Here is a 576,716-nt window from a genome sequence, read left to right as displayed (position 1 = left end):
AGGAGATATGAGCAAAAGAAGTTTTTCATATAAAAATTTCAAAATTTTCGGGATTTGGGTCGATTTTTGGATTTTCTATGGGTGATCACAAATTAAGGTCCTTTTCGCTCTAGGACGCATAGTTTAGGAGATATGAGCAAAATAAGTTTTTCATATAAAAATTTCAAAATTTTCGGGATTTGGCTGGAATTTTGGATTTTCTATGGGTGATCACGAATTAAGGTCCTTTTCGCTCTAGGACGCATAGTTTAGGAGATATGAGCAAAAGAAGTTTTTCATATAAAAATTTCAAAATTTTCGGGATTTGGCTGGAATTTTGGATTTTCTATGGGTGATCACGAATTAAGGTCCTTTTCGCTCTAGGACGCATAGTTTAGGAGATATGAGCAAAAGAAGTTTTTCATATAAAAATTTCAAAATTTTCGGGATTTGGGTCGATTTTTTGGATTTTCTATGGGTGATCACGAATTAAGGTCCTTTTCACTCTAGGACGCATAGTTTAGGAGATATGAGCAAAAGAATTTTTTCATATAAAAATTTCAAAATTTTCGGGATTTGGCTGGAATTTTGGATTTTCTATGGGTGATCACGAATTAAGGTCCTTTTCGCTCTAGGACGCATAGTTTAGGAGATATGAGCAAAAGAAGTTTTTCATATAAAAATTTCAAAATTTTCGGGATTTGGGTCGATTTTTGGATTTTCTATGGGTGATCACGAATTAAGGTCCTTTTCGCTCTAGGACGCATAGTTTAGGAGATATGAGCAAAATAAGTTTTTCATATAAAAATTTCAAAATTTTCGGGATTTGGCTGGAATTTTGGATTTTCTATGGGTGATCACGAATTAAGGTCCGTTTCGCTCTAGGACGCATAGTTTAGGAGATATGAGCAAAAGAATTTTTTCATATAAAAATTTCAAAATTTTCGGGATTTGGCTGGAATTTTGGATTTTCTATGGGTGATCACGAATTAAGGTCCTTTTCGCTCTAGGACGCATAGTTTAGGAGATATGAGCAAAAGAAGTTTTTCATATAAAAATTTCAAAATTTTCGGGATTTGGGTCGATTTTTGGATTTTCTATGGGTGATCACGAATTAAGGTCCTTTTCGCTCTAGGACGCATAGTTTAGGAGATATGAGCAAAAATTTCAAAATTTTCGGGATTTGTGTTGATTTGTGGATTTTCTGTGGGTAATCACGAATTAAGGTCCTTTTCGCTCTAGGACGCATAGTTTAGGAGATATGAGCAAAAGAATTTTTTCATATAAAAATTTCAAAATTTTCGGGATTTGGCTGGAATTTTGGATTTTCTATGGGTGATCACGAATTAAGGTCCTTTTCGCTCTAGGACGCATAGTTTAGGAGATATGAGCAAAAGAAGTTTTTCATATAAAAATTTCAAAATTTTCGGGATTTGGCTGGAATTTTGGATTTTCTATGGGTGATCACGAATTAAGGTCCTTTTCGCTCTAGGACGCATAGTTTAGGAGATATGAGCAAAAGAAGTTTTTCATATAAAAATTTCAAAATTTTCGGGATTTGGCTGGAATTTTGGATTTTCTATGGGTGATCACGAATTAAGGTCCTTTCGCTCTAGGACGCATAGTTTAGGAGATATGAGCAAAAGAAGTTTTTCATATAAAAATTTCAAAATTTTCGGGATTTGGCTGGAATTTTGGATTTTCTATGGGTGATCACGAATTAAGGTCCTTTTCGCTCTAGGACGCATAGTTTAGGAGATATGAGCAAAAGAAGTTTTTCATATAAAAATTTAATATTTTTCAGGATTTGGCTGGAATTTTGGATTTTCTATGGGTGATCACGAATTAAGGTCCTTTTCGCTCTAGGACGCATAGTTTAGGAGATATGAGCAAAAGAAGTTTTTCATACAAAAATTTCAAAATTTTCGGGATTTGGCTGGAATTTTGGATTTTCTATGGGTGATCACGAATTAAGGTCCTTTTCGCTCTAGGACGCATAGTTTAGGAGATATGAGCAAAAGAAGTTTTTCATATAAAAATTTCAAAATTTTCGGGATTTGGCTGGAATTTTGGATTTTCTATGGGTGATCACAAATTAAGGTCCTTTTCGCTCTAGGACGCATAGTTTAGGATATATGAGCAAAAGAAGTTTTTCATATAAAAATTTAATATTTTTCAGGATTTGGCTGGAATTTTGGATTTTCTATGGGTGATCACGAATTAAGGTCCTTTTCGCTCTAGGACGCATAGTTTAGGATATATGAGCAAAAGAAATTTTTCATATAAAAATTTCAAAATTTTCGGGATTTGGGTCGATTTGTGGATTTTCTATGGGTAATCACGAATTAAGGTCCTTTTCGCTCTAGGACGCATAGTTTAGGAGATATGAGCAAAAGAAGTTTTTCATATAAAAATTTCAAAATTTTCGGGATTTGGGTCGATTTGTGGATTTTCTATGGGTAATCACGAATTAAGGTCCTTTTCGCTCTAGGACGCATAGTTTAGGATATATGAGCAAAAGAAATTTTTCATATAAAAATTTCAAAATTTTCGGGATTTGGGTCGATTTTTGGATTTTCTATGGGTGATCACGAATTAAGGTCCTTTTCGCTCTAGGACGCATAGTTTAGGAGATATGAGCAAAAGAAGTTTTTCATATAAAAATTTCAAAATTTTCGGGATTTGGGTCGATTTGTGGATTTTCTATGGGTGATCACGAATTAAGGTCCTTTTCGCTCTAGGACGCATAGTTTAGGAGATATGAGCAAAAGAAGTTTTTCATATAAAAATTTCAAAATTTTCGGGATTTGGGTCGATTTGTGGATTTTCTATGGGTGATCACGAATTAAGGTCATTTTCGCTCTAGGACGCATAGTTTAGGAGATATGAGCAAAAGATCACAATTAAGGTCCTTTTCGCTCTAGGACGCATAGTTTAGGAGATATGAGCAAAATAAGTTTTTCATATAAAAATTTAAAAATTTTCGGGATTTGGCTGGAATTTTGGATTTTCTATGGGTGATCACGAATTAAGGTCCTTTTCGCTCTAGGACGCATAGTTTAGGAGATATGAGCAAAAGAAGTTTTTCATATAAAAATTTCAAAATTTTCGGGATTTGGCTGGAATTTTGGATTTTCTATGGGTGATCACGAATTAAGGTCCTTTTTGCTCTAGGACGCATAGTTTAGGAGATATGAGCAAAAGAAGTTTTTCATATAAAAATTTCAAAATTTTCGGGATTTGGGTCGATTTTTGGATTTTCTATGGGTGATCACAAATTAAGGTCCTTTTCGCTCTAGGACGCATAGTTTAGGAGATATGAGCAAAATAAGTTTTTCATATAAAAATTTAAAAATTTTCGGGATTTGGCTGGAATTTTGGATTTTCTATGGGTGATCACGAATTAAGGTCCTTTTCGCTCTAGGACGCATAGTTTAGGAGATATGAGCAAAAGAAGTTTTTCATATAAAAATTTCAAAATTTTCGGGATTTGGCTGGAATTTTGGATATTCTATGGGTGATCACGAATTAAGGTCCTTTTTGCTCTAGGACGCATAGTTTAGGAGATATGAGCAAAAGAAGTTTTTCATATAAAAATTTCAAAATTTTCGGGATTTGGGTCGATTTTTGGATTTTCTATGGGTGATCACAAATTAAGGTCCTTTTCGCTCTAGGACGCATAGTTTAGGAGATATGAGCAAAATAAGTTTTTCATATAAAAATTTCAAAATTTTCGGGATTTGGCTGGAATTTTGGATTTTCTATGGGTGATCACGAATTAAGGTCCTTTTCGCTCTAGGACGCATAGTTTAGGAGATATGAGCAAAAGAAGTTTTTCATATAAAAATTTCAAAATTTTCGGGATTTGGCTGGAATTTTGGATTTTCTATGGGTGATCACGAATTAAGGTCCTTTTCGCTCTAGGACGCATAGTTTAGGAGATATGAGCAAAAGAAGTTTTTCATATAAAAATTTCAAAATTTTCGGGATTTGGGTCGATTTTTTGGATTTTCTATGGGTGATCACGAATTAAGGTCCTTTTCACTCTAGGACGCATAGTTTAGGAGATATGAGCAAAAGAATTTTTTCATATAAAAATTTCAAAATTTTCGGGATTTGGCTGGAATTTTGGATTTTCTATGGGTGATCACGAATTAAGGTCCTTTTCGCTCTAGGACGCATAGTTTAGGAGATATGAGCAAAAGAAGTTTTTCATATAAAAATTTCAAAATTTTCGGGATTTGGGTCGATTTTTGGATTTTCTATGGGTGATCACGAATTAAGGTCCTTTTCGCTCTAGGACGCATAGTTTAGGAGATATGAGCAAAATAAGTTTTTCATATAAAAATTTCAAAATTTTCGGGATTTGGCTGGAATTTTGGATTTTCTATGGGTGATCACGAATTAAGGTCCTTTTCGCTCTAGGACGCATAGTTTAGGAGATATGAGCAAAAGAATTTTTTCATATAAAAATTTCAAAATTTTCGGGATTTGGCTGGAATTTTGGATTTTCTATGGGTGATCACGAATTAAGGTCCTTTTCGCTCTAGGACGCATAGTTTAGGAGATATGAGCAAAAGAAGTTTTTCATATAAAAATTTCAAAATTTTCGGGATTTGGGTCGATTTTTGGATTTTCTATGGGTGATCACGAATTAAGGTCCTTTTCGCTCTAGGACGCATAGTTTAGGAGATATGAGCAAAAATTTCAAAATTTTCGGGATTTGTGTTGATTTGTGGATTTTCTATGGGTAATCACGAATTAAGGTCCTTTTCGCTCTAGGACGCATAGTTTAGGAGATATGAGCAAAAGAATTTTTTCATATAAAAATTTCAAAATTTTCGGGATTTGGCTGGAATTTTGGATTTTCTATGGGTGATCACGAATTAAGGTCCTTTTCGCTCTAGGACGCATAGTTTAGGAGATATGAGCAAAAGAAGTTTTTCATATAAAAATTTCAAAATTTTCGGGATTTGGCTGGAATTTTGGATTTTCTATGGGTGATCACGAATTAAGGTCCTTTTCGCTCTAGGACGCATAGTTTAGGAGATATGAGCAAAAGAAGTTTTTCATATAAAAATTTCAAAATTTTCGGGATTTGGCTGGAATTTTGGATTTTCTATGGGTGATCACGAATTAAGGTCCTTTCGCTCTAGGACGCATAGTTTAGGAGATATGAGCAAAAGAAGTTTTTCATATAAAAATTTCAAAATTTTCGGGATTTGGCTGGAATTTTGGATTTTCTATGGGTGATCACGAATTAAGGTCCTTTTCGCTCTAGGACGCATAGTTTAGGAGATATGAGCAAAAGAAGTTTTTCATATAAAAATTTAATATTTTTCAGGATTTGGCTGGAATTTTGGATTTTCTATGGGTGATCACGAATTAAGGTCCTTTTCGCTCTAGGACGCATAGTTTAGGAGATATGAGCAAAAGAAGTTTTTCATACAAAAATTTCAAAATTTTCGGGATTTGGCTGGAATTTTGGATTTTCTATGGGTGATCACGAATTAAGGTCCTTTTCGCTCTAGGACGCATAGTTTAGGAGATATGAGCAAAAGAAGTTTTTCATATAAAAATTTCAAAATTTTCGGGATTTGGCTGGAATTTTGGATTTTCTATGGGTGATCACAAATTAAGGTCCTTTTCGCTCTAGGACGCATAGTTTAGGATATATGAGCAAAAGAAGTTTTTCATATAAAAATTTAATATTTTTCAGGATTTGGCTGGAATTTTGGATTTTCTATGGGTGATCACGAATTAAGGTCCTTTTCGCTCTAGGACGCATAGTTTAGGATATATGAGCAAAAGAAATTTTTCATATAAAAATTTCAAAATTTTCGGGATTTGGGTCGATTTGTGGATTTTCTATGGGTAATCACGAATTAAGGTCCTTTTCGCTCTAGGACGCATAGTTTAGGAGATATGAGCAAAAGAAGTTTTTCATATAAAAATTTCAAAATTTTCGGGATTTGGGTCGATTTGTGGATTTTCTATGGGTAATCACGAATTAAGGTCCTTTTCGCTCTAGGACGCATAGTTTAGGATATATGAGCAAAAGAAATTTTTCATATAAAAATTTCAAAATTTTCGGGATTTGGGTCGATTTTTGGATTTTCTATGGGTGATCACGAATTAAGGTCCTTTTCGCTCTAGGACGCATAGTTTAGGAGATATGAGCAAAAGAAGTTTTTCATATAAAAATTTCAAAATTTTCGGGATTTGGGTCGATTTGTGGATTTTCTATGGGTGATCACGAATTAAGGTCCTTTTCGCTCTAGGACGCATAGTTTAGGAGATATGAGCAAAAGAAGTTTTTCATATAAAAATTTCAAAATTTTCGGGATTTGGGTCGATTTGTGGATTTTCTATGGGTGATCACGAATTAAGGTCATTTTCGCTCTAGGACGCATAGTTTAGGAGATATGAGCAAAAGATCACAATTAAGGTCCTTTTCGCTCTAGGACGCATAGTTTAGGAGATATGAGCAAAATAAGTTTTTCATATAAAAATTTAAAAATTTTCGGGATTTGGCTGGAATTTTGGATTTTCTATGGGTGATCACGAATTAAGGTCCTTTTCGCTCTAGGACGCATAGTTTAGGAGATATGAGCAAAAGAAGTTTTTCATATAAAAATTTCAAAATTTTCGGGATTTGGCTGGAATTTTGGATTTTGTATGGGTGATCACGAATTAAGGTCCTTTTTGCTCTAGGACGCATAGTTTAGGAGATATGAGCAATAGAAGTTTTTCATATAAAAATTTCAAAATTTTCGGGATTTGGGTCGATTTTTGGATTTTCTATGGGTGATCACAAATTAAGGTCCTTTTCGCTCTAGGACGCATAGTTTAGGAGATATGAGCAAAATAAGTTTTTCATATAAAAATTTCAAAATTTTCGGGATTTGGCTGGAATTTTGGATTTTCTATGGGTGATCACGAATTAAGGTCCTTTTCGCTCTAGGACGCATAGTTTAGGAGATATGAGCAAAAGAAGTTTTTCATATAAAAATTTCAAAATTTTCGGGATTTGGCTGGAATTTTGGATTTTCTATGGGTGATCACGAATTAAGGTCCTTTTCGCTCTAGGACGCATAGTTTAGGAGATATGAGCAAAAGAAGTTTTTCATATAAAAATTTCAAAATTTTCGGGATTTGGGTCGATTTTTTGGATTTTCTATGGGTGATCACGAATTAAGGTCCTTTTCACTCTAGGACGCATAGTTTAGGAGATATGAGCAAAAGAATTTTTTCATATAAAAATTTCAAAATTTTCGGGATTTGGCTGGAATTTTGGATTTTCTATGGGTGATCACACATTAAGGTACTTTTCGCTCTAGGACGCATAGTTTAGGAGATATGAGCAAAATAAGTTTTTCATATAAAAATTTCAAAATTTTCGGGATTTGGCTGGAATTTTGGATTTGCTATGGGTGATCACGAATTAAGGTCATTTTCGCTCTAGGACGCATAGTTTAGGAGATATGAGCAAAAGAAGTTTTTCATATAAAAATTTAATATTTTTCAGGATTTGGCTGGAATTTTGGATTTTCTATGGGTGATCACGAATTAAGGTCCTTTTCGCTCTAGGACGCATAGTTTAGGAGATATGAGCAAAAGAAGTTTTTCATATAAAAATTTCAAAATTTTCGGGATTTGGCTGGAATTTTGGATTTTCTATGGGTGATCACGAATTAAGGTCCTTTTCGCTCTAGGACGCATAGTTTAGGAGATATGAGCAAAAGAAGTTTTTCATATAAAAATTTAATATTTTTCAGGATTTGGCTGGAATTTTGGATTTTCTATGGGTGATCACGAATTAAGGTCCTTTTCGCTCTAGGACGCATAGTTTAGGAGATATGAGCAAAAGAAGTTTTTCATATAAAAATTTCAAAATTTTCGGGATTTGGGTCGATTTTTGGATTTTCTATGGGTGATCACGAATTAAGGTCCTTTTCGCTCTAGGACGCATAGTTTAGGAGATATGAGCGAAAGAAGTTTTTCATATAAAAATTTCAAAATTTTTGGGATTTGGCTGGAATTTTGGATTTTCTATGGGTGATCACGAATTAAGGTCCTTTTCGCTCTAGGACGCATAGTTTAGGAGATATGAGCAAAAGAAGTTTTTCATATAAAAATTTAATATTTTTCAGGATTTGGCTGGAATTTTGGATTTTCTATGGGTGATCACGAATTAAGGTCCTTTTCGCTCTAGGACGCATAGTTTAGGAGATATGAGCAAAAGAAGTTTTTCATATAAAAATTTCAAAATTTTCGGGATTTGGCTGGAATTTTGGATTTTCTAGGGGTGATCACAAATTAAGGTCCTTTTCGCTCTAGGACGCATAGTTTAGGAGATATGAGCAAAATAAGTTTTTCATATAAAAATTTAAAAATTTTCGGGATTTGGCTGGAATTTTGGATTTTCTATGGGTGATCACGAATTAAGGTCCTTTTCGCTCTAGGACGCATAGTTTAGGAGATATGAGCAAAAGAAGTTTTTCATATAAAAATTTCAAAATTTTCAGGATTTGGGTCGATTTTTGGATTTTCTATGGGTGATCACGAATTAAGGTCCTTTTCGCTCTAGGACGCATAGTTTAGGAGATATGAGCGAAAGAAGTTTTTCATATAAAAATTTCAAAATTTTCGGGATTTGGCTGGAATTTTGGATTTTCTATGGGTGATCACGAATTAAGGTTCTTTTCGCTCTAGGACGCATAGTTTAGGAGATATGAGCAAAAGAAGTTTTTCATATAAAAATTTAATATTTTTCAGGATTTGGCTGGAATTTTGGATTTTCTATGGGTGATCACGAATTAAGGTCATTTTCGCTCTAGGACGCATAGTTTAGGAGATATGAGCAAAAGAAGTTTTTCATATAAAAATTTCAAAATTTTCGGGATTTGGCTGGAATTTTGGATTTTCTATGGGTGATCACGAATTAAGGTCCTTTTCGCTCTAGGACGCATAGTTTAGGAGATATGAGCAAAAGAAGTTTTTCATATAAAAATTTCAAAATTTTCGGGATTTGGGTCGATTTGTGGATTTTCTATGGGTGATCACGAATTAAGGTCCTTTTCGCTCTAGGACGCATAGTTTAGGAGATATGAGCAAAAGATCACAATTAAGGTCCTTTTCGCTCTAGGACGCATAGTTTAGGAGATATGAGCAAAATAAGTTTTTCATATAAAAATTTAAAAATTTTCGGGATTTGGCTGGAATTTTGGATTTTCTATGGGTGATCACGAATTAAGGTCCTTTTCGCTCTAGGACGCATAGTTTAGGAGATATGAGCAAAAGAAGTTTTTCATATAAAAATTTCAAAATTTTCGGGATTTGGCTGGAATTTTGGATTTTCTATGGGTGATCACGAATTAAGGTCCTTTTGCTCTAGGACGCATAGTTTAGGAGATATGAGCAAAAGAAGTTTTTCATATAAAAATTTCAAAATTTTCGGGATTTGGGTCGATTTTTGGATTTTCTATGGGTGATCACAAATTAAGGTCCTTTTCGCTCTAGGACGCATAGTTTAGGAGATATGAGCAAAATAAGTTTTTCATATAAAAATTTCAAAATTTTCGGGATTTGCCTGGAATTTTTGATTTTCTATGGGTGATCACGAATTAAGGTCCTTTTCGCTCTAGGACGCATAGTTTAGGAGATATGAGCAAAAGAAGTTTTTCATATAAAAATTTCAAAATTTTCGGGATTTGGCTGGAATTTTGGATTTTCTATGGGTGATCACGAATGAAGGTCCTTTTCGCTCTAGGACGCATAGTTTAGGAGATATGAGCAAAAGAAGTTTTTCATATAAAAATTTCAAAATTTTCGGGATTTGGGTCGATTTTTTGGATTTTCTATGGGTGATCACGAATTAAGGTCCTTTTCACTCTAGGACGCATAGTGTAGGAGATATGAGCAATAGAAATTTTTCATATAAAAATTTCAAAATTTTCGGGATTTGGCTGGAATTTTGGATTTTCTATGGGTGATCACACATTAAGGTCCTTTTCGCTCTAGGACGCATAGTTTAGGAGATATGAGCAAAATAAGTTTTTCATATAAAAATTTCAAAATTTTCGGGATTTGGCTGGAATTTTGGATTTGCTATGGTTGATCACGAATTAAGGTCATTTTCGCTCTAGGACGCATAGTTTAGGAGATATGAGCAAAAGAAGTTTTTCATATAAAAATTTAATATTTTTCAGGATTTGGCTGGAATTTTGGATTTTCTATGGGTGATCACGAATTAAGGTCCTTTTCGCTCTAGGACGCATAGTTTAGGAGATATGAGCAAAAGAAGTTTTTCATATAAAAATTTCAAAATTTTCGGGATTTGGCTGGAATTTTGGATTTTCTATGGGTGATCACAAATTAAGGTCCTTTTCGCTCTAGGACGCATAGTTTAGGAGATATGAGCAAAATAAGTTTTTCATATAAAAATTTCAAAATTTTCGGGATTTGGCTGGAATTTTGGATTTTCTATGGGTGATCACGAATTAAGGTCCTTTTCGCTCTAGGACGCATAGTTTAGGAGATATGAGCAAAAGAAGTTTTTCATATAAAAATTTCAAAATTTTCGGGATTTGGCTGGAAGTTTGGATTTTCTATGGGTGATCACGAACTAAGGTCCTTTTCGCTCTAGGACGCATAGTTTAGGAGATATGAGCAAAAGAAGTTTTTCATATAAAAACTTCAAAATTTTCGGGATTTGGGTCGATTTTTGGATTTTCTATGGGTGATCACGAATTAAGGTCCTTTTCGCTCTAGGACGCATAGTTTAGGAGATATGAGCAAAAGAAGTTTTTCATATAAAAATTTCAAAATTTTCGGGATTTGGCTGGAATTTTGGATTTTCTATGGGTGATCACAAATTAAGGTCCTTTTCGCTCTAGGACGCATAGTTTAGGAGATATGAGCAAAATAAGTTTTTCATATAAAAATTTCAAAATTTTCGGGATTTGGCTGGAATTTTGGATTTTCTATGGGTGATCACGAATTTAGGTCCTTTTCGCTCTAGGACGCATAGTTTAGGAGATATGAGCAAAAGAATTTTTTCATATAAAAATTTCAAAATTTTCGGGAATTGGGTCGATTTTTGGATTTTCTATGAGTGATCACGAATTAAGGTCCTTTTCGCTCTAGGACGCATAGTTTAGGAGATATGAGCAAAAGAAGTTTTTCATATAAAAATTTCAAAATTTTCGGGATTTGGCTGGAATTTTGGATTTTCTATGGGTGATCACGAATTAAGGTCCTTTTCGCTCTAGGACGCATAGTTTAGGAGATATGAGCAAAAGAAGTTTTTCATATAAAAATTTCAAAATTTTCGGGATTTGGCTGGAATTTTGGATTTTCTATGGGTGATCACGAATTAAGGTCCTTTTCGCTCTAGGACGCATAGTTTAGGAGATATGAGCAAAAGAAGTTTTTCATATAAAAATTGAATATTTTTCAGGATTTGGCTGGAATTTTGGATTTTCTATGGGTGATCACGAATTAAGGTCCTTTTCGCTCTAGGACGCATAGTTTAGGAGATATGAGCAAAAGAAGTTTTTCATATAAAAATTTCAAAATTTTCGGGATTTGGCTGGAATTGTGGATTTTCTATGGGTGATCACGAATTAAGGTCCTTTTCGCTCTAGGACGCATAGTTTAGGAGATATGAGCAAAAGAAGTTTTTCATATAAAAATTTCAAAATTTTCGGGATTTGGCTGGAATTTTGGATTTTCTATGGGTGATCACAAATTAAGGTCCTTTTCGCTCTAGGACGCATAGTTTAGGAGATATGAGCAAAATAAGCTATTCATATAAAAATTTCAAAATTTTCGGGATTTGGCTGGAATTTTGGATTTTCTATGGGTGATCACGAATTAAGGTCCTTTTCGCTCTAGGACGCATAGTTTAGGAGATATGAGCAAAAGAAGTTTTTCATATAAAAATTTCAAAATTTTCGGGTTTTGGCTAGAATTTTGGATTTTCTATGGGTGATCACGAATTAAGGTCCTTTTCGCTCTAGGACGCATAGTTTAGGAGATATGAGCAAAAGAAGTTTTTCATATAAAAATTTCAAAATTTTCGGGATTTGGGTCGATTTTTGGATTTTCTATGGGTGATCACGAATTAAGGTCCTTTTCGCTCTAGGACGCATAGTTTAGGAGATATGAGCAAAAGAAGTTTTTCATATAAAAATTTCAAAATTTTCGGGATTTGGCTGGAATTTTGGATTTTCTATGGGTGATCACATATTAAGGTCCTTTTCGCTCTAGGACGCATAGTTTAGGAGATATGAGCAAAATAAGTTTTTCATATAAAAATTTCAAAATTTTCGGGATTTGGCTGGAATTTTGGATTTTCTATGGGTGATCACGAATTAAGGTCCTTTTCGCTTTAGGACGCATAGTTTAGGAGATATGAGCAAAAGAAGTTTTTCATATAAAAATTTCAAAATTTTCGGGAATTGGGTCGATTTTGGGATTTTCTATGGGTGATCACGAATTAAGGTCCTTTTCGCTCTAGGACGCATAGTTTAGGAGATATGAGCAAAAGAAGTTTTTCATATAAAAATTTCAAAATTTTCGGGATTTGGCTGGAATTTTGGATTTTCTATGGGTGATCACAAATTAAGGTCCTTTTCGCTCTAGGACGCATAGTTTAGGAGATATGAGCAAAAGAATTTTTTCATATAAAAATTTCAAAATTTTCGGGATTTGGCTGGAATTTTGGATTTTCTATGGGTGATCACGAATTAAGGTCCTTTTCGCTCTAGGACGCATAGTTTAGGAGATATGAGCAAAAGAAGTTTTTCATATAAAAACTTCAAAATTTTCGGGAATTGGGTCGATTTTTGGATTTTCTATGAGTGATCACGAATTAAGGTCCTTTTCGCTCTAGGACGCATAGTTTAGGAGATATGAGCAAAAGAAGTTTTTCATATAAAAATTTCAAAATTTTCGGGATTTGGCTGGAATTTTGGATATGAGCAAAAGAATTTTTTCATATAAAAATTTCAAAATTTTCGGGATTTGGCTGGAATTTTGGATTTTCTATGGGTGATCACGAATTAAGGTCCTTTTCGCTCTAGGACGCATAGTTTAGGAGATATGAGCAAAAGAAGTTTTTCATATAAAAATTTCAAAATTTTCGGGATTTGGGTCGATTTTTGGATTTTCTATGGGTGATCACGAATTAAGGTCCTTTTCGCTCTAGGACGCATAGTTTAGGAGATATGAGCAAAAGAAGTTTTTCATATAATAATTTCAAAATTTTCGGGATTTGGCTGGAATTTTGGATTTTCTATGGGTGATCACGAATTAAGGTCCTTTTCGCTCTAGGACGCATAGTTTAGGAGATATGAGCAAAAGAAGTTTTTCATATAAAAATTTCAAAATTTTCGGGATTTGGCTGGAATTTTGGATTTTCTATGGGTGATCACGAATTAAGGTCCTTTTCGCTCTAGGACGCATAGTTTAGGAGATATGAGCAAAAGAAGTTTTTCATATAAAAATTTCAAAATTTTCGGGATTTGGCTGGAATTTTGGATTTTCTATGGGTGATCACGAACTAAAGTCCTTTTCGCTCTAGGACGCATAGTTTAGGAGATATGAGCAAAAGAAGTTTTTCATATAAAAATTTCAAAATTTTCGGGATTTGGGTCGATTTTTGGATTTTCTATGGGTGATCACGAATTAAGGTCCTTTTCGCTCTAGGACGCATAGTTTAGGAGATATGAGCAAAAGAAGTTTTTCATATAAAAATTTCAAAATTTCCGGGTTTTGGCTAGAATTTTGGATTTTTGGGTGATCACGAATTAAGGCCCTTTTCGCTCTAGGACGCATAGTTTAGGAGATATGAGCAAAAGAAGTTTTTCATATAAAAATTTCAAAATTTTCGGGATTTGGGTCGATTTTTGGATTTTCTATGGGTGATCACGAATTAAGGTCCTTTTCGCTCTAGGACGCATAGTTTAGGAGATATGAGCAAAAGAAGTTTTTCATATAAAAATTTCAAAATTTTCGGGATTTGGCTGGAATTTTGGATTTTCTATGGGTGATCACAAATTAAGGTCCTTTTCGCTCTAGGACGCATAGTTTAGGAGATATGAGCAAAAGAAGTTTTTCATATAAAAATTTCAAAATTTTCGGGATTTGGCTGGAATTTTGGATTTTCTATGGGTGATCACAAATTAAGGTCCTTTTCGCTCTAGGACGCATAGTTTAGGAGATATGAGCAAAAGAATTTTTTCATATAAAAATTTCAAAATTTTCGGGATTTGGCTGGAATTTTGGATTTTCTATGGGTGATCACGAATTAAGGTCCTTTTCGCTCTAGGACGCATAGTTTAGGAGATATGAGCAAAAGAAGTTTTTCATATAAAAATTTCAAAATTTTCGGGATTTGGGTCGATTTTTGGATTTTCTATGGGTGATCACGAATTAAGGTCCTTTTCGCTCTAGGACGCATAGTTTAGGAGATATGAGCAAAAGAAGTTTTTCATATAAAAATTTCAAAATTTTCGGGATTTGGCTGGAATTTTGGATTTTCTATGGGTGATCACACATTAAGGTCCTTTTCGCTCTAGGACGCATAGTTTAGGAGATATGAGCAAAATAAGTTTTTCATATAAAAATTTCAAAATTTTCGGGATTTGGCTGGAATTTTGGATTTGCTATGGGTGATCACGAATTAAGGTCATTTTCGCTCTAGGACGCATAGTTTAGGAGATATGAGCAAAAGAAGTTTTTCATATAAAAATTTAATATTTTTCAGGATTTGGCTGGAATTTTGGATTTTCTATGGGTGATCACGAATTAAGGTCCTTTTCGCTCTAGGACGCATAGTTTAGGAGATATGAGCAAAAGAAGTTTTTCATATAAAAATTTCAAAATTTTCGGGATTTGGCTGGAATTTTGGATTTTCTATGGGTGATCACAAATTAAGGTCCTTTTCGCTCTAGGACGCATAGTTTAGGAGATATGAGCAAAATAAGTTTTTCATATAAAAATTTCAAAATTTTCGGGATTTGGCTGGAATTTTGGATTTTCTGTGGGTGATCACGAATTAAGGTCCTTTTCGCTCTAGGACGCATAGTTTAGGAGATATGAGCAAAAGAAGTTTTTCATATAAAAATTTCAAAATTTTCGGGATTTGGCTGGAATTTTGGATTTTCTATGGGTGATCACGAACTAAGGTCCTTTTCGCTCTAGGACGCATAGTTTAGGAGATATGAGCAAAAGAAGTTTTTCATATAAAAATTTCAAAATTTTCGGGATTTGGGTCGATTTTTGGATTTTCTATGGGTGATCACGAATTAAGGTCCTTTTCGCTCTAGGACGCATAGTTTAGGAGATATGAGCAAAAGAAGTTTTTCATATAAAAATTTCAAAATTTTCGGGTTTTGGCTAGAATTTTGGATTTTCTATGGGTGATCACGAATTAAGGCCCTTTTCGCTCTAGGACGCATAGTTTAGGAGATATGAGCAAAAGAAGTTTTTCATATAAAAATTTCAAAATTTTCGGGATTTGGGTCGATTTTTGGATTTTCTATGGGTGATCACGAATTAAGGTCCTTTTCGCTCTAGGACGCATAGTTTAGGAGATATGAGCAAAAGAAGTTTTTCATATAAAAATTTCAAAATTTTCGGGATTTGGCTGGAATTTTGGATTTTCTATGGGTGATCACAAATTAAGGTCCTTTTCGCTCTAGGACGCATAGTTTAGGAGATATGAGCAAAATAAGTTTTTCATATAAAAATTTCAAAATTTTCGGGATTTGGCTGGAATTTTGGATTTTCTATGGGTGATCACGAATTAAGGTCCTTTTCGCTCTAGGACGCATAGTTTAGGAGATATGAGCAAAAGAAGTTTTTCATATAAAAATTTCAAAATTTTCGGGAATTGGGTCGATTTTTGGATTTTCTATGAGTGATCACGAATTAAGGTCCTTTTCGCTCTAGGACGCATAGTTTAGGAGATATGAGCAAAAGAAGTTTTTCATATAAAAATTTCAAAATTTTCGGGATTTGGCTGGAATTTTGGATTTTCTATGGGTGATCACAAATTAAGGTCCTTTTCGCTCTAGGACGCATAGTTTAGGAGATATGAGCAAAAGAAGTTTTTCATATAAAAATTTAATATTTTTCAGGATTTGGCTGGAATTTTGGATTTTCTATGGGTGATCACGAATTAAGGTCCTTTTCGCTCTAGGACGCATAGTTTAGGAGATATGAGCAAAAGAAGTTTTTCATATAAAAATTTCAAAATTTTCGGGATTTGGGTCGATTTTTGGATTGTCTATGGGTGATCACGAATTAAGGTCCTTTTCGCTCTAGGACGCATAGTTTAGGAGATATGAGCAAAAGAAGTTTTTCATATAAAAATTTCAAAATTTTCGGGATTTGGGTCGATTTTTGGATTTTCTATGGGTGATCACGAATTAAGGTCCTTTTCGCTCTAGGACGCATAGTTTAGGAGATATGAGCAAAAGAAGTTTTTCATATAAAAATTTCAAAATTTTCGGGATTTGGCTGGAATTTTGGATTTGCTATGGGTGATCACGAATTAAGGTCATTTTCGCTCTAGGACGCATAGTTTAGGAGATATGAGCAAAAGAAGTTTTTCATATAAAAATTTAATATTTTTCAGGATTTGGCTGGAATTTTGGATTTTCTATGGGTGATCACGAATTAAGGTCCTTTTCGCTCTAGGACGCATAGTTTAGGAGATATGAGCAAAAGAAGTTTTTCATATAAAAATTTCAAAATTTTCGGGATTTGGCTGGAATTTTGGATTTTCTATGGGTGATAACAAATTAAGGTCCTTTTCGCTCTAGGTTAGGTTAGGTTAGGTTAAAGTGGCAGCCCGATTAAATTTCAGGCTCACTTAGACTATTCAGTCCATTGTGATACCACATTTAACTAAAAGTACCTATTACATATGGGCACTTCTAGTCTTAACCACTGAACCTTCTCTATTATTAACTTTTGTGGAACCAACCAGATTGCTCCAAAAACATTAACAAACTGCTTAAGTTAACGTTTTCCAGGTCAGCCAGTAATCTAAAGCTATATGCTCCTAAAATTCGCTTACGCCTTACACAAAAAGCAGGACACTCACACAAGAGGTGTTTAATTGATTCCTTTTCCTCCACGTCATGACAGCTTATACAATCGTCATTATACTTCGCGCCTATAGTGTTTGCAAATTCGCCTATCAGGCAGCGACCCGTTATAGCAGATATTAGGAGTGCTATCTGACGCCTTGAGAACACTAGCATATCTAGTGTGCGGTTTAAGTTTAAATGGGGCCATATTTGCTTGGTGTCGTTACAACCCTTGCAATTTTCCCATCGAATATTGGCCATCATAACAGCCTTCTCACGCAGTAAGAGCTTGCAGGTGGCCAGAGGCATACCAACAGATTCTAGTTCCCCTGGAATATGTAAGGTAGTTCCTAGCCTTGCTAACACATCTGCTTCACAGTTCCCCGGTATGTTCCTATGACCAGGCACCCATATTAGGTGAATATTGTACTGCTCAGCCATCTCGTTGAGAGATTTGCGGCAGTCTATGGCCGTTTTTGAGTTAAGGAACACAGAGTCCAAGGATTTTATTGCAGGTTGACTGTCTGAGTATATATTAATGCCAATATTTGTTGGAACATTACTTCTCAGCCAATTCACCACCTCTCTTATTGCCAATATTTCAGCCTGAAAAACACTACAGTGATTAGGTAATCTTTTCGCTATTCGAATTTCCAGATCTTTAGAATATACTCCGAACCCCACTTGTCCATTCAATTTGGAGCCATCAGTATAGAAATCTATATATCTTTTATTCCCCGGGGTCTGTATACACCACGCCTCACTGTTGGGAATTAGAGTTTCAAACTTTTTTTCGAAAAGTTGACTCGCCAACGTGTAATCCACTACGTTAGGCACATCTGGCATTACTTTGAGGACCGAACTATGACCGTACATTTTTTCCGACCACAGCGATAGCTCGCGCAACCGCACAGCCGTTGTTGCAGCTGACTGTTTGGCCAAAATGTCTAAAGGCAATAGATGTAGCATGACATTAAGGGAGTCTGTTCCTGTCTTACTAAATGCGCCTGAGATACATAAGCTCGCCATACGCTGAACTTTATCTAAACAAGTCGGTTTCTGAAGTGCCGGCCACCAGACTACAACACCATATAGCATTATAGGTCTAACCACTGCCGTGTATAGCCAATGCACAATTTTTGGTCTTAGTCCCCACTTTTTCCCTATTGCCTTTTTGCACGAGTACAAAGCTACCGTGGCTTTTCTAGCCCTCTCTTCAATATTAAGCCTAAAATTCAGCTTCCTGTCCAAAATAACGCCAAGGTATTTTGCACACTCACCAAAGGGAATTTCAGTACCCCCTAAGGAAATGGGCCTAACCGTGGGAGTTTTGCGATCTTTGCAGTACATGACTATTTCTGTCTTTGCTGGATTTACACCAAGACCATTATCTTTCGCCCATTTCTCAGTCATCCGGAGAGCTCTCTGTATAATATCTCTGATTGTGGATGGGAATTTTCCCCTGACTGCTAGCGCCACATCATCTGCGTATGCCACCACTTTTATCCTTTCTTTTTCTAGAGAAACCAGAAGGTTGTTTATAGCAACATTCCAAAGAAGAGGTGATAGAACTCCTCCTTGGGGAGTGCCTCTGTTCACATACCTTTGTATATTTGCTTGCCCTAGTGTGGCTGAAATACGTCTCTTCATTAGAAGTTCGTCTAACAGCCTAAGAATACCTGGATCAGCATTCAGAGTTGTCAGTCCATTTAATATCGAGCTCGGATGGATATTATTGAACGCCCCTTCGATGTCTAGAAACGCCACGATCGTGTATTCTTTGACAGATAGTGAGCTTTCAATAAAGCTGACCAGTTCATGCAATGCGGTCTCAGTAGACCTGCCCTTCGAGTATGCATGCTGTCGTTTCGAGAGCAAACCTGAATCCACGGTAGTTCTAAGATACATGTCTATCATCCTCTCCAGGGTCTTAAGTAGGAATGAGGATAAGCTGATTGGTCGGAAATCCTTCGCACTCGAGTGAGAGGCTTTTCCTGCTTTAGGTATGAAGACGACTTTTGTTTCCCTCCACTTTTCTGGAATATATGCTAAGTTTACACATTGTTTATATATCACCGTCAACCAGGGGATAATTCTTCCAGCCACTGCCTGTAACTCCGCCGGAGTAATTCCATCAGGTCCGGGGGATTTGAATGGTCCAAAGCTATTTAAAGCCCATTTTATTCTAGATTCCGACACAATTTCCTCGATAGGAAATGATCGCTGAGCCTCTGTTACACCGCCGGAACATGGTTCAACCGTCTGATTTCCAGGGAAGTGTGTGTCCAAAAGTACCTCCAACGTCTCCTCACTGGACGTTGTCCAATTTCCCTCCGATGTTTTAATGAAACCTGGAGCGTTGTTAAAGGATGCTAGTACCTTCCGTAGTCTGGAAGCCTCTGACGTATTCTCAATACTGCTACAGTAATCATCCCAAGAGTTTTGTTGAGACCTTCTCAGTTCTCGTTTATATTCTCTCAGATTCATCTTGTAAGTGTCCCAATCCTCCGGAGCTCTTGTGGACTTTGCTTTGTTAAAGAGCTTCCTGCAGGATTTCCTCATATTACTTAACTCCGTAGTCCACCATGGCGGCCGATTTTTTCCCCTTGGCTTTCCTCTAGGGCATGCAGCTTTCAGTGAAATGTTGAAGGCCTTAGTAATTCGCTCCACTGCGTGTTCGATATCTTGCACAGTGCCCATATTTGTCTCCGGCACTTCCGGTATCATCAAATTGAACGATTCCCTATACCTATTCCAATCAGCTTTCCTAACATTTGGCGGAAATATGGTCTTTGAAGTACGAACAGCCAATCTGAAACTGATGTAGCGATGATCTGAGAAGCTATGTTCCCTCAAAACTTGCCACTCAGATATCTTATCATTCAGTTCCGGAGAGGTCAACGTTACGTCCAAAACCTCTTGTCTGTTCCTGGTGACGAAGGTTGGTGCATCTCCCTTATTGCAAACTACCAGGTTAGTACGCAAAATAAACTCTATTAGCGACTCTCCCCTTGCATTAGTATCCCTACTTCCCCAAATACTATGATGTGCATTTGCATCGCATCCCATAATGAGTTTTGTCTTTGTTTTTAGTGACTCCTCAACTAAGGTCTTAACGGCACAGGGTGGCATATCCCTATCATGTCCCATGTAGACCGAAGATACCCAATATTTGCATGTGGATATCTCTAGACTGGCTACGACAGTGTCTGCATTGCTCAATGAAGGAAGCAGAAACAAGTTTAGTTCGTTTTTAGCAATTATACATGCTCGATTTATATCGTTACCGGTATTATGCAAAAGTTTGAAACCCGGAGTGCTTAATTCACAGATCTTGTTCTTATATATGTATGGTTCTTGAATAAGAACTATATCTATGTCTCCTTTCATCAGGAGAACTTTTAAGGCAGCACATGCGGCCTTACAATGGTGAAGATTTATCTGGAGGAACCGTAGAACCATCCAAATTTTCAACCACCGTCACATCAGCCGCTTCAATTGAGTCATCAAGGGCTTCCTCTTCACAGATCTCGGTGACTCTCGCAACAATCCGCGGTTCAGCTTTGGTGAGGCTTGAGCCTGTAGAAACTTCCCGCATATGATTTTCGCCATAGTCTGTAGGTTTTATGTCTCCTTCGGCTTCGCTAGGAGATTTTTTCACTGCTGACTCTACCGGAGGCTTGTCCGTTTCGGTATCCTTTGGCTGATCGCTTTTGTATACCTTCATATGGATATCATGAAAGCCATAACTTACGCGTCCTTGGGTCTGGGCTAGATGTGGCAGCGACTCTATGTTTAATATAAACACCGCATGTCGTCTTGGTCCATTCACCTCATCCAAACGACCAACCTTCCAATCGGCGGTTGGAAGATCTGGGTTACATTCTTTTAGTCTCTCTAGTATTGACTCAGGATCAGGAGGGTTTGCCGGTATCCATGCATGTGCTCTAGGTTTAGCCGGTATGTGTTTTTTATCGACTAACTCCAAAGCGGCTCCTTCCCAAACTTCACCAATTAGCATCAATGCAGCTTTAAAGCAATCCATAGACCTCTGGTCTGCAAAAGCTATTAACTTATATCGTCCTTGATACCATCCAGCATCTTGCCGTCGAGGACTTGGTCCGGGAAACTTTTTTCGCACCTCTGAGTAGACACCAGACATCGCGTTCTCAATTTCCCCCCATTTTTGCCTTGGAATCATACCGTCCAATGCTCCTTTATTAATAATAGCCATCACAAGGCTGTCTTTTGCAACTGAGGCAAACGATCTTTGTTCCCGTTTGGAGGATGGTAGCTCATCCGGTGATCGTTCCCTTTTTCCAGCTTCAAGAATTCCTTGAGCCCATTTTAAGGAATCGCTTTGCTTAGCCGACAACGTGCTTGGGTCGACGGATCCTAATTTCTTTAGGATAAACAAAGCATTTCTTCGTTCCTTGAATCTCTTTCGAGAGGGATTGCCTCCTTTTGATGTCGTCACCTTAGAAAAGGTTCGACTTGCCAAAGTGTCACCGCCAGTCGACCCGTCTACAGGTCGATTAATTGGGCCTGACTCTTGGTCGCTGCCCAAATTTATAACTTCAGTCGTTACCCGTCCACTGGGCCCTGAAGTTAGCAACCCAGTGGATGACTTTGAATTTCGCTGCATGGTGGTTTATTATTTCCACCACACGTGAAATTCGTAATAAGTACTTATTACGATGAAATACTCCGCTATTAGAAAACACGTCCGTTCAGTTCGACGGTTGAATAATTTGCGCTCTAGGACGCATAGTTTAGGAGATATGAGCAAAATAAGTTTTTCATATAAAAATTTCAAAATTTTCGGGATTTGGCTATGGGTGATCACGAACTAAGGTCCTTTTCGCTCTAGGACGCATAGTTTAGGAGATATGAGCAAAAGAAGTTTTTCATATAAAAATTTCAAAATTTTCGGGATTTGGGTCGATTTTTGGATTTTCTATGGGTGATCACGAATTAAGGTCCTTTTCGCTCTAGGACGCATAGTTTAGGAGATATGAGCAAAAGAAGTTTTTCATATAAAAATTTCAAAATTTTCGGGATTTGGCTGGAATTTTGGATTTTCTATGGGTGATCACATATTAAGGTCCTTTTCGCTCTAGGACGCATAGTTTAGGAGATATGAGCAAAATAAGTTTTTCATATAAAAATTTCAAAATTTTCGGGATTTGGCTGGAATTTTGGATTTTCTATGGGTGATCACGAATTAAGGTCCTTTTCGCTCTAGGACGCATAGTTTAGGAGATATGAGCAAAAGAAGTTTTTCATATAAAAATTTCAAAATTTTCGGGATTTGGCTGGAATTTTGGATTTTCTATGGGTGATCACATATTAAGGTCCTTTTCGCTCTAGGACGCATAGTTTAGGAGATATGAGCAAAATAAGTTTTTCATATAAAAATTTCAAAATTTTCGGGATTTGGCTGGAATTTTGGATTTTCTATGGGTGATCACGAATTAAGGTCCGTTTCGCTTTAGGACGCATAGTTTAGGAGATATGAGCAAAAGAAGTTTTTCATATAAAAATTTCAAAATTTTCGGGAATTGGGTCGATTTTGGGATTTTCTATGGGTGATCACGAATTAAGGTCCTTTTCGTTCTAGGACGCATAGTTTAGGAGATATGAGCAAAAGAAGTTTTTCATATAAAAATTTCAAAATTTTCGGGATTTGGCTGGAATTTTGGATTTTCTATGGGTGATCACAAATTAAGGTCCTTTTCGCTCTAGGACGCATAGTTTAGGAGATATGAGCAAAAGAATTTTTTCATATAAAAATTTCAAAATTTTCGGGATTTGGCTGGAATTTTGGATTTTCTATGGGTGATCACGAATTAAGGTCCTTTTCGCTCTAGGACGCATAGTTTAGGAGATATGAGCAAAAGAAGTTTTTCATATAAAAATTTCAAAATTTTCGGGATTTGGGTCGATTTTTGGATTTTCTATGGGTGATCACGAATTAAGGTCCTTTTCGCTCTAGGACGCATAGTTTAGGAGATATGAGCAAAAGAAGTTTTTCATATAAAAATTTCAAAATTTTCGGGATTTGGCTGGAATTTTGGATTTTCTATGGGTGATCACATATTAAGGTCCTTTTCGCTCTAGGACGCATAGTTTAGGAGATATGAGCAAAATAAGTTTTTCATATAAAAATTTCAAAATTTTCGGGATTTGGCTGGAATTTTGGATTTTCTATGGGTGATCACGAATTAAGGTCCTTTTCGCTCTAGGACGCATAGTTTAGGAGATATGAGCAAAAGAAGTTTTTCATATAAAAATTTCAAAATTTTCGGGATTTGGCTGGAATTTTGGATTTTCTATGGGTGATCACATATTAAGGTCCTTTTCGCTCTAGGACGCATAGTTTAGGAGATATGAGCAAAATAAGTTTTTCATATAAAAATTTCAAAATTTTCGGGATTTGGCTGGAATTTTGGATTTTCTATGGGTGATCACGAATTAAGGTCCGTTTCGCTTTAGGACGCATAGTTTAGGAGATATGAGCAAAAGAAGTTTTTCATATAAAAATTTCAAAATTTTCGGGAATTGGGTCGATTTTGGGATTTTCTATGGGTGATCACGAATTAAGGTCCTTTTCGCTCTAGGACGCATAGTTTAGGAGATATGAGCAAAAGAAGTTTTTCATATAAAAATTTCAAAATTTTCGGGATTTGGCTGGAATTTTGGATGTTCTATGGGTGATCACAAATTAAGGTCCTTTTCGCTCTAGGACGCATAGTTTAGGAGATATGAGCAAAAGAATTTTTTCATATAAAAATTTCAAAATTTTCGGGATTTGGCTGGAATTTTGGATTTTCTATGGGTGATCACGAATTAAGGTCCTTTTCGCTCTAGGACGCATAGTTTAGGAGATATGAGCAAAAGAAGTTTTTCATATAAAAATTTCAAAATTTTCGGGATTTGGGTCGATTTTTGGATTTTCTATGGGTGATCACGAATTAAGGTCCTTTTCGCTCTAGGACGCATAGTTTAGGAGATATGAGCAAAAGAAGTTTTTCATATAAAAATTTCAAAATTTTCGGGATTTGGCTGGAATTTTGGATTTTCTATGGGTGATCACACATTAAGGTCCTTTTCGCTCTAGGACGCATAGTTTAGGAGATATGAGCAAAATAAGTTTTTCATATAAAAATTTCAAAATTTTCGGGATTTGGCTGGAATTTTGGATTTGCTATGGGTGATCACGAATTAAGGTCATTTTCGCTCTAGGACGCATAGTTTAGGAGATATGAGCAAAAGAAGTTTTTCATATAAAAATTTAATATTTTTCAGGATTTGGCTGGAATTTTGGATTTTCTATGGGTGATCACGAATTAAGGTCCTTTTCGCTCTAGGACGCATAGTTTAGGAGATATGAGCAAAAGAAGTTTTTCATATAAAAATTTCAAAATTTTCGGGATTTGGCTGGAATTTTGGATTTTCTATGGGTGATCACAAATTAAGGTCCTTTTCGCTCTAGGACGCATAGTTTAGGAGATATGAGCAAAATAAGTTTTTCATATAAAAATTTCAAAATTTTCGGGATTTGGCTGGAATTTTGGATTTTCTATGGGTGATCACGAATTAAGGTCCTTTTCGCTCTAGGACGCATAGTTAAGGAGATATGAGCAAAAGAAGTTTTTCATATAAAAATTTCAAAATTTTCGGGATTTGGCTGGAATTTTGGATTTTCTATGGGTGATCACGAACTAAGGTCCTTTTCGCTCTAGGACGCATAGTTTAGGAGATATGAGCAAAAGAAGTTTTTCATATAAAAATTTCAAAATTTTCGGGATTTGGGTCGATTTTTGGATTTTCTATGGGTGATCACGAATTAAGGTCCTTTTCGCTCTAGGACGCATAGTTTAGGAGATATGAGCAAAAGAAGTTTTTCATATAAAAATTTCAAAATTTTCGGGATTTGGCTGGAATTTTGGATTTTCTATGGGTGATCACAAATTAAGGTCCTTTTCGCTCTAGGACGCATAGTTTAGGAGATATGAGCAAAATAAGTTTTTCATATAAAAATTTCAAAATTTTCGGGATTTGGCTGGAATTTTGGATTTTCTATGGGTGATCACGAATTAAGGTCCTTTTCGCTCTAGGACGCATAGTTTAGGAGATATGAGCAAACGAAGTTTTTCATATAAAAATTTCAAAATTTTCGGGAATTGGGTCGATTTTTGGATTTTCTATGAGTGATCACGAATTAAGGTCCTTTTCGCTCTAGGACGCATAGTTTAGGAGATATGAGCAAAAGAAGTTTTTCATATAAAAATTTCAAAATTTTCGGGATTTGGCTGGAATTTTGGATTTTCTATGGGTGATCACGAATTAAGGTCCTTTTTGCTCTAGGACGCATAGTTTAGGAGATATGAGCAAAAGAAGTTTTTCATATAAAAATTTCAAAATTTTCGGGATTTGGGTCGATTTTTGGATTTTCTATGGGTGATCACGAATTAAGGTCCTTTTCGCTCTAGGACGCATAGTTTAGGAGATATGAGCAAAAGAAGTTTTTCATATAAAAATTTCAAAATTTTCGGGATTTGGCTGGAATTTTGGATTTTCTATGGGTGATCACGAATTAAGGTTCTTTTCGCTCTAGGACGCATAGTTTAGGAGATATGAGCAAAAGAAGTTTTTCATATAAAAATTTAATATTTTTCAGGATTTGGCTGGAATTTTGGATTTTCTATGGGTGATCACGAATTAAGGTCATTTTCGCTCTAGGACGCATAGTTTAGGAGATATGAGCAAAAGAAGTTTTTCATATAAAAATTTCAAAATTTTCGGGATTTGGCTGGAATTTTGGATTTTCTATGGGTGATCACGAATTAAGGTCCTTTTTGCTCTAGGACGCATAGTTTAGGAGATATGAGCAAAAGAAGTTTTTCATATAAAAATTTCAAAATTTTCGGGATTTGGTCGATTTTTGGATTTTCTATGGGTGATCACGAATTAAGGTCCTTTTCGCTCTAGGACGCATAGTTTAGGAGATATGAGCAAAAGAAGTTTTTCATATAAAAATTTCAAAATTTTCGGGATTTGGCTGGAATTTTGGATTTTCTATGGGTGATCACGAATTAAGGTCCTTTTCGCTCTAGGACGCATAGTTTAGGAGATATGAGCAAAAGAAGTTTTTCATATAAAAATTTCAAAATTTTCGGGATTTGGCTGGAATTTTGGATTTTCTATGGGTGATCACAAATTAAGGTCCTTTTCGCTCTAGGACGCATAGTTTAGGAGATATGAGCAAAATAAGTTTTTCATATAAAAATTTCAAAATTTTCGGGATTTGGCTGGAATTTTGGATTTTCTATGGGTGATCACGAATTAAGGTCCTTTTCGCTCTAGGACGCATAGTTTAGGAGATATGAGCAAAAGAAGTTTTTCATATAAAAATTTCAAAATTTTCGGGAATTGGGTCGATTTTTGGATTTTCTATGAGTGATCACGAATTAAGGTCCTTTTCGCTCTAGGACGCATAGTTTAGGAGATATGAGCAAAAGAGGTTTTTCATAAAAAAATTTCAAAATTTTCGGGATTTGGCTGGAATTTTGGATTTTCTATGGGTGATCACGAATTAAGGTCCTTTTTGCTCTAGGACGCATAGTTTAGGAGATATGAGCAAAAGAAGTTTTTCATATAAAAATTTCAAAATTTTCGGGATTTGGCTGAAATTTTGGATTTTCTATGGGTGATCACGAATTAAGGTCCTTTTCGCTCTAGGACGCATAGTTTAGGAGATATGAGCAAAAGAAGTTTTTCATATAAAAATTTCAAAATTTTCGGGATTTGGCTGGAATTTTGGATTTTCTATGGGTGATCACGAATTAAGGTTCTTTTCGCTCTAGGACGCATAGTTTAGGAGATATGAGCAAAAGAAGTTTTTCATATAAAAATTTAATATTTTTCAGGATTTGGCTGGAATTTTGGATTTTCTATGGGTGATCACGAATTAAGGTCATTTTCGCTCTAGGACGCATAGTTTAGGAGATATGAGCAAAAGAAGTTTTTCATATAAAAATTTCAAAATTTTCGTGATTTGGCTGGAATTTTGGATTTTCTATGGGTGATCACGAATTAAGGTCCTTTTTGCTCTAGGACGCATAGTTTAGGAGATATGAGCAAAAGAAATTTTTCATATAAAAATTTCAAAATTTTCGGGATTTGGGTCGATTTTTGGATTTTCTATGGGTGATCACGAATTAAGGTCCTTTTCGCTCTAGGACGCATAGTTTAGGAGATATGAGCAAAAAAAGTTTTTCATATAAAAATTTCAAAATTTTCGGGATTTGGCTGGAATTTTGGATTTTCTATGGGTGATCAAAAATTAAGGTCCTTTTCGCTCTAGGACGCATAGTTTAGGAGATATGAGCAAAATAAGTTTTTCATATAAAAATTTCAAAATTTTCGGGATTTGGCTGGAATTTTGGATTTTCTATGGGTGATCACGAATTAAGGTCCTTTTCGCTCTAGGACGCATAGTTTAGGAGATATGAGCAAAAGAAGTTTTTCATATAAAAATTTCAAAATTTTCGGGATTTGGCTGGAATTTTGGATTTTCTATGGGTGATCACGAATTAAGGTCCTTTTCGCTCTAGGACGCATAGTTTAGGAGATATGAGCAAAAGAAGTTTTTCATATAAAAATTTCAAAATTTTCGGGAATTGGGTCGATTTTTGGATTTTCTATGAGTGATCACGAATTAAGGTCCTTTTCGCTCTAGGACGCATAGTTTAGGAGATATGAGCAAAAGAAGTTTTTCATATAAAAATTTCAAAATTTTCGGGATTTGGCTGGAATTTTGGATTTTCTATGGGTGATCACGAATTAAGGTCCTTTTTGCTCTAGGACGCATAGTTTAGGAGATATGAGCAAAAGAAGTTTTTCATATAAAAATTGCAAAATTTTCGGGATTTGGGTCGATTTTTGGATTTTCTATGGGTGATCACGAATTAAGGTCCTTTTCGCTCTAGGACGCATAGTTTAGGAGATATGAGCAAAAGAAGTTTTTCATATAAAAATTTCAAAATTTTCGGGATTTGGCTGGAATTTTGGATTTTCTATGGGTGATCACAAATTAAGGTCCTTTTCGCTCTAGGACGCATAGTTTAGGAGATATGAGCAAAATAAGTTTTTCATATAAAAATTTCAAAATTTTCGGGATTTGGCTGGAATTTTGGATTTTCTATGGGTGATCACGAATTAAGGTCCTTTTCGCTCTAGGACGCATAGTTTAGGAGATATGAGCAAAAGAAGTTTTTCATATAAAAATTTCAAAATTTTCGGGAATTGGGTCGATTTTTGGATTTTCTATGAGTGATCACGAATTAAGGTCCTTTTCGCTCTAGGACGCATAGTTTAGGAGATATGAGCAAAAGAAGTTTTTCATATAAAAATTTCAAAATTTTCGGGATTTGGCTGGAATTTTGGATTTTCTATGGGTGATCACGAATTAAGGTCCTTTTTGCTCTAGGACGCATAGTTTAGGAGATATGAGCAAAAGAAGTTTTTCATATAAAAATTTCAAAATTTTCGGGATTTGGGTCGATTTTTGGATTTTCTATGGGTGATCACGAATTAAGGTCCTTTTCGCTCTAGGACGCATAGTTTAGGAGATATGAGCAAAAGAAGTTTTTCATATAAAAATTTCAAAATTTTCGGGATTTGGCTGGAATTTTGGATTTTCTATGGGTGATCACGAATTAAGGTTCTTTTCGCTCTAGGACGCATAGTTTAGGAGATATGAGCAAAAGAAGTTTTTCATATAAAAATTTAATATTTTTCAGGATTTGGCTGGAATTTTGGATTTTCTATGGGTGATCACGAATTAAGGTCATTTTCGCTCTAGGACGCATAGTTTAGGAGATATGAGCAAAAGAAGTTTTTCATATAAAAATTTCAAATTTCAGGATTTGGCTGGAATTTTGGATTTTCTATGGGTGATCACGAATTAAGGTCCTTTTCGCTCTAGGACGCATAGTTTAGGAGATATGAGCAAAAGAAGTTTTTCATATAAAAATTTAATATTTTTCAGGATTTGGCTGGAATTTTGGATTTTCTATGGGTGATCACGAATTAAGGTCCTTTTCGCTCTAGGACGCATAGTTTAGGAGATATGAGCAAAAGAAGTTTTTCATATAAAAATTTCAAAATTTTCGGGATTTGGCTGGAATTTTGGATTTTCTATGGGTGATCACAAATTAAGGTCCTTTTCGCTCTAGGACGCATAGTTTAGGAGATATGAGCAAAAGAAGTTTTTCATATAAAAATTTAATATTTTTCAGGATTTGGCTGGAATTTTGGATTTTCTATGGGTGATCACGAATTAAGGTCCTTTTCGCTCTAGGACGCATAGTTTAGGAGATATGAGCAAAAGAAGTTTTTCATATAAAAATTTCAAAATTTTCGGGATTTGGATCGATTTTTGGATTGTCTATGGGTGATCACGAATTAAGGTCCTTTTCGCTCTAGGACGCATAGTTTAGGAGATATGAGCAAAAGAAGTTTTTCATATAAAAATTTTATATTTTTCAGGATTTGGCTGGAATTTTGGATTTTCTATGGGTGATCACGAATTAAGGTCCTTTTCGCTCTAGGACGCATAGTTTAGGAGATATGAGCAAAAGAAGTTTTTCATATAAAAATTTCAAAATTTTCGGGATTTGGCTGGAATTTTGGATTTTCTATGGGTGATCACAAATTAAGGTCCTTTTCGCTCTAGGACGCATAGTTTAGGAGATATGAGCAAAAGAAGTTTTTCATATAAAAATTTAATATTTTTCAGGATTTGGCTGGAATTTTGGATTTTCTATGGGTGATCACGAATTAAGGTCCTTTTCGCTCTAGGACGCATAGTTTAGGAGATATGAGCAAAAGAAGTTTGTCATATAAAAATTTCAAAATTTTCGGGATTTGGCTGGAATTTTGGATTTTCTATGGGTGATCACGAATTAAGGTCCTTTTCGCTCTAGGACGCATAGTTTAGGAGATATGAGCAAAAGAAGTTTTTCATATAAAAATTTAATATTTTTCAGGATTTGGCTGGAATTTTGGATTTTCTATGGGTGATCACAAATTAAGGTCCTTTTCGCTCTAGGACGCATAGTTTAGGAGATATGAGCAAAAGAAGTTTTTCATATAAAAATTTAATATTTTTCAGGATTTGGCTGGAATTTTGGATTTTCTATGGGTGATCACGAATTAAGGTCCTTTTCGCTCTAGGACGCATAGTTTAGGAGATATGAGCAAAAATTTCAAAATTTTCGGGATTTGTGTCGATTTGTGGATTTTCTATGGGTAATCACGAATTAAGGTCCTTTTCGCTCTAGGACGCATAGTTTAGGAGATATGAGCAAAAGAATTTTTTCATATAAAAATTTCAAAATTTTCGGGATTTGGCTGGAATTTTGGATTTTCTATGGGTGATCACGAATTAAGGTCCTTTTCGCTCTAGGACGCATAGTTTAGGAGATATGAGCAAAAGAAGTTTTTCATATAAAAATTTAATATTTTTCAGGATTTGGCTGGAATTTTGGATTTTCTATGGGTGATCACGAATTAAGGTCCTTTTCGCTCTAGGACGCATAGTTTAGGAGATATGAGCAAAAGAAGTTTTTCATATAAAAATTTCAAAATTTTCGGGATTTGGCTGGAATTTTGGATTTTCTATGGGTGATCACGAATTAAGGTCCTTTTCGCTCTAGGACGCATAGTTTAGGAGATATGAGCAAAAGAAGTTTTTCATATAAAAATTTCAAAATTTTCGGGATTTGGCTGGAATTTTGGATTTTCTATGGGTGATCACGAATTAAGGTCCTTTTCGCTTTAGGACGCATAGTTTAGGAGATATGAGCAAAAGAAGTTTTTCATATAAAAATTTCAAAATTTTCGGGATTTGGCTGGAATTTTGGATTTTCTATGGGTGATCACAAATTAAGGTCCTTTTCGCTCTAGGACGCATAGTTTAGGATATATGAGCAAAAGAAGTTTTTCATATAAAAATTTAATATTTTTCAGGATTTGGCTGGTATTTTGGATTTTCTATGGGTGATCACGAATTAAGGTCCTTTTCGCTCTAGGACGCATAGTTTAGGAGATATGAGCAAAAGAAGTTTTTCATATAAAAATTTCAAAATTTTCGGGATTTGGGTCGATTTTTGGATTGTCTATGGGTGATCACGAATTAAGGTCCTTTTCGCTCTAGGACGCATAGTTTAGGAGATATGAGCAAAAGAAGTTTTTCATATAAAAATTTAATATTTTTCAGGATTTGGCTGGAATTTTGGATTTTCTATGGGTGATCACGAATTAAGGTCCTTTTCGCTCTAGGACGCATAGTTTAGGAGATATGAGCAAAAGAAGTTTTTCATATAAAAATTTCAAAATTTTCGGGATTTGGCTGGAATTTTGGATTTTCTATGGGTGATCACAAATTAAGGTCCTTTTCGCTCTAGGACGCATAGTTTAGGAGATATGAGCAAAAGAAGTTTTTCATATAAAAATTTAATATTTTTCAGGATTTGGCTGGAATTTTGGATTTTCTATGGGTGATCACGAATTAAGGTCCTTTTCGCTCTAGGACGCATAGTTTAGGAGATATGAGCAAAAGAAGTTTTTCATATAAAAATTTCAAAATTTTCGGGATTTGGATCGATTTTTGGATTGTCTATGGGTGATCACGAATTAAGGTCCTTTTCGCTCTAGGACGCATAGTTTAGGAGATATGAGCAAAAGAAGTTTTTCATATAAAAATTTTATATTTTTCAGGATTTGGCTGGAATTTTGGATTTTCTATGGGTGATCACGAATTAAGGTCCTTTTCGCTCTAGGACGCATAGTTTAGGAGATATGAGCAAAAGAAGTTTTTCATATAAAAATTTCAAAATTTTCGGGATTTGGCTGGAATTTTGGATTTTCTATGGGTGATCACAAATTAAGGTCCTTTTCGCTCTAGGACGCATAGTTTAGGAGATATGAGCAAAAGAAGTTTTTCATATAAAAATTTAATATTTTTCAGGATTTGGCTGGAATTTTGGATTTTCTATGGGTGATCACGAATTAAGGTCCTTTTCGCTCTAGGACGCATAGTTTAGGAGATATGAGCAAAAGAAGTTTGTCATATAAAAATTTCAAAATTTTCGGGATTTGGCTGGAATTTTGGATTTTCTATGGGTGATCACGAATTTAGGTCCTTTTCGCTCTAGGACGCATAGTTTAGGAGATATGAGCAAAAGAAGTTTTTCATATAAAAATTTAATATTTTTCAGGATTTGGCTGGAATTTTGGATTTTCTATGGGTGATCACAAATTAAGGTCCTTTTCGCTCTAGGACGCATAGTTTAGGAGATATGAGCAAAAGAAGTTTTTCATATAAAAATTTAATATTTTTCAGGATTTGGCTGGAATTTTGGATTTTCTATGGGTGATCACGAATTAAGGTCCTTTTCGCTCTAGGACGCATAGTTTAGGAGATATGAGCAAAAATTTCAAAATTTTCGGGATTTGTGTCGATTTGTGGATTTTCTATGGGTAATCACGAATTAAGGTCCTTTTCGCTCTAGGACGCATAGTTTAGGAGATATGAGCAAAAGAATTTTTTCATATAAAAATTTCAAAATTTTCGGGATTTGGCTGGAATTTTGGATTTTCTATGGGTGATCACGAATTAAGGTCCTTTTCGCTCTAGGACGCATAGTTTAGGAGATATGAGCAAAAGAAGTTTTTCATATAAAAATTTAATATTTTTCAGGATTTGGCTGGAATTTTGGATTTTCTATGGGTGATCACGAATTAAGGTCCTTTTCGCTCTAGGACGCATAGTTTAGGAGATATGAGCAAAAGAAGTTTTTCATATAAAAATTTCAAAATTTTCGGGATTTGGCTGGAATTTTGGATTTTCTATGGGTGATCACGAATTAAGGTCCTTTTCGCTCTAGGACGCATAGTTTAGGAGATATGAGCAAAAGAAGTTTTTCATATAAAAATTTCAAAATTTTCGGGATTTGGCTGGAATTTTGGATTTTCTATGGGTGATCACGAATTAAGGTCCTTTTCGCTCTAGGACGCATAGTTTAGGAGATATGAGCAAAAGAAGTTTTTCATATAAAAATTTCAAAATTTTCGGGATTTGGCTGGAATTTTGGATTTTCTATGGGTGATCACAAATTAAGGTCCTTTTCGCTCTAGGACGCATAGTTTAGGATATATGAGCAAAAGAAGTTTTTCATATAAAAATTTAATATTTTTCAGGATTTGGCTGGAATTTTGGATTTTCTATGGGTGATCACGAATTAAGGTCCTTTTCGCTCTAGGACGCATAGTTTAGGAGATATGAGCAAAAGAAGTTTTTCATATAAAAATTTCAAAATTTTCGGGATTTGGGTCGATTTTTGGATTGTCTATGGGTGATCACGAATTAAGGTCCTTTTCGCTCTAGGACGCATAGTTTAGGAGATATGAGCAAAAGAAGTTTTTCATATAAAAATTTTATATTTTTCAGGATTTGGCTGGAATTTTGGATTTTCTATGGGTGATCACGAATTAAGGTCCTTTTCGCTCTAGGACGCATAGTTTAGGAGATATGAGCAAAAGAAGTTTTTCATATAAAAATTTCAAAATTTTCGGGATTTGGCTGGAATTTTGGATTTTCTATGGGTGATCACAAATTAAGGTCCTTTTCGCTCTAGGACGCATAGTTTAGGAGATATGAGCAAAATAAGTTTTTCATATAAAAATTTAATATTTTTCAGGATTTGGCTGGAATTTTGGATTTTCTATGGGTGATCACGAATTAAGGTCCTTTTCGCTCTAGGACGCATAGTTTAGGAGATATGAGCAAAAGAAGTTTTTCATATAAAAATTTCAAAATTTTCGGGATTTGGCTGGAATTTTGGATTTTCTATGGGTGATCACGAATTAAGGTCCTTTTCGCTCTAGGACGCATAGTTTAGGAGATATGAGCAAAAGAAGTTTTTCATATAAAAATTTAATATTTTTCAGGATTTGGCTGGAATTTTGGATTTTCTATGGGTGATCACAAATTAAGGTCCTTTTCGCTCTAGGACGCATAGTTTAGGAGATATGAGCAAAAGAAGTTTTTCATATAAAAATTTAATATTTTTCAGGATTTGTCTGGAATTTTGGATTTTCTATGGGTGATCACGAATTAAGGTCCTTTTCGCTCTAGGACGCATAGTTTAGGAGATATGAGCAAAAATTTCAAAATTTTCGGGATTTGTGTCGATTTGTGGATTTTCTATGGGTAATCACGAATTAAGGTCCTTTTCGCTCTAGGACGCATAGTTTAGGAGATATGAGCAAAAGAAGTTTTTCATATAAAAATTTAATATTTTTCAGGATTTGGCTGGAATTTTGGATTTTCTATGGGTGATCACGAATTAAGGTCCTTTTCGCTCTAGGACGCATAGTTTAGGAGATATGAGCAAAAGAAGTTTTTCATATAAAAATTTCAAAATTTTCGGGATTTGGCTGGAATTTTGGATTTTCTATGGGTGATCACGAATTAAGGTCCTTTTCGCTCTAGGACGCATAGTTTAGGAGATATGAGCAAAAGAAGTTTTTCATATAAAAATTTCAAAATTTTCGGGATTTGGCTGGAATTTTGGATTTTCTATGGGTGATCACGAATTAAGGTCCTTTTCGCTCTAGGACGCATAGTTTAGGAGATATGAGCAAAAGAAGTTTTTCATATAAAAATTTCAAAATTTTCGGGATTTGGCTGGAATTTTGGATTTTCTATGGGTGATCACAAATTAAGGTCCTTTTCGCTCTAGGACGCATAGTTTAGGATATATGAGCAAAAGAAGTTTTTCATATAAAAATTTAATATTTTTCAGGATTTGGCTGGAATTTTGGATTTTCTATGGGTGATCACGAATTAAGGTCCTTTTCGCTCTAGGACGCATAGTTTAGGAGATATGAGCAAAAGAAGTTTTTCATATAAAAATTTCAAAATTTTCGGGATTTGGGTCGATTTTTGGATTTTCTATGGGTGATCACGAATTAAGGTCCTTTTTGCTCTAGGACGCATAGTTTAGGAGATATGAGCAAAAATTTCAAAATTTTCGGGATTTGGGTCGATTTGTGGATTTTCTATGGGTAATCACGAATTAAGGTCCTTTTCGCTCTAGGACGCATAGTTTAGGAGATATGAGCAAAAGAAGTTTTTCATATAAAAATTTCAAAATTTTCGGGATTTGGGTCGATTTTTGGATTTTCTATGGGTGATCACGAATTAAGGTCCTTTTCGCTCTAGGACGCATAGTTTAGGAGATATGAGCAAAAGATCACAATTAAGGTCCTTTTCGCTCTAGGACGCATAGTTTAGGAGATATGAGCAAAATAAGTTTTTCATATAAAAATTTAAAAATTTTCGGGATTTGGCTGGAATTTTGGATTTTCTATGGGTGATCACGAATTAAGGTCCTTTTCGCTCTAGGACGCATAGTTTAGGAGATATGAGCAAAAGAAGTTTTTCATATAAAAATTTCAAAATTTTCGGGATTTGGCTGGAATTTTGGATTTTCTATGGGTGATCACGAATTAAGGTCCTTTTTGCTCTAGGACGCATAGTTTAGGAGATATGAGCAAAAGAAGTTTTTCATATAAAAATTTCAAAATTTTCGGGATTTGGCTGGAATTTTTGATTTTCTATGGGTGATCACGAATTAAGGTCCGTTCCGCTCTAGGACGCATAGTTTAGGAGATATGAGCAAAAGAAGTTTTTCATATAAAAATTTCAAAATTTTCGGGATTTGGCTGGAATTTTGGATTTGCTATGGGTGATCACGAATTAAGGTCCTTTTCACTCTAGGACGCATAGTTTAGGAGATATGAGCAATAGAAATTTTTCATATAAAAATTTCAAAATTTTCGGGATTTGGCTGGAATTTTGGATTTTCTATGGGTGATCACGAATTAAGGTCCTTTTCGCTCTAGGACGCATAGTTTAGGAGATATGAGCAAAAGAAGTTTTTCATATAAAAATTTAATATTTTTCAGGATTTGGCTGGAATTTTGGATTTTCTATGGGTGATCACGAATTAAGGTCCTTTTCGCTCTAGGACGCATAGTTTAGGAGATATGAGCAAAAGAAGTTTTTCATATTAAAATTTAATATTTTTCAGGATTTGGCTGGAATTTTGGATTTTCTATGGGTGATCACGAATTAAGGTCCTTTTCGCTCTAGGACGCATAGTTTAGGAGATATGAGCAAAAGAAGTTTTTCATATAAAAATTTCAAAATTTTCGGGATTTGGCTGGAATTTTGGATTTTCTATGGGTGATCACAAATTAAGGTCCTTTTCGCTCTAGGACGCATAGTTTAGGAGATATGAGCAAAATAAGTTTTTCATATAAAAATTTCAAAATTTTCGGGATTTGGCTGGAATTTTGGATTTTCTATGGGTGATCACGAATTAAGGTCCTTTTCGCTCTAGGACGCATAGTTTAGGAGATATGAGCAAAAGAAGTTTTTCATATAAAAATTTCAAAATTTTCGGGATTTGGCTGGAATTTTGGATTTTCTATGGGTGATCACGAACTAAGGTCCTTTTCGCTCTAGGACGCATAGTTTAGGAGATATGAGCAAAAGAAGTTTTTCATATAAAAATTTCAAAATTTTCGGGATTTGGGTCGATTTTTGGATTTTCTATGGGTGATCACGAATTAAGGTCCTTTTCGCTCTAGGACGCATAGTTTAGGAGATATGAGCAAAAGAAGTTTTTCATATAAAAATTTCAAAATTTTCGGGATTTGGCTGGAATTTTGGATTTTCTATGGGTGATCACAAATTAAGGTCCTTTTCGCTCTAGGACGCATAGTTTAGGAGATATGAGCAAAATAAGTTTTTCATATAAAAATTTCAAAATTTTCGGGATTTGGCTGGAATTTTGGATTTTCTATGGGTGATCACGAATTAAGGTCCTTTTCGCTCTAGGACGCATAGTTTAGGAGATATGAGCAAAAGAAGTTTTTCATATAAAAATTTCAAAATTTTCGGGAATTGGGTCGATTTTTGGATTTTCTATGAGTGATCACGAATTAAGGTCCTTTTCGCTCTAGGACGCATAGTTTAGGAGATATGAGCAAAAGAAGTTTTTCATATAAAAATTTCAAAATTTTCGGGATTTGGCTGGAATTTTGGATTTTCTATGGGTGATCACGAATTAAGGTCCTTTTCGCTCTAGGACGCATAGTTTAGGAGATATGAGCAAAAGAAGTTTTTCATATAAAAATTTCAAAATTTTCGGGATTTGGGTCGATTTTTGGATTTTCTATGGGTGATCACGAATTAAGGTCCTTTTCGCTCTAGGACGCATAGTTTAGGAGATATGAGCAAAAGAAGTTTTTCATATAAAAATTTCAAAATTTTCGGGATTTGGCTGGAATTTTGGATTTTCTATGGGTGATCACGAATTAAGGTCCTTTTCGCTCTAGGACGCATAGTTTAGGAGATATGAGCAAAAGAAGTTTTTCATATAAAAATTTCAAAATTTTCGGGATTTGGCTGGAATTTTGGATTTTCTATGGGTGATCACGAATTAAGGTCCTTTTCGCTCTAGGACGCATAGTTTAGGAGATATGAGCAAAAGAAGTTTTTCATATAAAAATTTCAAAATTTTCGGGATTTGGCTGGAATTTTGGATTTTCTATGGGTGATCACGAATTAAGGTCCTTTTCGCTCTAGGACGCATAGTTTAGGAGATATGAGCAAAAGAAGTTTTTCATATAAAAATTTCAAAATTTTCGGGATTTGGCTGGAATTTTGGATTTTCTATGGGTGATCACGAATTAAGGTCCTTTTCGCTTTAGGACGCATAGTTTAGGAGATATGAGCAAAATAAGTTTTTCATATAAAAATTTCAAAATTTTCGGGAATTGGGTCGATTTTGGGATTTTCTATGGGTGATCACGAATTAAGGTCCTTTTCGCTCTAGGACGCATAGTTTAGGAGATATGAGCAAAAGAAGTTTTTCATATAAAAATTTCAAAATTTTCGGGATTTGGCTGGAATTTTGGATTTTCTATGGGTGATCACGAATTAAGGTCCTTTTCGCTCTAGGACGCATAGTTTAGGAGATATGAGCAAAAGAAGTTTTTCATATAAAAATTTAAAAATTTTCGGGATTTGGCTGGAATTTTGGATTTTCTATGGGTGATCACAAATTAAGGTCCTTTTCGCTCTAGGACGCATAGTTTAGGAGATATGAGCAAAATAAGTTATTCATATAAAAATTTCAAAATTTTCGGGATTTGGCTGGAATTTTGGATTTTCTATGGGTGATCACGAATTAAGGTCCTTTTCGCTCTAGGACGCATAGTTTAGGAGATATGAGCAAAAGAAGTTTTTCATATAAAAATTTCAAAATTTTCGGGTTTTGGCTAGAATTTTGGATTTTCTATGGGTGATCACGAATTAAGGTCCTTTTCGCTCTAGGACGCATAGTTTAGGAGATATGAGCAAAAGAAATTTTTCATATAAAAATTTCAAAATGTTCGGGATTTGGGTCGATTTTTGGATTTTCTATGGGTGATCACGAATTAAGGTCCTTTTCGCTCTAGGACGCATAGTTTAGGAGATATGAGCAAAAGAAGTTTTTCATATAAAAATTTCAAAATTTTCGGGATTTGGCTGGAATTTTGGATTTTCTATGGGTGATCACATATTAAGGTCCTTTTCGCTCTAGGACGCATAGTTTAGGAGATATGAGCAAAATAAGTTTTTCATATAAAAATTTCAAAATTTTCGGGATTTGGCTGGAATTTTGGATTTTCTATGGGTGATCACGAATTAAGGTCCTTTTCGCTTTAGGACGCATAGTTTAGGAGATATGAGCAAAAGAAGTTTTTCATATAAAAATTTCAAAATTTTCGGGAATTGGGTCGATTTTGGGATTTTCTATGGGTGATCACGAATTAAGGTCCTTTTCGCTCTAGGACGCATAGTTTAGGAGATATGAGCAAAAGAAGTTTTTCATATAAAAATTTCAAAATTTTCGGGATTTGGCTGGAATTTTGGATTTTCTATGGGTGATCACGAATTAAGGTCCTTTTCGCTCTAGGACGCATAGTTTAGGAGATATGAGCAAAAGAAGTTTTTCATATAAAAATTTAAAAATTTTCGGGATTTGGCTGGAATTTTGGATTTTCTATGGGTGATCACAAATTAAGGTCCTTTTCGCTCTAGGACGCATAGTTTAGGAGATATGAGCAAAATAAGTTATTCATATAAAAATTTCAAAATTTTCAGGATTTGGCTGGAATTTTGGATTTTCTATGGGTGATCACGAATTAAGGTCCTTTTCGCTCTAGGACGCATAGTTTAGGAGATATGAGCAAAAGAAGTTTTTCATATAAAAATTTCAAAATTTTCGGGTTTTGGCTAGAATTTTGGATTTTCTATGGGTGATCACGAATTAAGGCCCTTTTCGCTCTAGGACGCATAGTTTAGGAGATATGAGCAAAAGAAGTTTTTCATATAAAAATTTCAAAATTTTCGGGATTTGGGTTGATTTTTGGATTTTCTATGGGTGATCACGAATTAAGGTCCTTTTCGCTCTAGGACGCATAGTTTAGGAGATATGAGCAAAAGAAGTTTTTCATATAAAAATTTCAAAATTTTCGGGATTTGGCTGGAATTTTGGATTTTCTATGGGTGATCACAAATTAAGGTCCTTTTCGCTCTAGGACGCATAGTTTAGGAGATATGAGCAAAATAAGTTTTTCATATAAAAATTTCAAAATTTTCGGGATTTGGCTGGAATTTTGGATTTTCTATGGGTGATCACGAATTAAGGTCCTTTTCGCTCTAGGACGCATAGTTTAGGAGATATGAGCAAAAGAAGTTTTTCATATAAAAATTTCAAAATTTTCGGGAATTGGGTCGATTTTTGGATTTTCTATGAGTGATCACGAATTAAGGTCCTTTTCGCTCTAGGACGCATAGTTTAGGAGATATGAGCAAAAGAAGTTTTTCATATAAAAATTTCAAAATTTTCGGGATTTGGCTGGAATTTTGGATTTTCTATGGGTGATCACGAATTAAGGTCCTTTTCGCTCTAGGACGCATAGTTTAGGAGATATGAGCAAAAGAAGTTTTTCATATAAAAATTTCAAAATTTTCGGGATTTGGGTCGATTTTTGGATTTTCTATGGGTGATCACGAATTAAGGTCCTTTTCGCTCTAGGACGCATAGTTTAGGAGATATGAGCAAAAGAAGTTTTTCATATAAAAATTTCAAAATTTTCGGGATTTGGCTGGAATTTTGGATTTTCTATGGGTGATCACGAATTAAGGTCCTTTTCGCTCTAGGACGCATAGTTTAGGAGATATGAGCAAAAGAAGTTTTTCATATAAAAATTTCAAAATTTTCGGGATTTGGCTGGAATTTTGGATTTTCTATGGGTGATCACGAATTAAGGTCCTTTTCGCTCTAGGACGCATAGTTTAGGAGATATGAGCAAAAGAAGTTTTTCATATAAAAATTTCAAAATTTTCGGGATTTGGCTGGAATTTTGGATTTTCTATGGGTGATCACGAATTAAGGTCCTTTTCGCTCTAGGACGCATAGTTTAGGAGATATGAGCAAAAGAAGTTTTTCATATAAAAATTTCAAAATTTTCGGGATTTGGCTGGAATTTTGGATTTTCTATGGGTGATCACGAATTAAGGTCCTTTTCGCTTTAGGACGCATAGTTTAGGAGATATGAGCAAAAGAAGTTTTTCATATAAAAATTTCAAAATTTTCGGGAATTGGGTCGATTTTGGGATTTTCTATGGGTGATCACGAATTAAGGTCCTTTTCGCTCTAGGACGCATAGTTTAGGAGATATGAGCAAAAGAAGTTTTTCATATAAAAATTTCAAAATTTTCGGGATTTGGCTGGAATTTTGGATTTTCTATGGGTGATCACGAATTAAGGTCCTTTTCGCTCTAGGACGCATAGTTTAGGAGATATGAGCAAAAGAAGTTTTTCATATAAAAATTTAAAAATTTTCGGGATTTGGCTGGAATTTTGGATTTTCTATGGGTGATCACAAATTAAGGTCCTTTTCGCTCTAGGACGCATAGTTTAGGAGATATGAGCAAAATAAGTTATTCATATAAAAATTTCAAAATTTTCGGGATTTGGCTGGAATTTTGGATTTTCTATGGGTGATCACGAATTAAGGTCCTTTTCGCTCTAGGACGCATAGTTTAGGAGATATGAGCAAAAGAAGTTTTTCATATAAAAATTTCAAAATTTTCGGGTTTTGGCTAGAATTTTGGATTTTCTATGGGTGATCACGAATTAAGGTCCTTTTCGCTCTAGGACGCATAGTTTAGGAGATATGAGCAAAAGAAATTTTTCATATAAAAATTTCAAAATGTTCGGGATTTGGGTCGATTTTTGGATTTTCTATGGGTGATCACGAATTAAGGTCCTTTTCGCTCTAGGACGCATAGTTTAGGAGATATGAGCAAAAGAAGTTTTTCATATAAAAATTTCAAAATTTTCGGGATTTGGCTGGAATTTTGGATTTTCTATGGGTGATCACATATTAAGGTCCTTTTCGCTCTAGGACGCATAGTTTAGGAGATATGAGCAAAATAAGTTTTTCATATAAAAATTTCAAAATTTTCGGGATTTGGCTGGAATTTTGGATTTTCTATGGGTGATCACGAATTAAGGTCCTTTTCGCTTTAGGACGCATAGTTTAGGAGATATGAGCAAAAGAAGTTTTTCATATAAAAATTTCAAAATTTTCGGGAATTGGGTCGATTTTGGGATTTTCTATGGGTGATCACGAATTAAGGTCCTTTTCGCTCTAGGACGCATAGTTTAGGAGATATGAGCAAAAGAAGTTTTTCATATAAAAATTTCAAAATTTTCGGGATTTGGCTGGAATTTTGGATTTTCTATGGGTGATCACGAATTAAGGTCCTTTTCGCTCTAGGACGCATAGTTTAGGAGATATGAGCAAAAGAAGTTTTTCATATAAAAATTTAAAAATTTTCGGGATTTGGCTGGAATTTTGGATTTTCTATGGGTGATCACAAATTAAGGTCCTTTTCGCTCTAGGACGCATAGTTTAGGAGATATGAGCAAAATAAGTTATTCATATAAAAATTTCAAAATTTTCAGGATTTGGCTGGAATTTTGGATTTTCTATGGGTGATCACGAATTAAGGTCCTTTTCGCTCTAGGACGCATAGTTTAGGAGATATGAGCAAAAGAAGTTTTTCATATAAAAATTTCAAAATTTTCGGGTTTTGGCTAGAATTTTGGATTTTCTATGGGTGATCACGAATTAAGGCCCTTTTCGCTCTAGGACGCATAGTTTAGGAGATATGAGCAAAAGAAGTTTTTCATATAAAAATTTCAAAATTTTCGGGATTTGGGTTGATTTTTGGATTTTCTATGGGTGATCACGAATTAAGGTCCTTTTCGCTCTAGGACGCATAGTTTAGGAGATATGAGCAAAAGAAGTTTTTCATATAAAAATTTCAAAATTTTCGGGATTTGGCTGGAATTTTGGATTTTCTATGGGTGATCACATATTAAGGTCCTTTTCGCTCTAGGACGCATAGTTTAGGAGATATGAGCAAAATAAGTTTTTCATATAAAAATTTCAAAATTTTCGGGATTTGGCTGGAATTTTGGATTTTCTATGGGTGATCACGAATTAAGGTCCGTTTCGCTTTAGGACGCATAGTTTAGGAGATATGAGCAAAAGAAGTTTTTCATATAAAAATTAAAAAATTTTCGGGATTTGGCTGGAATTTTGGATTTTCTATGGGTGATCACGAATTAAGGTCCTTTTCGCTCTAGGACGCATAGTTTAGGAGATATGAGCAAAAGAAGTTTTTCATATAAAAATTTCAAAATTTTCGGGATTTGGGTCGATTTTTGGATTTTCTATGGGTGATCACGAATTAAGGTCCTTTTCGCTCTAGGACGCATAGTTTAGGAGATATGAGCAAAAGAAGTTTTTCATATAAAAATTTCAAAATTTTCGGGATTTGGCTGGAATTTTGGATTTTCTATGGGTGATCACACATTAAGGTCCTTTTCGCTCTAGGACGCATAGTTTAGGAGATATGAGCAAAATAAGTTTTTCATATAAAAATTTCAAAATTTTCGGGATTTGGCTGGAATTTTGGATTTGCTATGGGTGATCACGAATTAAGGTCATTTTCGCTCTAGGACGCATAGTTTAGGAGATATGAGCAAAAGAAGTTTTTCATATAAAAATTTAATATTTTTTAGGATTTGGCTGGAATTTTGGATTTTCTATGGGTGATCACGAATTAAGGTCCTTTTCGCTCTAGGACGCATAGTTTAGGAGATATGAGCAAAAGAAGATTTTCATATAAAAATTTCAAAATTTTCGGGATTTGGCTGGAATTTTGGATTTTCTATGGGTGATCACAAATTAAGGTCCTTTTCGCTCTAGGACGCATAGTTTAGGAGATATGAGCAAAATAAGTTTTTCATATAAAAATTTCAAAATTTTCGGGATTTGGCTGGAATTTTGGATTTTCTATGGGTGATCACGAATTAAGGTCCTTTTCGCTCTAGGACGCATAGTTTAGGAGATATGAGCAAAAGAAGTTTTTCATATAAAAATTTCAAAATTTTCGGGATTTGGCTGGAATTTTGGATTTTCTATGGGTGATCACGAACTAAGGTCCTTTTCGCTCTAGGACGCATAGTTTAGGAGATATGAGCAAAAGAAGTTTTTCATATAAAAATTTCAAAATTTTCGGGATTTGGGTCGATTTTTGGATTTTCTATGGGTGATCACGAATTAAGGTCCTTTTCGCTCTAGGACGCATAGTTTAGGAGATATGAGCAAAAGAAGTTTTTCATATAAAAATTTCAAAATTTTCGGGATTTGGCTGGAATTTTGGATTTTCTATGGGTGATCACAAATTAAGGTCCTTTTCGCTCTAGGACGCATAGTTTAGGAGATATGAGCAAAATAAGTTTTTCATATAAAAATTTCAAAATTTTCGGGATTTGGCTGGAATTTTGGATTTTCTATGGGTGATCACGAATTAAGGTCCTTTTCGCTCTAGGACGCATAGTTTAGGAGATATGAGCAAAAGAAGTTTTTCATATAAAAATTTCAAAATTTTCGGGAATTGGGTCGATTTTTGGATTTTCTATGAGTGATCACGAATTAAGGTCCTTTTCGCTCTAGGACGCATAGTTTAGGAGATATGAGCAAAAGAAGTTTTTCATATAAAAATTTCAAAATTTTCGGGATTTGGCTGGAATTTTGGATTTTCTATGGGTGATCACGAATTAAGGTCCTTTTCGCTCTAGGACGCATAGTTTAGGAGATATGAGCAAAAGAAGTTTTTCATATAAAAATTTCAAAATTTTCGGGATTTGGCTGGAATTTTGGATTTTCTATGGGTGATCACGAATTAAGGTCCTTTTCGCTCTAGGACGCATAGTTTAGGAGATATGAGCAAAAGAAGTTTTTCATATAAAAATTGAATATTTTTCAGGATTTGGCTGGAATTTTGGATTTTCTATGGGTGATCACGAATTAAGGTCCTTTTCGCTCTAGGACGCATAGTTTAGGAGATATGAGCAAAAGAAGTTTTTCATATAAAAATTTCAAAATTTTCGGGATTTGGCTGGAATTTTGGATTTTCTATGGGTGATCACAAATTAAGGTCCTTTTCGCTCTAGGACGCATAGTTTAGGAGATATGAGCAAAATAAGTTATTCATATAAAAATTTCAAAATTTTCGGGATTTGGCTGGAATTTTGGATTTTCTATGGGTGATCACGAATTAAGGTCCTTTTCGCTCTAGGACGCATAGTTTAGGAGATATGAGCAAAATAAGTTTTTCATATAAAAATTTCAAAATTTTCGGGTTTTGGCTAGAATTTTGGATTTTCTATGGGTGATCACGAATTAAGGTCCTTTTCGCTCTAGGACGCATAGTTTAGGAGATATGAGCAAAAGAAGTTTTTCATATAAAAATTTCAAAATTTTCGGGTTTTGGCTAGAATTTTGGATTTTCTATGGGTGATCACGAATTAAGGCCCTTTTCGCTCTAGGACGCATAGTTTAGGAGATATGAGCAAAAGAAGTTTTTCATATAAAAATTTCAAAATTTTCGGGATTTGGCTGGAATTTTGGATTTTCTATGGGTGATCACATATTAAGGTCCTTTTCGCTCTAGGACGCATAGTTTAGGAGATATGAGCAAAATAAGTTTTTCATATAAAAATTTCAAAATTTTCGGGATTTGGCTGGAATTTTGGATTTTCTATGGGTGATCACGAATTAAGGTCCTTTCCGCTTTAGGACGCATAGTTTAGGAGATATGAGCAAAAGAAGTTTTTCATATAAAAATTTCAAAATTTTCGGGAATTGGGTCGATTTTGGGATTTTCTATGGGTGATCACGAATTAAGGTCCTTTTCGCTCTAGGACGCATAGTTTAGGAGATATGAGCAAAAGAAGTTTTTCATATAAAAATTTCAAAATTTTCGGGATTTGGCTGGAATTTTGGATTTTCTATGGGTGATCACAAATTAAGGTCCTTTTCGCTCTAGGACGCATAGTTTAGGAGATATGAGCAAAAGAATTTTTTCATATAAAAATTTCAAAATTTTCGGGATTTGGCTGGAATTTTGGATTTTCTATGGGTGATCACGAATTAAGGTCCTTTTCGCTCTAGGACGCATAGTTTAGGAGATATGAGCAAAAGAAGTTTTTCATATAAAAATTTCAAAATTTTCGGGATTTGGCTGGAATTTTGGATTTTCTATGTGTGATCACAAATTAAGGTCCTTTTCGCTCTAGGACGCATAGTTTAGGAGATATGAGCAAAATAAGTTTTTCATATAAAAATTTCAAAATTTTCGGGAATTGGGTCGATTTTGGGATTTTCTATGGGTGATCACGAATTAAGGTCCTTTTCGCTCTAGGACGCATAGTTTAGGAGATATGAGCAAAAGAAGTTTTTCATATAAAAATTTCAAAATTTTCGGGATTTGGCTGGAATTTTGGATTTTCTATGGGTGATCACGAATTAAGGTCCTTTTCGCTCTAGGACGCATAGTTTAGGAGATATGAGCAAAAGAAGTTTTTCATATAAAAATTTAAAAATTTTCGGGATTTGGCTGGAATTTTGGATTTTCTATGGGTGATCACAAATTAAGGTCCTTTTCGCTCTAGGACGCATAGTTTAGGAGATATGAGCAAAATAAGTTATTCATATAAAAATTTCAAAATTTTCAGGATTTGGCTGGAATTTTGGATTTTCTATGGGTGATCACGAATTAAGGTCCTTTTCGCTCTAGGACGCATAGTTTAGGAGATATGAGCAAAAGAAGTTTTTCATATAAAAATTTCAAAATTTTCGGGTTTTGGCTAGAATTTTGGATTTTCTATGGGTGATCACGAATTAAGGCCCTTTTCGCTCTAGGACGCATAGTTTAGGAGATATGAGCAAAAGAAGTTTTTCATATAAAAATTTCAAAATTTTCGGGATTTGGCTGGAATTTTGGATTTTCTATGGGTGATCACGAATTAAGGTCCTTTTCGCTCTAGGACGCATAGTTTAGGAGATATGAGCAAAAGAAGTTTTTCATATAAAAATTTCAAAATTTTCGGGATTTGGCTGGAATTTTGGATTTTCTATGGGTGATCACATATTAAGGTCCTTTTCGCTCTAGGACGCATAGTTTAGGAGATATGAGCAAAATAAGTTTTTCATATAAAAATTTCAAAATTTTCGGGATTTGGCTGGAATTTTGGATTTTCTATGGGTGATCACGAATTAAGGTCCGTTTCGCTTTAGGACGCATAGTTTAGGAGATATGAGCAAAAGAAGTTTTTCATATAAAAATTAAAAAATTTTCGGGATTTGGCTGGAATTTTGGATTTTCTATGGGTGATCACGAATTAAGGTCCTTTTCGCTCTAGGACGCATAGTTTAGGAGATATGAGCAAAAGAAGTTTTTCATATAAAAATTTCAAAATTTTCGGGATTTGGGTCGATTTTTGGATTTTCTATGGGTGATCACGAATTAAGGTCCTTTTCGCTCTAGGACGCATAGTTTAGGAGATATGAGCAAAAGAAGTTTTTCATATAAAAATTTCAAAATTTTCGGGATTTGGCTGGAATTTTGGATTTTCTATGGGTGATCACACATTAAGGTCCTTTTCGCTCTAGGACGCATAGTTTAGGAGATATGAGCAAAATAAGTTTTTCATATAAAAATTTCAAAATTTTCGGGAATTGGGTCGATTTTGGGATTTTCTATGGGTGATCACGAATTAAGGTCCTTTTCGCTCTAGGACGCATAGTTTAGGAGATATGAGCAAAAGAAGTTTTTCATATAAAAATTTCAAAATTTTCGGGATTTGGCTGGAATTTTGGATTTTCTATGGGTGATCACGAATTAAGGTCCTTTTCGCTCTAGGACGCATAGTTTAGGAGATATGAGCAAAAGAAGTTTTTCATATAAAAATTTAAAAATTTTCGGGATTTGGCTGGAATTTTGGATTTTCTATGGGTGATCACAAATTAAGGTCCTTTTCGCTCTAGGACGCATAGTTTAGGAGATATGAGCAAAATAAGTTATTCATATAAAAATTTCAAAATTTTCAGGATTTGGCTGGAATTTTGGATTTTCTATGGGTGATCACGAATTAAGGTCCTTTTCGCTCTAGGACGCATAGTTTAGGAGATATGAGCAAAATAAGTTTTTCATATAAAAATTTCAAAATTTTCGGGTTTTGGCTAGAATTTTGGATTTTCTATGGGTGATCACGAATTAAGGCCCTTTTCGCTCTAGGACGCATAGTTTAGGAGATATGAGCAAAAGAAGTTTTTCATATAAAAATTTCAAAATTTTCGGGATTTGGCTGGAATTTTGGATTTTCTATGGGTGATCACGAATTAAGGTCCTTTTCGCTCTAGGACGCATAGTTTAGGAGATATGAGCAAAAGAAGTTTTTCATATAAAAATTTCAAAATTTTCGGGATTTGGCTGGAATTTTGGATTTTCTATGGGTGATCACATATTAAGGTCCTTTTCGCTCTAGGACGCATAGTTTAGGAGATATGAGCAAAATAAGTTTTTCATATAAAAATTTCAAAATTTTCGGGATTTGGCTGGAATTTTGGATTTTCTATGGGTGATCACGAATTAAGGTCCGTTTCGCTTTAGGACGCATAGTTTAGGAGATATGAGCAAAAGAAGTTTTTCATATAAAAATTAAAAAATTTTCGGGATTTGGCTGGAATTTTGGATTTTCTATGGGTGATCACGAATTAAGGTCCTTTTCGCTCTAGGACGCATAGTTTAGGAGATATGAGCAAAAGAAGTTTTTCATATAAAAATTTCAAAATTTTCGGGATTTGGGTCGATTTTTGGATTTTCTATGGGTGATCACGAATTAAGGTCCTTTTCGCTCTAGGACGCATAGTTTAGGAGATATGAGCAAAAGAAGTTTTTCATATAAAAATTTCAAAATTTTCGGGATTTGGCTGGAATTTTGGATTTTCTATGGGTGATCACACATTAAGGTCCTTTTCGCTCTAGGACGCATAGTTTAGGAGATATGAGCAAAATAAGTTTTTCATATAAAAATTTCAAAATTTTCGGGATTTGGCTGGAATTTTGGATTTGCTATGGGTGATCACGAATTAAGGTCATTTTCGCTCTAGGACGCATAGTTTAGGAGATATGAGCAAAAGAAGTTTTTCATATAAAAATTTAATATTTTTTAGGATAAGGCTGGAATTTTGGATTTTCTATGGGTGATCACGAATTAAGGTCCTTTTCGCTCTAGGACGCATAGTTTAGGAGATATGAGCAAAAGAAGATTTTCATATAAAAATTTCAAAATTTTCGGGATTTGGCTGGAATTTTGGATTTTCTATGGGTGATCACAAATTAAGGTCCTTTTCGCTCTAGGACGCATAGTTTAGGAGATATGAGCAAAATAAGTTTTTCATATAAAAATTTCAAAATTTTCGGGAATTGGGTCGATTTTTGGATTTTCTATGAGTGATCACGAATTAAGGTCCTTTTCGCTCTAGGACGCATAGTTTAGGAGATATGAGCAAAAGAAGTTTTTCATATAAAAATTTCAAAATTTTCGGGATTTGGGTCGATTTTTGGATTTTCTATGGGTGATCACGAATTAAGGTCCTTTTCGCTCTAGGACGCATAGTTTAGGAGATATGAGCAAAAGAAGTTTTTCATATAAAAATTTCAAAATTTTCGGGATTTGGCTGGAATTTTGGATTTTCTATGGGTGATCACAAATTAAGGTCCTTTTCGCTCTAGGACGCATAGTTTAGGAGATATGAGCAAAATAAGTTTTTCATATAAAAATTGAATATTTTTCAGGATTTGGCTGGAATTTTGGATTTTCTATGGGTGATCACGAATTAAGGTCCTTTTCGCTCTAGGACGCATAGTTTAGGAGATATGAGCAAAAGAAGTTTTTCATATAAAAATTTCAAAATTTTCGGGATTTGGCTGGAATTTTGGATTTTCTATGGGTGATCACAAATTAAGGTCCTTTTCGCTCTAGGACGCATAGTTTAGGAGATATGAGCAAAATAAGTTATTCATATAAAAATTTCAAAATTTTCGGGATTTGGCTGGAATTTTGGATTTTCTATGGGTGATCACGAATTAAGGTCCTTTTCGCTCTAGGACGCATAGTTTAGGAGATATGAGCAAAATAAGTTTTTCATATAAAAATTTCAAAATTTTCGGGTTTTGCCTAGAATTTTGGATTTTCTATGGGTGATCACGAATTAAGGTCCTTTTCGCTCTAGGACGCATAGTTTAGGAGATATGAGCAAAAGAAGTTTTTCATATAAAAATTTCAAAATTTTCGGGTTTTGGCTAGAATTTTGGATTTTCTATGGGTGATCACGAATTAAGGCCCTTTTCGCTCTAGGACGCATAGTTTAGGAGATATGAGCAAAAGAAGTTTTTCATATAAAAATTTCAAAATTTTCGGGATTTGGCTGGAATTTTGGATTTTCTATGGGTGATCACATATTAAGGTCCTTTTCGCTCTAGGACGCATAGTTTAGGAGATATGAGCAAAATAAGTTTTTCATATAAAAATTTCAAAATTTTCGGGATTTGGCTGGAATTTTGGATTTTCTATGGGTGATCACGAATTAAGGTCCTTTCCGCTTTAGGACGCATAGTTTAGGAGATATGAGCAAAAGAAGTTTTTCATATAAAAATTTCAAAATTTTCGGGAATTGGGTCGATTTTGGGATTTTCTATGGGTGATCACGAATTAAGGTCCTTTTCGCTCTAGGACGCATAGTTTAGGAGATATGAGCAAAAGAAGTTTTTCATATAAAAATTTCAAAATTTTCGGGATTTGGCTGGAATTTTGGATTTTCTATGGGTGATCACAAATTAAGGTCCTTTTCGCTCTAGGACGCATAGTTTAGGAGATATGAGCAAAAGAATTTTTTCATATAAAAATTTCAAAATTTTCGGGATTTGGCTGGAATTTTGGATTTTCTATGGGTGATCACGAATTAAGGTCCTTTTCGCTCTAGGACGCATAGTTTAGGAGATATGAGCAAAAGAAGTTTTTCATATAAAAATTTAAAAATTTTCGGGATTTGGCTGGAATTTTGGATTTTCTATGTGTGATCACAAATTAAGGTCCTTTTCGCTCTAGGACGCATAGTTTAGGAGATATGAGCAAAATAAGTTATTCATATAAAAATTTCAAAATTTTCGGGATTTGGCTGGAATTTTGGATTTTCTATGGGTGATCACGAATTAAGGTCCTTTTCGCTCTAGGACGCATAGTTTAGGAGATATGAGCAAAAGAAGTTTTTCATATAAAAATTTCAAAATTTTCGGGATTTGGCTGGAATTTTGGATTTTCTATGGGTGATCACGAATTAAGGTCCTTTTCGCTCTAGGACGCATAGTTTAGGAGATATGAGCAAAAGAAGTTTTTCATATAAAAATTTCAAAATTTTCGGGTTTTGGCTAGAATTTTGGATTTTCTATGGGTGATCACGAATTAAGGCCCTTTTCGCTCTAGGACGCATAGTTTAGGAGATATGAGCAAAAGAAGTTTTTCATATAAAAATTTCAAAATTTTCGGGATTTGGGTTGATTTTTGGATTTTCTATGGGTGATCACGAATTAAGGTCCTTTTCGCTCTAGGACGCATAGTTTAGGAGATATGAGCAAAATAAGTTTTTCATATAAAAATTTCAAAATTTTCGGGATTTGGCTGGAATTTTGGATTTTCTATGGGTGATCACATATTAAGGTCCTTTTCGCTCTAGGACGCATAGTTTAGGAGATATGAGCAAAAGAAGTTTTTCATATAAAAATTTCAAAATTTTCGGGATTTGGCTGGAATTTTGGATTTTCTATGGGTGATCACATATTAAGGTCCTTTTCGCTCTAGGACGCATAGTTTAGGAGATATGAGCAAAAGAAGTTTTTCATATAAAAATTTAATATTTTTCAGGATTTGGCTGGAATTTTGGATTTTCTATGTGTGATCACGAATTAAGGTCCTTTTCGCTCTAGGACGCATAGTTTAGGAGATATGAGCAAAAGAAGTTTTTCATATAAAAATTTCAAAATTTTCGGGATTTGGCTGGAATTGTGGATTTTCTATGGGTGATCACGAATTAAGGTCCTTTTCGCTCTAGGACGCATAGTTTAGGAGATATGAGCAAAAGAAGTTTTTCATATAAAAATTTAAAAATTTTCGGGATTTGGCTGGAATTTTGGATTTTCTATGGGTGATCACAAATTAAGGTCCTTTTCGCTCTAGGACGCATAGTTTAGGAGATATGAGCAAAATAAGTTATTCATATAAAAATTTCAAAATTTTCGGGATTTGGCTGGAATTTTGGATTTTCTATGGGTGATCACGAATTAAGGTCCTTTTCGCTCTAGGACGCATAGTTTAGGAGATATGAGCAAAAGAAGTTTTTCATATAAAAATTTCAAAATTTTCGGGATTTGGCTGGAATTTTGGATTTTCTATGGGTGATCACAAATTAAGGTCCTTTTCGCTCTAGGACGCATAGTTTAGGAGATATGAGCAAAATAAGTTATTCATATAAAAATTTCAAAATTTTCGGGATTTGGCTGGAATTTTGGATTTTCTATGGGTGATCACGAATTAAGGTCCTTTTCGCTCTAGGACGCATAGTTTAGGAGATATGAGCAAAAGAAGTTTTTCATATAAAAATTTCAAAATTTTCGGGTTTTGGCTAGAATTTTGGATTTTCTATGGGTGATCACGAATTAAGGCCCTTTTCGCTCTAGGACGCATAGTTTAGGAGATATGAGCAAAAGAAGTTTTTCATATAAAAATTTCAAAATTTTCGGGATTTGGGTTGATTTTTGGATTTTCTATGGGTGATCACGAATTAAGGTCCTTTTCGCTCTAGGACGCATAGTTTAGGAGATATGAGCAAAATAAGTTTTTCATATAAAAATTTCAAAATTTTCGGGATTTGGCTGGAATTTTGGATTTTCTATGGGTGATCACATATTAAGGTCCTTTTCGCTCTAGGACGCATAGTTTAGGAGATATGAGCAAAAGAAGTTTTTCATATAAAAATTTAATATTTTTCAGGATTTGGCTGGAATTTTGGATTTTCTATGGGTGATCACGAATTAAGGTCCTTTTCGCTCTAGGACGCATAGTTTAGGAGATATGAGCAAAAGAAGTTTTTCATATAAAAATTTCAAAATTTTCGGGATTTGGCTGGAATTTTGGATTTTCTATGGGTGATCACGAATTAAGGTCCTTTTCGCTCTAGGACGCATAGTTTAGGAGATATGAGCAAAAGAAGTTTTTCATATAAAAATTTAATATTTTTCAGGATTTGGCTGGAATTTTGGATTTTCTATGGGTGATCACGAATTAAGGTCATTTTCGCTCTAGGACGCATAGTTTAGGAGATATGAGCAAAAGAAGTTTTTCATATAAAAATTTCAAAATTTTCGGGATTTGGGTCGATTTTTGGATTTTCTATGGGTGATCACGAATTAAGGTCCTTTTTGCTCTAGGACGCATAGTTTAGGAGATATGAGCAAAAGAAGTTTTTCATATAAAAATTTCAAAATTTTCGGGATTTGGGTCGATTTTTGGATTTTCTATGGGTGATCACGAATTAAGGTCCTTTTCGCTCTAGGACGCATAGTTTAGGAGATATGAGCAAAAGAAGTTTTTCATATAAAAATTTCAAAATTTTCGGGATTTGGCTGGAATTTTGGATTTTCTATGGGTGATCACAAATTAAGGTCCTTTTCGCTCTAGGACGCATAGTTTAGGAGATATGAGCAAACTAAGTTTTTCATATAAAAATTTCAAAATTTTCGGGATTTGGCTGGAATTTTGGATTTTCTATGGGTGATCACGAATTAAGGTCCTTTTCGCTCTAGGACGCATAGTTTAGGAGATATGAGCAAAAGAAGTTTTTCATATAAAAATTTCAAAATTTTTGGGATTTGGCTGGAATTTTGGATTTTCTATGGGTGATCACGAATTAAGGTCCTTTTTGCTCTAGGACGCATAGTTTAGGAGATATGAGCAAAAGAAGTTTTTCATATAAAAATTTCAAAATTTTCGGGATTTGGGTCGATTTTTGGATTTTCTATGGGTGATCACGAATTAAGGTCCTTTTCGCTCTAGGACGCATAGTTTAGGAGATATGAGCAAAAGAAGTTTTTCATATAAAAATTTCCAAATAGTTTAGGAGATATGAGCAAAATAAGTTTTTCATATAAAAATTTCAAAATTTTCGGGATTTGGGTTGATTTTTGGATTTTCTATGGGTGATCACGAATTAAGGTCCTTTTCGCTCTAGGACGCATAGTTTAGGAGATATGAGCAAAAGAAGTTTTTCATATAAAAATTTAATATTTTTCAGGATTTGGCTGGAATTTTGGATTTTCTATGTGTGATCACGAATTAAGGTCCTTTTCGCTCTAGGACGCATAGTTTAGGAGATATGAGCAAAAGAAGTTTTTCATATAAAAATTTCAAAATTTTCGGGATTTGGCTGGAATTGTGGATTTTCTATGGGTGATCACGAATTAAGGTCCTTTTCGCTCTAGGACGCATAGTTTAGGAGATATGAGCAAAAGAAGTTTTTCATATAAAAATTTAAAAATTTTCGGGATTTGGCTGGAATTTTGGATTTTCTATGGGTGATCACAAATTAAGGTCCTTTTCGCTCTAGGACGCATAGTTTAGGAGATATGAGCAAAATAAGTTATTCATATAAAAATTTCAAAATTTTCGGGATTTGGCTGGAATTTTGGATTTTCTATGGGTGATCACGAATTAAGGTCCTTTTCGCTCTAGGACGCATAGTTTAGGAGATATGAGCAAAAGAAGTTTTTCATATAAAAATTTCAAAATTTTCGGGATTTGGCTGGAATTTTGGATTTTCTATGGGTGATCACAAATTAAGGTCCTTTTCGCTCTAGGACGCATAGTTTAGGAGATATGAGCAAAATAAGTTATTCATATAAAAATTTCAAAATTTTCGGGATTTGGCTGGAATTTTGGATTTTCTATGGGTGATCACGAATTAAGGTCCTTTTCGCTCTAGGACGCATAGTTTAGGAGATATGAGCAAAAGAAGTTTTTCATATAAAAATTTCAAAATTTTCGGGTTTTGGCTAGAATTTTGGATTTTCTATGGGTGATCACGAATTAAGGCCCTTTTCGCTCTAGGACGCATAGTTTAGGAGATATGAGCAAAAGAAGTTTTTCATATAAAAATTTCAAAATTTTCGGGATTTGGGTTGATTTTTGGATTTTCTATGGGTGATCACGAATTAAGGTCCTTTTCGCTCTAGGACGCATAGTTTAGGAGATATGAGCAAAATAAGTTTTTCATATAAAAATTTCAAAATTTTCGGGATTTGGCTGGAATTTTGGATTTTCTATGGGTGATCACATATTAAGGTCCTTTTCGCTCTAGGACGCATAGTTTAGGAGATATGAGCAAAAGAAGTTTTTCATATAAAAATTTAATATTTTTCAGGATTTGGCTGGAATTTTGGATTTTCTATGGGTGATCACGAATTAAGGTCCTTTTCGCTCTAGGACGCATAGTTTAGGAGATATGAGCAAAAGAAGTTTTTCATATAAAAATTTCAAAATTTTCGGGATTTGGCTGGAATTTTGGATTTTCTATGGGTGATCACGAATTAAGGTCCTTTTCGCTCTAGGACGCATAGTTTAGGAGATATGAGCAAAAGAAGTTTTTCATATAAAAATTTAATATTTTTCAGGATTTGGCTGGAATTTTGGATTTTCTATGGGTGATCACGAATTAAGGTCATTTTCGCTCTAGGACGCATAGTTTAGGAGATATGAGCAAAAGAAGTTTTTCATATAAAAATTTCAAAATTTTCGGGATTTGGGTCGATTTTTGGATTTTCTATGGGTGATCACGAATTAAGGTCCTTTTTGCTCTAGGACGCATAGTTTAGGAGATATGAGCAAAAGAAGTTTTTCATATAAAAATTTCAAAATTTTCGGGATTTGGGTCGATTTTTGGATTTTCTATGGGTGATCACGAATTAAGGTCCTTTTCGCTCTAGGACGCATAGTTTAGGAGATATGAGCAAAAGAAGTTTTTCATATAAAAATTTCAAAATTTTCGGGATTTGGCTGGAATTTTGGATTTTCTATGGGTGATCACAAATTAAGGTCCTTTTCGCTCTAGGACGCATAGTTTAGGAGATATGAGCAAACTAAGTTTTTCATATAAAAATTTCAAAATTTTCGGGATTTGGCTGGAATTTTGGATTTTCTATGGGTGATCACGAATTAAGGTCCTTTTCGCTCTAGGACGCATAGTTTAGGAGATATGAGCAAAAGAAGTTTTTCATATAAAAATTTCAAAATTTTTGGGATTTGGCTGGAATTTTGGATTTTCTATGGGTGATCACGAATTAAGGTCCTTTTTGCTCTAGGACGCATAGTTTAGGAGATATGAGCAAAAGAAGTTTTTCATATAAAAATTTCAAAATTTTCGGGATTTGGGTCGATTTTTGGATTTTCTATGGGTGATCACGAATTAAGGTCCTTTTCGCTCTAGGACGCATAGTTTAGGAGATATGAGCAAAAGAAGTTTTTCATATAAAAATTTCAAAATTTTCGGGATTTGGCTGGAATTTTGGATTTTCTATGGGTGATCACGAATTAAGGTCCTTTTTGCTCTAGGACGCATAGTTTAGGAGATATGAGCAAAAGAAGTTTTTCATATAAAAATTTCAAAATTTTCGGGATTTGGGTCGATTTTTGGATTTTCTATGGGTGATCACGAATTAAGGTCCTTTTCGCTCTAGGACGCATAGTTTAGGAGATATGAGCAAAAGAAGTTTTTCATATAAAAATTTCAAAATTTTCGGGATTTGGCTGGAATTTTGGATTTTCTATGGGTGATCACGAATTAAGGTTCTTTTCGCTCTAGGACGCATAGTTTAGGAGATATGAGCAAAAGAAGTTTTTCATATAAAAATTTAATATTTTTCAGGATTTGGCTGGAATTTTGGATTTTCTATGGGTGATCACAAATTAAGGTCCTTTTCGCTCTAGGACGCATAGTTTAGGAGATATGAGCAAAAGAAGTTTTTCATATAAAAATTTTATATTTTTCAGGATTTGGCTGGAATTTTGGATTTTCTATGGGTGATCACAAATTAAGGTCCTTTTCGCTCTAGGACGCATAGTTTAGGAGATATGAGCAAAAGAAGTTTTTCATATAAAAATTTTATATTTTTCAGGATTTGGCTGGAATTTTGGATTTTCTATGGGTGATCACGAATTAAGGTCCTTTTCGCTCTAGGACGCATAGTTTAGGAGATATGAGCAAAAGAAGTTTTTCATATAAAAATTTCAAAATTTTCGGGATTTGGCTGGAATTTTGGATTTTCTATGGGTGATCACAAATTAAGGTCCTTTTCGCTCTAGGACGCATAGTTTAGGAGATATGAGCAAAAGAAGTTTTTCATATAAAAATTTAATATTTTTCAGGATTTGGCTGGAATTTTGGATTTTCTATGGGTGATCACGAATTAAGGTCCTTTTCGCTCTAGGACGCATAGTTTAGGAGATATGAGCAAAAGAAGTTTGTCATATAAAAATTTCAAAATTTTCGGGATTTGGCTGGAATTTTGGATTTTCTATGGGTGATCACGAATTAAGGTCCTTTTCGCTCTAGGACGCATAGTTTAGGAGATATGAGCAAAAGAAGTTTTTCATATAAAAATTTAATATTTTTCAGGATTTGGCTGGAATTTTGGATTTTCTATGGGTGATCACAAATTAAGGTCCTTTTCGCTCTAGGACGCATAGTTTAGGAGATATGAGCAAAAGAAGTTTTTCATATAAAAATTTAATATTTTTCAGGATTTGGCTGGAATTTTGGATTTTCTATGGGTGATCACGAATTAAGGTCCTTTTCGCTCTAGGACGCATAGTTTAGGAGATATGAGCAAAAGAAGTTTTTCATATAAAAATTTCAAAATTTTCGGGATTTGGCTGGAATTTTGGATTTTCTATGGGTGATCACATATTAAGGTCCTTTTCGCTCTAGGACGCATAGTTTAGGAGATATGAGCAAAAGAAGTTTTTCATATAAAAATTTAATATTTTTCAGGATTTGGCTGGAATTTTGGATTTTCTATGGGTGATCACGAATTAAGGTCCTTTTCGCTCTAGGACGCATAGTTTAGGAGATATGAGCAAAAGAAGTTTTTCATATAAAAATTTCAAAATTTTCGGGATTTGGGTCGATTTTTGGATTTTCTATGGGTGATCACGAATTAAGGTCCTTTTTGCTCTAGGACGCATAGTTTAGGAGATATGAGCAAAAGAAGTTTTTCATATAAAAATTTCAAAATTTTCGGGATTTGGGTCGATTTTTGGATTTTCTATGGGTGATCACGAATTAAGGTCCTTTTCGCTCTAGGACGCATAGTTTAGGAGATATGAGCAAAAGAAGTTTTTCATATAAAAATTTCAAAATTTTCGGGATTTGGCTGGAATTTTGGATTTTCTATGGGTGATCACAAATTAAGGTCCTTTTCGCTCTAGGACGCATAGTTTAGGAGATATGAGCAAACTAAGTTTTTCATATAAAAATTTCAAAATTTTCGGGATTTGGCTGGAATTTTGGATTTTCTATGGGTGATCACGAATTAAGGTCCTTTTCGCTCTAGGACGCATAGTTTAGGAGATATGAGCAAAAGAAGTTTTTCATATAAAAATTTCAAAATTTTTGGGATTTGGCTGGAATTTTGGATTTTCTATGGGTGATCACGAATTAAGGTCCTTTTTGCTCTAGGACGCATAGTTTAGGAGATATGAGCAAAAGAAGTTTTTCATATAAAAATTTCAAAATTTTCGGGATTTGGGTCGATTTTTGGATTTTCTATGGGTGATCACGAATTAAGGTCCTTTTCGCTCTAGGACGCATAGTTTAGGAGATATGAGCAAAAGAAGTTTTTCATATAAAAATTTCAAAATTTTCGGGATTTGGCTGGAATTTTGGATTTTCTATGGGTGATCACGAATTAAGGTCCTTTTTGCTCTAGGACGCATAGTTTAGGAGATATGAGCAAAAGAAGTTTTTCATATAAAAATTTCAAAATTTTCGGGATTTGGGTCGATTTTTGGATTTTCTATGGGTGATCACGAATTAAGGTCCTTTTCGCTCTAGGACGCATAGTTTAGGAGATATGAGCAAAAGAAGTTTTTCATATAAAAATTTCAAAATTTTCGGGATTTGGCTGGAATTTTGGATTTTCTATGGGTGATCACGAATTAAGGTTCTTTTCGCTCTAGGACGCATAGTTTAGGAGATATGAGCAAAAGAAGTTTTTCATATAAAAATTTAATATTTTTCAGGATTTGGCTGGAATTTTGGATTTTCTATGGGTGATCACAAATTAAGGTCCTTTTCGCTCTAGGACGCATAGTTTAGGAGATATGAGCAAAAGAAGTTTTTCATATAAAAATTTTATATTTTTCAGGATTTGGCTGGAATTTTGGATTTTCTATGGGTGATCACAAATTAAGGTCCTTTTCGCTCTAGGACGCATAGTTTAGGAGATATGAGCAAAAGAAGTTTTTCATATAAAAATTTTATATTTTTCAGGATTTGGCTGGAATTTTGGATTTTCTATGGGTGATCACGAATTAAGGTCCTTTTCGCTCTAGGACGCATAGTTTAGGAGATATGAGCAAAAGAAGTTTTTCATATAAAAATTTCAAAATTTTCGGGATTTGGCTGGAATTTTGGATTTTCTATGGGTGATCACAAATTAAGGTCCTTTTCGCTCTAGGACGCATAGTTTAGGAGATATGAGCAAAAGAAGTTTTTCATATAAAAATTTAATATTTTTCAGGATTTGGCTGGAATTTTGGATTTTCTATGGGTGATCACGAATTAAGGTCCTTTTCGCTCTAGGACGCATAGTTTAGGAGATATGAGCAAAAGAAGTTTGTCATATAAAAATTTCAAAATTTTCGGGATTTGGCTGGAATTTTGGATTTTCTATGGGTGATCACGAATTAAGGTCCTTTTCGCTCTAGGACGCATAGTTTAGGAGATATGAGCAAAAGAAGTTTTTCATATAAAAATTTAATATTTTTCAGGATTTGGCTGGAATTTTGGATTTTCTATGGGTGATCACAAATTAAGGTCCTTTTCGCTCTAGGACGCATAGTTTAGGAGATATGAGCAAAAGAAGTTTTTCATATAAAAATTTAATATTTTTCAGGATTTGGCTGGAATTTTGGATTTTCTATGGGTGATCACGAATTAAGGTCCTTTTCGCTCTAGGACGCATAGTTTAGGAGATATGAGCAAAAGAAGTTTTTCATATAAAAATTTCAAAATTTTCGGGATTTGGCTGGAATTTTGGATTTTCTATGGGTGATCACATATTAAGGTCCTTTTCGCTCTAGGACGCATAGTTTAGGAGATATGAGCAAAAGAAGTTTTTCATATAAAAATTTAATATTTTTCAGGATTTGGCTGGAATTTTGGATTTTCTATGGGTGATCACGAATTAAGGTCCTTTTCGCTCTAGGACGCATAGTTTAGGAGATATGAGCAAAAGAAGTTTTTCATATAAAAATTTCAAAATTTTCGGGATTTGGCTGGAATTTTGGATTTTCTATGGGTGATCACGAATTAAGGTCCTTTTCGCTCTAGGACGCATAGTTTAGGAGATATGAGCAAAAGAAGTTTTTCATATAAAAATTTAATATTTTTCAGGATTTGGCTGGAATTTTGGATTTTCTATGGGTGATCACGAATTAAGGTCATTTTCGCTCTAGGACGCATAGTTTAGGAGATATGAGCAAAAGAAGTTTTTCATATAAAAATTTCAAAATTTTCGGGATTTGGGTCGATTTTTGGATTTTCTATGGGTGATCACGAATTAAGGTCCTTTTTGCTCTAGGACGCATAGTTTAGGAGATATGAGCAAAAGAAGTTTTTCATATAAAAATTTCAAAATTTTCGGGATTTGGGTCGATTTTTGGATTTTCTATGGGTGATCACGAATTAAGGTCCTTTTCGCTCTAGGACGCATAGTTTAGGAGATATGAGCAAAAGAAGTTTTTCATATAAAAATTTCAAAATTTTCGGGATTTGGCTGGAATTTTGGATTTTCTATGGGTGATCACAAATTAAGGTCCTTTTCGCTCTAGGACGCATAGTTTAGGAGATATGAGCAAACTAAGTTTTTCATATAAAAATTTCAAAATTTTCGGGATTTGGCTGGAATTTTGGATTTTCTATGGGTGATCACGAATTAAGGTCCTTTTCGCTCTAGGACGCATAGTTTAGGAGATATGAGCAAAAGAAGTTTTTCATATAAAAATTTCAAAATTTTTGGGATTTGGCTGGAATTTTGGATTTTCTATGGGTGATCACGAATTAAGGTCCTTTTTGCTCTAGGACGCATAGTTTAGGAGATATGAGCAAAAGAAGTTTTTCATATAAAAATTTCAAAATTTTCGGGATTTGGGTCGATTTTTGGATTTTCTATGGGTGATCACGAATTAAGGTCCTTTTCGCTCTAGGACGCATAGTTTAGGAGATATGAGCAAAAGAAGTTTTTCATATAAAAATTTCAAAATTTTCGGGATTTGGCTGGAATTTTGGATTTTCTATGGGTGATCACGAATTAAGGTCCTTTTTGCTCTAGGACGCATAGTTTAGGAGATATGAGCAAAAGAAGTTTTTCATATAAAAATTTCAAAATTTTCGGGATTTGGGTCGATTTTTGGATTTTCTATGGGTGATCACGAATTAAGGTCCTTTTCGCTCTAGGACGCATAGTTTAGGAGATATGAGCAAAAGAAGTTTTTCATATAAAAATTTCAAAATTTTCGGGATTTGGCTGGAATTTTGGATTTTCTATGGGTGATCACGAATTAAGGTTCTTTTCGCTCTAGGACGCATAGTTTAGGAGATATGAGCAAAAGAAGTTTTTCATATAAAAATTTAATATTTTTCAGGATTTGGCTGGAATTTTGGATTTTCTATGGGTGATCACGAATTAAGGTCATTTTCGCTCTAGGACGCATAGTTTAGGAGATATGAGCAAAAGAAGTTTTTCATATAAAAATTTCAAAATTTTCGGGATTTGGCTGGAAATTGGATTTTCTATGGGTGATCACGAATTAAGGTCCTTTTCGCTCTAGGACGCATAGTTTAGGAGATATGAGCAAAAGAAGTTTTTCATATAAAAATTTAATATTTTTCAGGATTTGGCTGGAATTTTGGGTGATCACGAATTAAGGTCCTTTTCGCTCTAGGACGCATAGTTTAGGAGATATGAGCAAAAGAAGTTTTTCATATAAAAATTTCAAAATTTTCGGGATTTGGCTGGAATTTTGGATTTTCTATGGGTGATCACAAATTAAGGTCCTTTTCGCTCTAGGACGCATAGTTTAGGAGATATGAGCAAAAGAAGTTTTTCATATAAAAATTTTATATTTTTCAGGATTTGGCTGGAATTTTGGATTTTCTATGGGTGATCACGAATTAAGGTCCTTTTCGCTCTAGGACGCATAGTTTAGGAGATATGAGCAAAAGAAGTTTTTCATATAAAAATTTCAAAATTTTCGGGATTTGGCTGGAATTTTGGATTTTCTATGGGTGATCACAAATTAAGGTCCTTTTCGCTCTAGGACGCATAGTTTAGGAGATATGAGCAAAAGAAGTTTTTCATATAAAAATTTAATATTTTTCAGGATTTGGCTGGAATTTTGGATTTTCTATGGGTGATCACGAATTAAGGTCCTTTTCGCTCTAGGACGCATAGTTTAGGAGATATGAGCAAAAGAAGTTTGTCATATAAAAATTTCAAAATTTTCGGGATTTGGCTGGAATTTTGGATTTTCTATGGGTGATCACGAATTAAGGTCCTTTTCGCTCTAGGACGCATAGTTTAGGAGATATGAGCAAAAGAAGTTTTTCATATAAAAATTTAATATTTTTCAGGATTTGGCTGGAATTTTGGATTTTCTATGGGTGATCACAAATTAAGGTCCTTTTCGCTCTAGGACGCATAGTTTAGGAGATATGAGCAAAAGAAGTTTTTCATATAAAAATTTAATATTTTTCAGGATTTGGCTGGAATTTTGGATTTTCTATGGGTGATCACGAATTAAGGTCCTTTTCGCTCTAGGACGCATAGTTTAGGAGATATGAGCAAAAATTTCAAAATTTTCGGGATTTGTGTCGATTTGTGGATTTTCTATGGGTAATCACGAATTAAGGTCCTTTTCGCTCTAGGACGCATAGTTTAGGAGATATGAGCAAAAGAATTTTTTCATATAAAAATTTCAAAATTTTCGGGATTTGGCTGGAATTTTGGATTTTCTATGGGTGATCACGAATTAAGGTCCTTTTCGCTCTAGGACGCATAGTTTAGGAGATATGAGCAAAAGAAGTTTTTCATATAAAAATTTAATATTTTTCAGGATTTGGCTGGAATTTTGGATTTTCTATGGGTGATCACGAATTAAGGTCCTTTTCGCTCTAGGACGCATAGTTTAGGAGATATGAGCAAAAGAAGTTTTTCATATAAAAATTTCAAAATTTTCGGGATTTGGGTCGATTTTTGGATTGTCTATGGGTGATCACGAATTAAGGTCCTTTTCGCTCTAGGACGCATAGTTTAGGAGATATGAGCAAAAGAAGTTTTTCATATAAAAATTTTATATTTTTCAGGATTTGGCTGGAATTTTGGATTTTCTATGGGTGATCACGAATTAAGGTCCTTTTCGCTCTAGGACGCATAGTTTAGGAGATATGAGCAAAAGAAGTTTTTCATATAAAAATTTCAAAATTTTCGGGATTTGGCTGGAATTTTGGATTTTCTATGGGTGATCACAAATTAAGGTCCTTTTCGCTCTAGGACGCATAGTTTAGGAGATATGAGCAAAAGAAGTTTTTCATATAAAAATTTAATATTTTTCAGGATTTGGCTGGAATTTTGGATTTTCTATGGGTGATCACGAATTAAGGTCCTTTTCGCTCTAGGACGCATAGTTTAGGAGATATGAGCAAAAGAAGTTTGTCATATAAAAATTTCAAAATTTTCGGGATTTGGCTGGAATTTTGGATTTTCTATGGGTGATCACGAATTAAGGTCCTTTTCGCTCTAGGACGCATAGTTTAGGAGATATGAGCAAAAGAAGTTTTTCATATAAAAATTTAATATTTTTCAGGATTTGGCTGGAATTTTGGATTTTCTATGGGTGATCACAAATTAAGGTCCTTTTCGCTCTAGGACGCATAGTTTAGGAGATATGAGCAAAAGAAGTTTTTCATATAAAAATTTAATATTTTTCAGGATTTGGCTGGAATTTTGGATTTTCTATGGGTGATCACGAATTAAGGTCCTTTTCGCTCTAGGACGCATAGTTTAGGAGATATGAGCAAAAATTTCAAAATTTTCGGGATTTGTGTCGATTTGTGGATTTTCTATGGGTAATCACGAATTAAGGTCCTTTTCGCTCTAGGACGCATAGTTTAGGAGATATGAGCAAAAGAATTTTTTCATATAAAAATTTCAAAATTTTCGGGATTTGGCTGGAATTTTGGATTTTCTATGGGTGATCACGAATTAAGGTCCTTTTCGCTCTAGGACGCATAGTTTAGGAGATATGAGCAAAAGAAGTTTTTCATATAATATTTAATATTTTTCAGGATTTGGCTGGAATTTTGGATTTTCTATGGGTGATCACGAATTAAGGTCCTTTTCGCTCTAGGACGCATAGTTTAGGATATATGAGCAAAAGAAGTTTTTCATATAAAAATTTAATATTTTTCAGGATTTGGCTGGAATTTTGGATTTTCTATGGGTGATCACGAATTAAGGTCCTTTTCGCTCTAGGACGCATAGTTTAGGAGATATGAGCAAAAGAAGTTTTTCATATAAAAATTTCAAAATTTTCGGGATTTGGCTGGAATTTTGGATTTTCTATGGGTGATCACATATTAAGGTCCTTTTCGCTCTAGGACGCATAGTTTAGGAGATATGAGCAAAATAAGTTTTTCATATAAAAATTTCAAAATTTTCGGGATTTGGGTCGATTTTTGGATTGTCTATGGGTGATCACGAATTAAGGTCCTTTTCGCTCTAGGACGCATAGTTTAGGAGAGAAAGAAGAAAGAAGAAAGAAGTTTTTCATATAAAAATTTTATATTTTTCAGGATTTGGCTGGAATTTTGGATTTTCTATGGGTGATCACGAATTAAGGTCCTTTTCGCTCTAGGACGCATAGTTTAGGAGATATGAGCAAAAGAAGTTTTTCATATAAAAATTTCAAAATTTTCGGGATTTGGCTGGAATTTTGGATTTTCTATGGGTGATCACAAATTAAGGTCCTTTTCGCTCTAGGACGCATAGTTTAGGAGATATGAGCAAAAGAAGTTTTTCATATAAAAATTTAATATTTTTCAGGATTTGGCTGGAATTTTGGATTTTCTATGGGTGATCACGAATTAAGGTCCTTTTCGCTCTAGGACGCATAGTTTAGGAGATATGAGCAAAAGAAGTTTGTCATATAAAAATTTCAAAATTTTCGGGATTTGGCTGGAATTTTGGATTTTCTATGGGTGATCACGAATTAAGGTCCTTTTCGCTCTAGGACGCATAGTTTAGGAGATACGAGCAAAAGAAGTTTTTCATATAAAAATTTAATATTTTTCAGGATTTGGCTGGAATTTTGGATTTTCTATGGGTGATCACAAATTAAGGTCCTTTTCGCTCTAGGACGCATAGTTTAGGAGATATGAGCAAAAGAAGTTTTTCATATAAAAATTTAATATTTTTCAGGATTTGGCTGGAATTTTGGATTTTCTATGGGTGATCACGAATTAAGGTCCTTTTCGCTCTAGGACGCATAGTTTAGGAGATATGAGCAAAAATTTCAAAATTTTTGGGATTTGTGTCGATTTGTGGATTTTCTATGGGTAATCACGAATTAAGGTCCTTTTCGCTCTAGGACGCATAGTTTAGGAGATATGAGCAAAAGAAGTTTTTCATATAAAAATTTCAAAATTTTCGGGATTTGGCTGGAATTTTGGATTTTCTATGGGTGATCACGAATTAAGGTCCTTTTCGCTCTAGGACGCATAGTTTAGGAGATATGAGCAAAAGAAGTTTTTCATATAAAAATTTCAAAATTTTCGGGATTTGGCTGGAATTTTGGATTTTCTATGGGTGATCACAAATTAAGGTCCTTTTCGCTCTAGGACGCATAGTTTAGGATATATGAGCAAAAGAAGTTTTTCATATAGAAATTTAATATTTTTCAGGATTTGGCTGGAATTTTGGATTTTCTATGGGTGATCACGAATTAAGGTCCTTTTCGCTCTAGGACGCATAGTTTAGGAGATATGAGCAAAAGAAGTTTTTCATATAAAAATTTCAAAATTTTCGGGATTTGGGTCGATTTTTGGATTTTCTATGGGTGATCACGAATTAAGGTCCTTTTTGCTCTAGGACGCATAGTTTAGGAGATATGAGCAAAAATTTCAAAATTTTCGGGAATTGGGTCGATTTGTGGATTTTCTATGGGTAATCACGAATTAAGGTCCTTTTCGCTCTAGGACGCATAGTTTAGGAGATATGAGCAAAAGAAGTTTTTCATATAAAAATTTCAAAATTTTCGGGATTTGGGTCGATTTTGGATTTTCTATGGGTGATCACGAATTAAGGTCCTTTTCGCTCTAGGACGCATAGTTTAGGAGATATGAGCAAAAGATCACAATTAAGGTCCTTTTCGCTCTAGGACGCATAGTTTAGGAGATATGAGCAAAATAAGTTTTTCATATAAAAATTTAAAAATTTTCGGGATTTGGCTGGAATTTTGGATTTTCTATGGGTGATCACGAATTAAGGTCCTTTTCGCTCTAGGACGCATAGTTTACGAGATATGAGCAAAAGAAGTTTTTCATATAAAAATTTCAAAATTTTCGGGATTTGGCTGGAATTTTGGATTTTCTATGGGTGATCACGAATTAAGGTCCTTTGTGCTCTAGGACGCATAGTTTAGGAGATATGAGCAAAAGAAGTTTTTCATATAAAAATTTCAAAATTTTCGGGATTTGGCTGGAATTTTTGATTTTCTATGGGTGATCACGAATTAAGGTCCGTTCCGCTCTAGGACGCATAGTTTAGGAGATATGAGCAAAAGAAGTTTTTCATAAAAAAATTCAAAATTTTCGGGATTTGGCTGGAATTTTGGATTTTCTATGGGTGATCACGAATGAAGGTCCTTTTCGCTCTAGGACGCATAGTTTAGGAGATATGAGCAAAAGAAGTTTTTCATATAAAAATTTCAAAATTTTCGGGATTTGGGTCGATTTTTTGGATTTTCTATGGGTGATCACGAATTAAGGTCCTTTTCACTCTAGGACGCATAGTTTAGGAGATATGAGCAATAGAAATTTTTCATATAAAAATTTCAAAATTTTCGGGATTTGGCTGGAATTTTGGATTTTCTATGGGTGATCACACATTAAGGTCCTTTTCGCTCTAGGACGCATAGTTTAGGAGATATGAGCAAAATAAGTTTTTCATATAAAAATTTCAAAATTTTCGGGATTTGGCTGGAATTTTGGATTTGCTATGGGTGATCACGAATTAAGGTCATTTTCGCTCTAGGACGCATAGTTTAGGAGATATGAGCAAAAGAAGTTTTTCATATAAAAGTTTAATATTTTTCAGGATTTGGCTGGAATTTTGGATTTTCTATGGGTGATCACGAATTAAGGTCCTTTTCGCTCTAGGACGCATAGTTTAGGAGATATGAGCAAAAGAAGTTTTTCATATAAAAATTTCAAAATTTTCGGGATTTGGCTGGAATTTTGGATTTTCTATGGGTGATCACAAATTAAGGTCCTTTTCGCTCTAGGACGCATAGTTTAGGAGATATGAGCAAAATAAGTTTTTCATATAAAAATTTCAAAATTTTCGGGATTTGGCTGGAATTTTGGATTTTCTATGGGTGATCACGAATTAAGGTCCTTTTCGCTCTAGGACGCATAGTTTAGGAGATATGAGCAAAAGAAGTTTTTCATATAAAAATTTCAAAATTTTCGGGATTTGGCTGGAATTTTGGATTTTCTATGGGTGATCACGAACTAAGGTCCTTTTCGCTCTAGGACGCATAGTTTAGGAGATATGAGCAAAAGAAGTTTTTCATATAAAAATTTCAAAATTTTCGGGATTTGGGTCGATTTTTGGATTTTCTATGGGTGATCACGAATTAAGGTCCTTTTCGCTCTAGGACGCATAGTTTAGGAGATATGAGCAAAAGAAGTTTTTCATATAAAAATTTCAAAATTTTCGGGATTTGGCTGGAATTTTGGATTTTCTATGGGTGATCACAAATTAAGGTCCTTTTCGCTCTAGGACGCATAGTTTAGGAAATATGAGCAAAATAAGTTTTTCATATAAAAATTTCAAAATTTTCGGGATTTGGCTGGAATTTTGGATTTTCTATGGGTGATCACGAATTAAGGTCCTTTTCGCTCTAGGACGCATAGTTTAGGAGATATGAGCAAAAGAAGTTTTTCATATAAAAATTTCAAAATTTTCGGGATTTGGCTGGAATTTTGGATTTTCTAGGGGTGATCACGAATTAAGGTCCTTTTCGCTCTAGGACGCATAGTTTAGGAGATATGAGCAAAAGAAGTTTTTCATATAAAAATTTCAAAATTTTCGGGATTTGGCTGGAATTTTGGATTTTCTATGGGTGATCACGAATTAAGGTCCTTTTCGCTCTAGGACGCATAGTTTAGGAGATATGAGCAAAAGAAGTTTTTCATATAAAAATTTCAAAATTTTCGGGATTTGTGTCGATTTTTGGATTTTCTATGGGTGATCACGTATTAAGGTTCTTTTCGCTCTAGGACGCATAGTTTAGGAGATATGAGCAAAAGAAGTTTTTCATATAAAAATTTCAAAATTTTCGGGATTTGGCTGGATTTTTGGATTTTGAATGGTTGATCACGAATTAAGGTTCTTTTCGCTCTAGGACGCATAGTTTAGGAGATATGAGCAAAATAAGTTTTTCATATAAAAATTTCAAAATTTTCGGGATTTGGCTGGAATTTTGGATTTGCTATGGGTGATCACGAATTAAGGTCATTTTCGCTCTAGGACGCATAGTTTAGGAGATATGAGCAAAAGAAGTTTTTCATATAAAAATTTAATATTTTTCAGGATTTGGCTGGAATTTTGGATTTTCTATGGGTGATCACGAATTAAGGTCCTTTTCGCTCTAGGACGCATAGTTTAGGAGATATGAGCAAAAGAAGTTTTTCATATAAAAATTTCAAAATTTTCGGGATTTGGCTGGAATTTTGGATTTTCTATGGGTGATCACAAATTAAGGTCCTTTTCGCTCTAGGACGCATAGTTTAGGAGATATGAGCAAAATAAGTTTTTCATATAAAAATTTCAAAATTTTCGGGATTTGGCTGGAATTTTGGATTTTCTATGGGTGATCACGAATTAAGGTCCTTTTCGCTCTAGGACGCATAGTTTAGGAGATATGAGCAAAAGAAGTTTTTCATATAAAAATTTCAAAATTTTCGGGATTTGGCTGGAATTTTGGATTTTCTATGGGTGATCACGAACTAAGGTCCTTTTCGCTCTAGGACGCATAGTTTAGGAGATATGAGCAAAAGAAGTTTTTCATATAAAAATTTCAAAATTTTCGGGATTTGGGTCGATTTTTGGATTTTCTATGGGTGATCACGAATTAAGGTCCTTTTCGCTCTAGGACGCATAGTTTAGGAGATATGAGCAAAAGAAGTTTTTCATATAAAAATTTCAAAATTTTCGGGATTTGGCTGGAATTTTGGATTTTCTATGGGTGATCACAAATTAAGGTCCTTTTCGCTCTAGGACGCATAGTTTAGGAAATATGAGCAAAAGAAGTTTTTCATATAAAAATTTCAAAATTTTCGGGATTTGGCTGGAATTTTGGATTTTCTATGGGTGATCACGAATTAAGGTCCTTTTCGCTCTAGGACGCATAGTTTAGGAGATATGAGCAAAAGAAGTTTTTCATATAAAAATTTCAAAATTTTCGGGATTTGGCTGGAATTTTGGATTTTCTAGGGGTGATCACGAATTAAGGTCCTCTTCGCTCTAGGACGCATAGTTTAGGAGATATGAGCAAAAGAAGTTTTTCATATAAAAATTTCAAAATTTTCGGGATTTGGCTGGAATTTTGGATTTTCTATGGGTGATCACGAATTAAGGTCCTTTTCGCTCTAGGACGCATAGTTTAGGAGATATGAGCAAAAGAAGTTTTTCATATAAAAATTTCAAAATTTTCGGGATTTGTGTCGATTTTTGGATTTTCTATGGGTGATCACGTATTAAGGTTCTTTTCGCTCTAGGACGCATAGTTTAGGAGATATGAGCAAAAGAAGTTTTTCATATAAAAATTTCAAAATTTTCGGGATTTGGCTGGATTTTTGGATTTTGAATGGTTGATCACGAATTAAGGTTCTTTTCGCTCTAGGACGCATAGTTTAGGAGATATGAACAAAAGAAGTTTTTCATATAAAAATTTCAAAATTTTCGGGATTTGGGTCGATTTTTGGATTTTCTATGGGTGATCACGAATTAAGGTCCTTTTCGCTCTAGGACGCATAGTTTAGGAGATATGAGCAAAAGAAGTTTTTCATATAAAAATTTCAAAATTTTCGGGATTTGGCTGGAATTTTGGATTTTCCATGGGTGATAACGAATTAAGGTCCTTTTCGCTCTAGGACGCATAGTTTAGGAGATATGAGCAAAAGAAGTTTTTCATATAAAAATTTCAAAATTTTCGGGATTTGGCTGGAATTTTGGATTTTCTATGGGTGATCACGAATTAAGGTCCTTTTCGCTCTAGGACGCATAGTTTAGGAGATATGAGCAAAAGAAGTTTTTCATATAAAAATTTCAAAATTTTCGGGATTTGGCTGGAATTTTGGATTTTCTATGGGTGATCACGAATTAAGGTCCTTTTCGCTCTAGGACGCATAGTTTAGGAGATATGAGCAAAAGAAGTTTTTCATATAAAAATTTCAAAATTTTCGGGATTTGGCTGGAATTTTGGATTTTCTATGGGTGATCACGAATTAAGGTCCTTTTCGCTTTAGGACGCATAGTTTAGGAGATATGAGCAAAAGAAGTTTTTCATATAAAAATTTCAAAATTTTCGGGAATTGGGTCGATTTTGGGATTTTCTATGGGTGATCACGAATTAAGGTCCTTTTCGCTCTAGGACGCATAGTTTAGGAGATATGAGCAAAAGAAGTTTTTCATATAAAAATTTCAAAATTTTCGGGATTTGGCTGGAATTTTGGATTTTCTATGGGTGATCACGAATTAAGGTCCTTTTCGCTCTAGGACGCATAGTTTAGGAGATATGAGCAAAATAAGTTTTTCATATAAAAATTTAAAAATTTTCGGGATTTGGCTGGAATTTTGGATTTTCTATGGGTGATCACAAATTAAGGTCCTTTTCGCTCTAGGACGCATAGTTTAGGAGATATGAGCAAAATAAGTTATTCATATAAAAATTTCAAAATTTTCGGGATTTGGCTGGAATTTTGGATTTTCTATGGGTGATCACGAATTAAGGTCCTTTTCGCTCTAGGACGCATAGTTTAGGAGATATGAGCAAAAGAAGTTTTTCATATAAAAATTTCAAAATTTTCGGGTTTTGGCTAGAATTTTGGATTTTCTATGGGTGATCACGAATTAAGGTCCTTTTCGCTCTAGGACGCATAGTTTAGGAGATATGAGCAAAAGAAGTTTTTCATATAAAAATTTCAAAATGTTCGGGATTTGGGTCGATTTTTGGATTTTCTATGGGTGATCACGAATTAAGGTCCTTTTCGCTCTAGGACGCATAGTTTAGGAGATATGAGCAAAAGAAGTTTTTCATATAAAAATTTCAAAATTTTCGGGATTTGGCTGGAATTTTGGATTTTCTATGGGTGATCACATATTAAGGTCCTTTTCGCTCTAGGACGCATAGTTTAGGAGATATGAGCAAAATAAGTTTTTCATATAAAAATTTCAAAATTTTCGGGATTTGGCTGGAATTTTGGATTTTCTATGGGTGATCACGAATTAAGGTCCTTTTCGCTTTAGGACGCATAGTTTAGGAGATATGAGCAAAAGAAGTTTTTCATATAAAAATTTCAAAATTTTCGGGAATTGGGTCGATTTTGGGATTTTCTATGGGTGATCACGAATTAAGGTCCTTTTCGCTCTAGGACGCATAGTTTAGGAGATATGAGCAAAAGAAGTTTTTCATATAAAAATTTCAAAATTTTCGGGATTTGGCTGGAATTTTGGATTTTCTATGGGTGATCACGAATTAAGGTCCTTTTCGCTCTAGGACGCATAGTTTAGGAGATATGAGCAAAAGAAGTTTTTCATATAAAAATTTAAAAATTTTCGGGATTTGGCTGGAATTTTGGATTTTCTATGGGTGATCACAAATTAAGGTCCTTTTCGCTCTAGGACGCATAGTTTAGGAGATATGAGCAAAATAAGTTATTCATATAAAAATTTCAAAATTTTCGGGATTTGGCTGGAATTTTGGATTTTCTATGGGTGATCACGAATTAAGGTCCTTTTCGCTCTAGGACGCATAGTTTAGGAGATATGAGCAAAAGAAGTTTTTCATATAAAAATTTCAAAATTTTCGGGTTTTGGCTAGAATTTTGGATTTTCTATGGGTGATCACGAATTAAGGCCCTTTTCGCTCTAGGACGCATAGTTTAGGAGATATGAGCAAAAGAAGTTTTTCATATAAAAATTTCAAAATTTTCGGGATTTGGGTTGATTTTTGGATTTTCTATGGGTGATCACGAATTAAGGTCCTTTTCGCTCTAGGACGCATAGTTTAGGAGATATGAGCAAAAGAAGTTTTTCATATAAAAATTTCAAAATTTTCGGGATTTGGCTGGAATTTTGGATTTTCTATGGGTGATCACATATTAAGGTCCTTTTCGCTCTAGGACGCATAGTTTAGGAGATATGAGCAAAATAAGTTTTTCATATAAAAATTTCAAAATTTTCGGGATTTGGCTGGAATTTTGGATTTTCTATGGGTGATCACGAATTAAGGTCCGTTTCGCTTTAGGACGCATAGTTTAGGAGATATGAGCAAAAGAAGTTTTTCATATAAAAATTTCAAAATTTTCGGGAATTGGGTCGATTTTGGGATTTTCTATGGGTGATCACGAATTAAGGTCCTTTTCGCTCTAGGACGCATAGTTTAGGAGATATGAGCAAAAGAAGTTTTTCATATAAAAATTTAAAAATTTTTGGGATTTGGCTGGAATTTTGGATTTTCTATGGGTGATCACAAATTAAGGTCCTTTTCGCTCTAGGACGCATAGTTTAGGAGATATGAGCAAAAGAATTTTTTCATATAAAAATTTCAAAATTTTCGGGATTTGGCTGGAATTTTGGATTTTCTATGGGTGATCACGAATTAAGGTCCTTTTCGCTCTAGGACGCATAGTTTAGGAGATATGAGCAAAAGAAGTTTTTCATATAAAAATTTCAAAATTTTCGGGATTTGGGTCGATTTTTGGATTTTCTATGGGTGATCACGAATTAAGGTCCTTTTCGCTCTAGGACGCATAGTTTAGGAGATATGAGCAAAAGAAGTTTTTCATATAAAAATTTCAAAATTTTCGGGATTTGGCTGGAATTTTGGATTTTCTATGGGTGATCACACATTAAGGTCCTTTTCGCTCTAGGACGCATAGTTTAGGAGATATGAGCAAAATAAGTTTTTCATATAAAAATTTCAAAATTTTCGGGATTTGGCTGGAATTTTGGATTTGCTATGGGTGATCACGAATTAAGGTCATTTTCGCTCTAGGACGCATAGTTTAGGAGATATGAGCAAAAGAAGTTTTTCATATAAAAATTTAATATTTTTTAGGATTTGGCTGGAATTTTGGATTTTCTATGGGTGATCACGAATTAAGGTCCTTTTCGCTCTAGGACGCATAGTTTAGGAGATATGAGCAAAAGAAGTTTTTCATATAAAAATTTCAAAATTTTCGGGATTTGGCTGGAATTTTGGATTTTCTATGGGTGATCACGAACTAAGGTCCTTTTCGCTCTAGGACGCATAGTTTAGGAGATATGAGCAAAAGAAGTTTTTCATATAAAAATTTCAAAATTTTCGGGATTTGGGTCGATTTTTGGATTTTCTATGGGTGATCACGAATTAAGGTCCTTTTCGCTCTAGGACGCATAGTTTAGGAGATATGAGCAAAAGAAGTTTTTCATATAAAAATTTCAAAATTTTCGGGATTTGGCTGGAATTTTGGATTTTCTATGGGTGATCACAAATTAAGGTCCTTTTCGCTCTAGGACGCATAGTTTAGGAGATATGAGCAAAATAAGTTTTTCATATAAAAATTTCAAAATTTTCGGGATTTGGCTGGAATTTTGGATTTTCTATGGGTGATCACGAATTAAGGTCCTTTTCGCTCTAGGACGCATAGTTTAGGAGATATGAGCAAAAGAAGTTTTTCATATAAAAATTTCAAAATTTTCGGGAATTGGGTCGATTTTTGGATTTTCTATGAGTGATCACGAATTAAGGTCCTTTTCGCTCTAGGACGCATAGTTTAGGAGATATGAGCAAAAGAAGTTTTTCATATAAAAATTTCAAAATTTTCGGGATTTGGCTGGAATTTTGGATTTTCTATGGGTGATCACGAATTAAGGTCCTTTTCGCTCTAGGACGCATAGTTTAGGAGATATGAGCAAAAGAAGTTTTTCATATAAAAATTTCAAAATTTTCGGGATTTGGCTGGAATTTTGGATTTTCTATGGGTGATCACACATTAAGGTCCTTTTCGCTCTAGGACGCATAGTTTAGGAGATATGAGCAAAAGAAGTTTTTTATATAAAAATTTAATATTTTTCAGGATTTGGCTGGAATTTTGGATTTTCTATGGGTGATCACGAATTAAGGTCCTTTTCGCTCTAGGACGCATAGTTTAGGAGATATGAGCAAAAGAATTTTTTCATATAAAAATTTCAAAATTTTCGGGATTTGGCTGGAATTTTGGATTTTCTATGGGTGATCACAAATTAAGGTCCTTTTCGCTCTAGGACGCATAGTTTAGGAGATATGAGCAAAATAAGTTATTCATATAAAAATTTCAAAATTTTCGGGATTTGGCTGGAATTTTGGATTTTCTATGGGTGATCACGAATTAAGGTCCTTTTCGCTCTAGGACGCATAGTTTAGGAGATATGAGCAAAAGAAGTTTTTCATATAAAAATTTCAAAATTTTCGGGTTTTGGCTAGAATTTTGGATTTTCTATGGGTGATCACGAATTAAGGCCCTTTTCGCTCTAGGACGCATAGTTTAGGAGATATGAGCAAAAGAAGTTTTTCATATAAAAATTTCAAAATTTTCGGGATTTGGGTTGATTTTTGGATTTTCTATGGGTGATCACGAATTAAGGTCCTTTTCGCTCTAGGACGCATAGTTTAGGAGATATGAGCAAAAGAAGTTTTTCATATAAAAATTTCAAAATTTTCGGGATTTGGCTGGAATTTTGGATTTTCTATGGGTGATCACATATTAAGGTCCTTTTCGCTCTAGGACGCATAGTTTAGGAGATATGAGCAAAAGAAGTTTTTCATATAAAAATTTCAAAATTTTCGGGATTTGGCTGGAATTTTGGATTTTCTATGGGTGATCACATATTAAGGTCCTTTTCGCTCTAGGACGCATAGTTTAGGAGATATGAGCAAAATAAGTTTTTCATATAAAAATTTCAAAATTTTCGGGATTTGGGTTGATTTTTGGATTTTCTACGGGTGATCACGAATTAAGGTCCTTTTCGCTCTAGGACGCATAGTTTAGGAGATATGAGCAAAAGAAGTTTTTCATATAAAAATTTAATATTTTTCAGGATTTGGCTGGAATTTTGGATTTTCTATGGGTGACCACGAATTAAGGTCCTTTTCGCTCTAGGACGCATAGTTTAGGAGATATGAGCAAAAGAAGTTTTTCATATAAAAATTTCAAAATTTTCGGGATTTGGCTGGAATTGTGGATTTTCTATGGGTGATCACGAATTAAGGTCCTTTTCGCTCTAGGACGCATAGTTTAGGAGATATGAGCAAAAGAAGTTTTTCATATAAAAATTTAAAAATTTTCGGGATTTGGCTGGAATTTTGGATTTTCTATGGGTGATCACAAATTAAGGTCCTTTTCGCTCTAGGACGCATAGTTTAGGAGATATGAGCAAAATAAGTTATTCATATAAAAATTTCAAAATTTTCGGGATTTGGCTGGAATTTTGGATTTTCTATGGGTGATCACGAATTAAGGTCCTTTTCGCTCTAGGACGCATAGTTTAGGAGATATGAGCAAAAGAAGTTTTTCATATAAAAATTTCAAAATTTTCGGGATTTGGCTGGAATTTTGGATTTTCTATGGGTGATCACAAATTAAGGTCCTTTTCGCTCTAGGACGCATAGTTTAGGAGATATGAGCAAAATAAGTTATTCATATAAAAATTTCAAAATTTTCGGGATTTGGCTGGAATTTTGGATTTTCTATGGGTGATCACGAATTAAGGTCCTTTTCGCTCTAGGACGCATAGTTTAGGAGATATGAGCAAAAGAAGTTTTTCATATAAAAATTTCAAAATTTTCGGGTTTTGGCTGGAATTTTGGATTTTCTATGGGTGATCACGAATTAAGGCCCTTTTCGCTCTAGGACGCATAGTTTAGGAGATATGAGCAAAAGAAGTTTTTCATATAAAAATTTCAAAATTTTCGGGATTTGGGTTGATTTTTGGATTTTCTATGGGTGATCACGAATTAAGGTCCTTTTCGCTCTAGGACGCATAGTTTAGGAGATATGAGCAAAAGAAGGTTTTCATATAAAAATTTCAAAATTTTCGGGATTTGGCTGGAATTTTGGATTTTCTATGGGTGATCACATATTAAGGTCCTTTTCGCTCTAGGACGCATAGTTTAGGAGATATGAGCAAAAGAAGTTTTTCATATAAAAATTTCAAAATTTTCGGGATTTGGCTGGAATTTTGGATTTTCTATGGGTGATCACATATTAAGGTCCTTTTCGCTCTAGGACGCATAGTTTAGGAGATATGAGCAAAATAAGTTTTTCATATAAAAATTTCAAAATTTTCGGGATTTGGGTTGATTTTTGGATTTTCTATGGGTGATCACGAATTAAGGTCCTTTTCGCTCTAGGACGCATAGTTTAGGAGATATGAGCAAAAGAAGTTTTTCATATAAAAATTTAATATTTTTCAGGATTTGGCTGGAATTTTGGATTTTCTATGGGTGATCACGAATTAAGGTCCTTTTCGCTCTAGGACGCATAGTTTAGGAGATATGAGCAAAAGAAGTTTTTCATATAAAAATTTCAAAATTTTCGGGATTTGGCTGGAATTGTGGATTTTCTATGGGTGATCACGAATTAAGGTCCTTTTCGCTCTAGGACGCATAGTTTAGGAGATATGAGCAAAAGAAGTTTTTCATATAAAAATTTAAAAATTTTCGGGATTTGGCTGGAATTTTGGATTTTCTATGGGTGATCACAAGTTAAGGTCCTTTTCGCTCTAGGACGCATAGTTTAGGAGATATGAGCAAAAGAAGTTTTTCATATAAAAATTTCAAAATTTTCGGGATTTGGCTGGAATTTTGGATTTTCTATGGGTGATCACGAATTAAGGTCCTTTTCGCTCTAGGACGCATAGTTTAGGAGATATGAGCAAAAGAAGTTTTTCATATAAAAATTTCAAAATTTTCGGGTTTTGGCTAGAATTTTGGATTTTCTATGGGTGATCACGAATTAAGGTCCTTTTCGCTCTAGGACGCATAGTTTAGGAGATATGAGCAAAAGAAGTTTTTCATATAAAAATTTCAAAATTTTCGGGATTTGGCTGGAATTTTGGATTTTCTATGGGTGATCACGAATTAAGGTCCTTTTCGCTTTAGGACGCATAGTTTAGGAGATATGAGCAAAAGAAGTTTTTCATATAAAAATTTCAAAATTTTCGGGAATTGGGTCGATTTTGGGATTTTCTATGGGTGATCACGAATTAAGGTCCTTTTCGCTCTAGGACGCATAGTTTAGGAGATATGAGCAAAAGAAGTTTTTCATATAAAAATTTCAAAATTTTCGGGTTTTGGCTAGAATTTTGGATTTTCTATGGGTGATCACGAATTAAGGTCCTTTTCGCTCTAGGACGCATAGTTTAGGAGATATGAGCAAAAGAAGTTTTTCATATAAAAATTTCAAAATTTTCGGGATTTGGCTGGAATTTTGGATTTTCTATGGGTGATCACAAATTAAGGTCCTTTTCGCTCTAGGACGCATAGTTTAGGAGATATGAGCAAAAGAATTTTTTCATATAAAAATTTCAAAATTTTCGGGATTTGGCTGGAATTTTGGATTTTCTATGGGTGATCACGAATTAAGGTCCTTTTCGCTCTAGGACGCATAGTTTAGGAGATATGAGCAAAAGAAGTTTTTCATATAAAAATTTCAAAATTTTCGGGATTTGGCTGGAATTTTGGATTTTCTATGGGTGATCACGAATTAAGGTCCTTTTTGCTCTAGGACGCATAGTTTAGGAGATATGAGCAAAAGAAGTTTTTCATATAAAAATTTCAAAATTTTCGGGTTTTGGCTAGAATTTTGGATTTTCTATGGGTGATCACGAATTAAGGTCCTTTTCGCTCTAGGACGCATAGTTTAGGAGATATGAGCAAAAGAAGTTTTTCATATAAAAATTTCAAAATTTTCGGGATTTGGCTGGAATTTTGGATTTTCTATGGGTGATCACGAATTAAGGTCCTTTTCGCTCTAGGACGCATAGTTTAGGAGATATGAGCAAAAGAAGTTTTTCATATAAAAATTTCAAAATTTTCGGGATTTGGCTGGAATTGTGGATTTTCTATGGGTGATCACGAATTAAGGTCCTTTTCGCTCTAGGACGCATAGTTTAGGAGATATGAGCAAAAGAAGTTTTTCATATAAAAATTTAAAAATTTTCGGGATTTGGCTGGAATTTTGGATTTTCTATGGGTGATCACAAGTTAAGGTCCTTTTCGCTCTAGGACGCATAGTTTAGGAGATATGAGCAAAAGAAGTTTTTCATATAAAAATTTCAAAATTTTCGGGATTTGGCTGGAATTTTGGATTTTCTATGGGTGATCACGAATTAAGGTCCTTTTCGCTCTAGGACGCATAGTTTAGGAGATATGAGCAAAAGAAGTTTTTCATATAAAAATTTCAAAATTTTCGGGATTTGGCTGGAATTGTGGATTTTCTATGGGTGATCACGAATTAAGGTCCTTTTCGCTCTAGGACGCATAGTTTAGGAGATATGAGCAAAAGAAGTTTTTCATATAAAAATTTAAAAATTTTCGGGATTTGGCTGGAATTTTGGATTTTCTATGGGTGATCACAAGTTAAGGTCCTTTTCGCTCTAGGACGCATAGTTTAGGAGATATGAGCAAAAGAAGTTTTTCATATAAAAATTTCAAAATTTTCGGGATTTGGCTGGAATTTTGGATTTTCTATGGGTGATCACGAATTAAGGTCCTTTTCGCTCTAGGACGCATAGTTTAGGAGATATGAGCAAAAGAAGTTTTTCATATAAAAATTTCAAAATTTTCGGGTTTTGGCTAGAATTTTGGATTTTCTATGGGTGATCACGAATTAAGGTCCTTTTCGCTCTAGGACGCATAGTTTAGGAGATATGAGCAAATGAAGTTTTTCATATAAAAATTTCAAAATTTTCGGGATTTGGCTGGAATTTTGGATTTTCTATGGGTGATCACAAATTAAGGTCCTTTTCGCTCTAGGACGCATAGTTTAGGAGATATGAGCAAAAGAAGTTTTTCATATAAAAATTTCAAAATTTTCGGGATTTGGCTGGAATTTTGGATTTTCTATGGGTGATCACGAATTAAGGTCCTTTTCGCTCTAGGACGCATAGTTTAGGAGATATGAGCAAAAGAAGTTTTTCATATAAAAATTTCAAAATTTTCGGGATTTGGCTGGAATTTTGGATTTTCTATGGGTGATCACACATTAAGGTCCTTTTCGCTCTAGGACGCATAGTTTAGGAGATATGAGCAAAATAAGTTTTTCATATAAAAATTTCAAAATTTTCGGGATTTGGCTGGAATTTTGGATTTTCTATGGGTGATCACGAATTAAGGTCCTTTCGCTCTAGGACGCATAGCTTAGGAGATATGAGCAAAAGAAGTTTTTCATATAAAAATTTCAAAATTTTCGGGAATTGGGTCGATTTTGGGATTTTCTATGGATGATCACGAATTAAGGTCCTTTTCGCTCTAGGACGCATAGTTTAGGAGATATGAGCAAATGAAGTTTTTCATATAAAAATTTCAAAATTTTCGGGATTTGGCTGGAATTTTGGATTTTCTATGGGTGATCACAAATTAAGGTCCTTTTCGCTCTAGGACGCATAGTTTAGGAGATATGAGCAAAAGAATTTTTTCATATAAAAATTTCAAAATTTTCGGGATTTGGCTGGAATTTTGGATTTTCTATGGGTGATCACGAATTAAGGTCCTTTTCGCTCTAGGACGCATAGTTTAGGAGATATGAGCAAAAGAAGTTTTTCATATAAAAATTTAATATTTTTCAGGATTTGGCTGGAATTTTGGATTTTCTATGGGTGATCACGAATTAAGGTCCTTTTCGCTCTAGGACGCATAGTTTAGGAGATATGAGCAAAAGAAGTTTTTCATATAAAAATTTCAAAATTTTCGGGTTTTGGCTAGAATTTTGGATTTTCTATGGGTGATCACGAATTAAGGTCCTTTTCGCTCTAGGACGCATAGTTTAGGAGATATGAGCAAAAGAAGTTTTTCATATAAAAATTTCAAAATTTTCGGGATTTGGCGGGAATTTTGGATTTTCTATGGGTGATCACATATTAAGGTCCTTTTCGCTCTAGGACGCATAGTTTAGGAGATATGAGCAAAATAAGTTTTTCATATAAAAATTTCAAAATTTTCGGGAATTGGGTCGATTTTGGGATTTTCTATGGGTGATCACGAATTAAGGTCCTTTTCGCTCTAGGACGCATAGTTTAGGAGATATGAGCAAATGAAGTTTTTCATATAAAAATTTCAAAATTTTCGGGATTTGGCTGGAATTTTGGATTTTCTATGGGTGATCACAAATTAAGGTCCTTTTCGCTCTAGGACGCATAGTTTAGGAGATATGAGCAAAAGAAGTTTTTCATATAAAAATTTCAAAATTTTCGGGATTTGGCTGGAATTTTGGATTTTCTATGGGTGATCACGAATTAAGGTCCTTTTCGCTCTAGGACGCATAGTTTAGGAGATATGAGCAAAAGAAGTTTTTCATATAAAAATTTCAAAATTTTCGGGATTTGGCTGGAATTTTGGATTTTCTATGGGTGATCACATATTAAGGTCCTTTTCGCTCTAGGACGCATAGTTTAGGAGATATGAGCAAAATAAGTTTTTCATATAAAAATTTCAAAATTTTCGGGATTTGGCTGGAATTTTGGATTTTCTATGGGTGATCACGAATTAAGGTCCTTTTCGCTTTAGGACGCATAGTTTAGGAGATATGAGCAAAAGAAGTTTTTCATATAAAAATTTCAAAATTTTCGGGAATTGGGTCGATTTTGGGATTTTCTATGGGTGATCACGAATTAAGGTCCTTTTCGCTCTAGGACGCATAGTTTAGGAGATATGAGCAAATGAAGTTTTTCATATAAAAATTTCAAAATTTTCGGGATTTGGCTGGAATTTTGGATTTTCTATGGGTGATCACAAATTAAGGTCCTTTTCGCTCTAGGACGCATAGTTTAGGAGATATGAGCAAAAGAATTTTTTCATATAAAAATTTCAAAATTTTCGGGATTTGGCTGGAATTTTGGATTTTCTATGGGTGATCACGAATTAAGGTCCTTTTCGCTCTAGGACGCATAGTTTAGGAGATATGAGCAAAAGAAGTTTTTCATATAAAAATTTAATATTTTTCAGGATTTGGCTGGAATTTTGGATTTTCTATGGGTGATCACGAATTAAGGTCCTTTTCGCTCTAGGACGCATAGTTTAGGAGATATGAGCAAAAGAAGTTTTTCATATAAAAATTTCAAAATTTTCGGGATTTGGCTGGAATTTTGGATTTTCTATGGGTGATCACGAATTAAGGTCCTTTTCGCTCTAGGACGCATAGTTTAGGAGATATGAGAAAAAGAAGTTTTTCATATAAAAATTTCAAAATTTTCGGGATTTGGCTGGAATTTTGGATTTTCTATGGGTGATCACGAATTAAGGTCCTTTTCGCTCTAGGACGCATAGTTTAGGAGATATGAGCAAAAGAAGTTTTTCATATAAAAATTTCAAAATTTTCGGGATTTGGGTCGATTTTTGGATTTTCTATGGGTGATCACGAATTAAGGTCCTTTTCGCTCTAGGACGCATAGTTTAGGAGATATGACCAAAAGAAGTTTTTCTTATAAAAATTTCAAATTTTTCAGGATTTGGCTGGAATTTTGGATTTTCTATGGGTGATCACGAATTAAGGTCCTTTTCGCTCTAGGACGCATAGTTTAGGAGATATGAGCAAAAGATCACAATTAAGGTCCTTTTCGCTCTAGGACGCATAGTTTAGGAGATATGAGCAAATGAAGTTTTTCATATAAAAATTTCAAAATTTTCGGGATTTGGCTGGAATTTTGGATTTTCTATGGGTGATCACAAATTAAGGTCCTTTTCGCTCTAGGACGCATAGTTTAGGAGATATGAGCAAAAGAATTTTTTCATATAAAACTTTCAAAATTTTCGGGATTTGGCTGGAATTTTGGATTTTCTATGGGTGATCACGAATTAAGGTCCTTTTCGCTCTAGGACGCATAGTTTAGGAGATATGAGCAAAAGAAGTTTTTCATATAAAAATTTCAAAATTTTCGGGATTTGGCTGGAATTTTGGATTTTCTATGGGTGATCACGAATTAAGGTCCGTTTCGCTTTAGGACGCATAGTTTAGGAGATATGAGCAAAAGAAGTTTTTCATATAAAAATTTCAAAATTTTCGGGAATTGGGTCGATTTTGGGATTTTCTATGGGTGATCACGAATTAAGGTCCTTTTCGCTCTAGGACGCATAGTTTAGGAGATATGAGCAAAAGAAGTTTTTCATATAAAAATTTCAAAATTTTCGGGATTTGGCTGGAATTTTGGATTTTCTATGGGTGATCACAAATTAAGGTCCTTTTCGCTCTAGGACGCATAGTTTAGGAGATATGAGCAAAAGAATTTTTTCATATAAAAATTTCAAAATTTTCGGGATTTGGCTGGAATTTTGGATTTTCTATGGGTGATCACGAATTAAGGTCCTTTTCGCTCTAGGACGCATAGTTTAGGAGATATGAGCAAAAGAAGTTTTTCATATAAAAATTTCAAAATTTTCGGGATTTGGCTGGAATTTTGGATTTTCTATGGGTGATCACGAATTAAGGTCCTTTTTGCTCTAGGACGCATAGTTTAGGAGATATGAGCAAAAGAAGTTTTTCATATAAAAATTTCAAAATTTTCGGGATTTGGGTCGATTTTTGGATTTTCTATGGGTGATCACGAATTAAGGTCCTTTTCGCTCTAGGACGCATAGTTTAGGAGATATGAGCAAAAGAAGTTTTTCATATAAAAATTTCAAAATTTTCGGGATTTGGCTGGAATTTTGGATTTTCTATGGGTGATCACAAATTAAGGTCCTTTTCGCTCTAGGACGCATAGTTTAGGAGATATGAGCAAAATAAGTTTTTCATATAAAAATTTCAAAATTTTCGGGATTTGGCTGGAATTTTGGATTTTCTATGGGTGATCACGAATTAAGGTCCTTTTCGCTCTAGGACGCATAGTTTAGGAGATATGAGCAAAAGAAGTTTTTCATATAAAAATTTCAAAATTTTCGGGTTTTGGCTAGAATTTTGGATTTTCTATGGGTGATCACGAATTAAGGTCCTTTTCGCTCTAGGACGCATAGTTTAGGAGATATGAGCAAAAGAAGTTTTTCATATAAAAATTTCAAAATTTTCGGGTTTTGGCTAGAATTTTGGATTTTCTATGGGTGATCACGAATTAAGGCCCTTTTCGCTCTAGGACGCATAGTTTAGGAGATATGAGCAAAAGAAGTTTTTCATATAAAAATTTCAAAATTTTCGGGATTTGGCTGGAATTTTGGATTTTCTATGGGTGATCACATATTAAGGTCCTTTTCGCTCTAGGACGCATAGTTTAGGAGATATGAGCAAAATAAGTTTTTCATATAAAAATTTCAAAATTTTCGGGATTTGGCTGGAATTTTGGATTTTCTATGGGTGATCACGAATTAAGGTCCTTTTCGCTTAGGACGCATAGTTTAGGAGATATGAGCAAAAGAAGTTTTTCATATAAAAATTTCAAAATTTTCGGGAATTGGGTCGATTTTGGGATTTTCTATGGGTGATCACGAATTAAGGTCCTTTTCGCTCTAGGACGCATAGTTTAGGAGATATGAGCAAAAGAAGTTTTTCATATAAAAATTTCAAAATTTTCGGGATTTGGCTGGAATTTTGGATTTTCTATGGGTGATCACAAATTAAGGTCCTTTTCGCTCTAGGACGCATAGTTTAGGAGATATGAGCAAAAGAATTTTTTCATATAAAAATTTCAAAATTTTCGGGATTTGGCTGGAATTTTGGATTTTCTATGGGTGATCACGAATTAAGGTCCTTTTCGCTCTAGGACGCATAGTTTAGGAGATATGAGCAAAAGAAGTTTTTCATATAAAAATTTAAAAATTTTCGGGATTTGGCTGGAATTTTGGATTTTCTATGGGTGATCACGAATTAAGGCCCTTTTCGCTCTAGGACGCATAGTTTAGGAGATATGAGCAAAAGAAGTTTTTCATATAAAAATTTCAAAATTTTCGGGATTTGGCTGGAATTTTGGATTTTCTATGGGTGATCACATATTAAGGTCCTTTTCGCTCTAGGACGCATAGTTTAGGAGATATGAGCAAAAGAAGTTTTTCATATAAAAATTTCAAAATTTTCGGGTTTTGGCTAGAATTTTGGATTTTCTATGGGTGATCACGAATTAAGGCCCTTTTCGCTCTAGGACGCATAGTTTAGGAGATATGAGCAAAAGAAGTTTTTCATATAAAAATTTCAAAATTTTCGGGATTTGGGTTGATTTTTGGATTTTCTATGGGTGATCACGAATTAAGGTCCTTTTCGCTCTAGGACGCATAGTTTAGGAGATATGAGCAAAAGAAGTTTTTCATATAAAAATTTCAAAATTTTCGGGATTTGGCTGGAATTTTGGATTTTCTATGGGTGATCACAAATTAAGGTCCTTTTCGCTCTAGGACGCATAGTTTAGGAGATATGAGCAAAAGAATTTTTTCATATAAAAATTTCAAAATTTTCGGGATTTGTCTGGAATTTTGGATTTTCTATGAGTGATCACGAATTAAGGTCCTTTTCGCTCTAGGACGCATAGTTTAGGAGATATGAGCAAAAGAAGTTTTTCATATAAAAATTTCAAAATTTTCGGGATTTGGGTCGATTTTTGGATTTTCTATGGGTGATCACGAATTAAGGTCCTTTTCGCTCTAGGACGCATAGTTTAGGAGATATGAGCAAAAGAAGTTTTTCATATAAAAATTTCAAAATTTTCGGGATTTGGCTGGAATTTTGGATTTTCTATGGGTGATCACGAATTAAGGTCCTTTTTGCTCTAGGACGCATAGTTTAGGAGATATGAGCAAAAGAAGTTTTTCATATAAAAATTTCAAAATTTTCGGGATTTGGGTCGATTTTTGGATTTTCTATGGGTGATCACGAATTAAGGTCCTTTTCGCTCTAGGACGCATAGTTTAGGAGATATGAGCAAAAGAAGTTTTTCATATAAAAATTTCAAAATTTTCGGGATTTGGCTGGAATTTTGGATTTTCTATGGGTGATCACAAATTAAGGTCCTTTTCGCTCTAGGACGCATAGTTTAGGAGATATGAGCAAAATAAGTTTTTCATATAAAAATTTCAAAATTTTCGGGATTTGGCTGGAATTTTGGATTTTCTATGGGTCATCACGAATTAAGGTCCTTTTCGCTCTAGGACGCATAGTTTAGGAGATATGAGCAAAAGAAGTTTTTCATATAAAAATTTAATATTTTTCAGGATTTGGCTGGAATTTTGGATTTTCTATGGGTGATCACGAATTAAGGTCCTTTTCGCTCTAGGACGCATAGTTTAGGAGATATGAGCAAAAGAAGTTTTTCATATAAAAATTTCAAAATTTTCGGGATTTGGCTGGAATTGTGGATTTTCTATGGGTGATCACGAATTAAGGTCCTTTTCGCTCTAGGACGCATAGTTTAGGAGATATGAGCAAAAGAAGTTTTTCATATAAAAATTTAAAAATTTTCGGGATTTGGCTGGAATTTTGGATTTTCTATGGGTGATCACAAATTAAGGTCCTTTTCGCTCTAGGACGCATAGTTTAGGAGATATGAGCAAAATAAGTTATTCATATAAAAATTTCAAAATTTTCGGGATTTGGCTGGAATTTTGGATTTTCTATGGGTGATCACGAATTAAGGTCCTTTTCGCTCTAGGACGCATAGTTTAGGAGATATGAGCAAAAGAAGTTTTTCATATAAAAATTTCAAAATTTTCGGGTTTTGGCTAGAATTTTGGATTTTCTATGGGTGATCACGAATTAAGGTCCTTTTCGCTCTAGGACGCATAGTTTAGGAGATATGAGCAAAAGAAGTTTTTCATATAAAGATTTCAAAATTTTCGGGATTTGGCTGGAATTTTGGATTTTCTATGGGTGATCACATATTAAGGTCCTGTTCGCTCTAGGACGCATAGTTTAGGAGATATGAGCAAAATAAGTTTTTCATATAAAAATTTCAAAATTTTCGGGATTTGGCTGGAATTTTGGATTTTCTATGGGTGATCACGAATTAAGGTCCTTTTCGCTTTAGGACGCATAGTTTAGGAGATATGAGCAAAAAAAGTTTTTCATATAAAAATTTCAAAATTTTCGGGAATTGGGTCGATTTTGGGATTTTCTATGGGTGATCACGAATTAAGGTCCTTTTCGCTCTAGGACGCATAGTTTAGGAGATATGAGCAAATGAAGTTTTTCATATAAAAATTTCAAAATTTTCGGGATTTGGCTGGAATTTTGGATTTTCTATGGGTGATCACAAATTAAGGTCCTTTTCGCTCTAGGACGCATAGTTTAGGAGATATGAGCAAAAGAAGTTTTTCATATAAAAATTTCAAAATTTTCGGGTTTTGGCTAGAATTTTGGATTTTCTATGGGTGATCACGAATTAAGGCCCTTTTCGCTCTAGGACGCATAGTTTAGGAGATATGAGCAAAAGAAGTTTTTCATATAAAAATTTCAAAATTTTCGGGATTTGGGTTGATTTTTGGATTTTCTATGGGTGATCACGAATTAAGGTCCTTTTCGCTCTAGGACGCATAGTTTAGGAGATATGAGCAAAAGAAGTTTTTCATATAAAAATTTCAAAATTTTCGGGATTTGGCTGGAATTTTGGATTTTCTATGGGTGATCACGAATTAAGGTCCTTTTCGCTTTAGGACGCATAGTTTAGGAGATATGAGCAAAAGAAGTTTTTCATATAAAAATTTCAAAATTTTCGGGAATTGGGTCGATTTTGGGATTTTCTATGGGTGATCACGAATTAAGGTCCTTTTCGCTCTAGGACGCATAGTTTAGGAGATATGAGCAAAAGAAGTTTTTCATATAAAAATTTCAAAATTTTCGGGATTTGGCTGGAATTTTGGATTTTCTATGGGTGATCACGAATTAAGGTCCTTTTCGCTCTAGGACGCATAGTTTAGGAGATATGAGCAAAATAAGTTTTTCATATAAAAATTTAAAAATTTTCGGGATTTGGCTGGAATTTTGGATTTTCTATGGGTGATCACAAATTAAGGTCCTTTTCGCTCTAGGACGCATAGTTTAGGAGATATGAGCAAAATAAGTTATTCATATAAAAATTTCAAAATTTTCGGGATTTGGCTGGAATTTTGGATTTTCTATGGGTGATCACGAATTAAGGTCCTTTTCGCTCTAGGACGCATAGTTTAGGAGATATGAGCAAAAGAAGTTTTTCATATAAAAATTTCAAAATTTTCGGGTTTTGGCTAGAATTTTGGATTTTCTATGGGTGATCACGAATTAAGGTCCTTTTCGCTCTAGGACGCATAGTTTAGGAGATATGAGCAAAAGAAGTTTTTCATATAAAAATTTCAAAATGTTCGGGATTTGGGTCGATTTTTGGATTTTCTATGGGTGATCACGAATTAAGGTCCTTTTCGCTCTAGGACGCATAGTTTAGGAGATATGAGCAAAAGAAGTTTTTCATATAAAAATTTCAAAATTTTCGGGATTTGGCTGGAATTTTGGATTTTCTATGGGTGATCACATATTAAGGTCCTTTTCGCTCTAGGACGCATAGTTTAGGAGATATGAGCAAAATAAGTTTTTCATATAAAAATTTCAAAATTTTCGGGATTTGGCTGGAATTTTGGATTTTCTATGGGTGATCACGAATTAAGGTCCTTTTCGCTTTAGGACGCATAGTTTAGGAGATATGAGCAAAAGAAGTTTTTCATATAAAAATTTCAAAATTTTCGGGAATTGGGTCGATTTTGGGATTTTCTATGGGTGATCACGAATTAAGGTCCTTTTCGCTCTAGGACGCATAGTTTAGGAGATATGAGCAAAAGAAGTTTTTCATATAAAAATTTCAAAATTTTCGGGATTTGGCTGGAATTTTGGATTTTCTATGGGTGATCACGAATTAAGGTCCTTTTCGCTCTAGGACGCATAGTTTAGGAGATATGAGCAAAAGAAGTTTTTCATATAAAAATTTAAAAATTTTCGGGATTTGGCTGGAATTTTGGATTTTCTATGGGTGATCACAAATTAAGGTCCTTTTCGCTCTAGGACGCATAGTTTAGGAGATATGAGCAAAATAAGTTATTCATATAAAAATTTCAAAATTTTCGGGATTTGGCTGGAATTTTGGATTTTCTATGGGTGATCACGAATTAAGGTCCTTTTCGCTCTAGGACGCATAGTTTAGGAGATATGAGCAAAAGAAGTTTTTCATATAAAAATTTCAAAATTTTCGGGTTTTGGCTAGAATTTTGGATTTTCTATGGGTGATCACGAATTAAGGCCCTTTTCGCTCTAGGACGCATAGTTTAGGAGATATGAGCAAAAGAAGTTTTTCATATAAAAATTTCAAAATTTTCGGGATTTGGGTTGATTTTTGGATTTTCTATGGGTGATCACGAATTAAGGTCCTTTTCGCTCTAGGACGCATAGTTTAGGAGATATGAGCAAAAGAAGTTTTTCATATAAAAATTTCAAAATTTTCGGGATTTGGCTGGAATTTTGGATTTTCTATGGGTGATCACATATTAAGGTCCTTTTCGCTCTAGGACGCATAGTTTAGGAGATATGAGCAAAATAAGTTTTTCATATAAAAATTTCAAAATTTTCGGGATTTGGCTGGAATTTTGGATTTTCTATGGGTGATCACGAATTAAGGTCCGTTTCGCTTTAGGACGCATAGTTTAGGAGATATGAGCAAAAGAAGTTTTTCATATAAAAATTTCAAAATTTTCGGGAATTGGGTCGATTTTGGGATTTTCTATGGGTGATCACGAATTAAGGTCCTTTTCGCTCTAGGACGCATAGTTTAGGAGATATGAGCAAAAGAAGTTTTTCATATAAAAATTTCAAAATTTTTGGGATTTGGCTGGAATTTTGGATTTTCTATGGGTGATCACAAATTAAGGTCCTTTTCGCTCTAGGACGCATAGTTTAGGAGATATGAGCAAAAGAATTTTTTCATATAAAAATTTCAAAATTTTCGGGATTTGGCTGGAATTTTGGATTTTCTATGGGTGATCACGAATTAAGGTCCTTTTCGCTCTAGGACGCATAGTTTAGGAGATATGAGCAAAAGAAGTTTTTCATATAAAAATTTCAAAATTTTCGGGATTTGGGTCGATTTTTGGATTTTCTATGGGTGATCACGAATTAAGGTCCTTTTCGCTCTAGGACGCATAGTTTAGGAGATATGAGCAAAAGAAGTTTTTCATATAAAAATTTCAAAATTTTCGGGATTTGGCTGGAATTTTGGATTTTCTATGGGTGATCACACATTAAGGTCCTTTTCGCTCTAGGACGCATAGTTTAGGAGATATGAGCAAAATAAGTTTTTCATATAAAAATTTCAAAATTTTCGGGATTTGGCTGGAATTTTGGATTTGCTATGGGTGATCACGAATTAAGGTCATTTTCGCTCTAGGACGCATAGTTTAGGAGATATGAGCAAAAGAAGTTTTTCATATAAAAATTTAATATTTTTTAGGATTTGGCTGGAATTTTGGATTTTCTATGGGTGATCACGAATTAAGGTCCTTTTCGCTCTAGGACGCATAGTTTAGGAGATATGAGCAAAAGAAGTTTTTCATATAAAAATTTCAAAATTTTCGGGATTTGGCTGGAATTTTGGATTTTCTATGGGTGATCACGAACTAAGGTCCTTTTCGCTCTAGGACGCATAGTTTAGGAGATATGAGCAAAAGAAGTTTTTCATATAAAAATTTCAAAATTTTCGGGATTTGGGTCGATTTTTGGATTTTCTATGGGTGATCACGAATTAAGGTCCTTTTCGCTCTAGGACGCATAGTTTAGGAGATATGAGCAAAAGAAGTTTTTCATATAAAAATTTCAAAATTTTCGGGATTTGGCTGGAATTTTGGATTTTCTATGGGTGATCACAAATTAAGGTCCTTTTCGCTCTAGGACGCATAGTTTAGGAGATATGAGCAAAATAAGTTTTTCATATAAAAATTTCAAAATTTTCGGGATTTGGCTGGAATTTTGGATTTTCTATGGGTGATCACGAATTAAGGTCCTTTTCGCTCTAGGACGCATAGTTTAGGAGATATGAGCAAAAGAAGTTTTTCATATAAAAATTTCAAAATTTTCGGGAATTGGGTCGATTTTTGGATTTTCTATGAGTGATCACGAATTAAGGTCCTTTTCGCTCTAGGACGCATAGTTTAGGAGATATGAGCAAAAGAAGTTTTTCATATAAAAATTTCAAAATTTTCGGGATTTGGCTGGAATTTTGGATTTTCTATGGGTGATCACGAATTAAGGTCCTTTTCGCTCTAGGACGCATAGTTTAGGAGATATGAGCAAAAGAAGTTTTTCATATAAAAATTTCAAAATTTTCGGGATTTGGCTGGAATTTTGGATTTTCTATGGGTGATCACACATTAAGGTCCTTTTCGCTCTAGGACGCATAGTTTAGGAGATATGAGCAAAAGAAGTTTTTTATATAAAAATTTAATATTTTTCAGGATTTGGCTGGAATTTTGGATTTTCTATGGGTGATCACGAATTAAGGTCCTTTTCGCTCTAGGACGCATAGTTTAGGAGATATGAGCAAAAGAATTTTTTCATATAAAAATTTCAAAATTTTCGGGATTTGGCTGGAATTTTGGATTTTCTATGGGTGATCACAAATTAAGGTCCTTTTCGCTCTAGGACGCATAGTTTAGGAGATATGAGCAAAATAAGTTATTCATATAAAAATTTCAAAATTTTCGGGATTTGGCTGGAATTTTGGATTTTCTATGGGTGATCACGAATTAAGGTCCTTTTCGCTCTAGGACGCATAGTTTAGGAGATATGAGCAAAAGAAGTTTTTCATATAAAAATTTCAAAATTTTCGGGTTTTGGCTAGAATTTTGGATTTTCTATGGGTGATCACGAATTAAGGCCCTTTTCGCTCTAGGACGCATAGTTTAGGAGATATGAGCAAAAGAAGTTTTTCATATAAAAATTTCAAAATTTTCGGGATTTGGGTTGATTTTTGGATTTTCTATGGGTGATCACGAATTAAGGTCCTTTTCGCTCTAGGACGCATAGTTTAGGAGATATGAGCAAAAGAAGTTTTTCATATAAAAATTTCAAAATTTTCGGGATTTGGCTGGAATTTTGGATTTTCTATGGGTGATCACATATTAAGGTCCTTTTCGCTCTAGGACGCATAGTTTAGGAGATATGAGCAAAAGAAGTTTTTCATATAAAAATTTCAAAATTTTCGGGATTTGGCTGGAATTTTGGATTTTCTATGGGTGATCACATATTAAGGTCCTTTTCGCTCTAGGACGCATAGTTTAGGAGATATGAGCAAAATAAGTTTTTCATATAAAAATTTCAAAATTTTCGGGATTTGGGTTGATTTTTGGATTTTCTATGGGTGATCACGAATTAAGGTCCTTTTCGCTCTAGGACGCATAGTTTAGGAGATATGAGCAAAAGAAGTTTTTCATATAAAAATTTAATATTTTTCAGGATTTGGCTGGAATTTTGGATTTTCTATGGGTGACCACGAATTAAGGTCCTTTTCGCTCTAGGACGCATAGTTTAGGAGATATGAGCAAAAGAAGTTTTTCATATAAAAATTTCAAAATTTTCGGGATTTGGCTGGAATTGTGGATTTTCTATGGGTGATCACGAATTAAGGTCCTTTTCGCTCTAGGACGCATAGTTTAGGAGATATGAGCAAAAGAAGTTTTTCATATAAAAATTTAAAAATTTTCGGGATTTGGCTGGAATTTTGGATTTTCTATGGGTGATCACAAATTAAGGTCCTTTTCGCTCTAGGACGCATAGTTTAGGAGATATGAGCAAAATAAGTTATTCATATAAAAATTTCAAAATTTTCGGGATTTGGCTGGAATTTTGGATTTTCTATGGGTGATCACGAATTAAGGTCCTTTTCGCTCTAGGACGCATAGTTTAGGAGATATGAGCAAAAGAAGTTTTTCATATAAAAATTTCAAAATTTTCGGGATTTGGCTGGAATTTTGGATTTTCTATGGGTGATCACAAATTAAGGTCCTTTTCGCTCTAGGACGCATAGTTTAGGAGATATGAGCAAAATAAGTTATTCATATAAAAATTTCAAAATTTTCGGGATTTGGCTGGAATTTTGGATTTTCTATGGGTGATCACGAATTAAGGTCCTTTTCGCTCTAGGACGCATAGTTTAGGAGATATGAGCAAAAGAAGTTTTTCATATAAAAATTTCAAAATTTTCGGGTTTTGGCTGGAATTTTGGATTTTCTATGGGTGATCACGAATTAAGGCCCTTTTCGCTCTAGGACGCATAGTTTAGGAGATATGAGCAAAAGAAGTTTTTCATATAAAAATTTCAAAATTTTCGGGATTTGGGTTGATTTTTGGATTTTCTATGGGTGATCACGAATTAAGGTCCTTTTCGCTCTAGGACGCATAGTTTAGGAGATATGAGCAAAAGAAGGTTTTCATATAAAAATTTCAAAATTTTCGGGATTTGGCTGGAATTTTGGATTTTCTATGGGTGATCACATATTAAGGTCCTTTTCGCTCTAGGACGCATAGTTTAGGAGATATGAGCAAAAGAAGTTTTTCATATAAAAATTTCAAAATTTTCGGGATTTGGCTGGAATTTTGGATTTTCTATGGGTGATCACATATTAAGGTCCTTTTCGCTCTAGGACGCATAGTTTAGGAGATATGAGCAAAATAAGTTTTTCATATAAAAATTTCAAAATTTTCGGGATTTGGGTTGATTTTTGGATTTTCTATGGGTGATCACGAATTAAGGTCCTTTTCGCTCTAGGACGCATAGTTTAGGAGATATGAGCAAAAGAAGTTTTTCATATAAAAATTTAATATTTTTCAGGATTTGGCTGGAATTTTGGATTTTCTATGGGTGATCACGAATTAAGGTCCTTTTCGCTCTAGGACGCATAGTTTAGGAGATATGAGCAAAAGAAGTTTTTCATATAAAAATTTCAAAATTTTCGGGATTTGGCTGGAATTGTGGATTTTCTATGGGTGATCACGAATTAAGGTCCTTTTCGCTCTAGGACGCATAGTTTAGGAGATATGAGCAAAAGAAGTTTTTCATATAAAAATTTAAAAATTTTCGGGATTTGGCTGGAATTTTGGATTTTCTATGGGTGATCACAAGTTAAGGTCCTTTTCGCTCTAGGACGCATAGTTTAGGAGATATGAGCAAAAGAAGTTTTTCATATAAAAATTTCAAAATTTTCGGGATTTGGCTGGAATTTTGGATTTTCTATGGGTGATCACGAATTAAGGTCCTTTTCGCTCTAGGACGCATAGTTTAGGAGATATGAGCAAAAGAAGTTTTTCATATAAAAATTTCAAAATTTTCGGGTTTTGGCTAGAATTTTGGATTTTCTATGGGTGATCACGAATTAAGGTCCTTTTCGCTCTAGGACGCATAGTTTAGGAGATATGAGCAAAAGAAGTTTTTCATATAAAAATTTCAAAATTTTCGGGATTTGGCTGGAATTTTGGATTTTCTATGGGTGATCACGAATTAAGGTCCTTTTCGCTTTAGGACGCATAGTTTAGGAGATATGAGCAAAAGAAGTTTTTCATATAAAAATTTCAAAATTTTCGGGAATTGGGTCGATTTTGGGATTTTCTATGGGTGATCACGAATTAAGGTCCTTTTCGCTCTAGGACGCATAGTTTAGGAGATATGAGCAAAAGAAGTTTTTCATATAAAAATTTCAAAATTTTCGGGTTTTGGCTAGAATTTTGGATTTTCTATGGGTGATCACGAATTAAGGTCCTTTTCGCTCTAGGACGCATAGTTTAGGAGATATGAGCAAAAGAAGTTTTTCATATAAAAATTTCAAAATTTTCGGGATTTGGCTGGAATTTTGGATTTTCTATGGGTGATCACAAATTAAGGTCCTTTTCGCTCTAGGACGCATAGTTTAGGAGATATGAGCAAAAGAATTTTTTCATATAAAAATTTCAAAATTTTCGGGATTTGGCTGGAATTTTGGATTTTCTATGGGTGATCACGAATTAAGGTCCTTTTCGCTCTAGGACGCATAGTTTAGGAGATATGAGCAAAAGAAGTTTTTCATATAAAAATTTCAAAATTTTCGGGATTTGGCTGGAATTTTGGATTTTCTATGGGTGATCACGAATTAAGGTCCTTTTTGCTCTAGGACGCATAGTTTAGGAGATATGAGCAAAAGAAGTTTTTCATATAAAAATTTCAAAATTTTCGGGTTTTGGCTAGAATTTTGGATTTTCTATGGGTGATCACGAATTAAGGTCCTTTTCGCTCTAGGACGCATAGTTTAGGAGATATGAGCAAAAGAAGTTTTTCATATAAAAATTTCAAAATTTTCGGGATTTGGCTGGAATTTTGGATTTTCTATGGGTGATCACGAATTAAGGTCCTTTTCGCTCTAGGACGCATAGTTTAGGAGATATGAGCAAAAGAAGTTTTTCATATAAAAATTTCAAAATTTTCGGGATTTGGCTGGAATTGTGGATTTTCTATGGGTGATCACGAATTAAGGTCCTTTTCGCTCTAGGACGCATAGTTTAGGAGATATGAGCAAAAGAAGTTTTTCATATAAAAATTTAAAAATTTTCGGGATTTGGCTGGAATTTTGGATTTTCTATGGGTGATCACAAGTTAAGGTCCTTTTCGCTCTAGGACGCATAGTTTAGGAGATATGAGCAAAAGAAGTTTTTCATATAAAAATTTCAAAATTTTCGGGATTTGGCTGGAATTTTGGATTTTCTATGGGTGATCACGAATTAAGGTCCTTTTCGCTCTAGGACGCATAGTTTAGGAGATATGAGCAAAAGAAGTTTTTCATATAAAAATTTCAAAATTTTCGGGATTTGGCTGGAATTGTGGATTTTCTATGGGTGATCACGAATTAAGGTCCTTTTCGCTCTAGGACGCATAGTTTAGGAGATATGAGCAAAAGAAGTTTTTCATATAAAAATTTAAAAATTTTCGGGATTTGGCTGGAATTTTGGATTTTCTATGGGTGATCACAAGTTAAGGTCCTTTTCGCTCTAGGACGCATAGTTTAGGAGATATGAGCAAAAGAAGTTTTTCATATAAAAATTTCAAAATTTTCGGGATTTGGCTGGAATTTTGGATTTTCTATGGGTGATCACGAATTAAGGTCCTTTTCGCTCTAGGACGCATAGTTTAGGAGATATGAGCAAAAGAAGTTTTTCATATAAAAATTTCAAAATTTTCGGGTTTTGGCTAGAATTTTGGATTTTCTATGGGTGATCACGAATTAAGGTCCTTTTCGCTCTAGGACGCATAGTTTAGGAGATATGAGCAAATGAAGTTTTTCATATAAAAATTTCAAAATTTTCGGGATTTGGCTGGAATTTTGGATTTTCTATGGGTGATCACAAATTAAGGTCCTTTTCGCTCTAGGACGCATAGTTTAGGAGATATGAGCAAAAGAAGTTTTTCATATAAAAATTTCAAAATTTTCGGGATTTGGCTGGAATTTTGGATTTTCTATGGGTGATCACGAATTAAGGTCCTTTTCGCTCTAGGACGCATAGTTTAGGAGATATGAGCAAAAGAAGTTTTTCATATAAAAATTTCAAAATTTTCGGGATTTGGCTGGAATTTTGGATTTTCTATGGGTGATCACACATTAAGGTCCTTTTCGCTCTAGGACGCATAGTTTAGGAGATATGAGCAAAATAAGTTTTTCATATAAAAATTTCAAAATTTTCGGGATTTGGCTGGAATTTTGGATTTTCTATGGGTGATCACGAATTAAGGTCCTTTCGCTCTAGGACGCATAGCTTAGGAGATATGAGCAAAAGAAGTTTTTCATATAAAAATTTCAAAATTTTCGGGAATTGGGTCGATTTTGGGATTTTCTATGGATGATCACGAATTAAGGTCCTTTTCGCTCTAGGACGCATAGTTTAGGAGATATGAGCAAATGAAGTTTTTCATATAAAAATTTCAAAATTTTCGGGATTTGGCTGGAATTTTGGATTTTCTATGGGTGATCACAAATTAAGGTCCTTTTCGCTCTAGGACGCATAGTTTAGGAGATATGAGCAAAAGAATTTTTTCATATAAAAATTTCAAAATTTTCGGGATTTGGCTGGAATTTTGGATTTTCTATGGGTGATCACGAATTAAGGTCCTTTTCGCTCTAGGACGCATAGTTTAGGAGATATGAGCAAAAGAAGTTTTTCATATAAAAATTTAATATTTTTCAGGATTTGGCTGGAATTTTGGATTTTCTATGGGTGATCACGAATTAAGGTCCTTTTCGCTCTAGGACGCATAGTTTAGGAGATATGAGCAAAAGAAGTTTTTCATATAAAAATTTCAAAATTTTCGGGTTTTGGCTAGAATTTTGGATTTTCTATGGGTGATCACGAATTAAGGTCCTTTTCGCTCTAGGACGCATAGTTTAGGAGATATGAGCAAAAGAAGTTTTTCATATAAAAATTTCAAAATTTTCGGGATTTGGCGGGAATTTTGGATTTTCTATGGGTGATCACATATTAAGGTCCTTTTCGCTCTAGGACGCATAGTTTAGGAGATATGAGCAAAATAAGTTTTTCATATAAAAATTTCAAAATTTTCGGGAATTGGGTCGATTTTGGGATTTTCTATGGGTGATCACGAATTAAGGTCCTTTTCGCTCTAGGACGCATAGTTTAGGAGATATGAGCAAATGAAGTTTTTCATATAAAAATTTCAAAATTTTCGGGATTTGGCTGGAATTTTGGATTTTCTATGGGTGATCACAAATTAAGGTCCTTTTCGCTCTAGGACGCATAGTTTAGGAGATATGAGCAAAAGAAGTTTTTCATATAAAAATTTCAAAATTTTCGGGATTTGGCTGGAATTTTGGATTTTCTATGGGTGATCACGAATTAAGGTCCTTTTCGCTCTAGGACGCATAGTTTAGGAGATATGAGCAAAAGAAGTTTTTCATATAAAAATTTCAAAATTTTCGGGATTTGGCTGGAATTTTGGATTTTCTATGGGTGATCACATATTAAGGTCCTTTTCGCTCTAGGACGCATAGTTTAGGAGATATGAGCAAAATAAGTTTTTCATATAAAAATTTCAAAATTTTCGGGATTTGGCTGGAATTTTGGATTTTCTATGGGTGATCACGAATTAAGGTCCTTTTCGCTTTAGGACGCATAGTTTAGGAGATATGAGCAAAAGAAGTTTTTCATATAAAAATTTCAAAATTTTCGGGAATTGGGTCGATTTTGGGATTTTCTATGGGTGATCACGAATTAAGGTCCTTTTCGCTCTAGGACGCATAGTTTAGGAGATATGAGCAAATGAAGTTTTTCATATAAAAATTTCAAAATTTTCGGGATTTGGCTGGAATTTTGGATTTTCTATGGGTGATCACAAATTAAGGTCCTTTTCGCTCTAGGACGCATAGTTTAGGAGATATGAGCAAAAGAATTTTTTCATATAAAAATTTCAAAATTTTCGGGATTTGGCTGGAATTTTGGATTTTCTATGGGTGATCACGAATTAAGGTCCTTTTCGCTCTAGGACGCATAGTTTAGGAGATATGAGCAAAAGAAGTTTTTCATATAAAAATTTAATATTTTTCAGGATTTGGCTGGAATTTTGGATTTTCTATGGGTGATCACGAATTAAGGTCCTTTTCGCTCTAGGACGCATAGTTTAGGAGATATGAGCAAAAGAAGTTTTTCATATAAAAATTTCAAAATTTTCGGGATTTGGCTGGAATTTTGGATTTTCTATGGGTGATCACGAATTAAGGTCCTTTTCGCTCTAGGACGCATAGTTTAGGAGATATGAGAAAAAGAAGTTTTTCATATAAAAATTTCAAAATTTTCGGGATTTGGCTGGAATTTTGGATTTTCTATGGGTGATCACGAATTAAGGTCCTTTTCGCTCTAGGACGCATAGTTTAGGAGATATGAGCAAAAGAAGTTTTTCATATAAAAATTTCAAAATTTTCGGGATTTGGGTCGATTTTTGGATTTTCTATGGGTGATCACGAATTAAGGTCCTTTTCGCTCTAGGACGCATAGTTTAGGAGATATGACCAAAAGAAGTTTTTCTTATAAAAATTTCAAATTTTTCAGGATTTGGCTGGAATTTTGGATTTTCTATGGGTGATCACGAATTAAGGTCCTTTTCGCTCTAGGACGCATAGTTTAGGAGATATGAGCAAAAGATCACAATTAAGGTCCTTTTCGCTCTAGGACGCATAGTTTAGGAGATATGAGCAAATGAAGTTTTTCATATAAAAATTTCAAAATTTTCGGGATTTGGCTGGAATTTTGGATTTTCTATGGGTGATCACAAATTAAGGTCCTTTTCGCTCTAGGACGCATAGTTTAGGAGATATGAGCAAAAGAATTTTTTCATATAAAACTTTCAAAATTTTCGGGATTTGGCTGGAATTTTGGATTTTCTATGGGTGATCACGAATTAAGGTCCTTTTCGCTCTAGGACGCATAGTTTAGGAGATATGAGCAAAAGAAGTTTTTCATATAAAAATTTCAAAATTTTCGGGATTTGGCTGGAATTTTGGATATTCTATGGGTGATCACGAATTAAGGTCCGTTTCGCTTTAGGACGCATAGTTTAGGAGATATGAGCAAAAGAAGTTTTTCATATAAAAATTTCAAAATTTTCGGGAATTGGGTCGATTTTGGGATTTTCTATGGGTGATCACGAATTAAGGTCCTTTTCGCTCTAGGACGCATAGTTTAGGAGATATGAGCAAAAGAAGTTTTTCATATAAAAATTTCAAAATTTTCGGGATTTGGCTGGAATTTTGGATTTTCTATGGGTGATCACAAATTAAGGTCCTTTTCGCTCTAGGACGCATAGTTTAGGAGATATGAGCAAAAGAATTTTTTCATATAAAAATTTCAAAATTTTCGGGATTTGGCTGGAATTTTGGATTTTCTATGGGTGATCACGAATTAAGGTCCTTTTCGCTCTAGGACGCATAGTTTAGGAGATATGAGCAAAAGAAGTTTTTCATATAAAAATTTCAAAATTTTCGGGATTTGGCTGGAATTTTGGATTTTCTATGGGTGATCACGAATTAAGGTCCTTTTTGCTCTAGGACGCATAGTTTAGGAGATATGAGCAAAAGAAGTTTTTCATATAAAAATTTCAAAATTTTCGGGATTTGGGTCGATTTTTGGATTTTCTATGGGTGATCACGAATTAAGGTCCTTTTCGCTCTAGGACGCATAGTTTAGGAGATATGAGCAAAAGAAGTTTTTCATATAAAAATTTCAAAATTTTCGGGATTTGGCTGGAATTTTGGATTTTCTATGGGTGATCACAAATTAAGGTCCTTTTCGCTCTAGGACGCATAGTTTAGGAGATATGAGCAAAATAAGTTTTTCATATAAAAATTTCAAAATTTTCGGGATTTGGCTGGAATTTTGGATTTTCTATGGGTGATCACGAATTAAGGTCCTTTTCGCTCTAGGACGCATAGTTTAGGAGATATGAGCAAAAGAAGTTTTTCATATAAAAATTTCAAAATTTTCGGGTTTTGGCTAGAATTTTGGATTTTCTATGGGTGATCACGAATTAAGGTCCTTTTCGCTCTAGGACGCATAGTTTAGGAGATATGAGCAAAAGAAGTTTTTCATATAAAAATTTCAAAATTTTCGGGTTTTGGCTAGAATTTTGGATTTTCTATGGGTGATCACGAATTAAGGCCCTTTTCGCTCTAGGACGCATAGTTTAGGAGATATGAGCAAAAGAAGTTTTTCATATAAAAATTTCAAAATTTTCGGGATTTGGCTGGAATTTTGGATTTTCTATGGGTGATCACATATTAAGGTCCTTTTCGCTCTAGGACGCATAGTTTAGGAGATATGAGCAAAATAAGTTTTTCATATAAAAATTTCAAAATTTTCGGGATTTGGCTGGAATTTTGGATTTTCTATGGGTGATCACGAATTAAGGTCCTTTTCGCTTAGGACGCATAGTTTAGGAGATATGAGCAAAAGAAGTTTTTCATATAAAAATTTCAAAATTTTCGGGAATTGGGTCGATTTTGGGATTTTCTATGGGTGATCACGAATTAAGGTCCTTTTCGCTCTAGGACGCATAGTTTAGGAGATATGAGCAAAAGAAGTTTTTCATATAAAAATTTCAAAATTTTCGGGATTTGGCTGGAATTTTGGATTTTCTATGGGTGATCACAAATTAAGGTCCTTTTCGCTCTAGGACGCATAGTTTAGGAGATATGAGCAAAAGAATTTTTTCATATAAAAATTTCAAAATTTTCGGGATTTGGCTGGAATTTTGGATTTTCTATGGGTGATCACGAATTAAGGTCCTTTTCGCTCTAGGACGCATAGTTTAGGAGATATGAGCAAAAGAAGTTTTTCATATAAAAATTTAAAAATTTTCGGGATTTGGCTGGAATTTTGGATTTTCTATGGGTGATCACGAATTAAGGCCCTTTTCGCTCTAGGACGCATAGTTTAGGAGATATGAGCAAAAGAAGTTTTTCATATAAAAATTTCAAAATTTTCGGGATTTGGCTGGAATTTTGGATTTTCTATGGGTGATCACATATTAAGGTCCTTTTCGCTCTAGGACGCATAGTTTAGGAGATATGAGCAAAAGAAGTTTTTCATATAAAAATTTCAAAATTTTCGGGTTTTGGCTAGAATTTTGGATTTTCTATGGGTGATCACGAATTAAGGCCCTTTTCGCTCTAGGACGCATAGTTTAGGAGATATGAGCAAAAGAAGTTTTTCATATAAAAATTTCAAAATTTTCGGGATTTGGGTTGATTTTTGGATTTTCTATGGGTGATCACGAATTAAGGTCCTTTTCGCTCTAGGACGCATAGTTTAGGAGATATGAGCAAAAGAAGTTTTTCATATAAAAATTTCAAAATTTTCGGGATTTGGCTGGAATTTTGGATTTTCTATGGGTGATCACAAATTAAGGTCCTTTTCGCTCTAGGACGCATAGTTTAGGAGATATGAGCAAAAGAATTTTTTCATATAAAAATTTCAAAATTTTCGGGATTTGTCTGGAATTTTGGATTTTCTATGAGTGATCACGAATTAAGGTCCTTTTCGCTCTAGGACGCATAGTTTAGGAGATATGAGCAAAAGAAGTTTTTCATATAAAAATTTCAAAATTTTCGGGATTTGGGTCGATTTTTGGATTTTCTATGGGTGATCACGAATTAAGGTCCTTTTCGCTCTAGGACGCATAGTTTAGGAGATATGAGCAAAAGAAGTTTTTCATATAAAAATTTCAAAATTTTCGGGATTTGGCTGGAATTTTGGATTTTCTATGGGTGATCACGAATTAAGGTCCTTTTTGCTCTAGGACGCATAGTTTAGGAGATATGAGCAAAAGAAGTTTTTCATATAAAAATTTCAAAATTTTCGGGATTTGGGTCGATTTTTGGATTTTCTATGGGTGATCACGAATTAAGGTCCTTTTCGCTCTAGGACGCATAGTTTAGGAGATATGAGCAAAAGAAGTTTTTCATATAAAAATTTCAAAATTTTCGGGATTTGGCTGGAATTTTGGATTTTCTATGGGTGATCACAAATTAAGGTCCTTTTCGCTCTAGGACGCATAGTTTAGGAGATATGAGCAAAATAAGTTTTTCATATAAAAATTTCAAAATTTTCGGGATTTGGCTGGAATTTTGGATTTTCTATGGGTCATCACGAATTAAGGTCCTTTTCGCTCTAGGACGCATAGTTTAGGAGATATGAGCAAAAGAAGTTTTTCATATAAAAATTTAATATTTTTCAGGATTTGGCTGGAATTTTGGATTTTCTATGGGTGATCACGAATTAAGGTCCTTTTCGCTCTAGGACGCATAGTTTAGGAGATATGAGCAAAAGAAGTTTTTCATATAAAAATTTCAAAATTTTCGGGATTTGGCTGGAATTGTGGATTTTCTATGGGTGATCACGAATTAAGGTCCTTTTCGCTCTAGGACGCATAGTTTAGGAGATATGAGCAAAAGAAGTTTTTCATATAAAAATTTAAAAATTTTCGGGATTTGGCTGGAATTTTGGATTTTCTATGGGTGATCACAAATTAAGGTCCTTTTCGCTCTAGGACGCATAGTTTAGGAGATATGAGCAAAATAAGTTATTCATATAAAAATTTCAAAATTTTCGGGATTTGGCTGGAATTTTGGATTTTCTATGGGTGATCACGAATTAAGGTCCTTTTCGCTCTAGGACGCATAGTTTAGGAGATATGAGCAAAAGAAGTTTTTCATATAAAAATTTCAAAATTTTCGGGTTTTGGCTAGAATTTTGGATTTTCTATGGGTGATCACGAATTAAGGTCCTTTTCGCTCTAGGACGCATAGTTTAGGAGATATGAGCAAAAGAAGTTTTTCATATAAAGATTTCAAAATTTTCGGGATTTGGCTGGAATTTTGGATTTTCTATGGGTGATCACATATTAAGGTCCTGTTCGCTCTAGGACGCATAGTTTAGGAGATATGAGCAAAATAAGTTTTTCATATAAAAATTTCAAAATTTTCGGGATTTGGCTGGAATTTTGGATTTTCTATGGGTGATCACGAATTAAGGTCCTTTTCGCTTTAGGACGCATAGTTTAGGAGATATGAGCAAAAAAAGTTTTTCATATAAAAATTTCAAAATTTTCGGGAATTGGGTCGATTTTGGGATTTTCTATGGGTGATCACGAATTAAGGTCCTTTTCGCTCTAGGACGCATAGTTTAGGAGATATGAGCAAATGAAGTTTTTCATATAAAAATTTCAAAATTTTCGGGATTTGGCTGGAATTTTGGATTTTCTATGGGTGATCACAAATTAAGGTCCTTTTCGCTCTAGGACGCATAGTTTAGGAGATATGAGCAAAAGAAGTTTTTCATATAAAAATTTCAAAATTTTCGGGATTTGGCTGGAATTTTGGATTTTCTATGGGTGATCACGAATTAAGGTCCTTTTCGCTCTAGGACGCATAGTTTAGGAGATATGAGCAAAAGAAGTTTTTCATATAAAAATTTCAAAATTTTCGGGATTTGGCTGGAATTTTGGATTTTCTATGGGTGATCACATATTAAGGTCCTTTTCGCTCTAGGACGCATAGTTTAGGAGATATGAGCAAAATAAGTTTTTCATATAAAAATTTCAAAATTTTCGGGATTTGGCTGGAATTTTGGATTTTCTATGGGTGATCACGAATTAAGGTCCTTTTCGCTCTAGGACGCATAGTTTAGGAGATATGAGCAAATGAAGTTTTTCATATAAAAATTTCAAAATTTTCGGGATTTGGCTGGAATTTTGGATTTTCTATGGGTGATCACAAATTAAGGTCCTTTTCGCTCTAGGACGCATAGTTTAGGAGATATGAGCAAAAGAATTTTTTCATATAAAAATTTCAAAATTTTCGGGATTTGGCTGGAATTTTGGATTTTCTATGGGTGATCACGAATTAAGGTCCTTTTCGCTCTAGGACGCATAGTTTAGGAGATATGAGCAAAAGAAGTTTTTCATATAAAAATTTAATATTTTTCAGGATTTGGCTGGAATTTTGGATTTTCTATGGGTGATCACGAATTAAGGTCCTTTTCGCTCTAGGACGCATAGTTTAGGAGATATGAGCAAAAGAAGTTTTTCATATAAAAATTTCAAAATTTTCGGGATTTGGCTGGAATTTTGGATTTTCTATGGGTGATCACGAATTAAGGTCCTTTTCGCTCTAGGACGCATAGTTTAGGAGATATGAGCAAAAGAAGTTTTTCATATAAAAATTTCAAAATGTTCGGGATTTGGGTCGATTTTTGGATTTTCTATGGGTGATCACGAATTAAGGTCCTTTTTGCTCTAGGACGCATAGTTTAGGAGATATGAGCAAAATAAGTTATTCATATAAAAATTTCAAAATTTTCGGGATTTGGCTGGAATTTTGGATTTTCTATGGGTGATCACAAATTAAGGTCCTTTTCGCTCTAGGACGCATAGTTTAGGAGATATGAGCAAAAGAAGTTTTTCATATAAAAATTTCAAAATTTTCGGGTTTTGGCTAGAATTTTGGATTTTCTATGGGTGATCACGAATTAAGGTCCTTTTCGCTCTAGGACGCATAGTTTAGGAGATATGAGCAAAAGAAGTTTTTCATATAAAAATTTCAAAATTTTCGGGATTTGGCTGGAATTTTGGATTTTCTATGGGTGATCACATATTAAGGTCCTTTTCGCTCTAGGACGCATAGTTTAGGAGATATGAGCAAAATAAGTTTTTCATATAAAAATTTCAAAATTTTCGGGATTTGGCTGGAATTTTGGATTTTCTATGGGTGATCACGAATTAAGGTCCTTTTCGCTTTAGGACGCATAGTTTAGGAGATATGAGCAAAAGAAGTTTTTCATATAAAAATTTCAAAATTTTCGGGAATTGGGTCGATTTTGGGATTTTCTATGGGTGATCACGAATTAAGGTCCTTTTCGCTCTAGGACGCATAGTTTAGGAGATATGAGCAAATGAAGTTTTTCATATAAAAATTTCAAAATTTTCGGGATTTGGCTGGAATTTTGGATTTTCTATGGGTGATCACAAATTAAGGTCCTTTTCGCTCTAGGACGCATAGTTTAGGAGATATGAGCAAAAGAAGTTTTTCATATAAAAATTTCAAAATTTTCGGGATTTGGCTGGAATTTTGGATTTTCTATGGGTGATCACGAATTAAGGTCCTTTTCGCTCTAGGACGCATAGTTTAGGAGATATGAGCAAAAGAAGTTTTTCATATAAAAATTTCAAAATTTTCGGGATTTGGCTGGAATTTTGGATTTTCTATGGGTGATCACATATTAAGGTCCTTTTCGCTCTAGGACGCATAGTTTAGGAGATATGAGCAAAATAAGTTTTTCATATAAAAATTTCAAAATTTTCGGGATTTGGCTGGAATTTTGGATTTTCTATGGGTGATCACGAATTAAGGTCCTTTTCGCTTTAGGACGCATAGTTTAGGAGATATGAGCAAAAGAAGTTTTTCATATAAAAATTTCAAAATTTTCGGGAATTGGGTCGATTTTGGGATTTTCTATGGGTGATCACGAATTAAGGTCCTTTTCGCTCTAGGACGCATAGTTTAGGAGATATGAGCAAATGAAGTTTTTCATATAAAAATTTCAAAATTTTCGGGATTTGGCTGGAATTTTGGATTTTCTATGGGTGATCACAAATTAAGGTCCTTTTCGCTCTAGGACGCATAGTTTAGGAGATATGAGCAAAAGAATTTTTTCATATAAAAATTTCAAAATTTTCGGGATTTGGCTGGAATTTTGGATTTTCTATGGGTGATCACGAATTAAGGTCCTTTTCGCTCTAGGACGCATAGTTTAGGAGATATGAGCAAAAGAAGTTTTTCATATAAAAATTTAATATTTTTCAGGATTTGGCTGGAATTTTGGATTTTCTATGGGTGATCACGAATTAAGGTCCTTCTCGCTCTAGGACGCATAGTTTAGGAGATATGAGCAAAAGAAGTTTTTCATATAAAAATTTCAAAATTTTCGGGATTTGGCTGGAATTTTGGATTTTCTATGGGTGATCACGAATTAAGGTCCTTTTCGCTCTAGGACGCATAGTTTAGGAGATATGAGCAAAAGAAGTTTTTCATATAAAAATTTCAAAATTTTCGGGATTTGGGTCGATTTTTGGATTTTCTATGGGTGATCACGAATTAAGGTCCTTTTTGCTCTAGGACGCATAGTTTAGGAGATATGAGCAAAAATTTCAAAATTTTCGGGATTTGGGTCGATTTGTGGATTTGCTATGGGTAATCACGAATTAAGGTCCTTTTCGCTCTAGGACGCATAGTTTAGGAGATATGAGCAAAAGAAGTTTTTCATATAAAAATTTCAAAATTTTCGGGATTTGGCTGGAATTTGGGATTTTCTATGGGTGATCACGAATTAAGGTCCTTTTCGCTCTAGGACGCAAAGTTTAGGAGATATGACCAAAAGAAGTTTTTCTTATAAAAATTTCAAATTTTTCAGGATTTGGCTGGAATTTTGGATTTTCTATGGGTGATCACGAATTAAGGTCCTTTTCGCTCTAGGACGCATAGTTTAGGAGATATGAGCAAAAGATCACAATTAAGGTCCTTTTCGCTCTAGGACGCATAGTTTAGGAGATATGAGCAAATGAAGTTTTTCATATAAAAATTTCAAAATTTTCGGGATTTGGCTGGAATTTTGGATTTTCTATGGGTGATCACAAATTAAGGTCCTTTTCGCTCTAGGACGCATAGTTTAGGAGATATGAGCAAAAGAATTTTTTCATATAAAAATTTCAAAATTTTCGGGATTTGGCTGGAATTTTGGATTTTCTATGGGTGATCACGAATTAAGGTCCTTTTCGCTCTAGGACGCATAGTTTAGGAGATATGAGCAAAAGAAGTTTTTCATATAAAAATTTCAAAATTTTCGGGATTTGGCTGGAATTTTGGATTTTCTATGGGTGATCACGAATTAAGGTCCGTTTCGCTTTAGGACGCATAGTTTAGGAGATATGAGCAAAAGAAGTTTTTCATATAAAAATTTCAAAATTTTCGGGAATTGGGTCGATTTTGGGATTTTCTATGGGTGATCACGAATTAAGGTCCTTTTCGCTCTAGGACGCATAGTTTAGGAGATATGAGCAAAAGAAGTTTTTCATATAAAAATTTCAAAATTTTCGGGATTTGGCTGGAATTTTGGATTTTCTATGGGTGATCACAAATTAAGGTCCTTTTCGCTCTAGGACGCATAGTTTAGGAGATATGAGCAAAAGAATTTTTTCATATAAAAATTTCAAAATTTTCGGGATTTGGCTGGAATTTTGGATTTTCTATGGGTGATCACGAATTAAGGTCCTTTTCGCTCTAGGACGCATAGTTTAGGAGATATGAGCAAAAGAAGTTTTTCATATAAAAATTTCAAAATTTTCGGGATTTGGGTCGATTTTTGGATTTTCTATGGGTGATCACGAATTAAGGTCCTTTTCGCTCTAGGACGCATAGTTTAGGAGATATGAGCAAAAGAAGTTTTTCATATAAAAATTTCAAAATTTTCGGGATTTGGCTGGAATTTTGGATTTTCTATGGGTGATCACGAATTAAGGTCCTTTTTGCTCTAGGACGCATAGTTTAGGAGATATGAGCAAAAGAAGTTTTTCATATAAAAATTTCAAAATTTTCGGGATTTGGGTCGATTTTTGGATTTTCTATGGGTGATCACGAATTAAGGTCCTTTTCGCTCTAGGACGCATAGTTTAGGAGATATGAGCAAAAGAAGTTTTTCATATAAAAATTTCAAAATTTTCGGGATTTGGCTGGAATTTTGGATTTTCTATGGGTGATCACAAATTAAGGTCCTTTTCGCTCTAGGACGCATAGTTTAGGAGATATGAGCAAAATAAGTTTTTCATATAAAAATTTCAAAATTTTCGGGATTTGGCTGGAATTTTGGATTTTCTATGGGTGATCACGAATTAAGGTCCTTTTCGCTCTAGGACGCATAGTTTAGGAGATATGAGCAAAAGAAGTTTTTCATATAAAAATTTCAAAATTTTCGGGAATTGGGTCGATTTTTGGATTTTCTATGAGTGATCACGAATTAAGGTCCTTTTCGCTCTAGGACGCATAGTTTAGGAGATATGAGCAAAAGAAGTTTTTCATATAAAAATTTCAAAATTTTCGGGATTTGGCTGGAATTTTGGATTTTCTATGGGTGATCACGAATTAAGGTCCTTTTCGCTCTAGGACGCATAGTTTAGGAGATATGAGCAAAAGAAGTTTTTCATATAAAAATTTCAAAATTTTCGGGATTTGGCTGGAATTTTGGATTTTCTATGGGTCATCACGAATTAAGGTCCTTTTCGCTCTAGGACGCATAGTTTAGGAGATATGAGCAAAAGAAGTTTTTCATATAAAAATTTAATATTTTTCAGGATTTGGCTGGAATTTTGGATTTTCTATGGGTGATCACGAATTAAGGTCCTTTTCGCTCTAGGACGCATAGTTTAGGAGATATGAGCAAAAGAAGTTTTTCATATAAAAATTTCAAAATTTTCGGGATTTGGCTGGAATTGTGGATTTTCTATGGGTGATCACGAATTAAGGTCCTTTTTGCTCTAGGACGCATAGTTTAGGAGATATGAGCAAAAGAAGTTTTTCATATAAAAATTTCAAAATTTTCGGGATTTGGGTCGATTTTTGGATTTTCTATGGGTGATCACGAATTAAGGTCCTTTTCGCTCTAGGACGCATAGTTTAGGAGATATGAGCAAAAGAAGTTTTTCATATAAAAATTTCAAAATTTTCGGGATTTGGCTGGAATTTTGGATTTTCTATGGGTGATCACAAATTAAGGTCCTTTTCGCTCTAGGACGCATAGTTTAGGAGATATGAGCAAAATAAGTTTTTCATATAAAAATTTCAAAATTTTCGGGATTTGGCTGGAATTTTGGATTTTCTATGGGTGATCACGAATTAAGGTCCTTTTCGCTCTAGGACGCATAGTTTAGGAGATATGAGCAAAAGAAGTTTTTCATATAAAAATTTCAAAATTTTCGGGAATTGGGTCGATTTTTGGATTTTCTATGAGTGATCACGAATTAAGGTCCTTTTCGCTCTAGGACGCATAGTTTAGGAGATATGAGCAAAAGAAGTTTTTCATATAAAAATTTCAAAATTTTCGGGATTTGGCTGGAATTTTGGATTTTCTATGGGTGATCACGAATTAAGGTCCTTTTCGCTCTAGGACGCATAGTTTAGGAGATATGAGCAAAAGAAGTTTTTCATATAAAAATTTCAAAATTTTCGGGATTTGGCTGGAATTTTGGATTTTCTATGGGTCATCACGAATTAAGGTCCTTTTCGCTCTAGGACGCATAGTTTAGGAGATATGAGCAAAAGAAGTTTTTCATATAAAAATTTAATATTTTTCAGGATTTGGCTGGAATTTTGGATTTTCTATGGGTGATCACGAATTAAGGTCCTTTTCGCTCTAGGACGCATAGTTTAGGAGATATGAGCAAAAGAAGTTTTTCATATAAAAATTTCAAAATTTTCGGGATTTGGCTGGAATTGTGGATTTTCTATGGGTGATCACGAATTAAGGTCCTTTTCGCTCTAGGACGCATAGTTTAGGAGATATGAGCAAAAGAAGTTTTTCATATAAAAATTTAAAAATTTTCGGGATTTGGCTGGAATTTTGGATTTTCTATGGGTGATCACGAATTAAGGTCGTTTTCGCTCTAGGACGCATAGTTTAGGAGATATGAGCAAAAGAAGTTTTTCATATAAAAATTTCAAAATTTTCGGGTTTTGGCTAGAATTTTGGATTTTCTATGGGTGATCACGAATTAAGGTCCTTTTCGCTCTAGGACGCTTAGTTTAGGAGATATGAGCAAAAGAAGTTTTTCATATAAAAATTTCAAAATTTTCGGGATTTGGGTCGATTTTTGGATTTTCTATGGGTGATCACGAATTAAGGTCCTTTTCGCTCTAGGACGCATAGTTTAGGAGATATGAGCAAAAGAAGTTTTTCATATAAAAATTTCAAAATTTTCGGGATTTGGCTGGAATTTTGGATTTTCTATGGGTGATCACGAATTAAGGTCCTTTTCGCTTTAGGACGCATAGTTTAGGAGATATGAGCAAAAGAAGTTTTTCATATAAAAATTTCAAAATTTTCGGGAATTGGGTCGATTTTGGGATTTTCTATGGGTGATCACGAATTAAGGTCCTTTTCGCTCTAGGACGCATAGTTTAGGAGATATGAGCAAATGAAGTTTTTCATATAAAAATTTCAAAATTTTCGGGATTTGGCTGGAATTTTGGATTTTCTATGGGTGATCACAAATTAAGGTCCTTTTCGCTCTAGGACGCATAGTTTAGGAGATATGAGCAAAAGAATTTTTTCATATAAAAATTTCAAAATTTTCGGGATTTGGCTGGAATTTTGGATTTTCTATGGGTGATCACGAATTAAGGTCCTTTTCGCTCTAGGACGCATAGTTTAGGAGATATGAGCAAAAGAAGTTTTTCATATAAAAATTTAATATTTTTCAGGATTTGGCTGGAATTTTGGATTTTCTATGGGTGATCACGAATTAAGGTCCTTTTCGCTCTAGGACGCATAGTTTAGGAGATATGAGCAAAAGAAGTTTTTCATATAAAAATTTCAAAATTTTCGGGATTTGGCTGGATTTTTGGATTTTCTATGGGTGATCACGAATTAAGGTCCTTTTCGCTCTAGGACGCATAGTTTAGGAGATATGAGCAAAAGAAGTTTTTCATATAAAAATTTCAAAATTTTCGGGATTTGGGTCGATTTTTGGATTTTCTATGGGTGATCACGAATTAAGGTCCTTTTTGCTCTAGGACGCATAGTTTAGGAGATATGAGCAAAAATTTCAAAATTTTCGGGATTTGGGTCGATTTGTGGATTTGCTATGGGTAATCACGAATTAAGGTCCTTTTCGCTCTAGGACGCATAGTTTAGGAGATATGAGCAAAAGAAGTTTTTCATATAAAAATTTCAAAATTTTCGGGATTTGGCTGGAATTTTGGATTTTCTATGGGTGATCACGAATTAAGGTCCTTTTCGCTCTAGGACGCATAGTTTAGGAGATATGACCAAAAGAAGTTTTTCTTATAAAAATTTCAAATTTTTCAGGATTTGGCTGGAATTTTGGATTTTCTATGGGTGATCACGAATTAAGGTCCTTTTCGCTCTAGGACGCATAGTTTAGGAGATATGAGCAAAAGATCACAATTAAGGTCCTTTTCGCTCTAGGACGCATAGTTTAGGAGATATGAGCAAATGAAGTTTTTCATATAAAAATTTCAAAATTTTCGGGATTTGGCTGGAATTTTGGATTTTCTATGGGTGATCACGAATTAAGGTCCTTTTCGCTCTAGGACGCATAGTTTAGGAGATATGAGCAAAAGAAGTTTTTCATATAAAAATTTAATATTTTTCAGGATTTGGCTGGAATTTTGGATTTTCTATGGGTGATCACGAATTAAGGTCCTTTTCGCTCTAGGACGCATAGTTTAGGAGATATGAGCAAAAGAAGTTTTTCATATAAAAATTTCAAAATTTTCGGGATTTGGCTGGAATTTTGGATTTTCTATGGGTGATCACGAATTAAGGTCCTTATCGCTCTAGGACGCATAGTTTAGGAGATATGAGCAAAAGAAGTTTTTCATATAAAAATTTCAAAATTTTCGGGATTTGGGTCGATTTTTGGATTTTCTATGGGTGATCACGAATTAAGGTCCTTTTTGCTCTAGGACGCATAGTTTAGGAGATATGAGCAAAAATTTCAAAATTTTCGGGATTTGGGTCGATTTTTGGATTTTCTATGGGTAATCACGAATTAAGGTCCTTTTCGCTCTAGGACGCATAGTTTAGGAGATATGAGCAAAAGAAGTTTTTCATATAAAAATTTCAAAATTTTCGGGATTTGGCTGGAATTTTGGATTTTCTATGGGTGATCACGAATTAAGGTCCTTTTCGCTCTAGGACGCATAGTTTAGGAGATATGACCAAAAGAAGTTTTTCTTATAAAAATTTCAAATTTTTCAGGATTTGGCTGGAATTTTGGATTTTCTATGGGTGATCACGAATTAAGGTCCTTTTCGCTCTAGGACGCATAGTTTAGGAGATATGAGCAAAAGATCACAATTAAGGTCCTTTTCGCTCTAGGACGCATAGTTTAGGAGATATGAGCAAAATAAGTTTTTCATATAAAAATTTAAAAATTTTCGGGATTTGGCTGGAATTTTGGATTTTCTATGGGTGATCACAAATTAAGGTCCTTTTCGCTCTAGGACGCATAGTTTAGGAGATATGAGCAAAAGAAGTTTTTCATATAAAAATTTCAAAATTTTCGGGATTTGGCTGGAATTTTGGATTTTCTATGGGTGATCACAAATTAAGGTCCTTTTCGCTCTAGGACGCATAGTTTAGGAGATATGAGCAAAATAAGTTTTTCATATAAAAATTAAAAAATTTTCGGGATTTGGCTGGAATTTTGGATTTTCTATGGGTGATCACGAATTAAGGTCCTTTTCGCTCTAGGACGCATAGTTTAGGAGATATGAGCAAAAGAAGTTTTTCATATAAAAATTTCAAAATTTTCGGGATTTGGGTCGATTTTTGGATTTTCTATGGGTGATCACGAATTAAGGTCCTTTTCGCTCTAGGACGCATAGTTTAGGAGATATGAGCGAAAGAAGTTTTTCATATAAAAATTTCAAAATTTTCGGGATTTGGCTGGAATTTTGGATTTTCTATGGGTGATCACGAATTAAGGTCCTTTTCGCTCTAGGACGCATAGTTTAGGAGATATGAGCAAAAGATCACAATTAAGGTCCTTTTCGCTCTAGGACGCATAGTTTAGGAGATATGAGCAAAATAAGTTTTTCATATAAAAATTTAAAAATTTTCGGGATTTGGCTGGAATTTTGGATTTTCTATGGGTGATCACATATTAAGGTCCTTTTCGCTCTAGGACGCATAGTTTAGGAGATATGAGCAAAAGAAGTTTTTCATATAAAAATTTCAAAATTTTCGGGATTTGGCTGGAATTTTGGATTTTCTATGGGTGATCACAAATTAAGGTCCTTTTCGCTCTAGGACGCATAGTTTAGGAGATATGAGCAAAATAAGTTTTTCATATAAAAATTAAAAAATTTTCGGGATTTGGCTGGAATTTTTGATTTTCTATGGGTGATCACGAATTAAGGTCCTTTTCGCTCTAGGACGCATAGTTTAGGAGATATGAGTAAAAGAAGTTTTTCATATAAAAATTTCAAAATTTTCGGGATTTGGGTCGATTTTTGGATTTTCTATGGGTGATCACGAATTAAGGTCCTTTTCGCTCTAGGACGCATAGTTTAGGAGATATGAGCGAAAGAAGTTTTTCATATAAAAATTTCAAAATTTTCGGGATTTGGCTGGAATTTTGGATTTTCTATGGGTGATCACGAATTAAGGTCCTTTTCGCTCTAGGACGCATAGTTTAGGAGATATGAGCAAAAGAAGTTTTTCATATAAAAATTTAATATTTTTCAGGATTTGGCTGGAATTTTGGATTTTCTATGGGTGATCACGAATTAAGGTCCTTTTCGCTCTAGGACGCATAGTTTAGGAGATATGAGCAAAAGAAGTTTTTCATATAAAAATTTCAAAATTTTCGGGATTTGGCTGGAATTTTGGATTTTCTATGGGTGATCACAAATTAAGGTCCTTTTCGCTCTAGGACGCATAGTTTAGGAGATATGAGCAAAAGAAGTTTTTCATATAAAAATTTAATATTTTTCAGGATTTGGCTGGAATTTTGGATTTTCTATGGGTGATCACGAATTAAGGTCCTTTTCGCTCTAGGACGCATAGTTTAGGAGATATGAGCAAAAGAAGTTTTTCATATAAAAATTTCAAAATTTTCGGGATTTGGGTCGATTTTTGGATTGTCTATGGGTGATCACGAATTAAGGTCCTTTTCGCTCTAGGACGCATAGTTTAGGAGATATGAGCAAAAGAAGTTTTTCATATAAAAATTTAATATTTTTCAGGATTTGGCTGGAATTTTGGATTTTCTATGGGTGATCACGAATTAAGGTCCTTTTCGCTCTAGGACGCATAGTTTAGGAGATATGAGCAAAAGAAGTTTTTCATATAAAAATTTCAAAATTTTCGGGATTTGGGTCGATTTTTGGATTTTCTATGGGTGATCACGAATTAAGGTCCTTTTCGCTCTAGGACGCATAGTTTAGGAGATATGAGCGAAAGAAGTTTTTCATATAAAAATTTCAAAATTTTCGGGATTTGGCTGGAATTTTGGATTTTCTATGGGTGATCACGAATTAAGGTCCTTTTCGCTCTAGGACGCATAGTTTAGGAGATATGAGCAAAAGATCACAATTAAGGTCCTTTTCGCTCTAGGACGCATAGTTTAGGAGATATGAGCAAAATAAGTTTTTCATATAAAAATTTAAAAATTTTCGGGATTTGGCTGGAATTTTGGATTTTCTATGGGTGATCACATATTAAGGTCCTTTTCGCTCTAGGACGCATAGTTTAGGAGATATGAGCAAAAGAAGTTTTTCATATAAAAATTTCAAAATTTTCGGGATTTGGCTGGAATTTTGGATTTTCTATGGGTGATCACAAATTAAGGTCCTTTTCGCTCTAGGACGCATAGTTTAGGAGATATGAGCAAAATAAGTTTTTCATATAAAAATTAAAAAATTTTCGGGATTTGGCTGGAATTTTGGATTTTCTATGGGTGATCACGAATTAAGGTCCTTTTCGCTCTAGGACGCATAGTTTAGGAGATATGAGTAAAAGAAGTTTTTCATATAAAAATTTCAAAATTTTCGGGATTTGGGTCGATTTTTGGATTTTCTATGGGTGATCACGAATTAAGGTCCTTTTCGCTCTAGGACGCATAGTTTAGGAGATATGAGCGAAAGAAGTTTTTCATATAAAAATTTCAAAATTTTCGGGATTTGGCTGGAATTTTGGATTTTCTATGGGTGATCACGAATTAAGGTCCTTTTCGCTCTAGGACGCATAGTTTAGGAGATATGAGCAAAAGAAGTTTTTCATATAAAAATTTAATATTTTTCAGGATTTGGCTGGAATTTTGGATTTTCTATGGGTGATCACGAATTAAGGTCCTTTTCGCTCTAGGACGCATAGTTTAGGAGATATGAGCAAAAGAAGTTTTTCATATAAAAATTTCAAAATTTTCGGGATTTGGCTGGAATTTTGGATTTTCTATGGGTGATCACAAATTAAGGTCCTTTTCGCTCTAGGACGCATAGTTTAGGAGATATGAGCAAAAGAAGTTTTTCATATAAAAATTTAATATTTTTCAGGATTTGGCTGGAATTTTGGATTTTCTATGGGTGATCACGAATTAAGGTCCTTTTCGCTCTAGGACGCATAGTTTAGGAGATATGAGCAAAAGAAGTTTTTCATATAAAAATTTCAAAATTTTCGGGATTTGGGTCGATTTTTGGATTGTCTATGGGTGATCACGAATTAAGGTCCTTTTCGCTCTAGGACGCATAGTTTAGGAGATATGAGCAAAAGAAGTTTTTCATATAAAAATTTAATATTTTTCAGGATTTGGCTGGAATTTTGGATTTTCTATGGGTGATCACGAATTAAGGTCCTTTTCGCTCTAGGACGCATAGTTTAGGAGATATGAGCAAAAGAAGTTTTTCATATAAAAATTTCAAAATTTTCGGGATTTGGCTGGAATTTTGGATTTGCTATGGGTGATCACGAATTAAGGTCATTTTCGCTCTAGGACGCATAGTTTAGGAGATATGAGCAAAAGAAGTTTTTCATATAAAAATTTAATATTTTTCAGGATTTGGCTGGAATTTTGGATTTTCTATGGGTGATCACGAATTAAGGTCCTTTTCGCTCTAGGACGCATAGTTTAGGAGATATGAGCAAAAGAAGTTTTTCATATAAAAATTTCAAAATTTTCGGGATTTGGCTGGAATTTTGGATTTTCTATTGGTGATCACAAATTAAGGTCCTTTTCGCTCTAGGACGCATAGTTTAGGAGATATGAGCAAAATAAGTTTTTCATATAAAAATTTCAAAATTTTCGGGATTTGGCTGGAATTTTGGATTTTCTATGGGTGATCACGAATTAAGGTCCTTTTCGCTCTAGGACGCATAGTTTAGGAGATATGAGCAAAAGAAGTTTTTCATATAAAAATTTCAAAATTTTCGGGATTTGGCTGGAATTTTGGATTTTCTATGGGTGATCACGAACTAAGGTCCTTTTCGCTCTAGGACGCATAGTTTAGGAGATATGAGCAAAAGAAGTTTTTCATATAAAAATTTCAAAATTTTCGGGATTTGGGTCGATTTTTGGATTTTCTATGGGTGATCACGAATTAAGGTCCTTTTCGCTCTAGGACGCATAGTTTAGGAGATATGAGCAAAAGAAGTTTTTCATATAAAAATTTCAAAATTTTCGGGATTTGGCTGGAATTTTGGATTTTCTATGGGTGATCACGAATTAAGGTCCTTTTTGCTCTAGGACGCATAGTTTAGGAGATATGAGCAAAATAAGTTTTTCATATAAAAATTTCAAAATTTTCGGGATTTGGGTCGATTTTTGGATTTTCTATGGGTGATCACGAATTGAGGTCCTTTTCGCTCTAGGACGCATAGTTTAGGAGATATGAGCAAAAGAAGTTTTTCATATAAAAATTTCAAAATTTTCGGGATTTGGCTGGAATTTTGGATTTTCTATGGGTGATCACAAATTAAGGTCCTTTTCGCTCTAGGACGCATAGTTTAGGAGATACACAGTCTCACACAAGTTTACATACGGTTAAATAATTTATATTTTCATTAAATAATCAAATTTTAACAAATATGCATATATATCCTGTCGTTTTTGTAAATTAATTTGAAAATCAAGTTAATTATTAATTTTCAAGAAGATTTTTTTGGTATGGGTTATAAACAACAACAAGAAACATGTTTAGTTAAGAGGTAAAAAACTCAAGGGTATGTAAACTTATGTGAGACTGTGTATGAGCAAAAGAAGTTTTTCATATAAAAATTTCAAAATTTTCGGGATTTGGCTGGAATTTTGGATTTTCTATGGGTGATCACGAATTAAGGTCCTTTTCGCTCTAGGACGCATAGTTTAGGAGATATGAGCAAAAGAAGTTTTTCATATAAAAATTTCAAAATTTTCGGGATATGGCTGGAATTTTGGATTTTCTATGGGTGATCACGAATTAAGGTCCTTTTCGCTCTAGGACGCATAGCTTAGGAGATATGAGCAAAAGAAGTTTTTCATATAAAAATTTCAAAATTTTCGGGATTTGGCTGGAATTTTGGATTTTCTATGGGTGATCACGAATTAAGGTCCTTTTCGCTCTAGGACGCATAGTTTAGGAGATATGAGCAAAAGAAGTTTTTCATATAAAAATTTAATATTTTTCAGGATTTGGCTGGAATTTTGGATTTTCTATGGGTGATCACGAATTAAGGTCCTTTTCGCTCTAGGACGCATAGTTTAGGAGATATGAGCAAAAGAAGTTTTTCATATAAAAATTTCAAAATTTTCGGGATTTGGCTGGAATTGTGGATTTTCTATGGGTGATCACGAATTAAGGTCCTTTTCGCTCTAGGACGCATAGTTTAGGAGATATGAGCAAAAGAAGTTTTTCATATAAAAATTTAAAAATTTTCGGGATTTGGCTGGAATTTTGGATTTTCTATGGGTGATCACAAATTAAGGTCCTTTTCGCTCTAGGACGCATAGTTTAGGAGATATGAGCAAAATAAGTTATTCATATAAAAATTTCAAAATTTTCGGGATTTGGCTGGAATTTTGGATTTTCTATGGGTGATCACGAATTAAGGTCCTTTTCGCTCTAGGACGCATAGTTTAGGAGATATGAGCAAAAGAAGTTTTTCATATAAAAATTTCAAAATTTTCGGGTTTTGGCTAGAATTTTGGATTTTCTATGGGTGATCACGAATTAAGGTCCTTTTCGCTCTAGGACGCATAGTTTAGGAGATATGAGCAAAAGAAGTTTTTCATATAAAAATTTCAAAATTTTCGGGATTTGGGTCGATTTTTGGATTTTCTATGGGTGATCACGAATTAAGGTCCTTTTCGCTCTAGGACGCATAGTTTAGGAGATATGAGCAAAAGAAGTTTTTCATATAAAAATTTCAAAATTTTCGGGATTTGGCTGGAATTTTGGATTTTCTATGGGTGATCACATATTAAGGTCCTTTTCGCTCTAGGACGCATAGTTTAGGAGATATGAGCAAAATAAGTTTTTCATATAAAAATTTCAAAATTTTCGGGATTTGGCTGGAATTTTGGATTTTCTATGGGTGATCACGAATTAAGGTCCTTTTCGCTTTAGGACGCATAGTTTAGGAGATATGAGCAAAAGAAGTTTTTCATATAAAAATTTCAAAATTTTCGGGAATTGGGTCGATTTTGGGATTTTATATGGGTGATCACGAATTAAGGTCCTTTTCGCTCTAGGACGCATAGTTTAGGAGATATGAGCAAAAGAAGTTTTTCATATAAAAATTTCAAAATTTTCGGGATTTGGCTGGAATTTTGGATTTTCTATGGGTGATCACAAATTAAGGTCCTTTTCGCTCTAGGACGCATAGTTTAGGAGATATGAGCAAAAGAATTTTTTCATATAAAAATTTCAAAATTTTCGGGATTTGGCTGGAATTTTGGATTTTCTATGGGTGATCACGAATTAAGGTCCTTTTCGCTCTAGGACGCATAGTTTAGGAGATATGAGCAAAAGAAGTTTTTCATATAAAAATTTCACAATTTTCGGGATTTGGCTGGAATTTTGGATTTTCTATGGGTGATCACGAATTAAGGTCCTTTTCGCTCTAGGACGCATAGTTTAGGAGATATGAGCAAAATAAGTTTTTCATATAAAAATTTCAAAATTTTCGGTATTTGGCTGGAATTTTGGATTTTCTATGGGTGATCACGAATTAAGGTCCTTTTCGTTCTAGGACGCATAGTTTAGGAGATATGAGCAAAAGAAGTTTTTCATATAAAAATTTCAAAATTTTCGGGATTTGGGTCGATTTTTGGATTTTCTATGGGTGATCACGAATTAAGGTCCTTTTCGCTCTAGGACGCATAGTTTAGGAGATATGGGCAAAAGAAGTTTTTCATATAAAAATTTAACATTTTTCAGGATTTGGCTGGAATTTTGGATTTTCTATGGGTGATCACGAATTAAGGTCCTTTTCGCTCTAGGACGCATAGTTTAGGAGATATGAGCAAAAGAAGTTTTTCATATAAAAATTTCAAAATTTTCGGGATTTGGCTGGAATTTTGGATTTTCTATGGGTGATCACGAATTAAGGTCCTTTTTGCTCTAGGACGCATAGTTTAGGAGATATGAGCAAAAGAAGTTTTTCATATAAAAATTACAACATTTTCGGGATTTGGGTCGATTTTTGGATTTTCTATGGGTGATCACGAATTAAGGTCCTTTTCGCTCTAGGACGCATAGTTTAGGAGATATGAGCAAAAGAAGTTTTTCATATAAAAATTTCAAAATTTTCGGGATTTGGGTCGATTTTTGGATTTTCTATGGGTGATCACGAATTAAGGTCCTTTTCGCTCTAGGACGCATAGTTTAGGAGATATGAGCAAAAGAAGTTTTTCATATAAAAATTTCAAATTTTTCAGGATTTGGCTGGAATTTTGGATTTTCTATGGGTGATCACGAATTAAGGTCCTTTTCGCTCTAGGACGCATAGTTTAGGAGATATGAGCAAAAGAAGTTTTTCATATAAAAATTTCAAAATTTTCGGGATTTGGCTGGAACTGGGGTGATCACGAATTAAGGTCCTTTTCGCTCTAGGACGCATAGTTTAGGAGATATGAGCAAAAGAAGTTTTTCATATAAAAATTTAATATTTTTCAGGATTTGGCTGGAATTTTGGATTTTCTATGGGTGATCACGAATTAAGGTCCTTTTCGCTCTAGGACGCATAGTTTAGGAGATATGAGCAAAAGAAGTTTTTCATATAAAAATTTCAAAATTTTCGGGATTTGGCTGGAATTTTGGATTTTCTATGGGTGATCACGAATTAAGGTCCTTTTCGCTCTAGGACGCATAGTTTAGGAGATATGAGCAAAAGAAGTTTTTCATATAAAAATTTTATATTTTTCAGGATTTGGCTGGAATTTTGGATTTTCTATGGGTGATCACGAATTAAGGTCCTTTTCGCTCTAGGACGCATAGTTTAGGAGATATGAGCAAAAGAAGTTTTTCATATAAAAATTTAATATTTTTCAGGATTTGGCTGGAATTTTGGATTTTCTATGGGTGATCACGAATTAAGGTCCTTTTCGCTCTAGGACGCATAGTTTAGGAGATATGAGCAAAAGAAGTTTTTCATATAAAAATTTCAAAATTTTCGGGATTTGGCTGGAATTTTGGATTTTCTATGGGTGATCACGAATTAAGGTCCTTTTCGCTCTAGGACGCATAGTTTAGGAGATATGAGCAAAAGAAGTTTTTCATATAAAAATTTTATATTTTTCAGGATTTGGCTGGAATTTTGGATTTTCTATGGGTGATCACGAATTAAGGTCCTTTTCGCTCTAGGACGCATAGTTTAGGAGATATGAGCAAAAGAAGTTTTTCATATAAAAATTTCAAAATTTTCGGGATTTGGCTGGAATTTTGGATTTTCTATGGGTGATCACGAATTAAGGTCCTTTTCGCTCTAGGACGCATAGTTTAGGAGATATGAGCAAAAGAAGTTTTTCATATAAAAATTTCAAAATTTTCGGGATTTGGCTGGAATTTTGGATTTTCTATGGGTGGTCACGAATTAAGGTCCTTTTCGCTCTAGGACGCATAGTTTAGGAGATATGAGCAAAAGAAGTTTTTCATATAAAAATGTCAAAATTTTCGGGATTTGGCTGGAATTTTGAATTTTCTATGGGTGATCACGAATTAAGGTCCTTTTCGCTCCAGGACGCATAGTTTAGGAGATATGAGCAAAAGAAGTTTTTCATATAAAAATTTAATATTTTTCGGGATTTGGCTGGAATTTTGGATTTTCTATGGGTGATTACGAATTAAGGTCCTTTTCGCTCTAGGACGCATAGTTTAGGAGATATGAGCAAAAGAAGTTTTTCATATAAAAATGTCAATTTTTAGGAGATATGAGCAAAAGAAGTTTTTCATATAAAAATGTCAAAATTTTCGGGATTTGGCTGGAATTTTGAATTTTCTATGGGTGATCACGAATTAAGGTCCTTTTCGCTCCAGGACGCATAGTTTAGGAGATATGAGCAAAAGAAGTTTTTCATATAAAAATTTAATATTTTTCGGGATTTGGCTGGAATTTTGGATTTTCTATGGGTGATTACGAATTAAGGTCCTTTTCGCTCCAGGACGCATAGTTTAGGAGATATGAGCAAAAGAAGTTTTTCATATAAAAATTTAATATTTTTCGGGATTTGGGTCGATTTTTGGATTTTCTATGGGTGATCACGAATTAAGGTCCTTTTCGCTCTAGGACGTATAGTTTAGGAGATATGAGCAAAAGAAGTTTTTCATATAAAAATTTCAAAATTTTCAGGATTTGGCTGGAATTTTGGATTTTCTATGGGTGATCACGAATTAAGGTCCTTTTCGCTCTAGGACGCATAGTTTAGGAGATATGAACAAAAGAAGTTTTTCATATAAAAATTTCAAAATTTTCGGGATTTGGCTGGAATTGGGGTGATCACGAATTAAGGTCCTTTTCGCTCTAGGACGCATAGTTTAGGAGATATGAGCAAAAGAAGTTTTTCATATAAAAATTTCAAAATTTTCGGGATTTGGCTGGAATTTTGGATTTTCTATGGGTGATCACGAATTAAGGTCCTTTTCGCTCTAGGACGCATAGTTTAGGAGATATGAGCAAAAGAAGTATTTCATATAAAAATTTAATATTTTTCAGGATTTGGCTGGAATTTTGGATTTTCTATGGGTGATCACGAATTAAGGTCCTTTTCGCTCTAGGACGCATAGTTTAGGAGATATGAGCAAAAGAAGTTTTTCATATAAAAATTTCAAAATTTTCGGGATTTGGCTGGAATTTTGGATTTTCTATGGGTGATCACGAATTAAGGTCCTTTTCGCTCTAGGACGCATAGTTTAGGAGATATGAGCAAAAGAAGTTTTTCATATAAAAATTTCAAAATTTTCGGGATTTGGCTGGAATTTTGGATTTTCTGTGGGTGATCACGAATTAAGGTCCTTTTCGCTCTTGGACGCATAGTTTAGGAGATATGAGCAAAAAAGTTTTTCATATAAAAATTTCAAAATTTTCGTGATTTGGCTGGAATTTTGGATTTTCTATGGGTGATCACGAATTAAGGTCCTTTTCGCTCAAGGACGCATAGTTTAGGAGATATGAGCAAAAGAAGTTTTTCATATAAAAATTTAAAAATTTTCGGGATTTGGCTGGAATTTTGGATTTTCTATGGGTGATCACGAATTAAGGTCCTTTTCGCTCTAGGACGCATAGTTTAGGAGATATGAGCAAAAGAAGTTTTTCATATAAAAATTTCAAAATTTTCGGGAATTGGGTCGATTTTTGGATTTTCTATGGGTGATCACGAATTAAGGTCCTTTTGGCTGGAATTTTGGATTTTCTATGGGTGATCACGAATTAAGGTCCTTTTCGCTCTAGGACGCATAGTTTAGGAGATATGAGCAAAAGAAGTTTTTCATATAAAAATTTCAAAATTTTCGGGAATTGGGTCGATTTTTGGATTTTCTATGGGTGATCACGAATTAAGGTCCTTTTCGCTCTAGGACGCATAGTTTAGGAGATATGAGCAAAAGAAGTTTTTCATATAAAAATTTCAAAATTTTCGGGATTTGGCTGGAATTTTGGATTTTCTATGGGTGATCACAAATTAAGGTCCTTTTCGCTCTAGGACGCATAGTTTAGGAGATATGAGCAAAATAAGTTATTCATATAAAAATTTCAAAATTTTCGGGATTTGGCTGGAATTTTGGATTTTCTATGGGTGATCACAAATTAAGGTCCTTTTCGCTCTAGGACGCATAGTTTAGGAGATATGAGCAAAATAAGTTATTCATATAAAAATTTCAAAATTTTCGGGATTTGGCTGGAATTTTGGATTTTCTATGGGTGATCACGAATTAAGGTCCTTTTCGCTCTAGGACGCATAGTTTAGGAGATATGAGCAAAAGAAGTTTTTCATATAAAAATTTCAAAATTTTCGGGTTTTGGCTAGAATTTTGGATTTTCTATGGGTGATCACGAATTAAGGTCCTTTTCGCTCTAGGACGCATAGTTTAGGAGATATGAGCAAAAGAAGTTTTTCATATAAAAATTTCAAAATTTTCGGGATTTGGGTCGATTTTTGGATTTTCTATGGGTGATCACGAATTAAGGTCCTTTTCGCTCTAGGACGCATAGTTTAGGAGATATGAGCAAAAGAAGTTTTTCATATAAAAATTTAAAATTTTTCAGGATTTGGCTGGAATTTTGGATTTTCTATGGGTGATCACGAATTAAGGTCCTTCTCGCTCTAGGACGCATAGTTTAGGAGATATGAGCAAAAGAAGTTTTTCATATAAAAATTTCAAAATTTTCGGGATTTGGCTGGAATTTTGGATTTTCTATGGGTGATCACGAATTAAGGTCCTTTTCGCTCTAGGACGCATAGTTTAGGAGATATGAGCAAAAGAAGTTTTTCATATAAAAATTTCAACATTTTCGGGATTTGGGTCGATTTGTGGATTTTCTATGGGTGATCACGAATTAAGGTCCTTTTCGCTCTAGGACGCATAGTTTAGGAGATATGAGCAAAAGAAGTTTTTCATATAAAAATTTCAAATTTTTCAGGATTTGGCTGGAATTTTCGATTTTCTATGGGTGATCACAAATTAAGGTCCTTTTCGCTCAAGGACGCATAGTTTAGGAGATATGAGCAAAAGAAGTTTTTCATATAAAAATTTCAAATTTTTCAGGATTTGGCTGGAATTTTGGATTTTCTATGGGTGATCACGAATTTTCGCTCAAGGACGCATAGTTTAGGAGATATGAGCAACAGAAGTTTTTCATATAAAAATTTCAAAATTTTCGGGATTTGGCTGGAATTGGGGTGATCACGAATTAAGGTCCTTTTCGCTCTAGGACGCATAGTTTAGGAGATATGAGCAAAAGAAGTTTTTCATATAAAAATTTCAAAATTTTCGGGATTTGGCTGGAATTTTGGATTTTCTATGGGTGATCACGAATTAAGGTCCTTTTCGCTCTAGGACGCATAGTTTAGGAGATATGAGCAAAAGAAGTTTTTCATATAAAAATATCAAAATTTTCGGGATTTGGGTCGATTTTTGGATTTTCTATGGGTGATCACGAATTAAGGTCCTTTTCGCTCTAGGACGCATAGTTTAGGAGATATGAGCAAAAGAAGTTTTTCATATAAAAATTTCAAAATTTTCGGGATTTGGCTGGAATTTTGGATTTTCTATGGGTGATCACGAATTAAGGTCCTTTTCGCTCTAGGATGCATAGTTTAGGAGATATGAGCAAAAGAAGTTTTTCATATAAAAATTTCAAAATTTTCGGGATTTGGGTCGATTTTTGGATTTTCTATGGGTGATCACGAATTAAGGTCCTTTTCGCTCTGGGACGCATAGTTTAGGAGATATGAGCAAAAGAAGTTTTTCATATAAAAATTTCAAAATTTTCGGGATTTGGGTCGATTTTTGGATTTTCTAGAGCGAAAAGGACCTTAATTCGTGATAGGAGATATGAGCAAAAGAAGTTTTTCATATAAAAATTTAAAATTTTTCAGGATTTGGCTGGAATTTTGGATTTTCTATGGGTGATCACGAATTAAGGTCCTTTTCGCTCTAGGACGCATAGTTTAGGAGATATGAGCAAAAGAAGTTTTTCATATAAAAATTTCAAAATTTTCGTGATTTGGCTGGAATTTTGGATTTTCTATGGGTGATCACGAATTAAGGTCCTTTTCGCTCAAGGACGGATAGTTTAGGAAATATGAGCAAAAGAAGTTTTTCATATAAAAATTTCAAAATTTTCGGGATTTGGCTGGAATTGGGGTGATCACGAATTAAGGTCCTTTTCGCTCTAGGACGCATAGTTTAGGAGATATGAGCAAACGAAGTTTTTCATATAAAAATTTCAAAATTTTCGGGATTTGGGTCGATTTTTGGATTTTCTATGGGTGATCACGAATTAAGGTCCTTTTCGCTCTAGGACGCATAGTTTAGGACATATGAGCAAAAGAAGTTTTTCATATAAAAATTTCAAAATTTTCGGGATTTGGCTGGAATTTTGGATTTTCTATGGTTGATCACGAATTAAGGTCCTTTTCGCTCTAGGACGCATAGTTTAGGAGATATGAGCAAAAGAAGTTTTTCATATAAAAATTTAATATTTTTCAGGATTTGGCTGGAATTTTGGATTTTCTATGGGTGATCACGAATTAAGGTCCTTTTCGCTCTAGGACGCATAGTTTAGGAGATATGAGCAAAAGAAGGTTTTCATATAAAAATTTCAAAATTTTCGGGATTTGGGTCGATTTTTGGATTTTCTATGGGTGATCACGAATTAAGGTCCTTTTCGCTCTAGGACGCATAGTTTAGGAGATATGAGCAAAAATTTCAAAATTTTCGGGATTTGGGTCGATTTGTGGATTTTCTATGGGTAATCACGAATTAAGGTCCTTTTCGCTCTAGGACGCATAGTTTAGGAGATATGAGCAAAAGAAGTTTTTCATATAAAAATTTCAAAATTTTCGTGATTTGGCTGGAATTTTGGATTTTCTATGGGTGATCACGAATTAAGGTCCTTTTCGCTCAAGGACGGATAGTTTAGGAAATATGAGCAAAAGAAGTTTTTCATATAAAAATTTCAAAATTTTCGGGATTTGGCTGGAATTGGGGTGATCACGAATTAAGGTCCTTTTCGCTCTAGGACGCATAGTTTAGGAGATATGAGCAAACGAAGTTTTTCATATAAAAATTTCAAAATTTTCGGGATTTGGGTCGATTTTTGGATTTTCTATGGGTGATCACGAATTAAGGTCCTTTTCGCTCTAGGACGCATAGTTTAGGACATATGAGCAAAAGAAGTTTTTCATATAAAAATTTCAAAATTTTCGGGATTTGGCTGGAATTTTGGATTTTCTATGGTTGATCACGAATTAAGGTCCTTTTCGCTCTAGGACGCATAGTTTAGGAGATATGAGCAAAAGAAGTTTTTCATATAAAAATTTAATATTTTTCAGGATTTGGCTGGAATTTTGGATTTTCTATGGGTGATCACGAATTAAGGTCCTTTTCGCTCTAGGACGCATAGTTTAGGAGATATGAGCAAAAGAAGGTTTTCATATAAAAATTTCAAAATTTTCGGGATTTGGGTCGATTTTTGGATTTTCTATGGGTGATCACGAATTAAGGTCCTTCTCGCTCTAGGACGCATAGTTTAGGAGATATGAGCAAAAATTTCAAAATTTTCGGGATTTGGGTCGATTTGTGGATTTTCTATGGGTAATCACGAATTAAGGTCCTTTTCGCTCTAGGACGCATAGTTTAGGAGATATGAGCAAAAGAAGTTTTTCCTTTTCGCTCTAGGACGCATAGTTTAGGACATATGTGCAAAAGAATTTTTTCATATAAAAATTTCAAAATTTTCGGGATTTGGCTGGAATTTTGGATTTTCTATGGGTGATCACGAATTAATGTCCTTTTCGCTCTAGGACGCATAGTTTAGGAGATATGAGCAAAAGAAGTTTTTCATATACAAATTTCAAAAATTTTCGGGATTTGGCTGGAATTTTGGATTTTCTATGGGTGATCACGAATTAATGTCCTTTTCGCTCTAGGACGCATAGTTTAGGAGATATGAGCAAAAGAAGTTTTTCATATAAAAATTTAAAAATTTTCAGGATTTGGCTGGAATTTTGGATTTTCTATGGGTGATCACGAATTAAGGTCCTTCTCGCTCTAGGACGCATAGTTTAGGAGATATGAGCAAAAGAAGTTTTTCATATAAAAATTTCAAAATTTTCGGGATTTGGCTGGAATTTTGGATTTTCTATGGGTGATCACGAATTAAGGTCCTTTTCGCTCTAGGACGCATAGTTTAGGAGATATGAGCAAAAGAAGTTTTTTATATAAAAATTTCAAAATTTTCGGGAATTGAGTCGATTTTCTATGGGTGATCACGAATTAAGGTCCTTTTCGCTCTAGGACGCATAGTTTAGGAGATATGAGCAAAAGAAGTTTTTCATATAAAAATTTCAAAATTTTCGGGATTTGGCTGGAATTTTGGATTTTCTATGGGTGATCACGAATTAAGGTCCTTTTCGCTCTAGGACGCATAGTTTAGGAGATATGAGCAAAAGAAGTTTTTCATATAAAAATTTCAAAATTTTCGGGAATTGGGTCGATTTTTGGATTTTCTATGGGTGATCACGAATTAAGGTCCTTTTCGCTCTAGGACGCATAGTTTAGGAGATATGAGCAAAATAAGTTTTTCATATAAAAATTTCAAAATTTTCGGGATTTGGCTGGAATTTTGGATTTTCTATGGGTGATCACGAATTAAGGTCCTTTTCGCTCTAGGACGCATAGTTTAGGAGATATGAGCAAAAGAAGTTTTTCATATAAAAATTTCAAAATTTTCGGGATTTGGCTGGAATTTTGGATTTTCTATGGGTGATCACGAATTAAGGTCCTTTTCGCTCTAGGACGCATAGTTTAGGAGATATGAGCAAACGAAGGTTTTCATATAAAAATTTCAAAATTTTCGGGAATTGGCTGGAATTTTGGATTTTCTATGGGTGATCACGAATTAAGGTCCTTTTCGCTCTAGGACGCATAGTTTAGGAGATATGAGCAAAAGAAGTTTTTCCTTTTCGCTCTAGGACGCATAGTTTAGGAGATATGAGCAAAAGAAGTTTTTCATATAAAAATTTCAAAATTTTCGGGATTTGGCTGGAATTTTGGATTTTCTATGGGTGATCACAAATTAAGGTCCTTTTCGCTCAAGGACGCATAGCTTAGGAGATATGGGCAAAAGAAGTTTTTCATATAAAAATTTCAAAATTTTCGGGATTTGGCTGGAATTTTGGATTTTCTATGGGTGATCACGAATTAAGGTCCTTTTCGCTCTAGGACGCATAGTTTAGGAGATATGAGCAAAAGAAGTTTTTCATATAAAAATTTCAAAATTTTCGGGATTTGGCTGGAATTTTGGATTTTCTATGGGTGATCACGAATTAAGGTCCTTTTCGCTCTAGGACGCATAGTTTAGGAGATATGAGCAAAAGAAGTTTTTCATATAAAAATTTCAAAATTTTCGGGATTTGGCTGGAATTTTGGATTTTCTATGGTTGATCACGAATTAAGGTCCTTTTCGCTCTAGGACGCATAGTTTAGGAGATATGAGCAAAAGAAGTTTTTCAATTAAAAATTTCAAAATTTTCGGGATATGGCTGGAATTTTGGATTTTCTATGGGTGATCACAAATTAAGGTCCTTTTCGCTCTAGGACGCATAGTTTAGGAGATATGATAAAAATTTCAAAATTTTCGGGATTTGGCTGGAATTTCGGATTTTCTATGGGTGATCACGAATTAAGGTCCTTTACGCTCTAGGACGCATAGTTTAGGAGATATGAGCAAAAGAAGTTTTTCATATAAAAATTTCAAAATTTTCGGGATTTGGGTCGATTTTTGGATTTTCTATGGGTGATCACGAATTAAGGTCCTTTTCGCTCCAGGACGCATAGTTTAGGAGATATGAGCAAAAGAGGTTTTTCATATAAAAATTTCAAAATTTTCGGGAATTGGGTCGATTTTTGGATTTTCTATGGGTGATCACGAATTAAGGTCCTTTTCGCTCTAGGACGCATAGTTTAGGAGATATGAGCAAAAGAAGTTTTTCATATAAAAATTTCAAATTTTTCAGGATTTGTCTGGAATTTTGGATTTTCTATGGGTGATCGCGAATTAAGGTCCTTTTCGCTCTAGGACGCATAGTTTAGGAGATATGAGCAAAAGAAGTTTTTCATATAAAAATTTAAAATTTTTCAGGATTTGGCTGGAATTTTGGATTTTCTATGGGTGATCACGAATTAAGGTCCTTCTCGCTCTAGGACGCATAGTTTAGGAGATATGAGCAAAAGAAGTTTTTCATATAAAAATTTCAAAATTTTCGGGATTTGGCTGGAATTTTGGATTTTCTATGGGTGATCACGAATTAAGGTCCTTTTCGCTCTAGGACGCATAGTTTAGGAGATATGAGCAAAAGAAGTTTTTTATATAAAAATTTCAAAATTTTCGGGATATGGCTGGAATTTTGGATTTTCTATGGGTGATCACGAATTAAGGTCCTTTTCGCTCTAGGACGCATAGTTTAGGAGATATGAGCAAAAGAAGTTTTTCATATAAAAATTTAAAAATTTTCGGGATTTGGCTGGAATTTTGGATTTTCTATGGGTGATCACGAATTAAGGTCCTTTTCGCTCTAGGACGCATAGTTTAGGAGATATGAGCAAAAGAAGTTTTTCGTATAAAAATTTCAAAATTTTCGGGAATTGGGTCGATTTTTGGATTTTCTATGGGTGATCACGAATTAAGGTCCTTTTCGCTCTAGGACGTATAGTTTAGGAGATATGAGCAAAATAAGTTTTTCATATAAAAATTTCAAAATTTTCGGGATTTGGCTGGAATTTGGCTGGAATTTTGGATTTTCTATGGGAGATCACGAATTAAGGTCCTTTTCGCTCTAGGACGCATAGTTTAGGAGATATGAGCAAAAGAAGTTTTTCATATAAAAATTTCAAAATTTTCGGGATTTGGGTCGATTTTTGGATTTTCTATGGGTGACCACGAATTAAGGTCCTTTTCGCTCTTGGACGCATAGTTTAGGAGATATGAGCAAACGAAGGTTTTCATATAAAAATTTCAAAATTTTCGGGAATTGGCTGGAATTTTGGATTTTCTATGGGTGATCACGAATTAAGGTCCTTTTCGCTCTAGGACGCATAGTTTAGGAGATATGAGCAAAAGAAGTTTTTCATATAAAAATTTCAAAATTTTCGGGATTTGGCTGGAATTTTGGATTTTCTATGGGTGATCACAAATTAAGGTCCTTTTCGCTCTAGGACGCATAGTTTAGGAGATATGGGCAAAAGAAGTTTTTCATATAAATTTCAAAATTTTCGGGATTTGGCTGGAATTTTGGATTTTCTATGGGTGATCACGAATTAAGGTCCTTTTCGCTCTAGGACGCATAGTTTAGGAGATATGAGCAAAAGAAGTTTTTCATATAAAAATTTCAAAATTTTCGGGATTTGGCTGGAATTTTGGATTTTCTATGGGTGATCACGAATTAAGGTCCTTTTCGCTCTAGGACGCATAGTTTAGGAGATATGAGCAAAAGAAGTTTTTCATATAAAAATTTCAAAATTTTCGGGATTTGGCTGGAATTTTGGATTTTCTATGGTTGATCACGAATTAAGGTCCTTTTCGCTCTAGGACGCATAGTTTAGGAGATATGAGCAAAAGAAGTTTTTCAATTAAAAATTTCAAAATTTTCGGGATATGGCTGGAATTTTGGATTTTCTATGGGTGATCACAAATTAAGGTCCTTTTCGCTCTAGGACGCATAGTTTAGGAGATATGATAAAAATTTCAAAATTTTCGGGATTTGGCTGGAATTTCGGATTTTCTATGGGTGATCACGAATTAAGGTCCTTTACGCTCTAGGACGCATAGTTTAGGAGATATGAGCAAAAGAAGTTTTTCATATAAAAATTTCAAAATTTTCGGGATTTGGGTCGATTTTTGGATTTTCTATGGGTGATCACGAATTAAGGTCCTTTTCGCTCCAGGACGCATAGTTTAGGAGATATGAGCAAAAGAGGTTTTTCATATAAAAATTTGAAAATTTTCGGGAATTGGGTCGATTTTTGGATTTTCTATGGGTGAGCACGAATTAAGGTCCTTTTCGCTCCAGGACGCATAGTTTAGGAGATATGAGCAAAAGAGGTTTTTCATATAAAAATTTCAAAATTTTCGGGATTTGGGTCGATTTTTTGATTTTCTATGGGTGATCACGAATTAAGGTCCTTTTCGCTCTAGGACGCATAGTTTAGGAGATATGAGCAAAAGAAGTTTTTCATATAAAAATTTCAAATTTTTCAGGATTTGTCTGGAATTTTGGATTTTCTATGGGTGATCACGAATTAAGGTCATTTTCGCTCTAGGACGCATAGTTTAGGAGATATGAGCAAAAGAAGTTTTTCATATAAAAATTTCAAATTTTTCAGGATTTGGCTGGAATTTTGGATTTTCTATGGGTGATCACGAATTAAGGTCCTTTTCGCTCTAGGACGCATAGTTTAGGAGATATGAGCAAAAGAAGTTTTTCATATAAAAATTTCAAAATTTTCGGGATTTGGCTGGAATTTTGTATTTTCTATGGGTGATCACGAATTAAGGTCCTTTTACTCTAGGACGCATATTTATGGAGATATGAGCAAAAGAAATTTTTCATATAAAAATTTCAAATTTTTCAGGATTTGGCTGGAATTTTGGATTTTCTATGGGTGATGACGAATTAAGGTCCTTTTCGCTCTAGGACGCATAATTTAGGAGATATGATCAAAAGAAATTTTTCTTATAAAAATTTCAAATTTTTCAGGATTTGGCTGGAATTTTGAATTTTCTATGGGTGATCACGAATTAAGGTCCTTTTCGCTCTAGGACGCATAGTTTAGGAGATATGAGCAAAAGAAGTTTTTCATATAAAAATTTCAAAATTTTCGGGATTTGGCTGTAATGTTGGATTTTCTATGGGTGATCACGAATTAAGGTCCTTTTCGCCCTAGGACGCATAGTTTAGGAGATATGAGCAAAAGAAGTTTTTCATATAAAAATTTAAAAATTTTCAGGATTTGGGTAGAATTTTGGATTTTTAAGGTCCTTTTTTGGGGGGGTGACCACGAATTAGCCTCCTTTTTGTTCTAGGACGCTTAATTTAGCAGATGTGACACATTTGATTTCGCTTCGGGTTACATTAAATTAAAGACGAAAAATCAATTATGAACTTGGTTATAAATGCCTTACTACAGCTGTTGCCACTTTGCTTTGCATTCTCCAACCCCTAAATACAATTGTTTTCTATCGGCAAATGAAACCAATACAGATTCGCTGATCTCAATGATATTCAATCACAAAAAATGGTTAATTAACTACAATTACACATCTAATTAAGTATCAGTTTAATTAACTTGCATAATTATAGCTCAAATGTACACAAAATTCCTGAGCAAATTTATACGAAAGTGTGGAGGTGTGCCACAGTGAGAGGAAGAGAGTGTACATTTTGTGGTTTCATAAACATTTCCATTGAATTTCAAATACGAGCATTCCTTAACACCAACACCATCTACTACGAGCAATACCAGCCTAGCACTCTTCATTGACACCGTTTCATCTCGCCCATTTCATCACGATGGGATGAATGAATATTTATGGTTGCTCTACAAGGAATACTCGCCCCAAGTCGAACGACATCATTCACCTATCGTTGTCCTCATTAGCACATCAAAGTCAAAAATTCCACTCACACACACACACAAACGCACCCACAGTCATATTCACAAATAACTTAACTGGATTTGTATGGGGGCACCAGGTATCCTGCGTTTGAATGCGTGTTAGACCATCTTACCATTGGAAAGGGGTAAATAATTCAGCCAAAACGCATTTAGGAATGTGGGCTAAACAACGCATAAATCTACTCGTTCTCCAAATAATCATTCCACAAAAGGATATGATAGCGTTCAAATATGTGCATGAACATGAATAAAGGAATTCAATTCACGAATTACGAGTACAAGCCCATATTTATGGGTAATGCTCATTATCTGCAAAGAAGATGAATTGCTTTACATAGATACATTAACGGTCCATTAAACTTAATGGAATTCAAGCTATGGCTGCATATGATAGCAGGATAAATGTGTTATTAAAATTCGGGGAAGTAGTTCTTCATTTACGTATATATGAAATTATGGCCATGAGAGGTGAAAGAAGTTTCTAGCTTTCCAGACTCCCTACACCCATAGAGAAAATTATGAACGGAGTGCACGTTTGAAAACAATTCGTTCATGAAAGTGAATCAACACACATGAGATGTCAAACGGTGAACACATGGTGTCAATTTGACAACGATAAAATGACACCATGCGTAGTCAAAACAACAACCAGCGTTCATGATCTGAAAACATAATGGTTTCGAATTTATAAAAACATGTATATACGGCCGTAAGTTTGGCCAGGCCGAATCTTATGTACACTCCACCATGGATTAGATAGAAACTTCTACTAAAGACTGTCATCCACAATCGAATTGCTTGCGTGGTGGTAATAGTTGCCGATGGCTAGGTATCTTAAAACTTCTTAGCATAGTCTTCTAAATTGTAAGTTAGTCGATACGGGACAAAAATAGGCAGTTTAAATACGTGCGTATATAATTCAGTTCTTGACCGGTATAAATAGGGGAGTAATTAGAAAGCCAGAAATGCAATAGACCCCCCTATTTATATGGGGGCTATATATAATTATGAACAGCTATGGACCAATTATTGTATGATTGGGGATCAGTGTATTTGGGGGCTATAAATAACTATAGATCGATATGGAGCAGTTTTTGCATGGTTGTTCGCAGCCATATACGAGCACAACGTACCCAATTTCAGCCGAAAGGAATGAAATTTGCTCCTCCACGAGGCTCCGGAGGGAAAATCTGGGGATCGGTTTATATGGAGGCTATATATAATTGTGAACCGATATGGACCAATTTTTGCATGGGTGTTAGATACCATATACTAACATAACAAACAAAATTTCAACCTGAGCGGATGAAATTTGCTCCTCCAAGAGGCTCCTGAGGTCAAAACTGGGAAACGATTTATATGGGGACTATATATAATTACGGACTGATATGAGCCAATTTTTAAATGACCATATACTAAAACCCCGTACCAAACTTCAACCGGATCGTATGAATTCTACTCCTCCAAACGATCCGCAAGCAAAATCTTGGGATCAGTTTATATGGGGTCTGTATATAATTATGAACCGTTATAGACCAATTTTTGCATGGGTGTTAGAGATCATTTATAAACACCTCGTACGAAATTTCAACCGGATCGGATTAAATTTGCTTCTCCAAGAGGCTCCGCAAGCCAAATAATGGGTTCGGCTTATATGGAGGCTATACGTAAAAGTGGTCCGATATGACCCATTTGCAATATCATCTGACCTACATCACTAACAACTACTTGTGCCAAGTTTCAAGACGATAGCTTGTTTCGTTCGGAAGTTAGCGTGATTTTAAACGGAATGACAAAATTAATATACCCCCCATCCTATGGTGGAGGGTATAAAAACCGCGACTCGAACCTGGATGGTCTGCTCCGTACGCGTTAACAGTCACCTTAGCTCATTGCACCACACAGAAAAAAATATCACCAAAATATTTCCAATTAAAAAGTTAATTGAAGTTGAAAATTTTTTCAATTAATAAATTAATTGATACAATTAACTTTTTAATCATGATGGAAACATTAAGTTAATTAAGTCAATGATTGAAAATTTTAACATTTTTAATTAAAAAAATAATTGATACAATTAACTTTTTAATCAAATTCGGAAGACTAATTCATTAAAAAAGTGCTATTTTTTTTAATTTTTAATTAAAAATGTATTTCAAACAATCATTTGTTAATCCAAATGAAAACTCTAAGCCAATTCAGAAAGGAATTAAAAATAGTTGCCTTTTTTAATTAATAAATTAATTGAGTTTTGCAATCAACATCAATTAAATTTTTAATTGAATCAATTAAAAAATTAATTGAAATTTGCTGAAAAAATCAATTAATTTTTTAATCAAGAATTTTTTCTATGTCCAATTAAAACTGTGATTGATACTATCATGTTCGTGATTGAAGACATTTCAATTAAAAAATTAATTGGATCAATTAATTTGATGATTGAATCAGAAAATTTTTTTTTGTGTGCACCGACGTAGTAGCCAAAGGAACATCTAACGAATATTTTAAAACTTTTCACGAAAGCCGTTTATGAAATCGTTAAACTTCCATTTTTGTATTTCGTGAACGTTTCCGTTTCATTTTGTTACCGTCCGTTCACGATTTTGGAACGTTTTCTATTAGTGTATATATATTACTATGGACCAATTTGGTCATGGTATAATAACTTTGGACCATAATGGTCATGGTATAATAACCTTGATCTGCCGAAAAAAGTCCTCCAAGAGGATCCTCAAGCAAAATCTTGGGATCAGTTTATATGGGGGCTGTATATAATTATGAACCGTTATGGACCAATTTTTGCATGGGTGTTAAAGATCATATATAAACACCACGTACGAAATTTCAACCGGATCGGATTAAATTTGCTTCTCTAAGAGGCTCCGCAAGCCAAATAATGGGTTCGGCTTATATGGGGGCTATACATAAAAGTGGTCCGATATGACCCATTTGCAATATCATCTGACCTACATCACTAACAACTACAACTGCCAAGTTTCAAGTCGATGGCTTGTTTCGTTCGGAAGTTAGCGTGATTTTAAACGGAATGACAAAATTAATATACCCCCCATCCTATGGTGGAGGGTATAAAAACCACGACTCGAACCTGGATGGTCTGCTCCGTACGCGTTAACAGTCGCCTTAGCACATTGCACCACCGACGTAGTAGCCAAAGGAACGTCTAATGAATATTTTAAGACTTTTCACGAAAGCCGTTTATGAAATTGTTAAACTTCCATTTTTATATTTCGTGAACGTTTCCGTTTCATTTTGTTACCGTCCGTTCACGATTTTGGAACGTTTTCTATTAGTGTATATATATATTACTATGTACCAATTTGGTCATAGTATAATAACTTTGGACCATAATGGTCATGGTATAATAACCTTGATCTGCCGAAAAAAGTGCCTACCAGAAATATTGGTTTTAGACTTATAAAAATATATACCGATTGACACAGAATCACCAATGGAGTCGATCTAGCCCTTGGTTTCCGTCCGCCCGATTTTTATGAAATTTTGCACAGAGCGTTTTTTGACACAAGGTCGAACACTATTTGGAATTTGGGAAAAACGAAATTTAGATATAGCTCCCATATATATGTACCGGCCGATTTCGCCAAAAGGGGTTACATTGCACTTCTTTACTAACCGATCTTCGCAAATTTGGCATAAAAACTTCAATGCACCCCCTTAAATATGCAAAATTTTATCGAGAGCAGTTCAGATTTAGATATAGCTCCCATATTTTAACTCAAGGACGAACGCTAATGAATTTGAAAAAAAAACAAATTTAGATATAGCTCCCATATATACACCCATACAACAAATCATGAACGGCGTGGTCATTTCAAAACGATCCGTTCATGAAAGTGAATAAACACACATGTGTTGTCAGATTGAGAACAAATGGGGTCAATCTGACCCCATGCGTTGTCAAAACGACAACCAGCGTTCATGATCTGAAAACGTAATGGTTACGAATTTACAAACAAAATTAAAAAAAAAAAAAAGATTTGTGCTACCGTGAGTCGAACCTATATTGTTCGCACAATACGCGTTAACAGTCGCCTTAGCACATTGCACCGCCGGCGGAGTTGCCATAACAACGTCTGACGATTATTTTAAGACTTTTCATGGCCAATGAAAAATGAATGCCGTTCATGAAATCCATCCGTTCTCGATTGTGGAACGCAATTTTTTCAATTAGTGTATGTATATTGGCCTAAATTTGGCTTAATATAATCTTCCGTAGTACTAACTATATAACATATGTGCAAATAATCACCCAAATCCGTCCACATTTAGCTCTCACATATGTATATATATCGACCGATTTTCCAAAATTTGACAATAATAGCCTTATTTGTCTTAATCAAATTTAGTACAAGGTAACCTTCTATGGCATCAACCAAACTTGCAAAATATCATCCAAATTAGTTCAGGTTTAGATATAGCTCCCATATATATGTATCGCCCGATTTTCCAAAATTTTGCCTTAATTATCCGATCGTACTCATATTTCTTCTGTGGTATCAACCAAACCTGTTAAATACCATACGATTTTCCAAAATTTGGCCATAATATAATTTTTTACCTTAATGCCCTCATTTTTTAACAAATGCTAAAGTATATTAGTTCAGTAGGGGTGATTTAGGGTATGATATAGTCGGCCCCGCCCGACTTTCTACTGCACTGAAAAAACAGTGAACCCTTTTCCATTGCAAAATGAACTAAACTGTAGTAATATTGACCATGATTTAGCCCTTAAGATTTTTTTCAACTTGTATAGTTTATAATTTTCTTAAATTTTAGTTCATCTATAACATTGTAGTTTAGTTCATTTTTACAACACCATAAGATTTATATACCCCTACCAAGTTAAAAAGTCAGTATTATTTTGGTTTACTTGGTTATTTTGTGGGAAACCCGATAATAAAAATTGGTGAACAGTCTCTTTAAAATGTCGACGACTAAACTATTTTTAAATCAATCATTCCACAGTTCAGAGAAATTAAATAATTAAAGGAACAACAAACCATTTTACTATTATGAACATTTTCATACATTAAAATTAAACTTTCTTTAAGCAAAAGTTCTTTATTATAAAAACTTATGATGAAAGTTTTTAATACAATGTTTTTGTGAATAAAAATTATGATCACGTGGAACAGAGAGTAGTTCATTTGAACCGGCTGTTTGGACATTTTGACTTATCCTTTTTTTATTCATCGTAGGTAAATTGTTTAACTTATCTTGCTGGAAAAAATGGAAACAGTAATGAAAATTGTTAAAAATTAACACCATGTAATGAAATATAATTTTTAATTCTTCTTCTTCTTGTAACATACCATATTTGGGTCATTTTATCAAATGGTGTAAAAAAATGACGACACGTAATTTCATTTAAAATGCATTTTAGTCTATTGGGAAATGGTAAATTTAAGTTATACTAATTCGGCCGTTTTATGAATTTTTGTTTTATACTAATTAAAACCAAATTGAATAAGAAAATAAATTCAAGTTTGGTTCACTTTTTCGCTCACGATGAAAATTATAGTGTCTTGAAATCAGCTGTAGTCCAAATGACGAAGGATGACGTTAATGTACAAAAAATAAGGATGACTGTCCAGGGTTAAAAGAAAGTTAAAGAATCCTTACCAATTCACTATTAAATTACAGGCAAAGGAGTACTAAAAATTTGTCCAAATTTTTAAGGGGTTATTCTGAAATTAAATATTTGTTTTTACATTAAAAATATTACATTGGTTTCCAAGAAATTTGATTAGAGAAATGCTAAAATAAGGTATTAAAAACCTGTAATTTTGATGATAAAAAGGTCATAAAAACGTAAATATTCTAGTTGAAAGAAAGCCAATTTTTAAAAGAAAACTTACAAATTCTCTATTTTTTAATAGAATCCATCTGGAGTTGCTCTGAAATAAAATATAGTTTTTACAACAAAGAAAAACATTAAACTTTTTTCCAAAAAAAAAATTAATTAACAAATAATAATATACATAAAAATATTCTTTTTAAAAGAAAGTCATATTAAAAAAATACTTACCAATTTATGAATAAACTATACGCTGAGATATAACAAAAATTTTCCAAATTCATCTGGAATTGAATATTAATGTTTTACATAGAATAATAAAAAATTCAATACACTTTCAATTTCAACATATTTTCCTAAATATTCTTAATAACTTTTTTCTAAACTATCGATAAAATATTAATAACTTTCATTTAAAAGGTTTAATAAACAAACACACATATATCTCAAAAATCCAAAATATTCCATGCCTTTATATTCCCTTATTGCATACATGCTTAAAAGATGCAACAGCCCACGCCAACGCCAACTATACAACTGAAGCATGCCAAACAAAACCAAGCAAAGTCAAAACATTCCTACAACAACAAAAACACATGTGCCTTTATTGAAAACAACACCTCATCCAGCCAAATAAACCAAACACACACACACAAACCACTAAATGAACAAAAATAAAAACAACCCCACGCTCATGTATACACAACAAAACTCAAGTAACATCATCTTTACATTAATCACATTTCACTATGCCGATAAAGATCTCTGTACTGTGCATTAGTTCATCGCATCTGCTGACAATTTACTCTAAGAATAATATTGGTAAAGGCACACCAGTTTATGAACGATGAAACGTTTAACTTAAAATTTGCTAAATTTTCATGAAATGTTATCTACCATTTTTGACGAAAATGTCTATAAATTTAATTACATGTGAACTAAAAATATTTCATTGGGTAATTTTTTACCAACAATTATTAACTATAGGAATTGTCAGTAAGAAATTCCTATCCACTTTCAAGTTCATTTTTCGTAAAAAAATATTTTCTCATACGAAAAAATCTTATAGTAAATTGCACTTATTATTTAGAAAATACTTTACATTTCACAAGTAGTTTTATAGCATGACAAACGAATTTTTAACTACCAGTTAAGAAATTTTTTAAGGAAATTTCCATCGTATTTTGTAAGCCATGAACTAAACGATTGCTACTTAGAATTTGTAAAATTTCCTTTCGAGTAGTTAATTTTCGTTGAAGATACGAAAAATGAACTAAAATTCTGGAAAATTCTTGTAATAAATTATTGTAAAAATCTTCTTAAATTTACGAGACACTTTTTTTTCTGTGTGTACTTACATGTTTTTATACCCTTCACCACTACTGTGGTACAGGGTATAATAAGTTTGTGCATTTGTATGTAACGCCAAGAAATAGGGTTCATAGACCCATCTTTTAGTATACCGATCGGCTTAGAATTAAATTCTGAGTCGATTTAGCGACGTCCGTCTGTCTGTATATGTAATTTTGTGCACAAAGTACAGCTCGCAATTTATATCCGATCGTCCTCAATTTTGGCACAGGGCCGTTTCTTGGGACAGAGACAATCACTATTGGTTTTGGAAAAAATTGGTTCAGATTAAGATATAGCTGCCATATATATTTATCCCCGATTTGGTCATAGTTAGCGTGTTTATCAACCGATTTTCTTGAAAAATATCAGCCAAATCGGTTCAGATTTAGATATAGCTCCCATATATATCTTTCGTCCGATTTAGACTCATATGACCACAGAGGACAAAGTTTACTACCGATCTTCGTGAAATTTTGCACAGAGGGTAGAATTGACATTCTACCAATGTTCGGTAAATTTGATTGAAATCGGTTCAAATTTAGATGTAGCTCCCATATATATCTTTCGTCCGATTTGAACTTATATGGCCACAAAAGCCAGAGTTTTGCCGTGATTTGCTTAAAATTTTGCACATGGGGTACGTTTAATAGTATCGTTAAGTGTGTCAAATTTTGTTAAAATCGGTTCAGATTTAGATATAGCTCACATATATATATATATATATATATATATATATATATATATATATATATATATATATATATATATATATATATATATATATATATATATATATATATATATATATATATATATATATATATATATATATATATATATATATATATATATATATATATATATATATATATATATATATATATATATATATATATATATATATATATATATATATATATATATATATATATATATATATATATATATTTATATATATATATATATATATATATATATTTCGCCCGATTTGGACTTATGTGGTCTCAAAAGCCAGAGTTTTACCCTGACTTACTTCAAATTTTGCACAAGCGGTACTTTTAACGATACTATTGTATGTGCCAAATATGGTCAAAATCGATTCAGATTTACATATAGCTCCCATATATATCTTTCGTCCGATTTGAACTTATATGGTCTCAAAATCCAGGGTTTTGCCGTGATTCATTCAAATTTCGCACAAGGAGTACGTTTGGTAGTATCGGTAATTGTGCCAAATTTGGTTGAAATCGGTTCAGATTTAGATATGGCTCCCATATATATCTTCCGTCCGATTTGCACTCGTATGACCAGAGGCCAAAGTTATACTGCCATTTACGTGAAATTTCGCATAGAATCATTATTCTAACTATACATGTCAAATTTAGTCAAAATCGGCTCAGATTATATATAGCTCCCATATATATGTACACCAGAGTTGGGGAAATATTGTAGACTGTTACAAATTTTAGACCCATTTTCAATGGAAGTGTCCTCCAACTAACTGGATAGCGTTAGCCGATTTAAATTTTAATTCTAGAGATTTTGTATAAGTAAAAAAATTGTCTCCTTTATATTATATAGCTTCCAGCAAATGTGAAGTAGTTGAGATGGTAACACAAATTTTGGCCTACATAGGGGTGAAGGGTATAATATAGTCGGCCCCGCCCGACTTTAGACTTTACTTACTTGTTTTTTTAGAATCGATGCCATTGTCTAACAATTATAGTGAAAAATTAATTGATATAACAAAATGTGTTGAATAACAGAAATCAAAAATAAATTTATTTTATATTTGTCACAAATTTGTATATAAAATTCGCAAATATAAATAATAAATAAAATCTAAAAATTTATTTTATTACCCAACACCAATACAAATCGAATGCATATTCTTATTTACTTCAATGACAACATACTCGAAATCTTTTGTCTCGTGTATTGACATTAAAATGCATGAAATTTTTTTGGCGGTTCGAAATTTCGATGGCATGCTGCAGTTGGATAAGTAATGTTTCTATACCACGCTTTATTTTTAGAAATTTATAATTGATTTTGCGATTGCTACCTGCTAACTCGTTACAACTACGAGTTTTAATGGTAGAAGTTTTTGGCATTTTCATTGGCGGCAAACCTTTTTCTCTTTGGGGTTTTTTAGGTGATATTGAACTCCTCGAAGAATCTCTTTTGGGTTCATCTTCTTGAAGTAGATTTCGATATTGCGTCCATATATTAGCCACATAATTGTTATAGTTATTAACAAACCAATCTATGTTATAGCGTATATTCAAACGACGAACTACTTGAATCGAATCATGTAGAGATTGTTGTAGGAGTTGGCAGGATTTTAAGGCTTCTTCTAAAACTCTGGATTCTTCCATTGAGCGTTTTCGTTTTATTTATAGTTGATTCTGTACAATATATAGAGGATTTGATGGAGTTGTAATTATATTGAAGGCATCGGTTATTGCAAAAGATTTCGATGATATTCTTTGATGCTATTTAATGATGGTCCGCCATATTTTTCTAAGTCTTATCTTTTTTTTATTGATTTTATTTGCAATATTCGATATATTTTTATTTATGTTGACATTTGTTGTAATTTTATGACAATTTATAACCTACACCATAGTATGGGGTATATAGTAACTTTGTTATTCCGTTTGTAACACATCGAAATATGGGTCTCTCTGGGTTGTGGTTAAATTCTGAGTCGATCTAGCGATCACCGTCTTTTGAATTCACGCTTACATCCGAACAAAACAAGCTATCGACTTGAAACATATTACAAGTAATTGTTATTTATGTAGGTTGGATGGTATTGGAAATGGGCTATATCGGACCGCACTCATATAAACCGACCCCAGCATTCGACTTCCGGACACGGTTGCCACAGTTGGTAGAATTCTACCAAAAATGGTAGATTTATTACTGTTTGGTAGATTGGTATAATCCCAGAGAAAACTCGGTAACCACATCTCATTACAATTTGCATTACCAGGAGTAAAGCTGTCATTACACATTGTATTACATTGCGGTAATTTGTAATGACAATAACAAATACTTAAAAAGTTAAGGAATATGGTCGCTGCAAAAATAGCTCCTATCATATTATTTTGCTCTTCGAATATGATTGTGACAATCATGTTTCTTCTCTGCGTGTGGCGAGCAAGTCACTTTGTCTTATTAAAAAATGTAAATGTCCTAGTAAAAAATGTTGTAACTTATTTTTTACATATTTGTCTTTTTGTTTGGTTAATTTGTGTTTGTTTTCTTTTGTTAAAGTTAATTTCCCTGAGGACGGACAACGATGGTGTTCGAAATATTGGAAAGAATTAAAAATAAAACACTATAAAAAACTAAGTTTTAATTTTGTTTTATTACAACATGATCTCAAGCCTTACAACTCTACAAATAATTAAAATAAAATTTTGTCAAAATTTTCTATATAAATAAAATTTTTGTCAAAATTTTCTATAGAAATAAAATTTTGTGAAAATTGTCTAAAGAAATAAAATTTTGAAAAAAATTTCTATAGAAATTATATTTTGACAAAATTTATTGAAATAAGATTTTGAAAAAAATTCTATAAAAATAAAATTTTCTCAACATTTTCTATAGAAATAAATTTTTGACAAAAATTGTATATAGAAATAAAATTTTGTCAAAATCTTCTATAGAAATACAATTTTGATAAAATTTTCTATAGAAATAAAATTTTGTTAAAATTACACACAGAGAAGGAATATAATCACCTCAAACATATTTCAAGAGCAAAATGTTACTTTTGGATGGTGACCATGTAACATGTTCGCTGCAACCATGTTATTTTCTCGGAAATTATGTATCTGTTTTCGGAAAGTATGTTATGTTTGGCGAGAAAACAAAATTTTTGCGACAAACATGTCAACATCCAAAAATAACATTTTGCTCTTGAAACATGTTTGAGGTGATCATATTCCTTCTCTGGGTGTATCTAAGAAAAAAAATTTGTCAAAATTTTCTATAGATATAAACTGTTGACAAAATTCTATATAGAAATAACATTTTGTCAAAATTTTCTAAGAAATAAAATTTTGTTAAACTTTTCTATAGAAATAAAATTTTGTCAAAACTTTCTACAGAAATAAAAGTTTGACAAAATTTTCTATAGAAATAAAATTTTGTCAAAATTTTCTATAGAAATAAAATGTTGGTAACATTTTCAATAGAAGATTATTTTTTTTTTTGGTAAAATTTTCTCAAAATTTTGCTAGGTTATTTTTGGCTCGAGTACACGGACGAAAAATACTGTTTTTCATATGTTTGGGTATAAACATTATATGTTTGGAACTCAAATTTTTAAACACAATATTTTTGAGTGCAAACATATAATGTTCATAAACTAGCATAATATGTTTGGAACATATATTTTAATATGTTAGAACATATTATGTTTGGGACATAAAATGTTTGTAAATATAATATGCTTGTATTGAAACATATATTAATTTAGAAATAGCCCATAAACATATATGTGTTTACAAAGAGAGACAAAGTGTATGCTGGAAGTAAAATAAAATATAATAATATTTATACACAAAGAAAATTTCATTAAATATAGGAAAAATACTGCGTGTGAATATAAACAAGTATAAATTTACATATTATGAGTAAACATATATATGTTGTGATATAAGACTTCGCCAAAAATTGTATATGCTTAAGTAAAATATTAAAATGAGTATTCGGAGAGAAAATTCATTCGGAACCAAGATAAAATATATTTGAAAAAAGGAGCATGAATTTTGTTTATCATTTTTGCATTACGGGCACAATTTTTTTGTTTCGTCAAAACAAATCGGAATGTAGGACGAGTAAGTCAAAATATTCATACAAAGGTAATTAAAGGGATCTTCATAAAAACTAACGAAAGGGCACTATACACTGAACAAAAAGCATGTCCGGTTCCAAAGATTGTGTCTCCACTTTAACAATTTTGGTATTGATTCCGAACCAAAGAAGCGGAGAATACAAGTAAGGATGCTTTTAAGACACAATTCTCTTTTAAATGGGGTTTTGTGTACTTGACTCTACGAAGCACATTTCAATTTTTCGCTTTTTCAGCTTTTTTTCATATGCTATAAAATGTCCGTTAAAAACAAGACTTCCAGTAGAAATTATGCTATGTTTCAAGTAAAAAATGTCTTTAAAATAAAGTATTGAAAAAATATCCTATTTTTTAATGATTTTTGCCTTGCATTCAAGATGCACAAATGCAACAAATTTAAAGACAGTTTCATTAATTTTAAAGAATTTTTCTGAATTATTAAATTCAAGTTGACCTTAGTCCAAAAATTTGTTCTTTCATGTTATGATACCCATTTTTAAGTCAAATCACTTAATTATAGCGACAACACGACTTCATTGAAAGTATCGACCTTTGAACATGGAAAAAACTTTATATTAGAGAAATGTGTCTTCTAAGCTAAGCAAAAGTTGTATTCTTATTTTAAGGACATGAACTCTTTGGCCTCACGACAATATTTTTTCAGTGCACTCTTGTTAGAGTTGTGAAAGTAAAATGAAAACAGGGCGAAACAGAGAAAAATTAAAAAGGTAAGATCTATAAAAACAAAGATTAGTTCCTCTTTATTAATGAGTAGTCCAAGAGGACTTGACGGATTTTTTCGAAAATAAAAGCGGGCATTGAGTTCGAGTTTTGCCGCTAAAATTATTTCTCATTTTAGCGGCAAAAACAGAATAACATTACAACTTTTTCCGGTAAATTGTATTATAACATGGTGGGGAAAGATCCAAAGCAACAATTGAATAAGTTTATTTTCTTTAAAAGAAATTATTAAAGAAAAGTAAAAGGGTAAACATGGCAATTTTAACGCGATAATACCATTTTATACTGGCCCTAAGAATTAAATTAAGTACAAAATTATTCGTTAATAAAAATTCATATTTATTTGTATTTCTAAATTAATGGTGTTACATGCTAGCAAACAATTGTTCACACCAAAATAAATTTATGTGCTGTTTTAAAATTATTGTTTAGAATTTAAATATAATGTGATTTTGAATGGTTATCGTTATCCTTAGGATTCGATGGAAAAATATTTATATATACTCGACTTCACGTTCTTCTTTTGTAAGAGTTTTTGAATTTCTTCGAAAATTTTAAACTTGTATACAAAAACCTTTATTTGTTACACAATTTTTATTTTTGCAATAAGAAAATAATATTTGATTTGAACTCAGTCCATTTCGTTTATATCAAGCATTTTTCTTTTCTGACTTTAAGTCTTTTATAAAACACACTTTAAAATTTCGTAGTAAAAATTTAATATAATAGTATGTAATGCTGAACACATTTTCGGGAACTTCCGAACGAATCTGGAATATATGTTAAAAAATATATTTAAAAAAAAATGGCGTTGGTCGAAGCAGGGATCGAACCCAGGAACCCTGTCACGCAAGGCGGACGACCAAGCACTGCTCCACGCTGCCAACAAATGTATGTTTAACAATGTTATGTTGTTAAACAATGTTATGTTTGCATCGGCTCGTGGGCGCCGCAAGCTATGCTATATAAATATAACTTATAACGATAATTATCTCTTGATGACCATAATAGCTACGTAGCCCAGTGATTAGTGTGCTGGCTTACAAGCTGTGTGGTCCGCTGTTCGAATCCCCGTCCGGCAAAAGGTAAAATTGAAAAAAAAAAAAATTATAAAATTTAATAATTTCTTCTACAATGTTTGTATTAAAGAAAAAGGTGCTAAGAACTAAAAAAACTCATGGAAGTGAAAAAAATGTGAGGCAATATACAATTAGGCAGAAAAAAAAATTTTGAGCACAATATTCTTTGGGAGAAAATTCTTCTCAGCATATAATATTTTTGGGTCCAAAATGCCTCCAAACATATTATATGTTCACATAAGAACATATAGTTTTTTGGAAGACAACATTATTGAATTTGGATGGAAAAATACAAAATGTTTGGAACTTAGACTACCCAAACATATTATATTGTTTAGACCAATATGCTTTCAAACATATTATATATTGGAAGAAATCAAACATATAAATGTTTGGGCAATACCCAAAAATGTATATGCTTGAAGCAAAATATGTTTGGAAGTATATGTTACAGAAGCGATTTTTTTTTTGAGGGTGTAGCAACCGTGCTTCCGGAGCCTTAAATTTCATTAAATTTTGGACATTAAATTTCATTTATTCCGGTTAAACTTTGTTACGTGATGTTAGCAAATTTCCTCTAAAAACCATGCAAAAATTTGTTCACATCAGATCATAATGATACATATCCACACGGATGAAAAAAGGCTGTTTTCCATATGTTTGGCTATAAACATTATATGTTTGGAACACAAATTTTTAAACACAATATTTTTGAGTGCAAGCATATAATGTTCATAAACTAGCATAACATGTTTGGGACATATATGTTAATATGTTAGAACATATTATGTTTGGGACATAAAATGTTTGTAAATATAATATGCTTGGATGCAAACATATATTAATTTAGAAATAGCCTATAAACATATATGTGTTTAGTAGTTTGGAGCGCTATTTAACAGGGAGCGATATTGAATTAAGTTGGTGGTTGTTGCTTGTTATTACAAAATTAACATTTTATTTTTCCTTGGGCAATTGATCAGCTACTTCTTTGATCCTTACAAACTGTGTGGTCCGCTGTTCGAATTCCCGCCCGGCAAAAGGTAAAATTAAAATAAAAAAAATTGAATAATTTCTTCTACAATGTTTGTATTACAGAAAAAGGTGCTAAGAACTAAAAAATCTCGTGGAAGTGAGAAAGATGTGGGGGAATATACAATTAGGCAGAAACAAAATTTTGAGCATTCAGGTCGAAAACCTATGTTGTTAGCACCTATATTACCTGTTTATTTTCATAATTAATTATGATTGTAAATATATAAATAAATAAATAAAATTTTGAGCACAATATTGTTTGGTAGAATTTTTTTAAGCATATAATATTTTTGGGTGCAAAATGCTTCCAAACATATTATATGTTCACAAAATAACATATTGTTTTTTGGAAGACAACATTATTGAATTTGGATGCAAAAATACAAAATGTTTGGAACTTAGACTACCCAAACAGATATTTTTTAGACCAATATGCTTTCAAACATATTATATATTGGAAGAGATCAAACATATAAATGTTTGGGCAATACCCAAAAATGTATATGCTTGAAGCAAAATATGTTTGGGAGTATATGTTACAGAAGCGATTTTTTATGAGGGTGCACCATTTAAAACCGATCCCCAGGTTTAACTTCCTTAGTTTCTTGTAGGAGCAAATTTCATCCGATCCGTTTGTCAGAATCCAAGTAAATCGATTGTGGATAACAGGTCTTAGCAGAGAATGAAACCGAACCGTTTATATCGGCGGCGACTGATACTAAATTTTTGCCTCCGAGAGCGACAGCTTGACCCTAAGCCGATAGAAATTCGTCTATTCGGCGCCGGACAATTCTCCATTATAATAAAAATTTGAAGTTATCTGAATGATAATGAGATTATTATTTGAATTTGATTAAAATTAAATTCAAATTTTCTGAACTAAATTTTTGCAAAATTATTATAGCAACTTGATACTGATTGATTGTGTGTGGAAGATTCAAAATTTTGCAAAAAAAATACAACAATTGTATTAATAATTTTTCTGATTTACATCAATATTTTTGATTATTGGCGGCTAAATTTGAGTCGAGATGAATCTACATATTCTTTGGCGTCGACTGGCAAAAACTGATCGGTGTAGGCTAAAATCGGCGGCGTCATTATTTACGTAATTCATGAAGGAGGGTACATATGTTTAGGCCTGGGTGAACTTTTGGGCCGTATATACTTGTCTTCATTTTGTTTTTAATTTTACTGTTCAAAGGCAAAAAATATCAGAAATAACATCACAGTTTAGAATCAGTATAGATTTGTTGGAATTGACTACCTTTTGGCACGAATTTTGGCCTTCAAACGGCCGACGAAGCCATCACACACTGCATGAAATCGGCTCTGTGGTATTTTGACCTATTCCCGGCAATGTACAGGGTAGAGATGTTCGACACTTTGATATTCTTTAGTGTTTAACTACTCTTCAAAACACTCCAGGTGAAAATATGTCCAACAGATTGCGATCCAAAGATTTTGGCGGCCATTGTGCGATGGAAATGAAGTGAGGAACCTCCTTTTGAAACCATTCTTGGTTGACACGTGCTGAGTGCGATGCTGAGTCCTTTTGGAATGTTCATGGTCTGCGGCCAAAATTTTTGCCTGAAGAGGGCTTCAATACTGTCTTTATTACATCTTCCCGATAATATTCGGCATTTGTTTTGAGAAGCGATCACCGGTCGTTACGGCCGCCCACACCATTACCATCGGCGGTGCTTTAATTCTGGCTGTCAATCGAGGGAAAATTTTTAACTGACCTCTTTGACAAGTGAACCCGATCATTTATTTTATTTATTTCCTCATGGGAGAAAACCAAATTCCGTCATTGAAGCGAAGCAACTCCTTGGTTCTTTCCAGTCTAAGGGTTTTTTGTGCATCGGTGAGATCTTGTACTTTTTGGAACATCAATGGTTTAGTATAAGCTCATTTTTCAATATTTGCTATAATTGATCCCGTGCTATGTTAAACTTTTGAACAAGTTTTTTACCACTGTGGCGTGGATTTCGATCAATTCTGGCCTTCACTTTTCGTATCATTTCTGGTGCTGTTTCCTTTTTTTTTTTGTCCAGACGAGGGGTTGAGGGGACCTAAGAGAATTTTTTATTCCAAATTTGAATGACTTCGATTTGTAAATTAGGATATTATGGATATTTACGTATTTAGGCAAATGGATCGAATTAATACACGTTAAAAAATGTGTTTGGAAAATGAATATATCAAAAGACGTTCTTTTGTTCTGTTCTGTTCGAAATTTTAAACCTTTAATCCCCATAACAAAAGGGTTATCACAAAAATTTTTAGTTTTACTTAAATAAAAACAAAAATATTCAAAAATCTCAATATTGGTTAAGGTTATGATCTAGTGCGCTCTAGGTGCCCTAATTTACCTCTTCCTTATTCATTCCGTCCCATTGAGAACTCAAATACCATTCGTACATACTTAAATTCACCACTAATTTGCGTCTTGCATTGTATTCATATTCATTTGCCAGATGAAAAACAATTCTTGTTTAACGAGCAGTAAATACCATAACAGCCAATATTGCTAACCACAATTTTCCACGAAATACATGATGCCATCCGGAATCCATCATAGTGGCGGCTGACGTAAAATATTTGGAAGTGCAGATGCAAATGATAATTGAACCAACAACTCGGAAAGGATGATGAATTGCGCTCCAAACGAACATAGAAGAGACCACACAGAAATAAAATGAAGAGCTTTCACAAAATACCTATAGTACGTATTTAAAAAATTTAATTTAATTTATTTAAAAATTCACCAAAACAGGTTGATATACTTTTATGGAACGGAGGACGATAAATTATGCTCCTCGCTACTCTTTAGAATTCGGTGGTATTTTGTTTGCTTTCCCTCTTGGGGAAATTTTGTCGAATTGAAATTCTTGTCACAATTTTTTGGAAAGGTTTTCTCTATCGTCCGCACCTCTCCCATGAAATCTCATTAAGTTGTGATAAAAATTCCTTTACATTATTTCGCCATTTCAGAAGAAGATGGATTTTTATACATCACTTACATTGCACGCACAATGGGTATTGGATAGAAGGTAGTTTTTTTTTTTGAACATTCGACCAATGGCATTTGATATTTCGGCCGCAGACCATGGCCATCAAAACCTTCGAATCTCAATCCGTTGGACTTACGCGCCTAGGGCCTGGAGGTAAAGTTGGTACTAAAAAATACTGAAGTAACGATTATCTCAAGAAGGCCCTTAACCTGGATAGGATCAAAATACCGCAGAGACACTTTCGTGGCAGCGTGTAATGGCTTTGTCGGCCGTTTGAAGGTCATAATTCGTACCAAAAGGGGCCAATTCAAGTAAATCTAAACCGATTCTGAAATTTTATGTTATTTCCGACATTTTTGCTTTTGAACAATAAAATTAAAAAAAAACATACATACATTGAATCTGGATCGAATTTCGAAATGATAGTTCCAGTATTGAAATCTGTAGCAACATACAGAATGACACCCTTTACTTTGTTATATTCGCTCTGATTTTTTATAGTTTCGTCTTATAGTGCACTGGAAGAAAATATTTACATGGTATTAAAGTCTAAGCCTTATTTTTAGGATACGCAATTTATACAATATTAAGGACACATTTCTCTAAAATAAAGAAATTTTAATTAAAAGAAAGTTTATAAAATTTGCTTGAAAAAAAATGATTAAATTTAGTACACAAATTTTGGAAATTGGTGTCCCTCCGTTAAAGTCGTATGTCTTTGAAATAAGGTGAAATAAAGTAAAGTAACTAAACCATTTATTGATTTAAAGAAATCGTCCATAAATTAACTGAAATATTGAATCTTTAGACTTAAGATGAAAACCCTTCAAATATAGGCTCAGATTTATTTTGATAATTTTGTATCTTTGGTTTAAGTCTTTTTATACCCTCCACCATAGGATGGGGGTATATTAACTTTGTCATTCCGTTTGTAACATATCGAAATATTGCTCTAAGACCCCATAAAGTATATATATTCTGGGTCGTGGTGAAATTCTGAGTCGATCTGAGCATGTCCGTCCGTCCGTCTGTTGAAATCACGCTAACTTCCGAACGAAACAAGCTATCGACTTGAAACTTGGCACAAGTAGTTGTTATTGATGTAGGTCGGATGGTATTGAAAATGGGCCATATCGGTCCACTTTTACGTATAGCCCCCATATAAACGGACCGCCAAATTTGGCTTGCGATTGCTCTAAGAGAAGCAAATTTCATCCGATCCGGCTGAAATTTGGTACATGGTGTAAGTATATGGTCTCTAATAACCACGCAAAAATTGGTCCATCTCGGTCCACTTTTACGTATAGCCCCCATATAAACGGACCCCCAAAATTGGCTTGCGATTGCTCTAAGAGAAGCAAATTTCATCCGATCCGGTTGAAATTTGGTACATGGTGTTAGTATATGGTCTCTAATAACCATGCAAAAATTGGTCCATATCGGTCCACTTTTACATATAGCCCCCATATAAACGGACCCCCAAATTTGGCTTGCGATTGTTCTAAGAGAAGCAAATTTCATCCGATCCGGCTGAAATTTGGTACATGGTGTTAGTATATGGTCTCTAATAACCATGCAAAAACTGGTCCACATCGGTCCATAATTATATATAGCCCCCATATAAACCGATCCCCCGATTTGGCTTGCGGAACCTCTAAGATAAGCAAATTTCATCCGATCCGGCTAAAATTTGGTACATGGCGTTCGTATATGTTCTCTAATGACCATGCAAAAATTGGTCCACATCGGCCCATAATTATATATAGCCCCCATATAAACCGATCCCCAGATTTGACCTCCGGAGCCTCTTAGAGGAGCAAAAGTCATCCCATCCGATTGAAATTTGGTCCGTGGTGTTAGTATAGTGTCTCTAACAACCATGCCAAAATTGGTCCACATCGGTCCATAATTATATATAGCCCCCATATAAACCGATCCCCAGATTTGACCTCCGGAGCCTCTTAAAGAAGCAAAAGTCATGCGATCCGGTTGAAATTTGGTACGTAGTGGTAGTTTATGGTATCTAATAACCACGCAAAAATTGGTCTATATCGGCCCATAATTATCTATAGCCCCCATATAAACCGTTCCCCAGATTTGACTTCCAAAGCCTCTTGAAGAAGCAAAATTCTTCCGATCCGGTTGAAATTTGGTACGTGGTGGTAGTTTAAGGTATCTAATAACCACGCAAAAATTGGTCCATATCGATCCATAATTATCTATAGCCCCCATATAAACCGTTCCCCAGATTTGATCTCTGGAGCCTCTTGGAGGAGCAAAATTCATCCGATCCGGTTGAAATTTGCAACGTGGTGTTAGTATAAGGCCCCTAATAACCATGCCAAAATTGGTCTGTATCGGTCTATAGTTATATATAGCCGATCCCCAATCACACAAAAATTGGTCCATATCGGTTCATAATCATGGTTGCCACTCGAGCCAAAAATAATCTACCAAAATTTTATTTTTATAGAAAACATTGTCAAAATGTTACTTCTATATAAAATATTGTCAAAATTTTATTTCAATAGAAAATTTTGTCAAAATTTTATTTCCATAGAAAATTTTGTCAAAATTTTATTTCTATAGAAAATTTTTTCCAAATTTTATTTCTATAGAACATTTTTTCCAAATTTTATTTCTACAGAAAATTTTTTCCAAACTTTACTTCTATAGAAAATGTTGTCAAAATTTTATTTTGTCAAAATTGTATTTCTATAGAAACTTTAAACTTAATTATATACGTATTTAATCGGCCTTTTTTAGTTTAATATATACCACGTATGGACTATGTTGTATATATTGCGGTGTTAGGAAGTTTTAAGACACCTTGCCATCGGCAAGTGTTACCGCAACCCAAGTAATTCGATTGTGGATGACAGTCTTCAATAGAAGTTTCTACGCAATCCATGGTGGAGGGTACATAAGCTTCGGCCTGGCCGAACTTACGGCCGTATATACTTGTTGGAATTAATAAAATATTTTTGACTTTAACGTATTCGCTATAAAACTGTCATTTATTTATATATCGTAAAAAGAGAACGAAAATTCCATTAATGAGCTCTGTGTCCTAATTTTAATTTTATTAATCCTAGATTTAAAGATAGGTAGGTCCCTGAAAAATGAAGCCGCATCTTTAGCTCGGAATTAATACCAACATTTTTTAGACAAAGTCAAAATCATTGGATCCAAGTAAACATTTTGTGAGTGTGTATATTGGATAGTAAAACTTTATCCTTTCCGTTTAACAAAAAACGCCAGCGAACTTATTAAAACAAATGTGATAAAGTTTTATTTAATTCATAGAAAATGTGCATACAGAATATTCAAGTTGACGAGAAGAAAAAAATTAGTATATATATTCAAAAAATTTTTCAGACAAAATACTATTTTAAAGCTACTATTACAAAAATATTTCTATGTTATAAAGTGATTTTTAACCAGGTAGTACAAATGTCCTATACCCCTTCTCAATTTATCATATAGAAATCAAATAAGTCCAATCATAGTTTTGAATTTATTTAGTTTTACGCGTTGCAGAGGCTTCGTTAACATATCCGCTAGCATTTCATCCGTGGGGCAATATTCGAATTGTATTTCTTTGGTTTGCTTAAGTTCTCGCACAAAATAATATTTAACGTCAATGTGTTTCGTACGTGGATTAATTTTCTCAGCGTCTAATAGTTTAAGGCAACTTTGATTATCTTCTTTGATAGAAATGTCTTTAACGTCAATTTTAATATCTTTAAAAAGCATTCTTAACCAAATAAGTTCTTGGACTGCGTCCGCTAATGAAACGAATTCAGCTTCGGTAGAAGATAATGTTACAATTTTCTGTTTACGAGAAGAATAGGATATAGTTGCTCCGCCCAGTTGAAAAACATAGCCACTTGTCGATTTTTTACTACTAATTTCTCCAGCAAAATCCGCATCAGCAAACCCAATCAAATTAAAGTTGCTACAATTTAGACAGAGCTTCAAATTCTTTGAACCATTTAGGTATCTTAACAAGCGTTTTACTTCATTCCAATCTGATTTGGTTGGACATGAAACTTTTCTACTTAGGATTGATGTCGCAACGGTTATATCTGGTCTTGTATTGTTCGATAAGAAGAGTAGCGATCCAATAGCACGTCTATATAAGTCATTCGAATCCATGATTTCCGAATTCTCTACACTATTCTTTATATACCCAACATCTAATGGAATTTTTGAAGTTTTAGATGTGTTCATTCCAAATTCATTCAAAATTTTTTCTATATAACGTTGTTGATGAATTACATACTTGTTGTCTATTTTCTCCACTTGAATTCCAAGATATTGCTGTAATGGTTCGAATACTGAAGTTACTTTATTAACATACCTTTCCGGTAATTTCCCTTTGGTAGTCCACGAAGATTGTCTTAACCTTGGCTCCACATCGCAAGAATTCTGGACCGATGTATTTTCTTTTAACGAACCATTTTCAGCTGTTTGTATTTCCTCGTTTTCTTCAGCAGTATCGTAACTCTCATTTTCTTGATTGATTGATGTGTCCATAGCAATGATTGGTTGGTCAGAATTTGATAGCATAAACGGAATAACATCATCTTCCGAATCCTGGTGGTAAATTTCTTCTAAAAACTTTGCGTCTCTCGAAATAACAATCCTATTCGTTTCCGGATTTAAGATTCGATAAGCCTTCGATTCTTCACAAAATCCTACTAAAATTCCCTTTTTCGATTCTTCGTCGAATTTTTGTCGAAATTTTATTTATGTGGTAGAATGCTTTACAACCAAACATACGAACATGTTCCATTGACGGCTGCTTAGAAAACCACATTTCATAAGGGGTTTTATTCACAGCTTTGGAGGGTAACCGGTTTTGTAAGTAGTTTGCAGTGTTAATAGCTTCAGCCCAGTACTTAAGGTGTAGTCGTGAATATATTAACATACTTCGCGCCATTTCAACTAAGCTTCTGTTCTTTCGCTCAGCGACACCATTTTGCTCGGGTGTGTGAGGTGCTGTAAATTGATGGAATATGCCTTTATTTTTTATATACTGATCAAATGATCTACTTTGAAATTCTCCTCCTCTGTCGGTTCTTAGTATTTTAATCCTTTTTCCAAAGAAATTTTCAGTATAGTTCATGAACTCTTTTATTTTTTCAAATGTCTCGTCTTTGCTCGCTAAAAAGTTCACCATACAATATCTTGAATAATCGTCAATCATTGTTAGGAAATACTTGTTCCCACTCGGTGTAACTTCTTGCATGGGACCGCATAAATCGGCATGAATCGTATGCAAAATCTCATTGGATCTATTTTGAGTAGTCTTGGGAAATTCTTGTCTAGACATCTTCCCCTTCAAGCAAGTTTCACAATTGCAATTGCATGATTTCAAGTTGACGTTAGTAATTAAATTTTCCTTAATAGCATACTTTATGGCATTTATATCGCGATGACCAAATCTACGATGAACTGTATGTATACATTCCACGACCTTAGAGTGTGCTATATTTGCAATATTGTCTTGTTGTAACGCATACAAGTTATTAACAAGTTTTGCTTTTGCCAAAATTCTATTGCCTTTAAAAATTTCACATTTTCTTTGAATGTGATATCCAGACCTTTTTGGACTAATTTTGACACCGATATTAAATTACCTTCTAGTTCTGGAACATACAGTACGTCTTTTATGATCAATTTGTTACCAGAGCAGTACAAATATCCTTCACCAGAACCTTTTGCGTTTATATTCTTTCCATTAGCTAAAAATATTTCTCCGCCGACACCGACATCAAATTTTTGAAAGAATTCGAAATTGCTACTCATATGACAACTTGCTCCAGAGTCTATATACCATGAATCTTGACACAACTTTTCACTCGAGTTTAACAAAATTGGTTCGAGCTAAAATCTTCTGATGTTTTCTTAGCATTGAACTTGATTTCCTTTTTAATTCTACAGTCTTTTTTTAAATGGCTTACCGCAATTAAAGCATTTTACCGCTGTTTTCGTTTTTGATTTCAGAGCCAAATTTGATGAATTTATGTTTTGATTAGCCGCATTTCTACGTTTGAATTCTTGTACTAACCTTTCTTTGACAAGCTCCAAAGTCAAATCTGCATCTGGTCGAACTTCCAGGGCAGTGATAATAGAATTATACTCATCTGGTAGGCTTCCCAATAAGAATGCAACCTGAAGATGGTTTGCCAACGATTCTCCTAGACCATTTAGACTGTCTACCGTATCTAGCATTTCTGATATATGCGATTCAATATCTTGTCCAGGTCTCAACTGCATTCTGCATAACTTCTTTAATAACATAACCTTGTTCGACAATGTTGGCTTTTCGTGGACTTTCCTCAACGATTCTCAGTACTCTCGTGCGGTTTTTAAATTACGTAGATGTACTAACTGAGAGTCCTCAACCAACAAACCTATAGTAGCACGAGCTTTACCATCCTTAGTCACCCATGCAGCAGTTGCATCAGCAGGTTTTTCAGAGCAGATTATATCCCATAAATCATCTTTTATCAATAAAAGTTCTAGCTTGTATTTCCAGATTTGGTAATTATCTCCATTTAGTTTCTTGATACAGGATTTCACATCTTCCATTTTCGCAAAATTTTCTTTTAAACTCACAATTTTTAATAATTCATTCACTTAGTAAAACTTTATCCTTTCCGGTTAACAAAAAACGCCAGCGAACTTATTAAAACAAATGTGATAAAGTTTTATTTAATTCATAGAAACTGTAAATACAGAATATTCAAGTTGACAAGAAGAAAAAAATTAGTATATATTCAAAAAAATTTTCAGACCAAATACTATTTTAAAGCTACTATTACAAAAATATTTCTATGTTATAAAGGTAGTACAAATGTCCTACAGTGTAGGTTATAACATATTTTACCAACAATTAAGCATTGTCATCATTCCACTACGAGTATTTTATATTCCAGCCAGATAAACTATATCTTTGCCGATTTGACCCATTGTGCGATTCAAATATAGTTTCACTGGAAAGAAGTTTGAATAATGAACGCTATTCTCGTATACAGCAAAGCAGTAGGTTGGTCAAGTGAAGAATGTTTGTTCTGTCTTGAGGAGAATGGTAGCTGTTGAGATTTTGACCATTTTTTTGAGATTTTTTCAGACCAAATACTATTTTAAAGCTACTATTACAAAAATATTTCTATGTTATAAAGGTAGTACAATTGTCCTACAGTGTAGGTTATAACATATTTTACCAACAATTAAACATTGTCATCATTCCACTACGAGTATTTTATATTCCAGCCAGATAAACTATATCTTTACCGAATTGACCCATTGTGCGATTCAAATATAGTTTCACTGGAAAGAAGTTTGAATAATGAACGCTATTCTCGTATACAGCAAAGCAGTAGGTTGGCCAAGTGAAGAATGTTTGTTCTGTCTTGAGGAGAATGGTAGCTGTTGAGATTTTGACTATTAACAATCAATATTTTTCCTGTAAAAGAAAAAAATAAAAGATATTTCTACCAATATTTCCGAGGAGACAATTTTGATTAATAAGATTATTAATGAAATTTATATTATAAATTCTTGTATACTTTACAATCGTGATATTGATTGTAAAGGTAAAACATTTCGCTAAACAGTGAGAGATGTTTGCCGTAAAATATTTCAAATTATTTATTAAGACATCTTAATCTCTTTGTTACATTATAATTCTGAACTACATCATTTTAACCTATTTCGTTGTTACAATTAAAATCACTTTTTTTAAATATTTATCTATGAAAAAGGTAAAAATATAAAAAAAAAACCCCTTAAGAGGATTTTGAAGGGATGTTTCTGAAACCCATATTTTTGAATGCTTTTAGTTATCAAAAATACAATTACACACGGAATTATTATTAATATATATGGAGCAGTTTCGGAAAATATATAAAAAATAATTTACATCCTCAAGCGTGATTTTAAGGGTAAATTTGACTCTTCGAAATTCCCAATACTGTTTTCAAAAATTCAAAAATGTTATTTGAGTAGATTTTTGAATTGGTACCAGGGATGAGCGGAGCGGAGCGAACCCTTTTTTGCCAGAGCGAAGATGAGCGGGAAGGATATTATTAAAACCTGGAGGGTTTTTTTAAACCCCTGAGAAAAAAGATCTAAATTTGAATCAAAAGCTTTATTGCTACCAATTATTAAAACAACAAGTCATTCTTGAAATTCCAAAACCGAGGCATGGTATAAAAAATAGTACCAATTTGATTTACACTAAAAATATTTTTTTTTTTTGATTTTAGCAAAAATAAAAATGTATCCTCGAAGCGAAATGGGAACAAAAAAAATTTCATAGTGTAACTATGCCACTTTGAAAAGTAAAACTTCAATAATTCGCCTAAAAATATGCAGTAGAATCTTATTACAATGTAACTAATAGAAATTGAAATAAAATCATTGAAAAATCGTACGATAGTGCGAGAATGAATTTTCCTAGCATACTTGTAGGTGCCAAATTAAAGTTTATTATTGCATTGCACTTTTATCTCTGTTAGTAATTTCTTCAATATCAAAAACTAAAGAAGACTGTAGAAATCAAGAAATATGAGAATAATATTGATGGGAATCCAATCAATTACTCTATATTTATTTATCATTCGAGTGAGGGATATGGTTAATGGGAGTACTATGGTACGTTTATGAGTTCAATAATAACAACAAAATATTCGTGTAATGATTTTTACCCAATTTGTATTGTTTATTTTATTTACTGATTCTGAATGCCATGTATCTAACCTAACCATCTTCCCTTAAATCAATCCATTATACAAAAATGTCCTTATACCCTGCGGCAAATGCCGCAGTTCTATTCATATTTTAATAGTTGGGAGATTTCGTTGGGGGAATGTACAATAAATTTATTTATAATACAGTACACTAAAATCGGTACCAAATATAAGCACATATCATATAAAATACTATGTTAGGTTAGGTTAGGTTAAAGTGGCAGCCCGATTAAGATTCAGGCTCTCTTATACTATTCAGTCCATTGTGATACCACATTTAACTAAAAGTACCTATTACATATGGGCACTTCTAGTTTTAACCGCTGAACCTTCTCGATTATTTATTTTCGTTGAACCAGCCAGATTGTTCCAAAAACATTAGCAGACTGCTTAAGTTAACGTTTTCCAGATCCGCCAGTAATCTGAAGCTATATGCTCCTAAAAGTTGCTTGCGCACAAAATGCAGGACACTCACACAAGAGGTGTTTAATTGATTCCTTTTCCTCCGCATCATGACAGCTCATACAATAGTCATTATACTTCGCGCCAATAGTTTTTGCAAAATCGCCTATCAGGCAGCGACCCGTTATAGCAGATATCAGGAGTGATCGAGAACACTAGCATATCTAGTGTGCGGTTTATGTTTAAATGGGGTCAGATTTGCTTGGTGTCGTTACAACCCTTGCAATTCTCCCATCGAACATTTGCCATCATAACAGCCTTCTCACGCAGCATGAGCTTGCAGGTAGCCAGGGGCATACCAACAGATTCTAGTTCCCCTGGAATATGTAAGGTTGTCCCTAGCCTTGCCAACTCATCCGCTTCGCAGTTCCCCGTTATGTTCCTATGGCCAGGCACCCATATTAGGTGAATATTTAGTTTACTAGAAACGCCTTAACTTTTTTCTTAAGAAGAAAAAAAATATTGATAAGGAAAACACGCATATAAGAAAGAAAATTGTGTTTATTCCTTATCTACTGTCCTATGTTTTCCGTTCGATGCTATGGGAGCTATATGTTATAATAAGCCCATATGAACCAATCTTTGCATAGTTGTAAGATTGCATATTTTAACATCACATGCTACTCCAGATCTCAAATCTGGAGAACGGTATATATGGTGTATACATATAATTATGAATAGATATGGACCACTTTTTAGAGAGCTATATATAATATATAGGAGAGCTATATATAATATATAGGAGAGCTATATATAATATATAGGAGAGCTATATATAACATAATTGCTTGCAATTCTTCCATAGATTTTCGGTTTGTATTCTGTTGAAATCACGCTAACTTCCGAACGAAACAAGCTATCGACTTGAAACTTGGCACAAGTAGTTGTTATTGATGTAGGTCGGATGGTATTGCAAATGGGCCATATCGGTCCACTTTTACGTATATGCAAAAATTGTCCATATCGGTCTATAGTTATATATAGCCCCCATATAAACCGATCCCTAGATTTGAACTCCGGAGCCTCTTAGAGGAGCAAAATTCTTCCGATCCGGTTGAAATTTGGTACGTGGTGTTAGTATATGGTCTCTAATAACCATGTAAAAATTGGTCCATATTGGTCCATAACTATATATAGCCCCCATATAAACCGATTCCCAGATTTGGTTTGCGGATCCTCTAAGAGAAGCAAATTTCATCCATCCGGCTGGTACATGGTATTTTTATATAGTCTCTAACAACCATTCAAAAATTTGTCCATATCAGTCCATAATTATATATAGCCCCCATATAAACCGATCCCCAGATTTGAACTAGGGAGCGTCTTGGTGGAGCAAAATTCATCCGATCCGGTTCAAATTTGCAACGTGGTGTTAGTATATGACCGCTAATAACCATGCCAAAATTGGTCCATATCGGTCTATAGTTATATATAGCCGATCCCCAATCACACAAAAATTGGTCCATATCGGTTGCCATTCGAGTCAAAAATAATCTAGTAAAATTTTATTTCTATAGAAAATTTTGTCAAAATTTTATTCCCATAGAAAATTTTGTCAAATTTTATTTCTATAGAAAATGTTGGCAAAATTTTATTTCTATAGAAAATGTTGTCAAAATTTTAATTCTATAGATAATGTTGTCAAAATGTTATTTCTATAAAAAATGTTGTCCAAATTTTACTTCTATAGAAAATGTTGTCAAATTTTTTTTTCTATAGAAAATTTTGTCAAACTTAATTATATACGTATTTACCCAAGTAATTCAATTGTGGATGACAGTCTTTCGTAGAAGTTTCTACGCAATCCATGGTGGAGGGTACATAAGATTCGGCCTGGCCGAACTTACGGCCGTATTACTTGTTTCTTTGTGGTTTACTGTAGAATCTTTTAATAAGAGTTTGGATTTTTATTTATAGTGATTGTTCGTATATAAATGTGCAGGGATGTTTCAATAAAATACAATTTTTTTTATTGTATTTTAATATTTTCGTACTTACATTTCAGCTTCAATTATTATTTTTCATTGTAAATGGAATGTTAATTAAATATTCGGTTTTGCTTAATATTTTGAAAATATTTGAAATGTAAGAGAGTTCGTCGTTGAGAGCAAGCTAAGTCTTGTGAAAAATTTCGTTACGATACAACGATCAATTTTATCAATTCACAATAGTAATATATTGTGATTAAGATGAAAATAAAAGTAGGAAGGGGTATTAAATAATGGCACGAGCAAATCTTTGATATTATTTCAACAATTTATAAATTATATTTTTCATTTACAATTACATAAAAATTGTGCCCCTACATTAGAGATACCGACAATTTAAGTAATGCGAACTACTCGTAATTGAATATATTTTCAGTATTTGTGTTCTGAATATTTTTCATTTACAATTTCATAAAATTTGTGCCCATATATTAAAGATACCGACAATTTCAGCGATATGAACTAATTCAATATTTTTTTTTCAGAAAATGCAACAACTTTAGGTTTAGGTAAGTCCTTAAATTATTTTTCTGTTTATTTAGATAATACAGAATTGAAAGTCTTTTTATACCCTCCACCATAGGATGGGGGTATATTATTTATACCCTCCACCATAGGATGGGGGGTATATTAACTTTGTCATTCCGTTTGTAACACATCGAAATATTGCTCTAAGACCCCATAAAGTATATATATTCTGGGTCGTGGTTAAATTCTGAGTCGATGTCCGTCCGTCCGTCCGTCCGTCTGTTGAAATCACGCTAACTTCCGAAAGAAACAAGCTATCGACTTGAAACTTGGCACAAGTAGTTGTTATTGATGTCCGACCTACATTGCAAATGGGCCATATCGGTCCACTTTTACGTATAGCCCCCATATAAACGGACCCCCAAATTTGGCTTGCAGAGCCTATAAGAGAAGCATATTTCATCCGATCCGGCTGAAATTTGGTACATGGTGTTGGTATATGGTCTCTAACACTCATGCAAAAATTGGTCCATATCGGTCAATAATTATATAGCCACCATATAAACCGATCCCCCGATTTGGCTTGTTGAGCCTCAAAGAGAAGCAAATTTCATAAGATCCGGCTGAAATTTGGCACATGGTGTTGGTATATGATCCTTAACATCCTTGCAAAAATTGGACCACATCGGTCCATAATTATATATAGCCCCCTATAAATCGATCCCCAGATTTGGCTTGCGAAGCCTCAAAAAGAAGCAAATTTCATCCGATACGGCTGAAATTTGGTACATGGTATTAGTGAAAAGTCTCTAACAACCATTCAAAAATTTGTCCATATCAGTATGGTCTCTAACAACCATGCAAAAATTGGTTCATATCGGTCTATAGATATATAAACCGATCCCCAGATTTGAACTAGGGAGCGTCTTGGAGGAGCAAAATTCATCCGATCCGGTTCAAATTTGCAACGTGGTGTTAGTATATGGCCGCTAATAACCATGCCAAAATTGGTCCATATCGGTCTATAGTTATATATAGCCGATCCCCAATCACACAAAAATTGGTCCATATCGGTTCATAATCATGGTTGCCATTCGAGTCAAAAATAATCTAGCAAAATTTTATTTCTATAGAAAATTTTGTCAAAATTTTATTCCCATAGAAAATTTTATTTCTATAGAAAATGTTGGCAAAATTTTATTTCTATAGAAAATGTTGTCAAAACTTCAATTCTATAGAGAATGTTGTCAAAATTTTATTTCTATAGAAAAATTTGTCAAAATGTTATTTCTATAGAAAATTTTGTTAAAATCGTATTTCTATAAAAAATGTTGTCCAAATTTTACTTCTATAGAAATTTTTTTTTCTATAAAAAATTTTGTCAAACTTACTTATATACGTATTTACCCAAGTAATTCGATTGTGGATGACAGTCTTTCGTAGAAGTTTCTACGCAATCCATGGTGGATGGTACATAAGATTCGGCCTGGCCGAATTTACGGCCGTATATACTTGTTGTTACTAGATTGTGATGAAAATAAGCGTTCAGGACAGGGTTGATACTTTTGTTCTTTTTAATTAAGCAAAGATCCCCGCGATAAATTTTGTATACATTTGAAACTAAAGTAAAATATCAAATTCTAGTGTAGAAAATTCTTAAAATTCAACTCAAAATCATCAAGTAATTTTATTTATTTATTGTTTTCTCGATACAGTTTCAAGTTCATAAAATTAGGCATTGCTAAGTTTTTTACTAGTAAAGGGTGATTTGTTCGATATTGTTTTTTGTGGCAAAGCTTGTTAAACAGTTGACACAGGGTTCCCGTTCTATTTCAGCAGTTGCCGTCAACATTTCCATGAACTAATTTTCAGATATTAAATTACATGGACCGTACTTTGCATTTTTCTGAATTTTATATGTTTTTCATTGAAAAGTTTTCCTAAAGTACTTAAAAAATTAACTTTTAGAACGAATGGAATGAATGGATAAAGAATTGCAATGGTCTTCTAAGCTTCGGTAAATGTGATAATATAAGCTCATTTAGTGTCATTTCAAGTATGGTAATTAAAAACCCTAGTTCGTGTTCTTTTCTATTCTGAGAGGAATATGACGCAAAAAAGATTTGGCTTGAGGTGTTGGTATCACGATTGCCACTCGAGCCAAAAAAAATCTACCAAAATTGGGAGAAAATTTTAACAAAAGTTTGCTTCTATAGAAAATTTTATCAAAAAATTATTTCTATAGAAAATTTTGTAAAAAATTTTTTTCTATAGAAAATTTTGTAAAAAAATTATTTCATTATTGTTGGTTTGATTTTAGCTTAAACCCTGCATTGAATAAACTACATGTGTAGCTTAACCAACAGAGGAAAAGGTTCAAGTGTAGTTCACTTTGGGTTTAGTGAAGTGCCCGAATTTATTAGTTGATAGTTTTGCTGCAAGTAGAGGATGCTGATGAGGAATGTGGTATTTACGGAACAGCTGTCCATCCAACCGTCTTGCAGTCTATACGGCTTTGCCCAAATAGATTTGACAGGCATACCTTTCCTCTGTTGGTTAAGCTACTCAAAGTTTTGCCAAAATTTTATTTCTATAGAAAATTTTGCCAAAATGTTATTTCTATAGAAAATTTTGCCAACATTTTCTTTTTATAGAATATTTTGTCAAATGTCTATTTATATTGAAACATTTGTCAAAATTTTATTTCTATAGAAAATTTTGTCAAAATTTTATTTCTATAGAAAATTTTGTCAAAATTTTATTTCTATAGCAAAATTTTGTCAAAATTTTATTTCCATAGATTTTTTTTCTAATATATTTTCTATAGAAAATTTTATTTCTATAGACATTTTGTTAAAAATGTTGTTTCTATAAAAATGTCAAAATTTTATTTATATACAAAATTTTATTTCTATAGAAAATTTTTTAAAATGTTTATTTCTATAGAAATGTTTGTCAAAATTTTAGTTCTATAGAACATTTTTTCAAAATTTTATTCTTCCAATCGTTTTGTTGTTGTTTTTTTTTTATTTCAGCTTAAAACCATACATTGACTAAACTACAAGTGTAGCTTAACCAACAGAGGAAAAGAATGTTTGTCAAATTTATTTGGGCAAAGCCCCAAGATGGTTGGATGAACGCACGTTTCGGAATTACCACATTCCTCATCAGCATCCTCTAATTGCAGCAAAACTATCAACCAATTATCAGAATAAATTCAGACAGTTCTTTAAACCCAACAATAAACCACACTTGAATCTTCCTATTTCTATAGAAAATTTTGTCAAAATTATAAAATTTTGTCAAAAATAATTATGGGCCGATATGGACCAATTTTTTCACTATTATATACTAACATAAGCACATTTCATCCGATCCGGTTGAAATTTGGTACGTGGTGTTAGTCTATGGTCTCTAACATTCATGCTAAAATTGGTCTGTATAAGTCCATAATTATATATAGCCCCCATATAAACCGATCACCAGATTTGACCTTCGGAGCCTCATGAAGAAGCAAATATCATTCGATCCGGTTGAAATTGGGTACGTGGTGTTAGTATATGATCTCTAACAACCATGCAAAAATGTAACCATATCGGGCCATAATTATATATAGCCCCCATATAAACCGATCCCCAGATTTGACTTTCGAAACCTCTTTGGTGGAGCAAAATTCATCCGATCCGGTTGAAATTTGTTACGGGGTGTAAGAGTATGGTCTCTAACGAACATGCAGAAATTTTTCGATATCGGTCTATAATTATATATAGGCCCCATATAAACCGATCTCCAGAATTGTCCTCGGGAGGCTCTTGGAGATTCTGAGAGGCGCAAAATTTCATACAATTCGGCTAAAATTTGGTTAGTATATGGTCATGCCAACAACCATGCCAAAAGTAGTCGATATTGGTCCATAGTTATATAAAGCCCACAGATAAATCGATCCCCAGATTTTACTTCTTCCTGGATAAGCAAATTTCACAAGTTCTCGTTAACATTTGGTACTAATCACACAAAAATTGGACCATATAGTTCATAATTGTATATAGCCCCGTATAAACCGATCCACATATTGCACTTCTGCCTCTTTTTTACCGCCCAAAATTGCATACCCCGTCAAGAACTGAATTATATAGCTTTTTAGTCTGGATTTTTTGCCTAATATATACCCCGTATGGACTAATTTCCAATTTAGAAGACGATGTTAAGGAGTTTTAAGATTCCTTGCCATCGGCAAGTATTACAATCTTTCGTAGAAGTTTCTACGCAATCCATGGTGGAGGGTGCATAAGATTCGGCCTGACCGAACTTACGGCCATATATACTTGTTACAAATTATAATTATCAGTTCACGGTTAGTGTCCAACTCTATTCAAGTCTGAATTCCCTGTCAACATTTCCAAATCGATTTTATCCCTATCACTACCATAGATTCTTAGTGACACTATAACAATCGCCAACAATCGCCAACTGCGAAATATACCCAAATTCCTAGTATCCAATGGCACTACAAAAGAAGCAGCGATTACCACCATAAATCTAAATTTTGTTTGTCATAACCGAAAGCAATTGCCAGTAAATATGAGTTTAGGCTTCCGACTTTCAAGAGACAACTTGATATAAAATCATCGCAGCCATTTTGGTAGAAAGTTTAAGAGGCTCCAACATATTAAGCAATTTCTGCAGGCAATGACGACTACGACATGGTGTTTATGCAAATTTACCAAAAGAAATACCAAGTGATACAAAAAGTAGGCTACTATTTTTGAAAAATGTGACTGTTTTGCCTACCCCGACAAATCCCGGGACAACCATCTGGCAACCCTACGCTGAGTGAGTCCTGTTGGTCTGCGACCGAAATGTTTGTGTGCTCAGGGCTTCAATACTGTTATTAGGATATTTTCCCGATAATATTCGGTATGATGAGGTATTGGCAGCGGACATGCTAACCATTGCACCTATGTGGCTTCCTGTCAGTTTCAGCTGACCTCCTTGGCATGTAATCCCCATCATTTTGTTTGTTCACAAACCGCACAATTTGCAACCGATGCAATCCTCCTTCCAGTCTAACTTTTTTCGTGCATCTGTGAACTCGTCTACTTTTCAGAACGTCCAAGCTCATTTTTCAATATGTGTTGCATCCATTCTCAGTTTCCATCCACGGTGGCGTAGATTCCGATCAAATCTGGCCTTCTCTTTTCGGACAATTTCCGATGTTGTTACCGTTTTTTTCGTCCACTTTTTTACGTCATGAAACACTGCCAGTATCGAGCAATGGTGCGAGAAACAATGGAATAAATCCGTCAGCTATCAGACGAGCGGTTTAGAAATCATGGTGAAATTCTGAGTCTATAAGCAATGTCCGTCCGTCTGTTGAAATCACTCTAACTTCCGAACTAAAAACGGTATCATCTTGAAATTTGGCACTAGTAGTTTCTAATATTGTACTCGAGCCTAAAATGATCTACCAAAATTTTAAGAAAATTTTACCAAAAAAATATTATTTTGCTTAAATATTATTTATTTTTATTTCTAAATGTTGTCAAAATTTTATTTCTATAGAAAATTTTATCAACATTTTATTTCTATAAAAAAATTTTATTTCTATAGAAAATTTTTCAAAATTTTATTTCTATAGAAAATGTTGTCAAACTTTTATTTCTAGAGAAAATTTTGTCAAAATTTAATTTTATAGAAAATTTTTCAACATTTTATTTCTATAGAAAATTTTGTCGAAATTTTATTTCTTTAGAAAATTTTGCCAAAATGTTATTTCTGTAGAAAATTTTGTCAAAATTTTATTTTTATGAAAAATTTGGTCAAAATTTTATTTTTATAGAAAATTTTTCGAAATTTTATTTCTATAGAAAATGTTGTCAAAATTTTATTTCTATAGAAAATTTTGTCAACATTTTATATCTATAAAAAAAATTTTGTCCAAATTTTATTTCCATAGAAAATTTTGTCAAAATTTTATTTCTATAGAAAATTTTGTCAAAATTTTATATCTATAGAAAATGTTGTCAAACTTTTATTTCTAGAGAAAATTTTGTCAAAATTTAATTTTATAGAAAATTTTTTCAATATTTTATTACTATAGATAATTTTGTCAAAATTTTATTTCTGTAGAAAATTCTGTCAACCTTTTATTTCTATAGAAAATTTTGTCAACATTTTATCTCTAAAGAAAAATTTGTCAAAATTTTATTTCTATAGAAAATTTTGTCAAAATTTTATTTCTATAGAAAATGTTGTCAAACTTTTATTTCTAGAGAAAATTTTGTCAAAATTTAATTTTATAGAAAATTTTTTCAACATTTTATTACTATAGAAAATTTTGTCAAAATTTTATTTCTGTAGAAAATTTTGTCAACCTTTTATTTCTATAGAAAATTTTGTGAACATTTTATCTCTATAGAAAATTTTTCAAAATTTTATTTCTATAGAAAATTTTTCAAAATTTTATTTCTATAGAAAATTTTTCAAAATTTTATTTCTATAGAAAATGTTGTCAAACTTTTATTTCTAGAGAAAATTTTGTCAAAATTTAATTTTATAGAAAATTTTTTCAACATTTTATTTCTATAGAAAATTTTGTCAACATTTTATTTCTATAAAAAAAGTTTGTCAAAATTTTATTTCTATAGAAAATTTTGTCAAAAATTTATTTCTATATTTTGTCAAAATTTTATTTCTATAGAAAAGTTTGTCAAAATTTTATTTCTATAGAAAATTTTTCAAAATTTTATTTCTATAGAAAATTTTTCAAAATTTTATTTCTATAGAAAATGTTGTCAAACTTTTATTTCTAGAAAAAATTTTGTCAAAATGTAATTTTATAGAAATTTTTTTCAACATTTTATTTCTATAGAAAATGTTGTCAAAATTTTATTTCTATAGAAAATTTTGTCAAAATTTTATTTCTATAGAAAATTGTGTCAAAATTTTATTTCTAGAGAAAATTGTGTCAAAATTTTTTTCTATAGAAAATTTTGTCAATTTTTTTTTATATATATATATGGTTATAAGTCGAATGATATTGCAAATGGGCAATGGGCTATACCTAAAAGTGAACGATATAGCCCAAATCATAACAACTACTTGTAGGAAATTGCAAATCGATAGCTAGTTTCTTTCGTAAGTTAGTGAGATTTCAGGACGCGGACAGACGGGGGGACTTCTCTAGATCGACCCAGAATATATATACTTTATGTGGTCTTAGACCAATATTCGACGTATTACAAACGGAATGACAAAGTTAATATACCCCATCTTATGGTGGAGGGTATAAAAATATTTATTCTTGTTGGGTTCATGAAACGACCATCATGACCTATCCTATAACCATGCCAAAATAAAAACAAAGAGAGCCAAGGGTCTATATTTCATTTACTTAAGTTGTTGACATATTCTTAAGATTTCATCTTGATGTTTTTTCTTAAGCCCTTGCTCATTTCTGAGTTCTTGTTCAATTGTTGCTGTAGATCTCTGTTCAGTCATTTTATTGATTACTCCAAGTAGTTGCTTATATTTATTAAGGCTCAAATAACATTGAAAAGATTGAATGATATTTATCCTTAATAAATACCATGTATACATATACACTGATACACATATAAAAATGAAAGTTTGCTTCTATTGACACATTCTTACAAATATCCTAAATGGTTGTGTGTGTACAAATGTTTTAACAATTGTATTAGTGTATTGATATAAATCTCCGGTTACATGTGTTAGTTTGTAATAAATCCTATATTTTTTTTCTTCCCTTCAAACAAAAAGCATGTATATTGGACATCAGCACATGTATAATCAAGTAAATCCCGATTTAGTTGTCCTTTTTTTTTTTGTTTTGCCTCTTTGATTTGTAAGCTGTCGTCTCTAATGTTGACATTTTTATTTTTATATTGAATCCTTGAAGACGTATGTATTTCCAATTTCTATGTCCAATATCATAAGTATGGGTTTGCATGTGTCTGTGAATGGGTGGTAAGATATCTTTAACTCAAAGTCATTCATCAATCATGGATTTTTAGTTTTTCCTTGGCTTTTGTTTCAAATATTGATGACAGGCCCAAGGATTTGCCTTATATCGAATGATGTTTGAGAATATGGAGACGAAACAAAAAATTCAATTGCTATGACAAGCTAGCCTTCGATTTGGCCCACAAGTGTAGCATGTTGAATATAGATTACACAAAAGATTGATTATCTTGTGAAAAAGAAAACAAAGGGGAAATTACTATACCATTTATCATGTGATGTGACTATTAAATCTAGGTGATTACTCACAAATATTTATTTCGAAAAGATTTACCAAACCAATTTCTATGTCTTCACAAATGCGGAATTTTCAATTTGCATATTTTCAATGAATGCTCGTCTATAAAATGTCCTTCATTTGAAGTAAAATAATATAACTGAATGTGGCAAAATAATCAATTAAAAAATTAATGGATACAAGAAACTTTTTAATCATATTAGAAAACGACTTCATACCTTATTGAAAAGTTTTTAATTAAAATATTATTATTAATTATTTTAATTAATTAAATTAGTTAAATTATTTCAGATATCAACGACACTGAAAAAAAATATTGTCGTGCGGCCAAAGATTTCATGTCCTTAAAAAACGAATGCGAATTTTGCTTAACATAATTCTCTGATATAAAGTTTTTTCCTTGTCCAAAAGTCGAAAAACTTTTCAATGAAGTCATTTTATCCTTTTTGCTATGTGATTCGGCTTAGAAATGGGTATATTTACATGAAAGAAAATTTTGTTTGGCTAAGGTCAACTTGGATTTAATAATTCTGAACAATTCTTCGAAATCAATGAAATTTGTTGACGCTTTGTATGTTGAGTACAAAGCAAAAATTCGTTCAAAAAAGAAGACAAGTTTTTCAACGCTTTATTTTAAAGATGTTTTTTACTTGAAACATAGAATAATTTCTACTTGAAGGTGAGTCTGAATTTGTAAGTAGAAGTTGTCACTAACACGTTCTTAGAGTGGACAAAATGAATAAATTAAAATTTGTTTCCTAGAATCAAGTACGCAAAATTTAAAAGAGAAATGTGTTTTAAAGGTATCCTTAATTCAATTCTCCGCTTCTTTGGGGAATCAATACCAACATCATTAATCGTGTCTGTTCTGGTACACACATGTACAAGTTACGTATGGTGTCACACTTAAAAGGTGTTCTGGCCAACACTATACACCGTCATAGACCTGAAAAATGTACACGAACATTTCTTTTGTGTAGGCTTAGTGTACAGCCATCGTATGCAAAGTTAGAAGTTTTTATAACAAATAAATAACAGATTCTGAAACTTTAATATGTTTTTTATAAATATTTGCAAATTTTATTGGGAAAGTCACTTATATATGTCAGAAACCACGATTTTAAAAATCCATCTAAAATTTGAACCGAAATTTCCTCTGATTGGTGTATAAATTTTGGGGTTGTTTTAATCAGCTGGTTTTCAGTGTGTTCGAAAGTATAATGTTGCCACAATTTTTAAAAGTTAACACAAAAAAGTTTTAAGCAAAATTATCTTTGATTTTTGTGAATACTATCCGCTTTCCTAAACAAATCAAAGGTCTTTTTGAAAATATAAGGTAATTAAATTATAACTTTTACAAAATCGATGGGCTAAGAAAAGTGAATTTTACCAAATTTATTGCATGAAAAATATGGCATCTTCAATTCTGCAAAGTGTTCTTGGTGCACAAATCACTGAGCAAATTAAAAAAAAACACGCCGCCAATATCTTTCTGCACATGGAGGCCGCCACGATAGAAAATTTGTTTGCAATATTATTGTAAATATTTAAGCAATACAAATGAGAAAAACCTTAACAGAATAGTTAATTATGCCCACTATAATTAAATTTCCTTTAATGTATGGATGTTAAAAACTGTTTGACCAAAACCAAAATAAAAACTTCTCCGCCGTCAAAAACAAAAACGAAAACGACACGGCGATCGTTTGTTCATGAGTAACATTGAGGAGGGATAGAAAAAAACAAATCAAAACAGATTTGAAGCATCACGCAATTGTCTCCTTTTTCTTGATAAATTGCTCTTGTCCTTACATTATTCACTGCTAACAAAAATCCGGCAGGCATTTTATGGCTTTGAGTTACGCACTTACTTTTAATTTTTTATGTTTATACCGGCAAAATATGTTTTGTTTATAATTTCTGTCTGCAAATAATATGGCTTGCAGAAAAAATCAGCTGTCACATTTTTCGATTAAAAGTCCGAAAAAAGTGTTCACACGTATGACTCAGAACAACTAACTTTGTGTGTGGTGTGTAGAAAGTGTATAGTGTAGTGCACAATGCGGTGTGACCCAGAACAGACATGAATGTAAAGACAAAATCTTAGGATACGGGCATGTTTTTTTTTCAGTGTACAATTCCATTTCCACTATTCGCGACATATCCCAAGTAGTTCCTCTAAGTTCCTGTCGCCGAGGCGCTGTTCTACTGGTATACATCGAAGACCAATGAACAATGACTTCTGCTTTGGGAGTCACCGTGGTGCAATGGTTAGCACGGTTGTGAGTTAAACTCCATTTTCGACTGAACACCAAAAATTTTTTATCCCCTCTCAATAATGCTACTGATATTTCTGTATGTTTCAAACGCCGTTCGGATTCGGTTATAAGAAGGATGTCCCTTGTCACAGAGCTTAACTTCCACTGGACGGGTTTCGACTGAAGTTATCGATTTGGACAATGACCAAAAGTTAGTCGACCTGTAGACGGGTCGACAGGTAGCTACACTTCTATGGCATGCCGAACCTTTCCTATGGTAACAACATCAAAAGGTGGTGATGCCTCAACGAGTGTATAGCTCCAAAGCATAAATGAGGGAAAATTCAAAATGTGTCGTCTGGTGTGTACTGGAAAAATTTCCCGGTCCAATTCTTCGGTACCGAGAGGCTGGTTGGTATCAACCGATGACTGTAAGGTTGGGCGTTTGGGAGGCTTCTCAGCAGTGTTGCCAGTATTGGGGATTTTTCTCCAAATCGGGGATATTTTTCCGTGGACGGGGACAATATTTTTGAGTTGGGGACTTGGAGATTTGGTGGAGAATATCCACAAATTTTTGGATTTTTGTAGGGAATTTTCGAAATCTGTTCAGTATAATAAATCAGATTAAGAATTATGGTAAATATGAAATTGTTTACCCCTACAAGCTTAACAAGTATATACGGCCGTAAGTTCGGCCAAGCCGAAGCTTATGTATCCTCCACCATGGATTGCGTAGAAACTTCTACCAAAGACTGTCATCCACAATCGAATTACTTGACAAAATTTTCTATAGAAATAAAATATTGACAAAATTTTCTATAGAAATAAAATGTTAACAAAAATTTTCTATAGAACTAAAAATTTTGACAAAATTTTCTATAGAAATAAAATGCTAACAAAAATTTTCTATAGAAATAAAATTTTGACAACATTATCTATAGAAACAAAATTTTCATAGAAATAAAATAAAATTTTGGACCAATTTTTGTGTGATTGGGGATCGGCTATATATAACTATAGACCGATATGGACCACTTTTGGAATGGTTGTAAGCGCCCATATACTAACACCACTTTCCAAATTTCAACCGGATCGGATGACTTTTGCTCCTCCAAGAGGCTCCGGAGGTCAAATCTGGGATCGGTTTTTATGGGGGCTATATGTAGTTATGGACCATATGGACCAATTTTTGCATACTTATACAACGTACCAAATTTCAACCTGGATCGGATGAATTTTTCTCCACCAAGAGGTTCCGGAGGTCAAATCGAGGTGTAAGTAACAATCATATAAAATTGGTCTATATCGATCCACTTTTACGTATAGGCCTCATATAAACTGACCCCCAAATTTGGCTTGCCGATCCTCTAAGAGAAGCAAATTTCATCCGATCTGGCTGAAATTTGGTACATGGTGTTGGTATATGGTCTCTAACAACCATGCAAAAATTGGTCCACATCGGTCAATAATTATATATAACCCCCATATAAACCGATCCCCCGATTTGGCTTGCCGAGCCTCTAAGAGAAGCAAATTTCATCCGATCCGGCTGAAATTTGGTACATGGTGTTGGTATATGGTCTCTAATAACCATGCAAAAATTGGTCCACATCGGTCCATAATTATATATAGCCCCCATATAAACCGATCCCCAGATTTGACCTCCGGAGCCTCGTGGAAGAGCAAAATTCAACCGATTCGGTTGAAATTTAGTATGTGGTGTTAATATATGGCCTCAAATACCCATGCAAAAATTGGTCGAAATCGGTCCATAATTATATATAGCCCCCATATAAACCGATCCCCAGATTTGACCACCAGAGCCCCTTGGAAGAGCAAAATTCATCCGATTTGGTTGAAATTTGGTACGTGATGTTCCTACATGATATTTAACAACCATGCCAAAAGTGGTCCATATCAGTCCATAATCATATATAGCCCCCATATAAACCGCTCCCGAGATTTGTTTTTGGAGCCACTTGGAGGAGCAAATTTCATCCGAGTTGAAATTTGGTACATTGTGCTAGTATATGGCCGTTAACAGCCATGCATAACTAGGTCCATATCGGTCTATAGTTATATATAGCCCTCAGATAAATCGATCCGCAATCACACAAAAATTGGTCCATACCAAGTTCATAATTGTATATAGACCCACATATTTCAATTCTGGCTCTCTACATATCGTGCAAAAAGTCGATATCGATTCGTAATTATTTGTAGACTTACCTATACATAACTTTTTTGTCTAATAGGCTATACACATTATGCTCGAAATCTACATTTTCGAGATTTGAAATCTACTTTTTATAAGGCAAATGACAGTTGAAATCTAGTAAAAGTGGATTTTGGAAGTGTAATGTGAATGAGGTATAATATATACCCCTTATGGACTAACTCACAATTTAGAAAACGATGTTAAGAAGTTTTAAGATACCACAACCCAAGTAATTCGATTGTGGATGACATTCTTTCGTAGAAGTTTCTACGCAATCCATGGTGGAGGGTACATAAGATTCGGCCTGGCCGAACTTACGGCCGTATATACTTGTTGTTTCTCGAGCATTTAGAAAATGATTTGCTTAAGAAAATATGATGGCTTGTATCGGATGATATTTTGAGCACCCGCCTCTTGATTTTGTGTTTTGAAATCTTCATCTTTTTCTAACTCGCAAACTGGTATAACAAAAATTACTCGTACATATTTTTCCAATTTTTATTTTTTACGGATTTTCTACAGCAGAGTCTATTCCTTTACTTTTTTCCAAATAGCTTACTAAAAATTTATTGGAGATTATTGTGTGGATATATAAATTAAATAGGGAATTTTTGGGGATAAAAGCCTTCCATTTTGGGGACAAGAGCCCGGAAAATACTGATAACTTTGCTTCTCAGTTCAATACTCACGTACTATGGGTGCTTGGCCTCCATCATTTGAGTTACCAAAGCTAGGAACCAGCCTACATATTCCAGGGAACTTAACATCTGTTGATATTCCTCCGGCTACTGGCAAGCTCATACTGCATGAGACGAATGTTTGATGGCGAATGACAAATTGGGGGAATTTCAAATGTTACGACACGAAACAAATATGGCCTCATCTAAAATTGGACTGCATCCAAGATATGGTAGTGTTTTCATTCAATCCGATGTAAATTTCGTATGTTAGTACATATATGCTTTCATCCCTCTAAATACCGTGGGAAAATTAGATCATATAGGTTCAAAATTATTCTCCTCGTCTATTTAAACCGATTAAGAATTGAATCGGTATTTAATCTGCATCGGACTAATATTTAGAATGTTAAGTGGTATTCCAGTCTACTTGGCACAAGGGTAACACTGCTATCGCTTCTAAAGCAAATTAGGTTGAAAAGTCTAACAACGATTAACAGCTCTAGGGTCAATGTTGTCCTTGGACGAAGACCACTGGCCATAGCACATGAGTACAGACGTTCCGCCTATTCCCCTTCCTGCCAAAGGTATACGATTCACCAGCAGACTACACTAGACCTTAGTCGTTGAGTTCGACGATCTGGACAAACTCGTTCTTAAAACCTATTATACACCATGACTTAATATTCCATACAAAAAATAAAACAACAAACATTTTTCGTTTTTTATTTGATTTTTTAGCAACAAATTTGGGTTTTGTTATAGTTTCTTTAATAAAACGAAAAAAAACTCTAAAGAAAAAATTGTTCATATTAATTATTGTTGTCGGTTCATAAATAATGTCAAGTAAATAAATTTAGAAAAAAAATTCAGAAAATATATATATTTAATTTAAAATAAATAGAAGCGCTATTATAAGGACGAAAAACTGGTTTTGTTTATTAAATTTAAAAGCGTTTTTGTTGTACATAAACTTCTAAATTTAACAATAAAATTAGTACACTTTTGTTTAACTAAGATTTGTAGAATATCATTGTCAAAGAAAAAAGAATAGGGATAAAACCAAAAAAAAAAAGTTAATAATTTTTTTTTTTGAAAATCGTTTCAAGAAGACATGGATATGGGCTAAAAAGGAACTCACAGAAATAATTTACAGAGAGACAAGTGGTGAGCATATGCTAAAAATTTCACAAGAAAAGAAACAAAAAAGAGATAAACTAAATAAAAATTATGATTTCTATTCCATAATCATTTTAAGTTAGTGAGCATTTCATCATAAACTTATTTTCGTTTAAGGCATCCAAAACGGAAAAGGGGCAAAAACAGAGCACATATTTAATGCTGGAGTTTAAGAGATGGCACCGGTCCAGCGCTAATGTCACAGACCCTCTCAAAAATAGTTTTGCAATTCACTTTAGGGTTGTCTTCAGCTCCATCGAGTTTGTTTTGTTTTTTTTTTTTAGTATAAAATTATTGTAATTAATTAATTAATAATAATGATGATTTATAAATTAAAACAGTTTTTTTAGTATTTTGCTTGACACGTGGGGGGGTAGTGGCGACGACAGCGACTGACTGATGGATCAATCACTGGTGATTGATCAACAACCGACGAGGGAATTCTAATCAGTCTAACTGATTATCCTTCCATCGTTCGTCCTTGCTCTAATTACGACTGGCATAATCGACACATCATAACATATCTCTAAGTAATTCCTTTTGGGCTGCCGTCAATTTCTCGGGGAATTGTATATCGAAGGCCACCAGTAGATCACCTTTGCGTGATGTATCCTTGGGGAAGGGCAGACCATAGCCCTGTATACGTTTGACCGTATTCGGTTTGATGATTTCCTGCATGGTACTGATGCGCAGTTTGTCACCGGACATGGTAGGAACTTGGAACACCACACCGCATAAGGCCTGAAAATGGGTAAATCGAAAAAAAAATGGAGATGTTAAAATCAAATCAATTCGAATTCCTAAATATTTAAAAAAAAATATTCAAATTATTGGTCTTTTTTACAGTATCCAACAACTCTCATATTAGTAATGCTGGTCACATTTCTGAGGGTTTCAAAACTTCTCTAAGTGGTTTCACTGCAATGTGGAACGCCGTTCGGACTCGGCTATAAAAAGGAGGTCCCTTGTCATTGAGCTTAACATGGAATCGGGCAGCACTCAGTGATAAGATAGAAGTTCACCAATGTGGTATCACAATGGACTGAATAGTCTAAGTGAGCCTGATACATCGGGCTGCCAAGTATCCTAACCTAACCTAACTCTCATATTAAAACTAGTTTTGCCAATATTGCCGGGGTAGTTTATGGTACAAAAATTTGCTTAATTATATATAATCCCACAGCGGCCGGTTTTCAGCACCGAATTTACCCTATGGGTCCAAATCATCGGCCACCTGCTGCCACATAAGTGTACGTGTTGTTTCGTCTGTCTTTTTGTGTTGAAGGAGATGCATCGCAGGGAACCTCCCCCGTTTGCTACCGATCCATGGTAAGCCCATGTAAAATTCATTAGGAATGATCCAAAGTTACAGTACTACCTGAGCACAAGTTGCGGATCCAATACTCGAGATTTGATTTTTTTTATATTAGATATTAAATTTTTCGAAATTCTTACCATTTGGTATATGTACCAAAATGTATAAAAACCAATTTAACAGAAGTAACCTCAAAAAAACGCACTTGTAGAATTTAATCTTTTATTTATTTTTAGTGTTAAAAAAATACATTTTCTACAATGAATCATAAGCGAAATATATTCAATGCCCCAAAACAAAAACACAAAATCGTCATCGTATATTAACAAGCAACACTTTAAGTTAATTAATATTTACAAATTACAAGAAAATTGTTATGTTTTTTTCTCATTCTGGCGACTGCTTGTCACGCCGATAATTTATGACATGACCAAAAATGTCATGTCATTTGAACTGAATCTCTTTATGGACGTTCACTTTGAAATATATGAGTTTTTCAATTTTCCAATACCTCAGTTCGGGAGACCAAAAACTATGACAAAAGTGTTAATAAAAATCGCAATGGCTTAACAATTGCATTTTTTGTGGTTTGCAAAACTTTTTTTGTTTATAGCTCTTGCAACTTTGTAGTTGCACGTACAAAATATTTGGATGCTTACATATTCGAATAATTCGAAAGATGGTAGATGAGATGTGGTGGCGGGTCATCCATGTTATGATAACTTAATAAATGTAGAGATATATGCTGTAAAAGGCTGTGATTCAGAGCCAAAAAAAACACACAATCTGACTACCTGACAATAGATACTCGTACTATTCGAGGAAGAACAAATAAAAAATGTATAAAAACATGAGTGACAAAAAAATTCAAACATCAATTGGAAAAGGAAAATAAATACGCCTAGGAATGATGACTGAATTGACGATACTGTCAATGTAGTCAAATGGACAGACGAATTTCAGCAGTCATAAAGATCAGATCATGCGCATAAAACTTCAGATCAAATATCTATAAAAATAAAATCAATTCACTTGAAATTCCATGGAGCAATGTTTCTATAAAAGAGCAACGATAACGACAGCTACGCAATACCCCTGCCAAAAAAATACGTGAAGAATTACCTACAACAACCAAATCATAGTTGTGTTCACAAAGTTACAATGCAATTTGTGAATGCAATATTTCACGAATTGAAGTGAACAGTGGGGTATTGAACTACAAAGCGAACAATTTTTTTTTGTATCCAAAAAGCAATAAAAATGTTAAATGTTTAAATTTTGCAAAATCGGATTAGAAGCTATGAATTCACGGTTACCACAGTTGGTAGAATTGTACCAAATACCACCGTGGTGCAATGATTAGCATGCCCGCCTTGTATACACAAGGTCGTGGGTTCGATTCCTGCTTCAACCGAACACCAAAAAGTTTTTTACCGTGGTGCAATGATTAGCATGCCTGCCTTGCATACACAAAGTCGTGGGTTCGATTCCTGCTTCAACCGAACACCAAAAAGTTGTTCAGCGGTGGATTATCCCACCTCAGTAATGCTGGTGACATTTCTGAGGGTTTCAAAGCTTCTGTAAGTGCAATGTGGAACGCCGTTCGGACTCGGCTATAAAAAGGAGGTCCCTTGTCATTGAGCTTAACATGGAATCGGGCAGCACTCAGTGATAAGAGAGAAGTTCACCAATGTGGTATCACAAAGGACTGAGCAGTCTAAGTAAGCCTGATACATCGGGCTTCCACCTAACCTAACCTAACCTAACCTACCAAAAATGGAAACATTTTTACTGTTTGGTAGATTGGTAGAAATCTTGATGTTTTGGTAGATTTTGTAAAACAAAGTTCTCAAAATGTTCTACAGAAATAAAATGTTGACCAAAACTTTCTATAGAACTAAAATTTTGATCAAAATAATCTATAGATATATATTTTTGACAAAGTTTTCTATAGATATACAATTTTGAAAAAATTTTCTATAGATAAAATTTTGTCAAAATTTTATTTCTATAGAAAATTTTAAATTAAAAATTTAAACATTAAGAATTCTACCAAACAGCAATAAATCTGCCACTTTTGGTAGAATTCTACCAACTGTGGTAACCGAGCTTGGTACAAGCAGCAGTTATTTATGTAGGTCGGATGGTATTTCAAATGGGTCATATCGGACCACTTTCAGGTATACCCTCATACAAACCGATGTGAATATTTCTGTTCCCTTACTGCATATTACCGAGATACTATCAGAATTTCATCTCGTCTAAAAGTAAACGAAAAAACCGTAACAACACCAGAAATGTTCTGAAAAAGGTAGGACAGATTTGATCGAATTCCACTGTAGCATCACAAATTGGAAAATTAACTAAACCCATTGAAGTTCCATGAGAAGCCATACAAAATTAGGCAATTTGTGAACAATTTCAGTTCGTATTCATCGACCGTGGAGGCAAACTAAATGCCGGATGTTAAAGACAGTACACTAATAGAAAAAATTACGTTCCATAGTCGTGAAAAGACGGTGACAAAATGAAACGAAAACGTTCACAAAAAAACAAAACGGAAGGTTCATAATTTCGTCCACGGGCGTTCACGATTCCATGAACGACATTCGTTTTTCTTTGGCCATGAAAAGTCTTAAAATAATCGTTAGGCGCTATTATGGCAACTCCCTCGGTGGTGCAATGTGCTAAGGCGACTGTTAACGCGTATGGCGCAGAAAACACAGATTCGAGTCACGGTAGCGGAAATCTTTTTTAATTCTGTTTATAAATTCGTAACCATAACGTTATCAGATCGTGAACGTTGGTTGTTATTTCGAGAACGCATGGTGTCATTTTATCGTTGTCAGATTGACACCGCCTGTTCTCCGTTCGACACCACATGTATGTTGATTTACTTTCATGAACGAATCGTTTTGAAATGAGCACGCCGTACATGATTTTTTCTATGAGTGTATTGAAGGCCTGTTCAGACAAAAATTTCGGACGCAGACCATGGACATTCCATAAGGACTCAGCACTATCGCGCTCAGCACGCGACATTCCAGAATGGCTTGAAAATGGCTTTATTTCAACCGCACAGTGGACACCAAAGTCTCCGGGTCTGAATCTTTTGGACTTTTGCGCCTGAGGCATTTTAAGTGTAAGGCTGGTACTAAAAAATGTCGATGATCGCAAGACTCTGTTTCACCGGGGAAAAAACGCAGACCTACTTTCGTACAATGTGTGAAGCCTATTTCGACCGTTTAAAGGCCATAATTCGAGCCAACGGAAGCCAATTTAAATAAATCTAAACTAATATGTTATTAAAATTGTATGTCATTTCCAACATTTTTATCTTTTAAACAACAATGTTTAAAAAACTATAGGGCTTTACTTTGTTGAATTACCTAACAACTCTCAATTATATTTAGATCCTACACTCAAAAAAAGTTTACTTGGATCCAAAGATTTTGACCTTCCCTTAGGATTTTTGGTATTGATCCCGAACCAAAGATGCGGTTTCTTTAAAATAAAGCCATTTTTTGCGACATATCTGGCCTTAATCTAGGATTAATAACATTAATATTTTCTTTTCGTGGTATATTAATAAAGTTATTCACGCACAAACAAATGCCACCTTAAAAATCTAAATTATAACGGATACCTCAAATTAAAAAATGTTTTCTTAATTCCAAAAAACCCTTTAAACAAAAGATGTTAAAATCTTCAAAATAAGTCTTAGCCTATATTTGAAGCATTTTTATCTTAAATCTAAAGATTCAATGTTTCAGTTAATTTAAGGACGATTTCTTTAATTCAAAAATATGTTTCTTTACTTTAAGGAAACATTGCCTTAGTTCAAGACATGCGACTTTATCGGAGGGACGCAAATTTACAAAATGTGTGTCCTACAATTAACGAAAAAAATTTTTGAAACAAAGATTATAAACTTTATTTTAATTAAAATGTCATTATTATAAAGACATTTGTCCTTAATAGTTTGTAAATTGCGCATCCTAACATTTAGTTTGCGTAATCTTTAATATCACGTAAATATTTGTTCAGTCTATATAAGCGCCCCAGATTTGACTCCCTTAGATCATGGAGGACCAAATTTCATACGATCTGTTCGAAATTTAATATCCGAAATCAAATAATATAGAGAGTAGAGTAATAAAAGATTTCTTGTGTTAATTAGTAAAATCTTCTTTAAAATCGTCTTGTAATGAATCAGCCGTTGCGCTTCTTCAGTACGCCTCCATCCAAGAAAAAGCTTCATAATATTAAGCGATTCTCTCTGAGTCAGAGTCTGTGCCAAATTTGAGACTGATTGAACGTAAATAACGAACTGCATTTTAAACATAAATACGTACACAGACAGATCTTTGTGTACGAAAAAAAATGGGTCTCGGACTACTCCTTCCGGGCGTTACATGCAAATGTACAAATTTATTGTATGTTACCCTGTACCACATTGTCTTAACGAAAACTTTTCAGTGCATCAATGAAAAGCATGCCTGCATTTCGAATTTTATTATAGCCCATTCCATGGTGCCCCGATTGAAAACAACTCTGATAATAATGATGATTGGATTGTGATATCAACGATTTGTGAAATGTATTTGTTACATTACTCTCAGACACTCACGATTCCATGACTGTCTCTCTGTCTGTCTGAATGCCTTTTTGACTGAATGGTTGGCTGTTATGGCTGAATGACAGACTATTGCATCAGAGTAGTAGCATAGCAATTGCTATTCTTCTCAAAAACAGAGTTTGATGTCTACTATTTGCCATTGTTACTTCTGTTTGCTGTTACTTCTACTGATGATGTTCTTCTTTCAACTCCACCAGTCAAATTGCCATCCAGCCAGCAATCACATCAAATCTGCCTTTTTGCTGTTAACAAAAAAAATGTTTGTGAGCCCAAGAAGATTTAAGGGAACAAACAAAACTACACATTCATCTACCTACCCACACCCTTTCTTTTTGGTGGTGGTAATGTTTCCGCCATTTCCTTTTTTCTCCATTACATCGAACATTCAAATGTAAAAATAAAGAATGACTACGACGACGACTATTTCCACTTTCTAGCCATTTGTTGCAAATGGTCGCGTTTTGTAATCTGTTATTGATGCTCCTATCGATGAATGGCCAACTTGATGGAATGGATGGATGACTGCCATTGTTCAGTATCATCCATAGAGACTAACTAAATCCAACAATACCTATCTAGTAGAGGCGTAAATGGCCGAAGTAAATGAATCTAGTGGAGGGAGTTGCAAAAAAGCTTTTGGTAATATTTAAAATTGAAGCATATAGCTAGCAAAGAGCTTTACTTGGGGGGTTTATTAGGATTAAATTGAATCGAAGGGGAAGCAATACTCAAATGGTCAACAGATCATGCATGAAATGGCCATTTTATATCCTTTGGGGAATAGGCCCTGTAAAAACAAATAATCTTAAAGGTAGGTTAGATCAAAAATGGCAAGCAAATACACACAGACAAGAAATATGATCACCTCAAACATTTTCAAGAGCATAACGTTATTTTTATTGCAAAAATTTTGTTTTATCGTCAAACATAAACTTGTTTGCCGAAATCGATTCCAAAATACAACACCAATCTGAAGACTTAATACGAAAACAATGCGGAGGGTGCTTAAAAAGATGACTTTCGCCCTATGACAAGCCCATGTAAAATGCCTTGCTTCTGATCCGATTCCGCACCACTTCCGTATTCAAAAAAAAACATTACTTTTTTGGCTAGAGAGCCACCGTGGTGCAATGGTTAGCATGCCCGCCATGCATACACAAGGTAGTGGGTTCGATTACTCCTTCGACCTAACACCATAAAGATTTTCAGCGGTGGATTATCCCACCTCAGTTATGCTGGTGACATTTCTGAGTGTTTCAAAGTTCTTTAAGTGGTTTCACTGCAATGCGGAACGCCGTTCGGACTCGGCTATAAAAAGGAGGTTAACATGGAATCGGGCAGCACTCATTGATAAGAGAGAAGTTCACCAAAGTGGTATCACAATGAACTGAATAGTCTAAGTGAGCCTCTGATACATCAGGCTGCTATCTAACCTAATCTACTTTTTTTTGGCTACACTTTTTAACTGTGACTGATATATATATTTTGTTGCAGGTCCTAATCATTTCTAAACCGGCCGTCTGACGGCTGACATATTTATTCCAGTGACAGTTCATTCAATTGTTTACAACTTTTAAAAGCATTTTGATCTATTGCATTCAGAAACAAAGTTATACGTGATGAAATTCAAATGTTTTAAAAGTATTTTGATCTACTGCATCCAGAATTCAATTGTGATAGTGTGTGTGGTTAGGTTGAAAAGTGGATCCTGGTTTCTCCATCTCATGTCGGCTTACATATGCCAAAGCTAGTATTCGGCTTGTTGTGTGCTCTAACTTATTCTTTCCATCGTACCCGTCTTTTATTCCAGGAACTCTGTATCTCTAACAAATTGCCTAATTTGTTTCCAGCCCTGTTTTGAAGCTAGGCCAGATCCCGAATCAACTTTTCCCCGATTCGTGATCTGACCCCCTTTGTTAACCATATCGGCAGAGCAGTGACGAAGGTGGTATTCCATCCTCTGTTGGCCCTATTCTGCACAGATGTGCTCTCAGTTCTAGGTGTCCGGTCAAAATTTTCACACGTCTCTCTTGACGGTCGTTCTACTCTCCCTGAGTTGTTCTCCATGCTTTTTCTTGTCTGGTTCATCCCACAGTATTTTCGTCGTCCTTCCGACCGCTACATTGGTCGACATCGCTTTATTTGTTTTTTAGAACGAAATGATGTTGAATGATCTACTCTCCTTACTTTTTCTCTAACTTATTCTTTCCATCGTACCCGTCTTTTATTCCAGGAACTCTGTATCTCTAACAAATTGCCTAATTTGTTTCCAGCCCTGTTTTGAAGCTAGGCCAGATCCCGAATCAACTTTTCCCCGATTCGTGATCTGACCCCCTTTGTTAACCATATCGGCAGAGCAGTGACGAAGGTGGTATTCCATCCTCTGTTGGCCCTATTCTACACAGATGTGCTCTCAGTTCTAGGTGCCCGGTCAAAATTTTCACACGTCTCTCTTGACGGTCGTTCTACTCTCCCTGAGTTGTTCTCCATGCTTTTTCTTGTCTGGTTCATCCCACAGTATTTTCATCGTCCTTCCGACCGCTACATTGGTCGACATCGCTTTATTTGTTTTTTAGAACGAAATGATGTTGAATGATCTACTCTCCTTACTTTTTTGGATATGAAAATTTACAAATGTATGTATAAATTTATATGTTTTTTTTTTTTGAGCGTTTACGTTTCCTGCATCTCACTTATGCGTTAGGTTAGGTCGGGTCGCTCTTTGTTTAGTAAAGGCAGGTCGGTGACAGAGGTAGCGTTCCAATGTGGCATCATCCTCCAAAACACGCCCTACATGCACCATCTTCTGCTGCTCACATTCGGCACAGATATGCTCTCAATTCTATGTGTCCGGTCATTATTGCCTCGGTCCTCCTAACTGTCGTCCTACTTTCCTTTGGTAGTTCTTTAGACTATTTCTTGTCTGAGTTACCAATTAGTATTTTCTTCTTCCTTCCTTGGTCCACATCATTTGTGTGTCTCCAGTGCCCATTTATTCAACTTCGCTAGGTGTTCGCGATCGAACCTTAATGTCTGCTATTGCCTTTATTGCAAAACTAAACGGTAACAACACACGAAACGATCTGAATACTGAAGGCCAGATTTGATAAGACCACGCCGCAGTGGTAGAAAACTTGTTCGTTAACTGAAGATATCACGAGAACGGATGCAACTCATAGTGTAAAATGAGCTTGGACTAAAGACATTGAAGTTCCAAAGAGTGCAAGAGGTCACCGATAATGGGCATTCCAACAGGACTCAGCACCATCGCACTCAGCTCTCGTCAACCAAGAATGGCTTATGGTAAAAAGGAGGTTTCTCGCTTAATTTCTAACACACAATGGCCACCCATAACTCCGGATCTCAATGCGTTGGACTATTGCGCCTGGAGAGAAAGGTTGACACTTAAAAATACCAATGTGTCGATCATCTCAAAAAGAAAAGCCACAATCACGCGAGTGTGATGGCTTTGTAGATGTTTGAAGACCATAATTTGTGCCAAGGGTAGCCAATTCGAACAAATTTACTTTGTTTCATTACATATCAACCACCCTGCTTGATCATCTATTGCAACTGAAAAAATAACCCCTCCATACACTGCCTAACATCATGACCATTTTTATTTAAATCACATAAATTCTCAACTTCTATTCTTGGTTTGATATTTTCGCCTTTCACTTATACAAATCAGTAGCATTAACTTAAACACTAAATCAAGATTCAATCAATATTAAAGTCACGTTTTTGATATTGTTATCATGTAAAAAAAAATTAGTTAATTGGATTAAGTAAATGTTTTATTGAGAGTACATTTAAAAATGTTGCTACTGGTGATAGAATGGAATACCAAAAAAAATACAACAAAAACTTAAATTAGCTGCCACAGCAATCGGACGTCATGTTGACTCCGTTGGTTGATCTCTTTTTTATTTTTTTAATGTCATCTTTATGTAATTCTTTGTTAACAACAAAAAACAAACACATTGATGCAATTTGCTTTTCTATATCACAATGTGGCTAATGTGCAACATTTTGTTGCGGTTTTCAGGCTGTTTGATTGGTGTTGGCAACATTAACTGCGACAACGTCAATTAAGCTTCCAAAGCCATAACCGACATATGCACTCGAACAAAATGTTTTAGTTTAAATTCATAAGAGAAAATTAGCCCAATATATCGAACCAAGCTGTTTGGGGAAGACGATATCAGACAGGAAACTGAATTGAAAGAGTCACATCAAAGAGATGACTTATTTAGATGGTAATGCACTGAATATATGAGAGCGTAATAAGGCCAATCCTGATATAGGCGTCGATAATCTAATGGACATCAATGTAAAGAATGTGCAACATAGACATTTTACAACGGATATATCGGATATGATGTCTTGGCAGAAGTGGGATAATGAAGACCACGTCAACTAGAGTCTCGGAGAAGATACTGGGCTTAAGACCTATAGAGATCCAGGTCAAAATCGAAGCCGCTATGGCTGCGATGAGATCGAAGATGCTGGGAGTAGAGAATGAAGCCGTCCAGCCGCGCCGCTAATTTTAGCGTCCGCTGACCCTTTCTTGACAGTCAATTTTTTTCACCAAATTTCCTATAGAAATCTTCTATAGAAATACAATTTTGTCGAAATTTTCTATAGAAATAAAATTTTGTAAAAATTTACCATAGAAATAAAATTTTGTCAACAGATTCTATAGAAATAAAATTTTATTAAAATACAACTTTGACAAAATTTTCTATAAAAATAAAATTTTGTCAAAATTTTCTATAGGATAAACATTTTGTCAAAATTTTCTATAGATACAAAATTTTGTCAAAAATTTCAACAGAACACCCACAAAAGCGAACCCACCGTGGAAGAAAATGTAGGTTTATTTTAGAAAAATTTAACTAAAATAGTTTTCTAATTGCAACATGTTATAAATAAGTTAATACTTTTTGTCAAACTGAAGAAATTTTTTTAAAAATAAATAACTTTTTTCTGTTGTTTAAGAAAATTTCATATGTTGAAAGAAAAAATTGGATTTAAAAATTGTTAAAATAGCTTTAGCGCTGTACGAAGTTCAAGACAGGTACAATTTTAGTAAAATTTTCTCATTTTAGAGACGTGTGAACTCAATTTAAACAAACTTCTGCCATTTTAAGAAAATATGAACTATTTTATTTTGTAGTAAATTTGTGCACTATTTTTGTATACAATTTTTTTCTTATTTTTAGTCCACGACATTAAAGTTAGCAAAAAATTATTCCAATAAGGAACATTTACTCATATTGTGCAAAATTTAACTAAAATCAACTAATCTTCTAATAGAGCCCCTTTTTTCTGGGTGAAATAAATTTAAATACAACTTTGACAAAATTTTCTGTAAAAGTATTTTTTTTTTTCAAATGTTTCTATAGGATAAAAATTTTGTCAAAATTGTCTATAGAACAAAATTTTCTATCGAAATAAAATGTTGACATAACTTCTGTAGAAATAAAATTCTGACAAAATGTTCTATTAAAATAAAATGTTGATAAAATTTTCTATAAAAATAAAAGTTTTTCAAAAATTTCTGTAGATATAAAATTTGGCAAAATTTTCTATAAAAATAAAAATTTGATCAAATTTTCTATTTTCTATTTTGACAAAATTTTCTAAAAAAATAAAATTTGGACAAAATTTTCTATTGAAATAAAATTTTAACAAAATTCTATAGAAAATAAAATTTTGACAAAATTTTCTATAGAAATAAATTTTTAACAAAATTTTATAGAAAATAAAATTTTGACAAAATTTTCTATAGAAATAAAATTTTAACAAAACTTTTTATAGAAATAAAATGTTGACAAAAATTATATTAAAAACCTCAAAGCAATCTTTTTTTAAATTTAGGATATTTTTAGTAAAATTTTCCTCAAATTTTGGTAGATTATTTTTAGCACGAGTGGCAACCGTGTCCCAGGCACCGAAATACTATTCCGATTACCGGACAGGAACAATTCTGCAGGCAGTAGCTCGTGCCATAACGGAATGTTTTAATTTCTTAACAAAATGTTTTAAAATGTTAACAAAAATTTTTATAGAAATAAAATGTTGACAAAAATTATATTAAAAACCTCAAAGCAATCTTTTTTTTAAATTTAGGATATTTTTAGTAAAATTTTCCTCAAATTTTGGTAGATTATTTTTAGCACGAGTGGCAACCGTGTCCCAGGCACCGAAATACTATTCTGATTACCGGACAGGAACAATTCTGCAGGCAGTAGCTCGTGCCAAAACGGAATGTTTTAATTTCTTAACAAAATGTTTTAAAATGTTAACAAAAATTTTTATAGAAAAAAAATGTTGACAAAAATTTTATTAAAAACCTCAAGCAATATTTTTTAAATTTAGGATAATTTTGGTAAAATTTTCCTCAAATTTTGTAGATTATTTTTAGCACGAGTGGCAACCGTGACCCAGGCACCGAAATACTACTCCGATTGCCGGACCGGAACAATTCTGCAGGCAGTAGCTCGTGCCATAACGGAATGTTTTAATTGGATCCAAGACCGCAAAATGTGAACTTTTTTACAGATTGCCAGAGGGCAATGAAGGCACTAGCAGATATTACGGTTTGATCGCGAATCGTATTAGAATGTCAAACAATGATCAATGAATACTCGAAATACGGCATGATCCGGGACATGCCGGAATAAGAGGAAACGTAATGTCAACTGAACTGACAATAATAGTTAGTAGGAAAGTGAACTTAGAGAACGCAAAGCCCATAGAGGCAACGCTGGCCGAGTTGGAGAAATGGGGGACATATAGAGTGATGTGAACCATGCAACGTCTGTAGGACGACGACAATACTATGGGGTAACCCAGACAAGAAAAAGTCTGGAGGACTACTCAAAGAGAGTAGAACGACAGTCGGGAGGGCCCTGAGAGTAAGAACCAGGCACATAGAATTGATAGCACATCTGTGCCGAATAGGAGCAGCAGAGGATGGTCATGTAGGGCGTGTTTTGAGGATGATGAGACCTTGGAAGACTACCTATGTCACTAACCTGCCTTTACTAGACCAAAAGCCGGTGAAAAGGCAATTAGGGATCGGAACAAGCTTGGAAACAGCGACTGGAAACAAAATTAGGGAATTCGTTTGTAAATGTTCATATCCAAAAAAAGTAAGAATAGTATATCATTCAACAGGCATACTATCACATTCGTTCTTAAAAACGCTTACGATGTCGCCTACTATAATTTATATTTTTTCTGAGTGTAATATTCCCAAAGGTGTTAGCCCCACGGTTGGTGTTCTCCTCCATAAGAAGCTTGTCTCGTTAACATTAGGTCAGCCGTAACAATTGATTATTGAGTTTGAACGCGTATTTCATGTTCATTTTTCTTTATTACCTACCACCATCACCGCAATCACTAAGAATTACTACAAACTCCATTAGACGCATAACTTTGTTTTTGTTTTTTTGTTTCAGAGCAATATAACTAACTTGCACAACGTATACTATGTACCCAGTAAAGTATGGCTTTTTTATGGGATTTTGTAGCGTACAAATTTTTCACATTTTATTGGTTGTTAAAATAACACACCAAATAAATCCAAACAAGACTCGAGCCAAATTTAGTCAGACAATAGCACATTGCAATAGCACTCAGTTTACAAATCTCACAGCTTGATGTAAATCAAAACTGAGAGTTAGAAATCTATCTGAGCTAAGATCTAAATTATAAATTCCATAAACTTAATTTGGCCAATTATGGTAAATAGTTTGAGCATGTTTGTCAAAGATATAATTTTGGAAAAGACACAACTAGCCATATACGCTATACACGCATATTTACCAAACCTAAGACTCATGGGAATTTCGATAATGATAGAGTTGAGTAGAGATTTTTTTTGAAGGACAACATCATGGATTCATTAATTATACACAAGAGATAATATAAGAATACAGCTCGAATAGGTGACATAGAAGCATTATCAAATCAATCCTGACATATGCTACTGTAATCTGGTAGCCTTTAATATTGAAAAGCCTAAGACTATTCTAATAATCTGACACTACTAAATCGTTGGCAAAGATTGAAGGCATTACAAATAAAATTTACCAAGCGCTGGAAGACAGAATACATTTGTGAACTCCAGAAGTCCAGACAAAAGGGAGCCTATTCAACAAAATCTGAAGCCCGATGACTTCGTGGTAGTCAAAGAAGACAACCTCCTTCCTGACGAGTGGTGTCTGGGCAGAGTGATAAAAGTCTTCAAGGCTTCAGCTTGTAATGTTTGCGTTACCGAAATACATACTCATCATACTCATAACGACATTCTGTCCTTTAGTCAAATTGTGTATCCTTCCTACTGATCAAACTTAGAGGCTTTCACAACCGTTCTTATACCTAATAAATCTTACCATTTCAGCCCAAACTATGTTTACCAACGTGCCGCATTTGCAATAAGCGTCATTTTTTTTCTCGAAAAGCAAAAATGAACTCAAAATAAAGAAAAAATCTTAGGCGCCAGATCATACCCACTTTAACCATGCTTTTGAGAAGTATATGAAAAATTTCTTCTATTTTAGTTAGAATTAACTAGAACTAAATTGTATGTCATTAAAATATTACTGGCATTTAGTTCAGAAAATTTTTCAGACATACTTGGAATAAAGAAAAAATCGTTGAATTGGGGGAAATTTCTTACAAATTTTAAAAATAAACTAACACAAAATAAAATGTTTGCAATAAATATTAGTTCAGTTTAGCATCAGTTTTACAACAGACTTTTTTCTATGCGACTTGAAACTTGGCACAAGTAGTTGTTATTAAGGTAGGTCAGATGGTATTCGAAAAGGGGCATATCGAACCACTTTTGTATATAGCGCCCATATAAACCGACTCCCAGATTTAGTTTGCGGATCCTCTTAGATAAACAAATTTCATCCGATCCGGTTGAAACTTGGTACGTAATGTAAGTATATGGTATCTAACATCCATGCAAAAATTGGTCCATATCGGTCCATAATTATATATAACCGATCGCCAGATTTGGCTAGCGGAGCCTCTGTAAGTAACTAAATTCATCCGATCTGGTTGAAATTCGGTACGTGGTATTAGTATATGGTCTCTAACACTCACGCTAAAAACTGGGTCCATAATAAACAGATCGCCAGATTTGATCCGGATCCTCGTGGAGTAGCAAATTTTATTCGATTTGAAATTTGGTACGTGGTGTAAGTATATTGTCTCTAACAACCATACAAAAATTGCTTCATATCGGTCTATAATTATATATAGCCCCCATCTAAACCGATACCCAGATTTGACCACCGGAGCCTCTGGGAGAAGCAAATTTCATCCAATCCGGTTAAAATTTGGTACGTGGTGTCGATATATTGCCTCTAACATCCATGCAAAAATTGGTCCAAATCGGACCATAATAATATGTAGCCCCAATATAAACGGATCCAAAGATTTTGCTTGCGGAGCGTCTTGGAGAGCCAAACTTGGTTCATATCGAACAAATCACACAAAAATTGGTCCATATCAGTGCTTAATAGTATATAGCCCCCATATAAATCGACCCCCCATATTTCACTTCTGGCTCTCTAATTACCACGCAACTGTTCATATCGGTTCGTAATTATTTATAGACTCCCCTATATATACCGATCAAGAACTGAATTATATACGTATTTAATCGGCCTTTTTATACCCTCCCCCATAGGATGGGGGTATATTAACTTTGTCATTCCGTTTGTAACACATCGAAATATTGCTCTAAGACCCCAAAAAAGTATATATATTCTGGGTCGTGGTGAAATTCTGAATCGATCTGAGCATGTCCGGCCGTCTGTTGAAATCACGTTAACTTCCGAACGAAACAAGCTATCGACTTCAAACTTGCCACAAGTAGTTGATATTGATGTAGGTCAGATGGTATTGCAAATGGGCCATATCGGTCCACTTTTACGTATAGCCCCCATATAAACGAATCCCCAAATTTGGCTTGCCGATCCTCTAAGAGAAGCAAATTTTCGTCCGATCCGGCTGAAATTTGGTACATGGTGTTGGTATATGGTTTCTAACAACCGTGCAAAAAGTGGTCCACATTGGTCCATAATTATATATAGCCCCCATATAAACCGATCCCCCGATTTGGCTTGCGAAGCCTCTAAGAGAAGCAAATTTCATCCGATCTGGCTGAAATTTAGTACATGGTGTTGGTATATGGTCTCTAACAACCATGCAAAAATTGGTCCACATCAGTGCATAATTATATATAGCCCTCATATAAACCGATCACCAGATTTGACCTCCGGAGCCTCTAAGAGAAGCAAAATTCATCTGATTCAGTTGAAATTTGGTACGTGGTTGTAAATATATGGCCTCAAACATCCATGCAAACATTGGTCGAAATCGGTCCATAAATATATATAGCCCCTATATAAACCGATCCCCAGATTTGACCTCCAGAGCCCCTTGGAAGAGCAAAATTTATCCGATTCGGTTGAAATTTGGTACGTTATGTTAGTATATAGTATCCAACAACCATGCAGGAATTGGTTCATATCAGTCCATAATTATATATAGCCCCCATATAAACCGATACCCAGATTTGACCCCGGGTGCCGGGTGCCTGGCCGAACTTACGGCCGTATATACTTGTTTTTTTTTAGTCCAATATATACCACGTTTCTACTAACTTACATTTTAGAAGACGATGTTAATAAGTCTTAAGATTCCTTGCCATCGGTAGTATTACTACAACCCAAGTATGATTTTATAAAATTCTTTCTACACAGCAGTTCTCTTGTGCAGGACTTAAGTATTAGTTTTTCTTTGCTGTCAGTTAATGCAGAAATTTGTGAAGTGTTTCCCACGGTTAAGCTAATTTCCTTAAGTGGTATTGAAATTCGCGTTGGTGATTGTGGAAAGTATGTTGGGGTTATATTGGACAGGAAGCTGAATTTTAAGCTTAATATTGAAGAAAGGGCGAGAAAATTCCTGAGAATTGAAACTTCTTCGCACATATCATCACCTTAAGTTAGATTATCTATCCGCTACCTAGCTGACGCGACTAAAATATTTTGAATTTGCGACTTTTGTTTTGTTACTTTAGGACGTTTACAAATTTGCAACAGTCGAAAACAGACCATCTCTGCATATGCTACAAAGTCCTATACAAACGTGTTAAAGAAAACTTAAATTTCTATTTCTTTCAGGAAAAAAAATGTCTTAAAAATAAAGTGTTGAAGAACATCTCCTATCTTAGAACACTTTTTAGCTTTGCATTCATTAAAATTAAATAATTGTTCAAAATTATTAAAACCAACTCGACGTTAGCAAATAAAATTTTCTTTCATGTACCATACAAGGAGGTACAACCTCGAATTTTGTAATGGCTCTTCATTAACAATTAAAAATCCTATAATGCTTTTGGTGGCTAGAACTTCACCTATTGAGCGATGTAGAAAAAGTTAAGCGAATAATGTCTTTGTCATAATATACATGCGCGTGGCCAAATATACATGCGCGTGGCCAAAATATACATGCGCGTGGCCAAAAACCCTGTTCTCTTAAACAGTAGGGCACTATTAAAATATACTCTTTCATTATAATCACGACAATCAATTCTTTTCGATCTGTGCAGAAATGAAGAAAACGATGATTGATCCTGTTAATAGTTTGTCATAACCAATATCCAATAATACCGAATTCTTCACTAAACTATTTATTCAGTTCCTTTAAAATATCTCAAACATATCAAAATGAGCTCATATACATATCCATAGAATTTTATTTAAATATATTTTTTACATTTTTTTCTTTATGTAAATACATTTATTTGTAATTACTTTTCGAGGTTCAATTACAAAACTCTTTTGAGAACAGAATCATAAATTTTAATTGTGCTCATAATGAAAAAGTAAAGGCAGCAGTCCGTAATCTACTTCAATTTGCTTGGAACCTGCCATTGTCCCTCTAGTTTTATTTTTGTATACTTTATAAGTCTGGTGACGTCTGGCTTTATTGTTACGAAGCTAGAGTATGTAATGACAACAAATACAACACAAATTTCGAGTTTGTCATTTTGGCCCAATATGGTAAAAACATCAAAACCACAAAAGCTACAACAAATCGCAACCAACATCAGCCATTGGCAACAACAACAGTGTTAACATCAAACATCAAGTTTCGAAATGAGAAAAAGAAAATAAAAACTATGTAATGATCACGTCATCGATCAATATTTTTTTTTATATGAACTAAATTAATAATTTGTAACATCTGTTTTAATATTCTAAAAATTGTGATACTTTGTCATAAACTGGAGGGTAAAATTTGGTTGGATATACCACACTATTGATGTAAAGATCCCATTGTAAACAAGTTCACTCTGAGACTACAATTGCCAATTTTATTTTTTATCAAATAGAGTTATTTAATTCTATTTAAAGATCAATAAAAGATGGATATGAAATTTACTGCATCATGTACAGATGCTATTAATGTCATGTAGTAATTATTTCAAAAAATTTGTCACATTTTATAATAAATTAAAATTTTGTGACTGGTAAAGATATACTTTATTAGTATATTCTTCTATTGAATAATTCGTATAAAACTAATCACGACACCTATTGGGCTTATCTATCCATTTTGTATGTATGATTCCTAAATAAAATATATCACGTAAATGTTCTTCGGGCCATTATAAATCAATTAATTTCATAAATATTTATTATTTAGTAACGCGCAATCAACACATCATTCCATTGAGATGCCGGTCTGTGTTTACCGTTTTGGCATTTATGAATTATTTATGATTGTATTTTCAAAAATAATTTAAAATTTTCAAACAAATTGTTTTGGGGGCAAAAAAAAACAATATTGGACAAAAATAGAATTTCCTATCGTTTCCCCCCATGGACTCGAAACACATACACCAACAGGCGAGTGACATTGAATTGCGTGAGTTTTCTTGGCAGCAACGTTAAATGTTACTCAAACGAATGACCATTTCGTGAAGTGCCAGGTCATTCAGTTGTACCAAAAAATCTTGATTGAAATACACGTAGATCACCTATAAATCACTTTTTCCCACTTTACCATAGACAAATGACAAATGAATGAAAAAAAAGGCAAATCATGGCATATTTTTTTTATTCCTTCTACCCCAAGTTGAATGTCCCTGAACTCATTTTTCATCGACAAAGACAAAGGAATTTTAATAATTTGGTTATAAAAATAATCTTGGTACACCACTGTCTGGATGTTCTTTGTATAAGAAAAAAATTTAATTTTTAATTAGATTTACTATAAACTGCAAGTCGCATTGTCGCATTACATCTGTATGTTTATTTGTAACAATTTAAAATGTCAAGATTTTACACGATTTTAATAGCACACGATGTGGTACTTGTTCTACCATTGATGATGAACAATATACGTATTCAAGATGTTGAGGATATATTTTACAATGTTTATGGAGTAAAAAAAAATAACATAAAGTGGATTTAATTAAAGTGTCAAAGAACAGGGTTCACATCTTCTTAAAATTGTCCATATTTTATAAACAATTGCAGCGATTAAGGTAAATGAACATAAATTTTTAATAACATCGACCGAAAATCACAACATTTTCTGACTTGAAACTTGGCACAAGTAGTTGTGCCAATAGATGTAGGTCGGATGGTATTGCAAATGGGCCATATCAGTCCACTTTTACGTACACACAAAAAAAATTTTTCTGATTCAATCACGAAATTAATTGATCCAATTAATTTTTAATTGAAATGTCTTCAATCACAGAAATGATAGTATCAATTAAAAAATTAATTGAAGGTCAATTAAAAAGTTAATTGATCCAATTAAAATATTAATTGATACTATTATTTTTGTGATTGATTTTTGTTTCAATTAAAATAAATTGTTGAATCAATTAAATTTTTAATTGACTATTTTTTAAAACTCAATTAAAATTTTAATTGGAAAAATTTTCATGAAATTTTTTTGTGTGTATAGCCCCCATATAAACGGACCCCCAAATTTGGCTTGCAGACTCTCTAAGAGAAGCAAATTTCATCCGATCCGGCTGGTGTGGTGTTAGTATATGGTCTCTAACAACCATTCAAAAATTGGTCCACATCGGTCTATAATTATATATATATCCCCCATATAAACCGATCCCCCGATTTTGCTTGTGGAGCCTATACGAGAAGCAAATTTCATCCGATCCGGCTGAAATATGGTACATGGTGTTAGTATATAGTCTCTAATGACCATGCAAAAATTGGTCCACATCGGTCGATAATTATAAATAGCCCCCATATAAACCGATCCCCCGATTTGGCTTGCGGAGCCTCTAAGAGAAGCAAATTTCATCCTATCCGGCTGAAATTTGGTACATGGTGTTAGTATATGGTCTTTAACAACCATGCAAAAATTGGTCCACATCAGTGCATAATTATATATAGCCCTCATATAAACCGATCACCAGATTTGACCTCCGGAGCCTCTTGGAAGACCAAAATTCATCTGATTCAGTGGATGTTTGGTACGTGGTGTTAATATATGGCCTCAAACACCCATGCAAAAATTGGTCGAAATCGGTCCATAATTATATAGCCCCCATATAAACCGATCCCCAAATTTGACCTCCGGAGACCCTTGGAAGAGCAAAATTCATCCGATTCGGTTGAAATTGGGTACGTGATGTTAGTATATGGTATCCAACAACCATGCAGGAATTGGTTCATATCAGCCTATAATTATATATAACCCCCATATAAACCGATCCCCTGATTTGACCTCCGGTGCCTTTTGGAGAAGCAAAATTCATTCGATCTGGTTGAAATTTGGTACGTGGTGGCAGTATATGATATTTAACAACCATGCCAAAAGTGGTCCATATCAGTCCATAATCATATATAATCCCCATATAAACCGATCCCGACATTTGGTTTTGGAGCCTCTTGAAGGAGCAAATTTCATCTGAGTCAGTTGAAATTTTGTACATTGTGCTAGTATATGGCCGTTAACAACCATGCCTAACCAGGTCCATATCGGTCTATAGTTATATATAGCCCTCAGATAAATCTATCCCCAATCACACAAAAATTGGTCCATATCAAGTTTATAATTGTATATAGCCCCCATATATGCTACCCCCATATTTCAAAATGGGGGTCGCTTGCAAAAGTCCATATCGATTCGTAATTATTTGTACACTTACGTATACATACATTTTTGTCTAGTATATACCACGTATGGACTAACTCACAATTTAGAAAACGATGTTAAGAAGTTTTAAGATACCACAACCCAAGTAATTCGATTGTGGATGACAGTCTTTCGTAGAAGTTTCTACGCAATCCATGGTGGAGGGTACATAAGCTTCGGCCTGGCCGAACTTACGGCCGTATATACTTGTTGTGATTGATTTTTGTTTCAACAAAAAAAATTGTTGAATCAATCAAACTTTTTATTAAATATTTTTTTAAAACTCAATTGAAATTTTAATGGAAAATTTTTCGTGTAATTTTTTTCTATGTACAAATTCTTTAAGAAAACATTCCTGAAACCGACATTATTACACTTAAATCTAATATTCTAAAATTTTATCAAACTATTTTTGGTCAATTGTTATCTGGAATTGACATAAATGAAAAAAAAATGAATAACAAAAGATTCTTAGATCCGCAATTATTATTTTTATATCATAAATTAATTTAAACATATAATCAAAACACTTAAAAAATAATTTTAAAAAGCATTTATTTTCCAATATATATATTAACCTTTAATCCATTTCCCGTAGGCTAGTTTTTAAGTTAATTGTTTATAAGTTAATAAAAAGAATGTTTCACTTTTTGTGACACTTTTCAAAAATAATTGTCCCACTTTTTTCGACAATTGCTCCTTATACTGTTAGTGCCTCATCATATCACAATTCTAAGTTTTTTTTTCTAAGGAAAGCAAGAGACTGCTTATAGCAATATTCCACATGAAAAGTGATGATGCGGGGTGCCCGGTTTGCCCTTAAGTTGCTGTAATAAGTCTCTTCGTTATGAATTCACCTGATAGCCCTTTTATCCCATGGTCTACATTTGACGAAATTGTACTATATTCTTGAACTCCAATATAAGTTATTCAATACTCTTCAATGTCCAGAAAAATCCTAATTATGTTTATTTTTTCAGATTTGGTAAAAGTCAGCAAAAAGTTACCGCTGGCGACTTTTGTTGGAAAAAATCAGGTGAGTTCAGTCAAATGTTGACTCATTGAGCAAACACCCGATTTTCTGTCTCCACCTCAGATGTCAACCTGATCCATTTGTTTTCATTTTCCAACTAAATTTGCACAAACTGGGAAAATGTTCATAATCTATCCACCCATTGTGTACATATGCACTTGGGAAATATTGTGGCACTAATTGGTTAAGCTTACCAACATTATTGCCAAATAAAAATATAAAACGTGGGCAAAAAAAAAATTAAAGCACCGTGACTATGTCCATAGACCAAGGTAGCCTCTATATCTAATAGAATTCCAAAAAAAGAACAGAATTTTGTAGTAGTGTCACTAACGCATTAAATATTCTTTTTTTTTCGAGTAACGCTTTTCTAGGCGAGTTCATATTAATGGCAAGATAAATAAATATGTGTGAAAAATTGAACAGCTTAAACAAACGTGAACGATGTGAAGTAGTAGAGACATTCATCGATTCTAGTGCCTATTTATATTTTAAATAGCAGAGTCATTAGTGAGTAAAGGTTTACAGTGGTCTTAGAGATACGTGCTACGGTCAAGCAACCCCCAATTTCGGAACTATAAAGAAATATGTATTTTACATGTATGGGGGAAAACCAAATGTGTGCAGCTCTGGATTGTGCAATCCTAGTGTTGCACTCTGCCAACTGACAACTCTATGGTAACGTTTGACATGTTTGAGGTTGTATGTACTCAGAAAGTTTTGACTACAAGCGCTATTTGTGTTCTTTGCAGCAACTTAAAAGATTCATCTCGTACAAAAAATTTAATTAAATCGAGAATATTTTCGTGCGATTAATTTTTTTTTCTTTCAACGTGGATTAACTGAACAATAGTGCATCGATGAACTTAATTCTATTCATTAACAATGAAGCTCCGTCAACGATAAGTGTTTATCGATAGTATGGTGAATTCAACCAAGATCATAGTTCTCTTCAAGGCGAATTTAGTAAAGGTTTTCCGAAATTAGTTGTTGTTCCGAAAACCATTGATTCTGTACGCTAAGTGATATTGCAAGATCGTCATTTGACCTATCGTGAGATACAGAGAAAACCTTAGACATTAGTGGGACCAGCAAACATTGACGGTCAAAAAATTGTTCGCTTTGGAATCCACACAATTTGTCAATCAAAACAAGGGTCGTGTCGATTGGACAAAAGAAATGCTACAAATACGATCACGATGCTTCGAAACACGTTCACGACATCGTGACAGGTAATAAATCGTTGATTTACGCCAATGAGCCTGAAAGTAAACAGCAGTCGACTGTATGGGTGTTTCAATATGAGCCAAATCCAAAACAAGTTGCTCGCGCATGAAGCACTTCTAAGCAAATGATCGCCTGTATTTTCGGAAAAAGCTGGACTTATCGCAATCGGACACACTAGAACACAGTACGAACAATCATTTCTGAGTGGTACACAACCATTTGTTTTCCAAGAAATCAGGAAAACCAACCGCCGAAGGCCGATCTCTCGTCACCACGACAATGCGAGCTCTCACACATCGGCTAAAACATGAGCATGAGCACTCAAAACATCGATTTGATGGGTTATCCGCCATATAGTCCTGACTTGGCCCCAAATGGCTTCTTTCTAAAATTTGCTTTAGCTCTCTAATCCCGAAATACTAAATGCAACCCTCGTATTCCATCATAGTGGCAAAAGTGTTTCGACAATTGGTTCAAACACACGCAAAAATGTATACGTCTTAATAGGGAATGTTTAGAAAAACAATAAAGGCATTTCCAATAGTTAATATTTGCTTTAACTCTCTAATCCCGAAGTACTAAATGCAACCCTCGTATTTCATCCATACTTGTCTTTTGCTATATCGAGCAAAAGTAAACAAATTATGAAATTTAAATTATGTACTTCCACACATTTTTATCATTTTACTGAATAAAAATATTTTTACAAAGTAAAAAATTTGGTCGTTTAAATTTGTAACATAACGCGTCCGCCACCCTATACGATTTATAATAGTAAACACCTATAAGTTATGGTTGAAGGATAAAACGTTTGTTATTATAAACTGACAAGCACTACATTTAAAAACTGCCTGTGACTTTTCCTAACAAGGCTCTATCCTCACTCTCTCTCTCTCTTACCATCTATCTGTCTTTCTACTCAATAGTTTGCCTCCATCAAAGAGAACTCATTTAGTTTAGCACCAGAGTACCATATATGGAAACTACATTTTCTACCGAATATTTAAACTAAATTCTTTAACCACTGTGCCGTCATTAGTTCTGAATATTTCAAATAAGTTAAATCACTTCATACACAGAAAACAATTTCACGAAAATTTTTCCAATTAAAATCTTAATGAGTTTTAAAAAATATTCAATTAAAAATTTTATTGATTCAAAAAAGTTTTTAATTTAAACAAAAATCAGTCACAGAAATTAATAGTATCAATTAATTTTTTAATTGGCTGTCAATTAATTTTTTAATTTATACTATCATTTCTGTGATTGAAGACATTTCAATTAAAAAATTAATTGGATCAATTAATTTCGTGATTGAATCAGAAAAAAATATTTTGTGCGTATGATAAATATTTGTTGAAAAATGATCATTACTGCCAATTGACATGAACTTCCTTTAAAACCAGCCTGTGGGTTTCCCCATAGACCTTATAATACATAGATGAGCCATGGGTGTCAAACTATGTTTGACAGTTCCGAAGATTAAGAATAAACGAGAAAAATAAGATCACGCTTACAATCTCTTTCGTTTTCCTTTTTGTAGTTTGCCAATTTTACACAAAATTAGAACGTTTATGATGCAACAGAGGATTTATAAATAAATTAATATATTAAAAGTTCATATTTGAACAAAAATTTGTGACTAAAATCGCGAAAATACGAAATTTAATTTTGAGCAGCATTGCTTTTTACGAACAACACAAAAGCAAATGCACGAAAATTAATATTTGGGACTGACTCTTTACGAAAAAATCAAAACGAAATGTCAGAAAATTAATTTTTGTAACTGACACATTTTTTTAAGAGAATACTGGATCATCTATGTATTAAAAGGTCTATGGGTTTCCCCATAGACTATAGACTTTAGATAGATGAGCCATGAGTGTCAAACTATTTTTGACAGTTCCGAAGATTAAGAATAAACGAGAAAAATAAGAGCACGCTTACAATCTCTTTCGTTTTCATTTTTGTAGTTTGCCAATTTTACACAAAATTAGAACGTGTTTGATGCAACAGAGGATTTATAAATAAATTAATATATTAAAAGTTCATATTTGAACAAAAAATTGTGACCAAAACCGCGAAAATACGAAATTTAATTTTGAGCAGCATTGCTCTTTACGATCAACACAAAAGCAAATGCACGAAAATTAATGTTTGGGACTGCCTCTTTACGAAAAAATCAAAACGAAATGTCAGAAAATTAATTTTTGGAACTGACACATTGTTTTTAAAGAGAATAGTGGATCATCTATCTAAAGTCTATAGTCTATGGGTTTCCCTAACACAGGGATGGAAAATAAAATTTTTAAGAAAGTACAAAAAAGGTATTTTTTTGAGCAAAAAAGAACTTTTCACCAAAATCAACAAAAATTCCATTGGAAGATTATTGACAATTTAAAGAAAATAAAATTTTGTTGAGTTGACCCCATTTTTAACATTTCTATAGATATAAGATTTTGACGAAATTTTTTATAGAAATAAAATTTTGACAAAATTTTCTACCGAAAAAAAAATCGATAGATATAAAATGTTGACAAAATTTTAAATAAAAATTAATTTTGACAAAATCTTCTATAAAATTATTTTTTTGGCAAAATTTTTAATAAAAATAAAATTTTGACAATATTTTCAATAAAAATAAAATTTTGACAAAAAAATATCTAAAAAATAAAATGTTGACAAAATTTTCTATAGAACTAAATTTTGACAAAATTTTCTTTAGAAATAAAATCTTGACAAAATTTTCTAAAGAAATAAATTTTGACAAAATTTTCGATAGATATAAAATTTTGAAAAATTTTCTGTAGAAATAAAATTTTGATAAAACTTTCTGAAGAAATATATTTTTGGAAAATAATATTCTTTTGTAGTATTTGATAAGATTTTCTGCAAGTGTTGATAGATTATTTTTGTCTCAAGTTTCGACAGTGACTGTAATGGTTTGCATTTTTTTAGTACGCGATCGATAACTTCTTATCTAGAAAGTGTTCGTGCGGAAGCGCAATATAGAATCACATGCTTTTTTGTACTAAAACATTCTTCAAATTCAAGAAATATTGTTCTATAGCGTTTACAAAATCGATATTTTCTTCCCGCATGAACTTGTCTGTTTTGCAAAATTTGTAAGAGACTATTATGGCGTTTTCTTTTCTTGTAAAAAATGCACACTTTTTTTGCATTTTGCCCGGAAAATGTACTCTTTAGGTTCTTTTCTAAAAAAACAGGCAAAAGTGCGAAAAGGCTTCGAATTCTGTTGTGAAAATAGCGCCACGCATAGAGGCAAATTACGGGCATTTTCAGCACTGCCAACAAACGAAAGTGCTGCCATTGCCCTGTTTCCTTCTTTGAATTCTTTTCTGCCCGCTGAAATGATAGCATTTTTTTAGGTTGCTGGTAACATTTTAAAAATGCGCATTCTGTACAGACAAAATGAAGGCAAAGCACTTTTTTCAGAAAAGAAAACACCATTAGACTTTGTTAAAGACTTTCTCAAAATATTAAAATATTTTGCCAAAACTATTGTACCATAAATCTGATATCGGCTCAAAAATGTCTACCCAAAAATTACTAAATCATTCGCGGGGGTACTACGGTACTGACTACGATGAAAAAGTATTGAAAATAGTACTATAGTACTGCATTTTCCATCCCTGCCCTAACATGCCTCTCAACTCTATCTCTCTCTCTCTCTTTTAATACAATAGTTTGCCTCCATCAAAGAGAGCTATTTTTAATTTAACACGAGAGTATATAGAGACTAAATTTCCCATATTTCCTTCTGAATATTTCAATTAAATTCCTTGACCACTGTGCCGGCATCAGTTCATAGGATAAATATTTGTTGATAAATGCCTCTCTGCAATCGTTTGGACTTAATGAATGTATGGAAGGTAAGCATGAATGGTTTGTTGGTTTAGCGTATCTTTTTGAGTAACGGTTGTCACATTGATGACTAGAAGAGCTTTATATTTTGTTTTTTTTTGGTAGAATGGTGGTGTAAGCCAAAGGAGGAGGGGCAATTTTAACCATTTTTCTGATCAACGTCAAACTAAACGTCACAAATAACGAGCTAAAAGTCAAACCTGACAAAATAAATCCTACAAATATTGATTGGTTTATTTTTTGGCACTTTTTTCATTTATGTTTTGAGGGGAGAGGATATTTCTATCATGGCATCAGCCACAGCTCACAAAAAAAGGATTTCCAACAACATTTAAAGTTTTTTTGGTGCCTTTCTATTGACCAAAATATACACAAAACTGATATCAGTTTTGGCCAGGCCAAAAGTGACCCATAGTAAAGTGGACATGACATACTTCATGTCATTACCAAAACACCAAAAAGCAAAAACAACTTCGACAAACTGAAATCTACCAAATAAAACCAATGATGGGCAAATTCATATGAAAATACAAATACTGTCTCTGGCGTATGCAATTTTTAATCTCAAAGAAGGTAATGTGTAAGGCCTTAGCCCTTTCACTACCTAAATAAACCTAGTGTTATAAACTTTAATTTTTCTTCAGTGTTTACTTGTACTAACAGCATTAAGGTCCTACCTCAATTACTTCAAGAGCTATACGAGTTTCTTCCGAAAACTTGATTCCTAAATTGTGACCAAAGGGCATAAGCGTAGAGAGGGCTTAGACCCCCCAGAAAAATTTTAGCCCCCCCCAGAATTTGAAAACCTATTTACGATTTTATATTTTTATAAAAATTAAACAAGTATATACTCGTACAACGCACAAAGTTCCACTTTAATGCACAATCGAATTATTTGGGTTGTGGTAGAAGTCTGATATTTATGAAATAAAGCTGTGGTTGAACTTATGATTTAGTTGAATAAAAAATAGTAATTGATGTTTAAACTATTCTTTCATAAATTAATATCTTAATAATGCTGCAAAAAAGCGTCGCCAAAAAAGAAGTGAAAATGTTCTTTTTGGGTCTGAAATAGAGGTGTGCACGTGACACGAAATTGTCGTGACTCACGCGTGAGTCGTGAGTCACGCTCATGGCAACGGCGTGAGTGTGCGTGAGCGTGATTAACAAACCAAAATGTCGTGCGTGAGCGTGAGTCACGAAAATATTATCTTCGTGAGTGTGCGTGAGTAAAGATTTACGCTCACGAAAATAATCCTTCTCACCAACATAAAACGCTTAAGAGTTAAATTCATTTACAATTTTAGTGACACCTGGGATGTTAAGAGTGTAATAACGCTCTCGATTTTAATAATGCTCATGTTTTCAGACGCGTCGCTAAGGTAAATTACTCAAAAAATTGTTCGTGAGTCACATTTTTCGTGAGTCACGGTATTTTTCGTGAGTCACGACATTTTCGTGCGTGAATACAAATTTTCTTTTCGTGAGTGTGCGTGAGCGTGAGTCCTACCAAACAATATCGTGCGTGAGTGTGCGTGAGTAAGATTTTTCCGTCGTGAGTGTGCGTGAGCGTGAGTAAAATATTACTCACGTGCACACCTCTAGTCTGAAAGTGGTACAAAATTGGCAGAGAAGCGATGAATGTAATATGAACTTGTCATAGAACGAATGTCCACCGTTTCAACAGCAGTTGCAATGAATTTGCATCATTTCAGTGTTTTGAATGTGAATTAAAAATTGTGTAATATTTTCCCAAGTAAATAATTTTTATACTTTTTTATGATGTTTAATGCATTCTAACGCTTGTTTGAAACGTTTTCCCTCGAATATTTTCAAATATTGTCGATTTTTCTATAATGGATTTAGCATTTTTGTGGCAAAATTTGAATAATTTGTACCATTTTATTTATTCTTACTCCTCAGGAACCAGTCTCGGACAAACTCTTAGAAATCTCTTTCAATTTGGGCTCCTAATCGAACCCGAAATGAAAAAATAAACTTTTGAAATATGTCGAACAAAAGGTTATTCTGATAATTTTATTTCACTAAATGGGAAAATTGCAACTAACTGGAGCACAGGTACCAGTTCTGTGATAGGTCCGTCAGTGGAAATTTGCACCAATTTCCCATAGGGTACTTTTAGTTGCTTTATTATAAATTGATTGTCGAGTTATTTTGATGTCTATTTTTTTATTCAATTTTATGAAATAAAACATTAGATGAACCTATAAGTTCAGTCTATAAAGTTTTAGCTAGGGGGGGCTATAGCCCCCCCCTAGGAAAATTGTCTAGCTACGCTAATGCCAAAGGGGCTTACGAAAATAAGCGCTATTTGGCCTATAATATCTTTCGAAAATACAAGAAAAAAACCGAAAAAATATAATCTATAGTTTTTGTATGAATGTCCATTTACCAGAGGCACACAGTAGAAAAATGGTCTCAAAATTTCGTGTTTTTCGTTTATCGTTAAAGAAGTTTATAAAAATGCATTTTAGTGCTCATCAATATGGAAAATATTTATAGCTTATTTAGATTAAAGCCTCTACTTTAAAATAACATCGACAAATAAATCGAAACTAAGTAGTGAAATAGAGTTTGGTGACGTTTTCAAATGTCCTCCTAAGTGGACACCGTCAAAGGGTTAAAAGTTAAGGTACGAGTATGTATGCTTATACAGTTCACCACCTGTGATATCAAATGGAGTGAATAGTCCAAGTGAGCCAAAATATCAGGCTGCCACTATACCTAACCTAGTATGCTCGTTTGTTTAAAATATGGATCACGCTTATGAAAATATTCACGAAAGGACTCACACTCACGTCCTGAAATTATGACAATAAAAAATGTCGTTGACTCAATTTCGATGAATTTCTCACAAAAATATTGTGAGTGTAAAAATTGTTTCAATCGTGAATGTTAGTGAAAATTCTTTGTAAAAGTCGAATGATGACTATTCTTACGGACGGAGTATCTATTGTTTCCCGTCTAATGTTGAGAACACACAATTGCTGCTTATTGCGACACGGATGAAATGTTCAGTAAAAAGAATTCGAGACGATTATTTTTCCACTACCCAAAAAGGCCTTCTAGAATACCCTATTAAGCGTAAAATATTCACCTGGCAATAGTGACAAATCCATGGACCCATAGATATATCCATGGATTTGCTGAAAAACAAATCGCTTTTTCGAAGTTTACACATGGTCTTCATGTGCTAAGTGCCTCTATATGGGTAGCAGAATGCCCATATGGTTTATGGACACTAAAATAAACTCCATCATCAACTCGAAACTCAACTCGTCAACACAAACTCTATACTCACACACACAGAGAACTTTGATTGGTTGACCATAAAAACATTTGAAAATTTGCAAAACTCAATCGGCTACACGCAAACCAAACACATAAAGGGTAAATGTACTGACAAACTAAAAAAGGATAATATTTTCTAAGACTATTTCGGGAAGTGTCACAAAAACACGATTTTGGGTAAATGTTGGAAAAAGAACACTAGTAGTTAGGTTAGCTTTAGTCTGTATATCAAATATCTTGACGGAGGTTGGAAGATCTGGCATTTGTTTGAGACTTCCAATTTGGTCATTTCATTGGTAATGCAATTCATTGAGATGCAATATAGCATTAAGGGCATAAGTGCCTATTATACTATTACAATGAAAAAAATCACAGAATCACCGGATGGTCCGAACAAACACCAAGTGCTGATACCAAGCGACCACTAAGCACAATCGTACCATATGGATACCTTGGTGACCTAAATGGAAATGATATGACAATAAAAATAGAAGTGTACTTGGAGAACACAAAGCCTACAGAAGGTAAGTTGGAGGAATGACCACTTGAATAGACATTTTTGTCAAAATTTTATTTCTATAGAACATTTTGTCAAAATTTTATTTCTATAGAACATTTTGTCAAAACTTTATTTCTATAGAACATTTTGTCAAAATTTTATTTCTATAGAAAATATTTTCAAAATTTTATTTCTATAAAAATTTTGTAAAAATTTTATTTCTATAGAAAATGTTGTCAAAATTTTATTTCTGTAGAAAAATTTGGTCAAAATTTTATTTTGATAGGAAATTTTGTCAACGTTATATTTTTATAGAAAATTTTGTCAAAATTTTATTTCTATAGAAAATTTTGTCAAAACTGTATATCTATAGAAAATTTTGTCAAAATTTTATTTCTATTGAAAATTTTGTCAAAATTTTATTTCTATAGAAAATGTTCTCAAAAATTTATTTCTATAGAAAATTTTGTCAAAATTTTATTTCTATAGAAAATTTTGCCAAAATTGGAGTTACTTTTTTTCAGTGTATCTATCATTTCTAACATGATAGATAAACCTGTGGCAACACTTCGTCTCAGTTAACCAATAGTCACTTCCCAAGGAAATGGATCCGAAATATGACACTGTAATATTATTTCTAGTTCCATTTTAAAAACCCTTTCTCAAGCAAATACAACAACAAAATCAGTAAAATAGCATCATAGAAAAAGTGTCATTGATTAATTTGGGAAAAACTGCCTTTAAAATGATTGATCAAATTAATGAATGGATGAATGATTCGCCAGTTCGTTTGGATAGTCTAAAGTGGTCTGTGTGCATGCCACTACATATCATTGGTGCTCTTGTTAGATTTTTTTTTGTGCTACTGATTTATTCTGGCTTATATGGTAAATAGCCATTTATACACTAAATTAACAATTTACGATTTATAGAATTTTTTTCGTGCAGACACCACGAAATGATTGTGAGTGTGTGTGCGAGTGTTTTCGTGAAATTTTTGTTTAATTTTTGTGATTTTTACCCCCAACTGTGAGAATTTTCCAATTTTTCAACAACTCACAAAATTTAAAGTTTTACTGAATGCCAAAACATTCTGCAGGCCACATTTGGTAGGCATTATTGGTATTGCATTGATTCTGTCAGTCAAACTGAAAGTGAAGTAGTCTCAGTCAACCAGCCATTTATATGTTTTGGCCATTCATTTAACTCATTCAGATGGTGATGTGTCTGTATGGATGATGGGAATTCGTATCATTAGACCAGCGAGACAGATATTCTATTAAAGGCTAATAACTCAAAAACGGAAACAAAATCCAAATCTAATGTGATTGATATGTGAATTTTCGATACTGATAGCAATATCATCGTCGTTGCAATCGTAGTGGTCGTTGCAACTAGCGATTTTATTAGACATAAGATAGCACTCTAATTGAAGTTCTCTTAAATGTCAATAATTTATCATTCATATATATATATGGATGTTGTTGATATTACTTTTTCAAATGATTGATGGTAATGTCGATAGGATACACTGGTAGAAAAAACTTTGTTATATTAACGAAAAGTGTCACTAAAATGATATTGCAGAGGGTAGGTCAGTTTGAAATTGGGTTAGGTCAGGATAAAGTGAAAATAAAGGGATATCAGTTCATTACTTCTTATGGCCAATCTGAATGGTGTGCCATGTATAGTGCGAGTGATATGTATTGCAACCAACTTCAGATTGCTATCATTCCTTAATCGCTCGTATCACAGCTAAAAGATTTATTTCAATGATAGTTCATTTTGTTATTCAAAATGTTACAAAAGCATCTTGGTCTATTATATTCAGAAATAAAGTTATTCACGATGGTATTCAAACGTGATAGTGTGATTGCTTTATATTTTGGCTGGAAAACCACAAGTGGCTTTTGTTAGAGCCCGTGCATGTATTAATGTGGATAAATCTTTTGTTTCTTATACTACTGTTCCTTACCGTTTCGTCGCGTCAAAAAAATGGACGAAGAAACGGTAACCACACTATGAGCAAGAACAGGTGCACAAAAAATTAAATTGGAAAGAGCCAAGGGGTTGCTTCTCTTGCACAAAAGAAGTCCGTTATCGAATTTGGTTTTCTCCGATGTGAAGTTATTTCAAAGTGAGCAGTTTGTGAACAAACAAAAGGCAGGCATTCTATACATTGCACCACGGTGACTCCCCAATGGTAATGGTGTGTGCTGCCATAAAGGCCGGATTCGCGTTCGTATTCATCGACGGTGGACTCAAAATATATGCTGAATATTATCGGAAAAATATCCTAAAGACAGTTTTGAAGCCTTGGGCCTCCGCCACCAAAATCTCCGTATCTCAATCATGGTTGCCACAGTTGTTAGAATTCTACCAAAAATGGTATATTTTTTACTGTTTGGTAAATTAATAGAATTCTTGATATTTTGGTAGATTTTGTCAAAATATTTCTTTATTTCTATAGAATTCTATAAAATTTTCTAGAGAAATAAAATATTGACAAAACTTTCTAGAGAGACAAGATTTTCTATAGAAATAAAATTTTGGGAAATTTTTCTATAAAAATAAAATGTAGACACAATTTTCTGTAGAAATAAAATTTTGACAAAATTTTCTCTAGAAATAAAATTTTGATAAATTTCTCTACAGAAATAAAATGTTGACAAAAAATTAAATTTTGACTAAATTTTCTCTATAAATAAAATTTTGACAAAATTTTCTCTATAAATAAAATTTTGACAAAATTTTCTCTAGAAAAAAAATTTTGACAAAATTTTCTAGAGAAATAAAATTTTGACAAAATTTTCTCTAGAAATAAAATTTTGACAAAATTTTCTCTATAAATACAATTTTGACAAAATTTTCTATAAAAATATAATTTTGACAAAATTTTCTCTAGAAATAAAATTTTGACAAAATTTTGGTAGATTATTTTTGGCTCGAGTGGCAACCGTGATCTCATTCCGTTATACTTCTGCGCCTGGGGCATTTTGGAGATTAAGGTTGGACCAAAATACCGCAGAGTTGCTCTCGTGCAGGGAGTGGAATCAAAGCTGATTCCAAATTTTGATATAATTTTGGATATTTTTTAAACAATAAAATTTTGTTGCATTACATGTCAACCTGAACTTGCTCTTGGAGTAAGCTTGGTGTCTCGTTTTGAGAACACTTAAACTCAAAATTTTTGTTAAGTATTACCGCCTGCAGGTTGACCCCTAGGACATGTGGATCTCTCTGCAGGTCGACTCCTACATCCTCTTGGTCATTGCACAATTTGATAGCTTCAGTAAAACCCCGACTACCGGGCCCTGAAGTTGGCTATCGAATGGTTGGCATCATATTTCTTTGCACGTTGGTCTTTGGTAGAAATTCGTAATAGGTACCAATTATGGAGACAATCAAATTAAATAAAAAATAAAACAAACTATTAAACCACTTTCTCGAGGGATTCCTTCCCCCTTGGGTAAACTGCCACTTGCCAAAAATGTATGCAGCGTGACTAAAAATGGTCCTTGAAATTGGCACTCCAGTGGATTCGTTTGGTAATAAGTACCCATTATAGAGATGGTGAAATTAAAATTATTAATAAAAGGGTAGAATAATTTCAACTTTCAACAGGGCGATTTAAATACTCTTCAAAGAAAAATCTTGATTTAAAGAAAAAAAAATTATAAATACAAAATATTTCCCAGATACAACATAACCTTGATTTTCTTATTTAATCATCTTTAGTTTTAGGAATACAAAATCTACTAAGTTTCAATTATTTTAATTTTCGCAATATTTCTTTCAGGATTCTTCCATGGAAATACCGGTAAGTAAAATTCTCACTTACCTGTTTCAATGTAAGGCGGGCTGTATATCTTAAATCGCTTCCTTCACGTTTAAACATCGCATGCGGTTTATCTCTTATTATGAACACAATATCCGATGGTATTTTCCCTGGCGATTGATCACCTTCCTTTTGGAACGTAACCTTTGTACCCGATTTCCAACCAGGCTTTATCGATATGCTCACATATTTATCCTCTTTCTTTGAGCTGCCATCGGGCTGTTGTACACGCCTTGAGATTTTCATTTTTTTCACACAGCCATGGTAGATTTCTTCCAATGTCACATAGAGATCATGTTCAACGGGTGGATCCTGTTGTTTCTCCTTTTTGAACGGTGTATGGACATTGAATGAATGTGATCTAAATGAGGGTCTTCACTGGATTATTTAAAGCAAACCACCAAACAAACAAAATGCCATACATATCGCGTATCAAAATGCGCACTTACCTAAAGCCACCGAGACCATGACGTGAACCCAAACCACCAAATGGTGATGAGAAGAAATCATGTTCTGTGTCCAAATCGAAAACGTTCTTATCGAAGAGATTATCATTCATATCAAAGAACGAACCGAAGGGATTACTGGAGCCAAAGAATTGTGCAAATGTGGCCCGTGGATCAACATGGAACTGATATGTAAATGTGTTATTCGAACTTGTGCCATTGCTTCTACCTGTAAATGAGAAAGGGACCAAGTGTGCAATTTTAATAACGTGAGGAAATAAGATCTAGACTAAGGCTATGGAAATACAGTTTCGCGTTGAAACAATAATAGTTAGACGTGTATAAATTAATATAAGAAACAAACATAAATAATGAAATAGATATACTTGCTACAGCCTTAACCCTTTGACTACCGACGTTCACTTAGGAGGACATTCGAAAACGACATCTTACTTTATTTCCCTAATTTTTTGTGATTTATTTTTCGACTTTAATCTAAATAAGCCATAAATATTTTCCATATTGGCGAGCACTAAACTGCATTTTTATAAACTTGTTTAACAGACAACGACAAATACGAAATTTTGAGATCATTTTTCCACTGTATGTCTCTAGTAAATTGAAATTCATACAAAAACTATAGCTGATATTTTTTCGGATTCTTCTTTTATTTTTTTTTCTCAGGCTGAATAGCAACTACTTTTGTAGACCATTTGGTCACAATTCACTAATTGAGATAAATCCTCAAAATTACAATTTTTTCTACATGATGTTAGTACAAGTAAAAAAAGAAGACAAATTAAAAATTTTAACATTAGGGTCCTTTCAGTGTTTTTCTCTGTGGTATCAATACAAATATTCCAACTACTATTCATAATTGCATAACTTACCACCAGACTTCAGTCCATCTTCTCCATATTTGTCATAGACCTCACGTTTACTTTTATCTGACAGAACCTCATAGGCTTCAGCCACCTCTTTGAATTTTTCTTCTGCATTTGCTGCTTTATTTTTGTCCGGATGATAGCGCAGCGCTAGTTTTCTGTAGGCTTTTTTGATTTCCTCCTCCGTGGCAGTTTTTGGTAAACCCAAAATTTTATAATAATCCTTGCCCATCTTTTGTGCGGATGTGTGTGTGTGTATGTATGTGCGGGAGGGAAGGGGAGTTGATAAAATTGATCTACACGTTAAATATCTCAATATCCAATGTGAAATGTACTGATGAAAATTGACTTAATCCTTCAATTTTACAAACTGTATGCAAAATAATACTAAAACGTAACAAATAATTTATTGGCTGAAAAGAATTCAAAATGAAACGAAATTTGTTAGGCAAACAGAAAATTAATAATAAATTAATAAAAATGAAATTTTATAAAAAAAAAGATTAATGGATATATTAGAGGTTGGCTGCTATGTATTGCAGGTGGCTATCATTTCTAAACCGCTCGTCTGACAGCTGTCAGATTTATTTCGTTGACACTCCATTTTATTGTACACAAGCTTACAAAAACATTTCGATCTATTGTATTCAGAAATAAAGTTATTCGTGATAAAATGCAAACGTGATAGCGTGATTGCATTATATTTGGCTGGAAAACCACAAGTGGCTATCGTTAGAGCCCTTAAGTATTCAAATGTGAATAAATGTTTTGTTTCCCGTACCTTTGCTCATTAGCGTAATACTGGCAGTGTTGTATCGCGTCCAAAAAGGGGACAATACCAAGATGGCAGATTTGAGCTTGGATTAACGTTCCAAATGCATAAGAGTTCCAAAACGCGCAAGAGTTCACCGATGCACAAAAAAGAAAGTTAGAATGGGGTCAAGGAGTTGCTTTGCTTGCACGAAAGTGACAAATTACCAGTTTTGTTTTCTTTGATTCCATTAAAAATTGAGCAGTTTGTGAACAAACGAAATGATCGGGTTTACTTGCCAAAAATATTTCCAGAGGAGGATTATTATTATAATCTCTCGAGCATTTGGATGGTAATCCTCGCTCGCAAGCTGGTATGATAAAAATTGTTTTTAATCTTTAAACTGTTACTGATAGTAACTTTTAAAAAAAATATTGGGGACATTTAAGAAGAATTTTAGTTTAAATTGGATATGTTTGGGGATGAAAGCGTCCCAAGAAAAAAATCTTATGCATTGTGAGCACGGTTTCCACTCGAGCCAAAAAAAAAGATCTACCAAAATTTGGAGAAAATTTTACCAATAAACTACCAAACATAAAAACTATTTTTGCAAAATTTTGTTTCGTGTTGTTTGTTATTGTTGGTTTCTCTTCAATCATTATTGTTGTTTTTGATTTCAGCTTAAAACCATGCATTGACTAAACTACAAGTGTAGCTTAACCAACAGTGGAAAAGTATGCTTGTCAAATTTATTTGGGCAAAGCCCTATAGACTGCAAGATGGTTGGATGTACAGGCATAATTTTCCTCTGTTGGTTAAGCTACACTTGTAGTTTAGTCAATGCATGGTTTTAAGCTGAAATCAAAAACAACAATAAAATGTTGTCAAAATTTCAATTCTTTAGAAAATTTTGTCACAATTTTAATTCTATAGAAAATTTTGTCAAAATTTTATTTATACACCCTCAGAAAAAATCGCTTCTCTAACATATGTTCTAAACATATTTTGCAGGAAACACATATATTAGTGGATACTGCCGAAACATTAATATGTTTGTTTTATGTGAACATATATGTTGTGAAGCATTTTGAGCCCAAAAATATTATATGCTTGGAAGAATTTTCCCCAAAGAAGATTGTGCTCATTCCCTCACATAATTTTCACTTCCACGAATTTTTTTAGTTCTTGGCACCTTTTTCTGTAATACAAATAATGTTGAAGAAATAATTCAATTTTATAATTTTACCTTTCGCCTGGACTGAGAATCGAACCGGGAACCATGCAATTTGTAAGCCAACACACTACCACTGGGCTACGTAGCTGTTATAGTTACCAATAGACAATTATCGTTATAAGTTACATTTATATAGCATAGTTTGCAGCGCCCACGAGCCGATGCAAACAAAACATTATTCAACAGAAATATATATTTGTTGACCACGTGGAGCAGTGGTTAGCATGTCCGCCTTGCATGCAAAAGGTCCTGGGTTCAATCCCTACCCCGACGGAACACCAATTTTTTTTTTTTTTTTGTTAATTTTTGTATTTATATTTTTATATTATTAAATGAAATTTTTACAATGAAACTTCGAAATGTGTGTTATTAAAGATTTACAGTCAGAAAAGAACAGTGCTTGATATAAACGAAATGGACTGAGCTTTTGGATAATTTTTTTTTTATTGCAAAAATAACAATTTTGTAGCAAAAAACTGTTTTTGGTATAAAAGCTTGAAATGTTGGAAGGAATTCAAAAACTCTAACAAAAGAAGAACGTGGAGTCGAGTATAAACATACATAAATAATTTTATAATATACACATAAATTTAGTTAGCCGTGAACAGTTTTTTACTAGCATTTAACACCATTTTAAATGCATTTAAAACTTCGTGTTTTGTACTTAATTTCATTTTTACCCTTAAGGTCGGTATTAAGTTGGCATTATCGTTCTAAAATGACCCTGTTTTGCATTTTACTTTTCTTTAATAATTCATTTTAAAGAAAATAACCTTTTTCAATTTTTTAGCAAAACTCGAACTTAATGCCCGCTTCCGAATGTCTATTCTCTTTACACGAGTATTCAAATTAAATAATATTTGGACTTTCTCTTTTGATTCTCTCGCTGTGTTATGTTGATATCTTTCGTCAACCCTCCCGGTTTCCATCTCTATTTCTTTCTCTACACACTCTCTCTCTCTGTCGCTCTATGAATAAAATATCACAACATATATATGTTTACTCGAAATTTGTAAATTTATATATGTTTACATTTATACATATTATTTTTATGAAACATTCATACCCCAAACATAATATATTCTAACATATTAACATATGTGTCCCAAACATTTAGTGTTAGTTTAGGAACATTACATGTTTGCACTTAAATATATTGTGTTTAAAAATTGTGCCCGAAACACATTTTGTTTATATCGGAACATATGAAAAACATATTTTTCTAACAGTGTATAGAATATATTGTGAAGCTTTTATTTCTATCGAAATTTTGTCAAAATTTTAATTCTATAGAAAATTTTGGCAACATTTTATTTCTATAGAAGATTTTGTCAAAATTTTATTTCTATTGAAAATTTTGTCAAAATTTTATTTCTATAGAAAATTTTGTCAAAATTTTATTTCTACAGAAAACTTTATTTCCATAAAATTTTGCCAAAATTTGATTTCTTTAGAAAATTTTGTCAAATTTTTTTTTTTGTAGAAAATATTGTCAAAATTTTATTTTTTTAGAAAATTTTGTCAAAAATTTATTTTTATAGAAAATTTTGTCAAAATTTTATTTCTAGAGGAAAATTTGTCAAAATTTTATTTTCATAGAAAATGTTGTCAAAAATGTATTTTTATAGAAAATTTTGTCAAAATTTTATTTCTAGAGGAAATTTTGTCAAAATTTTATTTTCATAGAAAATGTTGTCAAAATTTTATTTCTGGAGAAAATTTTGTCAAAATTTTATTTTTATCGAAAATGTTGTCAAAATTTTAGTTCTATAGAAAATTTTGTCAAAATTTTATTTCTTTAGAAAATTTTGTCTATAAAAAAATTTTGTCAAAATTTTATTTCTATAGAAAATTTCGTCAAAATTTTATTTCTATAGAAAATTTCGTCAAAATTTTATTTCTGTAGAAAATATTGTCAAAATTTTATTTCTTAAAAAAATTTTGTTTCTATAGAAAATTTGTCAAAATTTTATTTCTATAGGAATTTTTTTTTTTGTCAAAATTTTATTTTTGTCAGAATTTTATTTGTAGAGAAAATTTTGTAAAAATTGTATTTCTTCAAAAAATTTTGTCCAAATTTTATTTCTATAGAAGGTTCTGTTACAAATTTATTTTTATAGAAAGCATTGTCCAAATTTTATTTCTATAGAAAAATTTGTGAAGTACCTCTTAGTTGGAGAGGAATGTTTTACAAAATCTACCAAAACATAAGGAATTCTACCAATCTACCAAACAGTAAAATATCTGCCATTTTTAGTAGAATTCTACCAACTGTAGCAACCGTAAGCCCTATAATTTAGGGTAATTTTTTAATGTTTTTGAAAAATGTAGGATGATATTTACTTACCCCTTAAGGTTTTTTTAGTTTCGTTGAAAAATTTTCTCCAATATCTTTGCTTAAAATATAATCTCTCTCCCCTTTAAATGGTTGTTCCTCGTTTCTGTCTCAGCTTTCTTGTACTCAGGGATAAAATCATTTTTTTGCAAACATCGAATGGTGACACAGAAAATTTTCTCACTCAATGCTGATATGGTTGACGCTGGACAATCGAAAATATCTGCAAGAATTTCAAATGCGAAAAAAAAACAAAATTAGAAATTTTTTAAACAATTTATGAATGACGACACACAAAACAAAATACATAGTACTATGGAAAGGAAAATCTAATTTGAAATGTGTGTTTGGCATTTCCGATATTCCTAGTTTTTTTCTATTTTCCACCTACTCAATTGACATTTGAATGAAAAAAACTAAAATAAAAATAAAACAAAAATTAATTAAGAGAAAGAAACGAAGACAAAACACTTAGAGAAAAATCTTTTTATTGTTATTTTCATTTCAATTAACAAAATTGAATAGGATAGACCACTTTTTGCCCAGCGGGTGGCAAATAATCATCGTCATCGTTGAAGTATTCTCTTAATGGTGCATGGAAAGAAATTTGAATTCAGTGCCGGTTAGCACCGCTATTCAATTGTCATGGCATGGCCATATTGGTCTATAGTTGCGGGCTTTTTGCAGATTTCTCAACCCACGCAAAGTACAAATCTGTTGCTTTTTCTTCTTCATTCGTCAAAATTTGTTTCCATTTTTGCGTGTGCGTTTATTTGTTTAAATTATTAGCGTCACAAAATTGAAAGAAACAAAAAATGGATATATTCGACCATCGATCTGTCTTGCAGAAGCTTAAGCAAATTTGAAGAATTTGTTAAATATGAATTTACTATACTTTATTTCAATGAAATTTTGGCTAGTCATAGAAAACAATGATCGATTTGGTATGGCTAGCCATGAAAGCTCTTAACAGAAAATGTTATTGATTATAGATGTAGAAGTATATAAATAGTTAAACTAAATATGTAAATTAAAAAAAAAAAGAATCTAATGTTTATTACTAAACCGTCGCAGAGCGGCATGGAATAAAAAAAAAACTAGACCACCATTTGTGAAAGCACCGCAGTCGGAGTTGTGATACTTGACATATGTTGCACAAAATTGCAGAAAACAAACACCAGGCTGTCCAGAATGAAGCATAAATTAAAAGGTAAGGATATACTGAATTATATTTTGCTCAAAAAGCAAGTAGTTCCAATGAAATGTATGTGAAGATAAATTCCGAATTTCGTTAGCACAGCCAAAAACCACTTTGTTAACATAGTTTCATAAAGGCTTTAACAGAGCACTGTATGGAACTGAAAGGACTAAGTTCTACACTAATTAGTCACAGTGGTGCAAAGTTAGCATGCCCGCCTTGTATACAAAGGGTCGTGGGTTCAATCCCAGTTTGGATTAAACAAAAAGTTTAAAACCTTTCGGATTCGGAAGTCCCTTATGATTGAGCTGAACATAGAATCGGGCAGCACTCATTTATAAAAGAGAAGTTCACCAATGTGCTATCACTATGGACTGAAAAATCTAAGTGAGCATGAAATATACCTCTATACCTAATCTAACACTTGACATTGCTACATTACATATGAGCCATATGAGCGCTGTAGTATGTAATGACTCACATCTTACATTGACCATTTCGGTATTGGACGAATATTTTAGAATATATGAAAAAATACATTGCGCTTTCTTCTATTAAAAAGTTGTATTTGGTGCATCGTTTGTAAGAAACTGAAAAAGTATGTTTCCTTTAAACGAAGTTTCTTTAAATACGCTTGTGTATATATCACACACTGGTTAATAAATATACATGTTTGTCTGTATGTGTTGCTTGCGACTGGAGAGCTATAGCGATATTCGTATGCTGATGAGTGATGAAAGCCAATTGGCCTTTAGGATACACAAATTTCAAAATTAGGATGACCGTAAAATGAAGTTGATCGAGATAGCAGAGGCCTTAAAGATATCAAAGGAACGTGTTGGTCATATCATTCATCAATATTTGGATATGCGGAAGCTCTGTGCAAAATGGGTACCGCGCGAGCTCACATTTGGCCAAAAACAACAACGTGTTGATGATTCTGAGCGGTGTTTGCAGCTGTTAACTCGTAATACACCCGAGTTTTTCCGTCGATATGTGACAATGGATGAAACAGGGCTCCATCACTACACTCCTGAGTCCAATCGACAGTCGGCTGAGTGGACAGCGACCGGTGAACCGTCTCCGAAGCGTGGAAAGACTCAAAAGTCCGCTGGCAAAGTAATGGCCTCAGTTTTTTGAGATGCGCATGGAATAATTTTTATCGATTATTTTGAGAAGGGAAAAACCATCAACAGTGACTATTATATGGCGTTATTGGAGCGTTTGAAGGTCGAAATCGCGGCAAAACGGCCCCATATGAAGAAGAAAAAAGTGTTGTTCCACCAAGACAACGCACAGAGCCACAAGTCATTAAGAACGATGGCAAAAATTCATGAATTGGGCTACGAATTGCTTCCCTACCCACCGTATTCTCCAGCGACGTTTTCTTGTTCTCAGACCTCAAAAGTATGCTCGCAGGGAAAACCGAAGGAGTACTACCAAAATGGTATCAAAAAATTGGAAGGTCGTTATAATCGTTGTATCGCTCTTGAAGGGAACTATGTTGAATAATAAAAACGAATTTTGACAAAAAAAATGTATTTTTCTTTGTTAGACCGGGGACTTATCAGCCAACCTGTTATAAGAAAGAAATAGTCCTTAGATTTAGTATAAAAACGCTTCAAATATAGCCTAAGACTTATTTTGAGGACTTTGTATCTTTGATTTACAGCTTTTTGGAAATTAAGGAAACACTGCTAATTTGGAAGTATTTGTTATAATTGGAATAATGAAAATTCCATAAATGAGATCTGTATCTTAATTTTAATTGAATTAGTACTTTATTTACAGCTACATAAGTCCCTAAAAACTCCATATTTTAAAGAAGTCGCATCTTTCGATCGAATTCAATACCAAAATTCTTAAGGGAAGGTCAAAATCTTTGGATCCACGTAAACTTTTGAATTAAATCTTTAGATTTAAGAAAAAACGCTTCAAATATAGGCTAAGTATTATTTTGAGGATTTTGTATCTTGTGTATAAAGTTTTTTTGGAATTAAAACAATAACATTGGTTACTTGCAAGTAACTGTTATAATTTGGATTTACAGCCTTTTTCTGCTATCCGAATTCTAGTCTTCGTTCGCATACAAACGAAAAACAGCTGATTTTGGTTTCTCTAAGGGGTATCTAAACTAAAATCGAAACGAAAGTCAATGCGAACGAAGACGTAACGTTATGTCTAAAATTGGGTTTCTCTAAGAAGGGTTTTAGACGATGCAATAATTGCATGTAATAATTGCATGCAATAATTGCACGCAATTCTTGTTTGTAGGCAAACGGGGTAGAGAAGCAAAGGGGGTAGAAAAAATTTCATGTTTTCCGTTCCTCTTGCAATTTTTTGACATTTCTGAAACTTGAAATTTCAAGCGATTGCATGAAAAATTTCAACGTATAAATGCTGAAGTTTTTAAGAAGCAACTTTAAAAGAGAATACAAAAAATTGCACGCAACCAATTGCATCGTCTAAAACCCCTCTAACTCGATTCGTTCGCATTTTGTCGAACTGAAATGTCAAATGTCAATTAAAAGGAGAACTGAACTGCAATTATTGTAGAAATATGGAAATACAAATATTTATCTCTCTACGCGGGCTAATTTGTTAAAAAATATTGAGCTAAACCAAATATCAGAAGCGGGAAAAGTTTGCCAAATAAACGGCGATGCCAGATTGAATTTTATGGACAATAATTTTTAAAATGTGCGGGTCTTTTTCAGGAAATTGTAATAATTGAGATCTGTTAATTCTAGCATTTGGCAGTAACGTAAGCCATGCGAATGAACGAAAGGAAGTTAGAGAAACCCAAATCTAGACGAAAGTGAGTGACTACCGTTCGTTCGCAATTGCTTTCCTTCGGATATCAGAAATAGGCTGTTAATTTAACTGCCTAATTTTAATGTTATTGTTCCTAGACTTAAAGCTACATACACCCAAAAAATTTTTTTTCTGATTCAATCACGAAATTAATTGATCCAATTAATTTTTTAATTGAAATGTCTTCAAACACAGAAATGATAGTATCAATTAAAAAATTAATTGAAGGTCAATTAAAAAATTAATTGATCCAATTAAAAAATTAATTTATACTATTAATTTTTCTGATTGATTTTTGTTTCAATTAAAAAAATATTTGATTCAATCCAATTTTTAATTGAATATTTTTTAAAACTCAATTAAAATTTTAATTGGAAAAATTTTCGTGAAATTTTTTTCTGTGTACACAGCAAAAAAAATCACGAAAAAATTAACAAATTTTTTAATTGAAACAAAAATCAATCACAAAAATTAATAGTATCAATTAATTTTTTAATTGGAATAATTAATTTTTTAATTGACCTTCAATTAATTTTTTAATTGATACTATCATTTCTGTGATTAAAGACATTTCAATTAAAAAATTAATTGGATCAATTAATTTCGAGATTGAATCAGAAAAATTTTTTTTGTGAGTAGGTCCCTAAAAAATGTCCTTATTTTAAAATTTAAACAAATTATAAAAGCTGGTATTTGCTTCTACAGCAAAAAAAGTGTCGCCAAAAAATAGTGAAATGTTCTTTTTGGATCCGGAAGTGGTGCAAATTTGGCGCAGAAGCGATGAGTTTAACATGAGCTTGGCATAGGACGGATGTCCACCATTTCAACAACCGTTTCACTGAATTTGAATCACTTTTTAGGGCGTGATCTGAATTCAGTGTTTTGGATGTTAATTAAAAAATTTTAGGATATTTTACCAACTAATTTTTTAATTCAAATGTCTTCAATCACAGAAATGATAGTATCAATTAAAAAATTAATTGAAGGTCAATTAAAAAATGAATTGATCCAATTAAAAAATTAATTTATACTATTAATTTTTGTGATTGATTTTTGTTTCAATTAAAAAAATATTTGATTCAATTAAATTTTTAATTGAATATTGTTTTAAAACTCAATTAAAATTTTAATTGGAAAAAATTTCGTGAAATTTTTTTCTGTGTAGGTCCCTTAAAAATGTCCTTATTTTAAAATTTAAACAAATTATAAAAGCTGGTATTTGCTTCTACAGCAAAAAAAGTGTCGCCAAAAAATAGTGAAATGTTCTTTTTGGATCCGGAAGTGGTGCAAATTTGGCGCAGAAGCGATGAGTTTAACATGAGCTTGGCATAGGACGGATGTCCACCATTTCAACAACCGTTGCACTGAATTTGAATCACTTTTTAGGGCGTGATCTGAATTCTGTGTTTTGGATGTTAATTAAAAAATTTTAGGATATTTTACCAACTAATTTTTTAATTCAAATGTCTTCAATCACAGAAATGATAGTATCAATTAAAAAATTAATTGAAGGTCAATTAAAAAATTAATTGATCCAATTAAAAAATTAATTTATACTATTAATTTTTATACCCACCACCATAGAATGGTGACGGGGGTATAATAAGTTTGTCATTCCGTTTGTAACGCATCGAAATATCGATTTCCGACTATATAAAGTATATATATTCTTGATCAGGGAGAAATTCTAAGACGATATAACGATGTCCGTCTGTCCGTCTGTCTGTCTGTCTGTCTGTCTGTTGTAATCACGCTACAGTCTTCAATAATGAAGCAATCGTGCTGAAATTTTGCACAAACTCGTCTTTTGTCTGCAGGCAGGTCAAGTTCGAAGATGGACTATATCGGTCCAGGTTTTGATATAGTCCCCATATAAACCGACCTCCCGATTTGGGGTCTTGGACTTATAGAAATCGTAGTTTTTATCTAATTTGCGTGAAATTTGAAATCTAGAGGTATTTTATGACCATAAAGAGGTGTGCCAAAAATGGTGAGTATCGGTCCATGTTTTGGTATAGCCCCCATATAGACCGATCTCCAGATTTTACTTCTTGGGCTTATAGAAACCGCAGTTTTTATTCAATTTACCTGAAATTGGAAATCTAGAGGTATTGTAGGACCACAAATACGTGTGCCAAAAATTGTGAGTATCGGTCCATATTTTGGTATAGCCCCCATATATACCGATCTCCCGATTTTACTTCTTGGGCTTATAGAAACCGCAGTTTTTATTCAATTTACCTGAAATTGGAAATCTAGAGGTATTGTAGGACCACAAATATGTGTGCCAAAAATTGTGGGTATCGGTCCATGTTTTGGTATGGTCCCCGTATAAAACGACCTCCCGATTTGGGGTCTTGGGCTTATAGAAACCATATTTTTTATCCAATTTGTCTGAAATTGGAAATCTAGAGGTATTTTAGGACCATAGAGAGGTGTGCCGAAAATGGTGAGTATTGGTCCATATTTTTGTATAGCCCCCATATAGACCGATTGCCCGATTTTACTTCTTGGGCTTCTAGAATCCGAAGTTTTCATCCTATTTGCCTGAAATTGGAAATCTAGAGGTATTTTCGGGCCATAAAGTGGTGTTCCGAAAACGGTGAGTATCGGTCCATATTTTAGTATAGCCCCCATAAGAACGATCTCCCGATTTAACTCCTTGGGTTTCTAGAAACCGTAGTTTTTATCTGATTTGCCTGAAATTGTAAATATTCTGGTATTTTAGGTTCACAAAAACGTGTATCGGATTAAGTTTTTATCGGTCCATTTGGTAATGCCTCCATATAGACCGACTTCACTTCTTGAGGGTGTAGAAGGCGCACTGATCATGAAAATTGCTTGAAACTCAATGAAAAATTTCAAGATTTTACTTCTACAGATTTAAGATTTCAAATCAAGACATTATTTTATAATTTTCTTGCACACTTACAAGAGATGTTAATGATTCCTCTAAAACTCAAACAAAAATGGTTCTTATAAATCCAGAATCTGACATAGCCCTCATAGGTGAAATCTTTAAATTTATTTTCGGCAAGTGTCCTCAAGTTCTCAAGCCCTCCTGAAATTTCAAAGGAAACCCTAATATTTGGTTCATGGTGGTGGGTATTTAAGATTCGGCCCGGCCGAACTTACTGCTGTATATACTTGTTGTGATTGATTTTTGTTTCAATTAAAAAAATATTTGATTCAATTAAATTTTTAATTGAATATTTTTTTAAAACTCAATTAAAATTTTAATTGGAAAAATTTTCGTGAAATTTTTTTCTGTGTAGGTCCCTAAAAAATGTCCTTATTTTAAAATTTAAACAAATTATAAAATCTGGTATTTGCTTCTACGTTCTTTGTATTACAGAGAGAAAGTTTTGAGAAAAAATAGGGAATTAGTCAGAAAATTATATTTTTTTAAGATAGGTTTATTTAACACCAAATAATACAGTTTCTTCATTTCTATTCGAGATTAATGAACAAAGAGGATTGAGCAACTTCATGAATTGAATCATTGAAAAGAAAATGCTAGATACAAATCTATACACGACTAACTATACATATTTCCGCCCGGGCGAATGGACTCTGGTCTTCAGTATGGATCTGACTTCTAATGAAAAAGCATATAGGAATTGTCGCTCAATTTTCTTCATAACAATTTTTTTATGGCGATAAGAATATCGATTGAGGGGAAAGAATTTTTTTGCTTCTGGTCCACAGGAAACTGCAAATCATATGACTTAACCCGACTTCAGCTCTCTCGTTTGTATTTAATACAACCCCTGATTGACTTCAATTACTCAATTTAAATAACATCTTATATGTATCACGTTGTATGTATAATCATATCTTATGGCATAAAAATTCTTTCAGAATACAATAGAAATCTATGTCAATAAAATACCATGTATATTGTTCAGATATATCAAGTCTATTATCATAAACCTACCATAATAATAATCATAATGATTATATTTTGATTTATTCTAACCATTTGTGATCCTAATCCCATGCGATTGCATCTCAAGCCCTTTTTTAAATGGAAAAATAAGGCAATATTTATTACAATCATTTTTGACTGTTGCCATAAGCACAGAAAAACCAATAGCTACAACAGCAACAACTTATTTTGTTTCATCCATGTGAATGTGATTCAATCCTTTCCATGTGCCACACAGCCTGTCTTCCACTCTGTCCAATTCAATGCGTTTATTTTTGTTATTTTTGGTGTTTTTGGTGGATGGCCTTATCAGTAGCTCCATTGAATTGAAAATCTTTACAACTCCTTCAATTGCCCATAATAAATATTTTTACAAGCATCGTAAACAAGAGCCTACCAAGAGACGTGGTACGCACAAAATTTCACCAATGAAATATATCCTTAAATGTACTTGAATCATTCAACTCTTAATGGATATGTGGAGTATATGTGGATGATTTAACCGCAGACACATAACCCTTTTTACATATCATAAAGGAATAAAATAAATAAATGAGAAATTTCATTTTTTTTTTTTGTTTGTAACAAAAAAATTATTATTTCCTTTATAACATAAATTGATTGCTTTAAATATGTGTAATTACATTATATAATTTAAGAAGCCAGTTATATTGGACATTTGCTTAAATGATGCACAGTAGGGCAAATTAACGAAAATTTCCCTATGGTGTTATGCATAATACCATAGGGAAATTCTGATTCAATCACGAAATTAATTGATCCAATTAATCATTGAAATGTCTTCAACCCCCCAAATTTGGCTTGCGAATCCTCTAACAGAAGCAAATTTCATCCGATCCGGCTGAAATTTGGTACATGGTGTTAGTATATGGTCCCTAACAATCATGCAGAAATTGGTCCACATCGGTCTATAATTATATATAGCCCCCATATAAATCGATCCCCCGATTTGGCTTGCGGAGACTCTAAGAGAAGCAAATTTCATCCGATCCGGTTGAAATTTAGTACATGGTGTAAGTATATGATCTCTAATGACCATGCAAAAATTGGTCCACATCGGTCCATAATTATATATAGCCGCCATATAAACCGATCCCCCGATTTTGCTAGCGGAGACTCTAAGAGAAGCAAATTTCATCCGATCCGGCTGAAATTTGGTACATGGTGTTAATATATGGCCTCAAACACCCATGCAAAAATTGGTCGAAATCGGTCCATAATTATATATAGGCCCCATATAAACCAATCCCCAGATTTGACTTCCGGAGACCCTTGGAAGAGCAACATTCTTCCGATTCAGTTGAAATTTGGTACGTGATGTTAGTATATTGTATCCAACAACCATGCAGGAATTGGTTCATATCAGTCCATAATTATATATAGCTCCCATATAAACCGATCCCCAGATTTGACCTGCGCTGCCTTATGGAGAAGCAAAATTAATCCGATCTGGTTGAAATTTGGTACGTGGTGGTAGTATATGACATTTAACAACTATGCCAAAAGTGGTCCATATCAGTCAATAATCATATATAAACCCCATATAAACCGATCCCGAGATTTGGTTTTGGAGGAGGAAATTTCATACGAGTCAGTTGAAAATTGGTACATTGTGCTAGTATATGGCTGTTAACAACCATGTCTAACTAGGTCCATATCGGTCTATAGTTATATATATAGCCCTCAGATAAATCGATCCCCAATCACACAAAAATTGATCCATATCAAGTTCACAATTGTATATAGCCCCCATATAAGCGACCCCCATATTTCAATTCTGGCTCTCTACGTATCGTGCAAAAGTCCATATCGATTCGTAATTATTTGTAGACTTACCTATACATAACTTTTTTGTCTAATATATACCACGTATGGACTAACTCACAATTTAGAAAACGATATTAAGAAATTTTAAGATACCACAACCCAAGCAATTCGATTGTGGATGACATTATTTCTTGCAGTTTCTACGCAATCCATGGTAGAGGGTACATAAGATTCGGCCTGGCCGAACTTACGGCCGTATATACTTGTTATTATTATTGTTTTTAATTAATTCAAATTGACTAATCATTTTTTGCTTATTAAACATATTTCCCAACAAGAAATTTCGAGCAGTAAGATTCTCGAAACAGTGCTGGACAGATATGACATTAGCAATTACCTCAGCAATAACTCCCATAAATGTACTGACATTGTTCCACCATTTTATTTGACCAATACAATAGATGCATTATGACATTAAGGACATCAATACTTATTTTACAAGGTTCGGGTCAGATGCACACATACGCCATCCACTGAACCTTTTCTGGGATTGTCTACCTAAACGATTGGTAACCATAGCGTGGACTGAAAAGGGTGTTACATAGTACGAGAAGTATACATCGTACTGACTATAATGGGAAAACTTATTAAAAAGTATATGAGAGCGAACGCAGTTTAATATAGAAATTAAACTTGATAATCGTTTTTTTTAAATAATTGTAATGCCCATTGTGCCCTTGTCAAGGGCTGACAACGACTATAACATGACTGTTGCTATTGCTATTCCTCTTAAACTGATGAGCATGATGATGATGATGATTGTGGTACTCGTACGATGGTGATATATGCTTGAAGTCCAACAAATGGAATCTTTATTTAATTAAGTAGCAGTGATCTCATTAAATGATAAAAAGGCAACACCAACAACAAACATAATAATACTGATAATACGCACACACGTACACTTTCACATACATCAGCGAGCCCCCAACTTCCAATTTACCAAAGACATTGGTATTTTAACCACTTTTTCGCAATCAGGTTGGCTCAATCCTTTTCTGATTGACTTTAGTTATGGTTGCGGCAGAACACACAACCATAGACTTCCATATTTCCTTCCTTGTGCCACATTGATAGTGTGTGGCGGCCCATCAATTACATCGGAGTGAAAACAGAAACAAATTTAATTAAAAACAGACCCCCATCACCACCTCTGCCACCATAATTGCATTTAATGAATTCAGAATTAATATATTGCACCTTTTTTGAATGGAAATTTAAGAGTTTCAGATTTAAAAACATTTTTACAATACACATACGATGGTGATGATGTTATTTTTAAATCAAATTAAAATTTCCTTTAAGGCAAATAACTTAATATGGTAAGTTTTTAGAACAAAACAAAAAAGTAAGTAAAAGTCGGGCGGATTTGACTATGTACTACCCTATATCAATTTGTAAATCTACATTTTCGATATCATTTCAAATCCTTCAATGTTAATTCTACTCCCTGTGTAAAATTTCACCTAAATCGGAGTAAAACTTTGGCCTCTGTGGTCATGAGTGAAATCGGGCCAAAAATATATATGGGAGCTAAAGCTAAATCTGAACCGATCTCAACCAAATTTGACATGCATATGTAGAGTGTTAATCCTAGTCCCTAAAGTTTCACGTAAATCAGAGAAACCTTTTGTTTCTGTGGTCATATGACAGCAAATCGGGTAAAACGATATATATGGGAACTATATCTAAATTAATAATACAGATCTCTTCCTAAATAAATAGGGTTCCATTCTGACCCAAATCATATACATGTACCGAATTAGAAGTCGATTGGACTAAAACTGCGACCTAGAATTAGATCACTAAAATGTGTTCACAGACAAACGGATGAACGGACAGACGGACATGGTATGGCAAATAAATGCTCTATCTTATAATACCCCAATCCACAGTGTTGCGCACGGCATAAAAAACAAAAATGGTGAAATGTTCACTTACTACGTGTTACATTCTCAACTAGACTTTGCTTAATTTGAATTCAAATGATGAATGATTTAATGAGGATGTCATTTCGCATTTAATTATTACACTGTTAAGCACTATACGGATGTCCGTCCGTCCGTTCATTTAGCTGTAGTTCGCAAGATATAGGTATCAAATATTATCAGAATGTATACGGACGTTAAATAATGTTTTTCATATGTTGATTTAAAAAACTAGATATGATTGCGACCCAATTTTTTAAAACATTTTTTTAAGGGCAAACTTATAATGTTCATAAACAAGAAGCAAATGGTTGGAACTTACAATATGACCGATATGTATTGCAACCAACTTTAGGTTGCTAGTGATTGTCTGAGAGCTGACAGATTTATTCCTTTTATTTGTTCAATCTTCCAAACGCATTTTGATCTATTTCATTCAGCAATAAACCCAGCAAAAAAATTTGGAAGTTCTTCCAAAGACACAACTTCAAAAGCACTTCTAAAAGATGTACTCCCAAAGAAGATGTTTATTTTAACTACACAGGAAGTTCTTTTAATTCAATTATTTATAACCCGCTTTTTCTTATTTTTAATGGCTAAATTTAATTTTTTTTTTGTTTCAAAAAGTTAAAAACAGAGTAAGATTTAATAAAATGGTACAAATTATTTAAATTTTGTCGAAAAAAATTCAAAATACATTCAAGAAATATTGCGAATTTTTTTAAATATTTTAATTCAAACGTTTTGGACAAGCGTTAAAATGCATTAAAAATCATAAAAAATTATAAAAATTATTTATTGGTCAAAATATGACCACAATTTTTAATTCACATCCAAAACACTGAGTTTGAATCACAGAGTAAGAAGTGATGCAAATTCAGTGCAACGGCTGTTGAAATGATGGACATCCGTCCTATGACAAGCCCATGTTAAATTCATCGCTTCTGCGACCATTTTGCACTACTTCCGGATCCAAAAAGAACATTTTCACTACTTTTTTGGTGACGATTTTTTTTACTGGGAAGTTATTCATAATGAAAATCAAGCGAAGAAAAAAAACGCGAAATGATCAACGTTCGCGCTGCGTGTGATGGCTTTGTCGGCAGTTTGAAGGCCATAATTCGCGCCAAAGGTAGCCAAGTCGAACGAATCTAAACTGATTATAAAATTTGATTTTATTTCTGACTTTTTTGCGTTTGAACAATACAGTTAAAAAAAATTAAAAATAAAGTGTTTTACTTAGTTATATTACATATCAGTCACCCTGTATATCAGCGTTGCCAGAATTGTTTCACCAAAAACCGCTAGATTTGTGCAAAAAACTAGCCAAAAAAAGCTAAAAATTTTAAAAAAAATAGCTAGAAAAAAGCTAAATTTTTTTGTATCAAAAGTCACATTTTTGATTGAAATTTAACAAACTTAAAGGCTTTATTTCACTTAAAATGCATATTATTTTAATTGTATTCAATTTAATTCCATTTCTGTGAGACTGTAAGAAAATCTAAGTCATATTAGCTCTGTTGGCGTACTCGATACATTTTGATTACTATCACAAATTTTTACTGGAAGTCCTTCGTTTATATTTCCTTGTAAAAACATTTTTCCCAGTGAACTTGCAATTGTCAGCTGGTTAATCATGTCACATAGAACTGCATTAGAAAATATCTATATATTTCGTTTTAACTGAATTAATGATAAATTCGTGAACGTGTACACTTCTCCTAATTTTACCCAAGAGAATAAAACCCATTCTAACTGTCTTGGAAGTTTATAATGAATAACTTTTATTCGAAAATTTCCCAAACCTATTGTTGTCCAATTTTCGTAAATGTAAATCCATCCCATTAATAAATAGCAGATTTGTTTTGATCCTATCACTACGAATTTTTCATTGCATTTTTTGGTGTTAAAAAAAATAATACCACATTCAAAACTTTATTTCTAATGATTTTTGTATTGATTCCGAGTCAAATTTGAATTTATTCGTTTTCTCAGCTTTTTCTTCATGAGCTATCACAGTGCTTTAAAAACGTGCTAACGAAAACTTAAATTTTCAAATTCAGACTCGACTTTAAGTAGAAATTATTTTATGTATACGTTTTTAAAATAAAATGTTTCAAAACCTCTTCTATTTTTTAACGTTATTTTGTTTTGTGGTCAAGATACAAAAACTCCACAAATTTAAAGACTATTAATTTAAAGAATTTTTTAGAATTGACCCTAGCCTTCTTTCATGAAAAGCTACACAGATAAAAATAAGTTTGAGAACCAATAACTTTTGATGGAAAACCAATAACAAAATTTGTTAATTTTCCTGCAACAAACTAATTTGTACTTTTAATAACTATTATTACAAAAAAGTTGTTAGCATCAGAAGACAACAAATAATTTGTGTTCTCAATAACATAATTTGTAAGTAATTTGTTGAGCTTCCAACAGTACAAAATATTTGTTGTTGAACGTTACGTTTAATCCTCATCAAATATTTTTGAATTTGAACGAAAAAATTTGTATGTGGTTTGTTGGAGTCTATCAATGACCTGTAACAAATTTATTGGTGTATTGACAAAAAATTAAATTGAAATGGACAGTATTATTGCACCAAAATTGCAAAATTGCCGGAACAATTTTGGAGATATTTTGTTAAGTACACACAGAGGAGGAATATGACCAAAATGCTATTTTTGGACGGGGAACATGTAACATTTTTGTGTCGAAAATCCTATACTCAGTTTTGTAAATGTATGACGATTTTAAATTTGAGTAGTCCATGGTCTAGCAAGCATTTTGACAACTTTTTGCCCAGTGATATATATTCTAGTTAATTAGAATTGTAATAATTCTAATCCCGATATTAATATGGTTTTATTAATTATCTCATAAAACAAACATATTTAAGAAACTACCAAATTGAAAAATATACATTTTTCACAGACATTTATAAATGCTTTTCTGTATTCTCTGATGAATGAGCTCTTTGCTTGCTATCATACACGTGCATGTGCTCATACTCATTTTGTTCTAACGGTATTCTTCCTATACTTCTTTTAGCTTTCGTACATGTTCTCAGCGATGTGCGCGTAACCAGTCTTGTATTTTTGTTTTTGTTTTCATATCGATAGCAGTCAACTATTTTCGCAACAAAACAATTTGTTGAAAATTCAGAATATTTCTATTATTTCCTCTGTCAAGCATCTACAAACACATTTCAACAACAAATGCCTCATATTCAATAGACAAATTTGTTGAGCATAAGCAGATTTTACATACAAATAAAGTTGTTAATATTCATTTGCAATTATTTTTTGTGTGTACCCATTTTTAAGTTGAATCACTTAACTATAAGGACAAAACGACTTTATCGGCTTTTGGACAAGGAAAACAGTTTATATAAGAGAAATTCACAAATGCTATTATAACCAAAATTCGCGTTCGTATTTTAAGGACATGAAATCTTTGGCCTCACGACAATATTTTTTCAGTTTACAAAGCAATTCACATCTACTATTTTAATTTAGTAATATCAAAAGTATAAACGAGTCAAATGCTAATATTCCTAATAATTTACTGACAGTTTATATAAGGAATTTGTATGGTAATAGTAGATTTAAAGTTTACGACACTTTTATGAATACGAGGCAAGAAATTTACAACAAGGTGTATTTGCTGCAAAAATGCCCGGAATAATTATTAATGTTTCAATTGAGATTTGAAACATGTGAAAAACCTTATTCTGGCAGCAAGGCTTAGATAAAAACGAAGTTTTATCCATATTTCAATAGGAACATATCGAAAATAAAAAAGCCAAAAATAGCTAAAAGGGTCATGAAAAAAGCCAGAAAAAAAGCTAAAAGCTAAATGCATTTTTTTCCGCTAAACGTCTTCAAAAAAAGCCAAATCTAGCGGGAAAAAAAGCTAAATTGGCAACGCTGCTGTATATGTCTCTTTTAACATTTTGCCCCTTGGTAACGCAGCACACTATCGAATTTGGAAGGGACAAGTTTTATAAATGTGTTAAAAGAAAACAAACAACTTTAGTTGCAAACGTCTGAGGTTTTGTTTCTTACAAAAAAATACAAATTTTGGGTAGAACAAAATCCGAAAATTTTCAATATATTCCAAAACGTTCAAGATTTATCCTTTTTTAGGCATAGTACAAAATAAAGGTTATATTACGAAGCATCAAGATGTGTCATAGTTGCGAAGTAAAGTCTTCGTAATTACCTGATTAAAATAATTTTTTCTATGTAAACGTCAAAGTAGAAAATCTATGTTAATTTCTACAATCAATATAGAACGTTGTCAATTGTCCAATGCATTGTTAAAATAGAAGAAAAATGAAACATTTCAATATTTGTCGATTGTCACGCGCTGACAATATGTCAATGTTGTAATCATGATTAATGTCAAGTACACAATTACGCGTAGATTTCGAATTAATTAATCACTTATCATTAAATCAAGCCATACCAATGGATAGAATTACAAAAGAATTTTACGCCCACAAATGTATCGGTCCCTCCCATTAAAAATGCAATAACTAATTAGTGAACGACTAAGGGATAAAGAAACTGTATGTATGTATTTGAATTACAAAAAAAAATAGAAGTGACAAAGGGACGAAAGTTTGGCAGGGCGAATATTATGTAGCCTCCCCCAATGGATCGCCATCAAGAGATACCTCTAAAGACGTTCACCCAGAAAAAAGTCCCTTCGAAACTAAAGGAAAAAATGTTTATCATTTTAGTTTAGCCATTTTATTTCCATTAAGTTAAATTTTTGTGTGAAATAATAAAATTTACTTGTTTCAGTAAAAAATCCTAAACTGAAAGCAGTTAGGAATAGTTCATTAACTAGAATAAGGCATAGAATTTTACTAATACTGTTTTCTTCGCTGGGTATAAGAATTTACTACTGAACAAGAAAATTTTATTCACTGATAGCAAAGCATTCGTAAAAATAAACAAAAACCGAAGTAAAACCAGGTTTCCTCAAATTTAGTAAAATTTCTTATAAAACGATAACACAAAAACAACACAAAATTATTGAACATAAATAACAAACAATAAGTCTATCAATGTCCGTGATGGTGTATAAAGAAAGAAAACAGCAACAGAATAACAACCCCTTCATTCGTCTTCATTTTGAAATATTCAGTTATCAGGTAACATTCATACAGTGCCGCTAACCTTTTGTGAAAAAATTGGTTTATGATTTTTTATACTTGTAGGTATTGAAATTGTAAAAGGAGGACAAAATCGTTACGCAGCACTTATTAAAAGTGAAAGGAACAAGAAGAAGAAAAGCATTCGTTTTACAGTTGGAGCCACCGTCTTGCATACACAAGGTCGTGGGTTCGATTCCTGCTTCGACCGAATACCAAAAAGTTTTTCAGCGGTGGATTATCCCACCTCAGTAATGCTGGTGATATTTCTGAGGGTTTCAAAGCTTCTCTAAGTGGTTTCACTGCAATGTGGAACGCCGTTCGGACTCGGCTATACAAAGGAGGTCCCTTATCATAGAGCTTAACATGGAATCGGGCAGCCCTCAGTGATAAGAGAGAAGTTCACCAATGTGGTATCACAATGGACTGATACATCGGGCTGCCACCTAACCTAAGCTAACCTAACCTACAGTTGGTAACTTTACATGGTAATTAGAAATAGTGGAATAATTAACTAATATTTCAAGACCAGTCGATGCTGTTAATTCTTAATAAATATATTTAATATATTAATAAAACATGTCTTTTATTGAAGAAAAATGCCTATATAAATAAATAAAACTGTATTTAAAAAACGAAGGTAAGCAGTTCTAATTTTGAAGTAAAAGGTTTACCACAAATATGTAAGATTTGTCCAAATGAATGAAAAAAGTTCAATAAAATCTTTCCATATATGAATTCAATTCAGTTAAATTTTTTCATTCTGTAGTATAGTGGTACATAAATATAGGAAAATGATAACTAATATATGGAATGCATTCTACCTAATTTCTACGAAAATCAACTCGTTGAAACAAATAAAAATGTCTTTGGCGCTATACGAAGTTCAACTTTCTTCACAATGAGTTCATTTTAACTTAAAGAAGTGGTCACATTTTTCTGGGTGTTCTTATAGACTAATAAATATGGATGTATTCAGAAAATTTTGCTCTTACCGTAAAATCACAAATACACTGACTTTTGGCTTCTACACGGAAAGAATTTTCTTCGTAAAAAGAACAAAAATTTTCGTTAAAAGTACGAAATTTTTCATTATTTTACAACCAAAGAAACTTTTCATTAAAAATACGAAATATTTCGCCCTTTTTACGAAGAAAAGTTCTTACAAATTTTTCGTAGTTTGTAAGACACAACTTTATACTTTTTGAAAAATGTCACCACTGCTTTACATCTTAAGTTTTTGAATAATTTTTAGTTTGATTGCATGAGGGATACACTCAAACACATTATTAAAGACAATATTATGTCGAGAACGGAAATTTTTCAACTTTAATGAAACTTCTTCGTTATTTCAAAGAAAATGTTTCGTACTTTTTATGAAGAAATTTTAATGCAGAATGTTTCGTAAAATATTCGTAAATTCGGAAAAACTTCTTCACAAAAGTCATGAAAATTGAAGAAGGTTTCGTTAAAAGCACGAACTTTTTACGAAGAAAAGTTAATGTAGAATATTTCGTAGATATTTCGTGTATTCGTAAAATTTTCCTCGTAAAATTTACGAAAATTAATGAAAATTTCGTTGTATTAATGAAGAATTCACGAAGAATGGTTAATGAAGAATTCTTCGTAAAATTAACGAAGAGAATTTTTTTCGGTGTATGGAAATGAATTTAGAAAAAAAATGTTTAATTAAAATTGTTCCTACTACTTTATCAATCACTGATGCCAAATTCCAAAAATAACTGAATCAATCGAAAATTTTATTAATTTATTACATAGAGGTCATTTTTTGTTAATTAAATACTGTTTTGATCGAATTTTTAATATTAAATTTAACAATTCAGTGATCCAATCTGAAATTTAATTGATTTAATTTATTCCCTATCTTCATAGAAGTTTATGCAAACTCTAAACCAGCTATTACCATCTAAATTCCTTCGATAAACTGTCAGCAAATTGTTACGAATATGAGCATATGTCTGTGATAAATTTTTATTTTAATTTAAACATTTATTTAATCAACTTGCCCAATCCGGCCCGCTTCTTTGTGCTAACCAAGTCCCATATCCTTAACAGAATATTTCGAAGGATATGATAAAAAGATAATCCTTCTGAAAAAAGGATTTGAAGTTATTTTCGAAATTCACATTAATAAGGATTTCAATTTATTGATGTTGATCACGGAAGTGGAAAACCCCACCGAAACATGTCACCATCACCATTATTGGTCGCTCAGGAGAATCGATGAGCACATACTTTTAAGAGAGGGTTCACTCATGGAACATTTTTATGTATTGTGCATTTTAATTTCTGCAACCTTCCCCTCCCCCTCCAGATATCGAAAAATCCTATACACTGTATTATTTAATCACCTTCTCCCACGTTTCCTTCAATTTTGAAATATATGGGAGAAGTATACATATATTTAGATATATGCTTTTTAAAACGGAAGGTCTCCTTTAATGATTAAATGTCGAAAATTAAAGTAGGCGATGTTTGTCTACACGGATGAAAAAACTGTTTCTCATATGTTTGGCTATAAACATTATATGTTTGGAACACAAATTTTTAAACACAATATTTTTGAGTGCAAGCATATAATGTTCATAAACTAGCATAACATGTTTGGGACATATATGTTAATATGTTAGAACATATTATGTTTGGGACATAAAATGTTTGTAAATATAATATGCTTGGATGCAAACATATATTAATTTAGAAATAGCCTATAAACATATATGTGTTTAGTAGCTTGGAGCGCTATTTAACAGGGAGCGATATTGAATTAAGTTGGTGGTTGTTGCTTGTTATTACAAAATTAACATTTTATTTGCCCTTGGGCAATTGATCAGCTACTTCTTTGATCCTTACAAACTGTGTGGTCCGCTGTTCGAATCCCCGTCCGGCAAAAAGTAAAATTAAAATAAAAAAAATCATAAAATTGAATAATTTCTTCTACAATGTTTGTATTACAGAAAAAGGTGCTAAGAACTAAAAAATCTCGTGGAAGTGAGAAAGATGTGAGGGAATATACAATTAGGCAGAAACAAAATTTTGAGCATTCAGGTCGAAAACCTATGTTGTTAGCACCTATATTACCTGTTTATTTTCATAATTCATTATGATTGTAAATATATAAATAAATAAATAAAATTTTGAGCACAATATTGTTTGGGAGAATTTTTTTAAGCATATAATATTTTTGGGTGCAAAATGCTTCCAAACATATTATATGTTCACATAATAACATATTGTTTTTTGGAAGACAACATTATTGAATTTGGATGCAAAAATACAAAATGTTTGGAACTTAGACTACCCAAACATATATTGTTTAGACCAATATGCTTTCAAACATATTATATATTGGAAGAGATCAAACATAAAAATGTATATGCTTGAAGCAAAATATGTTTGGCAGTATATGTTACAGAAGCGATTTTTTGTGAGGGTGTAGAGACCACCCTCAAACTTCCCAGAAAATTTCAAAAAACATCATTCAAAATTTTATACAATGAGGATATCCCTTCCCGAGATAGAGATCTCAAAACAGATAGAGTATTTGTTTTTCTAGAGACCACCCTCTAAAAATTTCAAGAAAATCGGAGTACTCGCCGCGGAAATATCAAAAAACCAGGAACCTCATCTTAATTTCATATACTTCCCCAAGAAAACCGCAGAACTCCCGCCCAAATATTTTATTTTCAAAAACTTCGCCCACGTTCTCTGCAAATGTAAGTTTAGTTTATTCACTGTACTTTAAAAAAGTACAAACATCGAAACATCAGGTACCCCATTCTAATTTCACAACCTACCCAAACGTCCTCTCTAAATTCCAAGTAAATCGGAGAAGTTTAATTTTTTTACTTAAAAAAAATCGAATAAAAGAAGATTCCAATCCTCCGCCAAATATCGAAAACAAGGTAGCGGATCTTTTTTCTAGACTCCACACCCAACAAAAAAGGTCGGGCAAAGGGGAGGTCTCCCACCACATCGAAGAACTTCAGCCAAATTTTTAAAAATTCGGACAATGGGGAGATTCCCCTCGCCGTCCAAATATCAAACAATTGCACCCATATTAATTCCATAACCTCCCCCACGTTCTCTGTAAATTTTAAGTACAGCGGAGAAATTAATTAGTAATTTCCATTGTATTTAAAACAAAAGTCGTGTAGGAGGAGATCCCATTCCCCGACCAAATATCGGAAAACAAGGTAGCGGATCTTTGTTTTTAGAATACATCCCCAAAACATCCATGAAAATTTCAAGCACATTGGAGAACTTATTTCCATTTTTGATAAAGGTCGTGCAAAGGAAGTACCCACTCCAAATATCAAAAATTGGTTATCCCATCCCTCACGTCCTCTTTACATTTGAAGTTTAGCTTTTTCAATGTAATTTAAAAACAAATCGGGCAATGGGGAGGTCCTCCTCCCTGACCAATTATCGAAAAATAAAGTAGCGAGACTTTCCTGAAAATTTCAAGCAAATCGGAATACTTTGATGCAATTTTCCCTACCAGATATCAAACTGTGATGTGCTTTATTTTCACCATCACACTCTACGTTCTCGGTTCAGCTGTTTCCGAGCATACCCGGAACATACAAACAAATATAGTTCAGATTTTATATATAGATTAAAGATTCATGTTCAATATGGAATAATAGGTGAACCCACTATTTTTGTTTCTCAGCCTACTACAACGAATACCTGTCTCCGAAAGACAACACCCTAATTTGGCCAGACTATATGACCCTTTTTCTCTTCTCTTGTCACATTATTTAATTGGACGATTTTCAAAAAAATTCCAGCAAAAAACAGCTCATTAATTATCTGCTCAACATATTCCCAATTTGTGTTATGACAATAGACCCGACGCATCGACCACAAATGACATCCGCCAACATCAAGACAACATGTCTTTTTGTTGGCCTTCTCTTGTGATGAATGCTGGCTGTGTCAATCCCAAACCGATGCAATAATAAAAACTAAACAACCACCCGACCTAAAAAGGTCAACAAATACCGAGAAAAGTGAACAATATTATTATCCTTTCATAATTAGCTTTTAATTTTAATGAAAGCAGTTATAGGGGCCAAACCATTTCGTGGTAACCTTTTTTTGTGATTTGGAGGCATTTGGTTGAATGGCGGGAGGGAGTTTATTGGTCGGAAAACTTTCCATAATTTTCGAGGTTACTAAGTGACCCCATTTTGTTTGGAATGAAAACAAATCCGAAAGAGAGCCAGTACCAACCTCCCCACACAAAAAAAAATATGATAAACAAGCATTCCACAAGTGAATTCAAAGCACAATGAAAATGAATGAGAAAAAGGGATTTTCGTTCATTAAAAATATTTCTAAATTGTTATTTTTTATTAATATTCTCAAAAATTAGCCAACCAGCCAATTAATTTGAATACAAAAACCAAAAAATATAGAATAAACGAGAATTTCAGTTAGAGATGACGCAAGAAGATAAAAAATAGTTATTTCGAATCCGATGGAGCACGAATAAGATTGTGAATTTTTACTTCCAGTTTCTGGGAAATTAGATGATTGGTCTATAACCTCAATATGTTAAATCTAACACCCATATAAACCAAATTTGTCATATTTTTTTATGAACCCAAATACCTGCACACTAAAAAAAATTTACTTAGTTCCAAAGATTTTGATCTTCGCTTAAGGATTTTCGTATTAAGTTCGAGTCAAAGATGCGCTTCTTTAAAATAAAGAAAATTTTTAAGGGCACATCTTCAATGAAATTAAATTTAGTATACAGATCCCATATATCGATTTTTATTATATTTTTACGCATAAGCGTAGGAAGGTCTCTGGGGAGGGGGCTTAGACCTCCCCAGAAAAATTTTCTGGGAAAAGTGTGGAACTACTTTTAGTTGCTTTTTTATAAATTAATTGTATACACAGTCTTACACAAGTTTACATACCCCTGAGTTTTTAACCTTCTAACGAAACATGCTTATGGTTGTTATTAACAAATTAACAAATTCTTTGTTTTTTTTTTTTTTTTAATAATTGTACTAAAATTAAAGCATATATATGCATAGTTTATAATATTTTATTATTTAAAGAAAATACAAATTCTTTAATCGTATGTAAACTTGTGTGAGACTGTGTAGTTATGTACGAGTATGTCGAAGTCTGATTTTTTTATTCATTTTTATAAAATAAAACATTAATTTTAGCATACCTCTAACTTTAGTCTATTAATTTTTGGCTAGGGGGGCTATAGCCCCCCCCCCCCCTAGGAAAATTGTCTAGCTACGCTAATGTTTTTACGGTATATTAATAAAGTAATTCACGTACGATATTAAAAAATGTCAGTTTAACAATCCATTTACAAGAGGTACTACACAACTTGAAACCAATGATGCAAAAAGTCTTAGCCTCTATTTGAAGCGTTTTTATCTTAACCCTTTGACTACCGATGTCCACTTAGTAGGACATTCGAAAACGAAACCAAACTCGGTTTCCCCATTTTATTTAGATTTATTTATCGATGTTATTTTAAAGTAGAGCTTTTAATCCTAGTAAGCTAGAAATATTTTCCAAATGCATTTTTATAAATTTCTTTAACAATAAATGAAAAATACGAAATTTTGAGACCATTTTTCCACTGTATGTCTACACGGATGAAAAAGACTGTTTTTCATATGTTTGGCTATAAACATTTTATGTTTGGAACACAAATTTTTAAACACAATATTTTTGAGTGCAAGCATATAATGTTCATAAACTAGCATAACATGTTTGGGACATATATGTTAATATGTTAGAACATATTATGTTTGGGACATAAAATGTTTGTAAATATAATATGCTTGGATGCAAACATATATTAATTTAGAAATAGCCTATAAACATATATGTGTTTAGTAGCTTGGAGCGCTATTTAACAGGGAGCGATATTGAATTAAGTTGGTGGTTGTTGCTTGTTATTACAAAATTAACATTTTATTTTTCCTTGGGCAATTGAACAGCTACTTCTTTGATCCTTACAAACTGTGTGGTCCGCTGTTCGAATCCCCGTCCGGCAAAAGGTAAAATTAAAATAAAAAAAATCATAAAATTGAGTAATTTCTTCTACAATGTTTGTATTACAGAAAAAGGTGCTAAGAACTAAAAAATTTCGTGGAAGTGAGAAAGATGTCGGGGAATATACAATTGGGCAGAAACAAAATTTTGAGCATTCAGGTCGAAAACCTATGTTGTTAGCACCTATATTACCTGTTTATTTTCATAATTCATTACGATTGTAAATATATAAATAAATAAATAAAATTTTGAGCACAATATTGTTTGGGAGAATTTTTTTAAGCATACAATATTTTTGGGTGCAAAATGCTTCCAAACATATTATATGGTCACATAATAACATATTGTTTTTTGGAAGACAACATTATTGAATTTGGATGCAAAAATACAAAATGTTTGGAACTTAGACTACCCAAACATATATTGTTTAGACCAATATGCTTTCAAACATATTATATATTGGTAGAGATCAAACATATAAATGTTTGGGCAATACCCAAAAATGTATATGCTTGAAGCAAAATATGTTTGGGAGTATATGTTACAGAAGCGATTTTTTGTGAGCGTGTAGTAACTGGACATTCAAACAAAAATTATAGCCGATATTATTTCGTATTATTTTTGTATTTTTTCTCACACTTTTTTTTTTATCGTTTACACATTTACAAGCTTACTAAAGCGCTCTGATCTATTGCATTTAGAACAAGCGTTATGGTGTGATTGCTTTATAATTGACTGGGAAACTACAAGTGGCTATAATTATAGCACAGCAGCATTTAAATGAGATTAAATCTTTCGTTCCTTGTGCCATTGTACGTTAACGTGATACTGCACCCTCAAAAAAAATCGCTTCTTTAACATATGTTCCAAACATATTTTGCAGGAAGCACATATATTATTGGATACTGCCGAAACATTAATATGTTTGTTTTATGTGAACATATTATAAGTTTGGAAGCATTTTGAGCCCAAAAATATTATATGCTTGGAAGAATTTTTCCCAAAGACGATTGTGCTCATTGCCCAACATACTCGTAATTTTCAATTCCACGAAATATTTTAGTTCTTGGCACCTTTTTCTGTAATACAAATAATGTTGAAGAAATTATTCACTTTTATAAATTTTTTTAAATTTTACCTTTCGCCTGCACGGAGAATCGAACCGAGGACCATACAGTTTGTAAGCCAACACACTATCCACTGGACTACGTAGCTGTTATAGTCACCAGTAGATAATTATCGTTATAAGTTACATTTATATAACATAGTTTGCAGCGCCCACGAGCCCCTGCAAACATAACATTATTTAACAGAAATATACATACACCTTGCATGCAAAGGGTCGTGGGTTCAATCCCTGCTCCGGCCGAACACTTTTTTTTTTTAATTTACACATTTATATTTATACTATATTAAATTTTTCCATCTCTATTTCCATCTCTATTTCTTTCTCTATACTCTATTTGTCGCTTTGAATAAAATATCAAAACATATGTATGTTTAGTCGAAATTTATAAATATACCCAGCGGCGGAATCGAGAAGGACCTTACAAATTCAGGCATGTTAAATGCCTTAAATTGGAAGGAGTTGTGTTTATAAGACATGCATGTGTACTGATTTTACATTCATCGTAGGCATTCTAAAGTCAGACCTGCGTTTCATTTACTTTTTCATTTTATACACCCAGACATTCTCTTTGCCTTCTTTATAGAAGTTGTATAGCATGGGTGTTAAAATTATGTAGCAAGAGAGTTGTCTTGTGCTCTCGTTTAAAAGAGAACTTTAAAATTGTTTACATCCCTATTCATTTATAATTAGAATGCATTTGTAATGCCTTTGGAAGTCAAGTGGTTATTTCATATTATGACAGAAAATATTTATGTCAGAAAATATTTTCATTAATTATCTTTGCATATGTTAATAAACGATAATAAAAGTGCATAATAATTTTGCGGACTCCAATTCACGCCATTCGTTCGTTCAGTTTTGATTTTGTGAAGTACAGACGCGTTCCTTGTTTTGTGTTTTTAAATTTGTGAAATTGTGAAAAGTTAAACTTACAGCATGGGTGTTATGCAGAAGGAGCTATTTAATTATAATTAAAATGCATTTTCAATGCCTTTCTAAGTCAATCGCTCGTTTTATAAAATCCCACTTACAAATATACTAGCATCTAATTGGATTGCCTTCAATTTCCCAAAAAGGGCCATTATTTTTCTATAATTTATTGAATTTAAATTCTTCCAGATCTCAACAACAAATGTGGCGAAAGAAGTCCTGACTTAAAAATTTGTATATTTTTTTCTTTAATTTTATATTAATTATCTATTTATTTATCTATGTTTGAACTCGAAACTTCTTATTGTAACAATAAATCTGAATTAAAACAATAACTATGTCTAATAATGATAAAGTCATTCTTTTGAGAACGTATAGGGAAGACCGCCCTGTACTACAGAACACCTTCTTGACGTAGCGCTGCAACATGCCCGTAATAAGAAGGAGCGAAGGTGTGGTTTTATTTTCAGTAATTATGTAGGAATTCTTATATACACCCCTGTAGAACTCCTTCTGTTTAGAGGGCTGGTGAACGCCCTTTTATGTAAGCTACAAAGAAGGCCTTGCCCTCCAATCTCACCCTATGTTAAATGGAAAGGAAGGTGTAATGTCCTAAGCAGGCCTCTGTAATGCCTAGACAGGCCTGGAAAAACGCCTTCCAAGCACATGAACTACGCCGCTGGGTATATATAAGTTTGCATTCACACATATGATTTTTATGAAACATTCATGCCCCAAACATAATATATTCTAACATATTAACATAGATGTCCCAAATATTTAGTGTTAGTTTAGGAACATTACATGTTTGCACTTAAATATATTGTGTTTTAAAATTGTGCCCGAAACACATTTTGTTTATATCGGAACATATGAAAAACATATTTTTCTAACAGTGTGGCAGTGATGAATCACGTCCACAAAGTGGATAAAAAAGATGGTAACCAAACCGAAATGATCCGAAAAGTAAAAGCCATATTTAATCGAAATTCACGCCGTAGTTGTAGAAAACTTCTTCGTGAGCTGATCATATCGCGAGAACACATACTGAAAAATGATCTTTGACTAAAGCCATTGAAGTTCCAAAAAGCTCACCGATGCACAAACAAATTTGGGTTGAAAAAAAAACCAAGGAGTTTCTTCGCTTGCTCGAAAATGGTAGGTTACCAAATTTGGCTTTCTTCAATGAGAAGCCATTCCAAAATTTAGCAGTTTGTGAACAAACAAAATGATCGCGTTTTCTCGTCAACGATTCGATGTGGGTCGCTCCCCGCTCGTATTCCTCGACCGTGGATTCAAAATAAATGCCGAATATTATCGAAATAAACCCAAGAACGAGTTAAAAAGGTAGTTCTACGGTTTATTTCTACTGTAGAATGGCCACGAAAATCTTTGGATGACAATCCATTGGAATAATGTACCTGGGCATTTCGGAGTGTAAGGTTGCCACATAAAGTACCAAAGTGTCGATCTTCTCAAAACGGTGCTTCGACGGGATTGCGCCAAAATAGCGCAGAGCCACTTTCGTCCAGCATGTTATGGCTTTTCCGACCGTTTGAAGGCCATAATCCGCACCAAAGATAGCTAATCCGAGCTAAAACTGAATCTAAAATTATTTTATTTCCGACATTTTTTGCTTTTAAAAAATAAAATAAAAAAATTAACAAATTTAGCGCTTTACTTAGTTGAATTCCATATCTGCCACCCTGTATATAATTCCACACAAATTACAGTGTCTGGACGCTCTAGAAACCAATATGGTATTTGAATGACCAAATGGCCATTTAAATTTTTATGGCATTTATAAAAAATAAATCAAAATTGGCATCCCTACTGACAACAATAACAACAATGTGGATAATGACGCTAACGTCGCTTTGCAAAGAACAGCGTCATAGTTGATGCTAATTTTACAAGCAGATACAATCTAGTGAGAAAAATATTATCCGTTGTCAAATATATTTTTAACTGACACTTATGGGTTAAGGTCTATTCCATTCCAGTCCAATCTAAGCTATGTGACCACTGGTGTTCTTATGCCATAACATACATCCCATACAGATGGACAAAGTGATGAGTTCTTTCTCTAAACTAAATAAATAAAAGTAGAGACTATTTCACATACATGGTTATATTTTTGGCTACATTAGGGTGGTTCATATGTATTATTAATTGTTCAGAAAAAAAAATCCGTTGTTAAATTATCGCTAAATTTAACTTAGTTTTATTGAAAAAAAATATTTGCTAGTAGTTAAACAAGTTTAGTTTACATTTTTTCGAAATTTTCCACAGCTTAATGAAATTTTACTTTTTTTAAGTATGTCTCAAAAATTAAACGTGGGTATAAAATTCATAGACCGCACACATAAGTTCAATATGAACTAAAGCAAAAGAAGATTTTTGTACGATTCCCAAAAATAGTAAGAATGAACTACTTTATGGTTAAAATGGCTTTGATTTGGCGCCAATGATGTTCTTCTTTACTTTTAGTTAATTTTTTCTTCTATGAGAGAATGTAGTTTCGTGAACTGCAATTAAAAAGTACAACAGGGCGTTAAATTTTGCTGGTTTTAACAACGCTTTGTGGAAATCTCAAAATGTGGAGTAAAATTTAGTTCATTTTCGTGCGAAATAGTTCATTCTACCTATACAACAGTTTACTTTTTGTCGGTGTGTGTGTGTGAATAATTTAAGGAGAAAATGTTAAAAATTGTAATTAGATGAGCGCAGGCAACATCCCTTTTCGAAGTCGAACTCGCGACCGAGCCAAACACAGAAATCACTATCACCAAAATATTTCCTATTAAAAAGTTGATTGAAGTTGAATTTTTTTTCAATTAATAAATTTATTGATACAATTAACTTTTTAATCAAGATAACAGGTTGGCTGATAAGTCCCCGGTCTAACAAAGAAAACACATTTTTTTGTCAAAATTCGTTTTTATTATTCAACATAGTTCTCTTCAAGAGCGATACAACGATTATAACGACCTTCCAATTTTTTTATACCATTTTGGTAGTACTCCTTCGGTTTTGCCTCAAAATAGGCCTCAGTTTCGGCGATCACCTCTTCATTGCAGCCAAATTTTTCCCCTGCGGCATCCTTTTGAGGTCTGAGAACAATAAAAAGTCGCTGGGGCCAGATCTGGAGAATACGGTGGGTGGGGAAGCAATTCGAAGCCCAATTCATGAATTTTTGCCATCGTTCTCAATGACTTGTGGCACGGTGCGTTGTGTTGGTGGAACAACACTTTTTTCTTCTTCATATGGGGCCGTTTTGCCGCGATTTCGACCTTCAAACGCTCCAATAACGCCATGTTGATGGTTTTTCCCTTCTCAAGATAATCGATAAAAATTATTCCATGCGCATCCCAAAAAACAGAAGCCATTACTTTGCCAGCGGACTTTTGAGTCTTTCCACGCTTCAGAGACGGTTCACCGGTCGCTGTCCACTCAGCCGACTGTCGATTGGACTCAGGAGTGTAGTGATGGAGCCATGTTTCATCCATTGTCACATATCGACGGAAAAACTTGGGTGTATTACGAGTTAACAGCTGCAAACACCGCTCGGAATCATCAACACGTTGTTGTTTTTGGTCAAATATGAGCTCGCGCGGCACCCATTTTGCACAGAGCTTCCGCATATCCAAATATTGAAGAATGATATGACCAACACGTTCCTTTGATTTCTTTAAGGCCTCTGCTATCTCGATCAACTTCATTTTATGGTCATTCAAAATCATTTTGTGGATTTTTTTTTTGATGTTTTCGTCGGTAACCACCTCTTTCGAGCGTCCACTGCGTTCACCGTCCTCCATGTTCATTTCACCACGCTTGAATTTTGCATACCAATCAATTATTGTTGATTTCCCTAGGGCAGAGTCCGGAAACTCATTATCAAGCCAAGTTTTTGCTTCCACCATATTTTTTCCCTTCAGAAAAAAGTATTTTATCAAAACACGAAATACCTTTTTTCCACTTTTTTCACAATAACAAAAGTTCCTTCACAAAAGACGCTCTATCTCACAAACTAAATGACTTACAGACGTCAAATTTTGACACGAATCATTTAAAGGTTGGTACTATATAAAAATAATATGAATTTAATACTAGCGACGCCATCTATGTGTCAGACCGGGGACTTATCAGCTGTTATAGTCATTAGCTTAATTAAGTCAATGATTGAAAAATTTTTAATTAAAAAATTAATTGATAAAATTAACTTTTTCATCAAATTTTTTAATTTTTAACTAAATATTTATTTCAAACAATCAATTTTTAATCAAAACACTAAATCAATTAAGAAAGTAATTGAAAATAGTTACGTTTTTAATGAAAAAATTAATTGAGTTTTGCAATCAACATTTAAATTTTGTACTGAATCAATTAAAAACTGTACTGTATCAATTAAACATGTCTGTCTGTCCGTCTATCTGTTATAATCACGCTACAGTCTTCTATAATAAAACTATCATGCTAAAATTTTGCATAAATTCGTCTTTTGTCTGCAGTCAAGTTATGTTCGAAGATGGTCTAGATTTTGATATAGTCCCCATACTATCCGACCCACCCCCCTCCCCCCGTCTTGAGCGTGTAGATATTCCAATTATTATCCCATATAGCCCGATTAGACTTGGGCTTCTAGGCACCGCAATTTTTATCCGATTTGTCTGAAATTCAAAATCTAGAGATATTTTGGATATTTATGTGTGCCGAAATTGATGTGTCTCGGTCCATGGTTTGGTATAGCCCCATATAGCCCGATCTCCCGATTTGACTTCTTGGTCTTCTAGACACCGCAATTTTTATCAGATTTGCCTGATTTTCAAAATCTGGGGATATTTTGGATCCATATATAAGTACGCCGAATACGGTGCTTATCGGTCCATATGCTCATATAGCCCCCAAAGAGCCCGATCTCCCGATTTGACTTCTTGAGTGGGTACATAGCCGAATTTTATGAAAATCTATTACCGTTTTCAAGTTGAGAAACAAAAACTCTATGAATTTAATCCCAGGTTTATTGTTGATTCTTCTATTACTACGCAATGTTACATTTTTTACTATCCAAATTTGAGGTTCCACCCTGTTGTACACTATTTATACACATGTTTTTATGTAGCACGCCGAAACTAAAGTCAACTAAAATTAAATAAACAGTTGAGTCATCTCTAAACACTAAGATGATTAAACGAAATCCCTGTGCCTGTGTGTCACTAATTGTTATTTCTTACTTTTTTCATTTTTGGCAAATTCATATAAATAAATTTTTCAAAGATCGATGGGTTGGGAATATTCGAGGACTTTCGAATGGTACAAGAATTTAGATATCTATTAAAATCAAGTATACCACTTACTACAGTATAAAGACAATCTTCAAAATAATAATTTTTTAAACAAACATTTTGTAATTTAACTTTTCGCAAAGTCATTGTAATGAATTTTTGGTTTAATAACGAAACATTTCATACTATCTGTGGTTATTACCATTGTTGTTTTCTTTACGTTAATGAAAAATCTCATTGACTAAATTTTATTGAATTATTGATTCCATGGCAAACTTAACATAAGTTTCGCATACATTTCTTAATTAATACCTTAATTTATATATTAATTTTATAAGGAAGGAAGTGTAATATAAACAATTATATTTAAAACCATTGAACTTGACTAAACAAAATGCATTCACACCTACGCCATTTTAGTCTCATACACATTCAACATCCATATTCATTAAGAGATTTGCGAAAATAGTCCTTGTGAGAAATTGTGCATAAAGTCAAAACACAAAATCTGTCATTTCACATGACAGATAATTTACCATATTTTTTACAAAAAAAAATATATGAGACTAAAATTCTTGTTGGGATTTTCTTTTCATGCGTTTGTGTGATATTACTGTCATCGTCGGAAACATTTAAATGCCATTTTCATTTATATTTAAACAAATACATAATTCCATACAATGTCAAAGATACACAGATCTACATTTTTAAGTTGATGGCGATCGTAACTACCCCCACATAGTCTCATTGCTAAAAAAAAATGTAAAGCTCCCCCATAGGTTGTATATTAATTTTGTCGTTTCCTTTGCAGCTCAATGAAATAGAATTTCTGAATTGATATAACGATGTCCGTCTATTGAAATCTTTGCGTTTTACGAAGAAAAAAAGATATCGGCTTGAAACTTCATACAAACACAACTTATAGCCCCTCTATAAACCTTCTGAAGTATAGTTTACGGCCCCTCACTATCTACAAGATAAACGCTAATCTGAAAATTTTGAATACACTTAAAAAACTATTTTCATGGTATTAAATATTATGCAGCCTAAATATTAGGATGCGCAATTTACTCAATATTAAGGACAAATTTCTTTAAATTAATGCAATTTTAAGTAAAAGAAAGTTTATAATCTTAGCTTCAAAAAATTTTTTTATTAAATTTAGGACTCAAATTTTGGAAATTTGCGGCCCTCCGTTAAAGTCGTTTTTATTTTTATAGAAAATTTTGTCAAAAAATTATTTCTATAGAAAATTTTGTCAAAATTTTATTTCTATAGACAATTTTGTCAAAATTTTATCTCTATAGAAAATTGTGTAAAAGTTTAATTTCTATAGAAAATTTTTGTCAAAATTGTATTTCTATACAAATTTTTGTCAAAATTCTACTTCTATAGAAAATTTTGTCAAAATTCTACTTCTATAGAAAATTTTGTCAAAATTTTATTTCTATAGAAAATGTTGTCACAATTTTATTTCTATAGAAAATTTGTCAAAATTTTATTTCTATAGAAAAAATTTAATTTGTAAAAATAAAAAAAAAAAATTTAAAAAAAATAAAAATTTTGTAAAAATTATATTTCTATAGACAACTTTGTAAAATAATTATTTCTGTAGAAAATTGTCTCAACATTTTATTTCTAGAGAAAATTTTCTAAAAATTTTATTTCTAGAGAAAATTTGCTGAAAATTTTATTACTTTAGCAAGTTTTGTCAAATTTTTATTTATTTAAAAATTTTGTCAAAATTTTATGTCTATAGAATATTTTGACAAAATTTTATTTCTATAAAAAATTTCGTCATAATTTTATTTCTATAGAAAATTTTGTCAAAATTTCATATCTATAGAAAATTTTGTCAAATCTTAATTTTTATAGAAAATATTGTCAAAATGTTATTTCTAATTTTCTATTTTAGAAAATTTTCTCAAAATTTTATTTCTAGAGAAACTGTTCTAAAAATTTTATTTCTAGAGAAAATTTTCTAAAAATTTTATTACTATAGAAGTTTAGTCAAAATTTTATTTATTTTGAAAATTTTGTCAAAATTTTATTTCTATGGAAAATTTTGTCAAAATTTCATATCTATAGAAAATTTTGTCAATTAAAAATTTCTATAATAAAATGTTGTCAAAACGTTATTTCTATAGAAAATTTTCTCAAAATTTTATTTCTATAGAAAGTTTTGACAAAATTTTATTTATTTATAAATTTTGTCAAAATGTTATGTCTATAGAAACTTTTGACAAAATTTTATTTCTATAGAAAACTATGTCAAAATTTTTTTCTATAGAAAATCTTGTCAAAATTTTATTTCTATAGAAAACTTTTTCAAAATTTTATTTCTATAGAAAATTTTGTCAAAATTTCATATCTATAGAAAATTTTGTCAAATCTTAATTTCGATAGAAAATATTGTCAAAATGTTATTTCTAATTTTCTATGTAGAAAATTTTCTCAAAATTTTATTTCTAGAGAAGATTTTCTAAAAATTTTATTTCTAGAGAAATTTTTCTCAAAATTTTATTACTATAGAATTTTGGTCAAAATTTTATTTATTTTGAAAATTTTGTCAAAATTTTATTTCTATAGAAAACGTTTTCAACATTTCATTTCTATACACAGAAAAAAAAGTGTCTTGTAAATTTAAGGACCATTTGAACTTTCACATAGTTCAACAAATTTACTGTAATATTGTTCATTTTTCGTAACCACAACGAAAATTAACTTAGCTAAAGGAAAACTTATAAAAATTCAGTAAATGTTTTTCAGTTCACTAACTACGAAATGAGAAGGATTTTTCCTTAAATAAATTTCCAACACAGTAGTTAATGCATCGTTGATTCTATTATAAAAATACATGGGCAATATAAAAATCTTACTACGAAATGTGGACAATTTACTAAGAAAAAATTTTGTATGGAAAAAAAATTTTGTAGTAAAAATTAACTTAACGACATTACCGATTCGTACGATGGCTACCTACAGATTATTTCCCTTTTTATTATATGTTGGAGTGTTTTTACTCACATTGAAAATTTTAGATAAAGTAGAATAAAAAGTAGTTAATATAATCCTTGACGGGTGTATATAATTTTTTATAGATTCCTCATAGATTTGGTATATATTTTACCTTAACTTATAGATAGAATTCCAAATAATCAATAAACGTGCTACTGGAAAATGTGAGTGCATCATGTGAGGGTGATTTTAGAGACATTTTGTGTATATCTCGTATGATTGTTTGTGTTTGTTATTGCGTCATTTATGCTGTTGTTGGTTGTTTTGATTCTAGAGACAATGGAATGTTTCTTGTGTGTTGTTGGTATCTTTTGTGGTGCGAGTTGTTTTCTTGCAATAGCGAGATCAGAAAGGGATCGTGTGTGTGTGTGGAGTTGTTTTTCTTTACGTCAGGTATGTATCCTTTGTGACTATTTGTGTCTTTGAGTTTTATTGCTGCATTCAGTTCTGTTGATGCATTTATGAAGTGCACACGTGGATTTAATTTTGCAAAATTGTACGTGCGGTATTGGTGTTTATTAATGAAAATACATTTATTCGAAACATTTTAGAAACTGAGAAGTGAATGATGTGATGTTAGAGTAATCAAACACGCTTTTTATTGATTAAAAAACAAATAACAGATTAAGGAACTGTACATTTCTGTTAATAGTTTAAAATTAGTGCGGATTTTTAATTGATTTACATAAAAAATATACAACATGAGTGGTAATGGGATGATCTATATTTATTATACATCTGGATCACAAGTTGGAGATTGAACCATTTTTTTTTAATCTATATTTTTTATGTTACAGCAATTCCTACAGGTGAGTACTAAGTTCGAGTTTAGCCGCTAAAATTAAAAATAAATCACTAAGAAAAGTATAAAATTATACGTCTTCGATACAAATTTAAATATAACTTGACGGAGAATAGGCCAAAACAAATTTTTTATAAAGATTATTTTTTTTTATAATGGATTATTAAAGAGAAATTGCGATTTTAGCCTCTAAACTCGAACTTAATATCCACCTTAAACCCTAAATGCTATACTGACAAGTGGAAATTATGTCTAATTTTATAATATTTTTTATTTCAAATATATTCAGAGAATAATTTCAAAAACGTCCCATTAGTCAATGGATATGATTCCAATAATGTACCTACTGGATGAATTTTTCAATGTGGTAAGTTTTTCTATAAACGGTATTTTGTCCGTTTTTAATAAAACCAAACTTTCAATTTATTAAAAATAATTATTTTCACTTGCAGGTAGACAGGTCTTGTATTGGTAATTTTTTTTTGGAATATTCTTACTGTTTAATGCTAATTAAGCTGATATCCTTCTTGGCTCTAGGAAATACTCTTGAAAACCGTAAGTTAAAAATCAATATGAACGATAGAATTTGATAATATTTTTCTTATATTTTGTATAACTTTGCAATTTCAGATGCTTATAAGACAAATCCGCCCAACAAAAGTTAGCCAAAATCGATGAAATTGGACAATTCAATTGAATATAGCAACTTATGCCACATATATCTTTCATATGAATAGAAAACATGGAAATGTAAATTAATTAGTTTAGTCCTAATAACATAGAATATTACTCTTTTGAAGAAGCAATTACTAACTACCGACAAGTAACTGCATCCAACGTACTAATAAAAATATTTCCTTTATTGTATATCATAACCCATAATTTTGTGTAATATAATAATAATTTTTTGAAATATAATACTGGTGATTATAGAAAATTTACTTGTTTTGTACGAAAAATGTCTTAGTTGTATACAGGCTTGTTGTACCTTTGATTCCTCAATTTCTCTACTTTTTTGGAAATTATACCGACAAACAGTTTATTTCAAACCAATTTCTTAATACAGGTTTCCCAAAAAATTGTTCATTTTCCGGATAGCAGGAATATTTTGAATGAGTTTAACAATATTCTTTCCACAGCATAGTAATAATGAACTAAAATACGATGCAACACATGAACTAATTTATAAGAAAATCATGAACTTATATCGATGAAAAAAATCTTTGGCGCCAAATCATGGTGATTCTTACTACGGGTTAGTTCATTTTTCATAAAAAATAGTAAACTTTTTTTTCGGTGTAGAACATTTTGTAAAAATTTTATTTCTATAGAAAATTTTGTCAAAATTTTATTTCTATTGAAAATTTTGTCAACATTTTATTTTATTTATTTCCGATATTTTTACTTTTGAGCAATAATATTTAAAAAAAAAAAAATTCAAAAATATAGGTGTTTTATTTGTTGCTTTAAATATCAGCATCTCCCTGGGGGCTAATCACGGTATTCGATATCGAATTTATAATCGTATCGAAAAAATTGTCGATACGATTAAAAGTTTGGATCACGGCATTCGATCGAAATTTGATGTAATTTCTCTAGCATTGCCAACAGCAAAAAACGAAGCAGAACAAAACGAAATGGCAAAATTAAGTTAGCGGCACAAAATGGAATGCAGATTTCAAAACAAAAAGTAAATTGTATTGCATTATATCTTGTGGACCCATATCTCTTTTTACATTCCTCCGAATTCCTTCCTAATTGGAGGATGAGATAAATATAAAATAATTCGGCGACAAATAAGGAATAAAAGTGCGCATTGTTATTGGTGTAAGTACATGGGTTTGAAATTGTGTGCACTGTTAGAAAGTCACCTTTGGAGGAAAATAATTTTTGGTGGCACGTCAACGTCAATTTTATCGCTTTACAATTGTCTGCCGTCTTAAAACTTTTTGCCAGTGGAAGCCTTCATCATTCACAATTCTTACAAGGTGGTCCAGAAGCGTTATGTTTTCACGGAATGGTACTGTAATTGGTTGATCACAATCTCTTGGATATCGATCTAGCATGTGCACTTTGTATATGGTTCATTTCCAAGATAGGATGCTCGCTCCCGAACTCGACTATGACCAATTTTTGTTTAACTTATTGGAGTTGCATTATTCCTAAATATTCAAAATATGTTCATTATATTTAAATTTACTACAAATTACCAACAATTCGAACTAAAACTAGTATATTTTACCTATATGACGAAAACAATGTAAAAAACAAGTGAAAATGTTTTACGATTGCAATTTATCAATCGAACAAATTGTCGATATCGACTCCCGTGATCCGAAAAATTTAGATTTCGATTGAAAGTTCTCGATATCGAATGCCGTGATTAGCTCCCTGTATCTAATATTTCGATGGATTGCAAACAAATCGACCACAATACAGTAGTGAAGGGTATAAAAATACGGAAATTTCCTCTCCATCACCATCAAAACAGTGATGCTATATGTCAGTTCTAAATAATTGACAATGCAAATAATTTCTTCAATTATCGAAATGCCATATTTTGTGGATATTGACTTTAAGACAAATCCCATGCGGAATAATTAAAATATTTTATTAATTTATTTGAATTCAAAAAAAAAACGCAAAATATACACCAAAAAAAACATTTCAAAAAAGCCTTTAATCTCTTGAAAAGTTGGGCTGGACCCAAACAACTGACAGAATGCTAATGCACAAATACTCACACACACTTACGTTCACAATCGATGTTTTTCGCATTATTTGCACTTAATCATCTTTTCAATTAAATCGCCTTGGAACACTTGTTGGTTTTGTTATTAGATTTGTGAATATTGACGTTGGGTATGATGTATTTTTTTCTTTCTCATTTTTGATATCTTTATGCAACAACAATGTGATGATGCCTTCAGCCTCCCCCCACATAAAGCATTGGCAGCAGAAAAAATAAGCGAAATAAACGGCTAATTCCAATAAACGCCTTTTTGGCGTTTCTTGTCATTAATTTAATGCTTAATTCGCATTCCCATTCAAACAAACAAAAAACACAGCTGCATTTTTATGAAAATGTGAAGAAAAAAACAAAACTAAATTTCAATAAAGAAAATAACAAAATAGAAATCAATAAATATTGACTGGGTGGCAGAATAGCTGTCTTTTTTATATTGTGGCAACTCAATGATTTATAGGATCAAATTTCATTTGTATTTTTATTTCCTTATTTTAAGTGAGTCAATTCAAATGCTTTTGCGACAGAATTAATCTTAATCCTGACAATTCAAACAAGGAAATAATTTATGAATTGAAGCAATTAAACAAAAGAAAAGTTAAGAATTATTGGAGTCGGAAGAGGTCAAGCGAATAACAACATTCCTTACTTCTCAAACAAAAATAAAAAACAGACTGAGTAATTAATCAAAGCAGTTTTATAACATATCCTCAAATGACAACAGCTTATTTATAACATATGGGCGGTTGTCATCACTTGTGTTTGCAATATTTGTAATTTAATATTATATCCTCCATCACAGGATGGGGATAGGAGTGCCTAGCAAATTTGCCGAGGTTTTCATAGTGCATCAAAATATAGGTCTGGGACTCTATACATAATTGGGATAAAATTTCCCATTTATTGGCCTATACAAATCAAAAGTGAGAGGAAGAACATCGGCAATAGATTAAACGAGGTATATTGTACACCTGTAAATTCCTTTGGAATCTCCTCCCGTGCTTAGAGTGGATAAGACAAAGGTTTGAGAAAGAGGTAAAACAATAAAAAAAAACGAAACCCAGTGATGTTTCAGTTTGAATTCAAAGACAAGTTTTATTAAAAAGCTGAGATCCTTACCAGTGAGGCGTTGATGCAAGAAAGAATGCCAACAAAGTTTCTATGACAAAGTCATTTTAATTAAGTGAGGTAATTCTATTACAATTCTAACGTACTTCAAGTACTCATTTACAAAACTCAAATAAGTTTTAGAAAATTCTCTGTTAAATTCAAATCAATTATTGAAAACAAACGCTTCAGGATTGCTCAGGTAGAATTATTAATATTTTGGTAGATTTTGCAAAATATTCCTCTTCAACAAACAAACTACAAATTTTGAAAGTTTTTTCTATAGAAATAAAATTTTCAGAACATTTTCTATAGAAATAAATTTTTGACAACATTTTCTGTGGAAATAACATTTTGACAAAATTTTCTATATAAATTAAATTTTGAAAAAAATTTCTATAGAAATGAATATTAACAAAATTTTCTATAGATAAAAAATTTTGCAAATTTTGCTATAGAAATAAATTGTTGACAAAATTTTCTAAAGAAATAAATTTTTGACAAAATTTTCAATAGAAATAAAATTTTGGCAAAATTTTCTGTAGAAATAAAATCTTGACTAATTTTTCTAAAGAAAAAAATTTTTGGCAAAATTTTCTATAGAAACAAAATTTTGGCAAAATTTTCTATAGAAATATAATTTTGACAAAATTTTCTGTAGAAAAAAAAACATTGACAAAATTTTCTGTAGAACAAAAAATTGACAAAATTTTCTGTAGAAATAAAATTTTGAAAAAAAAAATTCTGTAGATATAAAATTTTGTCAAAATTTTGCTATAGAAATACAATTTTGACAAAATTTTGCTATAGAAATAAAATTTTGCCAAAATTTTCAATAGAAATAAGTTTTTGACAAAATTTTCTATAAAAACAAAATTTTCACAAATTTTTCTATAAAAACAAAAATTTCGCAAAATTTTCTGTAGAAATAAAATTTTGCTATAGAAATAAAATTTTGATAAAATGTTGCTATAGAAATAAAATTTTGATAAAACTTTCTATAGAAATTAAATTTCGATAAAATTGTCTATAGAAATACAATTTTGACAAAATTTTCTATAGAAATAAAACTTTGACAAAATTTTCTATAGAAATAAAATTTTGACAAAATTTTCTATAGAAATAAAATTTTCACAAAATTTTCTATAGAAATAAAATTTTGACAAAATTTTCTATAGAAATAAAATTTTGACAAAATTTTCTATAGAAATAAAATTTTTACAAAATTTTCTACAGAAATAAAATTTTGATAAAATTATCTATAGAAATAAAATTTTCCGGTTTGTTAACAAAATTTTTATAGAAATAAAATTTAAAATAAAATGTTCTACAGGAATAAAATTTTTACAAAATTTTCTATAGAAATAAAATGTTGCAAAATTTTCTATAGAAATAAAATTTTGAAAAAATTTCTATAGAAATAAAATTTTCACAACATTTTCTGTAGAAATAAAATGTTGACAAATTTTTCTATAAAAACAAAATTTTGGCAAAACTTTCTATAGAAAAAGAATTTTGACAAAATTTTCTATAGAAGTAAAATTTTAACAAAATTTTTATAGAATTATTTCTTTTTTAACAAAATTTTTATAGAAATGAAATTTTAACAAAATATTCTATAGAAAAATTTTGACAAAATTTTCTATAGAAATAGATTTTTCCATTTTGTTTGTTATTGTTGGTATATTCTTCAATCATTATTGTTGTTTTGATTTATTTCATTATTGTTGTTTTGACTTCAGCTTAAAACCATGCATTGAATAAACTACATGTGCAACTTAACTAACAGAGGAAAGGTATGCCTATCAATTCCATTTGGGCAAAGCCGTATAGACTGCAGGACGGTTGGATGGACAGCTGTTTCGGAATTACCACATTCCTCATCAGCATCCTCTACTTGCAGCAAAACTATCAACTAATAAATTCGGGCACTTCACTAAACCCAAAGTGAACTACACTTGAGCCTTTTCCTCTGTTGGTTAAGCTACACTTGTAGTTTATTTAATGCATGGTTTTAAGCTGAAATCAAAGCAACAATAATGAAATAATTTTTTACAAAATTTTCTATAGAAATAAATTTTTTACAAAATTTTCTATAGAAATAAATTTTTGATAAAATTTTCTATAGAAGCAAACTTTTGTTAAAATGTTCTCTACATTTTGGTAGATGTTTTTTGGCTCGAGTGACAATCGTGATACCAATACCTCAAGCCAAATCTTTTTTGCGTCCTATTCCTCTCAGAATAGAAAACAACATGAACTAGGGTTTTTAATTACCATATTTGAAATGACACTAAATGAGCTTATATTATCACATTTACTGAAGCTTAGAAGACCATTGCAATTCTTTATCCATTCCTTCCATTCGTTCTAAAAGTTAGTTTTTTAAGTAAGGAAAAATTTTCAATGACAAACACATAAAATTCAGAAAAATGCAAAGTACGGTCCATGTAATTTAATATCTGAATATTAGTTCATTCAAATGTTGACGGCGACTGCTGAAATAGAACAGGAACCCTGTGTCAACTGTTTAACAAGCTTTGCCACAAAAAACAATATCGAACAAATCACCCTTTACTAGCAAAAAACTTAGCAATGCCTAATTTTATGAACTTGAAACTGTATCGAGAAAACAATAAATCAATAAAATTACTTGATGATTTTGAGTTGAATTCTAAGAATTTTCTACACATAGAATTTGATATTTTACTTTAGTTTCAAATGGATACAAAATTTATCGCGGGGATCTTTGCTTAGTTAAAAAGAACAAAAGTATCAACCCTGTTCTGAACGCTTATTTTCATCACAATCTAGCAACAAAAAAGACTTTCAATTCTGTATTATGTAAATAAACAAAAAAATAATTTAAGGACTTACCTAAACCTTAAGTTGTTGAATTTTCTGAAAAAAAAAATAAATATTCAATTAGTTCATATCGCTGAAATTGTCGGTATCTTACATATATGGGCACAAATTTTATGAAATTGTTAATGTAAAATAATCAGAACACAAATACTAAAAATATATTCAATTACGAGTAGTTCGCATTACTGAAATTGTCGGTATCTCTAATGTAGGGGCACAATTTTTATGTAATTGTAAATGACAAATTTAATTTATAAATTGTTGAAATAATATCAAAGATTTTCTCGTGCCATTATTTATGACCCCTTTCTACTTTTATTTTCATCTTAATCACAATATATTACTATTGTGAATTGAAAACACGTAAATTTATCAAATTTCAATATGATATCGTTGATAAAATTGATCGTTGTATCGTAACGAAATTTTTCACCAGGCTTAGCTTGCTCTCAACGACGAACTCTCTTACATTTCAAATATTTTCAATATTAAGCAAAATCGAATATTTAATTAACATTCCATTCACAATGAAAAATAATAATTGAAGCTGAAATGTAAGTACGAAAATACTAAAATACAATAAAAAATTGTATTTTATTGAAACATCCCTGCACATTTATATGCAAACAATCACTATAAATAAAAATCCAAACTCTTATAAAAAGATTCTCCAGTAAACCACAAAGAAAAAATGCAAAATAAAAAATTTTACAAATCTGCATCATCAGAAATGATGACTATACTAAATTAATGCTAAAAACACATCTTCAATATGATTGATATTCAAAAAGAATTTCAAACAATTAAGCATACACAGAATACAAACCGAAAATCTATGGAAGAACTGCAAGCAATTAGACCATGGCCTTAGTCGATAACAAACAAAAAACGTCAAATTTCTCCATTATGGTCAAAGCTTTGGTAATAGTATTTAAAATAAAAATGTTTTTTGTTCTATGTCAACAAAAATTATACAATGTTAAATTTATCTTTATTTGATTTTAGCGCTTTCATTATTGTTATGGAAATGAGAAGAACACACCCAATTTCGTTACATTACATTCAGATTGAAATCGAAAATAAAAGCCACAATGTCGGAATATACACGACCACCACACAACCCCCACCACCGATTCAGCTTCAGTCCCCAGCAAAATAAACAAAATTTGCATATTTTATATAAAAATTGCGTTTATTACATAGCAATGTGAATAAAGAATCATAGACAATCATATATTGTATATGTATACACATAGACTTCATTTTTATTCATTCATATTATGCAAAAATTCAAAACAAAATTTGATTTTCAAGATCATTGTCATAAATTCCAGAACAACTTTTTAATGTATACCATAGTCGCATGTCACAGTCTGGGTCAACGAAGTTTGTGAGGAAAAGGTGATTTGAATGGAAATTACAATTTGATCGTAAAAGGCTATATATTTTTGATACTTACTTCGGAAAAGCTGAACACCCATAATCCCTTCAAACATTTGCAATCACATTTGACTCACAAATGATTCTTCCAACTGATTAAATCAATCATATATGATATCATTTTGGAGTCAAATATGAGTATTCTGCATAAAGAAAGTGTGCCCTCAAAACGATTCGCCTCAGTGAGTCTTTAAATAATCGTTTTTGTGATTGATTTGGCACTCCTTCCATATATACATTTAGGAGTCAAATATGAGTATTCTGTATAAAGAAAGTGTGCCCTCAAAATGATTCGTATCTATGACTCATTAAATAATCATTTTTGTGATTGATTTTGCATTCCGCATCGTTTATGAATCTTTACATGCAATGTTTTCTTTTTTAATTTTTATATTATCTAATATTTTGTATTATTTCATATAAAATAAGAAAAAAAAACTTAAAGAAAAATATGGTAATTATTGTTTTGTTTCATGTCCGTAAAATGCATTATATATTATATGGTCTTATTGTGTTAGCATATTTTTTTAAACTGAAAATGTATGTATTCTATTTCTCAGAAATACAAATTGTCAAACCAAAGCAAACAACAAACGATGATTTATCAATTACATGTATGTCGTTAATGACTTCTATATGTGCTCGTTTGACGATCGCTTTTTGTAAACTAACTCGGAAATAAAATCAATAATAAGTATGATTTTTTAATAATTCTTTTAGGCGTCGCGCATATGCAAATCAGCATATTGAAACAAAAATGATTAAGAATGTATTCTTTAATGAGTTTCATCACTCAATCTTGAGTGATTAAAAAAAATATTCTACAAAATGAGTTATAAAAGTGAAAACGTCACATTTTTGAATAACTAAAGAGTAAAAAAATACTCATGATTATAATTAATCCATAATTTAACATCAGTCGGAGTCTTAAAATAGTCATTCCAATGATCAATCATCCTAAGACTCTCAGAATGTTTGGAGGGATGAGTCACCATAATACTAATACTTGAATAAGTTTATTTGAAAATCATGTTCAGGAATATACTACCCAGAAGGGACAAGATTTGTACGGTTTATAGAGTTATTGGAGTTCTGATTTTCTTCAAAACTATCTTAAAAATCGTAGCATTTCAGCTTAGAAATAAGTATATACGGCTGTAAGTTCGGCCAGGCCGAATCTTATGTACCCTCCACCATGGATTCCGTAGAAACTTCTACGAAATCGAATTACTTGGGTTATGGTATCTTAAAACTTCTTAACATCGTTTTCTAAATTGTGAGTTAGTCCATACGTGGTATATATTAGGCAAAAAAGTTATGTATAGGTAGGGAGCCACCGTGGTGCAATGGTTAGCATGCCCGCCTTGCATACACAAGGTCGTGGGTTCGATTCCTGCTACGACCGAACACCAAAAAGTTTTTCAGCGGTGGATTATCCCACCTCAGTAATCCTGTTGACATTTCTGAGGGTTTCAAAGCTTCTCTAAGTGGTTTCACTGGAATGTGGAACGCCGTTCGGACTCGGCTATAAAAAGGAGGTCCCTTGTCATTGAGCTTAACATGGAATCGGGCAGCACTCAGTGATAAGAGAGAAGTTCACCACTGAATAGTCTAAGTGAGCCTGATACATCGGGCTGCCACATAACCTAACCTAACCTATGTATAGGTAAGTGTACAAATAAATACAAATCTATATGGACCTTTTGCACGATGCGCAGAGAGCCAGAATTGAAATATGGGAGTCGCTTATGTGGTTGCTATATACAATTATGAACTTGATATGGACCAATTTGTGTGTGATTGGGGATCGATTTATCTGAGGGCTATATATAACTACAGACCGATATGGACCTAGTTAGGCATGGTTGTTATACTAGCACAATGTACCAAATTTCAACTGACTCGTATGAAATTTGCTCTTCCAAGAGGCTCCAAAACCAAATCTCGGGATCGGTTTATATGGGCCGATTTCGACCAATTTTTGCATGGGTGTTTGAGGCCATATATTAACACCACGTACCAAATTTGAACTGAATCAGATGAATTTTGGTCTTCCAAGAGGCTCCGGAGATCCAATCTGGTGATCGGTTTATATGGGGGCTATATATAATTATGGACCGATGTTGACCAATTTTTGCATGGTCATTAGATACCATATACTTACACCATGTACCAAATTTCAGCCGGATCGGATGAAACTTGCTTTTCTTAGAGGTTCCGCAAGCCAAATCGGGGGATCGGTTTATATGGGGGCTATATATAATTATGGATCGATATGGACCAATTTTTGCATGGTTGTTAGAGACCATATACTTACACCATGTACCAAATTTCAGCCGGATCGCATGAAACTTGCTTCTCTTAGTGGCTCCGCAAGCCAAATATGGGGATCGGTTTATATGGGGGCTATATATAATTATGGACCGATGTGAACCAATTTTTGCATGGTTGTTAGAGACCATATACTAACACCATGTACCAAATTTCAGCCGGATCGGATGAAATTTGCTTCTCTTAGAGGATTCGCAAGCCAAATTTGGGGGTTCGTTTATATAGGGGCTATACGTAAAAGTGGACCGATATGGCCCATTTGCAATACCATCTGACCTACATCAATAACAACTACTTTTGCCAAGTTTCAAGTCGATAGCTTGTTTCTTTCGGAAGGTAGCGTGATTTCAACAGACGGATGGACGGACATGCTCAGTTCGACTCAGAATTTCACCACGACCCAGAATATATATACTTTATGGGGTCTTAGAGAATTGTTTCGATGTGTTACTATGTGTTATCCTATGGTGGAGGGTATAAAAAATACCTGCAAATATCCTTATACTCGAAATACTGTTCTTGCCTTGCATTGTACAAAAGCATTGTTCAACTGATTCAATCGCATCAATTGTAAGGGATACTCGAATATACTAAAAATCCATTCTGTGGAAAAGTGAATAATAATAAAAATTAACATAACAAAACAATATTGTGTATGTTCAATACTTTTGTTTTTCAAACAATGAATATTACATACACCAATAGATCTATCAAACCAAATTTGATGGGCATCAAGTCAATCTGTCAAATTAAATGACAGCGAAATTTTATTCTCTGCTCACAATTGAAATCAATAAGTGAATGTCGTTTGTTAATCTTGTAAAAGATAATTTGCATATTACTCCATATAGCTGGGAAAGCTCTATATCGATCCGTCATGCATCTCTTGCCATAGACGAATTTCAATTTCTACAATAGAGACATGTGAACGTGATGAACTAGCCCCAAGATAAAAATTCTAAAACATTACGCATATGGAATGGCCAAGGTCCTCTCCCCCAACTGGGCAAGGTTAGTGGGTGAAGCATTTTAGAGGTTAAACACGGAATAGCAATGGCATGGCGTTAAACTAGTGACAACTCATTTTCGCATTTTTTACTTTGATGAGAGTGAGAGAAATAGAGAGTGGGAGAGAGAGTGTTAGTGTAAAACACAAAAAGGGCAAACAAATTGATGTGTAGGCGTAAAAATTTGCTGTTTATCTAAAATCCATGAAAAAAAACATTTCTTTTCAAAATTTGGTATTATTTTTAAAATTTGAACAAAAGCTATTTAGCTTCCCATTAGTCATTCATCATCGAATGTAAACAATCATAAATGGGTGCCCAAATGAGTTGCGGTTCATTGAAAATTGTTTTTTTTGTTAATCGAAACAAGGGAAAGTATATGCGAATTTTTTAGTTTTTTTTTCACAAATACTGAATAGACAAAAGGCTCACGAATGATAATGGAAAGTTATAGCATAACATACTATGTTCTTTCGTTACATTGTGTTTCTTTAAAATATTCAAACTTTTGTCTCAACCCTGCCGGCGATAAGAACCACAGTTCTGCTTTCAAAATCTTGGGGGTACACTTTTTTCACAAGTTGAGGATAAATTTATCTCACATGATGAGATTACACTCCTTCACAGCAGTAAATTCCCAAAAAGTGGGAAAGGATAACCTCAAAGCAGTAGCATGAAAGGTTAGGTTAGGTATAAGGGCAGCCCGATATTTCAGGTTCACTTAGACTATTCAGTCCAAGGCGGTCATGCTAACCATTGCATTGGAGTAGCATAGAAAATTTCCCATTGCTCTTTTAGAATCAAGATTCGAACTTTCCATACAATCTGGGGTAGAATTAAATCTCTTCGAAAGATACACATTCTTTACCAATTCGGGGTAAAACTTAATTACAAGTTTAAAGGTACACTTTCCTCCCAAGTTTTTTTTTTTACATGTTGAGTGTACACTCTCCCAGAACCGTAAAGCTCCTAAAAATATGAAAATATTACCTTCCATTTTACTTTTGTTTCGAAATTTGGCCATACATATTCCTCACAAGTTTGGTCACAAAGTGTGTGAAGATTTTCCTCACAAATTGGGTGTACACTCCCCCACAACATTAAAACCCCAAAAAGTGCGAAAATATCTTCCATTGTACTTTTGTTTCGAAGTTTCCTAACAAGTTAAGGTACACATTCTTCATAAGTTTGACCGCACACATTTCTCACAAGTTTGAGAACAAAGTGTGGGAAAATTTTCCCCACATAAAACTCATAGATATAGCACAGAACATATATCTCCTATTGTTCTTTTTAGTACAATTTTCGAACTTTTCTCACATGCTGGCGTACTACTACCAACCTTGCCAATAAAGTCATCACCCGATCTCCAGGACAGAAATCCGAAAATGTAACAAATCGAGCCAATTATTCCAGGACCTTTACCTATGTATCCGCCAATCTTGCTAGAAATAATAACCGCACTGCCACTGTATAAAATTTCATACACAACCATGTTCATAGGGACATCAATCGATTGAACTCTCTGGCCTTCCAGGGAACAAAACAAATTTCACAGTGTACAATTACTTCCCCCTTTTCCTTCAATGTTGAATTTAAATTCCAGCAGACTTCCCAATATAACTCCAAGATATTCCATTCATGGAAAAGTATTTCAGCTGGCATCAAAACTCCCTTGCAATATGGAACTACATCCATCCTTATAGAATTAACTCCTAGGCCATCTTGTTTGATCTGCTCTCAGATGTGAATAGTTCTACAAGAACGGAAATAGATCCGTTTTGCATAGGATCTGGAATAAAATGTACAAAAATTGACGATACTATTTCAGATTTCAATCTTGTCTTGTATATAGTCCGATCAAAGTCTTTCTAAATCATTTTCCAATAGATCTTGAGTGGATTATTCATTAACACTACAAGGTCACTTAATCTAAATTAACCATTTTTTTCAATCTAAATTAACCATTTTTTCCACCAACGGTTTGGATATCATGTAAATTTATTTGCCTGTAACTTTGACATATTTATGACCATAAATAGCTCCACATGTCTCGATGACGATTGTGATGGTGGGCATACAAATTATGAACTTCATTTTTCTCAACGCCAATCACATGTAGTTCAACAACACAAGCAACAGTACATTCACTAATAAAACACACAATAAAATGTTGTTCAATAAATAAAAAGTAATAATGGTCACAGAAATATGGTCATATAAAACAATTGTTGATTGGTGGGTGACAACATTAAGTCAGCAATCAGTTTGCAAGAGTTTTGGTTCATTGTATCTATCCTATGAGGGAGAGGGTTGGCGGATGAGTTGATAAGCTCTCTGGATCAATCGCAAATTCGATTAGATTTCTAAAGCTTGTGGTGGCTATATCTTACAGGATTGGAGGGTGCATCGGCACTGGAATAATTTGCAATTAGGGTTTGGATGCTGGCTACATTAGAGATTATCGTAAACTTAACAGGTGCTCATAGCTAATGTGTGTCTAAACTTATGCTACAAAAGTGTGGTCACAATCGCTGACAACGACCTGGAACAATGGACGATTCGATTTGGTTTCTACAGCTTTGGAAGTCTATATTGGGTTTCGGGTGCCGGCTACTTTCATCGATTTGATGATTAACGTGAATTTCGCATTTGCTCATAGCCGGCGTACGTTGGCTATCAGCTGCAAAAGTGTGGTCGATATAGCTGATAAGGTCGCCGGATGAGTCGGTAAAGAACAAGAATAAATCGCAATTCGATTCAGTTTCTACAGCTTCAGAAGTCCATATTGGGGATTGGGAATTTTGTACATTCTTCGATTTAGGGATTATTATGAATTTTAAGTTGCTCTTAGTTATGTACCAGAAATCTGGTTTCTATTTATATCGACCTGGAACAAGCGGTAATTGGAGTTGGTTTCTACATCTTCGGAAGTCGATATTGGGGTCGTGAGCTTTCAACATTAGATAAAGGGAACTGATGAGGATCCGAAACATCTGTTTTCCCAACCATTTTCGACAACATTTTATTTCTATAGAAAATTTTGACAAAATTTTATTTCTATAGAAAATTTTTTCAACATTTTATTTCTATAGAAAATTTTGCCAATATTTTATTTCTATAGAAAATTTTGCCAAAATTTTATTTATATAAAAAATTTTGCCAAAATTTTATTTCGATAAAAAAATTTTGCTAAAATTGTATTTCTTTACAAAACATTGCCAAAATTTTATTTCTAAACTAAATTTTATAAAAAAATTATTTCTATAGAAAATATTGTCGAAATTTTATTTCTATAGAAAATTTTTGGGGAGGAATATTTTGCAAAATCTACCAAAACTTCAAGAATTCTTCCAATCTACAAAGCAGTAAAATATCTACCATTTTTGGTAGAATCCTACTAACTGTGGTGAGAAGCATATACATTATTATTTTATGGCAATTTCGATTGTAATTAAAAGTGCAACCTTTACAAATTTGTTTGCAGAAAATAAACAACTGCGCTGCATTAGCTTTTGGGTTCAGGAATTAGGAACTTTATTAGGATGATACTATAATTTGGGCGAAAAAATAGGTAGGCTAAAAGTTGTATAATCCTATGATTATACTTTTTCGCCGAATCGATATCACCTTTAATACAAATAGTTTTATTAACTTTAATTTATACTAATTAGATTATACGGATGAACGAACTGAAAGCGCTTTATCCGATGGAATGATTGTGCGATATTCGTTCAAAATATGTATGCTTGATCTCTTCATTTAGACTTACTTAAGGAAGTCACAAGCTAATACAACTAAAAACCGTGTAATTCAATTATTACCCATAAAACTGCCATGTAATAGCTATACATTTCACCCACAATTACTTGTGGCTTTAAATGATAGATGCACAGTTTTGTTTTACTAATTAGTCAATTTGTTTAGATATTTGTTACCTTCTCAGGCAATAAATCAATGCACATCTACTCATCTATTGGCCATGGTAAATTTTGAAAAAATTGCCCCCCAAAACATTTAAGTCAACAATGAACGACACTTTTATGGATGATTTGTTTCACAAAATTATATTTTGTCTAAATGAAATCTAATAAATTTTCCATACAAATGAAAAGATTCGTAATAAATTAAAAAAGAAAAAAAAAAACAAGCAAACAACTGGAATTGATAATAGAATCAAGTGTAAATTGCAACCAATTAAAACTACTTTCGAAACAATGAAGCTTTTATTTTCTATTCATGTGAGACCATTATTATTTCAAATAAAACAACTCATCATCAATCGACAATGTCAGTCCATGCATATACATGTGACAATTAATTGCAAGGAAATTAAAATAAAAATTGTTTTAAATAAAGAGAACTGAATATTTAATACATATATTTAGCTCTCTCTCTCCCCCTCTCTCTGATCTGTCCTTCGCCTTGTTTTATTTAAAACACCTGAACCGATTTATATGAAATCTACAACGAAAGAAGAGGTAGTTGCATATAAGGTAGACAGATATCTCATTTCGCAATATTTTGTAAAGAACACATCCGATCCAATTTACTTAATCTTTTTAAGAACATTGGCGAAGTTAGGTTAGGTTAGGTGGCAGCCCGATGTATCAGGCTCAATTAGACTATTCAGTCCATTGTGATACCACATTGGTGAACTTCTCTCTTATCACTGAGTGCTGCCCGATTCCATGTTAAGCTCAATGACAAGGGACCTCCTTTTTATAGCCGAGTCCGAACGGCGTTCCACATTGTAATGAAACCACTTAGAGAAGCTTTGAAACCCTCAGAAATGTCACCAGCATTACTGAGGTGGGATAATCCACCGCTGAAAAACTTTTTGGTGTTTGATCGAAGCAGGAATCGAACCAACGACCTTGTGTATGCAAGGCGGGCATGCTAACTATTGCACCACGGTGGCTCCGAAGTTGCTGACGTAGCTGTTGCCAGAAGTAGAGATTTGTCAATGTTTTAATATTTTTATGGGCAAAAATCGCATTCAAAAAATCTGAAAACTTTTTTAAAAAACTCCTTAGATGTGTGTTGCAAAAACTAAACAATTTCCCTAGTTTTTTTTTTTTTTTTTGTACATACTAAAAAGTAGCTGTATAGCCAAATATTATTCAGGAAACTGATTACTTATTAAACAAGCACTATGTTGTTAAGCCAAGAATAATTTCTCCATATATGATACGAACTTTTCTAAAAATTAATTATTCATCCATCAAACGAGCCGCACTGAATCGATATACAATACAACTACGTCACTCACGTTTATTATTTGCAAATATGTATGTACATGACTTGTTTATTTTCTACAGTTCACAATAGTCTCACGCATTATTGAATAAATCGAATTAAATCATTTGGTTCGTTTCTTATTGCTGCTGACCAGCTTTTATCGAAAGTATTAACACCTTCGCTGTGGCTCCTCAAGATCAATAAATGATACAGAATAACCATGGATTTATTTCAAATAGACACACATACAAACAAATGCAAAAATGATATGTGTTAGTGTTAAATACAAATCAAAACATTTGAACAAACATGTGCTTCCATCAAACGGCAATGAAAGAGAGAACTCAGAGAAAGAGGAAGATAATAAACCGTTTTGCAAACTCACCGTTGTATTATAAACAGTGTTGTCAATACAGAGAATTTGTGGATTTAGAGTAATAATATTAAACATTTTGAGTCCAAACAAAAAATGACTTATCCCAGCCGAAAGTACTCGATGAGAAAAGAAAAGCAATTTCGGGATTTTGCTAGAAAAATCCACAACTCGAAAAATTTATTTTTTCATTCCTCCGCCAACAAAAATGCTGACTATATTAAGTCGGAAAAATATCATCTTCGTGCTCAAAACCGCAAAAACGCAGTTTTAAAAAATATGTTTTCCGGGAAATGTATAGTACTTCTGTGTAATAAGAAAACAAAATTGAAAATCAAATTCCCAAAAAATGCAAAATCCTACAAATTTGAAGATAAATAATATTTACCAGAGATAAAAGTAATGTTGGCAAAAAATCTGTGATGTGTAAAAATATATTCACTTTTAAAATAAATTGTTTATTTGGGTTAATGCACACTGTATCTTTAAGATAAAACCACTATTTTTGCAAAAAAACACACACATTTTGAAAAAAATCAGAATCGGTGTTCTTATGCATTTAAGGATTACGCTGCTTAACATATATAACAAATTATATATCCATATAATCTGATACATGCTTCGTATTATCTGATGTCCATTTTGTTGAGAAAAACAACAAAGTATGCAAGATTGCAAAGGAAGATTGGGTTAGGTTAGGTTAGGTGGAAGCCCGATGTATCAGACTCACTTAGACTATTCAGTCCATTTTGATACCATTGAGTGCTGCCCGATTCCATGTTAAACTCAATGATAAGGTATCTCCTTTTTATAGCCGAGTCCGAACGGCGTTCCACATTGAAGTGAAACCACTTAGAGAAGCTTTTGAAACACTCAGAAATGTCACCACCATTACTGAGGAGGGCTAATCCACCGCTGAACAAATTTAGGTCGAAGCAGGAATCGAACCCACGACCACAAGGCTGGCATGCTAACAATTGCACCACGGTGGCGAAGGAAGGTTGATAACTAAAATGGTGAAAAACCAGACATAATGTCACAAAGAGTTAAACAATGCTAAAAATCCATACCATAAACAAACAGCCACTAATAAAAATTGTACGACCATATAGTGTGAAAATCAAACACAAAAAATGTTGGCAACACTTCTTTTTAATATTATTCCATGTAATTCTTCAGCTAAAAACACTAATTCCATACAATCTAATTTCAATCTCAACACATATTTACCTTCCACTAATGTGTTTGTTAGTCCCCAATTTTCTCCCACGATTTGGTGATTATTTTTCACTTTGTTTTCATGAGATTCTTATTGATCTCTGAGACATATTGTTCTCACCTAGTGGTGAGTGTAAGAAAAATCAAATACTCATACCCATACACATGAATAGAATAGGAGGGTATCAAACAACTGCAAAAAAAGCGTGGTTGCCATAGGCTAGCTGCTGCTGTTGGTTTGATGGTTTACTCTTTGTTAGCCACTAAACGTATGCGTCATATTTTAAAAATACTACTAAACTGGGAACAACTACAACAAAAACAAATAAAACAACGACTATACATTGAAAAAAAAAAATAAATAAACAGAAGCACAAAAACTATGGCACAATATTTAGATAAAAATCGGCGGAAATAAACTTAATATAATAACAAATGTTAATAAATGAGAAAATGTTGAATTATTTGATATACTACACTAAAAGCATTTGTGTCACAGTTTATTTAAAAAGAAATTTATTTCTGGATAAAATGCAAGGCTCTTGTTGAGCCTTGAGACACCACAAAGTGAACAAAATGTTTATGTGTTGCACTAAAAATTGTTTATAATTATACTGGTAGCGAAAGAGTAAAGAAGTATCTGAGCTTTTTTCTGACGAGAACATATTTTTATACAAAAACTGCACTCATTTAAATTGGTAACAATTCATGTCAGGTACCTTGTATACGAAATATGTCAAAGGATACTCAAGATTAAGCCGCACTTAAAATTGGTCTTATTTATTATTTTTTTTTTATTTGTGGCGATTTAAATATTAAAATTATAAATAAATTTCTATTACTTTCAAAACGTATGCGCCTTTATTTTTTGTCGTCTTATTATTAATATTTCATTTGCATTGTTTAATAAGTTTTTCCACATTTTTGTAGAGAGAGGACAGATGCCAGCTAAGAAGAGCATAGGCAAATAAGATCCACCGAGAGATCGTATTGAAGAGACACTAAAATACAAACAATAGTCAATCATTTTGAGTATATACGATCAGAGTTGAGAGGTTTCTCTGACTTTATTATTGTTATTGTTTTTTTTTTTTTATATTAATAATTTTTATAGTTGACGGAAGCCTTCCTTACATCTTATTATTATTATTTTTTGTGCTCTTTATCTTTATTATTAGCGCTGAATGTCGTTACTTTTCGTTGTCTGTTTGGAGGCCAACAATCTGTGAAAAGACAATAAAATAAAATACGACATCGATTCAAGATAACTACCTTATTGTCTTCGATTATTTGTTTTCGACCGAAAATTATCAAATAACGTGCCTTTTGGTTAAACGTTTTTCTTTTTGCTTGATATTTATTTTATATACCTCTACAGGCATGTGAGTTTTATTTATTTATATTTTTCACAATGACAATCAAAACAATTTTTGCAAAACCTTTTTTTTTTTGTCGACTCAATGAAGTATTTAGCCTGATACTAAGGTGGTGTTTTTGGCACATTTAATAATAATCTACGTCACCTTTCTATTAACTCTTCGATTCATATTTTCTCTTTATGGCTATTCTAATAGCTGACCGTTTTTATGCTCACCTATTTCCATTCTAAACGAAACACTCCCTTGGTCTCGCTCACACATTATCCTAATATTTTTCTAAAGATCAAGCACATATAAAATAAATTCAGAGCTTAATAGGCACTTTATGCTCAAAATCCACATTATTCGTGAGTTGAAATTTCTTTTATAAGGCAATTGACAGTTGAAATCTAGTTAATGTGCATTTTAGAAGTTTGGAAGAAGCCGTTGTCGAACTTAGTTGTCCAATTTGTAAGTTTTTTTATTTTATTGTAACTTCATAACGAATAAATAAATAAAACAAATTCGATATTTTTTTAACAACAAGTGACTATCTTAGATTCTCTCCCATTATCAACCAGTGGATAAAATTTAAATGTTTCTCCACAAATAATCTAACTTATTTTTGTATACCGATGATTCAAATTCCACATGTTGTCCAAAATAATTTCAAAATATTTCGTTATTTGCTATCAACATTTAGATCGGTAAATTACTCATCAATTTTTCCCCGAATATTGAATATGAGTATTAAGTACACGGAAAAATATATCACCATAATATTCCCAATTAAAAAGATGTTTGAATTTGAAAGCGTAGTCAATTAAAAAATTAACAAATAATTACAATTATTTTTTATACTTAAATATTTAATTAAAATATTTATTTCAAAATTCAATTCAAAAAAGTTTATCTTCAATTATACACAGGGAGAAACATTTTTGTCATATACAATCTAATAAGACAAGTTTCATATTTGGTCCAAAATAATTTTAAAATATTTCATTATTTGCTTTCAACAGAAATCAGAAAAGTGATCATCAATATCACCAAAGTATTTCCAATTAAAAAGTTGATTGGATTTTAACACGTAGTAAAAATGTTATTTCCATTCCCTGTTCACAATTTTAAGTAAATCGGAGGAAAATTTTGATCTACGGTGGTCTGTAAATCGGACGACATATGGGAGCTATATCTAAATCTGAACCGATTTCAACCAAATTCGATATGCATATTTATAATGTTAGTTCTACTCCCTGTGCAAAATTTTACGTAACTCGGGGTAAAACTTTGGCCTCTGGGGCCATAGGAGTTTGAGCCGAAAAAGGACCCTGTGCCATATTTGAGGACGATCGGACTTAAACTGCGAGCTGGACTTTGCACACAAAAATACATCAACAGATTGATACTAAAAGATGGGTCTATGACTACTCCTTCTCGGCGTTACATACAATTGCACAAACTTATTATACCCTATACCACAGTGGTGGTGAAGGGCATAATTAACTGATACAATTAATTTATAAATAAAGTTACTTAAGAAAATTATAGAAAAATTTTAAATTTTTAATTAAAATATTAATTATCCCAATTAAAATTTTAATTAAATAAAAACAATATTTCCAATTAAAAAAAGAATTCAAATTTTGTTTGGAAATATTTGCTTTCTATATTTTTACAATTCAATGATTCATTAAATTTTTCAAATACAAAGAAAAATCCAACTTTTAAAAAATAAATAAAAATGCAAAGAACAATTGATTGCCTCAATTAACAAATTAAATGAGATCTACAACCAAAATCAATTAAATTTGTAATTGTGGCGATTAACACAAACAGAAAACAAAATTTCCGTGTAAATTAATAGCGAAAAAATATTTACCTCGCAAGAAAGTTTATATGACCTATTTTTTAGTATACAGTGGAATCTCCCAAAGTCGGACACTCTGAAAGGTTTGAAGTGGCATCCCGATTTATTTCAGGCTCACTTAGACTATGCAGTCCATTGTGACACTCTGAAAATTGACAATTATATGAGAAGTTTTCTGATAAGTGGACACCTGCCAAATGTTGACAATATTTAGGGAACCATGAGTGTCATGTTCTGAGAGGTTTCACTTCACATTATTTATGACCATGTTCCTAATATTGTAGATTTGTATATACCATTTAGCCGTCTTAATGGAATCATTTACCATCTTCACAATATGACTGAAAATCTTCTGGTACACTCGGCATTTTTACTTAACGTAACTTTAGCGTTTTTGTGTAGCTAGATTTTCAATGGGCAAAGTGGGCCTGGTTTTTGTATTTTATCTCCTTGTAACGAAAGAAAATTCAAACTAAAGAAATTATTTGACTAAATAGTTTATGCCACATTCATTATCTCATAAATTTTTGCATAATAATTTACACCTTATAGACCACAGGGCCGGTCTTGAACCCAAATCATATTCGGCCATTCTAATTTCAAAATTAAATTCAAAAATAATTTCGCCTACATTAACATCAATTCCTTCATACGCATTATTGGTTTATTTAAGTTTGCTATATTTTGAAAAAAAAATGTTTTTTTTTTCAAAAAGAAATACAAATTCATGGTTTCATATCTTTAAATAAATTCTATTTATAGCAAATATTTAGTTATTTTTATGTGTTTAAATTTCCTTTTCTTCGATTCGTTGGTTCTGTAGGATTTTCGTGTGAATTTGAATTTGGTTGAATTGGTTAGTTTGCACAAAAATATTTTTGTTTTTATTTTGAAAATTTCCCCGATAATACGGCCCGCCCTCCTGGCTCTTTGTATAAGTTTATTCTTGCTATTGAATTGTGAGAAATATAGCGAATAAATTCATATACATGTTATTGTGAGGTATATTTTTCTTGAATACGTTATACATTTTTCGTTTATATAGAGACTTTTAGACACATAACAAGAAATCAAAAAAAAATTTAAATTGTATAACTATATTCGATTCAACTCTATGATAATAGTAGGTTATGCTGCAAATGTTACGTTTTATTGCTGATTTTTTTAACCAAAATATATATTAGTTGTGTTTTTTTTACATAAAATTTAATATTTCCTTTTGACTTGTTTGTGTTTTTTTATTTTACTTCAAATCTCCTGTAGGGGAAGTCGTTATTTAAATAGTGTTTCAAATACAAGAATAAATTATAAACTAACCTGCATAAACAATTAAGAACTCTATAATTGTTGAATGTTTGGTCATTTGCATTTAAATTTTTTGGTTGCTGATAGTATTTCTAAAATTTATTATTGTTTTTTTTTCGTCAGCAATTGCCACTTTTGGCAAATACTATTAACTAAATAATTGATGATATCCTAAATTCAAATACTCGTATTTAGTTCTATTCACAGTGTTTTAATAAATACATTGTAGGATATAAACAAGTAAGAAAATTCTAAATTCGGATGAGGCCGATTACATACAAACTGGTCGTTTGAAGTTGTTCAAAATTTTATAGGCTACATTTATTTTCTTAACTGTTTGGTAAAATGTTCAAAAGTTCAAGAACTGTAGTTGAAAAACGGAAAAAATCGGTGATAAAAGCGGTCTTATTTTCAACACTTTTGCATTGTTTTGTTTGGAGTCAAAAAGTTGAATTTTGCATCACAGTATTATATTATACCCTTCACCAATTTGTTGACCAAAATTCAACTTCAATTTGTTGTTGTTGGGAGCTATATAAAGGTATACGTTCCCATATACATATATTTAAATCTGAACCGTTTTGGACAAAAGTTTTTACACTTCTACAAATTTTTAGGCTTAGACCGGCCTTAAATCCGAACCGAGTTGGTTGATTTTTTACGAGACTCACAAAACTTTCGGACCAGATCGGTGATAAATATATGTGTCAACTATATCTAAATCTTAACCGATTTTTGTCAAATTGTCTTTGAGCCGAAGTAAGATCGTTAGATTCTGCACATAAAAATATTAAACAGAAAGACGGACAACGTCACGCTGTAGTCCTACAATTTAAGTGACTATAAGAAATCGTTTTTGTTTTTTAACTGAATTCAATGTAAGGTATATTATAGTTCGATATGCCACACTTCACTCTTTAATTACCTATTTTAATTTATACGAAATACTAATTTAAAAAAAATAATTTAGATAATCAGTTTCAAATACTAAATTCTGAATCACAAACATGTTCTATGTATTAATATGAGTATTATGCGAATACATTTTTGAAAGGAAGTCGAATTCATTGAGCCAATATTTTCAGTTCAATTGAATAATACCAATTACGTTATAATAAATTTATACAAATTCGCAAATGAAATATTAAACGTGATTTTGAACGTGTTCTATTAAAATTGCATTTCAAACAAGTCTTAAATGTGGATTGGATACAATAAGAAAAATTCATTCATTCTATCAAGGAGCTAACACAGTAGCTTGGCGTTTTAGCAGTGTTAGCCAAAACAAGTATAAACGGCCGTAAGTTCGGCCAGGCCGAATCTTATGTACCCTCCACCATGGATTGCGTAGAAACTACAATCGAATTACTTGGGTTGTGGTATCTTAAAATTTCTTAACATCGTTTTCTAAATTGTGAGTTAGTCCATACGTGGTATACATTAGACAAAAAAAGTATGTGTAGGTAAGTCTACAAATAATTACGAATCGATATGGACTTTTGCACGGTACGTAGGGAGCCAGAATTGAAATATGGGGGTCGCTTATATGGGGGCTATATACAATTATTGATATGGACCAATTTTTGTGTGATTGGGGATCGATATATCTGAGGGCTATATATAACTTTAGACCGATATGGACCTAGTTAGGCATGGTTGTTAACGGCCATATACTAACACAATGTACCAAATTTCAACTGACTCGGATGAAATTTGCTCCTCCAAGAGGCACCAAAACCAAATCTCGGGATCGGTTTATATGGGGGCTATATATGATTATGGACTGATATGGACCACTTTTGGCATGGTTGTTAAATATCATATACTACCACCACGTACAAAATTTCAGCCAGGTCGGATGAATTTTGCTTCTCCAAAAGGCACCGGAGGTCAAATCTGGGGATCGGTTTATATGGGTGCTATATATAATTATGGACTGTTATGAACCAATTCCTGCATGGTTGTTGGATACCATATACTAACATCACGTACCAAATTTCAACCGAATCGAATGAATTTTGCTCTTCCAATGGGCTCTGGAGGTCAAATCTGGGGATCAGTTTATATGGGGGCTATATATAATTATGGACCGATTTCGACCAATTTTTGCATGGGAGTTGAGGCCATATATTAACACCACGTACCAAATTTCAACTGAATCAGATGAATTTTGGTCTTCCAAGAGGCTCCGGAGGTCAAATCTGGTGATCGGTTTATATATATATTCGGGGCTATATATAACTATGGACCGATGTGGACCAATTTTTGCAAGGTTGTTAGATACCATATACTAACACCATGTACCAAATTTCAGCCGGATCGGATGAAATTTATTTCTCTTAGAGGCCTCGCAAGCCAAATCGGGGGATCGGTTTATATGGGGGTTATATTTAATTATGGACCGATGTGGACCAATTTTTGCATGGTTGTTAGAGACCATATACTAACACCATGTACCAAATTTCAGCCGGATCGGATGAAATTTGCTTCTCTTAGAGGCCTCGCAAGCCAAATCGGGGGATCGGTTTATATGGGGGCTATATATAATTATGGACCGATGTGGACCATTTTTTGCATGGTTGTTAGAGACCATATACTAACACCATGCACCAAATTTCAGCCGGATCGGATGAAATTTGCTTCATTTAGAGGCCTCGCAAGCCAAATCGGGGGATCGGTTTATATGGGGGCTATATATAATTATGGACCGATGTGGACCATTTTTTGCATGATTGTTAGAGACCATATACTAACACCATGTACCAAATTTCAGCCGGATCGGATGAAATTTGCTTCGCTTAGAGGCCTCGCAAGCCAAATTTGGGGGTCTGTTTATATGGGGGCTATACGTAAAAGTGGACCGATATGGCCCATTTGCAATACCATCCGACCTACATCAATAACAACTACTTGTGCCAAGTTTCAAGTCGATAGCTTGTTTCGTTCGGAAGTTAGCGTGATTTCAACAGACGGACGGACGGACGGACATGCTCAGATCGACTCAGAATTTCACCAGAATATATACACTTTATGGGGTCTTAGAGCAATATTTCGATGTGTTACAAACGGAATGACAAAGTTAATATACCCCCCATCCTATGGTGGAGGGTATAAAAATAATTCAAGTAAGAAGAAAGAAGAGTGGACAAATTTCTGTATATACCCAGAAAAAAATTGGTATTAAAAAAATTGGAAGTTCTTCTAAAGGCACAACTTTAAAAGCACTTCCAAAAATGTCCTCCCAAAGATGTTCTTTAACTGCAGAGGAAGTTCAATTGAGCCAATTTTTTTAACTCGCTTTTTTCATATTTTTAATAGCAAAAATATATTTTTTTTTTGTTTCAAATGGATTAAAAACAGATTAAGAATTAATAAAATGGTACAAATTATTAAAACTTGGCCGAAAAAAATGCTAAATACTTTCTAAAAAAAATTGCGAATTTTTGAAAACATTTGATGTTAAACATTCCAGACACGCGTTCTAATGCATCAAAAATCATAAAAAAAAAATAAAAATTATTTATTTGTCAAAATATCACAAAATTTCTTAATTATCATCCAAAACACTGAATTTGATGCAAATCCAGTTCAACGGCTGTTGAAATGGTGGACATCCGTCCTATGACAAGCCCATATTAAATTCGTCGCTTCTGTGCCAATTTTGCACCACTTACGGATGCAAAAAGAACATTTTCACTACATGTAACATGTTGATACTTTTCGTTTTCTGTAATCATTTTTTTCAAATGATTTTTGTGATTTTCAATACAGAAATTCATGAAAAACGAAACATTTTAAAGTTCAACATATGCAAACTGCATGACATAATACTCATAGTGACGTCTGGTGCTTCTGTATGACAATGACAAAGTATTTTTTTTCTGTGTGGTCTTTCAAATGTGTATCATACAACACGATTAGACTTTTAAATGAAGAATTTCCATATTGCAACCTCGAAACCCTAGTGGTATGTTGCGTATGAATAACACAGCAACATGTTGCATCACTCATACGCACAAATTCTGTTATCTGCTCGGAACTAGAGGTGTGCACGTGAGTAATATTTTGCTCACGCTCACGCACACTCACGACGGAGAAATCTTATTCACGCACGCTCACGAAAAGAAAATTTGTACTCACGCACGAAAAATCTTTTAAATGTCGTAACTCATGAAAAATATCGTGACTCACGAATTATTTTATGAGTAATTTACCTGTGGAACCTGACTGAAACATGAGTATGGTTAAAATCGAAATCGTTATAAAACTATAAATGACTTCAACTTGTATGCATTTTATGTTCGTAAGCGGGATTATTTTCGTGAGCGTGTTTTTCCGAAATTCGCTACTCACGCACATTCACGCTCACGCACGACAGTTGGTTGGTTAATTACGCTCACGTACCCTAACGCCGTTGCCGTCAGCGTGACTCACGCGTGAGTCACGATAATTTCGTGTCACGTGCACACCTCTACTCGGAACAATAATGTTATAACACAAAGAACATTGTGCAAACGGTGTCGCCATTTTCGCAGGTCAAAATGTAATAATCAGTGCTGCCGCTACTACTTCAATCGAAGTATTTTGCTTCATTTTCACAAAATTTACTTCGTCACTCCTTCTTCCAAAAATCTGCTTCACTTTTTGTTCTGCTTCAAATTTTAAAATTTTTCCCATATTACCTAATTGTTTTTCCTATTCCTTTAATTACGATGAACATAGCGGTTTTAATCATTGAATTATTAACCGATGTGGACCAATTTTTGCATAGTTTTTAGAGACCATAACTTACACCATGTAATTTCAGCCGGATCGGATGAAATTTGGTTCTCTAGAGGCTCCGCAAGCCAAATCGGGGGATCAGTTTATATGGGAGCTATATATAATTATGGACCGATGTGAACCAATTTTTGCATGGTTGTTAGAGATCATATGCTGAAACCATGTACCAAATTTCAGCTGGATCGGATGAAATTTGCTTCTCTTAGAGTCCCGCAAGCCAAATTTGGGGTTCCGTTTATATGGGGGCTATACGTAAAAGTGGACCGATATGGCCCATTTGCAATACCATCCGACCTACATCAATAACAACTACTTGTGCCAAGTTTCAAGTCGATAGCTTCTTTCGTTCGGAAGTTAGCGTGATTTCAACAGACGGACGGACGGTCATGCTCAGATCGACTCAGAATTTCACAACGACCCAGAATATATATACTTTATGGGGTCTTAGAGCAATATTTCGATGTGTTACAAACGGAATGACAAAGTTAATATACCCCATCCTATGGTGGAGGGTATAATAAAATGAATTCTATTGTTTTGTTTTCAAAAATGTATGCTACTTCAATTTTATTCAATCTACTCCACTTTTTCCCAAAATCTACTTCACTCAATTTTTCACTAGCGGCAGCACTGGTAATAATTTACGATATGACCAATTTTGCATCAAAATTTGAATTTTGTATCGAATATATAGTTTATAGTTTATTTAAGGGCAGAACGACCTGAAAATTCATATAATATAAATTGATTCTTTATGTCAAACTAATTACCAATTCAAACGACCATATTAAATTAAAATTAATTTTTTATTTGAAATGGCGACAAATCGTGGCAATAATCTAAAAACATTGTTGCCAATTCTGCTGTAATCTGCCGTTATTTTGGTCTATTTTTATGCAACGCATCCGCACAGTTTTTATTCCGTATCTTACACTCTAAAATGACTAGTGTTCTTTGACGCCAGAACACTGGGAATATGTTCGATCCCTTATTAAAAGTTTATTGGAAATGGACTGGATGACCATTAATATATTATTTTTAAAACGTTGTTCATAAAATATAGTCCATACTTTGAATGGTTGATATTTTTAAGTCCTTAACTCATGCCTTTCGTCATGAGATATTCCAATGGGGAATTTGGATGAAACTTGGCTTTAAAAGGCTGAACCACGGTTTCTTGCAAAAGTATTTGTTTCTTTGAATTAATTTCGGCATTCCTTCTCCTTCGGTGGCTAACGTCAAAAATTAATGAAAGGGATATCAACGAATTGTCTTAAAATCGACCACCTCGAAATATAAAGTGACAAAAACTCTACTGTCTCATTTCTCAGAAAATTTGTAAAACTTTATAATTCACAGATATAATATCTTCTGAAATAAAATTTTTGAAAATCTTTTAAATATGTCGAAAGAAAAATATATATATATGAAAAATATAAATACCTTCCAGCAAGAAAATTGATCCAATTTAAAATTTGTTGAATTCATCAATGTGTATTTTCATTGCAGCATGAAGAATATGTTGCATTTTATTTCAATAATGTTTATTTATCAATTATTTATAGATAAAAATAGAAAGAAAAATAATTTATTTAAACACTCTAGCTTTCATTAGAATAACGGACACTTTGCTTTTGAAAACAACGATACGTTATGTGTGAGAGAGTAGGGGGCTATTAGCTAAGGCGAAAGAGAGTGAAATGATCTTAAACATACAAACATCTTTAAAAGAGAAATACCGTTACATACATATATAGTAAATAAACTGACAGCTTAAGCGATGAATATAATTTTGCTGTATGTATAACTATTTAACTTTTGGTTAATGATCTTAGAAAGCCCGAATACACTTTTCTCATTCTTTCTTGTCTTTATAAGCTGTAGTTATTTTTCCCGATTACATTAATTTAAATTTCTGTTTTTGTTATGTTGTTTTTGTTTTTTTTTTTTTCAATTGTTTTTGTTTGAGTTTTCGTGTCTTTAACATTGTTTTTTTTTTTTTAAGTCACAATTCTTTTGACCACATATGGCAGACACAATGACGATGACGATCTTGATTTTAGATTTTTTTCTGTTATTTTTGTTTCTTTAATTTTTCGATATAAATTTTATTATTTTCAATCCATTGTATATTTTATATATGCATATATGTATGTTTTTTGTACCTTGTATGTATATACAAACATACAAAAATTGTTGTTATTGTTGGCGTTGGTCGTTGTTTTGTATTTATGTATAATTTTGAAGGTGAAATAATAATACTTCCAAAAAAAGATACAAAAATATCCCAATACATATAGACAATCGCATAAATGATGTATGTATGTATATATAGTAGATCTATATAGATGTTTATCTATATGTATATATTTATATTTTTATATAAATTCAAGAAACTCTGGGAAACCAAAATTCGCACAACGCACATTATACTCGCATGGCTTCAATGTATCTCTCTATATTTGATTGTCTCACTAATACGTATTAAAATATTTCATGGATATCTCTAGACGTATCTCTCAAACATTGTTGCCAATTCTGTTGTTTTTACTAATGATTTGGTGGATACCTAAATGACGTCGCGGTTAAATGTTCTGTTTTAAGAGTTTGCAAACAAAATCTTTAAAACAATAATGTGAAGGGATTTCTAACATTTAAAATTAAAGAAAATGTGGATTAATGATACAGATTATCGACGAATAAAATAACTATAATTGTAATCAATGGAAAATGTACAGAAAATTCTTCTTAAGAATCTCAAATGATTTACAAATTTTGGTTATGTTTATAGATTTGGGACGGACAGACATTGCTAGATCATAATTTCACCACGGCCAGAAATATATATACTTTATGGTGTCTGAAACCAATATTTCGATGCGTTACAAACTGAATGACATAGTATGTCCCCCATAATAAATTTTAAAAATGCTTACAAAATCCGTATTTCTTAGTAAGAATGAAGTCATATAATAGGACTGTTTTCTTTTAGAACTAGATACCCTAAGCCGTAATGGACTAAAAGAAAACAGAGTACTCGTTTATCCAGGACATCTCCATTAGCTGTTTAAAAACAATCACAGAAAAGAAGTGAAATCTTGCATATTTAATGTATGAAATGGTCCAATTAGTGATAAATATTTACTGTTGCGATTATTTATGACTCGGTGCCACTTTGAATTTCATGTGTTTCGATAAATTAGTCTCAATAAATTGCTATTGTGAATCGAAGAAGCCCTAATGTTAAATAACAAGAATAATCTGCTGAAGTTCATAACCTCAAATTTCGACACAAAAAGAGCTTTTTGCAATTAAGGCATAAAAGGAACTAATGTTTGAACTATTTAGAATCAACAAATTACCTTCACCAGGATGGTTTGCATCAAACTTTTTTAGGTTTGCGACTGTCGCAAAGTTGGAAACGTTACATTCACGTCGTAAATATAGAAAACGTAACAAACGTGGCAAATTCAGAATGCTTCAGTTCCGTCGGCTGGGCGATAGGCAAATTCAATGATATCCAAGATGATGGTATGTTCAAAGAAGTTTCTCAGGAATTTTCATAAAATTATAAACGGATTTAAAAAAAGTAGAAGAGAATGGACTTATTTCAATGGAAGATTTAAAGCCAAAATTACTATGTCCTACTCGATGGCGCAGTAAACGTGACGATCTGTACACGCTCATGCTCATATTAGCCTATTTCTGCAGAAACTGGCAGCGAAGAAAAACCACGCAAAATCCGAATAGTTTCAAGTTGCGAATGCGAGATGTAAAACTAGTTAAGTTTTCAATAAATACAATGTACACTCAAAAAAAAGTGAACTCTCTATTTCACTAAAGCCAATTTAACTTTATTTTAGTTCATGGAATTATTATGTTTGGAGAAAGTTTCATTTACTCTAATAATTTTTTGTGTATTTTAGTTACATTAACTAAAACCGAGGAAAAAGATGTACTCAAATGAAGCACAAAGATAAACTAAATTCGTGTCTTCCACAAAATAGTTCAGAATTTCTTTAAATTTGTAAATTTTACCAAAAATGCGTCCATCATGAACTTCGTATGTCACTAAAGACATTCTTGCAATTTTGGACTCCAAGTTTTTCCTTCAAACTAAAAAATTTTCTTTAACAAGTGAAAAAACTTAGTTATGTCTAATAAATTTTCTTGATTTTTTTCGAAAAATATTTACTTATTTTTATGACATCGGCGTGATGCCAACGTTTGTAATACTGTTTAGTTAAAATTTTCTACAAATATTCAAAATTTTCTGAAATTAATGGAAAGTTTTCTTCCTGGTGGGTTCACTGTTTTTTCAGTGTAACAACATACTTTTTACATCCTTAATTAAATTAAAAAGAGTTAAAATTTTTTTTGTTCAAAAATAGGTTTTCTATATTAGGTGTACGACTTTTGCGACATACGTATTATACCGTCGTAAATGTATGTTGCAAAAGTCATAGTTTGCGACAGACCAACCCTGACCCTCACACCTGTTTACATTTTTTACCATAAAAACGCAGGGCAGAGCTTTCTGTTCAGGTCCGAGTTCTTCGCCTATATGCATTCCGGTCTGAAGTTAAATCTCTTCTGGTGATTTTCCTGCCAGAACTTTAGAAAATATATTTGGCAACAATGCTCTCGAATTTACGGTCTCTCTCTCTCTCACTAAGAGTCTTTTGATCTCATACTCCCACTTAACCCCCCAACCACTCACACAGTAACAAAACGCGCGGCACCAAAAACCATATTAAAACAGAAAAATAACAACACCAAAATTTATTATTTCATTGATATTGTGAGAAGAAATCATAAAATATTAACACTTTATCATTTACGTATGCATGTATTTTTGTTTTAAAACTTTAGCCAAAGCCTTTTAATTTTCCCCACTTAATTTTTTACACAACCGAAAATGCCCCGAATCGTCATCATCGTTCATTCACACAAGCAGGTTGGTTGGCTTATTTGGCTTAATTTTTATACACGTTTCGTTAATTTTTCACACCACTGTGGCTTGTTTGCTCATCCGGCCCACAGAAAAATGGTTCAAATTCTATTTAAAGCGAAAATATTGAAATGACTTTTATGCAACGAATAAAACCAGAGGAAAATTTTAAATCAAAAATACACGTTCGTCACAATTTTTTTTATTTGATATAAAACAATAAATATTTGTTTTCTTTTTATAATAATTTAAGTTTGTTTTAAAATTCACTTATTTAATATTATAATAACCTTTTTTTTCTTCGTTTATATTAACAACCCCGCTGAAAATGTATTCCTATTTTTTGAGAAGTTGTTATTATTGTTTGGTTTTTGATAAAAAAAAACGTTTTGCTTTTTCTACGAATGGAAAAATAAAACAGAAGACGGACAACGACGACAGAGTTTTGTTGTTGTTAATTATGGCTACGGTAAAAATCTACTGCCTCTAACAACTGCTATGCAGAAGAAAACCAGAAAGAGGTTCGGTCGTGTGGAGAGCGCGCACGGTTCTGACGCAAATCAAAAAATATTCAAGACTGTTATGGCCCAATCTGAGATAAAAACACTCTATGTGAATGGAAACGATGGAGCTTAACAGCTGTTCGTACTCAGAGATCGAATCGTAATCTCTCTCTCTCTCTTTCGCTTTCTCGTTTTCATTATGAACAATAGGTGGGACCGTTTTGTATATTGGGTATTCAGCAGCAATGGCAATAAATCGTATTCGCCAAAATTTAATCAAAAAACAAATGATAGAATGGGGTCCAATCGAATATTGGACTCAGACCTTATAAAATATATACACTCAGGGTGATGGTGAAATTCTGAGTGGATCTAGCGATGATCGTCCGTCTGTCTGCCTATAGCCTTGAAACTTGGCACAACTATTTGTTATTGACGTAGGTCGAATGGTATTGCAAATGGGCCATATCGGACCACTATACCTAAAGCCCCCATATAAGACTTATGAAGCCTCCACACTGAAAAAAATATTTACGTGATATTAAAGATTATGTAACCTCAATTTTAGGATGCGCAATTTACACATTATTAAGGTCAAATTTCTTTAAAATAATGAAATTTTAATTAAAAGAACGTTTATAATCTTTGGTTCAAAAAATTTTTTTTCATTAAATTTAGGACACACATTTTGAAAATTTGCGTCACTTTAAAGTTGCATGTCTTTAAACTAAGGCAAATTTTCCTTAAAGGAAAAAAAATTTTTGATATAAAGAAATCGTCCTTAAATTAACTGAAATATTAAATCTTTAGATTTAAGATAAAAACGCTTCAAATATAGGCTAAGTTATTTGGAGGATTTAGCATCTTTGGTTTAAAGTTTTTATGGAATTAATAAATTTATTTGGTAATTCGAAGTATCTGTCATAATTTGGATTTTTAAACGGGCATTTGTTTGTACGTGAATAGCTTTATTAATATACCGGAAAAATAGAACGAAAATTCGATAAATGAAATCTGTATCCTAATTTTAATTTTATAGATCCTAGATTTAAAGCCAGATGGGTCGCAAACAAATTTCCTTATTTTAAAGAAATCGCATATTTGGCTCGGAATCAATACCAAAATCCTTAAAGGAAGGTCAAAATCTTTGGATCCAAATAAACTTTTTTTGAGTGCAGGAAGTGCAAATTTCATCCGATCCGGTTGAAACTTGGTACGTCATTTCAATATATGCTTTCTAACTACAAGGCAAAAATATCGGACCATATTTATATCCGACAAAGGGAAGCTCCTGAAGAAGCAAACTTTATGTCCGATAAAACTGAAGAGATGAAGTGGTCTTATACTCAAATAAAAAATATTTCCTTCAGATCGAAACTTTAATAAAACGAAATGTCTCTTTGTTGTAAAGCCCTTTCATTGAGAGAAAATAAACCCCCATTTATTAGAAGGGTTTTGACGATTAGCTCAAATTTATTGTTGGAATTGAAAGAAAATATACACCACAACAATCAATAGAAAATCGTGTTTTTTTTTTCTTTCTTTCTATATCACGAAATTTTTTGATCTAATGTCTTCAATCACGAAAATGATAGTATCAATAACAGTTTTAATTTGCCATATAAAAAGTACTTGATTAAAAAATTAATTGATTACTTTAGCAAATTTTTTTAATTGATTCAATTGAAAATTTAATTGATGTTGATTGCAAAGCCTAATTAATTTGTTAATTAACTATCTTCAACCACATTCTTAACTGTCTTAGGGCCGGTTTCTCAAAATCTTGTTATAATTTATCGTAATGAGAAACTGGTCATTAGTGTTTTGTTTTTCTTTGATTAAAAAATGATTATTTCATTTAATTCTTAATTAAGAATTTCAAAATTTCAAACATGTTTTTAACTGACGTAGTCTTCCGAGTTTGATTAAACATTAATTAATACACCAATTAATTATTTTATGGAAAATTTAAATATTTTCAATCGTTGACTTAATCTTTCTAGATTGAATAACAAGTTAATTGTTTCAATTAATTTTTTAAGTGAAAGTTTTCAGCTTCAATTAACTCTCTAATTTTTCTCACTTAAGTAGAAAATTAAATTAATAATAATAAAATTACAATTTCGATAAAAAAAAAAAACAAGTAAGGAAAGTCTAAAGTCGGGCGGAGCCGACTATATTATACACTGCACCACTTTGTAGATCTAAATTTTCGATACCATATCACATCCGTCAAATGTGTTTGGGGCTATATAAAGGTTTGTCCCAAATACTTCTACAAAATCTATAGACTCAAAATTTAAGTCGGCTAATGCACTAGGGTGGAACACAATGTTAGTAAAAAAATATGGGAAACGTTTAAATCTGAAGCAATTTTAAGGAAACTTCGAAAAAGTTTATTTATGATTTATCGCTCGATATATATGTATTAGAGGTTTAGGAAAATTAGAGTCATTTTTACAACTTTTCGACTAAGCAGCGGCGATTTTACAAGGAAAATGTTGGTATTTTGACCATTTTTGTCGAAATCAGAAAAACATATATATGGGAGCTATATCTAAATCTGAACCGATTTCAACCAAATTTGGCACGCATATCAACCATGCTAATTCTACTCCCTGTGCAAAATTTCAACTAAATCAGAGTTAAAAATTGGCCTCTGTGGTCATATGAGTGTAAATCGGGCGAAAGCTATATATGGGAGCTATATCTAAATCTGAACCGATTTCAACCAAATTTGGCACGCATAGCAACAATGCTAATTCTACTCCCTGTGCAAAATTTCCACAGTGTGGAGCAGGGTATAAAAACGTCATTTTAATTCCAATTACAATATCCAATATTTTCTATGCACATAGATAACAATATGAGCCCCTGGCGGATGAAGTACACACAAACTGCGATTATCTCAGGCACAAACCATGAAGTACTAATAGTCTAAGAATTATGTTTGCAAGTTGTTTGAGTTCCATACATTTTCAAATATCATTCTAATTCAAACAAAAAACGTGAGAATGGAACAAAAGCAGAAACACTGTTTTGTTCCATATTTATTGTGGAACAAAATATGAGACTAATGATATAGAATTCCAATAAGGAAAGGCAAATTCGCTTAGCCTCTTCTTTGTTTAATGTCTTATATGATTTAATAAAATGTTCAATTGTAACCTCTAGGGGTGGAATATTTGGTTTACAAATCTCGTTTGCAATTTTCAAAAATTCAACAATTATCGGTGGTTTCGAGCAAGTAGAGTTGGGGTTTTGAAATAAACTAGCAAAAGTCGTACCTGGTATTGTTTGAGAAGTGGAGTTTATTACACTGAGAACATTGTTCAAGGCCCTTTCCTTCAATTGCAGAAAGTTTTTATACGATGGACAACCTTTGTAGCTAGCGGGATGCCCCTTGGTCTTACAGTTTGCACAAAAAGGTAAATTATTCTCATCTGAAGTAAATTTGCATTCTCCAGTGGGATGATTTTGGTCGCATTTGACACACACAAAAGGTCGGCTGCAATACTTCGACATATGTCCCCATTTCTGACATCTCCAGCATTGAGGAATTTTTGTACTAGATTTTGGTACTTCCCATGTAATCTTTTGATTTAATATTGTATTTATAAATGTTATGTCCTTTATAGATCTTCCTGGGAGTAATGTTATTAAAAACAGACCGGTATTCATATTCATTTTCCGAGACATTTCCGTAGTAAAATGAGAGACTTTCTCGACCGTGTTTGGTAGTAATGTCGTTAGTTCAGATTTTAATTCTTCTGAAGTTGTCTTTTGATGGAGACTCCTTAACAGAAAGGACACAGGTCTAAGTTGTTTCGGAGTGTATGAATAAGAATCAATATTTTTCGATTTCAGGATATTCATCAGTTCTGTGTGGACTGACGGATCTTTCACATACAACTTGCTTTTCCGTTTGGTCTTGTTGACAATTTTGAATTCTATGCCTTTGGATCTAAGTTGCTGGCTAGATCTGGGGCCAAATCACCGCAGTCGAAGTCGAGTACTTCGTCATCGTTATGTAGTTTACGCGGATCACCGCAGTCGTTATCGAATTGTTTCTACTCGAAGGTGAACACGATAGGTAGCATGCTATCGAAAACGAAGTATGTAGTGATTTTTGAGCAGAAAAACGGTAAACAAAAAGAAACAAGAAGTTGGTGAAAATGTAAGTATTATTCTATTTTGTCAAAATACATTTAAGATAATATAATATTACTTGCATTTAAGGAAAGGGATCAAAGAAAAGAATTCTCAGTGGCCAAAGCTTCTTTTGATGCACGAAAACGTCTTTTAAATCTGGATGTTAAAAACACAATTAGCACAAAAGCATTCACTTCAAAATAAAATCACTTTGCTTTTGTCACGAATATTTTTCGTTATCAATGCCACAAAGAAACAAAAACAACATAAATTTCTCAGAAATAACATATTTTGAGCACAAAAACTTATGTTGAAATTCCCTCGCTTCCAATTTCTTAATGCCATATGTTTACAGCAATGTAAAAAAAAAGTAGTAGACAAAATAAATTACGATCGAATGCGGTGATCCAAAAATTTACTGCGATCGAAATGTTTCTCTATACGAAACAGAACTCGATGACGAATGCCGTGATTTGGCCCCTGACATGTTGATGTTATATAGGAAGAACGGAGGACAATATGTTTGCTTGGAGGTGGTGACTTGAGGAGCTATTGTTCTGGAGCTAACTGGTTCTTCTTCGAAATTCAACTCACCCAGAATGGCAAATTTGTTATGATTTTCTCATTCCTCAATTTGACAGGAGCCAAGTCTGGAAATATCCAGATGAAAATCCTCACATCCCCAATAAACACAGGATGAGCGTTTTTCAAATGCAACAACTTTTCAGTTTGAGGGTAAATATAATTTTCAACATAAATTCAACTTGACTTGAAGTAGCTCATCTTCAATACATCTTCAAATTGTTTGCGAATTACTTTCAATTTGCCAAAATGTTGACGAAATCTTTGAAAAGGTGTTGAAGATAATATGAGAAAACTTTGACAAAACACTACCATAAAATGCAACGAAAAAACCATGTGGTTTTCAATACTTATTTGTGCAACGAAGTTCGTGGTCAATTGCAAGAAATTAAAAAAATGGAAAATTTTAGACAAATAACCAAATAGTTTATAAAAATAGGTAAGAAAAAATGAAATACAACTTTAAGGAAGCCACTAAATGTATATCTCTTTGCAGAAAACTAAAACTATGGGTTCTACGTTCTTGAAAACATTAAAAAGCTGACCAATGAAAAATGGTGGACAATTAACTGGAACTGCTTCAAATAGTTTATAATAATTGGTAAGTCAATATGAAAAATTAAATCAACACTTTAGAGAAGTCACTAAATTTATATCTCTTTGCAGAAAACTAAAATCTTTGGATGCTACATTCTTGCTGACATTAAGAAGCTGACCAATGAAAAATGAATTGCTTATCGACAAGAAAAAGTTTCCAGAAACATTTCAAAGTGCAACCAATTAAAATTGTTAAAAACAACAAATTGGTAAAATCAAAAACTTCTGTATGAAAATGTGCATCACATCGCCAGTTTAATTTATATCCTATTATCAGTTTAAAATGGATATTTTGTGAATTCCTTCAGCTGGAAATCTCTTCTAACACGCGGCCCAGTACGTTCCTAATTTCAAATTGCCCGCATATTAATAAATTGTAATGCTGTTTTATGACACCAGCAGGAAGGAAATCGAATTATCAATGCAAAAGTGTTTACAAATAATGTTTAAGATATTTAAAGTTTTGTTGTTTGTTGGTTTGTTCTTATTTGTTGATATGTTTAGTAAGATTATTATGTTTCAATTGGTATTGTGGTGTATTATGTAGTGTAGTGTATTATTATATATTTTGTTTTGATGAAAATGAATAAATTATACAAAATTCATAGAATTTTGGCTTTGACTTTCAATTTGAAGTGGGGATATCATTCATACAAATTTGGGTTGAAAAGTATTTGCAACAATGTTAATTTTGCATTTGACTCGCATCGAAAATTGTTTGACAAATTATTGAGTAGCGATGCATTTCAATTTGAGGATAACACTTGAGATATTATTGCTAATGTGTTGAATTTCACTGTTGAGGGTAATGTCTGTTTTTTGTTGAGAACGCGATTTTCTCAACAATTTCTCAACTTGAATATTACCCTAATCCTTTGAAAAAATGTTTGAAAAATTGTTGAAATTTAGCATTTTTCAAACGTTTGTGTTTATTGGGTCTTGACTGTTTGTTGGCCGGACTTTCGGTATTCACTTCCATAATATTTGAATGTTGATTGGTGGTTTCGTAATTACGTTTATTTACATTTCTTGAATTGTCTTTGTTTGTCTCTTCTGGATGTTTTATATTCCATGTGTTATCTTTGGTCGTCTCTTCCGGCTGTTTTGGAGGATCGCTATTGGAGACAAACCGTGAATCCATTTGATTTACACATATTTTTCACAATATATATACATATGTCTTTTTTTTTTTTTTTTGAAGTTGAAATTGTTTCTTTTTTTCTATCACAAAAGTTTTATGATGTTTTATTTATTGATGTCCATTATTATTTCATTTTATTTATTATTTATGACTATTTAAAAAATGCCACCACCAGATAGGGTAGGAATTGCAACGAGCCTGAAGTGAACAAGCTCGTTCACCTAAGGCATTTCTTTGTCGGCAGAAATCTACAACATATTTCTATTCAGCGAACATGAAGGATCACAACCCGTTAACAATGATGATAGAAGGATACAGACTAGACCGTTGCAGTCGGTGCTGCAATCTAATATTTACATGTACCTAAACAATTAGTTCTCACTTCTGAACATGGCAAACATTCGGAGACATTCGCTTCACATCTCGAGACACAACTTTCCGGGTCTTGTAAGCATCTATTTGACTCTATACGGCTACAGCAGAAGTATCCCAAATAAATGCATAGCCTTTTTAATGCCTTAACAGTATGCAGCTTTTGGTTAAAAAAAAGGCATTTATTTAAACAAATAAGGTTTTTATTAAAAATCGTTCAATTGACTGAATCTTAATTTATGCATTTATCTAAATATTACGAATTATTTAATATAATTCATGGCTTAAATGAAATGTGTATATAATTTTGTTTTGAAATTATTTCCAAAAATTATTTGTTTTTTGCTTTGCTCTAGGAAGAAATACAATATGTGATTATTAAAAGGAAAACTAACAAAACTAATTTTTTGATGGAAAACAATCATAATATTTATCATTTTTGAACAGAGCTATACTTCAAAGGTTACACTGTACAATAGTGTAGCTCGCATATGATTAGGTTAAGTGACAGTTTACACAGATTCATAACGTGATTTCATCATTTTCTTAATATATGTTTTGTAATCATCACCGGAACCACCACCTCCTGAGTGAGTTCCTAAGCCAGCTGTTGAGTTACGGCTATTGGCCTATTTGGGAAGAATTAAAAAATATTAATACATTTTGATTTAAAGCATATATGCAATAAAAATATAACTAAAATTTATGAATACATTCTTTTATAAACTCTTACCTCAATAATGTTGGTTCTTCCTTGATTTTTACGTCCCAATCCTTGACCTTCGGACCAGCCCATTTTTTGTAATAGCCGATTGCCCACATTATTCGATCCAATTGGCATAACTGGTGCTTCAGCGGACCTTGATGTTAGATTCTTTATTTCCTTTTCAAATCGTTCTCTACTTGGATTTGGTGGTGGTGGATCATATTCACCATATTTTTGTCTTCTTTCTTTGGCCCGATCCCTATAACTGTAACAAACATATAAGAATATGTATAATTTATCATATCGATAAATTAACGAAAAAGAAACTCACGATAGGGCTGCTGCCAATGATGACTCGTTGTCGGCTTCCGACTGGGAAGAACCACCGGCTCTGGAAGCATTTAACTTGGCTAAATTCTCTTTGTGTAAATTGGACATTTTTAAATGCTTCTGCAGGATTTCCAAAGACTGGAATGCTCTTTTGCAAAGTAAACAGGTAAGCTTTTGGAAATCCACATAGTCCTTTTCACTAGCATCTGTAGTAGCACTGCCTTTACTTGGAAGAGGAACATCATCTTCGGAATCGGAACCATAAGCCGGTATAAGTTTGTTGGGTGCTGACAATGTCATCGGAGACATGAAACTATTTCCGGCTTTCTTCTCGAGTATTGAGAATCCAACATCGGCATAACCACTGCTTCCCCCGGCACCAATACCACCAACACTTGTTGAGGGCCTGGGACCTTCGCTCAAGCTTTGAGTTTGTTGAGGTGGTGCTACAGGTACATAGTCCTTCTTTTGATTTAATTGCTTGGCCCATTTCTCCATATCTTTAACAATCTTTTTGGCCACTTTGACTTTGTCGTGTTTATTACCACCACTCTCTTTTTTGTCTTTCTTCGAAGCATCCGTTTCTTCTGTAGCATTTGAGGCTGCTGCATTTTCAGATTCTTGTTTTACAGTTGCCTGCACCGTTGCAGCAACAGCAGCGGGAGTCGCTAGTATATATGTGCTCTTACGTTGATCCCAATAGAGGTAGGCTCCAGTTTCATTGTTATAATAATACTGAGAATGTGCATCATAATAAAGACCCGTTGTGGGATCATAGTAATAGCCAGAAGTTTCATCATATTGATAAAGTGATACATCAGGAGTAGCTTTGGAAGAGAACAAAAACAAATATTACTGTGGAACAAATTCTCTCCTTTGTGAAGATTCATAAAAAAGACAACACTGTCATACAGCATTTATTATTTTTGTAGGTGAAATAAAATAGAAATATTGGCTCCATTCAACATTGGTACTTACGATATACTTTCCCATCATTTCCTTTTGGCGTAACAACAGCCGGTCTCGATGCAGTAGCCGTCGTCTCTATTGTACTCATTTTTGCTTGTATTCTTTTAATTGCCGACAAGGCAACCGCAGCCCCTGAATTTGCTTCAGTCACTTGATTGTCTGATGGCAAATTGGAGTAAGAACCACTGTTTATTTCCGATATATAATACTCGGTATAGTATTGTAGATATTGAGCATGTTCTGCCGGTGTTGTGGCATATAATGAAGCGCTATATTCGGCTAAACGAGGAACATCATCTAATGTATACTGTCCTGCGGTAACCCCAGAATTAGCAGAAGCAGCTACCTCTGCTGCTGTCATTGGACCAATAATGGCACCAGATTGCTGCTTATTTGAAGAATTCGAATTTGATCCTTCGCCTTTCTTTTTAGGTACGATTTGGCGATTTTCATGATCGACACAATATGTTACCAGAACTGAATATAAAGAAAAAATATATTATCCTTAGACATTTTTTGTAATCTTAGTTTTCAGGTCGACAACATACCTACTTTTTCATCTATGGTAAGGGGAGGTTCTAGTGTACTTAGCAAATTATGCATATTCATTGAATCAACCAATGTATCGAAATTCAAGTAACAAATGCCTCTGGAGGTCTGCGTTAGAGGATCACGTGATACCAAGACTTTCGTTACCTTTTTAGCCAAATCGGGAGCATGCTTCGTAATGGCCGTTAAGACACTTTCCTCGTTGGTCAATACATCCAAGTTGCGTAACATTATCTCTGCATTGAAGTGAGTAAAAGTATAGGGAGGGATTTCGTTTTGATTAACATTATTCGACAAACAATTTCTAATGAACAGAACAATAGGGCAAACAAATTTATGTATTTCTTCATATTTTTTGTGAGATTGGCAAATTTGTAAGATGCTCTTTCAAACAAGACACTAATATTTTTGAAAACTGTTCTTAAGAATAGATGAGGAAAAATTGTGTGATTTTGTATACTTTTAGTAAGAATGTTGCTTATTTCATCGCTGCCTTTGCCGTAAGCACTGTCCCCACGGGAAGCATAACATTTGTAGCAAGTGTCACGACGTCCAAAGTTGAAAAATACGCACTAAAAATGGAAGAAGAAAGGTATTTATTAACAAGTATGGAATATTCGTAATGATTTGTCTGTCATACCTTGCCGCAATACCATTCACTACGACCTGAACCATTTCCTTTGCCACCTTTTCCACTTCCTTGTGTCGCATCATCTTCTTCTATTGAACCGGCTTGTTCGCTCTCATCGCGTGAAGCATGACATTGGAAACAATTACCTCGGCGTTTAAAATTATACAGACCACACTAGATTGAAATGGATGCCGATTAGATAGATATTTACCAATCTACGAACATATCAAAACTTACTCTGCCACAATGCCAATCCTTGAGAAGACTATATTGCAATGTAGCTCTGCATGTTTCGCTCAATTTTAAATAACCCTAGAAGGGGGAAACAAAAGAAGAAAAAGAATGCACATTAGTTAAAATCTATTCCATTGTAAACATTCCACAGACTACACAAGTCACCGGTATGATGGTTATATTAGTAACGTTTACGTTTCGGTTAATCTTTGTGCCTCTTTTTTTAATGTCGGGCAGCTCATCAATTGAATAGCTTTTTCTCTAGACTTGCTGGTTATAGCATCTTCTATGATTGGGTTTACATCCAAACACATGTACATACGTTTTCATATTTCCCTTAGTGATGATGGAATGTCGTCATTTTCTCGTTATGGTCAAGCTCAAAGTATAGTCAAAATATAAGAACTAAAATAAAAAATATCGCTGTGAAAACTCATATTTAGCCAGTATATTGCCAGTACAAAATCCAGGAATAGCTCAATATAACGACCATATTTCAGGAAAAGGGATTTTATAAAATTATTGAAAAATTGTTTATTACAACGTCAGGGAAAATAATTATAGCCCTATACAGAATCAAATATAAACTTAGAAAAATTTTTCAGCCGGAAAGAAATATATTTTTTTATTTGAAAGTAATGCATTTTTTATTTAAGAAATGAATCAACACTTTTGGAACACTAATCTCCGCTACATAATCTAAAGAGAAAATTTAATAAATCAATGACACTCTCTATTCATTAAATTTACTACCCAAAATATATTGCAGTACTGAAGACAAAATTATCGATATCACTATCACAACAAATACCTATTGAAGATTCCAAAACGAAACAGGCATTCTAAAAAAATGTCGTCGTATAAACCACAAACCTTTATTCCCCATCAAAAAAGCGTCGCCAAAAAAGTTCTTTTTGGATCCGGAAGTGGTGCACAATTGGCGTAGAAGCGATGAATTTAAAATGGGCTTGTCATAGGACGGATGTTGCACTGAATTTGCACTACTTCTTAAAGTGTGATCTGAATTCAGTGTTTTGAATATGAATTAAAACAAATTGGGATATTTTGCAAATAAATAATTTCTATAATTTTATTTATCATTATTTATGAATTCCAATACTTATCTGAAAAGTTTGACTTAACAAATTTTCAACAATTCACCATTTTTCTAGAAAATTTTCTAGATTTTGCATTTTTTCGACAAAATTAGAATAATTTGTTTATTAACTCTTACTCTTTTTTAATCTATTCGAATCAAAACAACTTAAAATTACTTATTAAAAACAAAGCGAGTTATAAAAAATTGAACTAAAAGAACTTTCTGTGTAGTTAAAATGAAGAACACCTTTTGGAAGACGTTTTTAGAAGAGCTTTTAAAGTTGTGCCTTTATAAGAATTTTAAAACTTTTTTGCTGGGCACATAAACACAAATACAATTTTTTCTGTCAACATTAACGAATGAAAATCACTTTAGAATGGGGACAATTTCTCAATTTCTTGGAATATACTAATATGTCAAGCAATCGTGCAAAACTACTATTATAAAATAGTCTTGAAGGACGGATATGTCAAATCTGATTATCGACCAGGATCATAAATAATGTACAAAAACATTTACATCCGATAGAACTTCCATTCTAAAATTACCCAATACTTGTTGTGGAGATAAAGTTCACTCAACATCAAAAAAACTTAAAAAAACGACTCAATATCTCTAGAGTAGATTTGAAGCGAAGCTCAAACAAGGTGCCTTCATCACTTAAAGGTAACATTTAATTCAAATGCTGCTACAATACCAAAGCTAAAGATAAAGTCAGAGTCTTGGAAAATTCAAAAATCGAAAATACTAGAACAACAGAACCCCTGTGAATGTGATAATAGGAAGATGTGGACGGAATATGTGGACCAGAAGAAAATTAAGTAATGGGATAAATTGGAGTCAAATGTTATCCGTTGATTGTCCTTTACTGAAACGAATGCTTGAAAATCCAATGAGATAAGCAATAAGGATTGTTTTCTGGAAATTCAATTCATGCATGTACAATAAATGTCCATACATATGTCGACATCCATATGGTTGAAAGGAAATGAATATTAAAAAAATAATAACTGAGTCGGCATAAAACTATCGGCAGCAAATTCTCACGATTTTTTAGACATGAAAGACCGATTAACCGATTTAACTTGATTAGTCGATTTTGGACAATAGTCTAAATCTAAAATCCTTTACTCGAAAAAATCTAAAATCGATTATAAATTTGAATTGAACTTTTTGGTATCGTATAAAAACGACACGTGTTCTAACTTGATGAAAAAACCTTGACCGCCTATAGGAAATTTGAGTTTGGAGAAGATAAATTGGAAGAAACATTTTGATGTATTACTTATTCACATAATCTATAAACAAAAACAAAATCAAGGGGCGAATCCTAAAAAATCCTCTAGAAGTTAATTCACTTCTCTCACAAAGCACATGGACTAAACTTATGTTACTAACATAACAATACTCCTAGGATGATTACTTTCCATTTGTTCTCTGTATAAAAGTGTATATTCTCCTTTAGACCGGGTGTTCAAGTGTCTTATAGTCATTCGTAAATTTTTTTGGGTCATTAGAGCAAAACAAAAATGGAACATTGGCAGTAAAATCAGCACCGTTCCCTACTCTATATAGTTATGTGTCAAATTGTCTCAAGTCAAAGTCATCATCACACGTCACCATTTTATCATCTTTCGTTCGTTTCATTTAATTGATAACTCTTTTTGTCATTTAATTGTGTTGTTGTGATACCTGAGTATATTCCATCCATTGTGCAGCTTCTTCAATGGTATTAAACTCGACGAATGCAAAACCACGTGATGCACCTAAATAATTTGAATAAGAAGCAAATACAAAATGTTTTTGTAAAAAATCAACAGTTTTTTGTATGTTTAAAGTGGAAATAGGTAGGTAGGTAAAGAATTTTTTTTTTTTTTCATGTTGCAGAATATTTTTTTTGGTACGTTCATCCTTTAGTATGATGTTATCACACATACTTACACTTGAGTTTACTATTTTAAATATCTAAGAAATATGTATGAAATATTTGCTCCAACGAAACCTACCTGTTGTTCGTTTACGTATAAGACGTATAGCTGCCGGAGCCATATCCGCTTGTATCAAAAAGCTCATAATCTATAGGAGAAAAAATGAGAAATCATAAATTGTTGGTTATAACTTATTCCGAATTAATTTTTTATGGCTCATACATCTGCCTCGGTGTTGTACGATTGCAGGCCGAAAACTATGATGGTATTCGACGGTGTTTTATTATGACTGGAATAATATTGGGAACTCATAGTCTCGTCACTGTCATCACTTCCATCACGGTCAACAGAATCATAACGTCTGTGGCTATTACCACCGCCTCTGCCGCTGTCATAATTTTTATTATCGCGCTCTCTATCGCGATCTCTGTAACAAAAAAAGGCCATTGAAATGCATATTCTTATTTACTTAAAATTTCCTATTACCTTCTATCACGATTGTCATAATCGCGATCTCGTCCCGCCCACCTTTCATCGCCATAATCATCATCACGAGACCTGAATTTATGGTTACCTCGTGAATTGCCCCCTCCTCCTCCTCCACCCATATGATTTTTTTCGTCTTGATAATCCTGGTTAATTATTTCACGATACAGATCATTATCCATATTGTTTCTATAGCCCCCACGATCGCGTGATCGTGAACGGGAATTTCTCCGATTGCGATACATTTGTTCACGGCCGCGTTCTCTGAAATTGTAAGAGATTATTTAAGCCTCGAGTAACTGTTGTTTACTGCTTACCTTGACCTGGATCGAGACCGGCTGTACCGACGATATGAGCCCCGTCCTCCGCCGCCATTGTTGTTATTACCATTTCTAAAACGTTCTGTAATAACAAATATAAAAGATCTATGTAGTAACAGTATTACCATTATCGCCCACTATCCCGCCCCTTCCGACCGTGTGGGCCTCGTCCCCATGACGTAGGGACAGCGTACACACCATGATCCGGACCATGGCGGGGTGGAGGCAGAGGGATTTAACCAGCTATAGAGAAGGACTCATCAGACGGATATATTACAACACAAGACCAAATATTAGGTTATTCAATAAAACAAATGTATTAGTTATCCAAATATGCTAAAATTCTGAACTTCACCATTTCAATACTTAAGTTTGTGTCAACTACGAGTAGGCTCCACAGAAGCATAATTCGAACGTGGAAAATCAATGAAAAGAAACTGGTAATTCCTAGATTCCCTTAAAGGGTACATTTATCCTAATCCTATATATCAATTCAGAGCATGGAATATCCCCACAAACTAGCATATACATCATCATGGAGCTCAACATCGTCCGTCGGCTCCTAAGAGTAGGCAAATGAATCAGCCTCAATCTAGAAGTGTAAGGAGGAAGAACAAATCACGGTTCCAATGAAGATGTCTTAGAGCGACCAACAAGAATGGGTCTAACAAGGGCAGTAAAAAGCCTCTTGGTAACATAAGGGTCCGAAAACTCCTTCGCCCAACGCTTTATGAATCCTAGAACTCCAGATGCCTTACTCACCATCGAATTAATATGATCATTAAAATTAAGCCCTACGATCCATAACAATACCAAGATCAACAAAAGAATCAACCTCCTCCAATAACGTGCCCTGTATTAGAGGTGTGCACGTGACACGAAATTATCGTGACTCACGAACATTTTCGTGACTCACGCGTGAGTCGTGAGTCACGCTGACGGCAACGGCGTGAGTGTGCGTGAGCGTGATTAACCAACCAAATGTCGTGCGTGATCGTGAGTCACGAAAATAATATCTTCGTGAGTGTGCGTGAGTAACGAATTTCGGAAAAACACGCTCACGAAAATAATCCCGCTAACGAACATAAAATGCTTACGAGTTGAATTCATTTATAGTTTTAGTGACATCCTAAGTGGTAAGAGTTTTATAACGGACTCGATTTTAACCATACTCATGTGTTCAGTCAGGTTCTATAGGTAAATCACTCATAAAATTATTCGTGAGTCACGAAGTTTTTCGTGAGTCACGACATTTTTCGTGAGTCACGATATTTTTCGTGAGTCATGAGATTTAAAAGATTTTCGTGCGTGAGTGTGCGTGAGTATAAATTTTCTTTTCGTGAGCGTGCGTGACCGTGAGTCCTACCAAAAAATATCGTGCGTGAGTGTGCGTGAATAAGATTTCTCCGTCGTGAGTGTGCGTGAGCGTGAGCACAATATTACTCACGTGCACACCTCTACCCTGTATACTATACCGAACATCAATAGACATTGACCTGAAGAAACGCATAAACCTGCATTTCTTCAAGTTCAAATCCATTAGATTTACCCTATACCAATCACCAAAGCTATCCAAATCATACTGTAATAAATGCACCCGACCAGAATTATCGAACGAGGAGAACAATTTAATATCATCAGCATTCATTAAAATAGAGTTAAGTACGGACTGAGGTAAATCGTTTATAAATAGCAAAAATAAGAAAGGCCCCAAATGACTACCCTGAGGAACACCTAATGGGACATCAAAGCACCTCGAATAGGAATCACTAAAAGACAATCTGCGTACGGCACTCAAGATATGACGAAATCCAAGCCAAAAGTGTACTGGCCAATCCAATCCTATCCAGCTTATACAACAACAGCTTATGATTCACCCGGTCAAAAGCTTTACTAAAATCCGTATAAATAACATGTGTCTGATTCCCAACATTAAAATGATTAATAACAGGAGAAGTAAATTCCACCAAGTTCGTAGTAGTCGATAGGCCCTTACAAAAAGCATGCTGGCAAGAATCCAGTATCGAAGAAATGCTATGCGACAAAACATCCGTCACCATCTTCTCAAAATCCTTGGGAATAGCACTCAATCTTGTTATCCCCTATAATTACTCACATCAAAGGGGCTACCTGACTTATGAAGTGGTACGACAAAAGAACTCCTCCATCTTAGAGGGAAATAACCGAATTTCAATTAACTATTAAATAACATCGACAATGGAGCAGAGAGACATTTGGAGCAAAACTTCAGAATTATCCCAGGAATGCCATCTGGACCACCACTGGTGGACGCCTTAACCCCACGCAAATACCCACACACAGACAGACTATCGAATAATGGAATTGCCACTCAATCAAGCGACATAATAAAATAGGGATATGAACCATCAGCAAAATAGCCAATGGAATATGTTAGGTAGTTTCTTGCCTTGCTAACTCATTCCCTTTTATGTTATTAAGTCTTCTAGAGATAGGGTTTACCTAATTTTCCAAAATGTTTATGTTTTTACTCTATTATGAGGGCAAAGATTATCGTTTTCAAAGCATTTTTAGTAGTTCTGTTATTTACCTATCTCTAAATTTTGTCCATGGTTCATTCAATGCAAAGCAAACCTGAAATTATGTATTTTTTTGTTTTTTTACGACTACCAACTGCGTGAAATCAAGATAATTTATTTTGGTCAATATTTTTATATAGACACCACTGAACTTCTTGAGCGTTTTGTATCATATAGGTCATTCATCTCCCATTGTACCTTTAACATGTAGTATGTACCAAATTTATAAACTTAAAGATTGTAACCATTTTCCCCATCATAGAATAGTTGAACATAGTTCATAAATGAAATTTATCTGTATACCATAAAGCCAATATAGTATGTATATATTATGCTTAGTAATGTTTAGAACGTCTACTTATTTAACCGATTTAACTGAAAAAGTATCTGTTTCATTATCCCATTTAGGACACGTAGATATATGAAAGATAAAATGGAAATTCCTTGTTTGCCTGGAAAGTGAAAAAAAACTAACCCAAAGAGAAAAGATGGCGACTAAAAACTTACCCATTCCGCGTAAAATTGTCTTTTCTACTGTGATTTTTGTTGTGTAGCTCCAGCTGTTTTTTTTTCAACTTAGCTTAGTGCAATATATTTGAAAAGTGCTTTCAATTATTTTTCCCCGTTAATTAAGAATTTTTCCGTAGCTTTCTATTTTTCACAAGTCTAATTTTCAACTTTCAGTCTCTATAAATGAAAATCGATAGGAGAATGGAGCCGACATAAAATTCTTGGCGGCTGTATTTGTATGACAGCTGCCTTAAGTCTTCGTTCTAAATAAGTGCGTATTTACGTCACGCAATGTAAAGTAAACATCCAAGAATCACAAGCACTGGAGAAATGCTTATATTCAAAAAGCTTTCAAACAGTCGAATTGTAATTTCTTTAACGGTTTGAATCAATTTGGAGAATTTGTAGAAGGCAAGCCATTTGCAAGGTTTGGTACATGTTGAAGATAGGAAAGCCCATTGAATTGATATGGTGTTGCATTTCGCAGTTCGGTTCTATCCCCATCGCCACCATAGACTCTTAACCAGAGCTTCCCAAATGGGGGGGGGGGCACCACGAGGGGGGGCGCAGAGTCATTTTTGGTTGAGCAGGTTTTGTATCATTAAATTTGTTAAAACAACACTAATTGTTAAGTTCAACAAAACATCAATAATATACTACAAAAGAGCATGCCATTCGTACATTTCGAAATGTTAATTTTTAACCACAGTGAGAAAAGAATAGAAATTACATGCAATTCTATAATTTGTTGTAGGTTTTCCATTATTAGTCGTTCACTTTATTTGCAAGGGCTAAATTTCTTGCTAAAATATCAGAACCAGTACCCACTTTTGTATTCACACATTTTAAAAATTTTGAAACCATGTTCGTCACTGTTAGACATAAACTCAAAATATCTGTCTTGGCTTCATGTTGAAACTGATTTAAGGCGTACTTATCAGTAGTAGTACCAAATATTAAAAATCTAGCTAATGAATGGAACAATTGCCAAATTACCCACTAATTGATAAATTTTATATTAATATTCATTAACATTTTTATTTTTAATTATTTAATTAATTATTGTTAATCATATTTTCAGCTTTTGTTAATATTTATTTCTGTTTGTTTGGGTAAACAAAATTTGTTTTAGGTTGGGGGCGCAACAAAATTGATACATTTTTCGGGGGCGCGAAGCAAATTGGGTTGGGAAGCTCTGCTCTTAACTGACTCTATAACAACCCACAGGATGAGCGTTTTTCAAATGCAACAACTTTTCAGTTTGAAGGCCGGTATGCACCTCTAGCGAAATTTTCGGTAGCAAAAATTTATTTAAGTCTACAACAAAAAAACAGGGCTGTGTACACAAATTTTAAACCAGCTAATCGCTTTTAAAAATTTTTAATATATGTTCCAAATATTCCACAAATAAATTGTTTATTATTTACAGACCGTTTAAAACTTTTACGCTCACAATGATTGTAATAAATTAATTGTTTGCTGCCAAAATATGCTTTTGACAACCCTGTTATTTTCATTAGAGGTGCGTACCAGCTTACGAAATTGAACGCTACCGAAAATTTCGTTAGCATAAATAGCAATGCATTTCTTATGGGAATGAAATTTTTCGCTAGAGGTGCATACCGGCCTTGAGGGTAAATATAATTTTCAACATAAATTCAACTTGACTTGAAATAGCTCATCTTCAATACATCTTCAAATTGCATGCGAATTACTTCCAATTTGCCAAAATGTTGACGAAATCTTTGAAAAGGTGTTGAAGATAATATGAGAAATCTTTGACAAAACACTACCCTAAAATTCGTGGTCAATTGCAAGAAATTAAAAAATGGAAAATTTTAGACAAATAACCAAATAGTTTATAAAAATTGGTAAGTGAAAATAAAAAATTAAATAAAACTTTAAGGAAGTCACTAAATGTATATCTCTTTGCAGAAAACTAAAATTATGGATTCTACGTTCTTGAAAACATTAAAAAGCTGACTGATGAAAAAATGGTGGACAATTAACTGGAACTGCTTCAAATAGTTTATAATAATTGGTACGTCAATATGAAAAATTAAATAAACACTTTAGAGAAGTCACTAAATTTAAATCTCTTTGCAGAAAACTAAAATCTTTGGATGCTACATTCTTGCAAACATTAAGAAGCTGACCAATGAAAAATGAGTGGCTTATCGACAAGAAAAAGTTTCCAGAACCATTACAAGTGCAACCAATTAAAATTGTTAAAAACAACAAATTGTTGAAATCAACAACTTCTGGATGAAAATGTGCATCACATTAATTCATATGCTATTATCAGTTTAGAATGGATATTTTGTGAATTCCTTCTGCTGGAAATCAATTCTAACACGCGGTCCAAATTTCAAATTGCCCGCATGTTAATATATTTTAATGCTGTTTTATGACACCAAAAGGAAGGAAGTCGAATTATCAATGCAAAAGTGTTTACTAATAATGTTTAAGATATTTAAAGTTTTGTTGTTTGTTTTTTTTTTTGTTCTTAAATGTGGATATGTTTAATAAGATTATTATTTATCAATTGGTATTGTAGTGTATTATGTAGTGTATTATTATATATTTCATTTTGATGAAAATGAATAAGTTATACAAAATGCATAGAATTTTGGCTTTGACTTTCAATTTGAAGTGAGTATATCATTCATACAAATTTAGGTTGAAAAGTATTTGCAACGATGTTAATTTTGAATTTGACTCGCATCGAAAATTGTTTGACAAATTATTGAGTAGCGATGCATTTCAATTTGAGGATAACACTTGAGATATTATTGCTAATGTGTTGAATTTCACTGTTGAGGGTAATGTCTGTTTTTTGTTGAGAACGCGATTTTCTCAACAATTTCTCAACTTGAATATTACCCTAATCCTTTGAAAAAATGTTTGAAAAATTGTTGAAATTTAGCATTTTTCAAACGTTTGTGTTTATTGGGAAGAAGCATCAACTGTGATGGGAAATGTGAAAAAGCAAATTGAAAGTATTTCGCTATCACCATTGTTTGAAGATGCATTTTAATATTCTGTGATACACCAAGAGTAATAACTTCTTATAAATTATTTGACGAAAACAAAAGAATAGGGGCTGAAAACATTCCTACGCTTAAAATTTTGAAAGGTATTTAGGTAAAAAAAATTTCGAAATTGGAAATGGAATAAAGCGATATTTTTCCAGAAACTGAACTTCGTAAGCAGTGCCACTTTTTTAAAGCTATGACACTTTTGTGCTACTTTTTTGTTGTGCCACTAAATGCCATAGTTCTCATATGTTTAGTGGAAACCAAACTTAAAAATGCATTTAAAAATGTATTTTCCTTGCAAAACCTAACTTAACTTGGAGGCAATGGTCCAAATTGTTATATTAAACCCTTTTTCTCAAAATAACATAGTAGTAAAGAACAGTAACTATGAAAGTCAGACGTAGTACTTTATAGACCATATACAGTTTCCAACTGTAGATGTGTTTGCATTGTTTTTGAAAGCCAAAAATTTATTTAAAATATAAATCTTTAGTTAATTTCTATGCGAGTTTTTACACTAATGTATTAAATATAAAAATTTCTTATGATAAGTCTCTTCCTTCAGGCGGTATAGCTAATTTAATCTGAATCAGAGTCATCTGCACCGTTTTCATTGTCTGAATCTTCTTCCAGTTCCGGCATGGGAAAACGTAAGATTGCAGCTATACCTGTTAGCTGAGACAATTGTTCACCCGAAATGTGCATACTAGAAAATATTTTCACATCGCCGCCAGCATCACGAACATTTTCGACAAGTTTGACGTATTCTTTTCGTTGATTAACATCTTGGCAACGAAACAGATTGTCCGAGATGAGCAATGTTTCAATAGCCAATGCTTCAGCAGCTGCCAGTACGTGTCGTTTACCGTAGAATGCTTTAGCGGGTTCGCACTGTAGCATTGTATAAAATTGTTCTAGAACCTTTACTTCGCCTGCTGCTTTGGTATCCGATATCTTGGACATAACAGCTGGTTCTTGAAGGACCTCTCTGAGTGAATGTTTGAAGCCGGACGATGAGTGAACTAGCATAAACTTACTCTTGTTGTCCAGCAACACCTTAATGTCTAATTTTACAGCCTGTTGAAACATATATTCCATGAATTGATCCCTCACGAAGCCGGGTGATGCTATCAATACACACTTGACAACTTCGAAATTCACATGCCTTAATATTCCTTGCATTACACTTTCGTAGAACTTGGCCAAACCTTTTTCATGCTGTTGTATATTGCCTTTCCGTTTTCGTGGTATGCTTATTTCGATCTTACTACGTACTAATGTCATACTCGGTGTTATGAGACAGACGTGCGCCAAGCCTTCCTGCATAACAACTGCGGCCACGTCTGCAGATTGTGTCGGGTCGCATGCAGTTTCAATACGTTCTAATGCTATGGAATCCCACTCAGGTTTACGCAATTCAAATTTTCGATTCAACTCCAAGTCCAGTGTGTGATAAGCACCCATTTTCACATATTGGTTCTCCTCTATATTCCGCCCTTTAAGACGCAATACACATGCCTGCGTATCAAAATCTATCGTTTCGACAGAAATTGTTAATGTTGTGCGTACTCTACTGCTAGTACTGGAACCAGTAGCCGTTTCATTCTGAACTTTACGTATAGTCGTACTGCGAACGCTATCCCCTTCAGCGATAAGGTTATAGGCATGCCACATATCTTCCGACTCTTCGGGAATGAGAACAACGGTGCTAAACAAAATAAAACATTAGAAGTAGACAATTTTGAGATTTTTGCCTTACCCCTGTCCACCTTTGTCGACATTTTTGCTAACCAGCTTCATAATTCAAGTTGTTATATCCTGGTATTCTCTGATTATAATTTTTGCTTATAATTGTTCGGAAATCGTTTGTTTTCTCGAATTATTTGAATATTTCGACATTTTTTGGCACATGAATGTTAAAAATGGGTTGTAAACTGATCCACCATAGATTGTAAGGACTCCGGACAACACATCAGTTTAACTTCTGAAAATGCATGCTCCAATCGACATTGACAACCTTGCATATATTCACAATAGACAAAACATCTGTTAGTGTTGCCGGAGTATATTGGTATCTATTATTCGTTTAAATAAATTAATGGGTAGTGCTTTTGAAACAGATGTGCGCCCTAAGTTGGCATCTCTGAAACTGTTTACTACGCCCAATAAATACAAACGTTTGAAAAATGCTAAATTTCAACGATTTTTCAACATTGTTTCAAAGGATTAGGTTAAGATTCAAGTTAAGAAATTGTTGAGAAAATCGCGTTCTCAACAAAAAACAGACATTGCTCTCAACAGTGAAATTCAACACATTAGCAGTAATATCCAAGTGTTATCCTCAAATTGAAATGCATCGCTACTCAATAATTTGTCAAACAATTTTCGATGCGAGTCGAATTCTAAAGGTGGAATTACATACCATGCGGTCATGCGTGCGTACATTATGTGCTTTTGTCAAAAAAATTTAAAACGTTATAAATACAATTGTTTGGCCGGTACTCTGTTCGGTTTTCGCGTTGAAACTCCATACAAAATTAAAAAATGCGTAAAACTAGCGAAATTTTTCCATTTGTGGTACTTTGTTTTTTTAGAGTTGAAAAACTGGCGTTTATAGCATGGCGCCATTTGCAATGTGAATTAAGAAATAATTTATTTATTAAAACTATTTGTGTGGGTTTATAAAACAAACACGAATTATATTTTTGTTCCGAAACTATACAAAGGATCAAAGGAGCAGCAGATCAATTGCCCAAGGAAAATAAAATGTTAATTTTGTAATAACAAACAGCAACCACCAACTTAATTCAATATTGCTCCCTGTAAAATAGCGCTCCAAGTTACCTAAATAAACACCGCTTTCTATGTGCGAAATAATGGTTTCTATAAAAATTTTTCGCAAGAATGAACATAATACCGGCCTTTACACGACAAAAGTAACGCATAAAGTTGGCGAATTTTTAACTTTTCAATGCGTCGGGTGCGTTGACAACATTAAACAACATGTAAACAAATCAAGAAACGAAAAACAATTTAAAATATTGACGAGAAATTATTGATTGAATTTAAAATACTTAAAGTCCTATACTTTAAAAAGTGCGTGGAATACAAAAAACATAACAAAAAGCGCAGAGGCAATGAATGCAATCAGCAAATTCATTGGTATTCCGACGCATGCTGTGTAACTCAATTGAAGAATCGTATTCGTCAACGCATTCGAATACAACGTACGCACGCATGATCGCATGGTATGTAATTCCACCTTAATTTAACATCGTTGCAAATACTTTTCAACCTAAATTTGTATGAATGACATCCCCACTTCAAATTGAAAGTCATAGCCAAAATTCTATGAATTTTGTATAATTTATTCATTTTCATCAAAATAAAATATATAATAATACACTACAACAATACCAATTGATAAATAATAATCTTATTAAACATATCAACAAATAACAAGAAAAAAAAGCAAACAACAAAACTTTAAATATCTTAAACATTATTAGTAAACACGTTTGCATTGATAATTCGATTTCCTTCCTGTTGGTGTCATAAAACAGCATTAAAATTTATTAACATGCGGGCAATTTAAAATTAGGAACGTACTGGACCGCGTGTTAGAATTGATTTCCAGCAGAAGGAATTCACAAAATATCCATTTTAAACTGATAATAGCATATGAATTAAACTGACGATGTGCACATTTTCATCCAGAAGTTGTTGATTTCAACAATTTGTTGTTTTTAACAATTTTATTGGTTGCAATATTTCTGGAAACTTTTTCTTGTCGATATGTTTGCAAGAATGTAACATCCAAAGATTTTAGTTTTCTGCAAAGAGATTTAAATTTAGTGACTTCTCTAAAGTGTTGCTTTAATTTTTCATATTGACGTACCAGTTATTATAAACTATTTGAAGCAGTTCCAGCTAATTGCCCACCATTTTTTCATCGGTCAGCTTTTTAATGTTTTCAAGAACGTAGAATCCATAATTTTAGTTTTCTGCAAAGAGATATACATTTAGTGACTTCCTTAAAGTTTTATTTCATTTTTTATTTTCACTTACCTATTTTTATAAACTAACCTGCCAGCATTTCAAAGTTCAATTTCATCCTCATCGCTATCACAGACTCGTATGTGACACTGCATCAATCGCCAACTGTGATAGTATTTTGCCATCACTATTCGCATGAAAGTATTTTGCCATCACTATTGTTACAAGAGCCATTTTATATTTTGTGAAACACCAAGCACAACTAGCTTATTATAATTTATTTAAATAAAAACGATAATGAAGTGCTGAAAACATAGTTATTTCGCTTAAAATTGTGAAAGGTATATTGCTGAACAATTTTTGACGTTTCAAATGGAATAAAGTGATAGTTTTTCAAATACTTTTCCAGACACGCTGCCTCCATTGGGAATAAAAGCACTGGCTGAAAGACGCTACAACATGTAACTTGCAACTTGAAACTCAACTTCAATCTTTTATTAAAGCATAAAAATATGTTAAATGTGATGTGATAGTCGTATAAATGTTATATTTATGAGAATTTATAAATGTTTAATAAAATTAATAATCATCTAAACAATCGTGTTTTACTTGACCACACTGATTCTTTTACAACTATCTTAAAATGCACTTTCTCTGATTGTTTGAAGGGGCTAAATGTATCCAGAAGGGCACCTAATAATTGCACTCATGCGATACTTTTTTGTAGTAACTTGGCGTGGTACAACTTCTCAATAGTGACGGCGCTTTTCCGAGGAGTTTTGGATATCCTATACGACTGTTTTCGACGTAGTGGGGATTCTCAGAAGCGCCCCCAAATTCAACAAATGTTGGCAGGGTATTTGGTTATTTCCATTTCCCATTTTCCATTTTTTTTATTTCTTGCAATTGACCACGAACTTCGTTGCACAAATAAGTATTGAAAACCACATGGTTTTTTCGTTGCATTTTAGGGTAGTGTTTTGTCAAAGTTTACTCATATTATCGTCAACACCTTTTCAAAGACTTCGTCAACATTTTGGCTAATTGGAAATAATTCGCAAACAATTTGAAGATGTATTGAAGATGAGCTATTTCAAGTCAAGTTGAATTTATGTTGAAAATTATACTTACCCTCAAACTGAAAAGTTGTTGCATTTGAAAAACGCTCATCCTGTGTTTATTGGGTGGCTTCATCTTTTTAAGAGATGCCATATTGTTATAACATCATTCGTAGATCTTTCGTTCGTCAATTTTGAAGATACGACATCGCCGTTGCATTATGTTTACATTTTATGGCAATGGGTGGTAAAAGTTATTTTTGTGATTATTGTCAATGTTTTATGAAAAACAACATAAATGTTCGAAAAACTCATAATGATGCCTTGCTTCATAAAATGATTAAAATAAGATATATGAGAAGGTTTGAAGGTGTGAGAAAATAGTGTAGATTACTTAAGCACTATCGAATTTATAACAATCACTATATAGTAATTAAAACCATCATAATTTAACAATTTCAGATCCCCGGAAAATATATGAAATTGAATCTCATAAACCACCATGTTCACATTTCTTAAAAGGTCGTTGCCGTTACGATTTATTTTGTCAATCTTCTCATTATAATAAAAAGCAATTGGATGAATTACAACAAATAGGTAAGAATTCCATTATTGGTATATGGGGAATATTCTCCATATACCAATAAAGTTTCAAGCAAATAAGTGCATTATCTCAATTTCTATTGATTTTCGTTCGGCTCATCCTTAGGTTTTGCTAGGTATATTGAAGGTGCCTTTATTTCGGGCTCACTTTCCCTATATTTTCTTTTACCAATGAGTGTTGCCCGATTGTATGTTTAGCTCAATGGCAAGGGACTGCCTTTTTATAGACGAGTGAGAACAGCGGTTTACATTGCAGCTATTTCTATTAGTGTATCTTTGAGACATTCGTTCGTTGCTTAGGGGGGGATGATTGACCGCTAAAAAAACTTTTTTGGTGTTCGGCCGAAACTGGTATTGAACGCATGACCCTTTGCATGTGTCAGGCAAACAACCATTGGCTCCCATTGACCCATCCTTAGAGGGTTATGTCTCGTGGAGTGATGTTGTATATTAACAATTTTAAAACTTTTTTTTAACCCTGGAAAGTCATCCTTATTTGTTGTACACTAACGTCATCCTTCGTCATTTTGACTACGGCTTATTTCAAGACGCTATAGTTTGCATCGTGAGCAAAAAATGAGAAGCAAAATTGAGTTTATTTTCTTACTCAATTTGTTTTTAAATAGTATAAAACAAAAAGTAATAAAATAATTGAATTAGTATAACTTCAATTTATCATTTTCCAATCGACTAAAATGCATTATAGATTGAAAATGAAATTACGCGTCGTCATTTTTCTTACTGTCTGGGGTTAATAAGGGGTGCAAAGATCCCCAAAAGAATATTGGATGGGTTCTCGAGAATAATGGGGAACATAATTCTCAAAGAAACTTTTGATGTTATAGCAGATTGTACGAATAAAAGGACAAATTAAAAATATTTTTGTAAAATTGTAATCAAGACAAGTCAGAAATATTTCAATTGGTCATTATATATTTAATCGTCAAACAATGCAAAAAATGTACAGTGTCGTATGATTTTAGAGTTGGGTTATGTGGAAACAGTAACCCTTTGCCAGAGGCCCAACTTCTGTTACTTTATGTCCGATATCGTATTTTTTAACTCTATATATTTAAAACACAGCTTAGATATTTGACTTATACTAGGTTTATATAGTTAGAGCTTATGTAATAAGCCTTTTGTTATTTAGTCCGCAACAAATGGCATCTATACATAAATCTGAAAAAATATTTTTCGAAATCCCAAAGCCTATATCGGAATTTAATTATATTTTAATACTATTAACGATAATATTAATATTGTTTCCATTGCAGCTAATAACTTGAATAAAAAAACAAATACCGTGAACAAAGCTACAAGCAAACAATTACCGTGGACATCGTGGAACGAAGGAAAGTTTAGAAAAAAGAAAAAGGCTAATGTCAATGATTTGCCACCATCTTTGAGACCAATACAACTCAAGAAACTGTATAAGGTATTAGATAAAAACAATACATGGGGATAGATTTACATATTTAGGCATTAGTTTCTATTTTATTAAACACGATTTTTTCTAACTTAATAACTTAATAACTTTTTCCATAGCATTATCTATGTTTAAGCTTAATTTTAATGTTTTGCCGAATTCACTGAAAAATGTTTTACAATCTTGGCCAGCTAAATTTTCAGTGCGAGGGTCGGTCAAATGGGCCAACAAAAAGTATACCAAATGTTCTACAATAAATTAGAATGAAAAGCGTTAACAAAAATACTCTGTATAAAATATTCCACGCATAATACCTGCTTGATTTTCTATAGCAAAAAACAATGCTATGTTTCCACTTCGCATATCCGGAACTTGTAACAACTTTTGTTTCATATCGTGATTTTTTATGGTTCTTCTCCTTATCGTTTCATCGTCGCCATCCATTTGTAAACATACGTTCTCATAATAACGTAGAAAGTTGGATTTTTTCACACCCTCATCTGTTTCAAGCTCGTCTACCGTACGTTTATAGAATATGTCTTTCGACAACCGTTTATCCATTGCATTTAGAATACATTCAGCTAATGAATAGCTATCTCTTCTAATGGCTAAGTGCAATGGTGTATATCCTTCATCATTTAAAGTTAGAAGGATATTTAAATCAATATGTTCCATTAGATGACTTAATGTGAATTCATCCATATCATTTAGGATTGCCAAATGAATGGCTGTATTTCCATATGCATCAATGCAGTTCGGATTTAGTTTTTTAAAAACAAGTAAACTTATTATGTCTAATGAACAGTTGTGTGTTATCGCTAGTTGTAAAAGATCCTGAATAATAAAAAAAGATAGGCAATTACATAGGTTATCTATGATTTCTATGGAAAAAATACTACCTCATCATCATCTGTTATTATTTCGTTCAAATCAGTACCTTTCAAATCTTGCCATACGAAAATTTGAATTTTTAAGTTTGCTAATTGTTTCTTAACAATACTCTCTTGTATTGGCCTAAAAGAAAATCATAAATAAGATTTTGTTTAATTTGGGGATTTACCGAAAAAGATATCTTACAATAGCCCATTTTCCTGTGGTATTTCAGCTAACAAATATTCCTTCACAATAATTCCATATAGGTTCTCATTGGTTTTCATTGAATTATCAAGGTTAATTTCATCCACTATTTTATTTACATACGAAACATCGGATATATTTGAACTGGTGCGATTACGTTTTATTTCACTATTGTTTTCCAAAGAACTTTTTTTAGTAAGATCCATGCAATTATTAGGCCGTTTCATCTTAGCCGTTTGATGTTTCTTCATTTCTGCTACGCGAGATACCTTACTGGCTCTAGGTTCAGATATTTGTCGTTTTCTTTTACGTTTCTTTGGTGGCTTTATTTTTGAACTGGATGTATCGTTTTGTGATTCTATAGATGCTTCGGATTCTGATTTTTGTTCCGATTTTATTGCCTTTTGGTGTTCTGGTCTTGATTCCTTTTCAAATTCAACTGGATCTGTCTGTGTCTCAACACTGCGATATTTAGCATTAATGCACCGAAGGATTTTTGTTTGCAACTCTTTGTCCGGTATCCTCATGAGAGCACTAAAAAGATCTCTAAATTCCGACAACATTTCTTTTCGTTGGTTATATATATTTTTCTGTGGTTCAATTTTTCCCATATCTGACCTTGTGGGTACCACATTGATAGTTTTGGCATTGACGACTGTAGCTTTATTTGTTGCCCCATTCTGTTGAATTTGTATCGATTTTATTTGTGTACCTAAAGACAACTTTATTTGATCCATTTAAAGCTTAAGTTTAAGAAAATCTCAACGGTTATAGTTTTGGGATGTATTCTATGAGGATTTGAGAGTGTAAATCCCCAAAATAAAATACGCAACATAGAGGAAACATATGATGCTAGGTAGCACCAACTAAACATCAAGTTATGGGTTTCGTTTCAATGGGCATCTAAATTGGCACATAATGCGTGTTTAGTCGAAGCGTAGCAGTATAAAATATCTCATCGCGTATCTTTTCAGTTCCAGTCATATCGGTTTCAAAATCCAATGTTGTGCCGTTTACAACTGTGGTTTTTGCACTAATAGCATGTTTCTGTATGTCGAACGAGCTCTATCGATCGACTAAAATGGAAATGAATAGCAGAATTCATAACCAAAAATCAGCTTTTTCAAATCACTTCAGTCGGCCGGTACAGCTCGTTAGACATAAAGAAACAGGTTACTTATCTGTTTGCAAAACCTGCAATCATTTTAATGGCAGATATATCTGCATATATACATATGGCTTCGTTTGCGTTTTCACATATTGGATACAGTGTTTACAGCACTTTGTACATGCGCAAGCAAACCAACCTTCTCTATAACCAGTAAGAACAACTGAATTTGAATTAAAATAATAAGACACGAAAAATGTTCCAATGTTTATTATTAGGGCTGTTTTCTTTTTGCACTGGATGCAACATTTGTATGGGCTATCCAGAACATCGTTGCACTGGTGTTCTATCCAGAACATCTCATCAGTGCAAGTCGCGCCGATGTTGCCAGATTGTATTTGGATAAGGTGACGCTTCTTCGATTCACAGTAGCTATTTATTGTTACTATTTTATCGAAAAACATGAAATTCAAAGTGATACAGTGTCATAAATAATCGCAGCAGTAAATATGTATTACTAATTGAAGCATTTCATACATTAAAAATGCAAGATTTCACTTCTTTTCTGTGATTGTTTTTAAACAGCTGATGACAGTTTGCATATTTTTGGAGATGTCCTGGATAAACGAGTACTCTGTTTTATTTTAGTCCTTAACGGCTTAGCATATCCAGTGCTAAAAGAAAACAGCCCTATTCATGTCTTGGTAAATCAGCAAATGCTCATTTTTTTAATATGATAGATGGCTAGTGTGAACTTAATCTGAGCGTAGTACAATAATTAGCAACATTATAAAAAATGCTAAAAAAAACACTGTTTAATTCATCTTAAAATGAAACTTGGCAACATTCTAAAAAAACAGGTTAAATGCATCTTAAAATGAAACTTGGCAACTCTAACGCAGTACAATTTCGATCTGTCAAATGTAGCCAAACGTTTGATTCTGCATTTACAATAGATAAAATAAAATTGTTTAAAGACATTGCATATCAATGGGAAATGATAGAAAGCGACGTTCTCGTTCACGCGAGAGGGACCGGGATCGTAACCGGGAAAATCGCAGCGGTGGAGGAGCTGGACGTGGTAAATCACCAAATCGAGAGCGCAATCGGGAAAGGTCGAGATCTAGAGACCGTCAAAGAGACTACGAATCCTCTCGAAGCAAGGACAAAAGACGTGAAGAACATCGAAGCAACAAACCTAGTAAGGATGTAATTATAATAGAGGATGAAGAATTGGTTGAGGAGCAGAAAAGGGAGAAACCTAAAAAGGTGGAACCCCTGTCGTTGGAAGAACTGTTGGAGAAAAAGAAAAAAGAAGAAGAAGCTCGTAGCAAGCCAGTGTTCCTGACCAAAGAGCAACGTGCTGCCGAAGCCTTAAAACGACGCCAAGAAGAGGTTGCTGCAATGAGAGCGGGTCAAACCACTGATGCAAAAATGGGAGCTTCAACTTCAGCTGGCACAATGAACACATCCAACAATGCCATCGATAACAGTTTTAGTATATCTGCACGCCGTTCTGATGTGCGAAATGACCGTGGTCCCGGACGTGAGAGGGAACGTGATCGCGATAGAGACCGAGAGTCGAGAAGGGCTGATGACCTGTCACAAAAAGACAAAGAGAAAGAATTGGAAGCCATAAGGGAACGTTATTTGGGAATTATTAAGAAGAAGAGAAGGGTACGGCGATTGAATGACCGTAAATTCGTTTTCGATTGGGATGCTGCAGAGGACACTTCCGTGGATTACAATAATTTGTACAAAGAACGCCACCATGTACAATTCTATGGTCGAGGAAATGTGGCTGGCATTGATATAAAAGAACAAAAAAGGACGCAAAGTCAGTTTTATGGTGACCTTTTGGAGAAACGACGTACTGAAGCTGAGAAAGAGCAAGAAAAAGTACGGCTAATTAAAGTGAAACGAAAGGAAGAAAAACAGAAGTGGGACGATCGCCATTGGTCTGAGAAAGATAACGATGAAATGACCGAGCGAGATTGGCGTATTTTCCGGGAAGACTACAATATCACTATTAAAGGCGGAAAAATTCCCAATCCTATTCGCAGTTGGAAGGAATCGGGATTCCCGAAGGAAATTCTTGATATAATTGATAGTGTAGGTTACAAAGAACCCACACCAATTCAACGGCAAGCTATACCAATTGGTTTGCAAAATCGAGATATCATTGGTGTTGCAGAAACGGGATCTGGTAAAACACTTGCATTCCTTATACCCCTTTTATCTTGGATTCAATCCTTGCCAAAAATCGAACGTCTGGAAGATGTTGACCAAGGACCCTATGCTATAATTATGGCACCCACACGTGAATTGGCTCAACAGATTGAAGAGGAAACAGTAAAATTTGGTCAACCCTTGGGAATACGAACTGTTGTTGTTGTGGGTGGTTTATCTCGAGAAGAACAAGGTTTTCGTTTGAGAATGGGTTGTGAGATTGTCATCGCAACTCCGGGTCGTCTGATAGACGTTTTGGAAAATCGCTACTTAGTTTTGAATCAATGTACATACATTGTACTTGATGAGGCCGATCGTATGATTGATATGGGTTTCGAACCAGATGTGCAAAAGATTTTGGAATACATGCCGGTGACAAATTTAAAACCAGACACAGAAGAGGCAGAAGACGCCAACAAGCTGATGGAAAATTTCTATTCCAAAAAGAAATACAGGTGAAGATGCTTTAGCTTATTAATAGGTTCATATGCTTACATATATCTTTACAATAATATAGGCAAACTGTGATGTTTACAGCAACTATGCCTCCGGCGGTTGAACGTCTGGCACGTTCCTATTTAAGGCGACCAGCTACAGTCTACATTGGCTCCGTTGGTAAACCAACAGAACGTACTGAACAGATTGTGTACATGATGGGCGAAAATGACAAACGCAAGAAGCTCATTGAAATTCTTAAGAGAGGCGTAGATCCACCAGTTATTATATTCGTTAATCAAAAGAAAGGTGCTGACGTTTTGGCTAAGGGTCTTGAGAAACTTGGCTATAACTCATGTACGCTTCATGGCGGTAAAGGCCAAGAACAGCGTGAATATGCTCTTGCTTCTTTGAAATCAGGATCCAAAGATATTTTGGTGGCAACTGATGTGGCTGGAAGAGGTATTGATATTAAGGACGTCTCTTTGGTAATAAATTATGATATGGCCAAAACAATTGAGGACTACACCCATCGTATTGGTCGTACAGGCAGAGCTGGTAAAAATGGTGTTGCCATTTCTTTCGTTACAAAGGACGACAGTGCACTGTTTTATGATCTAAAACAGGTCGTAATGGCTAGCCCAGTTTCTCAGTGTCCACCCGAGTTAATGAATCATCCAGATGCTCAGCATAAGCCAGGAACCGTGGTTACTAAAAAGAGGAGAGAAGAAAAGATTTTTGCATAATTTTTTATTTCTAACAACTAATAATATCACTGTTTTTAACAACATGTAAAATTCATTATCTCGTCAATCGTAAGAATAAGGCATGGCGACTATCTTTAGATTCGAAGGGTAAGTATTTATCGTAGAAATTCAAAACCACCTCTTCCATTTTGAAGCCGAATTTTTGATAAAGAACAACTGCAGGATTTGTGGCAGATACATGAAGTGTTATGTCTTTTGTCATACAGGTCTGCAAAATAAATAATTATAAAAAACTTGAATTATTTTAAATTTTATCGTTGTATGTCTACAAAAACAACCTGTATCAAATGGTATAACATAAATGTTCCAATACCACTACGTTGCCATCCTGGTCTTACAGCCATAAACGATATATATGCCTCATTGAAGCCAACGTCAGGTACTAAGAAACCGCAACCAATAACGAGTTTCTTGTATAATGCTACCACACTATAGTCAGGATAGCTTAGACATTCGGACACTGTTTAAAATAAATAATAATGTAAATTATGTTTTTTAGTTTTAAGGCTGGTACTAGTGCTCTCTATGCCAAATAGAAAATTATTTTATCTTATTTACATGCAGTATTAGTGACTATTTTCCATCAATGAAAATCTTTTCAATGGAAAATGTTCACTAGAATTCTTTTGCAATTTTTATATTTTATTATTGACAGTGGAAATGAAATCTTAGTACCACCCTTTACTTTGAGAAGAACTTACTATCAATTCCGGGCCAGAATTCACTTTGTAACAAGGAATTAACGGCTGATATATGATGAGGACGTACATAGCAAAAATCAATTGGAGCTCGACTAGGATATTTGTTATTTACTTTATGTTGTAATTCGCACATTAACTGAAAGAAAAAAGTAATTATTAGTTAGTGAAGAAGAATAAAGTGTCGCATCCTGGTCTTTCATAGGGTTACTTTTAGATCATAACGCGGCTGGCTATATAACAAATGCTTCATGGCAAACTGATGGATCTGGTAATATCTGACGACAGGTAGGCACTAAATACATGTATAAGACAACACAGTTGTCCGCATCCTGGTATTCTAGTAAGCCACTTCAATATTTGAAAATTGAAGCTATGACTCATAGGGTTCTTTATAGATGATAACACGGTATTTTTCCACTACTGATTCAAATGTTCGGATATGAATTAATAATATCGAGGTTTACTTTCGATATATTTTTTTTAATATATGAACATTTTGGAAAAATGGATTTTTCCCCAAAAAATCGATTGGTCCAAAAAAAAACTTTTAGAAAATTATAGATTTTAGTTGTTTTGATTTTTAGCCATTTAGGAATTATATTACACATCATTTGTCCAGGTGATGCTCGTTTTCTTTGCTCCTACTTCATATTTCTTAGGTCGACATAAATATTTATTTACATACCTTTAAAAATGGAGGAAAATATTTATTATTGCGAAAAATGTATGGATGTAAAACCCTTTGCGTGTATGGAGATTCAAAAAATTCACATTGAAATGACCCAGCAATACGAGCATGAAATGATCTCTTCGGATCTTTTGAAGATTGGGTTATTAACTGTAAAAAAGGAATCAATCAGAAAGAATACTAAAATCTTGTTAGATTATGGTCTTACTTGATAGCGATCGATATGTTTGGTTTTATCATTTTGTAGTTTCTGTGCCTGTTTACTGTTAATATAATCATCCAAATTAAAAATCACTTTTCCATGGGATCTCTTCCATTCTCTTACACGCAATTTACGATAAAATCTTCTTATATATGAAGGTATTTCAATGTTGCATTTTTCTTGTAATGAAAATATACGAGTTAATTTTCGGAGTAATTCCTTTTCTTCGTATTCACTTATTCTTGTCAAACTAAAACAAAAATTGAAAAAAAAAATTAGATTATGGTAAAACTGGAATGAATAATGACTTACATTGTACTGCTCGAATTTGTATCTGAAGTTAAATCTTCCGAATTTTCTTCTTCTATACAATCGCCTGTTGGCTTATCAATTAACCAAGGCCATTGACGCCGAGGTTGTTTTGTAAATAAACTAGGTTTACATCCTTTCAAAAGAGTTTCTATATCTTCATTCTCATCACTGCCATCTTCATCGTCACTGCTTTTGATTTCGTTATCATTCGTACTTGTATGTTTTAATCCCAATTGACTATCTTGTACTTCTGTTTCAGTCTGTAATTCTTGTTTGATAATTTTACCAATTTTCTTGGGGCTTTTAGTTTTATTCTGCTCTGACAATTGTTGGAAATTGGTAACTTGTACAATACGAGGCTGAAATTCCTCACTGGACGTATCAGAATCTTCATCATCTGTATATGGTTTTGTGTGCGGCACATCTTCGTCATAATCGGGTGGCACATTCGTCGATTCTTCTCTTTGGTCGGTAACAGAGTTTGTGTCCGTTCTAAAATAAACAAAATAGTGCAATTCTAAAAAAACATACTACTACGATTTATTAAAGGTTGTGAACATGAATCAAGTCATCCATCTTTGGAATAGTATAGTAAGAACATGACAATATATTTTATTAATTTAGTTCCAAATCGTAAGACAAAGAGTTCGCCTTCATTGCGATTTAGTTTTTTAGAAGCATGGTATACTAATTTACTATTGTACCATGTAAGAACACATTGATTTTAAATATTTTTAGGTTTTTGGCCCGAATTTTCAAATTTTAAAAATGTTTTTACTTTTTTCGTGAGGCATTTTGTATACGTTCGACTTGTACTCGAAATCAGTGAAGTGTCTTGCCTTTCGAAATAGAAGAACAGAACTCAAACTTCTTTCGTTTGATATACGAAAGAAAGTATCACTTTTGTTGGAGCTATAATTCAATTTATTAAGACTAGAAACATACGAATATTAGCAGTGAAATGACAAGACGTGCAACTGCCTTAACCACTTTAATATAGTTATATACTTACATAGTATTAGTCTCATAAAAATTTTTTCCGATTCCAGCAGAATTAGTTGAACATGAGTGTGAAGGTTGTATAACTTCATGTTGTTGATCATATTGGTTATTTGTACAAAAGTTTTTGAGCTTTTCGCTTAATAAAAATTGTGTGTTGAAATCACCATATAAATGACCATTTAAATCCATTGGCTCAGGTTTTATTAAAGAAGCCGAATTTTCAAAATAGTTAGCATTATCACTGTTCGCATCAAGTAATGCAGGTAATATATCATTTTTACCCGATGGTTCGACCAAAGGTTCGGGCGCAATATTGGGTAGGTTATTAAACATGTTTAAGTCATCACTGGCTAAACTCTCGGCCAAAAAGTCCATTAGGCTAGATTGTACCGTACTCAATGACATAGAGGGATCTTCCAGTGGTAACATATTGTTTTGAGGGTCATCTAGAACATCCAATTGTTTTGCCACTTTTGGTTTACGTCCCATATACGGGCTTAAGAGATGTAAACAAATTGCAAATTAGCAAAAGATTGATAACTCTGAAATATATGTTAGCTCTTACATCATACGGCTACATATGTAGGTTGCAATTAGTTCATCTTCCGATTCTGCATTTCTTGCACGTTTACTTTCTTGCTCTGCATTGGATTTGTCACTATCATATGCCTCATCAATTTGCCGTTTTTCATTACGAATTTGCTGTCGCTTTAAGCACTGCTGTTCATCTGGAATATAAAAAGTTATGAAAAAATCTTCCGATTTGGGCTCTAATATACACATTTAAAATTGATGTATTTCACAGCCCATTAGGGTGCCTTCGTGAGATGTGAGATATTGCCCCCAGACATATGCCCTTATTATTCACGTACTACAATTTACTTACATATACTAAATATTTCTTTTGGTGTTTTATTGTCATGGGTAAGTTTCCACCATCCAGTTTCTTCAAAAATTTCTTGACCTGATGTGAAATACTGAGGACTGTTATGAGACAATGCTCCCGATATGGATCCCGTCCATTTTTTACGTCTTTTGCTAAATGAAAAATGCGTAAACAATGCGTTTTTACCATAAAAATTATTTTTCTACATTATACTCACATGGTAGGATCAAATAGATAATCCCAATTCTTGTCAATGAAATTGACAATATGTGTTCTCCAGTGGAAATATCCATTGCGACTTAAGCCTTTTGACTTGATAGAGAGATTGTAAAGAGTTAATGTGATGACCAAAAGCCAAGGAATACGTTGTCTGACGAATTTCTCTACTACACTACTTAAAGCTTCATTGGAAGTGGAGGGTCCATCATATTGGATACATTTGACACATGTAAAATCAAAAAATACATCCCCCAACAGGTCTCCCGGAGTACATCTGGATAGACAAGACTTATGTACGTCCCCACCACATTCGATGCAGTGAAGATAACTTTCATCGTGGATACTTAATGAACAATAAGTGCATTGTAGTGTTGTCATTTGTAGTTGGATTTAAGTTTTAATTGAAAATATTAAAAAAATGCTTTTAGTAAATGGATGCGAAAGTGATACTAATAACAAACAAAAATATACACGCGGTGAATGTGTGAGTGCAAGTTTTGAAAAAAAGATTGTACCAATGTTGGAACATGCTTGCTCATCACTTATGGCAGAAGTAACAGGTAAGGTCCGGTATGTTGTTATTCATTGCTATAATGGAACGTTGTTATCGATTGTTTTTTATTTCCTTCCACAACAAATCATACCAAATCTTGCCATTCACAAAAAATGTCTGCAAGAAGAGTATACCAGGCTTTAATACGCCGTCCAGAATATATATTTGTTTGTAATGAATCTTTTGCGCCGTCTAGACTATAATCCCTACCAGCATTTCAAAGTTCCATTTCGTCCTCATCGCTACCACAGACTCGTAATGCGCCTTGCAGACTATAAGTTTATCCGGACGACAGTGGTCGTGTCGAACATATCACACATATGAATGTTTGAGTACAAGTTTTGAAGAAAAAAATTGTACAAATGTTGGAACAAAAAATTGTACCAATGTTGGAGCATGGTCATCACTTATGACAAAAGTAATAGAGGTGGAGAACTATCGATAGTCGGCGCCATCGATAGTCGACGATAGTAATTTCACAACCATCGATAGTTGACGATAGTACTGTCGATATTTGACGATAGTATCGTCCACAATAATGTATATATTTGGTTCGTAATTAAAATTTGTTTAATATTTTAATAAGAATATTTTACGATATTAATGTTATTTGATCCAAAAGGTTTGGTTTAAAAATAAAATAATGTTAACATTTTTCGCCTCTCGAAAACAATTTGTCCCGCCTTGCTAAATACTCTTTCGTACTCAATGAATGTTGCAGGGATGTTTGTGTCGTACAAAACGGCTCTTTTAAAGTAATGCGCTTTACACACTATCAGTTATTCCGGACGGAATGTCGGTGTTTGTAAAGAATCTTACAGTGTGTCGGATCGATACGACTTGTCGGCGATGACTAAATAATCGGTAAATGTGTTATCGATCCCATAAACATGCAGCAGTATCGATTATGCCTTCGGACTTAACTTATAATGTGCACAATATATGGGATATGTTCGACACGAGCACTGTCGTCCAGAATAACTGATAGTCTGTAAAGCGCATAAGAAGCTACTGAATGCATTGACGATCTACAAATTCTGCTTGTCGGTGCAATATTGGCAGTATCCGCCGAAATAGCTGGAATCAGGGGCTAGAATTTCCAAGCCAGAATGGTATCTTTTTATATGGTCGTGAAAATTCGATGTGTTTCTGCTCGTTTTATACTCCTTTCCGCAATTAAGGCACTTTGAAAATTTTTTGTCCTCTGATCATTTAAAATATTTCCATACTTGAAAGATTTTATTTTTCTTTCTTCTCTCGGTAACCAAATCTTTCTCTGAGTCTGTGCTGTTGTAATCACATGCCTGACATAGTCGACTCACTGACTGTGATGGAGCTCCGAAGTTTAGCTGAAATTCAACACATAGTCAAAACTCAGAACTACTTTAAAAGTAAACATTATACCTCTTTGGAGAAAGCGATCCATTCCTTTTAATGCTGCAGCAGACGTCACAAAAAAGGAAAATATTTGGTGATGTGAAAGCCAAACTATCGACTAACTATCGATAGTACTATCGAAAATGTCTGGCTGCTATCGATAGTAGCTCGATAGTGCCCAACAATCGATAGTGCCGATAGTGCTATCGATAGTTCTCCACCTCTAAAAAGTAATGCGCTTTATGCGCTTTACAGACTATCAGTTATTCCGGACGGAATGTCGGTGTTTGTAAAGAATCTTACAGTGTGTCGGGTCGATACGTCTTGTCGGCGATGACTAAATAATCGGTAAATGTGTTATCGATCCCATAAACATGCAGCAGTATCGATTATGCCTTCGGACTTAATTTATAATGCGCACAATATATGGGATATGTTCGACACGAGCACTGTCGTCCGGAATAACTGATAGTCTGTAAAGCGCATTACAGAATAAGTTAAAAAGCAATTTCAAATTGCTATAATACTTAACGAACACCAACTCAACAAGAAAAGAAAAATAAAAAATTATGACAAAAAAAGCAATTTCATATCGCTATCTTATTCAGCAAAACATTTTAAGGATTTTGATTAGATTAGGTATATTTTCGTACACTTGTGTTAATCCTTTTGTACTTCATGGTTTTAAGTGATTTCTTAAATCCAAATTTTTAGCAGATAAACGCTATCTTGTCGTATTGTCGACGGACCTATTATCATTGCAAATAAACGCGATCTTGCCGTATTGTCGACGGACCTTTTATCATTGCTTGAGGACATTATCGTTTACTTCGATTTTTTATGGAATTGTGCTTGTTATAGCATACCTCATGTATAATAAATACTTACTCAAGGTGTACTATAAATGTTTCTTAAATCAATTTGTCTGGTATGAAATCTAAGGGCCGGTTGCACTTAATGAAGACACCAATTTATTAATAAATAATGCTAAAAAGCCACAAATTTAACATATTTTAATTAGTTTTTCGGGATCCCGAAAAATCCCGGGATCCAAAATAAAAAATCCCGGGATTAATCCCGTCCCGAAAATTATGCGATTTCGTGACGGGATTTATCCCAGGTGACAACCCTGCTAGCATTTCAAAGTTCCATTTCATCCTCATCGCTACCACAGACTCGTAAATGTCACCACAACCATCGCGAACTGTGATGGGGGAAGCATATCAAAAAGTACAAAATGTACATGAAAGTATTTTGCCATCACTACTGTTAGAAGAGCCATTTTATTTTTTGTGAAACGCCAAGCGCAACCAGCTTGTTATATTTTATTTAAAGAAAAACGAAAATAAAGTTCTGAAAACATAGATATTACGCTTAAAATTGTGAAAGGTATATGGTGAACAATTTTCGACTTTCCAAATAGAATAAAGTGATCGTTTTTCAAATTTTTTTCCAGGCACGCTGTCTCCATCGAAAATAAACAAACTGGCTGATAGACGCTGCAATATGTAACTTGCTACTTAAAACTTAACATCATTCTTTTATTAATGCAAAAAATTATGTTAAATGTGATGAGATAAACCGAAAAATGTTATATTTATAAGAAATTATAAATGTTTAATCAAATCAATAAACATCTACACAATCGTGTTTTACTTGACCACAATGATTCTTCTACAATTACCTTAAAATGCACTTTTTCTGATAGTTTGCAGGGGTTCTTATTGGCGTCCTTCGAAATTGATCTAAATAGGCACCTAATAATTGCACTGATGAGAAACTTTTTCGTAGTAACTTGGCGTGGTACAACTTCTCAATAGTGACGGCGCTTTTCCGACGAGTTTTTGATGTCGTATATGATTGTTTTCGACGTAATGGGGATTCTCAAAGCGCACCTAAATTCAAAAAATGTTGGCAGGGAATTTCATCGAAAATCCATGACTGAAGAAGAAGGTTAAATCATGAGACCATATGATTACAATTTTTTTATTTTGACAAAATTTTAAGATGTCAAAATCATATGTTTATGGTGTTTGCAGCTGTCCAAATGACACAGCATAGCATATATATCTAAAACCAAACCACGCATTCATAGCTGCAGAATTATTCGAAGATGACTTTAGTATCTTGATAACATATTCCAGTCGCAAAACACCACCCACATCAGTTTTTAAATTGCATCATGAACTGTTTTTGTTAATAGCTGGCGAAGAGCCATTTGACTGACTTCCATTTTTAACTTTGGTGGGTTTTCTATTCTTATTTGTCTCATATCGGCGTTCCTTGGATGAATTATCCACTTCACAATCACAAACATATTGAATTAAACAACATATTGAATTTTTTGTTTTTGTAATCGTGATTCAACCTCTTTATTCAGCCATGCAAAAATCTATGTAAAGGCCGGTATGCACCTCTAGCGAAATTTTCGGTAGCAAAAATTTATTTAAGTCTACAACATGGCTGTGTATACAAATTTTAAACCAGCTAATCGCTTTTAAAAATTGTTAATATAGGTTCCAAATATTCCTCAAATAAATTGTTTATTATTTACAGACCTTTTAAAACTTTTACGCACGCAATGATTGTAATAAATTAAATGTTTGCTGCCAAATTATGCTTTTGACAACCTTGTTATTTTCATTAGAGGTGCGTACCAGCTTACGAAATTGAACGCTACCGAAAATTTCGTTAGCATAAATATCAATGCATTTCTTATGGGAATTAAATTTTTCGCTAGAGGTGCATACCGGCCTTAAGCGATAAGTTCCTTTGAATCAAAGACAATACACGTAGGAAGATGGGGAATTGGCTACTGAGCACATCAAACCAATTACGGTGTTAGGTCCATACTTTTCGTTCATCGAACCAAACGCGTATACGACAAGTATTGACACAGCCCTGCCAGCATTTCAAAGTTCCATTTCATCCTCATCGCTACCACAGACTCGTAAGTGACACTGCAACAATCGCCAACTGTGATAGTATTTTGCCATCACTATTCGCATGCAAGTAATTTGCCATCACTATTGTTACAAGAATCATTTTATATTTTGTGAAACACCAAGCACAACTAGCTTCTCATAATTTATTTAAATAAAAATGATAATGAAGTGCTGAAAACATAGTTATTTCGCTTAAAATTGTGAAAGGTATATTGGTGAACAATTTTTGACTTTCCAAATGGAATAAAGTGATAGTTTTCCGAATATTTTTCCAGACACGCTGCCTCCATTGGGAATAAAAGCACTGGCTGATAGACACAACATGTAACTTGCAACTTGTAACTCAACATCAATCTTTTATTAATGCATAAAAACATGTTAAATGTGATGTGATAGTCGTATAAATGTTATATTTATGAGAATTTATAAATGTTTAATAAAATTAATAAACAATTGTGTTTTACTTGACCACAATGATTCTTTTACAACTATCTTAACATGCACTTTTTCTGATTGTTTGAAGGCGCTCTTATTAGCGTCCTTCTAAATGTATCCAGAAGGGCACCTAATAATTGCACTCATGCGATACTTTTTTGTAGCAACCTGGCGTGGTACAACTTCTCAATAGTGACGGTGCTTTTCCGAGTAGTTTTGGATATCGTATACAACTGTTTTCAACGTAGTGGGGATTCTCAGAAGCGCCCCAAATACAAAAAATGTTGGCAGGGATGTGGCCAATATATGGGATATGTTTGACACGACGACTGTCGTCCGGATAAACTTATAGTCTGCAAGGCGCATAAGATAGCGATATGAAATTGCTTTTTTTCATTTATTTTTGTCATAATATTTTTATTTTTCCTTTCTTCATAATGTTGAGTTGGACTAAGTGTTCGTTAAGTATGATAGCAATTTAAAATTGCTTTTTAATTTATTCTTATGTTCATTTGTTGTTTTTTGTTAATAAAATTGAATTAAACTAAATTGGGTTAATGTAGAACAATCCCGAATCCTGGGATTTCTAAAAATCGATCCCGAATGACAGCCCTAATCGCAACACAATTCTCATATCAAAATATCAATCAGCTTATTAAGTTGTACTAGCTGTTTATTTTACATTACCTATAAGTTTTATCACGCATTGCTATCCCTATTTGCGAAGAACCCCAGTTTGGGGAGAATTCATTGTACTGCTGGTTACTCTAGTTGGGGGTTTGGAGCTAGCAGTTCTATTTTGTGTGTTTTAGCTGGAGGTTGTAAGTTGTTGTGGAAGTGCATAAATCTAAGTTGTTTGAATTTAAAGTTTTACACACCAGAATTGTCGCAAAAATAATTGTTCAACTTTCTCTCGTGCAACGTAATTAAATGCCAAATTTCGCTCTGAATAATACGCTTAGCTTCATATATTGGTGTACATATGTGAATTAGTCAGCCTCCAAAGCCAAACATACAAATTTGTATTCAAACAAAAGACTTCGTATTGTGTCGTCATACAAGGGAAAAAGCAAACGTTGTTTTTTGTTCCTATTGTGGGCGTCTCTTGTCTTTTTAACGATTGATGTGCTACATTATTAATTTACTTTGATCTGATTCGGAAAACTAGCCATCAGCTGATTCCATATTTCCCTTCGTTTAGTCGCAATAAACAATTTCCAAAATAATTAGATGCTTTGAAAAAACAAAATGAATTCGCAAACCAGTATAAATGGTGATCCGGAAACTGCGCCGATAGCAGCCCCTCGAGGAAGGCCCTCATCAATGTTTGGATCGATTGGAACACTTTTTGGATCTGGCAATGGAGTAGCTGAGAGAAGACCAAGCACGCAGAATGCTGAGGACCACGGTTATGTGGAATTTGGAATGCGGGACCCCGATCGCAGTGGCAGAACTTTGGGAACTTTTGCAGGCGTTTTCAGTCCTGTTGCTCTATCCATGTTTAGTGCTTTGGTATTCATTCGTGTTGGTAAGCTATCCAGTATTTTTCTTGATATGGCAAATTTTTTATCGCATTTATTTAGAGCTAGTATTATTAGTCATTTGCATTGATTGATGATGGCACTGTGGTATCCACAATGTGGGGGTGGTGTGTATCACTACTAGGGCTGTCATTCGGAAAAAAATCCGCCCGAAATCGCGGGATTTTCGTTATTTAAGATGTTTGTGTTATTTAGGATGTTTTACTTTTTTTGTGTTTAAGATGTTTTACCTTTTTAAGCATACGCTGCATTGATTTTGCATTAGTTCTTTAGTTGCGACGTTATATCAGTATTTCGTATTTCTTTTGAAAAAATAAGGAAGAAACAAAACTTTTTTTCCATTTCAATCTCTATCTAAATATTTTTGGAATTATGCTACTACTTTTTACAAATTAGATGTCTGCCAAGAAAATGATTGGTGCATTTTTCAATTTTTTTGTAATATCCAGGATATTAATTGTCCCCATAATCTCTTATAACCGATAAAATTTAGAAAATTAAAATTTATTGCGAAAACAGCATAAAACGAATAATTTTTATGAGGAATAATTCATGTTAGATTTATTAGCAATTTGTGGACAATTGCTATAGAACCTTTCATGTACTGTTATTATAGGATTGCAAATCTTGTTGTATGTGATACAATAAATAAATAATAATAATTATCGTATGCAATTTGTTTAGGAAATTAATTACATCATTTAACCCCACCGGATCTACACTAACGGCTATGGAAACTTGCATTGACCAGCAAAGGAATATTTATCTATCCAGGCTTGTGGGATTGGTATCTGACGTTTCCTTTTCAATAGCTCCATGAACAATCAATTCCTTAATCTTCATGTCCAGTAGGCTCGTATTAAAGTTGGAATAGTTTTTATGGTTATGCCTGCAGAAAAATATTTTTGTACATTAAAATTAATGACTTGGGAAGAACATCCAAATTTCTTTACTGGGCATTAAACCCCATTCTAAAGGCCACTGTGTGCTATATTATATACCTATTCATTTGTTAGATTACGAGTTAATTCTTTTTTGTGTGTTTTCCGATGAAATTTGATAATTGATTAATTATATTTTCACCACAGAATGTGAATGAGTTATTTCAAATAAATTTCGTCATACCTAAAGTCCATTAAGAAAATAAAGAAAAAGCTCCTCCTTAGATCAAAGTTCTTTGTACACAAATGTTGATACAATTTCTATTGAAACTTTTCAATTACGAAAACGGTAGGGAATTTATAGGCCTGTGACTATATTTTATACTGTCGAAGCATTGGGACGATTTTGTTTAAGTTAATCTATATATAAATCCAAACCATAAATGTTAAATCGAATTTGATGGCTTGGATGAAAATGATATAGATCTTTTCCCCATTGACTAAGAATAACCTGCTGATTTAGGCCTGGTTGTTTGCCTGTCTGTCTGCCTTTCAATCTCTTTGTGTCTTTTATGCGATAATCCATGACATTTGGCATGGACACAATGACGAATCATGAGTTCAGGAAAAATAGGAACATATTAAGGTAAAACACTTTTAATAAATTTTGCCATTTATCCACATACATATTTTCAAAATCTTTATTTTCCTTAGAACGGTAAAATATCAGTTAATACGGTTTGGATTTAGATATCGATGTCTACATTCCAAAGTGCGCTAAGTCTAAAAAGTGAATTTTACAAGAAACAATAAACAACTTTTGTTTTTTGAAATTTCTCAAAACCCATATAAGGTGGAAATTCCCTTATTTTCGATCTTAAAATCATATTTTTTATATTTTTTTTTAGTAGTATGGCTAAAAATGACTTAGACCACTTTAGACCGAACAAAGTTTTTTGCCCTTTTTGGATTGGACATTTTTTAAAACTTTAGACACAGGCTAAGTACAATATTAACAATAACTATTGATAGAAATTTCCAATAAATTCGAACTTTTGGCAGGATGCAATTCACATCAATCCGAATAAACCCAGCAAAAACTAGGTAACCACATCTCATTACAATTGGCATTACACGTTGCATTACATTGCGATGAGTTATAATGCCTAATAATTTTCGAATTGTTATTCTCAAATTTTTAGCCAGTTGGCTTAATAAAAATAGGATTGAAAGGATTGAATACTTCTTAGTACGAATGAACTGAAATATTTTTCTATGCTAAGTGTTATTCGTATGTATGATAAGCTTTCTATAATAAAGGAAGTCAGAGTTATCATTTTATATGAAATTTTACCAAATTTGGTTTTAGTTTTAGTTCGGTTTTTGTTCATTTTTACGAATGATTTGTTATCAGCTAATAAAATTTTCTTGTTCAGTAGTAAATTCTTATACCCCGCGAAGAAAACGGTATTAGTAAAATGCCATGCCTTATTCTAGTTAATGAACTATTTCTAACTGCTTTCAGTTTAGGATTTTCTTACTGAAGCAAGTAAATTTTACTATTTCACACAATAACACTAGTTTACAAAAAAATAAAAAATGCATGTACACTTCTTATGTATTTTGATCTGCTGAATTCGAAAAAAAATATTTTTTTTATGGAACGACATTTTTCGGTCGTTTTTCTTCTAGTTGATCTTATTATTTACGTTAGAGTATCACCTATACGATCATGAACTTCTCTTCCACACGTTTTTTCAATGGTTTATAATTTTCTGGCGGAAAAGGTCCTTTGTAAATTTTTTGAAAATTTGGCTTTACGCATCGAAAAATTTTAAACCACTTAACTTATCACAGATCCAATTATACACGATTATTCGTCATCTTAATACCTTTCATTTAAGTACCAACAACGATATAATCGGATCATCGATATAATAATCATTTTTAACTCGAGATATAATTTGTTTAGAGAGAAAAGAGCGAAAAAATAAAAATAACAGGATATCTCAAAATTTTTAAACATTTTTTCGAATTTAGCAGATCAAAATACATAAGAAAAGTCGACTCTCATCAAATGTACATTTTCAGTGTAAACTAGTGTAATTTAACTTAATGCAAATAAAATGGCTAATCTAAATTGATGAATATTTTTTCCTTTGGTTTCGAAGGCACTTTTTTCTGTATTACAACATTACTCGACATATTTTGATCCATTGTAATCGGCGATAGAAATCAATATTTTCGAGATTTGGTTGCCTGAGCCAATAAGTGGCTATTTTACAAGTTTTGGTGTATCTACGAATAAGTGATTACATATTAGGTTATTATATGCTTTAAAAGCACTACTTATTTCATGGCCGAAAGTATGCCTGGAGAGAAGTACTTTCCACCTAAGACATGCGTATGTAAATGTAATCCGGAGCGATGCCAATTAATAAGTGGTTATTATTTTTTAAAACGGCTTACCTACAAGATTACCGGGTAATGAGAGTTTTTGCTGGGAAAAAACAGCAAACTCCATCAAAACATGCTAAGTCGACTTAGCGTACTCTGGAATGAGGGCATCGATATAGCACCACATATAAATAAGTATCTTCAAACTTTATTAACCAACGGCATTCAACAAATCTACTTTACAACAAGTTGTTTAACATTTAATTTTTTAATATGAATTTGTTTGGGGTAGGGGTGTATTTTAAAGAGAAAATGCAAATATTTTTTTTCGAAATAGTCTAGTTGTCTACTATTGAAAATTGGTATTTTCCTTTTAATTTTTGGTAAAATGGAATTTTTTAATGAATTGTGTATATACATATATCCACACTAGAAATAACGCATTAAAATGTTTATCTCTTGATCAAGTTAAAAATAAATAAATATTTAATACTGCTTTTATCAGGGGAAGAAGCTATTCAATGTTATACTAGCGAAATATTACAGATAAAATATTAAATAAATACATCGAGCTTGAGAAAACACAAATGTTTTTTTTTTATTAAAACTCGAAAGAGAAATCAAGGAAAAACTCTACTTATGGCCGGTTTCTCAAAGTCTTCTTATTATTTATCGTGTCGATAAAACAGCTGATCCCATACAAAATTTTACCAACCGGTGGTCTATCCTCCGGCTAAGTATTAATAGGAGGATGAGAAACTGGCCATTAGACATGAAAAAAGCATTAATGTTTAACTCTTGAACTATTTAAAATTTAAAAGTATTTTATATTGCCATTACGACGAGCAGAAGCCATTCATTATGATAATCTTAAGCTATTAGGAAAAATAAAGAAAATTACTAAACAAACATTTCGAGTTGGAAAAAAACGTTATAATTTATTAAAAAAGTCTAAAAGATCGAATAAAAATAAAAAACTACAATAATTTTAATATTTGGTAATATTTTTATAGACATTTTCAGTTTTTGTTTTGTTAAAAAAATAACGAAATATTTTTTTTTATGAGTAATATAGGATATATTTTTTTGTGTCCAATTTTCAGGTTTCATTGTTGGCAATGCTGGATTATATGTAACACTTTTACAATTTGTAATTGCATATATTATATTACTATTTACTGTGGCGTCTGTATGTGCAATTTCAACAAATGGCGCTGTCGAAGGTGGTGGGGTATATTGTAAGTACTGGAAAATATCATTTCTTATTCCTGCTTTATTAATGGTAGAACTCTTATGCATTCGTAGTCATGATAAGTCGTACCCTAGGGCTGGAATTCGGTGGTTCTATAGGTACGCTATTCTTTTTGGCAAATGTTGTTGGCTGTGCTATGGCAATATCGGGTTGTGTTGAAGGTATCATGAATAATTTTGGACCTGGCGGATATTTTGCCGGAGAAGAAGGTTTTCTACCCAATGGACCATGGTGGAGTTTCTTATTTTGTACTCTAATCAATACATCAATGCTGCTCGTATGCCTTATCGGAGCCTCACTTTTTGCCAAGACATCGGTACTAATTTTGGGAATAGTGACTGTATGCCTATTTGCTACATACATAAGTTTCCTCGTCGAGGGACCTAAAGAAGTAAGTAATCAAAATGGTAAAATGTTAATTAATAAAAAAAAAAAGAAACTAGAAATATGTATGTTGAAATAAAATATGCATTTGTGTTTTGGTAGTTTTATCATTTCCTATATTTGCCTTCGTTTAATACCCTTTCACTTATCATAAATAATTGTATATTAAGCTGTGTCTGTTATTTGTTGTCTATGAACCTATTTCTACTATTGCTGGCATTACTCATGTTTTATCTATTATTATAATATTGCAGTTTTTAGATTTTGGGTCACCAATTTCAGTTTTGAAAAATAAAAAAACAATAACAATAATGTGAGAAATATGAAGAAAATGAACCAAAAATTAAAATGAATTAAACCTGAACAATGATTCATATCTAAATTGATAAGATATGTAGTGTTGTATATATTTCTATATTGTCACGTTTAAACTAGTATCGGAAAACATTGAATTAAATTCCCTATGTATATGTGATCATAGTTTTTCTGATATGATTCGCTAGGAGAAATATAAACCTTTCCATCAGCCATGGATTACTTCTTTTAATGATAATGATAGAATATTATATTCAATTGGTGTTGTAGGCCTATATCTAACGATCACAAGTTCAACTTAATAAAAAAATCGTAAAGTCCCTATTGTTGAAAGTAGACATTTAAAAAATTTTAAAATGACAAAAATAGCCATTTTCAAAATTTAGGAAAGTATGGATTTCTTTGAGAGTTTTTGTTGATCCAAAAAAAAAAAAAAAAAAAGTGCGGAATAGGGTCGATATTATTCGATTTGGATTCAAGTATCACAGAAATTGTTTTTAATTTGATATTACTCGATTTGGATCTCAATATCTCAGATTGTATTTAATTTGCACAATTTTTTTTTCTGTGTCTTTTTCAGGTGCAAATTCCCGATAATAATGATCTTATAAATAGAACTACCACAAAATTAATATACACTGGTCTGAATGCTACTACACTTTCAAATAATTTGGCGGAAAGTTATAGCGAGGATTATACCTCAAAGGGGAAAATGGTTGATTTTGCTACAACATTTGGTGTCCTGTTTGCTGGTGTTACTGGAATCATGGCTGGAGCCAATATGTCAGGCGAATTAAAGAGCCCTTCGAAAAGTATACCCCTAGGAACACTATCGGCTGTAGCATTTACTTTCGTTTCCTATGTAATCCTCTCGTTCCTAATGGCCTTCACCACCCCACATGAAACAATGCAAAATAATTATTTGTTCCTGTTGTATGTAAACTTTTGGCCACCATTTACTGCTATTGGCATATTAACAGCCACATTTTCCACCGGTTTAAGTAATCTCATTGGCTCAAGTCGTATTTTGGAAGCATTATCGAAGGATCAAGTTTTTGGCTCATTATTAAATTTTATCCTCAAGGGCACCTGGAAAGGAAATCCTATAGCTGCCGTTGTATCGAGTTGGGTACTGGTCGAGTGTATATTGTTGATTGGATCTCTGAATACGATTGCACAGATCAATTCCGTGTTGTTCATGTTGTCGTATTTGGCAACGAATCTAGCTTGTTTGGGTATAGAGTTAACAGGGGCGCCCAATTTCCGACCTCTCTTCAAATATTTCACGTGGCATACGTGTTTGTTTGGCTTAATTGGAACATTGGTCATGATGTTTGTTATTAATCCAATTTATGCTTCGTCAAGTATTATATTGTGCCTACTGTTGGTGATTGCCTTACATTTGTTCTCACCGGCCACACAATCAGCACAGTGGGGATCTATCTCGCAGGCCTTGATGTTCCATCAGGTATGTAGTATTGCTCACAACATTGTGACTTAATACTATATAAAATTTTTTACACTTTCCAGGTTCGTAAATATCTCCTTATGTTGGATCCACGTAAAGACCATGTAAAGTTTTGGCGTCCTCAAATGTTGCTGCTTGTATCGTCACCACGTTCCTGTTGTCCCTTAGTTGATTTTGTTAACGATATGAAAAAGAGTGGCCTTTATATTATAGGTCATGTACGTGTTGGAAGTCATACTGACCTTGATGATGCCACAGCAGATGATAATCAACAATGGTTATCGTTTGTAGATCATATGCGCGTGAAAGCCTTTGCAGAAACGACCTTAGCAAAATCTGTGCGCGAAGGTGTACAACATTTGATTCGTTTATCTGGAATAGGAGCAATGAAACCAAACACCATTGTTTTGGGTTTCTATGATAATGAAGCACCCAAAGATTTCTTCCAAAGGTAAGATTTATCACCATAATATGCTAAGTTAAAATATATATTTCAAAATAAAATGTTTCAAAATAAATGGCTTGGCTAGACCCAAAATTTATGCAGCTCTGCATCAACTATAGTGGTGGCTGAATTCAAGAGTTTTATGAGAAAACGTATGGCCTCTCCAAACTACATCACTGTCATCGGTTCTAGATAGATTTAATTTTTATTAATTCTATGTTACTGTTACCCAAAATAATTCCTTTCAAACAACATTCCTGTCCAACGTATACTTTTGCCTCCCATTGTAATTGTACATACGCCCCCTATTAAGGCCGGTAAGCAACTCTAGCCGAAATATCCGCTAACCATAAGAAATGCTATTTATTTGCAAACGAAAATTCCGTGAGGCGTTATTATCGATTGTTTACATTTTGCTAACCATAAGAAATAGATAGCAAAACTGTGTTATTGGCACATAAACGAAATTTTCGCTAGAGGTGCATACCAGGCTTCACATAAAACAATATTGAGTTGCTTAAAGCTGCGTTTCCATCTATGACTCTAAACACAAAAGAAATAATGCAGTTGTGAGTTATATCCTTCAAGAGAGCATACAATTTGGCAATATATAAGCATTTTCTTATAATATATGTATAGGGATTTGCTTCGAATATAATGTTACTATGATTAACGCCAATATTTCTTATTTATATTTGATCGTTTTACTAATTTTTTGATAATTATTCGTTTTGTTTTTAGTTCCTCATCTCCCTATAAAACAGATGGCTTCAATACGGGCGATATGCAAAATTTCCCCATACGAAGAGATGGCGAAGAAAAGCACATCGAGGTTACCGAATACGTAGAAATTATTAGTGATATACTGCGTATGAAAAAGAATTTATGTTTGTGTCGTCATTTTCATCGTTTGGATAAACACTTTATTGCAAAGTAAGTTTGCATATATTTATAAATGGAAAACTATATTATATATTATAAAATTAATTTCAGGAGCAAACATATGAAATATATTGATGTGTGGCCAATCAATGTATTCGATCCCAAAACGGAAAATCCGTTTGATGTTGTATCTCTGTTTATGATGCAACTTGCAGTGATAATGTTAGCCAAATGGAAACATCTAACCTTGCGTGTCTTCCTCTGTGAAACGAACAATACCAGCGTAGCTCCAGTACAATTCGATACTCACGATCCTAATTTGCCACAAATGGAAATTTTCTCTCGTATGAAATTGGAGCAAACTCTTAAATCATTGAGAATTAATGCACAAATAGTTGAGGTATGTTTTTAATATATCTGCTGAACGTACATATATACGTTTTTCGTTTATTATATTTTTTATTATAGATTCAGGAATGGGCTCGCGATACTGAATTCACACGTCATTCTCGTATACTGAAACAATTCACACAATCTGCGGAAATTACAAATGAAATTGTAACTGAAGATAATCTCAATCGTTCATTGCTATATATGCAAAGGTAAGAATAAAACAAGTATACGAAAACATAAGTTCGGCCGGGCCGAATCTTAAATACCCACCACCATGAATCAAATATTATAGTTTCCTTTGAAATGTCAGGGGGTTTGATGACAGATATTCTCCCAAGCAGAGCAGTTCAACAAGTACACTTCCCGAAGATAAATTTAAAGATTTTACCTATGAAGACTGTATCGATTCTGGATTTATAAGAACTATTTTTGTTTGAGTTTTAGAGGAATCATTAACATCTCTTGTAAGTCTATATGGGGGCTATATCAAAACATGGACCGATACTCATAAAAACTACGGATTCTATAAGCCCAAGGGCTATACCAAAACATGGACCGATACTCACCATTTTTGGCGCACCTCTCTATGGACGTAAAATACCTTTATATTTCAAATTTCAGGCAAATTGGATAAAACCTACGGATTCTAGAAGGCTATAACAAAACATGGTCCGATACTCACCATTTTTGACACACGTCTTTATGGTTCCATAATACCTCTAGATTTCCAATTTCAGGCAAATTGGATAAAACCTACGGATTATAGAAGCCCAAGAAGTAAAATCAGGAGATCGGTCTATATGGGGCCTATACCAAAACATGGACCGATATAAAGACGGAAATCGATATTTCGATGTGTTACAAAAAACGGAATGACAAACTTATTCACCTAAACTCTGTCTACCCTGAACCTACGAATAATGTAAAACCATAGTAATAGAAAATCATAGTAATAAAAGCAACTGCGAACTTTAACAGGATTTTGTCTACGAAATTAAACGATTAAATTAAAAATAAAGTTTATTTATATATTTTTTATTTTATTAAATATCCATTTTACCATTTTTTTGCAGAGCAAATCAAATTGTACGCGAACGTTCAGACCAAACAGCTCTCTCCTTTATCTATTTGGCTGCTCCTCCGCAAATAGATTCGCCCAACTTTAGTGAACGCAGTGTCCGTTATATGGAGTTGCTAACGGAGTTAACAGCTGAATTACCACCCACCATTCTAGTTCATGGTGTTAGCACAGTAACTTCCACAACACTATAAGGATTTCCGCAGGTTCGAGCAAAGCCGAATGACAAACACAAATAATTGTGTATATTACCTAACGTTATTCCTCCTGGATGTATTCGCTGAAACAACAAATTAGGAAATGAAAACTTTCCGAATATGTTATCGGTATTAAGAAAAATAATCAGCATTTTCCGCAATATGTTGTACAATTAATGATGATATTTACATTTTCTTTCTTTTTTTATAGAAAATTCTTAAAATTATTTTTAAGTAGAATATTTTATTTTTTATTTCTTATATTTTAATATGTTAATTAACAGCATCATATTTATACAAAACATAAATCTAATGCCGTAGTAACAATCATATCACGAATATAAATAGAAATAGTCTACATTCACTATACACCCTTTCTAAGTATACTCCCTAATAATTGATGTGTCTTAAATACTTTTTTTAATTTATATAGTTTTTTAGTAACTACTTAATGAACATATTTAAAAAAACGTGTTTAATTTATTAATAATCAGGAGATGGTCAGTCTAAAAAATATTTGACACAAATCAAAAACGAATTCATCGCTATATACCAATAACCATGCTAATATCTGGTAGTAGCATGTTTTCGAAATGGTGTTTATTTATTTCCAAAATGATCTTAGAAAATGTTTAGGACCAATTTTCTCTCAGATATTTCTTTGTCCAGTGTGACCGTACCATCATCCTTAATACTTGAGTGGTAGTTTCTTGTTTGAAAATAAATAAGCAAAAACTATTCAAACATTTATCACTATCCTTTCCAACACGTTTGTAAGCACTTGTGATTCTATTTTATTAGAAGTTTGTTTTTTTTTTTTAATTTTTTTTTACAATTGTAATATGAGCTAAAATTTCATTGCAACATATGTCTTTTTTGTTTATGGAAAATTAATGTTGAAATTGTAAAAAGTAGTCTTCTCAAATATTTTCAATAAATGTGATTTGTATATTAAAATGTATGCAGTTTTATTATTTCATTTTAGAAGTTTATTTCAGTATTCAGTAAGTAGCGGCAATTTTCTGGGTTTATAAATATCCCTCGATTTATTAAATATTTCGAATTTGAAATGTTTTAACGATTTTAGCATGCACCAACAAGGGAACAAGGGAGAACTTACTGACAATGAACTTTGATAGTATGACCTAATATGAAAATTAAAAATTTTAAAGATATTATAGAAAATCTTGTCAATATTATATTTCTACAGAAAATTTTGTCAAAATCTAATTTCTGTTTTTTTCGAGCTTGGGGTCTTCTATAGGTATTTTATTTGTTTTTCTTCAATATTTGAATTGCTTCTTTAGGAAGTATTGATCGATATGTTTATTATAATAAATTAAAAATAGTATGAACTATGTATGTGATGATCACTATCTGAGTACAAGCAACATTAAATCCATTTTCAACATAAATAATAAAAAATTTCACATTCTACCAGGCGAACATAACAAGTAGGTAGACACAACTAAGTTTCACTTACATCTGTTACAATAACAAAACACAACACATAGTCTTATTCGAGTCAGAGAAACATCACTGCTCTCGTCTGGTTTCTGGTTGCTCATTGTTTCAGCATATCATTTATCTGTATATGTGAGAGATTTTCTCCTCGTCAGTGATGCCAACTCCCGAAGGGCAAAAAGCACCAAAAATATATTTTAAATCGTAACATACCAGTTCCCACCATAAAAACAACTCCACCCAGCTAAAATTCAATGTACTACAAAAAAACTTTCAACGATGTTTTATAGAACTTTTGGGTATTGAATTGATTTGTAGCTTTTTTATTTTATGAAATTATGAACATCTATCTATCCAAGTGTACAGCTTTATTTAATGCTTATTTAACTTTCATTCAATTCATTTTGGACAGTAATGAATTTCAAATTTCATATGTTTTTTCAGAAAAAAATAATTTTTCGACATTAAATTTGGAAATATTCTCTAGTATTTTAATATATGAAGGGATTCTATTTCTTATTTTAATTATGAGTGCTTTTGTGAATTTCATGGAAACGTTTTTATTGACATCCATCAGAAATTCTACGCTCGTCGATAGACTTTTTAAAAGAATACTCTAAATAACAATATTGAATAAAAAAGGATCAATACCATCTTCATAACAAACAAATTCTATATTTGGCAATATAGTTGAGTTTCTTAAATTTTGACAGTCTAATCAGAATTTTCAATACTGTTAAAATTAAAAAAAAAGCACCAAAAGCACTCAATGAAAATACCAGAAAGCACCAAGTTGGTGCTTTTTTTGAAAAGGCACTAAAAACATACTTTGGTGCTTTTTGGAAATCAAAAAGCACCAAATTGGCATCACTGCTCCTCGTTGTTGGTACGTTGTGAATGTGTAACATTTCTAAGTTGTATCTTAAGGTGGGTATTAAGTTCGAGTTTAAGGTGGGTATTAAGTTCGAGTTTAGCCGCTAACTTTCACTAAAGTGAAAACTAAATGAGTAAATAACGTCATAAAATTATACATATTTGTCGCAGATTTCATTATAACTTAATGGGGAATATCCCAAAGCAAATTTTCACAAAGTTTATATTCCTTAAAATGGATTATTAAAGAAAAGTAATCGTGAAAAAATGACGATTTTAGCGGCTAAACTCGAACTTAATACCCACCTTTAGCCGCTAAAATCGACATTTTTTCATGATTACTTTTCTTTAATAATCCATTTTAAGGAATACAAACTTTGTGAAAATTTGCTTCGGGCTTTTCCCCATCAAGTTATAAAAAAATTTGCAGCAAATATATATAATTTTATGCCTTTTTCTTACTGATTTAGTTTTCACTTTAGCGATTTTAGCGGCTAAACTCGAACTTAATACCCACCTTTATGCGCTTTATATATATCAGTTATTCCGGACGGAATGTCGGTGTTTGTAAGGAATCCCATAAACATGCAGCAGTATCGATTATGCCGCCGGACTTAACGTATAATGTGCACAATATATGGGATATGTTCGACACGAGCACTGTCGTCCGGAATAACTGATAGTCTGTAAAGCGCATTAGTTGAGTTTAGTTTTGTAACAAATGTGAGAGATAGTTGTATCTACCTACTTGTTATGTTCGCCTGGTAGAATGTGTTATATTGAGATGTCTATTATTTATGTGGAAAATAATGTATTTTAATTCTGTTTGTACTCAGATAGTTATCACATAGTTAGTTTTATACTATTAATTTAAATTATTTATAATAAATATATCATAGATCAAAATCAATACGAAATATTGAAGAAAGAAAAACAAAAAAAAAAATCTCAAGCTCGAAAAACATAACATGTATTTGAAAATAAAAACCGAAAAAAAAACAAACAACATAAAATTTTTCATTTCTATAGAAAATTTTGTCAAAATTTTACTGCTATAGAAATTTTTGTCAACATTTTATTTCTGTAGAAATTTTTGTCAAAATTTTATTTCTATTTGTCAAAATGTTATTTCTATAGAAATTTTTATCAAAATTTTATTTCTATAAAAATTGTATCAAAATTTTATTTCTATAGACAATTTTATCAAAATTTTATTTCTATAGAAAATTTTGTCAAAATTTTATTTCCATAGAAAATCTTGTCAAAATTTTATTTCCATAGAAAATTTTCTCAAAACTTTATTTTTAATAGAAAGTTTTGTTAAAATTTTATTTCATTTCAATAGAAAATTTCATTTCTATAGAAAATTTTGTCAACATTTTATTTCTATAGAAAATTTTGTCAAAATGTTATTTCTATAGAAAATTTTGTCAAAATTTTATTTCCATAGAAAATTTTGTCAAAATTTTATTTCTATAAAAAATTTTGTCCAAACTTTATTTCTATTCGTTTTGTTTGTTATTGTTGGCCTCTCTTCAATCGTTATTATTGTTTTTGATCTCAGCTTAAAGCCATGCATTGACTAAACTACAAGTGTAGCTTAACCAACAGAGGAAAAGTATGCTTGTCAAATTTATTTGGACAAAGCCCTATAGACTGCAATTTATTTCTATAGAAAATTTTGTCAAATTTCATTTCTATAGAAAAATTTTGTCGACATTTTATTTCTATAGAAAATTTTGTCAAAATTTCATTTCTATAGGAAAGTTTGTTAAAATTTTATTTCTATAGAAAATTTTGTCTAAATTTTATTTCTATAGAAAATTTTGTCAAAAATGTATTTCTATAGAAAATTTTGTCAAAATTTTATTTCAATAGAAAGTTTTGTTAAAATTTTATTTATATACCAAATTTTATCAAAATTTTATTTCTACAGAAAATTTTGTCAAGATTTCATTTCTATAGAAAAATGTTGTCAAAACGTTACTTCTATAGAAAATTTTGTCAAAATTTTATTTCTATAGAAAATTTTGTCAGAATTTTATTTCTATAGAAAATTTTGTCAAAATTTTATTTCTATAAAAACTTTTCTATGGAAATCAAATTTTGTCAAAATTTTATTTCTATTGCAAATATTGTCAAAATTTTATTTCTATAGAAAATTTGGCCAAAATTTTATTTCTACAGAAAATTTTGTCAAAATTTATTTCTATAGAAAATTTAGTCTATAGCCAAGTAATCAGCGCATGCCTTCACTGCTATCAATTAATATCCCTAGAGTGGCTAAAACACGTCGCTTGTTTTAGAAGTTCGTCTATCAGCCTCAGTATCACTTGATCAATATTCAGAGTTGACAATGCCACAATTGTGTATTCATTGACAGATAGTGAGCTTTCAGTAAAGCTGACTAATTCATGCAGTGCAGTCTCAGTAGACCTGCCTTTTGAGTAAGCAGCACAATCTGGAAGATTCGAAGAAACGCCTTTTTGGTCATCTGTAAATCAGAGAGTCCTCGCTCTCCTTAAAGATGTTAATTTCGCACAAATTTAGTGTGAAAACTACTAACCTATAGGATTATCTTTGATGTTCCAAATGATGTCCTGCTCCAAATGTTAGATTACAAGACATGCAATGACCCCAACTACAATATGTATATAATGTCTAACTAAAATTCCTTTTTCATTGTTTGCAAATACTTTGAGGAGTTTCTAAATTTAAATTTCTTTCTGAAACATTGAAAACCAAAAACCATTTCTATCCACCTCAAAAACTCAGAATACATTTCCTAGGAATTCCTTTGTGTTCACAACAGACATTGCAACGCCAACCATAACTAAAATATACAAATGATTGCGTATTTCACACGCAATTTTCCCTACGCATTCAAAGAAAACTAGATCATACATCTGGAGGAAACAATGGTAATAGTTACAGATGATACTTGCGAATCAGTCGGCAATGAGTGATCTTGCAATGTGATCGATTGTATGATGTCAATAATGCCACGCGACCGCCATGCCGCGCTGAACTCCAAAGGATTTTTAAAAGAAGAACAACTACCGAATTGCTCTGATATTCAAAGTGAAATTGATGAATTCTAATAGATTCTCATACCCATGTACTTATTGTGCGTTGTTAAACATACAAAAAGGTAATAAAACAAAAGAAAGGTTTAGGCGATAATTACAGGTTAGCAAAACAATGGTGACCGCCTTCCGAATTGAAGAGCAACGAGCTGGAATGTAAAGAAGAATTTGAGAGAAAATCCATAAACGATATACACAAAGGGGATGATATCTACGATTGTGTGTTGAAATGTACGGAAAATGGTACTTTTTTTCAATTTTATATCATCACGGAGGAGTGATGTTGTGAGTTCTCTAATAACAAAAAGATTCTATTTTTTAGTAACAAATGACCTGCTAACAGTCTGATGCTCAGCAGAAGATGATTTGACTTTTCGATTTTTTTATTTAAGTTTTCAAAAGGCGATTTTCTTAACTTATTTTTCAAAATCTATACCATTTCCATTTCATTCCCTTATGTACACGGATGGAAAAGACTGTTTTTCATATGTTTGGCTATAAACATTATATGTTTGGAACACAAATTTTTAAACACAATATTTTTGAGTGCAAGCATATAATGTTCATAACTAGCATAACATGTTTGGGACATATATGTTAATATGTTAGAACATATTATGTTTGGGACATAAAATGTTTGTAAATATAATATGCTTGGATGCAAACATATATTAATTTAGAAATAGCCTATAAACATATATGTGTTTAGTAGCTTGGAGCGCTATTTAACAGGGAGCGATATTGAATTAAGTTGGTGGTTGTTGCTTGTTATTACAAAATTAACATTTTATTTTCCCTTGGGCAATTGATCAGCTACTTCTTTGATCCTTACAAACTGTGTGGTCCGCTGTTCGAATCCCCGTCCGGCAAAAGGTAAAATTAAAATAAAAAAAATCATAAAAATGAATAATTTCTTCTACAATGTTTGTATTACAGAAAAAGGTGCTAAGAACTAAAAAATCTCGTGGAAGTGAGAAAGATGTGAGGGAATATACAATTAGGCAGAAACAAAATTTTGAGCATTCAGGTCGAAAACCTATGTTGTTAGCACCTATATTACCTGTTTATTTTCATAATTCATTATGATTGTAAATAAATAAATAAATAAATAAAATTTTGAGCACAATATTGTTTGGGAGAATTTTTTTAAGCATATAATATTTTTGGGTGCAAAATGCTTCCAAACATATTATATGTTCACATAATAACATATTGTTTTTTGGAAGACAACATTATTGAATTTGGATGCAAAAATACAAAATGTTTGGAACTTAGACTACCCAAACATATATTGTTTAGACCAATATGCTTTCAAACATATTATATATTGGAAGAGATCAAACATATAAATGTTTGGGCAATACCCAAAAATGTATATGCTTGAAGCAAAATATGTTTGGGAGTATATGTTACAGAAGCGATTTTTTGTGAGGGTGTATGGAACAAAATGTAGATAAAATGGCCGTGTCGGTCACGGGGGCATAACTCCATCCGATGATTTAAATTTTCAGTAACTCTGAGGTAAAATAAACAATCCAAGAGGTGTGTTGAACTTATCTCAGGAAAATTTTGGTAGATTTTAGAAAAATTAGGTAAATTTTAGAAAATTTTGACTAAGCTGTGTTACAAAGGCAGATACCACGCCACTTTCACAAAAATAAGTAAATAGTTTCCGACAAATTCAAGATAATTTATTTGACATACAAATTATTTGTTTTTCACTTGTAAAAGAAAATTTCGTAGCGTGAAAGAAAATATTGTTCAAAATTGCAAAAATATCTTTAGTGCCATGTGAAGATCAAGATGGGCACATTTACAAATTTTAAACAAGCAAGTAAAGTCTAAAGTCGGGCGGGGCCGACTGTATATACTCTTCACTAATATGTAGACCAAAATTTGTGTTACCATCCCAACTCCTTAAAATTTGCTGGGGGTTATTATGCAGGTCTATATATTCCCATATACAAATATTTATATCTTAACCGATTTGGAGACAATTTTTTATACTACAAAATAATATTTACAATTTTTGCTACTTATTAGTGGCGATTTTACAAGGATATTGGTTAGATCTGGCCAAGATATGTGGTCCATTGTGGGCTGTGATATATTAGTTGGCCAAGTCGGGCGATATTTCCACAAGTCGGACCTTATTTAAAACTCAACCGTTCTGGCATTACAATGTGTAGCATATGACTACGATATGGAGAAATCATCACAGAATTTTGTGTAAAATGTGGGTATTTTGGCCATATTTACATAAACCGCAAGAAAAATATATGGAGGCTTTATCTAAATCTGAACCAAATTGGATCAAGCTTGACACACTTAAATATCATATTAAATATATCCTCTGTGGAAACTATCGAGTCAATTGGAGGAAAATCCCATTGAAAATGGGTCTAAAATATGAAACAGTTTTGCATATTTCCCCAACTCTGGCGTACATATATATGAGAGCTATATCTAAATCTCAACCGATCTCAAATTTGACATGCGTAGTGATATTAATAATTTTGCTATCTCTGCAAAATTTCACGTAAATCGGAGTATAACTTTGGCCTCCGTGGTCATGTGGGTGTAAATCGGGGGAAAGATATTATGAGAGCTATATAGAAATCTGAACCGATTTCAACCAAATTTGGCACACTTAACCATACTATTAAACGTACTCCTTGTGCAAAATTTGAAGCAAATCAAGCCAAAACTCTGGGTTTCGGGGCCATAAAAGTGCAAATCGGACGATTTTGATAAAAACGTAAATTATGACCAGATCGGCGATAAATATATCTGGCAGCTATATCTACATCTGAACCGATTTTCTTTAAATCAATAGCGATTGTCTTTGAGCCAAAGTAAAACTCTGTGTCAAATTTGAGGACGATCGGACTTAAACTGCGAACTGTACTTTGCACATATACAGATAGACAGACATCTCTAAATCGACTCAGAATTTAATTCTAAGACGATCGTTATACTTAAAGATGGGTCTCAGACTTTTCCTTCTTTGTGTTACATACAAATGCACAAACTTATTATACACTGTACCACAATAGTGGTGAAGGGTATACAAAATTCTGAACTATTTTGTGGGAGATACGAATTTAGTAAATCTTTATTCTTAATTTTTACATTTTTTTCTCTTTTTTTGTTCATTTAACTAACATACGCAAAAAATTATTGAAGACAAAATTGGATTTGGTGCCATATAGGGTTCACTTTTTTGAGTGTGTCAACCACTTATCCTTTTTTCTAGCAGCAGCATCTTAACTGAAATGTTGAAGGCTTTTATAATCTGCTCCATAGATTGTTTGACATCCTAGACAAAGCTAATATTCGACTCGGGTCTTTCATATTCTAAGAATGTTACATCCAAAGAAATTTGTTAATAGACAGCAGAAAAATCAGCTAAGACAGCAAAACGTCTCCTGAAAAAGGAGTCACTGTTTGTTGAAATAGAAAACAATGTCTGCTATTATAGATATTTAGGGACTTTTGACTTTTGGATATTTGAGGCCATAAATGTAATATTATGTTAGAAATTCAAGTGAATCTGATGAAACATATCCCTCTCTCAAGGAATTTGGAGTATTCAATATTTTTGTTTTATTTCTAGAGTTTAGCTCCTTTTAGAAAAAAAATCATCAAGATTTTAAATTTCAAGCAAATCGGATGAAAATTGTTTCTTATATGGTCTCAAGACGTCAAATCGGCATATCAGTCTTTTTGGGGTCTATACACAGAAAAAAGCAAACTTTTTTTTATAGCAAGAATGAACAAAAATATATGTACGTATGTATATACTTTATATAGGGGGAAATCGATATTTTGTTACACACGGAATGACAAATATAACAGCAGACATTGACTGCTGTTTTTAGCCGAATTTTCGCCCCACATTTGGGCCAAAGCTAAAATATGTAGAACAGCTAGCATGACATAATCTCACAATAATCTAAGCGAGTACGATTTTAGAATGGTACTATGGGTATTATATTGCAATACAATATATCATTGTTGGTACAAAATATACCAACACTGCCATCTCTGTTGCATACATATTTCTAATTAGCGGTACTTACAATTTCAATGTATTCTCTCTTGCTCTCTTCAAATTCAAAAGAGAACACACTAACATATTATTTACCTGTAGTAACCAATGAATATCACCAAATTGACGAAGGCTTGATCAAGAGAACATATAACGAATATGAAAAATCGTCCATGTAACATAAAAATTGTGACAATAGACAATGCGGCAAGAAAGGATCAAGGATCGCTATTGTATCACATAATGTATAGTCTGCCATTGAAGGCGTGTTTGATTTAAATTTTGACTTTTTGATTTTCTACATTTCAGTTCTGCTTTTGTTGCGTGGACCAGAAGAGATCATCGTTCGTTTTCGTAGATCATTCGTATTGTTTGGCAAAACAATAGCCTGGCTAATGGTAATCCTTAGAGATGGATATTGTATTCGCTTTGTTTTTAGTTTTGTATTCTATTCTTTCAATAGGGTTTGCAGATTAAACGATGGCGCTAAATTGTCAAAAATACTTTGGTTATTTGTTTGCTTTTTCCCATGATTCTCAAAGACTTTAAGGTTCACTCCTTTGCATGCACTTGTTGTCTTGTCCATTTGTGTCTTGGCCTTTATATCTTTGGAATTTTATGCTGTTTCTATTATTCTCCACTCTCGATAGGATAGCTCACAATTGTTTTATTTTTTTTTTTTTAATTACCCCTAAACTATTTAAATCCTACGGTTTTAAATATTATTAGCAAATATTTTGCTTGTGGGATTGGTGTTAAAATTGCATGATTTGTTTGTGGTCATGTGTAATTGTATTACGTATATTCCTTTTGTTTGTATTCCTTGAATTTTATTTCATTCTAGAAGATATTTTTTCGAAATTCTCGGTAGAACACCAGAAATGAGAGGTGTCAAACAATAACAGGTGTTAGTTTTTTGCGTATATCTTAAAAAAATTAATACAATGGAAAAGTAGGTCTAAGTTTTCCGAATAATTTTACACATTTATTTTGCAAAATATTGCAAAACGAAGTTGATAGAAAAGTTCTGTTTTGTCTCGTCCTGATGTTCTCTATTCTATTCCATATACCCAAGTTACAGAGGCATTTTTTTGAGGGTGTAGTTTTAGTTCATAAAATTTTTGAGATATACTTGGAATAAAGAAAATACCATTGGACTGGGGAAAATTTCTTTTAAACATTTTAAAAATAATCTAAAAAAAAATTTTAACACCAGTTTAACAATAATACACCCAGAAAAAAGTGACCCCTTCTTTAAGTTAAAATGAACTCATTGTGAAGAAAGTTGAACTTCGACATTTTTATTTGTTTGAACGATGTGATTTTTGTAGAAATTAGGAATAATGCATTCCATATATTAGTTAACATTTTCCTATATTTATATACCACTATACTACAGAATGAAAAAATTTAACTAATTTGAATTCATATATGGAATGATTTTATTGAAATTTTTTCATTCATTTCGACAAATCTTACACATTTGTGGTAAAACTTTTACTTCATAATTAGAACTGCTTACCTTCGTTTTTAAATACAATTTTATTTATTTCTATAAGCAATTTTATCTTCAATAAAAGACATGTTTTAGTAATAAATTGAATATATTTATTAAGAATCAACAGCATCGAATCTCTTTGAAATATTAGTTTATTATTCCACTATTTCCAATTTCCATGTGATATTATCAACTGTAAAACGCACTTTTTCTTCTTCTTGTACTTTTCACTTTTAATAAGTTGCTGCTTAACGATTTTGTCCTCCTTTTACAATTTCAATACCTACAAATATAAAAAATCATAAAACATTTTTGTTGCAAAAGGTTAGCGTCACTGAATATTACCTGATAATTGAAGATTCCAAAATGAAGACAAATGAAAGGGTTGTTATTCTGCTGGTGTTTTCTTTCTTTATACACTATCACGAACATTGATAGATTTATTTAAAAAAAACGAAAATTTTTCTCACTAATTTAAAATAACAAATATTTTATATATTTTATTTGTTATTTATTATATTATTTTACCATATTATTTTTTAACAATCTCTCCGTATACCAAAACAACGCGATTCCAACTAAAAAAACAACCGACGCGCAAATATATCGATTACACCCACGCGCAAACACATCGATTACGATGACAGGTATCGATTACAGGTAGACAATAGAAATTTAGGAAAATTTCCTATATTCTAACAAGTGTGTTTCCTTAAGTTTTGAAAGGATTGCATAGTTCTTAGTACGAATGAACTAAAATATTTTTATATGCCAAGTGTTGTTCGTATGTATGAAAAACTTTCTATTATAAAGGAAGTCGCAATTATCATTTTATAAGAAATTTTACTAATTTTGAGGAAACTTGGTTTTAGTTCGGTTTTTGTTTATTTTTACGAATGCTTTGTTATCGGTGAATAAAATTTTCTTTTTCAGTAGTAAATTCTTATACCCAGCGAAGAAAATAGTATGAGTAAAATTCCATGCCTTATTCTAGTTAATGAACTATTCCTAACTGCTTACAGTTTAGGATTTTTTTACTGAAACGAGTAAATTTTATTATTTTTCACAAAAAATTACCTTAATGGAAATAAAATGGATAAACTATATTGATGAAAATTTTTTCCTTTAGTTTCGAAGGCACTTTTTTCTGGGTGTACAAGACCAAAATCACATGCTTCGTAAACAGCAGCGACTAATAAATTTCTTTGGGTGTACGCCAAAAGTCGAATTTTCAGTAATCGTAAACGTCGATTTTTCCACATTTTATCGACTTGTCCAAATTTTGAAAAACCCAAAACATCAACTTTTTATATCCGCCACCATAGGATGGGGGGTATTATATTAACTTTGTCATTCCGTTTGTAACACATCGAAATATTGCTCTGTTGAAATTATTTCCGAACGAAATAAGCTATTGACTTGAAACTTGGCACAAGTAGTTGTTATTGATGAAGGTCGGATTGTATTGCAAATGGACCATATCGGACCACTTTTACGTATAGCCCCCATATAAACCGATTCCCAGATTTGGCTTGCGGAGCCTCTTGGAGGAGCAAAATTCATCCCATCCGGTTGAAATTTGGTACGTGGTGTTAGTATATGGTCTCTAAAAACCATGCAAAAATTGGTCCATATCGGTCTATAATTATATAGCCCCCATATAAACCGATCCCCAGATTTAAACTCCAGATCCTCCGGGAGGACCAAAATTCATCTGGTCTGGTTGAAATTTTGTACATGGTGTTAGTATATGGTCTCTAACAACTATGCAAACATTTATTCATATCGGTCCATAATTCTATATAGCTCCCATATGTAAACCGATACCCAGATTTGAACTCCGGAGCTTCTTGAAGAAGAAAAATTCATCCGATCCGGTTGAAATTTGGTACGTGGTGTTATAGTATATAGTCTCTAACAGTAATTGGTCCATATCGGTCCATAATTATATATAGCCCCTATATAAACCGATCCCCATATTTGACTTCTAGATCCTCTGGGAGGAGCAAAACTCATCTGATCCGGTTGAAATTTGGTACGTTGTGTTTATATATAGTCTCTAATAATGCCAAAAATTTATCCATATTGGTCCATCAAATTTCATCCGATTCGGTTGAAATTTGGCACATTGTGCTAGTATATGGCCGCTAACCTAACCTAACCTAAGCGACCCCCATATTTCAATTCTGGCTCTCTAACTACCGAGCAATAGTTCATATCGGTTCGTAATTATTTGTAGGCCTCCCTATATTTACCGGTCTAGAACTGAATTATATACGTATGTATGTAATCTGCACCCAGAAAATAGTGCCTTCGAAACTAAAGGAAAAAATTTTCATCAATATAGTTTATCCATTTTATTTCCATTAAGGTAAATTTTTGTGAAAAATAATAAAATTTACTCGTTTCAGTAAAAAAATCCTAAACTGTAAGCAGTTAGGAATAGTTCATTAACTAGAATAAGGCATGGAATTTTACTCATACTATTTTCTTCGCTGGGTATAAGAATTTACTACTGAAAAAGAAAATTTTATTCGCCGATAACAAAGCATTCGTAAAAATAAACAAAAACCGAACTAAAACCAAGTTTCCTCAAAATTAGTAAAATTTCTTATAAAATGATAATTGCGACTTCCTTTATAATAGAAAGTTTTTCATACATACGAACAACACTTGGCATAGAAAAATATTTTAGTTCATTCGTACTAAGAAGTATGCAATCCTTTCAAAACTTAAGGAAACACACTTGTTAGAATATAGGAAATTTTCCTAAATTTCTATTGTCTACCTGTAATCGATACTGTCATCGTAATCGATGTGTTTGCGCGTGGGTGTAATCGATATATTTGCGCGTCGGTTGTTTTTTTAGTTGGAATCGCGTTGTTTTGGTATACGGAGAGATTGTTAAAAAATAATATGGTAAAATAATATAATAAATAACAAATAAAATATATAAAATATTTGTTATTTTAAATTAGTGAGAAAAATTTTCGTTTTTTTTAAATAAATCTATCAATGTTCGTGATAGTGTATAAAGAAAGAAAACGCCAGCAGAATAACAACCCTTTCATTTGTCTTCATTTTGGAATCTTCAATTATCAGGTAATATTCAGTGACGCTAACCTTTTGCAACAAAAATGTTTTATGATTTTTTATATTTGTAGGTATTGAAATTGTAAAAGGAGGACAAAATCGTTCGGCAGCAACTTATTAAAAGTGAAAAGTACAAGAAGAAGAAAAAGTGCGTTTTACAGTTGATAATATCACACGGAAATTGGAAATAGTGGAATAATAAACTAATATTTCAAAGAGATTCGATGCTGTTGATTCTTAATAAATATATTCAATATATTAATAAAACATGTCTTTTATTGAAGATAAAATTGCTTATAGAAATAAATAAGATTGTATTTAAAAACGAAGGTAAGCAGTTCTAATTGTGAAGTAAAAGTTTTACCACAAATGTGTAAGATTTGTCGAAATGAATGAAAAAATTTCAATAAAATCATTCCATATATGAATTCAAATTAGTTAAATTTTTTCATTCTGTAGTATAGTGGTATATAAATATAGGAAAATGTTAACTAATATATGGAATGCATTATTCCTAATTTCTACGAAAATCACATCGTTCAAACAAATAAAAATGTCTTTGGCGCTATACGAAGTTCAACTTTCTTCACAATGAGTTCATTTTAACTTAAAGAAGGGGTCACTTTTTTCTGGGTGTGTTTTTTTTGGTCTAATATATAGCACGTATGAACTAACTTACAATTTAGAAGACGATGTTATGAAGTTTTAAGATACCTTGCCATCGGCAAATATTCCCACAACCCAAGTAATTCGATTGTGGATGACAGTCTTTAGTAGAAGTTTCTACGCAATCCATGGTAGAGTGAACATATTCGGCCTGGTCGACCTTACGGTCGTATATGCTTGTTGATTCTGATAACAATCCCCAATATAAACTTATCATATATTGACTTGGAATCAGTTTCCCATTTGGCTTGGTATCAGTATCAAATTAATTAAATAAAGACAGAATCTTTGGCTAAGTGAAAAAACAGCTTAACCAAATTTGCTTTCACAATGTACAAGTAATATAAACATATTTATGAAAGATCCCTTGAACATATATATGGATGTTATAAATCTAAAACTTAACCGAACCTATGCGTTAGTCCTGGTGCCGAATTCGTACGAACAACGTATAGAAGGGTAGATGGACAGTCATCGGCTTTTTCATAGCATGGTTACGAAAAAGGGTAACCATTTTGTCGAGTGTGTTTTAAAATGTAGATATTTTATTTACAAAACACTCCAAATCGTTTTGCCACCAAAGGATTCGTTCCGCCTTATTGATAGATTTTGATTCTTTGAATGAAATGGACGAGAGAAACAATGTCGCAACATGTTAAGACCTCATTAAGATAAGACTGGCTGCCCATTGCTAGGCCAACGAATGGTTTAGAAGAAAAGGAAAATACTCATAAATGTCAGATCACTATATGGTCATTCAATATTTATGTGATGACAACTTATGATACGTATCAAGACACATTGAAGTTAGATGGAATTGGTATCGATGATTGTCTCACACTGCAAATAACAATTGAGGTTACACCATTACCATGCCATACCAAATTTACTATCCACCACCAGAGCGTGACAGAGGATTTTTGTGTCCTCAAATTTACCTGCTGTCCTTAGAACAGTTAACAAATATTATTGTCCCTAAACCAGAAGTTAACGATCGTATTAGAATAGGATAACACAAGTGGCAGTGGTATCAGCACGTACGAAATAGAATCTTTATTAGTTGCAAGGCCAATCACAATGTCCTTTTGTCAACGGGATATTTATGAGCAGTTTAGCTAATGGCTCAGTCTAATATCACAATGAATAACAACTGTTGCAATTGGGTAGATATATCAGTTGTATTTCAGGGAATATCGGTTGAATTTCAAAGGATGACAACAATTGTTTAACGGCCGTTTAAATGAACGTCTTAATCAGCGCGAGCTAAATACTCTTTAGATAATAATACATACTACTATCACCACTAAGGTGTCATGCTGATCACACTTTTTAAAGACCAACGTGTATTGCTGAAACGAGGGACGGAAAGTTATTGAAATCTTATGGAGGTGGTTCAATAGTACTTAGCATCACTGTGGTGGAAGCGGTAGCGTCTGCGGATTCCAAAAAATGGAAAGAATAGCAAAACGGGCTGCTGATTCCATTATTGATTGTAGAAGATAATTTGCAAAGCACAATCAAATGGCTTTTGAAAACTGTGTCTGCTGGACCTATTCCTTAAAGGCTTTCGAAAAAAAAACTTATTACGATGACACTCACTTTTAAGAAAGTGTTCACTCATCTAAGAGTTGCATGTACACAAAAAAAAATATTGTTTATCTTCAATCACGAAATTAATTGATCCATCTTCAATTAAAGAAATGATAGTATCAATTAAAAAATTAATTGATATTATTAATTTTTGTGATTGATTTTTGTTTCAATTCAAAAACTTGTTGAATGAATTAAATTTTTAATTGAACATTTTTTAAAACTCAATTAAGACTTTAATTGGAAAAATGTTCGTGAAATTTTTTTCTGTGTATTGGGTATTTAAATTTCGACCGACAGACATTTGCAATAATTTAAGAAAGGGTTTACACATCTAAGAGTTGTATTCACACATGTATTGGGTATTTAAATTTCACCGACATACATGTGATAAAATATGAATTCGGAAATTCGAAGTAAAATTGTTCCAATTGTTCGCGTTATCCAGTTTTTATTCGTTGGGCCTCCTCCTGTGAATTTCAAGCATGGTTTATCAAGGGGAGGTTTCCCACTTCTCAACATAATGGAGAATTATGTTAAGTATACTGCATAACAATCTATATTTTCTTTCAAATACATCAGAGAAATTAAATATTTAAAACTTCTTTACAAAAAATGGCATAATAACATTGTTTAAAATGTCGGGCACGAGGAAGATGCATTTTCCGAACATAGTATAATGGAAAATAGGTTAACTGTCATTTCATGTAAATTTAAGTTTTTTGCTTAAAAAAGTTTGGCTTCCCATTCGCGCAAATATCAAACGATGAAATACCTACATTCAAAAAAAAAAAAAAAAAATTGCTTGGATCCAAAGATTTTAACATTCCATTAAAGATTTTGGTATTGATTTCGAGCCAAAGATGCGGCTTCTTTAAAATAAAGAAATTTTTTAGTGACCTATCTGGCTTTAAGTCTAGGATCAATAAAATTAAAATTGTGATACAGATCTCATTTATCGAATTTTCATTCTCTTTTCGCGGTATATTAGGTTAGGTTAGGTGGCAGCCCGATGTATCAGGCTCACTTAGACTATTCAGTCCATTGTGATACCACATTGGTGAACTTCTCTCTTATCACTGAGTGTTGCCCGATTCCATGTTAAGCTCAATGACAAGGGACCTCCTTTTTATAGCCGAGTCCGAACGGCGTTCCACATTGCAGTGAAACCGCTTAGAGAAGCTTTGAAACCCTCAGAAATGTCACCAGCATTACTGAAGTGGGATAATCCACCGCCGAAAAACTTTTTGGTGTTCGGTCGACACAGGAATCGAACCCACGACCTTGTGTATGCAAGGCGGCATGCTAACCATTGCACCATGGTGGCTCCCTTCGCGGTATATTAATAAAGCTATTCACGTACAAACAAATGCCAATTTAAAAATTCAAATTATAACGGATACTTCAAAGTAATATATGTTTTCTTAAATCCAAAAAAAAAAACTTTAAAACCTTAAAATAAGTCTTAGCCTATATTTGAGGCGTTTTTATCCTAAATCTAAACATTCAATATTTCAGTTAATTTAAGGGAGATTTCTTTACATCAAAAATGTGTTTCTTTACTTTAAAGAAATTTTGCCTTAGTTCAAAGACATACGTCTTACGACGAAGGGACGAAGGGTTGTGTAATCTTTAATATCACTTAAATGTTTTTTTCAGTGTAGTTTCCATGCATATTTCAAGAAAATTGGAAGAAATTTTCACTTTTTCAAAATTCGGGCAAGGAGGAGGTGCCCCTACCCTACCAGATATCGACAATTCACATACCCTACATTTATTTCATAACCATACCCACGTTCCCTATAACTTCCAGGTAAATCGAAGAAGTTTAGATTTTCACTATCCCAGAGCAGGGTCTCCGATCACATATCGAAAATCCATGTGCACTCATGTTTCATAAAAGTTTAAAGTACAACGGAGAAGTTAAGATTTTGTTCCTTCTTTAAAAAATGGACGTATCTTTCCCTGATCAAATATCGCAAAATAAATTGGAGAATTTTTGTCCGGAGACCACCCTCAACCTTCCCTCAAAAGGGTGAAGTAGTGAGTCTTTGTCTAGACTCCATCCCCAAAACTTCCATGATAACTTCAAGCAAATCGGAGAACTTTGATCCAATTTTCAAAAGGTCCCCCCTCTCCAAAACTACTTGGCTACTTGGTAAGCATGGCTAAATAGAATATTGTTTGGCAGTTTCGGATTTTTCTTTTAATTTAATATGGTGAACCGTTTTCAAGTTATTCCAGTATATGTAGCGGAGGTGCCTTAATTTTGAACATAACGGTATATCACAAAAAATCGAGCTGATAGAAATAAACCAAGTGCAGATTTGGATTCAGCGTTCCAAATAACCTTAAAAACGATATCAACAGAACCACTGTTCCCTTGTGTTATTTATTTATTTTTATACCCACCACCATAGAATGGTGACGGAGGTATAATAAGTTTGTCATTCCGTTTGTAACACATCGAAATATCGATTTCCAACTATATAAAGTATTTATATTCTTGATCAGGGAGAAACTCTAAGACGATATAACTATGTTCGTCTGTCTGTCTGTTGTAATCACGCTATAGTCTTAAATAATGAAGCAATCGTGAAGTTTTTTGGGCTTCTAGAATCCGTAGTTTTTATCAACTTTACCTGAAATTGGAAATCCAGAGGTATTTTCGAACCATAAAGAGGTGTGCCAAAAAAGATGAGTATCGGTCTATGTTTTAGTATAGTCCCCATATAAACAGATCTCCCGATTTGGTGTCTTGGGCTTATAGAAACCGTAGTTTTTATTCAATTTGTGTGAAATTGGAAATCTAGAGCAATTTTGGGACCATACAGGGGTGTGCCAAAAATGGTGAGTGTCGGTACATGTTTTGGTATAGCCCCCATATAGACCGATTCCCGATTTTATTTCTTGGGCTTATAGAAACCGTAGTTTTCATCCAATTTGCTTGAAATTGGAAATCTAGATGTATTTTCGGACCATAAAAAGGTGTGGCAAAAATGGTGAGTATCGGTTCTTGTTTTGGTATAGCCCCCATATAGACCGATCTCCCGATTTTACTTCTTGGGCTTCTAGAATACGTAGTTTTTATCCAATTTCCCTGAAATTTGAAATCTAGTGGTATTTTAGGACCATAAGGAGGTATGCAGAAAACGGTGAGTATATGTCCATGTTTTAGTATAGCCCCCATAAGAACTATCTCCCGATTTAACTCGAAGGCCTCCATATAGACCGATTTCACTTCTTGAGGGTATAGAAGGGCCGGGTCGAACTTACTGCTGTATATACTTGTTTTTTACTAAAATTAACCTAAATTTATCAAAATGAACTAATATTTTCCAACGCGGTGGGTTCACTGTTATTTGATTGTAGAAAAAATAAACTGAACTAAAAGAAAAACCCCCAATCATATGCATTTTAACCATACAGTAGTTCATTGGTACCACTTTTTGGAAATCGTACGAAAAATTTCCTCTGCTTTAGTTCACATTGGACTTATGTGTACGGTTATTGAACTTTATACCTACGTTTAGTTCATAACATTTTTGAAACATATGTTACATGGGATAAGGAAAATTTCATTGGTCTGTGAGAATTTCGAAAAATTAATAAAATTTAACAAATAATTTTTCTGCAATAAAAAGAAGTAAATTTAGCATTAACTAAGGAATTTTTGTTCTGTGTAGATGCCACTTAAGTAAAAACGACCATTTTTGCTTAGTTGGAAAAATTTTCTTGGTAATTTGGACAAGTTATTTGGAAAATGGAGCCTACTTTGATCTTTCTATTCCCACTTTTTTTTTTTTGCTTTCCAGTAAGATCGTGAGCCTTGAGCTCGATTTCAACGGGATATTTTCAGATCTTCAGCCATTAGATTTTCACTGAGTCCTGGATTTCGTTGAATGTTGTTGAATTCTATGCTTATCTCAATGAAAACGGTGTGTCACACCACGTGCGAAACCACTTAGGAAATTTTTGAAACACTCATAAATGGCACTGGAATTTCTGAGAGAGATAAATGAAATGGAGATTGAACGCTTTTTATTTTATTATCCTCAGTTTTTATTGAAATTGCCTCCACCGACATATCATCAAGCTATCTCAATTTTGTAAAGCAATTTTGAATCTCTGTACAATGAAAAAAAGATTTCAAGAGAATTTTACATGGCCGGAAGCCAAAAATTAACATAGTTTTGTTGATATTAATGTATAGTGAGATTCATCACATTTTTCGAATCTGTTAAAAAAATTACAAAGGATGTAATTCGTTGTCCTACTAACGCGTATAAAGGGGCGAATAATTCGTTTTCACTTGCAGTATGTTTTCGCATACATTCTGAATTGTATTGTGTATCTTTACCTGTTCTCAATACAAAATATAGTGAAATTTGCATGATTGTGGTTGTTGGTGTGGTTTTACAAAAATTAAATTTCTATTTGCATGCCAAAAAATCTTTATTGTAAACAAGCAATTTTTATTGACCACAACTTATTGACCCACTTTTAATGCAGCATTGTAAAGGTATCCTTTGTGGGGTGAAGTTTATATATTTTTTATAAGTATGGAGTGTGCTTTTAAATTGTTAGTTATCAACCATATATGCTTATATATATGAGAAAAAAGTAAACTGTTTTGTAGGAAGAAAGAAAAAATGAACTACCTTGTGCGATAATTGAACTAAATTGTACTCCACATTTTGTCATTTTCACAAAGCGTTGTTAAAACCAGGAAAATGTAATGCCCTGGTGTATTTTTTAACTACGCTTCACGTTATTACACCCTCTCGAAGAAGAAAAAAGAAATAAAAGTAAGGAAAAAAATCATTGCCAATTCATGACCATTTTAACCATACAGTAGTTCATGTTTAATATTTTTGGGAATCGTATGAAAAGTTTCTTTTGCTTTAGTTCATATTGAACTTATAAGTTCGGTCATTGAACTTTATACCCACGTATGGTTGGTTAGGTTAGGTGGCAGCCCGATGTATCAGGCTCACTTAGACTATTCTGTCCATTGTGATATCACATTGGTGAACTGAATGCTGCCCGATTCCATGTTAAGCTCAATGACAAGGGAACTCCTTTTTATAGCCGAGTCCGAACGGCGTTACACAATACAGTGAAACCACTTAGAGAAGCTTTGAAACCCTCAGAAATGTCACCAGCATTACTGAGGTGGGATAATCCACCGCTGAAAAACTTTTTGGTGTTCGGTCGAAGCAGGAATCGAACCCACGACCTTGTGTATGCAAGGCGGACATGCTAACCATTGTACCACTGTGGCTCCCTACCACGTATAGTTCATAAAATGTTTGAGACATACTTAAAAAAGGAAAATTTCATTGGACTGTGAAAAATTAAAAAAAAAAAAAACAAGTATATATGGCCGTAAGTTCGGCCAGGCCGAATCTTATGTACCCTCCACCATGGATTGCGTAGAAACTTCTACGAAAGACTGTCATCTACAATCGAATTACTTGGGTTGTGGTATCTTAAAACTTCTTAACATCGTTTTCTAAATTGTGAGTTAGTCCATACGTGGTATATATTACACAAAAACGTTATGTATAGTTAAATCTACAAATAATTACGAACCGAATGGACTTTTTGCACGGTACGTAGGGAGCCAGAATTGAAATATGGGGGTCGCTTATATGGGGGCTATATATAACTATAGACCGATATGGACCTAGTTAGGCATGGTTGTTAACGGCCATATACTAGCACAATGTACCAAATTGCAACTCACTCGGATGAAATTTGCTCCTCCAAGAGGCTCCAAAACCAAATCTCGGTATCGGTTTATATGGGGGCTATATATGATTATGGACCGATATGGACCACTTTTGGCATGGTTGTTAAATATCATATGCTACCACCACGTACCAAATTTCAACCGAATCGGATGAATTTTGCTTCTCCAAAAGGCACCGGAGGTCAAATCTGGGGATCGGTTTATATGGGAGCTATATATAATTATGGACTGATTGGAACCAATTCCTGTATGGTTGTTGGATACCATATACTAACATCACGTACCAAATTTCAACCGAATGGGAAGAATTTTGCTTTTCCAAGGGGCTCCAGAGATCAAATCTGGGGATCGGTTTATATGGGGGCTATATATAATTATGGACCGATGTGGACCAATTTTTGCATGGTCATTAGAGACCATATACTAACACCATGTATCAAATTTCAGCCGGATCGGATGAAATTTGCTTCTCTTAGAGGCCTCGCAAGCCAAATTTGGGGGTCCGTTTATATGAGGGCTATACGTAAAAGTGGACCTATATGGCCCATTTGCAATACCATCCGACCTACATCAATAACAACTACTTGTGCCAAGTTTCAAGTCGATAGCTTGTTTCGTTCGGAAGTTAGCGTGATTTCAACAGACGGACGGACGGACGGACATGCTCAGATCGACTCAGAATTTCACCACGACCCAGAATATATATATATATATATATATATATATATATATATATATATATATATATATATATATATATATATATATATATATATATATATATATATATACTTTATGGGGTCTTAGAGCAATATTTCGATGTGTTACAAACGGAATGACAAAGTTAATATACCCCCCATCCTATGGTGGAGGGTATAAAAATAAAATTTAACTACAAACAAATAATTTTTTCCAAAAAAGTAACATATCAAATATGCAAAATAATGCAACGAAGGGTTAAATTTATCGTTAGTTTAACTACGGACATTTCTTTCAGTGTAGTAATCATAGATAAGTACGCTAAAGGTGTTTTAATCAGTTTTCATAGGATGCATGCTTTAAACTAACAAACAAAAATATATAATTCTATATATATTCCCCATATTAACATATCCCCATATTTGATTTCTTGAGCCTCCTCGGTCCGCTTTGTTTATCCGATCCGTTTGAACAAAACAGTATCTGAACTCTTCCTACTCCCACAGAAGGGATATGACCGCCTTATAGAGCAAAATATTATTTTTGGATGGTGAACATGTAACATGTTTGTCGCAACTATGTAGTTTTCGCGGACATTATGTATCTGACTTCGACAACCATTTTTTTTTTTTTTGGCGAGAAAACAACATTATTGCGGCAAAAATCTTGTTTTCAAAATCATTTTTTTAATACCAAATGTAAAGTAAAAATTATTTAATTTTTTTCACTTTCATGTGCATTTTTAATTGTTTAATAAAATTTATATAGAAAGCCTAACAACTGGATGTAATCTATGGTACGATATGACCTATTTGCTATACCATCCTACCTGAATCAATAACAACTACTTGTTTCGTTCCGAAGTGAGCATGATTTCAACAGACGGACGGACGGACATATCTAGATCGATAGAGAATTTCATCACGACCCAGAATTTATGTATTTTATGGCGTCTGAGACCAATGTGGTATCACAATGGACTGAATAGTCTAAGTGAGCCTGATACATAGGGCTGCCACCTAACCTAACTTAACCTAATATTTGGATGTGTCTTAAATGAAATAGCAAAATTAGTACATCCCCATCGTATTAAGGGGGTGTACTATGATTATAAAATTTTGCACTTTTAATAAAAATATTAATTACCCAAATTTTTATTCAGATCCATGAAAAAACTAGAATTATGTCAATTAAGTAAAAAAAAAAGTAATTGGAAAAGTAGGTGAAGTCCATCTAATTTTTTGACTATCATAATTAAAAATGAATTAAGTTTTATGATCAAATTCAATTAAATTTTTGATTCAATCAAATACAAGATTAATGGAAAGTGTCAAAAAAATCAATGAAAGTTTTAATCACGTACACTTTTTATGTCTAATTAATACTGTAATTGATACTATCATGTACGTGATTAAAGCTACTTCGATTAAAAAGTAATTGTATCAATTACTTGCGTGATTGAATCAGAAAAAAAATTATATTTTAACAACTACACAAAAATTGGAACTTGTCCTTACCTGAATGCATCAAACGCTTCTTTAGATATCGAAAAGTCAACTGCAGTTTCGAGTTCATATCCGTAAATGGCCGATTCATCACGCTACGATGTCATTCATAGACGTGTTGCCAATAGGGCTGTATTTCGGGATCGATTTTTATAAATCCCGGGATTCTTCGTAATTTTTTTCGGGATCGCAAAATTTTCAGGATTCTATAAATGCTTGAGGTAATAACAATTTACAGCACCAAAAAGTTGCTGTACAATAACCCAATTTAGTCTAATTCAAGTTTATTAACAAAAGAAAATAAGGGTTAATTAAAAAGCAAAAATTGCTTTTTTCGGGAAAAACCCGGGATTCGGGATTAATTCCGGGATTTCGGGACGGGATTTATCCCGAGTGACAGCCCCAGTTTCGAGGCACCGGATCGTAATTTTGGAGCTTTTCTTTAGACCAATCGACACGAGCCTTTTTTGAGTGATTGACAAATTGTGTGGGATTCAACGCGAATACATTTTTTGAATGCATGCTGGTCACACACTGGAAAAAAAATTTACGTGATATTAAAGTTTACGCAACCTAAATTTTAGGATGTGTAATATACTAAATTTAAGGACAAATTTCTTCAACATAGTGAAATTTTAATTAAAATAAAATTCGTAATCTTTGCTTCAATAAGAAAAAAAAATATATATACATTATTAAACTTATGTCACAAATGTTCAAAATTGGCGTCCCTCCTTTAAAGCCGTACGTGTTTCAAATAAGACAAATTTTCTTTCAAGTACAGAAACACATTTTTGATTTAAAGAAATCGTGTTTAAATTAACTGAAATATTGAATCTTTAGATGTAAGCTAAAAACGCTTCAAATATAGGCTAAGACGATTTATTTTGAGGATTTCGCATCTACACCCAAAAAAAAGTGACCCCACCGTGGAAGAAAATGTAGATTTATTTTAGAAAATTTTAACTAAAATAGTTTTCTAATTGCAACATGTTACAAATAAGTTAATACTTTTTGTCAAATTGAAGAAAATTTTTTAAAAATAATTATTTTTTTCTGTTGTTTAAGAAAATTTCATATGTTGGAAGAACAAATTGGATTTAAAAATTGTTAAAATGTCTTTAGCGCTGTACGAAGTTCGAGACAGGTACAATTTTAGTAAAACTTATTCACTTGAGAGACATATGAACTCAATTTAAGCAAACTTCTGCCATTTTAGGAAAATATGAACTATTTTATTTTTTAGTAAAATTGTGCACAATATTTGTATACAACTTTTTTTCTTATTTTTAGTTCACGTCATTAAAGTTAGCAAAAAATTATTCAAATAAGGAACATTTACTCATATTGTGCAAAATTTAACTAAAGGGTGATTTGTTAAGAGCTTGATAACTTTTTTTAAAAAAAAAAACGCATAAAATTTGCAAAATCTCATCGGTTCTTTATTTGAAACGTTAGATTGGTCCATGACATTTACTTTTTGAAGATAATTTCATTTAAATGTTGACCGCGGCTGCGTCTTAGGTGGTCCATTCGGAAAGTCCAATTTTGGGCAACTTTTTCGAGCATTTCGGCCGGAATAGCCCGAATTTCTTCGGAAATGTTGTCTTCCAAAGCTGGAATAGTTGCTGGCTTATTTCTGTAGACTTTAGACTTGACGTAGCCCCACAAAAAATAGTCTAAAGGCGTCAAATCGCATGATCTTGGTGGCCAACTTACCGGTCCATTTCTTGAGATGAATTGTTCTCCGAAGTTTTCCCTCAAAATGGCCATAGAATCGCGAGCTGTGTGGCATGTAGCGCCATCTTGTTGAAACCACATGTCAACCAAGTTCAGTTCTTCCATTTTTGGCAACAAAAAGTTTGTTAGCATCGAACGATAGCGATCGCCATTCACCGTAACGTTGCGTCCAACAGCATCTTTGAAAAAATACGGTCCAATGATTCCACCAGCGTACAAACCACACCAAACAGTGCATTTTTCGGGATGCATGGGCAGTTCTTGAACGGCTTCTGGTTGCTCTTCACTCCAAATGCGGCAATTTTGCTTATTTACGTAGCCATTCAACCAGAAATGAGCCTCATCGCTGAACAAAATTTGTCGATAAAAAAGCGGATTTTCTGCCAACTTTTCTAGGGCCCATTCACTGAAAATTCGACGTTGTGGCAGATCGTTCGGCTATTCATGATGAAATGTCAAAGCATACTGAGCATCTTTCTCTTTGACACCATGTCTGAAATCCCACGTGATCTGTCAAATACTAATGCATGAAAATCCTAACCTCAAAAGAATCACCCTTTAAAATCAACTAATCTTTATGAACTAAAATAAAGTTCAGTTGGCATTGGAGCCCCTTTTTTCTGGGTGTATGGTTTAAAGTTTTTTTTTTTTTTTGTACTTCGAAGTATGGGTTATAATTTGGATTTTTAAACTGGCATTTGTTTGAATTGTTTTAATAATATATCACAAAAAGAGAATAAACACTTGATGAATGAGATCTGCATCTTAATTTTATTGATCCTAGATTTAAAGCCAGATTGGTTGTATTTATCATAAAAATCGAATAAGTTGCATTTTTGGCTCGGATTTAATACCAAAATCCTTAAGGGAAGGTCAAAATCTTTGGATCCAAATAAATTTTTTTTGAGAGTACAAATGCCTAAGGTTGCCGCAAATCATCAACGTTTTCTGAAAAAAAAAACAACTGATTTTGGACGAGCTTCACGAAATTCTCGTCTTGGAGTGAACTACGACCTGAGATGAATTCACAATATTATTGGTCCTTAGGGGAGCTTCATGGCCAAAAATTGAATTAAGTTTATCTATACAGGACGAAAGTTGTAAAAAATAATCGCACGAAAATGTTCACGATTTAATTCATTTGTCTTTTGGTGAGATTTAATTAATTTTTGTTTTGGTGAGATGAAGAATGCATCTAATATATCGCTGTTTAAGTCCAAAATTAAGAAATATTTGCTTGAAAATATTAAGATACTTCTAGCTTAAATTACATTCTAGATTAAATAAAATTACATTCAAGATTTGTGGAATAATTTTTGTAATACTCTTTTTATACCCTCCACCATAGGATGGGGTTATATTAACTTTGTCATTCCGTTTGTAACACATCGAAATATTGCTCTAAGACCCCATAAAGTATATATATTCTGGGTCGTGGTGAAATTCTGAGTCGATCTAAGCATGTCCGTCCGTCCGTCTGTCCGTCCGTCTGTGGAAAGCACGCTAACTTCCGAACGAAACAAGCTATCGACTTGAAACTTGGCACAAGTAGTTGTTATTGATGTAGGTCGGATGGTATTGAAAATCGGCCATAGCGGACCACGTTTACGTATAGCCCCCATATAAACCGATCCCCAAATTTGGCTTGGGGAGCCTCCCGGAGCAGCAAAATTCATCCGATCCGGTTGAAATTTGGTACCTGATGTTAGTATACGGCCTCTAACAACCATGTAAAAATTGGTCCATATCGGTCCATAATTATATATAGCTCCCATATAAACCGATCCCCAGATTTGACCTCCGGAGCCTCTTGGAGGAGCAAAATTCATCCGATACGGTTGAAATTTAGTACGTGGTCTTAGTATACGGTCTCTAACACCCATGCAAAAATTGGTCCATGTCGGTCCATAATTATATATAGCCCCCATATAAACCGATCCCCAGATTTGACCTCCGGAGCCTCTTGGAGGGGAAAAATTCATCCGATCCGGTTGAAATGTGGTACCTGATGTTAGTATACGGTCTCTAACAACCATGCAAAAATGGGTCCATATCGGTCCATAATTATATATAGCCCCCATATAAACCGATCCCCAGATTTGACCTCCGGAGCCTATTGGAGGGGCAAAATTCATCCGATCCTGTTGAAATTTGGTACCTGATGTTAGTATACGGCCTCTAACAACCATGCAAAAATTGGTCCATATCGGTTCATAATTATATATAGCTCCCATATAAACCGATCCCAAGATTTGAACTCCGGAGCCTCTTGGAGGGGCAAAATTCATCCGATCCTGTTGAAATTTGGTACCTGATGTTAGTATACGGCCTCTAACAACCATGCAAAAATTGGTCCATATCGGTTCATAATTATATATAGCTCCCATATAAACCGATCCCCAGATTTGAACTCCGGAGCCTCTTGGAGGAGCAAAATTCATCCGATCCAATTGAAATTTAGTACGTGGTGTTAGTATATAGTCTCTAACAACCATGCAAAAATTGGTCCATATCGGTTCATAATTATATATAGCTCCCATATAAACCGATCCCCAGATTTGACCTCAGGAGCCTCTTGGAGGAGCGAAATTCATCCGATCCAGTTGAAATTTGGTACATGGTGTTAGTATATGGTATCTAACAACCATGCAAAAATTGGTCCATATCGGTCCATAATTATATATAGCAAAAGTCATCCGATGCGGTTGAAATTTGGTACATTTTGTCAATATATGGCCTCTAACAGCCATGTAAAAATTGGTCAATATCGGTCTTTAGTTATATATAGCCGATGACTTATTACACAAAAATTGGTCCATATCGCCAAAAATAATCTACCAAAACTTTATTTCCATAGAAAATTTTGTCAAATTTTATTACTATAGAAAGTTGTGTCAAAATTTCATTTCTATAGAAAGTTTTGTCAAACGTTTATTTCTATAGAAATGTTTGTCAAAATTTTATTTCCATAGAAAGTTTTGTCGAAATTTTATTTTTATAGAAAATTTTGTAAAAAATTTATTTCTGTAGAAAATTTTGTCAACATTTTATTTCTATACAAAATTTTGTCAACATTTTACTTCCATAGAAAATTTTGTCAACATTTTATTTCTATAGAAAATTTTGTCAAGTTTTTATTTCTATAGAAAATTTTGTCAAAATTTTATTTCTATAGAAGATTTTGTCAAGTTTTCATTTCTATAGAAAATTTTGTCAAACTATATTATATACGTATTTAATCGGCCTTTTTTTGTTTAATATATACCCCGTATGGGCTAACTTACAATTTTGAAGACAGTGTTAAAAAGTTTTACGATACCTTGCCATCGGCAAGTGTTATCGCAACCCAAGTAATTCGATTGTGGATGACAGCCTTTAGTAGAAATTCCTACGCAATCCATGGTGGAGGGTACATAAGATTCGGCCTGGCCGAACTTACGGCCGTATATACTTGTTATTTTTCTTTTTGATTTTCTAATTTTGTACCTATATTTTTTAAAATTATAATATACTAAAAACATTTATCTTTGTCACACTATTGCCAACTTGCCTCAAAAATGCCTTAAGGCGCTGAGGCCTTAACATTATTGTAAAGTTTTTAATAGAATAATAAATAATATTAATAAAAAAATCTTTCAGGTTGCTGGAAACAACACAAATAGCGCTCGTATGTCGAAGCGTTCCGAGTACGTATAATCTCAAAAATTTCAAGCTTTACGATAAAGCAATCAGTTGGTAGATAACAGCACTTTCCCAATTACGAAATATAAAGGGCAACCCTAGTATAATTGTTTGATTTTTGATGTATACTTGTTGTCCTTTTTTTTAATTTAAAATAATAACTTTAAGGATACCGCACATTAAATACCAAAGGACATTTTAGTCTTTACGTTGACTAAGTGATCATTTAGTGACCTTGTAAAAAGGCATACTCCTAAATCATGTCCAACAAACAACTGTCGACCATATATTGATCAATTGAAAGGTATTATTTTGAGTTCAGAAAATACGATTTTTTCTATGTTTAAAGCATCATAATACAGGCAATGTAAAAGAAACGGAAAGTGATATTTTTTTTTGAATTGGGAGACAATGAAACAACCACAATAATTATATTCTCATGGATTGGTTGGTACTGCAACATCGATCTCTTTGCGTTATTACATTATAGGATTATGCAAACAAACAAAAAACAGAAATTGGTTACAATTTTATGAAATAAAAGAATATTTTCCATATAAAAAATCCAGCAAAAATGTAATAAAAGAAAATTAAACGTTTTGACCGCAAGTCAATTTTATAACAATACCCCTTACTTTCTGTGGTATTGTCTGCTGCTGCCAACAGGAACATGCAACATTTAGATCAACAAACAAAAGACCTCATCTCCTTACAATGCAGTAGCAACAGGAGCAGCAATACAATACATAACATGAAGTGGGAAATAGGGCCAACCTTTTATCTAAGCTATTAACTTGGCAAAAAGATGCCCACATTCACACACACACAAATACGCTCAAAATTAAAGGATGAGACATGGACGAATCAGATCAATTGTTTGTGAGCCAGGTAAAGAGAGACAAGTGTTTTATCTACGTTAATCTAACCAATCACAATGAAACATTGGACCAAAGATAAATGAGAATTGAGTATAAAATCGAACAGAGGATGCTGATCAGTTAACAGTCTTTGAAGATCCTTCGAAGGAATAAGAAAGAAGAGACAGGAGAGTGCGGAAAATCCAATTTTTTTGTTTAATTTAAAAAAAAATATTCCAATATGCTATCCACCGATGAACAATTTTATTTCCCATCCCAATTGATGGGTCAACATCATAACAACAGCATCGGAAGCTTTATGGGATCGGATAGTGGCAATAGTTCTTTGGGGAATTTTCACACCAGTGATGTCAATATAAATTTCTATCATTTTGACGATGATCTCAACAATACAGATTCTATGTCAGATTCAAATACCAGCAATGATTTTGGATTGGAAACACCTATACCTACATCAACATATGAATTGGAACAATTCTATAATTCCTATCAACATAATAACGTGAATTCCCCAATACAATGGAATACCAATAAAAAATCTTCAACTTCATCCAATGGAGCGGTTTTGAAAGAGCAAACACAATCCTTCCAACAGCATCAATCTAATATCAGTGTCCAGTTTAAAACATCCTCGAAATTATCCATACAAAAACACATCTCAAAATGTAATAGGAATTCTTCAATCGCTTTGCCTTCTACATCGCCGCCTGTATGCTCACAAGAAATTTTAAGAAAACGTCGCCTTGCTGCCAATGCCAGGGAACGTAGGCGCATGAATAGTCTTAATGATGCTTTTGAGAAATTACGTGATGTGGTACCATCTCTGGGTAATGATCGTCGTCTATCGAAATATGAAACGCTACAAATGGCCCAAGCCTATATTGGCGATTTAGTGAAATTACTAACCAGGGATTATTGACCCGGAATTTTGTGCGATAGAGGGAGAAGTGTTAATAATAGTATATTTTTCTTTACATTAAGTGTTATTTAATTTAAATTATTCTAAATATAAATATTTTTTGTTGATAATAAATTTGAATTTGCAATAATTTCTATTAGTATTGGAAACTAGCTGACTTTTATTTGGTTTTAGCTTAGCCAGAAAATACCTAAGAATAAAACTCTATAAATCCCTCATTGACGACTTGGTGTGGAAAAGTTGAACTTTTCCACACCGGCAAGCTGACATGGAGTGCTACCAAGTATACGAGGGTTGTCTTTTATATTTTGAAATTAGAGAACAAAAACAAATATAAGTCATCGAAAATCGCTTTATTGTTTTTAAAAATATTCCCCACTAAGATCCATACAATTTCGCATGCGTTTGAGCCAATTGTCCAAGCACTTTTGCCACTCTGGTTGAGGTATTTCTTCTTCAGGTGTCGAAAAACGTTGACCTCTCATTGTCGCGGTGAAGAGTGATTTGTCTTTGACGGTTGGTTTTCCTGATTTCTTGGAAGACAACTAGCAAACAAATGATTGTGTTCCACTCAGAATTTGCTGTTCTGCGTTGTTATAGTGGTACGACATCGACATGTCCAGTATTTCCGAAAAAAAACTTGTGAAGATATTTCCTCACCTTTGTATTACTGCCTATATAAGCCAATTAAGTTCTTGGTCGGTTTATACAGAGGAAAGAATTTTCGCACGGTAATTAGAGGGTCAAATTTCAACCAGATCGGATAAAATTTGCACCTGCTGGAAGCGCGGGAAATCAAATCTAGGGATCGCTTTATATGGAGGCAATATACATATTATTATGGAACAATGTGGACCAAGTTTTGGATGCTTGTTAAAGGCTGGAGTTTGCACATCCAGAAAATCAAATCTGTGGATCGGTTTACATGTAATTATGGACGGATATGGATCAATTTTGCACCTACCAAATTTCAACCGTATGGGATGAAATTTGCACCTCAAAGAAGCTATGGAAATAAAATCTGGGGATAGGTTTATATGGGGCCTATATATATAAAGGGTGATACGGTCAAAATTTGGTCAATATAAACTTGACGTATTTCTTTCAATTTTGTATTTAAAAAACCTGAAGATCCGTCATTTTGAAGGTGTGTGTGTAGAATGTTGCTCCTATTTCGATTTTGGAATTCACTCTTCAGTTGTCAAAATGCCGTCCAAGCAAGAAGAGCAGAGTATCAAAATTTTGCTCGCGCATCGCGAAAATCCGAGCTACTCGCACGCAAAGCTGGCAAAATCGCTAAAAGTTGCCAATTCAACCGTTACAAATGTAATTAAAGTGTTTGGGGAACGTTTGTCGACAGCCAGGAAGTCTGGATCGGGGGGAAATCGAAAACCGGAAGCCGCTGAGACGACAAAGAGAGTTGCCGGTAGTTTCAAGCGAAACCCTAACCTCTCTCTCCGAGATGCCGCAAATAAGCTGGGTGTATCGTCTACAACCGTGCATCGAGCCAAAAAACGAGCCGGACTATCGACTTACAAGAAGGTAGTGACTCGAAATCGCGATGATAAACAAAATACGACGGCCAAAGCGCGATCCCGTAGGCTGTACACGACGATGCTGTCGAAGTTTGACTGCGTGGTAATGGACGACGAAACCTACGTCAAAGCCGATTACAAGCAGCTTCCGGGACAGGAGTTTTATTCGGCAAAAGGAAGGGGAAAGGCAGCAGATATTTTCAAGCACATAAAACTGTCAAAGTTCGCAAAGAAATATCTGGTTTGGCAAGCCATCTGTACCTGTGACTTGAAAAGCAGCATTTTCATAGCTTCCGGGACTGTCAACCAAGAAATTTACGTGAAAGAGTGTTTGAATAAACGTCGGCTGCCTTTCCTGAAGAAACACGGTTGTTCCGTACTGTTTTGGCCGGATTTGGCATCTTGCCATTACGTGCAGGTGGTTCCCAAGGACAAGAACCCTCCCAACACGCCAGAGCTCCGCCCAATTGAGAAATACTGCGCTATTGTCAAGCGGAACCTAAAGAAGACCAAAAAACTGCTAAGGACGAGCAGCAGTTCAAGGCAAACTGGCTTTCTGCGGCGAAGAAGGTGGACAAGGTGTGTTGGCTTACAAAGTGCATGGTCCGTGTTTCGATTCTCCGTCCAGGCGAAAGGTAAAAAAATTTTAAAATTTTATAAAATCGTATAATTTCTTCTACATTGTTGGTATTACAGGAAAAGGTGTTAAGAACTAAAAAACCTCGTGGATGTGAGAAAGTTGTGAGGGAAAATGCAATTAGCAAGAAAACAATGTTTTGTTTTTTTGAGTTTGTCTTTTTGAAATTGTTTTTACATCATGGAAAAGAATAAACGTTTATCACAAAAAGTATATACTTTTCTTTCAAATACACTTCCTTACAGCGAAAAGCAAATGAGAAACGAACTTTGTTTGCCTAAAATTTCGTTTGGGAGGAAAGAATTATTTTTTTGCGTGTAGTTCAAAGATTATGTTTTAAAGGACTTTAAACAATTTCTAACGAAAGGTAATGATATTCCAATAAAGGGCACCGTGTTGGGTTGATTAATTTCAAAAACAACACGGTTGGGAGCGGGTGTTACAATTTCGGTGGCAATTTCAATTCAAATTCAATTCAATATTTTATTCATAATCTATAAGCCGTAAAAGGGCCAAATTCACTTATATATAACATAAAGTTATGACCTAAAATAAATTTTCACTAGTTTCTACGAATTTCTATATCTAATTCCTCTTCTGTATCCTATTTGCTTGGAAGTGCTTCGTGCGCGATCAACTTTTGTTGGATTCGGCTCATCTTGAAACACCCACACAGTCGACTGCTGTTTACTTTCGAGCTCATACGCGTAAATCCACGATTCCTCACCTGTCACAATATCATAGGCGTGTTTCGAATCACGAAAATCGCATTTTCGCAGCATTTATTTCGACCAATCAACATGAACTTTTTTTTGGGTGCCAAAAATAATTTATCAAAATTTGAAGAAAATTTTACCAAAAATCTATCAAATTTAAAAACTCTTATTTTGTAGTAAATTTTTCATTTCTATAATCAATTTTGTAAAAATTTAATTTCTATGGGAAATTCTGTCAAAATTTTATTTCTATAAAAAATTTTCTCAACATTTTATTTCTATAGAAAATTTTGTCAACATTTTATTTCTATAGACAATTTTGTCAAAATTTTTTTTCTATAGAAAATTTTGTCAACATTTTTTTCTATAAGAAATTTCGTCAAAATTTTATTTGTATAGAAAATTTTGTCAAAATTTTGTTTCTATAGAAAAACTTGTGAAAATTTTATTTCTATAGAAAATTTGTCAAAATTTTATTTCTATACAAAATTTTGTCGAAATTTTATTTTTATAGAAAATGTTGTCAAAATTTTATTTCTATAGAAATTAAAAAAAATATATATATTTCTATAGAAAATTTATAAAAAAAAAAATTATTGTGGATGAACTTGCATTATCATTGTACTTGTATTTTCTTAGTATAGCATGTAATAGCAAAAAACAATAAAAAACTACACTAAAAAAAACCCCTTTAGGACACTAAAGCCAATTTATATCTATATCTATGTTATATCTAGGAATTATTATGACGAACCCTTTTAGAATGCAAAAATATAATAAATTCCTACTTGGTGTAGGCACCATTCGAATCATCTGGGTTGATGGGAACAAGCATGTCAATGACCTAGCGATAAAAGCCATTGAAGCTGAGGAAGTAAACTTGGATAAGCCCTTTGGGGCTACCCGGTCCGAGTTGATAGACTATGCAGTGCATGTGGAGAGGACGAAGAGAGACTTGAACATTATCTGTGTCACAACTCGGCAGTTACAAGATATAGGTTCCAACATTGGGGAGTCGAAAATATTTCAAAATTAAACCGATTGAAGGGAGTAATATGGAAACAAATTAACCCTTAAATGCGCATTGTATCTTTTAAGATACAACCAGAAAAATTCTTAAGTCTTAAAATTTTGACCGAATTCTATGAAATCAAGTTTGTTGTATTTCATACATCATAGCGCTATTTCTAACAAGTAAGGAAAGTCTAAAGTCGGGCGGGGCCGACTATATTATATCCTTCAGCACTATGTTTTACCATCTCAACTCCTTCAAATTTGTTTGGAGTTATTATGAAGGTTTATATTCCCATATTGAAATACCTATATCTTAACCGATTTTAAGATATGTGGTCTATTGTGGGTTATGATATATTATTTAGCCAAGTCGAGCGATATTAACACAAGTCGGAGCCTTTTTTAAAACTCAACCATTCTGTGGAAAGTCGAGCATTACAGTGTGTAGGTATTGATTACGATATTGGGAAATCATCACAGAATTTTGTGTAAAATGTGGGTATTTTTGCCATATTTGTATAAACCAGAAAAATAACTATATTGAGGATTTATTTAAGTCACACTTGACACACTTTCTCTGTAGAAACTATCAAGTCAATTGGAGGAAAATGCCATTAAAAATTTGATTAAAATATGAAACATTGTACCATATATCCCAAACTCTGGCGTACACATACATGGGAGCTGTATCTAAATCTGAACTGATTTTGACCAAATTTGACACGCATAGTTAGAATAATAATTTTGCAATCTCTGCAAAATTCCACGTATTAGGAGCATAACTTTGGCCTCCGTGGTCATATGAGTGAAAATCGATCAAAAGATATATCCACATCTGAACCGATTTCAACCAAATTTGGCACACAAAACGATACCATCAAAAGATATATATTGGAGCTATATCTAAATATGAACCAACTTAAATCAAATCTACCAAGCATTGGTAGAATATCAATACTGCTCTCTATGCAAAATTTCACGTAAATCGGTAGTAAACTTTGGCCTCTGTGGTCATATGAGTCTATATCGAAAGATATATATGAGAGCTATATCTAAATCTGATTTGGCTGATATTTTGCAAGTTTTTCGAGCCTCATAAAATATTCGGACGTACGAAATTTGAAGAAAATGGGTTGATAAACACGCCACTGTGACCAGATCGGGGATAAATATTTATGGCAGCTATATCTAAATCTAAACCAATTTTTTCCAAAATCAATAGCGATTGTCTCTGTCCCAAAAAAACACTCTATGCCAAATTTGAGGACGATCGGACTTAAACTGGGACCTGCACTTTGCACACTAAAATACATGAACAGACAGACGGACAGACAGACGGACGGACGGACAGACAGACGGACATCGCTAAAGCGACTCAGAATTTAATTCTAAGACGATCGGTATACTAAACTTCTTGGCGTTTCATACAAATGCACAAATTTATTATACCCTGTACCACAGTAGTGGTGAACGGTATAAAAATATGTTCTACCGGAAAATTTTTTGTACTTTTGAGTAATCTGCAGTCAAAAATAAAAATTAAAATTTAACCAAAAATTCGAAAAAACTATAAATTGGAAGTTAAATAATATTTACCAGAGATGAAAGTAATGTTGGTAAAAAAGCTGTGTAGACTAGAGCTCACAACAAGCCGATTGCTAGCGGGGAAATTTGACTCCTCTCTCCGACCTAACCTTAACTAACCTATTAAATTCGTATTTCCCACAAAATAGTTAAGAATTTCTTAAAATTGTTTAATGTTACAACAAATGCGTCCATCTTGAACTTCGTATGGCTCTAAAGACATTTTAGCAAATTTTTACTCCAATTTTTCCTACAAACTGCGAAATTTTCTTTAACAAGTGAAAAATACTAATTATGTCTGATAAATTTTCTGGAATTTGTCGAAAAATATTTAGTTTTTTATAAAATTGGATTTTCATACAGTTTAGTACAATTTTTTTCTAAAATTAACCAAAATTTTGCTTCCTGGTGGGTTCTCTGTTTTTGAGGGTAGATTTATTTACGGATCATTAATTAACTATATATGTACATTTAAAACCAAAAGGTAAACTAAAATATGGAAACTTACCTTCTTGATGTATCATTTTGCCGTTTGGAGAATAATTGAAAAATAAATTCCTTGTTAGGATAGCCTTCTCTTTCCCATATTCTTTTTCCGGTGATCTTAGTATTTCCTCTTTTTTATAGTATTTGACAGTTGTAATGGTTAACTAAAGGGATTCAACTATCTAGTGCACAAATCATCCAAGTATCCTTGAGGAAAATTAAGTGGTGGGCGTTTGGAAAAACAATCAAAACACATTACCTGTGATCTGTTGATGAATGCCGCGTATCTAATTTGATGCGTGCCATCTAAACCTCACACACAAGAAACAGAAAAACACCATTGGTTTGACGAGCGGCCAATGTAAACTTCCTACTTTGAACATTTCCGCTTATAGTTGCATACAGGATCAGGGGAACATTTTATCGGTTAAAATTTAATTAGTGGTCTAGTTTTATATTTATTAATTTGTATACCCTTTACGCCCTATTTATCGTTGTCGTTGTACCACCCGAGTGATTATACTATAAATCTAAAATTACATGAAAATTAAATTTTTTGCAATAGGTTTGTGAACTCTTGAAAAAAAAACATATCCACCACATGTTTCAAAACTGCACAATATATTAAAGATATTTAACATACATACTATTTAGTGACTAGAATATAAAAAATTATAGAACTAAGTTACTTAAATACACAAACTAAATTCTACAATTCATAATAATAGAATTATTATTATTATTTTATTTTTGTCATATCACATATTGTAATTATGGACATTAATTTAATAGAATATCTTCATATTTAAATTATACCAAAAATAATGTTATAAACAATAATAGGTCCAATATGGATCAAATCAATTTTATATAATACCTATACATACATATAACATATATATACTTTTATAAGCTTAATTAGTTCATTTTGTCACAATTTAATTGTTCTCAATACCACATCAACGAAATAATTAAATAGTTACTAGTTTTTTACTGATTCATTCCTTGCAATACTTCACATAATGTAACTATGATATGGTGTTCAAAATCGATATCAAGCTGTACTAAATGAATTTTATTGTCCAACATAGCAAAATTAAAAGAAATAACCCAGCAAAAAAAGCGTCGCCAAAAAAGTATGTTCTGTTTGGATCCGGAATTTGTGCAAAATTGGCGCAGAAGCGATGAATTTAGCACGGGCTTGTCATAGGACGGTTGTTCACCATTTGAACAACGGTTGCAATGAATTTGCATCACTTCTTAAGGTGTGGTCAGAATTCGGTGTTTTGGATGTGAATTCAAAAATTGTGTGATATTTTGCCAAAAAACTAATTTTTATAATTTTTTATTTATTTATTTTTATTTTTTATGATTTTTAATTCATGTCTGAAACGTTTTTTTATCGAATTTTGTTCTTCATAGTTGTATGTAAAATTTTCGTATCTCTTATGAAAAAAGCTCGTACTTTTTTATGAAACAGTTTCGTAGATTTTATGAAAGACTTTCGTACTTTTTATTAAAAACGTTCGTACTTTTTATGAATAACTTTTGTACATTTTCGTTAGTTCAAAGAAAATGTTTCGTACTTTTTATGAAGAAATTTTAAGGCAGACTGTTTCGTATAATATTCATAAATTCGTAAAAACTTCTTCACAAAAATCATGGAACTTGAAGAAAGTTTCATTAAAAATACGAACTCTTTGCGGAGAAAAGTTAATGTAGAATATTTCGTAGACGTTTCGTATATACGTAAAATGTTCTTCGTAAAATTTTGCGAAAATGAATGAAAATTTCGTTGTTTTAATGAAGAATTCACGAAGAATAGTTAATGAAGAATTTTTCGTAAAATTTACAAAGTTACTTGACTTTACACATACAGAGTTAGTATGCCACTAATATTGAGTCCATTATTATAAAAAAGAAGAAATCGCTCAATTAGTGTGGGCAATATAATCAAATTTGTGAAAATCGGGCAATATATTTATGTAAGAGCTACATGTTAGTCCAAATACGATCAGCTAATACATAAAAAATTGAAATTTGAGTAACATTGCTTAATAAGAATATTATGACCAAATTTGGGAAAATCGAGCGATGCAAGCTACACGCAGAGAAGGAATATGATCACCTCAAACATGTTTCAAGAGCAAAATGTTATTTTTGTATGGTGACCATGTAACATGTTTGTCACTAAAATGTTATTTTATCGTCAAATATAACCTGCTTGCCGAAATCAGATACATGATTTCCGAGAAAATAACATGGTTGCGAAAACCATGTTACATGGTCACCACCCAAAAATAACATTTTGCTCTTAAAACATGTTTGAGGTGATCATATTCCTTCTCTGGTTGTATATCTAAATCTGAAGCGATTTGGATTTGGCAGGTTTGGTTGATATCACAGAAGATTACCTTTTGCTAAATCGGTTAATAAATGAAGTGGTAATGTGGTCAAAAATAAGGTTATTATGGGTAAATTTTTGAAAATCGGGCTATACATATATATGGCAGCTATATTTAAATCTAAACCAATTTGGATGATATTTTGCAGGTTTGGTTGATACCACAGAAGGTTACCTTGTGCTAAATTATAGTAAGATCGGTTAATAAATGAAATTGGGGGCAAATTTTGGAAAATTGGCCGATACATATATATGGGAGCTTATATTATGAATATTTTTTTATTATATTCGACCTGTATGTAGACTTTTTTTTTAATAATTGTTGATATAAACGAGCTCGAGGTCTGTAGTTTCAATATTTCGTCTTTTCATTGAAAGACATCATCGGAAAATTTTTTGAAAAAACAAATATAATACACCAACTGAATGAAAACCTAAAGACTCGGTATCTGTTGCATTACTAACTATATCAAAATGTGAGCTATATCAAAATCTGAATCGATTTGGATGATTCTTTCAAGGTGTAGTTAGTACTATAGAAGATTAGATTTTGCTACCTTTAAACAAGCTCTGTTAATAAATAAGGGTTTTGTGGTCAAATTTGGGAAAATCGGGCGATACATATATATGGGAGCAATATCTAAGTCTGAACGGATTTCGATGACTTTTTGCACACTTAAATTAGATTACGTTGGGGCGAATTTGGTGCCGATCGTTTAGCAAAGAAGCGCAATCTGATCCCATTTATTGAAATTGGTCGATACATATATATGGGATCTATATCTAAATTTGATTCGATTTCTTCCAGATTCAATAGCGTTCCTTCTTGTGCAAAAGAAACGCCAAATTTCAAATTTCATCAAAATCGGTTATTAATTGCTAACGGAATCTTGCGAACAACAAAATCATGAACAGACGGACGGACACGGAACAAGGGCTAGATCGACTTAGTAGGTGATTCTGAGCAGATCGGTATATATTTTATTTTATAGGGTCTAAAATCAATATTTCTGGTAAGCACATTTTTTTGGCAGATCACAGTTATTATACCTTGATCTCAATATTATCCTTGGATTTCGTCCGCCTCAATTTGATATCTCTCAATAAAATGGCTGTATAGTTCAATATTTGAATAATCTACATTTGGTAAAAACAAAAAAAAAAAATCGAAATGTCGGCGATATTAAAATGGGATCCACATTTGGGTTTTGGGGCTATTGCACAGTGGTTCTAAATAATGTTTTTTGGAAATAATTCTTCAACTTTTGAATGGACAATGGTATCAACATAATTCCTTTGTGTCAAAACTGAGGTGTTTTCCTCTAAGTTTACTAGTTTGTGGGTCCCTATTGGGGTCCTTTGCTTGAGAGACCTTGTAAACCCCATTGGCCAATATATCAAATAGTTTGTGAGATGTGGACCTTAAAAAATGTTAACAAATCTTAATTCCCTTAAAATGTTACGTATTTTAGAAGAAGAAATTGTGGTTTAAGGAGGGTTTTAAGTTGGACTTTAGACGCTAAAATCAAGAATAAATCAGTAAAAAAAGTTAAAAATTATAAATCCTTGGCAAATTTTGTTACAATTTGATGGGGCAATAGTTTATATTGTTTAAAATGGATTAAGAGTATTAAAGAAAAGTAATCGTGAAAAATTGCGATTTTAGCGGAAAAACTTGGTCTTAATATTCATCTTTAGATTAAAGTTGTAGACTCCACAATTTAGAGTTTCTAAAATACAAATTTGACAAACTTTTTCGAAAAAAAAACACTCAAAAAGTATAATTGGATCGACCGATTTTGACCTTCCTTTAAGGATTAAGTATTGATTCAGAGCCAAAGATGTGGTTTCTTTAAAATAAAGACATTTTTTAGGGACCTATCTGGTCCACACTGAAAAAAAGTGAACCCACCAGAAAGAAGTCTTTTGGTTAATTTTAGAAAATTTTGAATACTTTTAGAAAATTTGAACTAAACAGTATCACAAATGCTGACATCACGCCGATATCACAAAAATAAGTAAATATTTTACGACAAATTCAAGAAAATTTATTAGACATAATTAATTTTTTCAAATGTTAAAGAAAATTTTATAGTTTGAAGGAAAAAATTGGAGTTCAAAATTGCAAAAATGTCTTTAGTGACATACGAAGTTCATGATGGACGCATTTGTAGAAAAATGTACAGATTTAAAGAAATAAAGTATTATTTTGTAAGTAATATGAATTTAGTAAATCTTTATGCTTAATTTGTGTATAATTTTTTCAGTTTTTTAGTTAATTTAACTAGAGTGCGAAAAAAACTAAAAGCGTAAAGAAAGCTTTCTCCAAACATAATAATTCCATGAACTAAAATAAAGTTAATTTGGCTTTGGTGAAATAGAGAGTTCACTTTTTTGATCATATTTATCGAATTTTCATTCTCATTTCCCGGTATATTAATAAAGCTATTCACGTACAAACAAATGCCAGTTTGGAAATCCAAATTGTAACGGATACTTCAAAGTAAAAAATGTTTTCTTAATTCCCAGAAAAGTTTTAGCCAAAAATGACAAACCTCATAATAACTCTTAGCCTATATTTGAAGCGTTTTTATCTAAAGATTCAATATTTCAGTTAATTTAAGGTCGATTTCATTAAATCAAAAATTTATTTCTTTACTTTAAAGAAAATTGGCCTCAGTTCAAAGAGTACGACTGTAATGGAGTAAGTAAATTTGCAAAATGTGTGTCCTAAATTTAATAAGAAAAATATTTGAACAAGTGATTATAAACATTCCTTTAATTAAAATTTAATTTTTTTAAGAAATTTGCTCTTAATATTGTTTAAATTGAACATTCTAATATTTAAGTTGCGTAATCTTTAATACCACGTAAATATTTTTTTTAGGCTACATGTATTTATAATTACAAAAATAAGGGGTAGCCCATAGTTGTTTGACTTTAACAGCCATTTTCATGTAGCTCCGTTAGGCTTTATATTCCAGTTAACGGAAAATAAATTGCAAATATCTTCTCTGCGGTTAACTTTAACTGAAAAATTGTTGACAATTAAGTTCCTAACTGGCATATGGAATATATAGACAAGATGACAGCTTTGTCCATAATACGATTTAAAAGTTCGTCAGTTAACCGAACACTAACGGAGCTTCATGAAAATAGGGGTAAACATGTGTTCTCATCACGGTTGCCACAGTTGGTAGAATTCTACCAAAAATGGTGAGTCTTTCACTGTTTGGTAGATTGGTAGAATTTTTGATGTTTTGGTAGACGTTGCAAAATATTTCTCTCCAAAATTTTTCTAAAGAAATTAAATTTTTGACAAAATTTTCTATAGAAATTAAATTTTTGACAAAATTTTCTATAGAAATAAAATTTTGACAAAATTTTCTATAGAAATAAAATTTTGACAAAATTTTCTATAGAAATAAAATTTTGACAAATTTTTCTATAGAAATAAAATTTTGACACAATTTTCTATAGAAATAAAGTTTTGACAAAATTTTCTATAGAAATAAAATTTTTAAGCAATACTTATCATAGTTTCGGCTATAGGCTCGAGTGGCAACCGTGGTCCTCATATGGGGGCAGAGAGCGGTAATAGGTTAAGTCCAAAAAAAACTTTAAACCAAGGATGCTAAGTCCTCCAAATATTTGAAGCGTTTTTATATGAAATCTAAAGATTCAATATTTTTGAATTCATTTGAGGACGATTTCTTCAAATCAAAAATGTGTGTCTTTACTTTAAGGAGAAATACGACTTTAACGCAGGGACGCTAATTTCCAGAGTGTTCTAAATTTTAATTATTTCAATTAAAATTTCATTATTTTAAAGAAATTTATCATTAATATTATGTAAATTGCGCATCCTAAAATTTAGGTTGCGTAATCTTTAATACCACGTAAATATTTTTTCAATGCAGGTCTTGGGTTTATCCAAACTCCTAAATTTACCTTAAGGCCGGTATGCACCTATTGCGCCCTTCCCCTAAGAAATACAATGCTATTTATGCTAACGAAATTTTCGGTACACTGAAAAAAGCATGCCAGGTTCCAAAGTTTTTTGTCTTTACACTAATGGTTTTGTTATTGATTCTGAGACAAAGAAGCAGAGAATTGATACATTTAAGACACAATTCTCTTTTAAATTTAAGTTTTGCATACATGATTCTGGGAATCAAATTTAATCATTTTCAAACGACTTTTTGGAATTCGGGCATCAGTTCTTTTCAACTATGTTAAGCAAGTCGCCTAATTGTTACACCCTTGTGAGCCTCATTTTTGGTACTTACCCAGCAAAAAATATCTGTAGTTCAAAAAGCATTACCTCCTGAGATTATTTATTCGATTTGCTCCACTTCTAAGACAGCCAATTGACTAAGAATTGATTGCATTGTTTGATTTTTACTGGGAAAGGGAGATACTAAAAAAGTCTCTTTTCATTAAAATACCAATTTTATCGGGATCAAATGCCGTAGAAACCTATAGGAAAAAAACGGTTAAAAGTAAATTAATAATATAAATATAACAAGTATGGTAAATAGCTCGGCCGTGCCGAATCTTATGTACCCGCCAACATGGATCGCGTAATCTTCAAAAGACACCATTGTATAACATCCCAGGAAAAAAAGGTCGCCAAAAAATAGTAAACATTTTCTTTTTCGATCCGAAATGGGTGGGAAAAAAGCGTCGCCAAATAAATAGTGAAAATTTTCATTTTGGATCCGGAATGGGTGGAAAATTGGCGCATGAGCGACGAATTTAATATTTCAAAAGCCGTTGCACTGAATTTATATCACTTCTTAAGGTGTTTTGCAAATTCAGTATTTTGATGTGATATTTTGCCAAATATGTAATTTTTATAAAATTTTAATGCTTGTCTAAAAGTTTTGACCTCATTTTTTTTTAATCACAATTTTTCTAGAATGGAATTACCACTTTTTTCGACAAAATTTAAATAATTTACGATTTTGAAACAAAAAAAGTTAATGTTATCAATTAACAAGTAAGGAAAGTCTAAAGTCGGGCGGGGCCGACATTACAACATTTTTACAACTTTTCGACTAAGCAGTGGCGATTTAACAAGGAAAATGTTGGTATTTTGACCATTTTTGTCGAAATCAGAAAAACATATATATGGGAGCTATATCTAAATCTGAACCGATTTCAACCAAATTTGGCACGCATAGCTACAATGCTAATTTTACTCTCTGTGCAAAATTTCAACTAAATCGGAGTTAAAAATTGGCCTCTGTGGTCATATGAGTGTAAATCGGGCGAAAGCTATACGTGGGAGCTATATCTAAATCTGAACCGATTTCAACCAAATTTGGCACGCATAGCTACAATGCTAATTCTACTCCCTGTGCAAAATTTCAATTACATCGGGGTAAAAAATTGGCCACTGTGGTCAAATGAGTGTAAATCGGGCGAACGATATATATGGGACCTAATTTAAATCTGAACAGATTTCAATAAAATTTGGCACACTTGACTACACTACTAATTGTACTCCTAGTGCAAAATTTCAAGCAAATTGGGGTAAAACTATGGCTTCTGGGGCCATATAAGTCCATATCGGGCGAAATAAAGGGTGATTCTTTTGAGGTTAGGATTTTCATGCATTAGTATTTGACAGATCACGTGGGATTTCAGACATGGTGTCAAAGAGAAAGATGCTCAGTATGCTTTGACATTTCATCATGAATAGACTTACTAACGAGCCACAACGTCGAATTTTCAGTGAATGGGCCCTAGAAAAGTTGGCAGAAAATCCGCTTTTTTATCGACAAATTTTGTTCAGCGATGAGGCTCATTTCTGGTTGAATGGCTAGGTAAATAAGCAAAATTGCCGCATTTGGAGTGAAGAGCAACCAGAAGCCGTTCAAGAACTGCCCATGCATCCCGAAAAATGCACTGTTTGGTGTGGTTTGTACGCTGGTGGAATCATTGGACCGTATTTTTTCAAAGATGCTGTTGGACGCAACGTTACGGTGAATGGCGATCGCTATCGTTCGATGCTAACAAACTTTTTGTTGCCAAAAATGGAAGAACTGAACTTGGTTGACATGTGGTTTCAACAAGATGGCGCTACATGCCACACAGCTCGCGATTCTATGGCCATTTTGAGGGAAAACTTCGGAGAACAATTCATCTCAAGAAATGGACCGGTAAGTTGGCCACCAAGATCATGCGATTTGACGCCTTTAGACTATTTTTTGTGGGGCTACGTCAAGTCTAAAGTCTACAGAAATAAGCCAGCAACTATTCCAGCTTTGGAAGACAACATTTCCGAAGAAATTCGGGCTATTCCGGCCGAAATGCTCGAAAAAGTTGCCCAAAATTGGACTTTCCGAATGGACCACCTAAGACGCAGCCGCGGTCAACATTTAAATGAAATTATCTTCAAAAAGTAAATGTCATGGACCAATCTAACGTTTCAAATAAAGAACCGATGAGATTTTGCAAATTTTATGCGTTTTTTTTTTTAAAAAAGTTATCAAGCTCTTAACAAATCACCCTTTATATATATGGGAGCTATATCTAAATCTGAACCGATTTCAATAAAATTTGGCACACTTGACTATAGTACTAATTGTTCTTCTTGTGTAAAATTTTAAGCAAATTAGGGTAAAACTCTGGCTTTTGGGGCCATATAAGTCCATATCGGGCGAAATATATATATGGGAGCTATATCTAAATCTGAACCGATTCCAAAATCAATAGGGTTCTATTCTGAGCCAAAACACAGACTTGTGCCAAATTTGAAGTCGATTGGACTAAAACTGCGACCTAGACTTTGATTACAAAAATGTGTTCACGGACAGACGGACATGGCTATATCGACTCAGGAGCCCACCCTGAGCATTTTAGCCAAAGACACCATGTGTCTATCTCGTCTCCTTCTGGGTGTTGCAAACATATGCACTAACTTATAATACCCTGTTCCACAGTGTGGCGCAGGGTATAAAAATGAAAAATGGAAAAAGCGAGTTATACAAAATTGAATTAAAAGAAATTCCAAGATGGCTAATACTACACTTAAAGAAAAAATGACTGCTGTTAGTAACAAACAATGATTACTGTTTTTCTGCAGACAAAAAATGCTGTTTTTATACCATTCACCATAGGATGGGTCAATTTCGTTTGTAACACATCGAAATATTGGTCTCAGATAGAATATATATACTCCCATAAATATATTCTGGGTCGTGGTAAAATTCGAAGTTGATCTAGCGATGTCCGTTTGTTGAAATCACGTTTTAAACTTTGCTCTAGTAGTTGTTATTGATGCGTGAGGGTGCGTGAGTGCTGGTTTTCATTCCGTGAATGCGCCTGAGTGGCTACCACATGTATCATGCGTGAGTGAATAAACTTTTTGCTTCGTAAATGTACGTGAGTGTGAGAATTTTCTCTCACGCACACACCTCTAATTTGTACATTGTTTGCTTTCCCTTTTTCAGCAGACAAGAACTGCCGTCTCAGCAAACTTTTTTGCTGTTATAAAAAACATTTGTTTTTTTTTTAGTATATCACGTACCGTGTTTCAAGCGAATCGGATGAAAAGTGCGATGTCAAGACCAAGAATTCACATCGGGGGATATATTATATCCCCTGTTATATAATATAATAACAATGGATCTCCTTTTTTTAGTCGAGTCCCAATGGCCACATAACGTGTGAAACCACTTTGAAAAGCTTTCAAACACTCAGAAATCTTATCAGCATTTTTGAGTGGAGATAATTATCGCTGGAGATCTTATTGGTGTTCGGCCGAAACTGGGATTGATCTCTTCGAATTCAATGCGGGTCTGGTAACCTTTGCACGACTTTGGCACCCATTGTTTTATTGTAATTGCGACATGAACTCAAACGCCACATACAGATTTTCAATTGGATCGAATGAAAATGCGCCCCAGGGGACTCAAGAAGCTAAATTTTGGAATCGGTTTATATGAGATATATACCTACACTCAACAAAAGTTTACTAGGATCCAAAGATTTGATTTTGATTTTGATCCATTAAAGATTTTGGTATTGATTCCGAGCCGAAGATGCGACTTCTTTAAAATAGAAATTTTTTAGCGACCTATCTGGCTTTAAATCTAGGACCAATAAAATTAAAATTAGGATACAGATCTTATTTATCAAATTTTCATTCTCTTTTCGCTGTTTATTAATAAAGGTGCTCACGTACAAACATGCCAGTTTAAAAATCCATAAACTTAAGTTTAAAAATACCAAAAAAAATATTTACATGATATTAAAGATTACGCAACCTAAATTTTAGGATGCGAAATTTACAAAATATTAAAGACAAATTTCTTTAAAATAATGACATTTTAATTTTAATAAAATGTATAATCTTTGCTTCCAAATTTTTTTTCATTAAATTTTGTAAATTTGCGTCCCTCCATCCGTTAAATTCGCATGTCTTTGAACTACGGCTAATTTTCCTTAAAGTAAAGAAACACATTTTTGATTTAGAGAAATTGTCCTTAAATTAACTGAAATATTGAAACTTTAGATTTAAGATAAAAACGCTTTAAATATAGGCCAAGACTTATTTTAAGGATTTAGCGTCTTTGATTTAAATTTTTTTTTTTTTGGAATTAAGAAAACATTTTTTACTTGGAAGTATCCGTTATAATTTGGATTTTTAAACTGGGGGGTTACTATGTAACTCGATTCGAAAGTTTGAACAACTCGAAAGTTGTATTCGATCCGAATTTATAGTCTTACCATGTAAGAGTTTTGAATCGAGTGAAAAGTGCTGACACTATTTCTTAACATTTTTGGCAGTACTTTCGAATGTTTTATTCAGAAATGTCAAAACAATTAAAATAAAAAGTAAATAATATTTGTGCGTTACAAAAATAGATTCGGTTGCCCTTTGGATGGAAAATGAAGATGAGCCATAGCCCAATCTCTAAGAAATCAAATAAAAAACAATCTATAACATAGTAATTCATTTATTTAGTAATTCATAGGTTTAAAAAGTAATAAAAAACTTAAATATTAGACAACAGTAGATTATATGTTATTGATGGCGGTTTCTTTCAATTTCTAACATATCTCTCTTTAATTCGATTTTTTCGCCGTTTGGCCTTAAGATGGGTCTTGTGATCTGCCCAAACCTAAAAAGAAATAATTAATTTCAATTTATGGGCAAACTATCAATTGCATACCTTTTTCAAACTGACCACTTCCCGCATTGGGGGACCCGCTGCATTTAGCTCTTCTGTCAATCGAGACCATGAATTATTGGTGGCTTGTTTGGCTTCCGGAGCTTTGATGTAACCTTTAGCCAACTGCGGATGCTCCTTCATAAAATTTAGCATGATCTCAAACTGTAGTTTGGTATTTACATTTTTTGTTGGATTTTCCCTATTAAAAAAACATTTTTATAAATATTAATCTACTGATATATATATAAATTTAAAAAATACTTGCATTTTTATGCGTTTGGTGTCAATATTTAATATTTTAATTTTTTTCCGTTAACATAATATCAAACGAGTACAAATGTTTACTTTCGAGCGACTTTGACATCTAAATTCGAAGTACATAGTGATGCACATACGAAAGTAGAGTATGAGTATCCGATAATCGGATGTGGCAACTCGAATGTAGCAAATGTATTTGCGAATTCGAGTTAGTTGGTAGGAAAAATCCGTTTTCGTAATATTTAACTTTCGAATCGAGTTACATAGTAACCCCCCTGGCATTTGTTTGTACGTGAGTACCTTTAGTTGATAAATCAGATCTGTATCCTAATTTTATTTTTATTGGTCCAAGATTTAAAGCCAGATAGGTCGCTACAAAATTTCTTTATTTTTAAGAAGCCGCATCTTTGGCTCGGAATCAATACCAAACTCCTTAAGTGGTGGTGGAAGATTAATCGTTGTTACACTTAAAAAAAAAAAGTTTACTTGGATCCAAAGATTTTGACCAAAATCTTTGGATCCAAGTAAACTTTTTTTTTAAGTGTAACAACGATTAATCTTCCACCACCAGATGTCCTCCTAAAAACGTATGCTGATAATTGTTTTAAGATATCAAGAAGCATGAGATGAAGATCAAAGCATTTAGAAACTTCTCTTTGTCAAAAAGTCTAATTTTTATAATTTTCAAGGTTAGGTTAGAGGATGACACTGAAAAAACAGTGTACATCAAAATCGACATTCACGAAGAAAAATTTTTACTCACGCACGACGTGTGGTTTGAAATTCACACTCACGCATATGCACGAAATGAAATATCATGCTCACGCACGAACAACGTTTAAAGTCTCACTCTCACGCACAATTTTTGTGATTCACAACATTTCTTGTGAAACGATTATAATTCACGAAAATTCTCGTCATTCACTGTAAATCTCATGACTCCTTGCAATTACTCTTGAATAAGAAACATTTTCATAACGGCGGAACCGTTAGCAAAAGCAGTAAAATTAAAATATGATTGACCAGAGAACCACCAATAAATGGACGCTTTTCAAATCTTAAGCGTCATTAAAATCGTGAAGGTGATTGAAATTGGTGAATTTACTCGTATACATGATTTTTTCGTGAGTGAGATTTTTTCGTATGCCTATATATTACAATGAGTGTGAATTTTATCGTGCGAGTGGAATTTCATCTTCAATTTTTCCGTGAGCGCGATTTCTAAGAAATTTTACGCAATTTTACGCACAAATTTCACAAACAGAATTTGATTTTCACTCACGCTCCGCACGACACATGTTTGTTTAGTCCTATTCACGCACATTCAGGAGATTTGGTTTAGACTTAGATGACTCACGTGATACACACGTGTCACGAACATTTCGTGTCACGCTCACGCCTCTAGTGTCGAATTTTATCGCGAATTGGTTCGTGAACGTGAATTTTATCGTGAGAGTGAAGGTAATCGTGAAATGGAATTTTATTGTGAGCGTGATTTTGAAGAAATTTTACTCAGAATTCGAATTCCACTCACGCCCACGCACGAAACATTTTTGTTCAATATTTGTTACGACTCACGCGTGTCATCAAAATTTCGTGTCACGCGCACACCTCTAGTATGAATTTGATTCATTATTGAAGCCCTGTTTTTAATCCATTTCTGATCCGCTTGCCCTTAACTTTCTCTGCCGAAATAAACCTAATGTTAAAAACTTTAATTTTTCTTCTGTATTTACTTGTATGTTACTAACAGCATGTAGAACAAAAATTGTAATTTTGAGGATCTACCTCAATCACTTCAAGAGCTATATTATATTGTTCTGTAAACTTGATTCTTGAATTGTGACCAAATGGCCTTACAAAAATAATAATAAGCTCTATCTGGCCTATAATATCTTCCGAAGTGTGAGAAAAAATACAAAAAAACATAAAAAATATCAGCTATAGTTTTTGTACATATATACTATAGAAATGGTTCCAAAATCTCGTATTTTTCGTCTATTGTTAATGAAGTTTATAAAAATGCCTTTTTGAGCTCATCAATATGGAAAATATTTATAGCCTATTTAGATTGAAGCCTCTAGTTTAAAATAAGATCGAGAAATGAATAGATACTAAGTGGGAAAGTAGAGTTTTGCGTCGTTTTCGAATGTCCTCGTAAGTGGATATCGGTAGTCAAAGGCTTAAGCTGATATAGCTTCGTACAAAACCTTCTAAAGATTTGATTTCTGGAGCATTGTAGCTAGGTTGTGTTAGGTATGTATAGTGGCAGCCCGAATTTTTAGGTTGATCTGCAACCCACTACCAAATGTGCGCTGCGAGATTCTCACTGATAAGGCATCTCCGCTTTATACTTTTTACTTTAAGGTGAAACCATTTAGAGAAGCAATGAAACACTCTGGTATGTCACCAGAATTACTGAAATGGGATAAAACACCGCTGAGAATCCTTTTGGTATTAGGTCGAATCCACAACCTTTTGAGAGTTTGAATATTTCTAGTTTCGGACAAGTGACCGGGACCCGGGTGCTTAATTCCTATCGGTCGAAACTCGGATTGAATCCACGACCCTTTGCATGCTAACGATGTTTGCCATTTTGGTCCGATCGGACCAAAATTGGTCCAAAAAATTGTAAAATTTAAAATTTGGTCCGATTGTCGGACCAAATCGAATTTGGTTGATTTTGGTCCATTTTCATCAGATCGGTAATTTTTCACAATTTTTAAAATTTTGACAACATTTTCTGTAGAAATAAAATTTTGACAAAAAATTTTTAGAGAAATAAAATTTTAACAAAATTTTCCATAGAAACACAATTTTGGCTACATTTTCTATAGAAACAATTTCCTAAAGAAATTACATTTTGACAAAAATTTATATAGAAATAAAATTTTGCGATAACTTTCTGTAGAAATAAAATTTTGCGATAACTTTCTATAGAAATAAATTTTGCGATAACTTTCTATAGAAATAAAATTTGGACAAAAATTTCTATAGAAATAAAATTTGGACAAAATTTTCTATAAAAAAATTGGACAAAATTTTCTATAGAAATAAAATTAGGACAAAGTTTTCTATAGAAAAAACAAATTTGGTCAAAATTTTCTATAGAAATAAAATTTGGACAAAATTTTCTATAGAAATAAATTTTCTATAGAAATAAAATTTTGACAAAATTTTCTATAGAAATAAAATTTTGACAAAATTTTCTATAGAAATAAAATGTTGACAAAAATTTCTATAGAAATAAAATGTTGACAAAATTTTCTATAGAAATAAAATTTTGACAAAATTTTCTACAGAAATAAAATTTTGACAAAATTTTCTAGAAATAAAATTTTGACAAAATTTTCTATAGAAATAACATTTTGACAAAATTTTCTATAGAAATAAAATTTTGACAAAATTTTCTATAGAAATAAAATTTTGACAAAATTTTCTACAGAAATAAAATTTTGACAAAATTTTCTATAGAAATAAAATTTTGACAAAATTTTCTATAGAAATAAAATTTTGACAAAATTTTCTATAGAAATAAAATTTTGACAAAATTTTCTATAGAAATAAAATTTTGACAAAATTTTCTATAGAAATAAAATTTTGACAAAATTTTCTATAGAAATAAAATTTTGAGAAAATTTTCTATAGAAATAAAATTTTGAGAAAATTTTCTATAGAAATAAAATTTTGACAAAACTTTCTATAGAAATATTATTTTGACAAAATTTTCTATAGAAATAAAATTTTAATAAAATTTTCTATAGAAATAAAATTTTGACAAAATTTTCTATAGAAATAAAATTTTGACAAAATTTCCTACAGAAATAAAATTTTGACAAAATTTTCTATAGAAATAAAATTTTGACAAAATTTTCTATAGAAATAAAATTTTGACAAAACATTCTATAGAAATAAAATGTTGACAAAATTTTCTATAGAAATAAAATTTTAAAAACATTTTCTATAGAAATAAAATTTTAACAAAATTTTCTATAGAAATAAAATTTTGACAAAATCGTCTATAGAAATAAAGTTTTGGCAAAATCGTCTATAGAAATACAATTTTGACAAAATTTTCTATGTAGAAATACAAATTTTGAAGAGAAATAAAAAATTTACAAAATTTTCTATCGAAGAAAACAATTGTGGAAAAATGTTAACTTTTAAATTATATTAATGTAATTTGGAAAAATGGTCTGCTAGTACGAATTTTGGTCCAATTTTGGAAAAATGTTAGTCAAAAATAAAAATTCAGTGTGGCAACGCTGATGCTTACCATTTCACCATGTGGCTCCCTGGAGAATCATGAAGACTAATTCCGTCCCCTGTTAGGTCGAAACTGGCACCTTTGAATGTTTAAATATTTCTAGAGTTTCGGACAAGTGACCAGGAATATGGACCCTTTGTATGCAAGATGGGCATGCTAGCCCTTTCACAATGGTGGCTCCCTTGAGAATATACAATTAGGTATGGCCGAATCTTAGGTACCTCCATGCGTACAAAGTTATTCTAAAGGCTGTCATCCACAATCAAATTACTTGTGTTGCGAGAACAATTGCCGATTGCAAGGTAAAGTTTTATCTTCTAAATTGTACATTAGTCCATATTTTGTATATTTTAGACACACATTAAATACCTATATAAGCTGCTTTGGTTTTTGATCGGTTTATATAGAGGAGTTTATAAATAATTATGAACCGATATGAATCAATTTCCACATGGTAATGGAACGATAAAATTCAAACGGATCGGATGAAATTAGAGGCTCCGGAAGTCAAATATGGGGATTGGTTTTTGTATACAATTACGGACCGATATGGACCAATTTTTGGATGGTTGTTAGAAAGCATATATTGACATCACGTACCAAATTTTAACCGATGAAATTTGATCCTCCAATAGTCTTCGGAAGTCAAATCTGAGAATCGGTTTATATAAGGCCTATATATAATTATGGACCCATTTGTGTATGGTTATTAAAAGGCATATCTTGACTAGAGGTGTGCGCGTGAGGGAGTTTTCACGCACGCTCACGCACGCTCACAAATTCAAAATGTCATTCACGCACGATCACGCACGCCTGTTTTAGAATTGCTCACACTCACGCACGCTCACGAATGAATTCGTAACATTCACGCACGATCACGCACGCCCGTTTTTGAATTGCTCACACTCACGCACGCTCACGAATGAATTCGTAACATTCACGCACGATCACGCACGCCCGTTTTGGAATTGCTCACACTCACGCACGCTCACGAATGAATTCGTAACATTCACGCACGAAGGTTTTTATTGATTCACGCTCACTCACGTTCACGAACCAAAATCCTGCAAAGATAAACACTCACGATTGCAGAATAGTGACTACCGCACGCTCACGACGGGATATATCAACTCACGCACGTTCACGAACAACAAACTTATTCACGCACACTCACGATTCGAAAAAAAACTACTCACGCACGTTCACGAACAATGAAACGTACTTCCACACACTCACGATTCATAAAAAAACTATTCACGCACGCTCACGATGTAAAATGCAACTCACGCACGTTCACGACTATTATACTTACAAAACAAACGAAAAAATGTAATTCACGAATGAGTACGAACTTAAAAACTTACTCACTCTCGCTCGTGATACAAATGAGCCACCCACACAAATTCGCCAAAATATTTCTAATTAAAAATCTGAAGTTGAAAACGTACTCAATTAAAAAGTTAACAGATACAATTAACATTTTAATCAAATCAAAATATAAATTCAATTAAAATTTGGATTGATTTTGGCCGAAAAACTTAATTAATTTTTAATTGAGGCAATCAATGATTTATAGTGTTATTGTTTACTTATTTTATTTTTTATTATATTATAATTACATATATTATAATTATACTATATAGAATTATTTTTTTTACATCTAAGCCAAAATTTAATGAACCAATGAAACCAATTATTTCCGAATATTATTAATTTTTTATTTGGAAGTATGTTTTCAATTTAAAAATGTAAAAATGTTCAATCATTATTATACCCTTCACCACTACTGTGGTACAGGGTATAATAAGTTTGTGTATTTGTATGTAACGCCAAGAAGGAAAAGTCTGAGACCCATCGTTTAGTATACCGATCGTCTTAGAATTAAATTCTGAGTCGATTTAGCGATGTCTGTCTGTCTGTCCGTCTGTCTGTCTGTTGGTGTATTTTTGTGTGCAAAGTACAGCTCGCAGTTTTAGTCCGATTGTCCTAAAATTTGGTATAGGGTCCTGTTTCGGCTCAAAGACGATCCCTATTGATTTTGGAAAAAATCGGTTCAGATTTAGATATAGCTGCCATATATATTTTTCACCCATCTGGTCATAATTGGCTTGTATATCAACCGATCTTCCTCAAATTCCGTACATCCGAATATTTTATGAGTCTCGAAAAACTTGCCAAATATCAGCCAAATCGGTTCAGATTTAGATATAGCTCCCATATATAGCTTTCGCCCGATTTACACTTATTTTCCCACAGAGGCCAATTTTTTGCTCCGATTTAGTTGAAATTTTGCATAGGGAGTAGAATTAGCATTGTAACTATGCGTGCCAAATTTGGTTGAAATCGGTTCAGATTTAGATATAGCTCCCATATATAGCTTTCGCCCGATATGAACTTATATGGCCCCAGAAGCCAGAGTTTTACCCCACTTTGCTTAACATTTTGCACAAGAAGAACGTGAATTTCATCGTGAGCGTGAATTTTTCGTGAATGTGAGTTTCTTCGTGAGCGTGAATTTTCTCGTGAGCGTGAATTTTTCGTGAACGTGAATTTTTTCGTGAACGTGAATGTGAGTGTGAAGTTTTCGTGAATGTGAATTTCTTCGTGAACGTGAATTTCTTCGTGAGCGTGAATTTTGTCGTGAGCGTGAATTGTTCGTGAATGTGAATTTTTTCCTGAACGTGAATTTTGTCGTGAGCGTGATTTTGAAAAAAATTTACTCACGCACATTCACGAACAGAATTTGATGTTCACGCACGATCACGCACGACACATTTTTGTTCAGTCCCATTCACGCACATTCACGTGATTTGGTCAAAATTTCATTCACGAATCACGTGACTCACGCGTGAATCACGCGTGTCACGAAAATTTCGTGTCACGCGCACACCTCTAATCTTGACATCAAATTTCCAACGGATCGGATGTAATATGATCCAGAGGTCAGATATGTGGATCGCATCACAAACTTTTTTCGTTCGGAAATTTGAAGTGATTTCACAGGAGGGACGGACATCGCTAGATCGACTTACAACGACCTAGAATACACATACAAAGAGAATGATAAATATAGTACACCCCATCCTATGGTGGAGGGAGATACAGATGAACAACGCCATCTATTGGGAAATAATGAATTTATTTTTACATGTAGTAAAAATAATATTTTTATTGGAAAATCAGCCATCATTTGGCTGCTTTAACTGTGAAAAAAATAATGTCAATTTTAGCACTTACGCCTGACTTCCCTTCTTGTGCAAACACAAAATCTGTCACTTTGGCAAGGAGAATTTCAATAACAATTAAAATTTCATCCCAAACACCTTAAATCGAAAATGTATATTTTTAGAATAGAACCAAACGATACCTCATTTCCACATAGAAGCATTATTGAAGTTATTTCAATTCGAATATCGAATTTGGTGTTTTTAAATTGAATATAATTCTATGCTTTTTATTTAAACATTGTTTTTGTTTCAGGACTTTTTTTATATATATGTATGTATGAATGTTGATAGGCATTATGCAGGGTGTTTAGCAGAATTTTATAATTAAGTAATTTAACATTAAAATATATATTTGTTTGTTTTTGCATCTACTTATTATTCTTTGTTTTACTTGTTAATGATGGTGTCATTAAATATATTAGTCGTAATAGTAATTAATTTCAATAATTACTTGAAATTATTTCTCAAATTGTAAAAATGAAAAAAAAAAAAAACAAATGTAGGCCAATAACTTGGGTCAAGTCTCTTGTATGTTTAAAGTATTCCGTTTAGATAGCTAAATAAATCTTAGGGTTTATAAAAAAAAAAAAACAATAGAATATTTTCAACATTTACATCAAATATCGAAATTTGGTTAAGACTAATGTATGTTTGCTTGTGTTTGTATGGTCTTAGGTCATAGATTAGGAAGGTAAATAAAATAACAACGTTAGTACGCTTCTGTGTCCCTTATTCTACAGAGGGAAAATAAGTTATTTGTTACCGTTGGTATGTGTATGAAATAAGTTGTCCAATTTTATTTTTAAAAAATTTTCTTTACGGAGAATCTTTGATTTTTGACATGCAATAGTTTAGTTTTAAACTATTCTATTAAATTCTAAAATACGTCTTGTTGAAAACTATTTAAATTTTTTGTATACTTATTTTCCCTCTTCGACAAAACTAATCTAAAAACATTTGTATTGTTTTGTAATATTTACAGTTGTATAGAAATTCATGAATTTTTGTTTTCATTTTAAACGTTAATTACTAACACTATAGAATTGTTTCAATAAATTTTAAATTTCCTTTTTCTTATTTTAAATCCAATTATTTTTGCCACGAAATTTGCCTCGAAAACCAGGACTGGGACCTCGCAGCATAGGGCTTCCCATACCTCTTCCACGTCCGCGACTAAAGAACGGAGAGCCACCCCCTCCTCCTCTTGGCGGTCTGGGAAAATTACGGAATTGATTTTGTGGAGAACCATCCCAAGCTCCCCCACGGCCACGTCCACCTCCGGGAGTGCCAAACGCAAAGGGATTATTGTCATTACCTGTTATCGTCCCTGGAGCATAGGGAAGCATAGCGTAAGGTGGTCTGGGAGGGGGCGGTACTCCATGTTGTGCCGTACCTCCGCCACGATTATTTTGCCATGGCATATGAGTCATTTGTTGCGACCAATCTTGACAGTCCCAATTCGTTTGGGGATCATACTCAGCAGGTGTTTCGAGAAGCGGCGGTCTGGGATTCGGAACATCTGATGTAGGTTCAACTGCGTCGTCTCCATTTGTTTCGTTGTTGATGGTTGTAGCGATATCCGAAGATGTAGCTTGTTCTGCCATTTGTTCATTTACCTCTATATTTTTTTATAAGACAATAATGGGAAGGATATGAAAATATTTAAGATGTTATCATTATTAAATGTCCTTCTGGAATCGTATGATCTTGCAAATTGAAGTTAAAAAAAAAATACTCAGTGGTAAAAACAAATAGAAACCCAAAATGGGGTAACCATGGGTATAATCTCAGAATATGAATATGTTGATAAATAATTGAGAAACCTCAAATTATTAAAATAAAATAACTAAATTAATTATCACAATTAAATAAATAAACGCAAATAAATACTTTTTTCTCAATAAAATACCATTGAAGTATGACTTCCCATATCATAGATGTATGACATTCATAATCATTTGATTTCAAGTCGAACATCATTTTTTGCTTATTATATAAGGAAAACCTTTCAAGGTTCCCTTATAAAGAAAAACAAAAAGAAAAACAAAAAAAAACAAAAATCAAGAGACAATCACCCTTACTCCTTCCTAATCTATCACTTTTTGCCTGTTATCGCTAACTTGTATTCCGTTGGTGACGTTTTTTGTCGTCAATATTTTCGCTTTTTGTCGACGTCGAATTTGGCAGACTCAAAAATGTCGTAAGTCTAAAAATTCGATGCCCGCCTTGCATATACAGGGTCATGCGTTCAAACCCAATTTCTACCAAACACCAAAAAGTTTTTCAACGGTGGATTATTACCTCTCTCAGTAATATTGGTGACATTTGTGAGTGTTTCAAAGCTTTTCTAAGTGGTTTCACTGTAATGTGGAACGCCGTTCGGACTCGGCTAAAAAAGAAGGGGCCTTGTCATTGTCAACATAGAATCAGGCAGCACTCAGTGATAAGAGAGAAATTCACCACTATGATATCACAATGGACTGAATAGTGTGAGTGAACCTGAAATATCGAGCCGCCACTATACCTAATCTAACCATCTTTGTAATAAAAACCCTGCTGAAGCGGATGGTATATTAAATTTGGTCAAAGCCGACAAAATTGCCGGTAAAATAGGCTGCCGAAAACCTATCGATGGCGGCAATTTTAGATGGAGCGGATAGTTGGCATATGACACTCAGCTAATTAGGTTGGTTATACCACAGAAAAAAATGTCACCAAAATATTTCCAATTAAGAAGTTAATTGAAAAAGAAAACTTTTTCAATTACAAAATTAATTGAAACAATTAACTTTTTAATCAAACTTTTTTTTTTAAATTTTTAATTATAACATTAAATGATACAATTACATTTTTGATCAATTAAAAAATTAATTGATACATTGATAATTGAAATTTTTAAATTTTTGATTGAGTTTTCCAATCGAAATTTTTGAGTGAATCAATTAAAAATTGGTTTTTGCAATCAACATAAATTAAAAATTAATTGGTTTTTGCAATCAACATAAATTAAAATTTTAATTGAATCAATTAAAAATTTAATTGAAATTTTCAAACCAAATCAAATTTTTAATCAAAGTTTTTATGGCCAATAAAAATTTGGATTCATGCTAACATTTTCGTGATTGAAGACATTTCAATTAAAAAATTAATTGGATCAATTAATTTCGTGATTGAATCAGAATTTTCTTTTTTTTGTGTACAAACAACTAATTAATGTGTGATTAAAAAAATAATTGATTTCATTAGCAAATTTCAATTAATGTTTTAATTGATTCAATTAAAAATTTAATTGATGTTGATTGCTAATTTTAATTATTTTCTGAATTGACTTTGTGTTTTTAGTTTGATTAACAATTGATTGCTTGAAATAAACTTTTAAAAGTTAAAAAGTTATTGTATCAATTAAATTTTTAATTAAAAATTTTAAAAATTTCAATCTTTGACTTAATTAACTTAATGTTGAGTAAAAAGTTATTGTATCAATTAATTTATTAAATGAAAAGAAAATGGAAATATTCTGGAGATATTTTTTCTGTGTAGGTCATTATTCATAATGTTATCACATTGGACAAACTCTATATTTTTGTAATTCATAAACTCTCATAGCTAAGCTATTTTTAAGCCCATAGGACAATTTTGTTTCTTAACCGCTAAATAATATAAAAAACGAAATATATTGAAATGTGTACATAACCGTATATGCAAATATGTTGCAATTTTCGTAAATAACATAAAGGAGAAAATAAATTGTAAAAAAAAACAAACAAAAAAGTAAGCAAACCTCTAAATATATCATCAAGATCTTCATCAGACATATCCATATCAACCACCATGTCTGTTGGATCATAACCAACCGTACCTCCAGCATCTGTAGTTGGTTGCGAAAATGAATCATCTTTCTTTGACTCTTTTGATGGGCCTTAAATAGATATCAATTATAAATCGATTAGAAATGAAAACAATGTCAAAAGAAAAGATAACAACGATTAGAAACAACAAACTTACTATCATTCTTTTCCGGTGAAATCGAGGTAGAAATCTGTTGGAAATAAATGAAAATAATTATGATAATAACATTTAACAAAAGCTCATCATTTTGCTGCGCAAAATTAAGAAAAAAATAAAATAAAATGAATAATAAAAAATCATACATTTCCAATATCATCGGTTGAGGATACAGACGAGGTGTCATTAAATACGGGCAGTATAGTTGTTGTAGTTTCAATAGTTTTTATAGTTTGGCCTAATACACGATAATCAACATCGCTGGATGTCTGAAAAGGAAGCACATTAATAAATTTTGCCCAATATATTAATTGGAGTACATACTTCATTACTACCCTGATACCATGATTTTTTATCATTTTCATTCGCTCCCGGTGAACCAGTCAATGATATTAAATTCCGATGATCTATATCCAGTTGACGTGTTTTTTCTATTCAATGAAATGTTAGAGAGTAAATACAACATTTTCACAATTCAATAAACTATCGCTTACCTTTGCTTAGTCCTAATTTACTTCCAATACCAAATGCAGGCAAGTGCAGCTGACGATGATCAACATCTTGGGCTGATGACATACTACCATCATGTTCGGTGTATTCTAATGTTGCTGAAGTTGCTGTGAGAGGGTCCACATCAAAATGTGGAGGTGAGAGCGGCGTGTCTATTGGTGTATTACCATAAGATGATGTAGATGCACTAGAACTATCCAAGGGATTATTCCACGTCATACCCATGTCCCAAGAAGAATTGAAGTTATTTCCACCTCCAGTGTCGGGAGTATCCATTGGTCCCATAGAAGGCATTGGTGGCGGAGGCATGAGTGGCTGTTGTGGCAGTACTGGCGAGTTGCCCACCCTCCTTAGGCCTACACCCCCACCGTTTGCCCCACTTGGGCGATTGTAAGGATTCGCATCATAACTTTCATTGGTATTATAAGTGCGTGCATTCATAGAGGGGTAAGCTGTATTCATGCCATGATGCATGTTATTCGACAACATATTCGATGCTCCGAACATGGGTGGATTGGGAGGTGGAGGTAGAACATCACTATATTGTTGAGATGAACGAGCCAGAGATGTATAACCCCCCGACGGAACTGCTGGTACTGGCATTGGACTTATACCTGGTATCATAACATTATCGCTACCAGAATATACATTTATAGAATCGGGTTTGTAGAATTCTGCACTGGAATTAAAGCTTTCATCATCTGATCTAGAACCAATGACCTCGATAGGTTGACCTATTCGCAAAAGAAATAAATTATGTGTTAGTCTATTCGGACTGGAGGGGTAAAAATTATTATATACTTGAAGTTTTTGAGGAAGATTCTTCAGATTTGAAATCGTTTATATCAAATGGTAGATTTCCATCCAAATAGCTGGAATATCCATTAAGGCTGTTTTTAAAGAAGCTCTGTAAATAAAGAAGTGAAATTAATTGCATACGAAAGGAGCATACAGCGAAAATCTCAAGATGACAATGCATGGACAAGTTAAATACTAAATGTATTTACATTGAATTATTAAATTTTATTTTTATTATAATTTTCTATCTACACAATGCGTTGTAATATTACTATATTAATCATATATGGCCCTACTGGGCTCGATTAAATAAATAAAATAAAAATAAATGAAAGATATTCCAGTATGAATTAGTGGAAGAAAGCATCGGTATGGACCAAAATACCGGTAGAATTATATTTCTTCAGATTGTGCAACGGTTTTTTTGGAACTTACCATTGATATGGGTGATTGATCATCTGGTAGCTGTATATCAGCATCAGGCTCCGGCGAAGGTGCATTTACGTCGGGTGATGGTATCGGACTTGCTAGTGTAGGTGTTATTTCATCTAATTTCTTCTTAACCAGCTTTATGCGACTGCCAAAGTTTTTATAGGCCTATAAGAATAAATGTAAATTTTTACAAAATAAATTAATAATAATAATTTAACGACAATTACGATATTTTTTACTTACACTAACAACAACTTTCACTTCTCCCCTCTGATTGGCATAGAACTTAACCGCTGTATCCAAATTGGCCAATACATTTTTTCTTGTTTTTATTTCAGCTTGTAAATTTTTATTGAATGCTTCAATGTAAGCTGCATATCTTTCGAGCTCTTTTTCTACATCATCTGAGTGAGATTTATCTTTAAGATGTTGCTTGATACTGTCTATATCACAATTGGGGGCTTTTGGCATTTTCTTAAAACTTTTATCTGTCAACTCTGAGAGTTCGACACATTCACGTATGCTTGTTATCAGACTAGCATTTTGATAGTCGTCAGAATCAGGTATTGAATGGGCTTTTTTTGGTGGCGCAATGTTAAGTAATCCGCATAGATCGGTGAGATATTCTTCATTATAAATTTCACGCTGTTCCCAAATGCTAAATATTCGCAGGATTTTGTTTTTAACTTTTTCGTCTCTGTAGGTAATTTTACAAAAAAATAAAAATTTTAATACAAATATCTAATATGGTACTTTATCATTACGTACCTAACCATTGTGGTAGCTTTTTGTAAGGCTGTAGCCCAACTTTCAACGAATTCCAAACGTTTTCGTTTACTATATTGTATAACATCGTTAGCCAAATAAAATAGAACTAGCCGATGCTCAACACGAACTGAAAATTAAATAAATGATTTTGTTTAACAATGGAATTAACAAAAATATTTTTAAATTTATTAGCAAAGTTACTTTTTAATGTGGCATAAATATAAGGGTACCTGATATACGTATACCAATCAATTTTTTGTGAAAGTTACTACTAAATTCTGAGTAGAAATATAAGTAAATAAATAAAAAAAATTCCATCTAAAAGCCTGTAGCCACAATATATGTATGGGAAAATAAATCCGTATATAAATATCCGTTTCAGCGCCATCTATATGTGAATGAGTTATATATACAGTGCGCTCGCGGTAACGTGAACACGCTTTTTCATACACTAACTACTCCGTAGCTCTGAAAACCATGAAATTTGACGTTAAAAGCAGATTCACAATGACAAGTACAATTTCAAATACACATACGGAATTTTTTAGCGATCTAGTTTGGCTTGTTTTCGTGAATTTTAATTATTAATTTAAATTGCTTTATAATTTCATACACAATGATATTTTTTCCGATCTCTTTTTTTCAATTTTTTCATGAAATTAAATTAAGTTTTTAATGTTACTAATAACAAAAATAAAAGACTAAAACTCCCAAATATGGCTATGTTTTGTTCTGAAATTCGCTGAAGTTCGCTAACGGGAAAATTTTCGCTAACGTGAAATCGCTTGGTTTTAATTAGTCCACGTTACCGCGAGTGCACTGTATATAGAAAAGCCAAAAGGGTACAGTTTGATTCGTATATAGTTTGCCAAAAATATTCTGCAGTAATGCACCATATGCGAAATAGAGAAAATTGTGACCACTGTGGCCAAATGGAAAAAGACGGGGTTCCAGATTTATATGTGAAAGATAGATGTTTTACTGATCTATCCGTTGGTTAAAAACGGATATTGCAAAATGTGTTTGGGATTCTTAATGTATGGGCTGGAAAAAAGTGGATGCACCGCTCCTCGAGAGAAATGTGACCACTCTGGCCAAATGGAAAAAGATGGGCAACCAGATTTATATGTGAAGAATAAATATTTTAGTCCTCGTCCGATGGTAACATAAAAACGGATATTTCAAAATGTGCTTGGGAGTCTCAATATATGGTCTGGAAAAAAGTGGAGGCACTGCTCCTCGAGAGAAATGTGACCACTGTGGTCAAATTGAATTTTGTATGTGAAAGATAGATCTTTTAGTCCTTTGTCCGAAGGTAAACACGGATATTGCAAAATGTGTTTGGGAGTCTTAATGCATGACCTGGATTAAAGTGGATGCACAGTTCCTAGAAAGAAACGTGACCACTGTGGCCAAATGGAAAAAATATGGGCATTCAGATTTATTTGTGAAGAATAAATCTCTTAGTCACCTTCCGACGGTAAAAACGGATATTGCAAAATGTACTTGGGAGTATCAATATATGGCCTGGAAAAAAGTGAAGGCCATTGTGGCCAAATGGAAAAAAGATAAGGTTCCAGATTTGTATGTGAAAGACAGATCTTTTAGTGCTCTATCCGATGGTAAAAACGGATATTGCAAAAAGTGCTTGGGAGTATCAATACATGGCCTGGAAAAAAGTGAAGGCCATTGTGGCCAAATGGAAAAAAGATATGGTTCCAGATTTGTATGTGAAAGACAGATCTTTTAGTGCTCTATCCGATGGTAAAAACGGATATTCCGATGGTAAAAACTGCACTACTCCTCAAGATAAATGTGACACCATGGACAAATGGATAGATGTGGTTCCAGATTTATATGAGAAGAATAAATCTTTTTGTCCCCGTCCGATGGTAAAAACGGATATTGCAAAATGTGTGTGGGAGTCTCAATATATGGTTTAGAAAAAAGTGGACGCATTGCTACTCTAGAGAGATGTGATCACTGTGAACAAATAGAAACAGATGGGGATCCAGATTTATTTGTCCGAGATAGATCTTAGTGCTTTATCCGATGGCAAACATGGATTTTGCGAAATGTGTGGCCTACAAAAGTGTGTGGGAGTTGCTACTTGAGAGAAATGGCAATAGATGTGCATCCAGATTTGGATTCAGATCTTTTTGAAGAAAAATGTTAACAATAATCTCTACTTTAGGTACAACTCTACGATTTTTCTAAATATATAGATGGTAGAACTTTAAGAGCAGATTATAACATTCTTGCTACGGAAGTAACCTGTTCTAAAGTGTAAGTAAATAATCGTAAAACCGATCCCAAAGAACCGATTACTTTCGATCTCACTAGAAAAGTAATGCTAATTTTTCTTTTTACAAAACCGCTTACGAAAAACTACTCGATATAGAGGTACTAAATAACCGATTGCATCTTGTAATTAAGAATTTTGCCCTATAAAGACAATTTTTTTGTAGATATCTCTACTATAAGCGGTTTTATTCACAAACTATTCTGTTTTTTTTTCAAAAAGGATAAATTCTTCTTACAACCTATTCAGTCCATTGTGATACCACATTGGTGAACTTCTCTCTTATCACTGAGTGCTGCCCGATTCCATGTTAAGCTCAATGACAAGGGACCTCCTTTTTATAGCCGAGTTCGAACGGCGTTCCACATTGCAGTGAAACCACTTTGAAACCCTCAGAAATTTCTCCAGTATTACTGAGGTGGGATAATCCACCGACTGAAAAACTTTTTGGTGTTCGGTCGAAGCAGAAATCGAACCCACGACCTTGTGTATGCCAGGCGGGCATGCTAACCATTGCACCACGGTTGCTCCCAGAGGTATCTTCTGCGCTAGCCAATGACAGATTATTTATTTCACCACCAGGGAAAATATAAATAAATTGTCTTCGTGATCAATTGAACTGATTTGTCCCACTATTCACAATATGAAAAGGCTTGAAGGGCTCTATCCATATATGATAATATTTTTAAGAATCTTCGGTCAGCTTTGGAGTAAAGTAGATTTCTATATAAATTTTTTGCAAGGATGCCTCCAGTGGCTATTTCGACAATCCCGCCATGATCTATACACTATATGAAATGGCTTGAAGATCTCTATCAATATGTGATATACTTTTAAGAAGCTTGATTTAGTTTTGAAGAAAAGTAAAATTCTTTAAAAATTTCTGTGGGCGCCAACAGTGAGTGGTTTAAGTCCATATGCATTTGAGATCATATTTCGTAGTGTAAATCCATATATGAAAATATGTGTGAAAAAATCAGTCGAAACAGTTCGCACTCTCTTAAAACTTTGTTTCTATAACATCTCAACATATTGGGAAATGAAATAACGGACGAATTCATCTCGTTTCTAATCCATAAATCTGCCACTCACAAATAGGATGGTAGAACGCAGTTTGATCCGTCCTTTTCACTACACAAAACCCACTTATTCCTTTGGTTCATCACACTACAGATGAGAACAGAAAAAGAAGATTTGCAGTCGGTTGAAATTCTACTCTTCAGTTGTCTTAGATCAGAATAGAAATAATTGAAAATGTCGTTATATACGAAATGGGCACTCATATGTTTGGAAATAACTTTACGCGGTATGGCAAACGAACCCTTTCTACAGAAATTACTTAGAGCTAAACTTCCATTATCATAACAAGTATTGTTCCACAATGGCTTCAGTTAGTCAAAAGTTTTGTATTTACTTATCCTGTTGTAGGCGATCATATTGCTATTGTTTTATATGGGACGATGACGAAAAAAAGCAAGAAATTAATATGGTCAAATGCGGATGTTCCTATCACTACTTACTGGGAGTAGACCGTCAATACTATATATCTTATTCAGGCTTGAATATCAATACAATAAAGATGAAAACTTCATGCTTAAGTTACGGAAGTCAAAGTAAAGGGGTTCATTAAAAACAAAACGCACCTAAAAATATGCTACAATTCAAAGTCAACTATTCCTAGCATAAAATGTGTATGTTTTTGCTAAATCTATGTCTAATCCTAAAACAATTGATAATGTATAACTTTTGATAAGGATCCACATATCAAGTTTTTGGTACTTTAGTTTAGTATTTTCCTTATATTACTATAACATTTCCCAATTAACTACGCTAGACAATCTAGGACTAACATATCATTTTATTCTTGTTAAGCACTTTGTTGACATACCTCTTTTGAAAACATTTAGCCAACTGGCAACAATTTTTTTGTGATGGGCACGCTGCTTCAAACACCACGCTGACATTTGCTGTATACCATCCTGTGTATCTTTGAGGCCTTCCAAGCGCGTTTCGAATAGTTCAACATCAAAATCGTCCGAAGCCATAATTTTCCACGAATTTGCTTATATTTCACTTGTTCACTTTGCAGAATTTATTTCTGTTTTGTTGCTCTCAAGCGCAAAAGATAGCGCGGCATTTGGCAAAAAATGCAAAAGATTTACCACCTCTGCCAACCGAATAGCCACACCAGAGTAGGCAAGCGGATAAGAACTTTTTGTTTGCACACTAATTTGTGTTGTATAGAGCTCTCGGTTTCAATGCTTCACATGAATTTTCGATTCTTTGGCACTCATATTTCACTTTGCAAATCAATGTATTCCTCTTAAATTAAATTAATATTGAAATTTTCATGTAAATATACGCGCGATCAAGAATTTTCACTTCACATTTCCTTCTATCTGTTTTTCTTGTTTTTGACATTTCTCTTTGGCCGTTGTAACGATTCCGGTGCCGATGCATTGAAAAAACAACGCCGTTTGCTAAAGCAATGTCTACAGCGCAGATGAAAATAACACCATACAGTACATGCCAAAAGCATGAAAATCATGTGAATTCAATACACTTTCAAATTATTATATTTATTATATGTTGTAGTTGTTGTATAGTTGACCTTTTAGTGCAATAATTTGTAGAGTTTGTAAGGCTTGAGGTCATGTTGTAATAAAACAATATAAAATCTTAGTTTTTTATAGTGTTTTATTTTTATTTTCTTTCCAATATTTCGAACACCATCGTTGTTCGTCTTCAGTGAATTAACTTTAACAAAAGAAGAAAATTTAACACAAATTAACCAAAGTAAAAGACAAATATATATTAATATATTATTTATTTCTGTTATCTGTAGCTCTTCTTATTAAGTCTGAGATTGTATTGTTTGGGAAATCGTTCATCCTTAGTATGGTACGTATCTTCTTCTCGTTTTCTTGTTGGAATCTCACATCGCTTATATTATACACCCTCTTTATAAAATTGGTTGTTGTGTTAACGATCATTCTACGAGGTTTGAATTATTATATGTTTTAGTTTTATATTTATTATATATCAATCAAAATGCAAAGACAGCACTCTATAATGGAGATTTAAGAACGGTTCGATAATACATTATAATAGAAAATACCAAACAATTTAAAGGAACCGATTAAATGCCTACACCACACTCTGAGAATAAAACTGTTATAAACACCAAACAGCTGTAGCAGTTTATTTCATGCTAAATCAGCTAAAAATCTTCATGCTTGGAACGGCATAAATATTGCGAATTAGCCTGTAGATTGCTGAAAATGTCTGCTGATACGAATTTATGTTGAGCCTTCAATAACATTTATGTTAGGAATGGTGGCAACCCGTTATATTTATTATCCGTTTGTAAGATCCCAATAAACACAAGCATTGGAGAAATGCTTATATTCAATACGCTTTCAAACATTTTTTCAAAGAATTATATTAGAATTCAATTTGAGAAATTGTTGAGAAAATCTCGTTCTCAACAAAAAACAGACAATACCCTCAACAGTAGCGTTCAACACGTTAGCAACAATTTCTCAACATATTAGCAACAACTTTTCCAACTAAATCTCATTTTAATGCTTCAAACCAATTGGAAAAAATTTTGAAAGCAAGCAATTTCCAAGACCATTTGATTTAATGTTGAAAATGGGATTCACTATCAAGTTGATATGGCGTTACCTATGAAAAATGCTCATCCTTGTGTTTGTTGGGATCCCATAAAATATATGTATATACGTGCCTGTTCTGGCACATACGTGTATTGCTTTTGTGAGGTGTCACACTTAAGGGGTGTTCTGGACTACACTTCATACCGTCACAAACCTGAAAAATGTACATGAACATTTTTTCTGTGTGGGCCAAGTGTACAGCTATCGTATGCAAAGTCAGAAGATTTTTAACACTAATAAATAACAGATTCTGAAACTTTAATGTGTTTTTTTTACAACTTTTGGACATTTTATTAAGCAAAATCACTTGCATATTGCACGAAATACGATTTTAAATTAACATCTAAAATTAAAAAAAAATTCTTCCAACTGGTGTATATGTTTAGGGTTTGTTTTCACTTTTTATTCCATTGTATTGTAATTTTACCGACAAAATAGGTAGTTTATAGTTTCTGTCTGCAAATAAAATCCATTGCAGAAACAAATCTAATGTTTTCATTTTTAGTATCAGAAGTCCGAAAAATGCGTTCTCACGTATGAATCAGAATAACTAACTTTTCATGAGGTGTGAAGAATGTGTATAGTGTGGTGTACAGTGCGGTGAGACACAGAACATGCATGATATTCTTAGGTTAATGTTAAAGTGGAGTGGTAGACTATTCAGTCCATTGTGACTAGATCTAGCCGTGTTTGTTCGTGTGTTGAAATCACGCTAACATCCGAATGAAACAAGGTATCGGCTTGAAACTTGACACGAGTGGCTGGAGACTCATGAAAGCGCAAACTTCACTCGATCCGTTTGATATTTGGTACGTGATATTTTTTTCAACAATCATGAAAAAAACTGGTCCAAATTGGTCCTTCATTATATAGCTTAAATATAAATCGATACCCAGATGTGACTTCTGGATCCTCTCGAAGGAGCAAATTTCACACGATCCTGTTGAATTTTGGTACGTTATGTCACAATATGCTTTCTTGAGTTCTGTGATGTAGTATATGCTTTCTAAAAAATTGGTCCATATCGTTTCGTAATTATATAACCCTCATATAAACCGATTCCCAGATTTATGTTCTTGAGTCTCCGGGAGAAGCAATTTTCCTCCCGTCTGGTTGAAATTTGGTACATAACATCTAACAAACATGAAAAAATGGTCAATATTGGTTCATAATTACATACACACAAAAAAAATTTTTTTCTGATTCAATCACGAAATTAATTGATCCAATTAATTTTTAATTGAAATGTCTTCAATCACAGAAATGATAGTATCAATTAAAAAATTAATTGAAGGTCAATTAAAAAGTTAATTAATCCAATTAAAAAATTAATTGATACTATTATTTTTGTGATTGATTATTGTTTCAATTAAAAAATTTGTTGAATCAATTAAATTTTTAATTGAATATTTTTTAAAACTCAATTAAAATTTTAATTGGAAAAATTGTCGTGCAAATTTTTTGTGTGTATAGACTCCTTTGTATAAACCGATCAAGGACTAAAGTGCTTCATATATGAGTTGAATGGACTAAATTACAACTTGGATGTGAATGTTAAGATGTTTTTGGGAGCCACCGTGGTGCAATGGTTAGCATGCCCGCCTTGCATACACAAGGTCGTGGGTTCGATTCATGCTTCGACCGAACACCAAAAAATGTTTCTGCGGTGGATTATTCCACCTCAGTAATGCTGGTGACATTTCTGAGTGTTTCAAAGCTTGTCATTGAGCTTAACATGGAATCGGGCAGCACTCAGTGATAAGAGAGAAGTTCACCAATGTGGTATCACAATGGACTGAATAGTCTAAGTGAGCCTGATACATCGGGCTGTCACCTAACCTAACCTAAGATGTTTTAAGATACCTCGCCGCAGGCAACAGCAACCACAACCCAAGTAATTCGATAGTCTATAGTAGAACTTTGTACGCAATACACACTGGAGGTTACATACGATTCTGGATGGAGTTCGGCTGAAGCTGAGATTGAACCCATGACCGTTTTTGTAATAGTTCCACAATTATGACCATATTATACATATTTATTAACTAATCTTATTTGAAATTGGTACCAAGTAATCATCATTAGTTCTCATTGAATTAAAAAAAAAAAATAGTATCAAATCATTGTTTCGAAATTGCGAAATTGTGAATATCAGACTGTTGGCTGATTCTACTATCATATGTCAGTTGAAACAACTACAATGACTGCTCTTCCATCAGTAAACCATTCTTAGAGTCTACATCGAATGCACAGTAAATGAAACAATTGAAATTGTATTTGATTTTTGTTTGCTTTCTCTAGTAAACATGATGCTATGTATTTATTTTTATTTTAAATTCTGGTAATATTTTTTTTTAACTATGTCAATAGTAATTGTTGTACGTATGCAAATACAGTAGTATATTAGCAATTATGCAATTATTATGCTTTATAATTTATCCATGTAATATATTAGTTTGCAATCAATAGTACATAATTAAATTATTATCAAACTTTAATTGGATATGTATTATTTAAGCATTAGGTAAATGTTACTGGTAGAAAAAAATTAAATACACAACACAATGTAGAAATAAATCTATTATAGATTATTATTCAGAGAAAAAAATATTCAACCAAAAAAAACCTTAAATATATGTATATATGCTAAAAGAATTAATATTATTATTATTGTATATTTAACACCAACCATCTACAAATACTATGTTATAAGAATATTGTTAAGGTTATGTAAATCTAATTACAGATATAAATAAATAGTTAATTTTTTATTATAAATAGTTAAAGAAAAATATTCAAATTATTTACAATTTTGTGCATGTAATAAATTTGTTGTATGTATATACAACATAAAACAATAAATAATATATAGGTTTTGCAAATAGAAGGAAAAAGGAACTCGAAAAAAAAAAAATAAATAATAAATGCTTAGATGTGCAGTGAAAATTAATTAAAATTTAATATGAACATTGTCTAGGACCGGAAAGGAAAAGGAAATATTTGGTAACACTCATATAAAAACATTATTTTCAACAAACCCCATCAGCAGATTGTTTTCCTATTCAATAGTTTTTTGCTGGCAAAAAAACTAGCAATTTATAAACCCCTATTACCGCACATTCAGTTGCACTCAAAAGAAAAGCTAAGTAACAATAGAAACAAATTTGGTTGTTTCAGTAGCTTTTGTATATGGAAAAAGAGAAAAATGTCTCGTTTGCTAAAACAGCAAAGGAACTGCTGCTGCCTCGTCTAAAAAAGTGTTGCCTATTTCATAAATAAAATATGCTGATTTACGTCAAATTTTTATCAATTCTAGAATTCTACATTCATAAAATTAAAACAATATTTTATGAATATAGAATTTGCCCAAAAATCTGAATATTCTTAACTATGCTTTGGGGAAAAATTGATAACCTAAAAATTTTATAATTTGTTGTTCGTTAGACCCTGAAGTACAAAAATATAACAGCATACATCGACTGGAGTTTTTTCTATGAGTGTATAAAAATGCTCTTTTCGGTAGACTTTTTTCTATGAGTAAAGCAGCTTCTGAAAACGTAGACTACTTTGTTTGTTTCAGAGGATTTTTTTTATTGTTTTTTCATATTTTTCAGCCCATATTTGGATATCGATTTTTTCGATTTTCTAAATATTATGTAGTTTTTAGCCCCAATTTGTGTTAGATAAATATTCTCTGCTGCCAGAGAGAATTTAAAACCAATTTTACTGTATTGGTTTTTCAAGAAGTAATAGCTACAAATCTAAATTTCCTGGCTTCGCTTCTCTTTCCATAGATACTACTCTACTAGAAAAACCATCAATATCGCCTTGTATTTGTTATTCCACATGGTATCATTACAATACCATTAAAAATTTGTTTCATGATTTTGGAAGTCGTTATTCAAATGGTATCACTTTCTGTTTGAGATACCATTTGGTGAAGTGGAAAAATATATTCCTGGAACATTTAAATCTATATATTTCATTCTGTTAATATAGTCATATGCATGTTAGGAACTTAAATTCCGAAAAATTCAACTTATTGTTAACTGATTGTTAAAGCCCAAAGGAGCTACGTGAAAATGGTCGTTAATTATGAAAAGGATCGATTATCAATCACTCTACTCAGTAAAAAACTAAATTGAGTAATAAATAATTAATATGCCAATAAAAGTTTGATTGACAAAAAAAATCATTTGTAATTAAAAAACAAGTAAGGAAGGTCTAAAGTCAGGCGGGGCCGACTATATTATACCCTGCACCACTTTGTAGATCTAAATATTCGATACCATATTATATCCGTCAAATGTGTTGGGGCTATATATAAAGCTTTATCCCAAATACATACATTTAAATATCACTCGATCTGGACAGAATTTGATAGACTCTACAAAATCTATAGACTCAAAATTTAAGTCTAATGGACTAGGGTGGAACACAATGTTAGTAAAAAAAAATATGGGAAACATTGAAATCTGAAGCAATTTTAAGGAAACTTCGCAAAAGTTTATTTATGATTTATTGCTCGATATATATGTATTAGAAGTTTAGGAAAATTAGAGTAATTTTTACAACTTTTCGACTAAGCAGTGGCGATTTTACAAGGAAAATGTTGGTAGTTTGACAATTTTTGTCCAAATCAGAAAAACATATATATGGGAGCTATATCTAAATCTGAACCGATTTTAACCTAATTTGGCACGCATAGCAACAATGCTAATTCTACTCCCTGTGCAAAATTTCAACTAAATCGGAGCAAAAAATTGGCCTCTGTGGTCATATGAGTGTAAATCGGGCGAAAGCTATACGTGGGAGCTATATCTAAATCAGAACCGATTTCAACCAAATTTGGCACGCATAGCTATAATGCTAATTCTACTCCCTGTGCAAAATTTCAACTAAATCGGGGCAAAAAATTGGCCCCTGTGGCCAAATGAGTGTAAATCGGGCGAAAGCTATATTTTAGATATAGCCGAACCGATTTGGATGATATTTTGCAAGTTTTTCGAGACTCATAAAATATTCGGATGTACGGAATTTGAAGAAGATCGGTTGATATACACGCCAATTATGACCAGATCGGTGAAAAATATATATGGCAGCTATATCTAAATCTGAACCGAAAATCAATAGGGATCGTCTTTGAGCCGAAACAGGACCCTATACCAAATTTTAGGACAATCGGACTAAAACTGCGAGCTGTACTTTGCACACAAAAATACATCAACAGACAGACAGACAGACGGACATCGCTAAATCGACTCAGAATTTAATTCTAAGACGATCGGTATACTAAACGATGGGTCTCAGACTTTTCTTTCTTGGCGTTACATACAAATGCACAAACTTATTATACCCTGTACTACAGTAGTGGTGAAGGGTATAAATATTTGATACGATAAATATTCATGTAAATTAAAAATTTAATTGAGTTAGGTGATCGATTTTTGTAATTGATTAAAAACCAAATTGGATGCATAATATCATGAAAAAATATGCGTGATTTTTTTCTGTGTATCCATATAACGGCCTTTTTTTTGAAAACACCAAAAAAATATTTTTTGTGTTCAATCACGAAATTAATTAATTAATTTTAATTAATTAATGATTACCTAAATTATAATTAATTTAATTAATTATTAATTTAAATGTCTTCAATCACATTAATCCAATTAATTGATCCAATTAAAAAATTAAGTTTTGTGATTGATTTTTGTTTCAATTAAAAAATTGTTAAATAAATTAAATTTTTAATTGAATATTTTGTTAAAACTCAATTAAGTCTTTAATTGGAAAAATTTTCATGAATTTTTTTCTGTGTAAGTAGAAGACTAGAGGTATGCACATGAGTAATAGTTTACTCACGCACACTCACGACGAAAAAAACGTACTCAGGCACGATATTGTGTGATAGGACTCACGCACACTCACGAAAAGAAAATTTGTACTCACGCACATTCACGCACGAAAATGTCGCAACTTACTAAAAATACCGTGACTCACGAAAAATATCGTGACTCACGAGAAATGTCGTGATTCACGAATAATTTTATGGCTAATTTACCTTAGCGACGTGTCTGAAAACATGAGCATTATTAAAATCGACAGCTTTATTAAATTCTTAACATCTCAGGTGTCACTAAAATTGTAAATGAATTTAACTCTTAAGCGTTTTATGTTGGTGAGCGGGAACGCCGTTGCCATGAGCGTGACTCACGCGTGAGTCGTGAGTCACGACAATTTCGTGTCACGTGCACACCTCTATAGAGGACATATTGAAAAATCTTAAGGCAAATTGTTAATGAATATGGTCAAAATCTTTACCAAATATATTGATGGCTTTTCTTAGCGCAAGGGTCCAACACGTTCATATTCAATTAAATTATAGACTTTATAATTATGAAAGCAATATTAAATTTCATTAAATTATTCTTTTAGTTTTTTAAACTAATTACTATAGACATTATTATACATACATAGAATAGATATGTAATAAAACTACACATTTATAACTAATTGCATTTTTAATACATACAGCAAAAAAGTTAAATATTCATATATATCCAAAAAAATATATATTTATACATATATTTTGACTTTAAAGTTATTTAATGTCATTTATAAACAATTTATTTTCTGGATTTATTTTGATCTTATATATATATTTTTTTATAAATATATATATGCAATGTTTTTATAGTATTCACTGGGATTGTCTGTCTATGTAATTTTTGTTTTTGGTTTTGTTAATCCATTATTGATATTAACAAACAAAAATATATAATGTATATAATATAAATAACTAAACTAATCTACAAATTAGATATTTGATAACTCAAAAAATAACAATATAAGCATTGTTTTGTTACTTTCATTTACATTTACATCTCTCTTATATATGAAGTGATTTCTTTTTAAAAAATCACACATTTATTTCTATGCAGTTTCTTTTGATGCTGTTCAAGCGTACGAATTTTCTCATCATACCATTTGAGAAAACGTTGATGATATGTATCACGCTCATATTGATAGCGTGAAACGTGGTATGCCTTGTGATAGGTTGTTATTGGCAATATCTCCTGATGTTCACGGCTAATATTCGCCGTCATTTCCATACACTATTTACAGTTAGCCGTTGTTGGATTGTATGTGAATTCATTTGATTTCACACGTAACTTTTGTTTATAATGATATTCTTTTAAATAGGATTTTAGGCGTGCTGGTAATTCGAGTTCATTAATACCATCGTATGTTGTATGGGAGACAATAGTTGCACGACATAATTGCTGTAGTGAGAAACAATTCTTACGATGCAATGGTATGGTTAACATTGGTTCAAAGAACATAACGCAAGCGGGATCTTTGTAATGTTCCAAGAGACCGGTGACCGTGGGTGCTGTATATACGCATGGATCATGGCAATCAAAGCTGTAACATAGAAGAGAGGAGAGAACTTATTAGTTTTAAAAGATAATAGATAATAAAATAATAAAAAAGAAATTTTGTTAGTAGACACACAAAAAAATCAAAACATTTTCAAGTTTTGTAATCATAACAGTAAAAATCTTTGCTAAACAAGCAGTTTTTGTCTGCTGAAAAAGGAAAAGCAGAAACAAACATTAAAAACAGCAGACATTTTTTTCTGCTGATATAGCAATCATATTCGCTAAAAATTCTTGAAAAACATCACTGAATAAAAAATATCACACTATAATAGTAGGAATAGCTTTTGCCCTGAACAAAAAACCTTTGTCAGTTTTTATTTGAAGTAAAATCAGGCTTTTTTAGACCAGTAGTGGGATTCTGTATTTCTTCATGATAATCGCATCGTTTACTTTGTCTACGAAAAAACGTGTTTGCACTAACGATCGTTTCATTCTGTAACTAATCTGTAGCAACTGTTGTTTAAGCTGCTTGGCAACCCTGCTACGAAAACGGTGGAATGACAAAAACAGTTTGCAAAATTGTAAATTTAAAAGAAATAAACAAAGCCGGAAGAAAAAAATGGGCGATATTTGGGGTTCCAAAAATTTTCATATACACTCATATATAAAATTCTGTTAAAATCAGCAGTCGATGTCTGCTGTTATATTTTTGTACTTCAGGGTCTAACGAATAACAAATTATAACTTTTTTAGGTTATAAATTTCCCCAAAGCATATTTAAGAACCACAAGTAGTTTTTGGTATATTTTTGCACTGTAATATACTTAAAAGCTCCTAAATACGATCAGCAAACATTTTGCCTCAATTTGATAAATATTCCGATTTTTGGGCAAATTCTATAGATATTCATAAAATATTGTTTTGTGTTACGATAGTCAATAAGTTAACATTTTTATTTGTTTCAGCCTAACTAAAACATGTTTTAATGTAATCGAGCTTAAAAAATAGCAGACAATATTTGCTATTTCAGCAAACAGTGACAGCTTTCCCTTTTTCAGCAGACTTTTTGCTGTTTTAGCAGACTTTTCTGCTGTTTCTACTAACAAAGTCTGCTGAAATATAGCAGGCAGTGTTTGCTATTAACATCAGTCTTTTTTTCTATGAGTGTAACCTAAGATTTAACTTAAAATGGAAAAAATCATTAACACCAATAAACAAGTTAGTCATTGCAGCAGTTTTTGTCTATTTTAATGTTTTTAATTTTTTCAGCAGTTGAGTTTGCTGAACCAGTTAGATTACTATTTTAGTTAGTTTACTATTTTAACAAAAATGTATGTTTTTCTCTTTTAAACAGCAAAATATCTGCGGAAAATGGGAAAGCATTCGTTGCTTGCTGAAAATAAAACATTTTTTAATATTTTTTTAACTCCATTATCGAAAAACATTTTTCAGTTTAGTTGAAGCAAACAAAAAAGCTAATCTTGGAGCTATCATAGAGGAATAAGAGCAATATATTAAAACTACGTCTTGTATTTGTTCAAAAATCTAGATTTTTCTGAAGTTAAGACATAAAAGTAAAAAAAAAAGAAAAATGTTTGCTGTTAGCATTAAGGAGGTTCTAAGACTATGAGAGATCTGGGAGTGTTTATGAATTTTAGAGAGATCAAAATCCTTTCGTTAACATTTCAATTCATGGCTAGACCATGAATTACAAAAAATATAACAGTAGACAACGATTGTTGTTTTTTGCAGTCTTTTTACAATGATTTTATAAATTAATTCCGGATTTCCTAAGAAACGAAGTGGTTTACGTTTTTCTTTCAGTGTGCTAACAAATTTTAAAATAGATTTTATTGTTGTTTTATTGTTGATAGAAACCAAAAAAAATCTATGAAATAACAACTCACCTAAAACGATGACCACTTTGTTCAATTCTTGCATGCAATGATCGACCATATTTCCTGAATGTCACCGAAAATAGAAACTCTTCCTGAGCTGAATCGCGTAACAAAAATGTACCTTCGGGTTTGTCTTCTAGTAAACGTTCTGCCTCATAACGATCCATTTTACCCCAATAGAAACTAGAGCTTGTGATGCGTTCCAAATCGGGCACCAAATAATGTACAAAATCCACTTGTGAATGAACAATAGGATTAACAGTTACCTCTACAGATAATTGTGAAGGTGCCGATGATGGGGAGGATGTTGATGATAGTAATGAAGCATGGGAAACTTTTGGTATTGTAATATCATTGTTGCGATTATGACTTATTGATATAATGCTGTTGTTGTTATTATTGTTACTATTGGACTGAATTTCAATTAGGCTATTGGGATTATGTGATTGCTGGTGGTGACTGGTGGAGGTTATTGTGGTATTGGTGGTTGTAGCACCAGATGAATTTACAATCGCACATTGGACCACAACAACTTGTGGTTGGGTGGTTGTTAGCGGGATTATAACATCATTACTGCTTGTTGTTGTTGTTGCGGTGCTTGCGGCTCCATTAGGCGAACTCCAAATAGTAGTTCTTCCTGCATTTGAGGGAGACGAAATTGCATTTGATGATGGGTTCGAGACTACAAACGATGGCCTCGATGATGTTGCTGCTAGCGGGGAGGAATGCATAGAGTTACGTTGCATTTGTAATGCATTTACTAAACGATTACTTGTTGTTGGTACATTGGGTACGGAATGTCGTTCTAGCGTACGATTATTATATTTTTGTTCTTTACGCTCACGCTCCAATAGTTGTTGTTGTTGCTGCTGTTGTTGTTGCTTCTGCGCCTTGTTCGACGATCTTGATAGTGAAGGATCCAATATCCGTCGAAATGCATCACGACAACTACATTTACGACATCGGCGTTTCATCGCCGAACTTGAAGCACCGCCATTCGCTGCTAAGGATTTCGATTTACGACGACAGCAAACATTTACCTCGACTTCGGGCTCTAGAAAATGGTAAGAAAATTGGGAAATAGTTAGCAATGGACTCATTTCAGTGGTTTCAAAAAAAGATGGAGATCTTTTTAGGAATCAGAGTGATTTTCTACGAAATTTGTCTTGCAATAGCAAAGCTTAAGTTGATCTTACAGAAATTGCATTCATATTTACTTTTGTCAGTATATGTTTTGTCTCAATTTTTTATCAAAGATGTTGTCCATTGCAGGCAGACTTACACTTAAAAGATTAAGTCAGTAATAAAATCAGAATTCCAGCAGTATTGGCCTGCTGAAAACACAAACAATACTACAACATTGATCTTACTGATGCTAATTGGACTAATGAACCAATACAACCATTGCCGTATCTAGACAACTTTAGCCAGCTATAGCCCCTTTATCTATACTACAGTAACAATATAAAATAGAAAATCGTACGTAGGTTTTCAAATTCTAGGAGGGGGTTAATATTTTTCTGGAGGGGGCTATGCCATCTCCACCAGAGGCCTTTCCACGATTATAATTACATCAACGCACAATTGTTTACCCATCAAATTTAATTTCTGAATTTAAAGGTGAATATCCATTTTTGCAACTTACTGAAATCTAGATTTTTGTTCTTGGGTTTTACCTGACCGATGTCTATATTTGAAATCTTTTCTGGAGAAACTCTATTGCAATTGAAATCGATAATTGGCGATGAAGATATGTATATACCTATACTGATATACATCAACTGAAAATTAAGAAGAAATCTTAAATATGGATTAAAGGTTAATAGGGTCCATCAAAAAATTCAAAAAAAAGTGGTGTTGCTCTTGTCAAATATCAATTCCATTACCTGTGTTGTAAATTAAATTCCAATTAAAGACATATTTTTCTTGTTCATCCCTTTTCTATGAATTCAATATCCGTGATGAGGTTGGATTTTCCTAAGTATGATTAGTCCATACTCAAGTTGATGACTGTGTTCTGTGAAAACATACAAGGCTATTTTCCCAAGTAGAATTCATAGAAGTCATAGTTAGAATTAGCTGTGGCTAAAAATCTTAGCAAAATTGGGAATCTTAGGTATATATTCAAAAGATTACACTCAAAGAAATTTCTTTGAATAGAAAGTGCGCATCAATTGAGCTAAATCATCTGCTTTCAATTAAACTATTTTGATAAAGTAACCGCGAAAATTCCAACGCGAAATGCTAACGTATTATCGGCTCTATGAGAGGAAGCCTTCAGTGTTTGCTAAAATAACTAATAAAACTCTGCTGTAGGCTTCAAAATTGCTTCATAATGAGAGAGAGAGAGAGAGAAATTGTTACATATAAATGTTTCCAATTATATGACTATCATTTTTGCTATTTTACTATCATGCTAGTCGAAATTTTCTTATATATGTAATTATCACTATTCTTTTTAAGCAAAACATCAATACTGAATACCTATTCTATGGTCTATATATGGCCAAAAATGGATTTTGGGGAATCCAAAATTTCCATTAACTAATGCAGTATTCACATTACACGTCCAAAATCCACTTTAATTAGATTTCAATTGTTTTATAAAAAGTAGTTTAAAATATCGAAAATCGTGGAGTTTGTACGTGTATAAATCGAAATTATGGCAATACCTAACGGGCTGAACAGACAGACATGATTTGTACCATCACGCTATTCTTTTCAAACAACGGCATCCCTAACGTATGCTGTCTTCAAATTATTCAGAGTCAACTCCGTGATACTGATGTTTTATATAAAAGTGTAAACGCAATCGTAGCGAATATGCCTGTACGTGTGTAAAAAAACATTAGCAGTGATAGCCAAATCATTTTTCCGCTATGAATGAACAATGAAAAACTTCTTATCTTTAATTAGCTTGGTTTGGTTTTTGACGAACACATTGATCTCTACTTTTGTTATAAAATCGCCAAACGTAAAGGCTACCAATTGGTCTTTGGTTCACACAAATACATATGCGAAACAAGGTTTTTTGAGCCACTATCACATAGTGAGAGAGAGCGAGAGTGGGGGAGAGGTAGAACTTAGAGATTTTAGAAATATTCAAAGAACAGTTAGAATTTTTTATTGCATTCCAATTTAGACACCCTCACAAATACTTCATGTATTGCACTCACCTTCAGTTAATGATAGCATCTGGGCTGTACTAGTCGTCGTTGGCTGAATTTGGTCTTCTAACACTTCACAGTATTCAACAATATCACCAATATTTTGATCGACAATTTCATTGTTAAATTGTAGAGTATCTAAACGTCCCAGCCGTTCTCTTAGGGCATCCATTGACGATGACGACGCGGCCATTGTTGTACAATTTGCACTATTATTAGCTGCACTAGGATTTAAATAATTATTATTTGTTGTAGGAACAGTCATTGACAATGTAGAACTGCCAGCAGTTCTTGTTGTGGTTGGAGGTGTTGTCGCTATTGTAGTTGATCCATTCGTCATAATGCTATTGCTATGACCATTACTGTTCAATGTAACATTTAAAATTTGTGCACCAACAGTACTACTACTACTACTGACAGATGATGTTGTTGTATTAGCTGCCATCAATTCCGATGAATTTAGATTACAATCAGCTGTTAAGGCTTCCAGGGAAACATCCTGTCGTTGGTGGTGGTGGTTATGCGCCTCTGGCGATGTAGATGTCGTACTTGATATATCATTTCCGTTTTCCATTTTGGCCAATTGAATTTTAATGATTATCTGACGGCCGCACGATAAATTATTGACCGATGTTAGACTGTTACTCGATGAGGACTGCGGTGACAAAATGCCAGGAGCTAAGTTTGTAGTTGATGTGTTGGGTATACAGGTAATAGTAGCACCACTACTACTACCTATAATACCAGTTGCCTGTGACTGAATGCCCGAAGGACTCTCTTGGATTTGTAAATTTATGGTTGGACCAAGAAAATTACTGTTGATGTTGTTATTACAACCACCGCTACTACTATTACTACTGTTCGTAGATGCCACAACACCAGGTATAGGTATTCTCTGAGTAGTTGTTGTGGCCAATGTAAGTGGTTGATGTTGTTGGCTTGTATTTATTGTTGTTGTTGGTGTTTGATTGCTTAATTCTGTTTGTGCCATAGGTTGTTGGCCAGCTGTTGTTGCAATATTGTTTGCAGCTGTTTTACTAAAACGGTGACCCATCTGAATTGAATGTTTGCGTGTATGCGCTAAGGTGTTTTGTAACAGCACCCACAGAAAGAGAGAAATAGAGTGAGAGAGAGTGCGCTCAAAGATAACAATGAACGCGTATATTATTGTTTATTTTTCCCATTAATCTTGAGATGATTTGTAACGCCTGCGTTGATTTTCAATTCAATTGGAAAAATATCTCATCATTTGTGTTCACAACAATAAGGTGGTCTTTCTATTGTTACATTCCCCGATCTCTCCACATTCAAAATCCGTATCCTCCTTTCTCCAAAGTATTAGAAAATGTAATCTGCAATTAAAAGAAAACAAACAAGATTTTTGCATTAATTAGAATGTCGGCATTTTTTCTAAGAAATTAAATTCGAAATCGCAATTATTTCATTATGAATACAAACAAATTGGTATGTAGATACTACGTCTGTGAATAGTTGTAAAAGAGGAATGGGCAGATTTTAAAAATGACGATATTGTTAAATGTATGACGAACTTGTGTTTTTATATTAGCGCTAAGATGGCACAACTATTAAAAATAAAGAAACTGTTATGAAAAAATGGTAAAGGACATCAAACTACCAGATGCAATTTGCACTAAAAAAAAAAGAATCTGTCTTTACTTAAATTATTTTGGTATTGATACGGAGCCAAGAAGCGACACTGATATACCTATTTAACGCACCGTTCATTCTGGACGACCTTCTGGGGATTTTATATAAAACTCAGGGGCAATGTAGATTGAACCAGCGTTGCCAATGTTTTGTATAGTGAGACCTCTGAAAGGTGGACACCAACGGTCGCCTAAATTTTGTCCACCTTCAAGAGGTGTCCAGGTTTGAGAGGTTAATTTTAATGTGTTAATATAGCAAACGTGCCTAGACAATTGTCCATGTTTGGGAGGTGTCCGGTTTTCAGAGTGTCCAAGTTTGTGAGGTTTGACTGTATAAAACTGTTAGCCACAACTTAAAATTCGATATTCAAACTCAATGTACGCCATTTTTCCAGAAAAGGTGAGTACTAAGTTCGAGTTTAGCCGCTAAAAACAATAATAAACCAGTAAAATAGTATAAAATTTTACCCCTTTGATGCAAATTTTAATATAACTTGAATAGCACAAAGCAACTTGTTATAAAGTTTATGTTGTTTAAAATGGATTTCTAAAGAAAAGTAATAGTGAAAAAATTGCGATTTTAGCGATTAAGTTCGAGTTTAGCCTCTAAAATCAAAACTAAATCTTTTAATTAAGGAAATGTAAAAAAATGGCCAATTTAGCGCGATAATACCAACTTAATACTGGCCTAACCCTTAACCCCTTTGTCTACCGATGTACACTTAGGAGGACATTCGAAAACGACACCAAACTATATTTCCCCACTAGCTTTTGATTTATTTCTCGATGTTATTTTAAAGTAGAGGCTTTAATGGAAATAAGCTATAAATATTTTCAATATTGGTGAGCGCTAAAATGCATTTTTATAAACTTCTTTAACTTTAGTAAATGGGCATCCATACATAAACTATAGCTGATATTTTTTCGGGTTCTGTTTTGCATTTGTTCCACATATCGAAACCAAAACTATGATTATATCACATTTTTAAATAAAATTGCTTCTATTACTTAAATGATTACATCAATCACGACGCCAATTAATAAAGTAATCGATCTAATTAAAAATGTAAATGGTTCAATTAAATAATGCGACTGATTTTTGTTTTGATTAAAAATGTAATTGAATTATTTCATTCAACAAATTCTGTGTATATTTGCCTGTAGAATTGTTGCCAATTTCTAGCAAAATTTTTTGACACACCCAGAGAAGGAATATGATCACTTCAAACATGCTTGTGGCAACCATGTTATTTTCTCGGAAATTGTTTATATGCTTTCGCCAAAATTCAAAAATAACTTTTTACTCTTGAAACTTATTCAGGGTGATCATATTCCTTCCCTACGTGCACTTGGGGATATTTTTTCATGGATGGAAACGAAATTTTTTTCTAGTGTATACCAACGATGTTGGGAAAAATAAAAAAAAGATATTGCATCTCACACAACCAGAGTAACCATTAAGGAAAATAATTCCTAGAAATAACGGAGGAGTACAAAATTCTTTGTTGAATTCAGGGAATTTATATAACAACTCTGTGAAGTTCGTTCCAGTACCAACAACCAACATCTCGGTCTCAAAGTTGTTGTGCCTGTTATTTTTCTAGAAATGAAATAAACGAATTTTCACTGGAAAAATGTTCTCTCTTTTCGTTTGTACGTTTGCCGTGGTCCATCTGTCAAATTCACTTGAATTTGCTTCTTTTTTGTACTTAGGATGTTATATACAATTCGTAGAAAGCTTGGGAACAATTTTCTTGGTTTGTGTTCATGCGTATGCTATACACTTTCAGTGAGGTTATATATCTCCGTATGGTACGAGAATACAATAAAAATGGAAAGTAATCCAATAGAAAAAATTCCATAATATTCATACAAAGTCATACAAACGTATAAGATTTTAAATCTATGGGTATAAAAATAATATATGGGCTTTTTGTATTCTTTGAAATCGAATTTGATATTCTTTGGTACAGTATATATGTTGTTGATTTATTTATACTTTTGTTATTGGAGAAATTCAAGTATGAACAACAATTCCGAAGAAGCACTTGACTGTTGCAAAAACAAAATGTGTACATGAAGAATTAAAAGAAAATATAATGAATTAGAAGATTTCTACAAATGGATGTAGTGCAAAATTATCGGAAGTCCCGAATTTGTACCTGTTTTTAGTGGAAGCACTTTACTAGGAATTTGTCATGTTATTAATGCATTTATAAGAAGATGTTGTTACTGGGAAAACATTCAGTATTCATTAAAATGTTAATGCGTTTCGAAATTGGTATTTTCAACTTTTCGTTGTAACTGGAAGTAAATAAAAACTCATTGTTGAACCTTTGCAATTATGAAGAGCTATCACAATATTCTTAACGAAATTTTTAATATTTAGGAATACACAATAATTTGCATAGTTGAAAGTTTATATATTACATATAAATAGAACATTAGCGTAGCTAGACAATTTTCCTAGCAAAAAAATAATACACTGAAATTTTTCTGAGGGGTCTAAGCCCCCTCTCCAGAGGCCTTCCTACGCTTAGGAAATAGAATATATTAGATAATGAATTAATGAATGCATACATTTTTTAATTGAAAATTAATTTTGTTTTAAACTATATTGTTTATTGATACTATCAATTTCGATAGGAGAAATTCAATTAAAAAATTAAATATAAATTTTAGAAAATTAAAATGTATACAATAATTAAGGACAAAATTCTATATAAAAAGAAAATTTTATAAAACCGTTTCCTTGGACTAGAGTTCAAAAATAAACTAACGGCTATTTCTTGTAAAATATGCGAGCTTTTTTACATTTTGCCCGGAATATGACCTTTTTAGCAACAGTTCGAAAAGGTTTCGAATTTCGATGTGAAAATAGTGCCTCGCACAATGGAAATTTGAGGGCATTATCAGTAGAGTGCTGCGATTGCCCTTAAAAGCTACCAGAGAAGCAGTATGATTGCTCATACATGTTTCAAAAGCAAAATGTTATTTTTGATTAGTGACCATGTATCTTGTTTATCGCAATCACATTTTCATTTCTCGGAAATCATGTAATAGTGCCTCGCACAATGGAAATTTGAGGGCATTTTCAGTAGAGTGCTGCGATTGCCCTTAAAAACTACCAGAGAAGCAGTATGATTGCTCATACATGTTTCAAGAGCAAAATGTTATTTTTGATTAGTGACTATGTATCTTGTTTATCGCAATCACATTTTTATTTCTCGGAAATCGTGCATCTGATTTTGGCAAGCATGTTATGTTTGGCGAGAAACATGTTACATAGCAACTATCCAAAAATAACATTTTGCTCTTGAAAAATATTTGAGGTGATCATATTCCTCCTCTATGTGCACTATAAGATTTATTTTGAGTTTTTTTAATTTACGAGTAAACAATTCTTTGATTGATGTAGTTCCTTTTTTGTAATTGGTTTTTGAGAGAGTCGTATGAAATATATGACCCTAGAATATCAACCATACACTGAAAAAAGGTAGCATTAATGATTTTGGTATTGATTCCGAGCCAAGGAACCGAATATTTGAAGTAAATCGAATGACAAAAAGACTTCATTGAAAATATTTTCTACTGGCAATTCTCAATGAATTTTTGCTACATTAATTGATCATAGTATTCTATTGTGAATTGTAAAAGCATTAACCAAACAAATCCAAATTAGTTGTAATTTTTGAAGTTTTCCCTCGAATTTCCTTCTCCCCAATAAATGTAAATCTATGAAATAAATTTGAGTTAAATACTCATTCAAACAATACTCTTTGAAAGGGTACTGATGTCAAACGATCTTCAACCGTTTATATTATGAAATATTTCAAACATTACTCTTTTAAAGTGTATTCATGTCAAACCATTTTCAAACGTTTATATTATAGATTTGTTTTTATTTAGGTTTTTTATTCGATCCACCCTAATATACCCATATATGTATAACGTAAACGTAAAGCTGCTGGCAAAGGAATTCATTTGGACGAAGTTAACCATTCCATTGATAATATCCAAATGTATTATAGCCCGCAACACTTCAATTCATATAGCCATCACACTATCTTTAACCTTCTATACGCAGAAATAACGAAACAATGCGAACAGAAATTGGTTTGGAAATATTGAATTGGATCCTTTTATTTAAGATCCCAAGAAATGTGATAAATAAAGGAGCAGAGCAATGAGATGAAAACGAATTGTTGTATAGCCACGGTGTATGCACAAGCGAGAAACAATTTCGAAGAATGTACTCAACAGCAACAACAATAAAGAAAACCTTTGGCAAAAGGTTTCTTTAGTTCGGGAAAAAGATGGTATTCAAAATTCCTGGAAATTTGTGTGTTTAAGCTGAATGTGTGGTAGCAAAGAAGAATTCTTTCTTCTTCGATACAAAGGATAATCAAGGAGTAGTTGTGGAAGGAGAGGTAAGTTAATGTGAGTGTATGTGTTGAGTTGAGTTTCTTTGGGTGAATGTTAGGCACACAATACAACAATGACTGACGGACCATAGTTAGCAGCATTGGCGGCCTCTGGCATGATGTTGATATTTTGATGAATTTATGAGAAACTCGTTTTGTTAGCATTTCAAATCATTTTCACTAACGATGACAATGGCAACAAGAAAGAGAATAACACCAACAACAACAACTGTAATACCTAACACTATAGTGTTCTTTTCCATCCCACCTTGTGTATCCTCTTAACCATGAATAGGCGAACTGAAAAGTATGCTGCATGTGTCAGCCAGTCTATCATTTTTACCATGAAATATTCTCGTTCAGTGTTTTGATATTAGACAAAGAAAGTGTGAGAGAGAAAGGAAGATCAAGAGCCTAAAACGTCAATATCCAAAGTGAGAGCGAGAGAGCGTTTGAATCGATGAAAGAATAGTCATACGAAGTTCAAATATGCATCTTCTAATACACGGAAAAAATTATTTTCGCTCATACGAAATTTTAGAAAAACTAATCTCTCTCTCCTATGAAGCAAAAGTAATCTTCTTTAGAGGTTAATAAAATCTAATAAAGAGAAACTACTTCCTTATGTCTGCCTGAATTTCATGTTTATTTGACCACCAGACCAGAAAACCCTTTATATAAGAAAATTTTATTTGTCAAACATTCCGAACAAAGTATTGTTGTAGTTTTTTTTTGTTGTGTGTATGTTGTAGTGTTGTTGGTTCGATTACGAAGAAGTGAAACATTGTGTGTGGGATGGGGGAATTATATTTTTAACGATTAAGTGATGATGCCGTTGGTTTATTCTTTGATATTTCATTACCATTCATCTCTCCACTCGAATTATAGAGAAGTTTATGTACTCATATTTTTAACATGAATTTTATCAAATTAATCATCATATACTTTTAAAAGGTAACCTTATTGAATTCCACGAAAAACCAATCAGAGTGAAATTCATATTCACATTTTCCAATTACTCACTGTTTGTGAAATTCTATGAATTTTGTGATTTTGTTTCTCTTTGACCATAAAATATTAAAATGGAATTCCATTAAAATTGTATCAATTATCAAGGTCTGATAATAGCTTTACACAGTCAATATTTGCATGCAATTCTAATAATACAATTACGCATATGTGTGTATGTATGTTTGCATGTATACACAGAGAAAATAAAAAAATCCATTTAAAATCGAAATGAAAAATTATCTAAATGAGAAAAATATACATACATAGTTCCATGGAATGTATGGAAGGATACTCCTACATACAAAGAAAATTTCATTGATATAACGAAATATTTCGTCTAATACAACAAAAATTGTGTTAATACTATGAAACGTTTAGTCATTTTCTAGAAAATTCATTATATTTACGAATTAGTAAGTTGGTTCAATTTGAACGACTATTTTTGTTAATTTAACTCAATTTTTCTGCCAGTGTATAACCAGCGTTTGATTAGATTAGTATTCTTAAAATCCATAAAAATATGTTCGCACATTCAAATAAAAAATATTGGACTAAACGGTAGTAAATTGTGTGATTATTTTAGATATGTTTCATTTAAAAATTGGGCTGCTCGTTGTAGGAATTCGCGTATACTGAAAAATATTGACTCAATGCCCATGATTGTGACCTAAATTTGAGGTAGCATTTTGCATAATATGTAGGACAAATTTCTATATTAAATGAACCGTTTATACCATTTGTTTTATAAAAATATTCATTTAAGTTAGAATGCTCGTCAATGATTTGTGTATGCTTCCGTCAAAGCTTGGACCACTTGTTTTAGAAATTCTCATATACTGCAAAGAAAAATATGAACCTAATACAAATGATAAATTTTAGGTAAAAAGAAAAATATGAACCTAATACAAATGATAAATTTTAGGTAAAATGTTTCACAACATGAAGGTCAAATTTCTAAAAAAATATAAATAAAAATAATATTAAATAAAATAAGGATATCTTTATTGAATGGATCATTTATACAATTTGTTTAAAAAAAATATTTTAATTTAGAATGCTTGTCAATGAAATTTAGAGCTTGTTTAAAAATTGTATTTCTTTGAAGTAAATGTTTGCTTCGTGTAAAGAAAACAATTTTTAATTTAAATATTAACAGAGTTTTAGAATTTGTATATTAAAGTTATTTTGATGACATGATATTTGTATTTATTTTCTTTAAATCAGTCACGTTTTGGCTAAAAGAAAACAAACCTAGTGTACGGTTTGACATTTTTCCAAATTTAATTTTATGCACTCACAGCGCAATTTATACTGATGCGGTATGCAAACAGCTCTAAAACACGTTTGAATGAATTTATCTCTGCCATAACTGTGATCAAATTAATGTTATCATTGAAATGTAGATTAAATTCAGTTTATTACGCCATTTAATTAGAAGAACACTTTTAGAAATCGTTCATACACAAATTGTTTTGTTTTCTTCTCCCAATACACTTGTATGGGTCTAGTCCATAAATGAATTTTTAAATAGGTTTATTTACCAAATGTTGCACACGCAGAAGGGTATGTACATAAAATTTAATACTTGTTTATTTTTTGAAATTATGTACATACAATATATAATGAGAAATTCCATTTAATTGCATATATTGAAAAATAAAAAAAAAACACTATACAGACTACCTATCATGAAGAAACAAAATTGAAGAGTTTGTTGACAAAAGTATATTGACGATAAAACATAAAAAGCGTTCACAAATAGATGTTTTTAATTTTAAAGACGTATAATTTCTTCTTTGATAGCACATGAAAAAAAACTGAAAAAAAACTAATAAATTATTTTTTTTTCCTAGAATCAAGTACGCAAAATTAAAGAGAATGCTTTCTTAACGGTATCCTTACTTCAATTCTCCGCTTCTTTGGCTCGGTTTCAATACCAAAATGATTTGTGCAAGGACACAATCTTTGGAACCAAAGACGACTATAAACTTTCTACAACTGTTCTTTATTTTAAGGAACGATGTCCTCAATATTTTAATGCACATATGCAAAAAATCTTTTATTAACAATTTATCGAAGGAATTTATATGGTAAAAATAGGCTTGAAGTTTTTTATGTCCTTAAATTTGGATTGTATATCTTTTGTATTAGAACAATTTTGCACCCAGAGAAGAAATATGATCACCTCAAACATGTTTTAAGAGCAAAATGTTATTTTTGAATGGTGACCATGTAACATGGTTTTCGCAACCATGTTATTTTCTCGGAAATCATGTATCTGATTTCGGCAAGCAAGTTATATTTGACGATAAAATAACATTTTAGTGACAAACATGTTACATGGTCACCATACAAAAATAACATTTTGCTCTTGAAACATGTATGAGGTGATCATATTCCTTCTCTGCGTGTGTGCGTTGAATCATTAAAAATTAATGTTTAAATGATATTCTATATATTATTTACCAGGCTGAGCTCTAACATAAATGTGACAAATAATCAAAATCCAAAAACATACAATGTTGTGATGAGTTAAAAAAGGTTAGGTTATAGTGGCAGCCCGATTTATTTTCAGGCTCACTTAGACTATTCAGTCCATTGTGAAGAGAATAACCGTTATTTTAGTGAGAATAACAAACATATAAAATGAGATATCTCTCAATGTGATAATAAAATTGAGATGATCAACTCAATTTGACTTGTGTTAACATGAGACATAAATACATAATAATATTTAATGAGAAGCTTAACATAAAATAAAAAGTGATGTTAAAAAAGTGATCATTGTGGCCTTAATTAGCACTGCTAAATCCTTAAAAAATTAAGTATGTAACTCGCAACTTGTTTTATACCTTTAATATTAAAAAAACAACTTTAAATTATTTTAGAAATGTTAAAAACTTTTGATCCATCGAAACTTTTTTTATACGTTTCATATTCAGAAGAATTTAACATTAACTTAAGAATTTTGGCGTTAATTCCAAACCAAATACGAATCTTTTTTTTAATTTCAAATAATTAAAATAATGCGTTAATAAATTAACAAATTTGAATAAATGTTGGCACAATGTCTCATTTTAAATCACCTCATAAAAGTAAAAAACACTGGCAATAAATTAGGGTTCGTGTATGAAATGAAATAGTCAATACGTTTGATGTAGGGTATCACATAGTGAGCCCCTTCCAACTTTAACTTTCTCATTTGTTTTTGGAATTAAAACATCTTTGAAAATTTTTAAATTCACGCTTTTTTGTTTAAAGGTTTTAGGAACATTGTGTCTAATATTGCAGAGACCATTTTTGGATATTCTGGTGCCATTCATAATCAAAGTTTTGTTTTTTTTTTCTTTTAAATACGATTTTTTTTTGTAGCTCACAAATATTGATGACCCATCAATAACGGTAATACGCCGATAGTAATCGGCTTAGCTGCTATCTCCTTGTAAAAAAAAACAACCACACATTTTCCATTCAATGAATTTTTTAGGGGTATTGATTACGCATAAATTATAAGGAATTACTATAGGAAATGAATCCCCCATTGGAGTTGTGGGAAATTATAATCACTTTAACGGTTATTGGTTATTGTTTCATGCATTAATTTTTTTAGTTTTTGTTTTCTTTTCCACTATTTTTGATCGTTTCAAGCCGGAAAAGGTTGGGTTTCACTTCTTTTGTCTCATTACGCGCTTCCCTTGATTCGATTGAAAAAGTAATGTTAAGCCAACAACAATAATACAAACACACACACACTTATTGTTATCTCTATTATGCGTACGTATTTTTTCGTATTCTGATGATCATCAACGAATGGTTGGGGGGAATAAGTTTTACGATTTGTGTGACTATAAACGGAAAATTTTAATGAATATTTTCTTCTAGGAAACGAGTATTTGCATTTGTTTTTTTTTTTCGTTCATAAAACCAAAACGTGCATTAAATTATTAATATTGTTGTAAAATTGTGTTTACTCATAGATAGTGATGGTGTGCTGGCGGCGAGAGCGGAAGTAAGAAACCAAATAAGTTTTATATAGGCTTGCTTACGACGACATAAATGACACGCACACACTCACACAATATAAAATTTTTTAACTATTTTGGGCACACACAGACTAGCCCCAAACCATTTAAGTCATATCCAATAACAACAACAGCGTTCATGGTAAACCACAGCAGTTAGCTATCTCATCATAAAAATTAACAAAACCACAGCAACAAAAACTCTGTATAAGGGGAATGCAATACATTTTCATGCCTCTTTTCACATTTCACAAAAGATTTTTTGTTTTCAAAACCGTAATTATTTAACTTTAATTCATTATTTTCATACAAAATCAAGTTAATGGCCATGGAAGTTTTTTGCTTTGTTAGCAAATTTAAATCTCGTTTTTGTTTAGTTTGCAATAACACAATTATCCAAAATCACTACACACACAAACGCACCTCTTTTTCAATTAATTTAACATCAATGTTGATAGCGTTGACTACAAGTTATAGCCAGCAAGTATTCCTCATCATAGATATAGTAAATAATTCAAATTACTTTTCTTTTTTTGTTGTATTACAGCCACTCAGTGTTGAATGTGAAAATTAAATTGAAAAAATAAAACAAACTCAAAAAATAAAGCGATCGAAAGAAAAAAATTTTTATACGTAAACGTTACGTTTGTGCCGACAACGTATCTCAATCTCGACCGGTTTGTTTGGTTTGTACAGCGCGACTGAAATAGAAATGAAGTGAATGAAAATTTATTGCCAACAATTTCAGTTGGCTCTCTCCCGCACACATGCAAACACAATTGCTGTCGACAACCGATGAGAGAACGACGAACCCAAATTAACAGGGGGGCATTTTGTATGATATTTCTGTCCTTGCAGGCCTTTATATTAGGCCAGTTATATTTTAGTAAAATAAATTTCAATAACAGCTTTCTATCCAAAACAAATGTAAGCATAGTGAATGTGGAATTATTAATTTTCAATGCATAAAAATATTAAATGGTAATGATTGTTATTTTTCTTAATTTTTTAATATACACTGAGAAAAATATTGACCTAATATAAGAGATTATTCAACTTAGTTTACACAATATTAAATAAAAATTTATTTAAAATAAAAGAATTTTAATTAAAAGAGAGTTCATAACCTTTTCATTAAATTTAGGGCAAGCAACTTCGAAATCAGCGTTCTTGCGTTAAAGTATACTGAAAAAAATATTTACGTGATATTAAAGATTACACAACCTAAATTTTAGGATGCGAAATTTACAAAATATTAAGGACAAATTTCTTTCAAATAATGGAATTTTAATTAAAATAAAGTTTATAGTCTTTGCTTCAAAAATTTTTTTCATTAAATTTAGAACACAAATTTTGTAAATTTGCATCCCTACGTTAAAGTCGCATTTCTTTAAACTAAGACTAATTTTCCTTAAAGTAAAGAAACACATTTTGATTTAAAGAAATTGGCCTTAAATTAACTGAAATATTGAAACTTTAGATTTAAGATAAAAACGCTTCAAATATAGGCTAAGACTTATTTTGAGGATTTTGCGTCTTTGGTTTGAAGTTTTTTTTTTGGAATTAAGAAAACATTTTTTACTTTGAAGTATCCGTTATAATTTGGATTTTTGAAGTGGCATTTGTTTGTACCTTTGTTTGAGTACCTTTATTAATAAACCGCGAAAAGAGAATGAAAATTTGATAAATGAGATCTGTATCCTAATGTTAATTTTAGTGGTCCTAGCTTTAAAGCCAGATAGGTCGATAAAAAATTTCTTTATTTGAAAGAAGCCGCGTCTTTGGCTCAGAATCAATACCAAAATCCTTAAGGGAAGGCCAAAATCTTTGGATCCAAGTAAACGTTTTTTGAGTGGAGGGTAAATTTTCTTTAACCAATTTCGGTCGCTATCCAATTTTTCGAACATCTTAAATCACCTTTTTCGAAAATATATGAAAAATTTAAAATTTTATGTAGTATCATCTTTCATACTGAAACATGTATATTTTTGATACTGTTAAATTTAATAAAAAAACAAGTATATACAGCAGCAAGTTCGGCCGGGCCGAATATTAAATACCCACCACCATGAATCAAATATTAGGGTTTCCTTTGAAATTTCATTTATCCCGAAAATAAATTTAAAGATTTTACCGATGAAGACTATATCAGATTCTGGATTTATAAGAACAATTTTTGTTTGAGTTTTAGAGGAATCATTAACATCTCTTGTAGGTGTGCAAGAAAATTATAAAATAACGTCTTGATTTGAAATCTTAAATCTGTAGATTTTCACCCGAGAAGTAAAATCTGGAAATTTTACATTGAGTTTCAAGCAATTTTCATGATCAGTGCGCATTCTATACCCTCAAGAAGTGAAATGGGTCTATATGGAGGCATTACCAAATGGACCGCTAAAAACTTAATCCGATACACGTGTTTGTGAGCCTAAGATACCAGAATATTTACAATTTCCGGCAAATCGGATAAAAACTACGGTTTCTAGAAACCCAAGGAGTTAAATCGGGAGATCGTTCTTATGGGGGCTATACTAAAATATGGACCGATACTCACCGTTTTCGGCACACCTCTTTATGGCTCGAAAATACCTCTAGATTTCCAATTTCAGACAAATAGAATAAAAACTTAGGATTCTAGAAGCCCAAGAAGTAAAATCGGAAAATCGGTCTATATGGGGGCTATATCAAAATATGGACCGATACTCACAATTTTCGGCACAGCTCTTTATGGTCCTAAAATAAATCTAGCTTTCCAATTTTAGGCAAATTGGCAAACTACGGTTTCTTCAAGCCCAAGACCCCAAATCGGGAGGTCGGTGATATGGGGACCATATCAAAACATGGACCGATACTCACCATTTGTGGCACACCTTTTTATGGTTCTAAAGTACCTCTCGATTTCCAATTTCAGATAAATTGAATAAAAACTGCGGATTCTAGAAGCCCAAAAAGTAAAAACGGGAGATCGGTCTATATGGGGGCTATACCAAAACATTGACCGATACTCACCATTTTTGGAACACCTCTTTATGATCATAAATACCTCTAGATTTCAAATTTCAGGCAAGTTGGATAAAAACGACGGTTTCTATAAGCCCAAGACCCCAAATCGGGAGGTCAGTTTATATGGGGACTATATCAAAATCTGGACCGATATAGCCCATCTTCGAACTTGACCTGCCTGCAGACAAAAGACGAGTTTGTGCAAAATTTCAGCACGATTGCTTCGTTATTGAAGACTGTGATTACAACAGACAGATGCAAATTCGGTATATCATATCTGTATTCTCATTTTATAGAACTTTGGCTCAGAATCAATACTCAAATCCTTGGGAGAAGGGTCCAGTTTAACTCTTTTTGAGTATATATTTTCACTGTTATTTTCCATATTTTCTGATTATCACTAAATTGTTTAGGTTAGGTTAAAGTGGCATCGCGATTTATTTCAGACTCACTTTAACTATTCAGCCCAGTTAAATTAAAGGTAATGAATGGTTTTCGCAACCATGTTATTTTCTCGTAAATCATGTATCTGATTTCGGCAAGCAGGTTATATTTGACGAGAAAATAACATTTTAGTGACAAACATGTTACATGGTCACCATACAAAAATAACATTTTGATCTTGAAACATGTTTGAGGTGATCATATTCCTTCTCTGCGTGTAGTTTTTAATTTTTTTTAAACAAAAAAATTCGTAAGTTATTATGTAAAAATATGTGAAGTCAAAAGAAATTACTAGTTTTTACTATGAATTTTTCAATTAAACCAAGAGCTTTAATTTTTCTGTGTACTAGCCGTACGATTTGTTATCAATAGAAATAGTAATAACAAAAAGGCCCTACAGAAGGCTCAGTGTAATATGTTTGCTTTGAAACTATCTTTGCATCTGTGTGTATGTAAGCCATATTTCAAAAAGTATCGGTGTGTCTGCATTCAAGTTTGTAACAGTGATGGCAAACAACTCGCCGTACTATGACAGTACTAAGAAATGGCCTTTCCGAAAGTCGAATGATGCACTTATCATTTGGATGATTTTTTAAATGTTGATATAAATTCCACACTACGAATTTTCATCAAATTAATGCATATTATTTTTAAATTTATGAATTATTTTATTTGTGGTTTTGTTGAGGTAGATTTCAATTAAAAAAAAAAACAAAATTCTAGTCTTTACGAATTCCCATACATTGATAAGTACGAACAACAGTGCCATGATAACTATCGTACACCGTACACCGTTTTACATTTGATAGATATTTCATTGTCAATGAAGTGGTCGACCGTGTGAATAGTTTGCCAATGGTGGGGTGGGCTGAAACAATGACGATGTTCAAGATTATGACGATGATGTTCTTGTTGTCGTCGCCTCCGTCAAAAGCAATCATAACAACAACATAGTAAGTAACAAAAATAACAAAAGCTAAAAGCAATCAGTTAAGACAACTCAAATACACACCCCTTCCTGACGGCCTAGTTGTTAAGCTCTTTGACTAACTGACTGTCTGACTGAATACAACAACGTGAATGATGCTTGACGATGTTTGCTTGTCATTATTATTTTAGTTGTTGCTATTGTCGATATCATTAATGGCGTTGCCGTGGCTGCTTTTTAGGAAAAGCAAATACAAGCAATTGTAGTATGTATTAAAAAACTGTTGTAGCAACGTAAAAGTATTGGAGAAATAATATTCATTCATTGATAATACAAGAGTCGTACATACGTTCATACACATTTATTTTGTTGGCATTGTTTTTTTTTTTTTTTTTCATTTACATGGCTAACACCATCACCCACCCACGTTATCATAATTATCCTCTCTTTCTTATGAAAACCCCACCTATAATTCCTGGTAAACTTGAATATGTACTCGGAGAAAATTCGTTGGGGAAAGAGAGCGAGAGAGAGTGTTTGAGAATATTGTGATTATTTCTTTTGTAATAAAGGGTTGCCATATTATATTAAAGGAAACATCAATATTATTGTAAACCTCAATTCACCGATATAACGTTGTGAGCATTAAGGCTACCCCAATTTTATATTATATTCCTAAAGTTTCTAATTTACAGTAAATTCAGATATGCCATATATGTTTTACGAGCGTGGTCCTATATAAGCATTTACCATCGCCGTCTGGTAAAAAAAAACATCACAAGAGTAAATTACTGTACTACAAATAAGTCGTGAGGAATTTATGCAGAACATTGGTTAACACTGGCATTTGCTGTTAAGTATATGTCACTTTACGTGACAATATTGGCGAGATTTGCATAGACGAGATGTTCTGGATAGAACACCAGTGAAGTTCTAAATATCAAATACAAATGCTGTGCCCCGTACTATAAGAATACAGGTCTATTGGTAAAACCAACATACCTATAAACTTGGCAACACTGGCCTCAAACATGTTAACTTCTTCTCATTTAACAAAAAAAAAAGAACTAATGAAACCGCCATACAATCTGCCAAATAAAAAACGAAAACATTTCATTACGCCGTATTTGTTACGGCTGAAAATAAAACTTTTACACCACGTGTTGCTATGTCAAAAATGTTGAAGGTGTCAGGTGAATCAAATTGATGTTGTTGTACTACCAATAAATATGACTAATTTTTATCGGAGTGACAGTTAATTAGAAATAATTGTTTTAACGCAAATCTACCAAATTTCATCAGATTAGTCAAGTGAATTTCTTATAGCGGGTATCTCCCCAAATTGAAATTAATATTTCTTTTTTTTAGCAAGAATAAGTGAGGACAGTGTTTTGCATAGATTTGTATGGTGGTATGACATTGTACTGTATGAAGAGTGTAATAATTGGAATGGATATGTGAACACTTGTTTGCGTGTAGGCTATGGAATACCGCGAGTGGCTAAAATTCGGTGTATGAGTGGCTAAAATTCGTCTCTTTGCACAGAACGAAAATTTTTCCAATTAAAGTCTTAATTGAGTTTTAAAAGTATTCAATTAAAAATTTAATTAATTCAATTATCAAGTAATTTTTTAATTGGATCAATTAATTTTTAATTGACTTTCAATTAATTTTTTAATTGATATTATCACTTCTGTGATTGAAGACATTTCAAGAATCAATTGAAGACATTTCAAGAATCAATTAATAAACTATCAGACACTGTTATCCGTTGGTAAACATAAAGTTGACAATGAATTTAATGGTTAACTAGGATTGTATATTATTTAAAGTACATAGACTGAACAAATATTTACATGGTATTAAAGAGTACGCAACCTAAATTGTACACAATACTAAGGACAAATTCCTTTAAAATATTGTAATTTTAATTAAAATAAAGTTTATAATCTTTGCTTCAGAAATTTCTAATTAAATTTAGGACACACATTTTGGAAAATTTACGTCCCTCCGTGAAAGTCCTATGTCTTTGAACTACACTAATAGAAAAAGTTTCATTATATTAACGAAATGTGTCGTTAAAGGCTGCCTAATGAAACAAATTCGCTTTTACAACGAAATTTTTCGTTATTATAACGAAGTTTCTGCTAATCAACGTCATATTTCATACTATTAACGAATATTTTCATTGGATTAATGAAAATGTTTCGTTATATCAATGGAAATGTTTCTTTGGCTCAATTTTAATGAAATTTACTTTGTGTGTATTCAAATATTCCGTTTTAAAAATCGTTTTTAAATTAACAGAATTTTCGAATCCTTAGATTTAAGATAAAAACGCTTCAAATATAGGTTAATACTTGAATTTTGAATTAGGATTTTTTTAATTAGGATTTTTTTTCGTTCATTTGAAGTATATTTCATAATTTGGATTTTTAAACTGAAATTTGTTTGCAGAACTTGTAAATATGTTAGCTTAATTGATATTATACAGAAAAAAATTGCACGAAAGTTTTTCCCATTAAAATCTAAATTGAGTTTTAAAAAATATTCTATTAAAAATTTAATTGATTCAATTATTTTTTTAATTGACTGTCAAATAATTTTTAATTGACACTATCATTTCTGTGATTGAAGACATTTTAATTAAACAATTAATTGCATCAATTCATTTCGTGATTGAATCAGAAAAAAATTTTTTGTGTGTATCCAAATTGTAATTTTATTGATACCTAAAAAATGTCTTTATCTTAAAGCAGACATTTATTTAGAAATAAAATTTTGACAAAATTTTCTATAGAAATAAAATTTTCACAAAATTATATATAGAAATATAATTGTGACAAAATTATATATAAAATTTTGGCAAAATTTTCTATAGAAATAAATTTTTGACAAAAATTTTCTATAGGAATAACATATTGATAAAAATTTTCTGTAGATATAAAATTTTGACAAAATTTTCTATAATATAAAATTTTGACATAGAAATAAAATTTTGACCAAATTTTCTATAGACATTAAACTTTGACGCAATTTTCTACAGAAATAAAGGGTTAACATAGTTTTCTGTAGAAATAAAGTTTTGAATAAAATTTTCTATACAAATAAAATTTTGTATAGAAATAAAATTTTGAAAAAAAAAAAAATTTATAGAAATAAAGTTTTGACAAAATTTTCTATAGAAATAAAATTTTGACAACATTTTCTGTAGATATAAAATTGTGACAAAATTTTCTATAGAGACAAAATTTTCTATAGAAATAATTTAAAAAAAAAAAATTTATAGAAATAAAGTTTTGGCAAAATTTTCTATAGAAATAAAATTTTGACAAAATTTTCTACAAATTTTTTTCTATATAAAATTTTGTCAAAATTCAAAAATCAAACAATAAAATTGTGACAAAATTTTCGCAAGAATTAAAATTTTGACCAAATGTTCTATAGATATAAAATTTGACAAAATTTTATATAGAAATACAATTTTCTATAGAAATAAAATTTTGTCCAAATTTTCTATAGAAATAAAATTTTGTCCAAATTTTCTATAGAAATAAAATTTTGTCACAATTTTCTACAGAAATAAAATTTTAACAAAATTTTCTATAGAAATAAAATTTTGACAAAATTTTGTATAGAAATAAAATTTTGACAAAATTTTCTATAGAAATAAAATTTTGACAAAATTTTCAATAGAAATAAAATTTTGACAAAATTTCTATAGAAACAAAATTTTGACAAAATTTTCTATAGAAATAAAATTTTGACAAAATTTTCTATAGAAATAGAATTGTGACAAAATTTTCTATAGAAATAAACTTTTCACAAAATTTTCTATAGAAATAAAATTTTGACAAAATTTTCTATAGAAATAAAATTTTGACAAAATTTTCTATAGAAATAAAATTTTAACAAAATTTTCTATAGATATAAAATTTTGACAAAATTTTCTATAGAAATAAAATTTTAACAAAATTTTCTATAGAAATAAAATTTTAACAAAATTTTCTATAGAAATAAAATTTTAACAAAATTTTCTATAGAAATAAAATTTTGATAAAAAATTCTGTAGAAATAAAATTTTGACAAAAATTTCTATAGAAATAAAATTTTGACAAAAATTTCTACAGAAATAAAATTTTATAGAAATAAACTTTTCACAAAATTTTCTATAGAAATACATTTTTGACAAAAAATTTCTTAGGAATAACATTTTGATAAAAAATTATGTGTAGATATAAAATTTTGACTAAATTTTCTATAATATAAAATTTTGACAAAATTTTTCTATAGAAATAAAATTTTGACAAAACATTTTTAAAGAAATAAAGTTTTGACAAAATTTTCTATAGAAATAAAGTTTTGACAAAATTTTCTATACAAATAAAATTTTGACAACATTTTTCTATAGAAATAAAATTTTGAAAAAATTTTTTATAGAATTAAAGTTTTGACAAACATTTCTATAGAAATAAATTCGAAGTTTCACAAAATTTTATTTCAAAATTCAAAAATCAAACAATAAAATTGTGATAAAATTTTCGCAAGAATTAAAATTTTGACCAAATGTTCTATAGAAATAAAATTTTGTCCAAATTTTCTATAGAAATAAAATTTTGTCACAATTTTCTACAGAAATAAAATTTTAACAAAATTTTCTATAGAAATAAAATTTTGACAAAAATTTGTATAGAAATAAAATGTTGACAAAATTTTCTATAGAAATAAAATTTTAACAAAATTTTCTATGGAAGTAAAGTTTTGACAAAATTTTCTATAGAAATAAAATTTTGACAAAATTTTCAATAGAAATAAAATTTTGACAAAATTTTCTATAGAAATAAAAGTTTGACAAAATTTTCTATAGAAATAAAATTTTATAGATTTAAACTTTTCACAAAAATTTCTATAGAAATAAAATCTTGACAAAATTTTCTATAGGAATAACATTTTGAAAAAAAAAAATTTTCTGTAGATATAAAATTTTGACAAAATTATCTATAATATAAAATTTTGACATAGAAATAAAATTTTGACAAAATTTTTCTATAGAAATAAAATTTTGAAAAACATTTTTAAAGAAATAAAGTTTTGACAAAATTTTCTATAGAAATAAAGTTTTGACAAAATTTTCTATACAAATAAAATTTTGACAAAATTTTCTATAGAAATAAAATTTTGACAAAATTTTCTATAGAAATAAAATTTTGACAAAATTTTCTATAGAAATAAAATTTTCTATAGAAATAAAATTTTGACAAAAATTTCTATAGAAATAAATTCGAAGTTTCACAAAATTTTATTTCTATAGAAAATTTTGTCAAACTACGAAGATTCGAGAAAATTTTAAAGCAAGGATTATTCTTTAATTAAAACTTCGTTATTTTAAAGACATTTTGTCTTTAATATTGTCAAACTTTCGTATTAGGTCAATATTTTTTTCAGTATGGACGCACTGGGTTTAGGCATGTTTGAGCCACTGTGCACTTTTGCTGTGGAATACCCGTATTACTCAGCAGTGAAATATTCAGTTTTGTATTTCCAAAAAAAAAAAAGACCTTTATCAGTAAAACATGATCAGGCATAAAAAATGTTTGCTTTACCTAACTAATATCGCGGTCAAATAAGAAGAAGCGACATTTCCCCCTTACGACTATGTGCAAAGGTTCCAAAGAAAACCACAGTGTGACACCATCAGACGAAAAGATATCGTTTTTTTTTTCAATTTTATAGAATGCTAACAGTGAGTCACTGTAAAGACTTTTGCGGGAATGAAATTTCAAAGTAAATTGCTTAGTTACCTGGCCTAACATTGCAAGAGGTAGATGACTAGGCAGTCGATATTTTACCAACCCGACTCCAAACGTTAGAGTCGGATATAGCCTTCTTACTACCGATGATGATGAGAATATGATGGGACTTTACTGGCTGGCTGATTGTGGTTGATGCAGCAGTCCAAAGACAATTTCGTGCTTAAAGTTAAAATCACAACTTTGTATTGTTTGCCTGGTTGTGCTTGCGTTATTACCACCAAAAAGGTCGCTTACTTGGTCTTTAGCGGTGGTGTGGTTGGAATACCTAGCGTGAATATGCTTATTGACTCAAACCAACAATCAGCTATCTTAGCTGCTACAGCCCCTATTGTTTGGAGTCAAGTTTTTTGCCTTTTGAAGTATCTGTGAGATTTTCAAGAGTACAATGATGATGATGATGGGAGGTGGAATGTGGTATGGTGCGAAATCCATTGAAATTTCGTCACAACTCTATAAATGATTATGACACCCCTTCTTTTTCCAAGTTGTACTGTTGCTGCTGTGGGATTTGTTTTTTTCACTCTGTCTCCAGACCCATGAATGTGGATGCGAGTTTAATGGTTTGTTGGTTGGCCCTCTGTCAAATCCGTCTCTCTGGCTGACCGTCTGTCTGCCTGCTCGTTTCTTTTTCTTTTGGTCTATCTGTCTTATGGCATGACCATAATTCAACGAATAATAAATATTTCGTATTTGTTATTGTTTTATTCCACTAACCAACCAAGCGACTTAACAAGAAATGATTTTGTTACCAGTACCACGAATCACAAATATGTTAGCAAAAAACGAAAGAAAGAATCACCCGACGGACAAAAAAGACACGTTGTTAAAGCAACAACACCTTAAAGGAGAAACTCCAACGTCCGCTTTAGGTTGTACTCGAGGGATTTTGAGTGCGAAATATAAATGTATGGAGGTGAAGATGGCATTTTTGGAAACTACTGCTAGAGAGGGAGTTATGATGGAAAAATTAGAAAACATTGCAAAATTCAAATAAAGCTTAATTTGGAACTATAATTTTCAATACGACAGTAATCCGTTTATTTTGGAGCACCATTTTCTTATATAGATTCTGAATGACTATGATTTGTCGCGAGATTGTATGTTCCCCATTACCAAAAATGCGCAACTGGTGTCGAAAAACGTTGGGTGCTGAACCAAGATTCTGAGGCCTATGGCTGTTAGCAAGTGCGATAAGGACAAGGAGACGATGGGCGTGTATTTCCGGCCCATCCCCAGCGAAGCTTCGTCTTGAGATAATCGACACATTTCTGTTTTGTTTACCCTCTGAAATGTCCCAGGCACAAAAGACTATTGGAAATGTGATATCAGAATGGACTGAATAGTCTAAGTGAGCCTTGACAATAATCTAACTAAACAGTTTGTTATGTGGTTTCATCCATTGCGCTTATGTTAGGTACTTCAGCATTTGTCCAAATCAAGGAACTCTGCAACAAGGATGGGATGTTTCCAGAGTGATCAGGTGGTGAGTCGATCAGGTTTGGCAGAACAAGCGAAAATGTGACGAGTATCATGTGGCCAATAGTTGGCCCCATGTAGGGGTCAATAGTGTCTGGCGCAAGCGGGATAGGTCTATACTGTACGGAACGGTGTAATATGAAGGCCAGGCCATCCACCTCCAATTCTTGTGCGATCCTTACGTATCACATTGTATCCATCGCAATGGCGCAAGCTACCGGTGTCATTTAGCTTCGTCTCTTGGATCGCCGAGACCTTGATTCTTTTCCGATTCATAAAGTCTTCTATCTCACTAACCTTGCAGAAATGATGCACTTTCCGGAACTGGTACAAGAATATAAGAATGCTATGGCTGAGAATATTGTTGTGCGGAAAATGTCGGGAGGATCGCATAATTTTATGACCACTGCTGCTATCGTTGGTACATCACGCTGCCACGTTGTCATTATGACTATACTTCCGTAGCGATGTTAAGCCGGAGCAGTTCTAGAAGTTCATCCATTCCAATCACCGGTTACACCTCACCGAAACCGAACTATGATGAATTTGACTGAACAGTACCATGGTTCGGAGTTTCTCTCTATGCAGGCTCGGACCAACAACAAACGGAGAAGGCTCCCCGGGATGTACCTCAACCAACACAAAAAGACGAACGAAACAACACGTACACTGAAGTGGCAGCTGCTGGCCGATGGGCTAGACCCATCCGGTCAGTCCGGTTCATAGAACCCGTTGCCGTGGCATTGGGTTTACGGTGGTGCTGACTTGTGTTGGAATGTCCATGGTCTGTGGCCGAAAGGTTTTACTGTCCATGGCTACAATACATTTTTTGATAATATTTGGCCCCTTGGTAGATGAATATGAGCGATGAACAATCGTCTGCCGTGACGGGAATCCACACCATTTCCATCGGCGGGGCTTGAACTCGCATCCACATTCTTGGGTCTGGAGACAGACTGAAAAAATCAAAATCTTTGTACATTTCCAGTTGGCCTCTGTGGCAAGTAAACCCAAACATGTTGAATTGTTCACAAACTACTCAATTTGGAATGATTTCTCATCAGAGAAGACAATATTCGGCAACTATCCACTTTCGTGCAAGCGTTTGCTTGGATTTCTATTAAGGGGTTAGTCCAAGACCATTCTTCAATATGTGGAGCATCCGTTGTTGTTGCGATATGTTCGTCTCTCGAGCCAGATTCCAAATATTTTGCCCTTATACTAATGAAGTTGGTATTGATTCCGAGCCAAAGAAGCGGAGAATTTAAGTAAGGATACCTCTAAGACACAATTCTCTTTTAAATTTGTATTTTGCGTATTTGATTCTAAGACACAAATTTTAATTTATTCGTTTTTTTCTCGCTATTTCCTTCATAGGCTCAGCTTCAAGTAGACATTATGTTATGTTACAAGTAAAAAAAGTCTTTAAAATAAAATGTTGACATACATATCCAATTTTTGAAGGCTTTTTTGCTTTGTTGTAAAGTTGCAAGAAACAACAAATTTAAAATAAAGTTAATTAATTTTGAAGAATTTTTCAGAATTATTAAAGACAAGTTTACCTTATTCAAACAATATTTTCTTTCATGTAAAGATACCCACTTTTAAGTTGAATCACTTTATTGTAAGGACAAAACGACTTCGTATTTTAAGGACAATAAATACTTGGCCTCATGCCAATTTTTTTTCTGTGTAGATTTCGATCATATATGTAATACAAACAATGTAGAATAAATTATTTGAGTTTATACATTTTTTAAATTTTACCTTACATACACAGAAAAAAAAGTGTCTCGTAAATTTAAGAAGATTTTTACAATAATTTATTACAAGAATTTTCCAGAATTTTAGTTAATTTTTCGTATCTTCAACGAAAATTAACTACTCGAAAGGAAATTTTACAAATTCTAAGTAGCAATCGTTTAGTTCATGGCCTACAAAATACGATGGAAATTTCCTTAAAAAATTTCTTAACTGGTAGTTAAAAATTTGTTTGTCATGCTATAAAACTACTTGTGAAATGTAAAGTATTTTCTAAATAATAAGTGCAATTTACTATAAGATTTTTTTGTATGAGAAAATATTTTTTTACGAAAAATGAACTTGAAAGTGGATAGCAATTTCTTACTGACAAATCCTATAGTTAATAATTGTTGGTAAAAAATTACCCAATGAAATATTTTTAGTTCACATGTAATTAAATTTATAGACATTTTCGTCAAAAATGGTAGATAACATTTCATGAAAATTTTGCAAATTTTAAGTTAAACGTTTCATCGTTCATAAACTGGTGTGCCTTTACGAATATTATTCTAAGAGTAAATTGTCAGCAGATGCGATGAACCAATGCATAGTACAGAGATCTTTATCGGCATAGTGGAATGTGATTAATGTAAAGATGATGTTACTTGAGTTTTGTTGTGTATACATGAGCGTGGGGTTGTTTTTATTTTTGTTCATTTAGTGGTTTGTGTGTGTGTGTTATTCGCGGATGGTTTATTTGGCTGGATGAGGTGTTGTTTTCAATAAAGGCTCATGTGTTTTTGTTGTTGTTGGAATGTTTTGGCTTTGCTTGGTTTTGTTTGGCATGCTTCAGTTGAATAGTTGGCGTTGGCGTGGGCTGTTGCATCTTTTTAGCTGGTATGCAACAAGGGAATATAAAGACATGGAATATTTTGGATTTTTGAGACATATATTGGTGTTTGTTTATTAAACCTTTTAAATGAAAGTTATTAATATTTTATCGGTAGTTTAGAAAAAAGTTATAACGAATATTGAGGAAAATATGTTGAAATTGAAAGTGTATTGAAATTTTTATTATTCTATGTAAAAAATTAATATTCAATTCCAGATGAATTTGGAAAATTTTTCTTATATCTCATCGTATAGTTTATTCATAAATTGGTAAGTATTTTTATACCCTCCATCATAGGATGGGGGTATATTAACTTTGTCATTCCGTTTGTAACACATCGAAATATTGCTCTAAGACCCCATAAAGTATATATATTCTGGGTCGTGGTGAAATTCTGAGTCGATCTAAGCATGTCCGTCCGTCCGTCCGTCCGTCTGTTGAAATCACGCTAACTTCCGAACGAATCAAGCTATCGACTTGAAACTTGGCACAAGTAGTTGTTATCGATGTAGGTCAGATGGTATTGAAAATGGGCCATATCGGTCCACTTTTACGTATAGCCCCCATATAAAGGGACCCTCAGATTTGGCTTGTGGAGCCTCTAACAGAAGCATATTTCATCCGATCCAGCTGAAATTTGGTTCATGGTGTTGCTATATGGTCTCTAACAACCATGCAAAAATTGGTCCACATCGGTCCATAATTATATATAGCCCCCATATAAACCGATCCCCAGATTTGGCTTGCGGAGCCTAAAAGAGAAGCAAATTTCATCCGATCCGGTTGAAATTTGGTACATGGTGTTGGTATATGGTCTCTAACAACCATGCAAAAATTGCTTCACATCGGTCCATAATTATATATAGCCCCCATATACACCGATCCCCAGATTTGGCTTGCGGAGCCTAAAAGAGAAGCAAATTTCATCCGATCCTGCTGAAATTTGGTACATGGTGTTGGTATATGGTCTCTAACAACCATGCAAAAATTGGTCCACATCGGTCCATAATTATATATAGCCCCCATATAAACCGATCCCCAGATTTGGCTTGCGGAGCCTCACAGAGAAGAAAATTTCATCCGATCCGGCTGAAATTTGGTACATGATGTTGGTATATGGTCTCTAACAACCATGCAAAAATTGGTCCATATCGGTCCATAATTATATATAGCCCCCATATAAACCGATCCCCAAATTTGGCTTGTGGAGCCTCTAAGAGAAGCATATTTCATCCGATCCGGCTGAAATTTGGTACATGGTGTTGGTATATGGTCTCTAACAATCATGCAAACATTGGTCCACACCGGTCCATAATTATATATAACCCCCATATAAACCGATCCCCAGATTTGGCTTGTGGAGCCTCTAACAGAAGCATATTTCATCCGATCCGGCTGAAATTTGGTACATGATGTTGGTATATGGTCTCTAACAACCATGCAAAAATTGGTCTACGTCGGTTCATAATTATATATAGCCCCCATATAAACCGATTTCCAGATTTGGCTTGCGAAGTCTCCAAGAGAAGCAAATTTCATCCAAGCAGGTTTTAATTTGGAACATGGTGTTAGTATATGATCTTTAACAACCGTGCCAGAATTGGTCCATATCGGTCCATAATTATATATAGCCCCCATATAAAACGTTCTCCAGATTTGACCTCCGGAGCCTCTTGGAGGAGCAAAATTCATCCAATCCGGTTCAAATTAGGAACGTGGTGTTAGTATATGGTCGCTAACAACCATACCAAAATTGGTCCAATCACATAAAAATTGGTCCATATCGGTTCATAATCATGGTTGCCACTAGAGCCAAAAATAATCTACCAAAATTTTATTTCTATAGAAAATTCTGTCAAAATTTTATTTCTAGAGAAAATTTTGTTAAAATTTTATTCGGTTCATAATAAAATTTTCATCATTTTCAAAATTTTATTTCTATAGAAAATTTTGTTAAAATTTTATTTCTATAGAAAATTTTATTCGGTTCATAATCATGGTTGCCACTCGAGCCACAAATAATCTACCAAGATTTTATTTCTATAGAAAATTTTGTTAAAATTTTATTTCTGTAGAAATTTTTGTCAAAATTTTCTTTCTATAGAATATTTTGTCAAAATTTTTATTTCTATAGAAAATTTTGTGAAAATTTTATTTCTATAGAAAATTTTGTTAAAATTTTATTTCTGAAGAAAATTTTGTCAAAATTGTATGTCTACTTTGTCAAACTGAATTATATACGTATTGGATCGATCTTTTTTGATTTAATATATACCACGTGTGGACTTACATACAATTTAGAAGATGGTGTTAGGAGGTTTAAGATACCTTGCCATCGGCAAGCGTTACCGCAACTTAAGTAATTCGTTTGTGGATGGCAGTGTTTAGAAGAAGATTCTACGCAATCCATGATGGAGGGTACATAAGCTTCGGCCTGGCCGAACTTACGGCCATATATACTTGTTTTAATATGACTTTCTTTTAAAAAGAATATTTTTTATGTATATTATTATTTGTTAATTAATTTTTTTGGAAAACAGTTTAATGTTTTTCTTTGTTGTAAAAACAATATTTAATTTCAGAGCAACTCCAGATGGATTCGAACAAATAAAAAAATAGAGAATTGGTAAGTTCTCTTTTAAAAATTGGCTTTATTTCAACTAGAATATTTACGTTTTTGTGACCTTTTTATCATCAAAATTACAGGTTTTTAATGCCTTATTTTAGTATTTCTTTAATCAAATTTTTTGGTAACCAATGTAATATTTTTAATGTAAAAAAAAGGTTTAATTTCAGAATAACCCCTTAAAAATTTGGACAAATTTTTGTACTCCATTGCCTGTAATTTAATAGAGAATTGGTAAGGATTCTTTAACTTTCTTTTAACAAGAATACTTGGTTTTTTATGCATATTATTATTTTTTTCATTAGATTTTTTGAAAACCTATTTAATAATTTTATTTAATAAAAAAATAAATATTTAATTTCAGAGTAACCCACATAAATTTGGACAACTGTTTATATTTCCCCTCAGCGTACAATTTAATAGAGAATTGGTAAGTTTTATATTAAAACTTTGGCTTTCTTTCAACTAGAATATTTATTTTATTATATCTTTCACATCGATAACAACACAGTTTTATGAGTTTATTTAGAATACTTCATTATTTCTCTAATTGTTTCAGGTACAAATTTTATGAGATACGTTTTCCAAAGAAAAGTTAAATTTCTTACACCATTTGATAAAATGCCCCAAATAATGTAAGTTACAAGCTAAAATGAAGAATTAAAAATTATATTTCATTACATGGTGTTCATTTTTAACAATTTTCATTATTGCTTCCATTTTTTTCCAGCAAGATATGTGAACAAATTACCTACGATGAATGAAAAAAGGATAAGTCAAAATGTCCAAACAGCGAGTTCAAATGAACTACTCTCTGTTCCACGTGGTCATAATTTTTATTCACAAAAAACATTGTATTAAGAACTTTCATCATAAGTTTTTATAATAAAGTACTTTTGCTTAAAGAAAGTTTAATTTTAATGTATAAACATTTTCATAATAGTAAAACGATTTGTTGTTCCTTTAATTATTTAATTTCTCTGTACTGTGGAAGGATTGATTTAAAAATAGTTTAGTTGTCGACATTTTAAAGAGACTGTTAACCAATTTTTATTATCGGGTTTCCCACAAAATAAGCAAGTAAACCAAAATAATACTGAATTTTTAACTTGGTATGGGTATATAAATCTTATGGTGTTGTAAAAATGAACTAAACTACAATGTTATAGATGAACTAAAATTTAAGAGATTTATAAACTAGACAAGTTGAAAAAAATCTTAAGGGCTAAATCATGGTCAATATTACTACAGTTCAGTTCATTTTGCAATGGAAAAGGGTTCACTGTTTTTTCAGTGTACAGTTTGTAATCCCACACTCTATCCACTAAGCTGTTATTGTCATCTACAGATAATTATCGCTATAGCCATCAGCGCACAAGTAACGCATACAGTTATATTTATAAAGCATATTTTGGACACCCACGAGCCGATGTAAAGAAACTTTATTTAACAGAAACATACATTTAGTTGGTCATTCCCTTAAAAATAGAAATGTTGGAAACGGAAATAATGTAATAATATATCCCAAAAATGTTTCGAAAGGAAGTACGGCATTACATACTACTATATTAAATTTTTACTTTGAAACCTCAAAATGGGTCTTATTAAAGACTGTCAGAACAGTGAATGATATAAACGAAATGGATTGTGATTTTCGAGCTAATTTTTGGTTATTGCAAAAACAAAACAAAAAAAAAATGGTTTGGTGATACAAGTTTGAACATTTTTAAGACATTCAAAAAACTCTAACAAAAGAACATCGTTTTCTAAACAATTTTTTTTCTTTGCGGGTATATAGTAGATCAAGAAGTTTATAAAATGCACTGCTCCTAACTTCTGGACCCTATTTGTCTAATTTTTACCTTAATGTTTCCTTTCACATCCAATCGTATCACATCCCGCCCCATGAAGCAGATGATAAAATCGTACCCCTACAAAATTTTTTAATCATCCAAAAACCAAGAGATGGAAAATTTATTTCCACTGAAAAACTGATGAAAATGCAATTATATGAAGATCTGTATGTCATTTGCCTGAGTCCATAATTCCTTTTAAACCTGGTTCGACGTTTTCTTTTATTTCGAATAGAGCAAAAAAAAAAAAATAATCAAAACTATATAAAACACGTACAAGTATAAATGTACTCGTATCGTATACACCACCTTTGTGAAAATCTTTAATGGCAAGAGATTTTCAATTCACGAGAAAACCTCTTGACAAGCTGCAACCCAACCAACTAACCAACATCGTTTTCCAAATAACCAACTACGACATCATCATCATCGACCATCCACCATTCATTTACACAAGAACACGCAAAATTTCATCATTTTTCATTGGAATAAAATCTCATCATATGAACAAATAATAAAAAGAACTGTGTACACAGAAATGGTGGAAACCTTCAACACGTCTCGCAATATCCAAAGAGTCAGTTGGATAGTGTGCTCGTGAGTCACAGTGGTGGAGTTGATATCTTCGATTTTAGCGAAAAACGGAATGAAAATGGGTTTTTGGAGCCAACGAAAGTTTTGACAAAAATAAAACAGATTAGAGGATTCATTTACTTATAAAGAAAATGCTTTATAATAAGGGGGAATTTGGTTTGTCCAAAATTTCGTACCGGATGACGGTGTTCTGCACATTTTTATTTGAGACATTCCAATTTTTGTCAGATTTTCCTAAATTTCAAAATCTATATCTATTTCGGATGCATAAATACGGCCGTATAGGTCCATATTTTGATATACCACCCCGTAGATTGATCTCTTGATATGGCTTCTTAAGCTTCTAGACTCAGCGATTTTTATCCGATTTTCTTGAAACTCAAAATGTAGTGGTATTTTAGGTCCACAAATATGGTGTGATCCGGTCCACCTTTTGATATAGCCCCCATATAGTCCGATTTCTCGATTTGACTTCTTGGGCTTCTAGACATCGCAATTTTATTTCGAAAGAAACATATGTCAAAATATTAATTCTATAGAAAATTTTGTCAAAATTTTAATTCTATAGAAAATTTTGTCAAAATTTTATTTCTATAGAAGATTTTGTCAAAATATTATTTCTAAAGAAGAAAATTTTATTTCCTATAGAAATTTTTTTTAAAATTTTATTTCTATAGAAAATTTTGTCAAAATATTATTTCTATAGAAAATTTTGTCAAAATTGTATTTCTGTAGAAAATTTTGTGAAAATTTTATTTCTATAGAGAATTTTGTCAAATTTTTATTTCTATAGAAAATTTTGTCAAAATTGTATTTCTATCGAAAATTTTATTAAAATTTTATTTCTAGGAAAATTTTGTCAAAATTTTATTTCTACAGAAAATTCTGTCAAAATTTTATTTCTATAGAAAATTTTGTCAAAATTTTATTTCTATGGAAAATTTTGTCAAAATTTATTTCTATGGAAAATTTTGTCAAAATGTTGTAAAAATTTTATTTCAATAGAAAATTTTGTAAAAATTTTATTTTATATAGCAAAATTTTGTCAAAATTTTATTTCTATAGCTAAATTTTGTCCAAATTTTAATTCTATAGAAAATTTTGTCAAAATAATATTTCTATAGAAAATTTTGTCAAAATTTTATTTCTATAGAAAATTTTATCAAAATTTTATTTGTATAGAAAATTTTGTCAAAATTTTATTTCTATAGAAAATTTTGTCAAAATTTTATTTCTATAGAGAATTTTGTCAAAATTTTATTTCTATAGAAAATTTTGTCAAAATTTTATTTCTATAGAAAAATTTGTCAAAATTTTTTTTCTATAGCAAAATTTTGTCAAAATTTTATGTCTCTAGAAGATTTTGTCAAAATTTTATTTCTATAGAAAATTTTGTCCAAATTTTATTTCTATAGATAATTTTGTCAAAATTTTATTTCTATAGAAAATTTTGTCAAAATTTTATTTCTATCGAAAATGTCAAAATTTTATTTCTATAGAAAATTTTGTCAAAATTTTATTTCTATAGAAAATGTCAAAATTTTATTTCTATAGAAAATTTTGTCAAACTTTTATTTCTATAGAAAATTTTGTCAAAATTGTATTTCTGTAGAAAATTTTGTGAAAATTTTATTTCTATAGAGAATTTTGTCCAAATTGTATTTCTATAGAAAATTTTATTAAAATTTTATTTCTAGGAAAATTTTGTCAAAATTTTATTTCTATAGAAAATTCTGTCAAAATTTTATTTCTATAGAAAATTTTGTCAAAATTGTATTTCTGTAGAAAATTTTGTGAAAATTTTATTTCTATAGAAAATTTTGTCCAAATTGTATTTCTATAGAAAATTTTATTAAAATTTTATTTCTAGGAAAATTTTGTCAAAATTTTATTTCTATAGAAAATTCTGTCAAAATTTTATTTCTATAGAAAATTTTGTCAAAATTGTATTTCTATAGAAAATGTCAAAATTTTATTTCTATGGAAAATTTTGTCAAAATGTTTCTATAGACAATTTTGTCAAAATTTTATTTCTATAGCAAAATTTTGTCAAAATTTTATTTCTATAGCTAAATTTAGTCCAAATTTTAATTCTGTAGAAAATTTTGTCAAAATTTTATTTCTATAAAAAATGTCAAAATTTTATTTCTATAGAAAATTTTATCAAAATTTGATTTCTATAGAAAATTTTGTCAAAATTTTATTTCTATAGAAAATTTTGTCAAAATTTTATTTCTATAGAGAATTTTGTCAAAATTTTATTTCTATAGAAAAATTTGTCAAAATTTTATTTCTATAGCAAAATTTGGTCAAAATTTTATGTCTCTAGAAGATTTTGTCAAAATTTTATTTCTATAGAAAATGTTGTCCAAATTTTATTTCTATAGATAATTTTGTCAAAATTTTACTTCTATAGAAAATTTTGTCAAAATTTTATTTCTATAGAAAATTTTGTCAAAATTCTATTTCTATAGAAAATGTCAAAATTTTATTTCTATAGAAAATTTTGTCAAAATTTTATTTCTATAGAAAATTTTGTCAAAATTTTATTTCTATAGAAAATTTTGTCAAAATTTTATTTCTGTAAGAAATGTTATCAAAATTTTATTTCGAAAGAAACATTTGTCACAATTTTATTTCTGTACCAAAATTTTGTCAAAATTTTAATTCTATAGAAAATTTTGTCAAAATAATATTTCTATCGAAAATTTTGTCAAAATTTTATTTCTATAGAAAATTTTATCAAAATTTTATTTGTATAGAAAATTTTGTCAAAATTTTATTTCTATAGAAAATTTTGTCAAAATTTTATTTCTATAGAGAATTTTGTCAAAATTTTATTTCTATAGAAAATTTTGTCAAAATTTTATTTCTATAGAAAAATTTGTCAAAATTTTTTTTCTATAGCAAAATTTTGTCAAAATTTTATGTCTCTAGAAGATTTTGTCAAAATTTTATTTCTATAGAAAATTTTGTCCAAATTTTATTTCTATAGATAATTTTGTCAAAATTTTATTTCTATAGAAAATTTTGTCAAAATTTTATTTCTATAGAAAATGTCAAAATTTTATTTCTATAGAAAATTTTGTCAAAATTTTATTTCTATAGAAAATTTTGTCAAAATTTTATTTCTATAGAAAATGTCAAAATTTTATTTCTATAGAAAATTTTGTCAAACTTTTATTTCTATAGAAAATTTTGTCAAAATTGTATTTCTGTAGAAAATTTTGTAAAATTTTATTTCTATAGAGAATTTTGTCAAAATTTTATTTCTATAGAAAATTTTGTCCAAATTGTATTTCTATAGAAAATTTTATTAAAATTTTATTTCTAGGAAAATTTTGTCAAAATTTTATTGCTATGGAAAATTCTGTCAAAATTTTATTTCTATAGAAAATTTTGTCAAAATTGTATTTCTATAGAAAATGTCAAAATCTTATTTCTATGGAAAATTTTGTCAAAATGTTTCTATAGACAATTTTGTCAAAATTTTATTTCTATAGCAAAATTTTGTCAAAATTTTATTTCTATAGCTAAATTTTGTCCAAATTTTAATTCTGTAGAAAATTTTGTCAAAATTTTATTTCTATAAAAAATGTCAAAATTTTATTTCTATAGAAAATTTTATCAAAATTTTATTTCTATAGAAAATTTTGTCAAAATTTTATTTCTATAGAAAATTTTGTCAAAATTTTATTTCTATAGAGAATTTTGTCAAAATTTTATTTCTATAGAAAAATTTGTCAAAATTTTATTTCTATAGCAAAATTTGGTGAAAATTTTATGTCTCTAGAAGACTTTGTCAAAATTTTATTTCTATAGAAAATGTTGTCCAAATTTTATTTCTATAGATAATTTTGTCAAAATTTTACTTCTATAGAAAATTTTGTCAAAATTTTATTTCTATAGAAAATTTTGTCAAAATTCTATTTCTATAGAAAATGACAAAATTTTATTTCTATAGAAAATTTTGTCAAAATTTTATTTCTGTAAGAAATGTTATCAAAATTTTATTTCGAAAGAAACATTTGTCACAATTTTATTTCTGTACCAAAATTTTGTCAAAATTTTATTTCTATAGCAAAATTTTGTCAAAATTTTATTTCTATAGCAAAATTTTGTCAAAATTTTATTTCTATAGCAAAATTTTGTCAAAATTTTATTTCTATAAAAAATTTTGTCAAAATTTTATTTCTATAAAAAATTTTGTCAAAATTTTATTTCTATAGAAAATTTTGTCAAAATTTTATGTCTATAGAAAATTTTGTCAAAATTTTATTTCTATAGAAAATTTTGTCAAAATTTTATTTCTGTAGGAAATTTTGTCAAAATTTTATTTCTATAGAAAATTTTGTCAAAATTTTATTTCTATAGAAAATTTTGTCAAAATAATATTTCTATAGAAAATTTTGTCAAAATTTTATTTCTATAGAAAATTTTGTCAAAATTTTATTTCTATAGAAAATTTTGTCAAAATTTTATTTCTATAGAACATTTTGTCAAAATTTTATTTCGATAGAAAATTTTGTTAAAATTTTATTTCGATAGAAAATTTTGTTAAAATTTTATTTCTATAAGAAATGTTGTCAAAATTTTAGTTCGAAAGAAACATTTGTCCAAATTTTATTTCTATAGAAAAGTTTGTCAAAATTGTATTTCTATAGAAGATTTTGTCAAAATTTTATTTCTATAAAAAATTTTGTCAAAATTTTATTTCTAAGGCAAAATTTTGTCAACATTTTATTACTATAGCAAAATTTTGTCAAAATTTTATGTCTATAGAAAATTTTGTCAAAATTTTATTTCTATAGAAAATTTTGTCAAAATTTTATGTCTATAGAAAATTTTGTCAAAATTTTATGTCTATAGAAAATTTTGTCAAAATTTTACTTCTATTGAAAATTTTGTCAAAATTTTATTTTATAGATAATTTTGTCAAAATTTTATTTCTATAGAAAATGTTGTCAACATTTTATTTCTATAGAAAATTTGGTCAACATTTTATTTCTATAGAAGATTTTGTCAAAATTTTATGTCTATAGAAAATTTTGTCAAAATTGTGCTTTTATAAAAAATTTTGTCAAAATTTTATTTCTAAAGCAAAATTTTGTCAACATTTTATTTCTATAGCAAAATTTTGTCAAAATTTTATTTCTATAAAAAATTTTGTAAAAATTTTACTTCTATAGCAAAATTTTATTTCTATAGCAAAATTTTGCCAAAATTTTATTTCTATAGCAAAATTTTGTTAAAATTTTATTTCTATAGCAAAATTTTGTTAAAATTTTATTTCTATAAGAAATGTTATCAAAATTTTACTTCGAAAGAAACATTTGTCAACATTTTATTTCTATAGCAAAATTTTGTCAACATTTTATTTCTGTAGTAAAGTTTAGTCAAAATTTTATTTCTATATCAAACTTTTGTCAAAATTTTATTTCTATTCCAAAATTTTATTTCTATAGATAATTTTATTTCTATAAAAAATTTGTAAAGTCCTAGTTGGAGAGGAATAATTTGCAAAATTTACCAAAACATCAAAAATTCTACCAATGTACCAAACAGTAAAAAATCTACCATTTTTAGTAGAATTCTATCAAAGACCGTTGTCATGAATCCATAAGCTAAGATAGTCTCCTTGATATTTTACAATCAATTTGGAGAGTTTTGCACCTTTTGTACGATTCGAAATTGCCATAAATTATATTTCCCCAAATCCTCATGGACATTCGTGGAAAATGTCAGTTATCGATCCCACTGTGTTATGTGTATGTGTGTGTTTTAGCAAGAAAAAGTGTGAATGTTCGTATGTATGTACCAATCAAAATACTTGATGCATTGAAAGCAAAATGGAATTTTTTTCGTGTGAATTTGTTGAATTTTTTACATGATGATGGCCGCCTGCCATTGTTGTTGGGTTGATTGTCTGTTGCCCATCCGTACGTCTGTCATGTTAATGTTAGCAAGGCTTAATTAGCAAAATATCCAAAATGCATGAGGACACGCATGTCACTATCATCATTTGCGCTGGCGCTGGCAATTGTTCGTTCGGCTTCATTGTAATGTAAATCGGAATTAACGTGAAATGCAATTAAATCATTGATGAGATATATCAAATTCCCATGAATTTCAAACAATGAGGGACTCCAAAATAGTTGGAAATTAAAATACATATTGTAGAAGTGGAAATCTGATTAAAATATGCATATTTACTATTTACTGAATGTGGGGAATGTCCTCGAACAAATTGGAAGTATATTTGAAGGTTATTTGAGGATAGATGATCGCCATCCGTTTTATACTCACCACCATAGAATGGTGATGGTGGTATAATAAGTTTGTCATTTCGTTTGTAACACATCGTAATATCGATTTCCGACTATATAAAGTATATTCTTGATCAGGGAGAAAATCTAAGACGATATGACGATGTCCGTCTGTCTGTTGTAATCACGCTACAGCATTCAATAGCGAAATTATCATGCTTTTGACTGCAGGCAAGTTGGGCTATATCGGTCCAGATTTTGATATAGTCCCCATATAAACCGACCACCCGATTTGGTATGTTGAGCATCTAGCCATCCCAATGTTAATTTCATATTCGAATGAAATTCAAAACGTAGAGGTACTTTTGGCCCATGTGCCTTGTGCTGAATATGGTGTGAATCGGTTCAAGTTTTGGTACCCCATTCTTTTACCCCATTTGCTTCAAATTTTAAATCTAAAGGTATTATAGGCACGGTTTTCACTCGTGCCAAAAATAATCTATAATGATTTGAATAAAATTTTACTAAAAATCTACCAAATCTTAATAATAATCTTAACAAAAATATTATTTTGATATTTTTGCTTAAGTTTTTGCGGTTGGTGTGAAAAAATGTCTTTTTCTCTTTGAAAGATATGTTTCATTTTTTATTTTAGAACTTTTTTTAGTATTTGCAACATTATATATTATGGTCTCTAGTATTAGAGACAATTTTTTGGGTGTAAATGTGCCGAGTTTTAAAGGTTTTAACGATTTTAGCTTGCACCAACAAGGGAATTTACTACTCCTACAAAAAAAGGAGAACTTACTAACAATGGACCTAACACGAAAATTAAAATATTTAGAGATGTCGAATTTATTAAAAATGTTGTAAAAATTTTATTTCTATAGAAAATTTTCTCAAAATTATATTTCTGTAGATAATTTTCTCAAAATGGTATTTCTACAGAGGAAGGACTGTGAAAAATTGAAACAAATAATAATAAAATTTAACTACAAACAAATAATTTTTGTTGGCAATAAAAATAAGTTAAATTTAGCTTCAGTTTAACTACGGAATTTTTTCGATGTATATTTTGAAGTAACCCGCTACGACGAATTTAACCCTTTGACTACCGATGTGAACTTAGCTATAAATATGTTCCATATGGGGAAGCACTAATATGGATTTTTATAAACTTCTTTAGCAATAAACGAAAAATACGAAATTTTGAGACCATTTTTCTAGTGTCTCTAGTATATAGACATTCATACAATAATTATAGCTGATATTTTTTGGATTCTTTATTGTATTTTTTCTCACTTTTTGATAGATATTATAGGCCAACAAACGCTTATTTTCGGAAGGCCGTTTGGTCGCAGTTCCAGGATAAAGTATTGAAAACAAACTCTAAGAGGTAATTCATTTATAGAAAAAAAAATTGACAAAATTTCCTATAGAAATACAATTTTGATAAAATTTTCTATAGAAATAAAATTTGGACAAACTTTATATAGAAATAAAATTTTGACAGAAATTTCTATAGAAATAAAATGTTGACAGAATTTTCTATAGAAATAAAATTTTGACAAAATTTTCTATAGAAATAAAATTTTGACAAAATTTTTTATAGAAATAAAATTTTGACAAAACTTTGTATTGAAATAAATTTTTTAAAGAATTTTCTACAGAAATAAAATTTTGACAAAATTTTCTATAGAAATAAAATTTTGATAAATTTTTGTGTAGAAATAGAATTTGAAAACAAAATTCTAAAGAAATTACAATGAGATTATTTTGTTTTCTAGCTTTTTGGTAAAATTTTCCCCAAATTTTGGTAGATTATTTTCGGCTCGAGTGGCAACCGTGGTTAAGATTCGGCACGGCCGATGGTAGAATTTGGTGGACTTTTTAATGTTTTGGTAGATTTTGCAAAATATTTCTCTCCAACTAAGAGGTAATTCATTAATAGAAAAAAATTGACAAAATTTTCTATAGAAATAAAATTTTCTCAAGAATTAAAATTTTGACAAAATTTTCTATAGAAATAAAATTTTGACAAAATTTTTTATAGAAATAAAATTTTGACAAAACTTTCTATAGAAATAAAACGTTGACAATTTTTTTGTAGAAATAGAATATTAAAAAATTTGTTGTAGAAATAAAACTTGGTAAAATGAGTTTTTTTTCTCCAAACTGTAGTAGATTATTTTTGGCTCGAGTGGCAACCGTGGTTAAGATTCGCCTCGGCTGAACTTAAGGCCTTATATACTTGTCGCATTTTTTAAAATAACTGTGGCACTTTTTTCGACGATTGACACGTTTTGTATCACTTTTTGAAAATTTCGTATTGCCGCCTGTAAAACGTGGCAAATGTACCACTAAATTGGAACAAAGGTAACACAGAATTTCAGCAATCCACAAAAAAACTTATGATTTGAAATTAATTCTTGAACACAAATAGTTTGTGATGTACCAACAGTAAGAAATATATTTTTGAAAACCTGATAAGCATGATTCCTTCAGATTTAAAATATAGAATAAGACATTTAGTACTCTATGATTCATCCCAATCGAGAATACATAACTTAACTTTAATTACTAGTTGTAAAAGACAAAAAGAATTGGAATAGCCTTTGACCCATATGAAATGTGGATGACAATTTTATGTAGACAATAAGCATTGCCTTTGCCTTTCCATCAACATTGTCTAAGATATGGGCACTTCACATCGCGTAATTGCATTGAAGAAAGTGCACTTTTCTTAGATTGACTTACAAACTCATAAGTTGCAGCTGTAGCCCTTTACAATGGATGTGGTGTATCTTAGAGGGGGGTATTCCCATTCAATCAAGTATGTATTTTATGTGTAAAATACATTTATGAAGTTGATGGAGATTGCGTTTTACTACTAGAAGCTAGATGCAATATATTCATCATGGATGATATGCAACAAAATAAGTGCAACAAGTATTGACCCCCCTAAGCTTATGATGTACTATATAAGCAATTGAGGCATTAGTTGAGGATTTTTATTGGAGGCATCTTCATACTATAAAACAAAAAATAATTCTAAGAGGTGTTATTTTCATCTTGAGAGAACGAACATGAAGTACACATTAATTTCGAGTTTAATTAAGGGACGCCGAAATCGAATGGTGATGGTGTGGTTGGCATGTACGTAATTCTAATTTTAGAAACATTTTAGATTAGCTCTATAGAAACTTTGGTCAAAATTTTATTTCTATAGAAAATTTGGTCAAAATTTTATTTCTATAGAAAATTTTGTCACAATTTTATTTCTATAGAAAATTTTGTCGAAATTTTATTTCAATAGAAAATATTGTCCAAATTTTATTTCTTTAGAAAATTTTGTACAAATTTTATTTCTATAGAAAATTTTGTCAAAATTTTATTTCTATAGAAAATTTTGTCAAAATGTTATTTCTATAGAAAATTTTGTCAAAATTTTATTTCCACCGGAAATTTTGTCAACATTTTATTTCTATAGAAAATTTTGTCAAAATTTTATTTCTATAGAAATTTTGTCAAAATTTTATTTCTATAGAAAATTTTGTCAAAATTTTATTTCTATAGAAAATTTTGTCAAAATTTTATTTCTATAGAAAATTTTGTTCAAAGTCTATTACTTTGTAAAATGTAAATACAATTAATGTTATATTTTTGTTTCAAAATATTGTTAAAGTTAATATTGTAAAATATTTAAATTATTACAATTTATAGATAATATCTCGCTGAAGATGATCACCGATGGTGTATCAAAATATCCGAGAACAGCAATATTTCAATAAAAAGTAATGAAAAACATTAACACCAGCATTTTTCATTAGTCCATGACCTCAAGCCAAACAAATAATCCCAAAATTGTAAAATAACAATAATCCCAAAATTGTAAAATAACTAACAAAACTAAACAAAAAACAAATTTTATTTCTTTAGAAAATTTTGTCAAAATTTTATTTCTTTAGAAAATTTTGTCCAAATTTTATTTATATAGAAAATTTTGTCAAAATTTTGTTTATATAGAAAATGTTGCCAAATTTTATTTCTATGAAAAATGTCAAAATTTTATTTCTTTTTGTTAGAATTTTTTTATTTTGTTAGAATTTTATTTCTATAGAAAATTTTGTCAAAATTGTATTTCTATAGAAAATTTTGTCCAAATTTTATTTATATTGAAAATTTTTTCAAAATGTTATTTCCATAGAAAATTTTGTCCAAATTTTATTTATATTGAAAATTTTGTCAAAATTTTATTTCTATAGAAAAATTTGTCAAAATTTTATTTCTTTAGAAAATTTTGTCCAAATTTTATTTATATAGAAAATTTTGTGAAAATTTTGTTTATATAGAAAATGTTGCCAAATTTTATTTCTATGAAAAATGTCAAAATTTTATTTCTTTTTGTTAGAATTTTTTTTATTTTGTTAGAATTTTATTTCTATAGAAAATTTTGTCAAAATTTTAGTTCTATAGAAAATTTTGTCAAAATTTTATTTCTATAGAAAATTTTGTCAAAATTTTATTTCTATAGAAAATTTTGTCAAAATTTTATTTTTATAGAAAATTTTGTCAAAATTTTATTTCTATAGAAAATTTTGTCAAAATTTTATTTCCATAGAAAATTTTGTCAAAATTTTATTTCTACAGAAATTTTTGTCAAAATTTTATTTCTACAGAAATTTTTGTCAACATTTTATTTCTATAGAAAATTTTGTCCAAATTATATTTCTATAGAAAATTTTGTCAAAATTTTATTTTTATAGAAAATTTTGTCAAAATTTTATTTCTATAGAAAATTTTGTCAAAATTTTATTTCCATAGAAAATTTTGTCACAATTTTATTTCTACAGAAATTTTTGTCAAAATTTTATTTCTATAGTAAATTTTCTCAAAATTTTATTTCTATAGAAAATTTTGTCAAAATTTTATTTCTATTGAAAATTTTGTCAAAATTTTATTTCTATAGAAATTTTTCTCCAAATTTTATTTATATAGAAAATTTTGTCAAAATTTTACTTCTATAGAAAATTTTGTCCAAATTTTACTTCTATAGAAAATTTTTTCAAAATTTTATTTCTATAGAAAATTTTGTCACAATTTTATTTCTATAGAAAATTTTGTCCAAATTTTATTTCTATAGAAAATTTTGTCAAAATTTGATTTCAATAGAAAATTTTGTCCAAATTTTATTTCTTTAGAAAATTTTGTACAAATTTTATTTCTATAGAAAATTTTGTCAAAATTTTGTTTATATAGAAAATGTTGCCAAATTTTATTGCTATGAAAAATTATTTCAAAATTTTATTTCTTTTTGTTAGAATTTATTTTATTTTGTTAGAATTTTATTTCTATAGAAAATTTTTACAAAACTTTATTTCTATAGAAAATTTTGTCAAAATTTTCTTTGATGGTTTGTGACAGCACAAGTTGTAAAGATGTTTAGCTCAATAACAAGGGACCAGCACCTTGTTATATCCCAGAAATGTCACCAGCTTTACTGAGAATGCGCCTGAGATAACAAACATGACATTCCCTGAACTGTATCTAAACTTTTCGACGGCAGAAGTGCTGGCGACCAGATCACAAAGCCGTATAAAGCCAATGTCCAATAGAATGACTTAAATATGTCGCTTTGTAATGCGCTTTACAGACTATCAGTTATTCCGGACGGAATGTCGGTGTTTGTTAAGAATCTTACAATGTGTCGGATCGATACGACTTGTCGGCGATGACTAAATAATCGGTAAATGTGTTATCGATCCCATAAACATGCAGCAGTATCGATTATGCCTTCGGACTTAACTTATAATGTGCACAATATATGGGATATGTTCGACACGAGCTCTGTCGTCCCGAATAACTGATAGTCTGTAAAGCGCATAAGAGGTGCGTCTATCAGCATCAGTATTCCTTGATCAGCATTCAGAGTTGTCAATCCATGTAATATCGAGCTCGGATGGACGTTATTGTATGAGCCTGCATATCTTGAAAAGCCACAATAATGTATTTATTGACAGATAGTGAGCTTTCAATAAAACTGACTAGTTCATGCAATGCGGCCTCAGTAGTCTTGTTCTTCGAATAAGCATGTTGTCACTTTGAGAGCAATCTTGCTAGTTCTAATATAGATATCTATCAGCCTCTACAGAGTATAAGAAGGAATGAGGATAAGCTAATTGGTCGAAAATCCTTCGCATCAGAGAGAAAGAGATGTAACCGCTTTAGGGATGAAAATGAAATTTATCTCCTTCCACTCTCTATAGTTTTCAGATGTCCTAGTTTTTGCTGTGATCTAGTGTTATACAAGACAATAAATATTGTGTAATCGATATATGTACATAGATTGCGAATTTCTAGAAAAACAAATGAAAAACGGTCGTAAAATAATATCTGATAAGCAAAGAGTTGCGTCTTTAATATCCATTAGCATTTATATGGACAATAGAGCACAAATACTTTAGGTTTTCAAATCTAATCTCTGCTATCAAAATATGGACAAGAGCTTTATAAATCCATTAACAATGTCAATGGAACCATCCCCCTGCGAATATTAAATACCAAATGCAATCAAATTAGTTTCACAACTTCATAATTATGAGTAAAATTATTCTAGGAAATAATTCACACATATGGTCGATATTTTTTTTTCATGGAAAATATGATTATTATTTGTCACGCACGTAGGGACAACGCGGTATACATATAGCGTTGTGCTAGTTTTTAAAGTGAATTAACAAAATGCTGTTGTTTTTTCGGAACTCCTTAATAGTTATTTCCGTTAATTGGGTCAGTTTCAGTGAAATTTTAAATACATGTTATGATGATGATGTGTGTGGTGGTTTCCATCACAGCAGTAATTTACCCTTTCATGGAATTCAATAAAATGAGTAAAACACAATGACTTCTTTGAACTTAGAAATATTTTACGAAATGCATTTACCGCAAAATACTATGACTAATTACCATCCGTTGCACAGTGACTCGAGTGTATATTTTATTAGAATTTATGAGAAGTGAATTTATTTATATTAGTACATTTTATAAAATTTTATAGAAATACAATTTTGACAAAATTTTCCATAGAAATAAACTGTTGACAGTTGAATTTTCTATAGAAATAAAATTTTGACAAAATTTCTAAGAAATAAAATTTCGACAAAATTTTCTATAGAAATAAAATTTTGACTAAATTTTCTATAGGAATAAAATTTTGACAAATTTTTCTATAGAAATAAAGTTTTGACAAAATTTTCTATAGAAATAAAATTTTGACAAAATTTTCTATAGAAATAAAATTTTGACAAAATTTTCTATAGAAATAAAATTTTTACAAAATTTTCTATAGAAATAAAATTTTGACAAAATTTTCTATAGAAATAAAATTTTGACAAAATTTTCTAAAGAAATAAAATTTTGAGAAAATTTTCTATAGAAATAAAATTTTGAGAAAATTTTCTATAGAAATAAAATTTTGAGAAAATTTTCTATAGAAATAAAATTTTGAGAAAATTTTCTATAGAAATAAAATTTTGACAAAATTTTCTAAAGAAATAAAATTTTAACAAAATTTTCTATAGAAATAAAATTTTAACAAAATTTTCTATAGAAATAAAATTTTGACAAAATTTTCTATAGAAATAAAATTTTGACAAAACTTTCTATAGAAATAAAATTTTGACAAAATTTTCTATAGAAATACAATTTCGACAAAACTTTCTATAGAAATAAAATTTTGACTAAATTTTCTATAGAAATAATATTTTGACTAAATTTTCTATAGAAATAAAATTTTAACAAAATTTTCTATAGAAATAAAATTTTGACAAAATTTTCTATAGAAATAAAATTTTGACAAAAATTTTCTATAGAAATAAAATTTTGACAAAATTTTCTATAGAAATAAAATTTTGACGAAATTTTCTATAGAAATAAAATTTTGACGAAATTTTCTATAGAAATAAAATTTTGACAAAATTTTCTATAGAAATAAAATTTTGACTAAATTTTCTATAGGAATAAAATTTTGACAAATTTTTCTATAGAAATAAAGTTTTGACAAAATTTTCTATAGAAATAAAATTTTGACAAAATTTTCTATAGAAATAAAATTTTCTACGGAAATGAAATGTTGACAAAATTTTCTATAGAAATAAAAATTGTCAAAATTTTCTAGAGAATTAAAGTTTGAGAAAATTTTCTATAGAAATAAAATATTGACAAAATTTTCTAAAGAAATAAAATTTTAACAAAATTTTCTATAGAAATAAAATTTTGACAAAATTTTCTATAGAAATAAAATTTTGACAAAATTTTCTATAGAAATAAAATTTTGACAAAATTTTCAATAGAAATAAAATTTTGACAAAATTTTCTATAGAAATAAAATTTTGACTAAATTTTCTATAGAAATAAAATTTTGACAAAATTTTCTATAGAAATAAAATTTTGACAAAATTTTCTATAGAAATACAATTTCGACAAAATTTTCTATAGAAATAAAATTTTGACTAAATTTTCTATAGAAATAAAATTTTGACTAAATTTTCTATAGAAATAAAATTTTAACAAAATTTTTCTATAGAAATAAAATGTTGACAAAATTTTCTATAGAAATAAAATTTTGACAAAATTTTCTATAGAAATAAAATTTTGACAAAATTTTCTATAGAAATAAAATTTTGACTAAATTTTCTATAGAAATAAAATTTTAACAAAATTTTTCTATAGAAATAAAATGTTGACAAAATTTTCTATAGAAATAAAATTTTGACTAAATTTTCTATAGGAATAAAATTTTGACAAATTTTTCTATAGAAATAAAGTTTTGACAAAATTTTCTATAGAAATAAAATTTTGACAAAATTTTCTATAGAAATAAAATTTTCTACGGAAATGAAATGTTGACAAAATTTTCTAAAGAATTAAAATTTTGAGAAAATTTTCTATAGAAATAAAATTTTGACAAAATTTTCTATAGAAATAAAATTTTGACATATTTTTCTATAGAAATAAAATTTTGACAAAATTTTCTATAGAAATAAAATTTTGACAAAATTTTCTATAGAAATAAAGTGTTGACAAAATTTTCTATAGAAATAAAATTTTGACTAAATTTTCTATAGAAATAAAATTTTGACAAAATTTTCTATAGAAATAAAATTTTGACAAAAATTTCTATAGAAATAAAATTTTGACAAAAGTTTCAATAGAAATAAATTTTCACAAAATTTGCTGTAGAAATAAAATTTTGAAAAAATTTTCTATAGAAGTAAAATTTTGACAAAATTTTCGACAAAATAAAAGGTTGACAAAATTTTCTAAAGAAATAAAATTTTAACAAAATTTTCCATAGAAATAAAATGTTGACAAAATCTTCTATAGAAATAAAATTTTCTACGGAAATGAAATGTCGACAAAATTTTCTATAGAAATAAAATTTTCTAAGAAATAAAATTTCGACGAAATTTCGACAAAATTTTCCATAGAAATAAAAATTTGTCAAAATTTTCTAGAGAATTACAAATGTTTCTATAGTAATAAAATTTTTATAAAATTTTCTATAGAAGTGAAATTTTCTAAGAAAATGAAATGTTGACACAATTTTCTATAGAAATACAATTTTGACAAAATTTCCTATAGAAATAATATTTTAACAAAATTTTCTATAGAAATAATATTTTGAAAAAATTTTCAATAGAAATAAAACATTGACTAAATTTTCTGTAGACATAACATTTTGACAAAATTTTCTAGAGGAATAAAATTTTGACAAAATTTTCTATAGAAATAAAATTTTCTAAGGAATAAAATGTTGACAAAATTTTTTTAGAAAAAAAAATGTTGACAAAATTTTCTATAGAAATAAAATTTTGACAAAATTTTCTATAGAAATAAAATTTTCACAAAATTTTCAATAGAAATTTTGTCAATTTTTTGACAAAATTTTCTATAGAAATTAAATTTTGACTAAATTTTCTGTAGACATAAAATTTTGACGAAATTTTCTTTGGAATAAAATTTTGACAAATTTTTCAATAGGAATAAAATTTTGACAAAATTTTCTATAGAAGTAAAATTTTCACAAAATTTTGTCAATTTTTTGACAAAATTTTCTATAGAAATTAAATTTTGACTAAATTTTCTATAGAAATAAAATTTTGACAAAATTTTCTATAGAAATAAAATTTTGACAAAATTTTCTAAGGAAATAAAATTTTCTATAGAAATAAAATTGTCTATTGAAATAGAAATTTTGACAAAATTTTTGATAGAAAAATAATTTTGACAATATTTTTGATAGAAAAATAATTTTGACAAAATTTTTGATAGAAAAAAATTTACAAAATTTTCTATAGAAATAAAATTTTTATACAATTTTCTATTGAAATAAAATGTTCTATAGAAACAAAATTTTGACAAAGTGTTTCAGATTGTGCACAATTGATCTATTCATTGAACTTTGTGGAGTTCACTTCACTTTTGTGAATACTGTGCGCCGTTTATGATTTGACGCTCGTAATTCCATTAAAATGCAGATTTACGTTTACTGAACCCCCTGTCTATAAAGTAATGCGATGTTAGTGAACTTTTATCGTTTTACCAAGTAATTTCTTATCTCTATCTACAATGCGAAAAGTAAATATCATACACTAATTGCCTTTTAACTATAAAACAGTTACGATGCGTTTCAGGTGAAAAGCTAACAACCCATAAATCTGTTATTATTATTTTCTTTTCAAATGAAATTTACCGGTATTTCTTTTTTTATTGTATTAATGCCAAGGCCAATTTGGTGCGCGGATGCAATAATAAATATTTGCGAAATTACTTTCAAATTATATTCAGAGAATTTATTTCTTTTATTGCTCGAAATGATTGGCTCTTGTGTCACCATACGAGAATACAGAGACGTGACCATGGGGGCCTTGGCCATGGGGGCAATTATTTTCTTTAACCCTTTCACTACCGAAATAAACCTAATGTTAAAAACTTAATATTTTTTCTTCTGTTTTCACTTGTACTTGTAGAACAAAAACTGTAATTTTAAGGACCTACCTCAATTACTTCAAGAGTTATAAAGGGTGATTTGTTAAGAGCTTGATAACTTTAAAAAAAAAAAACGCATAAAATTTGCAAAATCTCATCGGTTCTTTATTTGAAACGTTAGATTGGTCCATGACATTTACTTTTTGAAGATAATTTCATTTAAATGTTGACCGCGGCTGCGTCTTAGGTGGTCCATTCGGAAAGTCCAATTTTGGGCAACTTTTTCGAGCATTTCGGCCGGAATAGCCCGAATTTCTTCGGAAATGTTGTTGTCAAAGCTGGAATAGTTGCTGGCTTATTTCTGTAGACTTTAGACTTGACGTAGCCCCACAAAAAATAGTCTAAAGGCGTCAAATCGCATGATCTTGGTGGCCAACTTACCGGTCCATTTCTTGAGATGAATTGTTCTCCGAAGTTTTCCCTCAAAATGGCCATAGAATCGCGAGCTGTGTGGCATGTAGCGCCATCTTGTTGAAACCACATGTCAACCAAGTTCAGTTCTTCCATTTTTGGCAACAAAAAGTTTGTTAGCATCGAACGATAGCGATCGCCATTCACCGTAACGTTGCGTCCAACAGCATCTTTGAAAAAATACGGTCCAATGATTCCACCAGCGTACAAACCACACCAAACAGTGCATTTTTCGGGATGCATGGGCAGTTCTTGAACGGCTTCTGGTTGCTCTTCACTCCAAATGCGGCAATTTCGCTTATTTACGTAGCCATTCAACCAGAAATGAGCCTCATCGCTGAACAAAATTTGTCGATAAAAAAGCGGATTTTCTGCCAACTTTTCTAGGGCCCATTCACTGAAAATTCGACGTTGTGGCAGATCGTAAGTCTATTCATGATGAAATGTCAAAGCATACTGAGCATCTTTCTCTTTGACACCATGTCTGAAATCCCACGTGATCTGTCAAATACTAATGCATGAAAATCCTAACCTCAAAAGAATCACCCTTTATGAGCTTGTTCTCAAAACTTGATTCTTGAATTGTGACCTACTTACCTTACAAAAATAAGCGCTATTTGGCCTATAATATCTTTCGAAGTGTACGAAAAAATACCAAAAAGAACCCGAAAAATATCAGATTTTGGTTTTGTATGAATGTCCATACAGACCAAGAGACATAGAGTAGAAAAATGGTCTCAAAATTTCATATTTTTCCTTTATTATTAAAGAAGTTAATAAAAAAAGCATTTTTGTGATCATCAATATGGAAAATATTTATAGCTTATTTAGATTAAAGCCTCTGCTTTAAAATAACATTGAGAAATAAACCGAAACTAGGTGGGGAAATAAAGTTTGGTGCCCTCCTAAGTGAGCATCGGTACCCAGCAAAAAAAGCGTCGCCAAAAAAGTAATGAAAATGTTCTTTTTGGATCCGGAAGTGGTGCAAAATTGACGCAGAAGCGATGAATTTAACATGGCCTTGTCATAGGACGGAAGTCCTCCATTTCAACAGCCGTTGCACTGAATTTGCATCACTTCTTTAGGTGTGATCCGAATTCAATGTTTTGGATGTAAATTAAAAAATTCTGTGATATTTTGTCAAATAAATAATTTTTATAATTTTTTATTATTTTTAACAAATTCACACGCTTGTCGGAAACGTTTGACCTCAAATATTTTCAAAAATTCGCAATTTTTTTTTTCAAATTTTAATGATTTGAACCATTTTATGAATTTTTACTCTGGTTTTAAGCTATTTGAAACAAAAAAAAAAAGTTAAAAATACCCATTAAAAGTATGAAAACCCCAAGTCTTCCTGGGTAGTTAAAATAAAGAACATCATTGAGGTGCATCGTCTGGAAGTGCTTTTAAAGTTGTGCTTGTGGAAGAACTTCCAAATTTTTTTTGCTGGGTTGTCAAATGGTTAAGAGCCAATAATCCACAATTTATTGAGAGCGCAAATTAAAAATCTGGGATTTTATCAAATGTTTGAGAATTTATTCTGAGGAAAAAAATTGTGATAGACTGATCAATCGAAATATTGTCTATCGATAGCCACTATACTCACAAAAAAAATAAGCCCTATATGACACTAAAGCCAATTTAATTCTATTTAAGTTCATGGAATTATTATGCCTTGAAAAATATTTCTTAACTTGAATTTTTTGGGTACGTTAGTTAAATTGTCTAAAAAGGGGAAAAATTACACACAGAGAACATATTGGTTGAAAATTGATTGTTGTAATAAAAATTCTGCATCTACAATGAAATCACAGTTGTGTCAATCAATTTACATTATTTACAACCTTAATTCGTTCCTACTGCCATTTGACGATTATTATTATAGAGTTTTGTTTGTAATACAAGTCAAATAGTTGTCTGAACTAAATGTCTCTCTTTTTAAAAAAATTGATTGAATTCGATACGCTCAACCAACCTTAAAAAACCTTCATAACTGTCATTTAGTATTCAGAACTTACAATTGATATTCACAACCGAATTCCTTTGGAAATATTTTTCAAATGTCATAAATATTGTTAAAAATTATTCAATGTTGAAGGAAAACGTGTCTTTTCAATTTAAAACAATAAAAATTACTGAAATCAGAGTATTTTCAGCCGGTTCTAAGTTTATTTGAACTCTTGGTGGATTGCCTATCAAATATTTCCATGAACAACTCGCGCAATGTGAAACTGTTCTAAGTACACCATATTCGATACGAGTCATATAAACAGTTCCTCTCTTCAATTGTTTGGGAGCGAGTTTTAGATGTGGAACTATTTTATAATGTTAAAAGGTAAAAGTTTGAACCATGTTACAAATTTAAAGCGGCTCTAATGGGAAAATTCATATCCACGTCTGTCTTTATCTATGGAACACCTAAGGAAGTGATGGTGGCGAGTATGTTCTTATTTATTTTTTAAAACTCCACACTAATTTTCTGATTTAATTTGTTGCGTTTTTAGACTGGCTATGTCATCCCATTTATCATGTGCTCAGTTCGGACGCCACTTATAAATACTTGTATACTAAGAGTTCCAAAGATTTAACTACCATTGCCTGTCAATTCTGCAATCAATGCTGGAGGGTGTACTTTCAAAGGTGTATATTTTGTAATTGTTAATGTATTGTAATTTTATGTACTTTTCTGTTATTCAAAAAATATGAATAAAATACAATATTCTGAAGGAAAAAATCATTTTCAATTCAGTTAAGGTGGGTGATATAACCATATAAAGAAAGGAGCAACGACCAATTCTATCGTCTAATACAACCAACTCTATATATAGTATTAGTTGGATTTTCCATAATTCGATTGAGTCGACCGAATTTGTCGGGTGTCACAACTGCTAACAGAAGGTTGCTGCAACTGCCAAAAGGAGGTTGGCAATAAATTCGGTTATCACAACCAATCTGTATTCTCTGTGTATACACAAATGATGCTTAAATATTTACTAAATTCGTGTCTCTCACAAAATAGTTCCGAATTTTTACATTTTACGAATTATGCGCCCATCATGAACTGCATATGGTACTAAAGACATTTTTGCAATTTTGATTTTTCCTTCACACTACGAAACTTTCTTTTACAAGTAAAAACAAGTATATACGGCCGTAAGTTCGGCCAGGCCGAAGCTTATGTACCATCCATCATGGATTGCGTAGAAACTTCTTCTAAACACTGCCATCCACAATCGAATTACTTAAGTTGCGGTAACGCTTGCCGATGGCAAGGTATCTTAAAACCTCCTAACACCATCTTCTAAATTGTATGTAAGTCCATACGTGGTATATATTAAATCAAAAAAGATCGATCCAATACGTATATAATTCAGTTTGACAAAGTAGACATAAAATTTTGACAAAATTTTCTACAGAAATAAAATGTTAACAAAATTTTCTATAGAAATAAAATTTTCACAAAATTTTCTATAGAAATAAAAATTTTGACAAAATTTTCTATAGAAAGAAAATTTTGACAAAATTTTCTCTAGAAATAAAATTTTGACAAAATTTTCTATAGAAATAAAATGTTGACAAAATTTTCTATAGAAATAAAATTTGGTAGATTATTTTTGGCTCTAGTGGCAACCATGATTATGAACCGATATGGACCAATTTTTGTGTGATTGGACCAATTTTGGTATGGTTGTTAGCGACCATATACTAACACCACGTTCCTAATTTGAACCGGATCGGATGAATTTTGCTCCTCCAAGAGGCTCCGGAGGTCAAATCTGGAGAACGTTTTATATGGGGGCTATATATAATTATGGACCGATATGGACCAATTCTGGCCCGGTTGTTAAAGATCATATACTAACACCATGTTCCAAATTACAACCGGATTGAATGAAATTTGCTTCTCTTGGAGACTTCGCAAGCCAAATCTGGGGATCTGTTTATATGGGGGCTAAATTTTTGCACGGTTGTTAGAGACCATATACCAATACCATGTACCAACTTTCAGCCGGATCGGATGCAATTTGCTTCTCTTGGAGACTTCGCAAGCCAAATCTGGGGATCTGTTTATATTGGGTCTATATATAATTATGGACCGATGTGGACCAATATTTTGCATGGTTGTTAGAGACCATATACCAACACCATGTACCAAATTTCAGATGGATCGGATGAAATTTGCTTCTCTTTGAGGCTCCGCAAGCCAAATCTGGGGATCGGTTTATATGGGGGCTATATATAATTATGGACCGATGTGGACCAATTTTTGCATGATTGTTAGAGACCATATACAAACACCATATACCCAATTTCAGCCGGATCGGATGAAATATGCTTCCGTTAGAGGCTCCACAAGCCAAATCTGAGGGTCCCTTTATATGGGGGCTATACGTAAAAGTGGACCGATATGGCCCATTTTCAATACCATCCGACCTACATCGATAACAACTACTTGCGCCAAGTTTCAAGTCGATAGCTTGTTTCGTTCGGAAGTTAGCGTGATTTCAACAGACGGACGGACGGACGGACGGACGGACATGCTTAGATCAACTCAGAATTTCACCACGACCCAGAATATATATACTTTATGGGGTCTTAGAGCAATATTTCGATGTGTTACAAACGGAATGACAGAGTTAATATACCCCCATCCTATGAAGGAGGGTATAAAAAATTATGTCTAATAAATTTTCTTGAGTTTGTCGAAAAATATTTACTTATTTTTCTGAAATCGGCGTGACATCTTCGTTTTCTAAAATTAGCCAAAATGTTACTTCCGTGTGGGGCCACTGTTTTTTGAGTGCGGTGGGTTAAGTAGGACTTCCCATGTAAAATCACCTTGTCGGGCCTTTCCAAATATTTCGTCCGTTTATCTGACATTGTTCGGCCCAACACCCTCGGTTGCAGTAGCTCATAGTACACCACACCCAATACACAGTATAAGCTTCTTCCATATCGATTTTGAGGCATCGCCAGGGTAACCATATGAATTGCGATTGCAATAGTGCATCCACTTTTCATCATCAGTAATGATGCAATGCAACACGAACTTTCCTTTGTTGCCTTTGGAGAATGTGTTCGCAAGTGAAAAGTCGCTTTTCGATGTGTCTTGGCTTCTATGTTACTGCAATTTTTTTGCTTTTGAATTATTCCCAATAGTTTCAATCGATGGGTAATGGCCTCAAAAAGTTTGGCAAGATCTTCACAATTCAACATCTTCAAAATTCTTCTACTGTTCTGGAAGTTTTTTGTCTTCCACATCAAAATTATCACTTCTGCAACTCATGAACCACCTGCCGCATGTTGAAACCGAAAGAGCACACTCCGGATAAGCATTGGAGTGTAAACGATGCGATTCAGCCGTACTTTTCTCCAAAATAAAGAAAATTCCTTTGTTCCATGATAGTGGCAATTTAAAATTCCGACCCGTGGGACTTTTCAATTTCAAATTAAAATTCACGCAGATGAAACCCCTTCCCATAAAATAAATTCTAACTACGACTTTAAAGGAACTCTTTGATATTATATGCATTTCAATTTGTTTCCAACAATTGTATTTCTTATAAATGCAAATGTTATACTAATACCCATGTTGATGGCAATTTCAATTGCAGAAATTGTTTACGTTTTTTATGTCGGGCATCGATATAGGAAGTGCAGTACAGAGAAAGTGATATTGGATTATTTTATAGTTAAAATTTGATATAATTCCCGTGAATATGAAGAAGTGAAAATGTTGCTAATATCGTCCGGGCTGCTGTTTGTATACTTTTTGCCTCGACTATTTCTCCCTAGTTCGTCAAAAACCAAGAATTCTACCAAATAGTTCGTCAAAAACCAAGAATTCTACCAAATTTTAAAAAATTTTCTCTTGAAATAAAATGTTGACAAAATATTCTATAGAAATAAAATTTTGACAAAATTTTCTATAAAAATAAAATTTTGACATAATTTTCTATAAAAATAAAATTTTGACATAATTTTCTATAGAAGTAAAATTTTCTATAGAAATAATATTTTTACAAAATGTAATAGAGAACTACAATTTTGAAAAATTCTATAGAGAAATAAAATTTTGACAAAATTTTCTATAGAAATAAAATTTTGAAAAAATTTTCTATAGAAATAAAATTTTAACATAATTTTCTATAAAAATAAAAATTTTACAAAAATTTCTAAAAAAATAAAATTTTGACAAAATTTTCTACAGAAATACAATTTTGACAGAATTTTCTATAGAAGCAAAATTTTCTATAGAAGTAAAATTTTCTATAGAAATAAAATTTTGACAAATTTTATAGAGAAATAAATTTTTGACATAATTTTCTATAGAAGTAAAAATTTCTATAGAAATAAAATTTTGACAAAATTTCCTATAGAAATAAAATTTTGACAAAATTTTCTATAGAAATAAAATTTTGACAAAATTTTCTATAGAAATAAATTTTTGACAAAATTTTATAGAGAAATAAAATTTTGACATAATTTTCTACATAAGTAAAATTTTCTATAGAAATAAAATTTTGACAACATTTTCTATAGAAATAAAATTTTAAGATAATTTTCTATAGAAATAAAATTTTAACAAATTTTTTGATGGAAATAAAATTTTTTTTAGAAATAAGTTTTTGAAAAAATTTTTTATAGAAATACAATATTGACAAAATTGTCTATAGAAATACAATTTTCACTAAAGTTTCTAAAGAAATAAAATTTTGACACAATTTTCTACAGAAATAAAATTTGGACCAACTTTTCTATAGAAATAAAATCTGACAAAAATTTTTATAGAAATAAAATTTTTTTGTTTGTTTGTTTAGTTTTGTTAGTTGACCTTTGGAATGTTAAAATTTTGGGATTATTTGTTTGGCTTGAGGTCATGGACTAATGAAAAATGCTGGTGTTAATGTTTTTCATTACTTTTTATTGAAATATTGCTATTATCGGATATTTCGATACACCATCGGTGATCACCTTCAGCGAGATATTATATTTTACAAAGTAATAGACTTTCTCCTTACAAATTTTAAAATAATTTTCTATAGAAATAAAAATTTTACAAAATTGTCTATAGAAATAAAATTTTGACAAAATTTGCTATAGAAATACAATTTTGACAAAATATTCTATAGAAATACAAGTTTGACAAAATTTTCTATAGAAATAAAATTTTGACAAAATTTTCTATAGAAATAAAATTTTGACAAAATTTTCTATAGAAATAAAATTTTGACAAAATTTTCTATAGTAATAAAATTTTGACAAAATGTTCTATAGAAATAAAATTTTGACAAAATTTTCTATAGAAATAAACTTTTGACAAAATTTTCTTGGCTAGAAAATACTTTTCACAAAGACAAAATACATAACTTAACCTTCCACAAATAACATTCATTTTAAAGGAATTTAAATGCAAATACTTTTGGTGTCGGTTAATAAAACAAAATCTTCTTTGTATATAAGAGGAAGTATTTCAGTTTAGATTTCTTTTGATGAACGATTTATGAACGAGTTTTTCCCTAGAAGCGATCAAAAGAAAAAGCATAAATTATACTTTTTTGCATTTTCCATCTACATAAGCAATTTTCCCCATCAGACATTCTAAATACAACACAAAATATACTTGTATACATATGTAGGTAGGTAGATGTTTTTAGTTTTAGTTTTTGTTTTTTTTTCGAATTTCTTCTTTTTGTGTGCAATTTTACAGAGTAGAATTCTTAGAAAACTATCTACGTCATATAATACATAAATACAATATTTGAGTATATTGTAAACAAATTTATTTTTATATGAAAATGTTTATAAATACAATTTGATTGTGTTTACGCAAAGAAATTTCGTAGAATATGCAAAAGTTTGTAGTGGGAAAATTTTATCGAAAATATGCTAAAAGACTTTTTCGTATTTTTCAAATGTACGTTTTTTTCAAATGTAGTTTTGCAATGCCACTGGTACCTAATTTTCAGATGAATTCAGAATAATATATGGACCTAATCAGCATTGTAAATATAATCCACAGTGGTGCTCCGTTATACTATGTTTTCAGTTTTGTTTTTACTTACCAATAAAACAGCTTCAGGTTCCTTGGTGATCTGCAAATGAAAAACAAAACAACTTCTTAATAAATATAAAGAGTGCTGGATCTAATTATCGGGTATGTTCTTGGTTTCACATGAAATGCTGATGGGGAATTTTTCCGCAGAGGTGGTAAGGGTTTTTTGTTTTCAAATTTCCCGACTTTACATGGAAAATTTGGGTATTTTGGCAATTTTTTGTCCAAATCGGAAAAACATATAAAGGGTTTTTTTCTAAGAGCTTGCTACTTTTAAATTTAAATAAAATAAATGTCAAATTATGAAATGGAAAAAATTCTTTGGTACACCTAAAAAAAACGTGAACTCTCTATTTCACTAAAGCCAATTTAACTTTAGTTTAGTTCATGGAATTATTATGTTTGGAGAAAGTTTCCTTTACTCTAATATTTTTTGAATACGATAGTTAAATTAACTAAAAAGCGGAAAAAGTATCCACAAATTAAGCATAAAGATTTACTTTAAATTTGTAAATTTTACTACAAATGCGTCCATCATGAACTTTGTATGTCACTAAAGACATTCTTTGAACTCCAATTTAAATATAATTTCGGGCATATGGCCGCCACCACTATTTTGCACAAACGTCATTCCGGAGGTCCAACTTTCGAGCATTTGAGGACAATGACACGTTTAATATTGGTTTCCCAAACGTCAAGCGTTGCTGGTTTATCCATGTAAACCAATGGCTTAAAGTTTTCCCAAAAAAAAAAAAAAAAATTGAGTGCCGTCAATTCACACGAACGCGGAGCCTAATTCATCGGTCCATTTCTCGAAATAATGTTGTGGTTGATATATTCTTTCAAGTCCATTGTTTCGCCCGCAATATGACAAGTGGCACCATCATGTTGGAACCACATTTAATTTACATCCATATCCAGAAGTTTTGGTAAAAAAATGCATTGATCATGATTCTGTATCGATTTCTATTCATGATAACTCATCGTACTTCCTCATTTTTAACGAAATAAGGACCGATGATTCCCACCTGCCCATAGACGGCGCCAAACAGTACATTTATCGGTTAGTAATACTTGAACGGCGTGTTGATTATCTTTGCTCCAAATAGGGCAATTTTCATTGTGGACATATGCATTCAATCACAAAGAAAAAAATTTCACGAAAATTTTTGGAATTAAAATCATAATTGAGTTTTAAAAAATATTCAATTAAAATTTTAAATGAGTCAACGAATTTTTTAATTGAAACAAAAATCAATCACAAAAATTTATAATATCAATTTATTTTTTAATTGGATCAATTAATTTTTTAATTGATACTATTATTTCTGTGATAAAGACAGTTCAAGTAAAAAATTAATTGGATCAATTAATTTCGTTATTGAATCAGATTTTTTTTGTGCCATCACTGTTTTTGAAAATAAATTTTCACGATTTGGAAACAAATCAGGGAAAAACTCTGGCTTCTGGAGCCATAGAGGTACATATTGGCCGAAAGATATATATGGGTGCTATATCTAAATCTGAACTGATTTCTTCCAAAATCAATGCGGTTCTATTCTGACTCAAAATATATTCTTATGCTAAATTTGTAGTTGATTGGACCAAAACTCCGACCTACACTTTGATTACAAAAATGTGTTCACATACAGACGGACATGACTAGAACGACTGACTCAGGGGCACAGTACCCACGCGTGTCAAAATGTTTTTTCTTCGAAAGAAATGTTTTATTTTAGAAGACAATTTCAATATTTGCAATATTATATAATATGATCTCTCCTATTAGCGGCAAGTTTTGGGTGTATTTTAAATGTTTTAACGTTTTTAGCTTGCACCAACGAGGGAAAGAGATAAGTTACTAACTACGGACTTTTATAGTATGACCTAACACGAAAACTAAAATTTTTAAAGATATAGAATTTATAGAAAACATTGTCAACATTTTATTTCTACAGAAAATTTTGTCAAAATTGTATGTTTATAGAAATTTGTGTCAAAATTTTATTTCTATAGAAATTTTTTTCAAAATTAATTTTTTAATCGACCTATAGCCGAAACTTTATTACTATAGAAAATTTTGTGAAAATTTTATTACTATAGAAATATTTATCAAAGTTTTATCTCTATAGAAAATTTTGTCAAAATTTTATTTCTATAGAAAATTTTGTCAAAACTTTATTTCTACAGAAAATTTTGTCAAAATTTTATTTCTATAGAAAATTTTGTCAAAATTTTATTTTTATTGAAAATTTTGTCAAAATTTTATTTCTATAGAATATTTTGACAAAACTTTATTTCTTTAGAAAATTTTGTCAAAATTTTATTTCTATAGAAAATTTTGTCAAAATTTTATTTCTATAGAAAATTTTGTCAAAATTTTATTTCTATAGAAAATTTTGTCAACATTTTATTTCTATAGAAAATTTTGTCAACATTTTATTTCTATAGAAAATTTTGTTGAAACTTTATTTGTACAGAAAATTTTATCAAAATTTTATCTCTATAGAAAATTTTGTCAACATTTTATTTCTATAGAAAATTTTGTCAAAACTATAGAAAATTTTGTCAAAATTTTATTTCTATAGAAAATTTTTTTCAACATTTTATTTCTATAGAAAATTTTGTAAAAAATTTATTTCTACAGAAAAGTTTGTCAACATTTTATTTCTATAGAAAATTTTGTCAAAATTAATTTTTTAATCGACCTATAGCCGAAACTATGAAAAATAATTCTTAAAGATAAATAAAAAGGTCAACGATAATCATCCAGAAATATAAAATTTTATTTCTATAGAAAATTTTGTGAAAATTTTATTACTATAGAAATATTTATCAAAATTTTATCTCTATAGAAAATTTTGTCAAAACTTTATTTCTATAGAAAATTTTGTCAAAACTTTATTTCTATAGAAAATTTTGTCAAAATTTTATTTCTATAGAAAATTTTGTCAAAATTTTATTTTTATTGAAAATTTTGTCAAAATTTTATTTCTATAGAAAATTTTGTCAAAATTTTATTTCTATAGAAAATATTGTCAAAATTTTATTCCTATAGAAAATTTTGTCAAAATTTTATTTCTATAGAAAATTTTGTCAACATTTTATTTCTATAGAAATTTTTGTCAAAACTTTATTTGTTTAGAAAATTTTGTCAAAATTTTATTACTATAGAAATATTTGTCATCATTTTATTTCTATAGAAAATGTTGTTGAAATTTTATTTGTACAGAAAATTTTATCAAAATTTTATCTCTATAGAAAATTTTGTCAAAATTTTATTTCTATAGAAAATTTTGTCAAAACTTTATTTCGTTAGAAAATTTTATCAAAATTTTATCTCTATAGAAAATTTTGTCAAAATTTTATTTCTATAGAAAATTTTTTCAACAAAATTTTGTCAAAATTTTATTTCCATAGAAAATTTTCTCAAAATATTATTTCTATAAAAAATTTTGTCAAAATTTTATTTATACAGAAAATTTTGTCAACTATTCATTTTTTATTTCGGCAAAGGCCGGCTATCATAAATCTTTTTTCGGAAGGTTCAAGTGTGGTTCACTTTGGGTTTAGTAACTGCCTGAATTTGTTCTGATAATTGGTTGATAGTGTTGCTGCAAGTAGAGGATGCTGATGGGGAATGTGGTAATTCCGAAACGTGCGTCCATCCAACCATCTTGCACTCTATAGGGCTTTGCCCAAATAAATTTTGACAAACATTATTTTCCTCTGTGGGTTAATCTACACTTGTAGTTTAGTCAATGCATGGTTTTAAGCTGAAATCAGAAACAGCAAAATTTTATTTCTATAGAAAATTTTGTCAAAATTGTATTTCTATAGACAATTTTGTTAAAATTTTATTTCTATAGAAACTTTTGTTAAAATTTTATTTCTATAGAAAATTTTGTCAACATTTTATTTCTATACAAAATTTGGTCAACATTTTATTTCTATGGAAAATTTTGTCAAAATGTTATTTCTATAGAAAATTTAAGTTTTTCTTGATTGGAGAAAAATATTTTGTAAAATCTACCAAAACATGAAGAATTCTAGCAATCTACAGTAAAAAGTCTAGCATTATTGGTACACGCAAAAAAATAATTCTTTCCTCCCAAACGAAATTTTAGACAAACAAAGTTCGTTTCTCATTTGCTTTTCCTTGAAAGGAAGTGTATTTGGAAGAAAAGTATATACTTTTTGTGATAAACGTTTATTCTTTTCCAGGATGTAAAAGCAATTTCATAAAGACTAACTCAAAAATTTTTTTTCTGGCTAATTGCATTTTCCTTCACATCTTTCTCACTTCCACGAAGTTTTTTAGTTCTTAGCACCTTTTTCTGCAACACAAACAATGTAGAATAAATTATACAATTTTATAAATTTTTTAATTTTTTTTACCTTTCGCCTGGACGGAGAATCGAATCGCGGACCATACAATTTGTAAGCCAACACACTATTCACTGAGCCATGTAGCCGTTATTGTCATCAATAGACAATTACCCATATAAGTTATATTTATATAGCATAGTTTGCGGCGCCCACGAGCCGATTAAATAAAGTTTATTTAACAGAAAAATACATTTAGTTGGGCACCGTGGAGCAGTGGTTGCTACGTCCGACTTGCATGCCAAGGGTCGTGGGTTCGATCCCTGCTTCGACCAAAGTTTTTTTTTTTACATATATTCCAGATATGGTCGGTAGATTCCGAAAAAATGTTCAACATTACATTTTACTATATTAAATTTTTACTATGAACTGTAAAATGTTTCTTATTAAAGACCTAAAGTCAGAACAGTGTTTGATATAAACGAAATGGACTGTGTTGTTGGTTCAATAATAACTTTTTTATTGAAAAAATAACAAAACAAACAAAAGAAAAACGTTTTCGGTACACGTTTTCCAAACGGTACTTTTCTTTGCGTGTAGAATTCTAACAACTCTGGCAACTGTGCTCAGGAGCCGACCCTGAACAAATTTCCAGAGATACCATGAGTCTATCTTGTCTCCTTCTGGGTGTTGCAAACATGTGGACTAACTTATAATACCTTGTTCCATAGTGTGGCCCAGGGTATAAATAGCCTATGGCCAGGGATGAGGAAATGGGGAAACCTAACAATAAATTTCATTTGAACTAAAGAAAGAGAAAGAGAATTTTAAAAGCAATAATGGGCCGAAGTCGATTATTTTCCTGAAATTTGTACATAAAGAAATTTGGTGTGTTTTACTTCAATATTAGCACATTTGTTATTCAACATTATTACAATTGCTTCGTAGTAAAGAAGGCCTGCTTATATAGAAAATCATTATAACGAATTTCGACTACAGTTTAGTAAAATTTTTCTACAATTTACATCTACATTTTTTTCCGGTTGTGTTTACTTTTGTTCAGTTCACACCTTATACCTATTAAGGCATGAGAAGATTCATGATTTTAATATATTTCTTTAGATGATAAATGAATGATATGGTCAAGCGTCCGAAAATTAACATAATCTTTTGGAGAAAGAAAAAAATGGAAACAAAAATCAAGTTATAATTATGTTAATACGAAGCCTATAGGGTCTATAACATGGGAAAAGATCGTAAAATTACACTTTTGCAATGTCGCTATTCAAAAATCAAATTTGTATACAAAAATTTTGTTGATTCCCATGATAAACAACCACCAGCCATTTAAATTGAAATTTTAAACTGAGGCGTAAATATATAAAGTCACCCCATAAAAAATCAAAAACAAGTCTACTACTTGTAGTAATAATATTATTAACACAAAAGAAAAAAAAACAAAATAAACAAATATTCGTTCAAACGAATTTAAAGTATTATGACAAAAATTCCAAGAAATCTTTTATGTTAATAATATTCATATATACTTACATACATATATGCACTGTCAATATCATCTGTCTTATAGTCTTAGAGCAGATAATACCAGTATGTATTTGTTGCCTTTTTCTTTGTTTTTTTTTTGTTTTTTCTTTTGGCAACAACAATGGCATTATGGGAACAAGGGTGGATATATTTTTTATAACACCTAAAACTAATTTAGATTGAAGGTAAGGTAATTGGTCGATTAGTTTAAGTTGATAGCCATTGGAAGTCGATTAGTCCGTTGCAGTTAAATTCAAATCGGGGACAATATTTAAATTTGGACTGGTATTAGAGGTGTGCATGTGAGTAGTATTTTACTCACGCTCACGCACACTCACGATGGAAAAATCTTACTCACGCACACTCACGCACGATATTGTTTGGTAGGACTCACGCTCACGCACACTCACGAAAAGAAAATGTGTACTAACGCAAACTCACGCACGAAAATGTCGTGACTCACGAAAATACCGTGACTCACGAACAATTTTTTGAGTAATTTACCTTAGCGACGTGTCTGAAAACATGAGCATTATTAAAATCGAGAGCGTTATTACACTCTTAACATCCCAGGTGTCACTAAAATTGTAAATGAATTTAAGTCTTAAGCGTTTTATAATATTTTCGTGACTCACGCTCACGCACGACATTTTGGTATGTTAACCACGCTCACGCACACTCACGCCGTTGCCATGAGCGAAAATTTTCGTGAGTCACGACAATTTCGTGTCACGTGCACACCTCTAACTGGTATGGACCATTTATTGTGTTGCTGTAGGAGAGTAAATACTAAGGAGAGTAATACTAGATGAACTCAGGGGCACGGCTGCCACTGGTGCCAAAAATATTCTTGTACACTGAAAAAAATATTGACCTAATATGGAAGATTATGCAACTTAAATTTTAGGAATCGAAATTTATCCAAAGTTAAGGACAAAATTCTTTAAAATAATGACATTTTAATTAAATGAAAGTTTATAATCCTTGCTTCAACAATTTTTTTCATTAAATTTAGGACACAAATCTTGAAATTTTCCGTCTCTCTTCTGAAGTTGTAGATCTTTGAAGTACGGCAAATTTTCCTTAAAATAAAAAAAAAACAACATTTTTGATTTAAAGAAATCGTCTTTTACTCAACTGACATATTGCATTTTTAAATTTAAGATAAAATCGCTGCAAATATAGGCAAAGACTTATTTTAAGGATTTGCATCTTTGGTTTTCGGAATCAATACCAAAATCCTTAAGGGAAGGTCAAAATCCTTGGATCAAAGTAAACTTTTTTTGAGTGTACCTTACTAATAATGGATTCTGATAGTGTGACCTAACACGAAAAATAAAATTTTTAAAGATATTGCATTTACAGAAAATTTTGTTAAAATTTTATTTCTATACACTCAAAAAAAAGTGAACTCACACCGAAAGAATTCTCTTTGTTAATTTTACGAAGAATTCTTCATTATCTATTCTTCGTGAATTCTTCATTAAATTTTACGAAGAACATTTTACGAATATACGAAACGTCTACGAAATATTCTACATTAATTGTCCTTCGTAAAAGTTTCGTACTTTTAACGAAACTTTCTTCAAATTTCATGATTTTTGTGAAGAAGTTTTTACGAATTTATGAATATATTACGCAACATTCTGTGTTAATATTTCTTCATAAAAAGTACGAAACATTTTCTTTAAAATAACGAAGAAGTTTCATTGAAGTGGCAAAATTTCCATTCGCGACATAAAATTGCCTCTGATAATGTGCTTGAGTGTATTTCTTTATTCTATTTTTTATGCATGTCTAAGCTACTTCTCATTTGGTTTATAGCGCGCTCTGAATAAAAGTGAAGCAATAAAACTAAAAATTATTCAAGCTTAACATGTAAAGTAGTGATGACATTTTTCACGCTTGTTACTACAACCAAATGCACTTTCGACTATAATTTTTTTTTTCTAAAAGTTCGAACATTTTTGAAAAACAAAGTACGAAAATTTTTCATAAAAAGTACGAAGATTTTTCATAAAAAGTACTAATTTTTTTCTTACAAACTACGAAAAATTTGGAAGAACTTTTCTTTGTTAAAAGTACGAAATATTTCGTACATTTAATGAAAAGTTTCTTTGGTTGTAAAACAATGACAAATTTCGTACTTTTAACGAAATTTTTCGTTCTTTGTACGAAGAAAATTCTTTCGGTGTATATTTCGCTAACGCCAATATAAGTCTTTTTAGCTCATGGAATTATTATGATTTGTTAAAGGTTTCTTGACTTTAAGAATTTTTCGCGTACGTTAATTATATTGATTTACTAAATTCGTGACTCCCACAAATTAGTTCTGAATTTCTTAAAATTTGTATATTTTACCAATAATGCACCAATCTTGAACTTCGTATAGCACTAAAGACATTTTTGCAATTTTTAACTCAAATTTTTTCCATCACACTACGAAATTTTCTTTTACAAGTGAAAAAAATTAAATATGTCTAATAAATTTTCTTGAATTTGTCAAAAAATATTTACTTATTTTTGTGAAATCGGCGTGATTACGATGTCACAGTACAGTTTAGTTAAAATTTTATAAATGAACCTAGTTTTTGTAAAATTAATCAAAAGTTTTCTTCCTCATGGGGTCACTGTTTTTGAGTGTATAAAATTTTGTTATAATTTTATTTCTATAGAAAATTTTGTCAACATTTTATTTCTATAGAAAATTTTGTCAAAATTTTATTTCTATAGAAAATTTTGTCAAAATTTTATTTCTATAGAAAATTTGGTCAATGTTTTATTTCTATAGGAAATTTTGTCAAATTTTTATTTTTATAAAAAGTTTTGTCAAAATTTTATTTCTATAGAAAATTTTGTCAAACTTTTATTTCTACAGAAAATTTTGTCAAAATTTTATTTCTATAGAAAATTTTATCCAACGTTTTATTGCTATAAAAATTTTTGTCAAAATTTTATTTCTATAGAAAATTTTGTCAAAATTTTATTTCTATAGAAAATTTAGTAAAATTTTTATTTCTTTAGAAAATTTGGTCAACATTTTATTTCTATAGAAAATTTTGTCAAAATTTTATTTCTATAGAAAATTTTGTCAAAATTTTATTTCTATAGAAAATATTAGAAAAAATTTTACTTCTATAGAAAATGTGGTCAAAATTTTATTTCTATAGAAGATTTTGTCGAAATATTATTTTATGAAAGATTTTTTTTTTTTTAATTTTATTTTATGGAAGATTTTGTCAAAATTTTATTGCTATAAAAAATTTTGTCAAAATTTTATTTCTATAGAAAATTTTGTCAAAATTTTATTTATATAGACAACTTTGTCAAAATTTTAGTTCTATAGAAAATTTTGTCAAAATTTTATTCCTATACCAAATTTGGTCAATGTTTTAGAAGATTTTAGTTTATGGAAGATTTTGTCAAAATTTTGTTATATAGAAGATTTTGTTAAAATTTTATTTCTATATAAAATTTATTTTATTTTATTTCTATTTAAAATTTAAAAAAGTGGCACAAAAATTTTGTCAAAATTTAATTTCTAGAGAAAATTTAGTAAAAATTTCTATAGAAGATTTTGTCAAAATGTTATCACTATAGAAGATTTTGTCAAAAATTTATTGTCAACATTTTATTTAGAAGTATGAACTAATCTAATTTGGCATTTAGTGGCATAAAGGTATCAACGATTGAAAAATTGGAAAACTAATTACACTGATCAAGATCGACGTAGTTCTTTAATGATGTTACAAAATGTTACAAAAGGAATTTCTATAGATTAATTCGAAGATATTGATCTAGTTACTATTACAAAAAAAAAAAATAATTTAGAAGCAAGAGAAACAAATGTCTCTTACAACAATATTGTTTGCTAAGTACCGTCACTGTGAAATTGTACGACATTGTTTTTAGCATCTGTGTTTTTCAGTGGTGATCTATAATCCCCATTGGAATAAAAAAAATCATCAACTGACATTGTCTATCCTCAAATTCTCCCCGAATACTTTGACACATTCCATCATCATCATTATCAAGGTTGGCTATTGTGTTCGACAACTAACAGCTGTCATAAGCAGCTGATTTGAGACAAAAAGCCATGTGGTAATGCCTTCACTCACTTTGACACAAGGGGTGAAAGCGACTAAAGCAAGCTATCAGTGTGTTTGCATGTGGGTTTGTCATCATCAACAGTTCTTATGTAAAGCCACAAAGAGTCCTTAGAGTGTCAATTTGCACAATCATACACATTGTATCTATAACCATGTATTTGTTTGTATCTATCTACCAGAGAAGTTACATTAGGCTTTAACCACACCACACATATTTTAATTCCCAAAACATTTTCCCATTCAATCGAATGAACTGAAATTAAAACGACGCCCTAGGCGAATGGGTTTCGTTCGATTGCAATGCTACTACAACCTGTGCACCAGATATATTCCCTATACCTCATATATATCGTACAGTATGTTGGCCATCCCATATTCAACTGTCATGGGATGTTTCGAAGTGAAGCGAGGAGAAAAACAAGATTTAACCGGAAAATGGTAATTTTAGCACTCTGGCACTGGGAATACCAAAAACAACAGCAAACCACAGGAAAGTAAAAGTTTCATGGGAATAAACAAAGTAATGAGAGAGATTTGTTTTTTTTTATTGCAAAATAATAAAATTCATTACCACATGATGAGGTTTTGAGAATATGTTGTAAAACTGCGTATTGAAGTTACAGGAAGTTTATTAATTATCGAAACATTAATATAAACGTTGATGGACTTCTGGTTCTTAAACATTGGATTCCTTTTTTATCGAAATTGTACAATCTGCAACGTTTGAATGGATAAACATATCAACATAATTTTTTCTTTGTGCGAAAGTTGATGTTTGGGAGACGCTTGATGGGGACTCTGGAGCACGGTTGGTAGAATTCTACCATAAATGGTAGATTTATACTGCTTGGTAGATTGGTAGAATTCTTTATGTTTTGTTAGATTTTGCGAAACATTCCTCTCCAACTAAGAGGTACTTCAATTCCCTATAGAAATATAATTTTGGAAAAATTTTCTATAGAAATATAGTTTTGGAAAAATTTTCTATTGACATAAAATTTTGACAAAATTTTCTATAGAAATAAAATTTCGACAAAAATTTTCTGTAGAAATAAAATTTTGATAACATTTTCTATAGAAATAAAATTTTGAAAAATTTTTTATAGAAATAAAATTTTGATAAAATTTTCTTTAGAAATAAAATGTTGACAAAATTTTCTATAGAAATAAAATTTTGACAAAATTTTCTATATAAATAAAATTTTGACAAAATTTTCTATATAAATAAAATTTTGACAAAATTTTCTATATAAATAAAATTTTGACAAAATTTTCTATATAAATAAAAATTTGACAAAATTTTCTATATAAATAAAATTTTGACAAAATTTTCTATATAAATGAAATTGTGACAAAATTTTCTATAGGAATAAAATTTTGTTCAAATTTTCTATAGAAATAAAATTGGACAAAATTTTATAGAAAAAAATTGATAAAGTTTTCTATAGAAATAAAATTTGACAAAATTTTCTACATAAATAAAATTTTGACAAAATTTTCTATAGAAATAAAATTTTGACAAAATTTTCTATATAAATAAAATTTTGACAAAATGGTCTATATAAATAAAATTTTGACAAATTGTCTATAGAAAGAAAATTTTGACAAAATTTTCTATAGAAATAAAATTTTGATTAAATTTTCTATAGAAATAAAATTTTGACAAAATTTTCTATAGAAATACAATTTTGACAAAATTTTCTATAGAAATAAAATAAAAACTTTCTATAGGAATAAAATGTTGACAAAATTTTCTATAGAAATAAAATTTTGACCAAATTTTCCATAGAAATAAAATTTTGACAAAATTTTCTATAGAAATAAAATTTTGACAAAATTTTATAAATAAAATATTGATAAATTTTCTATAGAACTAAAATTTGACAAAATTTTATAGAAATAAAATGTTAATAAAATTTTCTATAGAAATAAAATTTTGACAAAATTTTCTATATAAATAAAATATTGACAAAATTTTCTATAGAAATAAAATTTTGACAAAATTGTGTATGTAAATAAAATTTTGACAAAATTTTCTATAGAAATAAAATTTGACAAAATTTTTACAAAATAAAATTTTGACAAAATTTTCTATAGAAAGAAAATTTTGACATAATTTTCTATATAATACAATAGAAATACAATTTTGACAAAATTTTCTATGAAAATAAAATAAAAATTTTATACAGAAATAAAATTTTGACAAAATTTTCTATAGAAATAAAATAAAAACTTTCTATAGAAATAAAATGTTGACAAAATTTTCTACAGAAATAAAATTTTGACAAAATTTTCTATAGAAATAAAATTTTGAAAAAATAGTCTATAGAAATAAAATTTTGAACAAATTTTTGTAGAAATAAAATTTGACAAAATTTTATAGAAAAAAATTGATAAAATTTTCTATAGAAATAAAATTTTGACAAAATTTTCTATAGAAATAAAATATTGACAAAATTTTCTATAGAAATAAAATTTTGACAAAATTGTGCATGTAAATAAAATTTTGACAAAATTTTCTATAGAAATAAAATTTGACAAAATTTTTACAAAATAAAATTTTGACAAAATTTTCTATAGAAAGAAAATTTTGACATAATTTTCTATATAATACAATAGAAATACAATTTTGACAAAATTTTCTATGGAAATAAAATAAAAATTTTATACAGAAATACAATTTTGACAAAATTTTCTATAGAAATAAAATAAAAACTTTCTATAGAAATAAAATGTTGACAAAATTTTCTATAGAAATAAAATTTTGACAAAATTTTCTAAAGAAATAAAATTTTGAAAAAATAGTCTATAGAAATAAAATTTTGAACAAATTTTTGTAGAAATAAAATTTGACAAAATTTTATAGAAAAAAATTGATAAAATTTTCTATAGAAATAAAATTTTGACAAAATTTTCTATAGAAATAATATATTGACAAAATTTTCTATAGAAATAAAATTTTGACAAAATTGTGTATGTAAATAAAATTTTGACAAAATTTTCTATAGAAATAAAATTTGACAAAACTTTATTTAGAAAAAAAAAATTGATAAAATTTTCTATAGAAATAAAATTTTGATTAAATTTTCTATAGAAATAAAATTTTGACAAAATTTTCTATAGAAATAAAATTTTTACAAAATTTTCTATAGAAATAAAATTTTGACATAATTTTCTATATAATACAATAGAAATACAATTTTGGCAAAATTTTCTATGGAAATAAAATAAAAACTTTATATAGAAATAAAATGTTGACAAAATTTTCTATAGAAATAAAATAAAAACTTTCTATAGAAATAAAATGTTGACACAATTTTCTATAGAAATAAAATTTTGACAAAATTTTCTATAGAAATAAAATTTTGAAAAAATAGTCTATAGAAATAAAATTTTGAACAAATTTTTGTAGAAATAAAATTTGACAAAATTTTATAGAAAAAAATTGATAAAATTTTCTATAGAAATAAAATTTTGACAAAATTTTCTATAGAAATAAAATATTGACAAAATTTTCTATAGAAATAAAATTTTGACAAAATTGTGTATGTAAATAAAATTTTGACAAAATTTTCTATAGAAATAAAATTTGACAAAATTTTTACAAAATAAAATTTTGACAAAATTTTCTATAGAAAGAACATTTTGACATAATTTTCTATATAATACAATAGAAATACAATTGTGACAAAATTTTCTATGGAAATAAAATAAAATATTTATACAGAAATAAAATTTTGACAAAATTTTCTATAGAAATAAAATAAAAACTTTCTATAGAAATAAAATGTTGACAAAATTTTCTATAGAAATAAAATTTTGACAAAATTTTCTATAGAAATAAAATTTTGAAAAAATAGTCTATAGAAATAAAATTTTGAACAAATTTTTGTAGAAATAAAATTTGACAAAATTTTATAGAAAAAAATTGATAAAATTTTCTATAGAAATAAAATTTTGACAAAATTTTCTATAGAAATAAAATATTGACAAAATTTTCTATAGAAATAAAATTTTGACAAAATTTTCTATAGAAATAAAATTTTGACAAAATTTTCTATAGAAATAAAAATTGATAAAATTTTCTATAGAAATAAAATTTTGATTAAATTTTCTATAGAAATAAAATTTTGACAAAATTTTCTATAAAAATAAAATTTTTACAAAATTTTCTATAGAAATAAAATTTTGACATAATTTTCTATATAATAGAATAGAAATACAATTTTGGCAAAATTTTCTATGGAAATAAAATAAAAACTTTATATAGAAATAAAATGTTGACAAAATTCTCTATAGAAATAAAATAAAAACTTTCTATAGAAATAAAATGTTGACAATTATAGAAATAGTTTTTTTTTCAATTGTTTTTTGCGTTGACTAAACTACAAAAGTAGCTTAATCAATAGAGAAAAAGTTAGACAAATTTATTTGGAATTTTAATTTGGTAGATTTGTGGTAAGATTGTCTTCAAATTTTGGTAGATTATTTTTGGCACGAGTTGCAACCGTGCCCTGGAGGCGTTGAAAGTTTGTCACCTCGGGTGTATGGTATTTTGTCTTAGCTGTCAAATACGCAATTATGAACGATTTCGATAATTTTTTCTTTGGTGATCAACTTTCAATGCCTACACTCGAAAAACAGTGAACCCACCAGAAAGCAAAGTTTTTGTTAAGTTTTGAAACTTTAGGTTAATTTTGAAGAAATTTAACTAAACTGCATTAGAATCACAGATGTCACGCCGATTTCACAAAAATATGTAAATATTGTTCGACCAATTTAAGAAAATTTAATAGACATAATTATTTTTTTCACTTATTAAAGAAAATTTCGTAGTTTGAAGTAAAAAATTGTAGTTCAAAATTGCAAAAATATCTTTAGTGACATACGAAGTTAGGGTAGGCATAGTGGCAGCCCGATATTTCAGGCTCACTTAGACTATTCAATCCGTTGTGATACCATAGTGGTGAACTTCTCTCTTATCATTGAGTGCTGCCCGATTCCTTTTTATAACCGAGTCCGAACGGCGTTACACATTGCAGTGTAACTACTTGGAGAAACTTCGAAACATGTCACTAACATTACTGAGGTTGGATAATCCTGAAAAACTGTTTGGTGTTTGGTCGAAACTGGGTTTGAACCCACGACCCTGTGTATGCAAGGCGGGCATGCTAACCATATAGCATAGAGCATGATCTGCATATGCCTCGACAAGCATTCTATGCGACTCTGTAGCACTTTTCTTCAAATGGAAACAAAAAATTAATGCTTTCTGGAACAAATTTCGATATTTTTAACAAGATGGAAAACTATGATATTGTCTGTTCTGTTCAATGACATCTGTGCAAAACATTTAGTATACATATTTTGGACAGATGTCATAGCAAATAAACAAAAAAACAAGTAAATACGGCCGTAAGTTCGGCCAGGCCGAATCTTATGTACCCTCCACCATGGATTGCGTAGAAACTTCTCCGAAAGACTGTCATCCACAATCGAATTAATTGGGTTGTGGTATCTTAAAACTTCTTAAGATCGTTTTCTAAATTGTGAGTTAGTCCATACGTGGTATATATTAGACAAAAAAAGTTATGTATAGGTAAGTCTACAAATAAATACGAACCGATATGGACATTTGCACGGTACGTAGAGAGCCAGAATTGAAATATGGGGTCGCTTATATGTGGGCTATATACAATTATGAACTTGATATAGACCAATTTTTGTGTAATTGGGGATCTATTTATTTGAGGGCTATATATAACTATAGACCGATATGGACCTAGTTAGGCATGGTTATATACTAGCACAATGTACCAAATTTCAACTGACTCGGATGAAATTTGCTTCTCTTAGAGGCTCCGCAAGCCAAATCTGGGGATCGGTTTATATGGGGGCTATATATAATTATGGACCGATGTGGACCAATTTTTGCATGGTTGTTAGAGACCATATACCAACACCATGTACCAAATTTCAGCCGGATCGGATGAAATTTGTTTCTCTTAGAGGCTCCGAAAGCCAAATCGGGGGATCGGTTTATATGGGGGCTATATATAATTATGGACCGATGTGGACCAATTTTTGCATGGTTGTTAGAGACCATATACGAACACCATGTACCAAATTTCAGCCGGATCGGATGAAATTTGTTTCTCTTAGAGGCTCCGAAAGCCAAATCGGGGGATCAGTTTATATGGGGGCTATATATAATTATGGACCGATGTAGACCAATTTTTCCATGCATACTAACACCATGTACCAAATTTCAGCCGGATCGGATGAAATTTGCTTCTCTTAGAGGGTCTGAAAGCCAAATTTGGGGGTCCGTTTATATGGGGGCTATACGTAAATGTGGACCGATATAGCCCATTTGCAATACCATCCGACCTACATCAATAACAACTACTTGTGCCAAGTTTCAAGTCGATAGCTTGTTTCGTTCGGAAGTTAGCGTGATTTCAACAGACCGACGGACGGACATGCTCAGATCGACTCAGAATTTCACCACGACTCAGAATATATATACTTTATGGGGTCTTAGAGCAATATTCCGATGTGTTACAAACGGAATGACAAAGTTAATATACCCCCATCCTATGGTGGAGGGTATAAAAAAATAAGGGCTCGTTCATAACAAATGTTCCCTATCGAGACATTTGTATCTAGACGCGCACTTCATATCGGTATGTCTGGTACACTGTAAATTGACCTTTCCCGAACGTGAAATAAAATGGTCATTTGGGGCAAAAAAGTTAGATATTATCTCACGGTTGAACTCACCATTCACAGTTGATACGATTCGCATCATCTTTGATAAAATACGGTCCAATGATGCCACTGGCCCTTAAACCGCAACAAAATGTGACTCTTTATGGATGCCTTTGGTAGCTTCTGGCTGATCTTTAATCCAAAGTCGAAAATTTGTCTTATTTACTGAATCCAAGAAGCATGCGATGAACTTTCCTAACAGATCACTCATATTGATAATAAAATTCAATAATTTGGAAGTGTTGTTCGTTTGTAAGACAATTCATGGTTAAATTATGGACCAAACTGAACATGTTAGACAGTGAAACAAACCCGAAGGTTAGGTTAGGTGGCAGCCCGATGTATCAGGCTCACTTAGACTATTCAGTCCATTGTGATACCACATTGGTGAACTTATCTCTTATCACTGAGTGTTGCCCGATTCCATGTTATGCTCAATGACAGGGGACCTCCTTTTTATAGTCGAGTCCGAACGGCGTTCCACATTGCAGTGAAACCACTTAGAGAAGCTTTTAAAACTCTCAGAAATGTCACTAGCATTACTGAGGTGGGATAGTCCACCGCTGGTGTTCAGTCGAAGCAGGAATCGAACCCACGACTTTGTGTATGCAAGGCGGGCATGCTAACCATTGCACCACGGTGGCTCCCTAACAAAACCGAAACGTGTGTCAGCCATTTAAATCAGTGTTTCCAAAAAGATACTAATCACGTATATCTTTATTTCCTAGTGCAATAGATCAAAATGCTTAGGTAAGCTTGTAAGCAATAAAATGATCTGTTTGGAATAAAAGTTGTAAAAAATAATGTTTTAAAAATCGGGTTGGCTAAAATTTTAAAAATATAGATAAGACTAATTTATAATTATGATTGTCATGTCTAAAGGCGCAAACCAGTATATGAAATAAGCAAAGTAATGACATGAAACATCATTCATTATTCCCATGGGCAAGAAAGATCATTAGAAGAATTAAGTTTTCTTCTATGTATCATTTGTTTTTGTATTCCTCTCCTCATACCAATTAGCAATGCGCCACAGTTAATGATTGTGGAAATTTTAAAAATAAATATTTACCACATGCGGGTCTCTTTTTCCCCCATAGCTTTGGGGGGATATCTATTAGTGAGTTTTTGTTTTGTTCAACTATAACTTTGAAGAATTCATAGGGTTTTTGAACTCTTGTATGCGAAAGCTATGACGCTACGCCAAGACATCATCATTTGGTTGTTTTGTCTCTAAAATGGCATTTGGAAATGTTTTATGTCTTATGGCCTTTCGTTATTTCTCTTAGTGTTAATTACAGCAGCGCCACTATCATTGGCATCGTTATCATGAAACTTCACAGCATTAAGTTTCCATGTGATATGCTGCGTGGCGCCACAAGCAACCTCCATGTCTTCCATGTATGATGGGCTCTTTTTTTGGTTTGTTAACAAAAAAAAAAAAAAAACACGACAGATAATTGGCAATAGTGAGGGAAAACATACAACGATGAATATCCATTTTTTAGCTTTAAAGTTGAGTCTTCTAAACCGCAATATTTTTTCTAATGTTAATTAATGGCATGAAACCGTTCGCTATTGTTGTTTGTTATAAAAAAAAACACCAAAACTCAAATTACATTTGATTAAGGTATTTCCGAGAATCATTTGAGCCTAGGGTTCCAACTGAGACTCAATCACCATACAACGCTTGAATAATGCGTTTTAAAATTAAAATGCGGCAGGTTAGGTGGCAGTCCGATGTATCCGGCTCGCATAGACTATTCAGTCCATTGTGATAGCACAGTGGTGAACTTCTCTTTTATCACCGAGTGCTGCTCGATTCCATGTTAAGCTTAATTACAAGGGACCTCCTTTTTATAGCCGAGTCCGAACGGCGTTCCACATTGCAGTGAAACCACTTAGAGAAACATTGAAACATGTCACCAGCATTACTGAGGTGGGACAATCCACCGCTGAAAAACTTTTTGGTGTTCGGTCGAAGCAGGAATCGAACCCACGGCCTTGTGTATGCTAGGCGGGCATGCTAACCATTACACCACGGTGGCTCCGGTACGGTATAATGGATCATTTTAGCTAAAATTTCTCAACTACTACAAAACTTTTGCGTTCTTTGCAGTACATGACTAGATCTGCAGAATTTACCCCTAGATCATACTCCTTCGCCCATTTCTCAGTCATTCGGAGGGCTCTCTGCTGATGGGAATTTTCCCCTGACGGCTAGAGCCACATCATCTGCATATGCCATCACTTTTCTTTTTCTAGTGAAACCAGAAGGTTGTTTATAGCAACATTCCAAAGAAAAGATGATAGAACTCCTCCTTGGGGATTGCTTTTGTTCACATACCTATGAATTTATTCTTGCCCTAGTGTGGTTAAAATAAGTCTTTTCTTTAGAAAATCGTCAGTATCCATGTCAGTATCAACATTCAGAGTTGTCAATCCATTTAGTAACGAACTCGGATGAACGATGTCTGGAAAAGCCACAATTGTGAATTCATAGTGAGCTGTCAATAAAGTTGACTAGTTCATGCAATGTGCACCCTCAAAAAAAATCGCTTCTTTAACATATGTTCCAAACATATTTTGCAGGAAGCACATATATTATTGCATACTGCCGAAACATTAATATGTTTGTTTTATGTGAACATATTATATGTTTGGAAGCATTTTGAGCCAAAAATATTATATGCTTGGAAGAATTTTTCCCAAACACGATTGTGCTCATTCCCTAACATACTCGTAATTTTCACTTCCACGAAATTTTTTAGTTATTGGCACCTTTCTCTGTAATACAAATAATGTTGAAGAAATTATTCACTTTTATAATTTTTTTAAATTTTACCTTTCGCCTGCACGGAGAATCGAACCGAGGACCATACAGTTTGTAAGCCAACACACTATCCACTGGACTACGTAGCTGTTATAGTCACCAGTAGATAATTATCGTTTTAAGTTACATTTATATAGCATAGTTTGCAGCGCCCACGAGCCCATGCAAACATAACAATATTTAACAGAAACATACATTTGTTTGCCACGTGGAGCAGTGGTTAGCATGTCTGCCTTGCATGCAAAGGGTCGTGGGTTCAATCCCTGCTCCGACCGAACATTTTTTTTTTGTTTTTTTTTTTAATTTACACATTTATATTTATACTATATTAATTTTTTTAAATGAAACATCGAAATGTGCGTTATTAAAGATTTATAGTCAGTAACAGTGCTTGATATAAACGAAATTGAAAGATTTTTGGATAAAATATTATTTTTTATTGCAAAAATAACAATCTTGTAATAAAAAACTGTTTTTGTACAAAACTTTAAAATTTGGAAGGAATTCAAAAACTAACAAAAGAAGAACGTGGAGTCGAGTATAAACATACATACATAATTTTATAATATAAACATAAATTTATTTAGGAGTGAACAATTTTTTACTAGCATTTAACACCATCGCTCTAAAATTCCTTTTATTTTTCTTTAATAATTCATTTTAAAGAAAATAAACTTTTTAAATTGTTTTAGCTGTAAAAGTCGAACTTAATGCCCGCTTTTATATTTGATGGTGTCCGTCAACTCCTCGTGGACTACTTTTTAATAAAGAGAAACTAAACTTTGTTTTTTTACATTTTACTGTGTAATTTTTCACTATTTCCTCCTTATTTCATTTTACCGTCCCAACTCTAAAAAGAGTATAGTGCCCTTTCGTTATTTTTATGAAGACCCCCTGATTTCTTTTAACGAACCAAGAAAAAAATAATGCCAAAATGATAAACAAAACACATGTCCACACATACATAAAATGCTGCTCTCAAGGCGAAAACATAAGCTGTTTGTTTTTCAAATGTCTATTCTCTTGGTTCAGAATGTATATTCTCTTTATTCAAATTAAATAATATTTAGACTTAAACATATCAAATTTTTGGCCTTATCATAAAACAGTTTTCCGAAACAACATACAAGCGGTTTCACAGAAATTGTTCTCTTTTGACTCTTTTGCTGTGTTATATTGATATCTTTCGTCAACTCTCCCGGTTTCCATCTCTATTTCTCTCTATACTCTCTCTGTCGCTTTGAATAAAATATCACAACATATGTATGTTTAGTTGAAATTTGTAAATTTATATATGTTTGTATTCACACATATGATTTTTATGAAACATTCATGCCCCAAACATAATATATTCTAACATATTAACATAGATGTCCCAAACATTTAGAGTTAGTTTAGGAAAATTACATGTTCGCACTTAAATATATTGTGGTTTAAAATCGTGCCCGAAACACATTTTGTTTATATCGGAACATATGAAAAACATATTTTTTTAACAGTGTGGTGGTCTCAGTAGACCTGCCCTTCGAGTAAGAATGTTCTCGGTTCGATGCCAGTTCTAAGATAAATATCTATCAGCCTCTCCAGAATCTTAAGAAGGAATAAAGATAAGCTGATTGGTCGGAAATCTTTCGCACTCAAGTGAAAGAATTTTTCCGCTTCAGAAATGAAAACGACTTTTCCCTCCACTTTCCTGGAATATACACCCTTTATATATCGCTGACAACCACAGGATAATTCTGTCAGTCAATGCTTGTAATTCCGCTGAAGTAGGCCGCGGGATTTGATAGGTCCAAACCTAATAAAAGCCCACTAGATTCTGTCCCCGATGGGAAATGACCGTTGATTCATCTTGAAAACGTCCCAAACATCCTGAGCTCTTGTGGACATTGTTTTGGTAAAGAGCTTACTGTAAGATTTTCTGATATTACTCCGTAGACTCCGGTCGATTTTCCCCCCTGGGCTTTCGTCTAGGGCATGTAGCTTCCAGTAATTTGTTGAAGACCTTTGTAATTCTCTCGACGATATGTTCGATATCCTGCACAGTGCCCATATTTGTCTCTGGTATTTCCCGTATCATCATATTGAACGATTTTCCGTATCTATTCCAATCAGCATTCCTCACATTTGGCGGAAATATTGTATTGAAGTACGAAACCTTAAAACTTTCTATAGAAAATTTTGTCAAAATTTTATTTCTATAGAAAAATTTAATTTAATTTATTTCTAAAGAAAATTTCGTCAACATTTTATTTCTATAGAAAAATTTGTCAAAATTTTATTTCTATAGAAAATTTTGTCAAAATTTTATTTCTATAGAAAAATTTGTCAAAATTTTATTTCTATAGAAAATTTTGTCAGAATTTTATTTCTATAGAAATTTTGTCAAAATTTTATTTCTATAGAAAATTTTGTCAAATTTTTATTTTTATAGAAATTTTGTCAAAATTGTATTTCTATAGAAAATTTTGTCAAAATTTTATTTCTATAGAAAATTTTGCCAGAATTTTATTTCTATAGAAATTTTGTCAAAATTTTATTTCTATAGAAAATTTTGTCAAAACTTTATTTCTTTCGAAGATATTGTCAAAAATTTATTTCTTTCGTAGATATTGCCAAAATTTTATTTCTATAGAAAATTTTGTCAAAATTTTATTTCTATAGAATATTTTCTTAACATTTTATTTCTATAGAAAATTCAGTCAAAATTTTATTTCTATAGAAAATTTAGTCAAAATTTTATTTCTATAGAAAATTTAGTCAAAACTTTATTCTTATAGAAAATTTTGTCAAAACTTTATTCTTATAGAAAATTTTGTCAAAATTTTATTTCTACAGAAAATTTTGTCAAAATTTTATTTCTACAGAAAATTTTTTCAAAATTTTATTTCTTTAGAAAATTTTGTTAAAATTTTATTTCTATAGAAAATTTTGTTAAAATTTTATTTCTATAGAAAATTTTGTCAACATTTTATTTCTATAGAAAATTTTGTTAAAATTTTATTTCTATAGAAAATTTTGTCAAAATTTTATTTCTATAGAATATTTTTTTAACATTTTATTTCTATAGAAATTTTTGTCAAAATTTTATTTCTATAGAAAATTTTGTCAAAATTTTATTGCTATAGAAAATTTTGTTAAAATTTTATTTCTATAGAAAATTTTGTCAACATTTTATTTCTATAGAAAATTTTGTCAACATTTTATTTCTATAGAAAAATTTTTAAACATTTTATTTCTATACAAAATTTTGTCAATATTTTATTTCTATAGAAAATTTTGTCAAAATTTTATTTCTATAGAAAAATTTGTCAAAATTTTATTTCAATTGAAAATTTTGTCAAAATTTTATTTCTATAGAAAATTTTGTCAAAATTTTATTTCTATAGAAAATTTTGTCAGAATTTTATTTCTATAGAAATTTTGTCAAAATTTTATTTCTATAGAAAATTTTGTCAAATTTTTATTTTTATAGAAATTTTGTCAAAATTGTATTTCAATTGAAAATTTTTTCAAAATTTTATTTCTATAGAAAATTTTGCCAGAATTTTATTTCTATAGAAATTTTGTCAAAATTTTATTTCTATAAAAAATTTTGTCAAAACTTTATTTCTTTCGAAGATATTGTCAAAATTTTATTTCTTTCGAAGATATTGTCAAAAATTTATTTCTTTCGTAGATATTGTCAAAATTTTATTTCTATAGAAAATTTTGTCAAAATTTTATTTCTATAGAATATTTTGTTAACATTTTATTTCTATAGAAAATTTTGTCAAAATTTTATTTCTATAGAAAATTTAGTCAAAATTTTATTTCTATAGAAAATTTAGTCAAAACTTTATTCTTATAGAAAATTTTGTCAAAACTTTATTCTTATAGAAAATTTTGTCAAAATTTTATTTCTACAGAAAATGTTGTCAAAATTTTATTTCTTTAGAAAATTTTGTTAAAATTTCATTGCTATAGAAAATTTTGTCAAAATTTTATTTCTATAGAAAATTTTGTTACAATTTTATTTCTATAGAAAATTTTGTCAACATTATTTCTATAGAAAATTTTGTCAACATTTTATTTCTATAGAACACTTTGTCAACATTTTATTTCTATACAAAATTTTGTCAATATTTTATTTCTATAGAAAATTTTGTTAAAATTTTATTTCTATAGAAAATTTTGTCAAAATTTTATTTCTAAACAAAATTTTGTCAACATTTTATTTCTAGACAAAATTTTGGCAATATTTTATTTCTATAGAAAATGTTGTCAAAATTTTATTTCTATAGAAATTTTGTCAAAATTTTATTTTATAGAAATTTTGTCAAAATTTTATTTTATAGAAATTTTGTCAACATTTTATTTTTATAGAAATTTTTGTCAAAATTTTAGTTCTATAGAAAATTTTGTCAAAATTTTATTTCTATAGAAAATTTTGTCAGAATTTTATTTCTATAGAAATTTTGTCAAAATTTTATTTCTATAGAAAATTTTGTCAAATTTTTATTTTTATAGAAATTTTGTCAAAATTGTATTTCAATTGAAATTTTGTCAAAATTTTATTTCTATAGAAAATTTTGCCAGAATTTTATTTGAAAATTTTGTCAAAACTTTATTTCTTTCGAAGATATTGTCAAAATTTTATTTCTTTCGAAGATATTGTCAAAAATTTATTTCTTTCGTAGATATTGTCAAAATTTTATTTCTATAGAAAATTTTGTCAAAATTTTATTTCTATAGAATATTTTGTTAACATTTTATTTCTATAGAAAATTTTGTCAAAATTTTATTTCTATAGAAAATTTAGTCAAAATTTTATTTCTATAGAAAATTTAGTCAAAACTTTATTCTTATAGAAAATTTTGTCAAAACTTTATTCTTATAGAAAATTTTGTCAAAATTTTATTTCTACAGAAAATGTTGTCAAAATTTTATTTCTTTAGAAAATTTTGTTAAAATTTTATTGCTATAGAAAATTTTGTCAAAATTTTATTGCTATAGAAAATTTTGTTAAAATTTTATTTCTATAGAAAATTTTGTCAACATTTTATTTCTATAGAAAATTTTGTCAACATTTTATTTCTATAGAACATTTTGTCAACATTTTATTTCTATACAAAATTTTGTCAATATTTTATTTCTGTCAAAATTTTATTTCTATAGAAAATTTTGTTAAAATTTTATTTCTATAGAAAATTTTGTTAAAATTTTATTTCTATAGAAAATTTTGTCAACATTTTATTTCTAAACAAAATTTTGTCAACATTTTATTTCTAGACAAAATTTTGGCAATATTTTATTTCTATAGAAAATGTTGTCAAAATTTTATTTCTATAGAAATTTTGTCAAAATTTTATTTTATAGAAATTTTGTCAACATTTTATTTTATAGAAATTTTGTCAACATTTTATTTTTATAGAAATTTTTGTCAAAATTTTATTTCAATAGAAAATTTTGTTAAAATTTCCAAATTTCATTTCGGAAAACAAAAATTGTTTTGGAGTATAATTTCATAAATGAAACAACAAAATCTACGATATATTAAAAAAGTGTCATCAATCAAATTTCCACTGATTAATTGCTAGGTATTCATATTTTCTCCAGTCAATAACATACTATACCTATAAACTATTTATTCACCATGTAACAAAAACAAAACAAAGTAGATTTTGTTTTGCCAACTACTCATAGGTATTTCACAAGATTTTAAAACCGCTAAATCAGTTATTTAGTTCTTAAGAAACACCCCGAAAAGAAAGCCGATATACTTAGCGGATTATTAATTATTATATTTTTACACAAAAAAATTCCAGTTATTTCATAATTAATGAAGCGTTTGGAAAAAAATCAAAAATACGTTTAAACATCGGCAAATTTTATATAAACAATTATTGTGTTAAAAGAAATACATATATGTGTGAAATTAATGATGTTATGAATTTTCACTGTTTTGTTAAAAAAAAAAAAACGAAAACAATAAAGACAAAACAGATTTCTAAGAATTTACTCAAAGGCTCGTTATGGCACATGGGATATTCACAAGCCCACAATCTTTCATACACTATAGAACCATATGCAATAGGGATGTCATTCGGGAAATCTAGAAGTGGGAAATCTGGGGATTAATTAATGTCCGATTTGATTGGGTTACATGATGTGCAAAGGCTACTTAATACTACGTTCCCACTAGGCATAAAATTTCGATTTTTAGTACCAGAGTCTTTCTAGGGAGCCACCGTGGAGCAATGGTTAGCATGCCAGCCTTGCATACGAAGGGTAGTGGGTTCGATTCCTGCTTCGACCGAACACCAAAAAGTTTTTCAGCGGTGGATTATCCCCTCTCAGTAATGCTGGTAACACTTCTGAGTGTTTCAAAGCTTCTCTAAGTGGTTTCACTGCAATGTGGAAAGTCGTTCGGACTCGGCCATAAAAATGAGGTCCCTTGTCGTTGATCTAAACATGGAAACGGACAGCACTCAATGATAAGAGTGAAGTTCACCACTGTGGTATCACAATGGACTTAATAGTCTAAGAGAACCTGAAATATCGGGCTGCCACCTAACTTAACCTTCTAAAAATCTTAAATGTGCCAAAAAATTAAGATTTCGGTTATTTGAGGATTTAAAATTTGTTTCTTATTTACAAACTGAAAAAGTGATCATTGGAAATGTATTTTTAGTTTACCTATATTGAATGTTATTATCTCCAACGTATTTTTCGCAAACTTAATGAGTTCTTTTCATTGATTTTTTTGCTAGATCTTTTTTGCTGGGTAGTTATTATTGATAAAGGTTGGGTGATATTGCAAATTGACCCTATTGAACCATTTTAGATATAACCCCCCATATGTATAAATCAACCACCATTTTATAGCTGAGAAAATAAACCCAACTTCAACCTTAATCATATATGTCTACAAAAGATTTTATTTTCATCTTATAAAATCTCTCTTTAAATTTAAAGAAATGTGCAACTTGCCCAAAGTTTTTTTCCACAATTATTTGTTTGTGTATGACAACTCTAATATTTTCTTTTGTTTTTTGTTTTTTTTTTTTTTTGTCACTTTTCACAAGTTCGTTTGCACTGTCTGTCTATCCCGTGTTAGAAGAAAATAAATGAGGCCTTTTATAAATATGTTTTTGGCACACCTAAACATACCCCCAAATAACAAACAATTTTTACGAAAATGTTTTTCATAGAAAATATTTCTAAAATTAACTTAAGATTTTTAGAGATGAGGCTAAACGTGTATATCCCAAGGGGGGCAAAGAAAAAAAGTATGAATACCAAGGTGGGTAAACATAAAAAAACGTTATACGTTGACTTAAATTTTCAAATTACGACTCGAATTCAATTAGAAATTTAAATGAAATTTCAAATAAAAATTGTCATTAAAATAAAATGTTGAAAGTGTTGTTGACATAGTAATTTTTATCGATTATCTTGAGAAGGGAAAAACCATCAACAGTGACTATTATATGACGTTATTGGAGCGTTTGAAGGTCGAAATCGCGGCAAAACGGACCCATATGAAGAAGAAAAAAGTGTTGTTCCACCAAGACAACGCACCGTGCCACAAGTCATTGAGAACGATGGCAAAAATTCATGAATTGGGCTTCGAATTGCTTCCCCACCCACCGTATTCTCCAGATCTGGCCCCCAGCGACTTTTTCTTGTTCTCAGACTTCAAAGGGATGCTCGCAGGGAAAAAATTTGGCTGCAATGAAGAGGTGATTGCCGAAACTGAGGCCTATTTTGAGACAAAACCGAAGGAGTACTACCAAAATGGTATCAATAAACTGGAAGGTCGTTATAATTGTTGTATCGCTCTTGAAGGGAACTATGTTGACAAATAAAAACGAATTTTGACAAAAAATGTGTTTTTCTTTGCTAGACCGGGGACTTATAAGCCAACCTGTTATATATATATAATTATGGATCTTTATGGACCAATTTTTGCATGGTTGTCAGAGACCATATACTAGCACCATGTACCATATTTGAACCAGATCGGATGAAGTTTGCTCCTCCAAGAGGCTCCGGAGGTCAAATCTGGGGATCGGTTTATATAGGGGCTATACATAATTATGGACCGATATGGACCAATTTTTTCGTGGTTGTTAGAGACCATATACTAACATCACGTACCAAATTTCAACCGGATCGGATGAATTTTGCTCCTCCAAGAGGCTCCGGAGGTCAAATCTGGGGATCGGTTTATATAATTTGGTCCTCCCGGTGGATCTGGAGTTCAAATCTGGGGATCGGTTTATATGGGGGCTATATATAATTATGGACCGATATGGACCAACTTTTGCATGGTTGTTAGAGACCATATACTAACACCACGTACCAAATTTCAACCGGATCGGATGAATTTTGCTCCTCCAAGAGGCTCCGGAGGTCAAATCTGGGGATCGGTTTATATGGGGCTATATATAATTATGGACCGATATGGGCCAATTTTTGCATGGTTGTTAGAGACCATATACTAATCGTACCAAATTTCAACCAGATTGGATGAATTTTGCTCCTCTTAGAGGCTTCGGAGGTGAAATCTGGGGATATATATATATATATATATATATATATATATATATATATATATATATATATATATATATATATATATATATATATATATATATATATATATATATATATATATATATATATATATATATATATATATATATATATATATATATATATATATATATATATATATATATATATATATATATATATATATATATATATATATATATATATATATATATATATATATATATATATATATATATATATATATATATATTCTGGGTCGTGGTGAAAAAATCAAAAATTTTTTATTCAAGTATATTTTTATTTCTAATTAATGTAATTGTTATTGTAATTTTCGTGAGTGAAAAATTTTCAATTGAAAACGGGTGTAAACTATTAAATTTTCTACCATATTTCCCCAAATGTGACGTACTTATATACGCACAAAGAGAAGGAACATGATCACCCTAAACATGTTTCAAGAGCAAAATGTTATTTTTGAATGGTGAACGTGGAACATTTTTGTTGAAAAAATGTTGTTTTCTCGGCAAACATATACATGGTCGCCGAAATTATATACATAATTTTCGAGAAAATATCATGGATGCGGCAAATATGTTTGATGTTCATCGTCCAAAAATAACATTTTACTCTTAAAACATGTTTGGGGTGATCATATTCCTTCTCTGGGCGCAGGGGCTCTATTTAAATCTGAACCGATTTAAACGAAACTGGTCACACTCGACGAACTCTTTCTACAAAATTCGAAGCAAATCGATGGGGAAATCGGGCCTCTGGGGCGAATTAAATCCATATCACGCGAAAGATATACAGTGAAACCTCTCAAACTTGGACACTCTGAAACCCGGACACGTCCCAAACATGTACAGTTGTCTGGGGACGTTTGCTATATTAACACATTAAAATTAACCTCTCATATCTGGAAACCCCTCAAAGGTGGACAAAATTTAGGCGACCGTGTGTGTTCATCTTTCAGAGGTTTCACTGTATATGGGGGCTATATGTAAATCTGAGCCGATTGCAACAAAATTTGTCATACTTGACGATACCAATAGATGGTCGATACTCTTATAAGAGCAGTATACTGCTAAACTTGAAGCAAATCAATATAAAAATCAGGCCTCTGGGGCCAATTAACCCCACATCGGGTAAAAGGAGCTATATCTAAATCTGAACGGATTGCAACCAATTTCACGTAAATCGGAGTAAAAATTTCGCCTTTGTAGTTGTATGAGCTTAAACCAAGCGAAAGATTTACCATATATGGGAGCCATGGGCGTACTCAGGGGGGGGGGGGGGTGGGGATAGACGGACTGCTGCCCACTAGAAAAGAGCATAAATTTATATATTTTATATATATTCAAATTGACAAGATTTTTTGTATACAATTTTTCTTTTGCTCAGAAAGACGGACACCTCTAAATCGACTCAGAATTTAATTCAAAGGGCACACCCTCAAAAAAAAAACGCTTCTGTAACATATACCCCAAACACATTCTGCTTCAAGCATATATATTTTCAGGATTGATCCAAACAAAATATTGTTTGTATAGTTCAAACATAGTATGTTTCATCATAAGCATACACCCAGAAAAAAGTGTCTTCGAAACTAAAGGAAAAAATGTTCATCAATTTAGTTTAGTCATTTTATTTACATTCATTTAAATTTTTGTGTGAAATAATAAAAATTACTTGTCTCAGTAAAAAAAAATCCTAAACTGAAAGCAGTTAGGAATAGTTAAGTAACTAGAATAAGGCATGGAATTTTACTAATACTGTTATCTTCGCTGGGTATAAGAATTTACTACTGAACGAGAAAATTTTATTCACTGATTCGTAAAAATAAACAAAATATGAACTAAAACCAAGTTTCCTCAAATTTAGTAAAATTTCTTATAAAATGATAATTCTCGAATAAAGTTCGAATAACACTTGGCATAGAAAAATATTTTAGTTCATTACTACTAAGAAGTATTCAATCTTTTCAAAACTTAAGGAAATACACTTGCTAGAATATAGCAAAATTTCCTACATTTCTTTTATCTACCTGTAATCGATACCTGTCATCGATGTAGTCGATATGTATGCGCGTGGGTTGGTTTTTTAGTTCGAATCGCGTTCTTATGGTATATGGGGAGATTGTTAAAAAATAATATAGTAAAATAATATAATAAAAAACAAATAAAATATATAAAATATTTGTTATTTTAAATTAGTCAGAAAAATTTTCGTTTTTTGAAAATTGGTTTATAAAAAAAGAAAACACCAGCAGAATAACAACCCCTTCATTCGACTTCATTTTGGAATCTTCAATTATCAGGTAATATTCAGTGACGCTAACCTTTTGTGAAAAAAAATTGGTTTAGGATTTTTTTGTTTATATTTGTAGGTATTGAAATTGTAAAAGGTGGACAAAATTGCTAGGCAGCAACTTATTCAAAGTGAAAGGTACTAGAAGAAGAAACAAAATATGTTTTAATATTTCAAGGCCAGTCGATGCTGTTGATTCTAAATAAATATATTTAATATATTAATAAAACATGTCTTTTATTGAAGAAAAAATTGCATATATAAATACATAAAATGGTATTTAAAAACGAAGGTAAGCAGTTCTAATTTTGAAGTAAAAGGTTTACTGCAAATATGTAATATTTGTCCAAATGAATGAAAAAAGTTCAATAAAATAAAAAAATGAATTCAATTCAGTTAAATTTTTTCATTCTGTAGTATAGTGTTACATAATTATAGGAAAATGTTAACTAATATATGGAATGCATTCTACCTAATTTCTATGAAAATCATATCGTTCAAACAAATATAAATGCCTTTGGCGCTATACGAAGTTCAACTTTAACAATGAGTTCATTTTAACTTAAAGAAGGGGTTACTTTTTTCTGGGTGAACACTGGTAGTAAAAATTTTAATGAAATTTTCTTTGTGTGGATATATTTTTAAGGCGTCAATTGATTACTTCCATTCTTGTACTTGCAGCATACTCTCTAGGTCTCTCTTTCTATGTTTATAGGCTACTTCTAAATTAATATATGTTTGCATCCAAACATATTATATTTACAAAAGTTGTATGTCCCAAACATAATTTGTTCTAATATATTAACATATATGTCCCAAACATGTTATGCTAGTTTATGAACATTATATGCTTGCACTTAAAAATATTGTGATAAAAAAATTTGAGTTCCAAACATATAACTTTTACACCCAAACATATGAAAAACAGTCTTTTTCGTCCGTGTATGTGGTCACCGTAGGCAAATATTTGTTCAAAATGTGGCTACCGTTCATGGAAAATACTCCTATTGTGTCGGTTTGATTGTGGCAACGAATTCTGATTTGATTTCCGTCAAATATCTGCCCAGCAAACGATTGGTATCAGATTGGTCCTTTTTGGCAAATGCGCAAGCTTATTATACCCTGTACATGTGTTGCCAGTATTGTTCTGGCTCTTTTCCCCAAATTAGGAAGCTTTCGTCCACAATAATCCCCAATTTAAATCAAAATTCCTCACAATACATTTTTGACAAGTTTTTATGAAAAAAAAAATAAAAATATAGGCTCTGCGGTAGAATATCGGTAATAGTTTAAAAATTCAAAAAATTTATTGTCATACCATCTTGCGAAACACAACACCACGAGACGAGTGATTGTGTTCCAAATTTTCGAAAAATGAAAATGGGAGTTCGGTCACCATATATTTATGGACGAAAATTTATTTCTAAACACTCAATTAATACAATTGGGCGGTATTTATGGGATATATTTTCCAAATCAATGATGAACTTTTATGAGAGGGCAACATTTAGGTCACCACCAAATCCCCAAGTCTCCATCTCCAAATGTTCGTCCCCAACCACGAAAAAATATCCCTAATTTGGGGAAAAATCCCCAATACTGATAACACTGCCCGGTACCACAGTAGTATTTGCCTTGTTTTAATAATGCATTAGGGAAACCTCAAAACCATAATGGTATTTTCGTAACATGTTTGTCGGAACAAAGATTTTTTCTCGGAATGTATTTATCAGATTTCGGCAAGCATGTTTTGGTTTGGCGAGAAAACAATATTTTTGCATGTTCCACATCCAAAAATATCTTTATACTTTTGGAATATGTTTGAGATGATTTTTCCCATAAAAGAATAAGAACTTTACTCTTTGTTTCTTTGTATAATTATTGATAAAAGCTCTCAAATTATTATGTTACAAAAGCAAATTTCATGTCCAAAAATTCTATGACACATCGTCATATTACTTGAGTTCAATATTACAAATCCATATGGCAATATATAGGAGTGAGTATACCTACTATTTGGATATTTACTTTTGGTTCGTTTGGGTCTAACTAAAACCAACATCATATCGTTATGATGACCGACCATAAACATAAATTTGGGTGTAGTCTATTTCCTAGAAAATTTTTGGCTAAATGTTTTACTCATGTAAATATGTGTTTGCCATAGTTATCAATGTTGGAGTGTTTGAAATGAGGTAATATATAACGGAAGATACATGCATCTAAGGTGTGGGCACTGGTTATAGAAGGCCTTACATTTTGACAATATACAGGCAAAAAGTAATTTCGATGTCAGTATTTTGATGTAGACTTAAGACTTTTTGTTTTTGATAACCTACCTATAGTTTATACAGAAAAAATGTCACCAACTCGGTTATGTCATTGAACTAAACATTGGATCGGACAGCACTCATTGATTGATAAGAAGCTAACCACCTGTAGTACTAAAATGGACTAAATAGTCTATGTGAGCATAAAATGGTGGGCTGGCCCTATATGGTGCTTAATCTAACCTCGCCAGCGTTACCGTTAAGAATTTACAAAAAAGTGACACAAGAAATTTCACTTGAAATAAACGGTGACAGACTAATTTTAAAAATAGTAGCAATCTGTTTTATAAAAAGCATGTAAATACGGTCGATTGCGTACAAAGTTTTAATAAAGATTGCCGTATACATTCGTTGTTATCGATGGCAAGTCCTAAACAACTAATTAGTCCTAAACAACTAATTTTTATTTTAGTCCATATGCAGTTAATATTAGATAAAAACCCAGAATAAATACCTATTTAAACCTCTTTAGTTCTTGATCGTTTCATATATAGAGGAGTCTATAAATAATTATAAACCGAAATGAACCAATTTTCGCATGGTAATATAATTTTCTCTTCCAAGAGACCCCGTAAAGCGGTTTATATAGAGGCTATATATTATTATTGACCGATATGGACCAATTTTAGCTTGGCTTGGTTTATATATGTCCTATGTCATAGGACGGATATCCACCTTTGCAACAGCCATTGCACTGAATTTGCACACCTTAAGAAGTTGTGATCCGAATTCAGTATTTTGGATGTGAATTAATTTTTTTTTTTTTGATATTTTGCCAAATGAATAAAATAGTTTTTTATGATTTTTAATTCTATTCTAACGCTTGTATGAAATGTTTGATCTCAAATATTTAAAACAAAAATATTTTCTATTCTTTTTGGTGGTTTCCAAAAAAATAACTAAAAAATACAAATATTATAAAAAATACAAATATTCTCCAGCGAAAAATGTAGCTATTTCTTGGAAACCACCAAAAAGATTAGAAAATAAATTATTTTTTTTAGATATAGCTCCCATATATACGTATCGCCCGATTTTGCCAAATTTGGCCGTAAAACTCTTATTTATCAACCGACCTTACTCAAAGTTGGCTAAATGTAATCTTCTATAGCACTAACTATTTATATTTGCAAAAAATCATCGAAATCGGCTCAGATTTAGCTATAGCTCCCATATATATGTACCGCCCGATTTTTCTAAATTTGGCCATAAAACCCTTATTTATCAACCGATCTTACTCAAAGTTGGCCAAATGTAATCTTCTATAGCACTAACTGTATGTGCAGAATTTCATCGAAATCGGTTCAGATTGAGATATAGCTCCCATATATATGTACCGCCCGATTATTTATTAACCGATCTTGCTCAAAGTTGGCTAGATCCAGTCCTCTATATTAACGGTATGTGCAAATTTTCATCGAAATCGGTTCAGATGTAGATATAGCTCCCATATATGTATCGCCCGATTTTGAAAAATTTGCTCCTAATAACCTTATGTTTGACCATAGAGGCCTCATTTCTTAACTGATCTTACTCAAATTTTGCACAAGATAACCTTTTGTGGTATTAATCAAACCCGCAGAATATTATGCAAATTGGTTCAGATTTACATATAGCTTCCATATGCATCGCGCGATTTTCCCAAATTGGGCCATAATTCTCTTATTTATTAACCAATGTTACTCAAATTTCAAATTTTGATGTACTAGCCGATCGTTTTTATACGTACTTGTAGCTTTTACATAAGAATATTGCTCGATTTTTACAAATTTGGATTTATTGCCCACACTAATTGAGCGATTTTCTCTTTTTTTATAATGGGCTCAATATTAGTGGCATACCAACTACGTACACACAAAAAAATGTTTTTCTGATTCAATCACGAAATTAATTGATCCAATTAATTTTTAATTTAAATGTCTTCAATCACAGAAATGATAGTATCAATTAAAAAATTAATTGAAGGTCAATTAAAAAGTTAATTGGTCCAATTAAAAAAGTAATCGATACTATTATTTTTGTGATTGAATTTTGTTTCAATTAAAAAATTTGTTGAATCAATTAAATTTTTAATTGAATATTTTTTAAAACTCAATTCAAATTTTAATTGGAAAAATTTTCGTGAAATTTTTTTGTGTGTAGGTGCAATATCAACTTTTCTAATATTTAGCGTCTTGTAGGGACGTGGGGCCACAATGTAGGGACATTTTCACTCAACACAATTTGTAATAATTTTTACATTTTGGTGGCCCTAGAGGAGAAATTAGAAGCCGGCAAGGCTTGATCTTTAACAATGTGTGGTAACAACAGTTACCACGCGTGCCAAAAAAAAATCTAACAAAATTTGAAGATTACCACAAATCTACCAAACAAAAATTTCTATAGACATTTTTGTCAAAACTTTATTCCGGTAGAAAATTTGGTCAACATTTTATGTCTATAGAAAATTTTGTCAAAATTGTATTTCTATAGAAATTTTTTTCAAAATATTTCTATAAAAATTGTTTTGATAATGTTATTTCTATGGATTTTTTCAATATTTTATTTCTATAGAATTTATTATCAAAATTTTATTTCTATAGAAAAATTTCTCAAAAAAATTTGTTTATAGAAACTTTTTCCAAAATTTTACTACTTTTGGTAGAATTCTATCAACTGTGGCAACCGTGGTGGTAATACAAATTTATTTTCTGGGTTATATACGTTGCATTTTCATGTTTCAAGATAATAAAGTACTTAGAACTATTATTGTTTTGTAAAATTTGTTTAAATTTAACGAAAATATTGTAGGGAAAATTGTTTGAGAATGTATGGGAAAGTAGGGAACTTTTTTTGTCCTTGTAGGGTAAACCCAACATTTACCCTGACAACACTGACCATGAGCTATAGTCAGATTGAGACAAAGCACCCATAAACATGTATCCCATAATTTTCTTAAATATGCAACTGCGGTTTATCTCTCAGACCTAACATATAACAATCTTACCCCACAAATACTTATGATTACTAATTTATTAAGGGTGGTTTAGGGTATGATATAGTCGGCCCCACCCGACTTTCTACTTTACTTACTTCTTTATAAATATTTTCATTCTATTGAATTTTTGGCCGACAATTTGACATAAAAGCAGAGCATCGACCGCAACGACGGTGATACCAAAGAGCTGCTTTCATTGTGCGACATATATACGGTTATTTTCTTTGCAGAAGAAAAATTTCCTCCTCTCTGGCTGTAGTTATTTACTCTCTTTTTGGTTTCTCTATTTATACTAGGGCTGTCATTCGGGATCGAGTTGTATAAATCCCGAGATTCCAAAATATTGAATACCGGGATTTTTTGAGATCACGAAATTTTCGACATTTTTCAAAATCAAATCAATCAATCAAAAAATTTTAGTACATCAAACAAATTTGCTTTAAATCAATTTAATTTAAATAAGAGTAAATTAAAAGTGAATTTCAAATTGCTGTGAACACAAAATTTTAAATTGTTATGAACACAAAAATAAACAAAAAAGCTATTTCATATTGCTTTCGTACTCAACGAAAGATTTCATACACTGAAAAAAAAGCATACTCGGTTCCAAAGATTTTGTCTTTACTTTAAAAAATTTGGTATTGATTCCCAGCCATAGAAGCGGAGAATACAAGTAAGGACACTTTTAAGACACAATTCTCTTTTAAATTTAGGTTTTGTGTACTTGCTTCTAGGAAGCAAATTTTAATTTTTCGCTTTCTCAGCTTTTTTTCTTCATATGCTATCAAAGTCCTTTATAAACGAGTTAACGACAACTTTATTTTCCAAATTCAGACTCGACTTCCAGTAGAAATTGTGCTATGTTTCAAGTAAAAAAAGTCTTTAAAATAAAGTTTTGAAAACCATGTCCTATATTTGAACGATTTTTTGCTTTGTAGTCAAGATGCAAAAAGACAACAAATTTAAAGACAATTTCATTAAATTTAAAGAATTTTTCTGAATTATTAAAGTCAAGTTGACCTTAGCCTATAAGTTTTTTCTTTCATGTTAAGATACCCATTTTTAAGTCAAATCACTTAATTATAAGGACAATACGACTTCATTGAAAAGTTTATCGACTTTTGGACAAGGAAAATAACTTTATTTTAGAGAAATGCGTCTTCTATGCTAAGCAAAATTTGTATTCGTATTTTAAAGACATGAAATCTTTGACCTCACGACAATATATTTTTCAGTGTATATTTTCTTTTATACTTCATTGTTTAAGTAACCTCTTAAAACTATCAAGACATTCAAAGTTTCATCAGATATACGAGATCATATCCAATTGCAGATGAAAAACATCTCTCACTGTCGACACTGGTCTAAGTGTCGTTTATTCTTAATAAAGATACCAATTTATTAATAAAAAATCCTAAAAAGCTGCAAATTTAACTAATTTAGATTATTTTTTCAGGATTACGGGATTTAAAATAAAAAATCCAGGGATTCGGGATAAATCCCGGTATTAATCCCGACGGGATTAATCCCGAATGACAGCCCTAATTTATACAAACAACACTTTCATAGTATGTGTACTGATTTCGATGTCAGTTTGGAGGGTGAACTTAACCCGACTTTCTAGCTACGCTCCTGGTGATAGGGTACATATATAGTTTGCTAATAAACATTAGCCCGAATAATGAATTTAACATTTCCCAAAGCCTCTAAATCTTCAATTTCTCAATAATTCCATAAGATTTTCATATCTGGTTACAATTGACCACAGACTAACACACACACACACAATATTGACCTTCTTCTAACACTGTTCACCACATATATGGTGGGTATAAGTGGTACACGTAGGTGGTTTGTTGTCATGACGTCAAAGTAAAAATAATTGAACTTTGTCATTTTATTTCCAATTAGTATTATTATCGCCATAGATTTATTGGAATTAATAAATATAGTTCAAAATTCCCATTGAAAGTCTATGAGAATTCTACATGCTTACGCATTGAGCATTGTTGGTGGTGAATTACGTGGAGGGGGAGGTGAAAGATAGAGGTGTACTCAGAATATTTGAAATCATACCTTAAAAATATCAAAAATTCAATAATAACAAATTGATATCAAATGTCCCACTTAATTAATTAACTCGTTGTACATACAAAAAAAAGCACTTGAAAGTTCACAAAGTACTTTAGACCAATCATCCTTGGGTGATGGAGGGAAGGGAAAACGGTAGTGGGGGTGGATAGAGTTGCAAGTGTGTATATAAGTACTGATGTTGTCTTCTTCGTGTAGTAGTCAACGTCGACGTCGTTTTCATTTGAGATTTCACTGGAAAATGACTTTCGATTTTGTTGGCCACTGAGATTATTGTCTACATATTACCAAGAAATTCAATACACTTGACTCGTTTGAGAAGGTTTGCTTGGTTCACATTAAATTTGCTTGACTGATAGACAGACAAACAGATGGACGAACATATATATGTATAGCAGCAAAAGAACCCTTGTGCAAAATTTGATTAAAATGCTTTTTATGGTAGCCAATATCATTAAGATTTCAAATGAAATGAAGCCCAAGATATGGAAGTTGGAGAAGAGAAGGACGAGTAAAACGACTACGATGACGTAGAAAAAGGCGACGACGACGACGACAACGAAGAAGAAGTACGGGAAGGCAAATAAAACGAATTATCTATTGTTTGACAAAATTAAATGGAAAAAGAAATTTTATATGAAAGATAGATTTCCTGGAATTTTTTTGGCAAGCTAGAAATAAAAAAACAACGATACAAAGACTTTTTTGCAATTTTTTTTTTAATGAATTTCAGTTAGAGTGTTTTCTTTTTCTTTGTTCCCATACAAATTTCTCAAGTTATAGCTAGATTTTAGTTGGAATTGTTATTATTAAAATAATAAAATAATATGTCTTTTTTCAAGACTATAAAATCACAAATTATTCATAATTTAGTATACGCTCAAAGCAAAAGTATGTTGGATCCATAGACCTTAACCTACAGTTTTCGTGTAATTTTTTATTTGCCCTTTTGGATATTTATACACACAAAAAAAGGGGGGCACTAAAGCCAACGCCAACTTTATTTTAGTTCATAGAAATAATTTTGTTTCAGTAGATTTTTTTCCCATTTGGAAAGGTTCCATCCCATTAATAATTTTTGATTTACTTTGGTCACATGAACCAAAAAAATGTTTTACACGAACAAAGGAAATAATGTAACTAAATTAGAATTTCGCATAAAGTAGTTCAGAATTTTTAAATTTTACCAAAAATTTGCCTATCTTGTATAGGAATATTTTTACAAATTCTAATTCAAGTTTTTTCTTCAAAATTGAAAATATTCTTATACCGTGGGAAAAAAATAATTATATTTAATAAATATTCGTGAATTTTGTATATTTATTTATTTTTATCAACGCTTTGGTATATCAGCTGGTATCTAGATCAAAAAACTTTGCGACTAAGATGGTATGTGTCCAGAATGATCTGTTGGTGAGTTGTGTACACTAAAAAAAAAATTTACTTGGATCCAAAGATTTTGACCTTCCCTTAAGGATTTTGGTATTCCGAGCCAAACATGCGGCTTCTTTAAAATAAAGACATTTTTTTAGCGACCTATCTGGCTTTAAATCTCGACCAATAAAATTAAAATTGCGATACAGATCTCATTTATCAAATTTTCATTCTCTTTTCGCGGTATACTAATAAAGGTATTCACGTACTAACAAATGCCAGTTTAAAGATCTAAATTATAACGGATACTTCAGTGTAAAAAATGAAGAGAGTTTCTTTATTTTAAAGAAGCCACATCTTTGGCTCGGAATCAATACCAAAATCCTTAAATGAAGGAAGGAAAATCTTTGGATCCAAATAAGCTTTTTTTTTAGTACTGCGGTTATAAGACCTGCCGCTTTAGAGGTACAGATAGGAGTCTTCCCATACGATTTGCACATAAAGAAAATATAGGAGATGATACTCGTGCAAAAAAAGCAGGTTCCAAAGATGTTTACTCTAATAATTTTGGTATCGATTCCGATCCGAAGAAGCGGAGAATTCAAGTAAAGATACTTTTAAGTTTTAAATTTGGGTTTTGCGTACTTTATTCTAGAAAGCAAATTTTAATTTTTATTTTTTTATATTTTTTTCATAGTCCTTCAAAAACGTGTTGACAACAACTTTAATTTCCAAATTGAGACTTGACTTCCAGTAGATATTATGTTATGTTTCAAGTAAAACACCCCTTCAAAATAAAGTGTTGAAAACATGTACTATTTTTGCATTGTAGCCAATATACCCGCCTTGTGTATGAACAAGGTCGTGGGTTCGATTCCTGCTTCGACCGAACACCAAAAAGTTTCTCAGCGGTGGTATCACAATAGACTGAATAGTCTAACTGAGCCTGATACATCGGTCTGCCACCTAAAATAACCTAAAATAACCTAACCTAACCCATCAAGATAAATGTTCCATCAAAATTTTATTCCTACAGGAAGTTTTTTCAAAATTTTATTTCTATAGAAAATTTTGTGAAGATTTTTTTTTTCTACAGAATACGAGTATGTTGTCAAAATTTGGTTTCTATAGACTATTTTGACAAAATTTTAATTCTATAGAAAATTATAACAAAATTTTACTTCTATAAAAATTTTCTTAAAATGTTATTGCTATAGAAAATTTTGTCAAAATTTTATTTCTATAAAAAATTTTGTCAAAATTTTATTTCTATAGAAAATTTTGTCAAAATTTTGTTACTATAAAAAATTTGTCAAAATTTTATTTGTATAGAAAATTTTGTCAAAATTTTATTTTTATAGAAAATTTTGTCAACATTTTATTTCTATAAAAATTTTTGTCGAAATTATATTTCTTTAGAAATTTTTATCAATATTTTATTTCTTTAGAAAATTTTGTTAAAATTTCAATTCTATAGAAAATTTTATCAAATTTATTTCTATAGACATTTTTATCAAAATTTTATTTCTTTAGAAAATTTGCTCAAAATTTTATTTCTATAGAAAATGTTGTCAAAATTTTATTTCTATAGAAAATTTTGTCAAAATTTTATTTCAAAATTTTATCGACCGAACACCAAAAAGTTTCTCAGCGGTGGTATCACAATAGACTGAATAGTCTAACTGAGCCTGATACATCGGTCTGCCACCTAAAATAACCTAACCTAACCCATCAAGATAAATGTTCCATCAAAATTTTATTCCTACAGGAAGTTTTTTCAAAATTTTATTTCTATAGAAAATTTTGTGAAGATTTTTTTTTCTACAGAATACGAGTATGTTGTCAAAATTTGGTTTCTATAGACTATTTTGACAAAATTTTAATTCTATAGAAAATTATAACAAAATTTTACTTCTATAAAAATTTTCTTAAAATGTTATTGCTATAGAAAATTTTGTCAAAATTTTATTTCTATAAAAAATTTTGTCAAAATTTTATTTCTATAGAAAATTTTGTCAAAATTTTGTTACTATAAAAAATTTGTCAAAATTTTATTTGTATAGAAAATTTTGTCAAAATTTTATTTTTATAGAAAATTTTGTCAACATTTTATTTCTATAAAAATTTTTGTCGAAATTATATTTCTTTAGAAATTTTTATCAATATTTTATTTCTTTAGAAAATTTTGTTAAAATTTCAATTCTATAGAAAATTTTATCAAATTTATTTCTATAGACATTTTTATCAAAATTTTATTTCTTTAGAAAATTTGCTCAAAATTTTATTTCTATAGAAAATGTTGTCAAAATTTTATTTCTATAGAAAATTGTGTCAAAATTTTATTTCTATAGAAAATTTTGTCAAAATTTTATTTCTATTGAAAATTTTGTTAAAATTGTATTTCTATAGTATTTTTTTTTTTGAATTATCAAAATTTTATTTCTTTAGAAAATTTGGTCAACATTTTATTTCTTTAGAAAATTTGCTCATAATTTTATTTATTTAGAAAATTTGCTCAAAAGTTTATTTCTATATTTAAATTGTGTTTTTATAGAAAATATCATTTCTATACATAGAAAATTTTATTAAAATTTTATTTCTATGAAAAATTTGTGAAGTACCTCTTAGGTTAAAGTGGCAGCCCGATTAAGTTTCAGGCTCACTTAGACTATTCAGTACCTCTTTAAAAATTTGATCAATATAAACTTGACGTATTTCTTTCAATTTTGCATTTAAAAAACCTGAACACCCCTCATTTTGAAGGTGTGTGTGTAGAATGTTGCTCCTATTTTGATTTTGGAATTCACTCTTCAGTTGTGAAAATGCCGTCCAAGCAAGAAGAGTAGCGTATTAAAATTTTGCTCGCTCATCGCGAAAATCCGAGCTACTCGCACGCAAAGCTGGCAAAATCGCTAAAAGTTGCCAAATCAACCGTTACAAATGTAATTAAAGTGTTTGGGGAACGTTTGTCGACAGCCAGGAAGTCTGGATCGGGGGGAAATCGAAAACCGGAAGCCGCTGAGACTACAAGAGAGTTGCCTGTAGTTTCAAGCGAAATCCTAACCTCTCTCTCCGAGATGCCGCAAATAAGCTGGGTGTATCGTCTACAACCGTGCATCGAGCCAAAAAACGAGCCGGACTTTCGACTTACAAGAAGGTAGTGACTCCAAATCGCGATGATAAACAAAATACGACGGCCAAAGCGCGATCCCGGAGGCTGTACACGACGATGCTGACGAAGTTTGACTGCGTGGTAATGGATGACGAAGCCTACGTCAAAGCCGACTACAAGCAGCTTCCTAGACAGGAGTTTTATACGGCAAAAGGAAGGGGAAAGGTAGCAGATATTTTCAAGCACATAAAACTGTCAAAGTTCGCAAAGAAATATCTGGCAAGCCATCTGTACCTGTGGCTTGAAAATCAGCATTTTCATAGCTTCCGGGACTGTCAACCAAGAAATGTACGTGAAAGAGTGTTTGAATAAACGTCTGCTGCCTTTCCTGAAGAAACACGGTTGTTCCGTACTGTTTTGGCCGGATTTGGCATCTTGCCATTACGGTAAAAAGGCCATGGAGTGGTACGCCGCCTACAACGTGCAGGTGGTTCCCAAGGACAAGAACCCTCCCAACACGCCAGAGCTCCGCTCAATTGAGAAATACTGGGCTATTGTCAAGCGGAACCTAAAGAAGACCAAAAAACTGCTAAGGACGAGCAGCAGTTCAAGGCAAACTGGCTTTCTGCGGCGAAGAAGGTGGACAAGGTGGCTGTACAAAATCTGATGGCAGGTGTCAAGCGTGAGGTCCGGCTATTCGGATTTGGAAAAGCGAAAGCCTAACTGAATATTTTTCCTGAATTTTATACTAATTGAACTTGAAAAAGAAATTTAATTTGATTTTTTAAATAAACGATTTCACCGATTTACACGCGTTTTCCCTTGACCAAATTTTGACCGTATCACCCTTTAGTTGAAGAGGAATATTGAATAAAATCTACCGAAACATCAAGAATTCGACAATCTACCAAACAGTTACAAATAAACCATTTTTGATAGAATTCTACCAATTGAGACAACTGTGTGTGTAAGGCCAAAGATTTCATGTTTTTAAAATACGAATGCGAATTGTCGATATCAAGTTTTTTCCTTCCCCAAAAGTCGATAAACTTTTCAATGGTGGTAAAGGTTTCGACTTAAAATAGGCATCTTTTCATGAAAGAAAATTCGACTAACGTCAACGTGGCTTTAATAATTCTGAAAAATTCTTCACAATTTGTGAAATCTTCCTTAAATTTGATGAGTTTTGGAACTTGACTACAAAGCTAAAAATCATTCATAAATAGGAGAGCTTTTTCCTCACTATACTTTGAAAACGCTTTTAGGTGAAACACAGCATAATTTCTTCTTGAAGTCGACTCTGAATATGGAAATTTAAGTTGTCGTAAACATACATCCATAGAAAAAATCATGAATGACGTGCTCATTTCCAAACGATCAGTTCATGAAAGTGAATCAACATACAATTGGTGTCAAACGGAGAACAGGTGGTGTCAATCTGACAACGATAAAATGACACCATGTGTTGTCAAAACATCAATCAGCGTTCATGATCTGAAATCGTAATAGTTAAGAATTTATGAAAATAAAAATAATTCGGTACGTGACCCGAACTTGGATCGCTTAGACCTAGTCGCCCTAGCGCATTGCACCACCGACGGATTTGGATTCATTTTGTTACTGTCCGTACACGATTTTGGAACGTAATTTGTTTCTATTAGTGTAACCCAATCTAAAGGGTAAATTAGCTTTAGCCAAAATTAATTTAGGCCCTCTCGTACTTGATATTTTCTAACAACATAAATTCAAACAGAAACTCATTCAAGGTTCGCTTTAGAAATGTTATAAAAAAAATAAAAATAATTGTTTAACTGTGCCATAGCTGTTTTGTTTAAGAGTTACTATCTTGTTTTGAAGCTTTTTGAAAAAAATACAAATGTTTGTGTGTGTGTTTTTTTTTTATTTTCTCAAAAGCATAAAATATGCACTGAAAAAACAGTGAACCCACCAGGAAGAAAACTTTCGGTTAATTTTAGAAAATTTTGAACATTTGTAGACAATTTTAACTAAACAGTATTACAAACGTTGGCATCACGCCGATGTCATAAAAATAAGTAAATATTTTTCGACAAATTCAAGAAAATTTATTAGACATAACTAAGTTTTTTCACTTGTTAAAGAAAATTTTGTAGTTTGAAGGAAAAACTTGGAGTTCAAAATTGGAAGAATGTCTTTAGTGACATACGAAGTTCATGATGGACGCCTTTTTGGTAAAATTTACAAATTTAAAGAAATTCTGAACTATATTGTGGAAGACACGAATTTAGTTAATCTTTATGCTTCATTTGAGTATATTTTTTTCCTCGGTTTTCGTTAATTTAACTAACGTAAACAAAAAATTATTAGAGTACAGGAAACTTTCTCCAAACATAATATTTCTATGAACTAAAATAAAGTTAAATTGACTTTAGTGAAATAGAGAGTTCACTTTTTTTTGAGTGTGGCATTGAATGTTAGTTGATGTTAAATAAAAGAAAACATGTTTTCAAAAATCTCATAAAATACATCTTGATGATAACACAAAAAATAATATGATATGTTTAGACTTAAATAAAAAGATACTACTAAGGCTAAGAAGGTAAGGCTAGTATTCATCACAATAGATAGCATACCAAAGATCATATTATGTATAAAATATCAACATTTCTATAACACTAAGACAAACGTAGTTACATTGGAAAGTAACTCAAATAACCCATTGTTGAATTTTTTTTTTTGGGGGGGAAACAAAAGAATTTTTATTAAAACAAAAAATCAAAACATTTGAAATTTTTCAAAACGAGCATTGTCTCTTTAATACTATTGCCATTTTCCCATATAAAGGAAAAGAATTTGTCACAAATACTCTGATATAAAAAAAAAATATCTATCCCATAAAGACAAAAACAATGTATAAAATGATAATACCAATTGGTATAGGCACCTTAATGGAAAAAAGGTTCGATTTGTGGACGAGAATGCCTACGGGGAAACCATAGAAAAATCCATTTGTTTCACACACTTGCACATTGCAAAATACAAAGGACCAAAAAGGATACACAAATGAAATGTGGCTCACACAAAACTAAAAACGAAAATTGCCATGATTGCGGATGAAAGGTTTTTATTTTTGGAAATTTCTCAACTATGTCACAAAGAGACAAAGGGAATATGATGAGTGATTTCAAATAAATGCAATGTAAGTAAGTATAAATAAACATAAAAGGCTATTTAGAAAATAATGAATTTATTTAAGAGAATATAAGAATTGTTGCTATTGTTAATTTAGAAACAATATGAATTGGAAATATTCAAAAAATAAAGGTACTGGAGACTTAGAGATATATACTGTAAATTAATAAAAACAATTGTCAACTATACACTGAAAACAATATTACAGATTACTCAGCCTAAGTTTTAGAATACGAAATTTACAAAATATTAAGGACAATTTTTTTTTACCAGAACTGGGACTGGTCCATACACACCAGGGACTATTCCTGTACCGGTTCTGTGGTTGATCCATTTCCCGTAGGGGAAATTCGAATTAAAATAACGTTTATAATCTTTGCTTCAAAAAATTTTTTGTTAAATTTACGGCACAAAGTTTAGGAATTTGCGTAGCTCCGTTAAAGTTGTTTGTCTTTCAACTAAGAGCCACCGGGTGCAATGGTTAGCATGCCCGCCTTGCATAAACAAGGTCGTGGGTTCGATTCCTGCTTCGACCGAACACCAAAAAGTTTTTCAGCGGTGGATTATCCCACCTCAGTAATGCTGGTGACATTTCGGAGGGTTTTAAAGCTTCTCTAAGTGGTTTCACTGCAATGTGGAACGCCGTTCGGACTCGGCTATAAAAAGGAGGTCCCTTGTCATTGAGCTTAACATGGAATCGGGCAGCACTCAGTGATAAGAGATAAGTTCACCAATGTGATATCACAATGGACTGAATAGTCTAAGTGATGTATCGATGTATCGGGCTGCCACCTAACCTAATCTTTAATATGACGTAAATATTTTTTTCAGTGTGGAAACCTTTATTAATATACTGCGAAAAAAGAATGAAATTTAAAAATATCAGTTCTGTATCCTAATTTTAATTTCTTGGCCCTAGATCTATAGCCAGATAGGCCACTAAAATATTTCTTTGTTTAAAAAAAAGCGGTATTTTTGGCTGGGAGCAATACCAAAATGCTTAAGGGAAGGTCAAAATCTTTGGATCCAATTAATTTTTTTTTGTGTGTAAAAATTATTACTTACATTGATTTAAGTCCTTGGGATCTAAAATTAAATTAAAAAATTAAAGTAATTATTTTTTCGTGTAAAATAGTGTTTTTATAAATATGTTTTAAGAATTTTAAGAAGGAAATTAAATAAAAGAAAATTTAAAAATAATATTAAATAAATAAATGTATGTGTATATGAAAATATGAATTTAATTGAAATTTAATTAATGTAATACACCATACTTCTATTTAGTCTATTAAATTAATTTAATTAATAAATTAAACTAAACTAAATTTAAAAACAAATTAATACTAAATACTTTATATAACATTGTATAAAGTATCAAATGTATAATATAAATGATTAGTAAAATTATTATAAAAAATTAAATTAATTTAATTTAAAACAAATTGGCTTTGAACTAAAGTGAACTAAATTATATCAAATTGAACTGAAATGTATAAAGCAAGTGAAATAAATCTAAATTAAATTAATTTAAATTTAAAACATTGTTGTCGTTGCTTTGTTTTTCAGTCTATTTGATGAAAAATGCATTTAAAATAATAAAAAAATATTAATTAATTTAATTTATAAAATAAAAACAATTTCGTTATTGCGTTTGCTCCTCTCCAATATATAAGCAAGTCGTCCTCAGAAAAACGTGAACGAAAATTTGTATAGCCGATTTAACCGTAGTTTAATTCATTTAAATTAGTTGATTTTATTTACATTTACCCAAATGTGAGAAAATTTTCCTTATTTTAATTATTTATTGCCATCTTTAATGACGTTTACTAAAAATAAGAAAAAAAAGTTGTATGCGAATAAAGTACACAATTTTAATAAATTTGAAAGTAGTTTATATTTTCCCAAAATGGGTAAATTCAATTTAAATTGCGTTCACATTATTAGTAAATTTTCCTTAAATTGTGTCTGTCTTGAACTTCATATAGAGTTAAAGGCAATTTTTAACTCCCTTTTTTCCCCCTTTAAAATATGATATTTTCCTTAGTAACATAAAAAATATTACTTTTAATAAATTTTCTTTAATTTGATAAAAATTATTTATTACTTAACTTATTTCTATTATGTTGCAATTAATAAAATATTTCAGTTAAAATTTTCTAAAATAAACCTACATTTTTCATGGTGGGATCATTTTTTCAGGATGCGGTACAGTTATAACAAATTTAAGATAAAGTTTTCTTTACATTTAGGACACGATTCATTGAAATTTGCGTTCCTCCTTTAACGTTTTATGCCTTTAAAATAAGACAAATTTCAAAGAAAAACAATTCTCATTTAAATAAATTATATTTAAATTAAAGATAAATAAGCTTTGCAAACGTGAATTTTTATATTTTTTTGCAAATTTGGAAAAGTTTATTTTTTTAATTTTAAAAATTTTGCAGTTAAGGTAAACCGTTTTATAACAAGAATGAACTACCTCGTGCCAAAAATTAAATTAAATTAAATTATACTCCACATTTTGAGATTTCCACAAAGCGTTCATAGAACCAAGAAAATTTAATGCCCTGGTGTACTTTCTAAACATAACTCACAAAATTACACACTCTCATTGAAAAAATAAACTAAAAGTAAAGAAAAAATCACTGGCCCCAAATCATGGTCATTTTAACCATACTGTAGTTCATTTTTACTACATTTTTTGGATTGGTTTATGAAAATAAACTCCAATATTTAAAATAAAAATGAACTCTAATTTCCGTGTTGAGATTATGTTCCCGTTTTGGTGCTACGAATATATGCCCTATGAAAATTAGCCCTAAAATCTAATGAAAAAAGGGCTAATTGCAAAAAATTATATGGAAAACAACAACGACAAATATTTATGTTTATGTTTTTTGGGAATATTTTTATTTTGTTTTGGGCCCATTTGAATTATGAATATAAACCCCAAGTTCCTTTTTTGAATTGGAATAGCGTTGCATCGCATTCAATTTGGTTTTTGCGTGTCCGGTCTTCGGACGAGGATTACGTCTCTCCTATTAGTGGGATAACGCCATTTCCATTAAGTCTTAGTTCCATAAGTCCATAAGTCTTAATTGAGTCTTAAAAAATATTCAATTAAAATCTTAAATTGATTTAACAAAATTTTTAATTGAAACAAAAATCAATCACAAAAATTAATGGTATCAATTAATTTTTTAATTGATACTATCATTATCATTTCTGTGATTGAAGCCATTTCAATTAAAAAATTAAATGGATCAATTAATATCGTGATTGATTCAGATTTTTTTTTTGTGCGTTATTGAGGCTCATATTCATTATGAAGCGTCGCCCCTCATTTATTTGTGGGCCTGTTTCATTTGGGTCTTGTGGCTCATTTTACTTGGGCCCATTTTCATATCGCCGAAGTAAGATCCCAGAAAATGAAATAGTTGTTTTCTTAATGCCAACGGGCACCAAAAAAATGAAGTTATTCCCCAAAAACATATTTAAAAAAATGTGTGTTGTTGTTTTCCATATGTTTTTTTTTTTTTGGGATACTACTTTAGGTTTTGGGGCAAATTTTCATGGTTGGGCCGCCCATGAAAATTTGCCTGTTACGTTTTTAAGTAGGATCTGATATTTGGAACGAAACAAGCTATCGACTTGAAACTTGGCATAAGTAGTTGTTATTGATGTAGGTCGGATGGTATTGCAAATGGGCCATATCGGACCACTTTTACGTATAGCCCCCATATAAACGGACCCAAAGATTTGGCTTGCGGAGCCTCCAAGGGAAGCATATTTCATCCGATCTGGCTGAAATTTGGTACATGGTGTTAGTATATGGTCTCTAACAAGCATGCAAAAATTGGTCCATATCGGCCCATAATTATATATAGCCCCCATATAAACCGATCCCCAGATTTGGCTTGCGGATCCTCTAAGAGAAGCAAATTTCATCCGATTCGGCTGAAATTTGGTACGTGGTGTTAGTACATGGTCTCTAAGAAACATGCAAAAATTGGTCCATATCGGCCCATAATTATATATGCCCCCATATATATATATATATATATATATATATATATTATATATATATATATATATATATATATATATATATATATATATATATATATATATATATATATATATATATATATATATATATATATATATATATAGCCCCCATATATATATATATATATATATAATATATATATATATATATATATATATATATATATATATATATATATATATATATATATATATATATATATATATATATATATATATATATATATATACATATATAATATATATATATATATATATATATATATATATATATATATATATATATATATATATACATATATATATATATATATATATATATATATATATATATATATATATATATATATATATATATATATATATATATATATATTATATATATATATATATATATATATATATATATATATATATATATATAAGTTAGTCCATACGGGGTATATATAAAACAAACTAAGTCAGGAAAGTCTAAAGTCGGGCGGGGCCGACTATATTATACCCTGCACCACTTTGTAGATCTAAATTTTCGGTACCATATCACATCCGTCAAATGTGTTGGGGCTATATATATAAGGTTTGTCCCAAATACATACATTTAAATATCACTCGAATTGGACAGAATTTGATAGACTTCTACAAAATATATAGACTCAAAATTTAAATTGGCTACTGCACTAGGGTGGAACACAATTTTAGTAAAAAACCAGTAAGGAAAGTCTAAAGTCGGGCGGGGCCGACTATATTATACCCTGCACCACTTTGTAGATCTAAATTTTCGATACCATATTTCATCCGTCAAATGTGTTGGGGGCTATATATAAAGGTTTGTCCCAAATACATACATTTAAATATCACTCGATCTGGAAGAATTTGATAGACTTCTACAAAATCTATAGACTCAAAATTTAAGTCGGCTAATGCACTAGGGTGGAACACAATGTTAGTAAAAAAATATGGGAAACGTTTAAATCTGAAGCAATTTTAAGGAAACTTCGAAAAAGTTTATTTATGATTTATCGCTCGATATATATGTATTACAAGTTTAGGAAAATTAGAGCCACTTTTACAACTTTTCGACTAAGCAGTGGCGATTTTACAAGGAAAATGTTGGTATTTTGACCATTTTTGTCGAAATCAGAAAAACATATATATGGGAGCTATATCTAAATCTGAACCGATTTCAAGCAAATTTGGCACGCATAGTTACAACGCTAATTCTACTCCCTATGCAAAATTTCAGCTAAATCGGAGCAAAAAATTGGCCTCTGTGGGCAAATGAGTGTAAATCGGGCGAAAGCTATATATGGGAGCTATATCTAAATCTGAACCGATTTTGCTGATATTTTGCAAGTTTTTCGAGACTCATAAAATATTCGGATGTACGGAATTTGAGGAAGATCGGTTGATATACACGCCAATTATGACCAGATCGGTGAAAAATATATATGGCAGCTATATCTAAATCTGAACCGATTTTTTCCAAAATCAATAGGGATCGTCTTTGAGCCGAAACAGGACCCTATACCAAATTTTAGGACAATCGGACTAAAACTGCGAGTTGTACTTTGCACACAAAAATACATCAACAGACAGACAGACAGACGGACAGACAGACGGACAGACAGACGGACAGACAGACAGACGGACATCGCTAAATCGACTCAGAATTTAATTCTAAGCCGATCCGTATACTAAAAGGTTGGTCTATGATTACCCCTTCTTGGCGTTACATACAAATGCACAAACTTATTATACCCTGTACCACAGTAGTGGTGAAGGGTATAAAAATATGGGAAACATTTAAATCTGAAGCAATTTTAACGAAACTTCGCAAAAGTTTATTTATGATTTATCGCTCGATATATATGTATTAGAAGTTTAGGAAAATTAGAGTCATTTTTACAACTTTTCGACTAAGCAGTGGCGATTTTACAAGGAAAATGTTGGTATTTTGACAATTTTTGTCGAAATCAGAAAAACATATATATGGGAGCTATATCTAAATCTGAACCGATTTCAACCAAATTTGGCACGTATAGCTACAATGCTAATTTTACTCTCTGTGCAAAATTTCAACGAAATCGGAGTTAAAAATTGGCCTCTGTGGTCATATGAGTGTAAATCGGGCGAAAGCTATATATGGGAGATATATCGGGCGAAAGCTTTATAAGGGAGATATATCTAAATCTGAACCGATTTCAACCAAATTTGGAACGTATAGCTACAATGCTAATTATACTCCCTGTACAAAATTTCAACTAAATCGGAGCAAAAAATTGGCCTCTGTGGTTATTTGAGTGTAAATCGGGCGAAAGCTATATATGGGAGATATATCCAAATCTGAACCGATTTCAACCAAATTTGCCAAGCATAGTTACAATGCTAATTCTACTCCCTATGCAAAATTTCAACTAAATCGGAGCAAAAAATTGGCCTCTGTGGGCAAATGAGTGTAAATCGGGCGAAAGCTATGTATGGGAGCTATATCTAAATCTGAACCGATTTCAACCAAATGTGACACGCATAGCTACAATGTTAATTCTACTCCCTGTGCAAAATTTCAACTAAATCGGAGCAAAAAATTGGCCTCTGTGGGCAAATGAGTGTAAATCGGGCGAAAGATATATATGGGAGCTATATCTAAATCTGAACCGATTTCAACCAAATTTTGCACGCATAGCAACAATGCTAATTCTACTCTCTGTGCAAAATTTCAACTAAATCGGAGTTAAAAATTGGCCTATGTGGTCATATGAGTGTAAATCGGGCGAAAGCTATATATGGGAGCTATATCTAAATCTGAACCGATTTCAACCAAATTTGGCACGCATAGCTACAACGCTAATTATACTCCCTGTACAAAATTTCAACTAAATCGGAGCAAAAAATTGGCCTCTGTGGGCAAATGAGTGTAAATCGGGCGAAAGATATATATGGGAGCTATATCTAAATCTGAACCGATTTGGCTGAGACTCAAGTTTTTTGAGACTCATAAAATATTCGGATGTACGGAATTTTAGGAAGATCGGTTGATATACACGCCAATTATGACCAGATCGGTGAAAAATATATATGGCAGCTATATCTAAATCTGAACCGATTTTTTCCGAAATCAATAGGGATCATCTTTGAGCCGAAACAGGACCCTATACCAAATTTTAGTACAATCGGACTAAAACTACGAGCTGTACTTTGCACACAAAAATACATCAACAGACAGACAGACGGACAGACAGACAGACAGACGGACATCGCTAAATCGACTCAGAATTTAATTCTAAGACGATCGGTATACTAAACGATGGGTCTCAGACTTTTCCTTCTTGGCGTTACATACAAATGCACAAACTTATTATACCCTGTACCACAGTAGTGGTGAAGGGTATAAAAATTCAGTAATCCAAATAAAATTGTTGTTTTAGTAAAATTAATTTTTTTAGTACAATTAATTTTTGTAATTGATTTTTGTTTGTGATTAAAAAATTTGCTTAATCAATTATTTAAAGTGAAAACCCTCAAAAGTGAAAACCCCCACGGTCGCCTAAATTTTGTCCAGATTTGATTAACCTACTTATGAGAGGTTAATCTTAATGTGTTAATATAGCAAACGTCTCACGACACTGACTGTCCACTTTTGAGAGGTGTCCGGTTTTCATAGTGTCCAAGTTTGAGAGGATTCACTGTATATTTTTAAAATATTTTTATAAAATTCAATTAAAATTTTTATTAAAACAAAATGTTATATTTTTTTCTTCCCACCCCCATTTTAATGTGTTGATATAGCAAACGTCTCACGACAACTGTCCACTTTTCCCGTCCGTTTTTCAGAGTGTCCAAGTTTGAGAGGATTCACTGTATCTTTTTTAATACTTTTATAAAATTCAATTAAAATTTTTATTAAAAAAATTGTTATACATTTTAAAAAAGTTGAGTTGATTTTTACACAAAAAGTTGATTTGTCTATCCCTAAAATACACGAGTAAACTTTCTGCGCGAATCATATTAGAAATTCCATTATCAATTCGCTGAAACAACATTACAAGAGACCAAATGGACCACAATAACGGCAAGTCATATTCGTGTAAGTTTCAACTCGTTTTTTGAATTTTAGATTACTTTAACACATTTTTGTCCTTTGAGACAAAAAAAAAATATTTTACACAAAAAACGAGGTCCTTTGAATTGTTAACACATCGTATCTCTAGGATCGAGTGAATTACATTTTCGATCGGTAAAAAAATTACACTATTAATAATGCCAACATCCATTATTTTTCGCATTGATTACCTTTGACCTACATTTCCCAGGCAACCCTAGCATAAAGAATTTTTATTTGTATATGTAAATATCAGATTAAATGTGTTAAAGGACTACACAACTTGACAAGAAAAATTAATGTTGATATTCCACATGATGATGATGATGATGACGATAATAATGGATGCTAGGTCTGCAAAATAAAACACAGACCGAAGCAAACAGGACCCCTACGGGCAACGACATTTAATGACCTTTTTAAATGGACCATTGAACAAATGTGCTCGAGGGAAGCATGTTTGGATTGCAGCTATCACCCAGGAAGACCACAACAATCTACAAAATAAATTCAAACGCATATACACACTCACACAAAGGTGTGAAAATCTAAATCTACCTTGGTTTCGGCAAAGGATAAGAAAATGAAAAGAGACACACACACACTATTGTACACAATATGTTGTTCAAATACAACAGCTGTTGAGGTCCAATCCTTGTTTGCCATACGAGCGGCAGTATAGACAGTTGGAAGAGGTTTTATTTTCTGTGATCTAAGGACAATTAAGAATAACAACGTCATCATAAAACTCTTCAATAAACAAAACAATAACGGTGCATAATTTTAAAAGGCCTAAGATTTGGAGGCCTTAATTGAGGCCTGATAAAGGCATAGATCAATGTGATCATCGACAATTGACTAAAAAAATTGACTAAAAAAAACTCTAACAATTTTTTTAGAAGATACAGCGGAAAATTCTTCTAAAATAACAAAAAGTATACTGAAAAAGCGAAAACAGTCACTGCACGGAAAAAACATTGAACCCACCAGGAAGAAACATTTTGGTTAATTATTGAAAATTTAAATTATTTTTAGAAAATTTTAACTAAACAGTATTACAAACGCTGACATCACACCGATATCACAAAAATATGTAAATGTGTTTCGACAAATTCAAGAAAATTTATTAGATATAATTAATTTATTTTTCACCTATTAAAGAAAATTTTGTAGTTTGAAAGAAAAAATTGGAGTTTAAAATTGCAAGAATGTCTTTAGTGCCATATGAAGTTCAATATGGGCGCATTTGTGGTAAAATTTACAATTTTAAAGAAATAATTAACTATTTTGTGAGAAGTACGAATTTAATATAATTTTTTCCCGTTTTTTAGTTAATTTAACTAAAATACGCAAAAAGTTATTAAAGTCGAGGAAATTTTCTCCAAACATAATAATTCTATGAAATAAAATAAAATAAAGTTAAATTGGCTTTAGTGAAATACCCTAAACCACAAAAAATGCCTAAAAATGTGCCTACCAGAAATATTGATTTTAGACCCCATAAAATATATACCGATCGACTCAGAATCACCTCCTGAGTCGATCTAGCGCTTGGTGTCCGTCCGTCCGTCTGTCCATGTATTTGTTGTTCACAGGTTTCCGGTCGCAATTATTAACCGATTCTGATGAAATTTGGTACAGAGTGTGTTTTGGGCACAAGAACAAACGCTATTGAATTTGGAGGAAATCGGATCAAATTTAGATATAGCTCCCATACATATGTATCGGCAAATTGATCACATTGTATTTTTTCTATTACCCGATCATTGTAAAATTTGGTACAAAGTAATATTTTTCACCACCGTGGTGCAATGGTTAGCATGCCCGCCATGCATACACAAGGTCGTGGGTTTGATTCCTGCTTCGACCGAACACCAAAAAAGTTTTTCAGCGGTGGATTGTCCCACCTCAGTAATGCTGTTGACATTTCTGAGGGTTCCAAAGATTCTCTAAGTGGTTTCACTGCAATGTGGAACGCCGTTCGGACTCGGCTATAAAAAGGAGGTCCTTTGTCATTGAGCTTAACATGGAATCGGGCAGCACTCAGTGATAAGAGATAAGTTCACCAATGTGGTATCACAATGGACTGAATAGTCTAAGTGAGCCTGATGCATCGGGCTGCCACCTAACCTAACCTAATATTTTTCATCACCCTTTATGTCTGCAAAATTTAATCGAAATCGGTTCAGATAATTATGTATCGCCCGACTTTCCCAAATTTGGCCATAAAAACCTTATTTATTAAGCGATCTTACTCAAAGTGGGCTAGATCTAGTCCCCTATAGCACTAACTGAATATGCAAAATTTTATCGAAATCGGTTCGGATTTAGATATAGCTCCCATTTATATGTATCGCCTAATAACCTTATTTTTGACCATAGAGACCTCATTTATTAACTGATCGTACTCAAATTTTGCACAAGGTAACCTTCTGTGGTATCAATCATACCTGTAAAATATTATACAAATTGGTTCAGATTTAGATATAGCTCCCATATATATCCATCGCTCGATTTTCCCAAATTTGGCCATAATACTCTTATTTATTAACCAATGTTACTCAAATTTGAAATTTTTATGTACTAGCTGATCGTAGGTAGACTTACATGTAGCTCTTACATAATATTTTTGCCCGATTTTTACAAATTTGGGATTATTACCCACAACTAATTGAGCAATTTCCTCTATATTAGTGGCATATTAACTATAGGTCCTAATATCAGACAAATATGGAAATACGGTTTATATCCCAAACCTATACCAATGATACCCTACAAATGGTTATGTTTACTAATTCGGCCCCGCCCGACTTTCTACTTTACTCACTTGGTTTTGTAGCGTGTTTGCTGAAATGCCAAACATTGTCTGCTATTTTCATACCCTCCATGCAGTGATGCCAATTTGGTGATGTTAGCACCAATTTAGTGCTTTTGGTTTCTAAAAAGCACCAAATTGCGTTGTTGGTGCCTTTTCAAAAAAAAAAAAAATCACCAATTTGGTGCTTTCTGGCATTTTCATTTAGTGCTTTTGGTGCTTTTTTTTCATTTTGAACAGTATTAAGTTTAATTGATACAAAAATTTGGATTAGACTTTCAACTGCTTATGTTAAGAAACTCAACTTTATTGCCAAATATAGAATTTGATTGTTATGAAGGTTGTATTGATTATTTTTTAATTAATATTATTATTTAAGATATTCTGTAGCAAAGTCTAGCGACGAGTGCCGAATTTTTGAACTTGATAAAGATGTCATTAAAAACGTTTGTATTAAATTCACAAAAGCACGCACATCAGAAATAAGACTCCTTCCATATATAAATATTTTGAAAGTTGAAAGACATTACTGATCAAAATGAATTGGATGAAAGCATTAAAACTGATATATAATAAAAATATAATATATTTTTGGTGCTTTTTGGCCTTGGGGAGTTGGCAACATTGCCTCTACCAGAGGATGGGTATACCGCCCATCCTTGTCCTATCATTAGTAACGCATCGAAATGTTGATCTCAGACCTCTCATGGTGAAATTCTGACTTTTGGCTACATTTGTTTCCAAATGAAAGGCCTTTCTAAGGCCCCATTTCCATTTTCCAGAACAACTGGAACCATGTTTCATATTAAATGGGGCAAAAAGGTTATCAAAGTTCAAAGGAAATCAAATGAATACACGTTTTTGAACCTGGACGACATGAAGAAGGACATGACACACACAAAGGGCAATAAATGTCTCGAACACTTTTGAATTTCTTCACATATACAAAAAAAAAAAACACACAAAATAAAAACCATCACTATTGAGGACATGGCATCGCATTACATAAAAGAGTAGGAGATATTTTGGAAAGTAAACTGAGAAGGGGCATAAATATAATGACAAATACATGAATAAGGGATAGTTCTTAAAACTTGAAAGGTGAGTAAAGCCAAACAAAGGTGTCATACTACACAAAAAAAAAAAAATACTCCTATCATTTTAGTTAGAAAGCCTATAAAGTAATACCTCGATTTACGTCGTGATTGGTCCCGGAATTTGACGACGTTAATCGAAACGACGTAAACCGAATTGAAAATTGCCCATTCTTACTGCTAAGTCCATTTAATTATGTATGTAATAAATAACTTTAAAAAGTAAGCGTCAAATGAAAACATTGCTTGTCTACAATTTCGTTCCTCAGAAAAGAAATCTCTTCTTTCGGTGCACTTCGACAATTGCATTATATATGTTATGCAATATCAATCAGAATTCGACGAATTTTCGGTAAGAATTTCAGAAATAAATGTTTCGATTTCATCATCGTTGCTACTTATTTCACTTATTAGTTGGCAAAAAAATCGACGATGTATATCGAATAGCGACGTAAATCGAAGTTGGATGGAACAAAAAATTTGTCGATGTAAATCGAGGGATTGCTGTATATATCGCACAATTGAAAGCAAGGACTTCAAAGTATATTGTTCTTATGATGCATTGGCAATATTGATAAGGAGATATACTTCGAAAGTTATTAATGCACTCAGCCTAATTTTTTAACATTGAGAAGAGTATGATTGACGTGATCACGAATCAGTATAAAATTTTAAGACTAATCATTTTCCATTAACGAACGAACTCAATGTCACACTGAAAAATCGGTTTAGAAAACTATATAACTACTATTTTTCGGGGCTTTGTTTCATTAAATACCATACTTTTCACATTTTTGTGATATCTTTGTGCCACTTTTTAAACTATTCCTTGTTTCGTGCAAAAGCTTTTTGTACATTTTTTATACCGGACCCTCTTGAAATTACGGATGTGACTGCCATTGGCCTTGATATCAAATAGAATTACTCAGCAAAGTCAGGAAGTTTTTGTGAATACTCAGTAATGTCAAAAAAATTCCCTATTTTCCCTACGCCCAACATTTTTTCCCTACATTTTTTCCTATAGTAAAAAAATTACTAAATTAAAACAAATATGGCAGACATTAACAATTATATTATATTAAATTCAATTTCTTTAAAATTAATAGTAAGCGCTATATCCTTCAATAATGGAAACAAATGTTCAAAAATATGAACACTGACATTTTTAACACTACCAACATTTTTCTTGAGGACTTTAATTTTCCACAAGAAATGCACTAGCATTTAAAATCATCATTTCGACTGCCTCTAGCCAACCCTTTAATTCAACCGTGAGGCAATTTGCCCAAAAAGGCTGTTTTCTAAATTTGGAATGGTTTTATATCCTTCGCTAGACGACATTTTTCTAAAACATTAAAAACTCTTATGAATGTAATTTGCCCATAGGTTAACAGTGTAAAACAGTTTTTTGAAGATATTCCGGAATAAAAATCAAACATTTATATAAACGAATCAGCGAATGCACTGCTATATTCGGAAGTACCAAGTTGGGGAAGCCATCACCTATTTATGTACCAAAATGGAAGCGTCTGTCCTTTTATCCCTACAGTTGTAATTTTAGGAAAAAATCCATACAAAAAAAGGATTTTTCCCTATGCAAGGCATCACTGCCAATACTGTTCCCAAGTGCACAATTGTATGCATAGAAAATTTTATGTTCTAGCTAAATCGGATTCTCCCATAAACAGCTTAACAGGTTGGCTGATAAGTCCCCGGTCTGACACATAGATGGCGTCGCTAGTATTAAATGCATATTATTTTTATATAGTACCAACCTTCAAATGATTCGTGTCAAAATTTGACGTCTGTATGTCAATTAGTTTGTGAGATAGAGCGTCTTTTGTGAAACAACTTTTGTTATTGTGAAAAAAATGGAAATAAAGGATTTTCGTGTTTTGATAAAATACTCTTTTCTGAAGGGAAAAATACGGTGGAAGCAAAAACTTGGCTTGATAATGAGTTTCCGGACTCTGCCCCAGGGAAATCAACAATAATTGGTATGCAAAATTCAAGCGTGGTGAAATGAGCACGGAGGACGGTGAACGCAGTGGACGCCCGAAAGAGGTGGTTACCGACGAAAACATCAAAAAATTCCACAAAATGATTTTGAATGACCGTAAACTGAAGTTGATCGAGATAGCAGAGGCCCTAAAGATATCAAAGGAACGTGTTGGTCATATCATTCATCAATATTTGGATATGCGGAAGCTCTGTGCAAAATGGGTGCCGCGCGAGCTTACATTTGACCAAAAACAACAACGTGTTGATGATTCTGAGCGGTGTTTGTTAACTCGTAATACACCCGAGTTTTTCCGTCGAAATGTGGATGAAACATGGCTCCACCACTACACTCCTGAGTCCAATCGACAGTCGGCTGAGTGGACAGCGACCGCTGAACCGTCTCCGAAGCGTGGAAAGACTCAAAAGTCCGCTGGCAAAGTAATGGCCTCTGTTTTTTTGGGATGCGCATGGAATAATTTTTATCGATTATCTTGAGAAGGGAAAAACCATCAACAGTGACTATTATATGATGTTATTGGAGCGTTTGAAGGTCGAAATCGCGGCAAAGTGGCCCCATATGAAGAAGAAAAAAGTTTTGTTCCACCAAGACAACGCACCGTGCCACAAGTCATTGAGAACAATGGCAAAAATTCATGAATTGGGCTTCGAATTGCTTCCCCACCCACCGTATTCTCCAGATCTGGCCCCCAGCGACTTTTTCTTGTTCTCAGGCCTCAAAAGGATTCTCGCAGGGAAAAAATTTGGCTGCAATGAAGAGGTGATCGCCGAAACTGAGGCCTATTTTGAGGCAAAACCGAAGGAGTACTACCAAAATGGTATCAAAAAATTGGAAGGTCGTTATAATCGTTGTATCGCTCTTGAAGGGAACTATGTTGTTCTTTGTTAGACCGGGGACTTATCAGCCAACCTGTTTATTCATGGGTTGATTTTTTGAACGCCGACACCTAGTATTTTCCTGAAATTTGTAATTAAAGAAATTTCGAGTGTATTAGTTCAATATTAGCATATTTTATTCAATAACACAGCAAAAAAATTTGGAAGTTTTCCAATGGTACAACTTCAAAAGCACTTCCAAGAATGTTCTCCGAAAGATGTTATTTATTTTAACTGCACAGGAAGTTCTTTCAATTCAATTCAAAATTGGGAATTTTTGAGAATATTTGCATTAAAATCATAAAAAATTAAAAAAATTATTTAGCAAAATATTACATTTTTTTTAATTCACATCCAATACACTGAATTCGAATCACACCCTAAGGAGTAATGCAAATTCGGCGCAGTGGCTGTTAAAATGGTGGACATCCGTCCTATGACAAGCACATGTTAAATTCATCGCTCTGAGCCAATTTTGCATCACTTCCGGATCAAAATAGAACATTTTCACTACTTTTTTGGCGATGCTTGTTTTGCTGGGCAAAGGCATAAAAAAAACAACAAATAAAGGTAAGGTCTTTTAGAACTAACAGACGTTTTAGCATTCAAAATTCAGTAGTTTGATATTATAATGACAAGCAATGATTTTTATACATTTTTTTATGTTTTATTTGTACTGGGTGTTTTGACAGAGACAAATTCATCACTGGGAGAATTCGGTATGAAATAAATTGTTCAAACCGCTTCGGCTTCGTTTAATCGGGTTCTTGACACCAAAGGCCGATTATCGATTTTTGGCCGAAGACGATTCTTCGGTCGAGCTCTAATATGTGGTATCAACTGGACCTTTTTTATTTTTTGACCCGAAATAATTTTCCGATTTACTTGTAATTTACCTAGTAGTAGTTTGACAACAGTTTATGTCGGAATATACTGTGATTTCATAAAAACTCAGCCTCCATTTTACTGGGTTTTAATTTAGGAATCAAGGATGGCTTTGTGTAGTTGTATTATGAAACAAAAAAAAAACTATTGAATACAATTTGCAATGATTGCCTTTATTGTTTTGCTTAATGCATTCATGGTCACATTGCTCGTTATCATATTGAAATATGAAATTCTTGGAATATTGAGGACAGCGGCACTTATCAATAACATGTGTATAAATTTGATTTACTTTAAAACAAATAAATCTATTGAGTCTATATTCAAATTTTCCATTCGTTTTGTGACAAAACATTATGTACATAACATATAAATATTCCTATAATTTCTTTTTATTATGACAGCATGTAATATGTAGATCTAGTGACTGTCTGATGTTATTAGATATAATTAGACTAACAAGTGCATTTTGATATATGTGGCGAACTTATCTTTTAAGTACTAATAAATGTTGGTAAACATACATAGGTTGAACTCAGCTACAAGGAAACTTCTAGAAGACCACAAAGGAACCTTCTAGGAAACACATACAGAAACTTTGAATCACTCAGCCGAAATCAGTGTACTATGTAGTAATCAACGAGTATTCAAAGATAAATCTTGGAAGTATGATCGAAGTCATTCCTCAAGTATTTAAATGTGAATAAATTTTTCGTTTCTCGTATCATTGCCACGGTTGTCACTAGTACCAAAAAATAATCTACCAACATTTGAAGAAAATTTTACCATAAATCTACCAAATTTGAAAAATCGTTTTATGAAGTTTTTGATAAAATTTTTGTGGTTAGTTAAAAATTTCTTTTTCTTGGACTGAGTGAATGAATAATTCCTCCTATTAGCAACAATTTTTTGAATTTTGTCAAAATTTTATTGCTATAGAAAATTTTGTCAACAGTTTATTTCCATAGAAATTTTTGTAAAAATTGTATTTCTATAGAAAACTTTGCCAAATTTGTATTTCTGTAGAACATTTTGTCAAAATTGTATTTCTATAGAAAATTTTGTCAAAATTGTATTTATATAGAAAATGTTGTCAAAATTTTATTTTGTGTAGAACATTTTGTCAAAACTTTATTTCTATAGAAAATTTTGTAAAAATTTTATTTCTATAGAAATGTTTGTCAACAGTTTATTCCCATAGAAAATTTTGTCAAAATTGTATTTCTATAGAAAATGTTGTCAAAATTATATTTCTATAGAAAATTTTGTCAAAATTTTATTTTTATAGAGAATTTTGTCAAAAGTTTATTTCTATAGAAAATTGTATCCAACTTTTATTTCTATAGAAAAATTTGTCATCAGTTTATTCCCATAGAAAATTTTGTCAAACTTGTATTTCTATAGAAAATTTTGTCAAAATTGTATTTCTATAGAACATTTTGTCAAAATTATATTTCTATAGAAGATTTTGTCAAAAATTTATTTCTATAGAAAATTTTGTCAAAATTTTATTTCTATAGAAAATTTTTTCAAAATTTTATTTCTATAGAAATTTTTATCAAAATTTTATTTCTATAGAAAATTTTTTCAATTTGTTTTTTATAGAAAATTTTGTCAAAATTTTATTTCTATAGGAAAGTTAGTCAAATTTTTATTTCTATAGAAAATTTTGTCAAAATATTTCTATAGAAAATTTTGCCAAAATTTTATTTCTATTGAAATTTTTGTCAAAAATTTATTTCTATAGAAAATTTTGTCAAAATTTTATTTATATAGAAAATTTTGTCAAAATTTTATTTCTATAGAAAATGGTGTCGAAATTTTATTTCTATAGAAAATGTTGTCGAAATTTTATTTCTGTAGAAAAATTTGTCAAAATGTTATTTCTATAAGAACTTTTGTCGACATGCACAAAAAATGTTACACAGGAAGGAGGCAAGGAGTTGCTTCGTTTTCTCGAAAGTGGTTTGTGCGGGTTTACTTGCCAAAGAGCTCAGCTGATAATGTAGACCTTCGATTGGCCAGCAGAACTCAAGCGCCACCGACGGTAATAGTGTAGGCAACCGAAATGGCCGATGGTCGCTCCTCGATCGTTTCATCGAATGTGGCATCAATATAAATATCGAATATTATCGCGGAAAATTTCATAGAGACGGTATTGATTGCCTACACGGATGAAAAAGACTGTTTTTCATATGTTTGGCTATAAACATTATATGTTTGGAACACAAATTTTTAAACACAATATTTTTGAGTGCAAGCATATAATGTTCATAAACTAGCATAACATGTTTGGGACATATATGTTAATATGTTAGAACATATTATGTTTGGGACATAAAATGTTTGTAAATATAATATGCTTGGATGCAAACATATATTAATTTAGAAATAGCATATAAACATATATGTGTTTAGTAGCTTGGAGCGCTATTTAACAGGGAGCGATATTGAATTAAGTTGGTGGTTGTTGCTTGTTATTACAAAATTAACATTTTATTTTTCCTTGGGCAATTGATCAGCTACTTCTTTGATCCTTACAAACTGTGTGGTCCGCTGTTCGAATCCCCGTCCGGCAAAAGGTAAAATTAAAATAAAAATAAAAAAAATCATAAAATTGAATAATTTCTTCTACAATGTTTGTATTACAGAAAAAGGTGCTAAGAACTAAAAAATCTCGTGGAGTGAGAAAGATGTGGGGGAATATACAATTGGGCAGAAACAAAATTTTGAGCATTCAGGTCGAAAACCTATGTTGTTAGCACATATATTACCTGTTTATTTTCATAATTCATTATGATTGTAAATATATAAATAAATAAATAAAATTTTGAGCACAATATTGTTTGGGAGAATTTTTTTTTAAGCATATAATATTTTTGGGGCAAAATGCTTCCAAACATATTATATGTTCACATAATAACATATTGTTTTTTGGAAGAAAACATTATTGAATTTGGATGCAGAAATACAAAATGTTTGGAACTTAGACTACCCAAACATATATTGTTTAGACCAATATGCTTTCAAACATATTATATATTGGAAGAGATCAAACATATAAATGTTTAGGCAATACCCAAAAATATATATGCTTGAAGCAAAATATGTTTGGGAGTATATTTTACAGAAGCGATTTTTTGTGAGCGTGTAGGCAGACAAACATTTCAATCGCACACCATGGACATTCCAACAGTACACAGCACCACCACACTTAGCACGCGTCAACCATTAACCCTCTATTGCCCAAACCAGTCTTTAGGAGGGCTTCATTTAAACGGAAAGTTTTACTAAAACACAACTACAGACAATAAAAACGGTTAAAATAAAAACAAAACTTTGTTAAAACTCTACAAGAGACTTTGCAGCATATACTGGATTTTACCGTATATTTTTTCTTGTTTCATTTGTTGCTTTGTATCATAAACTTTAGAATTTTTTTTCAGCTCCCAAAAAATGGGGCATTAGAGGGTTAATGACTTAAAAAAGAGGTACCTCGCATACTATATTGATAGGTATACAGTAAAACCACTAGACACTTGGACACTCTGAAAACCGGACACCTCTCAAACGTGGACAATATTTAGGCGACCATGGGTGTCCACTTTACAGAGGTTTCACTGTATTTTTTGCCTTGAAAGAGACAATTTTACCAATATTTTCCACACTTGATCTTGAATTGCGTTACAACATAAACCCATATTTTAATAGGGTATTTATTCTCTATCATAGTGTTTTAGAGAAAAAACACTAGCATTTTTTTCTCTCGATTTAATTACAAATTATTCCAACGAACTCAACTTCATTTTCAATGGTTTTATTGATTATCTATCAGAAAATTAGTGTAATTACATTTGTGCAAAGTTAAATGTATTCTTTGAATCTTGTAAGTGTATTAACTTTATTCAACGAAACGGTGCTCTGGCAATTGTAAATGGTATTGACAACAAAAAACCCGTGCCACAAACTCAAGCAATATCGGAATTCCCATTAAATTTAATTTCGTTTCGTGTTGCTTTTTTTTCTTCTCTTGCGGATTTTCAATTGAAAGCAAATTTCATGTGAACCATTAAAAATTGTATATCGAAGCGGTGAGGATGACGTGAACATAAAGCATATTGGCTTTCAATAACAATTTAACAGTAGGTTCTTTTTCCAAGTTTGGTTTATTTAAGTGTAAGGGCACATGGGATATTTTTTTAAATTTTAATTATCCAAAAATTTCGAAAATAAAAACAAATTTTATAATTAATTTAGATTTATTCGGGTTGTTGGTTTGTTGGCCAACAAAGCCAACGCACGTCACGCGAAGGTGGCTCCGCAGTATTTTGACGCATTTCCGGCGAAACGCCTTGATATAATCGACACTTTGGTATTGTTTAGTGCCAACCTTACCCTCCCAAATTCCCCTGGCCTAAAAGTTCAACTGATTCAGATCCGGAGATTTTGGTGGCCATTGTGCGGTATAAATGAAGCGAGGAACCTCCTTTTTAAGCTAATCTTGGTTGACGCGTGCTTATTGCTATGGTGCCGACTCATTTTGACATGTCTATGTTAACAACATTTTTGAGATAAAAATGTTCCATGTTTCCCGTCCAAAAATAACATTTTGCCCTTAAAAAATGTTTGAGGTGATCAAATTCCTTCTCTTTTGTTGTTAAAACCAGGAGAATTTAATGCTGTGGTGTACTGCACTTCACGAAAAAAATAAACTAAAAGTAATGAAAAAAACCAAATCTCATCAACAGTTTAACCATATTGTATATCATTCTTACTATTTTCGGAAATCGTACCAAAATTTTTTCGGCTTCAGTTCATATTAAACTTAAGCGTACGGCCTTTGAACTTTATACCCACGTTTAGTTCATACAATGTTTGAGACATACTTTAAAAAAGGGAAATTTCATTTGACTGTGGAAATTTTTTTTCCGAATTTTATTTGACATTTCTCTATTTCAGACTTACTCAATTTGAACCATGGAGAGATACACAATCCAACAACGTGTTAAATGATTCCAAGAAATGGCAACAGTGGATGATCAATTTTCGAAGAAAATCATCTTCAGTGATGAGGCACATTTTCACCTCAGTGGATTCGTCAATAAACAGAATTGCCGCATTTGGGCGAATGAGAATCCAAGAGTGATTGTCAAAAAACCAATGCACCCACAAAGAGTGACTGTTTGGTGCGGTTTATGGGCTGGCGGCATCATCGGGCCGTATTTTTTCCAAAATGAGGCCGGTCAGGCAGTTACTGTGAATGGTGTTCGCTATCGTGAGATGATAACGAACTTTTTATGGCCTGAATTGGAAGATATGGATGTGGACGGTATGTGGTTTCAGCAGGACGGTGTCACTTGCCACACAGCTAACGAAACAATGGCTCTTTTGCGCAACAAATTCAATGGCCGTGTTATCTCACGTGATGGCGATGTCAATTGGCCGCCAAGATCATGTGATTTGACACCGTTGGACTTTTTTCTTTGGGGTTATTTGAAAGAAATGGTGTACGTCGATAAGCCAGCAACAATTCAAGAGCTAAAGGATGAGATAATTCGGCACATTAACGGCATAGAACCTCCATTATGCCTCAGCGCCATCGAAAATTTGGACCATCGGATGAAGGTGTGCCACCGAGGTCGCGGCGCCCATTTGGCCGATATTTTGTTCCATACATAATTGAGTAATACCAATATATCATAATAAAATAAAATTACAATAATTTCCTAAATAGTTTGTGTTTTATTCAAAATCAACATCGCCCCCTTTATTAAAAAAAAGAAAGGCCGATTAAATACGTATATAATTCAGTTTGACAAAATTTTCTATCGAAATAAAATGTTGACAACATTTTCTATAGAAATAAAATTTTGACACAACTTTCTACAGTAATAAAATTTTGACAAAATTTTCTATAGAAATAAAACTTTGGTGGATTATTTTTGGTGATTTGGACCAATTTTTGTGTGATTGGTCATCAGCTATACATAACTATAGACCGATATGGACCAATTTTTCCATGGCTGCAAGCGGCCCTATACTAGCGCAATGTAACAAATTTCAACCGAATCGGACCTCCAAGAGGTTCCGGAGGTCTAATCTGGGTATCGATTTATATGGGGTCTATATATAATTATGGACTGATATGGACCAATTTTTGCATGGTTATTAAGACCATATTCTAACATCAAGTACAAAATTTCAACCGGATCGGATGAAATTTGCTCCTTCAAGAGGCTCCGGAAGTCAAATCTGGGGATCGGTTTATATGGGGGCTATATGTAATTATGGACCGATGTGGACCCATTTTTGCATGGTTGTTAGAGACCATATACTAACACCATGTACCAAATTTCAGCCGGATCGGATGAAATTTGCTTCTCTTAGAGCAATCTCAAGCCAAATTTGGGGGTCCGTTTATATGGGGGCTATACGTAAAACTGGTCCGATATGGCCCATTTGCAATACCATCCGACCTACATCAATAACAACTATTTGTGCCAAGTTTCAAGTCGATAGCTTGTTTCGTTCGGAAGTTAGCGTGATTTCAACAGACGGACGGACGGACATGCTTAGGTCGACTCAGAATTTCACCACGACCCAGAATATATATACTTTGTGGGGTCTTAGAGCAATATTTCGATGTGTTACAAACGGAATGACAAAGTTAATATACCCCCATCCTATTGTGGAGGGTACACTGAGAAAAAAAAGCATGTCCGGTTCCAAAGATTTTGTCTTTACTTTAAAAAATTTGGTTTTGATACCGAGCCAAAGAAGCGGAGAAAGCAAGTAAGGATACTTTTAAGACACAATTGTCTTTTAAATTTGGGGTTTGTGTACTTGCTTCTAGGAACCATATCTTAATTTCTCAGCTTGTTTTCTTCATATGCTATCAAAGTCCTTTAAAAACGAGTTAACGACAACTTTATTTTCCAAATTAAGACTGGACTTCCAGTAGTAATATGCTATGTTTCAAGTAAAAAACGTCTTTAAAATAAAGTGTTGAAAATCATGTCCTATATTTGAACGATTTTTTGCTTTGTAGCCAAGATGCAAAAAGACAACAAATTTAAAGACAATTTCATTAAGTTTAAGGAATTTTTTTGAATTATTAAAGTCAAGTTGACCTTAGCGCAAACATTTTTTCTTTCATGTTATGGTACCCATTTTTAAGTCAAATCACTTAATTATAAGGACAATACGACTTCATTGAAAAGTTTATCGACTTTTGGACAAGGAAAAACTTTATATTAGAGAAATGCGTCTTCTATGCTAAGCAAAAATTGCATTCGTATTTTAAAGAAATTAAATCTTTGACCTCACGACAATATTTTTTTCAGTGTATAATTAGAAGAAATTACAACAAATGTCATTTAATTATTTTCTTATTATCTTTAGCACTTCATAGGTTATTTTACTTCATTTTTTTATAAAAATAGAAAAACAATATTTTATATGAAAATTACTTTTTATGTTAATACATTTCCAATTGAATTTGCTTACGTGTAAATATTGATTGCCTTTGACTACAGAAACAAAAATTTATTTAAGTGAAATATATTTTATAATTATTCCTCGAATTGAGTTTTCAATTTCAGAATTAAAATGAATTGAAAACATGCATGTAGCTACGCTTGGAAAAAAAATTATTAAGCAAATTGTGAATGAATTCGCAAAAAACAATAAAAACCACATTTTTGTATTCAGTTCATATTTGGTTCAATTCGGATAATTTGTTAGGGGTGACTTATATCAATAAATTGTCTAAGGACCATAATTAAAACAAAACTAATAAGAATTATTCTACAATCGGAATTAGTCATCTTATATACACCGCCGAAACTACACTGAAAAAACTATTGAAGAATAAAAAAATTAAATTCAGCGATAGTTTAACAACGGAATTTTCCCGGAGTAAGGAAACAATTATATTTTTCTGATTTAAGATTCGGCCCGGCCGAATTTAAGTCCGTATGTACTTGTTTTTTTTTTATCCTTTCTTCATATTTTTCGTTAAAATTTACTGTGTTAACGGAATTTTTAATGAATCGATTTGTATTTATAAGTTAGTCAGTTACGGTTGAATTGTCAAAGAAAAAAATCACGAAGGCCATAATAAATCGCTAAAGACTTCGCGCTATACGACATGCGCGATAACCAAACAAAGCGTGGCAAATAAAGCATTTCAATATCGTTTTTTAACGAAAATATTTAAAAGTCGAAATTGATTGGAGAACGTAATGGAAAGCTTTTTAGGAAGGCTTCTCACAAAAAAGCGTCACTTTTCAATCTAAAAAGTCGGAGTCGAATTGTGTAAAAAAAAATTAAAAAGTCGAACATTTTAAAAATTTAAAGTCTTGCAAATTTAAAAGAAATGATTTTTTTGAAAACAGTCGAAACGTCAGACTTTTTTAATCTCACTATAGGGATTATTATAGTGACACCAAATGCAAACATAACAATAATTGATTCAATTAATTTTTAATTGAAATTGCTTCAATCACGGAATTCATTACTAAATTAAAATTAATTGATATAATTACAATTTGATTGATTCAAGAAGTTTTTGTGATTGAATTTTGTTTCCCACAAAAAACTAATTGAATGAATCAAACTTTTAATTGAACATGTATTCAAATTCAATTAAAATTGTACTTGAAATATTGTTCAAATTGGTATTATAATTTCCGAATACTAATAAGAAATCCTGGATAGGTTTTAAACCTCTATTAAAAGCCAAAATCTAATCTGCGGGTATAGAAATTCCTCCTCAATTCTTGAGAATACTTCATTCCATTAACACTCCTTGGAAGTCAACATTTTTCATTTGGATAACATTCATTACTTTCTAGCTAAGGATTTCATGTGAAATCGTTTTGTTTCTCGAAATTACGGATTTCAAAAACGGTTTTCATTAGAATAAACTTTACTTGAAAATTGGAAAATGCTTCATTGAAACCGCCCCAAGCATATCCACCAGCAAACTCTCCAATATCATCTCTTCTTTTGCATTAAAAAAAAAAAATAATAATTCCATTTTTGAAACAATTCATCGAAATCTTCCTCTTCTCCATACCCCACTGGCAACCAAACAATTTATCAATGGTGGTGGAGAGCTTCTTTTATTTAAGTGCAATTATAATTGTAAAATGAAAATATATTCCAGGAATTCAATTGAGTTTTTAGAAAATCCATGTTTCCCCCACACCCAAAAATCTTCCCCTCTATTCCACCTTCTCTATGACTATGATACATAAACACCACCACTCCCTCCTAATGTAAGATGTCGCCCTATATTTTTGGTCGTTGTTACTCTACTACTCCCATTATGAACATTTTTCCCTTGTGCTAGAAGACGCGAACATACATATTCCCATGAATTTTGTCAGGCACGGTCTGGTAAAAGCCAACATACTCACTCATTCACTGGCATTGTTTGCTGCTGATGATGATGACTCTGTTCGTCTGCTCGTGGACAAAATTCCACAAAAATATTCTGACACCCCAAAGAACAATGAAGACGCAAATATGGAACCGGGTGGAATAATGCCAAAGAAAAATATCCAAGAACAGATGGTGGAAACTGAAGAATAATGAACTACATTCGTTTAACAATGAGAGCCAAAGAATAACAAGATCCCAAAAAAAAGAAAAATAGGCGGACTTGTATGGAGTGTTTTTATTGTCTGAGGTCTTCTTAAAGGTCTTCGTCTATGCAGAAAAACAAACCCTTAAAAGTTAATGAAGCAGATGGTAAATGTAATGGAATGTGCATATATGCAGTCTACAAGTCAATGTGTGTCAAAAATCGACTGTTTTTCTTCAAAGCAATACACATGCGTCTCATTGAAAATGTATTTCCAATTTGTCAATTTAATTTATTTTGTTTTAGTTTAATTTAATTAGTTTCCCACAAAAAAAAATGGAAGTTGTTCCATTTTATTTTTGGTATGAGCCTCCACCATTTTATTCCACTTCCAATGAAGCTCTTTTAGACCACTTATAGAAACTAGGCTATTTGGCTACACCCTCAAAAATAATCGCTTCTGTAACATATACTCCCAAACACGTTTCGCTTCAAGCATATAAATTTTTGGGTATTGCCCAAACATTTATATGTTTGATTTCTTCCTATATATTATATGTTTGAAAGCATATTGGTCTAAACAATATAATATGTTTGGGTAGTCTAAGTCCCAAACATTATGTATTTTTCCATCCAAATTCAATAATGTTTTCTTCCAAAAAACTATATGTTATTATGTGAACATATAATATGTTTGGAAACATTTTGAACCCAAAAATATTATATGCTTAGAAGAATTTTCTCCCAAAGAAGATTCTGCCTAATTGTATATCCCCTCACATTTTTCTCACTTCCACGAGTTTTTTTAGTTCTTAGCACCTTTTTCTGTAATACAAACATTGTAGAAGAAATTATTAAATTTTATAATTTTTTGTTTTTAAATTTTACCTTTTGCCGGACGGGGATTCGAACAGCGGACTACACAGTTTGTAAGCCAGCACACTATCCACTAGGCTGTTATGGTCATCAAGAGATAATTATCGTTATAAGTTATATTTATATAGCATAGCTTGCGGCGCCCACGAGCCGTTGCAAACATAACATTGTTTAACAACAGAACATAGTTAAACATACATTTGTTGGCGACGTGGATCAGTGATTGGTACGTCCGCCTTGCACGCCAAGGGTCCTGGGTTCGATCCCTGCTTCGACCGACACCAATTTTTTTTTATTATTTTTATTTTTTTTACTACGAAACTGTAAATAAATATGAATTTTTATTTACGAATAATTTTGTACTTAATTTAATTCTTAAGGCCGGTATAAAGGTGGCATTATCGCGTTAAAATGGCCATGTTTACCCTTTTACTTTTCTTTATTAATTTATTTGAAAGAAAATAAACTTATTCAATTGTTGCTTTGGATCCCCACCATGTTATAAAACAATTTACCGAAAAAAGTTATAATGTTATTTTGGTTTTACCGATTCGAGTTTTGCCACTAAAATGAGAAATAATTTTAGCGGCAAAACTCGAACTCAGTGCTCGCTTTTATTTTCGAAAGAATCCATCAACTCCTCTTGGACTACTCATTAATAAAGAGGAACTAATCTTTGTTTTTATATATCTTAATGTATAATTTTTCACATTTTCCCTCTAACACTAACAAGAGTACACTGAAAAAAATATTGTCGTGAGGCCAAAGAGTTCATGTCCTTAAAATAAGAATATAAATTTTGCTTAGCTTAGAATACGCATTTCTCTAATATAATTTTTTTTTCCATGTTCAAAAGTCGATAATCTTTTCAATTAAGTCGTGTTGTCCTTATAATTAAGTGATTTGACTTGAAAATGGGTATCCTAACATGAAAGAAAACATTTTTAGACTAAGGTCAACTTGAATTTAATAATTCAGACAAATTCTTTAAAATTAATGAAATTGTCTTTAAATTTGTTGCATTTTTTCATCTTGACTACAAAGCAAAAATCGTTAACAAATAGGACATGTTTTTCAACACTAAAATAAAGTGTAGACGATTTTTACTTGAAACATAATTTCTACTGGAAATCTTGTTTTTAACGGACTTTTTATAGCATATGAAAAAAGCTGAAAAAGCAAAAATTAAAATTTGCTTCATACTCTATGAAATACACAAAACCAACATATAAAAGAGAATTGTGTCTTAAAAGTATCCTTATTTTGTAAATTTATACTTCTTTATATTCACACATAGTATTTTTCCAATCTTTAAAAAAATTTTCTTTGTGTATATATACGAGTATTTTTAAGGCGCCAATTGGTTACTTTCATTATTTTACTTTATGTCTCACTCTCTAAACACATATATGTTTATAGTCTATTTCTAAATTAATATATGTTTGCATCCAAGCATATTATATTTACAAACATTTTATGTCCCAAACATAATATGTTCTAACATATATGTCCCAAACATGTTATGCTAGTTTATGAACATTATATGCTTGCACTTAAAAATATTGTGTTTAAAAATTTGAGTTCCAAACATATCATTTTTACACCCAAACATATGAAAAACAGTCTTTTTCGTCCGTGTACGTAACGTGAAAATTTAAATTTTGGACAAAACGAAAAAAAAAAGAAAATCAACAAAAAAGTAAAAAAAATAATGAAACAAGTAAGTAAAGTAGAAAGTCGGGCGGAGTCGACTATATCATACCCTAAACCATCCTTACTGAATAAGTAAACTTAAGCACTTGTGGGGTATTAACGGTATAGGTTTGGGAAATAAACCATATTTCCAAAATATGTCAACATGTTATTTCTATAGAAAATTTAGCCAACATTTTATTTCTATAGAAAATTTAGCCAAAATTTTATTTCTATAGAAAGTTTTGTCAAAATTTTATTTCTATAGAAAATTTAGCCAAAATTTTATTTCTATAGAAAGTTTTGTCAAAATTTTATTTCTATAGAAAATTTTGTCAAAATGTTATTTCTATAGACAATTTTGTCAAAATTTTATTTCTATAGAAAATTTTGTCAAAATTTTATTTCTATAGAAAATTTTGTCAAAATTTTATTTCTATAGAAACTTTAGCCAAAATTTTATTTCTATAGAAAATTTTGTCAAAATTTTATTTCTATAGAAAATTTTATCAAAATTTTATTTCAATAGAAAATTTAGCCAAAATTTTATTTCAATAGCAAATTTAGCCACAATTTTATTTCAATAAAAAATTTAAGGCAAATTTTATTTCTATAGAAATTTTATTTCTATAGAAAATTTAGGCAAAATTTTATTTCAATAGAAAAGTTTGTTAAAATTTTATTTCTATAGACAATTTTGTCAAAATTTTATTTCTAAAGAAAATTTTGTCAAAATTTTATTTCAATGGCAAAATTTTATTTCTATAGACAATTTTGTCAAAATTTTATTTCTATAGAAAATTTTGTCAAAATTTTATTTCTAAAGAAAATTTTGTCAAAATTTTATTTCTTGTGTAAATCAGTAACTAATCAAGCTCGAGGTCATAGTTACTGATTTACACAAGACAATTAAAAAGGTCGAATAAAATAAAGAAAACAAAATTTTATTTCTATAGAAAATTTTGTCAAAATTTTATTTCTATAGAAAATTTAGCCAAAATTTTATTTCTGTAGAAAATTTTGTCAAAATTTTATTTCTATAGAAAATTTTGTCAAAATTATATTTCTATAGAAAATTTTGTCAAAATTGCATTTCTATACAAAATTTTGTCAAAATTTTATTTCTATAGAAAATTTTGTCAAAATTTTATTTCTATAGAAACTTTAGCCAAAATTTTATTTCTATAGAAAATTTTGTCAAAATTTTATTTCTATAGAAAATTTTGTCAAAATTTTATTTCAATAGAAAATTTAGCCAAAATTTTATTTCTATAGCAAATTTAGCCACAATTTTATTTCAATAAAAAATTTAAGGCAAATTTTATTTCTATAGAAAATTTTATTTCTATAGAAAATTTAGGCAAAATTTTATTTCAATAGAAAAGTTTGTTAAAATTTTATTTCTATAGACAATTTTGTCAAAATTTTATTTCTAAAGAAAATTTTGTCAAAATTTTATTTCAATGGCAAAATTTTATTTCAATAGAAAATTTTGTCAAAATGTTATTTCTATAGACAATTTTGTCAAAATTTTATTTCTAAAGAAAATTTTGTCAAAATTTTATTTCTTGTGTAAATCAGTAACTAATCAAGCTCGAGGTCATAGTTACTGATTAGCTACTGATTTACACAAGACAATTAAAAAGGTCGAATAAAATAAAGAAAACAAAATTTTATTTCTATAGAAAATTTTGTCAAAATTTTATTTCTATAGAAAATTTAGCCAAAATTTTATTTCTATAGAAAATTTTGTCAAAATTTTATTTCTATAGAAAACTTTGTCAAAATTTGTATACCCTTCACCACTACTGTGGTACAGGGTATAATAAGTTTGTGCATTTGTATGTAACGCCAAGAAGGAAAAGTCTGAGACCCATCGTTTAGTATACCGATCGTCTTAGAATTAAATTCTGAGTAGATTTAGCGATGTCCGTCTGTCTGTCTGGCTGTCTGTCTGTCTGTCTGTCTGTCCGTCCGTCTGTCTGTCTTGTCTGTTCATGTATTTTTGTGCGCAAAGTACAGGTCGCAGTTTAAGTCCGATCGTCCTCAACTTTGGCATAGGATCGTTTTTTGGGACAAAGACAATCGCTATTTATTTTGGAAGAAATCGGTTCAGATTTAGATATAGCTGCCATATATATTTATCCCCGATCTGGTCATAATTTGCGTGTTTATCAAACGATGTTCTTCAAATTCAGTACATCCGAATATTTTATGAGTCTCGAAAAACTTGCAAAATATCAGCTAAATCGGTTCAGATTTAGATATAGCTCCCATATATATCTTTCGTCCGATTTAGACTCATATGGCAACAGAGGCAAAAGTTTACTACCGATTTGCGTGAAATTTTGCACAGAGAGTAGAATTGACATTCTACCAATGCTTGGTAAATTTGATTGAAATCGGTTCAGATTTAGATATAGCTCCCATATATATCTTTCGTCCGATTTGCACTTATATGGCCTCAAAAGCTAGAGCTTTGCCGTGATTTAATTCAAATTTTGCACAAGGAGTACGTTTAATAGTATCGGTAAGTGTACCAAATTTGGTTGAAATCGGTTCAGATTTAGATATAGCTCCCATATATATCTTTCGCCCGATTTACACTCAAATGACCACGGGGGTCAGAGTTATACTCCAATATCACAGCAATATCCAATAATATATCTAACCAATATCCTTGTAAAATCGTCACTGCTGAGTAGCAAAAATTGTAAATGTTACTCAAATTGTCCTATATCTCGAATACATAAGTATCGCCTGGTAAATCATAAATGCTCTTTTCTACAAATGCATTAAAATTTCTATCGCTTCATATTTCGCATATCTTTTTATTTTATATTACCATTGTGTTTCATTCCAGGGCGTTAGCCGATTTCAATTTTTATTCTAGAGATTTTGTAGGAGTACAAAAAATTGTCTCCATTATAAGTATTTGTATCTGGAAATGCAAACCTTTATATAGCTCCCAGAAAATTTGAAGTAGTTGAGATGGTAACACAAATGTTGGTCTACATAGTGGTGAAGGGTATAATATAGTCGGCCCCGCCCGACTTTAGACTTTACTTACTTGTTTTTCTATAGAAAATTTTGTCAAAATTTTATTTCTATAGAAAATTTAGCCAAAATTTTATTTCTATAGAAAATTAGACAAAATTTTATTTCTATAGAAAATTTAGCCAAAATTTTATTGCTATAGAAAATGTAGCCAAAATTTTATTTCGATAGAAAATTTTGTCAAAATTTTATTTCTATAGAAATTTTAGGCAAAATTTTATTTCAATAGAAAATTTTGTCAAAATTTTATTTCTATAGAAATTTTAGGCAAAATTTTATTTCTAAAGAAAATTTTGTCAAAATTTTATTTCTATAGAGAATTTAGCCAAAATTTTATTTCTATAGAAAATTTAGCCAAAATTTTATTTCTATAGACAATTTTGTCAAAAATTTATTTCTATAGAAAATTTTGTGAAAAATTCTACCAATCAGTAAAAAATCTACAATTTTTGGTAGAATTCTACCAACTGTGGCAACTGGGTGTCTGTTTCTAAGATGGGCCATGTCCCGAATCACCTGTCTACCGATATGGGTAAAGGTAGTGTTCCAAGGTCTCATTATCCTCAAAACACGCCCTACATACACCATCTGCTGCTCCTATTCGGCACAATTGTGATCTTGATTCTAGGTGTCCGGTCATTATTCCCACGGTACTCCTAACGATCGTCCTAGTCTCCTTAAGTAATTCGTCAGTCTTTTTCTTATCTGAGCCAGCCTCTAGTATTTTCGTCGCCCTTCCGTTTTTGTTCAAATATTTTGCCATTCAGTTTCTGCGTTGCACAACCAATATCTAATCTAATTTCGCTGTATAGTAACTTTCTAATTCTATTGTATGGAAACTTTCTTTTCGGCGAATTATAATTGTTTTGAGTGTATCGAAAATCACCCAAAATTATTATTCTCTATAAACAACAATACACCCATTTGTGTCCTAAAAAGAAATTCGCACACAAATTGATAAAATATTATATAATTTAGAGTTTTATCGATATTTTGCAAATTTTTTGTCTAAATTAATAAATTAAACAAACACTCATTCATTCGTAATAAACATACCATCAAACATTCTTTTATCGGTTTTATTAGGAGAACATTGTGTGACAGCTAGCCGTAATTGTACCACATTGTTAATTGGCATTTAAGTAGTGTGACAGTGACTAGGGTTGCCACTATTTTCATCATTAGGGCTGTTTTCTTTTAGTACTCGATGCAACATTTGTATGAGCTATCTAGAAGATCGGTGCACTGGTGTTCAATCTAGAACAACCCGTCGGTGTTGTCGGATTGCAATTTGATAAAGTGACGTTTCTTCGATTTACAATTTATTGTGATTAATTTTCGAATAATATGAAATTAAAAGTGATAAAGAATAATGAATAAGTAAATATTTATTATTATTTTGACACTTCATACGTTAAAAATGTAGGATTTCACTTGTTCTCTCTGAATAATTTTGAACAGCTGATGCCAGTGTTGCACACTTTTAGACATGTAAGTGATTTTTGTCTTCTCATAAGAAATACACGCAAACAACTATGTTGTATTTACATACCATTGTGAAAAAGATCCTACTCCTATTTTCAATCTCACCTAATCTCTCTTTGCAAAATTAAAAAAAAATGTTATCGCAATAAATAAAAATAACTACGATATTTAACACGTGAAAATCCCCATTAAATATTTTGCAAAATTGTTGTTATCATTGCAATGTGTCTCTTTACGTCATTTTTAATTATTTCCAGAAAGTTGTTATTTAATTTGTTGTTTACCTGATCGCAGACATTCATACGCGTTATCATTCGCAAGATATTCGAATAGGTTTTCGATTTTCAACTATATCGGCCAATAGAAACAATATATTTTGCAGGAACTAAATGTATGTCTTTTTATTTTGTGCTATCGTCCGTTGACTTTATTAGATCCATTCTTATCACACAACATTTTTTTTATTGCACTTGAATGGAAGGTTAATGCAGTTCGAAACGGAGCTGATAACGCAGTTGGCTTCCATCGTTGTGAATCATGCGTAATCATATTTTTGCAAGTGTTGCTATTTATATTAAGAGTCCTGGTAATAAAAAAGCTACAAAGTGAAATTTAAAAAACAAAAACCCTTAACTTACTCTTTGATATAGTGTAATCATTACGCTAGCTTTGGTATAAGACTTCTTCAGACTTTTCCATAGAAATAAAATTTTAGCAAAATTTTCTATAGAAATAAAATGTTGACAAAATTTTCTATATAAATAAAATTTTGACAAAATTTTCTATAGAAATAAAATTTTGACAAAATTTTCTATAGAAATAAAATTTTGACAAAATTTTCTATATAAATAAAATTTTGACAAAATTTTCCATAGAAATAAATTCTGACAAAATTTTCTATAGAACTAAAATTTTGACAAAATTTTCTGTAGAACTAAAATTTTATAGAAATAAAATTTTGACAACATTTTTTATAGAAATAAAATTTTGACAATATTTTTTATAGAAATAAAATTTTGACAAAATTTTCTTTAGAAATAAAATTTTGACAAAACCTTCTAAAGAAATAAAATTTTGACAAAATTTTCTCTAGAAATAAAATTTGACAAAATTTTTCTATAGAAATAACATTTTGACAAAGTTTTCTATAGAAATGAAATTTTGACAAAATTTTCTATAGAAATAACATTTTGACAAAGTTTCTATAGAAATAAAATTTTGACAAAATTTTCCATAGAAATAACATTTTGAGAAAATTTTCTATAGAAATAAAATTTTGAGAAAATTTTCTATAGAAATAAAATGTTAACGAAATGTTCTTTAGAAATAAAATTTTGACAAAATCTTCTAAAGAAATAAAATTTTGACAAAATTTTCTCTAGAAATAAAATTTGACAAAATTTTTCTATATAAATAAAATTTTGAAAAATAGTTCTATAGAAATAAAATTTTGACAACATTTTCTATAGAAATAAAATTTTGACAAAGTTTTCTATAGAAATAAAATTTTGACAAAATTTTCCATAGAAATAACATTTTGAGAAAATTTTCTATAGAAATAAAATTTTGACAAAATTTTCTATAGAAATAAAATCTTTCCAAATTTTCTATAGAAATAAAATTTTGACTAAATTTTCTATAGAAATACAATTTTGACAAAATTTTCGAAAGAAATAAAATTTTGCCAAAATTTTCTATAGAAATAAAATTTTGACAAAATCTTCGAAAGAAATAAAATTTTGACAAAATTTTCTAAAGAAATAAAATGTTGACAAAATTTTCTATAGAAATACAATTTCCAAGTAATAAGGAAAACCAACCGCCGAAGAAAATCAGTCTTCACCACGATAATGCGAGCTGATGCGTTCAGAATGCATGTTTTGGAGATAACTCAATCAGAGGGGCAAAAGTGCTTCGGCTATTGGTACAAATGCCTACAAAAGTTTATAGTCGCTAATGGGGAATTTTTGCGATGAATAATATTTCTTTTTTTCTCTAATCCCGAAATATAAAAAGGGACCTTTGTCCGAAAATAATGAATATCTGGCAACTTTTATTTTGCACCCTTTTACACAATTTGGTGTTGCCAGAAATTGCACAACACAACATCAAAATGTGGTTAATGCCGAATATAAATGAGCGAAATGGTAACTCTATCGTTGTTCATTCGTGTTGCGTTGTCCACTATTGTTGCCGTTGTTGTTGATGTTTTAGATGTTTGCAACTGAAAGTGCTCGTTATGCGCCCAAATCCGTTTGTACGCTTGTATACTGTGTGCCTGTGTGAAATGGGATGAGAGCATTTTTACCAACGTCTCTTGTCTTGTCACTTCTGAGAATTTGGTCTAAATTAGAAATGCGTTTCTTGGAACTTTTGGTTATATTATTTCGTTGGTACGACCATGTTCAACATTCGTTGAATTGCTGGTTGGTTGGTTGGTCGGTCGCTTCGGATAGATGGATGGATTGTTAGCAGCAGACTGGTTAACTCAATGTACGGATAGCTTGATGGTTGGCTAAATTGTATATATATGCGGAGTAATATGAAATGGGTTTTTTGTTTCGTTTGTTCGTAAGTTAGTTGGAGGATTTTAAAGTAAAGGGTGATTCTTTTGAGGTTAGGATTTTCATGCATTAGTATTTGACAGATCACGTGGGATTTCAGACATGGTGTCAAAGAGAAAGATGCTCAGTATGCTTTGACATTTCATCATGAATAGCCGAACGATCTGCCACAACGTCTAATTTTCAGTGAATGGACCCTAGAAAAGTTGGCAGAAAATACGCTTTTTTATCGACAAATTTTGTTCAGCGATGAGGCTCATTTCTGGTTGAATGGCTACGTAAATAAGCAAAATTGCCGCATTTGGAGTGAAGAGCAACCAGAAGCCGTTCAAGAACTGCCCATGCATCCCGAAAAATGCACTGTTTGGTGTGGTTTGTACGCTGGTGGAATCATTGGACCGTATTTTTTCAATGATGCTGTTGGACGCAACGTTACGGTGAATGGCGATCGCTATCGTTCGATGCTAACAAACTTTTTGTTGCCAAAAATGGAAGAACTGAACTTGGTTGACATGTGGTTTCAACAAGATGGCGCTACATGCCACACAGCTCGCGATTCTATGGCCATTTTGAGGGAAAACTTCGGAGAACAATTCATCTCAAGAAATGGACCGGTAAGTTGGCCACCAAGATCATGCGATTTGACGCCTTTAGACTATTTTTTGTGGGGCTACGTCAAGTCTAAAGTCTACAGAAATAAGCCAGCAACTATTCCAGCTTTGGATGACAACATTTCCGAAGAAATTCGGGCTATTCCGGCCGAAATGCTCGAAAAAGTTGCCCAAAATTGGACTTTCCGAATGGACCACCTAAGACGCAGCCGCGGTCAACATTTAAATGAAATTATCTTCAAAAAGTAAATGTCATGGACCAATCTAACGTTTCAAATAAAGAACCGATGAGATTTTGCAAATTTTATGCGTTTTTTTTTTTAAAAAAGTTATCAAGCTCTTAACAAATCACCCTTTAGTTGGCATCAGTGTCTTGTAAGTAAGGCATGCATGGTAAAGAATATAAGTGTGGCTGAATGTGTATGCACCAGTGATTTAATTTTTTTCATACATTTTTTTACTTAAAGTTCAATTTTGTTTCAGTTTTTGTTAACAGTTGTCTTGTATCCCAAATTGATTTTGCTGCAATATGAGTATAACTTAACTTAGTCTTGATTTAGGGGGCCTTATTAATCACAGAGGTTCAACAGATATTATACAATGGAACCTCTCAAACCTGGACACTCCTCAATTATTTGCAGAAGAAAAAGTGCCATACACGGTGTGCAGAAAAACTAGCGCTGTGAATTGACTTGAGAATAGGAAATTTTGTGAAAATTTTATTTCTATAGAAAATTTTGTCAAACTTTTATTTCTATTGAAAATTTTGTCAAAATTTTATTTCTATCGAAAATTTTGTCAAAATTTTATTTCTATCGAAAATTATGCCAAAATTTTATTTCTATAGAAAATTTTATCAAAATTTTATTTCTATAGAAAATTTTATCAAAATTTTATTTCTATAGAAAATTTTGTAAAATTTTTTTTTCTTTATATAATTTTGTCACAATTTTATTTCTATAGATAAATTTTTCAAAATTTCATTTCTATAGAATTTTTTGATGAAATGTTATTTCTATAGAAAATTTTGTCAAAATTTTATTTCTATAGAAAATTTTGTCAAAATTTTATTTCTATAGAAAATTTTGCCAAAATTTTATTTCTATAGAAAATTTTATCGAAATTTTATTTCTATGGGAAATTTTATCAAAATTTCATTTCCTAAAAAAAATTTTGTAAAATCTTATTCCTATAGAAAATTTTGTCAAAATCTTATTCCTATAGAAAATTTTGTCAAAATTTTATTTCTATAGAAAATTTTGTCAACATTTGATTTCTATAGAAAATTTGGAAAAAAATTATTTCCATAGAAAATTTTGTAAAAAGTTTATTTCTATAGAAAATTTTGTACAAATTTTATTTCTATAGATAAATTTTTCAAAATTTCATTTCTATAGAATTTTTTGATAAAATGTTATTTCTATAGAAAATTTTGTCAAAATTTTATTTCTATAGAAAATTTTGTCAAAATTTTATTTCTATAGAAAATTTTGCCAAAATTTTATTTCTATAGAAAATTTTATCAAAATTTTATTTCTATAGGAAATTTTATCAAAATTTCATTTCCTAAAAAATTTTGTAAAATCTTATTCCTATAGAAAATTTTGTCAAAATCTTATTCCTATAGAAAATTTTGTCAAAATTTTATTTCTATAGAAAATGTTGTCAACATTTTATTTCTATAGAAAATTTTGTAAAAATTTTATTTCTATAGAAAATTTTGTAAAAATTTTATTTCTATAGAAAATTTTGTACAAATTTTAGTTCTTTATATTTTTGTCAATATTTTATTTCTATAGATAAATTCTTCAAAATTTCATTTTTATAGAAATTTTTGATAAAATTTCATTTCTATAGAAAAGTTTGTTAAAATCTTATTTCTATAGAAAATTTTGTCAAAATTTTATTTCTATAGAAAATTTTGTAAAAAGTTTATTTCTATAGAAAATTTTGTACAAATTTTATTTCTATAGAAAATTTTGTAAAAATTTTATTTCTTTATATTTTTGTCAAAAAATTTGTAAACATTTTATTTATTTATATAATTTTTGTCAATATTTTATTTGTATAGATAAATTTTTCAAAATTTAATTTCTATAGAAAATTTTGTCAAAATTTTATTTCTATAGAAAATTTTGTAAAAATTTTATTTCTATAGAAAATTTTGTAAAAATTTTATTTCTATAGAAAATTTTGTAAAAATTTTATTTCTAAAGAAAATTTTGTAAAAATTTTATTTATTTATATAATTTTTATCAATATTCTATTTCTATAGATAAATTTTTCAAAATTTCATTTCTATAGAAATTTTTGATAAAATGTTATTTCTATAGAAATTTTTATTTCTAAAGAAAATGTTGTCAAAATTGTCAACATTTTATTTCTATAGAAAATTTTGTCAAAATTTTATTGCTTTATATAATTTTTCAAAATTTTATTTCTATAGATACATTTGTCAAAATTTCATTTCTATAGAACAGTTTGTCACAATTTTATTCCTATAGATATTTTTGATAAAATTTTATTTCTATAGAAAATTTTGTAAAAATTTTATTTCTTTATATAATTTTGACAAAAATTTATTCCTATAGATAAATTTTTCAAAATTTCATTTCTATAGAAATTTTTGATAAAATTATATTTCTATAGAAAATTTTGTCAAACTTTTATTTCTATAGAAAATTTTGTCAAAATTTTATTCCTATAGAAAATTTTGTCAAAATTTTATTTCATTTATTTATGAATTTCGACTCTCTTCCTTGGGGCCCGTTTATCCCGCTTAGTCACACCTGACTAAAACTGACTTATAGACGGATTGTATGGATGATGGTACACCACCATTGGTGTTATATGAAATGGAGGCAACAAATTCAAATAATAAATTCCTGGTATTTTAATTTAGAGCGAAAATGAAATTATGACAAAAACGTACAAGGAGAGGTAATAAACAGCATCTGATGAAGGAAGAGGATCTTTTATATAATAGCTTTGAAAAGACCTTGGGGGTTGAAACCCACTATTAACACGTCAGCCAACCAACCAATCATCCATCCAATCATTTGCCCAAAACACCACAACAACTCAACAGCTATGGCCAATGCTTCACAAAGTTCGTAGTAAATGAAATTGTATCTTGGAGGATGTGTGTCTGGTAGATTCGATTGAAATGTCATTTATAAGGATTCATTATGGGTGTAGGAGTGTTAGCTGGAAGTTTTAATGATTCCAATTCGTACTAAAAATGATGTTTTATATAACTGGAAGGCATTAAAAAGGCTTTCAAAAACCTTGAACAAATACGAAAATAAGTACATATAGAGTCGAATGGACGCAAATTTCCAGAAACAGACATCTACATAGCTACAAAAACATTTTGTGGATAATATTTGCGTCATTATTTCTAGTCCTTCTGGGGGAGTGGAGAATGTGTTATTACTGCCTAGTGTCAACCACTTTCGTGGGGGCCTACAATATCATATTTACCCAAAATACCAGGAAGAGCCATTAAGGTCATATAACAAAGAGATTAATTTACAATATTCACGAAGGATGAAATAACTCAATGATCAGATATTCCTGGAAGAAAATAATAAAGTCCATACTACACATTTGCAATAGATATGGGACGAGGTCCAAAATATTTCTTTGAACTCGGTCACAAAATTGAGATATCAGAATCCCAGAAAAGCAGGTGTTTGTTTACCCCAAAATGCGTTGGTTGTGATATCCTAGTATGTATTAGACATATGATTTTCGTGATCCAATTAGAAGATCACATTTTCTCGGCGAACATAAAGATTAATTTTAAAGTTCCAAGATTGAGTCATGTTAGGAAATTGATACATATCTGTAAACGCTGCCCCGAATCATAACCTCGACTCTGTGTTTTCTTTAAAACATGAAAACTATTCCAAGAGCATCAATTAATATAGACGCCATGGCTATGTCATTAAACAGATGAGTTTTTAGACGCTCGTAAATTGACTCATGACCCATGCTTCATCCATTGCCATTTAAGGATCCATAAGCTCGGATTTATAACACTTGCTCATCGCGTTTGTCAAAAGAATTTTGCGTCAATGAAATGCGCATACCTAAATGCTAACGCCACAGAGCGCTTTGGAACGTAGTACGCTGCATCACATCATAAACGCTGCTACGAATAATCAACTCTAGGGTTGGGTAGTTCCGGATGGAACTAGTTCATTGGAACTAATTACTTTAGTTGACTGCGGGAACTAGTTCCAGCTCTTTCGTTCTTTTAGTTTCACAGTTCATTTTCATCTAAAGAGGAATACAGTGCTCTCGAGCAATATAAAGCTAGTGGACTTTTCTGCTAGGAAAAAACTACCAAAGGTTTTACATGGCTTGTGAAATAATTGCCAGATTTGCTTGTTACGATTTGTGAAAACTTTTTTTATTATATCCAGCTATTTCACTCCGACATTGGTTCAACTCAATGTGGAACGCCGTTCGGACTCGGCTATAAAAAGGAGGTCCCTTGTCGTTGAGCTTAACATGGAATCGGGAAGCACTCAGAGATAAGAGAGAAGTTCCCCAATGTGGTATCACAATGGACTGAATAGTTTAAGTAAGCCTGATACATCGGGCTGCCACCTAACCTAACCTAAACTAGTGCGTTCAAAAATTAGCTGATTTATTGTTTCTTCGGTCTATAATTTCGTATTGTACCAAGAAAATGAGCGGCGAAATTAAAAAAAAAGATCTAGGATCTAAAAGGAACTAGTTCCTATTACGGCACGGAACTAAAAAGAGCGAAGACTTAAAGGAACTATAATCTCAACTGTAATCAACTCGTCATTGTTTTTAATCCATGTGTATCCCTAAATATAGACGTCGACCTCGACTCGACATCCGACTATTACCGTTTTCGTACCATTGAAACGGCTTCATTGTGAATGAAAGTATTTTTGCCATGTTACATCCATTGCAACATATCTAGGAAAATTTTGTTATGTATTACGCTAGATTATCTCTTAACACAGTTATTATAATTAATCACAAATGAGTTTGAGCGACTGTCAACGAAAAATATTCCATGCGCATCCCTAAATAACAGACACCATAACCTTGTCATAAGACTATTAGGAGTTTCCACGCATCTTCGGAAAGTAAGGGCTAGCAAAAAATCATATGGATTTATTTATAGTGGAACTATCTATGTCCCAGGTCGGGGTCTTTTCTATTGGCCTGTCATGTCTTAACAAAAGTTAAGCTTCGACAATACGATTCCGTCATACATGCAATCTTTCAATGAAAATCCCATATAATGGGTGTGCAAATTGGCGTGTTACAAATTGCTTCACGCAAAACTCATTTTTCCATATAAAAGCAAGTTTATGTTTTAATTAAAAAACGAAAGTCCATTGTTTGAAAGACTTGTTAGTCATGAATGACAAGACCTTGTGGCCTAATTACGTTAGTTTAGGCACCGGAAATCTGAGCACATTTGTTCACAAATATAGTTTTATATTTCCAATGCGTTTATGAAATACATTTAACATACCTCAAGTATAAATACTTGCCGCCAAAAGTGAAAACTTCGAATGCACTCTTTTCTCTTCATGGTCGAATTCGCTTCATATATGTCAACTATTTATTTGATCGAAAAAATGCGCAACGTTGGAAATCATTGCAAGTTTTAATTTTGCCCATGTAATTAAATATTCAATAAGCGCTGATTATACAAAATTATATTAAATATGTTACTCAAGTGTGTAGTCAACACTGAAGAAAATTTCTTGGCATCCAGAAATATTAATGATGCTTTAAGGCCGGTACTCTGTTCGGTTTTCGCGTTGAAACTCCATACAAAACCAAAAAATGCGAAAAATTTGCGAAATTTTTTCCATTTGTGATACTTTGTTTTTTCGTGTTGAAAAACTGACGTTTATAGCACGGCGCCATTTGCAATGTGAATTAAGAAATAATTTATTGATTAAAAACTATTTGTGCGGGTTTATAAATCAAACACGGACCATATTTTTGTTCCGAAACTATACAAAGGATCAAAGGAATAACAGATCAATTGCCCAGGGAAAAATAAAATGTTATTTTGTAAAAACAAGCAACAAGCTACTAAACACATATATGTTTATAGGCTATTTCTAAATTAATATATGTTTGCATCCAAGCATATTATATTTACAAACATTTTATGTCCCAAACATAATATGTTCTAACATATTAACATATATGTCCCAAACATGTTATGCTAGTTTATGAACATTATATGCTTGCACTCAAAAATATTGTGTTTAAAAATTTGTGTTCCAAACATATAATGTTTATAGCCAAACATATGAAAAACAGTATTTTTCATCCGTGTAGTTATGTCAAAATTCTGTCTTTAAGAATACAAAGTTTCTATTTATACGATTTGGAACATTATAGCCAATTCTTGATGTTAAGTAGTGTGAATAATTATCTCCATTAATAAGTTTAGTGGAAAAACAATACCGTACATAAACCTTCTACGCTCAAGAGATTGAAGATCACTTAACCTAAGACGACTATAATATGGAGATAAATCGTATAAATTATTCCAGCCAAGTCCCCTCAAAGCAAAAATAAGAAACTGCTTCTGGAGAGATTCAATATGACCAATAGAACAACGATAACTCGGTGACCAGACAACACATGCATGATCCAATATCGGTCTAACCGGAGTCGTAAAGAGCCTCTTCGTAAGATAAGGATTAACAAATTCCTTTGACCATGTCTTAATGAAACCCAAAACACCAACTGCCTTATTAAAACATTCTTCAATATGAGGACCAAAGTCAAGCCTGGAATAAAACAAAACACCTAAGTCATTAAATCTAAGCACATTCTCAAGCCTATAATCCCCAATATAGTACTCAGTCCGTTCACAAACTCTACGAGAAAAAGTCATCTTCTTACACTTCACAAGATTGAGTAACATAGAATTAGAAGCACACCAATCAGCAAACTTGTCAATGTCTTACTGAAGAAGTAAATAATCACTAGCAGTATCAAATGAAAGAAACAACATAATATCAACTGTGTACATCAATGATACGATAACCGACGGCAGATCGTTCAAATATAGAATCGGTCGTAAGTGGCTACCTTGGGGAACGCCAAATGACAAACGTATAAGCGTAGATAAACTATCTTTAAATGCAACTCTCTGAGTTCTACCATGCATGTAGGAATAACATAGCTGGAGATCCCAAAACATCTAATTTGTACAGTAGCAGTCTATGATTCACCATGTCGAACGCCTTGCTTAAATCCGTACATATATTACATCCAATTGACGTCTTTGAGAGAATTCTTCGAACACGTTTCCAAAAAATTCAAGCAAACTTACCAATACATCAATTGAGTGCCAAATATTCAATAAACAGATCAATAATTTCAAGGCTAATTAAAAAGTTTTTGCAGACTAGTCGCACATATCCCATTAATTTTTGGTGGAACCACGTGGCCTTCCTTCCTTCGCGACATGGAGAATCCTGAATTAAAAGCACAATCCAAAATAATCCCACAATATCTTCTAGTCATATACGAAACCGCCTAGACCGCAACCGAAAGATTCCGTCTAAGCGCAGAAGAGCGGTAGAGGCCGGATCATCCGATTAGTCGACGACCAAAATCCAAAAATGGAGGACTTTGCTGTTTCTTGACGAATCTAAGTTTAATGCAAAAGATTCTGACGGCATAGGACTTATATGCAGTCCAAATGGACAACAGTTAAACCCTAAATACTGCAAAGACACTGTAAATCACAGAGTCGGCAACATATGGATCTGGGGTTTCTCTAGACAAGGGTCATTGTTGAAACAATGAATCGTTTCATGTATCGCGACATATAAAAAGACGTGATGTTGCCTTATGCTGAAGAAGAGATGACACTTAAATGGACATTACAGTAAGATAACGATCCTTAACCACACGTCAAAAGTGGTTAAAGAGTGATTTGATAGGAGTTCTTCCTTGGCCTTTCCAATACCCAGATCTCAACTCAATCTAGAATTTGTGGAAGATCGTTAACTTAGAAATTAGCGAGAAAATTGCAAAAAAAAAAAAAAGCCTGAGAAGCTATATCACCTGAAACAATTAACATTTTTTTCGTTTTTTTTTTCTATTCAGGTAGTAAAACTAATAATACATTTTTCCTATTTTCACAAAATACTTAAGAAATGGTAATAACTTAATTAATTAAAAAATATGTGCGTGTGTCATCCAGAATAAGGGATACACAATGAAATATTGATTTCAATAGTTATTTTTGTATCTTATAATGGGGGTGCTTTAGTATTGTCCGCTTATATTTGCGAAAAACTTTTTTTATAAAATGTTTAATATCTTAAAGTTTGTGTTTTTCATATTATAGTTATAAATAAATAAATAAAAAAATTAATTAACCTGTTTCCCTAAAAAGAAAGTGCTGAGTGAGTGCCCATGTTTTGACCGATACTGTACATGTACATATAAAGATTTAAAAATCTCGTTTTATAGTTTTAAAATATTTTAAATAAACTTAAATAAATAATAATTTATTCTGTCTCAAAAATGTAAATAAACAAAGTTAAATAAATTAAATTATTATCTTTTTTTATTAAGTGTATAGATTAAATAATTCTTACAGACTTATTATATAAATACATATTCACAAATAACATTATGCATTTAAAAATAGTATTATTTTACGCTTAAGTGTAGAATGATTTTCAGATAGGTCCAGTAAGAAGAAGTACTTATTGAATTGGAAGAACAGACGATGTTTTGGGTCATTATTCCCATAATTTGACCGATTTGGCATCACAAGAACATTCACAAGGATCCGATTCAAAATATAAACACAATCCCTCAAATGCACTGTTAGAAAAATATGTTTTTCATATGTTCCGATATAAACAAAATGTGTTTCGGGCACAATTTTAAAACACAATATATTTAAGTGCAAACATGTAATGTTCCTAAAGTAACACTAAATGTTTGGGACATCTATATTAATATGTTAGAATATATTATGTTTGGGGCATGAATGTTTCATAAAAATCATATGTGTGAATGCAAACATATATACATTTACAAATTTCAACTAAACATACATATGTTGTGATATTTTATTCAAAGCGACAGAGAGAGTATAGAGAAAGAAATAGAGATGGAAACCGGAAGAGTTGACAAAAGATAACATAACACAGCGAAAGAATCAAAAGAGAACAATTTCTGTGAAACCGCTTGTATGTTGTTGCGGTAAACTTTTTTATGATAAGGCCAAAAATTTGATATGCTTAAGTCTAAATATTATTTAATTTGAATAAAGAGAATAGACATTCGGAACCAGGAGAATAGACATTTGAAAAACAAACAGCATATGTTTTCGCCTTGAGAGTAAAATTTAAAAAAAATTATAAAAGTGAATAATTTCTTCAACATTATTTGTATTACAGAAAAAGGTGCCAAGAACTAAAATATTTCGTGAAAGTGAAAATTACGAGTATGTTAGGCAATGAGCACAATCGTCTTTGGGAAAAATTCTTCCAAGCAAATGATATTTTTGGGCTCAAAATGCTTCCAAACATATAATATGTTCACATAAAACAAACATATTAATGTTTCGGCAGTATCCAATAATATATGTGCTTCCTGCAAAATATGTTTGGAACATATGTTAAAGAAGCGATTTTTTGAGGGTGTGATATTTAGTTTCTTTAGTTATACTTTTGTTCATATTATTAAATTGGTAATTGTTTGGCAAGATTTAGAACATTGTTTTGTTTACCCATTGAAAGAATAATTAATTTATCTGATTATATAAAATAGTTTCAATGTTGCAGAATCAAATATCATTTGACTATAGAATATTTTAAAATCCACTGGGATTTCATACCTTGTTCTCAGCTTGGTTCATCAATAGAGACGCCTCTTTTTCCGATTCCTGCTATTGTATTTCACTTATTAGCAAAAATTAATAGAAATGCACCAAAGTCTTGCCAAAGAAAACAAACATTGAATAACACAAATTTCTTATAGAAATAAATTTATATTGGGATTGTCATCTAAAGTGTTTATAAGAACTCTTATACAAAACATTTTTCCTAGCAAACAGGCATGGTAATTTACTAAACATTTTTTTCTTATATGAGATGTGCTTATATCCGTTACCCACTGTATACAATTTACGAGTAAGTACACACAGAGAGTAGAAACATGATTGTCACAATCATATTCGAAGAGGAAAATAATATGATAGGAGCTATTTTTGCGGCGACCATGTAACATGTTAACCTGCAACCATGTTGGCTCAGTGAACAGGTTCTAAGAAAAATGTAATTGTCCTCATCTAAAATGTTATTATATTGATAAAAAGAATTTTGTTTGAATGAAAAGACAATGGTCACGATTTAAAATGTTATGGTATTCATTAAAAATGTTTTTCTCCTAGTTAAAAGAATATGGTCACAACCTAAAATGTTTTGATCTTTATGAAAAAACTTTTTTCATCGTCGAAAAAAGGACGCCACTTGAGAAAAGAAAACACAAAATTAACTTTATTTGTTTGTTTTTATTTATTTATAAACTAATTCATTGTTTATTTGTATTTATAATGCCGTTAAAGCAAACATCGTATATTTTTACACACTCTATTTTATTTCAATTTCAACAATAAGTAATTATTCCATATTTACATCGTGCCCATCAAATGTATAAACGCAGACTTCATGTAACTGCAAATAAAAATAAATGATACCATATATCAAAATGCAGAACAAAAACAGGTACATTTTTTTCCTTTTTTGTGTTCTCATATTACCACGTGCCAGTTCTGAATAAATAAATTAACACAAAACACAGTAAATCCGTATTCTCCGTCCATTCCAAGAAACAATCAACACACGACTGACGCGCAAAATGAAAATCATGTGTACCTGCTCAATGTTTTTATAAAATTGTTTTCGCTGCAAACAAGTTAAAAAATTAAATGGTCACGAAAAAAATGTAAATGGTCTTTATGGCCATGTAATGGTTCTAGACATATCTATACTTAACCTATAAAATACTTTTTTCCCTGTAAAAAAGTAAAAAAATTGAATGGTCAGGTACATGATTTTCCCGACCATTTAATGGTCTCAAATTCTATCATTTAAATGATAGAACATGTTTGCGGTATTTGAGAATCATTCAAATGCTTATTGCCACCATTCATTTTTCTCCGATCGAAAACTATTTTTACAAAGCAAAATACATGGTTTTCGCGACAATTACATGCTCTAGATAAGCATTAAATGGATGCGGCAACCACGTCCAAACATGGTTTTTCTGTGCGTGTACGTAAAGGCATTTGAACCGCCTAGGTTAACAATAAAAGTAAATACTATAAGTGTTTACATTTCGCCGGCTAAAATAATGCCAATGTCATTGTGCACTCGTTCAACAATTCTGATAAGAAACGCCTTCACGATATTTAAGAAAGTAAATGCAGACACACGCATGCATACAAAACAAAAATATCCCAACTCGGCAATCACGTTATAAAGATAGGTCATAATAAAAACAAAATCTATACCCCCATCCCCCACCTCATCAAATTCAAATGTTAGGTATCTTTGAAAAGTTTATATGTAAATAGCCCCACCTCCCCCCACCCATCACTCACTTACTACCTTCCTTTTCCAACAACCTACTCCATTTAAAACCACTTCCTTGTCACCTTCCCATTGTCATGGCTTGTCATAATCCGAGATTGCTTTGTTGTTTTTGTTTCCTATATTCCCCATTCACTCGCCCTTGATTGTCATTTAATTATTTTGGTTTTCTTAATTTCTCTGCTATCTCTTTTGAACTCATTTTTATGTGTATTTCTACGTAAATGTATACTTGTGTGCTTAGTGGTGTTTGTTTTTCTATAGAATTCTTAAGAAATATCTTAATCAAAACAAAATTCCGGGAATTTCGTAAACTCTTCTCTTTGCAATTGCTATTCCGGCTTTGCTATACTGGCTCTCTCGCTCTCTTTCTCCCTCTCTCACTCCTCTTATCATTGCCATCAGATATAATTCTCTCATTAACAATAATAAACAGGTTTATCTGTGTTGAGAAATTTAATGGAAAAGTACAATCAGAGATGGAAAGTGGACAGCTTGTAATGTAACTTACGGTATGGTCACATTGCATAGTGGGCCAAATGACTGGTTTTTGACGCATTAAATTAACGGAAGTACCTAGAGTTCTGAAATTTTGTACATTTACCATTGAGGATACGAATAAAGTATAATCAAAAATTTGGACCGATCCGCCCACTTTCAAATGAAGGGCGTATTTCAACCCAAAGGAAGCGCCTAGAGCTCTGAAATTTTGTACATGTACAACTGTGGATGAGAATAAAGTATGATCGACATTTCGGACCGATCCGCCCACTGCCACGCCCTCTTTCTAATGGGGGATTTATCTCAACCACTTTTATCATACACCAAATTAAATATATCAATATGTAGTAACATTGGAAACTGAAAATCTAAATTAGAACTGATGCACACTGTTACTCCATCTTGATCACTATCTTAGTGTGTATATGATTTCAGCAATTTTAGTCCAATTCAAATTTAGTTAAATTAACTCTCTTACACACTCATTTTAGCTAATAGTTTTGAATAACATTGTTTCTGCAACACTATGTAGAAATGGGAACATATTCGTTAAAAAATATCCAGATGTGTTTGTAGAAAAAAAAACATTTTTGCGTTCCCAGTCCAAAAATAACATTTTGTTTTTGAAACATGTTTGAAGTGATCATATTACTTCTGTACGTCTCACGACTCACGCGTGAGTCACGACACCTCTATTCTCAATCTTTCTAACGCGGTGTAGAACTCTACCAATACGTTCCAAGTTATTGAGTTCTACTCCATATGCTTTTTATCGCACATTTTTTCTTAAATAATAAAACAAAATTTTCAATGTTTGTTAATTTCTACTAAAAGTACATACCTTGACTTAAATTTTACATTTTAAATTAAGTTTATAACATTAACCCCCATTTTCATGAATCTCCGTTAGTGCTCCGTTAGTTAACGAATTTTTAAACCGTACCATGGATATATCTGTCATCTTGCGTATATATTCCACATGCCAGTTAGAAATTTAACTGCTGAAAATTTTTCAGTTAAAGTTAACTGGAGAGAAGATATTTGCAATTTAATTTAACATATTGACACCTAAAAATTTGTGTTAGTTTTTCTTTTTTTTTTTGATGAGCATGGCTGCATTTTTTAATCGAATTAATTTTTTTCTTGTGTATTTAGTACAAGTGGACTTAAAGTTTTCAAGATATCGACCTTGGATATTTTTCTAGCAACTATGGCTACATTTTCTGCCAATTATGGCTACATCTTTTTATTATCAAAATATATTATAAAACAATTTGTTATAGTTTTCGAGGTATGGGCAAAGACAATATACTTTAGAGGACGGGAAATGGGCATGCGTTAAACCAAATGTTGCATTGACGGCGCTAGGTCCATACTAGAGGTGTGCACGTGAGTAATATTTTACTCACGCTCACGCACACTCACGACGGAAAAATCTTACTCACGCACACTCACGCACGATATTGTTTGGTAGGACTCACGCTCACGCACACTCACGAAAAGAAAATTTGTATTCACGCACACTCACGCACGAAAATGTCGTGACTCACGAAAAATACCGTGACTCACGAAAAATATCGTGACTCACGAAAAATGTCGTTACTCACGAACAATTTTTTGAGTAATTTACCGTAGCGACGCGTCTGAAAACATGAGCATTATTAAAATCAAGAGCGTTATTACACTCTTAACATCCCAGGTGTCACTAAAATTGTAAATGAATTTAACTCTTAAGCGTTTTATGTTGGTGAGCAGGATTATTTTCGTGAGCGTAAATCTTTACTCACGCACACTCACGAAGATAATATTTTCGTGACTCACGCTCACGCACGACATTTTGGTTTGTTAATCACACTCACGCCATTGCCATGAGCGTGACTCACGACTCACGCGTGAGTCACGACAATTTCGTGTCACGTGCACACCTCTAGTCCATACATGTTTGTAATTGTAAATGAAAAACTTTTTTTTTAAATTGAACAATAATAAATTTTGTGCAATAAATAAAAAATTACATTTTCTCTCCAAGATATTTCCAACTCTTAATTTCTTTTTATATGCATTTTAATATGTCGAACCAAACGCGTAAAGGACAAGTAGGGACCTGCGCCATCAACGGTTTGATATTATCAGCAGCCAATTTCCCATCTTCCTAAGTATATTGTCTTTGGATATAGGCTATGCAAACATTTTAATTATTTTTTTTTTAATAGAAGGATTTTATTGAAGAACAATTTTTTGTAAATGGAAGTGAATGGAAAGTGCCTTAAAGCCGGTACTATGTTCCCTTTTCGCGTTGAAATTTTGGTGGTTACTATATTAAAATAGCTTAATTCTAAGCAGAAAATTTAACTCCATTGATACGCACTTTCTTTATCGTCGAGATTTTGTCAAGATTTAACAGGAATATGTTTGTTTTCATGTATAATTTTGATTATTTCAGAAAAAGTAATCGCGAAAATAAAGTGATTTTCAACTCGAAAACCGAACAGAATACCGGCCTTTAGGCGAAATTTGTTGTGTTTTCTCTTCAACGACTTCCTATAAAACTCTATTCGCTATGTACTCGCATTAATACGAGTACCATATTACTTATATAAGAAATGGTCAAGTTTTTGAAGGACCCGGGACCTCTCCGGATCCAGGGTTATGAAATGTTTTATACTAATTCTAAATATACACTTTATTACTTATTATACATTACTTTCAGATAGATTATGTGCCCTGGCCAACAAATCCAATTTAAATCCCGTAACTTCGAAAATATGCCTCTCCGACAAAAAATTACATTTGTGTTTAGAATCGAAAAATCTACACGCTGGCCAAAAATTGGACCAATCGGACAAATGAGGATATATAAAATTCTAATGTGAAATGTGAACCAATATTGATATTACGTTATGCATTTTACAGACTATCAGTTATTCCGGACGACAGTGCTCGTGTCGAACATATCCCATATATTGTGTACATTATAAGTTATGTCCGAAGGCATAATCGATACTGCTGCATGTTTATGGGATCGATAACACATTTACCGATTATTTAGTCATCGCCGACAAGTCGTATCGATCCGACACACTGTAGGTTAGGTTAGGTTAGGTTATGTGGCAGCCCGATGTGTCAGGCTCACTTAGACTATTCAGTCCATTGTGATACCACAGTGGTGAACTTCTCTCTTATCACTGAGGGCTGCCCGATTCCATGTTAAGCTCAATGACAAGGGACCTCCTTTTTATAGCCGAGTCCGAACGGCGTTCCACATTGCAGTGAAACCACTTAGAGAAGCTTTGAAATCCTCAGAAATGTCACCAGCATTACTGAGGTGGGATAATCCACTGCTGAAAAACTTTTTGGTGTTCGGTCGTAGCAGGAATCGAACCCACGATGTTGTGTATGCAAGGCGGGCATGCTAACCATTGCACCACGGTGGCTCCGTGGCGGTAAGATTCTTTACAAACACCGACATTCCGTCCGGAATAACTAATAGACTGTAAAGCGCATTACGTTCAAAGTATATTAAATCTTTTCACTTAAAGACATTTTTTTGTAAGTGAAATTTTGCCATCCCTGATGCTTCCCATCACTGGCTCTAGTTTTCGTATTTATGTAGTATAGTAGAAAATACTTGTGAATGATGTTAACGAAGACGATGGAGAAAAAGAGATATGATGCTGCCAATAATGATGATTATCTTGAATTTTCTGAATGAGCATTTTTGTGTGGTTCATTACCTACCTTTTTTTGTTATTGCACCGCATACATTTTGTTGTTGTATCCGTTAGTTGCTGGCAGCAATCATGCTGCTATCTCACACTACTAGTATTTCACCTTATACAGATGGTGGTGTAGTCAACGTAGTTGCCGCTTTCTTGTAACCGGACAGACATACAAAACATGCAGCAAAAAAAATATAACAAAGTGTGCTTCGTTTGCTGCACGTTTGTTTTGCCTCTTTTTATGATATTTGCACAGACCAAGTACTTGTAAATAACTGGTTTTTAACTTTACCCCCCACAAAATGTCTTTACGGCTGATTTTCTTCTTTGTATTGGATATCTTCCAGTTGTAGCACTTTTTCTTATTGGTGAAATATATTCAAGTACCCGTTTTCTTGAAAAAAAAATTGAAGAAATCACACAACACAAACACAATATATTAATTTTTATTTTCCCACAACATTTTTCATACCACTGTGTGGAAATATGCAATTTTCATTTGTAGACACTTTACTTGTTTATATTTAGATCTTTAATCAATGACCCGCATATAGGAAATTCCCGGTTAGATTTTTTTATTATCTTTTGATAGAAAAGTAAAAATGTATGGAATTGTTATTTGTTTTTGTTGAATTTGTAAAGATTACGATGAGAAAAACATTTCCCGTACGTCACTTTAACCATATTATGGTAAAATGCGATTCGTCAAACAGTTGTTTTTGTTTGCTTTGTTTCGTTCTTTCGTTGCCGAAGACAACGAAACTCAGGCGAATAGTGCTGATGCTGAAGGCAAGATGTCGCTGTTGTTACTGTGACCGTTACAAATTATGTATTTTCGAAAAAGGATAAATGCGTTGAAATTGATTTAATTGAAGAGAAATAAAAAAGTGTTAAAGAGATATCATAAATAGATTATCTTGTGTCAAGTTTAAATGAAATTTTGTGCATAAATGAGGTATATGGGCAAAATCGACTAATATCACTAGTTTACAAAATAAAATTTGTTTCACGTACATTTGATGAGAGGTGACTTTTCTTAAGTACACCTAAAAAACAAGTTTACTTGGATCCAAAGATTTTGACATAATATAATATAACTCTTATGCTATGGTCACACTGGGCAAATATTTGACAGATATCAAAAAAGACTGCGTCGCCATAGCCAAACCAGATAACATACTAAGTTCATATTGGATATATAACATAATGGTAGGATTATTTTCCAAAAACGGTATTCAGATATTTGGAAACTTGTTCTGGAAAAATATTTGCCTAGTGTGACCTTAGCCTTAGCCTATATTCCAAGCGTTTTTATCTTAAATTTAAAGATTCAATATTTCAGTTAATTTAAAGACGATTTCTTTAAATCAAAAATGTGTTTCTTTACTTTATGGAAATTTTGCCTTGGTTTAAAGACTTGCGACTTTAACGGAGGGACGCAAATTTGCAAAATTTGCGTACTAAATTTAATGAAAACAAATTTTGAAGCAAAGATTATAAACTTTATTTTAAAGAATTTTGTCCTTAAAAATTTGTAAATTGCACATTCTAAAATTTAGGTTGAGTAATTTTTAATATCAGGTAAAAATTTTTTCCAGTGTATTTCCATTTGCTTAATTCGAAAATGTAGGTTACAATTCTTTTTATGGAACAGTTTTTTAGATATTCTAGAAACGTGCATTTATTGGTACTTAAATGCAAGGTATTGAGATGACGAACAAACTTGTATAATTGGATCTGTGATAAGTGGTTCAAAATATATCGATGAAAATAAGCAATTGAGTGAATAAATCCGGTGCCAAATCATATAAATATGCTACTCACACACACACAAAAATGCATTTTTGAGTGGCTCATATTTCTCATATCATTTTTTTTTTAAATCGTTTATTTATTTATTTTTCAGTATAATTTAGACTAAAATAAACAATAGTATGCCTATTCTTAACCTATACAATGCTCCTGTTGGAGAACTCTAGTATAAACTGTATAATTCAAGTATTCTTTGTGTTTCAAGTTATACGTAACATTGGAGAAATATAATTGGGCAGTTGGGACGTAATGAAAAAAGGGAAAAAACATTACATATTATATTTTAGCTAATATAAAAGTGTGTATCAAGGGATAAAACAAAAACAATGTCTTTCCAG

The 576,716-nt window shown here is 32.1% G+C and overlaps 10 protein-coding genes and 5 long non-coding RNA genes across 21 annotated transcripts; 7 read left to right on the top strand and 8 right to left on the bottom strand.

Moving 5' to 3' along the window:
- Positions 1 to 176,894: 176,894 nt before the first annotated feature.
- Positions 176,895 to 286,033, bottom strand: LOC142226655 (dnaJ protein homolog 1). Of its 3 annotated transcripts, none has more exons than XM_075296763.1 (7): positions 285,763 to 286,033; positions 259,609 to 259,632; positions 217,785 to 217,995; positions 213,459 to 213,865; positions 212,572 to 212,797; positions 212,126 to 212,495; positions 176,895 to 177,902 (listed from the first exon to the last, which is right to left on the bottom strand). In XM_075296763.1, exons 4-7 carry the CDS (start codon positions 213,682 to 213,684, stop codon positions 177,675 to 177,677), a joined length of 1,050 nt encoding a protein of 349 aa, XP_075152878.1. In that variant the 5' UTR covers positions 213,685 to 213,865; positions 217,785 to 217,995; positions 259,609 to 259,632; positions 285,763 to 286,033; the 3' UTR covers positions 176,895 to 177,674. The 3 variants fall into 3 exon arrangements, with proteins under 3 accessions (XP_075152878.1, XP_075152880.1, XP_075152879.1); XM_075296765.1 differs by having other exon boundaries at positions 212,126 to 212,483; positions 285,763 to 286,032; XM_075296764.1 differs by lacking the exon at positions 285,763 to 286,033 and adding an exon at positions 281,965 to 282,081.
- Positions 286,034 to 290,817: 4,784 nt separating this feature from the next.
- LOC142224313 (uncharacterized) lies at positions 290,818 to 291,916 on the top strand. Its single transcript, XR_012719118.1, has 4 exons — positions 290,818 to 290,862; positions 290,982 to 291,148; positions 291,206 to 291,310; positions 291,376 to 291,916. It is a non-coding gene; the product is annotated as an uncharacterized LOC142224313 (long non-coding RNA).
- A 1,084-nt stretch (positions 291,917 to 293,000) lies between these two features.
- LOC142226654 (RNA-binding protein 5-A-like) lies at positions 293,001 to 303,334 on the bottom strand. Its single transcript, XM_075296762.1, has 14 exons — positions 303,137 to 303,334; positions 300,069 to 300,153; positions 299,752 to 300,015; positions 299,488 to 299,692; positions 299,344 to 299,413; positions 299,030 to 299,103; positions 296,242 to 296,316; positions 296,014 to 296,178; positions 295,834 to 295,945; positions 295,373 to 295,609; positions 294,834 to 295,301; positions 293,857 to 294,682; positions 293,553 to 293,790; positions 293,001 to 293,448 (listed from the first exon to the last, which is right to left on the bottom strand). Exons 1-14 carry the CDS (start codon positions 303,138 to 303,140, stop codon positions 293,332 to 293,334), a joined length of 2,940 nt encoding a protein of 979 aa, XP_075152877.1. The 5' UTR covers positions 303,141 to 303,334; the 3' UTR covers positions 293,001 to 293,331.
- A 3,247-nt stretch (positions 303,335 to 306,581) lies between these two features.
- Positions 306,582 to 308,208, bottom strand: pelo (pelota mRNA surveillance and ribosome rescue factor). The gene is made up of 2 exons (XM_075296761.1): positions 307,937 to 308,208; positions 306,582 to 307,885 (listed from the first exon to the last, which is right to left on the bottom strand). Exons 1-2 carry the CDS (start codon positions 307,975 to 307,977, stop codon positions 306,757 to 306,759), a joined length of 1,170 nt encoding a protein of 389 aa, XP_075152876.1. The 5' UTR covers positions 307,978 to 308,208; the 3' UTR covers positions 306,582 to 306,756.
- A 3,216-nt stretch (positions 308,209 to 311,424) lies between these two features.
- On the top strand, positions 311,425 to 313,543 carry LOC142226652 (zinc finger matrin-type protein 5). The gene is made up of 3 exons (XM_075296760.1): positions 311,425 to 311,601; positions 311,694 to 311,828; positions 313,109 to 313,543. The coding sequence occupies exons 1-3, from the start codon at positions 311,466 to 311,468 to the stop codon at positions 313,297 to 313,299; spliced, it is 462 nt and encodes a 153-aa protein (XP_075152875.1). The 5' UTR covers positions 311,425 to 311,465; the 3' UTR covers positions 313,300 to 313,543.
- On the bottom strand, positions 313,297 to 315,171 carry Charon (charon). Its single transcript, XM_075296759.1, has 4 exons — positions 314,338 to 315,171; positions 314,160 to 314,274; positions 313,575 to 314,094; positions 313,297 to 313,508 (listed from the first exon to the last, which is right to left on the bottom strand). The coding sequence occupies exons 1-4, from the start codon at positions 315,072 to 315,074 to the stop codon at positions 313,348 to 313,350; spliced, it is 1,533 nt and encodes a 510-aa protein (XP_075152874.1). The 5' UTR covers positions 315,075 to 315,171; the 3' UTR covers positions 313,297 to 313,347.
- A 1,166-nt stretch (positions 315,172 to 316,337) lies between these two features.
- LOC142226650 (putative ATP-dependent RNA helicase DDX23) lies at positions 316,338 to 318,906 on the top strand. The gene is made up of 2 exons (XM_075296757.1): positions 316,338 to 318,129; positions 318,192 to 318,906. The coding sequence occupies exons 1-2, from the start codon at positions 316,436 to 316,438 to the stop codon at positions 318,853 to 318,855; spliced, it is 2,358 nt and encodes a 785-aa protein (XP_075152872.1). The 5' UTR covers positions 316,338 to 316,435; the 3' UTR covers positions 318,856 to 318,906.
- Positions 318,845 to 323,366, bottom strand: Atac2 (Ada2a-containing complex component 2). Its single transcript, XM_075296756.1, has 10 exons — positions 322,885 to 323,366; positions 322,668 to 322,819; positions 322,347 to 322,509; positions 321,792 to 322,277; positions 320,780 to 321,271; positions 320,474 to 320,717; positions 320,263 to 320,415; positions 319,578 to 319,713; positions 319,155 to 319,336; positions 318,845 to 319,084 (listed from the first exon to the last, which is right to left on the bottom strand). Exons 1-10 carry the CDS (start codon positions 323,262 to 323,264, stop codon positions 318,911 to 318,913), a joined length of 2,562 nt encoding a protein of 853 aa, XP_075152871.1. The 5' UTR covers positions 323,265 to 323,366; the 3' UTR covers positions 318,845 to 318,910.
- A 649-nt stretch (positions 323,367 to 324,015) lies between these two features.
- Positions 324,016 to 325,021, bottom strand: LOC142224312 (uncharacterized). Its single transcript, XR_012719117.1, has 2 exons — positions 324,844 to 325,021; positions 324,016 to 324,788 (listed from the first exon to the last, which is right to left on the bottom strand). It is a non-coding gene; the product is annotated as an uncharacterized LOC142224312 (long non-coding RNA).
- Positions 325,022 to 325,731: 710 nt separating this feature from the next.
- LOC142224311 (uncharacterized) lies at positions 325,732 to 326,482 on the top strand. The gene is made up of 2 exons (XR_012719116.1): positions 325,732 to 326,205; positions 326,273 to 326,482. It is a non-coding gene; the product is annotated as an uncharacterized LOC142224311 (long non-coding RNA).
- Positions 326,483 to 328,978: 2,496 nt separating this feature from the next.
- LOC142226647 (solute carrier family 12 member 9) lies at positions 328,979 to 340,386 on the top strand. Its single transcript, XM_075296753.1, has 9 exons — positions 328,979 to 329,724; positions 334,119 to 334,253; positions 334,321 to 334,658; positions 335,547 to 336,434; positions 336,497 to 336,885; positions 337,621 to 337,812; positions 337,873 to 338,161; positions 338,230 to 338,363; positions 339,228 to 340,386. Exons 1-9 carry the CDS (start codon positions 329,445 to 329,447, stop codon positions 339,424 to 339,426), a joined length of 2,844 nt encoding a protein of 947 aa, XP_075152868.1. The 5' UTR covers positions 328,979 to 329,444; the 3' UTR covers positions 339,427 to 340,386.
- LOC142226648 (uncharacterized) lies at positions 333,927 to 407,464 on the bottom strand. 3 transcript variants are annotated; one of them, XR_012719718.1, is made up of 12 exons: positions 406,944 to 407,464; positions 402,754 to 402,880; positions 402,229 to 402,682; positions 401,989 to 402,150; positions 401,557 to 401,662; positions 400,740 to 401,489; positions 400,570 to 400,676; positions 400,392 to 400,514; positions 400,246 to 400,279; positions 400,022 to 400,159; positions 383,628 to 383,782; positions 333,927 to 334,650 (listed from the first exon to the last, which is right to left on the bottom strand). XR_012719718.1 is itself a non-coding variant. In XM_075296755.1 (11 exons), exons 1-11 carry the CDS (start codon positions 407,098 to 407,100, stop codon positions 383,766 to 383,768), a joined length of 2,175 nt encoding a protein of 724 aa, XP_075152870.1. In that variant the 5' UTR covers positions 407,101 to 407,464; the 3' UTR covers positions 383,623 to 383,765. The 3 variants fall into 3 exon arrangements, 2 of the variants coding, with proteins under 2 accessions (XP_075152870.1, XP_075152869.1); XM_075296755.1 differs by lacking the exon at positions 333,927 to 334,650 and having other exon boundaries at positions 383,623 to 383,782; XM_075296754.1 differs by lacking the exons at positions 333,927 to 334,650; positions 383,628 to 383,782 and adding an exon at positions 396,432 to 397,858.
- LOC142224308 (uncharacterized) lies at positions 349,024 to 349,406 on the top strand. The gene is made up of 2 exons (XR_012719114.1): positions 349,024 to 349,148; positions 349,213 to 349,406. It is a non-coding gene; the product is annotated as an uncharacterized LOC142224308 (long non-coding RNA).
- A 4,874-nt stretch (positions 407,465 to 412,338) lies between the features above and the next one.
- Positions 412,339 to 575,249, bottom strand: LOC142226645 (uncharacterized). Of its 3 annotated transcripts, XM_075296751.1 has the most exons (6): positions 574,586 to 575,249; positions 524,037 to 524,057; positions 477,474 to 477,503; positions 421,192 to 422,534; positions 418,025 to 419,069; positions 412,339 to 416,160 (listed from the first exon to the last, which is right to left on the bottom strand). In XM_075296751.1, exons 4-6 carry the CDS (start codon positions 422,234 to 422,236, stop codon positions 415,851 to 415,853), a joined length of 2,400 nt encoding a protein of 799 aa, XP_075152866.1. In that variant the 5' UTR covers positions 422,237 to 422,534; positions 477,474 to 477,503; positions 524,037 to 524,057; positions 574,586 to 575,249; the 3' UTR covers positions 412,339 to 415,850. The 3 variants fall into 3 exon arrangements, with proteins under 3 accessions (XP_075152866.1, XP_075152864.1, XP_075152867.1); XM_075296749.1 differs by lacking the exons at positions 477,474 to 477,503; positions 524,037 to 524,057; positions 574,586 to 575,249 and adding an exon at positions 432,730 to 433,001; XM_075296752.1 differs by lacking the exons at positions 477,474 to 477,503; positions 524,037 to 524,057; positions 574,586 to 575,249 and adding an exon at positions 432,830 to 433,001.
- LOC142226646 (uncharacterized) lies at positions 471,434 to 472,141 on the top strand. The gene is made up of 2 exons (XR_012719717.1): positions 471,434 to 471,846; positions 471,912 to 472,141. It is a non-coding gene; the product is annotated as an uncharacterized LOC142226646 (long non-coding RNA).
- Positions 575,250 to 576,716: the final 1,467 nt, after the last annotated feature.

The sequence above is a fragment of the Haematobia irritans genome, chromosome 2 (assembly GCF_050003625.1).
Source record: "Haematobia irritans isolate KBUSLIRL chromosome 2, ASM5000362v1, whole genome shotgun sequence".
In the NCBI taxonomy this organism is placed as follows: domain Eukaryota; kingdom Metazoa; phylum Arthropoda; class Insecta; order Diptera; family Muscidae; genus Haematobia; species Haematobia irritans.
This window is presented reverse-complemented; position numbering and strand designations above follow the sequence as displayed.

Excerpts from the sequence above, each read along its gene's own strand:
- Atac2 (XM_075296756.1), bottom strand. The coding sequence starts at position 323,264 with ATGACAACACTACAATGCACTTATTGTTCATTAAGTATCCACGATGAA. Across the intron at positions 322,510-322,667 it reads AAAAGAAATATTTAGTATAT|ATGAACAGCAGTGCTTAAAG; the intron begins GTAAGTAAATTG and ends TTTATATTCCAG. Across the intron at positions 319,714-320,262 it reads ATTTTCCTCCATTTTTAAAG|TTAATGTGCGAATTACAACA; the intron begins GTATGTAAATAA and ends TTTTTCTTTCAG.
- LOC142226655 (XM_075296763.1), bottom strand. The coding sequence starts at position 213,684 with ATGGGCAAGGATTATTATAAAATTTTGGGTTTACCAAAAACTGCCACG. Across the intron at positions 212,496-212,571 it reads CATGGTCTCGGTGGCTTTAG|ACCCTCATTTAGATCACATT; the intron begins GTAAGTGCGCAT and ends AATCCAGTGAAG. Across the intron at positions 177,903-212,125 it reads CCCGCCTTACATTGAAACAG|GCCTTATGCGGTGTGGTGTT; the intron begins GTAAGTGAGAAT and ends ACCCATTTTCAG.
- Charon (XM_075296759.1), bottom strand. The coding sequence starts at position 315,074 with ATGGATCAAATAAAGTTGTCTTTAGGTACACAAATAAAATCGATACAA. Across the intron at positions 314,275-314,337 it reads CCACAGGAAAATGGGCTATT|GCCAATACAAGAGAGTATTG; the intron begins GTAAGATATCTT and ends ATTTTCTTTTAG. Across the intron at positions 313,509-313,574 it reads TGCTATAGAAAATCAAGCAG|AACATTTGGTATACTTTTTG; the intron begins GTATTATGCGTG and ends AATTTATTGTAG.
- LOC142226648 (XM_075296754.1), bottom strand. The coding sequence starts at position 407,100 with ATGGCTTCGGACGATTTTGATGTTGAACTATTCGAAACGCGCTTGGAA. Across the intron at positions 402,151-402,228 it reads AAGTGAAAGTTGTTGTTAGT|GCCTATAAAAACTTTGGCAG; the intron begins GTAAGTAAAAAA and ends TTATTCTTATAG. Across the intron at positions 400,515-400,569 it reads GGTATCAGGGTAGTAATGAA|ACATCCAGCGATGTTGATTA; the intron begins GTATGTACTCCA and ends CTTCCTTTTCAG.
- LOC142226645 (XM_075296751.1), bottom strand. The coding sequence starts at position 422,236 with ATGGGTCACCGTTTTAGTAAAACAGCTGCAAACAATATTGCAACAACA. Across the intron at positions 419,070-421,191 it reads GATGCTATCATTAACTGAAG|AGCCCGAAGTCGAGGTAAAT; the intron begins GTGAGTGCAATA and ends ACCATTTTCTAG. Across the intron at positions 416,161-418,024 it reads CAAAGTGGTCATCGTTTTAG|CTTTGATTGCCATGATCCAT; the intron begins GTGAGTTGTTAT and ends TCTATGTTACAG.
- LOC142226650 (XM_075296757.1), top strand. The coding sequence starts at position 316,436 with ATGGGAAATGATAGAAAGCGACGTTCTCGTTCACGCGAGAGGGACCGG. Across the intron at positions 318,130-318,191 it reads TATTCCAAAAAGAAATACAG|GCAAACTGTGATGTTTACAG; the intron begins GTGAAGATGCTT and ends ACAATAATATAG.
- LOC142226647 (XM_075296753.1), top strand. The coding sequence starts at position 329,445 with ATGAATTCGCAAACCAGTATAAATGGTGATCCGGAAACTGCGCCGATA. Across the intron at positions 336,886-337,620 it reads CCCAAAGATTTCTTCCAAAG|TTCCTCATCTCCCTATAAAA; the intron begins GTAAGATTTATC and ends TTTTGTTTTTAG. Across the intron at positions 338,364-339,227 it reads TCATTGCTATATATGCAAAG|AGCAAATCAAATTGTACGCG; the intron begins GTAAGAATAAAA and ends ATTTTTTTGCAG.
- pelo (XM_075296761.1), bottom strand. The coding sequence starts at position 307,977 with ATGAAGCTGGTTAGCAAAAATGTCGACAAAGGTGGACAGGG. Across the intron at positions 307,886-307,936 it reads GTCGACAAAGGTGGACAGGG|CACCGTTGTTCTCATTCCCG; the intron begins GTAAGGCAAAAA and ends TATTTTGTTTAG.
- LOC142226654 (XM_075296762.1), bottom strand. Across the intron at positions 296,179-296,241 it reads AGGATTGGCATTGTGGCAGA|TGTGGTCTGTATAATTTTAA; the intron begins GTAAGTTTTGAT and ends ATTTCAATCTAG. Across the intron at positions 293,449-293,552 it reads GAAGAACCAACATTATTGAG|GCCAATAGCCGTAACTCAAC; the intron begins GTAAGAGTTTAT and ends CTTCCCAAATAG.
- LOC142226652 (XM_075296760.1), top strand. The coding sequence starts at position 311,466 with ATGGCAATGGGTGGTAAAAGTTATTTTTGTGATTATTGTCAATGTTTT. Across the intron at positions 311,602-311,693 it reads ATATATGAGAAGGTTTGAAG|ATCCCCGGAAAATATATGAA; the intron begins GTGTGAGAAAAT and ends TAACAATTTCAG. Across the intron at positions 311,829-313,108 it reads GGATGAATTACAACAAATAG|CTAATAACTTGAATAAAAAA; the intron begins GTAAGAATTCCA and ends TTTCCATTGCAG.